General features: G+C 35.4%; 1 protein-coding gene across 6 annotated transcripts; it reads right to left on the bottom strand.

Annotated features, from left to right (window-relative positions):
• Nucleotides 1-67,203: 67,203 nt before the first annotated feature.
• Nucleotides 67,204-369,753, bottom strand: STK39 (serine/threonine kinase 39). 6 transcript variants are annotated; one of them, XM_031960518.1, is made up of 19 exons: nucleotides 369,389-369,753; nucleotides 301,368-301,480; nucleotides 274,111-274,219; nucleotides 271,179-271,320; nucleotides 269,636-269,691; nucleotides 243,350-243,459; nucleotides 243,102-243,203; nucleotides 240,120-240,253; nucleotides 234,339-234,387; nucleotides 234,168-234,233; nucleotides 172,888-172,956; nucleotides 172,212-172,334; nucleotides 172,041-172,070; nucleotides 163,476-163,538; nucleotides 160,339-160,406; nucleotides 124,798-124,850; nucleotides 114,892-114,960; nucleotides 76,378-76,442; nucleotides 67,204-68,779 (listed from the first exon to the last, which is right to left on the bottom strand). In XM_031960518.1, exons 1-19 carry the CDS (start codon nucleotides 369,576-369,578, stop codon nucleotides 68,705-68,707), a joined length of 1,686 nt encoding a protein of 561 aa, XP_031816378.1. In that variant the 5' UTR covers nucleotides 369,579-369,753; the 3' UTR covers nucleotides 67,204-68,704. The 6 variants fall into 6 exon arrangements, with proteins under 6 accessions (XP_031816378.1, XP_031816381.1, XP_031816380.1 ...); XM_031960521.1 differs by lacking the exon at nucleotides 369,389-369,753 and adding an exon at nucleotides 350,138-351,114; XM_031960520.1 differs by lacking the exon at nucleotides 369,389-369,753 and adding an exon at nucleotides 339,939-342,596.
• Between the last annotated feature and the right edge of the window lie 52,078 nt (nucleotides 369,754-421,831).

Genomic DNA, 421,831 nt, shown 5'->3' with positions numbered 1-421,831 from the left:
ATAGATTTCCAGATGAATTCACACTGCTGGAAGAGAATTGAATACATTTCTGGAGCAGGGGGGAAAAAAAGAACCTGGGCTATTTAGAAGAGCAGTGTGTCTCAGAATGCAATCCATGTGAGCGTGAAAAATTGCCCTGGATAATATCTGCTTACCTTTCTGTTAGTTAAAATGGGTAGTTTTGGTGTGTGTGAAATGAAAAAGAAATGAATGAAAAAGTTTTATTGATTCAGCTACATCTATAATGACACTGGTTCCACTGGCTTTGAGGCTAGAGTTGCCAGGTATACAAGAAAAAATCTTCCATTTAGTTTTCCTTATAGAATCTATTAGTTTGGTACATTATGTTGGCTATTTGTTATGCCTCTTGCAATGACCTCAACCCTCACCTGAAGGGACTACAGCATGAGAGGTGATTTATTCTCTCAGTGAGGTTTATTCCAGAACATTTACTCAGCAGAGGCTGCCTTCTGTGTCAAGTTGGGCAGAATTGTGTGTGATGGTTTTATGATGAAGAATATTTTTCAGTGAGACAAGTATGACATCATGAAATAAAAGTCATGTTACAGGAGATTAGAAACCATCACCCAAGTCTTTCAAAGACTTGGATTTCCAACTTTAAGATGAGAAATTCTTGAAGATGTTCATCTTTTGCTGTGGTAATGATATTATATTTGTAATATTTAGATAATAGTTCTGATGAGTCCATTACGTCAATGTCATGTGAAGGCAGGTGGAAATAAATACTTTTAAAAGAGAAGAATAGAGGAAAGAAGAAAAACAAGATATGTGATATTACATGATTAATTAAAAATAAATGTTAAAATAATAAAAAGATCATGAAGCTAAAAGATAATGGGAATTTAGAAACAAACTGTCATTGATTAGATAATTTCTAAGCTTTATGAAGCTTATGTTAATGAGACAAAGCAAATTAGAAATCTATAACCCCACTCAGCATCTAGTCCAGGTCACTAGAAACTTTAATAAAGTTTGGCTGGCTCAGAGCTCACATCTAGTTCTGAGGAATGCAGAGAACAATTTATAACTTCCAATTATATTTTTTTCTTCTTGGAAGGAAAGGATTCTCCAGAGGACAATCCATCACTTGCAGGCTCATTAAAAAATCAGGCTCTCTCTCTTCACCCAAGGATTTTTATTCACACCTGTCTCTGAACACTTACTTCAACCGGTCTGGCTGATTCTCCTTAGCTGACTTTTCCATATGCTTCTCTTTTTAAATAGTTTTCCCACAATTGTTCATTTTGTCTCCCTTCAACAAAAGATAACTCCATAAGTACAAATCTCTCTTCCTGGCTGGCAGAGAGACACCAATGACATATCATTCTCAAGCAGGCTACTCAGCTTCTCAGCAAGAGGACCACAAGCAGTACAAAATGAGGAACCGGCATGGAAGAGCTGAAGTGTCCTTTAGAGTACAAATTGGGGATCCATGTCAGCAGGTGAGGTAATGTGCAGATATCAAAGGTGCAAATAGGCAGTGGATCAGAATTCCAGATAGGCAAGACTTAAAGAATTAGGCAATTTTCAAAGAGTACCATGGGCAATAAATCTGGAATCCAGGGAAAAATCCAGAGAAGCTAAGTGAGTCTATACTGGATTTAGAAATCCAGAAAGAGAAATTAAGGCAATGAGGCGACAGCCAGTCAATGAGCATTTCTTAAACACTAATTATGTGCCAGATATACCTCTAAGCACCAGGAATACAAAGTAAGTCAGAATTCACTCAAGGCATCTGGACAACAGGCAAGAGAACAATAGTTAAACCTTTGTATATCTAGGAAGATTGTAAACACTTATGATAGGCACAGTAATACTGTTAAAATAGATAACTTTGTGTGTTTGATGACCATAGGTGGTGATAAATAGACTTGATGAGACTCATGGCCACTATGTAAACACAGACAATGCACTGACTGAGCAAATGCCTCACAGGTAAACTAAAAAAACACCTTTCTATAGTAGCCCAACTGTTCTTATTTTCACTTACCAATTTTCTCCCAGGAAACCAATTACCAGCCCAGAAATAAAAGCCTACCAAAGAGGCAACTGACTCTTGTGGTATTGATCTGTTGATTGAAAAAGGCCACTTCTTCTAGCACAGTAGGAAGGGAATTATTTATAACATGGTTGCCATACATCAGGTAATCAGGTCAGCTGTGGCCCTGGAGAATCCCTATTATACAGAGCTTTTAGGAAGTTTCTTTCCTGCCTAGCCACTTATATAAACTTTGTATGTCTTCCCTACTGGTCCATAGCCCTCAAAGAAGATGCTGTATTCTATGAAAAAGCAAAATTTCAGTAGCTCAAAAGAAATGTAAGATGAAAAAAAATTAGAGCCATCTCCACTCCAAGGTTCATATAGACCATTTGTGTTCAACTTGTGGTAGAGCTTTCCAAGTTTACATTAGTCTGATCAGCCACAGTAAGACACAACTGAGGACTTTGACCTCAACATAGTGATCTTGGTCTTCTTCAAGAATGGACAACTATGAGCCAATGATCTCTAATACTGCATCAAATAGACTTGATAGATTTTTGTGTGTAAATTGGGAAGATATAATCTTCAAGTAGTTGAGACTCCTTTGAACTATGTTCATCTGTGAATAGTGGGAATATCCAGTGATTTCCTTTGCCCCATGCTCCCTTCTCCAAGAGTTGTCTATGATCTTACAAGAGAGGCAATCCTGAGCCAAATTCAGACTATCCAGGTGAGTCTTAGAAAATAGGCTTCTGAGGCCTGACCTCTTCTCATTCTTGAACATACTCAGAAAAGTGAGAATTTCTTGTCAGCAGTTTACCACAAAAACCAATCCCTAAGTTTGACTAGCTGGCAACCTTCAGGTGAAGGTTAGCTGTAAATCAGCAAAGTAATGTAGGGGAGTCAGATTCAAATACAGCTTCAGACCCTTAATAGTTGTGTGGCCCTGTGCAGATAGTTTCATTTCTTTCTATCTTATTTTCTTATTTATAAAAAGGGGGATAATAAAAGCATCTACCTCATTGGATTTCTGGGAGATTCAAATGATGTAATATGTAAAATGCTTTGTAAACCTTGAAATGCATAAATCCCAGCAGTTGTTATTGAGTCAATGAGAACATCAGGCAGGAACTGGACAGAGAGAAGTACAACTACTAGCAGTGATCTGAAAAAACAGCCACTGCTTTTTGCTTCTTTTTAATAGTTTTTATTTCCTCTTAAGTCTTACCATGATACATTTTGTTATGGAGGAGACAATATGTTCTCAGTGACTATTTCTGTGGGGCAGGACATCAGCAGGTTATGCTAGACTAGGAAGGGTCTTCAATGAGCACTGAAATAGATTGTCCTCCATGACTCTTTTCAACAATGACATGATTGAGACGAGTTCCAATGATCTTGTGATGAAGAGAGCCATTTATACCCAGACTATGGGAACTGAGTGTGGATCACAACATAGAATTTTCACTCTTTTTGTTGTCGTTTGCTTGCACTTTTTTTTGATCTGATTTTTCTTGTGCAGCACGATAGTTGTACAAATACATATGCATATGTTAGATTTAACATATTTTTAAGATGTTTAATATACACACACACACACACACACACACACACATATATATGATTACTTGCCATCTAGGGAAGGAGATGGGGGAAAGGAGGGAAATTTGGAATACAACGTTTTACAAGGATCAATATTGGAAAAATTATCCATGTATAGTTTTGAAAATAAAAAGCTTTAATAAAAAAGAAAAAAAGAAACAAACTGTCCTCCCAGTACTAGCTTCTAATTTACATTGGGTAATCTTTTCACCAGAAGGGAGTCACCATATAATGATCTTTTTTGCCTTCTTCTGCTCATGCTTCTGCCCTCTCAAAATATGAAGAGTTGCAGCCTCCCCTTGGTGAAGGAATGCCCAAATGGCTCAAATTATACATCTTTTGAAATGATGAAATAGAAATGTTTCCAATGAAAAAAACAAAAGATTTCTGAGCTAGTTAAAACAAAATAAAAACATTATTGAGACCCTTTAATTATTAAAACACATCTGACTCTTTTTCTGATCTTTCTCCTCCACTTTTTATTCTCCAATTGGAACCCTTTCCCCAGTAATGAAGGAAAGAAAAAATACAGAATGCCTTATGAATTTTCCTGTCACTTCACACAGGGACCTTGCTAAATTCAGTTTCATTCCAATTTTAGTATATCTGTTGCCAGAGCAAGCATATCTGCCTTGTTTTTATATGAAGAGATTTGCTGATGAGTTGCTGTCAATCCCTCCAGGGGAAATTGGCCTCCTCCCCTTACTGACTACAAAGAAATTCTCAAATTTCCTTTTTCCTCCTCCCCTTGGTTCAATTTTATAACTTAGTATGCTTACTTAATATTAAGTGCCTTCCACTGAAATGAACTGATTTGTAGACATAGCTTCAGAAACATCATTATCCTCACAAAAGACTATTTAACCCTCTCTATACCGAATAGGTTTAGTTTTAAATTACAAAATAATCAAAGGAGATCCCAGTCCCTGCCTAGGAATCAAGATACTGTTGACATTTGGCATAACCTTTCAAAGATTGCAGTATGCTTCACAAGCATCATGTTATTTGATCCTCACAAGGCTGTAAGGTTGGTATTTAACTGTTCCTGTTTTACAGATAAGGAAACTGAGGCTCAATGAGGTTAAGTGATTTATTCAAGTTCACACAGCCATTAGTTTCAAAGGCAGAATTTAAACCTAATTCTCTCCTGATCAGTAATTATCTGCTTTGTCTGCTATACCATCTTATTCCTTAGATGTTACTAGAGATATTATATTCATCTCACAATAAAAAGCACATAATTGCTGTTACACATGTTGTCATAAAGATCTTTACACATTAAAAAATGAAGGGACTTGGACTGAAAAGGAGATGACTTTAAGAAAGTCAAACAAGAAAAAGTGGGAAGCAGATGGAGAACATAATTATCTAAGGAAATAAGCGGGGAGTGATAAAGGAGAGTTATTTGAAAGAAGATAGAAGAGGGAAGAGCAACAGTAAAGAATAAGACATAAAGATGAATCAGGGTTAGAAATATTTTCATTTACTTTTTCCCAATATTTTTCTGAATTTTTCCCACTGAATAAAAGGATAGAAGTCAACTATTGAATTTTTTTATTTCTATTTTTTTCTAATTTGCCTTTGATTTCCATCAAATTCTCTTAGAGATAGACAATAAAAATCTGACTCTTTTTTTTTTTAATTGGAGCTTTTTATTTACAAGATATATGTATGGGTAATTTTTCAGCACTGATAATTGCAAAATCTTTTGTTCCAACTTTTCCCCTCCTTCCCCGCACCCCCTCCCCAAGATGGCAGGTTGACCAATACATATAAAATATGTTAAAATATAAGATAAATACAATATATGTATACATGTCCATACAGTTATTTTGCTGTACAAAAAGAATCGAGCTTTGAAATAGTGTACAATTAGCCTGTGAAGGAAATAAAAAATGCAGGTGGACAAAAATTGAGAGATTGGGAATTCTATATAGTGGTTCATAGTCATCTCCCAGAGTTCTTTCACTGGGTGTAACTGGTTCAGTTCATTACTGCTCTATTGGAACTGATTTGGTTCATAAGAAAATCTGACTCCTAAAACACATTTCATGTGAATTCATACAACAGTTTGCAATAAAGATTTTTTTCAATTTACATTTTCTGATATATTGCTTTCCATTTTGCTGTTCTAGGTTACTTCTTATCTCCATACCAAGTAATAAATTTTTTGTAGCTAAGTTTTGCAAGATTGTGAGAAAAGTCACAGACCCCATTGATCATGTTTGAGGAATAGCAAGAAATCCAGTGAAATGATCATAACACATAGGGAGGAGAATAAGGTGTAAGAAGACTGAATAGACAGGAAGAGGTCAGGTTATGATGAGCTCTCAAAGCCAGAGAATTTCATATTTGATCCTGGGGGTAATAGAAGTCATTGGGGTTTATTAAATAGGGTGTGATATCATGAGACCTTCATTTTAGGTAGATCAAATTGACAGTGAAGGATAGATTGGGAGGGTGGTGGTGCTCTCTACAATCATAAGAAAGTTAGGAAGAAGGGAGGGTTTGAGAAGAAAGAAAACATGTTAAGTTGAAAATGCTACAGACAATGTAATTTGAAGAGGTTTAACACTACAAAGACCAGGCATCTCAATTCATGCAAAAATATTATAATTTCCATTTGAAATAAAAATTTTCATTCTACTTTCTCTGTTTTCTTAGCTTCATTGATTTAAAAAAATGTACGGCATAAATTGATATAACTTAGTCTTTGGAGATATTCCTAAATTAATAGGCAGTTGGAAATGCAAGGTCAGGAGGGAGGTTAGGGCTTGACAAGTAGAACTGAGAAGTGGAACTGCATAGATGAGCCATTAGTGATAAATTTATAGACATGAAGTAATTTTAGAAAAACAAGAGAAGAGGGCTCAGAACACAGCCTTGAACCTGCATGATGTGGATGAAAATGCAACAAGAGACAGAAATTGAAAAAAAAATCTCAGCAAATTCTCAAAACAAAATGAACTTTTTTCCAAAAAATTTAGTTAGGTTTTGAACTTTTATAAAATAAAATATATTTCATTTAGCACTTTAATTATAACAGAATCATCAAAAAGCAAACTAATGATAACTTTGCATTTAAAAGAAAAAAGCTCAGGGTTTCTGGCCTAAAGAAATAAGAAATTGATTATCTCTTCTCCTCTCTTACAGAATAGAGTTACCTCAAGTTAAATATCAAAATCTCCATAGTCTTTAAAGAGATCTATAAAGATTGTGAAAACCTAGGTTCCAATCCTGATGTTGTTGCTTACTACTTCAATTATTATACTCTTCGTCATTTATTGAGTTGCAACGACTTCTGCAAGGCTTGAGTTTTCTCATTCAAATAAAAAAACCATGCTAATTGCCTACCTCATGAGGCACTGGACTAAGCACTGAAGCTACAGATATATAAAAGATTCACAGGAGATTCATATACCCGGCAACAAGACTATATGATGATCAATTCTGATGGACATGGCTCTCTTCAACAATGACATAATTCACAACAGATCCAATTGTTCAGTAATGAAGAGAGCCATCTACACTCAGAGAGAAGACTATGGGAACTGTGTCAACCATAACATAGCATTTTCATTCTTTCTGTTATTGTTTGCTTGCATTTTCGATTTCCTCCTCAGGTGCTTTTTTTTTTTAATCTTTCTAGATCCAATTTTTCTTGTGCAGCAAGATAATTGTATAAATATGTATACATATATTGGATTTAACATATATTCTAACATATTTAACATGTATTATACTACCTGCCATCTAGAGTAAGAGGTGGGGGGGGGGGGGAAGGAGGGGAAAATTTGTAACAGAAGGTTTTGCAAGGGTTAGTGTTGAAAAATTATCCATGTTTTATAAATAAAAAGCTATAATAAAATTTTAAAATAAAATAAAAAATAAAAGGTTCAGCCCCTGCCCTTCAGGAGTTTACAATTAAAGAAGGGGATCAAATAAAGAAATTTAATTAAATGTTTAAATAAGTAAATTTATTGGCTAAATAAAATGTTCACAAATAAATTTTATACAAGATAGGGGGCAAGAGTAACAAAAAAGAAAGCCATCTAAAATATTCTAGGAAAAGTTGAGAAAGGAAGCATCACTTTCAGCTGAGGGTTTCAGGGAAGGTTTGAGGAAGGAAGAGCCACCTGAGAGAATCTTGAAGAAGCTATGAACTTTAACTGAGGAAATGAGGCATGAAGACTGACTTAGCCAAATGAGAAAAGGCAAAAGAAGGCAGGACGAGTAGAGGAAGAATTCAGTTTGACAGCAAGATAGAGAGCATGAAGGGGTCAATAGTGAAATGAGATTGGAAAGTAGGTTGGGGCCAAATTCTCAATGGTCTTAATAGTCAGGATTTGATGTCTTTACAGAAATAATATTTGTAAAATTGTTGAGGTCTGGAACCAAATGTTGAGGTGTAGACCACATGTTGAGGTCTACATTTGGGGTACCTAAATGAAATTAGGGTTTAGTTAAGGTCTAGTGGCAGGTTTGGGTTACAGGGAGTCAAACAGAGTTCCCCTGCAATCCCCTTAGATTCGGCACGAGGATCCGGCGGTATATGAGGTCTAGTAGCGACACGGATTCCCAATAAAAGCATTTATTGGCCCAGAGAGCTAGATTAATAAAAGAGGTTTATTACTGAGTTTAGAAGTAGGAGATAGGTGAAGGTAGGGATAAGGAGGGCACTGGACAGAGGGTCCAGTGGACAGAGGGTCCTCACATGGCGACCATGTTTGGAATCTCTGCAAAGAGGGGTTCCCAGTGTGGTCCTTTTAAATCGGAGACTTAGCTCGAGGGGTTTTGGGGTGTAGCCCCAAAGTTGGCTCAGATCCGGGTGGGGCTGGGACAGATCCGGACCTTCTATTGGAATTCAAAGGGACCAAGATTTGTGAGTCAAAGGGTAATTTACATTAGCTAGGGGGGTTGGGAATCAAAGATTGGAATCTTTCCCGCATCAAAAATTAGCACTTTAGATAGGATGATCCCCAGGCTAGCATTCCTAGGATCCTAAGGCAAACACACCCTTGTCATTGTTTTGGCTGGATGCCATTCTTGTACTTCTCAACAAGAAAATAACCATTTTTCGTTAAAGTTAAGTTTGCCTCCCTTGTTATTGTTCAATTGTCTTGCATCCAATGCTCTGTGACCTCAATTGGGATTTTCTCGAGATACTGGAGAGGTTTGCCATTTCTTTCTCCAGCTCATTTTACAGATGAGGAAACTGAGGCAAACAGGGTTAAGTGATTGGCCCATGGTCACACAAATAATAAGAGTCTGAGGCCAAATTTGACCTGAGATCTTCCCAACCCCAGCCCCCATGCTCTTTCTCCCAGTGCTAGACAATGTAGTCAGTATTCCTTAGTCCTTTGGACTTGATATCAATCCTTCTATCACTTAGTTTTAGTGTTTGCTGAGACCCCAAAAAACTAAGTAACTTCCCTAATGTCAAAGGTTGTGTCTGAAAAGGGTCTTCCTAAATCCCAGTTCAACTCTGTCCTTCCTAGAACACCAAGTAAAGAAATTCCCTCCACCTGCTCTACTTCCTAGCAGAGCTCAGCCTCTGCCTTAGGGACTTAAGTAAGCTTTTATTTCTGACAAACAAAGACACTTAATTTTACTAGAATATTTATATAGATTTAGTTGCCAGAGGCATCTCTGGTTTGTTTTTTCCCCACTTATTCCCAAGGAAAAGAAACTGATTAGGTGGATTGTGGATCCAGAGTGTGTGAGATACAAAGCATCCTCTTTACACGCAAAGCTGCCCCCAATGGGGAAAGCACTTCATCCCACTCACATCTCATTCACGGGGAAATCTACCAAACAAGAGCTGCATTTACACACACACACACACACACACACACGCATGCACACACACGCACACACACACACATGCACACACACGCACTTGCAGCTTTACAGGTGATAGAGTGATCAAAATATATTAGCAGTGGATAATTATTAACATGTTTCTCCCCCTCACCAATAGCAGGCTGCATAGAGATATACAATGTCCCTCACCAATTTTCATTTCTCATTATGTGCTTCACTCCAGGAGAGCTCGAACAAAGCCCCAGGATTTCAGCTGGATATGAATACACAAGAGAAAATTGAGGACTTAGATCCTCCAATCTAGCCTAATCTCCTCAATTTACAAATGGAGAAACTAAGGCTCACAGAAAGAATTTTCCAAAAGTCATATAGCAAATAAATAAGAGATGTTTTTATTTTTGATTCAATGTTCCTCCACCTCACCGCCAACTCCCTTCCCTTCTGAGATTACCTTCTATCTAATTTGTATATATCTAGTTTTTCTATATTATCTCCCCACTAAAATCTGACTTGCTGAGGGAGAAGGCAAGGACCTTGCTTTTCATCTCTTTGTATTTTGAGTGTTTTATATCCCCAGTGGCTGGTACATAGAAAGCACTTAAATGCCAATTGACTGATTTCCTTTATTTCACTGCTCAAAAAAAGAGCAAAAACCACAAAGGACTCACACAAATCAATGCGTGATATTTTTTAAAAGTTCTGAGAGACATTATTTCTGGGTAACAATCATTTTAACAAATCTGGCATGTTTATTAATAAAAGATGGTCATTTGGCCATCACTGTCTTAGACCATGGTGGCAGGCTTACAATGCTCTTTGAAGAACAGGTGTTTCTAAGGGGTGGCAGACAGCTCTGATTGGTTAGCACTTAATGAGAAAATGACTATTACAATGAAGGACTGGGTTATGTTGCAATGAGAGTGTTGAGGTGATTTAAATCACCCATGTCTTGGTCAAAGAGACTTATTAATTTACATATCACTGTCTGACAAAAGAGAGGATTCACATTTCCCCAGACCTTTCTGAGTTATGCACCTATTAGCCTCAACCTAGAATTTCTTTGTCTATCTTTGATTACATCTTGGCCTGGGTACATCTTTTGAGAGAGCTTTCCCACACTGGTTGATTTCTGGATGAGAAAGAAGAAAAGAGAAGGAAAGCTTAGCCCTGATATGATAATCAGTTATTAATACCAGACAGAAATGATCATTTCTCACAGTAGATACCCCTCCCCTTTCTAACAAATCCTGCTTTCTTCTAGAGATCTATGTGGCCTCCAGACCTAGAGGAACATTTTATAATTGAAGTTCCTCTAAAATATTGGCATTTAAGGCTGATGGAAAGATAATCCAACTTCCAGTGACCCCCACATTCACACAGATACCAATTTATAGTATTAGGGTACAATTGGAATTCCGCAAAAAGGAAATGGCAAATCCTGAAAAGGACTCTTGAATAAAAGATTCCTGAATTAGCAGGTCAAGTTGCGATAGATGACTTAGAGGAGAAAACCACTGTGTATCACACAAGAAACAGCTGGAAAAGTGGTTCGATTCTTATTGTACTATAAAGATGAGAATGACTGCTTCCCCACAATCATGTCAGTGAGACCTAGGGAAGCTCAGAAACATAAGGAAGATGAGTTGACTGCTTCTCCCAAGGGGATAAAGTGTCTGATCAAGGAGAACAGATTGGGAATGAAAACCAATAGCTTTCCAAATCCCAAGTCAATTAAGTATAGACAGATTGTTTCTGCTTATGGAAATCTAGTATTTGAAACACTGAGCAGATTGTCTGAGAATGTGAGCCTTTGATTCTGTGAATGTTGGAGGAAGCAGCCCATCCTGAAGACCTGGAGGGAGATATTGGGTCAGATCCTGAAGAAAATCTGGTATCCGGGAGGGTTTGAAAGGTATTCTTGTCAAACAAACAAATGCATGCTCTGAGTGAGAGGCGGGAGTTTTACTCTGAAGGGACAGGCTCCCTGAGTGTGGAATGGAAGCTAATATATTCCTTTTTCAAGGTAGTTTGGGGTCTGGCTTCTGGAGTAATGTAATCTGAGATGAATGAGGAGATGAGATAAGACAGTCGGTGGGGGGCTGAGGATAGGAGGAAGGAAGAATAATCTGCAGCTTTAAAGACCCAGTAGGATACATTTCATACACTGAATCCCAAAAATCGAGTCGAGTCTGCTTTTCTCTCACGTCTTTCCCTCATGCGCTGTTCTCCCATCACTGAGCACACCAGAAGATGAGAAAACGAATGCTATATGTTGAAAAGGGACACTCAGTAATGGAAAAACAACTTGAAAAAACACTTCAGCACGTAGGCTTTCAGTTCCATCACTAACTCTGGTTTACAAGTTTATTTCTATTTGCAGTGAGGCACAACCATGCAGGCTAGCTCTAGCAGGAATACAGTTTGATAAACCTTCTGTGGAGTGTCCAACTGCAAAGGGACATGATGTGACAGCCAGTCAGAGAGAGCTCTCTGCCCAAATATTGGAAACTTCACCGTGACCAGACAACAAAGAGGCAAAACTTTCCTTTCTCTCTATACCAATTGTGAAATTCTGAGAAAGATGAGGACGTGGTAGAAATGACACTCTAAGAATGGGAACTATTTCTCAAATCCTAATGTACTAGCCACTCTGAAGAGCTGGTCAGAACCAGATTCCGAGCAACGTGTCAGGGATACTCCTCATCTCATTTAGATGACTAAGCTAAATGAGAAGCAGCTTGGGAAGAGTGAGAGGATGAGCCTTTGAGGCATTATGATTTGGACTCACTTCTCACCTATGTCACTTACTATCTCAGAATAATTCTCTAAATTTATATATAACAGGAGATCGGCCTTGACCAATCCTCCTGGTTACATATAAATTGTTCTTCAGGCATTTTCAGTCATGTCTGATTCTTTATGACCCCATTCGGGCTTTTCTTGGCAAAGATATTGAAATCATTTCCTTCCTACTGAAGTCATTTCCTTCTTCAGCTCATTTTACAGATGAGGAAACTGAGGCAAAGTTAAGTGACTTGTCCAGAGTCACAAAACTAGTATCTTGAAACAGGATTTCAACTCAGGACTTCCTGACTCCAGGCCCAGTACTCTCTTCACTTTACTGCCACCTAGCTATATACATACATATGTACAATAAGGTTTTAGGTCACTCAGTAGGGTTGGCAGATAAAGCCAGAAGTACAATAAAATCACTATCTGAGGCAAGCAAGGAAGGGCACTGATGGAGATCAGCTCAGCCTTATAGTTCTATCCCCTGTGGAGGTCACCTTACTGTATCTAATCAAGAAAGTCATGTTATGTCAAACCCCTGAGGTTAAATTTCCCCTATAAATCTGTCCATGGCCCATGCCATTTTTGCTGAATCCCTTTTGGGCCAGCCCATCCCAGCATTCTGCTTTATGAGTGTCTTTCTTCTCACCTCTCCTCTATACTCATGGTGTCTTTCTCCTTTTTATAGATAACTTTCTCTTTTAGGGGGCTAAACTTCTCTATGGATTTAACTTGCCAGTCAATGGCATATCCCCACCTCATGGAGTATTTCCCTTATCCTGGTTAATTGTGAGTTTCACTAAGGAACTTGTCTTTTCCACTGCTAATTGTTTCTTCCTTGCTAACTAAATGGTCTCCCAAATTTATTTCATGTTTAACACTCTTGATGTCTATTGTATCTCTTCATTTTTTCTGTAACCTCTTCTAAATAAATGCAACTTTTTGAAAAGGGAATGGCCATAGTGAATTCTTCACATGACTGAACCCCAATATTTGGTATCTACATTAATCTCATTATTTGGTGCTATATTTCAAATATCACACACACACATATCTATATATATATATGCACACACAGACACACAGACACATGTGTGTCTATAAAATAAATTCAAAATCTTTTGTGTGGTAGGATGGGGAGGGGGTAGGAGGGACAGATGAGGAAAGATTTCCGAGGAAGCAAGTGCTTGAATTACATCTTAAAAAAAAAATAATGAGACCTATGAGGTGAAAGCAAGGAGAAAGTATATATTTCATTCCCATGGAATATTCAGTACCAAAACAAGGAGGCAGGAGACAGGAGAGATGTGTGTGAGAGGAACAGAAATGAGCCATTTACCTAGATCACAGAGTGTGGAACCGTGAATAATGTCCTATGAATCTAGATCTATGCGTTAAGTCAAAGTAGTGAAAAGTTTACTGGAGAGGGGAGTCATAGATTCAGATCTCCACTTAAGGAAAATAACTTTGGCAGCAGTGTATAGAATGAATTGGATTGGAAAGAGATTCGAAGCAGTGAGACCAATTAGGAGGCTATTGGTGTAATCTGGGTGAGAGGCGATAAAGAGCTGAGCTAAGGTCATCACTGTGAGTGAAGGGGTCAGATGGGAGAAATATCCAGAAACACAAACAGTTGGGCAACCGGTGGGATATGTGAGGTAAGAGTGAATGAAAAGCTGAGTGATGAGGATGTCAACCTGAGAGACTGGATGTCTGTCTGGTTGTGCCTTCAAAAGGAATAGGGAAGTCTGGGAGAGAAAGAGTTTAGATGGGAAGAATAAAACAGAGTTCGGTTTGGGATGTGTTGAGTTTGAGATGTTTCTGTGACATCCATATTGAAATGTCTGATAGGCAATTATTGATGATGGACTGAAATTCAAAGGAGAGATTGGGTTTGCATATAATCCAGGAATGGTCTATCTTAATGAGCCTATAGTTAACTATTAATGAAAAATACTCAGAAAGTAGAATTCTGTATCAAGTCCACTGGTTTATAGTTTGAACAATCTATTCTTTTTCTTGGATTATGATATCTCTCTAGTTCTCTAGTTTTTAAAGATCATGGAAAAAAAGTTCAGAACTCAAAGCCCTTCAAGTTTTCTCAGTATCCAGGGATATGTATAGTTTAATCTGACACAGTTGAAGGAGTTGAGTGAACTCTGTTCATTGTGGTTTTAGGTAGATAAAGAAGGCTTAAAGGAGAAGGTGCTATATAAGGTGCCAGACATAGATGTTAGGATAAGTAGAGAGGAAAAAGGAAGACATTCTGGGAAGGAAGGAATAAGAGGGTCACATTAAATGAGTCCAACATACTTGAGGACAGTGTTAGAGTACAAGAAAGCCTTCGTGTTGATGATTACCAGAAGACAGTTGGAAAGGAGATTGAGACAGACTATGAATGCCTAGAATGCCAATCTAAGGAATTTGAACTTTATTTTTTTTAATTTAATAGCCTTTTATTTACAGGTTATATGCATGGGTAACTTTACAGCATTAACAATTGCCAAACCTCTTCATTTGAACTTTATTTTCAAATGCTCAGGTAGGCACTGAAAGTTTTTGAGCAAGAGAACAATACAATAAAAATAGTAATTTTGGAAGTATAATTTGTACCTTGACTAGTTTAGAGAGAAAAGATACTGGAGAGAGTGAGACTTGGTAAATTATTATATTAGTATAGATGTGAGATGATAATGAACTGATATAGTAACTGTAGGAATAGGAAGAAGAGGTTATGAGAGAGATGTTGAAAAAAAAGAATAACTGGGTCTGGATAAATGGATTGGATGTGGTAAGGGAAGAGTGAGAAAAGTCAAATATTACTTTAAGATTTGGGGTCACTAGAGAAATAAATGACTGTGCCATTGACCCAGAAACAGGAATCCAGGAGGGAATCTAAATTGGGGCAAAAGATGAGTTTGGTTTTAGAAATGTTAAATTTAAGGCAAAAAGCAAAACATCCACAGAATACCTATTAAATAGTTGGAGTTGGAGTGAAGATTAAAAAAAGTTAAAACTAGAAATGCAGATGGGGGAGTCATATGTATGTGTATACATATCTGCATGTCTATATGCACATGTATATATCCATATATACACACATACGTGTATATGTATATGTGATAGCTAAAATTATGAAATAAATTTAGTTCACAGAATCACAGAATCTTACAGTTGGAAGGGACTTCAGTGACCATAAGTCCAAACCATTGCCAAGAGGAATATGCACTATAATCTGTCCAAAAAGCGAACATCCAGCTTTTGCTTGAAGACCTTCAAAGAGATTGGACCCATTCCTAGCACCAGCCAGGCCATTCTGCTTTTGGACAGCTCTGAGTATTGGGAAGTTTTCCTTGACAACCATCCAAAGAATGGTCTCTTGGTAACTCTCATCCATTGCTCTTTGACCTTGTATTCTGGAGCAGAAAAGAACAAGTCTAATCCTTCCACATGACAACCCTTTAAACATGTGAGCATTTCTGCCCATCCAATCTTTTCAAGTCTAAACACCCCCAGTTTTTTCAACTGTTTTTCATATGACATCAACAGTATCCCTGCCTTTAACACGGTGCTTGCCACATAGGTGCTTAATAAATATTAACTGACCAACTCAAAGCCTTCCACTGTCCTCATCACCATACTATGGACACTATCCCTTGTCAATGTTTTCACCAAACAGTGGTTCTCAGAACTGAAGGTAACAATCCAAATCTAATCTGGCCAGGACAGAATATGGAGAAACTGCCACCTCCTAATTCCTGGGAGCTATGCTTCCCTCTCAGTGTAACCCAAGGCCAAATTAGCTTTTCTTTTTTTTCTTTTTTGCCTCTCCATCATGCTATTAATTCATATTGAGTTTGCTGTTTTCAAAAACACCCACATCTTTTGCACAGAAATTGATGTCTAGTTTGGCCTTTCCTAGATTGTATTTATAAAGTCAATTTTCTGAACACAAGTATAAACTTTAACAATTTTCCTTATTTAATTAAATCTCCTTAGATTCAGCCTAATGTTTTAGCCTGTTTGAATCTTCTTGCATTTTAATTCTGTCATTCAGTGTGTTAACTATTACTCCTGGTATTCTGTGACCTGTGAAATTTGATAAACATTCTATCTTTGCTATACAAGTCATGAATAAAATACTTAAATAGCATAGGACCGAGCATAGATCCCTAGGGTTCCCCTCTGAAGATTTCCTGCCAAGTTGACATTAAACAATTAACTATTATTCTTTGAATTCACCATTCAACTAGTTCCAAACCTATATGTTATTGCCCATGCCATAGCTCTCTATCATTGTTGCTATAAGAATAGGATGAACTGCTTTAAAAAAATATTCTGCTAAAATCTAGGTGACCTATATTTATATCATTCTTTTGATTTATTAATTAAGCATCCCTTTAAAAAAGGGAATGAGGTTAATTTAGCATTCCCAAGTAGGCTCTTTCCTTTTGTAAATGTCACCAGCTTTTTCACGACCCACTATAGAATTTCATCTTTTTCATGATCCACTATAGAATTTCCTCGGGAATTTTTCATAAACTTACTGTTATTCTCTAGGGTACAAACGTGATTCTCTTCCCTTTCTTAAACATAAAACATTTTCTGTTTTCTAGTTCTGTAGTATCTTTCCCCCTTTCTTACCATCTTTCAAACACTACTGATGGTATTTCAGTCATGGAGCAGTTAAGTGCTCAGTGGATAGAGCACTTAGACCTGGAATCAAGAAGACCTGAGTGTGAATGTCTCCTCAGACACTAATTAGTTTTCTCAATTGTAAAATGGGGATAACAGCAGCACCTGTTTCACAAGGTTGTTGTGAGGACCAAGTGAGATAATATTTATACAGATCCTAGCACAATGCCTGAACTAGTAGGCACTGTTTAAGTACTTATTCCTTTCTCATTCCAATCTCCAAGTTCTTTCAGTCCCTGCATATGTAGTTAATCTGAACCAGAGATATGAACTCATAAGAGACCACCAAGTACTCTCTTAATATTTCCTTATTAATATTATGTATCAACCTCCTCTTAGTCATTTTTATTCTCTAGTTTCCAGTGCAAAGGTTATTTTCCTAGGCAGAGAAGACAAGAGCACAAAAAGAATCAAGTAGCTTTACCTTCTCTGTTGTCACCTTTTGCCCCATCCAAGCTGTGCCCTGTTCATTCTACTAATTTCTTCTTTCCACACATAGCCCCAAAGAACCTTCTTTTTGTGGCCCTTAATCTTACTCACCAACCTCATCACATTCTGCATCTCAGACAAGATTTGAATTCATGTTTCCTGATTCCAAATTCAGTATTCTTTCTATTGTACCCCACTCTCTGCTAAGAATGAAATGGGAAGATGGTCAGATTAGGAGCCCCTGTCCTCCTTTACAAAGATTATTCTATCAATTGCTTTATTTCAAATTCTATCTTTTAGGCTGTAGTTGCTCATTCTTGAAATGGTCCATTCCTAGGCCCCAGCCCTAACTTCTAGAGAGACTCAGGGTCCTCTAACTACCCTAGGCAAGGATAGCACAAATCCCAATTCCCCTTAGTCCAGTTGAAATGAGTTTGGGATTTTTCTAAAAGAATTTTACCTTAATAAACTAGGAGATAATCCAAACAAAGGAAACTGAAAAAAACATGAAAACAAATGAATTTATAAAACACAAAATGTCTTATCCTGAGGTTAACTGCAGTCTCTCTTTAAATTGATTTGGCAGACAAAGCCTAAGGATCAATCAGCCTCTATTTGCATTCCTCATTTAATCCTTGACTAAAGAATTCTACCTCAAAATCTTTTTAGAAAAATTTCTCAGTTCTTCAATGCTTTTTCTCTAACAGCTTCTTGTGATTCTCTATTCCTTCAAGATAATTTGAAAAGGATAAACAGACATGGTTGAATTATAGGATTTCCAATTCCTGCTACCTAATCTATAGGATAATAACCGATCAGGGCAGCTAGTGGTACAGTGGTTAGACTGCTAAACCTGAAGTTATGAAGCCATCTTCCCAAGTTCAAAGCCAATCTTAGACATTTACTAGGGCAAGTCACTTAACCCTGTTTGCCTCAATTTCCTTATTTGTAAAATGAGCTGGAGAAGGAAATGGCAAATAAGTCCAGTATCTGCCAAGAAAATTCCAAATGGAGTCACAAAGTGTCAGATACAACTGAAAGATGACTCAACAACAAATCAATTATCATAGGATTTAGAGCTGAAGGGACATTATAGATTATCTAGTATAACCCCTTATTCCATAAGTGAGGAAAATGAAACCAGAAGAACAAGTTACTTATTCCAAAACACATAAGTAGTAAATGATAGGTAGTAAATTGAGATTTGAACTAAATCATGAGTCCAGGTCTAGTACAACATATTCTCTGCTCCCTTCTGCCTGGATATATTTTAGTTTACAATATAGCCAACATTCTAAGCAGGTACCTATCTTACTGTGTGTTTTTTGGCTGGGCAGGCTTGCCTCCCACAAACTTCCTTGTCAAATAGTGCCTGGAACAGATTAATTAATTCAAATCTTAAAGGCTTTTCTCTCTTCAGGAGTCCTATTAAAATGTCTTCCTATAAAAAATAGTCCTGAGAGGGATAATACATTAAGTCCTTATCAACTTCTACCTTATGGGATTAGTTGACAGCTAGCCAAGAGCAAGCTTGAGGGCAGAACAGAGAAGGGTCATCTCCAAAAGGGAGAGGGAAGCTGAAACAGTAGGTGACCTAGGGACTTACTTTGCCTACATTACAATGTCTCCAAGGACTTAGCCTGGTTGTGAGACAAGAAGTGGATGTGTTTGGAGGGATTAGCCAAGCAGCAGCTGAGCTTACTTTTGTTCTGCCTTAGCCTACTACTAGATTTGGCATAAAAACCAAATCAATAGAATTGATGCTATAAGAGCCCTCTTGAGGTTTGCATCCAGAATTTTAAAGGGAGTTGGAGAATCATAACACTTCGGAGAAAACTGTGGGCTTCTACTACACAGCTTCAACCTCATGTTGTGCTCAAAGCAGGCTAAAAGAACTTGGAGGCTATAATGTGATTTTGTTTTAAAGACTATTTCTTCCCTTGCTGATTAGTCAGCAGTTGCCCCCAAACCTTAATAGAGATAACTAGATTTCTGAAAGCACTTGGTCAGCTAGAGTTTCTCTCAAAGAAAGAAAAAGTTCTTTCCTGTCTCCCTTTCAGTCTCAAAGCTGACACTTCAAGAATTGAAGTAACTAACACCCTAAGATAGAAAACAAAAAGCCTGGGAATTGGATATGGAGATTATCTAAGAGAAATGGTTTTATTTCTTAAGAGCCTCTTGATAATAACTTGTGTCCACATATCAACTGGTAAAAGGACAGCCGAAACATGGAAGTTTTCTAATAAAATCTACCATACAAAAGCCTTAATAATGCAGTTAAAATTAAATGCAGTATACTCCATGATGGAATAGAAAAACAAGGCTGACAGGCTTTAAGCAAAGGGAACTTGGCCATTTCTCAGGTAAACAAAGATGCTGTACGTATATACTGGAGCAAGGGAAAGTGCTTCTTTGTCTTAGATGAGAAGCCTCCATGAGGCATTCCCAGGCATGAGCAGCCATGGAAATAAACACAGGCTTGAAAGAAATCAAGGTGGGTTTAGAGGAAATCCCATAGGGCTGTCAAAGGAGACTGAGCAGAGTCTGTCTATTTCTTCTATTCTCCCTTCTCTCCCAGGCAAGTCCCTCCTGAGGAATAAGGCTGAGTTTATTTACTTCAGATGAATAACTGTTTCCTTAGCTTAGAGATGCAGAAAGGGGGAAAAAATCTGGATAGGGAATATAAGATTGATTCTGGATTTGGGTGGGTAACAGAAGAAGAGATTTTTTTATGGAGCCCAATTAGAATATCTGCAAACTTCAGCTGGATCTGAGGACTTCCACTTTTCCTTCCTTTCCCTCATTTAATATGGCCAAGATATGGAAGTTGGGGGGGGGGGAGGAGTATTGGAGAGGGAATGAGAGAAAAAGTCAAAATGATTAGCAGAAAAAGTATTGAACATGGAATTATGGGACATGAGTTCAGATACTGGTGGTGCCAGGTCTGTGACCTACGGCAATTTGAAAGCTATTTCTTTAGTTTTTACCTTTTTCTTTTGTAAAATGATAGGGTTGGAGCAGATGTTAAGGAATCTATAAATCATCGGAGGACTAAGGTTGCTCTTGCAGTCTCAGGGGTATGATGATAAATATGTAACAAACAGTACACAGTGGGGGAAAACTGAATGTCAACACACTTTTTGATTTAATCTGCTGTATTTACATTTTTCTCTATCGCTTTTTTAAATCAAGAAAATAATCAACAAAATAATAATCAAGCCTTGATTTATAAGTATTTGTTTATTTCAAGGTGTAAATTCTCACGCTGAAAATTTATCAGTTGGTGAGCTGACTCTAACAAACCCCTGAGAACTATCATTTTTTAAAAATCCATCAGAGGCCAGCAAATCATTGTGCATCAAAGATTGTTTTTAAATCAGGAAAATCAGAGTTCAAGTCTTGCCTCTGAAAACATACTGGCTACATGAGCCTATGTGGACAAATGATAGTCTCTCAATTATTCAGGCTCCTTTCTCTCTCTGGCCATGCATGATATGACATAGAAAATACTGAATGATCAACATTGCCAGAGTAAGTTACCCCAGAATGTCCTTGGAGTTCCTTATATCAATAAAATCAAAGATAGGGTTTTTTTTAATGGACATATTTATTAAGTACTTTTTTTACTATGGAGAATTCAAAGAAACCTGATGGTCCCTGTCCTTCAAAAATTTATATTCCATTTGAGAAATCATTGACATTGACACAATAATAACACAAAAGGGCAATCATGTTAAGTGCTAAATAGTGATAAGAAATGAAGGCTGTACTAAAAAGATTTACATGAACTGATGCTGAGTGAAGTGAGCAGAACCAGGAGGACATTGTACACAGTAACAGCAACATTGTATGATGATTAGCTTTAACAGACTTCACTCTTCTGAGCAAAACAATGATCTAAGACAATTTCAAAAAACTCATGATGGAAAATGCTATTGACATCCAGAAAAAGTTAGGGTGTCTAAACATAGATTGAAGCATGCTATTTTCACTTTGTTTTTTGTTTTTTTCTCCTTTTGTTCTGATTCTTCTTTCACAACATGACTATATGGAAAATTGTTTAATATGATTGTGCCCATATAACTTTTATCAGATTCCTTAACATCTCGGGGAGAAGGAAGAGGGGAAGAAGGAAGGGAGAAAAAAATTGGAATTCAAAAATCTTATAAAAGTGAATGTCAAAAACTATCTTTATGTGTAATTGGGGAAAATAAAATAATCTTAGGTAGGGAAAAATAAAAATAAAATTAATGATAACTTTTTTATATCAAAAAATTTTTAAAGAAAAAATAAATGAAGGCTGTAAACAAATCAAAATAAGATCTGAAGGTGGCTGGAACCATGGCCAGTTGACTACACTCCAAAAGTATTTCAGAGGAGATTAAAGACACAATAAATTTAGAAAGAGAAGTTCTTTTTGTTCAGCATGGTAATGGATAGGAATAATGAACAGAGAGCCAGACTCAAAGCCAGCAAGACCTGGGTTCAAGTCCTACCTTCTAACACACTGGCTGGGTAGAACAGGTAATGTAACTTAATCCCTCACTGATCTAGGAAGCTCTCTAAGACAATGATTGGACAAAAGGTAATGATTTGCATTGGAACAGGAAGGTTTTTTAACCTGGTAGTTCCCTATACCAATGACACCACAGGTCCATCACCCATTTCCTATCATTATGGCCGAAAAAAGCTTCATGGAGGAGATCTGAGACTTGAATTAACCTTGAATTTTAGGATTTTACTAGATACAGGAAAATGGGTAGGATGTTCTGAGGCTACAAACAATGAATGAGAGTTGACATATCAATGATTCATAGAAGAGACATAAAATTAGAAAACTGGATAGGAGCAAATTGGATTTTCAATCCCAGGCCAGGGAATTTGAACTCTATCTTAAAAGCAATGGAGAGCCATTGTTGATTCTAGAGCAAGGAAATGACATAGTAAAAATGATATTTTAGAAAGATTAATCTTCCAGGAGGACATAAAATGGATTGAAAAGAGTCATTTGGGATAGGGAGACTTGTTGACAAGGAGATTATTGCAATAATCTTGTAACCATTACACGTTAAAAATTTGAAATTATAGTATTAAAAGTGGGAATTGAGAAAAAGAAAGTAGAGAAAGTAGGAATTGAGAGATGTTAGGAAAGAAAATAATAGATTAAAATTAATAACTGATTATTAACTCATTCAACTTCCCTTTCCTTGGTATCCAACAATAATTCTGAAATCATTGGGGTGATTGGGAGAAAGGCAAAATTATGTTGTTAGCAAAAATGTGGATGTCTGGTGAGAAAATCGATGTGGAAAAGGAAATGAATTTAAGTTAAATCATGTTGTGCATAATATTCACAAAACATCTAAATCTAACTGCTCAACAAGTAGTTGGAGATAAAGGACTTAGACTCAAAAGACTATGGATTCAAAAACTGGCAGACTTCAAATTGGCTGATGTCTATAAGGAAGAGGATTTTGAGAGAAAACAACAAAAAGCCATGATTTTGGGCATTACTTATATTTACAAATGGCATACATTTATACATCACATTTTCCTCAAGAGAAATCTATGAGATAGGGAAAATGATTACCACATTTTACGTATGATAATATTGAAGTACATAATAAATAAATAAATAAAAGTCATACAGCTTAAATGACAGTCAAATTTAAGCCTAAATTTTCTGATTCCAAGTCCAGTCAGCTTTCTGCTACACATAGTAGATTTACTTGGGGATTAAAAAACAAAACAAAACAAAACAAAAACTGATTCAATGACTTCCTTATTTTTTCCCCTTTTTTATGTTACCCTTTTTTTATCACCTTTTGCTTACCCATCCAATCCATTGGATTTTTTTTAAGTCTTGTAAGAAATATGCATAGTCAAAAACCAAATTTCTACAATGTCTGTTAAAAATTTATTCATTAAGAATCTACTATGTACTTGGTGCTGAAGATGCTAAGACAAAAGTGAAGCCATACTTACCTTCAACTAACTTTTTAATTTACTAGTGAAGATACAAGAAAGAACAAAATATAATTTTGTTATTTGGGGAGGCAGATGGCTATACAGTTGGTGGGATAAGGAAAGGTTTCACAAAGAAAGTGATATTTATATTGTATCTTAAAGTACATTAGGTTTTCTAAGAAGTAGAAATGAGGGGGAAGTATATTCCAAGGAAGTAGGAGAGCTAGTGCAGTAATGATAAAAAGATGAGAAATGAACTGCTGTGAATGAGAAATAATAGAAGCAGATTAACTGGACCATAAAATGCATGCAGAAGAATACACTGAAATAAGATGAAAAAGATTGGTTTGGGACAGATTGGGACTTTCCATGCAAAACTGCGACCATACTTGATCCTAGAAAAAAAGAGGAAGCAGTACGTTGGAGTTAATTGTGGGAGGAAGCAACAATCAAGTCTGTGCTTTGGCAGCTCTTTGAAGGTTAGTTTGATATAGCTGAAAGACTTGAGACATGGAGGCCAATTAAAAGGCTATTGTTACAGTCCAGGGTAGAGGTGTTGAGAGCTTGGACTAACTATGTGGGTGGAGAGAAATAGATGGATACTGGAGAGACAGAGGTTGAAACAAGATTTGACATTTGATTGGCTCCATGGGGTGAGTAACAATGAAGAATGAAGGCTATCCAAGGTTGGCAACCTGGATGACTGCAAGGATAATGATGCCATCAACAAAAGTATGGATATTTGGAAGGATAGGCTTGAGGGGAAAAGAGAATGAGTTCTGCTTTAGACAAGTTAAGTATAAGAAGCCTGCAGGATATCTGATTTAAATTGGGAAAAAATAAAAGAATATGGATTTAAAACAGGGTTCTTAACCTTTTTGAGGTGTTACAGTTGTCTTTGGCTGTCCAGTAAAGGCTGTCCAGTACCCTTTCTTAGAATAAAGTTTCTAAAAAGACATGAAATAAAATACATAGAATCACAAAAGAAACCAAATATATTGAAATATGGTTATCAAAAATATATTTTTTAAAAAACAAGTTCTTGGACCCCAGGCAAAAAACCCCAATTTGAACAATTGGTTTACTAAACTTATTGGTCACTTCTGACCACTGTTCCAGTAGTGTCAGTAATAGATCAGTTAGATATTTAAAGAGAACAGGAAGGGATGGTGGTAAAGAATGGAAAAAATGTATGGGTGATTTATTTAGGAAGTTTGCTTATGAAAATAAAGCAAGAAAGGAGTTTAGAAACCTGGAAAGGCTTTTTTGAACCAAATTCTTAAAAAGACAAAGAAAATAGTCTGTGGACTCACTATAACACTCTAAAGGGAAATAACTTTCAAAGGCTTAATTAAGAATTGTGATCATTGCAATGACCAATAAGAGAATAAATGATAAAATAAGCTTCCCACTTCTTGGCAAAGATATGATAGGCTGATCATAAACATCAGATAAAACATGCATTTTTAGACACAATCCTATGGTTTTGTTTCATTGGACTCATTTGCTACAAAAAAAGGTTTTTTATTTTCAGGAGGTGGGATTGTTGTTGAGGTAAATGAGAGGCAGTGAAAGCTATACAAAAAAGTGTCAATAAAACATTAAAAATATACAGAGGAGAGCAAAAGAAAGTTCAAAAGAGGATACAGGCAAAATAAGCAACTGTGTTAAATTTATTGTATCCTCAGAAAAATCTGTCGAGTTTGGTAGATTTAGTTTCATATGCAATCTTCTTTCTCTCCTCTTTTTCTCCCTTCAGAAAACCTATATTTGAACACACCAAGAAGAGTAGAGATACAGATTATATCACAGAGACAAGAGGAGGAGTGAGACTAGGTTTTAAAGGTCTTCCCTGTGCTTTTAAAACATTTTCTTTAAAAAAAAAAACTTATTATAAACTTGGCAATCATCAACATACATGACTACTTTCATATACCAAAGACAGAAAAAGAGGATTGCATATGAAACAACGAATCTGCCAAAATCTACAGATTTTTTAAGGACACATCAAATTTAACATAGTTAGTACCAACACTGCCTGTCATGTCTATAACTCTTTCTGAACTTTCTTCTGCTCTCCTCTTTGTTCTTAGACAAAGAGTCAAGACAAAGTAGCGGAATAACTCTTCCTTTGAGATGAGAAGAAAGGACAAGAGAATGGGGAGGGGGGGGGAGCATAAGACAAATACTCAGAAGGCAAATACTCAGAAGGGGCGATGGAGAAGCTTGCACCTGATCCCCTTGATGGGAAAGCAGAGGGTTAAGGAAAGATGGGATTTGGAAGTTCCATAAAAATTTAGAGAGATCATCTCAACAATTTCTTTTTCTAAGTTTAAGCTAAATGCTTGTTGATTGATTTTGTTGATTAAACTGCCGCCCATATGTTCACTCTTACAGGAAAATAAGTAGGGGATTAACACTTCTACTTGCCATAGAGAGAGAGAGAGAGACAAAGTCCAGCAAGATTGTGGGGTTTACTTAGGTCACAGAATAACAGATTTGAAGGTAATGTGGTTAAATGAGCTCTGGATGATTAAAAATCAAAGATGGAAAAAAATTGCTTCATGTATATCCAGTCATTCTGACACTTAGTCCAGAACTCTAGCAACTAAACCAGTTTTTTGGCTGGTGAGATTTAAAGCTGAATGGTACTCTAGAGATTATGTAGTCTAACTTTTTTTATAGCACAAATAAAAAAAAATACCTAAGGCCCCCAAGAGGTAAAGTGATTTGCCTAAGCTCTCATGGGCAGAACCAAGATTGATACCCAGATCTTTAAAACTCAAACTGAGTGCTCTGTATATAGTACCTGTCTGGTACTCAAACCAGCAGACAAACTTGACTGATGAAAGAATATCATGCCTTTGAGATCATAGAATACTATGATCTCTAAATGAGACTTGCAGAATCATATTAGTGACTATACGGATAGGATGACTTCAAAACTATTGTGGCTCTTTAGACATTTGGTGCTGGGTATGCAGGGCTTGGTTTAACTTTTCAATTATCAAAAGCTAAGCGTTTTCTTGTATAAAAGCATTTCAACAAAACCTCACGTCTACCATAGGAATCCAAGAATTTGGTGATTTAGTCACTTGATCCTGAAACAGTCTGGGGATGGCTTATTGTTAGGAAATGATCTGATGTATACTAGCTGTCTTTTTTAATAGAGCATCTCTTGGCTTTCCCTGATTGTGCTCTCCCCCTTCCCCAAGTCCTTGGCTTCAACCATCAATCCAGGAAGAGCAAAGGCTAGAATTTGTCCTTTGGGTCATTGAACCTGTAATCCTAAAGGAGATTACAGATTTCAGAAACACGTGATGGGGGAGGAGGAAGAAAAAAGATAAGATGAAGATAAAGTGCTCTGTACCTTGGCCAATTATTCTGGGCTGCATTGAGACTGCCAGGCCATTAGACTTTGCTTCAGTTTTTGCATCAATACCACTCAGACGATGGCTTATTTGTAAGAGGAGCAGGACTTCAGGATATGCATTCATTTGTAAAAGACGCCACAGCGTCCATTCTGTGGCTAATGCTGTGTTCATGAACTTTACCTGTGACTAAATACATTTCACTCCTTGCACCTGAGCTCCAGTAATTGGTTTTTGCAACGATGAACACAACCACCAAAGGGACAGGAAAGAAAAAAAAATAAAGACCAGCTCCCTTGCTGTGTTTTGAAATGGTTCGGCTGCAGATGGGGGAAAAATACTGATCCCAGATCTGATTTGGCTTTTATTGAGGTCACATCTTAGATGGCTATCAGCTGGGGGCTAGGAAGGAAGTAGCAGGTGGTCAGGAAGAATGGGTGACCCTGAGGGGAGAAGCCAGGGGAAGAGGAAGGAAAATGAACGGAGACTAAGGAGAGGCAGTGGTCAGGACTAAGGGAATCTAGGTCCCAAGCAGAAGTTAGCTTCTATACAACAGGGCCCACTGACAAAAGCTACTGGTTCTCCCACAGCATATCTGGTCAATGGAGGCTCCCCTGAAATGCTTAATCAGCCTTTAAATTATAGCTCATAATCACTTCCAAGCTAATCGACCTCTAGGGTCAGAAAAGCCATTATCTGGTATTACAATGCTTTTCCTACAAAAGAAATCAGGTGGATAGATTATCTATCTGGTATCTCTGAGACAACAGGGAAATGTTAATCTCTATGAATGTACTTGAAAAATGTGCTTGAAAAAACTTCATTAGTTGATTCTCCAAGGCCCCAGAATATTTTCAGAAAACATGATGAGATGGTCTACTCCATCATATCAACATGTAAACATGCCAACTGATCAAACACCTGGCTACCCATAGTGAATCAGTGGAATAATCTTTGTTCATTTCCCCACTCTTAGTCTTAGGGGAAACTGCAAAGCAAGCAAGGTTGTGTTTATTCTCTGACATTTTTTTCTTTCACTTACTGCACACCTCCTCGCTGTATCTTTTCCCTCTCTTTGGCCTCAGGATTCCATAGTTCAACTACTACTTTGAATTTCTTGCTCTCACAAGAATGAGCTTGAGGAAATGTCTCATTTCCCCAAGTTTCTGTGCTGAAAAAGAGAACTAATTAATGTTGTAGGTGTTAATGATTGATAATGTATTGATGCATTACCTCTCCCAGGGAGTTTGGCTTGTCAAGCTGCTTTCAGCTAATGATAATATTAGACAACAAGACTGTAGGACAATATCTTGGGGCATAGTCCCTTAGGTCAGGGCTTCTTAAACTTTTTCCATTTGTAACAAATTTTTACACGGCCCTGTTTATAATATATAGGGTATATAAAATAGATATACCTATCATTTACTGATAATAAATTATAAAGTTACTTTAAAACAAATTTTGGTATACATATAATTTTGCTATTTATTAAAAATGAAAGCTAATTTACATGCTAATTATATGAATGTGCTTGTTTATTTTTGCATAAAGAATTAAATCTTGGCAGAATGTTTTGATAACTTTTACTGTGGCCAAATTTACACCACCTCCACAAAGAAGCTTTGCCTTAAGCTACACTTTGGCCAATGGTAGCTATTAGTATGACAAGCTCCACCTACTAGTATTTTAGGTTCACAGATTTGGGCATTGTAAACTCATGATAATCAATCTTTTGAGGCATCTTAGGCAGAGAGCTAGGCTTTCAATTTAGGAAAATATCATTCTAAATCTTATCTGCTATTTTATGATTTTCTTTCCAAGTTGACAGCTTATCTAAATATTAATTGCTTGATTGAAATTTTATTGATGTTTTGTTTTTATATTGCAAACATTTACAAACTATTTTGTGAAAACTTTATTCTCACAAATAAAACAGTTAAATAAAATTAATAAGAGTAACCATCTCAAAATACATCTAACATTTCATACTGGTAACAGTCCTCCCTCACTTAAAAATAATGTAAAGAAATCTATTTTCTTTTCCTCTTATCCACTCTCCCTCAAATTAAAATTCTGTTTAGATATGCATAGCCAAGCAAAACATATTTCCACAATGTCTTTGCATATAAAAATGTGCATTTTGCATTCTAAATCCATGACCTCTCAGTAACAGATAACATGTTTCATCATTAGTCTTCTGGAATCACAGTCATTAAATTGATCATAGTACTTCCAGCTTTCAAAGGTGTTTGTTTTTATAGTGTTTTTCTTACTGTATAAATTGTTTTCCTAGTTGTACTCATTTCATTCTTCATCAATTTATAAAAGTTGTTGTTTTTTATAATATTGATGTTATAGTATGGATTTTTTTTTATTTCTCCTTTCTTTACTTTGCATCAGTTCATTTGTACTTCCAAGTCTTTATGAAATCATCTATTTCTTCATTTCTTATAGCAAAATAGCTAAGTGCTATATTGACTCATCTAGCGTGATATATGCAGGCATCCTTCAATTGTTGGACATCAACTTAGTATCCAGTTCTTTTTGCCAACACACGTATACACATATATACACACCCACAGAAAGCTGCTATATTTGTTTTATGTAAAGGATCTTTTCTTCTTTTTTTGATTTCTTTTAGGTAAACGTCAAAGGGCAAGACAACTTAATAATTTTTTGTGGTTGATTCCAAACTGTTTTCTGGAATAATCATATCCATTCATAAGTCTATCAACAGAGCATCAATGTGCCTGTTTTTTCCCCATCCCCTCCAACATTTTAAAAATGCTTTGCTATCTTTGGCCCTCTGAAGAGGATGAGGTAGAATTTCAGAATTGCTTCTGACATATACTGGCTATGTGACCCTGAGTAAACCACTTTAACTTCTTAATGCCCCAGGCTTCTCCCTAAGATTGTAAATTATATATGAGTTGTAGATCTGTATGAAAGAAAGAAGTGAAAGGTTTGTTGCTTTTGTTGTTGTTGTTTTAATCCTTCTTTAAAGGAACATGTACTAATAGAACTTGGCCACTCTGGTGCTCAGAGCAGGGATTTCAAATTGGTAGCCACCTTGGACTCCCAGAATCCTTCAGGGAAACTTCCCAATTCTTCACCCCTGGATTCAGAAAAGGGAGTTATCAGATTAACAAATCTTTCTCAGAGCAAACAAAGATTTTGATCACTGATAAACAGATCATTGCGTAACAGATTTTGTATTAGCAGGGAATTTAAAGGAGATGGGAAAACAGAGGTCCAAAGGGGTTAAATATTTTGCCCAAAGTGACCTGAATCTTCAGTCTTTGACTCCAGCTCATTTTCTTGTCTCTGATGCTATAGCCTTAAAATAAACCTATAATTTGAATTTGAGACAACTAATGAGAGAATGTTAGGTTCAAATGAAGAAATTGATTCCAAACTGAATAAAATTATAATAAGATTAATATCACTTTATAATGAGGCACGTGGGATAAATATCTACATGGAATAAAGTATCAATGTTGCACAGAACACTTCTTAAGAGATCTCTATAATGAAATTCAAGTTAACATTTATTAAATACCTACTATGTGCAAGGCATGATGCTAGGTATTGGAAGAAAGAAGGGAACAAGTAATGATTAAATTTCTTCTATGTTCCAGGCACTGAACTAAGCTCTTTACAAATATCATCTCATTTGATCCTTACAACGATCTTGCATGATGGGTGTTGTTATTACTCCCATTTTTCAGTTGAGAAAATTGAGGTAGAGGTTGAAGTTTGCCCAGATCCACACATCTAGGCAGTATCTGAGGCTGGATTTGAATTAAGATCTTCCTGACTCTGATACCAGTGCTTTATCCATTGTTTTCACCTAGCTAATAGAGAAATAATATAGGACATTTTATATCAAAATGATCAAAATCACAGAGAGGACATAAGACAATATTGTAATTATAAAGCAAAATAATACATAATGCTTGCCTTATTAAAAAAAAAAAAAATAAGGACTAAGAGACAGTTAGGTGGCACAGTGAATAGAGCACCAGTCCTAAAGTCAGGAGGACTGGGTTTAAATCTGATCTCAGACCCTTAATACTTCTGAGCTGTGTGACCCTGGGCAAGTACTTTACCCCAATTGCCTAAACAAACAAACAAACAAATAAAGAATAAGAACTCAGCAAGGTATAAGGAGGAAGAGCTAACCACTTGAAGATTTCAAATTGAAGAAACTAAATTGAGCTGTCTTGAAGGACAAAGTAGGATTTTAAAAGGAAGAGATGGGGGACAGAGTGAATTCTAGGAAACTAGAAAACTATGACATGTCCCAGGGAAAGCAAGTAAGTCAATTTGGCTGATACCAAGAGAAATGTGAGCTAAATTTGGAAGAGTAGATTGAAATCAAACTGTAGAAGTGTCTAGAATCCAGCCTAAGGATCTTGGTCTTTGTTCCATGGGCAATCGAAATTCATTAAAGGGCTTTGATTAGAATTACATCAGCATATCTATTCACAAGGAAAATATACATACTGGCAACAGTGTGTAGAATGGACTAAAAGGAGGGGACACTGGAGAGAGAGAGACCAGTTAGGATGCTATTGAAATAATCCATAAGAAAAGCAATCCAGGAACAGATAAAGATGTTGGCAATGAGAATTGTAAGACTCATGAGCCATTGTGGAAATGGAATTGCTAGAATTTCCCCACTGGTTGAATATAAGAAATGTAAAACATGGATCAAAGGCAATTCTATAATTTCCAACTTACATGACTTGAGTGCTACTTGTATCAGAAATAGAGAAGTTAAGAAGTTTACTTAGGTAAGAACTAAAAGCTGAATTTTTTTTTTGTCATTTTCAGTTTTATTAATTTGGTTTTATATTATATCAATTTACATATTATACCTATTTTGTTAGAGGTATCTTGTAGGAAAGGAAAATAAGAAAAACTAATAATTTTTGTTGATTAATTACTTTTCAGTAATATCTGACTCTTTGTGATCTCTTTTTGATGTTTCCTTGGCAAAAATATTAGGGGGGGGGAGGGGGAGGGGAAAGGAACCTAGATGGTACAGTGGATAAAGCACCAGCACTGAAATCTTGAGTACCTGAGTTCAAATATGGCCTCTGACACTTCCTAGATGTATAATGTTGTGCAAGTCATTTAACCCCAATTGGAGAGAGAGAGAGAATACTTGGAGAATTCACTGAGGGATTAAATAACTTGATCAGGGTGAGGTGTGTCAGAGATAGGAAATGAAATATATTTCTAACTCAAAGGCTAGCTCACTATGAGTCCATGCAAATTTCTTGCGTTGACTTAATTCAACTAATATTTGTTGAATAGCTGCTATCTTCAAGTTATTCTGTTAAATCCTGAGTATGCAAAAATAAAAACAAATTGATCTCTGCCTTCAAGAAATTTCCAGTGGGCAGCTAGTTTATATAGTGGATAGAATACTGGACTTGGAATCCAGAAGACCCATCTTTGTGAACTGAAATCCAATCGTAGACACTGTGTGACCCTGGGCAAGTCACTTAACCCTATTTGCCTCAGTTTCCTCATCTGTAAAATAAATTGGAAGAGGAAATCCAGTGTCTTTGCAAAAAAAACCCTCAAATGGTGCCATGAGAAGGCAAACACAACTAAATAACAACATTAACAATGTCGTCATGTGCAAAGGTAACAAATTATATGAGGACAACAAATATGATATAATAATGGAAGATATGAAATCTTGTGTTGTTGGTTTTTTAAATTATTTTTTCCAGTTCCTAAAGTAAGAGAACTATATATAGTTCTAGCCTTTATCCTTCATCTTTTCCAGTTTTAATTGGAATGCTGGCTGTATGGTTCTTTACGAAATGTAGACATTAGAGCCAACAGGAAGACACCTTAATCCCCAGGAATCCGTTTCAGAAGATGAAGAGCTTTTATGTTAACTTCTCACTTGGCTTACTGAGAGGACTGGACTTCTTTGGAATGATTAATGCTGCTATACAGGATAGAAATGGTTCTAGGAAAAAGGTTTCTTATGTGTTATAAATTCTATGTGTGAAGTGAAAGTATAGTAAGATCGATAGGCTGTGTTGTTGGATACAGGGGCAGCTGAGAATAAGCATATTACTTGCCTAATATTTATATGCACTTATGTTCATTATTTTGCTTTTTATACAACTCAAGGCTAAGGTATAAATACAGGAGATGAGGATTTTAAAATCCTTACATTTATCGTACTGAATTCTATGACAGAAACACAATGCCTGGTATATGCTAATATATTAGCTACTATTTAAAAAAAAAATACCTGAGTCCTCTAAGGAAAAAAGTATTGGACTCAGCATTAAAAATCTGGATTCCTATCGAGTTTTGATACATATTAGCTAGCAGAGTAACTTTGGGCAAATTGATAAACTTCTCTGAGTCATAGTTTCATCATCTGTAAAATGGATGCAATAATACCTTGCCCTGCCTATACTACTTAAAATTATTATGAGGATCAAATGATATATATATATATATATATATATATATATATATATATATATATAACATGAAATAAAAACTACCAAGTATAAGGGGAATACAGAATAAGGGGAATACAGAAGTATAAGGGGAATACAGGGGAGCAATTAGCAAGAGAAAAAGTAATTAGCTGTTTTGGAATACAATTGAGGCAATAAAGTTCATGCCCTTATTCCTAGGGAATTTGCCCTAGAATTCTGAATAACTAATTACATTTAAATACTTGGTCTTACATTTACATTATCTGTCTTAAAAGATATGAAATGGATATTATTTCAGAAATTCCAGCAGCTTTTGTGACCTCTTTTGTGCTTGGTTGGCTCTGAGAGATGTTTTGTTTTTCAAATGGCAAAATCATTCCACAGTATATAAGTAATACAAAAAAAAAAGGAAAATATAGAAACTGCATTTGAGAAAGAAAGCCTGCTCCTTTGGGGGACTCAAGAGAGGAATTCAGGGAAAATCAATTTCCACCCCCTTATATCTGATTGTATGTTGTCTTACAAGAATTCCAACTTGGCATCCCTCCTATGTATAAATGATTGAGCCAAGTGTCTAATGTCAAAGTATATCATCATTGATTTTTAGGAACACATTAAATACTATATTCTTCTCCCCTGAAACCCTTTCAAATTAAGGTACATGAAACTGTCACTGAGAGTTCTGTTCAATCATCTAAGGACATTCTATCTCAAACATTTTTTTTCCAATTTTCACTCCAATTATTAATTTCAACATCTCCTAAAGGCATCTGGTAACTGGGAAATGTGATTTTTAGCCTATTATCCCATTTTAAAAACATTTAAGGAAATAACATGAAATCCTCCAATCCCCAAATCAGTGCTACCAGTCTAAGCCATCAACTATTCATTCTCCTACTTCAGAAGAGAAACAGACTGACTGATTTTATGAAAGATCTAAACCCAATCCATGTGTCATTTGCATTATTTTTAATTCCCTACACCTCGTGAAAACTAACCTTCAATCCTACAGAAGTCCATGCAGAGGAAATGCTGGAAGCTAAAATAAATAAATAATCAAACAAACAAAAACAACTAAATAAATAAATAAATAATGTTTCTTTTAGAAAATTAGCAAATCAACTTTAGTCATCCTGCAACAAATAGGGATGCTGAATGGAGATGGTTAATCCTGGCCAGGCTATTTCAGGCTAAAAAGGAAAATCTTTTGTAGTTCTTAAAAAAGCTTCTCACAGATCAATTGAATTCCTGGTAAATGGGAATTATTTCTCTCACTGACACACTAACCCCCCTTTCTCTCTTTTTTTGTTGTCATAGAACTTTCTGAAAATGAAAGGATGAAAGGATTTATCATTTGAAAAATTTGAACTTCCTCTAAAGAAGAAGATACAGAAATGTGTGGAATGCTAGTCTTGACATCAAGAATTCAAATTGTGCCTGTGTAACCCTAGTTAAATAATTTAATTTCTCTAAGCTGTAAGAATGGCAATAATAATAGCACCTACCTCACAATGTGGCTGCAAAATTCACACAAGATAACATACTTAAAGTACTGTAAAAATTTTAAAGTGTAATTTAAATGTTAGCTAGAATTATTATTAGAGAAAAAAAATTCTCTTTCTCAACTTTTTCCCCCTTTCTGTCTCTATCTCTGTCTCAGACTATCTCTCTGTTTCTCTCTGCTTTCCCTTCACTTTATGGGTGGGAATATGAAGTGCTCTGCAAGAATTTATAAGACTGTGACTAACTTCCTCTTTTTATACCTTTCTTCGTTTCCCTTCTTCCCACCCTTATCCCTCCCTCCCTTCCTTCTTTCCTTTCTTCTTTGTCTCCCTTCCATCTTTCCTTCCTTCCTTCTTTTCATTTTTTTAAGCAAACCTGTGTTTTGATTGGTATGGAGAACTCCTAATGTGTATATTCCCTCCACCAATGCCCTTAATAAGCAGCTACTCTGCAATTCATAATCTGAAAGTCATATGGATCCACTGGGTCATTTTGTTCTCTGGAATTTTGCTGATCCATTTGACACCTTTGAAGAGTATTCAAAAGTTATATGACTATCCTAGTGTCACAAGAGAAGGCCTTGGATTTCCTCAATCTGACTGTCTACCCCACTACTCCAAGCTGCTTTTACCAGAGATTTCTGTGAAAATCTCAGCTCTGGAGGGAAGTCAGGCATTTGGTTTCCTGGGGAGTAGAAAAATGAGCTCACTTTGGGGAAGCTTATAGAATGAACACAACTTCAATGTCCATAAATATTTGTGGCTGAGGCCTTTATTGACATCACTTTGCACCAGCACCGCCAGGATCCCAATTATTATCCTAAAGTTCTTTGGTTCAATTCTTTGACTGTGACAGAAATCTCAGGACACTTTGAGATGAGCTGTTGACTGTGAAACAGCTTGACAATCACCATTCTAACCATCATAAAATGGCCATAAAATGGTGCTTATGTGTGTTATAATATTGGTCTTCTTGATAGTGACCAAATAAATCATGGAAGTGTCATAATATATGACTATCAAATCTGAATATTTAATCAGATTGACCATCATGTAATAAGCTGGAAGGAAAATAAAGGGCCATTTTTTTCTCCAGTGGAAATAGATCCAATAGCTTTTTCAGTCACTTGGCAGAATGTTTGTCCAGGTTAGGAAACCATTCGTCCAGTCCCTTTCCCAAATGTTCCTTTAACAGTTTCTACACTGTGCATGTGAGCTATAGAAAACACTCCAATTATCAGATGCTATTGATTTATGGGTCAAGCCATTCACCAGGCTATTTTTAAAGGATAGATTTTTTTTTAATGCATCATTCCAGTCATTATTCATTGTGATGAGAATATGTCACATGGCGACCTTATGTTTTCTCTAGTTGTAATGAACAGAGATGTCTCTTTTCTTTTAAACCTAGTCCTTGATAGTTAACTTCATTAGTGCATACCATTTTGGCCTTTTGTAGATTCTGATTTATTCCACAGATCACTCTGGGGGCCAAAAGCTAGGACTATTTTGGCAAATGGGGAATATGGAAAGTGAGACAAAATTGCTTTTGCTTAGAGGAAGCCATGAACTGAAGTCAAATGAGTTGGTAATTTGTCTTGTACTTTGATCTGTTGGTAAAATATTGTCACCTTCTGAATAACCCATTTCCAAAATACTTTTGTTAGCACACATCTAACAATGTGCTGAATCCAAGTAAAAAGAAAATTCAATTGATGAGTGATAAAACAATTAGACAAACATGCTACTTTCTCCTTGATCTGTCTAATCTATCTGTTTGAAATGAGGTAGAAAAATTATTAGTGAATCAGCCAATAACATTGAGTAGATCACTAAAAAGTTCCAGAGAGAGACAGAGAGACAGAGACAGAGACAGAGACAGAAAGAGAGAAAGAGAGGACCTTAGAGTTTGCCTATCTTTTTCCTTGACCAATCCCAAAGCAAGCCCATGACCCTAGACAACAGGAAGATTTTTTATGTGACCCTGAGCCTGAGCAAGTCACGTGACTTGTCTCCTCAATTTCCTCAACTGTAAAACAAAGGTGATAATAGTACTCACCTCAGAGAGTTGTTGTGAGGATCAAATAGAATAATACTTGTAAAACACATAATCTAGCATATAGTAGGTATTTATTAGATGCATTTAACCTTCTTGCTCCAATCTCCATATCCTACTAGCCACATATTCAATCAATCCCAATAGCTTTTTGGTCATTATATGCCAACCAATAGAACATCACTGCTATTAGAGGTGATAGAAATTTTTTTCTAAATCTTTCTAAAGTGTTTCTCAAATAAATGTTTCTGCAGTCATAAAGATTCTCTCTTTCCTCTAAACAAAACTACTGCTGATTTTAAAAATGACTTGTTGAGTTTATTATGCCTAAAAGGAAAAGAAAATCACACATTAGATTTGCAGTTTTATGTTACAATCTTTTTTTTTAACTGTATATTTGGAAGTGTTCAATTTAGCTGTTTATGATCAAAACTATTATTTTTAAATCTTAAAACACTTGCAGTAAACTCTTCTGAAATGAGCTTAATATATATTGTGTAACATCTATTTAAAAAATAAATTTAGTTCCATTTTTTAAAAATTTTGAATTCTTAATTCTCTCTCTGCATCTAGTTCTCCATCCATTCAGAAGACAAGCAATATAACATCAATTATATATATGAAATCATGTAAAACATTTCCATATTAACCATGTTGCAAAAAATAAAATAAAATGAAAATAATTATATTTCAATATGCAGTCAGAGTTTATCAGTTCTCTCTCTGGAGCTAGCTAGCATTTTTCATTGTGAGTCCTTCAGAATTATCTTGTATCATTATATTGATCAGAGTAGCTAAGTGTTTCACAGTTGATCATTATTATGTTATTGTTATTACTATATACAATGTTTCCCTGCTTCTGCTCACTTCACTTTGTATCAGTTCATATAAGTGTCCCAGGATTTTCTGAAATCATTCTGGTTAGCATTTTTTATAGCACAATAGTATTCCATCCATAATGTGTTCAGTCATTCCCCAATATATGAAGAATTCTCAGTTTCTCTCAATTTCAAATTCTTTGCTATAATAAAAAAGTTGCTAAAATATTTTTATATGTGTCTTTTTTTTCTTTTCCTTTCATCTCTGGTATATGGACTTTATAGTGGTATTGCTAGGTCAAAGGGTGTGCAAAGTTTAACAAACTTTTGGACATAGTTCCAAATTGTTCTCAAGAATGGTTGGACTAGTTCACAACTCTACCAACAATGTACTAGAGTCCAAAATTTTCTACAATCCCTCCAGATTTGTCTTTTTATTTCTAGTATGTTAGGCAGATTGGTGTGAGATGATACCTCAGTTGTTTTAAATTTGCATTTCTCAAATCAATATTGAATTCCTTCATATGACTATTGATAGCTTTAATATCTTTTTCTGAAAATTTTGATTTCTTACTCTTCATTTGATATTCTTATTCTTTCTTATTATTCCTTTGAGCAATGGTTTATTCTTTTTTTTCTTTTTGTATTTTACCCCATTAAACCAACTCCTAATGTTATTGAATAGTTTAATGGATTTTTTAAACTTTAAACTTTATTCATCTCTTTTGATTTTCACTATTTCTATTTTGGTGTTTAATTGGGGATTTAAAAATTGTTCTTTTTCTAACATTTTTTAATATGTCCTTTTTCTTTTTTTTTTTTTTTCTACTGATGCATTTAGAAATGTAAGTTTCCCCCTAAATATTGCTTTGGCTGAATCTCACAAATTTTGTTATATTGTCTTAATGTTGTCATTCTCTCAGTGAGATTATCAATTGTTTCTAATTTGTTCTTTAGTCCCCTCATTCTTTAGAATTAGATTTCCATGGCCCTTTATTGAATGTATTTTTTATTTATTTATTTCTCTTGACTGAAAAGTACATAGTTAATATTTTTGCTTCTCTGAATTTGTCTGTGAGGGCATTTTTATGACATCACATAGTCAATTTTTGTGAAGGTATCATATACTGACAAAAAGGTATACTCATTTTTATTCCCTTTCAATCTTCTCCAGACACCTATCATAATTAACATTTCAAAAATTTAACCCATGTCCTTAACTTCTTTCCTATTTATTTTATTGTTGGATTTGTTTAGTTCTGAGAGGAGAAATTTTAGGTCCCCCACTAGAAAAGGTTTACAATCTATTTATTCCTATGACTCACTTAATTTCTCCTTTAAGAATTTGGATGCACTGCCATTTAGTGCATGCATGATTAGTGTTGATATTATTTGTCTCTAGTACCTTTTAACAAAATATAATTTCTCTGATTATCTATTAATTTGATCTGGTTTTGCTTTTGCTTTTTCTGAGATCACGATTATATTCCGGCCTAATATATTCTGTTCCAATTCTTTATTTTAATTTATTTTAATTCCATGTGTATATCTATTTCAAGTTTATTTCTTATAAACAATATGTTGTTGGGTTGTAGTTTCTAATCTATGTTGTTATCTGCTTCTGTCTTATGGGTGAGTTTATCTTATTTTTAAATTAGAACAAAAGAGAAAAACCACGAGAAAGAAAAAAGGTGAAAATAAGATGCTTTGATCCAAATTCAGTCTCCAAAGTTCTTTATCTGGATGTGGATGGCATTTTCCATCTATTGGAATTTTCGTGGATAAATGTATTTCTGAGAAGAGGTAAAACTATCATCACACAATCTTGCTGTCCCTGTGTATAATGTTTTCCAGGTTCTGTTCACTTTACTCAGCATCAATTCATGTAAATCTTCAGGCTTTTCTGAAATCAGCCTCTTTATCGTTTCTTATAGAACAATAAGGTTCCCTTATCTTTATATACCATAACTTATTCAGCCATTCCCCAATTGAAAGGCATCTACTCAATTTCCAATTTTCTACCATCACAAAGAGCTGCTACAAAAATTTTGCACACATGGGTCCTTTTCCTTTTATCATGTCTTTGGGATACAGATCCAGTAATAACACTGCTGGAACAAAGGATATACACAATTTGGTAGCCCTTTAAGCATACATTTAAATTGTTCTTATCTTCACCAAGAATACATTATTTCCCACAACCCCTCAAACATTTATCATTATCTTTTCCTGTCATATTAGCAAATCTAATAGGCATGAGGTCATAATGTCTGGACTAGCTCCCTGGAGGGCCTCAGGATTGGCCAGAGTCAGGATAAATTAAAGTCCTTGGTCTTTAGGGGAAGAAGTGAAGGAGGCAGGGAAACTGCCATGTGGCTTGTCAAAGATGTATCCTGGATTCTGGAGTCTGGAATCTCCAGCCTCGCTCCTCCTCATCCTGCCGCCAAGTGACTGACCTCTCCCTTGGCCCTCCAATCCTTTTCTATGATTATCTTACCAACAAACAGTCAGCAAGCACCAATGGTGAAGAGATCCATCATCTAAATATATGCTAATAGAGCTATTATCTCACATGGAATAGGTAGCGTTAAGTGCGTTCTTGTCTGATTCAGAGTTTCAGTCCCTTATATGAGGAAATACCTCAAAGTTATTTTAATTTGCATTTCTCTAATCAATAGTGATTTGGAGCTTTCTTTTTTTCTTTTCTTATAATATTCCATTTTCCCCAAAACATCCAGACCTACTTTTCAACATTCACCTCTGCAAAGCCTTGTGTTCCAAATTTTTCTGCTTCCCTTATTTCTCTCCATTCCCAACACAGCAAGCAATCCAATATTGTTAAATATGTGCTCTTTTTCTAAACATATTTTCATATTTATCAGAGCACTTTTTTGATATGACTATACATGGCTTTAATTTCTTCATCTGAAAATTGTGTTTGATGATTATCAATTGGGAAATGGTGTGTATTCTTGTAAATATGTTTCACTTCTCTATATATTTTAGAAATGAGGCCTTTATCAGAAATGCTTGCTGTTAAAGTGTTTCTCAGATCTCTGTTTTCCTTTCAAATCGACTGCATTGGTTTTGTTTACAAAAGCTTTTAAACTTACTGTAATCAAAATTATCCATTTTACATTCCATATTGTTCTCTTTTTTTTTTTTTTTTTTTTTTTTTTTTTGGTTTGGTCATAATCTCTTTCTCTCTCCAAAGATCTGACAGGTAAACTGTCCCTTACTCTCTTAATTTGCTTATAGAATCACCCTTTATGTCTAAATCATCAACCCATTTCAACCTTATCTTGGTATAGGTCTATGCCTAGTTTCTGGCATACTGTTTTCCAGTTTTCCCAGCAATGTTTGTCAACTAGTGAGTTCTTATCCCAGAAACTGGAGCCTTTGAATTTATCGAAAAAAGAGTTAGATTACTATAATCATTGATTATTGTGTGGGTACCTAACCTATTCCACTGATTTGTCACTCTATTTCTTAGCTAGTACCAAATGGTCTTGATGACTGCCACATTATAATAGTTTTAGATCTGGTAGAGTTGTACTATCTTCCTTTGCATTTTTTCATTAATTCCCTTGATATTCTTGACCTTTTGTTCTTCCAGATGAACTTTGTTATTTTTCTAGCTCCATAAAATAAATTTTTGGCAGTTTGTTATGGCACTGAATAAGTAGCTTAATTTAGGTGGAGTTGTCATTTTTATTATATTAGCTTAGTCTACTCATAAGCAATTGATACTGACTTTGTATGAAAATTTTTTTGTAATTGTGTTCATAAAGTTCCTGAGTTTGACTTGGCAGCTAGCCTCCAAAATATTTTATATTGTCTACAGTAATTTTATGTGGAATTCCTCTCTATTTCTTGTTGCTGAGCTTTGTTGGTAATATATAGATATGCCAATGATTGGTGTGGGTTTATTATATAACCTGTTGTTAACTTTGCAAAAATTGTTAACTGTTTCACATAGTTTTTCCATTGATTCTCTAGGATTCTCTAAATATATCATCATTCCATCTGCAAAGAGTAATAGGTCTGTTTCTTCATTTCCTACCTTAATTCCTACAATTTCTTTTTCTTCTCTTATTGCTAAAGCTAACCTTTCTAATATGATACTGAATCATCATGGTGATAATGGACATCCTTGTTTTCTCTTTGATCTTAATGGGAATACTTCTAACTGATTACATATAATGCTTGCTCATGGTTTTAAATGATGGTTTTATCATTTTGAGGAAAACTCCATGTATTTCTATTATTTCTGTGCTCTCTGGTGGTTTTTTTTAATAGAAGAGGTTCTGTATTTTGTCAAAAAGGTTTTTTTTTCTGTACCTATTGAGATAATCATATGATTTCTCTTAGTTTTGGTACTGATATGGTCAATTATGCTGATAGTTTTCCTGATATTGAATCAGCCCTGCATATAAATTCCTCTTGTTCAAAGTGTATTATCTTGGTGAAAAATTGTTGCAATCTTTTTGCTAATATTTTATTTAAGATTTTTGCATCAATATTCATTAAGGAAATTAGTCTATAATTTTCTTTCTCTGTTTTGGCTCTTTCTGGTTTAGTGTCACAAAAGAAATTTGCTAGGATTCCTCCTTCACCTATTTTTCCAAATAGTTTATATAGTATTGGAATTATTTGTTTTTTAAATGTTCAGTAGAATTCACTTGTACATTCATCTGGCCCTAGTTAGGGAGTTCATTTAGATTGTTTTGTTCAATTTATTTTTTATAAAATGGGGTATTTAAGTATTTTATTTTCTCTCCTGTTAATCTGGGCTATTTACATCTTTGTAAATATTTATCCATTTCAATTAGGTTATCAGATTTATTGACATACAGTTGGGCAAAATAGCTTCTAATTATTGCTTTAATTTCTTCTTCATTGATGGTTAAGTTCACCTTTTTCATTTTTCATGTTGATAGTTTGCTTTTTTTCTTTCCTTGTGTTAATCAAATTAACTAAAAATTTATCTATTTTATTGGGATTTTTTCATATAATTAACTCTTAGTTTTATTTATTAGTTCAATAGTTTTCTTACTTTCAATTTTATTAATCTCTCTTTTGATTTTCAGAATTTCTATTTTGTATTTAATTGGGGGTTTAAAATTTGTCCTTTTTTGTAGCTTTTTTTAGTTGCATGCCAAATTCATTAATTTCCTATTTCTCCCAATTTATTCATGTGAACATTTAGAGACATACCATTTCCTCTAAGAATTGCTATAAATTTTGATATGTTGTCTCATTATTATCATTCTCTTGGATGCAGTTATGAATTGTTTCTATGATTTTACCGTATTTTCCTTATGACTGTTGCATGTAATTTTTAATTGCATCATGATGTGAAAAGGATGCATTTAATATTTCTGCCTTTCTGCACTAGACTGTAAGGTTCTTATGTCCTAATATGAGGTCAATTTTTGTGCCATGTTCCATTGAGAAAAGGTATATTGTTTACTATTCCCATTCAGTTTTCTCCAGAAGCCTATTGTATCTAACTTTTAAAAAATTCTGTTTACCTTTTTAACTTATATCTTGTTTGTTTTATGGTAAGATTTACCTAATTCTGAGAGAGAGAGAGATTGAGAACCCCTATTAATATAGTTTTGTTGTTTATTTCTTCCTATAACTCATTTAACTCCTGCTCTAGGATTTGGATACTATACCACTTGGTATATACCTTTAGCATTGATATCACTTCATTATCTATGATATCCTTTAGCAATATGTATTTTCCTTTCTTATCTCTTTTAATAAATTTTTTCTTGCTTTTGCTTTGTCTGAAATTGCCACCCCTACTTTTTTTTTTAAACTTCAGCTGTCTGAAATTGCCACCCCCTACTTTTTTTTTTAACTTCAGCTGAATCAAAATATATTTTGCTCCAGTATTTTACTATTTTAGTATATATTTCTGTTTCAAATGTGTTTCTTATAATCAAATATAAGATTCTGGCTTTTAATCCACTTTGTTATTCAATTCTATTTTATGGGAGAGTTCATTCCATTTACATTCATAGTTATGATTACTAACTCTATTTTCCTCCATCCTATTTTTCCCCATTTATACTTTTCCCTTTCCTTTTACATTTTCCTCCTCACCATTGGTTTGCTTCTGACCCATACCTCTCTCAATCTACTCTCCTTTCTATCACTTCCCCTCCATTTTCTTACCTCTTACCTCTTCCCTCTTCTACTTGTGCCCTTTCTTCTATCAGCCTTCCCTTTCCTTTTGTATCCCCTTTCCCATCTTCCTTCCCTACAGAGTAATATACATTTCTGTAGCCAATTAGGTCTCTGAACCAAATCCTATGAGATAAAAATTAAAACAATGCTCATCCCCCTCTCTTCTTTCCTTCTATTGAAATAGATCTTTGGGGCCTCTTCATGTGATGCAATTTGCACATTTTACCTCCCCTTTTTTCTCCCAGTTCAATCCTTTCTCTATCCCTTAATTTCTTTTTTTATATCATCACATCCAAGTCAACTTTTACCCACACCTTCTTTCTATTTATAGTACTTCTAACTTCCCTAACAGATATAATTCTCAACATTTACAAATATGTCTTTGCGTGGAAATATGTAAACAGTTTAATCTTCAAATAACATTTTTTCTTTCCTATTTTATGTTTCTCTTGAGCCTTGTATTTGAAGATTGAATTTTCTATTCAGCACTCATCTTTTCATCAGTAACATTAGAAAATACCCTATTTCATTGAACTTGCATCTTTTCCCTTAATAATAAAATTACACTTAATTTTGCTGGGTAGTTGATTCTTGGTTGTAGTCCAAGCTCCTTTGCCTCCCAGAATATCATATTCCAGGCTTTTCAATTCTTTAATGTAGAAGCTACTAAGTCCTGGGTTATCATGATTGTGGCTCCTCAATATTTGAATTGTTTCTTTCTGGCTGCTTACAGTATTTTTGACCTTCTAATTCTGGAATTTAGCTACTGTATTTCTTGGAGTTTGCATTTTGGGGTCTTTTTAAAATTGCTGATCAGTGTGTTCTTTCGATAGCTATTTTATTTGCTGGTCCTAGGGTATTAGGGCAGTTTTCCTTGATGATTTATTGAAAGATATGGTCCTGGCTTTTTTTTTTTTTTTTTTTTTTTTTGATCATGGCTTTTAGGTAGTCCAATAATATTTAGATTATCTCGCTTGGACCTATTTTCTAAGATGGTTGTTTTTCCAATGAAATATTTTGCATTTTCTTCTATTTTTTCATTTTAAAAAAATTGTTTGACTGATTCTTTTGTCACTGTCATTTATTTACACCTGTCCAATTCTAATTTTTAATGAATTAACTTTTTTAAAATATCCTTTTCCATTTGAACTATTTTACTTTTAAAGAAGTTGTTGTGCTTAGTGGATTCCCTCTGCACCCCCCCCCCCCAATTCCTCTGATTCTACTTTTAAGGAGATATTTTCCACATTAAATTTTTCTTCTTTTGCTAAATCTATTTTTAAAGAAGTTGTTTTGTTCAGTCAATTTTTATCCTTCAATTTCCAAACTGTTGATATTTTTTCATAATTCTCCTGCATAGCTCTCATTTCTTTTCCTAATTTTTCTTCTATCTCTCTTACTTGATTTTAAAATCTTTTTCAGTTCTTTCGAGAGAACCTTTTGAGCTTGAGGCCAATTATTATTCCCTGGTAAGGCTTCACATGCAGGCACTTTGCCATTGCTGTCCCTCTTATGAATTTGTGTTCTATAGCTGTAGTAGTTTTTTTTATGGTCAGGGATTTTTTATTTTTTGCTCATTTTTAAAAGTTGAGCTCTGTTCTTAGGGCTCAGGGGATGTTGTAAAGCTTCTTTTGCAGGAGAACAGGGGACTCACTGGCTTTCCATGCTGAGGCTGGAGGTGCTAGCAGTTTTCTTATTGTCCATGGTTGGCATAGCCTGTTGTACCTAGTTCAAGGGTTTGTGATTTACCTTCTGCACCGGGCTGGAGGCATCACAGCTAGAACTGAGAGACCCCCCCACTGCTGATGATCCATGCTGTGGCTAAGAGACTTTTACTAGATTGATTGTATTGTGTCTATACTGGATCTTGCTCCCCTTTTAACCAAGTGGAATGGATCTTTCCTGAAGTCTTTCTATATTATCTTAATCTGGAAACTTTTTCACTTCAAAATATTTGTGAGTTTTTTTCATTGCAAAATCTGTTTAGAAGATTGATTTAACATTGTTTCTGAAGGAAACTGAGAAGAGCTCAAGCAACTTCCTGGCTTCTCTCTGATATCTTATTCTACCCTTCAAAATAAATTTCTAAACATCTAATAAAATATTTTTTCTCTGGTCCAGATATTATTTCTTTGGTCCCAATGTGGAAATCCCAGTGATGAAAGTTTCACTAGCAATGTGACCCCTTTGGGGATTTTCTTGCAAAGTTATGGTAGTGATTTTTCCATTTCTTTCTCATCTTACAGATAAGGAACTGAAATTTGCTTCAGGAATAAGTGACTTTCTCAGAGTTATATAGCTATTAAATGCCTAAGGCAAGAACTCAATTTGAACTCAAATTCTAGTAACTCCACTGCACCACTTAGCTTCCTTTCTGTGACAACTGAACATTACAGAATTGTCTAGGGTCTTGAGAGAATAGTGACTTATTCAGGGTCGAACAATATGCTCTCAGAGATTAGCCTTGCATGTAGTTCTGAAACTGTTTTCATTTCCACAATGCTATATGATTTTGAGACTGATTTGTTTTTTTTTAATAGGTTTTTATTTACAAGATATATGCATGGGTAATTTTTTTTAAATAAGCAATTACATTTTTATTATGCCGAATTGAACACCTTTTTCCCTCAGTAAATCCCTGATTGACCTTTGCCCTTTTTGGAAATGCTCCCAATTTTACCAATTGTACTGCGCTTCAATCTTTTTCATCTGGTAATTATTGTAGCATCTGTCTGTCTGTGTATAGGAACAAATGATTGTGTACAAAACCTTTTTCTGAAGTGACAGTGTCTTTCCTTTAGGTCAAAAACTTACTTAGTATCTCTGTATTTTAATATGATAATTTTTTTCTATTTTTTAAAGAAGTTAGAATTCAAATTTTAATCTGATAATTTTTTTTCTATTTTTTCTATTTTTTTATTTTTTTTTATTTAATAGCCTTTTATTTACAAGTTATATGCATGGGTAACTTTACAGCATTAACAATTGCCAAACCTCTTGTTCCAATTTTTCACCTCTTACTCTCCACCCCCTCCCCCAGATGGCAGGATGACCAGTAGATGTTAAATATATTAAAATATAAATTAGATACACAATAAGTATACATGACCAAACCATTATTTTGCTGTACAAAAAGAGTCAGACTTTGAAATAGTGTACAATTAGCCTGTGAAGGAAATCAAAAATGCAGGCAGACAAAAATAGAGGGATTGGCAATTCTATGTAGTGGTTCATAGTCATCTCCCAGAATTCTTTCTCTGAGTGTAGCTGGTTCAGTTCATTACTGCTCTATTGGAACTGATTTGGTTCATCTCATTGTTGAAGACAGCCACGTCTATCAGAATTGATCATCATATAGTATTGTTGTTGAAGTATATAATGATCTCCTGGTCCTGCTCATTTCACTTAGCATCAGTTCATGTAAGTCTCTCCAGACCTTTCTGAAATCATCCTACTGGTCATTTCTTACAGAACAATAATATTCCATAACATCCATATACCACAATTTATTCAGACATTCTCCAATTGATGGGCATCCACTCAGTTTCCAGTTTCTGGCCACTACAAACAGGACTGCCACAAACATTCTTGCACATACAGGTCCTTTTCCCTTCTTTAAGATCTCTTTGGGATATAAGCCCAGTAGTAACACTGCTGGGTCAAAGGGTATGCATAGTTTGATAGCTTTGTGAGCATAGTTCCAAATTGCTCTCCAGAATGGCTAGATGTATTCACAATTCCACCAACAATGTAAACTGATTTGTTTTTTAAATGAAATTGAGTATTTTAGCTCCTTTGACCTGCTAACAGGAAAAAACAAACTCAGGAAGAGATAACCAATTTTTCATTTTTCTCCTCCCTTTACTTTATATTTAAAACTTATTGAGGAAGCCAAGATGACAGAAAAGGCACATGCGACTTTCTAAGCTCCTCTCATGCCCTCATGAACAGTTATTAAATTCAGTCTCAAAAATAGCACTTGACAGCTAAAATTCAGGAAGACTAGAAGCACAATAACTTACCAGCCAAAGATAATCTGTAAAATCTCCAGGAAATGTTGTCCTGTCCTTTGGCTGGGATTGGATCAACACAGGCAGGGAGATAGGAGAGACTAGCATCCATAGCAGACCAGGGGCGGGGGTGACCTCTGTGGCTAGAAAAGTTATAGAGATGACTCTGCCATAGGCTGACTGCTCTGCCTTGATTAAAAAGCAGTAAACCAGCAGAGAAATTAAAGCCAGGGCAGAGGGTACTCTAAAAACCTTCAGAACCTAACAAGATCTGGCTATAACGACCCAAAACCAGAAGTTACTCAGCACAGACTACAGCACAGCTGTATAGCTGCAACCTGCAGCACAGGGCTCTAGTGGATAGTCACTAATCTGCACAGCAGGGGGGTGCAGCCCAGGCAGCCTCTAATCGCAGTGGGGGAAGGGGAGGGGCTCGGCCTGGGGCAATAGAAATTCCACAGCATGAACCCACTGCAGGCTTTGGCCTAGGATAGTGACACTTTCATTGCTCAGCTTCTAGCCCCAGGGCAGTCCTTAACCTGCATAGCATGGTTCTTCGAGGGGCACTTCCCCATCTCAGCTATGCAGGCCTGAGTTAATCCTGATGGGGAACTCTTTCCCAGAGCACTCCTGTACCTCACTGTTCTTTGTAGCCGATTGGCAGGACAGCTACCTGTCCATACACCTATCCCTATTCTGCAGAGGAAGCTGGTAATCTCCTGGCCCTGAAGACAGGCTTTTAAAAAAATGAGTAAAAACATCAAAAGGACAATTGATAGCTTCTATACAAAAAGAGAGCAGGTTTTCAATCCTGAGGAGACTAATAGCAGACAGTCTCCAGACAATTGTTGGTCCCCAACACAAAAGGCTCTCCTAAAAGAGACTATTAAAAGAGAACTAGAATTAAAATGAGAAAAGGAAAGAGAAGCTATTCAAGAGAGTAACAACTTCCTGAAACGTGAATTGGAAAAGGTAAAAAACTCCCAAGAAATTCAAGGAAACAGAATTGTGAATTGGAAAAGGTAAAGAATTCCCAAGAAAGTAGGATTTGTGAATTGGAAAAAGAAAATAACTCACTAAAAAAAAATAGTGAAATGGAAAAAAATTCCATAGAGCACTCAATTGGACATATACAAAAAGAAGTTTAAAAAAGCTAATGAAAAAAATAGCTCATTAAAAATCAGAACTTAACAAATAGAAATGAATGATTCATTGAGGCATCAAAAATCAGTTAAGCAAAACCAAAAAAAATGAAAAATTAGAAAAAAAGTGAAATGTGTACTTGGAAAAACAACGGACCTGGAAAATAGATCTAGGAGAGATAATTTGAGGATATTTCTTCCCGAAAATTATGATGAAAAAAAGAGCCTAGATACTATTTTACAGGAAATCATCAAAGAGAACTACCCAGATGTAATAGAACCAGAAAGTAAAATAGGCATTCAAAGAATTCATCAAACACCTTCTGAAAAAGACACTAAAATAAAAACTTCAAGGAATATTGTGGCCAAATTTCAGAACTATCAGACTAAGGAAAAAATATTACAAGCAACCAGGAAAAAAACAATTCAAATACCAAGGTGCAAGGGTCACTCAAGATCTGAGGCTAAACCTCAACATTAAAGGATCGAAGGGCCTGGAATCTGATATTCTGAAAGGCAAAACAACTTGGAATGCAGCCAAGAATAAACTAGTCAGCTAAGATGAGCATTTTCTTCCATGGAAAAATATGTACATTTAATGAAACAGAGGAATTCCACTTGTTTCTTAGGAAAAAACCAGATCTAAACAAAAAATTGGATCTCCAACCATAGGACTCAAGAGAAGCAGAAAAAGGTAAAAGGAACTCTTGAGAACTGTATTTCTGTTGTGGATATACATAAAGACCACATATATAATTTGATTTTACTGATATAACATAAAAAAGGGAAGTACAAATGGAAAGGAGATAGTGTCAGAAAAAGGGAAAAGGAGAGATAAAAAAAGGGAAACTACATCCCATGATGAGGCAAAGGAAACCTATCTTATCTGAGGGAACTTAGAGAGGGGGAGAAACATTGTGGAATCTTACTCTTATCAGAGTTGGTGCAAAGAGAAAATAACTGACATATTTGTTTTACAGAGAATCTTCTCTCACCTCATTACAAAGTGGTAGAGGAAAACGGAAAAGGAAAAGAATAATAAAAGGGAAGGGTACAAGAAAGGGGAAGGGATTCAAAGGGAAGGAGGGAGGGATCTTAAAGAGGGAGAGCTGCGTGACACAAGTGGGGCCCACAAGTTTAATGCTGGGAAAGGGGGTAAGGGGAGCAAGAAAAAGAAAAGCATAATCTGGGGATATTATGATGGCAGGAAATACAGAATTCGTAATTTTAACCGTAAATGTGAATGGGATGAATTCTCCCATAAAGCGGAGGCGGATAGCAGACTGGATCAAAAGTCAGAACCCTATAATAAGTTGTTTACAGGAAACACATTTAAAGCAGGGAGATACACACAGAGTAAAGATAAAAGGCTGGAGCAGAATCTATTATGCTTCAGGTGAAGTCAAGAAAGCAGGAGTAGCCATCCTTATCTCAGATCAAGCAAAAGCAAAAATTGATCTAATTAAAAGACATAAAGAAGGAAACTATATCTTTCCTAAAGGGTACCATACACAATGAAGCAATACTAAACATATATGCACCAAGTAGTATAACATCTAACTTCCTAAAGGAGAAGTTAAGAGAGTTGCAAGAAGAAATAGACAGCAAAACTATAATGGTGGGAGATCTCAATCTTCCACTCTCAAAATTAGATAAATCAAACCACAAAACAAATAAGAAAGAAATTAAAGAAGTAAATAGAATATTAGAAAAATTAGGTATGATAGATCTTTGGAGAAAACTGAATGGTGACAGAAAGAAGTACACTTTCTTCTCAGCAGTTCATGGAACTTATACAAAAATTGAGCATATATTAGGACATAAAGACCTCAAAATTAAATGCAGGAAGGCAGAAATAGTAAATGCTTTCTTTTTAGATCATGATGCCATTAAAAACTACATTCAATAAAAAGTTAGGGGTAAAAAGACCAAAAAGTAATTGGAAACTAAATAATCTCATCTTAAAGAATGACTGGGTGAAATTAATTAATAGACACAATTAATAATTTCACACAAGATAATGACAATGATGAGACATCATGCCAAAATTTGTGGAATGCAGCCAAAGCAGTAATAAGGGGAAATTTTATATCTTTAGAGGCTTACTTGAATAAAATAGAGAAAGAGAAGATTAATGAATTGGGCTTGCAACTTAAAAAGCTAGAAAAAGACCAAACTAAAAACCCCCAATCAAATACTAAACTTGAAATTCTAAAATTAAAAGGAGAAATTAATAATATTGAAAGTAAAAAAACACTATTGAATTAATAAATAAAACTAAGAGTTGGTTTTATGAAAAAAAAACAATAAAATAGATAAACCTTTGGTAAATCTGATTAGAAAAAGGAAAGAGGAAAATCAAATTGTTAGTCTTAAAAATAAAAAGGGGGAACTTTCCACCAATGAAGAGGAAATTAGAGAAATAATAAGAGTTATTTTGTCCAACTTTATGCCAATAAATTTGATAACCTAAGTGAAATGGATGTCTACCTCCAAAAATATAGACTTCCCAGATTAACAGAAGAGGAAGTAAATTGCTTAAATAGTCCCATTTCAGAAAAAGAAATAGAACAAGCTATTAATCAACTCCCTAAGAAAAAATCCCCAGGACCAGATGGATTTACATGTGAATTCTACCAAACATTTAAAGAACAATTAGCCCCAGTGCTATATAAACTATTTGAAAAAATAGGGAATGGAGAAGTCCTACCAAATTCCTTTTATGACACAGATATGGTACTGATACCTAAATCATGTAGGTTGAAAACAAAGAAAGAAAGTTATAGACCAACCTCCCTAATGAATATTGATGCTAAAATCTTAAATAAGATATTAGCAAAAAGACTACAGAAAATCATCCCCAAAATAATACATCATGATCAAGTAGGATTTATACCAGGAATGTAGGACTGGTTCAATATTAGGAAAACTATTAGTATAATTGACCATATTAATAACCAAATTTTTAAAAAAAACCATATGATCATCTCAATAGATGCAAAACAAGCATTTGATAAAATCCAACATCCATTCCTATTAAAAACACTTGAGAATATAGGAATAAATGGTCTTTTCCTTAAAATAATCAGTAGCATCTATTTAAAACCATCATTAAGCATCATATGTAATAAGGCTAAACTGGAACCATTCCCAATAAAATCAGGAATGAAATGAGGTTGCCCAGTATCACCACTACTATTCAATATTGTATTAGAAATGCTAGCTTTGGTAATAAGAGCTGAGAAAGAAATTAAAGGAATTAGAGTAGGTAATGAGGAAACCAAATTATCACTCTTTGCTGATGATATGATGGTATACTTAGAGAACCCCACAGATTCTACTAAAAAGCAATTATAAATAATCCACACCTTTAGCAATGTTGCAGGATACAAAATAAACCCACATAAGTCATCAGCATTCTTATATATCACTAACAAAATCCAACAGTTAGAGTTACAAAGAGAAATCCCATTTAAAGTAACTACTGACAGTATAAAATATTTAGGAATCTATCTGCCAAGGGAAATTCAGAAACTATATGAGGAAAACTACAAAACTCTTTCCACGCAAATAAAGTCAGATCTAACCAATTGGAAAAATATTAAATTCTCTTGAATTGGGCAAGAAAATATAATACAGATGATAATACTACCTAAACTAATCTATTTATTTAGCCTTATACCAATCAGACTCCCAAAAAACTATTTTAATGACCTAGAAAAAATAACCAAGTTCATATGGAAAAAACAAAAGGTCAAGAATTTCAGGAGAATTAATGAAAAAAAAAATCAAATGAAGGTGGCCTAGCTGTACCAGATCTAAAGTTATATTATAAAGTAGTGGTTAACAAAACCATTTGGTATTGGCTAAGAAACAGACTAGTTCATTAGTGGAATAGGTTAGGTTCAAAGGACAAAACAGTCAATAATTTTAATAATTTAGTGTTTGACAAACCCAAAGATTTCAGCTTTTGGAATAAGAATTCACTGTTTGAGTTGGGAAATTGCTGGGAAATTTGGAAATTAGTATGGCAGAAACTAGGCATTGACCCACATCTAACACCGTACACCAAGATAAGGTCAAAATGGGTTCATGACCTAGGCGTAAAGAATGCGATTATAAATAAATTGGAAGAGCATAGGATCGTTTACCTCTCAGACCTGTGGAAGAGGATGGAATTTATGACCAAAGAAGAACTAGAGATCATTACTGATCACAAAATAGAAAATTTTGATTATATCAAATTGAAAAGTTTTTGTACAAACAACACTAATGCAGACAAAATTAGAAGGGAAGCAATAAACTGGGAAAACATTTTTATAGTCAAAAGTTCTGATAAAGGCCTCATTTCCAAAATATATAGAGAATTGACTTTAATTTAGAAGAAATCAAGGCATTCTCCAATTGATAAATGGTCAAAGGATATGAACAGACAATTCTCAGATGAAGAAAATGAAACTATTTCTAGACATATGAAAAGATGCTCCAAGTCATTATTAATCAAAGAAATGCAAATTAAGACAACTCTGAGATACCACTATACACCTGTCAGACTGGCTAGAATGATAGGGAAAGATAATGATGAATGTTGGAGGGGATGCGGGAAAACTGGGACATTAATACATTGTTGGTGGAATTGTGAATACATCCAGCCATTCTGGAGAGCAATTTGGAACTATGCTCACAAAGCTATCAAACTGTGCATACCCTTTGACCCAGCATTGTTACTACTGGGCTTATATCCCAAAGAGATCTTAAAGAAGGGAAAGGGACCTGTATGTGCAAGAATGTTTGTGGCAGCCCTGTTTGTAGTGGCCAGAAACTGGAAACTGAGTGGATGCCCATCAATTGGAGAATGTCTGAATAAATTGTGGTATATGGATGTTATGGAATATTATTGTTCTGTAAGAAATGACCAGTAGGATGATTTCAGAAAGGTCTGGAGAGACTTACATGAACTAATGCTAAGTGAAATGAGCAGGACCAGGAGATCATTATATACTTCAACAACAATACTATATGATGATCAATTCTGATAGACGTGGCTGTCTTCAACAATGAGATGAACCAAATCAGTTCCGATAGAGCAGTAATGAACTGAACCAGCTACACCCAGAGAAAGAACTCTGGGAGATGACTATGAACCACTACATAGAATTGCCAATCCCTCTGTTTTTGTCTGCCTGCATTTTTGATTTCCTTCACAGGCTAATTGTACACTATTTCAAAGTCTGACTCTTTTTGTACAGCAAAATAACTATGGACATGTATACATATATTGTATTTAACATATACTTTAACATATTTAACATGTATTGGTAAACCTGCCATCTGGGGTAAGGGGTGGGGGAAAGGAGGGAAAAAGTTAGAACAAAAGAATATGCAACTGTCAATGCTGAAAAATTACCCATGCATATATCTTGTAAATAAAAAGGTATAATTAAAAAAAAATAGTCAAAAACAAACTTATTGAAGACAATTTGAAAAGGCACTTTTCATTAATAATGACAATTTTCCTCCCCAGCCTGGCTCTTCCATGGGAGTGACTAGTGGGAGAGAAGAGAAGATGGATAAGGGAAGGAAGAGGATACTAATAATAGCAATCACCACTATAATAATTAACTTTTATACAGTGCTTTGAGGTTACAAAACATTTTCTTCACAACAACCCCATGAGATTGTTTGTTTGTTATCACCATTTTATAGACTAGAAGTGAGGTTTGCCAAGAGGTCAAGTAACTTTCCTGTGATTATATAGTTAGTGTCAGACCTTGGATTTGAACCATCATTCCTTGAATCTAAAACTCAAGTTTATTCACTCCAGTATGGCTACAGAAAAAACTGATAGGGAGGTCAAAGTGGACTCCTTTCTTCCAGAGTTTCTCTCCAACTCCATTAAGGGTGTCTATAGATATCCTGACTATATTTTTCATTTTTTTTTCCTTTTTGTATAATAGCTTTTTATTTTTTCAAAGTACATGCAAAGAGAGTATTCAACAATCATTCCTGCAAAATGCTGTGTTTCATGGTTTTCTTTCTTCCTCCCTTCTTCTCCCCTCCCCTGGACATCAAGTAATCCAATAGAAGTTAAATGTGTAATTCTTCTAAATATATTTCCACATTTATTATGCTGTACAAGAAAAATCAGATCAAAAAGGGAAAAAAATGAGAGAAAAAAACAACCAAGCAAACAACGAAAAAGAAGAAAATATTCTGTTGTGATCTACATTTAGTCCCCATAGTCCTCTCTCGATGCAGTTGGCTCGCTCCATCACAACTTAAATCACCTCATTATTACCAGGAAACATTGAATATATACTCCTTTTCCTGGGCACCATTGTTTGTTTAATAGGGAGGAGTAGATAGGTATAAAGAAACGTGGAACTAGTAAAACCTAGTAAACTCAAAAAATGTTGAAGAAAGGTGGGTAGAAGGAAAATAGATTTTTTTAAAAAGTGACATTCATATGAGGAGATAAGAGACTTGAGGAATATCCACTATCGGATAATAGGAAAAAAGGGACCTACTCTAGCAATCAAGACATCAGGAGATTACTGGGGATGTTTCTATAAAATTTCTTTAATTTCTTCCTATTTCTTTCATTTTTATTTCAAATTTTAGCCCCTGAGATACAAAGTTACAAATAATTTCAGGGATAAAAATCTATTAGGGAGGTATTAGGTACCTTTTTCTGATTTTTACTCCATAAATTAAGATCTAGGGCCATGTTGACAAAAACTTTGGCTTAGAGCAGATAACAAATAATCAATCAGCTAGTGTTTACTGTTTTCCCCCAGCAAGTATTCATTATGCGCCAGGTATTGTACCAAGCTGTGGAGTTACAAGTGCAAAAAGTTAAATAATTCTTACTTATACATATTAATTTATGTGCATATAAATGTGAATATATATATGATAAATATGTATGTGTAAATATGAATATATATACAGAGTAGTTACAAAATATAAATATATACAAAGTACTCATTTATAAATAGGAAAATATACAAAATAGTTAAATTCAGGGTAGTTTGAAAGAGAAGAATGAAAGCCCTGGTTCTTCCCATGTAGTTTGCTTAGCCCAACCAACACCTTACCTCTGGTTCAGTCTCTGACCTGCCAATAGATTTAACTATCATAGATACTAGAGTAAAAAGTGGCTAATTCCCAAACTCATAGGTTTTATTTTTGTTAGTATGTCTCTCCTACCTTGGACCCTTAAGATATGGGTAGGACATTATTTAATAGATAGAATCAGACATAAACATGTCTGTTTTCTCTTTGCCATTGCAAGGTATTTTTTACTAAATATAACTTTTTGGATGATTTCTTGGAATTACAGTTCTCAGAAAACAGTTACAATTCAGTTGCTAAACCTTTCTTTGTTGGTAGTGATTTGAGTACTCAATACTCCACACCTGCATGAAGGGTGGAATTAGAAAGTATGGGGGATGAGAGATCTTGGTCTTCTGGCTTTTTTTTTTAACCTTCTATAGAAAACATATATGATTCAAGATGCATGCCAGGGAAGGAGACTCTGGCACAAAGATGAAATATAGATCATCTGGTACCTCAATCACATCCCTAGCCCCAGCTTGCTACACTAGAGACTTTGAGAATTTCCCTTTAGTATGATCTGGAACTTTCCCTTTAAGACTGGGAAATAATCACTCCCAGTGAAAAAGCTTATTTTCACTGTACTTTTCTGGTATATTCTTATCTGTACACTTTCTCAGATTTCTGTTTGCTATCAGCTTGGGAAAAAAATGGTTTTGTTTGCTATTTTTTACATACAGCCTTATGGAACTGGCATTTAGTAGGAAGAAAAACAAGTGTATTCAATGCATTCTGTATTTGATAATCAGGTGTCCCAAAAATCTTAGTGTCGTTTGAAGCTATTAAAACTTATCTGTTGTAGCTATTAAAACTTATCTATTGTAGATATTAAAGCTCATCTAGGCTCAGGCACTGGAGTTAAAGAACCTGTGGAATGGTCAAAAACGATTTTAGAGGAAGAATAGAGATTTAGGAGAAAGCACAAAGCTTTTCTTGAGAAGGGTCTTAAAAGGATGATAATCTATGATTCATAAAAATCTTCTCATATTCCTCTATCATATTTATCAAAATTCAGTGATTAGGGATTTAAAGCAAGAAGGCTTGGGAAGTATACAAGAAACAATTCATCCAAGCCTAGATGTTGGAAACCAGGAACATGTGAAATAGGAAAAAATATTGTTAGGGGAAAAGAGATATAGATAAGAGATACAAAGTTCTTCTTGAGATTAATCTCACGGATGAAAAACCAAAATCCTTACAAGTCTTTTCATATTTCCCTGAATTTATCATTCATCTAAGTTCCTAGTTTCTTATACAACCCCGCTCACTTTTCTTTGCATATTGTAATGATTGTATTGATTATAAAATTCACAATAAAAAAGAAAACTTATTATTTAAAAATATGCTGAAGTCTTAGCTGGATATTATCAAGAAGTGGATGAGATAGACTCAAGAAAAGATAACATGAGGTGATGGATAGGGCAAGAAAACTAAGGCAATAGGTAAATATATTTGTAGGCATCCTTTCCCAATAATTCCCAATAGCTTAGATTTCAAAAGTTCCTCTGAAAACTGGTTGTTCAGAATACATAACACATTTTTCAGTACTTTAGTTTTTAATAAAGATTTTTATTTTCAAAACACATGCGTAAATAGTTTTCAACATTCATCCTCACAAAACTTTAAGTTGCAGATATTTTTCCCTCCCTTCATCCCACCTCCTCCCTTAGATGGCAAGTAATCCAATATATGTTAAACATGTGCAATTGTTCTATACATATTCCCACATTTATCATGCTACACAAGAAAAATCAAATCAAAAAGGGAAAAAATGAGAAAGAAAACAAAATGCAAGCAAACAACAACAATAAAGTGAAAATACTATGTCATCTACATTTAGTCCCCACAGTCCTCTCACTGGGTGCAGATGCTCTATCTATCACAAGACCATTGGAACTAGTCTAAATCATCTTCCTGCATAAAACAATTTTCTAAAGAAATGTTTTTTTTAAGTTCACAGACTAGCCCACAAAAACTCACTTGATTGAATATGGAACTGAAGTATTGGAATAGTCTGAATTCGAGATCCTAGGACTAGAGAGCTAATTAGCTTAACACAGGAATGCAGATGGAGAGATAGGGAAGAGCTTTCCATTTCCTGGGCACTGAGCAAAATTAATAAGGAAATGTAATTTAACTTTGGTATCTTATCAGCACCCAGTGCCTCTCTTTCCTAAGGCCTCCAGTCTTCTCATGTTGAGCTTCCAACTATGCTCCTAACCCAGACCTACCTTAGCTTTATTCCGCTTCTGTTCCCCTTCACAAGGATTCTATACCACAAAATTATCTTTTTTTTTTCTAGTTCTCAATCAAAACTTCTCTTTTCTCAAAAGGTCTGCCAAGTTCTAGAGAGGAAAAACCTACTCTGAATTAATTCATATTTAAGTATGAATGATTGATAGCCCCATAGACTTCTTAGAGGCATTTTATTTTATTTTTTTTTCTTGAGGCAATTAGGGTTAAGTGACTTGCCCAGGGTTACACAGCTAGGAAGAATAAGTGTCTGAGGCCGGATTTGAACTCAAATTCTCCTGACTCCTGCTCTATCCACTGCACCACTTAGCTGCCCCAGCATTTTAATTTTTAAAGAGAATGAATTGCTTGGTAATCTGACAGAATCTTCAATTAGTGGAATTTCAAGGTGTGACATGAAAATCATCTGAAATTCAGATACTAAAGTTGGAGACACCTATCTTACTAGAAGAACCTTTATAAATTAGAAGATTTTCTGTGCTGAGAATTAAATGGAGGGTTGCATGTAATTTCTAAATTTATATTACAGGAAGAGGCAGTGGACAACAGAATCTGAAACAAGAATCACTCCAGATCTGCTTCTGTCCTTCATCCGGTCCCTTCCCCCTTCCCTATTCTCTGTGAGGGTGGGGATGGGAAGAAGAGGGGAAGGGGAGAGGACCAGGAGCCATTATCAGTCCCATAATCACATCTCTCTGTAATCTTCAGTCTCATTCTTTTTTTACCTTCTTTTCCCGATGACTAAAAGCATGCTTCTTCCCATTTACCACTAATCTTATAAAAAGAGAAATCTACACACTGTTTCCACTTATTTCATCAATCAAAAAGCAAGAATTTATTCAGTGCCTACCATGTGCCAGACACTTCATGGAGTGCTGAAGATACAACACAAAGAAAAGCACAAATGGTCTCTGCTCCTCCAGGAGCTGATATTGTATTGGGAAAGATAATATGTAAATAACGTGTAGTTACTCCCAGCTAGATGGACAGTACATAGAGCGTGGGACTCGGAATCAGGAAGATTCATTTTTACAAGTTCAAATTTGACCTCAGACACTTATTAGCTGTATGAACCTGGCCAAGCTGCATTACTCTGTTTGCCTCAGTTTTCTCATCTGTGAAATGAGCTAGAGAAGGAAATGGCAAACCATTTTAGTGTTATTGCCCAGAAAATGGGGTTGTGAAGAGTCTGACATGACTGAACTACTGCAATTCTATACACTTTCTTTCTCCTCTGCTTCTTGATATTCCTACTTTCCATCAGTATTCAATCTCCTGTACTACCATCTACTGCAGAGGGACTTCTTATGATATACCCCCATCCTTAACCCCAAAGTACAGGTGCTAGTGCTTTCTCCCTTCTACCCTCAATTATCTTACATTTTTTTAAAAAATGTATTTTGTATACAATTACTTATGTGCTTGTTGTCTCCATTTTTAGAAGGAAACTCCTTGAAAGCAAAAATTGTTTCTTTTCTCCTTCCTTCCTTCCTTCCTTTCTTCCTTCCTTCCTTCCTTCCTTCCTTCCTTCCTTCCTTCCTTCCTTCCTTCCTTCTTCCCTTCCTTCCTTCCTTCTTCCCTTCCTTCCTTCTTCCCTTCCTTCATTCCTTGTTTTTTCTTTCTTTTTTTTTTCTTTCTTTCTCTCTTCCTTCCTTCGTTTTCCTTCCTCCCTCTCCCTTTTTCTCTCCCTTTCCCTTTCCCTCTTCTTTTCCTCTCCCTCTCTCTCTCACTCTTTCTCACCCCTTCTGCTCCCCCTCTTTCCCCTTCTTCCCTCCCTCCCTCCTTCCTTCCATTCCTTCTTCTCTCTTTTTTCTTTCTTTCTTTCTTTCTTTCTTTCTTTCTTTCTTTCTTTCTTTCTTTCTTTCTTTCTTTCTTTCTTTCTTTCTTTCTTTCTTTCTTTCCTTCATTATTTCTTTCTTTCCCTAGGGCCTAGTTTAGTACCTGGTGTATAGTAAATAAATATAAATATCTATTACATTGGTTGATTTTTTGATCCTCTCTATTTCCAAGGGATCAATTATCATCTGTATTAAGATGATTCCTAAATCTTTATATTTCCAGCTCCAATCTTTTCCTGAAATCTGGTACAAAATCTCTAGGACATTGAGTATTTCTGTTTGTAAGTAAATGAACTAGATGTTCCACTATCAAATTCATCATGCACACAACTAAATTCATTGACTTTAATAAAATGTTAACATCTTTAGAGCAAGGGATTTTTCATTTTTGAATCCTCAGTACTGAGCAAAATACTATAAATAGTAGGTGCTTTATTAAATGTCTCCTAAATTGAATATGCTGCCTGTTGATCCTGTAGTTTGAATTCCACATCTCTCCCACCTGCTTCCTACTCTTCAATCACAATACCAGCACTCTTAGCCCAAGTCCTTATTGCTTATCCCACGATTATTGCAAAATATTGTCTAAACTGATCTCTCTGCCCCTATTTCTTCCCTCCCCCCCTCTCCCAACCACCCTGCTTCTTCACTCTATTTCTCAAAGGGCTGCCAAAATTATCCTTCCAATCCACAAGTCTCACAAGGCATTTCCCTGCTCAGAAACCTTCTGTTGTTCTTTCCTTTACATAGAGCAAAATATAAATCCCTTAGGCATCTAATGTTCTTTATACTCTGGCTTCAGTCTACCTTTCCATGAAACTCCAATTTATAATGACATTTCCCTCCATCCACTTCAAGTCCAGACAAATTGGACCATTAGACTATTCTTTAATCTCATCTGCCTTTGGATACTCAAATGAACTAGGCCTGTGCCTGGAGCTTGCTCCCTCCTAACTTTTTCCTCTAGAAAACCTTATTTCTTCAAAGGCCAGATCATGTGTCATTTCCTTCATGAAGCATTTGCCCTTTAATTTCCCTAACTCCCCCTACCTCGACCACAGGCAGGACTGAAAGACATTTTTCCCTCTTCATATTTCCCTAAAGCATATTTTCTGAATGTTTCCTTTTCCTTAATAATATTCCTCAAGTTGATGTTGAATTATTATTATTGTTGTTGTTATATTTATATCATTTTATATTTTTAGTATTAAATTTATTGTCACATTATATACGATATATTACACATATCATATATAATATGTCATATATTAATTTATATATTATATATATTGGAAGCTCTTGGAAAGAGCTTGGAAAAGCTTAGAAAGCAAGGACTAGATGTGGGTTTGTTTTATTTTGTTTTGGGCAGCTAGGCCAGTTACCTGCACATGGTAGGCATTTAATAAATATATATTGAAGTGAATCGTGCTATGTGGGTTAGGTACTGTTCTTTAGAAGCTTAGATTGAAGAAAAAGTAACTGTAAACTATTTGGCTGAATGAGCTGCTTTGGGGGTTTTATAAATATGGCTGCCTTAAATGTTTGGCATTTGTGGAAAACTGAAGGGCACTAAGTGACTATGAAACCTCAAAATCTCAAAGACTTCAGCAGAGCCTAGGAAGGCAGAATGGAAGAAGTTTCCTGTTATTGCTAATGCTTTATAAAGTGTTATCACATCTTCCAATAAGTATTTCTATCCAGTTCATGGTTTAAGTGTCATTTTACTTCATCTATTCAAAATATAAATAACCAAATAAAGATCTTCCTTATGTAACCATGCATTTATTCTAATTGTTGCTGGAAATTATATTTTGAGATCAGTTTACACAATGAATTTGGCCCACAGATGTTTATAGTGTTTCACATCCTCAGTTTACCTAATGCAGAACTTTGGACTTTATAGTTGCTAAGGATGTCAAAGATTGTCTAATCAAACTCGTCTGACTAAAATCCCATAGGTGGAGAACCAAATTGGTTTATACATTAAGGTTTCTTGATCTTCTGAAAGTAAACTTAGGATTGCAGAAATGGACCAATGAACTCAATAAAGAAAGCTCAGGAGAGTAAATCCTAACATGGGCAATAGGGTTTTTGGAAATAAAACATACTATTCTTTTTAAAAAAAATTTATTCATTATTCTTTTTTTTTTACTTAATAGTATTTTATTTTTTCCAATTTATAAAATATTTTTTAATATTCATTTCTTTTTTGAGATTTTGAGTTCCATTTTTCCCTCTCTTCTGCCTTGCCCCACTGTCCAAGATGGGGGCCCACAATCTGATATAGGTTATACATGCACAATCATGATAAACCTATTTCCAAATTAGTTATGTTGTAAAAGAAAAATCAGAACAAAAGGAAAAAACTATGAGAAAGAAAAAAAAATAAAATAAAAAGTTATCATTTGATCTGCATTCAGACTGCATACATCTGGAGGTGGATAGCATTTTTCTTCACGAGTGATTTGAAATTGCATTATACCATTATATTGCTGAGGACAGCTACATTGATTATAAAGTGTTGCTATTACTCTCACTTAACTCAGTATCAGTTCATGTTAAGTCATTTCAGGTCTTTTTTTGAAATCCACCTGTTCATCATTTCTTATGGAACAATAGTATTCTTATTACATTCACATACCACAATTTGTTCAGCCATTCTTTAATTGATGGTTATCTCCTTAATTTCCAATTCTTGGCCACCACAAAAAAAAAAAAAAAAAAAAAAAAAAAAAAAAAAAAAAAAAAAAAAAAAAAAAGATGCGATTTTTTTTTACGAGTCCCTTTCCATTTTTTATGTTCTTTTGGGGATATAAACCTAGTAGTGGTATTACTCAAAGAGTTTGCACACTTTTATAGCCCTTTGGGCATAAGAACACACTATTCTTATGGGGCAAGAGGGAATTGGACTTGTTGATATAGAGCTTTAGACCTGAAAGAAATATGGTTGGTCTCTTGCTAGAGAGAATAGGATCTATACTTAGGAATGTGTACATGGATTTTTCCATTAGTGGCAGCTTAGCGAGATATCAAATTGTACAGTAGGTGCCCAGGAGGAGGACACTAAGGAGAGGCTTAGAGTCTGGGATGCATCTTTCACTGGCTACATGAACTTGGAAACAATGAGCATTTTAGACTCCTATGATTCCCTTATTCTGACAGTGCTAACTGGGGGAACTTTTAGTGACTTGGTCATCTGGGCAAGAGAAAAAAAAATCCCTTCCTTATTTTGTAACAGAATGAGCTTAAAAGAGAATGGATTGATTTTGTAGCAGCCCTGCTGACAATTCAACCCTATTTGTTCTCTCCTGCCTTGAAGATCAGCAGCAATTGTGGATGCTTCTGTATTTCCCAGCTCCAGACTGATCTCAGCAATCTTGCTGATTAAAGTAGCCTTGTCCATCAATCCCATCAAGTTCATTTGGAGCAATTGACCCAAGTGACACCCAGTTTTTTTTTGGAAGCTGGGAGGACATTTAAAACTATCTGTGGTTTCTCCAGGCTGTTGACGAGTGGGGAATGCTGGTTACCACCTGGTCTGATTTTTCTGTCATTCTTCTGGATTCAATTGCAGTTCCTCTACTGATTTTGACTATAACCCAAGGAACACACGAAAAAATGCCTCTCCTGAAAATGTGCACATTATATTACCGAATCCAGAGACTTAACTAGGATGGGGCTAATAGGCTTATTTTTTTCTCAAGGTGCTGAAATTCAGTGTTGAAGATACTTCTAATCCTTCAGCAGCACAAGTGGATGAGCTAAGCAACTGATTAACAACAATTTGTTTAACATAGAAAGCTACAAAATAATAGCTTCTCCAGGTAAACTCCTATCCCACCCAACCCTGTTTCCCTTCTTCATCTTCCCCAGCAGCCTGTGCCCTGGTCACTGACAACTATCTTCTCCATCTGAACAAGTTTTCTTTCTCTTGGTTTAGGCAAGAGCTCATAAGTGTGGCTCTGTGTGGGTGTACTCATGGGATATAAAACTCTGTACAAGGCCCCATGTGATTTGGTTAATTTTATTGGAGGAAGGCTTGCCCTTATAGAGCTTACAGTTGAATGGCGAATCATAATAGGCTGACACAGGCTATGCAGATAAGTACAAAAATGTCATATATTTACAGAGATACATGCAGACATGATAATGCAAGAAACATTACAACCGAGTAGATGACAGGCTACAATGTTTGAATTGAAGAAAGGAAGGATCCCACGATTGTCTCCACCTGAGATTAACAATGAAAACTGATTAAGTAACTATTTTCTTTCCTTCTACTTCACACTTAAAATCAAAGAATCTTTTAGTTGAAATTGATTTTAGAGAGCATCCTGAGATAAGGGTAGAATATGAAGATTGGGATGAAGGAAAGAGGGGTGAACATTAACAAGGCGGGGGAAGGTCTAAAGGCAGTCATGAACCACTAAATACAATCCCTCCAAATCTGGGGAAAGAATTATAAACAGGAGTCAAAGAAAACTCAGAACATAGCATGTAGAACAAAGAAAGCATCGATTCCAACTACCTCATTTTACAGATGAGGAAATTTGAGACCCAGAGACCTACAGTTGACTTGTCCAAGATCAGGCAGCAAGTTAGTGGCAAAACTAGGATTTGAGTCTCTTTGAGCCCTGGCCTAGTGCAAAGCTTCTTAAACTGTGCATCATGTAACTGAAAGTAAGGGTTACCAAAAATTTGGCAACAGTAAAAAATAGCAAATATTCCATCAAGATTTAATTCTTTATGTAAAAATAAACAAGCCCATCCCCCCATTAGTATGCAAATTTGCTTTGTCTTTAATAAATGGAAAATTATGTATATAGTATATATATATAATTATTTTAAAATAAATTTATGATTTATTATTAGTAAATGTTTGATTTATATACCTATCTTATGTATCAATATACCTGGAATCACGTAAAAATTTCTTGGATCAAAAGGAGTCATAGGTGGAACAAGTTTAAGAAGCCTTAGTCTAGTGGATCACTGGTTCTTGTCCTTACATTCTGCTCCCTTTGAATCAACCTGCTACTTTGTTATTTTGGAGACAAAAGTTAAAATACAATTGATTTCCTTTCCAAGTTATTTGTTTTGTTTTTTAAAAATTTGAATTACCTGAATCCAGGCTTCCTTTTCATTTCCCATTTCCAAATTGTGCAACTTTTCCCTCCATCCCCACCCTCCTCTCCAGCTTCAGTGGTCTTCTCTCATTGGATATTCATTTTCTAAAGGCAGGGGCTGTCTTGCTTACTTTTACTTACATCCCCATTGCTTCACAGTGACTTTAAACTAGTCACTAATAAGTACTTAACTTCTTATCTATTAGATAAGGGCTATAACTTCTTTTAAAAGTTCCAAGGAGGATTATAAATCTAGACCTGGAAGATATGCCAGAATTTACCCAGTTCAATCCTATTATTTTACTGACGAGAAAACTCAAGTCCTGGGAAGACACCAGGTCACACACATAGTGCCCTCAGTCTACAGAGCTGGTCCTCTGATGATGTCTCCATAGCCTGGGCAATCTGCTTTGTTGAGCAAGCTCAGGTGATACTTCCTCACCATCCACCCCACTCCCACTTCCCATTTGTCCCTTGCTCACTTTCTCGGATTCTAGCTAAAGAGAGGGTGAAAGAAGAATCCAAACAGAGCTAATGAATCCCACCTAATTCCAATCACACCTTTTGTGTGCCTCCCCATCAGCCATAATGCCCTCATAGATCACGGTACCCAAATTGCTTTTCAGCCTCTTGTCTCCAAAAGCTGACGCTTGCTACTGCCGAGAAACCTTTTTTCTAATTCCTTGGCATCCCCGTACATCTCCTAAACACAGATTTCTGCACATCACAGATTTACATGTGGTGCTTTCATTAAACACACGGAAAGTTCTCCGTGTTAGTAGAGACCCATTTAAGAGTTGTGACTAATAAATAGCCTCACTTCTCAGCACAGGCTGACTACGGTTAATCCCGTGTGATGTGGGGCCATGAGTCGTGTCCAAACACGGTTGTCTAAATGTTACATTAGCACAGATTTATATTTGGAAGAGACTTTACTATTATAGAGTACCAACTATTTTACAGTTGAGGAAACTGAGAGGCCTAGGAGATTTAAGTGACTTGAAGGTCATCAAGCTGGGAATGGAATATGACATCTCTGACTCTAACTGCTATGGGTCAAGTCTTATTCCTTCTCTGGGCCCAAGGTTCCTGATCTGTAATATGAACAATCTCTATTTTCCTTCATTCTCCATAATTCTGTGATTATAATTCAGAGAACATCTGTCTGATTGCAGTATACATTTTTGTCTTTTCCAGCTAATTTGAGGTAATCTGCAAAATGGGTCTCTGACCAAATGTTTTTCTCTCCTCCCTGAAATACCTACTATTTGTTATTCTTTCAAGACATTTTAGGGAGAAGGGGAGGGAAAGAGAAAACTGTTAAGATGTCTCCCCCATGCCCAAATCTCTTTCTGATAAAATCTGATTTCAATATCTCATTGTGATTTGGCAGTGACCTAGGCTGTCCTAAGGACTAGGCCTATGGGTTGTTTGGTATGCCCTAAAAGATTCAAAGGTTTCAATTGTGGATCTTATGATGGACTCTTTGCTTATTATATGAGCTCTAAAGGACAACATTAGATGGCACTGTGGAAAGAGCAAAAAGCTCGGAGTCAGAACCATAAGAGTTCAAATCCAGCCTTACTTACTAATTGTATGAACTTGGGCAAGTCATTCCCAGTTTGCTTCAGCTTCCTCATCTATAAAAGAAATGATCATAGCACCTACCTCCCAGGAATGTTGTGAGGATCAAATAAAAGAATAATCAGAAAAGTGCTTAGCACAAGGCCTGCAGCGTAGTAAACACTATATAAGTGTTGGCTATTATGACTATTGCCATTATAGCTAAATTTAGAGAGATACATCACTGGGTTTCCTTTTCATAGACTGATGGCAATTCTTTGTCCTAGAAGTAAAGTCTGAGAATAATGGGAATGTATACTATTGGGAGAAAAAAGTTCTGAAGCATCAAATTCTATATTAGGTGACATGAGAGCAACAGTGCAGAAAAACTTCTAAAAGAATGAAGCCCCAAACACCATCTTTGTGCAATACACTTTTATTCTCCATTACCTTTGCAGTCATCTTTGAGTAATCGTGTAAACAATAGAATGGAATGAAATTACATTAAGTTGTATGCAAATGGCTCTAGAACACCTTAACAATTATGACAAGGCAATTATAAATAACTTTTCTTAGTAATATATATTTGCTGTTTTAAAGTACATTTTAAAGAGCTGCCATATCTAGGGTTAGCTAGGAAAGAGTCATGGTATAGTTCAAGGAGTCTACCTCCTTGACAGGATACTCCAATTTTGAAAATCCTAAGATTTTTTTTTTTTAAACTAGTTCCGTAATATATATCTAGATATGTCACAGGTTAAGCAGAGGGCTACTTGGGCCAAAAAACATTTATCCTTGAAACCTAACAGCAATTTACCTGTTAGTCATTGCACAAAGCCCTTTCTATTATTTTCTCTCCATCTTGGTATTTTGCAGAATTTCAAGTAAAGCTCAGATTCTTGTTTGTATTTTTTTTTCTTTTTCTTTTTCAAGTTTTTAATCTTTGTAGAAACAAGTCCTATTACTTAAGAAGCCAAATCAGAGATGGGCAGTTAGCGGTCTAGCTTGATGGAAACATCATATAGTATTCTAGCTCGTAGAAGCCCCAGGAAAGCAAAACTTAAGCCAAATGTATGTATTTGACTGGATGCATGTGAAACTCCTAGAACTGAGACTATTTTAGAACAAAGCAGCCTCAGGCACATTCTTAATATTAATGTCTGCAAGGCACCTCCCACTCCCTAGAGACAATCAGCTTGTAGATTGGTTTATAGACAAACCAACATAATATGCTTCCTAATTCCTAATTCAGTCATTTCAAAAACTAGAAGTTACAAATACTCCAAAGATATACCTGAAACTTTTTTTATTTCTTTAAATAATAGGAGATTAACTGCAAGTAAGCACATAATCAAACCATTGTTTTCCTTATAGGTAAGATGTGTAAAGCATAAATATATGAAAAATAAAATTCACAGTCAGTTTTAAAACTAGAATTCAAGTTTGGCTAATAAATCTTAATTTTTATAAGTATATTAATTTCTAAATACAACATAAAAGAGGCAGTATTGTCAGATGTACAATTAAAGTATTATCACAGAAATTTTACAAGGAAAGAAGAAATACGTTTCTGATAGAAAATTCCTTTTATTACCAATAAATAGGGCCACCTGAGTGCATTTCCAGATTGGTTTCAGTTAGGGGAGATCCAAATTGGTTGCTCAGAACATTGAATAGCTTTTGGACAAGTTAGCAGCAATTGTGCAGCTGTGGGATTTGCTGATTCCGATGTGAGTTGCTGGAGCATGATGCAGAACTCGGTGAGTGGTGGGTGGTGGTGGTGGTGGTGATGGTGGTGTTGGGGTTCTGTTGTGTTTCATTCTTTTCCCCCTTCTCATCTAAGCAGGTCTCTTCACAATCTTCTGATTTTGCTGGGGATGAGGGTGGGTGGGGGCCTGAGGATGACATCCAGCCACAAGCATCAGCTGACACTCAACTGAGCAAAGCCAATTAGCTTCACCTCATCGGGGATCTCCGCCCCATCGCAGCCAGAAGCCTGAAAGCAGGAGAAAAACTTTCAATAATGGTTTGCTGTGTTTTTCTCTTGAAGTGTCATAAATGCATGCTTGACTGATCAGCTAAACATGGTCTAGAGGGTCCAGTGAAGAGGTAAGAAGGGATTTCTTACATGCTATGCTATAAATATGGTGAGTGGTCTTGGTTACTGCTAATAAGCTATACACTCTTCTCCACTAAATAAACTTGATATTCAAAAGATGCTTTTAGCTTAAATGTTATTAAAAATGAAAGAGTGAAAAAATGAATGGAAAGGCTCCAAATAATTTTCCTCTTAAGTATAATCTGTTTTCCAACAATAATTAGTTCATCTTCAGAAAGAGCCAGGTAAGATCTAATGATCTTTAATTGAAAGAACTAATATTTAAATATCATTGAATGCTTTATCCTAAAAAAAAAAAAAATCCTATAATTTTTCTTGCAAATCTTTTAGAAGGTTATTTATAGCTTAAAATTGGCTAACATACTATTATGGCATACACTCAACTTTATTTTCTTATTTCAAAACCCTATGGGAATAATCAAACTCCCCCAGCATTGGACTGACTGACTTCTAAATGTCCTTAATTATTTTTCTCTAACTTATTCCATATTTAGTATGTTGATCACCTTTTCTAAGCTGCTCTCTTTATGCTGTTGGCTGCATAAATCAAGATCTGGATACTATACTATTAAAAAAATGGAAGTTGGGAGCAGGAGACAACTGATAAATAGTGGGGGAATGGTGAATTAAACATCAATAACATTATATGACCCTTTTCCTGGCAAACTTCCTGCTAAACTACTGTCACAACAATTAGTCTCCCATGGAAATGAGCCCTTTAAATCTCCTTCCAATTCATCACAATTAACCTACTTAGCATTAGTTGGTATGTATGTTTAGAACACTACAAAAAGACAGTGTATATCAAGTGGATCCATTAAACAGTACATGCAAGTGGCTAAATCCATGTTCCTTGATATGCCACCTAGTTCTTCTAGAATTTGTAAGTAAAATATTTCTGAAATTATTTTTAAAAGATCAAATCAAATCTGAAAAGTATTACCATATTATTTACATTTTCTCTATAACACTGATTATCATATCTACTCCCTAAAAAATACTGGTATATCTGTCTGTATCATATCTGCAATAGCCAAGGAAGGACGGGAGTTAGAAACATGTTTGGAGGAACAACAACAACAACACAAAAAGATGATGAAATAGAGCACTCGCCCTGAAGTCAGGCCAAACTGAGTTTTGAATCTGGCCTCAGACACTTAACACTTACTAGTTATGTGACCCTTTACAAGTCACTTAGCCCCAATTGCCTTACTTAGAGGAGGCAGCAAGGTGCAAATGCATGTGACATGATCAGCTTAGTCCTTTGACCCTGGGTCTTGCCATTCTTTTAATATTTTTCAATATTCCAATCGCAAGCGCCCTTATTCCATTCTGTATGTCTTGCTCTTTGATCCCAGAGTGGGTCAGTTGGTTTTGTGTTCCACAGCCACATGAGGAACCTTTAAATAATCCTTCTCAGTATTTTCTAATTGTGTGGTCTTAGTCACCTAAGAGATGATACCAGAGCATGAGGACAATTCGGCATAAATCTGGCTGTTATTGGAAAGAATGTTTTAAAATTCTGCGAGCATTTACCTCACCTCTCTTTTCATTTTATTATCACTTATTTCGCTCCATTCCTAACTGCCTAGTTTCTACCACCAGCCCTACTCCCCACCTCATAGGAAACCCTCAAGCATACTACAAGGCAGAGTGGGATGGGACTGGGAACAACACATTTTTTATTACTGAATCTCAATGAATGTTTGACATTAACCACCACGGTAGAGATAGTTATAAAATGTAAAAATGACAACAAATGACTTCATCACGTTGGACATCATCAAGCAAGGAAATCAAGCTGGAGACTGAAACAAGATACACAATTCTCTTCCTATGGAAGACTCAATGGACTGGTGATGATGCCTTTAATGAGATAATAAAACCAGTAGTCACAAAGGGTGAATTATATACATAATCTTCAAAGTCCATGCAAAAGGCTCCCCCCCACTACTCCCATGCCAATCCAAAGCAGACAATATCAGTCTTCAGGATCTTTGAAGGCTTTCCTAACTCCTACTGCTATTTCCCCCCCAGTTCTCCAGGAAGCCAGAGACCTCATGATGTCCAAAGTCCCTTAGTGGAATACCTCCACAGAATGGCTTTCTCCCAAGAGAAATAATATTGCACAATTACTTATCTCTTCTTGCTCACCCCCAATTAAAACTCCTTTTCCTTCACCAAGCTGATTTCAGTGTCAGAAGAAAAACAACCTGATTAAGTTATACTAAAGTGTAAATGAATAATAACAATTTCCCATAAACTTTCTAGAGTGTTTTTTTTTTTTTAAAGAGAAGAATATTTAGGAATGTGAATCTGGTAGAATTTTAGATGCTACAGGGTGTGACGACCATGCTAGCACCCCAGATACTTCAGAATCAGCCAGACTCAGGATAAGCAAAAGTCCTTAGTCTTTATTTTTGGTCTTAGATGCAGGATTGAACAGGATGGAAGCAGAATCTCCACAACTGCCTTCTCCCTCATCTACTGCCAAGAGTATGTGACTCTCCCTCATCTTACTCCACCCCCTAGTCCCTCCTACAATCCTCTATACACCAATCATTGAGCTAGCACAGGATAGTGGGAAGGACCATTTTCCAAGCATATGACCATAGAGTATTGTCCAATTGGTAGTTGGCCTCAAGCGTTCAGCAGTCCCAACCTCAGTGCATTGATTCAATAGTTTCAGCCCTCTACAATAGGGTAAATAGGAATGACTAGAGCAACTGAGTATGTGAATGGGTAGAAACTGGCTCTGAAGTCAGAAAAAAATGAATTCAAATCCAACTTCAAGGCACTTACTGTGTGGCCCATCAGAAACTGCTGATCTCAGTTTCCCTCTCTGTAAAATGGAGATAATAACAGCACCTACCTTCAAAAATTGCAAGGATCAAATGAGATAGACTTAATAACTCAGTGCCTGGCACATAGTAAGTGATGCTTAAATGTTACAAAAGTATGTGTGTGTGTATACTTTTAGTATTTCTTAAATTACTAAAATGCACCAATTCTACCTGTTATATCAGATCTAGGAATATAAAAAAGAGAGTCTATGGCAGCCATCTATTTCCCTTGCTGAAAGAACATCCCAGCTCCTATGCTCCTCACTCTGGAATCAGGGTCACAAGTTTCATGCCTGGATTCAGAGGCCTGCATCTTAGCAGTGGTGCTATTTTTATGGGAAATGAAAATGCACCTCAGTCAGTGAGAGATCAGATCTCTCCTTCTGTGCATCATTTTTCAAGGTGAGATCTGAACCATGCCATCAGAGACTAAAAGCATTTCAGGCCTCAGTCAGCCAGGGCAGTGCCTCCTGGGATTACACTGCTCCTCAAGCTGTTACCTAACTAACATCTTTCTACTTCAAAGACTCACAGAATTTGAGAGCTGGAAGAAACTATCAGAAACCATCTGGTCCAGTTTATAGATATACTTGACAAATGGTTCTTCAGCCTCAGCTTTGAATCCCTCCAAGAAAGAACCCAAGCACCTCTAGAGGCAGCTCATGATAATTTTTGGACAGCTAAGAGATGGATTTCCCCTTCCCAATCCTCTTTTTTAATTCCATGACCTTAAGCTTAAACTGCTTTCTTGGTAGTTTTGGTACCCATTGCTTCTCTAAACCCTTCTGATCCCATCTTGGTTCTTCAAATTTTACTCTCCTTATTCTCTCTGTAACTTCCTTCCCATTTTTGGAAATACTGCATTAGGTTATGGAACCTGGTGAGATTTCATTTCTCCTGTAGGTTACTGAACTGTCTCTATGATTTCTACCTTTCAAAAAAAAAGCTATGTTGCACGGGTTAAACAGATATAAATGACATGTCATTTACATGCACCTGATCTATGTTTGGCCTTCAAGAATCAATGAAATATTCTTTATTTTTAATTATAAAGATAGTAAATAGGACGTTTCCAGACTACTGGACTTTGGAGAGATGTACAAAGAGTACAATAAAAATAACTCCAAAAATTCTCTTTGTATTTAGAAATGATATGCAAAATAAAATTATAAATGGGCATACACTCTACTCTTCGGCAGGAATATGCTTTATGGCACCCCTGCTTCAGGAATAATGAAAGCAGGAAAGCTTTGGACCTTACTACTTTACTACTTCTAGCTCCACAAAGTACAAGTATTGGATTTCTTTTAACATTTTATCTAAAGAATTAAAGATGGGGCAGCAAGGTGGCTCAGTGGATAGAATACCAGTCCTGAAGTCAGGAGGACCCGAGTGCAAATGTGATCTCAGACATTTAACACTTCCTAACTGTGTGACCCTGGGCAAGTCACTTAACCAATTGTCTCAGAAATAAAAAAAAAAAAAGAATTAAAGATGAAATTAAAGTGTTATTTATATCCTCTTAGTTTTTATTTTTCTATACTAACTATGTGTTTTTACACATATATGTATAGACATATATACACATAAGAAAGAATACATGTATATATATATGCATATATATAATCTGGGCATACACAAATTGTGTATACACACATACAGACCCACAAAACATGTATGTCTGTATATATAACATTTTAACAAATACTTAACAGCAGATATGTAAAATGAATAGAAACCAAGTAATTTATTAGTATTTGTTTTAAAATACCACACATTCAAAAGTGTCCTTCCAAACCAATCAAAATATCAAGATAAGATTAAGTGTCAAACAATTTGGAAGATTTTTCAAAAGAACAGAACCCAAAGTAGTATGAAGGTTTTGGAAAGGCAAAGCTGCCAAAATACTACATTAATGAACCTAATCAAATGCATTTGAAAGAATGCAATTTTATCAGGACATTAAAATCCTATGGAAAATCAGTAGACAAACCAGGTCAAAGTGGCCCTGCTGAGAGGATTTCATGTTGGCTGACAGTCCACAATAAAAGCAGAAACCTATCATATTTTTAGCACAGCTGGAAGGAAGACTGAATGTTGTGACCAGTTCGCTTCTGGGTCTAATTTCATTTAACATCTTTAACTGTCATTTGGCTAAAAGGAGCAATTATATTTACTCCAATTACTATTAGGCTGTGAAATATTCAGGCTCTGAGGGGGGAGGTGGAAGAGAAGGAGGTGTTATGTGACAGTCTCTCTCCCCATGGAAAGATGGACGAATACATCCAAATTGGTTAGGAACACAGGAGGAAAGTTACAAATGAAATTTGATCTCAACCAATTCCAACAATATAGATGGCAATAATAGGATCCAGTCCTAAGAGTGAGTGAATAAGAAATGAGCAGTATCTCTACAAAATCAGATAGAACAATTTTTCAAGAAAGCAGAAGATTGTCTTCTGTTATGGTAGTAGTCTTTTGTACTGGCAGTTTTCAATCATGAGTTACAGATTTTGGTCTAAAATCTTTTAAGAAAATTGGTCTAAATAGATATCTTCTCAAGAAATGCAGTCTTCTATTTTGGTTTCACTGTTATGCCAAGTGGCTTAGCAACATTTGAAGAAATTTACAAAAGACACAGAAAAATAGTCCGCCTGCAAAACATGCTATGGAGCTTATGTTGTACTGTCTTCCCGATTAAAGGCCTTCATAATTTCTACTTAAAAGCACATATTTTAAGTGTCTTTAGGAAATTAGAGAAAGATCCTGATAATTCCCATTTCACAGATGGGAAAATTGGGAGACAGTGTTGCTTCTATGGTCATTTAAAAAGTTAAGCAAGGATAAAGCTAGAATTAGAAGTGAATCTCTTGACTCCTTCAGGTCTAAGCAAGTTAATTAATTATAAATTAATTAAGCATTAAATAATTAGCTTTAAAAGGGAAAAGTACTCTGAAGATGGAATATCATGCTGTATGAAATTCTAATGTAATTCCTAAGATGAACAAAAGGAAGCTTATAATACCAATTTACTTTTATGTAGCACTTTAAGTTTCATAAAATGCTTCCTTAATAATTTTGTGAAGTAGTTAGTAGTGCAAGTACTATCATTCCCATTTTAAAGATGAGAAAACTAAGACTCATTTATATTAAATAACTTGCCCAAGATCACCCAACCTACAAATATAACAGTGGGTCAAACACCAGCTCCATCACACTTTTTCTCCTATTGGAACATCAGCTTTCAGTTCTATTTGCCCAGAAATATCTCAAATGAATGATCTACTGAGTTTAAAAATTGTAGGTGGGTTAGAAAATTATTAAAATTCTAGAATTTGAGGGCTTAAAAGGGGCCTAAAAGATCATTTATAATAGATTATTGACTTGGCATTAATCCCTAACAGTAGAACAGAGATGCTAATTAAGTTTTCCCATTTTTAATTTCTCATTTTATATCTAAAAACAACATTCTTTTATTCCCAAAACAATGTAAACTCTTCAGAGGTTATTTACTTCTTTGGAAACGAAGCTATTGTTTTTTTTCTTTCTTTCTAAAATGCAGCCCAGTCACTTAAAATCAGATAAGGGCGGAAAGCCAGAGTGCTAATTGGCAGCAGCTTGGCATTTACTGTAACTAAACATTCTGCAATTTTGGCTAAGCACATTTTCCAGTTAATTTTCACGAGAAATGAAAAATACAGATCATCAATAAATATATTCACAGTCAAGTCTTGGTTATTTACATTTTAAAAAATATCTGGTAGTGTTTTGATGACTGGATCTCAATGCTTTTGATTTATGATTTTAAAATGAGCTCTTTGGGGCAGGCCTGTTCACCATTTATTAATTTTGCCTGTTATGAATCAGGTACTGTGCAAGTACTGTGAATACAGAGAAAAATATGGAACCACCCTTGTCTTCAAGATTACATTATACTAGTAGGAAAAAATGACAACTAACTACTCCTGGCCCTTCCCCGCAAACATCTTTCCCTAGCCCTGGCTGCCTTCCGATCATCAGTGAAACTTCAGGTTTAGATGGAAAACCTACCAGAAGTAGTCTTTGATTTACTGGGAAATACAAGCCACTGGAATCTCTCTTGCCCTTGTTATAATAATTGAAAACTTATCATTGAAAAATAGGGTATCCCCAAAGTCTTAGTGAACCAACACTTCGAGGATACTCTTTACTGTTTTTTTTTATGGTACCCACTGAGTAAAGTCACAACTGCCTCCCAGGATCTCCAATACTTTCAGTGCAAGTGCTTCTCTATTTTGAATATTTCACAGCACTTTGCTTGCACCACAGTTTGAAATCATCTTCGGAGAGATGTTATTCTGGATCCATATTGGTTTTAAACAAAGAGTCAATTGATACCTTGCTGAATAAGAGACTGGGATTACTGTAATTTATAATTCAGGACTGTAAAAAAGAAGGAAATAGGTTCACTGAACAAGAGACATTGCCTTGTCAAGAAAACTCCTCTACAGTACTGGATGTTAAAAGGCAGGAATGGATCTCCAAAGAAAACAATAAAAGGTAAGAAAAGAAAGGGAAAAAAATGGTAGTTCTGTTATTTGTATTCGTTTTGTTACCAGCCTTTTGAATCACTTATCACAGCTTTTCACTTACCAACTTAAATGTCAATGTTTTTAATGCTTTGGGGTCATCTACAATCTTCTGCAAATTCGCAGCAACTATAAAACAAAAAACAGAAAGGAAGATTGGTAGGTAAGAGGCTTGTATCAACTAGCTTTCCTTCTAATCACAGAATGAAAATGGTCTCCAAACAGTTTCTTTCACACAGATCTCACATTTTGAGACTGTATTTGCATAGTTTAAATTGTTCTTGTGCAAAAGAGGCTGGGCAATATTCAGAGCAAATGGATTTTTGGATGACTTGTGCTCATACACATTTAAATAAATCATAACACCTCCCCCCAATGTGATCCATTTTATAAAACAAGAAATTAAATAGGAAAGAAATTGGTCCCTGATAATTTAAACAATTGGCCTCATAAGCTACCAGACTGAAGAGATTAGTGATTAGAGAGTGCCATAAAACAAAGAGATATTGAAATCCTTTCTTTCTTTGGAAATAACAGGAGGGAAAAGGTAAGTACATCTGATCTACTAACTCATGATATTGCTCGATTTTTTCATATTTATTTGCTCCTAACAAAAGGTAGCCCAAAAAACCCAACTAGATACTTCCTACCAATCAAGCTTACATATTGAAGCTCTGAATCACAGTGATTTATTGAACCATTTTAAGTATGATCTTGAATAGTATCACACTGCCGAACATGGTCAGAACTTGATTTTGTCATTTCAGGTTCAAAACTGCCAACTGATTACATCTTTATCATTTTAGCAGGTATACTGAAAGACATATACACAATCACACATTCATTTTTTGAATAAATATGCAGTTTTTTCTTTAAAAACAAAACAAAACAAATAAAAAAGCCAAGGTTATCATGTGCTAAAACAGTTTAGTAAAGAAATCATGTCTTCCCGTTTCCCCAGCAGCAAATCTTTTGACAGATGTATAAGGACAATGATAGCAGTCTCATTTTGGTCTTTACCAAATATAAATACTAAATCATTATAATCAGAAAAATAGATCATTGTTTGAAAAGAACAATTGATTATAGTTTCTATTTTCCAAAAAAGGAAAAAAATAAAAGCTTCCTCTTCTACAATTAAGTGCTTTTAAAGTAAAGCTGAATAATTCCAGATCTAACCGCATATATGTAGAAATGATACCATGAAGAGCTAGGGTATTTAAAAGTAGTAGAATATGACCTGTTTAAAGTTTGGCTTTTAGGTCAACTAGAAAAAGTTTATCAAGCAAGATCTTTATACAAGTCAATTACAATTTCCCTGTTACCTTTGGTCTGAGAACTATAAAGGACTGCCCCCCCCCCCCCCCCCAATAAAATGTTCAGTCTGATCCATTTTTCCTTAATAAACTTAGTAAAAGCTGTCCTTTTCTCTATGCTCATTTTCTCCTCACATTGTCTCAGTTGTGTCCAACTTTTCATGACCCCATGTGGGATTTTTCTTGACCAAGATAAAGGAGTGGTTTGCCATTTCCTTCTCCAACTCATTTTACAAATAAGAGACTGAGGCAAACAGGTAAAGTGACTTGGCCCAGGGTTACACAGCTAATACAAGTCTGAGGCACATTTGAACTCAGGAAGATGAGTCTTCCTGACTCCAGGCCCAGCACTTTATACATTGGATGGTACCCTACACTTTGGGATGGAATATCTAGAGCAGAGTTGAAATAGATGGCCCAGAATGAGGTAGTAAGTCATCAGTATTAACTGAGAGACTGTGATGAAAAGAAGCAAAATTCAAATGATATCTTTGTGGCTACCCTTGAAACAGCCTAAATCAGAGAAGCCACCAGAACATTTTATTCTTAAGAAAATTAGTGTTGTGATCAGTTACCACAATTTGCATAGGTCATAATGCCCTGACCTTAAAACACACAGATTTATTTATTTATTTGTTTATTTATTTTGCAGGGGGTGTGCGTGTATGTGTGTGTTGGGGGAGGGGGAATCTGTTGGTTCCTGGTGGAGGTAGATGTATAGGTTTATAATTCATTATATACTCTGAGGAGGAGGAGAGGAAAATATTGACTGAAATAGTAATAGAAAACAGGACAGTCATCAGTAAGTGCTTATCACCTTTCATTCTAAGCACTTACTGATGACTGCCCTGTTTTCTATTACTATTTCCCAAAGCAGGGTTCACTCCTATGCCAACAGACAATGCTTGCTTAGGTGCACAAACATTGGAGGGCAAGATTGAACTGTTAGCTATTTAAAACAATCACCCTAAAAACAGTGTTCTCCAGTAGTTTATACCATACCTTGGGGACATTAGAAATTCAAATTCTCTTATTCAGCTCAAAGCAAAAATAGCAAAACTGGCCACTTACCTGATTACTTATCCCAGCTGCTGGGCTTATTTTCAATTTACTTGATTCTAATTTGTTGTAAAGTGCTATAAAACACCTTCATTTAACTGACATCATATAAAATTTAGGGTGATGTTAATTTTTTTTCCTCCAGTAGCAAGGCTCATTAAAAGGAAGGGTGATCACTGTGTTGTTTCCCTCCCCCCCTCTTCTAACTGTGCACCTGGATTTCAAAAATAAAGATGCTCCTTACCTGGGGTATATACCAAAAAAAAAAAAAAAAAAAAAAAAGCTGAGTGGTTTTGGTGGTGGTTATTTTAGGGTTTTTCAGGCACATGCTGATTATGCCAAGATTCATATTTTACTATTTCCAGTTTCCAAACAAAATATGACTTTTCAACCTGCATTCCCTTTCCCCATTCCTGCCTTAATTCAAACTCCCGACAACTATTCCTTATTTTCTGAGTAAAATCTTAGAAAATAATCTATTCTTACTTTATCTTTCAATTTCTCCTCCCTAATCACTTTCTCTCATTGCTAAAGTGTTTTCTCTACCTACTATTCTTGTCTAAAGTGTGTGCAAAAGGTGGAGGGGGGAGACCAAAGAGAGAGAGTGCCATATATCTTCCAGATAAGTTCCCGACTAGAAATGCTCAGACCACACCTTTGTCCTTTTCATTTGCCAAAAAAGATCTTACAAAATGAGTAATTCCCTTACATTGTCCATCATTATGTTCCCAGAATTGTTTTAGGCTGGATACTTGCCTAGGCAAGAAGTTTAAATTTATGTTTTTGGATGACAAGGTTCCCCTGAGTCCTGTATTTATGAAAATATTAATGGTAACCACAGTATGTCAAAGAATTCGATGATCAAAAGCTTCTGTTTCCAAATAGAGAAGGAAATGGGATAACTCTGGAGTAATCTAGCAGAGAAAATACAGAATTGAATTGCCAATTCTTTGGTAGTTCATGTCAGACATTCTATTTTCTCTAAATTCCTTGTAAGATGTACTACTCAATACATTCTCATTCTGACAGATGGAAAAAAAAAAGTTACGTAATCATTGTTTATATTCTCTGTGTTTGTATTCATACCAATTAGTCCAAAGAAACACTTTTCTCCTCATGTAAAAGCTTATTTCTGTAAATAATCCCATAAAGGGCTGGTAGCTGATAGTCTTTATTTAATTTGGCTCATTCACCCACCAAAAACTGTAAGAGAAAAGGAATCATAGTAGCTCAAGGTCTGATGGTTATGACCAAAAGAAGTATCCTTAAGATGACTGGTGGGTGCTTTCTTCACAGAATGTCTGATCCATCAGCAGACTCTTTGCATCCCATGTGTTCACGGCAATTGGAGACACTATAGGGACTACAGAATAATGAACAGAACTCATCTCTGCCTCAGAGAACTTATGGTCTAAAGAGGGAGAAAAACCCAGCAATGATAGGAGACATGTAGGAATGGAACAAAACTAACGTGCAGCACTGGGAAGCACATTAGAAATGGATTTCTGTCATAACTAAATTAATATTGCTAAAGACTTGCAACTATTACCATTTGGAGTGTGTGGGTGACACACTCCATTAAGCCTTGTTAATGAGCAAACTATCTCTGTTTATTTGCAAGGCTGAACAGATGCCAAAACTTGGACTTTATAACTGCTATTTGGTGTAATAGCCAAGATGTGAAACTGACTAATGCCAACGTTAATTCTGGCATTAGCCAAAATGAGTTCCAAAGGGATTGATATGGCATAGGAAAACTGTCTGAGCACAGAAGCACACACATCACAAACGACTATAATAAGAGTAGGGGAAAAAGTGGAGGTAAAAATGATCTTAAAAATTATAGTCACAGAAGGAAAGGATATTTTATGTAGCTTCTGTTATGTATCAGGCAGTAAGTGGAGTGGATTTTAATAAACTTTATCTTCTTTAACCCTCACAAACAATCCTATGATGCAGGTGCTATCATTATCTCCATTTTATAGATGAGGAAACTGAGGAAACAGAAGTTAAGTAATTTGTCATTATTGCTTATAATTATTGGGTCAGAATCCTATCCAGTGCACCACCAGCTGTGGCAGAAAAGATGGAAAGGTGAGAAAGAATGGGATGTGTGTATATATTTTTTAAAATGACATATAGCTATAGCTCTCACTGAAGTTCATTTGAGGTTATATTTACTCAAGAGTATTTGGCATGATTCTAAAGGATGACCAATCTAGTAATTCTTAAACATAGCAAAGAAAATCAGGATGGAGTTTTATTTTTATTGTAAATATCAGTAACTTCAAATTTCACAACTGATTTATTATTTGGTTTTCAAAACTGGTTACAAACAATGTGACAGGCTTCCCACTTTGGGGGAGGTGATGATGAGGGGAGGGAATAAGGGATGCACTAAGGTTAATTGTTAAAACAGGTTGAAATCGGAGAAACTGATTATTTTGGTCTTGAATTTTCTTTAGTGATTTAAGGTGCTTTCTGAGCTAAAGTTTTAGGGATGGAGGAAAATAAGTATCATTACTGTAGATTTCATTAGCAATTACATTCTACAATTCATTTCGAAAATGGTAAGGACATTAATCAATGAAGCTAGTACAATGACTTGAATTGTGTAGATAATTCACCCAGACATTCTGATTTAGTTCTATTTTAGAAACAACAGAAGAAAGTAAAACATCTGTAAAGAATGACCAGTCTTTTAAGTCATAGTAGCTGACAAGTGTCCACATCAACCCAAACTGAGATAAGACTTAATTTCTTTGCTTCTAAAAAAAGGCAAAGAATATTACTATTCAGTGGAGGCAATTACAGAAAATATCTTCTCCTAGATGCTTAATGAATCTCTGTCATGTTTCCAAAATAGAGGTAGAGACGAATAATTTTAAGTGTATTCTGAAACTTAAAACCTCGTAGACTTTTACAAAGATTATATATGTTGTTTGTGCTTTTTATGCTGTCATAAATTTTCTAAGAGAAATAAGCTATCATGAGTAACTTTAAAGTAACTTCCTCTTGTGGAAGGGGACAGAGGAAACATTTATTTATACAGAGCCTAATAAATGCCAGATTTTATAGGGGGAGACAGAATGAGGGATGAACATGTTCACAACGACCACTAAAGATGGATACATAGGAGAATTAGGAGGAGAAAATACAAACAAGATACATGTAGAAATAGGGGACCAGAAGGGACTTCTGTCAAGGTGGAATTATAGTTAAGACTTGAAGGAAGCCATTGAAACCAGAATATAAAGATGAGAAAGGAGATAAATCAGGCATAAGATCCAACCATCAAAAATACATGGGATTAGGAGAGGGGAATCCCGTGTGAAAAACAGCAAAGTGGCCAGGGTTGCTTGATCATAGAACATATGAAAAAAAGTAAGATCGAAGACTAGAAATGTAGGAAGGGGTTAGGTTATGCAAGGATTTAAAAGCAAAACAAAATTTTATGTGATCTTAGAGGTAACAAGGAACACTGGCACTGATTGAACAGTCCAACCTGCACTTTAGGAAGAGCACTTTGATAGCTAAGTGGAGTGGGAAGAAATTTGGAGGCAGGGAGACTAACCACAAGATCTGGAAAGCATTTTAGAAGTCAGATGACCTGCCTGACTTTACAGAAAAGGAAATCAAACAAGGCCCAGCAGAGATGAGAATCAAACTCCAGAGTGCTGACATCCAAATCCAAAGCCCTACCTCTTCTCCTTCATCATGGCGCCACATGAAATCAGAATCTACTTTACCAACTAGTAATTTTTTCTCCATCTCTTCTATAAGCTTCTGAATCTGATACTTCTCTCTATCCCATGGCCTGATTTTTTCCTAATGACTGTTTTTATTACTACCCAAAATGAAATTCTCTAATTGGAAAACTTTCTAACAGAGCAAAGGCACATGTAACACTCTCTTGGGGTTCCTAGTTTTTAACAGACATGAATATAAGTTGATAGATTACACATCTATACATACATGTGTTTACTATTTCTGCTGTCCTTTCTCTCTGCCCCTTTCCCCAAGGCTTTATTCTGTTGGCCAAAAGTTCTGAATTTGAGAGAGAGGAGGAGATCCTAGTAGTGCAAGGAAACGTTTCAGGCGGTCTGTGTACTGTGATTGGAGGAGGGAGGAGAGGAGGAGATGGGATTAGACCTTCATTTTCATATTTATTGGTATTTTAAAAATAATCCTATATATTCTACTTTCTACATTAAACACATTATTCTAATAAGATTTCACCAGACTGTTAAGAGGGGTCCCTGACACTTTTTAGTGTTTTTTAGGCTGAATTCTTGCCTTAGAAAGATTTCTTATCTTATAAATATCTTAAATATTTTGGTGTTCCAAAAAGTGGGAAAAACCTATCTGCATGAATGCTGTGTATGTGTCTCCCTCAACCTCTCCTCCCTCCCTCGATGCTTCCTTTTCTCTCTCTCTCTCTTGTCTTTCTCTGTCTCTGTCTGTCTCTCTCACACACTCACACTCACACACACACACACTGCTGAAAGGACACTTTGGGGTTATATGTGTTGTCACAACCCTTGCTGCAGAAAAAAGCATATATGGTCAAGTACTTGCTATCCTATACAGGAAAAAGAGAAGGAAGGCACTGTAATCAAGAGGGTCTGGGAAAGGCTTCCAATAAAAGATGGGATTTTGATTGGGGCTTTAAAGGAAGTCAGGAGGTGGAGCTGAGGAGGGAAAACATTCTAGGCATGGGGGACAGGCAGAGGAAATGCCCAGAGCTGAGAGATGCAGTCTCTTATTCGTGGAGCAGCCATGATGTCACTGAATCAAAGAGTATGCGGAAGAGAGTAAGGTATAAAAAGAATGGAAAGGAAGAATGGGACTAGGGCTCTGAATGGCAAAGAGAGCATTTTGTCTGCGATCCCAGAGGTGACAGAGAGCCACTCTGGTTCACTGAGTAATAAGGTGACATCCAACCTGCACTTGAGGAAATTGACTTTGGTTGCTTAGTGGAAAAAATGGATGTGTGGGAAGAAACTTCAGGCAGAGCCACCAGCAGCTGCTGCAGCAATTGAGAAATCAGGTGATAAAGCTTGCACTCAGAGGGGTGGCAGTGTCAGGGAAAGGGACGCATATGAGATGGGTCGCAAAGGGGAAATCCATAGGCTTTGGCAACTGCTTGGATTTGTGGGCAGGGTAGGGGGAGGAGTCTAGGATGATTCTTCTGTGGTGAGCCTGAGGAACTGGGAGGATCGTATGTGCCCTCTACAGTAACAAGGAAGGTAGGAAAGGGAAGGCTTTAGGGGAAAAGAAGTAATTCTGTTAGCATTAAAGTGGACATCCAGATGTCTGAAATGTAGCTGGAGATGTCAGCAGAGAGTCTGGAGCAGGAAAGGGAGATTTCAGAATCACCAGCATAAAAATGGTCATTCAATATGTGGAAGCCGATGAGATCACCAAGTGAAGTAGAACAGAGGGAGAGGCAAAGAGGGCCCAGGACAGAACCCTGGGGAATACCTGTGGTCATAGTGGTCTGGAAGCGGATCCAGCAAAGGAGATAGATAAAGATCAATCAGACAGACAGGGGGAAACGAGGAGAGAATGGCATCCAAAAACCTAGAGAGAAGAGAGTATCAAGTGGGAGAAACTGCAGGCAAGTCGAGTCGACTAAGGACTGAGAAAAAGTCATTGGATTTGGCAACAGAGAACATTGGTGACTTTGGAGAGGCAGGACAAAGTCAGAAGCCCGACTGAAAAGGGTTAAGAAGTGAATGAGAGGAACTGGAAACATCTATTGTAGGTGGCCTTTTCAAGGACTTCAGCTACAAAGCACAAAAAATTTATAGGATGATGGTTAATGGAAATAGGAGGATCATATTGCAGGTTATTTCAAAATAGGGGAGATGTGCCTATTTGTAGGAAATAAGACCGTAGAAAGGGAGAGATTAAAAGGAAGTACTGGAGTGGGGATGACAAAGGGGGCAATCTGTTGGGAAAGATTTTACATTCATCTCTTTCAAATGGGTTTTGTTCAAGGGTCATATGTTACTGTGTCTAGTTAGCTGAAATTTGTGGCACAGTTTGAGATTTAACCCTAATGACTTTTCAAATGAGAAAAGTTCTGAAAAAGTTAAAATTAATGACACAGTAAATATAATCATATGAAGAACACTATGTAAATTACAGGGCAAAGCAGCCAACTGAGGCAGAGCCATCTGGCACAAACACAAAAGAACAGAGAGAATCTAAAAGCTTCTGAGCTCAGCATTTATTTTGCTAAACTCCAAATGACAACATTAGAAAGGCACCTGTACGGTCTAGATGTAAAAGTACTTTCACATTTCTCACAGGACTGCAGAATCTCAGAATTGAAGGGCATTGAAGATGTCTTCCTGAACAGGAATCCCATCTACCCAGTCTCTATTGGAAGATCTTCAAAGATCGAAAGCACAGTGGATAAGAGCTCTGAGTCTGAAGTCAGAAAGACCTGAGTTCAAATCTAGATGCATGACCCTGGGCAAGTCACTAAATTTCACTGACAGTTTCCTCATCTATAAAATGGGAATTTAAAGGCAGCTTCCTTGAAGGGTTTTTTTGAGGATATAAATTGAGATATGATTTGTAAAGCACTTAGTACAGTGTTTAGAACATAGTAGGCAATACATACATTTTTTAGCTTTTGTAATTAAATTTTAGATGTGGTCTGAATACAGTAGAATAGGCCTAGAAACCTCCTTTCTGAACACTAAACTTTAGCTTTTTTATGTCTATCATGTTATATTACTGACTTATATAGAATTTATTATCAATTAAGCCACCTAGATTCCTTGCAACTATACCCCTTCCCCCAACTGAAAGACAAGACTTTACATTTCTCTTTATTGATTTAGGATAACAAGATCTAGTCCTTTGCTCCAACTTAAAAATAACTTTTTTGTACCTCAAATTAGATGACCAACCATCTCAATATGGCCTTTCCTCCAGACTCTAAAGGTCTGTTACCACAATTCTGCTCACTATGCCATCCATGCCTTCACAGAAGTTACTGTTTAAAAAGTTAAGCAGAATATCATGGAGGATCTGATTATCCCACTAGTTTCAAATTCATCTAAATCCACTATCATCTATAGCTTACATTTTTCAATTTTTTCTTCACAAGGATACTGTGAGATATTGTCACGTCTTGCTAACAAACTGTGTTTTAATAAGGGATTCTATAATTTGGGCAGACTCATCTCTTACATTCACCTGGGGCAATCCCAAGAGGAACCCTTCTCAGTTACTTTTCAAAACTTGAAAAATAACGGCTGAGTAAGCAGTCTTGGGTACAGGCCAGGACCGAACACTTCACTCAACCAAAGGTAGCCAACAAATGCTTCTTAAAGGTCTACTACTTGTACTAGGGATGCAAAGGAAAAAAAAGAGAAAAAAATAAAAGTCTGTTCTCAAGCTCCTGCTCTATTACTTAAGAGACAAAAATCCTACACTATAAAAGGCAGTACTAAGCTATCACTTTAGTGTGAATGAGTTTCAAAAAACCATTTAAGTATAAATTACTTCTTCCTTTTGATGGGAGAAAAAGTCACCTTATATAAAATGCTGTTAAAGGATTCCCCTCTTTACCTTCCACTTGATCTTATAAAATTTCCTACAGAAATATGTGCAAGCAGTGCCATCAAATTCATTGGTTTTAGAATCAAAGGACCCAAGCTTGAATCCCAGTTCTTCCAGTAACCACAAATGTGGCCTTGGACAGGTAAGTCATTTAATCCTGTTTGCCTCAGCTTACCACAAATATGACCTTGGACAGGTAAGTCACTTAACCCTGTTTGCCTCAGTTTACCACAAATATGACCTTGGACAGGTAAGTCACTTAATCCTGTTTGCCTCAGTTTACCACAAATATGACCTTGGACAGGTAAGTCACTTAATCCTGTTTGCCTCAGTTTACTCATCTGTACAATGATCTAGAGAGGAAAATGGCAAACCACTTCAATATTTTTGCCAAGAAAACCCCAAATGAGACCACAAAGAGTTGAACATGGATGAAAAGCCTGAACAATAATACAAAAATTGGAAGACCTATTCCTTTCTAGCTCTATGATCCTATGAAGTAGGACCCTATATACTACCTAATTTAGAAGCATAGAAATGAGTTGTTTCTTAATTTTACTTCAAAGCATAGAACCACTATGAATTTGTGTCATCGATTCAAGTTCAGGTTACATGCTAAAATATCAAAATATTAAAAAAAACCAAACAAACCCCAAAATAACAAATGCATGAACCCAAGGTTAAGAACCCATCAATCCAGAGGGGGAAAAAAACCCACAGACTACGGGCACAGGGAAATGACAGATAGCGACAGAATATCTTTTAAATGCTTGGAGAAGAAAGGCAGATCAGAAGATGGGGACAATTTTTAAGGCCAGAGACTCAAAATCACCCCTTCTCCCAAAAAAGAGGTGAATCAAGACACTATAATGAGACAAATAAATAGCTTGCTCCAAGAGAAAATTTGAGGGGAGAACAATAACAGAAGGATCTCAATAAAAGAAGTTCCATGGTAAGGACAAGATTCTATCGGATACTTTGGGATCTTACCCAAGTCTTTGGCTAGTTATGTAGCCACTGCAGTCTTGTTTGAGCTTCATGAGCCCACTGTGGTTTTCTGGGTGTGTGGCACAGGTCGGGTGCAAGACCCCCTTCCCAATGAACTGCTCAGAGATATATCATCAGGTACAAAGAGAAAGCATTTATTTAATCCCTGCAGAGAGAGGCCCAGGCACACCTGGGAGCCATCCCAACTCCACTCTGTGTTCCTGGCTTCCAGCTTGTCCAGGGTTTAAAAGCAAAAGATTCAAGCCTTCTCATTGGATAGACTAACAGGGTGTAACCATCCATGATCAATAGTCATCAATGCTGGCTGCCTCCCACAGGTCATGTCACATCCTGCAACTCCCTGTATCCCAGGGTTCAAAGTTCATCCCTTCAGAGATCAAATGACCTCTCCAGGGTCCCAATTCTGGGAACAAGGATGATGTGACTCAATACTGAGAAATACTTCATCCAGTCAGTCCCATTCAGTGGCAAAGATTCTAAAGTGGTTGGCAATTTCTTCCTCCAGCTTATTTTACAGATAAGGAGCCCGAGACAAGCAGGACTAAGTGGCTTGGTCAGATCAGGTAGCTACCAAGCGTCTGAGACTGGATCTGAACTCAGGGAGAGTAGCCTTTCACTCCAGGCTGCGCATTTTTGACTCCACTCCCTTAGTTGCCCTTGTTAGGCCCCTGATACCTGTGCTGGACAAAGCCTTTCAGGCTCAGACACACTGAGACACCACCCACTTTGCGAGCTCTCTCAGCCCCAAATCGGGGAAAGGAGGACCTACCGCTCTTACGGATTCATGAAAGACAAAGATTGACCAGACCCTGGTAAACAATGTTTGACTCTTTTTATGCAGTGCTTAGCAATAAAGCTCTCCTAAAATATTTAATGCTAGGACAGTGTGATGTTTTCTTGGCATAGCATTTGGTAGGACAAGGCCTCTATCCTTCCCATGGGTTGGGAGAAAACATCTGAGAAGGTAGAGGCAGGTAGGCAACGAGGAGCCAAGTCATGAGTCTAGATTAAAAAAAAAAAAAGACTATGGTGGTGAAGGAAAGGGGCAAGAATAATGCTACCCCTCACACCCCCATCAGCAAGGTATTCAGCATATAGCCTTTTTCTAACTTGTTTCCTCGCCTTACAATAATTGCTCACACTTAGCTGTGCCAGGCTTAGCTTCATTTACATTTTGACAACTCATTTATATCAACATGCTACATTATGCCAAGGATTTGCATTTGAAATCTCTGACCTATGGAATGAAAGGCTCTGACTCTTTTCAAGGAAGGGTTTTCAGCCTTTTTGCATCATTGACATTTGATAAAACCTCATGATACTGCTTTTAAATATATAAAATACACTGGATGACAAAAGGAACCAATTATGTTGAAATAGTATCAAAATATTTTTTAAAAACAAGCTCATGGGCCCCATGTTAAGAATCCCCGCCTTAAAGAAACTGTAAGAAATAACAGATGGGGGGTAATTTAGGGTCTTGGTCTTCTTCCACAAATCTAAGCCTAAAAGCAGGATGGTGTCCTGACTTTGTAGTCAGAGGACCTGGTTTCAAATTACATGAATGAAACTACTTGAATGACATCAAATGAAGTCACTTAACCTTCTTCATCTGTAAAATGAGAGCTGGACAAGAAGGTTCAGAAACCACTGAGTTCCCTTTTCACTCTACATCTAAGATCCTTACAAAAAAAGAGTGCTTGAATTGTCCCAGCCTCAAGATCTGCCTAAAGTTGAAAATGTAGCCCATTCTTTTTCTTTTCCTAGAGGCAATCGGAGTTAAATCACTTGCCCAGGGTCACACAGCTAGGAAGAATTAAATGTCTGAGACCACATTTGAACTCAGGTCCTCCTGATTTCAGGGCTGGTGCTCTATTCACTGTGTCACCTAGCTGCCCCAATATAGCCCATTCTTACCCTCTGTTTCTTACTGTTTCCTTTCCCTGGTCTGGAATATATTTGTTCCCCTTGAAGGATGGCTAACTCTATGATGACAGGTCCCTGGCCTTGGTACACCCAGAACAATCTGAATCCTGTTAATTTATATGGATTCACATGTGTATATCAGTACCATGGGATTGGTGCTGATAAGGCTATTATGAAGTGAAGATTATGAATTATCATTATCATTGTCTTATCTTGACACTAAGTTTTTGCCTCAGCAAATCCACTAACTTCTCAGTGCCCAAAGAGAATAACTCCTTAAGATTCTCAGATGTTTAACAGTTTATAGCTTTGCATTGCGAGAGGAAGTTTTTTCAGTGGTTCAGGTTTTCACATTGGTAGAGGGGATTTCTACATAGGAAGTTCCCTATACCAGGATTTTTCAAACTTTTGTGTCTCAGGTAAAAAACAAAAAAACAAAACAAAAACAAAAACAAAAACCAACCAAACAAAAACTCCTTTCCCTCTTAAAAAAATTTGAGAACAGGGGCAGCTAGGTGGTGCAGCCTTGAAGTCAGGAGGACCTGAGTTTAAATCTGGCCTCTGACATTTAACACTTCTTAGCTGTGTGATCCTGGACAAGTTACTTAACTCCAATTGCCTCAGGAAAAAAATTACTGAGACCTCCAAAAAAATTTTTGTTTATGAAGGTTGTATATATTAATATTTTTTCATACTAGAAAATGGATTTAATCTAACAGAACTGCTAAAAAGCTTTTAGGGACCCCCATGGATGCCTGGAACTTATTCTGAAAACAATGTCCTACACCAGGGATCAGCCAACATTGTCCTGGATTTAAAACTTTATATATATGCCATTTAGATCTGGCTTGCTAACTCCTGCCCTATACACACACACACACACACACACACACGTAAGAAATATATATATATATATATATATATACACACACACACACATACATACACACACAGATAAGAAACACATGTACACACAAATATAAAATTTAGCAACGAGTGAATTTGGCCATTTTAGGTTAATACTATCCTTAATCCATCAATACATGTTTGTTGCAGACCTAATATGTGCAAGGCCCTGTTTTCTCAGCTTTAAAAAGGGGAGGGGTGTATGTGTGTGTGTGTGTATGTATGTATGTATGTAAGTGAAGAGCCTTAGCTAAATTTGAATGACTTCAAAGAATCTATTTTTCTGTTAAACTGTTAGCAGTCTATGATCCACCATAGTATTCTGTATCCTATCTTTCCTTTATTCATAAGTTAAACCAAGGTGTTTGTCAGGAGAGGAAAAAATGTCAACGGCTCTATTCACTTATCTTTTGTAAGGTTCATCTTTACAACTAATCACATAGGAATTTTTTTCAGGATTTGATTTCACTTGTATTTGCATGTCTGGCACTACCTGCTGAGCAATGAAATGATTTATTTAAAATTTTAATCTTGATTTGAAGGGGCAAAAGCAAACCTTAAGTGCACTGTCAGAGCATTTCCTTTAGAACTGACATTGGAGATGCCTATCAAAAAGCTTGTTTTTTATCAGAAGCTATTTGAGAGAATGGCAAGGGAAATAAGAAAGCCTGTGGCGAAGATCTGATCATTCACTAAGGACAGAAGACCGGAGAATGGCTAATGCATTTCTTATACTTTAAAAAAAGGAAACAAAAAGGCAATCTAGAAAACAATAGCTATTGGGAACTTTGGTCCTAAGAAAGACACTAGAAATTCTGATAAGGAATATGATTATTAAACATTCCTGAATACATTATTTTCAAAGAGGGCTTGAAATGGCAATTTCTCTAAATGCAAATTAAGTCTAGCCAACATGCTTGGATTTCTAGCCTGTTACCAAATTTGTTTATTATAATCTCTCTTCATCCCACTAAGAAAGGATGTGATTTAGTTTTATATAGGTACTTGCTACTCTGTCACACAGATTGATTTATATTTTCACAACTGGGTCACATTATCAATGATCTGAAATAAGACTCCATATTGCTTTTTTAGTAGAAAAATGAATAAGACAATGTACTTCTGTCTTAAGAACAATGAAAAAGGAAGGTTTCCAGGTCATCAGGAGGCTGAGTGTAGTAAGATATCATTATAAATAAAAATGGTGATATTAAAGATAAAGGTGTTTCAATAAGTTATCTGGGTAAAAGGCTCATGTAGCATATAATAATGTTAGGTGCTAAAAGGAGGTAGGAATAATTTTGACAAAGAACTGCAATCAAGAGCTGTCCAAAATTTAAAAAAAAAAATCTTGGGGATTATCTTCAATAAGGTACTATAGGAGAAAACAAATAAACAAACACCACCACCATAAAAAAGAACTATATTTGACAGCAGAGACAAGGGCTAACAGGACTAGGCCTTATACCTGTTAGCACTAAAGACAATGAGTATTTTTGTTAACCATGAATTCTTTCTTCAATCTAGAAGAATTCAAATGAAAAAGTACCAGTAGCAACCAAAGTAGAATGACTCAAGTTTTAGAGAGGTATAAGGAACTAGGGACTTAAGATAATATTTATTAAGTCATTTAATGTTATATACCATATAAAATAGATGAACAAAAACTTTTTTAAAAATTATAGGCTCCTGAATCATCCCAAGGAATATTCATAGCCACAGACAATGATAGCTATGGTAATCCAGTGCAGTGATTAAACAAGTGGATTTTTTCTCTAACACAAATAAAACACACCCACACAAAGCTGGATCCCTTTACATTTACATTAGTGATTTTTTGGATTCATTATTTTAAAAAACTTTTATCAATGTATTTTGGTTTTATATTCCCTAAATTCCCCCTATATCCTTCCCCTTGCCTCTTTCTACAGATCCATCTAAGATTTTTTTTTTTTAAGAAAAAAAGAGGGGAAAAGTCATTAAAGTGGGCCAATACATTACAATCTGACAATGTTCCACACTCACATCACCTCTGCAAAGGAAGGAGCTATCTTATTTTGGACCCATTACTTCATCAAACGTGGTTGGCTCCCTCCAATCATATAGTTCACAGAGCTTTGTGGCATATTCTCACCTTGCATATTTTTTTTTTCACATAGCTTTCATAAATGCAGAGAGGTTTTATGCAGGACACAAGAGGCTTTTCTTTAATAATCTGTTCTCATGCTGTAGCGTTCCCCCCCCCCCCCCCCAGGAGAAAGTAAACTTTTTCAGAACATGGGTCTTTTGTTTGTACCTTTGCATATCCAGAGTCCAGAAGAGTTTCTGATATAGCTAGGGTTTTCTCAAAGTCTAGTGAAGTTTTAAGCTTCTGAAATACCCTGTAGTAAATACTTAATTGGACTGAATTTCTCCTCCACTTTTAACCTGTTTGGACGCTATAATCAAAAAAAGGAAGTGGGCCAGTCACTTGAAGCAATACAAAGATAGTGCAAGTAGCATACCAAAACATTCATCTTCATTTGGAAAAAAGGGACAAAATAAGGAATATAATTTCATGGAGTTTAAAGAAAAAATATTCACATGTTCACATATCAAAAATTAATGCAAGAATATACAATTACAAAGAAAAAATTCAATGGCAGGGGAGGGATTGGGATGTGTCTGCTTGTGAATTAAGAACTTCATCACCAATTCTAATATCTTTTCTTTCATTTTAATTGATCTTTTAAATCAGTCCCTTGTCACCTGTGATCAAAAACATATTTTGATTTGAGTCACATGAAAATGTTGCTTCACAACAGGCTCTTACCCCCTACTTTAAACAGTGGAGCTGTTTTGAGCTGGAAGTAATTGTATTACAATTACTGTGGTGGTGAGAAAATAAAAAAGGCAAATATGGAATTATTGAAAGTTCAAGAAAAATTCAGAAGTGCTCATTTGCTCAAATGTAAGGTTTTACTGGTAATTTACAAAATCCCACATAAATTTGCATTTATCCCTTCATGATGACATGAAGCCTGTGATAAACACGCCAAATGCTCAATGGCCACATGAAGACCATAGGTCCTTCACTTCGGTCTCATTCCTGTCTTTGATATCTGCTTGATGTGGGATCCTGGACAAATCACTTAACTTGGCTATCAGTGGTCTAGACAACACTCAAAATTCTAAATGTCATTGAAGGTGCTAAGCTGTGTTCAACTGTCCTACAGTAAACCAACCAGTTAGCATTTATTAAATGTTTATTATGCTCCAGGAACTGTTTCCTAAGGGCTAGGGATACAAGGGCAAAAAACTCATTCCCAGACTTCAAGAAGCTTCCATTTAAATGGAAGAATTTAACATATAGAGAGGGAAGCTGAAAAGGAGGTGGGGGCTGCAGGACTGACATAGTTGAAAATGTCTTGGAAATGCTAGAATCAAGAAAAATAAAGTTAAAAACTGGCCTATCAATGCCCAGAGTAGTTCCAAGGGTAGAGTCCATTTTTGAGGGAGGTAGGGGAAGTGCAAACTGAATGCCTGGAGGTGTCCTGGAAGGCACAGAGAATTTCTTCAGTAAAGAACTCCTTATAGCAAAGAAATCACAGGCCCAGTCCCCAAAACACATCACTTCCTCATCAGAGTAATTAAATGAAGCACAGAAGGTGTATCCCTTGCAGCATCTTAAGTCAGTGCTGTCATTAGTTTGTAGAGAAATCTCTAATATAGAAAGGCAGAGGGTTCAGAAAGGTTATATGCAAAACCTTTACAGTCTTTGTAGCTTATCAGATATTAAAGACATGTTAATTTTAAAAGGAATTAGAAACATAATATCACTATTTCTTTATAGAGATATCTTTTATTCAAAGATCTAGAAATAATTGTTAATGTTAACAGGTTATTTAGGAAAAAACTACTTAAATTCTTATTAAGAGATTTGAGAAAAATATAGAGTACTTGACTTCAGGTATGTGAAATCCTCAAAATATTAATATTCAGATTTCTCTGGTATTATGGGGGCCAAGAACAATAATAATGTACTGTTGAATCACCTAAGGACTATCAAATCTCCAGATAGTTAAAATAATAGACAGAATTTTCTCTATTGTAATGAGATATTAATTTCAGTTCCTAGTGTGGACTACATTTTGAGCAATTAAATGGAAAAGCAGAGTACCACTATGACTTTCTGAAATTAAATACATTAAAATAAAATACAATAGAGGCAGAAAGTTAAAATGTTTGCAGAACAAATTATATTATGGTGACTTCTGGGGCACTCATCTGCAGCTCCAATTCTGGATATTTCCCAAGGGAAACAGGAAAAAGAAATAGGGAAAAGTGACACAGTAAGAGGAATAATCTTTCCCCCAATCATCCAGAGTTCACAACCATATGCAGAGTTTTCTAAGAGTGAATAATCCTTTAAGAGAAGACAAACCATCTACTCTGTTCTGGGATTAAATATATTTCTCTAAGAAACTCATAAATTCCCTTGACCTAGCTCTTTGATAAAGTACAAAGTCACTTGGTCCTCGGCACTCTCTGTGGCCTTTTAATATTTCATTATGAGCTGATGAAGTTAATATTCGAGTTCTACCCTTGGAATTAGCCACTAAATGCAGATGGTCAAACACATGGAGAGAACCAACCAGCTTTGAAGCATAAAAAAGCTAGTCTGACACACACAGGTTTCACTTCCTGGAAGAAGGAAGACTCCACAAGCCTTTCAAGGAACCATTTGTACCAGGAAAGCCCCCCAAAGGCGACAGAGCTCCATGAATGGCAGGCAGGCAAGGGAATTTGGAGTCAAGGAGAGAATGGCCAGAATTTCTGGGTCAAGGATCCAGGACACAGAACAGAAGTCTCTGGTCCTTTGAGCTATGTGAATTGTATAGCTCTGGCAGGAATGCAGCAATGAGTTCTTTCCCACTCTGGTTGGGTAACCCAATCAGAGAATGCACAGATATCTGGGGAAAATGGAACTCTGTGGAGGGAGAAAAAAATTTGTCTGTTTATAGGCTGCAATAAAAATCACTGGGTTTTCTATTGAGTGAAAAAAAGTCCATTGTGGATACCATCCATGTATTGTTACCCTGAGTTTTTGCATGGGATCTGAGCGCCCTTTTCTTAGTTTTACAGAGACTTAAGACACAAGTCCAATCCTCATATCATCAGGAAAAATCCTGGAGGGAGGAGACATGAGTCAAAAAAGGTAAGAGGGAAAAAAACAACTATGGCTGAGCCTCATCTATAGAACCCAGAGCTTTGGTTCTGAACTTTCTGCTAAAAGTGAACCCCTGTGTGGATAGACTAATAATAACCTAAACCCAAGGGGTTTTATGAGGAGGATGTTATAGCCATGGGACAGTTAAATGACAACTTCTAGGTACATGCATGAAAGTGAAAAAGTTTGTGCCTGAAAATGTTTGGGCCTGTCCCACTTAGCTCACATAGAGTTAAACTTAACTGAAAAACAACAATTTTCATAATATTCAAGTCACCGATGAGCCAATAATTTTAGCTCCTACTCTAGCTGACAATCTGTCCCTTTCTGATTAGAGCATTTCCCTGATAACTCATATATTTCATGGTTTTTACTTAATAGCTCTCCTCCTTAAGTAAACCTTTTTATTTTGTAGGGTTTAATTTTTCAAGTATCTTATGTCCAAAACTCGACAGATCCCAGCAGTTCTGACAACCACCAGATTGAATATGTTTGCTAAAAAAAAATCAAAACCAAAACCCCCCAAAAAAACCCTCTAGCTTTCTAGGGGATTCAGACCAATTTTAAGGTAAGAATTAACAAAACACAATTAAGATGGTAAATATTTTACCAAGAATAACATAACATACAATGTGTCCCAATATCCAAAAGAAATGAATTTTTATTATGCATTGTTTTTAACTATAAAAATCCCTTTCATTTCATTTTTGTCAATAATTAAGAGCTGATCTCAGGATCTCAATGTCCCTGTCTATAAAATGTATTAAGGAACAGGTGTCTATAAAAAGAAAGAGTGGAAATAGATGCTCTAATTAGCAAGGTCCTGGCCAACTCTAACAACCTCTGATTTGATAACCAGATAGGCGATTTTATCACTATCATTCACATTCATAAACAGTGCTGATTTTCTGGAAATTTTGAAAAGAGAGGCCAATTTAGCTCATGTCAGTGTTATTTACATCTAATTATTCATCACAAACTGGAAGCTTAAAAAATTACAGGTAGTGCTTTAATTTGAGTAAGAAAGAAATATGCCATCAATCATACATTAGGGATATGTTTAAATAAGTATAGTGCTAAAAAAGAAACTATCTAGATCAAATTTTGCCCAACTAAAAATCTCAATGGAATCCATTTTTAAACTTAATACCAAGAGAATATATGTTTAATGTTAAGAATGATGCAACATAGGTAAGGTGCTGGTTCAGGTAACAAATCCAACAAATATGGAAGAACCAATCAAAGAGTTATGAAGAAGTAATTTTAAAAAATTCTTGGTTCATGTAATGGTTCATGGAACAAGGAGTCAATCTTAATTTTTGAAAAAGTACAGCAATCCAATTAGATTGAAATCACAAAATTAGTTTAACAAAGGTTTAACTGTTTTGGAGAACAAAAGCCAGGGAGAGAGAGATGGCAGGAGGCTAGCACTTGAAGAAGATATACAGGCTATATAAAGACAAGAGAGAAAATAGATTTTATAGGAATTCACTTATAGACCAATGGCATTTTGGCAAGATTATGTAGATGATTTATTTCTGGATGACTGAGGTTTGGTAAAACATATATTTTCTAGGAGTTAATCTGCTTGCAGAATCACAATGAATTTTTCAAATATCCCTCCAATTTGTAGTTGCAGCTGAGGCTTCATTTTGGCATAGGTTAGGAAGGAATATTGGCATTAAGCTTTTAATGAGAAATGGTGAGATAAAAATGATAAATTCATTCCTACATAATGCAGTAAAAAACGATTACACATCTAGCTTTGTGTTTCTCAGACATAATTCTAAAATGTAGAAACCACTAGAATGCTCATTTATACTTGGGTCATAAATTTGAGAAGCTCTGTAAAAAGTTCAATCTCCAACTTTCATTACTATTTAACTTTTGGCTACTGAAGAGCAAAGATGTTTGGGATATTAAATATCTATCTATATATACATATGTGCACATATGCACATAGTAAAATGAATGGAAGTCATCATAAACAATTCTTGCAGCAAAAGCATTTGAATGTATACTTTGAACCAAAAAACAGATGCTAAAGTGACTAGTCAGAAATTACTCGTCATTGGTCTTAAGATGCTGCCAAAAATAATGGTCATTTAAGGAGAGTATCATTGAACTGATTAGGGTGAAGCTGATGAATATGACAGAACCATAAAGAATTCTCAATAACATTCTTAATGAAAGAAAATTGATTTATATGAAATACCAGTAAATTCCCCAAATATGGGTATACTTTAGAAATATTTATCTTTTTCTCTAGGTGAAATTTGTTCTACTGGATTAGCTCACTATTGATCTAGTTCTACTGGATTAGCTCACTATTGATCTATGCCTTCTCAGTAATTCTTGTTCACTATCTCCCATAAATGCTCCAAAGAGGATTAACCAATAAACATTTTTAAAAGTCCTACTATGTTCCAAAGACCAGGGTAAGGAATAAAGATGCAAAAGCAGGAGGTTCTACCTTTAGAAGATATTACGTGTAATACTAATCAGTGTTATCCATCTCTCTAGTTACATAGTCCATTATTCCTTTTATAAGAACACGTTCCTATTTGACATCCCTATGTTACACAATTTTCCAAATCTACTTCATTCTGCACCTGGTTTATTATCTACCTGTAGTTATTTGCCTCAGACACAACTATTGCTAAGAAAATTCAAAGGATATCTTAACAACATGATATCCTCAGGGCAATAGACATTTCCAATATTTTCCTTCCAGTTGATTTTTCCTTTGTGGATTGTAGCCTGTTTGGAGATCAGTGAGGAGACTTTAGAGCTTGATGAAATCAATGTACCATGTAGTCTACAAACAAACGCATTTAGAGGCCCTCACCATCAATAGAAAATTCCTTCTCTACCTGAGACTTTGAAAAGGAGACTTTTTGACAGTGGCAAATAAGATGGCCTTAAATACTGTTCTAAAAAATGACTGACTGGGGCAGCAAGGTGGTGTAGTGGATAGAGCACCAGTCCTGAAGTCAGGAGGACTGGAGTTCATATCTGAACTCAGACACTTAACACTGCCTCACAGTGTGACTCTGGGCAAATTACCAAGTGCCTTAGCAAAAATGAAAAAAAAAAAAAAAAAAAAAGACAGGTCAAAAATTTCAGTAATTTTTTTGTTATAAATATAACATTTATTAAATATATTACCCTATTTCCATAAGATTCTTCTTTTATCATTCACCTTATTTGCTCCCTATTTCTGAGATTAGAGGATATAAGCACTTAAGTGCTTTTATAGCTTTTCTAGTTTCCTAATTCACTCTGATTTCCATGAAATGACAAAAGGGCACTCTGATATCTTATAAGTCAACAAATATATATATATTCAGAAATTTTTTTTGGGAGGGGGAAAAGTGTTTTGGTGACTTTTGGACATTAATGAATTTCATGGTGTCATAAAAAAAATTGATGAAATACTAATGGAACCTGGAGAAAATTACTTCTATTGTCTGATCTGAGAGAAAGCAGTAAGGACTTGAAACTTTTTGCATAGGAAACTACTTTATCTGAATGATAGGTACGAAATGGGAAGGAGATGGAGACAACCGCTGTCCATGTAGTGTATAGCAGCATCCACAGCATTGAAAAAATACTTTAAGAAAAGCTAAAGTTCTGAAGAGAAACACATGCAATTTGCTGACACTTAGAATTAAGCTTATATTGCTTAACCGATTTCAATCTTGCTACATGATGTAGTTTGATCAGACTATGTCCCTTCCCAAATAGCTAAAATGAATCACTGATTCCTGGATCCTTTTGTCTTCTTAAGTATAAGAAAGAGCCAATTCTAAATGTCTTGGACCACTCAGAGTCAGCCTGAAGTTCTGGCTGGGACTGGTATCTTGGGATTCTCACATAAACTGCTTAAACTATATCCAACATCAATATTCACAGTGAAGTGGATAGTGCACATGTATGTATACTTTTTAAGATTTGCAAAAAATAGTGTGTACTGAAATAGTATCTAAAAGATCAGTTTTCTATAGTTTGAATTAAAAAAAAAAAACATTCAAATTGAAAAGCTCATGACCTGAAATTAAGAAAAAAAACAACTGTAGATGTGAATGGGGTTCTGAATACCAAGTACAGTTAAGAAAATAGAGTAGCTCAAGCAAATGCTAGGGAGAGAGAGCAAACTGGTTCTAAAAGAAGGGGATCCTATAGGATAAAAATCCAGAGGAGGCAGAACAAGTTAGATCCTCTTTTTCCATTTGAAATACTGACAAACAAATCAAAGAATTAATCTAAGTAGAGAAATATAAAAGACTAGTTTGAGTTAATCCATTATGCTGATGTTCCTTGACCATGAAGAAAAGTATAATCCAACAATAAATTTCCAAAGACTTTGTCTGTAGCAGGGCTCACTTACCCACCATCAGAGTATTTGGAATAAAAATCAACTACCCAATAAGCACATACTATATACCAGGTCCAGGTATGGACTTAGCATTGTGTAACTAGGCACAAAGACAAAAATTAAACACTTCAAGCCTTCAATGAGCTCACTTTCTATTAGATGTTGAGATAATGTAATAAATTTGTTGAGGGCTATGAGTTATCAACATGTAGAATAAAATGAATGGAAACAGGAAAAGGTTATTTGTTGAAGATAGCCTAAAAAGAAGAAATAAAACTATTTAAAATACAGTTTACATGAGGCTTCAGGGTCCAAAAACGATTAAAATTTTTTATACTGTTATCACTTTCACCCATGGGGATTTCTTTTTAGTATGTGCCACTACTGTAGACATGTAGATACCCAGAAGACACTAGTTCAGTTTCTGAGGTATATTGTAAATAATGCATCATCTGAATTCAAATGCTAAGAGGCTAGCTTCTGGCCAAACAACTGTGACCACTCTGTGTGGGGGGAAAAGTATTTCTTTAGATAGATTCCCCAATAAATCTGGCTTTTGCCTAACAGCTTTTAGTTTGCTGTTTAGTGATAAACTTTCATCACTAAACTATAAATTATAAACTAAGAGATGGAAGAGAAAGCCTAGGGGAATATATGCTGGTGCCTGAAACAATAATAAAAATGCACACAAATTATTCTTTAGTCCTACAACTATTTCTTCCATAGATAAGCACACTCTGTGTTATGAGGAAATGAAACCTCATGTCTACTAGGAAACAAATCTGTGTTTGCTAAGTTTTATTCACGTACTTGTATTTCTACAATATGTACAACACAGATTTGTCAATAAACACTTTCCTACCTAGACAGAAAAGGAAACAATCCAAGTTGGGATAAAAGTAAATGTAAATGATCAACAAGTTAGTAATTTGTGTTTTATTATATTTATGATATTCATCTTTAAGGCTTGAATCCATGTGAAAATTCAAAAAGACCAGAAGTGCAATGATATCATATTTTAGTAACCTGGAGGAAAACAAAACAAAACACACACACACACACACACACACCCCTCTCTGTATCTAAGTAGTAATGATTAATGGATGTGTCAAAATAGGAGGCTCTCTCCATTGACAAGACAAGAGATTCTGTCCAAGACTTTTCCTATTTAATAATTTTATCTGACTTTTATCCAACATAAGAGTAATGCTTGTTTATCAAATTTCCAGATGACATGAAGCCAGGTTTTAATGCTGATAGACAATAATAATAATAATAATAATAATATATATATATATATATATATATATATATATATATGTATGTACGTATATAGCCATGTCTCATTATTTCAATAGACCTGTGATTTCACTGATATAAATCAGGTTTGGAGATCATAATTTATCTCAGTCTATAAGACACACTTGTCTGTGGTTTCCCATAAGTACTCTTATGGATGATCTTTCCATTCACTAAGATTCTTCCTTGGTTTCTGAACATTATACAAGCAGCAATGAAGCATATCAACTCCCCTTTGGTTATAAATAGTATCACTAGTATCTAGAGATCATATGATTCCCTTTTCTGGTCCTTTAGTTCTGAACAAATATCTTTTACATGTGTACTTACACACAAATGTTACACTGTGTCTTATGTAAAAATATTAAAAATAACATGATATATTTAATAAGTACTAATGTGATCTTTTTGGCTATAATAGTCAATTTTATTCAATACAAATCAGGGAAAACTTGGATGTGTTTGCAATTCATATGGAAAACATCCAAGGACTGTGGAATGACAAGAATGATATATGTGCTTAAAAAAGAAATTCAAGCAAATAAAAAACAAAGCAAAACAAAGCATTCCATTTTCAGAGAGAGATCAAGAATCAGGAAAACATCCAGAAGGGGAAAGAGAACTGTTGAAAAGTATAAAGGCAGTAATAACAACAATGGCTAGCATTTATATAGCATATAAATACTACCTGACATCATACTCACAACAATCCTGGGAGATGGGTGCTATCATTATCATCATCATTTTACAAATGAGCAAACTGAGGCAGACAGAGGTTAAGTTAATTTCCCAAAGTCTTACACCTGGTCTAAGATTGGATTTGAGCTCAGTTCCTTCTGACTCTAGATCCAGCATTCAATCCACTGTTACACCTACCTGCTTTTAAGGCCTACAAATTACATCATCAGAAAAGAAACTTAGCCATATTTAACCCAGGGAAGAAAAAACCTAGAAAAGACTGTCCTTCAGGTATCTATTATCACATTTCAAGAAATGAAACTGATTATATCCTAACAAATAGGAAATGACCAATTGCCCATGTGAGAAATCATTTAATTTGTTATGTGTGAACTGTCAAGACCACTCACATTAGTAAAACATCAAAATCTAAATGAAATTTGATGAAAGAATGACTATAAGAAGGGTAAAAAAATAAAACCAACTCCAAACTGTCCTATTTATATAAGCTCCTGTAGAGAACCACGGGCAGCAGATAATTTAAAAAACACTATTACCCTTAACTAAATCACTCCTATGAGAATAAATACCTTAGCCAAAACATACTTCATCATCTTGAGATGCAAAGAAAAAGAGTTTAAAACAGAAATTCATCTGTTAAGTCTAATGGAGGAAATTCCAGTGAAACATTATGAGGCACCACACATAAAACAGTGAAGAAAGGTGAAGGGGAAATAAATTTACAAAAAGCTTGCAAAGCCCAATGATGTGAGATTGTCCTGAAATCACTTATCCTGAAGAAGAATAACAGAAGGTAAGAGGGTCACATCTATAAAGATGTCTACAATGGGAGAAATGATGGAGGGGAAGGGAGAAGGGACGTGTTACTACATAAAACTGTGAACTTTTATATCACAATCTCTAATGTCCTACAGGAGAAACAAGAAATGGCACTAAACAAAAAAAAGTGGAGAATATAATTGAATCAGACTAATTACAAACAGGAAGCCCATGCTGGGCTTAAATTAAATTAAATACAATATTTAATGACTGATCCTCAAGGTGATCTCCTAAGGGTTGAACATCAAAATTTTGGTATTAAAAAAAAAATCAAGCATGTTATTATTATCAAAAAGGCTGATCAAAATAATACTACTGAACACTGAATATATTATAGCTAATATAATATAGTGATATATAACAAAATAACAATACTAACTCATGTGTCTATTTTCTTATTTCTACAAAGATTTTTTTTATGAGAATAATTTACACATAAGTAGAGGGGATCTTTGATAAAGGTATGAAAAGGGAAAAGACAAGTTTTTGCAAATGATAATTGACAGTAGACCATACTGTCAGTCACATAACAGTAAGTTGCAGATAATATAAATTCCTATTGTACTGATTATGTGACAAAAAAGATTTAATTCTGTAAAGCAAAATGGCATCTAAGAAGTTCTCTTCTAATAATATTTTCACTTGTTAAAATCATACACAATTTTGATACACTAGAAATAATTTTGCTTGATAGCCCCTCTTATAACTATCAAGCTACGTCTAAAATACGCAGATCGACTCTACATTGTTATCCAAATTATAAAACACAGACGTATAGACAAGTCACAATTCTAGTCTCTAAGTAAATATATCTGGAACAATCACTGGATGCAAAACTGAACAGAAGGGTTAAAATGGATAGTATTACATGAGAAGTTATGTGCAGAACTTTGCCTGAGCCTAAGTTTCTCCCTGAAACAAAGATCCTATATTTAAATGGTGCTCTTCTGGTGATTCTAATGTGATTCTAATGATGCTAATCACTTAACAACACAGAATAACAAAGAATTCAAGTTGGAGGATAACATAGGTAGGGCAATGAAGGGACTCAACTCTGAGTGTGAATAGACTATAGCATATTTCCAACAAAAGTTATGCAGAAATAAGAGCAAAAAGAGTATCATCCAAGATCTTTATGGTCAGGAAAATGAGATGGTCTGATCATCTCACAAACATGAGGACTAATGCATGGAGGTGTCACCTATCTGATGTCAAGAGATCTAGAGGACGGATCCCAGCTGCTTAGCTATATATATAAATAAAAATATGGAGAACACAGTTTGAGAAGACATGGATGGTTTCTGATCTGTACCATGGAATGGAGGACACACTGATAAATTCATACAGAGGACCAAGTAAGATAAAGTCTATAAATTGTAAATCCTAAAACAGAAGATGGTACCATAGTATTTAATTGCTTAGGTTAAAATGTCCTTATTGCTGCTATTGTGAACGTCTGCCAACTCTTTTCTATTTAATCCAACCATTATTACTACTTTGGTTCCCTATCAGGAAAGTGTAGCATAAAACCTCATCCCTCCATAGTGTGGGTGCTCCAAAACCTCAACTCGATCACTAACAGCTTTGTAAAGTATATAAACTAATAGTTAAAATAATAACAGGGATCACTGAAACAAATGGTTTCCGGCTTCTCAACAACAGCACCCTTGATAGTCGACTTTAATTTAGGCAACTAGCTACAGGAAAATTAACTTGATTTACCTTCAATTACTTTGCTTGGGATAGAAGGTTTATTTGACACTTATAAATATGAATATTATATGTACTCATTACAATTAAAGTAGTAATGGTTCTGATTTAAAGGTTATTTTAGCGTGAACTCTTATTCATATAAAAAACAAAGTGATATAACAGCATAGGAAATCTATTTCATAATCAAGACCACAGGATATACTTTCTTCATGTGCTATAAACTGTCACTTAATATTAAGAAAGAGCTTGAGATGAATGCGTGAGCTTTGCTTTTGCTAGGAATTCTAATTTTTCTTTGATAGAATAATTGGATGTGGGCTATTACTGGAAGGTGTCTCTGAAGTTCTCTGGATCCCCAAATATTAAATTAGTATGAATTACTTTTCAATGCAGTGAAGCTTAAATGAGCCTGGGTAGTGAAATATTTAAACTTAGTTATCTCTAAAACCCTCCAAGGCTATTTTCCTGTCCCTCTGTGAACTCAACTCACATTAGAACTAATGGGAATTATGTGAACATGGTGAAAGGACACAAAATGCCCCTGGTTCCATGAATGAAAAACATTTAAAACAAAATCCCCAGTTAGGTTTTGTGCAGGGTCAGAATAAAGTTAGGGGAAAAATTTGTTTATTGTCTTTGATGATATATTTTGGGAAAAGATCCACAAAGTACACCCAAAGCCCACTTTCCCTACATGGTTTTGCTAAGGCAAATTCAAATGAAAGATGTGTATTTCATAATATTTCAGCAGATTGATGATCCCAACTGAAGGCCCTCAGTTTAAGGGCAGAGGTATTACAACCCATCTCTACCTCCTTACCCTCAATAAGATCCATCCAGCCCTCGTCTTTCTCATAAATTCCACTCTTGTATCTCCAATGCCTATCCAGATCTTTCCATTATTTCTCCATGGGAAATGTACTCTATACACTGAGCGCCTTCTTCCAGATCACCTGATACTTGGGATGTGTGGGCTATCTATGGGCTTTCTGGCATCTGAGTGAGGAAATGTAGAGAGATCAGAGACAGCCCAGGACAGGTTCGGGATACACTCATTATTAGTGTTGATATAAAAGATGAACCAACAAAGGAGCATGACAAAAACTAGAAATGAGGATGTCGAGGAGTAAAGCCTGTGGGTAAGAATTTTGGGGATAGACTGAAGATTAAGAAAAGGTATTTGGCAATTAAGAGATAATGATAATTTGGGAGAGAGTTATTTGGGTTGAGTGATGAGGTGGAAGCCAAACTGCAAGGTAATGACAGGGGTAAAAGAAGCACTAGAAGCATAAAGTATAAACAGCTTTTTCTACTTTGGCACTGGGGAGAAGGAGAAGAGACACAGAAATACCTTGAAGCACAATAGCCAAAGAGAAAGTGAATAAAAGTAAGGCAGCAAGGAATAAAAAAGTCCAGAATCTTTTCTTTTAACTTTTTTGAAGACAAGTAAGAAGATGCAAGATCATGACCCAAGAGCTCTGACTGAATGATTTGTCAATAAAACAAACAGTGCCTAAACATGTTGTATTTCAATAAAGTCATTGTAGATTGTTGTGATCAAATCAAAGCAAATCTTTAATAATCTGGCCCTTCTGGGAGCTTAAGAGTGGAAGAAAAGTGAATTTAACATTCTTATTCCTGATTTCACAGCTGCCCATAAATAACCAGATTCTCTTATGGTGAATAGTCTCAAGTGTTTTACAAGAAAACAAAATATTCCCCTCAAACTGACTTCCAGGTCTAATGGAGAGGTCTTATTTTGCAACAGGATGGGCAGAGAGATGCATAAGGCAGTACTCTGAGTTCAAGAACACTCTAGTTTCCTTGCATACAAAAGCCAGTCAGATGCCTCAAGTGGCTAACCTTGTTTAACAAGCTACAGAGATAATTCAGAAAAAATATAATGCCTTCACACTGAGAAAGTGAGTATGAGAAAAATACCACCATGTTTTTATATCTGCCGGAAGATTATCAGTTCATAATCCTCAAGGCACAGAATTAATTAGCAATTAAAATATCCACAAATAGATAATTTTGGATGGAAAAAATACAACCAGCTTCAAATTTAAGGACCCAAACTTAATTGCTCATAACTAGGCCTGGCAAATATTTCCTCTTTATTTTCCCAAAAGGGCACCAAATGAAAAACATAAAGCCAAATTTCAGAACACTTTAATCATGAGCACCAAATTAGCACGAATCAAGGTCTAAAGAAATAGGTAAAATCAAGGACCGAGTCTCAAAGAAGTAAAACAAATTTTACTAAACCACAACTAAAACTACTAACTCTTAGTTGGGTAATCAAGGCAATCTCATGCAGAGAGAAAACAGCTTGAGGCCATGGATGACTGTCTCTTATTCCACATGCTGGACAAATAAAAACAGATGGATTTGGTTTGACATGGAGAGATTGGCATTGGTGAGCTCATTGGTCAATGCCTTAATGAGGATAAACACCTGCTTACATTGTATTCTAAACATCAAAGCACATTTAATGGATAATTGAAATTTTTTACAGCCTCAGAGAATTTGAAAATTAATGAAAATAAATATATAGGCAGAACTTAATATTACAAAGGATCCATAAAAAATCAAGAAGTTTCAATCTACAAGTGAATGAGTTTGCCCAAATATAGACTCAAATGGAATACTTGAATATACTTTGGGATTGCAAAATGACTTCATTGAAGGACTGGGCCTACTAGTAAGATGATTTAAGGGTCATAATTTATAGCAGCTCATAAAAGTTGGTTTGTGAGCAGCAGGAGTTGGCAGTTATGGATTCTCTGCTGTTTAAATTGTACTACAAACTGACCACAGTGAAAAAGACTGAGTCAGCCAAAGCTGTGTCACAGATGAGTCTTCAGCCAAATAAACCGAAAGAGGGAACCAAAGTCACTGACACTGCCCTCATCTCACAGATCTTAGTGTACAGTCTATCCATCTCATTTCAAGTTCTTGTAAAGGAAGGCTGGTGTTGGAATCTACCTCTTTAAATCACCATTACTTAAGAAAGTTTGATTAACTGAACTGGCTGGTTTCAAAGCACCAGCAATGGTGCAATCTGTAGGTATGCAATAGATTCAGTCAGAGAGCCAGAGTTCCAGTCCCAGCTTTCCTACTTAATAGCTCTGTGATTTTTAAACTAGTCACTGAAAGGTCCTCAGTTTCCTAATCTGTAATTGAGGACAAGATATCAAATTCCTGTGGCTGGCTCAGATTAAACACTTAAGTGAGAAATGTTTAACAAAATAAACAAAAATAAAATTTGGAAAAGGGAGCACTTGTGGCTTTCTGGCCTACAGGGATCCATTTCTATTTCAATTTGACATCACCCTTGTAAAGCATCCTAGGCCCAAGCCTATGCGCTGAATAGTTGGAGGTAACAAATAGGAGGCCTGAACATGTGTCCTATAATATTGAGCTATGAACCCCTCTGTCATCTGTTAACACCTATGGATCTCTTCTTAAAATAATGTGTTTTAAAATACATAAAAAATACCAAAAAAGGAAAACAATTTGTTTATATTTATATATTAAAAAAAATCTTAATTTGGCTATCTAGAGCTAGATATAAAAAGCTGACCGAATCCTCTGCTTGACATGGAGTTTTTCCTGAACTCCATCCCTCTCTCCCAAACTGCGAAGACCTACTTCCAAAACTATCTCGTATTTAACTGCTATGTATTTCTGTTTATTTTCAGATTTATTCTGTATAGACTTGTATTTTATTTGTTGTCTCTTTCATTAGAATATTGGTTCCCTGAAGGTATGGACAGTTTCCACTTCGACATTTGAGTATCACATAGCTCATAAAATACCTGGTCTCTAGTAGGTTCTTAATAACTGCTGGTTAACTGCATTGATAGTAGTAGCAGCAGCAGAAGTAACAATTATCATGGTGCAGCTGACATTTGTATGGTGCCCTAAGGACCACAAAGTTCTTTATATTCATTCATCATCCACCTTGAACCTTATATAATCCTTAGAATTGCTATATAAACAACGACAGACTTCATTGGAAGAATCAGGGTTTGAGAGCGTGCAGCAGAAAGAATTCATTGTCCCAGATGTCAGAATCAGAGCTCAATGAGGAAAACCAAAGGTGTTATGGTATACTTTAAAGGAATAATACAGAAGCAACTTTTGCCTTATGTCAATAGTGATTCATATTTGGAAAAATTCCACTCAATCCAAATCTCAGATGCAAAATAGAAACTCTATTCCCAATCTTTCCAAACTGTGCAGGTGGTTTTCACTCCATTTTCTAAGAGGAGACAAAGCTACACAGCTAAACAGATAGCAGGAGTGAGGAATACAATCAAAAAGAATTTTTCCTGCAAGCTCTGATTCTTCTGATTCAAGGCAATTCTAATTCCTAGAAAAATCTAATTTTTGTCATTTTACACTTTTTACTTTCATTTAATCCCTGAGCTTTGTGGTTTTTGGTGACACATGTTAACAATCTCCTTCTTTCTCTCTCTCTCCACACCCTCCCTTCCTCTCTCTTTCAGGTGGGTAATGAATTGTTTAATACTTCAAGGATTTCATCAATGTGATCATTCTCTTCCAACACAAACCACAACCCTTCTGTGTCATTGCAAATGGTTTCATGAGCTGCTGGGGCCAAAAAAATAATACCATTCTCCTGGTGGTCACAGGTCTAATGAGGAGCCTCATAAAACTTAACAAGGCAAATCCTCAGAAGACAGTGACATAGTACATCCCTCAAATTTGCAATTCAGGAAGATCACTTAAGCTTACACTATCCTAATGTTTTAAAAAGGATTTAGAGTCACTTCTTCACCATAAAGAAGGCAATATTGTGTGTGGTCTTTACTGGAAGCTACTCTATGGAATTACTTAAAAGAACTTCCCCTAAAAATATCTGCTTTGAGACATTCCTGACAAAAAACTTTCTCCTAAAAATTTTAATTGAGTCCTCAACTTATCTTTATCTAATGAATTAATAAGTTCATTGTCAATCTGCAAAATTAGAAAGAATGATATTTTATAGGAGCATAACTTTTATCCTGGAAGGAACATCTAATCCAACCTTCCATTTTACAAGTAACATAGCTGAAAAAATGACTTATCCAAAGTCGCATAGTAGTAGTAGGGCTACCCAACAAATAGGTTTTCTCATTCCAGAGCCATACTTTCCTGCATTAAAGTTTAAAATATTTTTTTTTCCCCTGGGCACAAACTTTTAATAGCTGACTGTGTATTTTCCCTTATCTAACTACCAGAAACATTTCTGACAAGTTGTAAATAAGAGAAAATAGAAGCGGGATGCTACAGTTGGCATCATCAGCAGCAATGCTTAGTAAAAAAAAGAAAAATCCTAAAAGCTTCTGTTGATACTGCCAGAAAATATTCCCAGTTTAATTCCAATAAATAGAATAGTGCAAACTAGTGATGCCTCTTCTCCCAAGGCACCTGCAATTCCTAATAAATCCCAAGGTGCTTGTTTAATATGTGGACAACTCCTGAGCATAAATCACTTGGCCACATCTTCATTAAATATGAGCATGACTAAAAATACAACAGCATTCTGGGACATGCTTCAGGGTTTTCAACAATTGGAAAAATTACATACTTTAGCATTAAATTGTCACAGTGAGACTTGGCTTGGCAAAGCAGTTCAGGCAATAAGATCTGACCTCTAAGTCTCCTCAGCAGTAAATATACTTTACAGCATTAATGACTGACCTCAATATAAGAGGAGACCCCAAGAGAAGGCTTCACTGCAAAGACACATTCCCTACTCCCCAAGTCTTTCACCAGGATGCATTGATATACTATAAATTTGAGAGACTAAGTACCACAAACTGAGATAATCCTAACTGTTGGTAAAGTGGTCACAATACCTATCCCAAGCATCCTCATGTTCCAGAGTGGTCCCAGGTTCTGTTAGCAACATGTTTTGGTGGTGAAGATGCTTGGATCTTTAAACAAAAATATATAAGGCTTCAGTAATGCTGCCATTGTACAAACAGCAATGCTGGGTTGTTTTATTTGTTTTTTAATTAACAACCACGCCTACTGTTTGGGGTGGTACAAATTTCTATTAACAAGATTGCATTGTCTCAATCTCAGACACTTACCATAGACAGCTATGTGATGCTGGGTAAGTCACCACAAGCAAACCAAACCAAAACAATCTTTCCTCTCCCCTCTCCCTCACTCCCCCCACCTCCAAAATGGCCTTCCAATTACATTCCCTTTCTGGCATGCAATGTGCTGAAGCAGGCAAGGTTTATGAAAGGTTCCTTTGTCTAAAAAACAAGGCTTCTATAAGCATTACCTTTTTTTCATCATAAAAACCCAGGGGTACGTATATACTATTATCATCCCACTTTCTAGATATGGAGAAACTGAGTCAGACAGGGAATAAATTACTTGTTCAGGGTTATGTAGCTAGTAAATGTCTGCAGGTGGACTTAAAAAGGAACCCTTGCCCCAGAAGTCTGTCCACTGTAGCACCTAGTTGTCTTATCTACTTCCTCTTCCTTCTTTGCAGATGTGGGAAACAAGGGCTGAGGGAATACTCTTAGACAAGGCTTTGTGTCTTGACCGATTTTCTCTCTCCTCCCTCCACCACCCTGCTCCGGCTTTTTATTTTGTAAAAATCTTTGTAATAAGGGACAATTTGCTCAGTTGGAGGACAGGAGAGAAGATATGTTTAGACTGAACACCAGGCTAAAAAAATGACTGAAACCATTAATAGTGATAAGAAATACCAGCACTTATATAGCATCTACTTTGTGCCAGGCACTGTGCTATGCACTTTACAGGTATTAGCACACTGATCATCACAAAAATCCTGTATAATAGAATAACATAATAATATACTGTTATTTATATATATGTAATATAATATAATATAATATAATATAATATTATCATTATACTCATTTCAAAGTTGAGAAAAGTGTCTGAGGGCAGATTTGAACTTAGGAAGATGAGTCTTTCTGATTCTAGACTCAGTGCTCTATGCACAATGGCTTCATCTAGCTCCCTAAGTACCGTGGGGATCAAGAAATGCTTATCATAGCATTTTACAGCTGGGTGGGCAGAGAATCTGTGTCCCCCCAAGTGCCATGATCCTTCCCCACAGCATGGTGATGAACAGAACTGATTTACACAGATCTACAAGCAACAACAACAGGCACCTAGTCTTTTAGACTTAATGCACTTAAGACCAGTGTACCACACTAATGAGCTAAAATCAACGACTTCAAAAAGGAACTTTATAGGTCAATACAGAGCTGGTGTAAAAGGCAATACCAGCAACTTTTTCTAAATTTCCACTTTTTGCCAGAAATATTCAAGAGCTCAAAACAAAAAGACACATCCTGACATTATTGATGAATCAAACATTTACATGCCAGGAACTGAGGGATACCATGGGTTAAAAAACAGTGGTGTGATTCTGAAAGGCCCACTGCCAACTGGCTTTCACTTACCATTTTCATCTAAAACCTCTCTCCCAGTAACTTTCCTTGCTGACTGCAGCTAAGTCAGAATGAGCTGGCTGGGAAACTGTTTCTTTGCAGGAGTATGCAAAGATGCTCTCTCTGCTTGCCACACCTTGCTGGGCAGCTTCCTGGATTTATTAAAAGGAGCAGGAAGACTCTTATGTTTCATAAGGCTTTTTGCAGAACTTGGGATTATTGTTTCCTCTGACACATTAAAGAGAAGCTGAATTTCTGCATGCTTCAGCTAAAAAGGGGAATGCCATTTATCAGCTCTTTTCAATCAAAAAGTGAACCTCTCACCAAAATGAGGTTAAGCAAACTAATCTTTTCTTCCTATATCCTTTCTTATTTGGGACTACCAAAGAATTTTAGAACTTGCATATTGCTATTTCTAAGTCAAGACAGAACCAGACACAATCGGGATATTTTCACATAACATCCTATCTCCCAGTTTTTCCACCTTTAAAGTCAAGTTAGAATTCTTTAGCCAATAGTCACTTGGAAAGCTCACCAATTTTGTCTTTTCCCAAATTCTCTTCCTAGAAGGCCACCTCTACATAAGTACGATGACAGCTGGCTTACTACTCTAGTCTATAAGCACTGAATCTAATTTCTGTTTTTCTCTGTCTTTGCACAAAGGCAAATCATTTCATGTCCCTATCAGTTTCCTCCTCCAATCCAAATTTTATTTTATGAAGATTTGAAAACCAAAGGCAGATTATCCTCGATCCAGATATTGAAGATTTTGTGAAACCTCCATTTGTTACTGTTTCAGTAAAAGTCTTAACATTCACTGATCCATAGCTGCATTTGTAAGGGCTTTTTCATATCATACCATAATAAAAACTTACTTCAAAATTTACACACACAACACACATATATCTTTTTGAATTTTTTAAAACTAATTTAAACTGTTAAAATAATTGGGGAAAGTCATCCACAACAAAAACCCATTCAAACTCCATTTGTTAATATTTCTTTTCTTCTATATGGTCCCTGCCAAACAATACTATAAATCTGAAACTATAATTTGAACTTTGCAGGCTTGAAAGCAATAGATTCTGTAGTACTGTGTGAGAATATTGGTTATGAATTTTTTTGTTCTTGTGCAATTGAAAATTGCCCCTCCCCCGCCAAAGCAGTGTGGTGAAACGTGATTCATTTCAAAAACATAATCTGTTCACCCTTATAATATTTTAATTGCTGATCAGATGGGCAAACTCAATCTGCCATCTACTATAATAGGAAACATGAATAAGGTGCCATTTCTTGTCACCCATGACAGAAGACAATATCACCAGGATAACCCCATTTTAAATTACTTTAATTCATTTCAGCACCTCTACATAATGAAGAAACGTAGACATCTGTTTACATTCTCAAATATTGCACATATGAAAGAATATTATTATTGTAAAAAAAACTAGTAAAAGAGCAAATAATTTTAGAAGAGTAGGAAGGATGAACAAATAAAAAATAGAAATGGCTTTATTATTTTTTTAAAAAATATACACATACATATATATTATTTGCTATCCTGGAATAAAGAAGGTAAACTGAATTAAAATAGTAACTGAAGTGAAATTATATACAGGAAAAATAAAATGCAGAGCCTTTTCCCACTTGTTTCTTGCCTTCATCATGTAGTTTAACTCAAAGCTAGTTACCATCAACTCAGATCTTGAGAAAATTTGATTTTCAACAACATCCTTGCCAAGCAGAAGAAAGGCCAGTCTTTATTTTTTTAAGAATTTGCATTAAATCCCAATTCATTTTTAAAACCTGGAGATTGTAAGATATTTCTTTTGTTTCTTCTGCATAGATGAAAATAGTTTACCTTTTTTCAATGGACTGATCATTTTAAGTTAAAAGTACTCTGAACCAAAGAACAAAGTATAAATAGCTCATTTCTCAGTCCTCTCCTAAAAGCCAATGAGAGAACAAAAAAGAAACCCACAGGATTCCACAATGGTTAGGTAGTAGAACAAAGTATAATGGATAGTACAGTTAACTCTGAAAGAACAAAGTGTAATGGATAGTACCTTAACTTCTGAAAGGCAAAAATCAATACATTTGCAGAAGGAATCAAGTGCAATAATCAATCTGTAGAGTATGTTTCTAGCCCACAAGAATAGGAGAATAATGTTACTATGGGAAATACTTGGAGAAATTGATAGTTACTTTATCTTTGTTTTTTATGATATAATTTGGGTCACCTGATTCATCAGATGCCAAGTTATCTCCAATTACAGCTGAGCATTTCATGAAATGGTTTCTAGGAAATCACTGAGGTGAATTAGTAGTGGAGATCAACATGCATTCATAACTGTACATGCACAAAATGAAACATCCAACACCACCAGAAAATAAGATTTCCACATGTGACTTCTTCAGATAACTGACGCTCACCCCAGCAAGCACTTTTCTGCCACCGTATACAGAGCACATAGAAGGGAATTTACCCTTGTCTTGATGACTCATGGTCATCATTAGGAATACATTCACTGTTCTACACTATAATATGGCCCTCAAGGAGAACTGAGCTACACAGAGATATTAGCTATACATTAAAGTTCCCAGATGATTATGCTTTTAAAATTCTTGTCATTTATAGATAGCTCTTCTGCCCACTCCCTTGTTTCCATGCTGCTGGCCATTACTCCTTGATGGTGTCAGTGTGCTTGTATCTCTGTTCACTCTTTAATTTGCAGTTTCTAATGTGTGGTCGGTTTGGAAACTGGAAAAGCAATCTTGTTATAATTGTGTTTAAAATAAGAGTAAAATAAGTACTTAGAAAAGCTCTGAGGGAATTTTCTGATGAATATATTGTATTTCAGCTTGAGCAAATGGACTTTGAGACATTTAATTTTGCAATGATCTATACTGCTTACTCCTGGGTTTCTGGCAATTTTGGCAAGTTCAGACAATTGTTTAAATGATTCCTAGATAAGCAAGATGTTATTGTATTTAAAAATAACCTTATTTTTTTAGAAACATAAATAAAACACATACCAAGATAAAATACATCCCTACCATATACAAAGTAAAATTCAAGTAGAATTTAAAAGCTTCTACATGAAGTAAAGTGGAGAATCATTCCCTTATGAAAACATTTTTTCTAAGCATTTCTACATTTGGCATATCAACAGACAAAGATAACACTGCATACTAAAAAATGATTTACCTATAACTACATCATGACCATCAACCAGGCCTGCAGAGAACAGCTCCTGAGAAACGCCATCTGCCGTGTCTGTCCAAATGTGAAATGAATATGTATTAGCCATAAAATAAAAATCAATAATCCAGTGAAATCTAAAAATACATATATTTTCTGATATCAAACTCTACCTACATATGCTTTTAATTAAACTTCAGAGTCTACTTTAGGAAGAAAATTCAGAAGGATACCATGATGAATTTTCTCAGCTATAATTATCATTTTGTCATTTATTCAGTAGATGTCACATGAAATCATTCTTTCATTTTGGGGGAACCAAGAAATTTTTCTTCTCCACTGACTGAATTATTCACTAAAGGCACTTTGATTTAGTTATGCCATAATTGCTCTTGGTGGTACTGATCTTCTTTCTTGACAAGGTTAATACTGGTAATCTTTCCATCCAATTCAATCTTTAGTAGTGAGTTTACCAAGATTTAAGATAAAGTATATAATGTGTCACAGACAAACAATTGATGGATTCCCAAAATGAGTCTTTTTAATTTGTCCTTTTAAAATATGTATTTATCCTGAGAAGGATCACTTGACAGTAACAGACTCATACATTTTCGTACAAACTACAATTGAATGAAATAATTACGCCTCTGCTAAATCTGCTAAAAAAATAGCAACTTTCTAATAATGATGGGCATGAATAAGTGGCCAGAAAAAAACACAGGTGATTCAGCCTTAATAAAGATTACAGTTCTTGGAATTCAAAGATGCCCAAACTAGAAATCTTAGAAATCATTAAAAATAATTCACTTCAATAAACATGTATTTAATGTCTATCATGTGCTGAGCCTTATTGGAGTTGAATTGATTTGGGAAGGTGGAGAAAGAAAAAGGAAGAGAAGGGATCTTTAAGAAGCAATGAGGAAACACATTTTACCAAGGCATAGCAAACAATCAACCAATTAGCATTTATTAAGTACTTACTATGTACCAGGCACTGTGCTAAGTGCTTCTCTGTAAATTAGTCTTAGGGATTTGACCATGAGACTGAGAAGTGAAGGGCTTGTCTGGGGTGACAAAGCTAATTTGGGGCAGAAGTGGGACTTGAATCCTGATTGTGAAGCTGGCTCGCTACCTCTTATGCCAGACTGCCTCTCAGAGGAGATAGAAAGTTTAGCTAAGAAATGATCCTTGCCTTCATAGAAGTTTATTATAGTCTAGTACCTGCACATATAAATCAACATAATAAGTGATACCTCCAGGGTCAGAAGGCTCTGATTATTTCCCCTCCCCCCCCATCTGTTTTTCATTGTTCTGAGATATTTTCCCCTGCATTCAGTGCTATAACTAATTACAGGGATGACTACCACAAGAGATAACTTGCAAGGAGACTACATTTTGATTGTCCAAGTGCACTTTCCAGTATACTTACCATGTTATGACTTTTCTCCTCTTTTTTGCGTATTCTTATTAGGTATTTGAAGTTACTTTATTGAAGAGGGTGATGGGTGGTATGTACGCACCCTATTGCCTATTTCAATTAAGCTCTTGATTCTTAATTTACTACTAAATCCTCCTTCATATCTTTGTTTCAATAGACATTTCGTTGTGTTCTAATATAGAAAATGTAGCCCACTGCTTCCCCCTCCATGTGCTACACCTTGACCTAACGTTTTTATGGTTTCATGATTTTGCTCACTTTGGGACCCTGTTGGGATGAGCTGACAAAGGTGGTATATAGACTGAAAAGCGAGAAGGGGTGAGGTGTATCGGAGTTTATCGATTATATGCAATGCCAGCATCTTTTCATACTCTAGACATATCAGGTGGCAGAATCACAGGAGCAACGTTATCATCTCTGCCAAAGCAGCCCCAACACAGGCTGGGCCACAACTCTCTGGGATGCTGCTGCACATATGCATGTGTTTCTGTATACATGGTGGGTATGGGAGAAGGAGGAAGGAATGTTATTTATTATTGACATTCATTATAAGATCACAAAAGGCATTCTCCTTTAAAACTTTAAAACTCATTGGTTCACCCTAATTAATACCTCTTCCCCACCACAACCCAATTTTCACAATAGCAGTTTAAAAAAATACAAAAAGAAGTTTGATATGGATTTTCTCTACTTTTCGTTGGCAAAACTGAGTAACTATCAACAGTCTTTTTGTTATTTTCTTTCTTGTAAGGAATATAGAAGGAATAGATTAGAACAAAGGTTCTTAATCTGGGGTCTGTGAATGTATTTTATAACAATTGATAGAATTGATTTCCCTGGCAATCCTATATATTTTATGCATTTAAAAATATTCCAAGAAGAGATCCATAGGCCTCATCAATAAGCCAAAAGACTCCCTGACACCCCAAACTTTAAAAACTCCTAGACTAAAAGTTTGTTAGAGAGCTTTGTTTTTTTGGGTTTTTTTTTGTTTTTTTTTTTTTAATGGATGAGAAGTTTGGCTTATATTCTTCAAATTCCAGGAGCATGAGATTTTCTATATGTGACAGGTTTATCAACCTCCTCCAATTAGAGGTTTGTAATTGGGAGGAAACCTAAGAATGACTTATTTACCTACAAAAGAGCAGCAAAAAAAAATCCCTAAGACACCATAATCATGAATTTTTAGAGGGTCCAACAGAAAATAGCACCTTTATGACCTTGGAAGCTAGAAGTAACTTCAGGACAAAAAATTTTATTCAATTTTTGTGCTTGTCATATATAACACTGTCTTACACATAGTAGATACTCAATAAATGTTTGTTGTCTGTCTTAAAAGCAACTCAACCCCCTACCCCACTCATCCTTGAAGCACAAAAGGGCTGAAAATGAGATATTTTAAACGAGCAGAAATGAGGGATAGTATTGGAGTGCAGCCAAGGTTACTGACATTCACAAATGGCTGTGAATATCAGCACTGCTAAGCAATGGGTGAGTTATATTAAAAATTCTGAAAAACAGCAGGTTGGCTGACTGAATAGGACACTTCTCTGTATTTTTTGTTTTGTGTGTCTAAAAATACTGCTATACTCCCATCAGATCTTAATGATGAGATATAGTAAAATGATCCTAGGAAATAAAAATGAGAATAGATTGATTCTTAGTATATCCATAAATTCTTGCTTAAAAATTATAATAAAAATGATGTGTGCCAGGATATGGGCCTGCCCTAGTCTGGGGGCAGGGACTCCAAAACTCCAAGTGATTTGTGACTCATAACTGGGGTAGTGACTGATCTCTAGCTAAGGAAACAAGATGGAATGGTTCCAGTATCAAACTGGCCCTAGGGAATGTCAGTTAATTTAGCTTGGCCAAAATCAGGGAGCTAAGGCCAGGTCTATTTGAGAACTCAAACTACAGAGCCAGAGAGTTGAGTGGGAAACAGACTTAGGAATGAAAAGATCAGTAACAGACTATTGGACTAGGAGGCAAAATCCTGAATCTAGTTTTTTATCAAAGCTTAAAGCAGCTGAAAGATCTGGTTTATAGAATCTACTTCAGGGACCACATTAGAAGAGAAGAAAAGCAGTGAAACAGTAGTAGAGTGCTGTTGGTGAGGTTAGAAAGACCCTCATTATTAGCTGTGACCAACAGTAATCCTAAATAAGTCACTTAAACTCATTGAGGGGCACACAGTTACTGTATAGAGAGCACTGTGTAAATGTAAGCTATTTTTAAGAGAGAAATGGAACAAGATAAAAGAACAATTAACTTTTGGGTTTAGAACATGAAGATGTTCAGAAAATGTCCAAATAGAAAAGATAAAAAATACAGACCCCAAAATGGGGGGAAATGGCCTGGGAGTCCAGATAGGGAATCTTTTTCCTTCTGGTAGCTGGGGAGTTGAGAAGCAAGATTAGGTAGAAAAGACTTATCTAATCTGGTTCTAGCTGAGGGTGAGATATACTTTGAAATGCCTGAAACCAGGGATTATTTCAAGAAGGTACATACCTAAACTCTATGATCCTATCCATACTCAAGGCTAAAGAAAAAGCAGATTCTGCAGGGCTGGGAAGGCCAGCTCTAACTATCCAATCCACAGCAATAAAACTGGAACTATGCTATTATTACAACTAAAACAGAGAATAGTGCTCTTTTCTAACAAGTGGGTAAAGATCAGGACTGAACTGAATTTGTTAATCTTTTCATGTTACTTTTCCTTAATACCAAAAAATGTTTCCCTGTAATGCTTCCATCACCTCCGAGATCAGTGTGCTGTAACTGGGATACAGCAATGGAGCTTGTTATTATTTCCCTGCCAAGAGAACCCTGAAAAGCGAGGAGCAGGAATGGAAGCTCAAAACCTGAAGGAAGCACTTGTGAGACAAGGCTCAAGACCTAGATGTCAGGGAAGAAAAATAGCACAGGAGGCATGCTGCACCCCAAGATACTACATAGGGTCAAAGGGTTATAGATTTAGAGCTGGAAAGGATTTGGAAGTGGGTATTTTGACAGGATTTTATTTTGTGACTGTGAAGGTAACTGGTTCTCATGACTAAAATGGGAGGGAATCATTGTTGATTGTGCAAAGATATTTACACCAAAAGACAGAATCATAATCCAATATAAAGAGTAAGGTCTGTATTATGTTTGTCAACTTTTTTTCTTTTGGCCCAGATCTGGGGTTTTATTAGTAGTTCAGAATTGCCTTTGAGGAAACTCCTTAGGTCAATGAAGATCAAAATGACTCTTTTAGCAACATGAAGGCTTAGAGTTAGTGGCCTGGGGCAATAAGAGGTTAAAAGATTTGCCCAGAGTCACAAGCAATAGATGCCAAAGATAGGACTTAAATTCAGGTCTGAAGACTCCATTTATATAGTCTAATCGGTATAACAAGCTGCCAGTCATCACAAATATGGACATGCAAATAGGTAAATTATTCTCTTGCTCCCTGCAAAAATATCTAAAATGTCAGCAGACACTACCAATAACTTCTAATTTGTAATATCATTATTGAAGGATAAACACATTGTGCCTCAGTAATAACTAGCCAATTACAGCACTGCCCAGTGAATGCTGCCTGATAGCAGAAGGCCTTGAATGCTGTCTGGCAACCAAAAGCAGAGAACTTTGATGAAAAAAAAAAAGGCAACTCATGTTGCCAAAGCAAGCATAACTGGTACAGAAACAGGAATCTGGCTTTTTGTTGCTAGTGAAATTACAATTGATTTTTATTGCAATGTTCATTTTGAATCCTTCAGATAAAATGAAACAAGATAAAAATATCAATGAGGTCCTTACTTGGTATTGTTTCAACATTAATCTTCTGCCACGAGGTTTTATCCATATTGTCTAGTCAATATTTTTACTTCAAATTTTGTAAAACTGTTAAGTCCACTGGCATCATTAATTGACAATTTTCAACTTCAGATATTAAGCATAATTGTAATATTCTTCTCTAAAATATAATGTTCTCTGGGAGCAGGTTTCTTGGGGGGCTTCTGGAGGCATCCTTCCTTTCAGTTCAGTGTAAATAATCACCTCAAATACAGCCAGAAGTTAAAGTCCAAATCCTTTATTGTTTCCTTCAAAATATCCCAGTTAGCTTTCTTAGAGGCCTATCTCTCTCCTTGGTTCTGAGAGCTCCTGCCACTAGTCCTTTGCCTCTGCCAGCTTCAGCCTCTCCTCCTCCGAATGTCTCCAGCCAGCACAAAAGTGGAAGTTGGAATGAATCTGACTCCGCCTCCGAGAGTGGGCTTGTGCCCTAGTGGGTTCCTCCTTATACATGCTCTCTTAAAGGTGTGAATCTAAGTACTAAGTACATCTAGAGAACTGTTAAGCACCCTGCTAAACAACCCTTGTCTCTATCAATTCCACTGACTTAGCACCTTGTAAGAATTCTAACACATAATGACAATTTTAGAGGTTAATATTAGTCACCAGAGATAAGAATGAGAACTTCTGCTTAACTTTATTAAATAAGAATTAAAACTCTTTTGGTTGGTGTAAACCTATGAAAAAATGTTTTGAGGCAAATGGATGACTAAAGTAGAAAGGATGCTACCTGGCAGATGGTATGGTAACAGAAAAGGTATAATTACCCAATTCTTACTTTGTTTGTTTTTTTGACCAAAGAACTTTCTATAGTAAAGTCCAGAATTCATTTCTTCTCCTTCAATGTCAATAAAAGCCTTCATTTATTGAAATGACAAGTCCAGGTGATATGAAATCCTTGACCTCTTTTGAATCTCAATGTCCAACTTATTTTTTCTTGTTGCTTTTTTTTCCCCTCATTTCAGAGTAGACTTCTCTAAATTAGTTCTACATCTTCACTTACAAAGCTCAGTCCCGTTCTCTCTTACCTGCTTCAGGATGTAAGTCTATCATATAGGTCCCCTCTTGTCTGTCACCTATCTTACTTTATTGGCTCCTCGTCCTGGGTTTACAAAAATACTCAGTCTCTCACACTCACACACACACCCCCTTCTCTTGACTCTGCCATCTGATAAAGTCACTGTCTTATAGCTCTCTCTCTGCTTTACTGCCAGCCTCCCAGAAAAATAATTCTGCAGTCCTCCTGTCCACTTCAACAACCACTCCCTGCTTCTGAACACCTTGAAAGCTGGTAGTCCTTACCCACCATTGTTCAAACAGTTCTCTCTGAATTCTGTCATTGTTTAATCCCACAGGCCCTCTTTTCCCCTCGCTAGCCTTATTTTCTTAGACCTCTGACATTCTCTTTTGCACTACATATTCTCATCACCCTCTGCCTTCTGTGGTATTCCATTCACACTCTCCTTCTACCTGGTCAAGTTCCTTGTCTGTATCCTTGCCTAGCTTCTCATTCTCTACCTGTGCTTAAATGTGGAAATCTCCCTCCTCTCCCCAACAAAGTTTTAAGTTCTGGTGCTCTTTACTCCTTTTTATACTCTTCCCCATGGTGATTTCAACCACTCCTATGATTTCAATTATTATTTTTATTAAATTGCTCCCAAGTCTTCCCAGAATTTCAGTTCCATATTTCTAGCTGCCTATGGCTGATTATTCTTGCCTGCATTTCCAACTCATTATGTTCAAAACTTAACTTCATCTTCCCCAATACCCATTTATTCCCCAATTTTACTTTTTTTCCTTACTGCATCATCTTCCTAATCAAAAACTTTAGAATTTTGGTATCCTCTCCCCATGTAATCAAATGTAAAGGCCTTCTCAATTATTCCATGACAATACTTCTTGTAATCATCTATGCTACATTCCCAGTGCAAATACCCAAATCCTATCCCCCAACGACCCTCATATCCTGTTTCATTTTCCTGTTTCTAATCTATCATTTTACCAAGCCATCTTTCACATAACTAACAAATAACCATCCTAAGATTGTATCTGATCATGTCACTTGTATTTTCAAAAAGCTTCACTGGACCCCCTCCCTGGCCCTGCTCAATCCACTTTTCCAGCTTTATTACATACTACTATTTCTCTTCACATTGTCTCGATTCAGGTTAAAATGAACTAATTCTTGGTCATCTGTTCTCATCCGGCCCTCTTCTAAATTTTGTCTTTGTTGAAACTGTCACCCATGCATGAAATTAAATCACTCCCTCACTGCCAACTCCTACTCTCTCTGTTTTAGATTTTTGTTTCCTCCAAGGCCCAACTCAAATTCCTCTTCCTTCATGAAGTTTTTCCTAACTACCAGAGCAGAAAGTAGTCTTATCATCCTCAAATTTCTTTAATCAATTTACCCTGGGCCTCCCTTTTGCACTTATCATTGGTTTTTGCATGTATGTTAAGAAGTTTTTCTTTACATTCCCACCAGCTACCTATATTAGATTATAAACTATTTGACAACAGGATCTGCGTCATATTTACCTTGCTATTTTTAGTGCTTAGCAAAGTAGCCTGCAAAGGGAAAATGATCAACATTTTTTAAATGAGTCAAATTTACTTTAGATCCTAGAGTGGAGATTTTAAAAAGTAATGGAAATCAAAAGTTCTGAGGAGATATGAGTTCTTGGTTGCCCTCAATGAATTTAAGTCACTAGTCACAAGGCCTGGAAAAACACTATCACAAGCTAATAAAATAAAACCTGTGGATGTACAAGACCAGCATTACAATACTGGCAGTATGTAGGAAAAAACTATGAAGAAAAGAGCCATAGGACTGAAGACAGGCAAATACAGCAATTTTCTTAAAAAAAAAAAAAAAAAAAAAAAAGGAAAAAGGAGGATTCTTCAAATTGTAGGTCAGTAAACTTGACTTCAATTCCCAGAAGAATTTTAAAACACACTATTAAAAGAATTTTATGAGCACTTTGGAGGGGAAGAGGTAAATATTAAAACCAGCAAGGATCATGTCAGACTAAATTCATTTTCTTTTTCAGCAGGGTCACTAGACGGGTAAATCAAAGTAATGTCAGAGGCATAGTACACCTAGATTGTATGTTGATATTTTAAAGATTCAACCAGGACACCCTGATACACAAGATGGAGAGTTATGGACTAGATAGGAACAATTGAGTTAAGACAGATTTGGAACTTACTGAATAATTAAATCTAAAGAACGATGATCAAGGGCAACCCAAGATACAAGTCTCTCAAAGGAAAGGGCCCGAGGACAGATCCTTATTCTAATTAGTTTAATTATTTTATCAGTTAGTTGTAGGATGATATATTTTTCAGATCTAAATAGGGGCACTGCAGTTGTGAAGTCAAACTGGAAAACATAACTAAGATCTACAAAGTTCACAACAGGCTAGAACAATGGGCCAAATCTGAGAGAGCCCCTGACACTGTGGTTTAGTGAAAAGGGCACTGGAATTGGAAAGTCAGAAAATATTAAAGTTGTCACTTTTACACTAAGTACTAATGTGACTATGGGCAAGTCATTCACTCAAATCTCTCTAAGTTGTCTCATGTTTAGAATGAATGCATTGCAGGGATCAAGGGATGTTCAAAGGAACTGCCCTGCATAACTACAGAGGGATATATACTGTTCTTCTACATAGTAAACCCTGCCTCTCTAACTGGGGATATTTAATATGAAGAGCAGATAACTTATAGAGTAAGACACAGTTGATTCCAAGTATATGAAAGGCTATCATTTACCGTTATCATGTTTTATTTGACTCTATAATGTAAAAAAGGGAGGAAATCAGCTTGAATTGGGGGGAGGGGGAGGAATTCCAAACACTAAGAGCTGTTCAAGAGGTGAGTAATGTCTAGAGAAGCAGAACGGTTTTTATAACTTAAAGTCTTCAAAAATGGAGGCTAGATTTCTTGAATGTTTGGGAGGGGTCTCTTGCTAAGACCCCAAATGGAAGGGACCAAATGACTTCTGAGGTGTCTTTAGAGTCTTTAGATTCCCTAAACACTAACTGATATGCATGGCTTTATTTAACCACTTAAATATTTTTATTTTGCAAAGTAACTGGATCAGCTTGGACAATACTCAAAATTTATCTATAATATGAAAATTCTATTCATTGGAAAGGTAAACATTAAGCCTACCCATATTTACTAACATCTAAAGCAAATACAAAATTTCTCATCAATTTTTTAACGACATATACTTCCATAAAAGCACAACAGAGAAGGTAAAATCAAAATATGTTCTACTTCTCAGCAGAGTAGTTGTTTGTGGCTAAGTTCTTATTAGTTTTTTTCGGTATAATTTTCATTAGGTCCATCGTTTTAAGCTCTACTCCAACATAATCAGTACCTATTTCCAGGGGTGACATGTACACTATCATACATTTTATCATACATGTTCATATAAAACAGTATACAGTTTAGTACTGAGTTGCTGAATGGACAAAAGGATTTTGGTTTGGAATTGTTAGAGGAATATGAAATTCCTTTTTGGGAGAGAAAAAAATTTAACTTTGAAACAGTAATTTATTAACCCCAAACCAGTAATCAATTTCTAAAATGTGCTTTTGGGCAATAAAAGAATAATTTCAATTAAAACCTACCTCTTCCTGGAGTAAACTCAAATCGTATGTCATTAAGTTCCTTTCTGGAGTTCCTGAAATACATTGCACACAACACATTAAAATCTAATGAAGCGATGCTTAATCAAACTAAATGTATTCCAATTTTTATACAAATTGATGTTAATATGCAAACAGCATTTTACAGTTTGATGCTATAGTATTCCCTTGATTCAAAGACATATATATCAAGATATAAATAAAGGAAAGAACTTAAGGGATTGAACAGCATTTGCTTAATAGAAGCACTAATCTCACAAAATTAATTATAATATTTATTTTTCAAAACTTTGTGCCAAATTGGTAATATCAAATCAACCTGATAACTGAAATTCCTAATATCTTATCACACTGCCCTGTTTTATATGCACTTATCCCAATCAAATGTTATTTCCTTCCTTTCCAACGCATAGTCTACTTTGATTCAAATCACATATAAGCAAGCAACAAAAATGTGAAGTAATATGTTCAAATAATAGAACAGGGTTTGAACTCTGATTTCATTGGCATAGGGAATTTCCAGATAAAGAAACTTCCTCTACCAGTGTAGTTTGGTACCATGTCTCTATAGTCTTAGAAAGTTTCTTTCACTTATCATAATGTCACATATTAAAGCAGTGCTTTACTGTTAACTTTAGCTTTCACTTATATTATTTCATCTGAGCCTTGTTATAACTTTTCCAGGCAAAGAAGCCTGAATTCTGGAATAGCTGAATAACAGCCAAAATCAATAGCTTGATAAATGGCAACTGGTGGAATCTGAATTGGGTTTTCTATCTGAACTGGGTCTTCTGAATCCCAAGCTCTTTATACTGCACCAAAGCCCCAACATTATAATCATACAAAAAAGAAAAAACATTATTAAGAAATGAATTATGTTGCCAAAAAACACATTGCAACAGAGAAGTCCCTGAAGAAACCCTATGATGAGTTTATTGAAAATAGTTCATGTAATCCAATAGGGGTCATTCCAACTAATGAGTTTATAGTATTCTGTTTTTATGGAAAGAGGGAAAATATGATGAGGAAATCTCCTCTACCAATAAAAAAATAGCACCTGCTCTGCAATTTATAGTCTAGGGCATTAAGGGGTTATGGGATTTGATAGAGTCACACAGACAGTTTTTCTAAATATTAAAGTGGGAGAAAAGATGAATAGTAAATACCCATTTAAAATTTACAAAAAAATGATGAATGGAACAACAATACTGAATATATCAACAATTTTTTCACTTATGCTAATGTTAAGTAGTAAAGGCATAAATAAACAGATAAACAAACAAACAAATATACATATATGCATATACATATAGGATTTAGAAAAAAAATCTTTTTCAGTACATGCTATTATAAGGCATTCTGATATAAGGCACATAGAATGAATTCAACGAAGAACTAATAAAAAAGCACAATTTGAAAAATTGCAATGGAAAAGCTAGTCCAAACAGCAATTACTAAAGGAAGAAAATGTTAGACTAAATCACTGAACTGTTAAATCATCTGACCAAAACCAACAGGGGAATGAATATCTGAATAATGCTGTATTTGAATCACACTGATTTTCCTCTTACTATAGTTAAGCCCACACTAGTACTGCCCCCTCTGTCAAGATGATGCTGGGTTCCCAGATAATGTCAGAGCAGGACAAACTCAGGCATGTCCCTATCATGCTGGAAAGGTTTCAATGTGAACATATCCATAGGCTACTGTCTGAGAACCAGCCTGACGTAGGAAGCCCATTTCAGGACCACTGGGAACCAGGGAAGGAACCTTTTTGGCTATGAAAACAACTGTGATATGGATTAAACCCACAGAAAGAAATGAAGCAAAAATAATTTAAGTATGTTTCACTTACTCAATGAAAAAAAAAAGAATTTAAATACCCTTTACAATATTAAATTCTCTAAACTAAGTTCATGGGCTCATACTTTAGGACTGGAAGGGAACCATTTTCCAATTCCCTCATATTTGTAGTTCAAGAAACAAGCCCAGAGAGATCACTCAACTTTAAAACACTTTTAGGATTGAAATATATTGATGGATTCCATAAATGCTAGAGCATGAAAATGAGACATGAAAAAAGCCAGGTAGGATAACAGGACATAGGTAAAAATTTTGGAGTAAACTTAAGGCTCCCCCCCATCCCTTTTTTTTCCTGAGGCAATTAGAGTTAAGATATTTCTTAGAGGAGAAAACTCCTACAACATCTGGTTACTGAAATTCAAACTAGCTACTGTTCATGCTACTAAGGCTGTTTAGTCATTGCTTTATGAATCCAAACCTAAAATATTCTCTTCCTTTGAAAAGATCACAATGATGGATTGTTAACAGTAGACTTGTCCCATCAAGATGAAATATAGTTGGAGAACCGCCTAATTGGATCTGACTACTGAAGGTCATTCTTTTATAAAGAATTAATCTCTTCAATCTTATCCTTAACACCTTTAATTGAAAGTACATTCACTTTAATTGATATGGCACAGGATACTCCTGATTTCAAGGAAACTGAAGATTTTCATGATTTAAGGCCAGAAATTATGTCAATGTAATTTTATGAAGACAGTCTTAAAGAAAAAATAGCCAAGTTCAAAACACAGGCTTTCTTAAAGATAAATAAAGCCTTTAGAGTAAATCAACTTGCTCCGATTACCAAACTGTCACAAGATACTAATGGACAATAATTAACTTATTACATAGAAGTTAATGAAGAAGAGACCTTTATTATGAAAATACAAAATCTTTCTGTCAACAGAGAATGGTAGAGTGCTGTATTTGGAGTTAGAGGAGCTACATGCAAATTAAAGATCTGCTGCTTACTGTGTTGTGTGATTTAGGACAAGTCACTTAACCTCTTCAGAACTCAGTTTATTCACTCCTTGATGATCTCTAAGGTCTCTTCTAGACCTAATCTACAATCCTGTAATGGGAAACTTCTGTGCTCTGATCCAATGGCCTGAAATGTGAAAGAAATTAAGCAGGGCCTTAAAAAAATTCAGGTCCTAACAGCTTTAACAAAAAAGTGAGTATCATCCACAGCAGTAGTGGTGGTACTGGTGGTGTTGTTCAGTGACAACAAACAGATCTGCTAAGTGTGGGAAAAGACTGGTGAGAGCACGGTAGAGTGGATAGAACTCTGAACTTCAAAGTTAGGGAGACCTGGGTTCAAAGTACTTTAAATATTATTAGCTGTAAGACAGAATAAGAGCATGGACTAGATAGCTTCCCAACTTTTATGACCTTATAAAAACTCCTAATTAAAATTTAAGATTCTAGGAGTTTCCTTTAAAAGAAAAAATGACAAAGATTCAAAGAAAAAAATAACTTCCATTCATGCCTTCCAAAATGTTTTATGCTAAGATTTAAAAAAAAAATTTAAGAAGATTCAGTGAATGTGCCTCAAAAGTAACCAGATGATGAACCAAATTCACCATTTAACTCAGGAATAATGTAATGACAGGTTAAAAAAAAAAGGTAATGGCAGGTTTAAAAAAATGACAGGTAAAATGAAGTACCCCTTTATGCTTTTTTGTATTTTATTCTGGAAAAAAAAAAGAAAAAAATTATAATACTCATTAAATATCTAAACTTTCATAGCAAAGACAATATGAAGAGCCTTAGGAGGACAAAGAAATCTTTAAAAAGCTATCATTTGCAACTTGTTGCAACTATCTAGGTTTGAGGCTAGAAAAGAATCCAAAAATTGGAAAAAAAAAATACTTATTCCCTGCTTTAGCCCACACATATGAAAAGTGAGTATTGTCAGACAGATCTGGCCAAACTTTTCTTTAGACCTGGCACTTGGTACTTGCCAGGCACACCTTCAACTCCACATTTATGGAGAGCTTTTTCTGGTTATGCATGCAAAAAGGAGAGAAAAGTGAGATCACAGGTACTGACAGGAAAAGGGAAGGAAAACCCTACAGACAAGTTTATTTCTGCCTCTTAGGATATTTATTTAAAATTAGTAATAAGTCAAAGTTCAATAATTACCTGCATACCATAAAGATACTGAAAACATACAAGCATATATATTCTAAAGATTCAGGTGGCTGTTAGTTCTAGTTCTGCCACTAATTACAGTCACACAACTTTTCTGGGTTTGGGGGATTTAAAAAATTTATGTCCATGAAATAAGATGCAGCTTTTACACTTCTAACACACTGGCACACACAAACACATATACACCCCTAAACTTAAAAAAAAAAAAAAAAAAAAAAAAAAAAAAGGATATTTCCAGTCTCATTCTCCTTCAGAAAACAAGTGTCACAAAACCTCAGCAATAGAAGGGGCCTCAAAAATAAATGAGTTCAGTGAAACCATTTTATAGGAGAAAATAAGACTTCTAGCAAAGTACAGCTGTAAGTAGTAGAAGAACAGGAACTAGAACCCAGGTGTCTTGACTCCCAAATTTAAAAAATCATATTGGGAAAGACTAGAAACCTGAGTAGAATTCTTAATAAATATCAATAACAAATAGGTGAAATCATTTAGCCTCTACTTGAACACTTCAAATGATGGGAAAATATCTACCAAAGCAGTATGCTGCCCTTTTGGCCAATTTTGATTGTTAAGAATCACTATTATTTGTATCACTATTATTTGTCCTCTTCACCCTCTTTTATATTGAGGCAAAATTGATTTCTAGGCAACTTTTACCCACTGTCCCATGTTCTCTCTTTTGGAACCAAATAAAAACAAACTAATTTCACTTTTACAGGATAAACTTAAGACACAGCCAGAAGAGTGATCTTATTCCTCACTTCCCCAGTTTTAATTAACATCTTTAACACATACAATTCCTTTCATCAACCATGTATAGTTTTCAGTTCCCCATATTATCCTAGTTACCTTTTTTGGCCACATTCCAGCTTATTAATGTTTTTCTGAAAAGTTGGTGTCAAAGACTATGGTTTAACTATCATCTCTCATTCTCATGTACTGATACATCCCTAGACCACCTACAAGTTTCTGTTGACTAAATTGAGCTTGCAGCTCACTAAAAAAGCAACAACAAAAACCAAAACTCAACTTTATTTCCTTTTGTTTGTTTCTTTCCTTTCTTCTGTCTCTCACACACTCAACTTCTATTTTGATGTGACTGCCTCTATTACACTATATGTGATGCTTTTCTTATTATTACATTTGGTTCATCTTTCTGACCTGCCATTTAATAATCATCAGTCTACCCTTCAGCATTCTAGTAGATCCAACTTTCTATGATCCACAGATTTGATAAATATATCATCTACTATTAGTGCTAAAGAATAAAGAATCAAGAATACATACCCTGGGCTACTCAACTATATACTCCTTTCCAATATGGAACTGATTAATTCATAAACTTATAATCCTTTGAGTCTACTCATTCAACCCCACTTCTATCAAAATTACATGAAATCTCCTCATCAAGTAATCCCTATCACCTCCTAATATCACAAAATCTTCTTGCCAGAAGGTAGCAAAATGATTATCATTAATTTGGATATCACCATGATTTACGGAATACTAATTGAACTCTCATTACTTAGTATATCTATAATTTATGTATGGCATAGTGGAGAGTGTGTGGAGAGTTGGAGTCAAGAAGTCTTTATTACACACCTACTTTATGCCAGTTACCAAGTACTAAGGATACACAAAAAAGAGGGCATCAAAAAAGGGCTTCTTAAGGAATGTAAGATTTTAGCTGGGACTTGAAGCAAGTCTGTAAGTCAGGAGGTGGAGATGAGGAAGCATGAAGACAAATTGAAAATTCACTGAATTGGGAGATGTCTTCTGAGAGGATCAGCAAGAGGGCCAGTGTCACCAGACAGCAGAGTAAGTGTAAGTAGACTGGGAAGGTAGAATGGAATCAGACAGTAAAGATTCTTGAAGTCCAGAGGATTTGTTATTTGATCTTGAAGAATATAAGGAGTCACTAGAGTTTACTATTGAAGGCAGGGTGGTGGGACAGACCCTAGGCCTTTCCTACATCATTTTCCCGATCATATGATTATAACATATACAAAAAATTAGGAACTGAAATCTTAAAGCATTATTTAAATTCTATAATTATTAGACTCTGAATAATCTTTCTTCAAACATTAGGGATTGGAAAGCTAAATAGTTCCTGGCTCCAAGGAGTTTCCATTCTGCTAAGGGAAAAAAAACTCAGCTCAATAATATAAAATGCTAACAACAGATGGAATTTTATCTTCAGATATCTCCCAATCCATCCTATTTATTGGCAAAGACAAATAGATAGAAATGAATTTAATTGCAAAAGTTCTTTCCTTCCCCAATGAATTAAGTCAATTGACTTGGAAAATTAATATCAATAGAATAGGCTTTTGTAGTCAATTATTCTTTTCTTCAGCAAAGTAACAGTAAGCACTCTCATATATCTGTATCTTTGGGCATGAAGTCCTCTCAAGGGGAAAGTAAATCTTACAACCAAGCAGGCACTCTCAGCTATGACTCAGAACTATTATCACTTAAGAAATAGAGAGGGAAAAAAAATTCAGGAGCAGAAAAGCCAAAATGTGTATAAAAACAAAAGAAACTAAAAAGCTAGACCATTTCTTCTGCTAAATGTAATTTGTTAAAATAAGCCAAAAGAAAATAAGTATCCTAAGCAGGTTCTTCAATTAAAGGCAAATCAAATTAAGAATAATTTATTAAATATCTATTATGTGCCTTGCAAAATAGGAGGACAAAAAATATAAAACATGTTCTTTGCCTCCAAAGACATAACCATCTGTTTGAGAAAACATGATTTACATGTAAAAAAAAAAAAAAATTAGAGAAGTATGCAGCTTACAATTAAATGTTGAACTACATTGTACAATCAGTAAATATCAAGTATTCAGAGACTAGGAGTCAATGGGCTAGAGGCTATAAGTGGACCTTGAAAATGGGTAGAGAATAGATAAGAAATAAACAGCCACCTAAGCATGAAGAAAGGCAACAGGCAGAAATCGACAAGATATATATATTCAATTTATAAGATCAAATGGGTAAAGACAGAGCCAAATATTTTAGACTTGTAAAATTATAATGAAGAACGTGAATATGGTCCTTTTTTCAATAAACAATCAATCACTGGAGGTCTTGGTCTTGATCACTCTCAAGAGTTCAGAAGTCCCTGGATCAATCTAAAGTAGCAACTAGCAGGGTCCTTCCCATTATTATAACCATTTGAAGAAATCTGAGTCAAGGTGACAACAGAAGGTGGTTTCTAGTTTGAGCTAGGATTCACAGGAAGGTGAACATGTCCCATATTGTAGGATTATGTATTTAGAGATGACACTTTGAAGTCTAGACCTTTCATTTCATGGTTGAAGAAACTAAGGCTAAGATAAGTTAAATCACTTGCCCAAAAATCACCCAAGTAGTTAAATAGCCAAGTCAGGATTTGATCCCAGATTTTCTGCCTCAGATCTGGCACTCTTTTCACATTTGTCTTATTTAACACACAGGAAATAAAAATTTCCAGAACAGCTCATAAGACCTTTATCTAACTAGATGTTATCTTGGGAAGGTAATAGGGTTTGGGGTTTGACAGGAAAACCAAACAATCCCTAGCTCTGGCTTACAAGACTCAGAGTACTCACAGTTCCTAAACAAGTCTATAATATGCATAAAAGTCCAGAATGTGGAAAGATCAGAGCCCACTGTCCTTCCTGAGAATGGGAAAAGCCCAAATCCATAACTTCCAAATTGTTCTCAGCACTCTGGGAGATGCCCACCTTATTTTAGAACAATGACTGGACTAGGCCTCCAGAAGCAGAGCAAAGTTGGCTCAAAGGCCAGGAAGTACAAGAATAGGGGAAACCAAGGCCTAATGTCCCTATCAGGCTAATTAACAGTCCACCTGCTGCCCTAAAAGTCCAACCTTAAATGTGGGGGGAAAAGTCAAATAATTGCATGTTGATTCATACTACTATCTTCAAAGAATAGTATATGACGCAGCATGTGATTAATGATCTAGGTCCCTCAACCAGGGTGTCTTGATCATATTTGTGAACCTTAGCTTTACACAGCAGTTAAAAATGATTTCTTCCAGGACTACAGTATCAGGAGCAGGCTCTGGTAGTGCAATATCTTCCAAAGACTATGAGAACAACAAGAACTCTTCAGCTATGCAGCCTGTGGGGAACAGCCAGGCTGTATGTGATTTTACACATCTGTCAGCTAACTCAAAGATCCAAATACAGACTCCTGCATATGGGAATCACCATGGGAATCTGTGATGCTCCATAGGCTCCAGCTGCCTATGAATAGATTATATTATGCATAAAAAGTTTTCACCACACAAGGGTACAGTATTTACAATCTATGAAAAGCATCATTCACACTGAAATTGTCTAAGACAAGTTACCAAAATAAACCATTCTTTGTTTTTTTTAAGTAAAATGTTCCAAACACCACATGTGGGCATTTCTGTGTGGGATGATCCTACAGATTCTGTGTTAACTACATACATAAACCCTGAGGCAGGAGGGAAACTAGACCTTCTGAGAAGAGAAAGTATTCCTTCTATTCCAAGCATGGGAAACTAGGTGCAAAGTTAGGGAGATGGACTAGCATCAAGTGTAGCTTGACTGGACTGCAGAGAGCATGAAAGGAAGTAATGGAGCTTAGAAAGATGGGTTTGGGCCCAGATGTAAAGGGCTTTAAATAACCAAGAGATAAATTTACATTTTGAGTTTAAAGGTGAAAGGGAGCCACTAGAGTTTATTCAGTGGGGGAATGATATAGTCCACAACATCCCACAGCTACTAAATGAACTACAAAATTTGTCCCATAATCGAGAAGCTTCCTCTCCTGTCTTCTTGCTTTATTTGAACCTGAAAAATTAGTATAAGTACAATATTTACTTCCTAGTCCTAAAATGAATTTGCTCTTAATCTTTCGAGCACAAATATATTGCACCGGGATTGAAATGTTCAAGGGAGATAAATCATTTTAATAGAAACCATATAAGCTCAATGGAAATTTCCAAGCACCAACAAACAGCCATAGAAATAAGAATCTCAAGTTAATACCAAACTTAGTTCTTAGTGGTATGCCCATCAGAAATTAACATCTGCATTAATATTCAAATGATGTCATTATGAGTAAGCAGATAAGGTCATCTTTACCTGCATATTCTTAGAGCTACTGTCCATATTAACATGAGATTATATTTGTAATTAAATAATGAAGTTGGTCTCCATGAACAATGGGACCAATCTCATTATTTTATACCCATCTCCAGTCCTGACAATGGTGTACATAACCATGCCTCAAAGTGTCAGGTATAGAAGATATGATGTGGGAGTATTGTATAATTTCTATGCAAGAACAAATAAAGAAAAACACCCCAACTCTCTCCTATCAATCCCTAAATTTCCCAAAATCTTGGCCTTTGACAAATGAAGATCTCCCTATTATTCTGACCTCTGGGCACAGATATGGAAAAGAGACAAGTCTATACAAAAGGGGAAATAAATATTATTGAATCAGTTTCTATTAGGAAACATATTAGAAAACATAAGGAAATAAATCTCACATTGCCATTATGCTTTTTAGTAAGGTGATAGATCTGCTGCCAAGTACTATAGTTGTCTTTAAAGGAGGAAGTTTTTAGACTAAAAAGCCAACAAATGCCTTTTCAAAATGATTCACAGAATAGGTTAAACTTATTCGGACCACGCACACAGGCCTGGGAAAAATTACGTGACTGATGATTTGGGTCAAAGATTTGAAAGATTCAGTTGACAAAAATGATTAAGCTGTTTATCTAACATTGGGTACAGAAACGAATATTCATGAGATAGCTTTAAAAAAAGTCAGAGTAAACAAATTGGCAGCATCTTGAATAAATCCACAGCTTTCTGTAAGGTTGAGGCAGAGTAGTTCAATAGTCTTACACCAGCATCTTATTACAGAGTACTAAAAATAAAAAGACACACCTGTCAAAGCTTGTAGATATAATGCTGAAAGACATTATGTCATTATGGAGATAGCTAGGGAAGCGTATCAGAGGGGAGGGGGCATTTAAGTTCCTAAGGAGAGCCTGGATGAAGGAGATATAATAAGACAAAACAAGAATGATAAGATTACTAACTTGTAATTATTTGTTAATAGGAAAGGAGGAAAGGAACAAACAGATATTAAGTGCTTCCTATGTGACTGACACTGTGCAAAATACTTTATAAATATAATCTCATTTAACCTTCACAACCTCCCTTGGGAGGTAGGTATTAGCTATTATCATTAATTATCTCATTTTTGTCAGAAGAGGCAAACAATGTAGTTAAGTGAATTCCCCAGGGTCCCACAGCTAATAATGTCTGAGGCAGGATTTGAACTCAGCTCTTCCTGGCTCTAGGCCCTGAGCTCTCTCCATTGCCATACACGTTGCCAAAGTTACTTCTCACAAGCACTAATGCAATATAAAAAAGGTTTAATGTTTAAAATAAGTTATGAACTGATTTTTAATTAAAATATAGAACTATGTAGAACAGTAATGAATTTGGATTTGTAAATTATAATTCTGATCATACATGTGTTTAAATTATGATTATGATTATACAAATGTGATCCTGTAAAAGTTATTCACTCTCTCCAGGACTCAGTTTCTTCATCTGTAAAATGAAAGTGATGGACTAGATATCTAGCTCCAAGGTCCCTTTCAGTTTTAAATGTATGGTTCTATGCTGAAGCATTCTTGGTATTTTATATCAGGCTTAACATTTAAATGTGACAATGAAATTATGAAGCAGGATTGGCTTTGAAGTCATTATCTTTATCAGCTAAATTCTATCCCTCCCAAACCTTTCCTTTACAGATTAACATTTAATAACTTTGCTTTGTTGTAGAAAAATCATTAGAGAGATTACAGGGTAAATTAAGTATGGCAATTAAAAAAAAAAGAACCTTGCCTAGGAGACTCTTAGTAAAGGTTTGAGTGGAATTTAAATTCAATGCATACTGATATTCATTTGAGAGAATAGTAATGATCCCAGAATATGTACCTTTCTAACACTTTACCTTGAACTTTGGTGATTTGTTTGTGCCAAGATAGAATATATAGATACCACCCACATTATCTACACCAAATCATGAAAGACATCTTTGAACTTAAAAATACTTAGAGAAATAGTGCTACAAGTTCAGTATTCTATCATAATGATGATCATCACTACTGTTATTAGTAGAGCTGTCATTCAGAAAGGCTGTAGGCTAGCAGTGATTTAATGGAACATGAGGAAGACAACATTTCAGGATCTTACTGTATACTAAACATTAAAAACACATTTGGATCACCAAAGGAACAGCAGGTGCCAATTTAATTAAGTACTTTTTCAGAGCACAAGTAAAATCTTACTCTCGGCCAAATGGAAGGAGAAAGTACAATATACTTTTATGTTCAGGCCCCAGTCCACTGACCTCCTTCAGCCTGTTGATGTGTTCATTGACAAAACATTTCTAAATGACTTGAAAGGGCCTTTTACAAACCAGTGTCTGTCCCTAACTGCCAAACAACTGTGTAATTGAAAATATTGAAGCCAGGATCAATGTTGGACATAGGTGATCCACATTCAGTCTAGAGACCTTCTATACCTACAGTGCCTTTTTGATGCTTTTGGTTGGTCCCCCGAGGTTTCTGAAAAGCTATAATCAAGAATATCCAGGACCAATCCTTTGTCTATTCTTGAAACAAGAATAAGATTAAGTACCGTTTATGAATGTCCATTTCAGTCTCCTATACTGATCCTGATCACCAATGGCACACTTCTGTTTTCTGACAAGTGTTTTAAAATTACTAATTAAAAATAAAGCAATTATTATATTTTAATCCTGAAGCTAAACTATAAATGGTTCTCAGAAATATATGGGATGACATAAGTTGATGACACAACAAAAGATCTGAACTTTTACCAGCTGGCTGCGATTTTGGAATAATTATTTACTTGTAACTGAAACTAAGGCTGCCTCCAGAAAACCTCCCTGAGAAACCAAAATGTTGGTGTTTTTTTTTTTCTTCTTTAAAATATAATAATAGGATTCTCTCTGGGAGAAAGCAGGTTTCTTGAGGAGATTTTTTGGAGGCAGCCTTAGTTTCAGTTACAAGTAAATAATTACTCCCAACAACACAGCCAGGTGATAAAAGTTCAGATCTCTTATTGTGTCCTTCAATATAGCCCAGTTAGCTCAGAGGCCTATCTCTCCGCTTGGTTCTAAGAGCTCCCTCCGAATGTCTCCAAATCCAAAGGTTTGTCCTTCCGACTCCAGCCAGCACCAAGGTAGAAGATGCAATGAATCTCTCTTCCCTCGGACTGATGGCTTGTGGGCTTACTCAGAGAGTGCTCCTCTCCGACCCCTGGGAATGTTCCCAAGTAACTCTTTTCAGCTCTAAGATACAATCTCCCAAAGGTTAACTCCTCCTTCTGGAGAGAATGGGATTCTGGGTTATCTCCCAGAGTGCTCTCTGGTCCTAAGAACTTCAAGGGAGGTGTGAACACAAGCATTATTGTCTATCAGTTGTACTTAGTAACTTGTGTCAAGTTCCAGCCCAAAACATCTCCTTCCAAGATCAAATCAATCATTGAACCATGCCAAATTAGATAATTATTGTCTCTATCAACTCTAATGGCTTGACAGTCTCCAACATTCCAAGATTCCAACAATTATATTTGAGGGGAAGGATGATTTTTTCCATACCTCTCATGAGAAAATCTTGAAGATATGTGATAAAAATTAAAAAAAAAAAAAAAAAAAACTCCTCAAATTCTAAACTACACATATTATAAGCAGTTTGGTTGATTTGAATGTGATAAAATATACAGGAGGGATTTAACATTAGTATAATTCCACATATATTAAAATGTGTTAAATGTTTCAAAATAATATGTCTGATTAATTCATGACATGTATATTGAACATATATGTGATGACACTGCCAGACATTATGGAAGACAAAAGGGAATTAATATTTTATAAGGAAAATAAAATGTATTCAAATAATTAATATAATGCAAGAGTCTATCCCTGTGATAAAGAGAAGTACAAATATAATTGGGATTTTTTGTGGGGAGCTTTTTTTGGGAGGGAGGAGTGGGGCTAAGAGAATTCACAGATGAATTCTCTTAGTGGGGCACAGAGAAAATTCACTTGTGGGGAATAATTCAGAGAAAAATTCAGAGAGGATGAGGCACATGACGGATATTTAGGATTTTGACAAACAGAAAAGAAAGGAATAGAATATAGAGTCAAAAGAATAGTAGACACAGCTAGCTGATGGCTAAGCCAGCACTAAAATACAGGTTTTCTAACTCACAATTTAATAGTCAGTCTTTCTAACACAACAACTGAGAAAGAGTGGAAATTAAGACTGAAGTTGTCATTAAAGAATTGAAAAATAAGGATAAGCTTAGATTATATTCTACATGTTATAAGGAGCCAGTAGAAAACCTTGGAGGAAAAAGTGAGGATAATATGATTAAAAAAACACATTTGGGGAAGATTAATCTCGAAGTGCCATGTAAGTAGACTGGGGTAAGAAGGTTCTTTAAAAAAGTAATCTTCTTTAAAAAAAAAAATTCAAGAGGATATTGCAGAAATCTAAACATGAAGTAAGGAAAGCCAGAAAGGATATTCAGAAGACTGTGAGAGATATTTCAGAGTTGGAAAGCATTGGTATCTTAGATGTGGTAGGACAAAGGAATAGGAGAAATTAAAAATTCAATAAAAAATAAAAAGGGTGTGGACCTTGATCATCAAAGAAAATTATATCACAATTAATAAAAATAGAGAAACTATAATATGCTGAGTTGGAGTTTTTCCTGTGTGGAAGAAGGGGTAAGATAATGAGTTTGATATGGGATAGACTAATGTTGAGTTACCAGGTAACCACCTAGGTGAAAATGTCTAGTGGGCAGTTGGAAAGATGAAACTGGTAATCTAAGAGAGGTCAGGGTCATATGCATTTATGTATGTTTATATATGTTTTGGGGATTCAAGCAGAGATGGAAAAATATAAGGAAAATAACAATAAAAGTGCCAAAGGATTGAAGTAAAGATCCGAGATTAGTCAACTAACTTCTTATAGCATTAGGAAAATTTCTAATATTATCATTTGCAGAATAATTACACAGTTCCTTTGGTAGAGAACATATCCTTTACAAATAGAGGGGTTCTTAACACTGGATGAAAATTAAAACAAAAGTCCAGACAAAAAATATAAAATAAAAGAGTCACTAACTTAACTATAGTAAAAAAGAGAAAGTCTCAAATGAAAATTGACAGTTTTCTTCTTGATTAACTCATGCTATACCTGCTCCTAAATTTTAAAGAGAAACCTGTGCACATACATACACACAACACTCTTCCCTCCCCCCCCCCCCCCAAACAAATCCCCAGAACAAACATATATGCTTGCTATAAATTCTCCTTGCTAGGATGACAAAGAAAGTGGAATTGTAGATCTCATTTATGTTAAATCCAAAGAAAGTGTCACGGTCACAGGCAGACCTCAGCAGAAGATCTAGGCCACTGCTCAAGCAATGACTTTTTTCAAATGCCTCCCTTTGTTTTTATCTTGAAATATATTGCAGCTCATACTAGTTTATAAAGACTTAAAATTCTCACATTAATATCTCAGATTGTAAGTATTTTAACCAAGTTCATCCTCTCTGTCCTGGGTATATGAGGAGTATTATTATTTTATATCCTCAAAGTAGAGTATCTAAATGTCCATTTTGCACGAGTTCTGGTTGCTTCATTACATCTAAGATATAAATATCTTTGGGTGAAGGTTCTTATTATATGAAGAAATTGTCTGTTGGGGGAAATTTTTATAACAGAATAACATTAAAAACTCCCTTTATTTAGGGCTTTGGCTGTTTGGCAGCAATCTCCATAAGCCTACGAAGTAATTATTCTGTCTTCTGGGGAGGTTTTCTTCCTAAACTTTTCTCACCTCCACAAACAGCCTAGTGCCTTATTTTTCTATTATCTCTTTCTTCCAGAATTATCCCCTCAGGCGGGAACACCAACAAGTACCTTTATGTAACTTTTGAGGTTTGGGGAAAGGCCCCCAAGAAAGCTGGGGAGTACATTAATGGTATTGTCAGTTTAACGCTAGAGATACCCTCCTTGTAAAGTCTCTCTTGCTCCTCAGGTTTAATGCTTTCTTCAGATTCAGCTTCTAAGATACACTAAGAAAATGGAATGGAGGGGAGAAATATCTCCTTCTATTGTCATTCAATATGCAATGTTCCTTCCAAGCCTCCTGCAATAAAGTCTGCTGTCCCTGAACTTAGTGGCTGGCTAGATGCCTCAAAGTCGGCTTTCCGGTATGATATGTCACTAAGGATTGGCTTAGTTTGACCATCAAAATGACAACCACCATCCAAAAATTTTGATGAAGTAGTGCAATAAAGTGCAGAACATATGTAGGAGACAACACAAGACAGCTTAGAGGACAGGATACGGGATATGAAGGGAGGAGGATCTGGAGTTAAAGGCTATCTTAAGTAATTACGGATAGTGTGACAAATCTCTCTGTGCCTCATCTCCTCATTTGTCAAATGAAGAATTCAGATTCAACAGTTTCTAAAAACCCTTCCTGCTCTGATTCTGTGATATGATTGGGGGAGGAGGGAGGATTTATGTAATGCTAAAAAATGAGAGCAAAGAAAGGATCAAAGATATATTTTTTAAAAGAAAGTTACCAAAAATACTCAACACATGCATTCTCACTCCAAATTCACACACCTTTATGGGAATTGGGGAGTGGAGGATACAAATATAGTGATAGTGATAAAAAAAAAAAAAAGAAGAAAAAAAGAACTTGGATGAAACATTAAAAATATACAGGAGAGCAGAGGGAGGTTTAAAAGGAAGACACAGATTAACATGGCACTGTTGTACCATGTTAAATTTTATACATATACACATACACACACACACTTTTTAAAAGTCAAGTTGTATATAATAATCATAGATTCACATAAAATTCACTTTTACTGCTTTGTATGTGAAAATGCCCATGACATTTGCATTCATGATAGAAGAAATAAACAAGAACCACTAAATTTTTTTTTTTTTAAAGAAAACCGTAATGGTGGCAGAAACAGTGAAATACCCTGAAACACAGGCTAGAGGCAAAGATCAGAAAAGGTCCCATGGTGAGAAGGAGGTAGATTGGGGTAAAAGAAGATAATGGAACCTGACAAGACCATGGATTGCAGTAGGTAAGTCAGAAGAGAATAGGGGAAACACAAGCAGCCACTGACACTCATAAACACTAGGTATGTTCAAATCATTGCTGGTGGCTCATATAAAAAAATTATTTAAAAAAAAAAAAGTAAAAATCACAAGGTAGAATGGAGCAATAGAAAGACTGATGATCTATCAAACTGTGCATACCCTTTGATCCAGCAGTGTTACTACTGGGCTTATACCCCAAAGAGATTATAAAGAAGGGAAAGGGACCTGTATGTGCACGAATGTTTGTGGCAGCCCTTTTTGTAGTGGCTGAAAACTGGAAACTGAATGGATGTCCATCAGTTGGAGAATGGCTGAATAAATTGTGGTATATGAATATTATGGAATATTACTGTTCTGTAAGAAATGACCAACAGGATGATTTCAGAAAGGCCTGGAGAGACTTACACGAACTGATGCTGAGTGAAATGAGCAGGACCAGGAGATCATTATATACTTCAACAACAATACTAGATGATGACCAGTCCTGATGGATCAGGCCATCCTCAGCAACGAGATCAACCAAATCATTTCTAATGGAGCAGTAATGAACTGAACTAGCTATACCCAGAAAAAGAACTCTGGGAGATGACTAAAAACCATTACATTGAATTCCAATCCCTATATTTATGCACACATGCATTTTTGATTTCCTTCACAAGCTAATTGTACAATATTTCAGAGTCTGATTCTTTTTGTACAGCAAAATAACGCTTTGGTCATGTATACTTATTGTGTATCTAAGTTATATTTTAATATATTTAACATCTACTGGTCATCCTGCCATCTGGGGAGGGGGGGGGGAAAAGAGGTGAAAAATTGGAACAAGAGGTTTGGCAATTGTTAATCCTGTAAAGTTACCCATGTATATATCCTGTAAATAAAAGGCTATTAAAAAAAAAAAAAAAAAAAAAAGACTGCTGATCTGAAGAGTCAGAAGAGTTTAGTTTTAATTCCAATTCTGCCATGTACAAACTCTGAAGTCTTAAGCAAGTAGAAGAGTTTAGTTTTAATTCCAATTCTGCCATGTACAAACTCTGAAGTCTTAAGCAAGTCCCTTTGCCTCTCTGGGTCTCAGTTTCCCAATTTGTAAAATGAGCAATGAACTAAGTGACATCTAAGATCCCTCTGATTCATGTTCTTCTGATTCCTTCCTGTTCCAACATCCCACAATTTTGCTTATAAACAACTTCCATCACCTCTTAGATCTCTCTTTCTTCTGACCCACAATTAGCTACCCCACAATATAACTGTTGGTCAAATTCTACTCTACATCACTGAAAAAAGAAAGTAGAAAATAGACCAACTTCCAGAATTAGTCTAGTTGCCAAAGTCTTCCTTTTGCTTCCTCTGAACTCCACAGCATTTCCAATAATATAAAGCACTCATTGTGGCGATTCATCTTAAACTGTCATGTTACCTATATGTTTATAGGTACTCTAATACCAATTAGACTATTAAATCATTGAAAGAAGGGGCTGCCTCCACTCTTACATAGATTTAGGATTTTACTGCAGCTCTACATAAGAGGCAGTGTAGTACAATGGAAAAGAGTCCAGAATTCAGAATAAAAAAGCCAGCTCTGAATCTCACCTCTGCCACTTAGTACCTAAGTGACTTTGGACAGGTAGTTTTAATGTGTCTGAATATACCATTTGAAAATGAGAGGAGTGAATTAGATGGCTTCTCCAATTTGAATAATATGAATAATATTCTTACCTGTAGCATTTATGGAACTTATTATTATTACCATCGTTATAATTCTCAAGTGCTCGCTTTGCCAAACTCATCTTCTTCCAAAGACCTGAGATCTAATTTCACTAATCTAAGACTAAGTAGTTGTATTACCATGAATGCCATTTCATTTCTCTTACAATGGGAATTATAATTCCTATAAAACCTACCTAGTGGGTTGTGCTGAATAGCAAAAGAGTTTGCAAACTTTAAAATTCTATAAATGTGCCAATTATTGTTAATAATTATTTCCCCTTCAAGATTCATTTATTTATTTAGATTCTTTTGGATTAAGTGAAAGAGGAGATTCTTTGTCTCAGTTGTGGCCGGGCCTTAATCACTGAAAAAGATCTTGGCTTAAAAAGGCCAGGGTCTCCCATTGCATCCTGAACCATCCCCAGTCATCTGATCTGTATCTAACCCCTGGACCTAACTGGGCCTGGAGGGGAAAGTGAGGCAGGTGACCTTGCCCAGCCCTCCTTCACCTAAATCCAGTTCACTTGCCTGTCACAGCATCCCCTCTTTCTTCGAGAATGCTGAACAAACCCCATATAACAAAACCCGAACAAAACCAACACCATATCAGGTTCATAACCTTAGCCTTCACTTTGATTATCCTTTCTCTCACTGTTCCCATGCAGTTACTTTCCCAACCTCGGCCACTTCCTTCCCAACATCTCATGTCTATTCCCTTCTCTCTGTTCAAGCAGCCCTCACTACCTTGTCTAGCTGACTGGGTTCCTAATGTTCTTCCTGCTTCCAGTCTTCCCCATTTCCTATCCATCTGCCAAACTGATACTGCTTAAAACACACAACTGACCTATTACTTCCCACTGTGTACTTTCCATTCCAGTCAATGTAACTTCCCAAACTGCTGACAAGGTATGGCAGTAATCCATCACACAGGCCTGCACCTTTGCACAGGTAGCACTCCACATCTGAAATGACTCTATTCCCTTGTGGCCTTCTCCAAAAAACAGCTTAGGGACCTTTCCTAATGTTCCCTGTGGTCAGTGTCTTCTCCCTCTAAAACATGCTTCTACCTGTAACCCAGGAAAATATCTCTTCGATATAGGAGACTTTTCCCTTTTTCCTCTTTATATCCCCAGTATCTGGCACAGTTGTTTGTTGAATTGTATATGTATTCCCTACAGTGCTTAATAGAATGTTATGTGTTGAGATGATATGCTCTCTCATTATATCTTCTTTGGAGGAATGACCATATAATCAGTTGGTTAACAAAATTTGAGAATGGGTCTCCCTATCATGTCCAAACTGTAAGTACAGTGGATATTTAGGGGCTGACTTCCAACACTGATCACTATGTATACTCTAATGTGCTCCATTTTTCTAACGTGAGAAAATTTGCCCCTTGGTAGGCAATATGATGGTGTTCTGTCCCTAGGGGGCCACCACCTGGGAATTGGGCTTATTTCAGAGACGTGATTGCCTTCAGCCTCAAGCTTAAATGAATCTTAGATTCTCCCAGCAACAACAATTGTATTATTATGCCTGGCCATATAATTTATATTAAATGTTATCTGATAATACTATCCTAATTTTTTAAACCATTTTCCAAGAAAAAACAGGACAAACTTCTGAACAAAATGTTCTAAATCCTGTATACTGTTTCTTTTTATTAATAGGTTTTTATTCTTCAAAATACAAGCAAAGACAGTTTTCAGCACCCATCCTTGCAAAAACTTGTGTTCCACATTTGTTTCCTTCCCTCCCCTAGACAGCCAGTAGCTCAATATAGATTACACAGGTACAATTCTTCTAAACTTATTTCCACATATTGGATAGTTTCTTAAATGTCAAATGGCAGCACAAAAGAATATTATATGAGATAATATTTGTTAAATGCTTAGTACAATGCAGTACATATAGTAGGTGTTTAATATATGTTTATCCTCTCCCAACCTAATGCATTTAAGAAAAAAATTAATAGATAAAATTTTTCTGTTAATTTGTAACGTAAGATAATAAATATTATTGCTCAAAATACGACAAAAATAATGGCTTTTTTATGGTCCTTTTAGATTTGCAAAGCACTTATGCAAGTTTGCATGATCATTTTTAAAAGCTAAGAATTCATCAGAGCACTCCAAGACAAATTTATTTTTCTCTGAGGCAAAATTGAACAAACATTAACAAAACACCTACTCCATTCAAAGTATTACACTTACAAACAACATTAAGACTGCTCAGAATTTAAAAATCAAATTCAAGCTCACATTGCATTTGTGACTTGGGCTGATACTATTTTCTCAATCCTAAGGAAACCCAGAAGAGAATCCAGACATAAACTAAAGATATGATTTTAACTGATTCCCAAGATTTTTCACAAAGAGCTCAGGGACAATCATCAAGTCAGCATGTTGATAAAATCTCCCAAGTAGGGGATTGAAAAGTTATTCTACAGTTCTCACCAGATCCCACTCTTAATTCATCACACCAGTGAAGATGCAGTGTAGTAGAGAAAACTAATGGGTTCACTGGAGTAACCCCAATGCAAAAGGCTTACCTGTAGTGCAGAAAGTGGTTTCATTTATTTAGTTACAACAAAAGCCCTGGAGTGAGTTTTTAAAGATGTGTCCAGAAAAGATAAGTGAGTAACACTGGGTTTCTGAAAAAGTCTTATACATATAGATGTATCTAGGAGCCAGGCACATTTTTTTTTTTTTTGCATCCAAGAAATGTTTACTTGCATTACTAAAAAAGAAATATAATAATAATAATAATTCATGTTTCCCTTGGAGACCAAAGTTATTTAGGCCATTTATTTAATGTGGACTAAGTCATCAGAGCAAGAACTGGAACATATTACCACAGGAATCTAGAGCTTTAGTTTTTGAATATGTAAGAAAATTTTATGTAGGCAGCCATCGTTCTAAGAGTTCAGATTCAGAAAGAGGATAACTTAAATTAGGATACCTATATCTCTTTAAAAAAAAAGATCTCCTTTAACAGTCTCCTGTTCCAATAGGCTAATTGACTTCTAATACTCCTCTGAACCAGAATGAAACTCAGGTTTTTCTTCTCCATAACAATGTCCTCCCACCCTCACTTACCCCTAGTCCCAAGGAACTCAAACACAATTCAAGAAACTTCAGCCACAGGTGTGATGACTGTGTATTTTAAGATCAGCCGGAGTCAGAAATTCAGGTTAAGGGAAAATCTTCGATCTTTATTCTTTGTGGAGGTGAAGGGGAATGTGATAGGAATATGAGCGGCCGCAACACAAACCTGGCCAGCAGTCCCTCTGCCTCTCTCTCTCTGCCCCTGTCTCTCCACCCACCAAAATCGTCCCTATGTCATTTCCTATACAATACATTAAAACTTGCACAAAGAGTGGGTGGGGGCCATTCTTTCTCCAAGCATATATTAATAGAGTATCGTCCAATTGCTATTTAGCCTTACTTGCTTGAGACCTCAGTGCATCAACTCGAGCTTCAGCTCATTACACACAGGTCTGACATTTTCTTCCCCAAAGGCAAATTAAAAATAATAATGACAGCAACAATAATGTATGTAATGCTACAAATTGTGCAGAAAACTTTACATTATCTCATTTAATTCTCACAACAACCCCAGAGTTAGGTACCATTACCACCTATTTTATAGATGAGGAAACTAAGGCAGAGAAAGGTTTAGTGACTTGCTTGGGATCACACAGATAACACAATCCCAAGCAAATGGAAGTCTGATGGCTAAGATAATGATTTCTGACTCTCGAGTGTTAAGGAGACCAGTGATGGATTTAAGAGTGCATTACTTCTCAGATACCTAGCTATACGCAAAAATGAGCAAGGGGATCTTTGATAGATGAGGCCAGAGTTGGCCAACAATATCCAGCACACAGTAGCTGTTCCATAAATGATAAGCACTTCTATTAGTCGTTGGCTAGAAACAAAGATAGAGGCTAGCATTTTATGGATTTTGCCAATGTGGTCAATTCCTAAATCAGCCACATAAACAAAAAGAAGTTGTAAAAAAGGACATTTGTTTCAAAGAGTCCCACATGCCTTATCCTAAAGGGGTTCAATCTAAAGTAAAAAGGTACTGTAGAAACCTCTACTTTTAACATAAGACACTGTTTTGATGCCATCTCAGGAATCACATCTATGCTATAATCAATGCTTTGTCCTGAGGTGGGAGATCAGAAGGGAATGGACCATCACCTAGAAAAGGAACCGTTTATAGTGTATCAAAGAGAAATACCTTCCTTTAATATGAGTACCAGAGAAAGGTCAGGACCTGTGATTCAGAGCCACACCACTGACCTACCTCCCATTCTACCATGAAGTTTATGACTGACTTTTACCAAGCAATGCAAAGTTTTCTAGTTCTCAGGAGTGATCAAATGAAGTTAAAAATATGTTCAGGGAAACTTGTTTTCAACAAGAGTCTATAAATGCAGAGAAAGCTCCAGCACTGACATATGCTTGTTACTTTTCAAGACTCAGAATTTTTGAGCAAGAAATCTTACCATTCATCATCTCCAGAGACCTGGTAACCAAGAGCTGAAATCACTTTGAAAATAGTCCCCTGAATTACTCAAGTCTGATCAAGAAGACAAGTCCTCAGAGACAACCTTTCCATACAAAACTGAAGTGCAGAATTGTTTAAAGGGCTAAGGAAAGCAGCAGATCCCCTGTTCAGGCTGGGAAAGTGCCTCCACCTACTGCTGGGGAAAAATTATAAAGAGCTTCCTCTTTATGTCACCTCACATGGAAGCTAGAAAAAATAAAATACAAAAAGGGATCTGCTAAGTAAAATCTTGGAAGCAATTACTGAGACCACCAAGACATAAACACTAATTCTAATTTAATATTTTGAGGAGGGGAGGAGTTGAGAATGAATGGCATGGAGGTTGTGAGCCTGCTTGGGAAGATGATGGTACACCAATAAGAGGGGTAGTATGGAAGAAGAAAGGGGAAATAACAAACTCCTTTCTGAAAATGTTGAGTTTAAGATGTATACAGGATATTCTGTTTATGATACCTACTGGACAATTCTAAATATAAGTCTGGTGGTAAAGAGAGATGTTAGGGCTGGATGAAACAATTTGAAAATCACCTGCAAACAGGTGTATGCATACATGATGCATACACTACAGGTGAGGGTAATCCCCATATCCAATGTGTTGCCAAGTTCTGTCAACCCTAACACTGCAGCATCTCATACATATTCTTCTCTTCTCTACTCTGGCATTGCCAAAATCCTAGCACAGACTATCACCTTGCAGATGCCATAGTCTGTTGGTAAATATTTGTTTCATATCTCTTCCCTCTATTGTCCATCCTTAACTCAGCCATTGTTGACATTCTTAAAATACAGGTCTGACCATATCATTCTCCTATTCACCTCCACTGGCTCCCTATTATTTCCAAGATAAAAATCTTAAACCCTCTGGTTTTTAAAAGTCTTTCATAATATGAACTCTTCCAGCCTTCTCAATCTTCTTACATTTTACTCTGCTCTCCCTCCATCTCCCTAAATATTCTATAATCCAGGAACACTGACCTCCTCATTGTTTGTATACCAGATAGTCCAACTACTGACTCTGCCCATTGTCATTTGCGCCCCTCACCCCCACCCCCAGCACCTCACACCTGGAATTCTTTCTCTCCTTACCTCAGACTTGACTTTACTGGCTTCCTTTAAATTTCAGCTAAAATCCTACCTTCTAAAAAAAGCCTCTCCCAGTCCTCCTTAATCTATTGTCTCCCCTCTAACACTACCTTTAATTTATTCTTGTGTGTATTTTTGTTGTATATAGTTGTTTGCATGAATGAACTCCTGAGAGCAGAGACTGTTTTTAGACCTTTTTTTTTTTTTTTTTGGGGGGGGGGGGGAGAACACCGAGTGATTAGCACACTTAAATGTTTGCTGAGCCAGATACAAAGGATCTTTTAAAAATTCGGTTTCTTAGATCCAGAAGAATACAAACTCCCTGAGAATAAGGATTCTTTATTTTTGTCTTTATCTACAATACCAAAGAGGGCACCTTGCACATAGGAGGCATTTACTTAGTAACATTTTTTTTTTAAAATACTGAATACTAACTATCCCTAAATTCTTGGATCTTCCCTGGTAAATAATTTAATCTTGCACAAGTCATTTGGTTTAGCTGGAGCTCAGTTTCTTGTTGTATAAAATGAGTGGGTTGCATTACATAATCTCTGTTTTCTTCCATTGTCCATCTATGATCCTACTGTTCTAGATATACTACCTACATAACCAAAATGAGCATCCCCATAGATAAAACAAGGGACGAATTAAGTGTCACATGCCAAGAATATTTCTTTTAACACCCAACTTTTTCCACTTTTAGTTTTCCCTCTGCCTTCACTGCATTCACCAAATCTGAAAGATTTCCAAAATTGTGACAGTGATGGGAACTTTTGAAAAAACTGCTGAACATGTCAAAACACAGAAGCAGTACTGGAAAATGCAGGTGCACATTTCTTCCTACAGTTTGTGAGCCAGCTGCAAACTGAGATGTCATCTATCTTTGTGGATTCTGGATAGCAGTGTTCCCAATGCTAAAAATCCAACTTCAGTCTTCTTAGAGAATATCTAAAGATACCAACATACAACATTCTTAACCTGAAGAGTCTTATATACTAAGTACTTCTAATTAATTCCTATGTTGTTTTTCTACCATATCATATTATTTGCATGCTTCCCAAATTCTGGGATTACTTTTTAAAGATAAAAATTAAATGTTAAAAGTTCTTTCTTTGGACAGTTTCCAAGAACTGCTTTTACCTTTATAAACTATTACATCCAGTTGCTATGCACTGAACATATAACTAGAAGGTACATAAACTGGCACTTAATATTTTCTTGTTGATTAGTGGAAAACGTGACATACATAAATCTGAGGACTTGAAAAATCTTCTATATTGACAGCTTTAAAGAAATGGACCTGAAATTTCACAGAAATACAGAATTCCTGGGTGAAGGAAATCCCTCTCCCAATGCAGTCAGTACTTTTGCTATAGTAAAGGCTATATAGTCTTAGAGAGTTACCTAGACATTCGATAAGTTAGGTGACTTGCCCAGAGCCAACATGTATTAATGAGAGGTCTCAAATCATCTTCCTGACTTCAAGGCCGGACCTCTATCCAACATGCCACACTAAGCAAACCTTTTATGAATACCACAGCCCCTTCCTCAGGTCATTACCGGACTTGTAAACAAGGTAGACAAGATGCCCAGAAAATGAATTTTGCAAAAACAAGTCAGTGTTATTCTATGCCAATGCCAGCTTTCATGGTTAGAATCTATTTTTTAAAAAATACTTTCTGATTTGCCTGTCATAATATTAAATGATTAGGAGATGTTAAAGGAACAGTTTAAAATCAGGGCAAAGATAGAGACAAACAACAATCCTTAAAAACATTTTGTCTTCCAAAATGAAAGGAAAAACTGAATGTTGGAAGCTATAAAGGATGTTACAGGCAACTATCCCATTCAATTCAAAGGAATTTAAAAATGGGAGTGGCTAAGCAGTCCAGTTTGACTGGAAAGCAGAAGATATGAAAAGAAATATGAAAAAGAGATTGAAGTGAGCCTGAGAAGAGAATGAAAGAACAATCAGGAGTTGTTTTTCCCCCGATATATGAAGCTTGAGAGTTTTAGGATCACAAGAATGACCCACTCTTGGTATATTAGGGAAAAATCACTGTCCTAGTGGTATAAAAAGGACATTAGGGAGGGGACAAGCCAGGAGGAAACCAGTAAGTAGCTATTACAATTCAAATAAGAGGTTAAAGACAATCTGAATCAGTCTTGTCAATGGCTATGGAAGAAAGGATGAAATATATCATTCAGACACCAAGGAAAAGAACAGTGCCAAGAATAATTCTAAAGTTTTAAATTTAGATGACAAGAAAGATGGTACTACCATCAATAATGAAGAGGAGGAGGTTCAGTATCCTGAGCAGTCAGAGAGGCAAAGAGGATGGTCAATGGTATCAAATCAAACAGAAAAACGAAAGAAGACAAGGATAAGAGGAGACTACTAATTTGGAGGTGAGAAGATCCTTGGCAATCATGGAGCAGTTTTAGTTGAACAATGATTTCCTAGAATGAAGAGAATGAGAAGAAAACTAGGGCAGGTACTAAATGTAGACAGGATTTTCAAGTCCATTATGTACAAAAAAAGAAGGGAGATATGGGAAGGTAACTAGTGGGAATGGTAAGTAGATCAAATGAGAGATTTTTTTTAAATTTTTGAGTAAAGTAAACCTGTAGGAGTGGGAAAGGACAATAGCAGATAAGGACATGCTAAAGGGGATAAGGGAAGTAGATTGGAGAAAAAGAGAAGGAATGTGATCAGGGGCCCATGGGAGAGGTGAAGATCTTGGTGAAGAGAAAAACCAGCTCCTTTTGCAACAGACTATAGAGAGAGGAAATGGTGGCAAGAGGCTGGAAGATGAGGAAAAGAAGGGAGGGAGTTGTTGGCAGATAAGAGTCATTTTTCCCCTATAAAAACGAGGCAAAGTATCTATTAGAAGTAGAGCGTGTGTGTGTGTGTGTGTGTGTGTGTGTGTACGTACGTGTATGGAGGTGGTGGTGGTGGGTAGATGGGAGCAGCTTTTGAAGGCTGTAGGAGAAAACCTCCCACCAGCTCCCTGATTTCTTCTAATCAATTGTTACAGTGCTCCCAACCTTAATAAGTTGAGGGAAAAAAATATTAGTTACTGTGATAACAGGAAAACCAAAAGAACACAAACCACAGAGAATACTGCCTTAATTGAGCAGCAGACTCATTAAAGATAATATTTAATGCTATTTTTTGAAAGTAAAAGTTAATAAAAATGTAGCCAACACCTGACTGATAAGATCGATGTCTATAATTATTTCCACTTTATAGACTGAAGATGACAAACAAGTTAAGTGTAAATGCAGACAAATAATGTTAAGAAGAAGAAACGTCAGAAATTACTTAATAAAGAAAAACTCAAGACTCCTGGTTCGTGCTCTGGATAGCTTGAACTCCCTACCACCAAATGATATCTATTTCTTTACTCAGATGACTACTTCAGATCAACAATTCTTTCCAAAGAGAAACCAAGATGTAGATGATAGTGATAGGAATAAATTAGTGATATAAATATAAAACAACCAATTTCTATTTGAGGTGATTAACAATCATGAATACCCATTTTACAGATGATAAAAGATATTAAGATCTTCAGAGATGCTAATTTACAGTTGAGTTTTTCCATTTTTATGAAGAGAAATTGTACTTTAAAAAACAATCTACTATAATAATTCTTATACTGGACAACAAAAATACTTATTTCAGTCAAATCAACAATTAAATGCCTACTGTGTGCCAGATACTACACTAGGTATTAGATATACAAAGGCAGAAATGAAACAGTTCCTTTTCCTTGATGAGGTCATATTCAATTGGGGAAACAACATGTACATATTTAAATATTTAACATGAATATAAATACACATACATATACATGTGTGTTATGGATATACACATATATGGGATAGAACTATAATTTCATTGTTTAAAGAACTCCCAATGACAAAATTTGCTCTACTGATGTAGATCACCAATTTCTTAGCAACTTTCAAGCTAAAAGCTTTGCAAGGAAGAATGAAAGGATAAATGATTTATTTACCAAGAGTCACAATGCTATTATATATCAGAAGGGGGACTTAAATTTGGGTTGTCCTGAGTCTGAGACCAACTCTTGATCTGCCACTTATTATTTATTACTAAATACAACATAGTGGACAGAGAAGGAGGAACTGTTACTTTCCTTGTGTTTGTATCCTAAACACCTAGCATGGTGTCTAAGCACATAGTAGGCATTCAATGAATGTTTGATGATTAACTGAAGGCTACAGTGTAAAGAGATCTGGATTAAAATGACTTGGATTAGAATTCTGGAAGGGAAAGAGGAGAAAAAAGAAAGAAGTAAAAAGTGAAGAGCAGAGAACAAAAGAAAACCTGTGAGGAAGCAAAGAAAAAGATGGACAGTTCTGAACACAATGTATAGTATTTATTATACTGGCTTTCTTGACATGAAAATTTATTGCTTAATATTATGAATTCTTTCATTCAATGCTATGCACATGGCAATTTTTTATTTTCCTATTTTCTATTTAAGTTTAAAATCAATTAATTAATTGTAAAGTCTGACTGTGCCACTTATTAACTGCAAAAAGAGGTAAATGACTTCACCTTTGTGGCCCTCAATTTCCTCATCTGTAACCTCAGGGGACTGGATAAGATCTTTTCCAGTTCTAAATCTAAAATCCTATTAGTTGAATATCAATAAGCTGACTTACATTATATTGAACACTAAGTATGATTCTAGGATTAGGGAAATCCTGAATAAGAATCACAAATGATCTTCTTGTATAATGAAAATAATCTTGTAGAATTCTCCTACTAGGTAGGGGTATGATTCCTTCATTACAGTACACAAATGACCGAGACACAGCTAGGTAGTAAAGTGGTTAAACGTCTATGCTTGGAGTCAGAAAGCTCAAATGTGGCCTTAGGCATTAGTTGTATGATCCTGGGTAAATCATATAAATCTCCTCGGTAAATCATATAAACCTTCCAGAGTTGTAAAATGGAAATAATAATAAACAGTACCCACTTCCCAGGATTTTTCTGAGAATTAAATGAGACAATGTTTTAAAAACAGTGTCTAGCATATAGTAGGTGCTATATAAATGCTTATTTCATTTCCCTTTTTATCAAAGATGATTAGTCCAGATATGACAGTACCTCATAAGACTAAAAACCCTCCCTGCAGAGTCAAATCTTCTTAATAATTTTGAAAACATGGATCAGTTGCTTTTTCTCTTTAAATGCCATGGGAGAAGAAAGCATACAGATAAATTACAAAATGAATCTTCTTTCCCAAGAGAAACAATCTATCTCCTTATACTGTCAGAAGAATGACCTCTCATATGCTCCCTAATAAGCTAAGTGATGGTGTTCTAAGATGAAAACCATTCCAAAAATTACAAGAGACAATGGCAATGAGAGTAAGCAGGAGGATAATTCCTAGGTACCTGTTTTATGTCTCCTCATCATTATGTATTTATTCATAGCATTTGTGTATGTCAAAGATTTCAATAAGTACCAGGAGATAAGTGAATGATAGGGAATCTTAGCCATTGCTTTCTAAGAACTCTATCCCTCCCCTGACAAACCCACTCAAATAGAAATCTGAGAATTTCAGTTTTCCAATGCCATACCATTGAAGCCGCCTCTCAAATTAAACATTATGATGCATACATTGCATACAAGTGTATAGAGGAGATAATACAGAGAATGGGGGCTGATATGCAGGACCCTGGGAAGTAGCAGGCAGATGAGAACCAGAAGTGATTCCACTTCCTTTCTTTCTTTTTAATGACCCTTGTCATCAACCAGAGCTGCTCTTTTAACTGCCAAATACAAAGTCCTGGTCCCTAGCCCCTTCTGCTTCTGCCTCTCAGCCACCTCAGATCATGTCCATGATCCTCTTTTCTTGGTACTTTCTCCCAAGGTTCCATGATGCCGCTCTAACCTGGTTGTGTTCTTTGTTTGCTGGATCTACCTGCTTAACCACAGATCTCTTAGAGGGCTCTGTCCCCAGTGCCCCTTCTGTCTTCTAAATTTTCTCCAGCAACCATGGATTCACTATTGCTTCTATAACAATGATTCTCAAATCTATTTGTCCAGTTCTAACATCCAGACTCCTATTTCTAAATGTCAAATAGACATTTTAAATTCAACATGACCCAAACTAAAATATGTCCCTCCAGACCATTTTCCTTTCTACACTTCCCCAACACTATGAAGGACACCATTATCCTCCCAGTCATCCAGAAATGCCACTTAGGTGTCCTCTCTGTCTCTTCACTATCCTGCTCTCTCCCATATCTGAACTGTTGCTCAGGCCTGTCAATTTTACCTTTACAAAGTCTCCCATATACACCCCTTTCTCTCCTTTGACCCTGCCAGGAAGCTGGTACAGATCCTCATTATCTCACATCTGAATTACTGCATTAGCTCGCTGGGTGGTCTCCTGCCTCAAAGCTTTCCCCTCTCTAATCTTTCCTCTACTCAGATGTCAAATTAATTTTCCTAAACCCCAGATCTGGCCATAGTACCTCCCCCTCTAAAAAACACAAGTAGCTCCCTATCACCTCCAGGATTCAAATATAAAATGTTGTTTGACAGTCAAAATTCTTCGCAACCTGGATCCCTCATGCTTTCCAGTCTCCCTATACCTCACTTCCTCCAGTGTACTACTTTATATATAATCAATGACACTCGCTTCCTTGCTATTTGCTAAATAAGACACTCCAGCTCCAGGCTCTGAAAATGTTCACTAGTTCTTCCCTATGCTGGAAAATTCTCCCTCCTAGCTTTTCTGGCTCCCTCCAAGACTTACCTAATACTCCACAGTCCATGAGAAGCCTTTCTTTATTCCCTTTACTGCTATTGCTTTCCTTTTGTACATAACTTGTACATAGCTGTTTTCATTTTGTCTCTCCCATTAGATTGTGGGCTGTCTTTTGTCTTTTTTTGTATTCAGTGCTTAGCACATTTGTCATATAAAAAGTACAGTGAAGAATGGAACTCAGAATCTTAAACCTGGACGCGAGTCTCAGCTCAGTTACTTCCTCCCTCTGTGACCTTGGACAAACCATTTAATATCTCTGAACCTTAGTTTTCACATCCGTAAAAGGGAGACAAGAATTCTGGACCAGATGAACCCTCAATTTCTTTCCACTGCTAATTTTCAATGACTCCATGACTGCCTTTTCTACTTCAAAGGCCTTAAAAAAAAGCAGAAGTCTGAGCTTAAGGGCACCCACATCTACTAGAGACCCCAAGCTACAGAGCACTAGAGGCAATACAGTCTTGAACTAAAGAGCTCAAATTCTTCAGATATCTTGAAGAGATCCATCAGAGATTAAATCAAAGCCTGCTGCTTCTATGGACTCAAGAGGTCGGGAACTTTTTTGCCATGGCACTCTTCTCACTTTTATTCCTGTTCACTTCAGCTCTGACCTTCTATAGTCTTTCTTGGATCTCCTAGTCCACTGACACCTCTAGAATTCTCACTCTACTAATGACAAAGTCCTCTTCACTTTAGGTCTTTTTATCTTCCATTCTTTTGATATTTCAAAATATATATAGTTCTCTTCAGAAAATACTGCTCCTCTGGCTACTTTTCCAAGTGTGTGTTACTCCTCTTATTAACTGTGAAAATACTGAGCAAAAGTTAACTTGGGTGCTTCTTGCTCCCCATGGCTACTTTTGGATTCTATTTTGTGTACTAGAACTCTGAAACTTCTCCCTTTCTTTGAACTACACTTTCATTTCATCAAGCTCATCACAGATAAGGATGATAGTGAGGTTATTGTTCTTTCTTCCTTAAGAGGTACAGCATTTGTCTAAGTCTTCTTTATTACCCCAGCCCCTGTCCTCTAAGTTGGAGAGTTCACTGACATTCATTCACATGTAATGACCCTGAAATTCATCCATCTTCTCAAGGCCCTATGCCCAAACTCTCTCACAGGGATGGCCATTCCTTCAATTTCACCAATACCCATAACCTGTATCACTTCCATGGTAAAATCCTCTGAAGTCCCCACTTTGGATGATGAGCTCCTACTTTTCCCATCCCTCCTCTTGGCTCACTTTTCCTGGAATTATTGCACATCTTACTATGATCACCAATCCCCCTGAAACCTCTCTATTACTTCAAGGCATTACTGTTTGTTCTGGTGGGGACCATCTCCAGTCACCCCAATCTATCTTGCCACCAGACTCCAAGCTCTCTGAAGGAGAAACTGAGGCAGGTGACCTTGACCAGCCCTCCCTCACTTAATCCAATTCACCTGCATGTCATGGCATCGCCTCCCTGATCATCACCTCTTCAAGAAGAAAGTACAAACAACAATTTGATCTGGTATTCAATTGTTCTACTTCTCTCTCTCCTTTTCACAGTTGAACCAGTTCCATAACTTAAAACCCTTAGTTCTACCTCTGTTCAAAACCTAAACCTCTTTAACCTGAATGGCTCAATTATATAAAAGTGCTCTATAATTGCCCTCTGTTAGAAATTATAAAACCATGCCAACCAGGTCCATTGCCACTTTATACTATTTAATACTGAATGGATCCTTTCTGCTGGTAATTCTTTCATTCTTCCTTTTCCAGCCCTCAAAGAAGCCATTTTCCTTATTTTCCCAAAGGCCCAGCAGACTCCCTCAGCCCCGACTTTCCCAGAAGATGGACTGAATCAAGTAAGCAAGTACACATTTCACTATGAGGGACTCTGGCGGGGAGGGAGGGAAACAACAATCCAGTTCTTTCCCTCAAAGAGCAGAGGAGACAAGACATATAAATAAGTATATTTGGCACATACAAATCAGGGACAAGGTAATCTTGTATGGGAAAGCACTAGTAAGCAAGGGAAAGAGAAAAACAACTACTGCAAAAGCCTCTTGCTTTAATGGGGAATTGAGGACACTCCCATGAGTTTCTGCATTTCTCCTCCTCCAAAATCAAAAATCCCCATACATCTTGATTCAGCATCTCCTCCTTGATTTTAGAGAAAGAGTGGCTTTTCTTCTTGTCCTTAAGCTAACTTCATCTAATAGCACCCTGGGCCCCAATGTTTATTTGCCTCTCTTTTATCAATCATGTCCTTGCTATAGTGTTCTTCCTTCCTATCTATGTATAACTACAGCCAGATCTCTCCCATTTCACAAACAAAGCAAAAAACACAATCAGGTTCCCATATTTCTGTTTTTCATCTCTTACCTTACCATCTCATTCCTTAACATCAGGTTTCCAATTCTATTCTCAGCTGAAACTATGATCTCCATAATTACTAATGATCTCTTAATCAAATGTCAAATAAATCAAATGTCCTTTTCTCAGTCTTTTCTTCTTTGACTTCTCTGCAACCTGTGAGACTGTTGAGGATCCTTTGTTTCTTTTATTCACTTTTGGGGAGTTCTGTCTTGCAATTTTGCTCTACTTCTCCTTTACCTAATGACTGCCTTTTCAAAATCCTTTGCAGCTCATAATCCATTTTCCATCCCCTAGTATATGTGCCCGTTAGTAATCTGTCTTAAAACTAACTTGCTTTCTTTCTTTCTCTTCTCCTCATACTATACTCTAATAATTACATTAGTCATTGGGCTTCTCCCATTTGGTGTCTGTCTCACAGGTTTATCTCACTCCACACATATAAAACAGACTTTTTCATATCTACCTCTAATTTTAAACTTTCCTTTTTTCAGAGAAAGTCAATATTAGACATTTGTTAATTCTGAAGTTATATTGACCTCTTCCCTCTTCTTCACACATCATATTCAATCAAGCTGTATCATTTATACCTTCTTAACAGTCTGCTTATATCTCCTTTCATCTATGCCATGGCCACCACCCATGTTCAGGCTCTCACAATCCTTCCCCTGGATTATGATAAAAGTTTCCTATTAGGTACTCTTCTGTAAAATCTCTCCCCTGTCTAATCTACCTTCCAAATGGCTACCAAAATAACCTTTTTTGAGGCAGACGTCTAAATATATTACTTCTCATCTCAAAAGTCATGAATGCTCTCTATTGTGTCTAGATAAAATGCTAACTCCTAAGTCTAGTGTTTTAGAGTCTTTACAATTTTATTCTTACCTCTCTTTCCAACTTTGGTTCACACTAGCTTCTTCATACTATATTCCTGTCAAATTGGTCTAACAGAACTTCTGTGAATTCAACATTTCAAATCTCCACTGTATTTAGACAATGATCTTTATATTTCTTCAAGGTGTTCGGTCCTTTATTTCTGACCAGTTCCTTTTAGTTGTTAATTCTCTGTCCCTCTTTACAATGCCTCATATTCACTGATCCCATGAAAGTTGTATATCTTAAAGTTGTCTATAAATTCTCTGAGAGCTGGGGCTGCTGTCAGCCCCAGTGCTTAGAATGCTGCTTTGAATGTAATAAGCAACTAAAAAACATCTGCTGAAATGAACTGGAGGAATGGAATGAGATTAAAATGAGGATATATATGTGAAAGCATGCTATGAACTTAAAAGAAATATACTTAAGTTGTTTATGTATATATTGTTCCAGTATGTGGTCAACAAAGCCTAAAAGCTATTGATGATCAGTATTTGAGGCAAACCAAAATACCTAATTAAGGTATGGATATAGGTTAGATTTGGTATCTTTTATGATTGATAAAGCAGATTAAGTTGCTCTCCTTTCAAGAGAAGACATGATGTTTTATATTAAATATGCACTGGACCATCAAATTAATGTTGGATGTTAAATGGCTAATGCTGCACACTGATTGTAGCTAAATATTCATCATGATACAGATAAAATCAAAAGCTTCATAACATGTCACCATACAAACTAGCATTTTAAAAGCTTAAATTATTATCTAAAATCTTAAAGATAAATTTGCACTGACAAAAAAAAAATCTGTATTTAAGATACATTTTTTAAAAAATTTCAGATCCAAAATACTGCTCATACAAACAAACTAACAAAAAAACAACAAAAAAAAGTAGTTCATCTTTTTATTGTCATAATTAACTAATGTACTACATGGAATTTCAGATCATATGATGATTATTGTAAAAATGTTTTAAAAAATCACTTTAGATTTTAAAATGTGTATTATAAATCCATACTTAGTTTGTATGCTATATACTATGTAAATTAGATGCAGAAACATATATACTCATAGCAAAATACTAAATTGTTATAACATATGTGCATATATATATGCATATGTCCAACTAAAGATACACATACTCAACAATATATACAAGATGAATATGCATGCATACACACAAACACACATATAGAAAGAGAGAGAATGGCATTTTGCTCCTTTTCAAATTGATCATTTTAGGATTAAAGTTTATGAAATATTTAAAGAGTAAACTATCTTATCACAAAAATACTTAACAAGGAATACAAGTTGCACATATGATTCTATTAAAAAGCTCTTTACAATACAGCAGCTCCTATTCACTGCATAGCTACAAAGACCAGACATAGTCTGGAGAGGCACCATATTTGTATCTATTTCCTAGAAGACTGAATGTTCTTTCAAAATATATCTGTCATTTCTACACAGTGGTTGATCAAACCTGCCAGTGAAAAATGTTCTGTGCAGGCAACTTGTAATACAGTCATGGTTTATTTCTGTCAGAGACTGACTGCTGAAGTGTGAAAGAAACTCATTAAAAATCTCTCACTGTGATCCTACATTGCAAGGGGAGAAAAAAGAAGGAAAGAAGGGGAACCCTTAATGAAGAGTACACTGAGCTTGAAGTCATATTCATAGTCTGCTTTTCATTTTCTTCTTTTGTAAGCAATTAGAAGATAGCAATTAGTTCATATAACACTGCCCATACTAGAGATTAAAGAGGTTAACATTTTTATTTCATATTTATGAAAATTTAACGAGATAATAAGATATGATACTCTTAAAGACAAAAGGCAACGTTTTAAAAAATTAAATTATTTACCTTAATCTTAAAACAAGATTCACAGCACAAGAAGTTTCTGTAAATCCTTCATGAATATTAGGCTGACCCTTTAAAAACAAAAGAGTACAAGGTATTACAAGATTTATCAGGAAATAAGTAAATAGTGCTATCACCTTTCAATGAATTAAGATAGCATTTGGCTCCTGAAAACCTGAAAAGCATTTCATGTACACCATATCTCATTTACCTTCCAAACACAGCATCAGAGATATAGGATTACTAATTTCCAGGGAAAATGTGGAAAGAAATTTCAAAGAAATTCTAATTTCCAGGACAGGGGGGGGAAAAAAAAAGACTACTGAGATCTTTAAAAGGAAGAATAGGGAACCATCAAAAGAATAAGTAGTGTCTTTAAAGAGGAACACTTGGCAGGCTTCCAGCTGATCCTTGGAACATCTCTCCTCCTCAAAACATGAACAATGAGGAAGAGACAGTAAGAAAAACAAAGGTGGAAAGCTGCCATGGGCCAGCAGGAAGAGTCTGGATTCAGAATTAGAAAGCCAAGGTTCAAGTTCCAATTTTGATACTTACTAGCTAAGAAGACTCAGAGAAGTCAGTTATTTGCCTGAGATTCCATTTCCATATTTTTAAATGGGCATAATATAAATTGTGCAACCTGTGTGACACAGTTGTTGTGACAACCAAAGGCAGTAATGTATGTGAATCCTTCTGTAAACAGAAAGCAAGCAGCCATTTAGTAACTGCTCACTTTATTTCATAATGGAGGGTTTTTAAACCCAACTATAGTTGTTGTCCTAATGCACTGTTTGCCCTTTGTTGAAATGGAAATCCCATCCTTCTAATTGCTACTTCTCTAAAAATATAAAGCTCTTTATTTTCCATTTAAAGTCCTTTGCCACTTGGTTTCAACCTAACTTCATGATCTTATTATATGGGGCTCCCTTTTACATACTCTTTGCCCTTTCTAAACTGTCCTCTTCTTACTGTTCCTCATACATGGCACTCCCTCTCCCATCTCTTTGTCTTTAGCACACTGTCTACTCTGCTGAAATGCATTTTTCCCCCTGAGGCAATTGGGGTTAAGTGACTTGCCCAGGGTCACACAGCTAGGAAGTGTTAAGTGTCTGAGACCAGATTTGAATTCAGGTCCTCCTGATTTCAGGGCTGGTGTTCTATCCACTATACCACCTAGTTGCCCAATGAAACACATTTTTAATATATTTGAAAAGTCTCTCCTTACCTTGGATTCTTAGATTCCCCCAGCATCCATCAAACTCATCTTACATACTTCCCTTTTGAAACCTTTTCTGATTACCCAAAATATTAATGCCTCTCTCTTGAAAACTATTATTTGGTAATTATTTATATTGCTAGATGTTATCTCCTTTTATAATATATAAGATTTCTAGAGAACAAAGACTGTTTCACTGTGCCCTGAACAGAGAAGGCATTCAAAAAAAAAATTGTTAAATTGACTTGATAAGTGTATGTTAGCCTTAAATTCTGGTTGCCTCAGTTTCCTCATCTGCAAAATGGGGATATCAACACCACCTACCTCCCAGGGTTATTACTAGGATCAAATGGGATAATAAAATGCTTAGCATAGATAGTACTTGGCACACAGTAAGTACTACAGAAATGTTATTTTTTATTATTATTATTACCATTATTAGTTTTCTTATCTGTAAAGTGAGGATGATAATAAAATCTATTTCATAGGGTTATTTACAAGATCAAATAAGATAATATATAAAAAATGCTTTGCAAATCTCAAAAGGCTATCTAAATATCATCTAGTAGTAAGTACTTGTTGTCATCGTAATTGTAGGTAAAGCATTAATTGTCCTGTCATAAAGCAAACTATATGTGACTCTAGGCATATCATTTGATATCTCTGGGTTTCAATTTTCTCATCTACTAACTGGGGACAAGGCTGGCTTGGAGCAAATACATGTTTTTTCCAATCCAAACTATTCTGTGGAGCAATAAGACATCCAAATTCTCAAGGACTGTTATGTCTTCTTATATTTTACCACAACTGGGAGCAAGAACAAAGGGAGAGGCAGAGAACTAAAGGCCAAGTAATGGGGAGAAGTTAATCTATATTTATAGGTTTTAAGAAGTTGCAAAAGTTTTATGGACCAGCCCCATAGTTTACCACAGATTAGCTGTTGAGAAACACCAACCTTGATGACATCAAAGATTTAACACACCAATTAAAAAGTCAGGGTATTAGAAAATGAATAGCTGAAACAGACTTCACAATCAAATCTACCTATTTATACATGAGAAAACTGAAGCGTGAAAAGGTTAACTGACTTGTCCATGATCACATAGGTAACATTTCTAAGCCAAGTCCTTTAGTTGCTAATTCAACCCACTGTCTATCTCCTGTTAACTTGTTACATGATTTTAATTGATATTCTTAATAAAAAAGAGAAACTTAAGAGAATGTGGCTAAAACTTTAAATGGATTGGCCATTTTCAAAATAAAAAATCAGTAACATTGTTCATCCTAGGTGGATTATGACTCTTCAGCATGTGGCAGCAAATGGCTTGCCCCAAAATCACAGTCAACTTTCAATGGAGCATTCTCTTCTATAAATGGTACTAGCTCCTAAATGACCATATAAGATTCTTTTCACAAGTAATATCTGCTATAATCATTTCTAAAGGATCTAAGAAGTTATTCAAGACAGTAGTTTTAACAGTAAAAATAGAAGAGAAGGAAATAGCTTGCAAAGTTTACTAACAAAAAAACAAGCAATAAAAAGAAATAAAAATCAGGATTCTAAAAAAGTATTCTTCTCTGAGATCAAAACAAAACAACAACAAAAAATTCCACTGTTTGTTCATTAATTTTGAGTGGAATATGGCAACATGTTTTAGCTATTTTCATTTCTTTTATTATTTCATACAATGCTAGCAATTTTGAAAGGAGTGTAGAAATCCATTTTGGCTTGGAGGACCAAAGGCCATGATACTATTATCCCACACTTCCTTTATTTAAAACCAGAAAATTTACAAGGCCATGATTTGGAAGCATTCTTTTAAGGTTATAAAATTTCCTTACTAAAATACTGTGTCTTTGAAGATTCTTCCCCAAAGTATCCCAAATTTAAATGAAGATTGCAGGTAACAGTGCAGATACATACCTTAGAGTCCTTTATAGAAAGTGACTGTATCTGCTCGGGTATACTGCTGGCATTCACTGTAATCTGTCAAAAGAGTAATGTATTAGAGTACTTAAAGGCACCAAATTTATAAATTAAAATGATCAAGTCTTAATGATTAGAAACACATCTACAGTTTTCAAAAGGTAAAGAAATTAAGAAATGTGTGACAGAATATATGTTTTGTTTGACATACTAAACATGAAAAATGGAAACAAGCCATAAGACACATGTTACTTGTAGCAAAATCTGATAAAATTTTAAAGGATCCTAAATTAAAGGATGCTTGCTTAACAAAACCTTTGTAAAGACCCTTTAATCGTTAACTAGAAAACGTATCAGAAGGAAGATGTAACATATATAAAGGTAGTTTTTTTGATGTATGTGTTTTTGTCCCATCAGACACACACACACAGGTCCAGAGAGGTACACAGAATTTTCCCCTCAAAGTCTGAGAAGTAAGGGACACTAGTAAAATATCCAAGTGATTTTACTCTGTAGTGCTACATTCCTTACCTCTGTCCTGTGGCCCAATTCTACTGAGCCAGCACTTCACAAGTAGCAGCAATTACAAATGAGAAAAGAGATTCCCTATATCTAATCTTCCTATCTGTCCCCAATAATCAGATCCCATAAATAATGCTAACTCTGAGCAAGTTTTCAAAAGTGAAAGGAAGCAAAATCTTATTTTCTAGATATACTCAAAATGATTATGTTAGAGAGCAGAATGGCCTGAATACATTAATAGTTCTTTCACTATCCTGAAAGCATGGGACTAAACCATGTGATCACTTGAGGTGTCTTTTAGTTCTAAGATTCCACCTCCTTAATTAAAGTCTAATTGCTACATTCTGCATGAAACACCCAAGTATTTCAGTTTCAGATAAGAAAGCACCCTATAATTAGCCATGGATCCACTATAGCTAAATCCTTTTATCCCAAGGAGTTCTAGCAGAGTGCTCTGGTGCATACCTGACTGGATTATATTCTGGATCTTCCATTAATTCTGCCTTTTGTCTCATCAGACAAAACTTGTACACAAATTCTAGATCCATACTGGAACAATGAAGAAATAACTCAGTTAATGAGAAGAGCTGGTTTAATTTTCTGGAAGTTAACTGAGGGTTTTAATCATTTTTTGTATTAAACAAAGCAGGAACACACTACTCTTTGTCTACTTGGCTCCTGCAATGCCTCCAAAGGCACACAATTTTATCTATCAGTTGCTGGTGAGGTGCACATACAGGTAAAACAGCTTCTGTGTGGTTGTAGTCTGGTGAATGCCACAAAGGGTCACCTCCCCACTGGCCTGCCTTAGTGTCTGAAATGCCACCATTTGAGATTTATTTATTTTAGGTTAAGGAAGTTATATTTCTCAGCAGTCGCTTTTGAAATATAAATATTCCTCCTTTTAGGAGAATAATATACTGAACTATTAGTTATGACTATTTTTTAGCATAACTTTGAGTGCTGGACCAATCTCCATTAAGGGCAAAGACACTAAAGGGAGTTCTGCCGAGTGAAGAAGGCAACAAATGTGAAGCTGGGTTTTAAGCACTGTGAAGAGATGAGTACCTTCCAAAAAGAGGAAGCAGAAATGGCAGGTCAGCTTTTTGCCTAGGGATTCCTTTTTATCTTTTAACTTTGTAATTTCAGAAGTACAGCCCATTTCTAACAAAAAAAAAAAAAAATTCTAAAACTACTAAAAAAGTTTCTTTGTACTAGACTTGTCATGTAAGGAAATCCAAGTTTCAATTCAGATTCTCCCTTTTTCTGCAACTGATTGCGTTAAAGAGTCACTGTCCTATAGCAAGGAAGGGTTGATTGACTTATCCAGGGTCATATCACCTTGCCAGGACATGTGAAAGGCCAGCTAGTTATATTATTTTGTTTCTCATATTTTTAATATGGCCTTATAAAAATAACAAATGAAAGTTAACTCTTAATGACTTTACTCAAGCATAATAAACCTGAATTTTAAAATAAATATCCCTTTCCAATTCTGCACACAAAGAAAAAAGAAAAAGTTTTGAAAATTGATAGGAACAGTCAGTGATAAAAACTTTTGATTAGAGATAGAAGTAACCAGAATGGTTCTAAAAGTCAACTGAAGCCATTGAAAGATATATGTTTTAGGGGAAAAAAAAAAATTAGTGGTAGCTATCATCTCAGCATCCAATTTCTTCCAATTTCTTAGCCAACATAATAAACTTGGCCTGAATTTAGGCTGAATAATTTTTCCCATGAAATCCAACTATGGAAGTTAAAAGAGCTCCCCCAACATACAATATTATGTGGTACTTATTGAAGGCTTGACTAAGTTTCAGTAAGTACCACACTAGCTCACCTTGCTCTATGCCCTTTAATGAACACGTCTAAAGTTTTTATAAGGAACTCCTGAAGTCCGTCCATAATTTCTGAAAGGATCAAACTGTGCTCTAAGTACAGATCTTCACAAATCAGGGTAAAGACTGTGCCTGATTTTTACCCTGGACTTTGGAGTGCAGGGTAATGCCAGCTGCTTGAGGGTGCTGCTTATCTGAGTGCTCCTTAATGAGAATGCTGGCTATGAAACTTTAACCTTTCCTGAGGATGTAGGGTATATATGCAATAGTAGTTACTAGATTCAAAATTCATCTCGTTTCCTTTTAGCAAAGAACAAGGTGGTACAATACAAACCTAATGAGAAGTTGTACTTCAAATTAGTTTAATAGAACTGTTATATTAGATGTCTATTATGTTTAAGTAAATGGCACCCATTGCTAGAGAGGTGACCACCCCCAGAGTCCAGAAAGCCCTGAGTTCAGGACCCACTTCTGATACATACTGGCCAAGTGACCCTGGGGAAAATTTCAACGTCTCCCAGTGTCCCAGTCAAAACAATACTAAGTTGCAGAGAGAAGCAATGATAAAGGAAATTTCTCACCTGATTAATTAATGACAAGACCAGATGAGGGCTGCTCCCCATCTCTACGTGAAAGAAACTATTCTCAGCCCAAAAGATATGAGCCAGCCCCTCCAATTTGCAAATAAATGAAAGAAAAGTATTAGTTCACAGGACGGCTAAGTCCTTAGTACTTCTTTGTATAGCGTCTCTAAACAAATAGCTCTTACTGTGTTCTGCTAGGCCTTCAACAACAGCTTGTTGGATAAAGAACTGTTACTTTTCTTTGATCACATATACTAAGTATCACCTAAGAGGAACAAGATGACACAATAATGAAACAACACTTTCTTGTGAAATTCAAATTGAATTTGTGTGCTACAGCATAAAGAATACCTGACAATCTGCTATGAATCCACCAGTGGTATGGCAAGTAACTTAATTTTAATTGAATTTTAGTTTCCTCATCTATAAAATGGGTATAATTTATTCTATCCAGTGCTGTTGTGAAGATCAAATAAGAAAATCCACACACCTAAAAGGCTTTTGTATACCTTAAAGCCCTATGTAAACATAAACTGTATGATTTTAACCTGGGTCTCTTGTTCTTTCCAAAGCAAATTCTAAGTGATCTTATTAGAAATACAGTCCTGTGTTCTCATCATTGTCATCTCTTATGCTTAAGAAGAGAGAAAAGTGAATAAATCCATATTTGATAACAGAAGCTAATGCTCCTTCCGATTTGGGCAAGAAACTGAAGACCTTAAGAGCAAAGGTGATTTTTTTTCCATCATTGCTGTCAGTTAAAGACAAGACAAAGACACATTTGGGAAGTGAAAAGCAAAAGTTCTTCCAAGTTAATTAAAAGGTTAAACTGACATGGAAAGAAGAGGGGGGAAAAAACTGTCCATGAAAACCAAATTAAAAGTCACACATAATAGCTACAATGAATGTAGTAGGAGAGATGCCCAGAAATTTACAAAAGACAGAAAAGTAAGAAATAAGCCAGCCCCCAAATTCTTAGCTTTAGATAAAGTAGTTACAAAATATTAAGTATTAATAACAAATAAGACAAACTGGAGATTCTAATACAAAGTGGCAGATTTGATTGCAGGGTATTACTGAGAATGGGACTACATAGCTAGAATATCACTCTAGAAGGATATATTTTTGTTTTTTAGAAAACAAACTCAGAAAGTAAAGTAGAATGGCATTATATATTAAGATGATAAACTAATGTGAAGAAATACAACAGTGTGAGGGAGAGAGAAGCATGGTGAAGAGCATAATATTAATACCGTCACAAAATATACTATTGAGTCCTAGTTGGAAATCTGGATAGGATTACCTATGGAGACATGAGATAGATGGTAGAGATGGAATTTAGTTATTCAGAAATTTACAATTCTTACTCAAAAGCAGATCTGCTTATAATTTCTTCTCTCATCTTAATTACACACTTCAAAGGGTCAAGAAAGAAATAATGAAACTTTTTTTCCCTTTTTTTTTTTTTGATTAGTCTCTGGCCCTAAAATAGGTTGATAAAATAGAAATGACAGAAGTCTTGGGGTAAAATGAACATTCTATAGAGACAATTAAAGTATACCTGTCTGTCTCTGGTGATCCGAAGTCACCAGATCCACCTGAACTACAACTCAAGGTGCTAAAGGAATCAGGAAAATATGATGAATGACTGTCAAAGATTTTGAAAGCTCATGAAGAATGAAAGAAATACAAGAAGGATGAATGTTTTCCTGACTTTCTAAAACTGAAAAGGAAGTCATTATTTTTTTAAGAGAGGAGGTAAAAAAGATTAGGATCAAAAGACTGGTAAATTAGGATAATGCTATAAATACCTATATCTATTTTTCTATATATACACATATATATCTATTTATATGTATATTTACATGTATATGTATGTTACCTATACTTCAACAAAGCATTCTACCAAAAGTCTTTTGTGCTATTTTTTGGTAGAAAGGCTCAAAAGTGACAGAATGACTTTGTTGTCATTGGAAATTCAAAGCTAACTTGGAAAGTGATCTCTAGTAGAACATTTCAGGGATCTGAGCACTGTTCCTAACCACTTACCATTTTTCTCAAAGGCATCTATGGTTAGTGGCAGTTTGCTATGTTGGATAAAGTGTTGGATACTTAATAACCTGAAACCTTATAAACATAGCATGACTATAGCTAAGTCATTTCTCTTAGACCTTAGTTTCTTCCTTTGTAAAATAGAGAATGAAAATAACTTCAGTACTTACCTTTTAGGATCCTGTGAGGATCATATGAGACAATACATGTAAGGCATTTGAAAAATCTTTAAGTGCTATCTACCAACTGCCAATTGTTTGCTCTTATTATTTATTATTCTATAACATTCTTATCAAATTTGCTGATTATGGAAAGCTCAAGAAAAAATAGTAACAAACTGCAAGAGAGGATGAATTCAAAGAGACCTTAGAAAACAAGAATGGTTGCCCAAATTTAATAAGGTAGAAAGATGAATGTAAAAGTCTTATACATAGGCTCAAAAAATAAATTTTAGAGCCTAAAATAGACATGAATAGAAAGCAGTTTATCTAGAACACAACGACATTTTTAGGTTATAGAAGATTTTGGAGAAGAAAATATGGATTTTTAAAACGATAACCAAAGAATTCAAGAACTGTCATAGGGAGAGGAGATAAAATTTGTTATTTTTGGCCCTAGACAATAACCTAAAAATAATATGCAGAAATTACTGAGCTGATTTAGATTGAATATAAAGAAAAAATTTCCAAGGGTTAGAGCTATCTAAAATGTGTAAAATCAGTGGGTTGTATCCCAGTGGAAACTCTTAATGAAAGGCAGGATATAGTTATTTATATGTGCGAGAGAAAGAATTCTTGTTTGGATACTGTGCACACACATGTGTGTATGTTTGTGTGTGTGTATATACACATGTACATGCATGCTCACATGCACTATTATTTTGACTATTTATAGTGTTTTATGGTTTGCAAAAAGCTGAACATACATGATTATATTTGAGTCTCCTAACAACCCTATACTACAGAATTCTACAGGTGCTATTTTCCCTATTTTATACATGAAGAAACTGGGGCTCAGAAAAATTAAGTGACTTGCCTGTGGTTGCATAGTAGTAAGTGGCAGAGGAAGGAATTGAGCCGAGATCTTCCTCATTTTAAGTCCAGCACTCTATCCACCAAACCAGGTTAGACTAAGGGGCCTCTGAGTTCCCTTGTTAGCTTAGCTCCTTTGAGTCTGTAATTTATGAAGAAATTCTTAGACATAACTACAAGTTCTCCTTAACTAGTGTATTCAGTCTTTTCAATTTTATCCAACCTAGACACCAACCCCTAGACAATGACTAAGCTGCTCTCTCTTATCAGACTGGGAAACACCACTTAACAAACAGAACATTGTTTTTTACTTCACTCCATCTGGATACCATAGTCCCATGGAGTCTTTTCCTGATCTTCATCAGAATTACGCGTTTACCTGTGCTCTCCATGCTTACCTTTGGCTTAGAAATGATGTGAACACCTGACAAACCACTCAGGTATTGATGAAAGGCACCATAGTGTTGGATACAGTGCTGGACTTGGAGTCAGGAGAGAACTGGGTTCAAATCCCACCTCTGACACTTACTAGCTGTGTGACCATGGGCAAGGCATTCAACCTCTCTGAGCCTCAGTTTCCTCATCTGTAAAATGGGGATAATAATAGCACCTACCTCACAGGGTTTTTCTGAGGAACAAGTGAGATAACATAGGTAGAGGTTTTAATTCTAGAATCTTTCTGATGTCTTTATGTGTGACAGTAATTGTATGCTTAATGTACATTTCAATTATCACATCATCCAAAAACCACATCTCTTTGTACTCCACACCACTTAACTGACATTCTTTCTAAAACTGCTGATATTGAAATGTTCCTAACCTTTGCCATACTATTTTGAGAAGATGCCAACCACCTAACCATGGCACCAAAATAGTGTGTGAAGGAGGTATGTGTCATCCCTATGTGTATGTATGCAATAAGAAACTTGGTTAGAGCATAGCAGATTAAAGCTAAATAGAACTCTCTTTTCAAATCTGTTAAAATTAGGTAGAAATTGTGATAACTAAAATACATATATAATGGCAGGGACATAGGACCTATCAAAAATATGTCTGGTTGCAGACTGTTTACAAAATGAGACCTCTTAAACATACACTGTGCTAAGGAATCAAAGATATCTTCTAGACATAGAGCTAAATAACTAATGTTTGAAAATCTACTCCAATAAGTTAAAATACTGGTTAATTGAGACCATTCAGTTAGTGTCTCTCTTTTCATTTCAAGGTACGAAACCCTTCCTGGCAAGATGTCACTATCACAATTTTTTTCCCCTTAAACTCTCAGAGTTATTTCAAATGACATAACTTACCTGTCAATCTCCATGAGGAAAACAAACAAACAAACACATACCTATCAGTTTACCCCAGTGATATAAAGATTAAAGATTAAGTATCAGCTAGCTGAGTTCTTACAGTATATTAGTAATGGCTGTTTGATGATACTGGAGCCATTTTCTTTCTTAAGCTAGTTTTTTACAGCTTTATAACAACAATAGTTTTTCATCCATGACTTTAGGGTTAAATAATAGGCAAAAATGTGAATGCAGGCAAGCATACTTCAATATTCACAATAACTGTAAAATACTGGCCCAATGTGACCTAAGTTACTAAAAAGTTTCTAGCACATTGAGCCACCATATATTTGTAAAATAGGATTCTGACCCTAGTAAAAGAAAGATTATTTTCCTGCTTGGGAGTAGAACAGAGAAAGCAAATCAATTTATAGGACAAAGATTGAAGGAAATAGGGAAACAAACAAATGAAAAGAGATCCAGAAGAGACTAGTCAGATTCAGTTGGTGCAGCAAAAAAAAAAAGGCAGAGACACAAAACTACTACCAGCAGTAACAAAAGGGATTATGTCCAAATAGTATAGGAAATAATAGTAGAGTGCTGAGGGATTAGTCCATTCTTCCTGATAAATTCTCACTTGAGTAGAGTCATTGAAATAAGCCCAAACTACAAGGCTAGCTACACTTAATCAAATGAAAATGCTTCTTCTAAACTCAAGGATATTGGGTAAAATTATGGTATAAAAGAATGAAGGATTCTGGGTTATATGTAAACATGATGTTTTTATTTTATTTACTTCTGCCATAAGCACACTTCAATAACTTGTTCTGCACAACATTTAATCTATTCCAACAGGCTACAATTCTAAGAGAGATATACCAATTCCTTTGAAACATGGCCATCTATTAGTGGGAAATGGGGAACTTAATAAAAACCAAAAATGAAAGTTGATCAAAAGATGACCAGTTCTGAAAGAGAAACTGCTGATAAACAAATATTCCCTTGCCTAATCAAGACTCATATAAGACTTAAATCAAGACCAGCAAATTTTGGATGAATTTCCTGGATGTTTTAACCACTGACTTCCTGTCAACAAAAAATGATGTAATTTTACCTTAGTTTCTGTGTTGTTTTTCAAGTAGAGATTCAAAACTTCGAAGTCTTTCCTCTAAATCATTAGTTCTGGATAGATATTTAAGGGGTAGAAGAGAAATGAGATAAAGAAGGGAGGAACACAACTCACCTCTGGATTTTCTTCTTTTACTCTTCGTGACTGTAAAACAAGTATTCAATGTTAATGCACAAAAGCTAACATGTCATATTTAAATGCCACAATAACAAAAATACCATAGGTTACCCAGTTCTCCTTTGGTAGGAGTGTCAACCCCAAACTGAACAACTAACTGCCTTATACCTTTTCCTGAAAAAATGCTGATTTTCCTTCTTCACTCTTTTCATCCATTTCGTCATCACTCCACTCCCAGTCTCCGTCTTCTGTCTTGTGAAGATGACCACTGGATCCAGGAACCCTTCTAACCTATTAAAATAACACACACACAAATTCTTCAGTCATTCTTGGCTGTACACACATATACACACGCACGCACACACAAATAGCCAAAGCTTTCATTAACACATCTACTTGGTTATTTGGCGTATAACCCAACCCAGCAATTACTTAGGCAGTTACGCATTTATAGGCAACTAACTGCTGATTTAAATTTAAAAGGACCACAGAGCCTGATCCTACTCTGGACTCCACCTCTTCTGAAAATATTTTGTTCTCTACAAATGTAATAGAAGGACTTATTTTACTAAAGAGTGGAACAAAACATTTTGGAAGATGGAGGGTTAAGAAAATATAAGGGAATATGACATAAGGTCAAGCCCTTATACTTTCTTAAAAACAAGTTAAACACATCTACAAATGACTACACAGTCAATGCCAGATGGAAAGAGTCAGAAATACAAAAGAAAATGCATGCAAGCAACATAGTGCTGACAGGGCAAATACATGTAAATCAGGCAGCCTAATGAAGCACACTAGGAGCACCCAGGAGTCTAAATCCTAAATCAAAAAAATCAAATACCCTTCGGTTGCCATCTTGCTCTTTTTCAGAACCTGACATCATGCTTGTTTTCCCAGGATTCTGCTCAGCCTACTTGAGCAAAACAAAACAGCATCAGACTATTCTTAACACACCTTGTAGCATTTATGAGACTCGTGAGATTGCTAGGAACACAGCATGATAATCAGCAACCACACTGCTGTTTAGATTATAATCAGCCTTTCTTAATTATCTCAAATTATTGAACTAAAGCAAGAATGATCCATAGTGCATACTTTCCCAAGGCCTTATAGCTGAAATGACAAAACTTAAAAAAGTGATGGGGGGTAGGATGAAGAAGAAATGATTTAGAAGTGAGGTTTTGATTCTGAAGAATTCTGTGTAAAATTAAAAAAAAAAATCAAGAAGCCATATAATTAACATATACATGCCAACAGCCAATGATTCATGTAATTATGTGAATATATGTAGAAAAAAATCATTCTCCACTCCCACCCCACCCCCACCCTCTGGGCTACTTCTAAGTGGATTCTTTAATTTTAACAAAAGCACTGTAACATTTATGGTTAAGGTTAACAGTTCTACATGTCAGCTCAATTTGATATCTAAGTAACAGAACAGCAGCAGCTGGTTCCAAATCTGATTTGGTATGAGTGTTTAGGAAAAGAAAGCAATTAACGGGGGGTTGGGAGTTTAAGTTCTAACACTATTCAGCCACTGAAAGTTAAAAGGAAACTAGAGCCATAGCTTCTAAAAAAAGAGTATAAATACCTTTTATTTGTAAAAAGAAAAAATAATTATACACCTCTCACCCCCCTTTTGAGGTACCTTATTAGGTCTTAATGTAAAATATTTCGTGACCCCCGCCTTATCCCTCCCCAACAATATTTTTCTCTTTTTATTCATAGGCATTGTAAAACCCTACCCTAAAGAGAGTGATTTTAATAGGGTTTATTGACAGTGAGGCAAACTACTATAAAAGACATGCTGAAATGCACTTCAAAAATTTTAAAACAAATTGCTTTATTTAAAAGGCAATCAAGAATGAGCTATGGAAGAAAAAGTATTTTGTTGTTAACTGTGCAGTTAAATTAATTGGATTATGAAAAAGTCTTAAAATTGAGAACTTGTCTTGACAGCAAAATGAAAAAATACCTCAATGCCTATAATCAAATGGAAGAATTGAAGCACCCCTGCCCCACAAGTGACACAATACAAAACCATACTGATTGCTACCTACGAAAAAGGAGTCACAATTCAATTCAAACCACTTCAACAAACATTAGGTACCCTAGAGATACAATACACTCAAATCCACATTCTCAAATTCAACAAATTTCTATACTACCAGTATAAATAACTGTAAATGATGCGTCAGTAGCAGAAACTATATCTCCAGTGTAATTTAAGCTTCTGAAATGTAGGGATATTTTTCCCACCTTTGGAGTCAGGCAGCCCTGAATTCAAGACTTGCCTCTAATATTCATCAGGGGGTAAATAAGCTCCATCTAATAAGTAGCAGCCCCCAGGCAATACTCTGACATCTATAGATCTGGAAGACAAATAATTGCCAATCCTCATCACACAGGAAAATTTCACCACAAATAAATCATCTACCTGGCACACAATACTTAATACAGATTTAATAAATGTTTGTTGAATTAAAACCAAAGATACTGATGAATTAATATTCCTCAAGTTCCCACTAGAAATACTGTAAAAATATTAAAGAAATTGTATTATTCTTGAGACGAGAGAGAGAGAGAGAGAGAGAGAGAGAGAGAGAGAGAGAGAGAATGAAAAGTCTTATTAGAATCTAACTTAATTAAACATATGTCTGTCTTTGCCATCTTTCTTGCTCTATCTTTTGAAGAATCTTTCCAGAACTCACCTCCATAATATGATGACACTGAAAACTTTAAAATAAATGAAACTTATAAAGAAATAAAAATAAATTTTAAAAAAATTTTGTTAGAAAGGTAGCAGCATGGCTTAGTGAAAACTAAGCCTTAGCATCAGGAATACCAGAATCAAGTTCCAACACTGATAATTTAGATGTGGAACTCTAGCCAAGTCCATTTAATAATTTCTAAGATTATTAACTATGAGTAAAGTACTAACTTGCATTAGTAAAGGGAGTATCTTCACCCAAAAGTCCCCTGTATATCAAGGAAGGCACAGATCCAATTCTCCTCTTTTCAATCTTATGATTTAGAAATTTTATGTCACTCTCTATGAGAGGGAAAAGGGTAATTAGCATTCATATGGCATCTACTATTATGTGCCATAGACATAAGTGCTATTTTAACAAATATTTTTTCTTTGATCTTTATAACAACTCTGTAAGGTAGGCACTACTGTAATATTATTTCCATTTTACAATTGAGAAAACTTAACAGATAGTCAATGACTTTCCCAAAGCCACATAGCTGCTATGTGCCATCTACCTTGTCTCTATGGGCCCTAGTCTAAAAAGTGATCTCAAAGGTCCCTATGCAGTTTTAAATCTGTCATCTCATATTTCTAGTCATTTTCTTTAAGCTATCATTTACATAGAGCCTCACTGGGGTGTGCAGGTGACCATGGGCTCTAGTGACCATAGGCCACTAGACAGCATGGGCCTTAGCAATTTTAATCATACCAGAAAAGTTTTACATACCAGTTCTAATCCATATCTGTTGCCTAAGGGCCTTCCTATCTTAAGTATCAATCAATATGAGGATGCTGAGTGATAAATTATTTTTTGATCAAAGGATTCAAGTAAGATAAAATTGTGGAGTGTTCCCCTTCACTTCTACATCTATACCATAACATAGTGGAGGGAGGGGAAAGCAGAGTTTTCAATATTAACCAAAATTGCATTATATTAAATGTACAATCTTTGTGATAAGCAAAAGAAGTGAAGAAATTCTATGATGATCAAGCAAAAATTAAATTCATATATAGTTAAAAATCCAGTGACTTAATGGGAAGAGAGGCACAAAAACAATACAAAACAAACACAACCATCAAAGCGTGAAAAATATAGTTTCTTTGCTAGCTTTGGCAATAAGAGCTGAGAAAGAGATTAAAGGAATAAGAACAGGCAATGAGGAAACCAAATTATCACTCTTTGCTGACGACATGATGGTATATTTAGAGAACCCCAGAGATTCTACTAAAAAATTATTAGAAATAATCCACAACTTTGCTAAAGTCTGGTTATAAAATAAACCCACATAAGTCATCAGCATTCTTATATATCACTAACAAAATCCAACAGTCAGAGTTACAAAGAGAAATTCCATTTAAAGTAACTACTGATAATATAAAATATTTAGGAATCTATCTGCCAAGGGAAAATCAGAAACTTTATGAGCAAAATTACAGACCACTTTTCACACAAATTAAGTCTGATCTAACCAATTGGAAAAATATTAAATGCTCTTGGATAGGGCGAGCAAATATAATAAAGATGACAATATTACCTAAACTAATCTATTTATTTAGCGCTATACCAATCAGACTCCCAAAAAAATATTTTAATGACCTAGAAAAAATAACAACAAAGTTCATATGGAAAAACAAAAGGTCAAGAATTTCAAGGGAATTAATGAAAAAAAAATCAAATGATGGTGGCTTAGCTGTACCAGATCTAAAATTATATTATAGAGCAGCAGTTACCAAAACTATTTGGTATTGGCTAAGGAATAGATTAGTTGATCAGTGGAATAGATTAGGTTCAAGGGATAAAACAGTCAACAAATATAGCAACCTAGTCTTTGACAAACCCAAAGATCCCAGCTTTTGGGATAAGAACTTACTGTTTGATAAAAATTGCTGGGAAAATTGGAAACTAATATGGCAGAAACTAGGCATTGATCCATACTTAACGCCGTACACCAAGATAAGGTCAAAATGGGTTCATGACCTAGGCATAAAGAATGAAATTATTAATAAATTAGAGGAACATAGGATAGTTTACCTCTCAGACCTGTGGAAGGGGAAGGTCTTTATGACCAAAGCAGAACTAGAGATCATTACTGATCACAAAATAGAAAATTTCGATTATACCAAACTGAAAAGTTTTTGTACAAACAAAACTAATGCAGACAAGATTAGAAGGGAAGCAATAAACTGGGAAAATATTTTTACAGTCAAAGGTTCTGATAAAGGCCTCATTTCCAAAATATATAGAGAATTAACTCTAATTTATAAAAAATCAAGCCATTCTCCAATTGAAAAATGGTCAAAGGATATGAACAGACAATTCTCAGATGAAGAAATTGAAACTATTTCTAGTCATATGAAAAGATGCTCCAAGTCATTATTAATCAGAGAAATGCAAATTAAGACAACTCTAAGATACCACTACACACCTGTCAGATTGGCTAAGATGACAGGAAAAAATAATGATGATTGTTGGAGGGGATGCGGGAAAACTGGGACATTGATGCATTGTTGGTGGAGTTGTGAACGAATCCAACCATTTTGGAGAGTAGTTTGGAACTATGCTCAAAAAGTTATCAAACTGTGCATACCCTTTGATCCAGCAGTGTTACTACTGGGATTATATCCCAAAGAGATTATAAAGAAGGGAAAGGGACCTGTATGTGCACGAATGTTTGTGGCAGCCCTTTTTGTAGTGGCTAGAAACTGGAAACTGAATGGATGTCCATCAGTTGGAGAATGGCTGAATAAATTGTGGTATATGAAAATTATGGAATATTACTGTTCTGTAAGAAATGACCAACAGGATGATTTCAGAAAGGCCTGGAGAGACTTACACGAACTGATGCTGAGTGAAATGAGCAGGACCAGGAGATCATTATATACTTCAACAACAATACTAGATGATGACCAGTTCTGATGGATCAGGCCATCCTCAGCAACGAGATCAACCAAATCATTTCTAATGGAGCAGTAATGAACTGAACTAGCTATGCCCAGAAAAAGAACTCTGGGAGATGACTAAAAACCATTACATTGAATTCCCAATCCCTATATTTATGCACACCTGTATTTTTGATTTCCTTCACAAGCTAATTGTACAATATTTCAGAGTCTGATTCTTTTTATACAGCAAAATAACGTTTTGGTCATGTATACTTATTGTGTATCTAATTTATATTTTAATGTATTTAACATCTACTGGTCATCCTGCCATCTAGGGGAGGGGATGGGGGGGGTAAGAGGTGAAAAATTGGAACAAGAGGTTTGGCAATTGTTAATGTTGTAAAGTTACCCATGCATATAACCTGTAAATAAAAAGCTATTGAATAAAAAAATAAATAAATAATAAAAAAAGATACTCCCAAGGAAAAAAAAAAGAAAAAAAAGAAAAATATAGTTTCTTAACCAAAAATTTGTTGTAACCCACTCAGAAGTCTCAAAGCTTATTTATCAAGAAATACTTCATATGCTAAGCACATAACAGAAATTGAGAGAAAAGAAAGAAAGAGAAAGAAAGGGGAGAGGAGATGAGAAGGGAGAGGAGGGGAGGGGAAACTATAATAATAGATAAGAAATGTCAGGCTACCAATGAAGCAGTTATTTCAGAATCAGCTTCTTGTGGTTAGTCAGATTATCCACTGGATAGAACAAATGTCAAAATCAATACCAAATTAGAAGAAAGGATAAAAACGAGAAGACATAGTATCCAATTAGAGTAGCTCCAACCCAACTTGCTTTAAACAATCTGCCAACTCCAAAAAGTGGGAAATGAACAAAAGTAAAGATACTGAGTATCAACATTCTTTTGAAATGTCTAATGGATGCAAAACAGTCACTACAAAAAGATCAAGAGAGTCCAGAAAACTGCTTCAGCTGGCAAACATTTAATCTATTTGTCATGGAAAGACAGCCAAGGGCTGCACATACATCGGTAAAACATAATGGAAGAGGATGATGGAAAACTAGCAACACTTTTACTCACAAAATAGGTGAAAGGAAGATTCGGTAAGAAAATGAGACCACAAAGAGCTTAAAGGGAGGTTCAACCAGGCCAGATGATCCCCAAAGCATTTCAAGATGAAATTGGAAAGAGAATAAATAGATATGAAATGGAACAGGCCATAGTATACATATGACAAGCTACTCTTCTTGTCAATGAGAGCAGAACCACATCTGTGCTCTGCCATTTCAGTACCAAATAAGAAAATGGCTATGATTGAAGAGGAGGAATTTGCACACAGTGGCTGGGTACCAATTAATACATGCAGAAGAAAGCTCATTTGTTGATAAAACAACTTTAAAGATAGTTGGAAACTTATTTCAAAGACTACAAAAGAATGGAAAAGATCACAGTACTATTCCCAAAAAGCAAGGAAGCAAGAAAGTTTTGGCTACCTCTAACTCTATGGCTATTGCTTCATTTCTACAAAATCTGAAATTATACTGGGTGAATCATTTATCTAAATATGAGAGAGGGACAGAAAGGTTTTTCACAACACCTCAATTTCACAGACTGTATCTTTGCAAGCACAAAACTGATTGGGATGTATGGAAAATAAAAGATGCTGCTATGCTTTTTCTGTTTATGGAAAGAAAGAAAGAAAGAAAGAAAGAAAGAAAGAAAGAAAGAAAAAGAAAGAAAGAAAGAAAGAAAGAAAGAAAGAAAGAAAGAAAGAAAGAAAGAAAGAAAGAAAGAAAGAAAGAAAGAAAGAAAGAAAGAAAATCATAACATCAATAGAGAAATTTGAAGCCTTAAAGGCTGCTCTCAAAGGAAGTATGTTCAGAGCATTGATTAAGATCCTGCCATGGGTAATCAGTCAATAAGCATTTATTAAATACCAGGTCTTAAGTCAGATACTGTTAAGCACTAGGGAGGGAAGGAGGGAAGGAAGGGAGGAAGGGAAAGAGAAAGGGAAGAAAGAAGGAAGGAAGGGAAGAAGGGAAGGAGAGAGGGAAGAAAGAAGGAAGGAAGGGAGGAAAGGAAGGAAGGGAGGAGAAGGAAGGAAGGAAGGAAGGAAGGAAGGAAGGAAGGAAGGAAGGAAGGAAGGAAGGAAGGAAGGAAAGAGGAGGGAGGGAGGGAGGAATAATAGGGAAGTTGGGAAAAAAAAGAGGAGGATGAGGGAGGGGGAAAGAGAAGAAAATGAGTTCACTGGTCATGTTGAGTTTAATATGTCTAAAGGATGTCCAGTTCAAACTGTTTAATAGGCGATTAGAGATACAAGACTAGAGATCAATATAGAGATAAGATCTGGATAAATAAGAGAATCATCTGTATCAAAAAAGAGCTAACTGTGAAGATATTATTTTTCAGCACCTCACTGAATATCAACATCAAGTGATGCAAAAAACAGGGAGCCATACTCAACCAAAGCATTCACCAGTCCCATGACTGGTATTGTGTGTAAAACCCAACTAGAAAAGAGATTCTCTATTGATAGTAAGGCCCCCAGAAAACGTTTAGATGACTGCATGTTGGATATATCAAACCCCAAAACACTAGGAGACCTCCTCAGTAAAAATCCATCATTATTCAAGAGATTAGCCTCATCATCACATTAAAAACTGAATAAAGAAAGAATGCTGCTCAAATTATGACATGGCTCAAAAAAAGTCCATTAAGCTAATTAGAGAAAGAGGGAAAGAAAGAGACAGAGAGAGGGAAAAGCAAAGGAGAGGGAAAAAGGAAAAGGAGGGGGAGGACACACCCAACCTCTTTTATATACACATACACACATCTATCCTGGATAGACATTGAGGATGGTCAATGAACCAGGAATGAATCAGAAAAGAACCTAACTGCCCTGTAGAGATTGTTTTTGCCTTTTTTTGTATCCCCAGTTGTTTGATTGGTTGTTACTGTGCATAGTGACTGGCACATAATAATCACCTAATAAATGCTTGTTGAATAACTCACTTTGAATTTCATTAAGAGCACAGCAATTATCCCAAAATTCACCTTTTTTTAAAACACTGAATGACACTATATGACTATGAACATCATTATCTCAAAAGAATAAAAATTGTAAGTAACTCAAAGCACAATAGAAAAAAAGACATGTAAATAGGTTGTAGCACATTATCAATGATATCAAGCATGTAAGAAATTATACAAAAGACATCACTGAATAACTAAAACAGGTTGGCAAGGATCATATAATAGAAGGGAAGAATAACCAATGAGGCAGCGAAAAATGTTGTACAAGTATGTAAAGGTTTCTAACTCCTTATGAAAATCCTCTATGATTTATGTTAAAGACACTGACAAGAATAGATAGGGTTAGGAGGGGTTGTGATCTGTTCTATAAAAGGAATACCCAGAGTGGAGAGATCAGAGATCTCTTGAAACATTTTAAGATTTATAAAGTGTTTGTTATATCTAAACGTGTGATTTAAGTTTACAAGTATTCTTCATGGAAAATGAAGGGTCTCAGAAAATCTTAGTGACTTGACCAAACTGACATGATTGATAAGTAGAAATTTAATATCAAGTATTCTATACACTTTTCAAACACTACATTGTACCACTTTCCAAGCTCCAATTTCTCTACCTCTTTCCCCCACTTGGAGAGATAAAGGCAAAATGTTGAAAGTGTTAATTATTATTTTTTTTGAAATCTGAATGCATTACTGTTAAATTGGATTTCTTCTAATAAACAACTTATTCATTGACAAAACCAGAACATAACAGAATGAATTCCATTTTCATTTTCCCAGATGAGGAGGAAGGATAGGAAAGAAGCATAAAACAATACAGCCATAAACATATTGCAACATATACAAATTTAACTTTTCAGGTAGATGAGTCTAATTAATTTATAAGATACCTAGGAATAGTTGCAATCTCTAAAATTTCTCTTTCTGAAAATGGTAGGGAGCAGAAAGATTGGAAAGACCTTTCTTTGTCCCACCAATTCAAAAGACAAGAAAGAAAATTTAATGGTATTACATATATATCGTACTTGTGAATAGAAAAACTAACTTTCTTCCTTTCGTCTAGGCCATGTCCTTAAAATCCAGATGGGGAACACTTATCTCTACCAATTGGCTCTTCAACATTTTCAGTCCCACAGGAAAAGCAAAATAGCTCACCAACATAGATAGAAGAAACTAAAATTATGACTTCCTCCATGCAAATGAGCAAATTATTATAAACATGCAAGCTTAAATCTTGCAAATTGGTTATGGATCTAATGACATAATGTTAGCATTTTTAATGGTTTGAAGCTGTTACAACTTTTACATCTAAATTGTTGCTATTTTAAAAGTTTAAGAACAAAAAACAGTGATCGTCACATTATTCTAATATGCAAATAATTTACATACCAGTATTTTGAAAACATATAATACCAGAGACCAAACAAAATTCCTGGAGCTAATTTTGGGGAAAACAGTTATGTTTAAACATTTTAAACTCAGTAAAGTATTTATTTTCCAATTCTTTCATTGTATTTCTGGGTGTCTTGAAGCATCTACCTAGTATTAGCAGTGAAATATAGAAGCTTAATCTACCCAGCTTAATTTATGCCATAATAAAACAATCCTTCAATTTTTCAAGATGTTCTATATATCAAATGTGGAATTTTCTGAACATAAACATAGCAACTTTTAGCATTTGGCTATTCTGAGCACACACCATGAAGCTGTTTTTCTTTATGTGCACAAGACTGCACATGTCTAGTTTTAAGAAGAGGGACAAAAGTAGGAGAGGGGAGAAACTCTAAGATGCTAGAACACAATGTTGAAAACAAAGGGCAGTAAACCCTCTCTTCTCTGCCATTCTATTAAGAAACATTTTGAAGGATATTTGCTGAGAGTTGATTCATAATAATGACCCTGAATTGCTATACCATCTTGAAATACTTTTAATAATTTTAAAATGGATCCATTTGTATTGAGTGTACTTTTAGAGTTAAGTATAATTTATCTTAATTTTTTGAAAATTTTTACCTCACTTAAAGAAATATTTATTAAACAGCAAGGAAATTCCAATTCAGTTAAGGAATGATCCCTGATCACTTGCTGTTATAGGGAAGGGAAAAAAATTAGAACACAAGGTTTTGTAAGGGTGAATGTTCTAATAAGGGAATGACACATAAAGAAATAATAATTCACACATGCCAGATAACAAAGGCTTTAGTTTATTTTTTATTTTTTCCATAGGCTGAGGTTCCACCCAAGTATTTTTCATTTTTAACCCTGCAAATGCTGAGGATACTCAAATGTACTACCAAATTACTTTTGTCATGGCGTTTCCTCTAACCCTATTCTCCCTAATAAAATGGCGAAATTTTAAAACAAATGCATTTATAATAGTAATATTGAGGAACCTAGCTATGATTAAATTCTAAGTTCCTGTTAGATTTTTGTCATTCTTTCTAGTTGAATATAAAGAAATAATATAAGGAAACATGAGTCTAAAAACACTAATGACAACTGCACTTAAAAAAAAAAAACTGTTAAAAACTCAAACAAGTATGAGGATTTCCTCATATATAATCATTCAAAAGTCTGGAATGGTTTTACTGAAGGCCATACTTTTTGCAACCCTATCATACATATAACTGCTTAGTGTAAAAAAAAAAAAAAAAAAATCCAATTTGATAAATGCTGCTCTTCAAATAATTATAATGAGATTTTGTTACTCTGGAAACCAGCCTGAAAGAATAATGCTATAAAATAGACTATTCAAAGGTTAAGAAATATTCTGAAGCAGTGGCACAAACCATAGAGTAATAACTACATTTCTGGGTATGTTCTAGTCCCATCAAACCTCTCATGTCATTTCACTAAGTTAGGGTGACAACAATAGTTAAGAATGTGGAAACAAAAAAGTAGCAACCAATTTTGCTATTGTCTTCAAGTATTAAAGTTACTCCTGACTGAATGCCAAACAGATCTAAGGGGAAAAATTGGGAACTTTCAGTCCTGCTAAGAAAAATAAAATGAATTAGAAAAGAAAAAAGGAAAACTAAATGATTGGTAATGGAGAACAGAGCCCATCAGAAAAATTGCTCAGCATTTTGCAATCTATGGTGAAAGACAAACTGTGAGGGAATCAAATTAAGAATTAGAAGGGAAAAAAAGAGAAGAATCAGAGGAAATGAAGGAAAAAAACAAAACCACAGCCATCATCAACATACGCCTGTGGCCAAAGAAGAGTAGAATCCACTGAAAAAAGGAATGCTCCTACAAATACAGGAAAAAATAGAAATCATGAGCACCAGCGTTATGATGTGGTGGGGAATGGATTAAATTACTTGGCAGCACAGCAATAGCCATTTTTTTAAAACTTTCATTGATCCTAGCACATACTATTATACATCCTAACAGATGTATTATATTGATGCTTTGCAAGGTCATGAAAAAAGAATGCCTCAAAGTAAGGGAATTTAAATTAAAAATGAGGTCATCTGAACTACTGTGTCTTAAAGTGCCCTCAGTAATATGTATACCTTACATGTTAAAGCACATAACCAAAGGGTGGATTACTGTCTAAGTATTAGATCAGTTAGGTTTGAATTGTATAATCAACAAATCCATCTAAGAAAAATTTCTCTCAGGATCTTGGAGTAATCTTGGAGTAACTTCATGCAACATTCAATGTATTTCCTGATAGCTGATTCAAAGGAGCATATTTGTCACCTTTCCATTTCCTCATCCTTTGCGAGTTTGTGATTCACCCAACTTGTTGGGGTTCTTCCTTTACTTTACATCTATTGATGATTTGTGGGTATTAAGAGAGAAAAAAGTATTCAGAATGATGTTTCTAATATACTCATCAATTGTTATACAGAAGTGGACACACTTCTGTTAAAATTTCATTTTTGCTAAGCAGTTTAATAAGACCACATTAAAACCTGAAAAATTTTAGAATTACTTTTGATGGAATTGTGGTCATAGAGTATTTTCATAAGTTTTGAATAGGCATCCAAAATATTCCTATATAATTCTTCATAGTGATACATTTCTGAGAGTATATGTGTATAATCCATTTCAAATAGTAACAGTGCATTCTTTTAGTAGCTCTTCTATCAACAATCTGGCAATATACTAGGGGCAAAACATATTCATTCCCCGATGTATACCAAAATGGACAGAATAACACATTGTCATAAACAAGCATGTTTTAAAGTCATCCTTTTTCTTCAATATCAGGAATAAACTTTGCAATTTCCCTGTAGTGCAACTTTTCAACAACAAAATGCCATTGTTAGCCAATGAGTATCTATGTAATCTATGTTATCTCTCTAAAATAAGAGCACAGATGGTATTTTCCCCCAAAACAAAATTCAGTGTAGTAAGCACATAAAGACAGAGAGGCTAGAAAGAGATCTTTTAAAATATAATAGGGCCAGACAAACCAGTAGTAGGGATGGGAGAGGGTCACAATACCACTCAATCAATCAATAAGTATTTTTTAAGAATACATTATGTGCCAGGCCCTAATGCTAAGTAGTGGTGATAGAAGCATAAAAAATGAAAAAATACCTACATACAATGAGCTTACATTTTAATAGGATAGACAGCAAACACATATAAAAATATCTACAACATAAAGTTAATAATTTCAAATATATACAAAGAAAAAGGAAAGTACTAACAGTAGCAGGAACAGATTAGGAATTGTTTTATGCAATATCAATTACTTTTATAAATATTTATTCTAATAAATTTGGGCAATGTTTTAGCATTTCTGGTCATTTTAAAACTTAATTTTATGTAGAAAATTTTGGAAGGACAATAAATGCCTGTCAACAGGCATTTTGAACATAGAGGATATAAAGAACAAATCAGAGGCTTATTAATGTTGATCTTTGAAAATTATCTTGGCCTACTAGCATTGTCAGCATCTTTTCACTTTATGGCCTAGGTTGCAATAAATTTTTTTTTGTAGTGTTTGCTGCAAACCTCACAAATATGGCTAGTAAATTTTGCTGGTGCACTTTAAACATAACCTGACAACTTGGTTAGCGTTTGATTGAGAGATAAGTACTTATATCCAGCTAGATATCAGCTACCCAAAATGGCAAGCTGCCAGAAATTTATCCATTTTTTCTTTTTCCCTTTCACTCATAGGTAGTAATCAAGGTTCTGGATGGAAAGAAGGATGAGTGACAGGAAGAATGTAAAGGATAAAAAGAAAAAGTCAGTTTATAAAAGAGTAGAAGCGAGGAAATAGGAGTGGAGAGTGGGATAAGAACCATAATCATTTCTTGACATTTTAGTACATATAGAAATCCCCTAATCCTTAATAGTGGAAAGAAAGGAGAAATAAATAAAATTTTGTAAAGTTGATAGTTTCATTCACTCCTGTAAAAACTATTTGTTGTCCTTGAATAAGAGACCCCTGCAGTCTTTTCTAAATGGTTATCTTGAGTCTGCAATTCTGTCTATAAAGATCTTTTTCACAATTACAAAACTTCTAGTAATGCCCTTTTGCCTTTTATCCTCGAAAAGAGAATGTCTTTTCCTATCCATATCTCCTGCCAGATGCATGGCAAATATTCCTCTAAGTTACCCTTTTCTCCCTTAAATGATTTCCCCGTTTCTCTATCCCTCACTTTCTTGTGAAGGGTGTTACCTATCCTGTGTTGCTACAGAATCCTAGTGATTAGCTATGTACTCATGAAAAAAGTGACAATTCATTATTAATCAGAGAAATGCAAATTAAGACAACTCTAAGATACCACTACACATCTGTCAGATTGGCTAAGATGACAGGAAAAAATAATGATGAGTGTTGGAGGGGATGTGGGAAAACTGGAACAGTGATGCATTGTTGGTGGAGTTGTGAACGAATCCAACCATTCTGGAGAGTAGTTTGGAACTATGCTCAAAAAGTTATCAAACTGTGCATACCCTTTGATCCAGCAGTGTTACTACTGGGCTTATATCCCAAAGAGATCATAAAGAAGGGAAAAGGACCTGTATGTGCACGAATGTTTGTGGCAGCCCTCTTTGTAGTGGCTAGAAACTGGAAACTGAATGGAAGCCCACCAGTTGGAGAATGGCTGAATAAACTGTGGTATATGAAATTGGGGAATATTTTGTTCGAAGAAATGACCCAAAGGATGATTTCAGGTTTTGAGAGATTTTACAAATTTATGATGAAATAGAGATATATATACTTAAAAAATTCCTTGGATTGGGACCTCATCTGAATCAACAACTAAATCAAATGGGAAAGAACTGAACTAGTATGCCCAAGAAAGAATCTGGGGATATTAAAAAACCATTAATTCTTTAATCCTATTTTAAACCCATGATTTTTGATTTCTTCAAAAGCCAATTGTAAATATTTCAGAGTTATTTTTGCAAATAACGGTTTGGTCATGTATACTTATTGTGTATCTAATTTATATTTTAATATATTTAACATCTACTGGTCATCCTGCCATCTGGGGGAGGTGGTGGGTGGTAAGAGGTGAAAAATTGGAACAAGAGGTTTGGCAATTGTTAATGCTGTAAAGTTACCCATACATATAACCTGTAAATAAAAGGCTATTAAATTAAAAAAAGAAAAAGAAAAAAAAAAAGAAAAGAAAAAAAGAAAAAAGTGACAATTTATAAAAACTAAATCTCTATCAAGGAAAGTTGAAGCTACTATTAGCAGTTTCCTTAGCATATTAATAAATTTATCACTTTCCTTTCAATTTGGCCTCCTTTCTTTTCCTCACAGTCACTAGGCCACTCCTGACAGGCACACTTCTTTCAAAAAGTCCCATTTCTCTTGGTCAAGAAAATTCTCTAGCATCAGTGTCAGTTTCTCTCCCTGCCACCAACCCAACAAGACTGTCATCTGGTATTAAAGATTAATGACAATGTATTGGCGGTATAGAATAAGTCAGAGTAAACTGTACATTTTTGTCTAAAATTCTCTGCTATAGGATCTGGGTCAGTTTTACCACCAGCTAAAGGAAATGTACCACCATTTTTCTAATATTGGTCAAATCATGAAGTCATCATGGATGACAGATGATGGGGGGACTTTCATAGAATGCAATGTTCTTTTTTTTTTTGAGGATTTTTTTTTTTATTATAGCTTTTTATTTACAAATTATATGCATGGGTAATTTTACAGCATTGACAATTGCCAAACCTTTTGTTCCAATTTTTCCCCTCCTTCCTTCTACCCCTTCCCTCAGATGGCAGGTTGACCAATACATGTTAAGTATGTTAAAGTATAAATTAAATACAAAATAAGTACATGTCCAAACAGTTATTTTGCTGTACAAAAAGAATCGGACTCTGAAATAGTGTACAATTAGCCTGTGAAAGAAATCAAAAATGCAGGCGGACAAAAATATAGGGATTGGGAATTCTATGTAATGGTTCTTAGTCATCTCCCAGAGTTCTTTCACTGAGTGTAGCTGGTTCAGTTCATTACTGCTCTATTGGAATTGATATGGTTCATCTCATTACTAAAGATGGCCACGTTCATCAGAATTGATCGTCATATAGTATTGTTGTTGAAGTATATAATGATCTCCTGGTCCTGCTCATTTCACTCAGCATCAGTTCATGTAAGTCTCTGAATGCAATGTTCTTAAGATAAGGCAAAAGTTGGTGCTAAGAAAACTTAGTGGTTTTAAGCACCTAAAGGACTTTAGAGGAAAGGCACTGTTATAAATGTTAAAGAATAAAAATTAAGTTGATGGTAATCAAATAGATGAGCCCATCTGCCTCTGAGAGTGTACATCAGTGTCTTATTGCATTAAGAGTAATTCAAAGAAGCAAGTAAATCCTTCATGATTTCCTGAATGATTTTACCTTTGCAAACAGCAATTTTTAAACCCTGCCTTGGTCTTTTTCAAAGAGCAAGAGTCTATGATCAAGAAATTTCTGATGCAGTTTCAGTGTACACAGTGCCTTATTCCACTTGGGTTCCAAAGGTATCGGCGCCAAATTCAGGCCCAAACTGACAAGAGTCATGTATCAAAAGCCTAAGGCTGAGCTGCTACCAACATTTCAAATTTCAACCAACTCATCTTCTACCATTCTTTATAAGATAATTCTACTTATGCTCCTCTTACTTTTCTACAACAGCCTCAGTCAAAAGAAGAATGGAAGTCAAATATCCATCTTCCTTGTGGGAAAAGAGGAAAGGGTCCATGATGCACAGAAAATTGCCTATCTTTCCCCATTCTGAATGGACACTATTGTTTTCTTGACAGGACAGAAACATGATTCTGCTATTTGTTTGGATTCATGGGTAAGTATAGACAGAGAAACCTGAAGCATTGCATATAGAGAAAACAGCATATTTTCCACAGAAGTGACAAGTACAGAGGAAAAACAGATGTTCCAACCCCTCCACTACATTGTTTTTTTTTTTTTCCAAGTTACACTCTCCCTTCAAGCATCCTCTGGGCACAGCATGAAGTGCATTTGTGCCTACTGTTGCCATTTTAACTTTCAACTAGAAAGCAAATTTTCATTAGTCTTTTTGCTAATCATGGACACCAGAATTTCATTTATTCCAACAAGTATTTATTAAGGACTTAATATGGACAAAGTACTGTGCTAGATATGGAGAATTTAAAGATGAATACAAAAAAAAAAAATCTATAACCAGTAGCTTATCTATTACAGGAAGTGGTGGGAAGAGAAGGAGAGTAATCACTCTATGCAAGTTTTTTTTTTAATCCTTAATCTGAGTGCTTTCCTTCTAAAATTACTTCATTTGGGTTTCATTAGTCTTTTTGTTAATCATGGACAGCAGAATTTTATTCATTTCAACAAGTATTTATTCAGGACTTATAGATAAAATACTGTGCTGGATATGGAAAATATGAAGATGAATACAAAAAAACCATCACCTATAATTAGTAGTTTATCTATTACAAGGGGTGGGGAAGGGAAGGAGAGTAATAACTCTATACAAGGTTTTCTTAATCCTTAAACTGAGTGCCTTCACTCTAAAATTGCCTAATTTGTCCTATACATATCTTGTTTGGATAATAACTATAAAGTGTTTAGTACTGTGCCTTGGCCACTATAAGCACTATATAAATGTTAGGTATTAGCATTACTGCGACTACTACTACATGGTTTTTTGCATTATCTTTCCCATTAAACTGTGAGTTAGTTTGAGAACTATTTTTTATTTGTTTTTGCTTGTTGTATCTCCAGCACTTACCACAGTGCCTAGCACTAAGGAAGGGCTTAATAAAGTTTAGCTGAATGACAACTACATCATCATCATCATCATTCTCATCCTCCTCTTAGTTGGTAATGCATAGTACTGTAAGATTGGCAGAGTGCTTTACATTTATAATCCCATTTGGTGAGGTAGGTGCTACTATGACTCCTATTTTACAGATGAAGAAACTGAGGTAGGAGAAAGTTAAGTAACTTACTAGCTGTATAAGTATGTCAATAAGCATCTGAAACAGAATTTGAACTCAGGTCTTCCTAATTCCAGGTCTAGTACTCTTTCTGTTGCATCCCTTACATCAGTAGGTAAATATGAGGTTCACCTAAGGAAGGAAAGGGACCACAAATGGGGAGATGAAGAAAAAGGACTCCTATAGCATACAGCATACAGGGCAGTTGAACTCACTTCCCATGCTATTTATCAAAAAGAAATTTTATTTCCCAGGAATGATATAGCAAGTTGTTGCAGGAGGGGGGAGCTCTTGGTTTGGGGATCCTAGTCAGAGTGGAGAGCTGAAGGGAAGCTTGAGGCACCATCCTCCCTATCCCATTGTTTAGAGGTGCTTACACTAATATCTATTATTTAAAAAAAGAAAAAAAAAAAAAGGAACAGGCAAAGAAGAAGGAGCCCCACCTTAGAAACTTACTATGGGACCAGGGAAAATTAGGGTTCACCTTCAGAGGAAGATATAGGGGAAAAAAAGTGCTTCTATCCCAAAGCGTAGCATGAAATGCCCCCCTGCTCAGAGAGAATTTAGAGAAGAACTCAAAAAAGAATTTAAAAATCAAATTAAAGTCATTGAGGCAAAACTAAAAATAAATAAATAAATGCCATCCAAGAAAAACAAGAAGTATATGGGGGGAGGGATAGAAAAAGGTAACCAACTAGAAAAAGAGGATACAGAATCTCACTGAAAATTATAATTGGGCAAGGAGAAGCCAGTGAAGGTAGGAGATACCAAGAAATAATAAAAGATTATAAAGAAAGAGAAAATAGAACAGAATGTGAACATCTTATTAGAAAAATGACAGATCTGGAGAACAGATCAAGAAGAGAAAATATAAAAATAATTGGACTACCAGAAAGTTATGACCAAAAAAAGAGAATCTTGAAATAAAAATGCAGGACATAATCCAAGAAAATTATCCCAGACTATTAGAACAGGAGGTAAAAGTAAAAATAGAAAAAAATCCATCGATCACCACTTCACTCTCCTTAGTGGAAACCACACACAGTAATATTACTGCCAAATTTCAAAATCCTCAGATTAAAGAAAAAATTTTGCAAGAAATGAGAAAAACACAATTCAAATATGCTGGAGCTACAATTAGAATTGTACAAGACTTAGCAGCAGCTACAACAAAAGACCACAAGCCATGGAATCATAAATATCAATAATCAAAAGAACTAGGCTTGTGGTCAAAAATATCATATCCATAAAAATTATTTATAATTTTGAATGAGAAAAAACTAGACCTTCAACAAACTTGTAGATTTTCAGGACTTTGTATCAACCAAACTTGAACTTAACAGAAAATTTAATCATTATGAAAGATCAATTTTAAGGAACCTAACATGGACAAACTGTTTTTTTCCCCCCAACATGGGAAAATTTATACTTTATGTTTAAGATTCACATCCCTCAAAAGAAAGATCAGTAGTGTAAAGGAAAAAATAATAATCATGTTATACAAATGAGGTGTAAAGAAGAGACTCAAAGGCCTTGGAGGGGGAAGGGCTTGTAGTTCTGAAAACCTACTCACATTGGGAATGGGTTCAATAGGCAACTACACACACACACACACACACACACACACACACACACACTATGAAGGTTATAGCATCCTCCAAAATTTATTTAAAAATAAGGGGGAGGAAGGATAGGAAGATGGGGAAGCAAAGGGTGAGAGAAGGTTAAGTAATAGCAAGTCAATATATGGAGCAGAATTTAATTAAAAAGGCAGCAGAGACATGAAAAATTTGTGTATTGCAGTGGGTGTGGGGGTATTTGCATGCATGCATATATACTCATATGTAAACATAAATGTATCTTAACTGTAGCTTGTTGGGAAGAGGGGAGATGAAAGGGAGGGAAAAAAGAATAAAGTAAATAAGGTGTGCAGCAGAGAACAAAGAAAATTTACAAGGAAGTAAAGAAAAAAATGGATATTCATGAATACAATTTCTTCTACTAATATATATACTTTTAAATCTGGTAATTTGTCATTATATATTTTGAATCCTCCCTGATACTCTGCTGGCAGAATATCTTTTGTTTTTTATTTCTTTTCTGTTTTTTCAAGTGAAATAAAATTTTTAAAATATAATTTTTAAAAAAGTTGTTTCCTTGTGGGGAAGACAAAAAGTTGCAGAAATATTAAAGCATAAGAGATTTTTGGCTCCAGGCCAAAGTCTCAGTTGCTAAATTCTTTGATATCCTTTATTGAAAAGTGTCATTGGTACTAAAAAGGATATTGACATAGCTGCAAAATAAACACATAATAGCATTATGCTAGATATATTCCCAACAATGATTCTAAAGGGCTGCATGCGCTACGTATTGCAGCTTTTAGAGCTAGAAGAAAATTTTTTAAAAATGAAAAAAATCAAGGTTCAAAGGCGTTAGTGACATCTGCCATTTTGCATAGTTCTTCAAGGGAGAGCAGGGGCTATTTCATTTCTGGCTCTCTATCCACAGCCCTAGAACAATGTCTAGCATGTAGTAGGCACTTAATTAGTGCTTTACCTTAATAAATGATTTTCTCTTGTGATCCTTACAACAATCTTGAGGAAGGTATTAAAATAATGATTACCATTCCACATATTAGGGACAGGGAACAGTCAGCCATATAAGTCCCATAAAATCATTTGCTAAGGTAACTGCAGGAAAGGATGAGCATGCTTGAGTTCTTTAAGGAGATAATGTTTTAGCTCTACAAACGGCTCTCTGCAAAAAAAGGTTCCCCATCCCAACACAGATGATCAGAGCCAGGAATCAAAAACCAGATTCTCTGATTACAAATTAGCTATTCTTTGTTATATTATTCTGCCATTACTAATATTAAATGTTTATTCCAGTAACAACTCTGGAACAATCAAAGAAAACCAAAAGACATTAAAATAGTTGTTTTTTATGTATATACATTCCCAGGCTAAATACCCTCTCTTCAGAATCCATGATAATGGGGGTCATGGATGGCATAGCTTTGCCCTTGAATTCTTAAATTTTTGGGTTAATCACTTTAGTCATCCAGTGTCTGTTTTATCATTGTTACTACTAAGTCCCAATCCTGTTTTTTTCTCTGTCCATTTAATTCAACAAATAGTATAATACCCATTGTGAGCAAAGCACTGTGCTAAGCAATGAGCACATAATTGTTCTTGAAGTGTCTAGGTTCTACTGGAAAGATCTAACATGAATACAGACAAGTACATATCAGGTAATAGGAGAAAGCAACCATTAACAAACTGAAGGATACTGACAGGTGTCTCATGGGATCCTAAATCTAGCTGTGTCCACTATCTCTGAGGCTATCTGACACAGCCACCTGATTTTGCAGAGGATAAACTGAGGTCTAGGGAGATTAAAAGGCTTGTCCAATATCAAATTTAAGTATGAGAGACAACAAGTGAAATGAGCTTCTCTAACTCCACTTCTTTTCACTGTCCCACATGACGAAGCAGAGATGAAGATGAAAAGTATTCTGAATTTGTGAAACAGAATAGTGCTCCAGTTTAGCTGGAATATACAGATAATGAAGAGAAAGCAGTATAAGATAAGATTGGAGAGATGGGCAGAAGCTAATTGTGAAGTACCCAGTTCATTTTATCTGCAGGACATTAGGGAACCACCAAAATTATTTAAGTAAGGAAATGACCACATAAGTAAGACCTATTCCTTAGGAAAATTGGCAATAATATATAGAGGATGGATTAGAACAGGAAAATAACAGAAGCAAAGAGACTAATTGGGAGGCTATGTATGATGTCTAGGCTAGAAGTGATGAAGGTCTAAAATGGGATGATCACCAAGTTAATGGAAAGAAAAAATTCTACACTCCCCAAAGTAAAATGGGCAAAAAGTAGATCAATGAAGGAGTGAAACTCAACTGGGCCCATGGAATCTAGAAACTGGATAATCAACCACTTATAGTAATGATTCCACATGAGCATTTTGCTTAAGAAGGGCAGAGCATATCAAAATAATTAAAAGTTTTTTTCCAAACAGGTTTAATTTAACTTACAGGACTCTCAGATCAAAAAAGACAAAGCTAGGAAGAAAAAAAGCACAAACTAGCTACCTAAATGATGGTTACTATTCTTTAAACATTTAGTCACTCATTATAGAATTTAAAGCCATAGGAGAGCTGGGAGATCATCCATTCCATTCATTTACATAAGGAATGTGAAGTCACAAAAGGAGATACAGCTTGCCCTCTAACTTCACCATTTTTCCTGTTCAGACTGGAAATAGGACTGTGACCACATACCTCAGCGCTGTGAGAGACCATAGTTTTAGAGAGCTAGAGTTAGAAGGAACCTTAGAGGTCATCAGTTAAAGAATCTCCTTTTAATGCTATGGAAAGTCCTAGAAAGTTATTAAGAAGTAGAATCAGAATTTGAACTCAGCTCCAGTGACTTCACATTCAGTAAACATGCAGTCACACATCTTAAATAACACTAAATAAATGCAAATAACTATTGGTGTGAAATTGCATGGAGCTTGAAATGACATAAAATCAGTCTTAATTGCCAGTGACACTTTAGACAAGTTTTCCTCAATGGATCTATTACATGTTAACCATAGTCTGGCTCCTGAAATCCTATATCCAGGCCTCACATTGGGGCAGAAGCTGCCTAGATTCTTAAAGGCTCTAACAGCAGACAGAGTACAAGTTCTGGCAGATCCCACCAAGGTGCTTAGTGTTCAACTGTAGGCCAAGTGACTCATTAAATAAAGTGGCTGTATAAAAAATTCCATCAATGTAAGAATTCCCCAGAAAAAGTAAAATTGTTGCTCCTTTGGGGATTTAAATATTGTACTTTTCTAAATATTTAATTTACCCTTGCTAGATTCTAAGATCCTAAAAGACAGACAGCACATCATATTTATACTATGAATCTTCCCATAGATCTTAAAAACTTGCTGGATAGATGAACAAATCCATGCTGAATATGATTTTATACCAATTCAAGGTTCTGAAAATGAACACACTAGTGCTCACAATATTTTTCACAATATTTATACTTTTTAATGAAATTTCTTCTAAAAAAGAACCAACTACTTTGTATAACTGCTAATATATAAGTTGAATCAGTGAGATAACTAACACGAAGCAGAAAGAAATCTAGAGATACTTCAAGATACTAATTTTGTTTCCTCAGGAATAGGTTACATATATATTTTTTTAAACAGTGGAATGGTTTTGCCCTTCTTTAAGAAAATCAAAGAGTCTGATGTAAATTTTCACTAGATGAGGTGAATGTGGTAAGCAGAGATAAGTATATATACATCTACATATAGAGAAATGCATATATATCTACATATTGTTTATTCCAAGATGAGAGGGTGTGGTTTTCTATTTCCTCTCCAAATACAATTCACTAACTGTATTGATAGTGAAGTCAAAAATCAATTTAGAACCTAGGAATAAAGATCTTAAATCAATATGTTACTTTCTACAGAAAAAAATTACTGAAGCAAGAAAAATTAATAATTATATGTCTACTGCACTTCATTTTCAATATTAATCATAACATCTAGCTAATCCTTGAATTTGATAGTCCATCATATAAGATTTGGCTTTTTTTTTTCCAAGTAAAAATGAAGAAAACCTAAATGGAAAATGGAATTCTATTCTTTTTTTGGATAACTGTAACTAAATACAGCAAAATTTTGTCTATGTGGAACATGCAGGCAATGAATCATTCTGGAGACCTGACATTTCAGCATTGCTTCACTAAGATCTACAGGAAAATTACTTTCCAGTAATATCTGAAAGTTATTATGAAGAGCAGAATTTAAAAGGAAAAGATGTGCTCTTAAATGCTTTAACTTTATATTTTGACTTTTAAATATAAATTTTTCTAGAATCTACTCTGCACTTACCTTCTTTCCTAAATAGACTACAAGTACAATAATTGAACAATTTCTTGATGAATTAAAAGAATTAATCTCAGGACCTGACCCAAGATAAAGCTATTTCTTCACATATCACTGTGTAGAACAAATATTTAATAAACATGAGCTGAACATTGTGCCAAACAGTAGGACTATTTACACACAAGCACAAAGAAAGTACCTGGCCTCAGGGAGTTCACATTCTGATGAGAAAAGACAATATATGAAAAGGGAGGGATGGGGACAGAGCTGGAAAAGTATCTGGAGGGATGGGGACAGAGCTGGAAAAGTATCTGTTCAAGATAAGACTCTGGAGAGTCAGATGTGGGAAGAATGCCCAGGTGCTTTTCTTTGAAATGAAGGTTACAAAGTGAAGGGGCAAAGTACATTTCCAGGGTGAAGAGACTGCCAAGTAAAAGAACTATCAAATATATGGGCTCTCTACTATTACAAGACGATTGCCCTGGTAGATATTTAGGGTCTTGGCTCCTTTTGCAGACCATTTCTTATTTCCTTCCAGGCAACCTTCTGCTTAAGTTTTAGAATGCAAATTCCCTGAGATAAGATAGGGTTTCATTCTTTGTATTTGTATGCACACCCTAATCTCCCCCTATGCCTTTCATAATTACAAACAGCTCAATTAAACTAATGGCAAACTCATAATGGTGACATTCTAGGCCCCCAACTAACAACTTACTCTACTGAAAAGTGATATTCTTCTTCTAAGTGCAGCTCATATGAGGCTCACCTGTCCATGCTTGTAAGTAGTCATCCCTGATTTCTCCGTGCATGAAAGTGATCTTTGCTTCCTCTGAACTCCCACTCCCATTTCTTTGACCTCTCTTCCAGTAAATTAATTACTACTTTCTACTTTGGATTAAATCTTTATTTGCTTATTTAATGTCCTCTACCAAATCATAATCCCCTAAAGGGCTAGAAGTGAATCTTCCTTATCTTTGAAAGCTCTCCTGTGCCTTTTGAGGGCACCCTAGGAAAAATGCGAAATCAATGTTAGCTGAAGGAATATTCTCTTTCATTGCTGATTTTCTTCTCCCCTCTCCAAGCTATAAGCTACCAACTCCACTGAGGCTTCCCCTCACTCCCCATTTCTATTTTTCCTTCTTGATGCTTCTTTCCCTTGTTTCCTGGAAGTTTGGGGAAAAGACTGCTGTTTTTTTTTTTAAACCCCAACAGCTAATCAGCACTCCTTTCCCATTAAATTTCTTGAAAGCAATTTCAAAACCCTTAAACACTGTACAGACCTAACAGAAAACTATCATTTAATAATGATATGAGAGATAACATGACTAATCACTGTATATCTAGAGTAATCTTTAGGTTGTTACTTCCTAAAGGTTGTCTTCATTTGTTGCATTAAACTCGGTGGTTAATTGTTTGAGGTTGGGTTTATTTTTTATTTTTTATTTTTTTTGAGCCAAGCTGTCATTTATCCTTAGTTCTCAAAGAGGACCATGACATCAGAGAGGGACTGCCAAGACAGATAAGTAAATTGGATTTAAGTGAGGGAGGGTTGTACAAGGTCACTTGCCTTACCTTCTCCTCCAGAGCCATCTGGGTCTAGGGGCCAGATACAGATCAGGATGATTGGAAATGAACCTGAATAAAAGAGGAGGCTTTGGCCTTCTTAAGCTAAGATCTTCAACAGGTCTCAATTTGACTAAAGCTGCACCCATTCAGTGATTGAGGCTAGGTAACAATTGAGACGAAGAATCTCCTTTCACCTAGTACAAATATATCTATATAAGTGAATGAATGAATGAATCTTGAAAGGGAAGATCTTCAGGGTTTCTTGTCAAAACATAATTGCTATTTATATTCAATCTGAATCAATCAGGATCCAAACAATTCCCAAATGGGACTTGGCCTGGGACCTATTGGTGGCCAATCAATGAGAATCAGATTGGTTTAGGTTTAAGGCAAGGGAAAAAAGTTGAGTTTGCAGTATAAGGTAAAGAACCTTTTTTTTTGATGGGGGGAGGAGTACTTAATAAATATGTTTTGTTTCTTGAAAAAGCTGGGTTTCCTTGGGGGTTGGAAATGGGAAAGAGTGGTTGGGGAAATGCTGTTTCTTCTAAGATTAAAGCAATTCGGGAAATGTTAGGTTTCCAGAAAACTGGTAGAGATAGTTCAATTGTTGATATTATGGAAGGTTCAACTACAGACAAGAATGGGGAGAAGGAATTAACAAATGAGGAATCTCCCTTCTCTCAATACAGGGCAGTCCTTTGCTGGCAATTTGTAACAATCTGTAGTTTAATACTGAGCTCAGTATTAAACAACAGCTGTACATCAGGGAGACTCAAACCTGGGTTCTTCTTGGCTTGGAGACTGGCTCAATTCGCTAAGCTTCTAGTCACACTCTACAAAAACCAAGTTAAAACTGACATGCCTACTATGAGATTAAGTTTTTCTAAAATATTACTCATGTCAGACTAACAAATTAAAATTCAATATTATCATGAGGACACTAGCTGCCATGAGTTATAAATGACAGCCATAGTAGCTGGAACAGAGAAAAACAAACTTTCCAAAGAATCCACTAGAAATTGCAAAACTTTGTTTTTTTAAATCTCTTGTACTACAACCCCTTGTTGTTGTACAGAGAAATCTCCTTTTAGTTCTCTACCCTGATCCATTTCTAGTAGAAGTACTAATGAGAAGTCAAGAGTGGGAATGTAGGCAGCAGAGAAAAAGAGGAAAGATGCAAAAACGATAGGAAATTTTCAGACTGGTTATCCAACTACTGAATTATCAATGACTGATAGCTGTAATGGTAAGTTGCAAAATAGCTGGCAGTTGAAAACTTGCTGATTATTTCTGTGCTTCTACTTAATTCTCTCCCTGGGTCACTCTCACCCCTAACTCTACCCACGTCTCAGTATTTATTCTCCTAGATAGCAAACTTGAGAACCATCTTGGTTGAAAGGTAGAGGAATAAATGAAGGTCATCCCAAGCCAAAAGAGACTCAGTCTATGTTAGAAACAAAAGGCAAGGTAATTGCTTACTCCTGCTATAGAAGATGCTTAAACATGTATTTCACAAACCCCAAAGTCACCATTTTTTTTAAACCACAACTGTGATTTGCTTTACTAAACAAACTGTTTAATTTTTTTTTAATTAAATTCAGAAAGCATTGTTTTCACTAACTTCAATGAAATTATGGTAAAAATAGATGCTTTTAAACTAATCTGAATTGAATGAGGCTTACAGAGCAATTTTAGGAAAAGGAAACAGGCTTTGAGGAACTTAGGAGATGCAGTAGATGGAATCCTAGGCCTGGAACCAGAAAGACTTCAGTTCCAAGTTCTCCCTCACTTATTATGTGACCCTAAAGCAAGTCATTTTTTTTCCATCTCTATTTGCTTCAGCTTCCTCATCTGTAAAAGGAATTACAAATTTTATGGCTCAGAGATAGAACCGAGGCTGGAATTTGGTTAATCAAAGTATCTAGTTGTTGTGAAGATCAAATATTTTGTATACACGAATATTTGTAACACACTTATATTTGTAACACACTTAGCACAGTCCATGACACATAATAATGGCTATATAAATGCTAATTTCTAATAGTTGTAGTGGTGGTGGTAGAGGTAGTAGTAATAATGTAGTAGCTACTAGCAGCAGCACAATAGTAGCAGCAATAGCAGAAGTAGTAACTGTATACAAAGAAAGTTCATTTATGCCAGATAGGTACAAAGATTTCATTTTGCTATTTGTTTTTACCATCTTAAACCACATGATAATTTTTCCTCAATTGACTCAATATTTCTCATACATTTTGACTACAGACATCTGCAACTGGGCTAAACTACCTGTAAATGTGAGGAATATTTTATTTGCTTCCCAAACTTTTATCCTTTAATTCAATTAAACAAATTTTGACTAAATATAGATAGTACAAAAGGATACAAAAGAAGCAGAAGATGAGATGCTCAAAGAGCAAGCACAGAGCAGGATTAGGGAAGAGAGGGCTGGACTTGGGAATTAGGAGGAAAATGCATTGCACTCCATTCTCCATTGTCTTGTCCCTTATTTGACTATAGGCAAGAATTCTTTAACTTCAGCACCTTCATTCATAAAACAAGAATAATACCACCACTAGTTTTTCATTCACATTACTAGTATAAAACTCCAATAAAACAATTTATAAAAGCACTGTGTAAAGGGGGGTGGGGGGAGAGGAAGAAGGAAGAGGATAAAAAAAGTGAATAAAATACAGGGCCTGAAATCAGAAAATCTGTAAGTCAAATCTGGCTTCTTTGTCTCAGCTTCCTCAACTGTAAAATAGAGATGACAATAGCAACTATCTTTCAGTGGTTCTTTTGAGGATTAAATGAGAGGATCTTTGTAAAAAAGCCTTAAGTAAAATACCAGGCACAAGTAGGCAGTATATAAATGCTTATTTTCTTCCTGCTTGCCCCATCCCACCATATATCTGTGAAGAGGATGATTAAAAAGTCCAGTAGAATGTAAGTTTCCTAAAGACAAGGACTAGTTTTTTGTTTTGTGCCTACAACATAATGGATGCTTAATAAGGGTTTATCAAATTGGCTTTTATTAAAAAGTTAAACAACTTAATATAGATCCAGCATTAAATGTTTAAATGCATACTATTGACATGGTATGCTTATAGGATTGAGGAGGTAGAAGTGATGTAATATAGCTTCTAGGGGAGACAGCCATGATTTTGAGATCCCCTGACCTTAGGGGGCTTCTATTCCAACAATAAGTCAGTAATTCTATAAATCTTCTAGTTTTGAGTCTGCCTCAGGAAACTCCCACATCCAATCTAAAAATAACAACCTGATTCTGAAGTCTCCTGGCCTCAGGGTAGTCCCAAACTCCAGAGACAACAGTGAATAGACCATCCTTCAGTTCATTGCTGACTATCAGAGAGAGAATCTGTTGGTCAGTGAGAACCAAATTCCAGAGACCACTCCTCAGTTCTATCTCTGAGCCATAAAATTAGCATATCTATAATATGAAGAATTAGATAAATGTGTCTCTTTGATTCTGTTGCTTTGCCAAATTCTCTTGGAATTTAGACAGTTTATAATGGCATTATAATTACAATTTGCCCCTTGACTAGGAAATGGGTTCAAGGCTAGAAATTCTTTTGAGACACCTAGAGACACCGATCTGTGACCCAATTTTTTCCAACCTCAACAGAAAGACTTATGCAGAGTTATTTAGGACAAACAGGTTTATATAAGAAGATATACTAGTCTCAGAAGAAAGGACATAATTTAAAAGAGAGGAAGAGGTCTGATATGTCAGGTGACGTGAACCACAGAAGCATGACATCCTGAGGTTTAAGAAGACTATCAGCCTAGATAAATTCAAGGATAATTTTAGAATAAATGGCTGGATTTCAGATAGTTTGAGTTTTCTACTGTAGACAATGGGGAAGTGAGGAGAGTAACAAGAGGAAAACACAATTATAAGGAAGAATACTCTGGCAGAAATACTTGAGTCTTAATCCAGCTCTGCCATGGGTGAATCACATGACCATGATGAGCATGTCACTCACCCTGACTCTTAGCTCCTTTGTTCAAAAATGGGAATAAAAATACAGATCTCTTGAGTATCTGATGGGATTTTTTTCAGACTCAAATAAGATCACGTACAGGTATTCCAATCTGCAATAATAAGCTATTAAAGTTTAAAACTGCCCTAAGAGTTTTGGGGTACCCTGTATATAAAAAAATGCTTTGTAACTATGAAATCCTGTATAAATGTCAATGTATAAATGAAGTAACTGGTATTACAGAGTACAGGCAGAAATGGCCCTTGGTCTAAATCACTATCATACTATTGTTCTTCAAGGTTTTTCTAATTATAACACAGGTAGAGAAAATGACTGCTTTTTGTGAATACATAGAAGTGTTGGAATATAGGCTTAGTTTTGATGAGTTCACTAAAAGCATATTCAGGTAAACAGTAATAATGATACATATTGCACTTTGTTACTTTCTGAGTCTGACTTCTTCTGCTAGGTCCTTATACTCTGAGAATATTTTTTCCCCATGTAGTAGAAGTCATAAGTATTTAGTATTAAATATGTTGTTCTTAAATTTTTACTAATCAATGTCATTGTTGTTTTTACTGTTATGAAAACAGGGCTGTCTAAAAATAAATAAGCAGGTATCTATGAGGGTCACTTTCAATACTATTGTTTACAGACATACATATTTTCAAGACCAGAAAATTCCACATTCTGTGTCATGAGCAATATGATGTTCAAACTCACCACAGCCCCAACTCTGCATGCATCCCACCCACTCTGTGCTAGAGAAATTACTGTGCTAAAAAAGTGATGGTTACACGGTCCAACCTTCTCTCTATAATGAACTGCTAGACTCAAATGCCCACAATATAATAAACACTTTGAACAAAATATAGCCTGTGCTGCCTCTTAGGTGCCGTAGATCTGAAATGATTCAGCCATCTGAACATCTGCTGGCAGTTAGGTGAGTTCGTTCTGTCCATGACGTGCACACACAGATAACCTGCTGCAGCCAGTTTTATGATGCAAAGGAGTCAGCAGATGCTGACCTCGGAAAAGCAGATTACACCTCCCACCCCGCAACAGGCGTGCTTCATAGAGATCCCACAATGTGATGTCAGCTAATTGGCAGAGCAATGAAGGACACCTTGGCAGAGCGAGGTCTGGGCATGTAAGTCAATTTTCAAAGGCAAGAAGGGTCTGACAAGGTGCAGACATAAATCCTAGGAAGTTAAAAGGAGAATTCCGAATGGGGAATAAAAAACACCATCTCTTTGAGAAGTTAATTTATGCAGGAAGTAGCAGCCATGCCTCTCAGAAAAATTGCACAGAGCTATGCAAATTTAATTGCGATTTAAAAGCCTGTGCTTTGAGAATTAATAACCAAATGGCTGGACCCTGTGTGAAGAAAGATTCAAACTATATCAGCAATGAAATCAATTGTGTCCTAGAATGAATATAATTATACTGGGACCTCACTATAAAACAGTGATGACTGCAGAATAGAAGTCATCATAGTGAGATTTCTCTTGGGCCTCACCCAAGGAAGGTCTGCCTTGGGGATGGTTGTTGAAGTACCAACAGAACCTCATTTTAAGGCTATTTTATAAATTAGGAGTTGCATAGTAGGAACTCTAGTAAAGTCGGTAAAGGCCCCTGTCCATATTCCACAGTATGGACCTACACAAACAAGAGTCCCCGTGCCAATTTCTCCGTCTGTTCCACAATCCCTTCCCATCCCCCACTCCTTCACCAAAGGTCAGCTGAGGAGTAGAAGCTGCATGGACTTGATTTTTTTTAAGTTGTATCCTTTCAACTTTGGTATTTCTCTTTGTTGGCTTTGTATTCTCTCTCTTTTTAGTTGTTTTAAAATTAAATTTAAATTGTTTTAATGAACACAAAACTAGTTTTTCTTCCCACATACCTCCCTCTACTGAAAAGAGAAAAACCTTTGTCATGAATTTTCATAATGAATCAAAATAAAATCTTATATGGTCATGTCCAGAAATGATATGTCTCAAATTTATCACTTTTCTGTCAGCAGACAAATGACATGTGTCATCATCAGTCCTCCAGAAAAGTGCTTTGTTATTGGTCTATCAAAATTCTTAAATCTTTCAAAGGTTGTTTAACTCTACAATGTTGCTTACAGTTACAGTTTCAAAAACAAAGTCAGTCTAAGTTAACCTACAGTTGATATAAATCTATTAATCTAAAAATTTTGCAGTTGTAAAAAGCTGGAAAAACTGACCAAGTCCAAATTTAGTAACCATGTAGGATAGCTGTTGGAATCTTTACAAAGTGATAAATAAGTCAGTTGCCTATAGCTACAATTTTTTAAATAACAAATTATGTCTTCTTAAGAACAACACACAATTTTAAATAAAACAACATTAACTGGATTGGTGCTATGCTGTAATTCTTTATAACTGATATTCACCACACTGCAGAGCACTTTTGTCTTTTCAAAGATTTTTGATATCTTTCATTTCAGCACTCATAAATAAAAGGACTTGTAAGTTATTGTCTGCCCCAATATTTCAAGGCATAAGTCCTGTGCTCAATATCTTGTATTTTGTGCTCTCATTCTAACATAGTCATAATATGATTAATTAGAAAAGTTACAAAGTATTTTAAAAGGTCTTTATTTCCTCAGCTCTCATATAATACACCATGTGATGCTAGTACATTTTAACAGTTTTGTAAATTTTAATGGTATGTGTGTAGATTTCATTCATCATATAGTACTTAACATACGAAAATGTGTATTTCTTTAATTAGGACAAGTCTGTTTTTTTTAGGCAAAACAAACATTTACTTTATGTGATTCAGAAAACTATAAACAAAATTCTCTTATCAAAGAGTTCTCAAAATCTAATGGTGAACCAAATACTACTAATAGCAGCAATTTTGCTACTAACTTTCTAAGCCTGTGAAATTACTAAAATTCTTTACTTATTTTGTTACCGCTAATCTATAAACTCTAAGCCATTGTCATTTCTATATCTCATGAACATGGCATCAGCAAAAAAAGAACATATTTGGGAGGAAGGGTGGGGTTGAGAAGGTGTATACTCTAAGGATGCTAAGATACTTTATAACTAGAAGTGCACATATTTAATCTCTAATAGATTATTTGTTGTCTAGGGGAGAGGGAAGGGAGGGAAGAAGGGAGGAAAATCTGGAACACAAAGTTTTGCAAGGGTGAACGTAGAAAACTATCTTTGCATGTATTTTGAAAAACCAAAAACTATTATTTTAAAAAACCCCAAAATATTAGAATCTTTATCAAAGACACAATTAGAAAATATGCTGTTATAGTTACTGAAATCTCTGATGTCTTTGTTTTGGTGAATACTTTAGTAAAGACAAACACATCAAATTAAAAAAAGATAACTAAATTTCTTGCGGGAAGCACTTTATTAAACAAAAAAGACCAATGAAATATCAGTAACTATCAACCAACATGGCTACTCTTACTTTCCTATTTCCATAAAGTTTTATGAAAATTGTCAATAGCATCAAACTCCACCTGTGGGAAATCCACAGAGTGTAGACTGAACCAGATAAAAATGTAATTTGAAAGTATTTAAAAAAATACATAAAAATACAATACAACAGTGATAACTGTTAGGATCGTTACAAAGTGCCAAGTCAGTTGTCTAGTTTAGCATGGTACTTAACAATTCTCTAAGTTCAGAGTTCATACCTTTCACACCTTTAAGAGTTCACACTTTTGAGAGCCTATAAGAGGAGGAGCCCACTAGAGGAGATTCACAAGTCAAGATTCAGTGGAGAAGATTCACAAGTCTAAGAGGAGTTCCCGCAAGCCCAGAGAGACCCCACAATCCCACTCTGGAAGGAGGAGTCAATTTATTCCATATATATCACCTTTGTGCGGGCTGGAGGCTTTGGATTCAGAAGAAGAGAGGATGAAGCTGGAAAAGGCAAAGGACTAGCTCTTGGAACCAAGGAGAGAGATAGGCCTCTAAGAAAGCTAACTCGGCTATTTTGGAAGAGACAATAAAGGACTGGTCTTTTAATTCTTGGCTGTATTTGAGGTGATTATTACTCAGAACTGAAAGGAAGGCTGCCTCCAGAAGACACCCAGGAAATCTGCTCCCAGAGAACGATTATACTTTAGAGAAAAGAACATTACAGATAATGCTCATTTGTGGTTTTCTAAGTGAAGAAGACCTGGCAGATTGTTTGACACCAGAAGTATAGAGGGAGTACTTGATAAAGGAATAGGTAGGCTTTAATAAATAAAATTCTAAAGTACAATACATTTATTCAATTTTGAAAGGAACCTAAAAGTATAGAGAATTAAAGATCCAATGTATTTATGGTTTGTTGATTATAGAAAAGTGTATTTAGAAGATCACATAGCTATTAAGTGTGCGAGCTAGGAATTCCACTTAGATCTTTTTATCTCCTCGTCCAATATTCTTCTCTTCAACTAAGCCAATCTGCCTCCAACATGAGAGAAATGATTATTAAGGTGTACACTATTAAATACTAGTCCAAATAGAAGGATTCCACACAGATGGTAATATCCTTCAGAAATTTATATGTAACAATGTCCTCACTACCTTTAAAGATTGGGATACTGAAGAAATTGCAAAATGGTATATAAAACCATTCAAAAGAACCTGGTCTAACTATCACACACACACACACAACTAACTTATGAAGAATGCCATGATGTGGATATTCTTGGCTACAATAGTCCACTGGAGCTTGTCCATCAGTGCATATAATTGGGAAAGGCAATGTGAAAAGACAATGAGCTGTGCCTAAAAAAATTCCATTTCAAAATTTTTGTAATAACCCTAAGCACTTCCAGTAATACCATATAATCAAGAGTTATAGAATAATAAAGAATTAAAGCTATAGGTTGTTCCCATACTTGAGGCAAATATGAGGCATACATTTTACCTAAGAAGACTTATGCAAAAAAATAAGCAAAAGGGATAACTTCTTACATGCTTCATGGTCCTCCATATTATGTCAAAGATTAGCTTTTGAAAAATTCATATTTCCTATACTCAACACCAAGTCATCCCTCCTGGGCACCTTGGGTGGAGCCCCTGCAGAGGAATGCAGGAAACCATGCAACAAAAGTCATACAAGGTAAGATTTGAATAGACTATAACCTGTACTTCTGGGGGGCATTCCCATATCAGTAAGATCACACCTCCACTGAAATCTCCAAGATGGTCTCAATTCTAGAAGCTTATTAAATTTTGGATTATTACAATAATACTCTTCTTAATAACTAAGCTATAAAAACAACAAATGATGAAATCTATTTTTAAACTGACTGTAAAACTTCATTTTAAAAAAAAATCCCTTTGAATGGGGTCCAACATGCACCTACCTCTGGAGCAAATAATACCATACCAGGAAAAATCTAGTTCAATATTTTAGAAAAATAATTATAATAATCAGTGCCTCACCACTGCTGTCAATCTTCAAGCTAAGCAACTACTTCTGCCATATTAACTTTAATACAAACTTTTCTAATAATCCAGGGTGAAATGTCATTACTTAAAAACTGCTACAACTGCAGAATGAACAAAGCTCCTTAAAATTTTCTCCATTAGAATAACCCCTTTAAAAAAAGTGTCTTTTGGTATTACTGAACACTGTTTTCAACTACTAGAGTTAAGAATGACTACCACTAATTGAAGAGCACAGACAGTTCCAAGGATGGTTCACTCTTACAGAAAAGTAACATGTGACCCACTCTTTGGTAAATTGCCATTTCCTAATATTCTCTGATAGTAAAGAGCCATTAGAGCACTTTTTGCTAATGTTCCAAGACTCCAGGTTGGAACTTCAATTCAGAAGACACACCTACCTCTTAGTCCATGAGAGGACAGAAGGGACAAAATGATATTCTTCTGAAGAGTCTTGCTCACAAGACTAAATGCAGTGGTAGTAAATAATATATTATTTAAATATCTTTAAATGCATATATATATATATATATATATATATATATATATATATATATATCTGTCCCATCAATGTCGTTTATGATGTTGCAAATTTTTATAGGAAAGAAATCACATCCATTGTAATACCAAATGATAACAAAAACAACCAATGATATGTTATTGGGTTTCTTTTTAAAGCTCCAATAAACATCTAGGTAGCGTAGTTTTCATTTCTGAAATAGTTATCTTATTACATATGATTCTATATGCCCAGAAAGGACTTTATAAAGACTCAAAAAAATTTTTTCTCCAACTGAAAAAAGTAGGTAAATATCACACTTTTGTTGTAAAGAGAAATAAGAGAAGCAAAAGTTGATCATGAGTACACTTTGATTCTTTCTGTGCTTAAAGTAAAAATTCTAGTACTAATGGACTATAATCAGTCAACAAATCAATGGCCTTTGTTAAAGGCCAATTATATGCCAAGCACTGTGCTAGACACTGAGAATCCAAAGACATGAGTGAACAATTTTTGTGTTCAAAGAACTTATTTTCTATCTAAGACAACAAATAACAACATGTATAAATACAAAAATAAAAAGAAATACAAAACAAATGCAAGATAATTTTGGAGACAGAAGATTCTAGTAAAGATTTCACATCAAAGGTTGTGCTGGAGCTGAGACCTGAGAGAAACAAAGTTTTCCAGAAGGAAGAAATGTGTTGCGCACATGCAATACAAAAAAAAAAAAAAAAAAAAAAAATCAGATGCAAACAGCCTAATTCTGTTGTTTCCTCCTTCATTATATTTTTTTCTTTTTGAATACAGAGAGGCTTGGAGAGACTTACATGAACCGATGCTAAGTGAAATGAGCAGAACCAGGAGATCATTATATACGTCAACAACGGTGCTGTATGAGGATGTATTCTGATGGAAGTGGATTTCTTTGACAAAGAGACCTAATTCAGTTTCAATTGATCAATGATGGACAGAAGCAGCTACCAAAGAAAGAACACTGGGAAATGAATGTAAACTGTTTGCATTTTTGTTTTTCTTCCTGGGTTATTTTTACCTTCTGAATCCAATTCTCCCTGTGCAACAAGAGAACTGTTTGGTTCTGCACACATATATTGTATCTAGGATATACTGCGACATATTCAACATATATAGGACGGCTTGCCATCTAGGGAAGGGGATGGAGGGAGAGAGGGGAAAAATCGGAACAGAAGTGAGTGCAAGGGATAATGTTGTAAAAAATTATCCTGGCATGGGTTCTGTCAATAAAAAGTTATTATAATAAAAAAAAATTTTTTTAATTATTTTATTAAAAAAAAGAGAAAAATACAAAAGAAAAAGAACATTTTCATGTTTTCAGCAGAACATTGGGGAGGATTCAAAATATATAACAAATTACCAGGTCAAGAAATTACATATATAGAATAAATTATATTTATGAATATTCCATCTTTTCTTTACTTCCTTATAAATTGTTCTTTTGTTTTCTGCTGCTTTTTTCACTTTATTCTTTTTCCCCCTTGAATTAATACCATCCCCTACCTCCAAGCAAGATATAGTTAAGGATATATTTATGGATACATATATAGATAAACACACACACATAGACACACATCTTTCCTATCCCTGCTGACTCGTTGCTTTAATTCTGCTCCTAACTTGCCTTGCTGCTACTTAACCTCTCCCTACCCATGGATCCCTCCCTTGTTTTCTTCCCACACCTTTTTCCCCTATCCCTCCTTCCTTATTTCTTTATAGATTTTGGAGGGTTCGATACCCTTCATAGTATATATGTAGTGTTGCCTATTTAATCCATTCCCGAAGTAAATAGGTTTTCAAAACTACCAGCTTTCCTGCTCCTTCCCCCCCCACCACCTTTTAATGCCTGTCTATTCTTCCTCTGTACCTCATTTATATAACATAATTACTATTTTTACCTTAACTCTGCTCCAGTCTTTCTTTTGAGCTGCCCCGTTGTTAATGTCAATCTTAAGCATATGGTCTTATTCATTTTCCATTAAAAAAAAAAAAAAAAAAAAAAAAAACAATTTGGCCATGTTGAATTCCTTGAAACTGCTCTTTGATATTGGCTCTTATATATTAAATTTTCTATTAAGTTTGGGTTTGGTTGAATGATAGAAAATCCTGAAAATCTTCAAGTTTGTTGAATGTTTTTTTTTTCCACTGAATATTATGGATAATTTTGCTAGATATATTTTTGGCCATAGGTCTACTTCTTTTGATTACTGATATATACAATTTCAGGACCTATGTACTCTAATTGTAGCTCCAGAATATTTTTTGTTTGTTTTTTTCTTATTTCTGGCAAATTTTTCTCTCTGATCTGAGAGTTTCAAATTTTGGAAATAATATTCCTATGTGTTTTCCACAAAGGATCTCATTGAGGTAGTGATCAGTGTATTTTTCTGTGGATTTTTTCCTATTTCTACTTTCTACTCCTGTTCTATCACTCCAAGACAATTTTCTTGTATTATTTCTTGCACTACTGTGTCAAGATCTTTTTATTTTTTGGTCACAACTTTTAAGCAGTATCATTATTCTTATATTTTCTCTTCTTGATCAGTTCTCTAGATATAAGACGCTTTACATTCTGTCTTTTTTCTCATTCTTTATAATCTGTTTTGTTATTTCTTGTCTCTCATGGCTTCATTAGCTGCCCCTTGCCCAAATCTAATTTTCAAAGAGTTATTTTCATAGAGACTCTATCTCCTGTTCTAGTTTAGTTGATTAACTTTTTTTCATAATCTTATTTTCTTGAATGGTTTTTATTTTTTTATTTATTTTTAGTTTTTCCTCAGTGCCTCTCATTTGATTTTTAAATTTCTTTTTTGAGTTCTTCTATAAATTCTTTTTGGGCAGGGAGCCATTTCACATTATTCTTTGGGGGAGAAGCTTTTTTTTTTTTGCTTTGGTGTTCTCTAAAGATGAACCCTGGTCTTCCCTATTCCCATAGCATGCTTCTGTGGTGGGGTCCTTTCTTCTTTTGCTTGTTCATTTTTTTTAAATAAGAAGTATCAGTGTAAACACCTCTAATCCTGGGTTGGGGGGATGGTGCCTCTGACCAGGAGCCCAGTAAGTGCTCACAGCCAGCAGCGTCCCTGCCCCACCATCTCTGCATTCACCGGTTGTGCTGGTTCCTTCTCACTCAGAGCCATGTCCTGGCAGCAGAGCTGGGCCTGGTGTTTCTAATCAGCCCAGGTTCACTCAGTCTTCCCAGACTCACACCCACAAATGGTCCAGGAGTGAAAGTCTCTGTTCCAACTGAGGCTCCAGTCACACCCAGCTAGCCCCAGAGCTCCCCACTTGGTGTGTCTATGGAGATAACCCAAAGATGTTTGCACTTCACATGGACTAATCCTCCCCTCATCTTTCTTTGGTGGATTTTTTCCAGTTTTATCAAGAAGACCCCAGTTCTACCCCAAGTGTTCTTGGTTTGTCAGCAGCATCTATGTTCACCCTAAGGCACAAACTTGTTCTATTTATGGGGGAAATCTGGAAAGCTTGAAATCTGGAAATCTGGAAAGCTACTCCGCCATCTTTCCAGAATCTTCCCTCTCTTCATTACATTTTTATGAGAGAACCCCTTCTATTTCCTCTTGCTTCCAGTCTCTGTCAAATATCAAAAAGTCTTTGAAACCTTGAACCCACCCTGGGAATGCCTTCTAAAACCTTTGCAGATGAGCAGCCTGCTTCTATTAAATAAACAAGAATAATGTTGAGTCTTTCTAGCTCCCAAGACTTATTTTGTATGATATTGTATGATCTATGTTTGTGGATTTTCTCCTACTTTAATTTTCAGGAGGACAATTAACTATTTTTTTCAAAACTTTGAACTATCCTCAGAAACTGACACAGTTAAGTACTTAAAAATGTCTAGTAAAGAAGTGATGTTCTCTACTTCAGCCTGTTTCCCCATTGCTTTATATATAGTTATTTCTTCCATAAAATGAAAATGTTGGCCGAAATAATTAAGATCTCCTCCGGTTCTCATTTTTTTTTTCCTGGACTATAGGTTATCAAAGAAAGGGATGATATTCTTTTGTCTTCCAAAGCACTTAAAGGTGTGCCTGACCCCAAATGGGTATTTAGCAAAGGTTCATTCATTTAACTGGCTGGCTGAAACAGCCCAAGGTATACCCTTTTCTGTTGGCAAATACCCTTTTCCTCCCAATCTCTTCTTTTCTTATTCTCACTTTGGTCCTCCATGGTACTTCTATGACTATTTCCTTCTTTTTCACACTCCTGATCACCACTAAGGAGTCTCTGACACTCTTTTACCCACAAGTATTCTGTGAGAATTCTTTTTCTTCTTCCTCTCATTCCTTCTATATATCATTGAATATTCCTTTCTCTTCCTCTCTCAGCTCTCATTACCTATCTCTATACATCTTTGTGGGAAGGGTCTTAATATGTATAGCGTAAAGTTACACAGAGCACAGGATCATGCATTTAGAGCCAGAAGGGGCATATAAGTCCTCCAGTCTAACAGTTTTATAACTATTTTACGAACATGACTAATAAACAGGTTTTATAACATATGACCGTAACATTTTATAGGCAAGGAAACTGTGGCCAAGAGAGGTGAAATGAATTGTCCAAATATCACCCCAACATTAAATGGCAGAGGCAGGATTTGGAACTAGGTTTCATGACATCAAATTCAATATTGTACTGCCCAAGAAGGGAGGGGGGAGGGAGCGGAGAGAGAGAGAGAATGGTTTCTTCTAAGAGAAGTATGCAACCCTAATTTTCTCCCCTGTTTCCATATCCCTTCTTCCCAGGTTTTTCTTCAGCTATTTGGCACATAGCTCCCCTGGCCCACTGTTTTGGTCCACTTTGACTCTTATCTATCTACCCAAAAATCCAATCAATGAAGTTATCTGATGCTATTATCCCCCAAATGCATTCCTCATATTCTTTCCTTCCTCCTTCACCTGGAATAAAAGGCTATAAGAGCATACTGATTCCTTGGGAAGTAAGGATGCAAATCATAGGCTAACAAGTACTTAACTACCATTCTCCATACCCAAAGTACCTCTTCTGGGACAGAGAAAGACAGACTCCCCCTTTCTTTAATAAGCTTATACAAATATCCCCCACCCACCCCAAGGGAATACAGGATTCCAATTTTCCTTTGGAAAATTGGCCCTCAAATTTTCCTCAAAAATTCTAGTGATTTGTGCAGGGAATTAGGCAATAGATAGGGACCAAACTGAAATTAGTCTAGAACAGTCACTTATTTCAACTTTTATATTATATGACATACTTAAATAATTTTTTATCATTTTCAAATCAATAGTGTTGATACCATAGTATTTTTTGAGACAGGATGGTTTACTGAGAACAATGGATTGTAATTCTACCTCTGTGTAGCCTTGAGCAGGTTCATGATTTATAGTATACTCAACTGAAAAGGACAAAACAGGCAACTAGGTGTAGGAGAAAAGGTGCTAGGCATGGGAAGTTACCCTCCCACTAAAATGCTGATTACCTTGAGCAAGTCACTTAAATTCTAAGAACTGGAGGAAAATACTTACAACCCTTCACTAATGAGTTTATAGTGATAACCAATGAAAGAATGCATGAAAAGAAGTTTGCAGATTTTAAATTGCATATAAATTATTAGTTGATATTTTCTACCCTCCTCCCTTATTTAACAGATTGAAAAAAAAAGGCCAAAGGAGCTGAAGTTCCTTTTCTTGTTCAGGGTCACAAAGATTAGTGTGAGATCTGAAAACAGAACCTATCTCTTTCTTTTCCCAAGGGCCACACTGACTCCCTGGTTATGTGATCCAAGCCATCCAGTTTCATAGAATTTCTGGAAAGATCAAACAAGAAAATGAGCATAGAGATGATTTCTGAAATACCAAGTGCTGCACAAAGGTCAGCTGTCAAAATGCTTTGGCTGTTTTTAAAATGATAAATAAACAACATTACTAAGTGTGGTGGTGCAAGCCTGTCCTCCCTGCTGCCAGGCAGGCTCTCGGGTCACAAGACAATATTCCAATCTGAGCCTTACTTGAGGGCCAGAAGGTCTGCTTTGGGGAAGGCAGGATAGATGGGCCCAACCCGCAGACAGAATAGGTCCAAACCCCTGTGTCAAGGAGAATGACACTGGGCTAGCCTGAGAATCTAATTACCATCTGTTATGATTCTATAGGAAAGCGAATTCTGAGCTACACTCAATGAATTGGTCAGTCAAATTTTTTAATTAAGTGACTTCTACATATCAGGCATCATGGGAGATACTAATACAAAAATAAATAAATAAATGATTCCTACTCACAGGGGGCTGACATTCCAATGAGTGAGAAAAGTGAACACACAAGGATATATACAATCAAGAAAATAAATATTAATAAATAGGAAAAAGTTTGTGAGGAAAAAGACTAGTTTTAAGGGGATCAAGAAAAATCTTCAAATAGAAGGTTGTCCCTTAGCGGCTTTTTAACAAAGAGACAGATTCTAGGTGAAGTGGAAGAAGGGAAAAAGGAAGTACATTTTAAGAATGAAGTGGAAAGGCTAGTGCAAAGGCACTTCAGAGGCACGTCATGAAACATCATATTAGATGCCAGACAAGTTGTAGAGGTAGAAATGGCAAGATGCAGCAACTTGGAACACAACTTTTCAGAACACACACTATTTTCATAGATTGTTATGTATATTACATTGACAATATATAGCAGAATCATTACAGAATGCACAGAGCACACTTTATGGCTGTTTTCCTAACTAGATATGAAACATTTATCAGCAACATGTAACAAAGAAGAAAACAGATTATACAGATTATACAATTTTCCTCAAGAAAAAGGAGCAGTTTTATCTTAATGGTAATTATAGAAAAGGGAGAACCAAGATCATTTCCCATTTCAATGAACTCCTAAGAGAGCTTAGAAATCTTTTTGTTCTAGAAGAATTTTCTAGGTAATGACTCTTATTGTAAAGGGTAATTAATTCAGTGCTATTATTTTAAAAAATATAGAGACTGGGACACATTTCTAATTATAATTTGTGAATTCACCAAAACGAAAAAAAAAAGGGGTGAAAACTTTTTTAGACAATATGGCTATGATTCAGAAGGCTTTTAATAAAATGTTAGTACCACTGGAGGAATCCACTAATGCTCTATGTGCTCAATTCAAGAGCAAGCACAGAAAGAAGGCTTCATCTGAAAATGAAGGACAATGCCTCAGCTGGGGGATTACCAAGATTCACAGTGACAGGAAGAAATGGAATGGGTAGCACACTATGAAATTCACTAAACACAGGACATTAATTTCCTTAAGAACATAAGAGACAATCCCTATGACATTTAAATACTACCTTGTGCACACTTGGGGAGTTAGAGGTTCCTCCTTCACAAAATATTTGCCTACGCATAAAGGAAGAAAAAATAGCTCATTAAAAAAGAAATAGTGATTTCAACAGAAAAAAAAAAACAAAAACAAAAACTGATGGCAGATTATTAATACTAACTCAAATTTATTATGTAACATTTTGGAACCTGCAAAGTGTTTTCCTTACAACAACCCAACTAAACAAGCAGCTAATAAAAACTATTATTTCCAATTTACAGACAAAGGTAAAGTTCAGGGAAGTTACATAAACTAAGTGGCCCTATAAAGGAGAAATGGCTTATAAAAAAGGGTGTTTTGAGTTTAAGAGGAATCAGGATCTCATCCCTGGATCAATCAATGATGGGAAATACAACTGGACTCAAATAGATGTTAAGAAAAGGGAAAATCCTATTAATACTAACTATATGCCTATCAGTAAGACTGAGACTGCTAGAAATCTCCAGCTTCAGATGTAAAGAATACCTGGCTTCTACTAAGGTTAGGATCTTACCAATGGGCCCAGTCCTATGGGAACTATGTGCCTGGCAATGGATAAGAACTTCATGGGTAAATCCTTTTTACCATAAATCTCATCACTCAAGAATTAGAAACAAAGAATTGTTCAGGCATCACTACCCTCCCTCTGCCACCTCCTACCCCCATTAGAGAAATCCTTTAAAGGTCAACAACAGGAAGCTGACAAGAGAAAAATAGGCATGGAATCAAAAAGGTAGGCTAATACTAACTTATTTAGTTATAGATTCTAGTCACAATCATCTAATTCTATGCAAATTTAAAATACTGTGCTTCCAGAGAAGCACCTGCAGCTAAAAATTGATTGGGGCAACAATTTGATAGCAACATTCAGCCTGTGAGGGAAGAATAACAGGATAATAAGAGTTAAATATTTAACAACGGTAAACAAACAGCTTCCTCAGGACTCAGACAATACAAACTTGAAAATAAAGAGAGATGATTTCTTTTTGAGAGACTCAACAAGATATCTTTGATATGTATACATATCACATAAACATCTCATAAAGCTATTGGAAGCTTCAATGGAAGCATCATGAAATTATGAAAAAATCTGAACTGAACCTGAGCAATAGCTAATTAGAATTTTAGAAAAACCAAAATTAAATAAAGTTCTCTTGTTTTTACCTGCTTAGAATCTCTCCCAACAGCATCCTTCAAAATTCAGCACAAAAACTAACTCCTATATGGTTTTTCGTGCGTTCCAACTCTACCCCACCCCAATCCAAATTCTAATGCCCCTTCTCATTCTACTAAATATTTTGCATATGCTACTTTACATATAAGTTGGACATACTATCTCATACAGAATTTGAGTAACTTAAAGGCAAGGGACTGAATTGTTTTTGCCTTTGCATCTTATAAATTGCACAGTCACAGACTGCACCCTGATAGCAACACTTAATGGCTATCATGAGGCCATGGACAAGCTATTTAATATAAGCCTCTATCCTCATCATTAAAATGAAAGTAACACAGTAGCTGCTTTATAGGATTTTTGACAAAATCAAATGTATAACATATATACAGTACTTTAAAATGAAATTTATCTTTAAAAATGTATTATTAACTCCCAAATGCAATTAAATGGTTTATTCTCTTTAATTCAGAAATAACCATTACTTGAGTCTATAGCTCAACAATATCAAATTAAGAAGAAAAGAACTTATGAGCACAAAAACATTTATAGAAGCTCCTCTTGTGGTAAAGAATTGAGAGTTGAAGAGATGCCCATACTGGAAAATGTCTAAATAAGTTATGATATATAAATATGATGGAATACTATTGCACCAAGGTATGATTTCAAAAAAACCTCGTTAGAATTACATGAACTGGTACAAAATGAAGTGTGTAAAACTAGAACAACTTACAGTACTTTATAGATAGATATTATTGTTGTTCACTTGTGTCTGATTCTTCATGATCCATTTGGGGCTTTCTTGGCAAAGATACTAGAGTGGTTTTGTTGAGGTTCAAAAGGAAACCCCAAAAGGTTGGTATCACAGACTGGTATCCCGAGATATCTCAAAAGAATTTTCAGGTTTGAACCCATCTGGCAAAATTTACTGTAATTGTAATGCTAATTGAAGCAGGCTAAGTTCCAAAAGAATTTAGCAAAGAATCAGGAGAAAGAAAAATAAATTTATTAGATAAAGTTAGAGAGATCCGAGCTTCATATTACTTATTTGCTAATTTTATGGTTTACAGGTAGGTTTGAGGGTTAGTCTATTCATTGTCTCAGGAACTTGGCTATTATTCGACTAACAGGTTATCTGACAGTCAATAAAATTTGCAGGACTATCCTAAGGCCTGAAGACTTATAGTGCTATTGCACTCTAAGGTAAGAGGATCTCAGGATCACCGATATATTTTAAAGGCTATAACCCTATCAGTTTGCCATTTCCTTCTCCAGTTCAGAAACTGAAGCAAACAGGGTTAAGTGACCAAAGTCACACAGCTAGTAAGTGTCTGGTATCAGATTTGAACTGAGGAAGATGAGTCTTTCTCGCCCTAGCCCTGCACTTTAGCCATTGTGTCACCTAGATGTCCATTTTTATTTTAGTAACAACATAAAATAGCAAAAGATTCAGTTTGAAACATGCTAAACATCTCCTGAAAGAAAAGTGATGAACTCAGAATACAGATAGAATTAGATATTTTATCTTTCTTCCCCCCACCACTTTTTTTTTTGAGGGGAGAGGAAGACATATGATTAATGCTGAAATGTTTTGCAGAACTATACATATTAATGATGGATTTTATTTATCTCAGTGGGTGAGGAGAGAATTTGGAACTGAAAAAAAAAAAGTTTTAAGCCTGTCCATTAAAAAAAAAAATTAAATTTTTAGAATGTAAGCTTCTCACAGGCATAGACTGTGAATGAGCTGTTTTGCCTAGCATTTATTCTAAGCAGTTTAAGAAATATTACTTGATGATGAAGAAAACTTGTAAAAAATTTTATTGAATAAACTTTAATGTTATTTGACAGATTGACTACATAAAAAAACAAAGTAACTTCAATTGGTCTTTTAAATTAGAGTTAAAGAATGTTGCTTGAATTTCATAGTTCTATATTGTTATCTCTTTCTAATTTGTTCAAGGACTCTTTTCCTTTCTGTATGTGGTTATATGTGGAAATAAATTAAAAATCAACACATCTTAATCTGATTCTGTATTTGAATTTGCAGGTAGTGATTGAGTGGGAATCTTAGAAAATCCTAGATCAAAGTATACCCTGACTGAGAGCCATGAACTTTAATTTGTCTTAAAATTACATTGATTAGTCTGATTTTCAAAGCAACAAATATACTAAATACATATATGCCAAGATATTTTCTCGACTTCACAAGTCATTTCTTTCATCCGTATTATGCTGCTTATATGGGTGTACATTTATGCATAAACCCCTCTGGGTCTCAGAATTCTTATCTGTAAAACAAAGGAGTTGGCTATGAAGACCTCTAAGTTTTCTTAGCTCTATAAAATTCCATAATCTCTGATCTTCCTTTATGTGATTGAGCTGTCCAAAACACTCAAACCCAATCCCATCATAATTTTGAAGCAGAATAGAGTTTGAGATCATTTAGAACAAATGTAATTCCTCTTCCTGCTCAAACACAAAACCTTTCGACCCACCCTCCTAAATAACTCCCAAAGTAAAGAGGTCATCATATTTGTAGGTCCTCTATTTGATTATCAGAAACCCACAAAATACATATTTAGGCAGTCTACTTGATGCATTCAAATCCAATGATTCATGTTTAAAAACCTAAATGATGTCTAAGTTTCTCTATATCACTTTACTTACTTTTCAAAGGATGATAACATAACTTTTACTGACTTCATATGGATGATGACCAAGTATAAAAATATATGTAAGATGCTTGGCAAATATTAAAGTGCTATATAAGTGTCAGCTATTATAAGTGTCATCCTAAAACAAAGGGAAAGAGTGACAAAATCAGAATATCATGGATAATCTCACACCCTCCCTCCCAATTCATTTTCATTTTGAAATTCATTAACTGAAGAATGACCCCTGACCCCCATACATAACTTCTTACCTTTCTAATTATAATTACATTTTGCTTCATCTAATATTAATATTGGTTAGCAAACTTAGCTGCTCCCTAACAGAAAAAGGGTGAGCTATGACAATTCTGGTGTGGTGATATTAAAATTTTACAGCAGATGATCCTGAATATTATTAAAGTGATTGAATAACCAAGAGTTAACTATGCTTGTTGTCCAGTTCAGAAAGCAAAGGAGCAGACTAATTCAATGGCTTCCCCCAAATTCATTGTGGTGCACTATAAGTAGACCTAACCTTTAGACAACTGAACCCTGCCTTTCTCATAGTTACACAGCAGCAGCTTAGAGAAGAAAAGTTCGAGTGAGTGAAAGGGAAGTAAAAAACCCTACAACTACCAACATTTATTGATCTTTCAAAGTTATTCCAGTTCCAAGCTTCAGAAAAGGCAGGAAAAATAAGCTGTTCTATCACTGCCCCCTAGTGACTGATTGAGAAGTTTTTAAAAAAGCATTATTCAAACAAAACCAGTTTAAAAAGAGGGTCTACACATTGACTAAAGAAAGACATCCCACTGAAGTGAAGCAGAACACCAGATACAACCTCAGGTAAGCTTAGAACACAGGCGTCCATGGCTTATCTTCCCAGGTCAGCCAACATCGATCAAGGACTTTAGGAAAAGCATTTACTGCTCTTCTGCCTGTGTCTCACCTCACGAAACCAATCGCTTTTGCTTGCATGGGTTACTATAAGGTCCAATGAGCTGATCTAACTGTAGCATGTTTGAGTTCCCTAGAAAAGCAGATGCTATATAAACCAATGTTTTTTGTTTTTGTCTTGGGTTTTTTAATTCATAAAAAAAGAGAGTCAGGAAAGAAAACTAGGGAGTGTCTAAGTTTTCTTCCAGTTCTAATATTCTGGACTAAAAGAGCAGCTGTTGGCTGAATTACCAGGAATCTTGTATATTCAAATCCATTCATACTTAAAGGGACAGCTAATAAGGGCTGACCCATTTCTCCTTCAAAACTATATATAATATATAAAATATATTAATTATAATATATAAAATATAAAAAATTATATAATATATAAAATAATATAAAAAATAAAAATAGATTCTTTTTGTTCTTTATCATTTCTGAATCTTCTCTGAACACTGTCCTTTTATCTTTGACTGTCTCAGTGCTCTCAAACATCACCACTAATTAAGCTGAGGTTTTCTAGCTTCCCTTCAATCTTCTTGACTGAAATGCTTGACTTTGCAGCTAATTTCTGTAATAAAGATAATTAATATTTCTTACAGTTAAAAAAAAAAAGGGATGATATCTTCCTTTCTTTTCCTCCAGGTCAATCATTCCTGAAGTGTGGTTCCAACATCCTTCTAGGGAATTTCAAAATCAAAGTTTTTTTCATAATACCAAAATGTCCTAATATTTGATACGGTACATACCAGCCTTCCATAAATAAAAACTCTTTAAGTGAATCTTTATTTTTTAAGAGTATAGAGAAGTCCTAAATCCCAAGTTTGGGAATAGCTAGCTATAGGGCTCTCAAGAGGTCCCCACCAAAGTCCTTCTCTCCATCACCTAAGTGTTGAGCACAGAATCAGAGGTTTAGAACTAGATTTTCCTAGTCTTGAGTCCTTCACCTGGAGTTCAAAGACTCCAGGAGGCATATGATGGTTCATGAACTTGATTTTAAGATAGATAACTAAATTCTAGTAAAGATGGTTTCCTTTGTAATTTTATATGCATATTTTGTGCATTTAAAAACATCCTTCTGAGGAGTCTTTACCAGACTGCCAGAGTGATCAATAAAATCAATAACAAAAAGGCATACGAACCCCCAACCCAATTCAACCCCTTTCATTTTAACAGACAGGATAAATACGGTGCCAAAAGGGTAAACACCTAACCCAACCTCAAACTTCTCAAGTCAGTGGCAGAACCTAGACATGAATCCAGGTCGTTTAACTCTGACTCTTGCCTCCTTCTCTCCAATTTTTAATCCCTAGTTATAGACTATTCTCAGTGGCACCATCAGGAAGGAAAGTTGGAAGTCTGAAAAACTACAAGTTTGGGGAGGGGGGGGGAGGAGAGAAGAGACAGAGGTAGTCTGTCATTTTAAAGCAGGTATCAAAGTAATTCAAAGGTAATTAAGTCATCTACCAAAAAGCTTATTAGCTTAACTAGGCTGTGTGTTAATGAAGATACATGGGGAAAAAACTCAATTTGCTCCCAAGCCTTTAGAGAAGAATACACAACTCAAAGGCAATGCTGCCCTCTGGTGGCAAAGATCTTTAGCACAATTACAAGTGTTCACTGCCTCAGTGCTTTAGCTGGGGAAGTTTTCCAAATCACATCCATTTCAACGCTTTCTTCTTGACTTGAGATTACAGGTCAGATGACCCTTCACTTATCCCTAGCACATTCAAGACAAAGTTTTTTCAACTCCCTCGATATTATAGCCTACCTGAATTTCTGGGTCTCTCTAGTCCACAAGTCAGAGAATGATAGACTTAAATGTAGAAAGGTTGATAGAGGCTGAGTCCATCAATCTCCTTTCACAGATAAGAAAACTGAGACCCAGAATAGTTCAGTGACAGACCCGAGGTCACAAAGATATTAAGTACGCCAGATCTAGAATTCAGAATACTCCCAACTGTCCCTTACCCAGCCCCCATCCATCTCTATAACTTTATCTTCTCAACTCTCTAGGCATCCAGAAAGTAGGCAAGGTACTTAGTGATGACAAAGAAATGTCAGATATCCTTTCACTTTTTACTTTTATTATTCTGAGTATCAGTCACTACCTCTCAAACTCTTCTACTCTGCCTCCTACATATTCCTATCATTTCTCAGTTCTCACAACTCCCACCGAGATGTTATGTGATCACCCAGACATCATGGGATTAGATTAGTAGCAACTAGGATCTGCACAGGAGCATACTCTTTCTCCCACTTTGTTTTCTCCATTCCCCTCTGTCTCTACTTTGTTCCGTTGCCTCCTCCCCACTCTCCTCACCCTTTCTGCCTTCTTTTGTACCCAATCCCTGCTTCTCCCACTTTTCTCTTTTCCTTTTTACTGTATATAGGAAAAATCCAGGGATAATGAGAGGGACAAAGATACACAAGATGATGTAAATGAAAATAATGAGGTAAAAACAAAAAGATCCAAGTTGAACATTTGCTCCTCTTACCTACTGCTTTCTCTCTTTTCCACACTAAAAAATAATACCAATATTTTAGAAAAGCAATTTTCTACAGCTTTTCTTTGTCTTAGGGAGGAAGGGAGAAACAGGGATGGGGAAATATATGCATAGCATATTTTTAATTGTAATCTTTATTTTCTCCATCACTTTCTTAAGCTAGACAATCAATAGAACAATCGGGTCTGAATGTGCAGTATTTGCAGATTTCCAAAATGTAAATGTTTACACTGAAAATTTAACAATTAGCCCTCACAAACCTGTATTATTAGCTCCATCCAACACATCACAATAATCACTTAATCCAGCTTTACAGATGAAGAAACAATGGCTCATAGATCACAAAGATAGGAATTAAGTGGCAGAGCTGAGATTTGAACTCAAGACAAGTGCAATGCTTCTACTTTGCTTGGCTTCCTCTAAACAATGCAGCTCTTGCTCTTTTCAACTGCCTGTATTCTTGTTGTTAATATTCAGTCATTTTTAAGTTATGTCCTACCCATTTAAGGGCTTTCTAGTAAACGATACTGGAGGGGTTGGCCATTTCCTTCTTCTGCTCATTTTACAGATAAGGAAACTGCGGCACACAAGGTGAAGTGATTTATCCAGAGTCACACAGCTAGGAAGTGTCTCAAGCCAGATTTGAATTCAGGAAGATGTAAGTCTTCTTGACTCTGGCTGGCGCTCTGTGTACCTTCTCTCTGTCACCCTATCAGACTTGGAAGTCTGAACCCCATCTTACCTGTTTCAGAAGCCTTCTCTCTCAAACTCCTACCCCACAACAAATGTTCACTATAATCATGATTATTCAAAGAAGTGAATCCCTCATGAATTTCACAACTGAGGAATGAACTGACAAAACAGCAATACGAACTACAGATACTTTCCTATTCATGAACTGACCAAAAGATCCACATAGGTTCTACAAGTTTACTTTCTACGATGATTCATTAAACATCAGTAACATCTGAGGACGGGAGGGAATGAATGTCTTAATTTTAAATCAGTTATGCAGAAAAAGAAATCTGTGAACCCACAAATATGAGGATACTACTGTGCATCAGGCCAGCCCACAACTAATGAGCAGCATTTCCCAGTCTCTATTAAGAAAATAAGTTAGCAGCATGCTTCTCTGAGTCAAAGTCACTGGCCTACAGTTTATAGATTTCCTTCACCTCCCTTTTTCCTTGGATAAAAGGTAAAGCTTCACACTCAGTAAAACTTCAAGGCCTGACCTTGTCTCAGCGGAATTAAAGGAAAAGAGTGTTTCTCAGTGCCAATAGCTCAGCAATCACATTTGCCAGATTTTAAAGTACCCTGGGATGTAGTACATCTGGGCCTGGTGACTTGAATTCATTAAGAGCAACCAGGTTCTTTATAACTGTCTTGGAATTTGGAAGAGGGATTAGACTTATTCTGCTTGACCCCAGAAGGGAAAAGCAAAAGCAGTGAGTAGAAATTACAAGTAATTTTTAAGGAGGAAAGGAAAAAGGAAGAAAAAGAAAAAAAAAAAAAAAAGAGAGGGAGAAGAGAGGGAGAAAAAAGAAAGAAAAAAGGGAAAGGAAGAAAAAGAGAAGATATTGAAGGAAGGAAGAAGAAAAAAGTGTTAAAGGAGATTGAAATACAAAAACATGACAAAGTCCTTGCCCTTTAGAAATTTATATTCTGGCAAGAAAATGGCCTGGATGGAAGGCTGGAAAACATGGTTTGGGGTCAGATAGATTTAACAATCTATATGACAGTTGAGCAGGTGAATACAACCCAACTTGCCTCAAGGAAAGTAACACTAAAACCAATAAGGATGGATTAATTTCCCAGGGTATGGCCTCCAAGAATGGAGGAACACTATGTGATAGGACAAGTAAATGACTTGGGCAATTCTAGTGTAGAATGCCTATCTTGGGAAGTACTGGGTTCCACCTCGTTGATGAGCCTAAAGCAAAGCCTAAAAGACTTCTGGATGCTATAAAGAGGATTCTTCTTTAAATATAAATTGGATCAGATGGCTTAAAAGGTCAATTAATCAAGGCTCTCTCAAGATGAAAATACAAAATTGGAGACAGTCATTCTACCAGTGGAAGATGAACACAGTCCCAGAAATATAAATCCAGAAAACAAACACCCATCCACCCACATGACACAGACTTTTAAAATAGGTGAGGGTCAAGGTTCTCTAGTAAGTAAGGAAGACAAAGCAGATGTTATCAATTCAGTTTTACATAAGAGGAAAAGGAGACAAAGAGATTTATGTGACCCAGCCCCTAAAGAGCAGAGCCAGATCTAGAGTACAGGTGTACTGACTGCTCACCTGAAGCTATTTCCACTAGACCAGATTATTTCATGTGAAAATAGCTTTAAGTAATTGTTTTCCACTGATAATAATGCTCATGAAAATATATTAAGATGGTAAAAGTAAAGAGAAACAGAAAATTTCCCTGAATATCCCTGCTTCCTTTACTCCAACATATGCCTCCCAGACAAATGCCAAGAGTGATATGCCAGTAGGTTCTTAATATTCTGGCTTTTCTTAATTACATGGCAGCTATAACCCAAAGAAAATGAGTTTCAGAAAAACAAAGAACATGAATGTATGAATGGAAGGAAAATATAATAGTGGTCTCAAATTCAAATAGCAACAGGAGTCACTGTATTGTAAGGATTCCTTACGTTACATGTTGATTTGGAAAACCACATGTTAATATTATCTATGGTTTATTGTATTTTTATTTGTTACTTTCCAATAACAAAAAGTTTCTCTAGTTTGGCCAGATACTTCAAAGTACTACAGGCTGCCTGTGAACCACAGGGCACTTATCTGACCCCTCTGATATGAATCAATCATGTGTGACATTTATGAGAAGCTACCATGGCACAACCACATACTTTAAAGTGTTTTTGTTGGGTCTGGAAAGCTGTCTCTCCTCTTCTCTCGAAATCTAATGCACTAATGAGAGGGTATCATTCTCTTAAAACTCCCAAAGACAGCTGGAGGCAGGTTTGAGGCACAAACCTATCTTCCACAAGGAGAAGTAAAAAGCTTAGGAAAAGTAATCTAATTACTTAAAATCATTCTCTTGGATTACCATTAGCATCATTCTTAGCAGTTAGTCTAGGCAGGAAAAGCTCAAATCTCATTAATGGTCATAGCACTTGAGATGGTAGAAGCAGATATTATCTCCATTTTACAGGTTGGAAATTAAAGGACAGAAAAGTCAAGATAGTTCTCTGAGTCATATAGTCAATAGGAAAACAAACAAAAATACCCTATATATTGGACTAGTGTTTTACTCAGGGGTCAGAGAGAGAAAAAAGATGGATACCTACTACTTTCACGTTTATCTCAGGCAGCATCATGTAATATATTGACAGATAATTTTCTTTCAGTTCACTCAATTACCTAAAGTTAACTTGTCTTAATATTTTTTCAGATTTAGAAGGGGAACCAATGGTCCTGGTGACACATATTAAAATGACAAATCACCTATCTGTGATTATATAGTACTCTGCTCATAATCCAGCCAAGTCTTATGATAAAGGCAAGCAGGCCTGACATCATAGGCCAGCAGCCAGCACAGGATGCTTTATCAGACTTGACACAAGCTCTCTCCTGCATGTGCTAACTCATCACGTTAAAAAAAATAATAATAATACTATAAATTGTGCATAGGTGTTTCATTAAATTTATCCACAGGGCAAAAAGAGAGTAGGAGACCTACGATAGGTAACTATAGATAAAATTAAAAGGCTACCAAAATCAAGACAAACTTGTTCTGTAAGTACTATATATTCATACAGACGTACTGGAAAACTTAACAGCACTTTGAAAGTGAACAGCCAAAGCCTAGAGAAAAAGAACTAGCTATTTTGACATTTTTTGCAAAAAGCCTTCACAATCCAGTAGTCTCTCTTTCTCTTCCTATTCCCCTTAATGTTCTCTCCTTACCTCTGTCTTCTCAGTTGATCAACAAACATTATTTAAGCACTTACTGGTGAGACTCTCTGCTAAGCACTGGGGATACATACAAAGAGAGGGAAATGATTGTGGGGGATAAAAAAAAAAAAAAAGAGGCAAAAGGCAGACCCTGCAACCTCAAGAAGCTCCCAATTTAAAGAGGGAAACATCAAGCCAACAAATATGTACAAACAAGCTATAGACAAGATAATGGGGAAATAGGGAATGCACTAGAAATAAGAGGGCTTGGGTAAAGCTTCTTATAAGAATGGATTTTAGTTGGGATTTAAAGAAAGATAAGGAATCCAATATGCTTCCATTCTTTCCCTTGGTCAATCTCACCTACTCTTATACCTTCAACTACTACCCTATAGGTGTATGACTCCCGTGTTCCTATCTTCAATTCCATAAATTTATTTAGCACATTCTGTATATAAAACTGTGCTAAGTGCAGGGAGAAATACCAGGTGAGATAATAAGGATATTCACTAATCAATGTATGCTGTATCCCCCCGCCCAAAAAAAAGGTTGCTAATAAGTGTATCACAGAGATGCAATTAGTTGTGACAATTACTATATACATAATGTATGATTCAACATGTTTTCTTTACAAAACTCACATTTACTACCTACCTTTATGACCTTTAGCAATCCACAGATAAATACACCATGCTTGATCCAAAATGAATGCTCACAGAACTCCTGAGTGTTGATAGGAGCAGATATTTATCCCCATTTTATAGGTTGGAGATTAAAGGGAAGAAAAGTCAAGATATTCCTCCAAGTCATGCAATAAATATATAAAATAGACAACGACAATTTGGACTAGTGTTTTGGTCAGGGTCAGAAAGGGAAAAGGGAAATAGATGCTATTACTTACACAATTATTTCGGACAGCACATGGAAAATACACTGACAGAACATTTTCTTTCATCTCATTTACAATACATTGACTACCATAAAGGGAAAGAACAATAACCAAAAAATAATAATAATAATAAATCATGATTAAATGTTGTGAAATCGCAATAACTAAGAAAAATTAATTGCTTGCAGCTAAACCAGTCTACCATAAAAATAACTATTACCTAGATTATGTTACTTTTTCTGTGATAGCAATCAAAGTATCCAATGGGTTACTTTGTAGAAATAGAAAATATAATAATAAAATTCCTCTGGAGAAGTAAAAATTCTGTGATGTCAAGAGAAAGAATGAAATTAATTAGAAGGGATAGAGATCTCAAAGTGCACTACAAACTGGTAATCATCAAAATCATTTCTAACTGATTAAAAAACAAAAAGATTGTTCAATGGAACAAATTAGGTATGTGAGGTGGAGAAGCAAACATGGTTAGTATAATGTCCATAAATCCATAAGCCTCACCTATTATGATTAAAAAAACTCATGAATTGGCAAAAAACACTCAGGAAATGAGAAAAGTTAGGAGAAAGTAGGCTTAAACTGCATACCACACACCATCATGTGTTCCAAGTCGATATGTGATCCAGATGTTAAAGGTCCATCATTAACAAATTAAATATACCACTAAAACTTTATTTTTAAAAACAAAACAAAAACTGTTCTTCCTTTGGCTGTTGTGTTGCCTTTGAGTCTTACCTCCTAGCTCTAATTACAAAACCTTGTCAACTCTAACAGTTAACTTATTATATTACCTTTCACATCCTTCACATCCTATCTTTTCGCACTATCACTACTTTAGAACAATCTCTTATAATCACATCCTTGGTTTAGAACACCTTTCTAAGAGAGTCCCGCATTTTCATTGCAATCTATCCTTCCCATGTGGTGAGACTTAATATGTACAAATCTGACCAAATGTCTTTTTGTTCAAACTTCCCAGTGGCTTCCTACTGTGTATCAAATAACTTTTAACTGCCTTAGACCTGGCATTCAAGACCTCTACAACATGGTATTTCCTTCTCCCAAGTCAAACTTTATCTACTACTACTCTCATTCGTATGTTCCATACTCTGATAAAAATCTATTGTCTATCACTGACATCCTTTCTTGCTGCCATATCTCTGAGTACTGAGGTTATTCCTTTGGTTTGGAATACCCTTTTTTCCCTTCAGAATCTACCTCACAAAATCGTAATTTAGCTTTCAAAAGCAGACTTAAATAAATCCTACCTCCTCTTTCCTTCATTCCTCCCACAGAAGTTGCTGTTTTGTCCTTCATTCTCCAAGACAATTATGATGTCAGAGAGGTGATTCCATGACCCAATCACAGCGGGAATAATCTTTTCTCCTTTGGACATCAAGTAGTACTGCTTCCCTCTCTTAGGTATTTAGTCTACTCAATCAATTCCACACTGACCCCTCTAGCCTACTTACATACTGCCTGTTTACTACAATTATTTCATATTTATGTATGGGTTAGCTTCCCCTTCCCCCATGAGAGCAGAAGCCACTTCCTCTCCTTCTTGGGGGCCGAGATAGTGAACAGAGCTGGTCCCGAAGTCAGAAAGATGAGGCTCAGAGGCGTGCTGGCTGGGTGACTCTGGACAAGTCCCTTACTTGCTCTGGGTCTCAGTTTACTCAAATGTAAAGTGAGGATAATTACAGCATCCATCCCCTAGAGTGGCTGTGAGGATCACATAAGAAGGTATAAAGGGCTTCACAAATCAACAAGCACTTCTATCAATCCCGGCTATTATTTGTTTTCACCTTTGTGTCTTTCACACATAGAGTGGACCTTACAGGGTAAGTAAAAATTGAGGCAGCTGGGTGGTACAGGGGATACAAACAGCACAGGCCTGGAGAAGGAAAATCTGAGCTCAAAGCTGCCCTCAGACTCTTAGATGTGATCCCAGGCAAGTCCCTTAATCTCTATTTGTCTCAATTCTGGAGAAGGAATTATAAAACTTACTCCAAGAGCTTTGCCGAGAAAGACCGTGGTGTCTTGTAGAACAACTGAATGACTGAACAACAGCATTAACAATTCAACAAAGAAGGGAGAAAGGTGATAATTATATAATTGGTAAACTTTGAATTCAAACTATAAATCACCAAAATAAAGAGGGGAAATTCATCAATCAATTTACACATTCAAAAGAAGGGAGAGGAACAGTAGTATTCAATACATATTTATTCAGTCCTCAAACTTTTTAAATAGGGGGCCAGTTCACTGTCCCTCAGACTGTTGGAAGGCCAGACTATAGTAAAAATAAAAACATTGTTTTGTGGGCCTTTAAATCAAGAAACTTCATAGCCCTGGGTGAGGGGGATAGTCGTCAGCTGCCCAATATGGCCCGCGGGCCATAGTTTGAGGACCCCGATCTAGAAACTGGGGCACAAAGATAAAAATGTCACTGCTCATTTAAACTTTACCTTTACTGTAAGGCTATGCTATAAAATAAATACAAATAAGCACAGTATGTGGAAAACTAAAGAAAATAAGATTATAACAAGGCAAGAAACTAAGTTGTGCCCATCAATTGAGGAAGAGATGAAATTATGAAATACGGATGTGATGGAATATTATTGTATTATAACAAATGATGAAGAGGATGGTTTCCTAGAGACACTTAGGAATACTTATATGAACTAGAGAGAGTGAACTGTGCAAGACCAGAACAATTAACACAGAAAACAAACACATTATTAAGACAAACTATTTTGTAAGACTTAAGGATTGATCAACACAATGATGAGAGGACCAACTGGGTACCTACCTCTTATCAAAGAAATGATAGACCCAGAGAATTTTTTGGAAATGGTCAGTGCAGAATTTATTTTGCTCGACTCTGCATGTTAATTATGAGGATTTTATTTTTCTCCCCCATGCCCATTACCTTCAATGAGTGACAGAGAAAGGAAAATAAATTTTTGTTTGCTGAAAAATAAAATTTTTAGCAGGGGAAAAAAAGGGGAGAGAGGGACAAGAAAATAGACCTGGGACAGGCAGGAATGTCAGAAAGGCTTTCCCAAGAGAAGATGTATGTACCTTACTTAAAGCTTCAAGGAAGACAAGGATTTTGAAAGGAGAATGTGAAGAGGGAGTAAATTCCAGACCTGAAGAATGATGGAAGAAAAAAGAATATTATGACAGAGCCAACACCACCAAAAGACTGAGCTACTGGTGACATTTTCCTATGTCACCAGAATCACTATAAGCACCTAAAACACTACAACTTAACAAATGGCACACTGAGTAAAAACAGAATAGCTGATCTCAATCTTAAACCTGACTAATCTCACTTTTGCTCATGGGAATCCTAAGAGATTGTTCCAAGCACCAATACAAGATTTTGGTATACAATAATCTGAAGTTGATGTTGTGTCCATTTCTAGTCAAAATGACAAACAAAGATTTGCAATTGCCTCACTTTGGAGAGAACTCAGGCGCATAGAAAGAATCAATAAAATTAAAATCCAAGACACATGAACCTGTACCTTTTCATCTTCCCCTTAGTCCTTCTTATGTAAGCTGGAAGATAAAAGGGGTTTTTAACAACTTCAGATATTCATAGAAAAGTCATTTCTTCTAAAACTGAATTTACAGACAAATTTTATCCCCTGTGCAGATTTGAGATAGACTGAAGGATTAAGCTGCAAACCCTGAGAGAGCTCTCCAGCAGTAATGAATGTAAAGAATATAAAGTCACTAGTGAAGATTTCACATTCTCTTAAGAAATTCCTACTGCCTAAACATGGTCCTCAGCAAATCTCTTCTGGATTCTACAACTGGCTATCTCCTACACAAGAGTTCGAAGTCTTTTTTCTCTGTCATGAATTCCCCAAACTCTCCATCATCTTGGGCAGTCTGAAGAAGCTTATGGACCCTTTCTCAGAATAATGCTTTTAAATGTTTGAGTGCAAAGGAAATCAAACACACTGAAATAACATTGCCTACCATAAATACTACATTCATACATACACACTTTTTTTTTAGGTTCATAGATCCTAAATTAATATTTTTCTACCCTCTGCCATGATTTATCCTCCTGAAGAAGAGAGCTATTAAAAATGAAACAGGTTAACACACCAAATGATAGTGAATTCTTAATCATGGGTTGTTCTTTTTGAAGAAGAGGTAACTGTTTGTTAAATCCATTATATAAAAGGTAGCAGACATTAGAGGAATAGTAGCAGATGAAAAAGCAAACATGAAATCAGAAGACCTGGATTTAAATCCCACCTCCGATATTTTAGTAGCTGTGAGGCTGAGGAAAATAATTCTAATTATCATTTATAAAGATTCTTGCTCAAGAATGGTTTGGACTATATAATTTCCAAGGTTCCTTCTTAACATGAGGGTATGTGATATTATGATCATTGTGACTCATTTCAAAGACGATCTTTCATTTTAAGAAATGAGAAAATAAGTATGGTAGTCCTAAAATCTTGAAATCACAAAATGCCAGAGCTGAAGTGACTTTGAAAATAATCCAGCCCAATTCATTCATTTTACAGATAAGAAAATTGAGGTCCAGAATGGCCTATGACTTTGCCCAATGACACAATAGTACAGCTATTAAATGATATAGGACTTGTTTGAAAAACTATATCTAAACCTCATTTTATCTTCTCCTAAAATAAATTAAATTGTATCTAAATGTCAAATTCAGTCTTACAAAATATCTTATTAATATTTCTCATCATATATGTATGTACATACATATTGTGCTTATTCATTATATGAAAAACATACAGCTGAATGACTTTGCTATTCTGGTTAAAACTGTTACAAAATACCTGTGATTAAAAACCCTATAAACTTCACTGAGATAATAGAAACAAAATTATGTTAACAGTATTAACTTCATTTTATGTTGCTCGATAAGTAATATTTCTCCAGGAAATATTAATAGATGACTAAAATTATTAAAATTTTATTATTACCTCTTCATTTTGAGGAATGTCAGATTTTCCAGTGCAATTGTTAATGTCACCCAGGGGATAATTATAAGTTCATTAAAAAACTACAAAAATGACTCAGCAAACAGTTAAAAATACAACTCTTACAATTCTAAATCATGGGGGCGCTGGGGCAAGAGGCCACGGGGAGAGGTAGATAATTGCTTCAGGAAAAAATATTAATCTCTGAATCTAACAAAGATAAAAGACAATAAAGATTTTGGGGGGGGTATTCAATTTTATTTACCTAATCAAATAAGAAATGTAACATCGTACCTTGCCCAGTCAGTAATTTCTTTAAAATCATGACATCCACAAAAAAATCATATTTTGCTCACAATATGGTTTGGCCCTGTCTCACTTCAAAATTATATTGAACTCCTCCCACCTCCTTCTCCTACCAGCTACAACTAAAGAAGGTGTGGCAGATATTATTTCTCTTTAGACATCTTCAAGGAAAACAAACAAAAAGTACAAGAACATAAAGTCAAAATACACTACGTTTTCCTTAAGATCATTATCTAAAATTCTATTTTGGGGAATACAGGCCACAGCTTGGTGTACTTCATACTGGTATCTAATTCCAAATTTGAACAGAACAGATCAGTGACTTTCAAAACAGAATTTATTTTTGTGAGAAAGGGGGAGAGCCCTTTTATTTCCTCTTACTATCCTAATTACTCATAAGGAACTATTTAATATACATTTTAAAAGTTCACACTTGATAAAGAACCTACATACTTGACAGAGAACTTGAAAATAACCAGTCCCAAGGACAAATAAAATTCAAGCCAAATCATGTTATTTTTATTTTACTATTAAGAATATTTCTGAGAGAGTAAAGAAGGAGAACACTTTAAAAGGTAGATGGATTGATATAATTTATACTTACTGACAATTCTACTTTATGGACATTCTTTATCACTTTGGTCTTCAGAGATTTCTAGTTATCTGTTTCTCTCCCCATAACAGTTGTTCCTTAATTTGTCTTTGTAATGAAACTTTATGCCTCCTTCTCTACCCTGAGTTCAGATTTATGATTTTATCCATGTTAGGAATTCACAGGTTAAAAACTCAACAACAATTCTATAACAGGTAAATTCTTAAAGTCTCTTTTATAAAAGCTTTAACATCTGAATTCGAAGTCATCAGCTAAATTTAGTCATGTTACACTAAATTCAGTCATGTTATATAAAACTTTAATAAAATCCAGTTTTAAGAGGTTAATGTTCATTGACGGTAACTCCTATAGAGCTAGCTGGAAACTGTTTTTTACATTTTTTTGATCATCTTATTCATAGTTCAGAATAATAGTTTAGGTTAAGAAAGCTAACTTTCTTCCTCCTAAGATATTTAATAAATATACACCACCTCACTGAAATAACTTAATTCTAGAGTGTCTTTAATATATCATTTTTTACCATACTACTAAAATAGAAAATAAAATAAGCCAAACTAACTTTCCTGAATTTTATAAAAAGAAAAATAGGTGTAAAAAATCGGCACTTTTAAAAAATGACTACTCTAATTTTAAAATAAATGACCAACTCTATGACTCTGTGCCAAACACAAAATAAAATCACCAAATATACTAGCAAAAAATCTGTAATAGATTAACCCCTGGCTAAGCCATTTTAAAAACTATGACTCAAGATGGAAATTGCTTTAATTTCTCTTACTACCAATAAAAAAAAGGTGGTCTAACAGCAAATAGGCTCCAGATCTTTGATGAGCAAATACCCAAAGTCCAGAACTCATTCAAACCAACCAATCATATTTTATTTTTGTCATCTAAGATTCTATCGAAAACCTTTCCTGATGTTGCCTTTTAATGCCCAGTTATCATCAATGTTTTGAATATATCTGAAATTTTAAATCCTCATTTTATCTGTTTATTTCTGTCTCCTTTCCCACAATTTTCTTTTTCTTTTTTACTAAAACTACTGAGTTTTTAGTCATTCCAAGATGAAAATACAAGCAGCAAAATAGTCAAGATTGTCAGCAAAAAGGAGGGGTTTTGGTAAATCATCAAGTAAAAATTCCACCTTTACATGAGACAGTGGCTTCCTCACTTCCCTAGGAAATCCAGTTTTTTCAGTGGAAGAAACTTCTACAAGGATGTGCCATCTGAAGGATCTTACCTTTTTGGCTCTCTGTGCTATATCTGGTGTCCTTGTGAGCAGCTTTTCAATCAGATATTCTCTATTCTGTAAAAACAAACATTCCACCAATTAAAATCAACTTAGATGCACTGAAAATCAGCATCATCTCAAAAGAACAGGTTGACTTATGAGGGTTATGAAGCAGTTTACCTTGGCTTTCTGGAAGAATTTGCATTTTAAAAGTTCTGCTGCTGTGGGCCTGAAAGATCAATAATAAATTAGAGTTGAAACAATGACCACTCAATATATACAGTGCCTGAATGAAATAACTCAAATTCCAGAGTATTTTTTACAAGACCATATTAGGAATAGCCAAACTGTCTGTTAAACTGTAAAATGGATTCACATAAAAAAGTAGCAGTCTTTATAAGTTAAATACATGGGTCAAAAATCAATCAACTAACTTTGATTCTTACTGCCCATGGCAAAGTCCATGGCATGGAGCAGAGTGACCATGCTGCAACCTAAATCCTTTTTCTGTATCAATATTAATGGGAGATCACAATCTGTGCCATGATCCTGTCCTCTTGCTTGTGGTAAAGTCCCTTGGGCCCAAGAAGATCTGCAAAGATGTTCTTAAGGGCCATATGGAAGCATGTGAAACAGTGATGCACACTCTTTGTGAGAGTAAATTGTATTTCTGACTTGTCTACCAGTTGGCCTATAAACTCTTAGAAGGGTAGGTCTGTGCTCTGCTAAATCTGTGTTTTCCCCAGGGCTTTCCAAAATGAATATTGTATATATATGGAGAAATGTTTATTGCACTGGGTATAGAGATTTGGAGAACTGACTTAAAACACTTGCCCCCAAAATATAGAATGGCTATGAGTTCTATATTCTGTTTTTTTATTTACTAGTACCATTATTATTTCCCCTCATCAATAGTCAGTTCAGAGGGCACAGTTTAAAGAATGCTTATCCAGACTTCTATCCTCATAATTCAAGTGGAGGAGTAGTCATATCTCTGGACAAAATACATCAAATTATGGCACCCATTATATGAAACTACCATGAACTACTCTCCATAGAAGACACATGATGTAGGAATGGGAGAACTATAGGCAGGAAGTCTTGCCTTTAAGTTATGCCTTGGATTCAGTGGCTCACAGCACCCAGGAACAATCGAAGTTACAGGTGAACTGCCTGTCTGCATTATAGCTGGAAGTTTTCACATTGGGTGTTCCATATGAACTGGTCTGGATTGTCTTACTCTATTTGCCCCCACAAAAAATAATCTGCTGAAAATAATTACTAAAGAGGTGACCATTGTTCCAAGGATTCCAGGGAAAACACTGATTCTAAGATCCATTAAACTCTTACATTTTAAATATAAATTAAATTAATTTAACCATGAATTTATAAATGTCTAAAAGAAATAAGTATTTAAATATATTATTATTATTACATAATTTAATTTAGGGAAATTTCCTTAGGATTTGTGTTCTTTTAACTTACAAAGTCAAATCAAAACATTAGGGAAGGGAAGAGATGCACAGGTTGGGACATGAGGCGATTATAAATTTTTTGATATCTTTATGGGCAAGAAGTTAAGAAAAGGCAGAAGTAAGGGGCAAACTATTCAAGGAATCTGCTATAAGATACGTGCAGATACATTTAGATATTAATAACGATGATAGCTAGCATACATATGCCACTTTTAGATTTTACAAATATCTCATTGTACCCTGACACAATTCTGGATTGAGGTATTATTATTATTATTATCCCATTTTATAGATAAGGAAACTGAGGCAGCAATGTTAAATGACTTGCAGAGGATCACATAGTAAGTTTCTAAGGTAGAGCTTAAACTCAGATCTTCCTGACTCGAAGTCCAGGGCACCAGCCATTGGGTCTTTTAGTTGTCCCTCTTGTTTCACAACCTAAAACAAAAGTGAGGGGCCTCCAAAAGAAAGGAAAATGACCATCATACTTTAAAAATCATGCAGAATTTATGATGCTAAAATATTTAATGGCTCTCTATTTGGCTAAGTTATCACTACTTTTAGTACTTCATCCTCTAGGGTACAATTTCAAGTCCACATTAACGACCTCATTAAAATTGTAAAGATTCACTAAATAAAAGACTGGGTGTGAGGTAAATGGAGTGAGGAAGAGGAACAGTGAATGCACAAATGAAATATTCAAGTAAGAAAATGAAGCTCTTTTTGCTTTCCACTCAAGCTTTCCCCCTGGTAATTTCTGCTCTAAGACAAAGTACTTTCTCTTCACAATATCAGACTAACAGGGTTTATTCTCAGGGTATAGAGTTTATACAATAATATTATTTTCTAATACAACATTCTGTAGCAATAAAGAAAGCAGGTTCAAAAGCAAAGCAGGAAGAGAAAAAAAAGGGGGGAAAAAGCTTCTCATTTCTCTATATACCTTCTTTTTTCATCAAATAACAAACACCTCACCAAAAAATCCACTATGTATGACCAAGAAAAGGGTCAACGGACTGCAGTATTCATTTTTTAAAATAACTAATTTAAACAACAGGTACTGCTTTACCAAATGTACACAGAGCAAAGAAATGGAAAATGACCAAGCTCACTTTCTCCCTAAAACCAGGTAAATAAATTAAAGTCTCAGAAGAGGAGCCAACAAATCTCTCAATAGCAATATACCTACTGCGAGGATACACAGAAAATGGATTTAGAACAGACTGGTAGGCATAGGCTCACAGGCTTTAGAGTAGGAAAGTACATCTGAAGGCCAACTAGTGCATTCCCTTACTTTACAGATATGGAAACTGAGCCCTAGAGAGAGTAAGGGACTTGACCAGGAGAAAAGACAGAGCCAAGATGCTCTTGAACCCGGGTGCACCCTTTCCATTGCACACCACTGTCTCATGAAGAGTAGGTACAAGAGAAGAAAGACTTTTAGGAAGCCTCAATATTTCAGTAGTTACACTTTTATGTAACAATGGCGCAGGAGAACTGTGTGACTCAAAGCTTTTGGCCGACACAGATAGTGAAGACATTACATTGCAATTATGTTCCCTCCCTTCATGGTTACCAGCAATTTTCCACTGCAATGCAACACAATATAAATAGAGGAAGCTCCCTGCACCTAAAGGAAAGGTTCATGTTCAGAGTGATGATTCATTTTAAAGCTTTTAAAGCCACGCAGCAGTCTATAAGTTTTCAGTTTTCATAAGATTAACAGCTCCTCTCCCTTAAATAAATTACTCTCTTGAGCAAACAATGGATTAAGGATAACACTGCTTTTTATATTTTTTAATACAGTAAAACTTTATTTAAAAATGCAAATCTTAGCTGATAGGACATACAAAAGCAAAAGCCCCAAGCTAGAAGTCCACCCCAAAGAATCCTCTTGTTCATAAATCACCTAGATACTCTTAAAGGAGCAAAAGGAAATAGTCTAGCATAACAGTTAATTTGGAGTCTGAAAAGCTTGTTTAAAATATATATATAAGTTAGAATTACTGTAATTTAATATTAGTCTCCTTTGTAGCACTATGCATTTTATTTTATATATTTAAAAAATATTATTCTGGGAAGGTGATATTCTTAGGCTTCCCCAGACCCATAGAATTCTATGATACAAAGGTTAAGAAGCCCTGGCTCTGGTACTTTAAAAATTCCAGAATAAAAATGTTTATTTTTTTGTACCTTGCTTAAGCAAAAGTCACTTCTTTTTCCCCCTAAAGAAAGGCTTAAATTTCTATATTACTCATATTTCACTTATGCAAATTCCATTTCCCTATTTTTAAAAGAAACTTTGAATTCTCCTCAACGTTCTAGTCATAAAACTAGCATAAAACTTTTTTTTTAAAAAAAGAATTGCTGGATATTTTGTCAATTCTATCATGTCTGGACAATACATAGGGCACATAAGTGCTTAATAAATATGTATTAATTGACTTTTATAAATGTGTGATTTTGCACACAATTTTACACATTATCAGGTAGATTTCAAAACTAGTTCAAGGAGCATGCTGAAAAATAATGATCCTTTGCTGCTGGGAAGGATGAAGGACTGAGGGGAAGAGCAATATAAATTCTACTTCTGCCTGAAAGTCATTTTTACTCAGCATTATCATTAATGACTATAATGAATTGCAAAGTACTTATTTTACAACCTAGAATAAAAAGAAAAGATGAGAGAGGGCTCTATTAGAATTTAAAATTATTTTCACCAAGTATAAGTTTGGTGACAAATAAATGGAACAAAGTAACATTAAAGAATAAGGCCAGTGCAATATAATAATAAAGAGGCCAAAAATAAGACAAATATAAGAAAAATGGTAAAAATGAAAAACCATAAATGAATTACCTGGGAATGGCAAAGTAACAATTCCATTATGAAAAATGCTAGTATAAGCTTATTAAAGTATTATCCCCAAAGATGGGTTTTAAGCTTTAAGAAAAATGAATTTCAAAAAATTGGAGTACAGGACCTACAAAAACATGGGTTAAAAGTTCTGGAACTGTTGGCTCTAGAAAAGGATGATTTAATTAATAGTCAAGAGTATAAAAATATTTTCTATAAGAGAAAAACCTTAACTTTTTGTACATGGGATTTATCTAAGAGAAGAGGAAAAACTTTCTAAAGATGTTATTGTAAAACGGAAAAATGACTAAAGAAAGATATACTTTGCTACAGATTTTAAACTATATGTACCAATTTGTCTAGTATGATTTAAATGTACTGTAATGCGAAAAAAAAGTTTTGGACTGACCTTCTAAAGATTAGGCCTCAAATCCCACTTGTACCATTTACTAAGTAGATGACTGTAGGTGAGCTGGTAAACCTTGGGCCTCACTTTTTCCAAACCAAAATGAAGATTTAGAATACAAAGCCTCTAACATTTTTTCCCTAACTCTAAATCTTAAGATTCTAAGTACTTTGCTGTCTGAAGTAGAGGGATGGACTAAATCAGACAATTTCTCAAAATCCTGTCTACTTCCATGAATGTACTATGTAATTTTGAATAGTGACCTAATCAAGGTCAGCAATGGATTTATTAGTAGGAACCAATATGAGAAAGGCCTAAGTTGAGGACATATACCAGTAATTCAGATAACCAATAATCATAATGAAGTAATAATGATTACAGGAATATATCATAGCTACCTAGGGTATTTCAAAGTCACAATTAAGGGAGAAAAAAACTTGAGTATGAGAGCACATATTCACAGCAATAATCCAAGAATAAATGGGAAGCATTACAGCTAATTGAATACCATTTGTTTCTTCTGTACATTGATTAATCTTTTTAATGTAAAATCTCCTTAATCTTCTTTACTGATAATCTTGTAAGTGGTACAAACAGTTTGTTCTGTATGGAAAAAGCAACTCATGCAAAATTCAATAGCTATGCCTAGTTTAGACTAGAGTTGGCAAGATATTCAAATAGAAGGTCAGCCTGACCTACCCTGTTTAAGATGTCAAAAGAGCTTTTAAATGCAGCACTGAAAATTTCCTTTGCTTTTTTCATTTCATGAAAAAAGTCTCCTAATACCTACAATAAATCCTGGGAATGGTAATAAGACCCCATGCTGTAATATCTTGCTGCATTTACCTTTTGAATTCACCGGCATATGAGTGACAAGTATTCTCCAAACCCTGTCTTTCTTCTCCTCGTGCAATTTTATCTTTGGTAAAAATGACGTGATCAATTTGATTACCCTAGGCTCAGGGATCATCTCCTTCCCTCACAATCCTTCTCCATAAATAACAATAATTACTTAAATCACTCTGTGTGTAAGTGTGCATGTACGGGAACCGTGAAGGGAAAAGTATGTGGATAAATGTGTATATGTATCTTTCTTTGGGCCTCAATTCTTTCTTCATCAATAAAGGCTGAAGTAAATGATGTCTCAATTTCTGTTTTAATTCTAATATTCTATAATTTCATGGCTTAGGTCAAGTAATCAGCTTGTCTTTGAAGATACGACATACCTTTTAGAAGGATCCTTTTGAAGGCATAATGAAAGTAATTTTCTAAAGGACTTGCCATATTTTTTCATCATTTCTTTGTCTTCTACTCCAGTTTCTAAAGTAGGAGGATCATTTTGCAATGTCAACATTAGTACCTGCATCAGAAATAAACAAGAGGAAAAGTTTTAGTACTTTCCTTCCTGAAAGGAAGGCAATTTCAACAAAGAAAAGTCTTATATTTTACATAAGGTACCAAAAAGGAAGATTCTAATGTGAAAACTCCTCAAAATTATATTCTTTTCCAATATATTAAAAATTTTTATTTTCTTTCATACAACATGCATATATGGTTTATATCCTTTTTTTAAGCATTACTAACACATATGAAATCTATTACATATCTTGAGAATAAGTCACTAAAAAATGTTTATTAATAAGTTGGCTGATATATTTCGAAAATACATTATATATTATAAAAGTTAATTTTAGAGAAAGACAACTGAACAATAATAGTACAAAATGTCAAATATACTAACAGCATAACAAGAGCCAGTCTGTCACTTCTGATTTCATGTCATTCTAGATTGGGAGAGCATAGACTGAAAAGAGGAAGACATAGCCAACATCCCACACAAATATCCAATTAAATAAAATTTTAAGGACATAGTGAAAGTCATGCCAGTAAAGAATTGTTTACTTTTCAGTGAACCAAACCTCCAAAAGAACCAAATCATTGAAAGAGAAAAGAATAAATTGCCTTAATGGAACTATAATAATCATTTTAAAGCTTGGAACTACCAGCCCATGAGTAGAAATCAAAAGTGAAAAAAAGAATCTTAGGGAATTTGCAAGATCCAAAAAGCATTTGAGTAAATTCAAGAAACAAAGCCAATGGAACACACTATTTGCAACAAACTAAATGAAATAACTCAGAATCTTACAACTTTACTAAAATTAAATCTCAATACACCAAATCCTAAGGAATAGAATGATATTTCTCCTTTGGAAATGAAAGAACATACACATAATAGTAGATAATGTGTCCAAACTGAACTTAAAAGACAGAGAAAGAGAGAGATCTTGGATAAGAAGAGCTGTTCAATACCCAGCTCAAAAGAACCTTCCTATCTCAGTGGAAACAAAAGCAACACAACCTTAAACCAAAAAGATTCAATTCCTTCCTTTTAAGGACTACTTGAAATGATCTGTCAGCAAATTAAAAGGAGAAAAGGAAAAATCAGCTTACTGGAGCCAAAAATCATTTGTTTTTGAAAAGTAGATTTTGCAAATAAATTATTTCAAGCTACAAAATGTTCTTACGCCATGAATTCACAAATGAGTCTTAATTTATGCCAAGGGTGTCATGTGAATCTAGATTGTTCTCCAATTCCTTCAGATGTCAAATAAATATTTGATAAAGAAATAAAGTGGATAATTTATTGTTCACTGGGAATAGTGAGAGAGAGAGAGAGAGAGAGAGAGAGAGAGAGAGAGAGAGAGAGAATTGTAAAACTTCATCAAGAAAGGCTCCTAGGATTTCAGACTGGAATCAGTATGACTTTGGTATGAAACAAAAAACACTAAGAAGAGAGAAAGAAAGCAAAGAACAAAAGGAATAAGGAGAGAACTCTGAAAAAAGAATTAGTTATTTACGAGTTCTTGATGGGAGAGAAGTACTTTAGCATTTTATTTTAAATTTATAATATCTGCCCTAAGGAAAATAAAACTCTTTTGAGCTTCCTCTTCTCAAAATAGTCATGTTTTTCCCATTTTTTTTTTTTCATTCTAAAATTTCTCAACCTCAAGATATAGCTCAGGTATATTAGCACTTGATTTATAGAACCACAACCATGCTTGTGGGCTGGTTAATATTTTAACAAAAAAATATGAATATGTTCAAAATACATTTCCTGTTCTTAAACAGGTTCAACTACCCCGAATACACACACACACACACCCCTATACCAGGGGTGAAAATTTTACAAGATAGTAACAAATTTAAGATGGGGAATTAAGCCACAAAACTAACTTAACAATAGCTAATATTTATAGAATTCCAACTTTGTGGCAAGGACTTTACAATTATTATTTCATTTGATCCTGACAATAATCATGGGAGGTCTGTGGTGTTATTATCCTCTTTTCCAGATGAGGAAACTGAGGCAAATGAGTTAAGAGAATTGCCTGGGAGATCATTATATACTTCAACAACAATACTATATGATGACCAGTTCTGATGGACCTGGCCATCCTCAGCAATGAGATGAACCAGCTATGCCCAGAGAAAGAACTCTGGGAGATGACTAAAAACCATTACATTGAATTCCCAATCCCTATATTTATGCCCACCTGCATTTTGGATTTCCTTCACAAGCTAATTGTACAATATTTCAGAGTCCGATTCTTTTTGTACAGCAAAATAACAGTTTGGTCATGTATACTTATTGTGTATCTAATTTATATTTTAATATATTTAACATCTACTGGTCATCCTGCCATCTGGGGGGGGGGGGGGGGAAGAGGGGAAAAATTGGAACAAGAGGTTTGGCAATTGTTATTGCTGTAAAGTTACTCATACATATAACCTATAAATAAAAGGCTATTAAATAAAAATTAAAAAAAAAAAAGAGAGAGAATTGCCTGGGGGCTACACAGCTAAGTGTCAGAGGCTGCATTTGAACTCAAGTATTCATGATTCTTGCATTCTATCTGCACTTTATCTGTTTGTGATTTCAAAAGGAATAATGTCAATATTTGTTACCTACCAACATAATGGACAATTTCTTAATTAGCTCCACCCGCAGAACATAAAAGCTTCAATCCTGGCAGATACAATTGATTTTTTCACTCACAGCAGCTCTATTCAACCACAAAACACTGAAATTGGTTGGATAAATTTTGTTCATTTTCAGAAATACAAAAAAAAAAAAAAAAAAAAAGCAACCCTGCAGATACCTTGGAACTAAATTTAAGATCAAATATATAATTTTCAATAATAATTACTTTCATAGGAGGATATTTGTGATAAGGTGCAGCTCCTGTTGCCAATTCAATGGCTGTTATTCCGAAACTCCACATATCAGCCTTGAAGTCATAGCCTCTCACCTATTTTTGCAAGAAGAAAAATAAATACACTTTAATTTTACATACTGAAATAATGTTATATAGGATGTATTCACTTTTACTTATAACTTGTGTTTATATGATGTAAATTCACTGTACTTTATTCAATAATTGTATAACCTTTTTACCTGTTCCATAACTTCAGGTGCCATCCAACAAGGGGTGCCCACAAATGTTTTCCTTACTTTATTACGAGTAACATCACCTCCTGTTGCCAAAAAAGCGCTAACACCAAAATCTGAAAGAAAAAGGAACAAATAGAAAATTTTATTTGTGTAAGATTTTCTTACTTCTAAAGTTGAAAAGGAACGTACAATACATATCATTACTATTGTAATGATGACACACTTAATGACATATAGCTTCACTACAAACACATTCACATTAGTCCAATTTCCCTGCCTGCATAGACTCTCAGAAGGTAGCTTTCTATGTACAAGAACATCAACTTTAGACAAACTGCTTGTAAGATCACATACAAAATCATCACAATAAGCACTCCTCTGGTTGGTCTTGTATTTTCTTGACTTCTTGATTTCAACTGACTTAAGTGTTTTGTTTTGTTTTTTTTTTTAATTTGGTTTTTAATCCAGCAATGAATAACTTCTATTGTCCACATGTTCCCTCTCTAATCTCAGATCTTTTTAGGCATCTTAGCCAAAACCATAACAACAAATCTATAAACACTATTAGGTTTAAAGCAAATAACATGCCCAGATATGTCTCAATGTTTGGCTTTTGGATAACTCTTCTTGAATATATGGTTTTGCTTTATGAGTGCTAAACAATACTCTTTATAACATCTGTAATCCATTTAAAATTCTTTCACAGGGAAATAAATTAAATATAGGTGGGACACATGTTTGAATATAAATGTATATGTCCATATTTGCCTTGAAAAACACAAATGTACAATTTTACATTTAAAGAAGAGGTAGGAAAAAAGAGATTACCAAAACAAATATTGTTGCAGACCTATAAAAAGAATCATATCGAAGTGATCTAGCATAACTAAAAGATAACAAATGCTTTTCAAAAAGGGACAAATGCTAATCCTTCTAAAATCTTCAGAACTGCTCATACAAATTCTTGGATAAGATCATGCTTTTTCAGCTGTCAGGGTAACAGCAATGGTCATAGTACAACTTGAAATAAACTAAGGTCATAATTTATCAGAACTTTATTTTGGGCTGTTCTATAGTTGGGATAATAAATTGTAATTTTGCTACTTTATATTCTTTTGAAAAAAAAAAGTGTCCCTGTAACACAAAAGTTTGTGTTACAGTAATCATAGATTGTCATGATTTAAAATTTACAACTTCTCAATGAAACAAAATATAAGGAAAAGAACGAAAATTGACAAATGAAACCTTTGTTCCTTCATCTTCTCATGCTAATAATGTCCAAAAGTACATTTTTAAAGTGTTTGGATTCATTTGTATCTGTAAAACTCAAAACCTCTGGTCAGGCTTCTGGGGCAAAAGAGAAGAACAATTCTCAAGGAGTATACTTAAGTGAATTCAACTAGCCTTTTTTATACAATTACTGTATAGGACAAGGGAAAAGATAAAGAATCAAGAAAATTTCTTAAGATAATAACTTGCATAGAATTTCTAATTCTGAAATAGATTCCAATTATGGACTTTATCTTAACTAAACTTAAAATAATTTCATGCTAATGGATTAATATAAAATAATTTTGCATAATCTACAAATTTATTTTATTGAGGCTATAGATAGAAGGTATTTTAGGAGAATTTGATCTTAAAATACACAAAATAAAGTAAGATAAAGATGTACAGTTTTAAGATTATGGGCTTTTTGTCTGTTATCTCATTTTCTTATACAACTTGCCAACTTGCATCAGAAATTTACAAAACCTGAAAAAGACTTAAAGGTTAGAGTACATTATTGGTCGAATCCTTTCTAGAAATTCATCTTTCATAATGCAAGTTATGGTAGGCTTACTCATAACATCATCTAAGAAAATTCATTAAAGAGAGCTAGAAATTTTCAAAACCTCAGAGGAAAAAAAAAGATAACAAACTTACGTAAAATTAGAAAATATCTATTGTAACATCCACACAAATATATCTAAATAAATATGCAATATACTAAACAGGCATTTCTTCTAGGTACAGAGACAGAGAGGGAGGAGGGAGGAAGAAGAAGAGAAGGAGGGAAGGAAAGAGGGAGATGAAGGGGAAAAGGAAAGAGAGAAGGAAAGGGAGAGGGAGAGAGAAAAATTTATCACAGCTAGACTGATTTAGTCTTGTATTTACTTTGACTGGATTTGTATGTGTACATGTTGTTATACAACCTCCTTGAGTGCTGGAGTTTAAGATTTTTGTCTTTTTTTTCTCTAGGTTTAGCATAAAGTAGGTAGGTCAGTCTTTATTAGCCCTATTCTCTAAGCTGTCTTCCAGACAAAAATGCTACACAACACTACAGAAGAGGACAGAAACAAAAGCAAAGGGCTCCATGAATTCTGATGATGAGATCTAGTCCCCTCAACTTCTTCCTTCAATACCTCTTGGATGAGGAAACTACTACCAGCCCATTAAAAATCTGCCACCTTATTTTCTAAATCAGGGATTAACAAACTATGCTTTGCAGGCTAAGTCCATCCCACACCCTGTTTTTACACAGCCCCCAAGTTAACTAAATTGAGGTTTTGACACATCTTTGGTTTAAACACGGTGACCCAACTATCTGCTTAGGTTATTAGTTCACTTTTCCCCTAATTAACATCAATATATTACTAGTAACCACATTTTGCTGTTCTTTTAAGCAATTTATTCACTTGGCAATCACCAAATCTAACAATTCCTCAGAAATAACCTGTTGGGTCCCAGGGTTTAACTATCACAACACCCTGAGAAAGCCTGCCATGCCCTTGCTGCCAGTGGGTTGGGGGAAGAACTGTACTTCTCTAGAGTTGCAGAATAGCAGCTTCTCTGCAATATTCAGCATGCTCTTCTATAATTTTTAAGTCCTTACTGTTAATGCCTCTGTCCCATATATATTTTATCTGTAAGAACTGTTAGTATCCCATCTGCCCCATTAGACTGTGAGCTCCTTGGGGGCAAGAAGTGTTTTCCCTTTTTAAGTCTCTTTTGTAAATATTCTTCAATTTGGCTTGTTAGAATCTGGACTAGAGCCCAGATTGACCTGGCTGTACAGCTAGCTCTCTAACCACCCTGACAGTGCCTCTCATACAAAAATGAAAAATTTAAATTCTCTTTAAAAATGCACAACGCAGAAATTCCAGTGGATCAAACTGAACAAGTACTTGTGGCAGCAAGCACTGTATTAAGATACTGAAGAGGATTCAACTCAACATATAAAAATTGAGTATCTACTAAGTACCAAGAACTATACAAGGCACTGTGAACACAGGACAATTTAAAAATGCCCCTATTCTTAACCAACTTCCAGTTCATTACATATAAACTTGCATAGTCCCTGCCCCCGAGAGTTTATAATCAGGTTGAGAAAAACATGACATAAAACAAGAAAGTAAGCAATACCGTACATGTGGAAATAGACCACAAATATAGCACAGACCCTAAAGGCTAAAGAAATTCCGTGGAGAAAAAAAAAATGACCTAGGATTATAGGAAACACTTTATGAAAGAACAGAATTTGGGTCAAGCCTTAAAGGATGTGGGTTAAGGTTTGGACAGGAAGAGCAGAAGATACAGAAGATGAGAAAATGAAAAGAAGATACAAGGATAACATGGAGGCCATGTGAGGCTCAGAAAGAAGTCTGATCTGACACAAGTAGAGGATTCATAATTTGCAAATAATTGAGCATAGGATAGGCTAAGCAGAATTTCCAGACTTTCTTCTTTTCCCTTGATAAAGATTTCAAATTAAGTAAATTTTTTCTTTTTTTTTTCAACACTGACCCTTGCATAACCTTGTGTTTCAGATTTCCTCCTCCTTCCCCCCACTCCCTCCCCTAGATGGCAAGCAATCCAATATATGTTATGCATGTTATAATATATGTTAAATCCAATATGTGTAAACATATTTATACACATATTTTACATATATATGTATATGTGTGTAGGTCATACACACACACACACACACACACACACATATTATAAACATATTGCTGCACAAGAAAAACCAGATCAAAAAGGAAAGTGAATGAGTAAGAAAACAAACTGTAAGAGAACAACAAAAAGAGTGAGAATGTTATGTTGTGAACCACACTCAGTTCCCACTGTCCTTTTTCTGGGCATAGATGTCTCTCTTCATCACAAGATTATTGGAAATGGGCTCAGTCATCTCATTGTTGGAGTCACATCCATCGGAATTGATTGTCCTATAATATTGATGTTACCATGTTCAATGATCTCCTGGTTCTGCTCATTTCAATTAGCATCAGTTCATGTAAGTCTCTCCAGGACTCTTCAAAATCATCCTGCTGATTGTTTCATATAAAACAACAATATTCCATCACATTCATCTACCATAACTTATTCAGCCATTCTCCAAATGATGGATATCTACTCAGTTTCCAGTTTCTTGCCACAAACATTTTTGCACATATGGGTCCCTTTCCCTTCTTTAAAATCTCTTTGGGATATAAGCCCAGTAGTAACACTGCTGGATCAAAGGGTATGGACAGTTTGATAACTTTTTGAGTATAGTTTGAAATTGCTTCAGAAGGGACTGAATTCCAGTCACTGGATGCCTGGAAATGGCTGGATGAAAGAGGTTGTAGAGAGAATTCTTGTTCAAAAAGTTCCTTCCAGCTCTGAGATTCTATGATTCAAAAAAGAGACTGGAAGACCTTGAATGTCAGGTTATATGACATCTGTACTTGGTCTACCAATCAATACAGATTTCAGGGTGCAGTCACTTTTTAAGAATATCAAATTCAGTAGAGACATTAAAGAGTAGGAAAGAGGGTCAACTTAAAGCAATAAAACCAGACAAGAAGCTAGAACCCAGATATGCAGCAAAGACTAGTGCAGAAAGGAACAAATTGAAGACACACAGCAAAGGTAATATCCCTAGAACTTAATATTGATTGGACATGGGTAATAAAAGCTAACAAAGAGATTATTCATAGAATTTAGTACTGATTGGATATGTGTGATAAATGAAAAGTAAATATCAACGGGCTTAAATACTTTCCCAAATCCCTCACAGCAAGTTAAGACGATAATAAAAAAATCCCAATCCCAGAATTTCCAGTTAGTTGCTTAGTCCTTTTGAGTTTTATTGCTTACAAGTGAAAGTCAAAGAATTTTCCTTTAAGGAAAAGGAAATAAGTGAGGGCAAATCAGAACAGTAGGGTTAATAGTCCAGAGTTGCCAACTCCTCTGCTGAGTAAAGATCAAATAGTGATTACTCAACACAGAAAAAACTAGTTTGATGTTCTCTGTTTAATCCAAAATGACATGTGCATATCCCTCAAAACAATGCCTGAGCAGTTTGATATGATTCCAAGTCTTAGATTTGTTCCTGGTCAAAACAGAAATGTACTGCCAAAAAACACAGGAACATTTTCAGAGATTCCTGCATTGGCTCCTCCAGAATCTCATGTCTTCCTGTAAAGTACATAACATCTCCTAGCACCACTAGGCCATCATCAACAAACATTAAGTACATCCTCATAGAAGGCAGAGTCACAGAGGGTACCTTGCTCTGTTCTAATATTTCAAAGAAAGTTAATAAGGAAAAAAGAATTCCAATCAAGGGAGAAGAATATAAAAAAAAATAAATAGCAAACACATAATAACACAGCATGAATCTGTTAGGTGCTATGTGTGTGCATGTATATGTGAATGTACATGTGATCAACCAATGGGAGTGGGTATCTATCTGTTTTTTGCTGGTGTTGATAAGCATAGAAACAGAAGAAAAATCAAGGTTTTATATGGCCAGAGTATAAATAAGGAGTGGAGGTTTTTAAGTTTTTTTGTGCTATGGACCACTTTGGTAGTTTGGTGAAGTCAATGGACCCTTTCCCAGATTAATAGTTTTAAAGCATGCAATATACAGGATCTGAGAGGTAATTTTATTGAAATACAATATCAATTTTTTTTAAAGCACATACAAACCTCAGCTTAAGAAGAATCCACAACACAAAGGAAAACCCATATTGTGATTCTATTTTTTATTTGCCAAAAACTCTAAGGCAGGTATTTATAACACCTGGCCACCTCACAAAAGATCAAACAAGATAACAAAATACCATTTTTATTTTTAATAATGTTTTTATAAAGAAAGGAGATACAGTGTTTACCCTTCTGAATGTCACAACTGCATAGCTCTCTTTTCACTATTACTTTCTTTCACATATTATTCCTTTACTTCTTGAGAAGTAATTTCCATTATCAAACTCCCTCTAAATATTTCTTGATTGCTTCCATACTACATTTTACTCTTACCCACTTCATTGGAGATAACGTCCCAAAGATCACTAAATACACTCATGCCTCATCTATTTTAACTGACATCTGCATCCAGAGTTTTTTACCTAAGTAAATAGCAAAGACTTTCCTTTCATCATTTAACATTTCTTCAGAGAGCTCCTCAACCTACAAGGCTGCCTTACTGTCTCTTACCAAATCAATATGCCCCTCTATCCAACCCTTTCAACTATTATTTTATTGTTTATCACTCTAAACTCCAAACTCTGAACTCTAAACTTAACTAGCCTTCTATCTTTGGGATATATCCAATGTATTTCCAAGTCCTGTTCTTCCTCATCTCTCTAAGCCACAATTTTTAGATTTCACCATAAACTTGAATGTTTTCAATTTATCTAACTTCCTTGATTCTACTTCTCTCCTCATAAGGAAGATTTTCAAAATTCAAATTCACATCCATGCCTTTGCAATATATTTGATAGTAAGCTTCATATCTTTCACAATATCCTTCCATATTTAATAGTATCAACACAATACATCTCATCTATTTAAAAAATGTAAGTAGACCAAGTAGGATATAACTACTATGATAATGAATTATTTGTATTTTATTAAAATTTTTCCTTCACTGAAGGGTGGCTTCTTATTATCCTGAATTATTTTTACCATGGGTATCTAAATTTGCTCTAACTCCCTGTTCTTAGAAAAATTTGTACCATTAAAAAAAAAAAAAAACAACAAACCCTTTTATTCTTCCTTCTAAGTGGAATATCTAAAGAGTGAAGTCCCCTCAGGAAACACGCAAAACATTCATATTCCTACTTGTCTAACAATTCTTCCTGTGATCAATGACAAAAATCAAAGAAGGGAGAAACAAGTCAGCCTTGCTCTCTCTCCAGACCCCCTTCTTCACACCCTTATTTTTTTAATTGATGGGGGAAGTTTCCTGCACTTATAGTGTGAGCTCTGAAGCCCAGCAATGGGGAGGAAGAAACAGGGGGAGAAAGGAATATTGTATAGGGATAAAAGTTTTGTGCTTTGTAGAATTCTTTGTACTCTCTGCATGCTGTTTCTGAGCCACATGGCAAGTACCCTTTCTCATGACAAAGAGAACAAATCCTTTTTGCCTCTCTATTTGAGTATGTTTCTTTATAGAATATTTCTGTGGAATTACCCAACACTTCCACCTAAATTAATAAGTGCTTTTGTTCAAGTTCTAGTTATGTTTTGTTGTTGTTGCTATCCTGGTTCATCCAGAACCACCAACCAACTAATTAACATCATCTGTTTACCTAAAAATCTTTGTACTGCCTTCACTTTTTATTTCATTTATTCTCTTCCATATCACCTCAAAATTCTGTAAACCCTATAACACTACTTGTGCCCACCCCTACTAGAACCACATTGGGGTTTTTGTGTGTAAATATATATGTGTATATCTTGAGGGCAAGTAATGTTTCATTTTTGTTTTAATGTCCCTAGGGCCTGACATAGAGCTTGGAATACAATACGTTCTTCACATTCGTTAATTACCTTGAGGCTATTCTGTCATATAACTCTATGTATCTATACATACATTTATTTTATATATAAAAAGCATTTATATATAAACATACCTACATATAGATTTATGTGTATATATGTGTATCATAGATATCTAACATACACACAATGTCCTATTTTTAAACATAGCAAAAATTTACTCCAGACCCAATCTACTGACAAATGCTACATAGTTGCTAGCATGCAACTAGTCAGAAGATCTAGCTTCAAATCCTGACAACACCTATGTAACCATGAAAAAGCCATTTAATCTCTTGGCTTCCAAGTCTACAAACTTGATGACTTGTAATCTGGTGTGAAGTTTCCATATTAAAAAAACATTAGGTTCTTCACAAAACTGAATGTTTACTCAACAAGACTAGGGGCTGTTCTTGCCCCTATAATGATTAACGAACTATTTTTAAGGAGCCACCCTTCCAAAAATATCATCTCATTAATCTTAACAGTGTCCCTGTGTGCTAGGCAGCCTACAGATATGAGGGGGATCCTGAGCAAGACACATAAGTTGTTGGAGTTTATTGTTGTTTTACTTCCCTGAGGAATCTGTTAGATGAGATCCATTTAAGTTTTTATGTATCACTAATTCCTTGATCTAATATAATTACAATGTCCCAATTTATATTCTAATGAATGTCATTATCTGCTAACTTGGTCCTTTTTGCTTATACAATATCCCCCACAAAAAAAAAAAAAAAATCCATAAATGCTAAAGGGTAATTACACACTGAAAGGTTCCTACCTCACAAATTAAATATCAATATAATACACTTTTCTGTTGCTTATTTCTTGCCTGTAACACAATGCTAAAATGATAATGAAGTGCATCTCAACTTGTATTTCAGGAAATATATAAAATCTTTTTTCCCCCTACTGACTGATACAAATAGACATACTGGTAAGAGTTTAAGGAGATAATCTAATAAGTTATTATATAATATATATATATATATATATATATATATATATATATACACACACACACACACACACACATATGACATCAACATATAACATACCTGAAGAAAACACTAAAAGAAAGCAGAGTGCTGGTCACACATAATGATTGATACTGGTTTCAGGAAAACTGACCTTAGAACACCCTTCCTTTTGGTAAAGAAATAGGACTATGTTTGCAGAATGCTACATATTCTGTCAAATTCAGCCACTGTATAGGGTGGTTTTACTTAAATTTTCAATGGTATTGATGTGGTTTGAATGCTCTCAGTTCCTGGTGGTCAAGAGGTTAGTGGCAATAAGAGAATTGTTAAATATCCTCTTTAAATCGGCCGCAGTTTAGAGTGAAAGAATTCACTCATTGCCGAATTATTAGTTACAAAATTAAAGTTTATTGTTGGATAGAAATCAGTTTACAAAGGACTGACTTCTATAGTGGCAGAGTTCTATTTGGAAATGGGAGTTTTGGCACTGAGAATGCTCAGCGGACAGGGTCCTAGCAAAGTGCATGGGCCATCTGCAAAGACCTTAGTTGAGGGAAGCTGTCATATTGGGTATCTTGGGAGAGGGCTGGGACAGTCTGAGTTAATCAGACCAGGATTCCTCAATTGAATGAGAATTTAGAATTTCTATGGGAGTTGATTTTCCCCTGAATAATATTGCTTCTCTTATCCTGAAAAGTTTGGGCTCTGTTTGGACTCCTTGGAGCCTGGGAGATCCTGATCTCTGAGATCAGAAAAGGGGGACACAATCTCAGAGTGATAATCTTAAAAGGAACAGTTCCCTCCCCCTTCAGTGTAAGAGAGAGTACTCTTGTAGAGATTATTGGAACATAGGGCTAATGTAAGGGGCTAAACAAAATCTGTTGTTTTGATAAATTATACAAGCAAATGGTATAAAGAATAGAGTGGGCAGATCATGTTAACATAAGATCTCTTTGGAAGCTACCACAATATCCTGAAATTCCCTGTTATATTTGCTTAAATGAAAGTATCACTATATGCAGAGTATTAAGTGTGAACACTGAGTTCAGTACAATCTACTACAAAAAGTGAGGTTAAGAACTCCCACTGAATCTTTAGTTATTGCACTAACATAATTTTAAAAGCCAGTTGTCTAACCAGTTTGCTTTTTCTCCCCTTTTTTGTGAAAATATGTTTACCTAAAGATTTCCCTAAACACCAAAAAGCCCCCAAAGTCTAAATCTTTCTTTTCTTTTCTTTCTTTTTTTTTTTTTTTTTTTTTTTGGTCTATCTGAAACATCTTATACATTGTAAACAAAGAGGGTCCCATGGTCCCTGCTCCTACCATTTGCTCCTACCATAGGTTAGAGGAATAGAATAAAAAGGTTAAGGAAAGGTGCTTCTTCAGAGACAAAAAGGAATAAAGACAGAGAAATACGTTGAAGATGGAAAAGAGAATGGGGGGCGGGGGGGGGGGGAGAATGCATGCTTGTGCATGCATATATTCTCCAGGATACCCCAAAAGTTTTAGTGCAAATCGCCCCAAGATTTTTAGTATATTCCATATGTTTCTTCATTCTGTTCTTCTTTTAAAGCAGAACTGTAACACAGAGAAACAATATACATGTCAAGAAAGGGGTTGGGGGGAGAAAAGAGTATGTGGGTGGACTTGACTAGTTCCTACTTTTCTCTATACTGGCTTACAAAAGGCAATTTAACTGCAGCCTCCACCCATTGCTTCTAATTCTGCTATCTGAGAACAAAAAGAACAATGTAGTCTCTCTTTTAAATCCCATAATATTTAAAGGTCATCTAGCTGTCCTTAATGATCTTCTGTCAACAGGCCCTGATCACAGATGTTAGAATTTAGATCTAGTAGGAACCTTGAAGGCTATACAATTCAATCTCAAGTGACTTACCCAAGATCACATAGGTCATTTGAGACAGAGGCAGGATCTGAACCCAGATCCTCTAACTCCAAACTGGTACTCTTAGTGATCAGTGAGCTACTGATATAAGTAAAGATTGACTTTGCTTAACTGAACATAGTTAAAGTTAAAAGCCTTACCACAGAAAATAGAAAGGTAACGAGGTTTGGAAATACTACATTAGTGATCTTTACTTCCATTCCTGATTTTAAGAAAAAAAAAAACTTTGCTATATAATTAAAGGAAGATTAGTGAACATCAGGGAAAGGTATAGTGACTCAAAGAATCACTAGTACAAATTAATTAAGAATACGCTGTGGCAAACTTCTTAACTAAACCTTTATGTGAAAATGTTACTAGATTGGAGGTAGGTAAAGCAGAAGAATGCTGATATAGTTTATCAAAGCATTTAACAAAGTCTCTTAGGCTCTTCTTGGTGAGAATTATGAGGGCCTAAAAACTAGGTATGTGTATTTAGGGAGATTCATATCCAACTGGGTTGGGCTAGAATAATAGCATTAGGATTCAAAGAGTATTCACAACATCAAGGTGAAAAGAAAAGTTCCAAGAAATCTTTGCTTGATCTTGTGATGCTTAACATTTTTATCAGTGACTATGTAGATAGTACAAGCTGTAGTTATTTATGCCCAGATATAAGGAATCCACTCTTGAGGCTAGATTATGAGAGCTGGAAAGGACCTCAGAAGTTAGTTCCTCTAGTTCAAAGCTTGTTAAATTGTATATGGGGTCACATAACTGAAAAAGGGGATCACAAAGAATTTGGCAGCAGTAAAAGGTACCAATTATTCCACCAAGATTTAATTATTTCTGTTAAAATAAACAAGTATATCCATCTCCCGGGTATGAAAATTTGCTTTCATCTTTAATAAATGTTAAAATTATTTGCATACCAAAGAATTGTTTTAAAATCAATTTTTAATGTTACCAGCAAATGTTTGATTTGTATACCTATTTTATATACCTATATATGCAAGATCACATAAAAATTTCTCAGATGAAAAGGGGCCACAAGTAGAAAAAGTTTTAATAAGTCCTGCTCTAATTGAACTTCCTCATTTTACAATCTTGAGATTCAGAATTAATAAATGACTTCCCTAACATCATATAAGTAGTAACTGTTAAAGGAAGGATTTGAACCTAGGTCTCTTTCAAGAGCAAAGTATACCCCAGTGGCTTCTTGGGCCACTTCTATCCCTAAATGTGCTTAGTAATATTTGGCAAGAACACAGCTAAAAAAAGAGTGAGTCTACAATACACAGTATGTAAGCTCCAATTCTGTCTGTATATCCCTAATGCTTAGCACATAACAGATTAATATATCTTGTTGGATTAAATAACATTCTGGCTCTTGACATACCTGCACTGTGACATTACCATAATTAAGTTGTAAAATCTGAAACTGTAACAAGAGAAATGCAAAATGCTACATCAGTTTAAAGGACAAAGATTTCACTCCAATACCATCCCTGAAATCTGCTCAGCATCATAATACAATTCAAAACAAAAATGGGTTCCAATCCCTCCTAAAAATAAACTCCACCTTAAAGAAGAACATGATCTCTACAAAGGAACACTGAAGAAATGAAAGGAGAAATCAATCTTGTGACATTTAATGTGTTTAGGCCCACAGTTTGCTATTTCCTGATGAAAAGAATCCTGGACTTTTTGTTTTAATCACCAGAGAGCAAAATATCTCTGACAGTTTCATAATCTTCTCTGAAACTGCCACCAAAAGAATATTGAAGATCAAGAAACTCTTAATGTATACAGTTAACTTCAAAATTCAAGGAAAGTTCGGGAGAAAATTTTCCCCTATATCAGAACTTATGTGGGTAGCTTCCTGAAGCATTCCCCCATATGCTTTTTTCCCCATTGTGTATTCTACAGATATGCTACAGCATTAACTTTTAAAGGAGTAACTCCAGGCTGTGAGCATCATTTGCATTCTGGATATTAAATTACCATCCCACACTGACATGAAAAATAAAAACAATCAAGAAAACAAGCATTGTTGTTTTTTTTTGTTTTTTTCTCTAATAATGCTATAACACTTCCACCCCCACTCTCCATGACATCCATATTTGTCTTCCCACTCCCAACTTCAAGGAAAAGGACAGAGACAGTAAGTGCACAAAAGGATTCAGGATTGCAAGACAATCCATTATCAGCTTTTGGTTTGGGCTAATGATAAGGTAAATTAGTCAGACCAATGGAGGGAGGTATTGGTGCAAATTATGACAAACGATAAATAATTTCCTAAGCACCATTTCCCAAAGCATGAAAACTTTTGATAGAAGAACCAAGATGCACATATGGCTGTCCAACTAAGCTGAATCAATGTCAAACTTACAATAGATAGCAGCTAAATGGCAAGAAAGGATTCCCAATTCTCAAGTAACCCACTTTACAGATGATTCTCACACTCAAATAATCAAGAGCAACATTTGTGTGTGTGTGTGTGTGTGTATGTGTGTGTGTGTGTGTATCATCATATGTGTTTATATTTGTGTGTATTGTATTCATTTGATCTAAATGCTTCAATTTCCACTACCCACTGTTGGGTTGGTAGTACTAAAAAGAAAACGGCCGTATCAACAGATACTAAACAGATTACTAAAGTGATAATCAGGCCTCCAGGACACCCCAAACAGAAAAAGGGTGGTACCCATTCAAAGAATGATAAAGATAGATGAGACCTTAAAGCTCTTTGTATGAAAACCTCTCATTTTAATAAATGATGAAATATAGGAGCAGAAAAAAGTGACATGCTGAGGTTGAATCCAGAGAGTTGAAAAGCAACACATAAAATGCCTGAGGAAAGAAGTCAATATTTGAGACATGCTTATGTGATTATGTAACATCTTTGTACCTTACACTCCTCACCTGTAAAAAGGAGATAAACTGCAATCCACTAAACTGATCAGATAAATAAAGGCCCTATAAAAAAAATCAGTAAAAAATAAAGTCATTATTACCTGAAGTTAATATATCTTCCCAAAGTAAACAATAGTAATACCCTACCCTACAAAGAATTCCAGGAATGCTAAATCAGCAAATGCAGAAACAAACAAAAAAGGGATGTATGAAATAGGAGTAAAAATAAAATTTCAAAACAATTGTCATATACTATTTCCTACTTTCCACATGGACTCACTAATCTGATTACCAGTAAGTCTGTGAGAAGTCAGAATGAATAAGTTCTTATGCCACAAATATGGTACCTTAAGGGGAATCATTAAAGCACTAAACATACTTAGGAAGAATTATAACATTTTTATTAAGCTTATAGAACAGCTAATCAAGGCTAACATAATTTCTAAAAAAACATTAAAGAAGTAAACAAATTAAAATAAAAGCATCTCTGTCATGCCCCTTAAAAAAAACTAAATTTATTTAAAACCTAAAATGAACAAATTCAAAAGAGCCTTATAAATTAAATCCCTTATTAGCCAGCATTTTGTTTACAAGAACTCACTACTAACCACAAGTCTACAAATAAAATCTTAGAATCAGAATTTTTAGAAACCACAGAATCAAAGAATCTAAGAATAGGATGGGAACTTGAAGTCTACTTAAGAGTCCAATTCCTACAAGGAAGAATCCTTTTAAACAACATATCCAAGAGCCAAATGGCATTATGGAAAAAGGGCTGAATTTTGGAATCATGAGATATGAATGAGTTCAAATCTTAGCTCTACTATTTAGAATCTGTGTGACTTTTAGACAATCAATTCATCTCTCTGGGTCTCAATTTTGACTAAGTGACCTCTAAGTGCCTTTCTAGCTCTGATCCTTGCCCTGAAGACTTAATAGAAACAGGAAAACCACAACCTTTTGAGACAACTCTTTCTACTTTTGATTAGCACTAACTGATGGAAACTTTTTTTCTGATATCAAGCTTAAGTCTGTCTTTCTATAACCTCCATCTATTGCTCCAAATTCTATTCTCAAAGGCAAAGAAAAACAAGCTTAATCCTTTTCTTGTGAGAGCCTGTAAAATACATAAACAAAGATATTGTGTGCCTTCTAATTCTTTACTTCTCCAGGCTAAACATTACTGTTCTTCCAACCATCTATCCTAAAGCTACCAGGGTTGCCAAAATCCTACAAATATCCTTCTTCAAAATTCCCTTCCCCTTCTTATATCTGCTGCTCCTTCTCACTGAGCCCTAAAGTCGAAACATCAGATCTAATTACTTCATTTTATAGGTAAAGACTCATGAAGGATAAATGAATTGCCCAAGCTCATTCAGTGAACTAGATAGAGTCAGTTAGATATTCTAGATAAAAAACTTAATGTCCACACTGAAGATCCTGTGGCCACCTACAAGATCCCTAATTTCTGAGTGAAAGAAATATTAAATTATACTTGTGAGTTTCAAAGTTGTATATTTTACATTCTATTTCTCCAAAAATTGGTAAACAAAATGTGGCCTATAAATATACTATTCAATTCAACAAACATTTATTAAAAGCTAATGTGAATGACAGTAGCTAGCTGGTGAAGTGAATAGAACACTGGGCTTAGAATCTGAAAGATCTAAGTTCAATTATGGTCACTTAGTAGCTGAGTGACCTTAGGAAAGTCACTTTATTGTGTTTGCCTCAGTTTCCTCATCTATAAAATGAGCTGGAGAAGGAAACACCAAACCATTCTAATATCTTTGCCAAAAAAATCCAAATGAGGTCACTAAAGAGTCAAAAACAACTGAAAAATAAACAACATAAGCATGGACAAAATACTACTCTAGGCTTCAAGGATACAAAGCTACAAAGTAAAGAGTCTCTTGTTCTAAAGAAACTTACGTTCTAGGAGGCAGCCAAAGTAAAATAGAAAACTCGCCAGATACACAGGTAAATATTAGAAGAGCACCTATCAGCCATTCTGTAGGATGAAGTACCTCAGATGATCCTTAAAAGAAATCAGAGAACCAGAAGGTAGAAATAAGAAGTAAGTGTATTCCAGACAGGGACAGCCATGAGAATACACAGAAATGGAAAAAGGCATACTGGTTCACAAACTACCCTGTTAGTCTGTTTGGCTAGATCTTATACATAAAGGCAAGTAATATGAAATAATTCTAAAAAGATAGGTTAGTACAAGGTTATCCATGGCTGAAGAATCCCTAGTTTACATAAAAAGCAATAAGGAGCTTAAAGATTTTTGAGTTAGGGAATGACAATCAGATCCATGTTTTAGGAATGTTAATTTAGCATATATATGAAAGATGGGACTGCAAAAGAGAGAGTAAAGAATCAGATGATCAATTAATCAGTTACTTCTGTAGTCCAAGTGTAATAGAGTGCCTAGACCAAAGTGGACAGATGGAAAGAGAGAGACAGTAGGGACTTGGAAATGGATGATATACAGAAGTGAAGAAAAAAGAAAAAACAAATCCAGTACTGCTAAAGTAATTGAGTAGAAGGACAACAGTATCCACAACAGAAATAGTGAAAACTGGCAAAGAGAAGATTTTGAAGAAAATAACAATTGTTTTGAATATGCTGAGCTTGTAAGCAAATGGGAAATGTTTTAGAAGTAGGTAACAATGGAGGACTGGAGCTCAAGAGGAATGAAATTAGATTTAGAAGATGCCTAGGTAGAAAACACTGAGTCTATAGAGGCTGATGAGATCACCAAAAGAATCTGTAAAGAAATTTAAAAAGGGGGCTCAAGAAAGCCCCTCTGGGCATCTATACTTCATAAATGGGAGATGATGATCCAACAAAAATGAATGAACAATTAGAGAGGTAGGAACACTGAGTTACAAAAGAAATATGAAGGACTATCCAGGAAGAAATGGAGACTGACAGTGTCAAAAACTGCAAAGGGGTCAAGTAAATAAAGTGAGGATGGTGATCAGATTTAACAGTTAAGATTTCCTCCATTCCTCCATTCCAGACAGCAGCTGCAGTTATATGGTAGTCACAAGTGAGATTACAAGGAGTTTGGGAGCAAAAGAGGTGAAATGGAGGCTATGAGTACAGATGACTTCTAAGAGTTTGATCATGAAAAGAAGAAGAGATAAAAAGCCAGTTATTTCCAGCAAAAGGAGAAGTAGAAATTATTGATTTATTATTCTTGGTAAATGATGTGGGGGACATGTTCTAAGCACCAGGAAAGAATAAAGAGGATGTATACAAACATAAGATGAAAGAAAGGAATGGAATAACTAAGGAAGCAACTTTCCAAATGAGACAGGAAGGGACCAGAACAAATACAAGAAAGATTGGTAATGGTAAAGAAAAGAACTATAACTTCAATAGAAACTAGAGTGTTACTGCCTGGAGCTGAAATGTAGATTAGGAAAGAAGACAAATATCAACGTGAATGGCCTCTATTTTCTCAGTAAAGTAGAAAATATGAAACCATGGGGACTTGGCTTGAACAAGAAGATGGGAAGAGGATGGGTACAAAAAACCTGGAGGGAAAAAAAAGGTTTGAAAGAATTGTTACAATGAAAGTGAGAGAGAATCAATCATGGCCAAAAAAAAAAAAAAAAAAAAAAAGACTGCTGTGCAGCAGTGAGGGTCCAGTTAAAAATAGATAAGGAATTTATAAAGAATCCATTCACCATGGTTGCATGATTTTCTCCAGCAGCACACAAAACTTGCATGTAAGCTAGAGCTGGTTAAGTTTGGTTTGGCAAAGTATGACTGGTGACAGAATAAGGAGGTAAAGATTCAAAAGTGAAGTGGGACTTCAAGTTCCCATCCTATTCTGAGATTCTTTGATTCTGTGGTTTCTAAAAATTCTGATTCTAAGATTTTATTTGTAGTAATTAGTAGTGAGTTCTGGTAACTGAACAAATCAATCCCATGATTAATCATAAAGTGACTTATGCCTAAACCAAGCTACATAAAAGAGAGTTAGTTATAGCTTGTGCCAGAATGTTTCCTCAAGTCCAGGATACAGAGATCCTCTCCAAACAATAAATTTTCATATTTTACAAGGGGCAAGTACTGTCCTTAAACTTAAGATTAGAATACTAGCATATAGAAAATAAGCAGAATATAAATATAATAATATAATCATACCTCAACAACTTGTATTGCTTTTCCTACAAACTAAAAATTTATTTTGCTTTAACAAGTTTCAGGTCTCATCAATCGTCTAACGTACCTCAAAGGACAGGAATAATATCTACCTTTCTTCCCTGTAGACTTCCCACTTCCCATCGTTCCCTCCCCTTTCCCTCCCCCTCCCCACACATACTTCCTTTGGGATTAACTCCTTTATAAATGCCTTCAGACTACTAGACTTTCACAGAAGTAAAATTCCAGCAGGGCGGAAGGGCAAATGATTCATTCCCATGGGACTCATCCTATAAGACTTCTTTAAGTTGTTCTTTAGACAGCTGCTAGCAGCTGTTTATGGATAGGAATAAACTTAATGACAGCATTTAAGCATCCATACAGTTTCCCACCAATGGTTTATATGTGCAATGGAACACAAGAGTTTTCTGAAATTGATTGCATTCCTGCTACATGCCAGAGGTTTGTTATTAAATGGGAACATTTTTCAAAATCCTAAAAGGTAGAAAGTCCATTTCTTTACTTTATTATTATCTTTTAATAACACACATAGGGCTCCTTTCCATTTCAATTGAAAAGCATAAAAGAATACCTGACTTATCAATAGCATTTAATTTTAAGCACAATAAATAAATTTTTGAAAAGGTAACGATTCATCTTTGAAATAACTTATTTCCTAAGTTTTTGTAACTTTTATTTGCATTATTTTTTCCAGTTGCACTAAAAGTTTTCTGAATTCCTGCCCATTGTTTCAGGACTTTCTTAATTTTTTACCCATTTACTTATCAGCTGACTAAGGAAGACATGCCTTAGAATAAGAATTGGAAAACATTCATTTGTATAATTGGTTATTTTTAGCCTTTAAAATATATAATGGTTTAGATCTCATAAGACAAATAATATTTAACATTAGGTGGCCTATCCTTTATTAAATGCCTATGTTGTATATTTTCTCTTGTCTAGAAGCTAGGTGGTACAGTGGATTCGAGTACCAGGTCTGGACTCAGCAAGACTCTACTTCCCAAGTTCAAAACCAGTTTCAGACACTTATTAGCTGTGTAACACTGGGCAAGTCACTTAACTTTGTCTCAGTATCATCATCTGTAAAGTGAGCTGAAGAAGGAAATGGCAAATCACTCCAGTATTTCTGCCAAAAAAAACCCAAATGGGGTCATGAAGAATCGGATACCACTGAAAATGACTTAAACAACAAAATACTCTCTATCCACTAAAATTCCAGCTATGTCTCTTAAATATTTATTTACCCTTGGACAATTAAAGGCACAATACCTGGATAGGGCTTCAAGGGCTCTAATGTGCGCCAAAGGAATTATTTATTAAAAGGAGGGGAGGTGGGGCAAGATATTTAAGATGCTGAGAAAAGATATGGTGAAATTTCACAAGAGTTTGAGAGATCATACTCACAGCTGTAAGTGGTGAGCTAAGACAGATAACTTCTCTCCCTTTTAGGTCTTCTCTACATCTTTCCATCCTTCCTTCCTTCCTTCCTTCCTTCCTACTCAGGTTTCAACACTAAGCTGTCAAACCAAGAATCATAAACTTTCAAATTGCTTTAGAGAACTGATAACTTATGGGTGGAGTGGTAGGTGTTAGTATGGGAATCAAAATGGCACCTCCTAGGTTGGGGGAGTCATTCGGGAGGATTACATAATTTTGTAAACTGTAGTTTGCAAATTTTTAACACATCCCCCTTTTGGGGTGTGAAGGAATTGTTTAGAATAGTCCCTTCCATTTTTATCCCCAACTTTCTCCTCCCACATACTATCCCTGCCCACAGGACTCTACCATCAAGTAAAGTTGGGAGAATGTTTTATTTGTTTACCCTAGCCAAGGCCTGAAGATTGTGTCCACTGAGGATTGCTGTGCATTCCTTCACTGCTACACATGTGATTTGACCTAACATAAAATAAATATCCAAATGCTATGAAGAGCATGAATTAGATGGGATTAAAATAAATAATTAAAAAGGGAATACACAGTGCACTTCATTGTGTTTTCATGCCTGCTAAGTTGTAGGCAATTGCCTAATGCTAGACAGACCTGCCTCAGCTATGAAAAGCTGTTTTTAAATCTTCATAATATTTCAGGACTGTTTTTGTCTCTTCTTCTCAGCAGCAACTTTTGGCTATTTCTTCCCATTAAGAATGTTTTTCTTCAATCTCTAATGTGTAGTACCCATTGTCTTACATGTCATTTTAACTACACCAAAGAATCTATTGTACAGGTTGTGAAACTTACTCCAAGTCTAAACTAGTGGGAAACCATTAGCATAAAACACAACACTCTGGAGATATGCCTTAAGCCAAACCCTAAAAGTCTGATGCCATCAAACCTGACGTTTTGACAGCCTCTGCCTACAAAATCTCACAGCAGGCGATCAGTTAGTTCCACCTCTTCAATGGCCTGGCTTTCACTGCCTAAGCCTTCTTAAAAGGACTCCTCTTGTTCTATAAAGAAAATTAAAGAACACAATAAATAAGCGGTATTCTTGAAAGGTTCAAGCTTTAAGCAGATAGTAACCTTCTTTGAACAGCAAATTGAGACTGAATTACTCATTGGTGGGGTGTGGCCAGTCAGTCAGTCACTTCAGGCATCTAGCTGAAGCAAGGGAGGAGAGAAAGGGGGGAAAGACGGAGACTGGAGCAAAGCCTCCAGACTCCTTAGCACTCTGCTGCCCTAATTTCCCCCACCTATTAGAGCTCTATCCACACTACCTACCCAAAGACAGAGGAAACCAGAAACAGAGACCTCCCCTCTCTGAATACTGCAACACACACAGGCACTGAGAGCAATAGCCTATTTCTGAATTTATTTATTTATTTATTTCTGAATCCTAGTGCGATGCAGACTACCTCACCCACAGAACATCTTCAGGATTGGACTTCTTGCATCTCAACCCCAGCTCCCAAAAGGGATGTGGCTTTTCAGAACCTGAATTACAGCACTGCCTTCTTCTCTCTTGAAGTCCATGCCAAAGCAGTGAAAGACAGAACATCAAGTGGTTATATATATATATATATATATATATATATATATATATATATATATCACTCAGTCAGCATATCTACCTCCCTTTAGGTTCTTATAAGAACCCCTTAGGTTCGTATAAGAACCTATCCTTTGAAGGATAAAGCCTGATTATTTCCAGGTTAAGCCAAGTGTAGCTGCAGGGGATACTGGTAAAAGTTTTAGTCACAGAAGACAACACATAAGCCAAATGTGAAAATATACCAAGACAAAAACAAAACAAAACAAAACAAAACAAAACAAAACAAAACAAAACAAAATCTGGGTATACAACCTCCTCTCACTGAAAATAACTATTCTACTAATTTAAACAAATGAACAAAAAACAATCCATGCCTGGGATAGGAGGGTGTCAAGAAAATACAGCAGAGAATTAACAATATGATTATAGTAACACAGGCCCTGATGAAACCCTCCCAAGGTCCCTAGCTTCCAATGTTAGCCCAGGTCTTTACAAAACTATGTTAACCTAGCTGAAGCTGCCTTCTTTTCTCATTTCCCAAATATTACTAAAAACTAAGGAAGGGAAATCCATAAGCAGAGCCCACAGCAGTAGAAGGGAATGATGATCTGCAAGATCCTGGATGTGAAAAGATCATTTTTTTTTTTTTATATCAACAGTGGCTGACTAAACCCAAATGAAATTAAATTGTGCTAAATCAAATAAAATTTACAATTTTTCAGGAAAACTCATTATTTATGAAAATACAAAAACAATCCATTTGAAATGTATTAAAAAAAATTCCTATAGAAAACAATGTCCAATTTACAGACTTTCTCATATTAAGTTTGTTTAGCATGGAAATTTACCTTTATGCACAAATAACAAGGTATCCTAAGATTTGCCTTTCCCTGGCACTATATGAAAAAGACATATGACTAAAATGGCTTGTCCTCTTTCTGGAAAACAGTAGTGAGAAGTAGCTATCAATTTTATAGATACTGTGCACACCTGCATTTTTGATTTCCTTCACAAGCTAATTGTACAATATTTCAGAGTCTGATTCTTTTTCTACAGCAAAATAACGTTTTGGTCATGTATGCTTATTGTGTATCTAATTTATATTTTAATATATTTAACATCTACTGGTCATCCTGCCATCTAGGGGGGGGGGGGGTAAGAGGTGAAAAATTGGAACAAGAGGTTTGGCAATTGTTAATGCTGTAAAGTTACCCATGTATATATCCTGTAAATAAAAGGCTATTAAATTAAAAAAAAAAATTTTATAGATACTGTCTAATCAAGTCATTTATCTGGAAGACAAAGCAGGGATCTTGGGCATCAGGCATAAAAATTCTACATTGATCAGATCCAGGGAGCTCCTCGATATAGTTTTGCATGTGATGATGACTCACAAGAGGAGTGCTTCTCCTTGGAACACCTCCATACCCTCCCACCCTTCCCAGTTCCCCCCAGAACCTCACCAGTGACTGTGCAACACTTTATCCTTCAACAGCAGTGGAGGAGATAGAAGAAGGAAAAGGTGTGGAGTATGTTCCCTGGCCCAGATGGCGATCAATTTATGCACAGATGCAGAAGATCTAATTATGGCCCAGTTTATTTTTGTTTGCACAATTATAAATGCTATTAGTGTTTGAAAGCTATCCAGCTTCTTTGTTTTTAATCTAACTATGGGACTCTGTCCTCCTGACCTCCTACAGAAGCAGACACCTAAACATACTTCATCTCAACAATTAGGATCTGTGTAGTACACAGCTTTTCTACATACAAAGTCTGTACTATTCCCTAAATAATTAAATATATTAACTTTCCTTCCCTAAAGTGTGTCATTCTGTCCATGGCTTGAAAAAGTTTTCTACTGGTACTTTCCCAGGACTTGCTTGCACGCACGCTCTGTATCTCACCCACACAAATACACAATTTCTGGGATTGGACAAATGGTTCAAGCAGTCAAAAGGAAGAAAATCTCCAAGATAACAAAACCTAAAGTTTTGCCTTGAAAATCTCTCCAAGGATGACCATATAGTTTATGAAGACAACTGTCTAATCTATATGATCAGAATTAATCTCCTGATTAAATCCAGTCAAGTATGGATCCACTGCCTAATGATTACCCACTCTGGGGTGTTCCATAAGCAATTTAATGGCAACATATATGAAATTATGATCAGTTTTATGGAATTATTATCATCATTATATTATATCCATTATAGTTTCTATTATAGTTTCCTCTAAGCCATGAAACTTCCTTGAAACTTTTCTACTTCTTTTCAGGCCCCATTTTCCTCCAAGGCACCCAACTTCACAGTTTTGGAGTCATTCTAGATTCTGGACTCTTCCCCTCACTTCGTATAAGACAATTAGCCACCAGCTCTTTGCCATTTTAATCCCACAACAATCCTTCCCATCCTTTTCTTTTCATTCACAAAATACCCATCACCCAAATTCAACTCTTTCCACCTCTCACCTAGACTGGAATAGTTTCATAATTGGTTTCTCTATTTAGAAGGCCTCTGCTCTGTAGTCTACAGCTTTCAAAAGCTTGTATCTGCTTTACTCAAAAATTTTCCATTGCTCCCCACTGACAAAAGACTATAAACTATAAAACTGTAAAGTTTTTACAATCTGGCTCCCCACCACCCCTTTCACTTTCTCTCAGAGTACTACCTTCCATGAAATCTACATTCACACAATTGTATATTTAGATCTAGAAGGAAATCAAATTCCCCACATTTTTATGGCTGAGGAAACTGGGTCCCAGAGAAGTTAAATAATTTCCTAACATCACTAAGCTTCAAACGTCTGAAGTGGAATTGGAACCTAGTGTTCTTCCTCCAAATCCAGCACTCCATCCACCAAGTCAAGCTGCCTTTCCATAATGGATTCCCAGCCAAAGTAAAAACTACAACATGTGTCCAAATGTGCCACTCCATCTTCCATCTCTGAGCATTAGTACAAGCCATTTCCCATGTCCAAAATATTCCCCTCATCACAATCCCTGCCTCTCAGAACCTTGCTAGTCTTCAAGGTTCAACTCAGGTATTCCAGATGCTTTCACTGAAGCTGCTTTTTATTTTCCCCATGCACTCAGCTGCTACAAGTTTCTCTTTCAATTTCTGTGATACTAAGGTTAGTTGTAGTCATCTTGTGTTTCTTCAGAAGGATATAGCAAGATCCTTTCATTTTTCTAACTATATCAACAGTACAGTCCCTTTACTGTAACTAATGCTTAACAAATGCTTGCTGAACTGAATTTTACAATTATTAGAATTTTACAAATACAATTTTTAGTTACTAGAATGTTAGAGAAGGGCCCTCCCCTCCAAAAAATCCTTGTTTATAAACTATGCTCCTACTTAGAAGATACATGTCATATGTTCACACAACTACAGAAAATCTTCTCCTGGTTCCCCTCCCACCAAACATCCCCTTGATATCTGGCACACCCCGACAGCCCAACAAAACACCAGAGCAGACTTCAACACTGTGGAAGAAAAGGATTCAAGGATAGCTAATCTCAGGAATTCAAACTGGATAAAGACAATGTGTCCAAAACTCATAGCAGGCATAGCCAAGAACACCAAATCATTAATACAAGACTAATGGGATTAAATGACTGCCAAATAGTTAAAAGAAGGCATTAAAAGGACAGCAATTGAAAGGCCATTTTACCTCAAAGACAAAATGCAACAGTTACTCTGACTTTCCTGTCAGGGTGTGATAATTTCTTTATAAAAAGGGGAACATCTGTTATACTTCACTATCAGCATAAAGCAAGATGAATGACAGCAAGTTAACTCTTCTTCCAGTTTCCTAACTAGCATCTGTTGTCTAATTAGTTCACAAATGCCCTCAGAACCCAACCACCCAAAGAACCTGTGGAACCCAAGCAATCTCATGAGAGTACGAAGGACACAGCTAATGTAGAAACAGCCCCCAGTTAAGAAAGAACAAAACACTGGGGTAGGGAGATTTTCAAATGCATCCAAAAATTTATCTTCAGCTTTCAAATATTCAATGAAAGCATTCTTAAACTGTCCCTAGCTTCTGTGGTTAGGGCCAATAAGTACTAGAAGTGGAAGATTAAGTGAATGAGGAGCTTGCCTTGGCAACCTCAGGAACAGTAAATAAACTATTAAAGAGCTAGAAGAAACCTATCATTCAGGATGGAAATAGATTCAAAGAAGTTCACTTGTGTTATTTTTCTACTGTTACTGGCTTTCTAAAAAGAAGATGCTCAGCTCCACAAAGTTTCCAATCTCTCTTCCTGCCTATTCTAAAAAATTTCTTCCTTTAAGTTTTTCCTTGCTTTCCTTCAGGCATGCAATGACCTATCAAAACCTTCATCCTGAAGTCATATTAAACGTTAACATAGTATTATGGGGAAAAAAACACAGGAGGCAGACTCACAGATCTCGAGATTCAATCCCAGCTGTGCCAGTTATTATGTATGACTTAGAGCAAGTCAATTATCTCTCTGGACCTCAATTTTCTCCTATGACCCTTCCAATTCTAGGGCATATGATCCTATGCCCTAGCTCTTGTACATGATCATATCTTTACTGGAACCTCCCTAAAAGAGTTACTTCACCAAAAAATTATTTGGCCCCTGGAGAAAGCGAGTAAACAAACATCAGTCAATAGAAAACCTCACAAACAAGTGTTATTATTCTCAACGAGCCTAGTGGATTTTTGAGAGCAATATACTTATTCATAGAACTCAAGATCAGGCCGACTGTAGATAGAAAAGTAATTTAAAAGACAACAATTCTGAGCTGATTTAGCATCATAGACAGGAAATTTAGGAGAGTTTAAGAAGTCTCTGCTGCATTTTTCATTTGCAAATAGAGCAACTATACCTTCACCTAAAATGAGACCAAATGAGTTGAATCAATACTGTCAGTATTATTTGGAGTTAAAACAAGCAAGTTGGATGAATTCCCATAGCAATATACTTTCCTGAATGATCAGTAGCTGAGATCTAATAAAGGTTTATCTATATATTACAAGTGGCTCTAAGAAAGGTATCAAAATAGGGAAAGAGATTAAAAACAGAAAGGAATGACTCCCTGGCAACGCCTTCCAAAAAGTTCCTTTATTTTACCACCAAGTTTTTAAACTTTCATCATTATCAAGACTAGGAATGTTTGTTTTTTTAAATACATTTTTTTTCTCCCAAAGTTTTATTCCTACAACATATCAGTGTTCACTATCCAATCAAAAAATTAGCAATCCTAACAAAATTGAACAAAAAACAAGGACAGTATGATTTGTCTTAACTAAAATGCTATTAGTCAAAACAACAGTTTGTCAAAGGAATTAGTATGAATTCTTCAAGACAAAAGTAAAAAACTGTATTGCCACAGGCTCCAGGATTGCAAGGAAATTATAAACATAAGTATAATCAGGCCTTGCTGAATACTATCTGGAGAAAATAGATTATATGCATTTATTCATTTCTCAGTACAAATCAAAACTCCCAGAAACTGTAGACCAGAACACCCTTATATAAACAAATAATGAATTTTAGATTCATAATCTTTACCTGCTATTTGCACTGAACCGTCTTCACCCAAAAGAATATTACCAGCCTTCAAATCCCTATCAGAAATAAATCAGAAGTTAATTTTACAAAGTACATATATTGTTATATATACATTTCTTCAGAAAGATTTTTTAAAGGCAAATGTTACTCATTTGAATTACACTTCATAAATATTATTTTATAAATTAGGAAATGTGACCAACAACGAATAACCAGGGTATTTCATAATCTGTCATTTAAAAAGATCACTGGGAGGGTAAAAGATTTGCCTAATGAAATTTTTGTCAAAATGTAGCTTGAAGCCAGGTTCTTCCTCACTTCAAGGCTATTCTTAACCCACTCTTCCATGATGTCTCTCAATAAAATGCTATCTATTTTTTTCTAATCTACTTTCATTCACATCTGTCAGAGAAGAATTCCAAAATGTATTGAAAATAATCCACTATACATCAGTTTCTGTTCTGTGTGGAAACTAATTATGGGACATATGTCTTACTCATTCTAACATTTCCAGACCTTAGTCTCATGTGTTTTGTTAGATGAACAGTCCTGATAACATGGAATTAGTGATCTTCCTTAAAGAAAATATATGTTAAAAATTGTTTCTACATGAAATTGGGAGAAAATCTAAAAATATTTTAATCAAAGAAAATGTACAAGGAGGATGGTAAAATATAAAAAGTTGATTGAATGAAGAAAACAACACTAGATGTTACAAATTCATTTATTGTTGTGAGAAGGAAAAAAAAACCCTCTAATCATATCTTTAAAATGACATAGTAATCTACTAGATTAAACTTTGCCAAAAAATAGAAAGGCATTTAAATCAGTAGAAAGCCTGGGGTCTTCTAAGTTTCTATATTCTTTTAAGAACTACTGTACTATATTCAAAATGAGGGAGATCTACCAAATATGCTCGTTCTTTTGTTCTTGCAAAAGGATACTCCTTACTCCCAACCATCTTTTAAAATGTTTGTAGCCGTTATACCAGTCCTATAAATAAAAAGAATGTTCCCCCCTAAAACCCCACAAAAACCTAGAGCATATAACCCAAGCAGCACACTGCAGATTTTTTATGAGACAATCAATACTTTTATACTCTGCAAATTAATTTTTCAATAAAACCTTGATTGTGTATCTTATTCAAAGCCCTAAAGAAATAAAGTCAATAAAAATAGCAATGAAAAGAAAATTTAAAGAGTTTAACACATTCCTTCCCTCATATACACAAAATATATCACATATATGTGTGTGTATATTTCTATCTCAGATATGCACTATCTTGAAATTAATTCCCAAAGCAATATTCTCTAAAATAAACTGGCACTTCAGAATTATAAAAGAGATGACCTAACTTTATAGGCCAATATATTTCACCCAAAATGATTCGAGCTTTTTCCTTACATATTTAAACTGCCAGTCAATGGGTCATTATATTATCTGCAAAAAATGAAACTAAACATGTCACTAAACTTATCATGATATGATTTACTCTGATAATCTTTAAATAGTCTAAATAAGAAAATCTCTCAGATACTCATACCTGTGAATTTGACCATTTCTATGGAGATAATCTAAGCCTTCCAAAACTTCTTTAAGAATTGTAGCTATTATTGATTCTTCCAGGACTCCATTCTTGTGCTCTCCTCGATTGACAATATACTTTATGATATCCAGCATTGAACCTAAATTGATAAGTATAACTTTTAAAAACAAATATCTTAGTTGCTTTTTTCACATCAGTGCTCTCTAACTAGAGGAAAAAAACTATTTGTCTGACCTTAAAATATTCTCAAATGAAAACATGTGTGGATTAATATAGATTGAAATAAACAAAATCAGGAGAATATATATAATGACAATAATATAAATTAAAACAACCCTAAAAAAACCAAATTAAATATAATGATACATCTCAATTCTAGAAGGCCTTTGATTAAATACCCTTCCCTCCTCTTAGTAGAGAAATGATTTGAGTATAGATTCTACATCAACATCTACTGTGGATATAAGATTCAACATCTATAGTCAGGCAAGGACATTGTACGAGTTGATTTTGTTCAACAGTTAACCGTTTTTCTTTATTATAAGGAAGTAGATAATTATAAGAAAGATACTGCTGTGGGGGAAAAACACATAAAACTACTGATAAATGTTTTAAACTTTAAAAAATTAAACAGTGAGCTTAATTTCCAAACTTGAATAAGCAGTACATTCCTTATGGTGGCTTCAAACACACACACACACACACATGCACAAGAATTTTAAATTTTAACAATAAACATATAAATTAATAAGGCCTTTCTACTGGCTCTTTGGCTTATTTTTCTTGTTCCCAAATAACATTACTAGATGCAATACGTGGAAATTTCAGAGAAATAGCTTTTGGATCAATATAAAGAAAAAAATCCTAACAAGCTGTACAATGACAGCCTGAGAAAGATAGTGAGTTTCCATGATAGAAGTGCTGGGAAGTCTTTCCTGAAATCAAGCCTTCAGCTTTCAGCAAAACAGTAGTACTAATTCCCTTCTTCATTTCTCAATGATGCAGTCTTCAGGAGTCGAAGAGAGTACAAGAAGTGATTCAAACAGGGAACAAAAATACTAAAAAATAAAGTTATGGAAGAACTGTAGAGAGAACTGCCAGAATTCCTTTTTTGGCTGTGAAATAATGGGAATCAATATCCATGGGTGAAAAAAAAGGTAGCCCACTACCTCAAGACCACCACTGGCAAACAGGGTTATTTTTTGGAAGGTCATCAACACTGAATTTACCTGGGGGGGAAAAAGGGTTAACATACCAATTTTTATAAAGAAAAACTATTCAATACAATGTTACAATAAACAAAACAGTATCCCTTGGCAATGTACAACTCAGGTTTCAACACACATTAATTAATATTCAGTACCTCCAGGTCATTTATAATAGCTGTAATTACTTGGGGGTAGAACATTTCTGAGGAGTTAACAAATAGCTTCTTTAAAGCCCTAAAACTGGCTTGTGGCCTGCAATGATTAACTGTGAGGATGTTGTCTCCCCATCAGACATTACTACATTAGTCCAACCTTTTCTCAATCAAGAGATTATCAAAAGTAAATCAAGTTTTTCCTCTCAGAGAGAAATTTTCTTTTACACTATATTTTCTGATCATTTAGGGAAGAAAAGGCAAAATTCCAAAGGAATTTTGTATATGGCAATACTATACCATCAAGCTTGCAAAATAATTTCCTGATATGCTGAGACAGAACAATGAGTAAGTTTCCACATCAGTCTGCATTCACAGAATTACCTGTGGAAACTTGTTTAACTTTCCTCTCAGTCAAAGTCCAGTATAGGAAGGTCGATTTTTTTAAGAGACCAGGGAAATTTTCTGTCAGGTCAAAGAGCAATAGGAAAAGGAATGGAAGTGATTTAATGAAATTAGAAAGTTCTATTCAGGAAAGGTTACTTTATGGGATTGAAAATACAAGGGCAAACTGAAAAGTAAAGTCAGGAGATAAAACCTGAGATGTGGAAAAGTTATTTAACCCAGTTCAAAGAGGCTCAGGCCCCTGGAAATGCTCCAGATTTTCTTGTGAAGTAGTTCAACCAGTAGCAAGATAATCTTGCAGGCAAAGATGCTCTGACAGGGCTTCTTCAAGCTCTATTTTTCTCCCTTAAAAAAAAAAAAAAAAAAAAAAAAAAAAAAAGGCAAGCCAAGCAAGAATTCAAGGAAACAATGACTAATAGGATTGGCTAGAACCCAGAACAAAGCTGAGTCCTCCCCAAGTCTGCAAAAGTAGATCCAAGGAAGTTACAGTTCCTTAGTTGATTTCATTTGTGAGCCTCTTTAGCTCCAAGGACTGACTTTGTCTTCTTTTAAATTTGGACAGCTCCTGGCTCCCTCTCTGGGGGCCTGGGCTCTGTCCTAGCAATTACATATGCTTGGCTTTGCCTAAGCAGTCCTAAAATGTTCTCTTTTCCTGGGGATGGAAGCTCAATATCTGAACCAGAGGATAGCTTACAGAAAAGATATCTTCACAAGGGAGCCATTGGGAAAGACTCCCTCCAGGCCCATTCCCAATAGCCCCACACTTCATTCAAAGCTCTGTGGGTCTCAACCATCTGATTTAAGTTCTTTAGGGAGGTGTTGTTTCATTATCTGAAAATACTTCCACAAACACAGGTCAAAACTCCTGTACCCCTCAGAGAATTTCTTGAGTTGACACAGTCAAGAAGAAAAACCATAAGCTAGGGGCCACCTTTTGGTTGGTGAACCTCCCCCAAGAATGCACTGCCAGGCCTTCACTGGCAGCCTCTTCAGTTTGGGAGAATGTTTCAGACCTGGCAATCCATTACCATGGGATTCAAGAACTCAGGGTTACTTTTGCGCCATAATAAGGCACAATAGACAGCTGAGGAGAATAACAATATGCCATATGTAGGAAAAATCTTAACTCTATGTCCCAGTGTCCCCCAAATATAAACAACTTACCTCCACTTAATAATTTCATAACCAGCCAAAGCTCATCCTTTACAACAAAAGAGGTGTAATAGGTCACTACGTTGGGATGGCTGCACTGGCTCATGGCTTGGATTTCTTTCTATAAAGAAAGCAAAACATGACACAGTACCGTGGGGGGGAAAGGCAATCTATTTGTTTGTTTGCTAGTGTGATTATATATGCCTGTAGCATCAGTTAAACTGAGACAATGCAATGATTTTTTAAAGATGGAGAACCAAATTTTTACTCTTGCCCAAAGATAAAGAAATACTAAAGCACAGACCATTGGACAAGGAAATAGGAAACCTAAGTTCTAGGTCAACTCCACCAATAATAATCACGAACATTAGCACTTTAAAGTTTGAAAAATATTTTACATATATTATCTCACTGGAGCTTCAGAACAAGCCTGTAAGATACTTATGACAGGTGTTGTTATGCCCACTTTGAGAGAAGATGAAGATAATTGATTTGCCCTTGGTTATGTGGCTTTTAAATGTCAAAAGATTTGAACATGAGTTTCTTAGAGCATGTCTCACTTCTCCACTGTATTACTTGTGTGCCTTAGCTTCTCTTATCCAAAGTGGATATACACATACAAATGTAAAAGTTAATATTACTATCAATAATATTACTTGTAATAACAATGGCAGGTAGCATTTATATAGGGTAGCTAAGTGAGTGCTGGGCCTAGAATCAGGACGACTCATCTTCCAATCTGATCTTAAAGCCAATTAGCCATGGGACTCTGGAAAAGTCACTTTACCCTGTTTGACTCAGTTTCCCCATCTGTAAAATGAGATGAAGAAGGAAATGGCAAACCACTCCAGTATCTTTGCCAAGAAAAACTCCAAATGGAGTCATGAAGAGTTGGACAGGACTGAAACAAAAATATATATAGTACTTAGTATGTTTCAGACCCTGAGCTAGGTAGGGGATTTATAAATATTGTCTCATTTTATCTTCACAACCTTGGAGAGAAGATGCTATTATCTTCCCCATTTTAAAGATGAGGAGTGAAAGAAAGATTGAGTGACTTGCCCAGTCTCACAAAGCATCTTGGCCAGATCTGCACTCCTGCTTCCTGATTTCCAGACTGGCGCTCATTCTATTCTTACAGAAGTGCAGGCACTTTCTCCCCCATCTTTGTATGTATGTGTATATGTATGTGTGGCTGTGTGTGTGTGTGTACACATATATGCATTTGTGCCTGTAAAACAATAGCAACATGTTTATAATACTGCCCCTAAGACATTAAAATGTCCTAAGTTATTAAACAAATATAATGCTACTTTGTATTTTTTAAAGGTAAGAAATAAGTATACATTTTACAAAGATTCTTTAACAAAATCAATGGAGATAACAGCTTTAAGACTTCTCAATAACTTATAATTCTGTCAAAGAATGATCAAGGGTATTTATCTTACCCAAAAAAAATTTAGCTCCCTGGGGGCAAGGATTGACTATGAAATGAGGGGTAGAGATTCAGGTCTAGTAACTTCTGTAACATCCAATTAATAGGGAATTAGGGGAGAGAGTTGTGCTTTAGGATAGTAAATAAAATGCTGCCTTTGGAGTTTCAAAGGTGTGTCTACTAACCTAGACACCCATTCTTGCTAGAATATAAAATAAATCTTTCCTGCATTCAAAAATAAAGTTAAAAAAAAAAAAAAAGTCCTATAGAATGGCCTGAGAAGTTAGTGTCTTGCCCATTATCACATAATTAAGATGTGTTAGAACAAGACTCAAATCCAGGTCTTCCTAAATCTGACAGTGTCCTATCCATTCTCTACTAATTTCATTTTATCCATTCCCTCCCCAGGTATTAGTTTTGTGTATATTCTGTGAATAGATAGATAGATAGATAGAGATAGAGATAGAGATAGAGATAGATATTAGATAGAGATAGAGAAAGTAAAAGAAATGTAAATATATATATATTAAAAGAAAAGATACTGGAGATAGTTTACAAGAATGAATATATTGACGACAGAAATATATTCACTCTTGTAAATATATCTCCATTATCTAAAACTACCATAAGGCATTAAATTGATTGTCTGACAAATTGGTTAACTCAAGGTTAATCAAAAACGTTTGTTTAAACGTGATTGAATGTCAATAGACCAGTGCTGGGTTCTTTAGATTTTTCTCTTCATAATTAATACTAACTCTAAATCAACATGATTCAAAAATCATCATAAGAAGTATAACTATCAACCATATTTGTAAAAGAGAAATATGAGGAAGAAAGAATTGCTTTTAAATAATTATAAACTCCCAACGATAATGGTTATTTTTACATATTATGCAACATTCTTCTTTCTCTTTTACCTCCTTCCTGCCATTTCACAAAACTGAATAATTTCAGCTTTTCTAAATCTGACACTTTTCAATTCAGTCAACTTCTGTCCTTTAAACAAGATCTGAAACCTGAGGTCCAGTTTCCGTCTGTTTCTGGTGTTAGGTTTGGAGATGAGAAGACAATTTTGTAGGGAGAAATGGAAGCCTGCCCAGGACATTCCTTTTTTAACTCCCTCTGACATCTGTTAATTGTTGAGGATGGCCCATTTAAAGTTTTGCAGCTTGAAATGGAGTCTAGTTTAAACAGGCATCCTCTGCTGTTCACAGAAACATGAGCAATGTTTTCTTGAACATGCAGAGTTCATATTTCTAATCATTTTATGCTAAATGCAAATGAATACAGGCAACAGTCACCCTCTAGCTATACACATCCAAACTTTTAAATCATTAAACACAATGGCCCATAAACAACTCTACTGCCCATCTGCTCTTTGGAAAGTCTTCTGTAAGAAAGCAGAGTTGGGCCACATTCAGGAAAACACTTGTTTCTTTTTCAGACAGCCAGTATCACTTCCTAATGAAAGTATCTGGTTCTCTGACATCGGAGACAGTAAAGAATGGTGTGTGCTGATATGTATAAGTAAGTGTGTGTTTGAGGGAAGGAACTTTAAGGGAACAGAGCAAGCTTTTTTAGGCATTCCACAACCTACAAATTATCCAATTTCTTTTTCAAGAGAACTTGTGTTTGGGGATCCAGTTGAATATATAAATGCTCTGAAATCTTTGGGGAATGTGCCATTTCACCTCTACCAGAACAAAAGAAAGGTAGAGGAAGAAAGGAAAAGTAAAAATGAAGAGATCATTTTGGCTAAGGTTGAATCTCATATCCCTACTTAACTGCAAATCCAGTATTTTTTCTACTGCACAATTCTCATTATTGAGAGAAATGGTCTGGTCTATGATGTAGCTTATTCTGTAAAAGATGAATACTGAAAAAATTCTTACTCCAATGTCTCATTTAAAATCTGGAAATCTCAAAGTCTCTGCAACCAGAATACCAGTTCTGAGAAGTTCCACCATGATGAAATGGCTTCAAGCAAGGCCATGTGGCAACTGACTGAGTTAGTCTCCTTTCCCAGGACCTGCCTAGCTATATATAGAGAGGCTTATCACTAATAAACTGGCCACTTAGTGATGAATTACTTACTTGGTGATGGCAATCTATAAAACAAAGAAAAATGCAAAATGGTCCTTAATCCTGTGTAGTACCTTTTAAATTTTGCAGTAATAGTGATGAAGTGGTAGAAAAGGGGCTGGGAATACTAAGAATAGAAGTTTTTAGATCATATATAAAATTTAACTTACATGTTGACAAATGTAGGTCCACTGCTAAGTGACCAACAAGTGGATATATCATTGAAGGAACTGAATCCTATCACTCTTGTAGTTCTTGCTATAAACAAAAGGATGGAAATTGCAGATGAATGAAAAGATGGTCTTCTTCTTGGAGGCAAATAAAGAGGTTGACTTGAGTTGGTTTTATTGATCTCAAGACAACAAATAATATTCTTACATTGCAGAGCTTGGGAGAGGTATTTACAAAAAAAAAGATCACCACAAAAATAACTATATATATATATATATATATACACACACACACACACACACACATATACATACATATATATTTATGTATATATACACACACATACACATATATATGTATGTATATGTGTGTATATATATGTATGTGTGTGTGTTGCAAAAGGTAAAGAGCTAAGAGAAATTGTCAATATATCCTTTGATACTTGGTGACATCAATATAAGGTAGGAAGAGGAGAGGACAATGAGAAGTTATATTGGAAAATATGGTACAGGAAAAAAGAATGAGGAATGACAGAGTCCAAAGATTTGTGTGTATTACAAAAAAAAAAAAAAAAAAAAAAAAAAAAGCCCTGTGATTGTGAAACATGAATATTTTCTCCAAGAAAAGAATCAAAAAGTGCTGAATATGGCAAGCATCACATGACATCACCAAAAAAATTGATTATAACCCAGGAAATGACTCATTCATTACTGATGTGGGAGTCATTCCTGAAGCAGTTATTTTATGTACAATTAGACCACCTACTGGGTAAAAAAATAGTGCAAAGTCAGAAGAAAGAATAAATGGGGGGAGGGGTGTAAGAGAAGAATGATGCACATTCTGGAAACAACTTTATCCTGATCTATTTCTACATTGTTAATGATGATGGGAGATAAAAGAATAGGCAGACACTAACTGTAATAATTTTACATGAAAGTTTAACTAAAGTAAATCTAACCTTCTATAGTAAGAATATCCAAAGAACCTAAAAAAGCAATTTAATCATCATGTATTAATATATTATTCTTGATAAGTGAAGAAATATGGCAATAGCAAGAGCAACATCAATTTAAAATATAAACTTATTTGTTTAAAAAGAAAATAGTTATCAATCAACAAATATTTATGAAACATTCACTCTTTCCCAGGCATTGTGCTAAGAAGTGAAAACACAAAAGCAAAAGATGAAGTCATCATTACTCTCAAAGAGCAGTATCACCTCATAAAACAGTAAGATGCAGTGGAGTTGAAAAACTCAACTAAGCAAGGTTCTACCTAAGACATTTAAGAATGAAAACAGGGCAATTTAAAAAAAAAGAAGAAGAAGAAGAGATCTGTAAATCAAGGACAATGGAGTACTGATACCTAAACTGTAACATCTTAATCCAAGCAGAAATAGCATTAAAAAAATTAAAGATGAAGCAGCTGAATTAGATCAAATGTACACAGGAAAGAATTGTGCTAAAGGCAATTACAACTGTGAGGGCATTGAGGGATCATCTCAAGTTATTTGAAAAGATTAATATACCAAAAACTTGGGAAAAAATTTAGACCTTATCAAGTACCCCAAAATTAAATACTCCAAAAAAGGCAGTCAAGAAAACACTAACTACTATAACTGAAGAATACATATACTTTTCTATCTACATAAAAATTTTATGAGAATAAGCTACCTACAGATTGAAACTATCATAGATATATTAGGAATACACAAGCTTTCATTTCACAGTAAATCAAAGCTTATTATAATACAGTTGGCTGAAAAATACAATACAAAATTTTGCCAACCTTTCTAAAGCACAATTTTGATAATGTCACTTCCCTACTCAATAAACTGCAATGGCTCCCTATCAATTCTAGAACTAAATATAAAATCATTTCAAGTCCTTTATAATCTGCCCCAGATTCCCCCCTTCCCAGTCTTCTTACACATTATATCCAATCACATACTCGGAATTCCACTGGACTCCCTGCTGTTCCTCAAACAAAATAATTCATTTTCTATCTCTGAGTATTTTCACTCCCTATGTTTAAAAGGGTCTCTTATTTATCATTTCTGTCTCCTGGCTTTCTTCATGTCCTAATTAAAATCCCACCTTCTATAGGAAGCATTCTTCAACCCCCTTTCATTCTATTGTCTTCCCATTGCTAATTATCTTCAATTTATCCTGGAAATAGTTTGCTTACATATAATTGTTGGTATTATTCCTTAATTTGTATTCCTAGTTCTTAAGCACACTGCCTGACACAATATCAGGCATTCAATAAATGTTTACTGAGTTATTATTTTTTATTGATCACAAGCTCAGATTCACTTGAGCAAATGCCACCTTTAAAGGCATTATTCCAACATTTCCTCATCAAAATATCAATATTAAAATAGAACAAGAGAGAAGCTTATCGAATAACCTTCTAATTACTATTATCACGTGATATATGAAACAATGATAGGTACTGCCAGAAAAAGATAGCCAACATTGTGATGAGGGACATTGAGCACAGTCTAAGGAATGCCATATAGATGGTGAAACTTTCAGATGGTGAAATCGTGCTGACTTATCAAGTTCCAAAATAATGGCAAACTTCCTGGATTTGAGGTCTTAACTACTCAAAAGAATTTGGCTTCATCATTCACATAAGAAAGAACATGTAGATGAAGAATATTTATTATTTAAAATTATAAAATGAAGTTTTGGTGGACAGCCAAGAGAGGTGATCTATGAGTAAATACATCCTACACAGACACTACAAATAGATAAAATACTCAGGGCAAATAGGCCCAGAGTAAAAGCAGGAAAGTTGCCTCTGAGAAGGTACAAAGCTACATTAATGATCTCAAACTTAAGTCTATCTTTTAAATACTTCATTCTTTTTAATTCTATTGTTTCTGCATTTCTGCAAGTTCCAGAACAACACAGTAACTTAAGAATTAAAAATTAATTTATCATTCAGAGGTCAATAAAGAGGTTCATGATGGATATTTGGAGGGTGTAACACATAACAAATAAATAACTTCAAAAAGCACACACACAAACACACAAAAGATGCTGCTGAAGACCTGCATTATCAAAAAAGAAAATGGATTATTATATGACAAAAGCAAAATATAACCAGTGGATAATCCTTGTTTTTATTTTACCAGTCGTAGGAAAAAGTTAGTTCCCATAATGTCACAAGACCCTTCTGTGGCAAACTGATGGAGAGAAAGGATAGCCAGGAAAATAATGGCTGCAGTCTATGTTGACAATGATGAGAAAACAACTTTCATGGCTCAGCAATTCACAATTCTATTGCACTCTAACACTTATTTTGATTGTTACAAGTCCTGACTTTTTCAAACTTCAACATCTTGGGCAAGTCACAATATCTCTGAATCTCACTTTGCATAAGGGAGATAGTCTTTGTACTATACTTGATCTTAGACTAAAAGGAATGAGAAAAAAGGTCCATGAAATTCTAGTAAAGATAAAAAGAAGCAATTTTATATATATGTGTATATATATATATATATATATATGTATATATATGGTTTTTTAACTTTAAGGAACTATAGCAATATGAACTAATTATCCTTCAAATATTAGAGATTAATGAGATGTTCAGATTTACAATTCCACATTAATGTACATGACATCCAAAAAGTCTTAGTACACTTTAAAATTATACTTTTCCAGCTAGATTTTTAAGACTTAAGTCTGAAATTTTTTGTCACATATATATGAGAAATTTTATAAATATTTCTTTAACTACCATTTTGAAAATATCCATTTCTCCTCCATTCTCCCTTACCAAGGGATTAACCATTTTCTTTTGGTACATTGGGTAAAAGTTCAAGGAGGAATTCTGTTCTTTCAAAGAACAGAATTAAAGTAACCTAGACAATCTAGATACTATTTATTGATTCTAAGAGCAATATTCTTCCTCCTCATGTTTTGACCAGATTAAGATAATGCTCAGACTAAAAGAAAAAAGAAGTCTTTGATAATTAATTTAAAAGAAGTGTCTCTTAGATTTATCTTTGACCACGGAGAAATGAGCATCCTTACAGCATGTGTGTTCTTTACATTTTTTGTGTCCTAGATAGGATCTTTTTGTATCTGGTAAAATCTACGGACTCCTTCTAGGAAGATTACTTTTAAATAAATTAGACAAAATGTACAAGACTAAAAAAAGGAAATTGTATTGAAAGAATCAAAAATTTTTTAGTTAAGAACTCTTGCCTTACAGGGAAGCATTCCAAAAAAAAAAGCATTTGAGTTCTAGGAAAATTATTCTGCAGTCTGCATCAATATTTTAAGTTCTAATAAGACTGTTAAGTAAACTCTGAACCTTTGCCCAGTTTTGACTATGGAATTTCATCTTTCTTTCAGACTACTATAAACTGTGAAGTTCAATATGGCTTATGATAGGAAAATTTTCAAAGGCATGCACTAATTTTGTCTACTCTTAGACACTTTCCTTTTACAGGAGAAAGGTTTCAAACAAATATGGTTTAAATTAATAAAAATTGTTTCTAGAAACCTTGTGCTTAAAATGCAGAGAAATTAATTTTCTTTCACATAGGCCAGAGAGACAATGGACCGAGAACAAGCTTCAAAATAAGGGAAGAGGTAGGGTTGTACTACAACCCTAGCAATATAGTGGCTATGTGGCAAATTCAAATAGAAACAGGGTCTGCACACTACATATTAGCTTAGAAAACCACACATCAACATTATCTAAGTTCTACTATATTTTTATTTATTTTGTTAAATATTTCCCAATTATATTTTAATCTGGTTTGGGCTGGATTCAAGAGTTTTATAGGGCAGGCCTGTTTGACACTTCTGTTCTCCCTAAGATTTTAAGATACAAGAAGGTCCAAGCTTTCATTGATAGAGGCAGTTTTAGTTTACTTCTCTGGAAGTTCTCTATGCCAGTGAAATCGCACATCTGGGCCCTAAATGAACTACAATTGTTGTTCAGTTTTTTCAGCCATAATCAGCTCCTTGTGACCCCATTTGAAATTTTCTTGGTGAAGATACTGGAGTACTAGGCCTTTTCCTTCACCAGCTTATTTTACAGAGGAAGAAACTGAGGCAAGACTAAGTGACTTGCCCAGAATCACATAGTAACTTGTCTGAGGTCAGATTTGAACCCAGGAAGATCAGTCTTCCTAACTCCAAACCTGGCATTCTATCCAAAACACATGGTGGACATTTAATAAATGCTGGTTTCCTTATTTCTTTACTTCGTTCCTTCTATTCAAAAAATAATTTTTAAAAATTATTTTCAAAAGCAAAAAAAAAAAAATCAGAAACAATATAAATGTCATCACAAAGAAAAAACACTAGGCTTCCATTTTTCTTTCAATAACAAAAGTTCCTTTAATAACACATGTTCAAAAGAAGATATTAGGAGTTTTTACATGGAAAACATAATGAAAATACTATGGAGAATGACAAGAATAATCCCAAATCACCAAAGAAGAAATGATAAGCTTATCTGTAATAAAATTAAGAGATTCAGAACTAACTACTAGAATTCTAAGCTAAATTCTAGGGATCCTGAGAGTTTATAAATTTGTGGCTAGTACTTATCTAAAAGAAAATTTTCTTATGAAACCTAAAACATTAATAAAACCCCAAAAAAGTGACACAAGGGTTTAAATAATGGGAAACTGTCTCACATCCCTGCATGTCCCTTCCCCATGAACACATGTTGCCTCTAACACCAATCTCAGATTACTATTTTGTACTACAAATATTTAGTATTCAATATGCCAGGATATGTTCTCTTCACAAGTGACCTGACTAGTAAGGAAAACAGGAAAACCATATGCAGTTGCTTTCATGGTTTCTAGTTAATCTAAGGTGAATATATGTGAACAAGTATGAGGGTAGGTTTTAATGGATTTTATAACAAAGGAAAACAATGTCAATAAAGTTATTAGACCTTGTAGTGAAACCACTAATTTTTGAAATGATCTGTCTGTTTATAATCAATGAATTGACACAAGAGAAATGAAAAACCTATCTGCTTGCTTCTCTGCTGTAAAAAGACTAAAAAGACTGTAAAAAGAATCTTATTTATACAGTGATTCTGAAATGTAATGAAAATATATGAAGGAAGAAAACTACAGCAATTACAAGAATGGAGACTTTAGTAAAATACCTGCTAATACATAAATCTCCTAAACCAAGGCCTGATATTAAAAAAAAAACTTCATACAAGTAATAAACATACTAAAGTAGGCAGGATAAATGAATAAAAAAGATGTAAAAAGTATGAATTCAATCTAAAAGTATGAAAACCTATGGGGAGAAAAGACACAAAGAAGTAGAAAAAAGGATTTATTAATGTTTTTCTACTTTTTTTTAAAGAGGCAAATATCGGATCATGATATTATTTCAAAGGGAAAATGTTTTACAGAGATAATGTTGTGGCCTTTATTGCACAAAATTATGTTCAAAAATTATGTAATTAATTTATGAAAAATTATCAGCTTTATCAAATCATTCTAATTTCTGAATACTGGAAGCTAAAAACACAGGACAGCTTTGAAAGTAAAGAGCAAAACTACATTTCTGCCTCCAGGGGGCAGTGCCCTTTTCTGCAGCTCTATTTCTATAAAGGAGAATTTTCTCTATTTGCTTGAAATACTCCAGGAAACCAAGAATACACTTTTTTTTTTACTAAAAAAAAAAAAAAAAAAAAAAAAAAAAAAAACTAACTTGATGATATTGTTTCTCATTTTCTCAAGTTCTCTGCTTCTCATAAATTCAGAAAACTGAAGTGATCCCGGGTTACTAAAAGTTTCCATAGTTTATAACAAAAAAGTAAAAACAAGGTTGTAATTGTTATCTATGTAAACTATACTTTTAAATATCCTTAACATGCTTTTTGAGAAGCAAAACAAGCCACTCACAATATATTTAAGCTCGTCAACTAAGAAAGTGACTTTAGAATTTTAATAGATGTGTAAAATTTATATAATATACACATTTAACTAGGCATCTTTAAGTTAAAGCTTAGAGTTTAAAAAAAAAAAAAAAAGGCACTTTTCTCCCCTTCCCTTCATTTTTCATTGAGGGCAGGGATTCTTGTTTTTGTCTTTGTGTCTCCAGTATCCATTTCCAGGTCTTCTTAAAGTTCTTAGCAAGGCAAATAAGAAAACATTGAACTTCAAAATGGCCAGTATTTTTGATCTCTAAATCTAACAATTTTGTTTTTCCCTAGATTATTTAAATGAAAGAATTAAAAGAAAGCAACAAAAAAATGAATCAAATATGCTAAATTCTGAATAGAGATTGAGAGGCATTTGTATAAGTATATATAGAACATGTCTGTATACAAAAACATACACACATTTTCACATGTATATGTATACCTATGTATGTAATCCTATTATCTAGAGCTATAAGGGACTTCTGAGGCTAAGTAATAAAATTCTTTCATTTTACAGATGAGGAAAATGAGTCCCATTAAGGTTAAGTGAGTTCCCTAAAATCAAACAAGCTGTGATCATCAGAAATAAAAGTCTGAACTTCGGTACTGGAACTCCAGAGCAAAAACTCTTTCCACGTATTATGAAAATAATTTTAGTGTCATGAGGCAAATGAAACATACAACATAAATTTAATGAATGAGAGCTAAAATGCAGACTGCAGTCAGTCAAGTCTTATGACCATAAGTATATTATATAACCTCATGTAATACACAAATAAACTATTAACGGTTACCTTTGATCAGCAAGGTAGCAATATGAACTTTCCCATTTCTCCTGCTAATGCAGTTTTACATCAAAATTTTTCTTCTCTTTCCTTCCCTTCATACTTAACTTGATAGATGGACCTCTTCCCTCCTAGTTTCTCACTTCCTCCTCCTGTACTGTGTGTTGTCAGTGGTGGCCACAGATCTCACCATATTAAAAGAATCTAAAACCAACAATATAGGGGTACAGGAGGCGAAGTGGCAAAAAAAACCGAGCCAAATACAAGGCACTGTTAGAATGTTTCTTAGTCAATTCAACAACCTTATCTCATTTCTTCTTCCTTGTATTGCAAATCCTATATTCTACCCCAAAGATGAACTGCTCTGTAAACTTAAGGAACTTAAGGGCCTTTGAAATATAAAGAAATTATTACCTCCATCCAGAGAATCCAAATTTTCACCATTATCACAAAAGAAATACTTTTATCTTTCCTTGAATTATTTAAATGAAAATGAAGAATAAGAGATGGGGGAGATGGGAGAAGATAGGAGTGAAACTTTCTACCCAATGTTCCTCCTGTGAATTTAGCAATTTAAACAACCATTCCCTGCCCCCACCACTACCACCACTACCTAGAGAACCTCAAAAGGTCATGAACAGGAAGACAGCTAAGATAGCATTCTGTTTTGTAGTGAGAAAGGGAAGAAGAGGAAATTCAAAAGTAGCTACCCAAGCTCTTCACTGACAGCTATGAAAATGGAAGTGGGCAGACCAATTTCTATATACTCTCCAGAAACTAGAGGAGGAAGACAATCAAGACTTTACATCAAGTCTCCCCTAATATCACTATCACGCCCCATCCCACACATACAAGTACTATCCTCAAGGGAAAACAGTTTACTAAATTCAAATGTTTCACTGTATAAAAGACACGACTAAAAAATGACTACACAACAACAACCACAGACCTTAGCATAAGTATAAGAACTTCTATGAAAGGCATAAAAATCACTAAATAAATATTTTTCATTCATGATACAAAGTAATTTCAAAAGGGGGAAAAAAACCCCACTAACCACTTAGGATGGGAGAATGCAAATCAGAAAAGGTCCAGGGTGGAAAGTAATTAAGTACCTTAGCTATGTTTTGAATGAAGAAGATAGGATCGAGGTACACTCTAGACACAGGGTCAGCCTGTCCGAAGGGAACAATTCTGTGTCCAACTCTGGTAGTCAAAATCATACATACAAAATACGTACATTATTTAATCAAGTTGTGATACACACTCAGTTCCCAGAGTCTTCTCTTTGGGTGCAGATGGCTCTCATCATCACAAGATCATTGGAACTGGGCTCAGTCATCTCATTGTTGAAAAGAGCCACGTCCATCAGAATTGATCATCATATAATCTTGATGCCATGTACAATGATCTCCTGGTTCTGCTCATTTCATTTAGCATCAGTTCATGTAAGTTTCTCCAGGCCTCTCTGAAATCATCCTGCTGGTCATTTCTTATAGAACAGTAATATGGAGTATTATTTTCTCTAAGACATTATGAACAGGATAATTTCAGAAAAGCCTGGAAAGACCTACATGAACTTCTGCTGAGTGAAGAGAGCACAGCCAGAAAAACACTGTACACAGTAAAAACAAGATTATGTGATGATCAGTTGTGATGGACTTTACTCTTCTTAACAATGTGGTAATTCAAGGCAATTCCAATAGACTTGGGATGGAAAATGCCAATTATATCTAGCAAGAGAACTATGGAGACTGAATGAGAATGGAAGCAGAGTATTTTCACCTTTTGGGGTTTTCTTTTCTTTTTCATTGTTTGTTTTTTTTAATTTTCTCTTTTGGTCTGACTTTTTCTTGTACAGCATGACATGAGAAACACAGAAATATGTTGAAAAGGATTGCACATATTTAACCCATATCAGAATTGTTTGCTGTTTTGGGAAAGGAAGAGGTAAAGGAGGGAGGGAGAAAAATTTACAGCACCAAGTTTTACAAAAATGAAGGTTTAAAACTATCTTTACCTGTACTTAGAAAAATAGTAAAAACAAAAAACAAAAACAAACAAACAAAAAACAAGCACCACCAATAAGATGCTTGCTTAGGTGAGAACTAGTGAAGTTATGGCCTAATTTCCCACAAACCCATCTCTTATATAGTCACCTAACAAAAAAATGACTCACCCAAATTACAAGTGAGTCCTCATTTTTACAGAATTTGACAATTTGAAATAATGTGTTTATTTTCTTTATTGTACAACAGAAATATTTTTAAAATGTTTTCAAAGGAAACTTATATGATTTATCAAGGTTTTAAAAAATATGTCATAGTTCATTAAACATATGAAAATTTTCTTACTACCAAAAGCTGATAGAGGAGGGGGAGAATTAACCATTTTCAAAGATGCAACTTGTGAAAAAGTGACTTTTCATAACTGCTATGGCTTCACAGTTCTTCAGAGAACTAACACTATTAGAAGGAAAGAACTACTTCAATATTTTTTTTTAACTATAAAAAAGTGATGCCAAAGACACCAACAGCCCGCCCCTGAGGGGAAAAAACATTTTGTGTTTTAAGTTTTCAAAGCTAATTAAAAAAAAAAAAAAGAAGAAGGAAAAAAAAAAGAAAAACTTTAGGCTTATAAGGGCTGCCCTGGGACCATGGATCTATAATTAATAGAACAGAATAAATCAAAAGATGGTAACAAGTTTTGCCCCTCAATAACTTGAAAAATATCCAGTATGCCAAGAAAATCACTGCAGTTTATTCTCTTAAAAAACAGGAACCCCAAAATGTTCTAGCAACTTCATTAACAAGGAAGGGAAGAGGGGAACAAGTGAAAAAAGAGGAAGAGAAAAAGAAAGTTAACCAACAGAAAAGCACTATTAAAAAAGAAAGAAACAAAGAAAAGATAGAGTACAGAAAAAGTCCCACTATGAAAGCAGTTTTTAGTTGATCAAAGGATGCCAGCTTCCAAAAACCATAAAATCACTTTAAAAGGTAGTGTCACATAATAATAGTAATACAAGTTATAGTTAATCTTAGTGAAAGAGGTAACGACATAATTGTGGAAAGAGTATATAATATAGATGTAGAGAAAGGTGACATTCTGTCTTGGAATGGAGTAAGACGAGAAAATGCAACAAGCATTTGCCAAATGTGTATTGTGTGCCAGGCACTATTCTGGGAATAGAAATACAAGGAAATTCAAGATAGCTATAAAATTCCTACTTTTTTCTTTTAAAAATGTTTAAGGGCAAGGACTGGACCTAAGATTTCAATGAATTCCCAGGTAAAAGATCAGCACCTTCTCTGTAATTTACAGAGCTAGAGAACCAGGGTTTTAAGTGACTTGCCTTCAAGCAAGCAACTTGTAATTTAGCTGAAGGAAAAAAAAAAAAATACAAAGCACAAAATCTTTAAAAGTCACAAAAGATAAATAAACTTTAATGGCAATAATACATAACACACGCACGCACACACACACACACACACACACACAAATATATAAGAATTATTTCCAAGTAAAGAATGCAAGGCAATAAGGTATAGGTGCTGAGATATGAGATAGGTCAGTTCAAGTTGCAGTGATCAAGGAGAAGTTGTATTGAGTCTTTAATTATGGATAGCATTTGGAGAGGAAAGAAAAAAAAAAAAAAGAAAAAGAAATTCCAGGAGTGAGACAAGATGTAAATAAGACTTTGAAAGAAAAGGTACAAGTTGTGTCTGAAAGAGGGTAAGTAAGTAAGTAAGACTTGCCAATAATGGAAAGGCTCAGTTTTTGTTTTGTTTTTTTGTAAGAAATTCAAAATTAACTCTAAAGGCATAATAGAGACTTTAAATAGCCAACCTATAGAATATGGACTTTTAAATTTTTCAATCAATCCTAAAAAAAGGAACAATGGGCAATCTCTTAATGGGGAAACAACCAAATCAAAGCAATGCTTTGAGAGTAATTAGTCTGACAATGCTGTGCTAGATTGGAGCAGAGAAAGGTGCAGAGATAGCACTTGTATTATACTGTTACCCAAAGGCCTGAGTGTCTCAAAACATTTAAGCCCCCACTCAAAAGAGCAGCATTTTCTCAGAGGTCCCCAAGAGGTAGCTGATGACAGTGCCTCTTATCTCACCAAAACATTCCATTCAGTTCAATCTCTTCAAACACCAAAACTATAACTTGTAGAGAAACTGTCTGTAGCAACAAGAAGTCTCCTTGATCTGGAGCTTCCTACAGCAATACAATCACAAGTCCATTTCCAAGTGGATGAAGAATACATATAGCATTTACAGCGTTGAAAAGGAGTCTGAGTGACTTACTCAGGGAAACACCGATTTAGTACTATCAAATGCAGAACATGAACCCAAATATTCCTGGTGAAAAAACATGGTCTCTATCCACGATTCCATATTACCTCCTACTGATATTCAGAAGAAGGTAATTAAACAAATCAAGTTATTTCTATAGTTGAATCTCTCAAAGCAATCTTTCATAATAACAACATATGTACAGACTATATATGTTTTTGGAGCATTTCATGCTATATTTTTGCTCTACCAAGTCAAATATTCTTGGGGGAATTGCTATAATAAAGAAATATTTTGTTTTCTGTAATATTTGTAACCACGTTAAGCACTTTTGACTCTTTTGTTGAATATTCATGAAATACAGGCATGAAACATAAACAATCTGAAGGCTTGGACTTCTCTCCTTTCTTAATACCTGGCCACATATTCCATTTTTTATGGCCTGCCTTCCTTATGTCCACTTTATATTACCTACTTTTCAGGGCTATTGTAAGGAAGGCACTTTGTGTATCTCAGAGTAGTACAGAAATGGGAGTTGGGTGAGTCTGCTCAGAAAGAAGTTACCAAATAAAGATTTGGAGAACCTCACATAATTCTTTCTAGAGTTCTTCTCCCTCTCTCCACATGGTGGTCCAAAAATTTTGCATTTATTTTCATGGTGACCATATAGATTATACTTATTATAAGCATTATAACAAAAAAAGAGATGAGATGACTTAATGCCCTATTGAAACGACGCTTCTTGTTGCTTTTGGGCATTGAATAGAACCACCTCTTCAAATATCATTATTTATTTAACCTTCCATTTACTTATAATTCTTTACTTCTGCTTTTATTTACAATAAGGATGTCAATAGCCATGAGATTCAATTTCTCTACATTAAAGCTTTGAGTCTTAGACAAAGGCAGGATTTAAATTCAAGTCTTTGTGACAACACTGTATGTCTATTAACATACTGCTCCTCGTGCCATATTGCCTCTCTACTGAAGAGGTCTTCTAGGACCCCAAAACACCATCAAACTATGATTACTAGCAAAAAATATTTTGTGAACAATGGGTGATATTTTATCAGAGTTCTTTTCTTATTAATGTACAACTTTTTTTAGGAACAAAATAATCCATTTATAATAAATTTATCTCCATTTCTGAGTGTACTCCATAAAATATATTCTTAATGTTAATTATTATCCCTATTAACACACTGCCCTTCACAACATATTGCCTCTCTACTGAAGGGGTCTTCTAGAACCCCAAAACAACATCAAATCATGAGTACTAGCAAAAAATGTTTTGTGCACAATGGGTGATATTTTATCAGTTATTTTCTCATTAATGTGCATTTTTTTAGGAACAAAATAATCCATTTATAATAAATTTATCTCCATTCCCAAGTGTGCTCCACAGAATATATTCTTAATGTTACTTATTTGATTACCTTGTCCAAAAAGCAACTTTTTCTAAATGTATATTAACTTTTTTAATACACATTACTTTATGAATCATGTTAGGAGAGAAAAATCAGAACAAAAAGGAAAAACCCTGAAAGAAAAAAAAAAGTGAATATGTTGATTTACATTCAATGTCCATAATTCTTATTCTGGATACTGACAGCATGTTCTATCAAAAGTTTACTGGGATTGCCTTGGATTGTACAATTTAATTTAAGTGTAAATGTATGGTCCCAAGTCTGAAAATGTCCTTTGACAGGCCAGATCTGGAAAGAGGTGAATTGTTCACCTTTGCAACTCTCACAGAATGCCTGCTAACTTCTTATCACCTCCTTTGGTAAAGGGAGTACCCAGAATAATGAAATCAGAGGTGCTCACAATCCTGAAGAGGTGTGATGTTGTTTTTTTTTAATTCTACTGAATTAAATGCATTTTATTACCTTAGCAGAACAGAAAAACTGTTAAGCAAACCAGTGAGATTTCTGACCTTATGATGGAGTTCAATAAGAAAACAGAATTTCTGCCACGAAAAACCACTTTCCAGTCAATACAGGTGTCTACTAAGCAAGATTTTGATCTTTGGTGTTTGTGTGTTTTTTTGGACTGGAGAGGTGTAGAAGATCAAAAGGCAGGAACTTTCTCTACCAGTGTAGACTGGCACTTCTCTGGCAACCTAGGGTCCTAAAAGTCTCTTGGGAAAATGAGATGTTATGACATTTGCCCATGGCCAGTCACAAGCACAGCACAGATCCAAGATAAGGCTTAAACCCAAGGCTTCCCAGCCCTAAGACTAGCTCTGTAGCCACTAAGCCATACTAACTCTCAAGGGTTACTCATAGTAAAAAAGCCAAATCCCATAAAAATGACTTTAACCTGCATCTGCTTTTTCTAAGTTCCCAAAGGTAATATTTGTTAAAATCCCAGTTGAACTTAAAAGGTCATTCCAAAATGCAATCAAATGCTTACCTTTTCATTGCAAAAGGGAAAAAAGAGTTCTCATTGGCCAAAGGGCCATCATTAAACATCATTTCTTCCTTCTTAACTGTGCAGGGTTCCTGTCATATAATGCTTGCTCACAAAAGCAGAAGAGAAGGAAATTTACTATTGCTAGGTAACAAAGATAAGGATGTGGCACATCACATGAGAGAGGACTACAAAGAATCAGATTTCTGAGCCTAGAAAAATCAGACTGAAAGGGAATAAGATTAAAGACTTCAAAATCGGGGGCAGCTAGGTAGCGCAGTGGATAGCGCACCAGCCCTGAAGTCAGGAAGACCTGAATTCAAATCTAGCCTCAGACACTTAACCCGTCCTACCTGTGTGACTCTGGGCAAGTCACTTAACCCCAATAGCCTCAGCAAAAATAAATAAATAAATAAATAAATAAATAAATAAATAAATAAAAAGACTTCAAAATCACAAAGAAAAACTGACTAACATTTTAGTTAATTATCTCATTTGAGCTTTGAGAAGTAAATCCTATACATGTTATTGTCCCCGTTTTAAAGATGAGAAAACTGAGGTTCCGAGCTATTAAATGACTCGCTCAGAGTTACAATTATTAAGTGGTTGTTTTAACACAGACATTCCCATCTTTAAATCTAACATTCTACTACACTTAAAGTTATAATGTGAGAGTAAATAAAAACCATAAAAGAGGGGACACTGCCTGATATATGAAAATGCTAAACTTCCTAATGGAAGAACTGGTCATTTTTACTTTCAGATCTCTCTAGCAACTAGTATACTAGTTAGGAAAGACACTTTATAAAAACTTGCTGGTTCAATTGATTGGGAATCTCCCAAGGTGTATAAAATGAAGGAATACAGTTTCAAAAAAGGTTTGGATAAATTCAGATTAACAGAACAGCTTATAAATAGATGCCAGAGTTATGTGGAGTTTACAAATGAAAGAGAATAACATGTTTTTCCAGTGTTTTGGGTGCAATTTCAAAGGGAGTAATACTAAAGGAAAAATTTAGTCTGATCCAATCTCACAATACAACTAAGGCAACAGACAGAGACAGATCCAGAAAGGAACAAAGACAGAGAGGAAGCATTTCAATTATTGTAGTTGGGTACTAAGACAAGTAAACTGAGTCTTTCAAAAATGAGATGCTGAATTATTGGGATCTCTTCTGATAATAGGATAGTTAAGCAAGCAGAGACTTAGGTTTGATAAAAGGTCACTAGAAAAGCAGCCAAGTTCAAAGTTTTCCAATACACATTCCTGTGATTTAAGATTAATTGGAATTTACAGCCATTTTAAAATATAAATATTCCCTGAAGGAGTCAAGTAAGCCTAATAATCATTTACATACATACTTCAATTAAAAAATGGTCTCCTCATGCCATTTCCTAATTTTCACTTAGAAGGGATAGAGAAGCTACTTTGTTTTTATAAGACAAAAGAGGCAGAAAAAAGGAGATGGACAAACAAATTTTTAAAAAATTTATCTTATTTATCTACTTTCTAACAACTCCATGCCACTTAAAATCACCTTTTAAGTATCATGATTGTTCCTGATCTAAATGGATCATTTTGCATTTGGTAATGCATTTATTCCACAAAAAATTACTGAATAATCCTACAGAAGCTATATAATTACCTCCCTTTAAAAGCCTAGCCACAAAAATATATAAAGAAGTTATAAGATATGGCCAGAAATTATAGTACATGTCTTTTCACACCTATTCAAAATTTGGCCAGCAGAGAAAAAAATGATAATTATAATTTCATTTATGCTGTATTTTAAAGTTTGCAAAGTGCTTTAAATATATTATCTCATTTGAACTTCATAACAGCCCTAATAAGTGCTTATTAATATTCCTATTTTACAGATAAAAAAACTAGACTGCTAGGTTGCCCAAGTTATTACTTAGTTACTCAAGTATCAGAGAAAGGATTTGAATCAAAGTCTTCCTGCCTCCTATCTAGCAGTCCAGCATTCTACATACTACTTCCTCTCCAAAAGAATAAATTCACTGAGATAAATTGAATGTTATCTCTGTGGCAAAAATAAATACATGTGCTTAAAAGCTTTCAGAGTTAACTCATGGCATGAAATGTGTAAAGACTTATGAAAAAGTATCCTTTCACCAAGGTAAAAACATTGCCTTTTTATAAATTCAACTCTCTATTTCTACATTCTTCCTTCTTATACTTACTGACAGCTTACTTCTCAAGTAACTGTAATAATAACTAATAATAAAGTATTGCAAATCCCTCTTTAATCTGATGAGTTTCATTAAAATTTACTTAGGTTATTTAGCACCAATGATGTCATCTAATCCACTTACCATCTCCCTATCTTTCTCTCTCCCTCTTAACTCTAAAGCAAACTGGCACTCACTCTTTGTTTTAAACTTTTGAAGTATTTTTTTTTAATAAGTAGCAGGTTCTGGTAATGTTAGTGTCTGTTGATACCTTTTATTTCCTTATAGCTTTCCAAAAAACTATTTAACTCCCAGTCTTTTTTTTTTTTTTTTTTGAGTTTGGTTACCAAAAAAGTTTGGTTTAAAATATATTAAATAACTAAATTTCACCTTCCTAGGCAAAAGCTTCAAAATAGAAAGCAACCAAATTCTGTTTATGCCTTAAAATTTTTTTTAAGTTAGAGAAATTCTCTCTGAGATGCCTACCATTAAGAAAATAATGATCATTTTCCTATCAATCAATCAATACTAATGTCAACTCTTAAGTAATCACAGACTATTTCTGCTATAAGTAAAAAAAAAAAAAAATCAGCCTTCAATGATTCTATATAGTTTCCTCAGCAAGGCACTAGTCCTCCAAAATGGATGGATGGATGGATGGATGGAAGGAAGGAAGGAAAGAGGGAAGAAGAGAGGAAGGAAAGGAAGGAGGAAGGATAGAAGGAAGAAAAGAGGAAAGAAAGGGATGTAAGAAGAGAAGAAAGAAGGGAGGGAGGAGGGGGGAAGGAAGGGAGGGACAGAAGGAGGAAGGAAGGGGTGGAGAGAAGGGAAAAAGGAAAGAAGAAAGGAATAGAGGAAAGGAGCAAGGGAAGGAGGGAGGGAGGGAAGGAAGAAAAAAAAAAGGAAGGAGGGAGGGAGGCAGAAAAGAAGGGAGAAGGGGGAGGGAGGAGGAGAGGAAGGAAGGATCGAAGGAAGGAAGGAACATTAAATGGAGAAAGCTATGCCAGATAGCTCAAATCTGGCAAGGATTGAGGAAAAGGTTAACATTAGCATATTCAGCCTTCCCATGACATAACACTCTCAGTAGTTTGTGACTCCAGCTACCATTGTTTCTTACAAGAACAATGGCTTCTAGTTAATACATGCCACAGTTTGCAAAAGGATCTAGTTCACTGACCTGGAAAGAAAAAATCCATGTATTAATCCTGCATATAATACACATATGGGGAATGAAGGGATTACTAAGATGCCTGATGTTCAAACACTGTCAAAACGTGAATCCAGAAAGATAATTAAATTGCAGGCAACTGCAGTATTACAACTTAAAAAGAAGGCAACCTGGCACAATAGAAAAAAAAAAATGGATTTGACCAATGAAGTAGAATTCCTCATCTTTTATTTGTTACCTGAGCTTCCTTGGAGCTACATCACTTGAAATATGCCATAGTGTCAATTCCACGGTTTTTTCTCCTAATATGAAAGCTCTCATAGGGCCAAGTTCATTCAGTCCCTTTATCAAAGTCAATTAACAATTAATTTTCCTGCTGAAAAAGGTTAGATATAAAAACATGTCAAAGGTTATAAAATATTCATCTGTTGTCACTATGGACTATCCTAGTCTCCTCCTGGTCACATGACACCTTAATATTCTTCTCCTAGCCTATCTCTTTCAAATGAGATTGTTTCTCCTCAGTCTCCTTTGATTTCTTATCTCCCACATAATACACATAATGCTGTATGCTCTCAACATCCTTCTCTTTACCCTCTAAAACCTGTCTTGATAACTTTGTCTAATCTCATGGGTTTAATTAAATGTTTCTATTTGTTCGCTGTATCACGTTATCCAGTTTCTCACATAGTTCAAACTGACTAAAAGACATTTCAAATGGGACATCCCAAAACATCTAAAACTTAACATATCTAAAACTGAACTCATTAACTTCCCCTCTCAACCCTCCTCTCTTCCAAGCTTCCCAATTTCTATTCAAAGCATTACCAGCCTTCCAATTTTCCAGATCAATAATGCAGCATTATCCTTAACTCCTCACTCTTCCTCACCTGCTCCATCCAATCAAGAAAAAAATCACACCATTTCTACTTCCACAACATCCTTCTCATCTGACCTATTTTCTCCTACATAACTATCATACTATTTCAGGCCCTCATCACCTCTCAACTCTTCAATGATGTCCCAGACTCAAAGTCTCATCCCCTCCACTATTGCTGAAGTGCTTAAATGACTCCCTTACTTAACCAACTCCAGACTGACACTATAATCCTATGTTTAGCATGCAAGCCCCAAACAATCCTTCCAGCTGGACAGTATTTCCCATCCCATACCCTGCCATCCTGTCAAAGCAGCGTTCTCTCAGTCCCTCACACTACATCTTCCATCTCCAAGACTTTGTTCTTTATGCCTGTAATGAACATCCTTATCTCCAAATTACAAAGACCTTCAAGTCCCTCACTTCCTTTAAAATGCAATGCCAACACCTTTTTATGCAAGAAACCTTTTTCCACTCTCCCAACTGCTAATATTTTATCTTCCCAGCTACCTTGCATTTAACAACTTTTAAAATTAATTTAAATATTTATGCTGTGTATACTTATATATAAATTTGTTGTCTGCCCCATTAGAATGTAAGTTGTCAGAACTGGTTCATTCTTTATAGCTGTATTCCTAATGCCTGGCACATAGTAAGTCCTTAACAAAATATTTACTGATTGATTATAAAGCTCCTATCATTGTAACAAAATTTAAAAAGATAAACTTCTAATGTTTACATTTTGAATAAAACACAAAGGATAATATACACATGTACACATAAATATATATAATTTGCACCATTCATATTACTACATGATACAAAAACAATAATGAAAAATTCATAAAATTGATCAAAATCCTCATAAGATTTACCTCCTCATAAGAAAGGTAAAGGACTATTAGGAAAAGCTGTGGTATACAGCATCAGATAGAGTCCAATGTACTTAGCAGAGATGTGTACTTAACTAATTTAGTCAAAAGGGAGGACTCAACCTAGGAAGGTATGAGGGTATTTTTCCTCCTCAGTATGATGATTATGTAATCACAATAAGGATAAAATATCTTTTAGAAAACAGTAAGAATAAATAAAATCTACAAATCTCATAAACTTCCCTCCCTTCCCTCCAAAGCAATAAAGAGCTCCAGTTGTAGGGAGACATGGGCCCTTAGCAGATATGCCTGGAGAAATGCATCTTGCTGAGGCATTTACACTATACTTCCTGGTTAGAGTAAATATAAAGGGAAACCACATTCTCCTTTATGACTCTCATTAGGATATTCTTGACTTTTCCATATTCTGAGATTCAGTCACAATGATGGTCTTCCTGCTATTCTCCACACCTTTGCACTAGCCATCCTCCACATCTGGAATGCCCTCCCTCCTCACTCCCTGTTTCTTTCATTCAGCTTGACTACCACCTAATCCATGAAGCCCATTATGATCTATGATCTCCCTAACTGCTACTGCCTTTCTCCTTAAAAAAAAAAAAAAAAAAAAAAATCACCTTACCTGTTTTATTTGTCTTTTTGTATTTTTAATGTATACTTAGTAAATTATATTTGATTGATTGATTAGAGCCCATATGTATACCTTAATACTGTGATGATTTCTGGATATATTTTTTTTTAAATAAGCCATCATTTTTTACCTACTTACAAAAAATTATCAAATAATGAATTACTTTGAACTATTACCAAAAAACAGTGAATCTTTCCTTTCCCTACCAGGTAAAGTGACTTTGAATACTGGAAGAAACTAAAAGGGAATTACTTCACCTATCATTACTGACCATCATGCTCATAAACAAAGGAAAATAAAAGATGTTCAGGATAATTTAATAGTGCAAGTATATAAGCTTGGCAACTACATGAAAGATGAAATTTTGAAGCAGTTTAAACCACATGCAAATTAAAAATTAACACTGGATTATGGTAACCCTTTCTCCTTAATCTGAATTGTAACCAACCAATCTGTTGTTTCTATCCATGAATTATGTTGCCTAATTTAAATTATAAGACTGAGCAGATCTGGAAAACTACAGCGTTATGTCTGAACTCAATTTAAACTATAGAGTACTGTAATTAAACCTGAAATAAAAGCTATATTTTAAATGAAGACAAAAAGCTCTTGTTAATGACATTTCGTTCCCAGTACAGAATATAACAAAAGCTTTCTTCATTTGAAGCCAAATGTCATTATACTTTCTAACTTGTTTGGAGCTGCTAGACTAATATTTGCACTGGGATTACTGTTTTAGTAACCAATCAGTTAACTCCTCTACTGCAGTTTTCCAGCAATCTCATGTAAATGGCCAAAAAAGAGAAAAAATAAAATTGGCAAACACAAAGATAACTTTATTTATGAGATTAAATACTCAAACTCTTCCCCACTTGCTGAACAACTTAAGAGCCAAGCAGTTTATTTAATACTGACTTATTTCCGGGAAAATCAATCATTCCATCAATCCATCAATCAACAAGCATTTATGAAATAATAACTACGTGCCAGACACTGGGGTGAACACAGGGGATACAATGAAAATAAAGAACAGAACCATCAACTTAACACTCCTTTCAGAGCTCCAATCATCACACCAAGAATTTTATTTACAATAGGAAGCACAAGATCGCCTATAGGAAAAATAAGCTCCTTCCCAATAGCCAAATCCAAGCTCCATGTCAATTACAAATGCACAATGACTCATGAGTCTTATGAGCCAAGATACTGGATAAAGAGCCAAAAGTTCTAGGTTCAAGTCCTGATTCTGCTCTTACTATCTGTGACCTTGGGATGACACAAGATTTTAGAGCCCCAATGTCCTAATTTGTAAGACAGAGACACTATCCCCTGCCTATCTTCCACAAAGTGATGGTAAGAAACAAGTCAGATACATGAAAACATCTATAATATTTGTCCTCAGGACTTTTCTTGACTTCTTTGAGCTGTAGGCCCCACTTTACCATTTCCTGCTAAGTATTTATACCCCAAAGTCCTACTATTACCACAAACTCTTTCTCTGCTGCTTCTCCTAATTCTTCCATTTCTCTTTCCTCTCCTTAGCATTCTTCATCCACCCAGCTGCCATGTCTAAAGGATCACAGAATCTCATCAAAACAGCCTGGCCCCTTTCCTTAAAGCAGGGGTGGGGAACATTCAGCCCACGGGCTATATAAGGTCTACAACATCCTTTGGTCTTACCCAGCCAAGCAACCACAGTCAATGATGAGCTTGAAAGCTAGCTAGAACAACCTCTCATTCTTGAGTTTTTAAGTTGATAATTTTTTATGATCCACAAATGATATGAATATTCAAATGACCCTTAGCAATAAAAAGGTTCCCCACCCCTGAGTTAAAGTCTAAGCTTCCCTAGAACTGAACTTGATAGCCACAAGATCTCAAAGACAAGGGTCCCTCAATGAGAATAAGTAAGTAACCCAATTTCCCTGGATCCAGTGTGTCAATAATCACACTTCCAGCATCACTGACAGGTGATCATCCAGCCACAAGACTTTAAGTGGAACAAAGATAGCTTATTCAACTTACAATTAAGTTTGTTAGAAAAGATTTTCTTTCTTATATCAAGCCTAAATCTTTTTCTCTCCAATTTCTATTACTCATAATTTCTGTCTCTGGGACCAGGGAAAAACAAGTCTAATATTTCTTTAATATGATAGCTACTCAAATACCTAAGAGATAATTATCACATATATATGCCTCTCATCAAGTCTTTTCTTCTCTAGACAAAGTATCATCCCTAATTACTTAAATGAATTTCACATGACACTAGCCAGATCTTCCATCATCTTGGGCACTCTCCTCTGGATACTCCCCAAATCATTCATATCCTTCCTAAAAGGCTGTGTCCAGACCTAAACACAAACCTCAAGATATGTTATGCCTAAGGACTAGTTTTGTAAGAACTTAATAAAACGTAACATCACATTAGCTTTAACTGTCATTATCACTTTGCTGACCTAGTCTGAGATTGCAATTTACTAACATGCATTTTTTCCTGATAATTGCTTTCTCTTATGTCTTCAATATCCTAAAGTTGTAAAGTGGTGGTTTTTTTGGATCTACATGCAAGATTTTATGTCTACCCCTACTCATTTAATAAGTATCACTGAAATTAATTGAAATTACAGGCTCAGAATGGAAAAAAAAAAATCTCTGAGATTCAGCCTAATGTTCTAGCATGTAGATAGAGATCTTTCTAGGTATCATCCAATATGGTTAACTATACTTCCTAATTTTGTGCCCGTAGCAAGTCTGATAAGCATGCTATCTTATGTCTTTATTCAAGGTAAAAATTAAAATATTGAAGAACACAAGGACCAAGATCTCTGAAACATTCCACTGAAGATTTTTTAGTGGTTCTAGGATTTTCCCAGATCTTAGGAAAACTCACTGGCCAATAACGGTATGCAGTCTCCACCCTTTTCTCCCTTTTAGAAGAAATTTGTAAATTTATCCTTTTCTTGTCTTGCCACTTCATTATCATTCTCTATCTTCCAAACATGATGGAAAGTACATTTTTACCCTTTTCTTCTACTTTTTATAACCTACCAATCTATCTATCCAGAGTTCTAGTGAATGTATTCAATTAGATTATAAGTTCTTTATTGGAAAGGATCAAGTTTCATTCTGATTCCCCAACTTAGCACAATATTTTGGACTTAACAAGTGCTTATGAAATGCTTACTAAATTTAATTAAAATATCATAAATATTAGGTGTTATAACTACAATAGTTAAAAATTTGAAGGGAGTTTATAACTGGTTCCTTAAGAAATAAATGCTTCAAAATGAATACACCCAAGTTGTTACTCCCTTTCGCAATCTGTTTTATTAATCCAGGGAGGGAAAAAAATAAGAAAAAGAAACCATCATCTGATCCATTCATGTTTACTTACTAGTAACTCATCCATGCTCGTCTGGCATTTTTCTAAGTTGATGCGTTTTATTGCAACTCGTTCTTGGCGGGGTTTGCATAGTGCAGCCTGGACCACGGCAGTAGCACCGCTACCTGAAAGAGTTAAAGAGTCAAGAAGTTACCAAGCCAGAAGTTGACAGTTACTCTTTAATCTTTATTAGCACGTTTATGAATAGATATATGTATAAACAAGCAGTCTTATGAAGAGGATTCCAAATATCTTTGACATTTCTAAAATTATAAAGGTGATTTTTAAAAAAATACTTATTAAATAGCAATGGAGAACCATAGATTATTCAGAATTTGGGAGAAAAAGGTAGTATTTTCTAGGTACTTTTAAGTTCATTTCTCTGCTTGACCAGCTCCTAAGTTTAACAGGTAAATTCTGTGATTTGGTTAAATAAGTCTCCTTTAATTGGCTCAATAGACCAAGCTTACATTGAAACCTACAATTCAGATTGTCAAACATGAGAGACTAGGCCAGAACAGTCCATTTTAGCTGACTGGTAGAATCCATTGAGGAAGGAGATTTAAAAAACTGAAATGAGACAGTATCAGATTATGTATGTGTTGTTGAATGCCAAGCAAAAGAATTTAAAGCTTCCTTACTAGACAAGAGAAAGTCTTTAATGAGTTTTCAATACAAGAATGACATGACCAGATTCCTTTATTAAAAATGATAAGTCTGGCAATACTGTGAAAAACTGAGCTGAAACTGAAAAGAGAATGTTGTCTGGGAGACTCAAGAGTCATCTTGATGCAACGGAAAAAGAGCTGCCTTTAGAGTCAGAGGACCTTAACTCAAAATCAAGTCTGCTACTTAATACCAGGGTGACCTTGGGCAAGTAATCTCCTGGAGCCTCAGTTTCCTCATCTGTAAAAAGAGGGGTTTGGGGTAGAAGACTTTTAAGAACCCTTTCTATCCAGAGCTACGATTGTACTGTAAGAGTACAGGTAAGTATCCTGAAAATAAGGCAGAACAAACTTGATCAATTGTTGTATGGGAAAGATCCATGGCTTTCAAACATGGTGAAATAGGGGGAACAGTCACTATGCATAAATAAATAATGAAGTTAAAAGAGGTACCCAGAGTTACCGATGGTGTTTGATGCCAATGAAACCATCGTTCAGGTTCACATTAATGCCTCTTTGGAATTTAAACAATTTAGTTACTGAGAGGAACAGAAAAAGTACATTCATGTAAAAAAAAAAAGCAATTGAAACAAAGTTTTCACACATACCATTTGAAAGAAGCTTTAAGGCATAAATATAGGCTCAAGATGAGATGGTTGCAGTGTGATGCAATCCATCAGCTCATTTACATATGAGTCTTCTCAGGGTTTTTAATGATACAGCTAATAAACAGATCTATTTGGAGGTTACAGAAAAAGTGTGTAATTCATATTATAACTGCGGTAGTTGTGCATTTGGGGTTTTTCCAACTACTCTTACTATGAGATCTTGGAAACTATAGGAGAAAGGAAATAAAATAAGAAGAATGAGAAACTAATGTGAGTAAATACAAGTGAAGTCCAAGAAAGAAGTTGCTGCCAGAAAACAGAATACAGAAACTGATTTGACCTGAGCAAAACTGATAGGCAGAACAAGTTCTGCATCTCATGCAAGAAGCAATCTGATTGGAGGTGACTGCTGTAACTTTTGGAAACTGGCTAACGATATATCTCAAAGAGATCAAAGAAAAAGGGAAGGGGCGCACACAGAGGGGTAAGAGAAAGGTATCCATTCCACATTCATGCTGTACTGCAAAAAAAAAAATTTCCAAAATATTTAGTGCAACTCTTCTTATCGTAACAAAGAATTGGAAACCAAGGAGATATCCATAAGTTGAGGAACAGCTAAACACATCATGGAATATTATTGTGTTATAAGAAATGATGATGGATCTAGCTAGATAGTAAAGTAGAGAGAGCACCAAACTGTGCAGTCAGGAGAATCCGAGTTCAAATCCAGCGCCAGACACATTTATTAGCTGTGTGACCCTGAACAAGTCACTTCATCCCAATTGTATCTCAAAAAAAAAAAAAAAAAAGTAAGAAAGAAAAAATGATGATCCAGATGCTTTCAGAAAAACCTAGTAGGACTTATATAAACTGATGCAAATTGAAGTGAACTTTAAAGCCAAGAAAACATTGTACATAATAACAGCATTATTGTAAGGATGATCAACTATGAAAGATTTAGCTAGTTTAATCAATATAATGAATCAAGACAATTCCAAAAATCCCATGATGAAATATGTGATCCACCTCCTGTGAGAGAATTAAACTTTCTTTTTTTCACTTTTTTTTCTTTCTCTTTTTTTTAAAAAAAATATGGAAATAAGGGACAGCTAGGTGGCAAAGTGGACTGAGTACTGACCTGATGTCAGGAAGACTGAATTTAAATTCAGCCTCAAGATAGATACCACTTGTATGACCATGGGCAAGTTATTTAACTGTTTGCATTAGTTTCTTCGTCTATAAAATGAGCTGAAAAAGGAAATGACAAACCACTCCAGCATCTTTGCCTAGAAAATCCCAAATGAGGACACAACTGAAACAAATGAACAACAAAATATGACATATGTTCATATGTACAATGAGTATAATAACTTTACTTCTCAATGGGGCCTAGGAAAGAGAGAATTGGGAAATCTAAATTAAAATATATACATATATATAAAAAAATGTTTTTTAAAAGAAAAAAAGGAAACTGTCAATTGGACCAAACCAGCCTTTAACCTGTGGATGGCCAGAGTTCAACAGAGCAGGCTAGAAAAAAATAATTAGGAATCTAGCAGAAGTTAAATTTCAAAGTAATGGACCAACTTGCAAAACCAGGGAGAAAGATTAGACACATACACTGGGGGCCCCACCCCTAGTGAAGGGCCCCATTTTAGTGTGACTGAATCTTGATTTATATACGGTGCCTAGATGAGAAGTCCAACAGTATAGTAGATAGCAACAGTATAAAGGCACAACAGCAATAGTGAAGCAAAGTTGTCTACTGACACAACGTCCATTCATAACAGGGCTCTGTGTCCTAGCCTCCTGAAGTTCTCCCAAGCTCGGGAACTCTCTGTTCCAGAAGGTGAGTGCAAAGGACTGTTGTTATGCTAAGTTCAGGGCACAGCACTTGTTTGCTGGGCCTTCACTCTGGAAAACAGGACGTCTCCTACTAGTATCTTGACAAAACTGATTAGAAGCATCTAAAGTCTGAACTCACTACCCTGTAGCATCATCAGAATGCCATGGGAAAAACCCCTTAAGGACCTGACTGCATAGCCTTCCACTTCCCTCTGGCTTTGTAGAAAAATTCTCCTACTACAAAGAGCAGATCGGGAGAGCCGCTGGTCCCTAAGATGGCTTAATACTTCTTCCAAGCTCAGGTAAAGGAAGAAACCTGAAAGCAACGGTCTCAGGTTTTGGGCTGTAATTTCATTAAAACAGTACAAATGCTGCTTAACTTAATACTACCTCCGTAACCCCGAAGCATCAGAGAAATAACCTTATCTGGCTGCAGAACAGAGAGACTCAAAAGGAAAGAGGTAACACATTGTGCAGACCATTTCCTAAAAGAGATTCTTGACCTCCAGGCCTGTGGTTCAAAGCTGCAAACTGCGCTGAGTACATGGGTTTCTCAACACGCTCCCCCATACAAAGTGTGTATCCTGATGGGAACATAACTGACTCACCTTTCTGGGTGAGCTATGGGAGACTGTTTTTACCTACTACTGTATAAACATGATTATTTCTGCTGCTGTGCAAAACATTTATTTCTAAACAAGTCAATAGTGTCATTGTAACTACTTTGTCAGTGGGAGCTCAGGAATCACAATGGCCAGATAATAAAAGTGTATCCCCCACTCCCCAGCACCCCAGAGTTAGTTACATCTATGACTAGTAACTAGTTGGATAGTACTTATGTGTGCTTCCCAAAAGTGGGTAGAGGGACAGGGGTAAAAGCTCTAATACCAGCCCCTAGGAGGAGAGGGTAAAGGAAAGCAGGGACACAGAAGCAGAGGGGAAGAGAAAGATATCCACTCCACACCTATGATATACTGCAAAGACTACATTTCCAAAATAATATCATGGGTACTTAGAAAACCAATTTCTTAATATTGACTTCAGTTTTTACATCATTTCCAGGGACTACTTAAAATAAGGTAAAGAACAAGGACAGAATTATTCTATAAATCATTTCCAAGTCACTAGTTTGATTCTAAGTCACAGGAAGGACTTTTTTAAAAAATCCACTATTTTGGATGACTGCCACCTTAACTTTAGTAAATAGCTATGAAATGATAACATATAATTCTTCCAGGGAGATAAATACAATAAATAACAATGTTAAATGTGTCTAAAGTAATAGATGATAAATAAAAAAATAATAATTTTATTACAAACAACTTCACTATTCCTTTCAGAATGTATTCTCTAAAATGATAACAGACCCTTGAATTTTTGCCTTTTTTCTGGTTTTTGGAGGGGTAAAGAAAATAATATCCACTTGCTGAAATTTCACTGCTAGTTATCCAACTAGATGCGCTCAAAAACGAAGAGAGGAAGATGTTCCAAGAGAGTAGGAGTGTTTCATTCTTGTTTTTGCATCATCTCTAGGCAGCATCTGCCTAGAATATAAGTAGGTATTTCATAAATAAGTTAATATTTATATAGTGCTTTTAAGGTTTGCAAAGTGCTTTCCATATTATCTTCATTGAGTCTTACAACAACTCTGGAAGGTGAGTGCTTTTATTATCCCCATTTTACAGATGACAAAACTTAAGTAAGTCAGTTAAGGGGTTTGCCAAGGTAGTATTAGAGACAGAATTTGAACTCAGTCTTCGGGACTCCAAGTCCAGCACTCTATTCCCTACGTTATCCAACTGCTTCAATAAATGCTTGCTGAACTGAACTGCACGTTTATATTCTTCTGAAACTGAAATAACTAAGTTTAAAAAGCAGTCAGTGAATTAAGTCAAGTAACCTGGGTTCTTGCTTTGACATGGATTTTTTTCAGAAGGTAGAGGTCACTTTCTCTCTGGATCTCAATTCCCAACCTGCCATGTAAAATGAAAGGATGAGATTCTTAATTAGGGTCTGTGGACTTTTCTAAGTGTATTTAAATTTATTTCCTTTGTAATACTATATATTTTATTCTATGCATTTAAAAATATTATTCTGAAAAAAAGGACCCATAGGCTTCATGACACCTTGATCTAGATGACCTATAGTGTCCCTTTTAATTCGAACATTCTCTGATTCTAGGATACCTTCTCAACTTGATTTACCATTTACTGCCAACTGCTTCATCTTACTATCTCTCTCTAAAAGAGGAACTCTTATCAGAAATATTCTTTTATCTTTAAGTACTCCCACGTACTGGAACTTCCTGTACTACAAGCTACTACATACCTCTGCCATCAGAGGGACACTAAGAGACAGATGTTATACATATATCTCACTGTGTTCACTCCTTTATAAAACACAAATCTCCTCTCTTCCTTTTAAGTTTCTTCAGGAAGATCCATGTGACAGACATACTATATGCAAGGACACAGATTCATCAGGGCTACATTCAAACTGGCACCAACAGCCTTGCAGCTGCTGGGAGTTACCCATGTTTGGTCAAAGGAGAAAAGTCAAATAATTGCATTTTCTTCCTGCTTTGTGGTAGTCACAGATTTCGAGAGAACTGAACATTAAAAACCTGAGAGGGAAGGAAAACAACCTCTCAGCAAAGTATACTTAAATTTCACCAATGACCTGAATAAGCTACATTACCTGGGAAAACCTGACTTGTTAAAACATTTGGAGGTCACAGACCTTGCCAATGAAAGGCTGCACTTGTATAGAACTCATCAACAACCATCTGATAATACCTCAGAAAAACAAAGACTAGCCTGGGGTTCTGATTTTAAGAGAGATAGTTGGAAAGGGTGTAGGGAATGGAATTGGAATAAATATAATTAAACTCACACTAGACCACAGCAACATCTAAGGCAGCAACAAAATACCCAGTCTACATTCATTCATTTAAGGAAGGAGGAATAATAAAGGGGGTGGGGAAACTACCAACTAACAAGAGGAGGAACAAGGAATTATGGAAATGAGTATTGGAGCATTTAAAAGACTTACAAGTTTAAAGGTGTGTTAAAGGATACAATTTTTATATTTATTTTTATGATTTGACAAGATTACATTAAAGTTTAACATTAGGTGATCCACCTTGCTTTATCCAGGAAGGACGTCAGAGATGCTAAGGAGTAAATTCAAAGAATGATTCAGTGAGAAAACACCAGAATAAGAACCAACAGAAAAGGAGAAAAGGACAAAATGAAAAATTGTCCCTGTCCTCAAGAAGCTTATTCTCCTAAATTGGAATACAAGTGAAGAAAAACAAATACAAGAAAATTTAAGGAGGGAGACGGAGCTAACTATTAGCAGAATAAGCTGGAGAAACTGCCACTGGGTTGAGCTTTGAAAGAAGCTACCTATTTTCCGAAGGTCTGGGGTAAGGAGGGTATAGTTGGGCAGCTTCTACAGAGGTTTGCAAAGGGAATTCTGGGAAAAGCAGCTAGACCATGAAGAACAAGAAAGCTGATGCCCTCTCTCTTCTTTGGCTGATGTTAAAATCATGAGTCTAAAACTGTGAATGGCTTTAAACTACTAGAATTTATATTGTTTCCTATAGGGAACAGGGAAGCACTAAAGATTCCTGATTAAGAGGGTGGCAGCAATGGTAAGACTTGGGCTGTAGCAAGACTCTTCTGGATGCACTGATATAAGGAACTGGAGAGCAAAGAGCCCGATATCATTTGGGAGCTACTGCAATTGCTCATTCTAGTATAAAGAGGATCTGAATAGTTGTGGTGGATTTTGTGCATAAGAGAAGGGAGCAGATGGATAAAAGTCACGATGGAGATAGAAATGACAAGGCAAAATGTTGTAGAAGTAAAACTGGCCAATATAAAATTTCAAGTAATCCTCTTGAGAGCTCATAGCCATTTTGAAACAAAGGGCCTCAAAGTATCTACTGTGGAAATGAAAATACCTAACATTGGAAATTCAGAGCTCATAGAATCACAGATTTATATGTAGAAGGTTAATTGGAGATCACCAAAGTTCAAACACTTCATTTTTACAACTGAGGAAAATAATGCCCAAAGAGATTCAAGGACCTGCCCTGGGTCATATGGGACATATATGGTCACTACTCTTCCTCATAATTTGCCCAAGGATGCTGCCCAATCAGTGACTGAAAACCTGTCCCACCCCAGCATACAAACTGATTCACCGACCTAGCAAGACTAGCTATTAAGAAAAGTCCACCCAGAGCAGAAAAGTCAGTACAGAAATAGGGAAGTCTTAGAAACTGTTTATTCCTTATTCAGTTACAGTCTACTTCAGACTTTGTTATTAACTAACAACATTTTGGTTTGAGTTTTTGTTTTTAATGTTTTGGGGAGGGGAGAAGAGGATATTTAATATCTCTGAGCCTCAACTGCTAAAAATCTATAAAATGGGATCGTTATTTCTGATCTACCTTACATATCTGTTTACAGGATCATTAGGTTTTATATATGAATGAAAACTTCTTGAGGTTCTCAGAAAAGTATATGAGAATACTTTTTTGTTATACTGCAGTCTCTTTGTGATTAATTGGTTTGGAGTAGAGCCTTTTCTTTTTAAAAGAACAAATAAAATAATCTATGTATATATTAAGCAGTGAGGCAAAACTTCTTATAATATACAGGTAAAAACTTTTTCTTCTTGTTCTTTAAAAAAAAAATGTTATTATCTCCATTAACAAAGTATCAAGAGTTACTGCTACCGAGATTTTCCCAGAAAACCTACACCAATTCCAAAAGGAGAACCAGGTAGAGATACTGATTGGTATCACCAATTCCAAAAGGAGAACCAGGTAGAGATACTGATTGGTATAAAACGTATAAGACAATAGAGCTAGGAGCTAGAGATGTGGACAAGAACTAGAGTACCAAAAATCTTAACAATTTCTACTACCCACTTTCCTCTAAATGTTCTTTTGAATCCCCAGCCCTGAGCATAATGCCATAGTGGAGCAATTGCTTAATAAATATTTGTTGAGTTGAATTGCATTGTTGTGAAGACCTAATTTATCATATATAAGAAAACTGTCAAAATAGAATTCTCAACAAAAACTATTATCAAAATGGCATATTTGAGTAGATGGTGTCAAAAATTTAAATCTTAAATGACATTCCCAGATGGCTATTACTATAAATTTTTTTTTAAATAAGTATATGCAGTAAGCTATTCTAAAAAATTTAAATTGTTAAGGCTAACAGTAGAAGATAAGGGTTCTGGAGAAATCACATATACCTCCAAATCAGGAAATAATAAAGAAGTACACTGGCTAATAATCAAATACCTTACTACAAAGCAGACTTTATTTTCATATACCAAAAAGCTAACTTTGAGATATTTTCTAGCTATGATTTCATGAAATAAATAAAATAAAATCTCATGATCTGGTTTGGTTGAAAAATGTCTTATCTGCCCCAAGGAATTCCTCTACTCATGCCTAGTTTAAAAAAAAACACAACAACAACAACAACAAAAATAACCCTATTCCATACACTGATTAAATCAACTAAATGGAAGCCAACATTCCACAAGGGAATGTCAATTCCTATTTGTCCAGATAAACAATCACTTTTGTTGTTGTTGTTCAGTTGCATCCGACTCTTGGTGACCCTATTTGGAGTTTTCTTGGCAAAGATATTGGAATGGTTTGCCATTTCCTTCTCTAGCTTATTTTACAGATGAATCAACTGAGGTAAACAGAGTTAAGTGGCTTGATTAGTAAGCTACTATCTGAGGCCAGGTTTTAACTCAAGACTTTGAAACTCTCAGCCTGAAGATAGAGATCCACTAGCTGCTTAAACAATCACTACTACCCTATTAAATCAAGAAAAAAGCACAATTGTCTGCAGGGCCCCATCCCACTTAAAATGTTTATAGTTTATTTCAGGATGAAGTCTTCAAACTATAGTACCAAGTGGGCAAATCAAATTCACCTAGAGAAAAAGGTTGAGAAGTACACTGAACAACCTGAATAAAGTAGGTCTGGGATAAGAGATTATGTACTAAGGTGGTTCGGTTCTTCTTAAAATAGTAAATTAAAAAAAAAAAAAAAAAAAAACTTCTATATGAATAAAGTCAAATTCTAAGTACAGGTAAAACAATTCAATATTTTTAAGCATCTACTATGTACAAAGCAGAAAGCCTACTAGATAAAGAATAGATCTCAAAGTCACATAGAAGAGGATCCAACATCAGTTCTGACGCAAACTGGCTCTGTGTACTCTAGACAAGTAATTTAATTCCTCAGGAGACACCAAACAATTCTCTTAAGAAGTTAAATTGCCAAGGACGAACCGATATGCATTGGTAGAGAGAGAGTTTCTTCACTGGGAGCTTCCTATGCCAGAGTTCTGACTCCACCCTTCTCCCCCCCCCACCCCCCCCAAAAAAAAAACCAAGTCACTGGAGTATACCAAAACCATGCTCAAAGCAGCCCTTGTCCTCAAGAAGCTTACATTCTCCTGGGGTGATATGTCATGAACAAAACTAACAAGGGTTTATACTGGATGCTCCACTAATGCAGAAGAGCACCTTCGTTGCAATAATCAAGGTTTATACAATACAAGTCATTCAGGCAGCAAAGGCCTCATACAGGAGTTAATAACTAACTAACCTATTGAAAGGAAGCTGGGATTCTTCCATAGAAAATGATTTCAGATATGGGAGAATCATACTAGGTAAAAAGCCAGAGACAAAGTGGGGAAAGGCTCTAGGTAGGTATAAATGTTTTGTTGTTTGGGGGCTTTTTTCTTAAATCACAATTTTATAAGTAATTTTCTTTTTCTATAATATTTAAGTGAAAATTTGATATTTGTTCAAGTTCACTTTACAAATAAAATTCTAAAAACAATAAAGCACAGTATTGGGATAAGGGTATTTGGGAGGTGAAATGTGGTTTCAGAGATCCAACTAATAGGTCTGTTAACATTTAAAAAAAAAAAAAGAAAGAAAGAAAAGAAAAGAAAAGATGAGAAAAGTAGCCCACCAAGCTAAGAATTTTGAATTTTATCCTAAAGGAAATAGGGTACCATTCAAGATTTTTGAGTAGAGAAATGACACGGTCAGATTTGTGTTTTAGGAAAATGACAATCACAATACAAATGCCAAGTAATGAACAGCCAAATGAAAAAATTTCAGATCTGAAAGAACCTTCCTAATCCATCTTGTTCAATCTGTACCTAAACAGGAATCCCATCTACAACTATGCTAACAAATGATCTTCCAATTCCTCTTGATTATCCATAATAAGGGGGAATTGACTATTGTGGTAGCCCATTCCACTTTTTGCCAGGTCTAATTGTTAGGAAGTTAGAAAACCAAAACAGGCCTCTCAGCAATATCTACCCCATTGATTTCTGGGCCCATACATGAGGGAAAAAAAAATCTATTCCTTCCTTCCATGTGAGTCTTTCAAATATCTCCAAGTAAGATGCAATCTCTCTGTTTTGTCTAGCAGACCAAATCCCCTGCTGCCATTTCCTACTATATACCAGTTACCTCTTTTGTCTGTTTTTTTTTGGGGGGGAGGGGGTCTATTTTGTCTATTTTGCCAATGTCTTTCCGAAAATGTGACTACCAGAAATGAACACAATACTCTAGGAATAGTCAGACCAGGGAAGAATACAGCAGAATTATTGTTTCCCTTATAATACAAAGAAGTGCCTTTATTCAATACCACCAGAATCTGGTAGGTCTGTTGGTGGCCATGTCACAGAACTTACTCAATTTAAAAACCTGTTATCCCCTAAAATTTCCAAAGCTTTTTCATATGAACTATTACCTGGCCATGACTCCACCACCCTGACTTATTAAAGTCAAATGCAGGTTTTTATATCTCTTTTAAATTTAATGTAATCATTCTAAGGCTTGTTGAAATGCTTGTGGATCTCCAGATGTCATCCAGCTTTGCATTAAATGTTGAATGATGTATAAGCAGGACATTCTGCTTCATTTTATCATAGAGCAGTGTAAGTAGCACAAATAAATTACTTTTCTACATACATATAAATATGTAGTGTTTTTTTATAATAAAAAAAGGCAAATTTCTCTTTCCTCCTGAGATGAATTCCATATTTCAGGGAATAGAGGAAATAATCCAACCATCACCAACCAGACTTTGTACAAACCCTATAGTACTTTTAATTATTGCTTGCACTATGCCTATCTGAGTGTTAACCAAGACAAAAGTTCTAGTCCTCAAAAGGTTTGCTTGTCATTTGTGGTCCAAGAAATATTGCAGAAAAACCCCAAAATGACAGTTCCTTATTATCAAAAGTAAAATAAAGAACTTAAAATTAAGTTCAGTATAATCTGTAACTTGTTAGAAACAAAAACTTTTTGGGGGGTAATATTTAATGTTTTATTTTTCTGGAACTGAGATTTCACATGTATAGGAAATAACCCGTGTGAAAAATTCCTCCTGATCATCCTTAACTTATTTTAATGCGTTGTCTAGGGTTCCAAGAAGTCAAAGGTCTTGTCTGTGGTCACAAAGATGGTTTGCGTCAGAGCAAGAAACTGATCCAGAATTTCTTGATTCCAATGTTGGCTTTCTATCTACTGTGGCACACTAGTTCTAAGAGTTCGGAAACAAAATCAGAAAAAGTTAACATTTTCTTATATAAAACTTCAATCTAATCTCAAAACCTCAAGAAAGCTAAAATTATCAAACTAAGAGAATAATGGTGCTGATATATGAGGCTGGACTAATATGAATAACATGTATCAGATAACTACAACCTTGTTCAAAAAGCCTGAAATTAATGACAAATCTTTGAGGCCTGAGAGAAGTTTAAAACAAATAAAAGACTACAGTTAACAAACCAGGAAGGAAATTTATGGAACTCATTACTATAAGAAATAATGAAAAATTAAAGGTTCAGTCAAATTCAAGGATAACAAAATATAATGGGAGACAAAGAAGAAACTAGTATGTTTTAAGGGGTATTGTTCCTAAATCTTTGTGAATGACACCAAGGGCATATATTTTTACCATATATTTTTGAAGGCAGCTAATGGTCTAGGCCTAGAGTCATAAGAGTTGAATTCAAATCTGGCCTTAGATCTAGCCCTAGAGATCCTTACTAGCTGTGTGAGCCTGAGTAAGTCACTTAATATATTTGCCTTGCTCCAATGAAAAAGGAAATGGCAAACCACTCCAGCCAAACAAAACCCTAAATGGGGTCATGAAGAGTCAGGACAAAACCAAAAAACAATAAAATGTTTTGAATTTTAGGTTAATAAGCATACATTATGAAATTTTCAAGAAAATATATTTATTTAGAAACCCTCAATTCCCCAACATTCTGAATAATTAAGAGTCATCATAAATTTTTAAGCTAAATTTGTCCCCTAGCTCCATTGCCTATTAATTAAACTAACAATTAAACTGTTTTAGCAATGAAATTTTTATATTTGTAGATATTGTGTGTCTGTGTGTATACAAGTGTCTATGTGTGAACTAAGATACACGGGAAGAAAATCCATTAAGTGTTTGTTAAAATATTGAAATTACCTCCTAATACTACAAATGGCAGATGCATAAATACTACTTTACACGAATAATTATTGATTACAGTTACATAACATATTAAACAACCTATCTAATTCCTATCTTTCTTACCTGATGAAAATTATTTAGTTTTAAGTCTTTTTTGCCAATTACTTTGGGCTATAAACTATAAGAATTACAGTGCTCCTTCACAAATAATAATGACTCACATTTACACAGGTATAATGTACTGTCCCTCTTATATGTGAACAAACTTGAGTGCTGGAAAGGGCAGAATAAGTAATGAAAATTGAAAAAATCCTAGAAACACAGGCTCCCAAATCAAGATGGTTCTGATGACCAAAATGCTCCTCAGATAAATGTACCCAGAAGATCTGTTTGAAAGCAGAATAAAAACTGAGTCCAACAGTGGCTACAGGGTACTATGGTGCATCAGCTCATTTGCATGTAACTGTCCAAGTTCAGTTCAACTTAAATAACTGTAAATCAAATATCTGTTAGGGAATTATGGCACTGGGATCATACCTGATAGAGAGCTGAATTTCTTGAGTTTAACTGAGAAGGTAAGGAAAGATGAGTTAAGAGAAACTGAAATGAGGCACCAGAAGCAATTAAGAAACCAGAGAAAATGCTACAGGAAAAGAAAGACAGAAGGATGAAAGTAAACAGAGTAGAAAAGTCTGAAGAGACTGGGAACAGAAGATAGAGGCATCCAGCTGACTTTTAAGCTGTTTCACTAGGAACTTACTGACTGGAAAAAGCCACATCACTTTGGCTAGTGAAAAGCTGGAGCAGCTACTGGGAAGCTCACTGAGAGAACTAAATCCTGATACACAGAGATGAGCTACCAGGACTTATTTCCTTCTAGGAACTAAGAAAAGAGAAACATTTCAGGAATACCTCTTGTATCCTGTTAGAAAAAACAGAAAGTAAGAGCCCCTGCATCTACTTTGCTGAAAGGAGTTAGGACTTAACTGGATATCTAAGAGCTGAGCAGCTCTCTAACTTTTTAAAAGAAATTGCTGGTCACTACAATAGCATAATTTTCTCACTGTCTTATTAAGGGTGGCTAAGGGTTTTAAAATAATAACAATAAAAATAAGTTTGGGGTTTTTGTACAGCATAACAAATATGGAAATATGTTAAGAATTGCAAACGTTTAATCTATATTGGATTGCTTGCTATCTATGAGAGAGCTAGGGAGAAGGTAGGAAGAAAAATTTGGAACACAAGGTTTTGCAAAGGTGAATGTTGAAATCTACCTTTGCATGTATGTGGGGGGAAAAAAGCTATAAAATAAAACAATAACAATAAGCTTATTGTTGCTTCATCAGCTGGAGAGAAGAAACAGCTTTGTCCAGTAGGGAAAGAGCCCAAAAGTAAAACAGGCTCCAGTTCAGAGCCATGAAGTGCTCCAGATTCATGAGTTTTCATTCTCATCAATCAATCAATCAACAATTATTCAGTACCTACCTACTATTTGGCAGATACTGTGCTAAGCACCCATGTGTCTCACTGCATAGTGCCTTAAAGTGCCCACTTTCCCCTTTTCATTGTATAAATATCCAATTTAGAGTTTACAAACTACTTTCCACGCATCATCTCATTTGATCCTAGAAACAGCACTGAGGTAAGTGCTATTATTATCTCTATTTTACCAATAAAGAAACTGAGGCTTAAATGAGGCAAGTGACTTGCTGAGGGTGTCCAAAGAGGAACCTGAGAGGTTTTCTGGTAATGGAATCCAATGTCTTAAGTTACAATCTCTGTTGATACAATTACAATTTTTTATTTGTTGAAATAAACACACACAGACACATATTTTATAATTAAAGAAGAAAAAATGAACTATGAGACTTCACTTAACAATCTTTTTTGTAGTAGTTGAATCAAGTCTGTGGATTCCTCAGAATGTTTTTAAATGCATAAAATAAAATACACAAGATTGCAAAGAAAGCTAATTATATTGTAAAGATCACCAAAATATTTCTCACAAAACCAAGTCACTAACTCCAGGTTAAGAATCTCTGAGTCACTGAGAAGACTAAGACTGAATTCATTCTACCTAAGCATCCACTAACTTCTAATCCTTGTTAGTAATCTCAGAAGACACATAAGGAAACAAAGGCTTGGGGACTTGTACAAAAAAAACAGTCTAGTATTTATTATCTAAAATAAAATACAACAGGTATTCTTGACTCCAAGATGAGAACTCCAAATTGCTTTTGAGAGCAGAATCATATAATGGAAAGAGCACTCTTTCTAGTCAAAGGACCAGAGTTCAAATTCCATCTCTGATGCTAACTGTCCTTAACATTCCTTGGCTTGAGATACCTCATCTATCAACTGAAGGGTTCCTTCCAGATTTTGAGTTTATGATAGAAATAAACAAAGGAAATCAATGATACACACGACTTACTGGTCACAAAAGTGAAAAACAACTGCCCGAGAAGTAAATGCTCCACCGCTAGAGTATAAGGTACAGGAGGAGGGGCGTTTCCTACTATACTGTCATCTTGAATAACAAGAGAAAAATAGACACACATGTTCTATAGGGAAAACAAAATTCTGTTATTAAATCAAAATGTTGTACCAACACTACCATGAATCATCTAAAAAGAAAACAAAAAAGCCATAACCCAGATATTCCAAAAACAAAGTCAAACAAATTTCAACACTCCTATATTTTCTTCATCACTCTCTAATCAGAAGTATTTATCACCCTAGGAACCTTGAAGCCCTACAGTACCTTGGGTATATATATATATATACATAGAGATTGAACTATTTTAGGCGTTATCTGAGCAGACACATCTATGTCAATTATGCTGCTTTAGACAGATTAAAAAAAAATCATCAAAATAGAAGAGGAGGAATGCAGTAGTTGAACTACAATTCTACTATAGGGGGAAAAATGATAAATGGGAATGAACAAAGTTTCTGAGGTAGCAAAGAAGTTTAAAAAAAATTATAATTCAGGAATCAATTAACAAGAATATTCAGTTCCTACCATGTTCTGGGTAGTGATTCACAACTGACATTTGTATATAAATACTTCATTACCCTTACCTGGGTGGGGAGAAAAAAAGTATAAAGGAGAAATACAAATTTGAAAGAGAAATTAATTTAATTAGAAAAGCTTATCTCTGGAGGTTTTAAGTTTTTTTTTGTTTTCATCACTGTACCTCTTTTCTTCCAAAGCCAAGAAGAAATCCTTAAAAGATCTAAAAAATCTTAACAGCAGCAGCTGCAAAAAATTTCCCTTATATTCAATTATTAACCTAACCTTCACTCAAACTAAGGACTAAAACACTAGCAAACATAAATTATTACAAGGTTAACTCAGCAAACACACAACAGATACACCGAGGCTTACAGCTACAACAATGGCTGAGGAGGCTGAAGATCTAGATTCTACTTTTCAGATTTGCTACTGACTGGCTATGTTCCCTGTTTCCAGCTTTGAACTTCAGCTTTCTTCTCTGCAATATGAGAGGGTTGGACTGTGTCTCTAAGCTGTCATCCCCCTCTAAAATTCTGGAACTTTTATACAAGAAATTCTATAATCTGCCCGGGGGAGGGGGGGGGAGGGGGGAAGGAGAGGAAGGAGTCAGAACCAGAATATGTCAAAGGTAGGACTTGAAATCCAGCTGGCACAGTGTAGCTCTGCAATGCTAGAGGGAGCTTTCTCCACTGGGAGTTTCCTATACCAGTGAAACCACAGGTGTAGACCAAAGGAAAAAAGGAGCTGTCCAGTGACAAGGAACTAGGGGACCTGGATCCTCCTTCTAGCTTTGCCCCAAGGAGACTTGTCCAACCCTCTGTATCTGAGAGCCATCAAATTAGGGGTGGAGACTTTCTGGAAGTTGAAACCCCCTGGGTTCTTGCTGGGCAACAGATTCCTTGACCTTGAAAAGGTCACTGCCACTGCCTAGATCACACTCGCCTCATCTGTAAAATGAAGACTGGATAACGTTTGAAATCCGTCCTTGGTCTAAAATTCTGTTATTCTATAATTGATGTGTCGATGTCTTGCCAAAACATGCCAATAAAATGAAAAAGACAGAACAACCTTACTGAGGAAAACTAGGATGGAGGACAAAACACCAATAAAATGAGATGAGTTGGGGAAAAGTGCCAACTTCCTTTTAAAAGAGGGAGGGGGGAAAGGAGAGGGGAGAAGTATATATTTTACATTATAATCCACCATCAAAATTAACTTTAACATTCACTAGTTAAATTCTATTGAAAAGAAATCTGATTCTGCAGATGGTAGCATCATAGGGTTGCTAAGCAAATACAGATAGCCCTGGTTGTAGATTACTTTTCTTTATATTTAAACATTAGTAGATAAAGAAAACCAAGGGGGGAATGCTCAGTACATATAAATGGAGACTGCAATTTAGAAGTTACATTTTAGGCTTTCAGAAGCTTCAAAGACATGTCTAAGAAAGAAAGTGATATATTCATATGTAATCCCCAGTTTCCCAGCTGTCTTCTATATTCTTTACTACAGCATTATATTTTAAGCATTCCTGCCCTTCTCTCCCCTCCACAGCTAAAAATAGTGCTAAAGGGAAGTGCTTTTGGTCAGCTGGAAATGTTAACTTCCTGAAGGCCTTAATGATGAAGGGGTTAAGTAGCTCATCCAAAATTCAGTTAATATAATACGGTTTACTTTCGTTCTTTAAAAGGAGCTTCTTCACATACATCTATAAAAGCCTCTTCTTGGCCTCAGAGAATATTGATGTTGAAACGATGTTTATATTTGCTAAACTTAGCATGTGAACCCGCCTAGCCATCTCAAGAGAATGCCTGAAGCAGACTAAGAGACTGCTATCTACAGGTCAAATCCCACTGTGGGAGTACCTAGATATATGTTCCTGAAAAAATTGTGTACAAATTGCAATTTAATAAATTGAATCCTAGAGTTGGAAATGTGAACCCTAGATGTGAATTCCAGTTCCTCCACTTACTAAATGAATGACTGTAGGCAAGTCCCTCTGAGCTTCAAGCATACTCAAAAAGTAAAATGAATATAAAAATATGTATGCTAGCTCCCTCACAAGGTTGACTATTGATCAAATAAGATAATGTAGACCTATAAAAATAAAAGCTACACTTATTAGTCTATGCAATGGGCCTCACTGGATTGTCCAAATTCTTTGGTCATATTAGAATGTGATCACATAATGCTGCTTGAAATAACTAGGCTGTCAGCTGGAGCTTAGAAATGATCTGGTCTTAGACAATTTGATTGCAATGTTGTTGTTGTTTTATAAGGATATGTAATGTTAAAAAAAAAAAAATTCCAACAAAGAGCTCAGGTGCCATGTAACAAGGAGCCAATCTCAAGCAACACAATAAACAAATAATTTTTAATTGTCCATCCTAGCATCTCTCATTAAAATAATATTTTTATTATCAGCATCATCTATACTCATTTAGGGCTTTAAGATTTGCTAAGTGCTTTACATACATATAATATCACTTGATCCTCATCACAATGCTCTTAGGTAGATGCTATTACTATTCCCATGTTATGGATGAGGAAATGGCCTGTCCAAGTCATGCAATCCAAGGCATTCTATCCATGTCAAACTGCTTCCCTTCATAGATTTTTATTATCCCATTACAAGCCATTCAAGTAACCATGTCAGAACCCAGTCAGGATCTGACTGAGATAAAAGCCACAGATGCATTTAAAGCTATGTTGCACTAGCAAATCCATGCAACACATCCACATGCATAAAACCACCATCTTTCCTGCTTTTTTACTCTCAAATAAAAATTACACATCATTTAACTAAGTGAAATGACATGCTTTCTTTTCCCTTTTTCACACTTTTAAAATATGTCAAGATAAAAATCTCCTCATTTGGATTTATTCAGTAATTATCATATAAATGTCTAGCAAGCACTCTTCCTCATTTCACCACTTTGTAAACATTTCTTTTCACTTTTATACCAAGTTTACAAGTAATTATACTGCCTTTGTTAAGTCTTCTTATATTCTGTTGACAAGGATATACCCACACCCAGCAGACACAGACTCTGCATAAGGCTGCCACCAATTAATATCATTTAATCATTATAATCAATATCCACTAAAAATTTGGGAAAGATCTTCAACAGATATATTATTTTTTTCTTTAACATTTCTCCTATTGGCTTAGCTACCCCCTGTCAATCAATTAAGCATTAAGCTGCATATACAGCATTAAGGAGGAAAAGTCATAATTATTTCAAAATAAAGAGATTCACTTTTTTCTAGAAAGCTAAAATATAATAGAGTTGGAAAACTACTAAACAGAAAAAATGTTTGGGGTTATGACTGAAGTTTTTTCAAATGTACAATACTATTGTTAATATCCCACTAAATTTCCATCACAATTTCCTTGAAAATAAGTCCTATAAAGAGTTAAAATTCTAAAGGCTTTCTCACAATGTTTACATTTTCTAGCTACACTGCCAGATGGATCTGGAATTCAAACTCTTACTAAATAAACTATGAAGAAAGAAAGAAAGAGAGAGAGAGAGAGAGAGAGAGAGAGAGAGAGAGAGAGAGAGAGAGAGAGAGAGAGAGAGAGAAAGAAAGAAAGAAAGAAAGAAAGAAAGAAAGAAAGAAAGAAAGAAAGAAAGAAAGAAAGAAAGAAAGAAAGAAAGAAAGAAAGAAAGAAAGAAAGAAAGAAAGAAAGAAAAGAAAGAAACTCCTCCCAGGATCTTCCACTTAAATATCTGGGATTGATGCTCTCCATGCAAAGTTGGAATTTAACTAGCAGCAGGACTGTTCCACTTGACAAAAAGTGGTAGATGAAATATGACTAAGAGACAGAGGTCTGTAGGATACACAGCACAGTATAATGGAAAAGATATTAAGCCTTGGAGTCAGAAGACTAGTGCTCAAATCCTACCTTTCCACCTGAGCAAACCTATTTTCAAGCCCTAGCTGTGCTATTGACTAAATAAATAAAATAGGCAAACTGTGCAGATTTAAGTTTATTCATCTATAAGAAAAATATGGGACAAACATTTATCTCTAAAAACCTTTTAGGCCTCAAAGACCCAAGATAGCATAATAGCTGGACTACTAGATAACGGTTCCAATCCCTTCTCAAATATTTAATATTTGTGTAACTCTGGACAAGTTTCTTGGATTTAATTCCTCAATTCTAAAATCAAGGAATTAGTCTCTAAGATCCAGTCCAATTCTGTGATCCTAAATCACAGTTCTGAATTATCCATATCAAACAACTTGTATACCACAAGCTATCAACAAATGGACAATAAGAACTCTCCCAGCTTAAGTTCATGCACAGTTCCTCAAAGATTTCTTAAGACACTAGGTCAAAAAGTTTTAAAAAGAAGCATCCTTAAAAAGATGATCTCCAGTAACCATTCAAAACTAGGACAAAGGAAAGTTTTATTTTGCCAAAAAAAAACAGCCCAGAAGGATTTCTTACCTCAGGCAATGGCTCTCAACAAGCACCTCAAGAGATACAAGATAGAAGTTTCCTAAGAAGAAAGAACTGAGGTCATGTTTATGTCTTATAGAATATTCAACAGGTGCGATAACAGATGCCTTTAGCTACCGCTAAAGCAAAGTGATTCTCCTCTTCCGTATAGGAACCTTACTGAACGTAAACTAAAATCTCTAAACTTCAATTCAACCTCAACAAGAGTTACTAATGAGCAATGAGATTAACCATTCCTTTCCCTTCCCTTGGCTACAAAGGCTTTGATACAAAAACTTGGGAAAAAACCGAAAAGATAACCTTGAATAGGTACAATGAGTGCTCTGAATGAGTGTATTAAGAAAAATGTATTGAACAGTCTTTTAAAAATTGTTTATTGATTATTTGGTACTGGTCAAACAATTCATAAACAAGTGTATGAGCAAACCGTATCTATAGTTATTAATCTGTTCCAAGGAAACCAAATGTTAGGCAAAATTGTAACAGAAGGGCCAATTAGTTTTCAGAGCAAAACTTATGAATGGGCTATACATGGAAAACTCAAAATAAAGGGGAGAGGGGAGGAGAAGAGGAAGATTAAAGGAAAGGAATTTGTTTAGGGAAAGCTGGGCCAGAAAAAAGGGAGGGAGGGGGGTTGAGAACACTGTAGAAAGAAAGGGGCAGAAGATAGACTAGATGTCCTTGCTAGGACCCACATAGCCTTCAGAGTCCTCAAACAGCCAGAGGAAAGAAATGAGCAACTAGAGCAATCCACAAACTGGATAATCTACTTAAGGTAGCCAAGGGTAGTTCATACACAGGAAAAGAACAAAAGGGAACAAAACAAGGAGGCCCAGAAAAAGGTAGGGGAAATATTTTGCCTTAGAGAATTAATCATGAAATGTTACATCTCCAGAGACTTCAACATCTCAGAGTCCTGCCTGAAGCTAGTATAGAAGATTTGTCACAGCTGTGGGGAATGTCAGATTCTAAACCTTTTTCCTATCATTTTCAATAACCCTGACATGACATCCAGTATGCTGACCAACTAGAAAGTGATCTATGAACAACAGGATCCTTAAGAGAATTTGGCAAAGAAGACAAGAAAGGACTGTAAATGATTGCAGGAAAAGATGTATACTCCTGGATTGTGTGCTTTGAAGATAAGAATAACTATCAGGATTCCAGAAACTTCAACTCGTAGGGGAACTTCTTGTCAAACAATACACGCAAGGGTCCAGAATTGCATGTAAACCACTGAACCAAGCAAGACTTGTTCCTCAGCCTCTAGGAACTTACAACCTAAAGTAAATTAAATATTTATTTTTTAAATATAATATATAATATATTGTAAAGATACTGACAACTCCAGTACTCTATCATGATCGAAAGCTACTCAACAAACAGTGGAGCTTCAGGCATAACAGAGCTACCCCTAGGACAAGACAAAACAAAAAGTGGCAACCAAATCCACCTTATCACTGGAACAATAATGGGCACTGAGAAACCAATAGGTTGCAAGAATAGATTATACTCCACTCTCTCCAAAACAAAAACAAAAAGAAAAACAAAAAGAAAAACAAAAACAAAAACAAAAAAAAATCCATCTATGCCCAGGAACAAGACAACTACAAAGAGAAACACAGAAATTGAGGCAGTAAGAGAAGGATGGGAAAAGGAAATGCTACCTTAGGACAAGGCTTCTTAAACTTCTACTTGTGACTCCTTTTCACCTGAGAAATTTTTACATGACCCTGGTTATATAGGTAAATAAAAAAATTACACAAATTGAACATTTGCTGAAAATAAATCATAATTTCATGACCCCTACATTCACTTATGACACCATATGGAGTCACGACCCATGGTTTAAGAATTTGGGCCTTCCGTGGAAGTTGTCATTCGAAGCAGATACAAAGCCCAGTATCAATTGATCAATCAACAAATACTTATTGAAGGCTTATTATTTGCTTTCTGGAGTCTATGAAGTATAAAAGCAGATAACATCTCTGCCCTTCCCACATTTGGCTTACTCTGTAGCCTGATATTCACTTAAGGCCAATCAAGGGCCATCCTCCATCAGAAAGGATGGCAGGAGCCATTTTCCTTGGCTTTAATCTACAACTTCTGTGGCATCTTGTCTAAGTTTCAGTCTGAAATAAATTTCCTTGTGTCCCCAAAAAACTCAAATCAATTGAATTCAGTCAGTGGGATTGTACTTAGGGAATACAAAATCATTAAAAAAATTTTTTTGATCCCAACTAATCAATGTAAATAATTATCATTGGGAGGGAGGAGTAGTAGTTCCCCTACTAATGTATATGAGGACACCTTCTTGACAAGACAGGTACTCTCTGAGAGTTCTCTGGGCACTGAGAGACCAAACAACTGGTCTGGCAATCTGGCAATCTGTGAAAGTTACACTTGAAAGTAGGTCTTCCTGATTCAGGACACATGTCTATTCATTTGCTATGTTGAAGCAAAAACCCAGCGCAGAAGAAGACCCTGACTCAATTTTTGAAATCTCTAATACATCCAAAGTCAATTTTGTAAAAGGCAGCAAATCATACTGGAAAAGAGCACCAGACTTGAAAAGACCTGGATTTAAGTGCCAAGCCTCAGATGTAACAGATAAGTCCTTTTAATACCTCTGGACATATATAAAGATTGAATGAGATGACCTCTAAGAGCTTTCCAGATAACAATATTCTCTGATTAGTCACTGTTTAAGCTTATACTCCCTGTAGAAGCAGATCACTGAGAGGCTAATTTAACATATAAAATGAACCATAATCTAGTTTGGCCAACAATGTCATTAACCTTTGGAATAAGTATCTGGTGGTCGGTTTTGTCAGCCGATATTTTTTTTAATCTTAAAATCTGACCCTAAAACCATGACCAATAATAAGATTTTAGTTTTGCAAGAGAGCACCCAACACTCAGACAATATGTGACATATGTCTTCAAAGAGGAAAAGCAAAAAAACAAGAGCGAAGTGCACTGTCATATCCCACCCCCCTCTAATACCAGATCTAGTGCTAACACTCCATCACTATATAGGTACATGTACTTCTGCACATGCATTAAGAAGGGGACCATGTCCTTTTCTGTGGAAGCACCAAGACAAGCAGCCAAACCCAAATAATCACTTCCAGAAAATAAAGGTAAATAAACAGTGAATCAACAAGTATTTATTAAGTGCTCACTATCAGATCACTCTGATGCTGGAGCTGGGGTTCCAAAGAAAAGCCCCTCGAGTTTATATTCTAAAGGAAGAGACAACACAGACATAAATTTGTAATGCCAAATAAATACATTGGAGATGGAAGGCACTAACAGCTGTGGGGACCCAAAAAGGTCTTCTCCAAGAGGACCTAAGTCTTAAAAGGAAGCCAGGAGTTGGAAGAGGTGAAGGTTATGAGGACTGTTACAGGTGTGACCAGAAAACAACAAAGGAGAACAGGAAAAGTGAGTCTAAGGAAAAATAGATAATCTTCAGAGAAAAATCTCAGGGGTCAAATGGAACATCTAGTTAAGAATAGGACAGGTGCTATTTATTTACTTATGTCTTGGCTACCAAGCTAAGGAAGGGGGGGGGGGGGGAGTGTAAAAGCCTTTCTGCAGGTAGTATTCTAGTATTCATCAGCAAAAAGAAAGGAGAGGGGAGTAAGGAAAGACAGGTGAAGGACAAGTAAAGGACAGGTAAAGGACAGGAGAAGGACAGGAGGAGAAGAGCAATCCCCATCACCACAGCTTATGAGGCACTAAACTATTAGTGGGACCCAAGTGACTTAGGAGAATAAGTCAAACACTGCAAGCCCAAACCTCATAATATTGCTTAAATTGACCCTTGGCCCTTTCCACAGACTACCTTCTCTGGCAGGGAATGGGTCACCCATCTACAGTATCTTCTACACATCCATCATGGCTCTCAGGCCAAGAAATAGGTTCTGGAGGAGCACTGCAGAAAGACAGCATCCTGAACTTAATTCCAGAGGAAACTGAAAGTTAACATTTTTATACTAACCAGCATTACCAATTTTAAGCAATCTTTCTAGGTGTGGGATTATTTACCAAATTGATTTTGCTTGTATTACAACCACAATGATTCAGTTTCCTAGAACTGGAAGTACTTAAACAGGACTTTGAAGAATGGGCAGAATTCCAAAAGACAGAGATATAGTGTGCTAAGAGAGAACAGGGCATATATAGGGAAAACATGAAAAACCAAAGATATTAAAAGCTAGAACAACTTGGGGAGTAGGTAATCCAACCTTACTGGAAGCGGTGAGGGAAAAAAATGCAGAGACCCCATAAGAGGAAAGATTTACTCACATCTGCCTTGGTCACATCAGTGACCATTTTATTTATGTATATACAGATGTATATACAGCTACTCCCATACATATATATACTTAGTTGTTTTAGGTACCTCACTGTGTGTGTGGGTGTGTGCACAAGCACGCGCGCACAGACATCATTCATTTGGTAATTTTCATATGCTACCCTGGATTTCTATTTTTCTTTTTTTCCTTTTTTAATTGAGTATGCCGCCTTTCAAACCCTCAACACATGAGAACAGGGACCATCTTTTTTGTATGCTATGGTCTAAAAAAAAGTTTTTACATTATTCTAAGGAAGTTCTTAAATAGCCCAAATTATAACTATTTTTATTTTATTTAATAAAAGAAAAGGTCTGGGAGTGTTTAAAATGGACTAAAGTTAAACATCTCAAAAATTGTGTGGAAGAGAGGATGGGCCCCCAGAGAGGATGATATTTCCCAGGCTGTATTTCTCATTCTCAGTTCTTTCCTTCAACGAGTTTTGATTAAACACCTATAAGTACTGGGGATAGAAAGATAAAAGTTAAAGCAGTGGAGATCTCTAGGAGCTCCCATTATTCTGCCAACAATATGCATGCTCTCAAATCCCACTCCATCTTCCCATCTCTACAGCACAAGATCCCATCCAACATTAAATGCTATGATCTTATAGCACTTTGTATCATATGACTACCTTGTAATAAAGGTTGCTCACTGATGCCAATGGCTGACAATGATCAGGACTATGGAAAAGCCAGATCCCAGAGAGACAAAAAACAAAAAGGAAAAAGACCTATATGTACAAAAACATTTCCAGCAGGTTCTTTAGTGGTAGCAAGGAACTGAAAATTGAGGGGATGCCCATCAATGAGAAAACGCTGGCTGAGTAATGGTATATGATTGTGATAAAATATTATTGTGCTATTATAAGAAATAATGAGCAGGATGCTCTCAGAAAAGACTTGCATAAACAGATGCAAATTTCCTAGTCTCAGCAATACAATGATATGTCAATTCTGAAGGACTTATGATGTAAAAGGCCATCCATCACCAGAAAAAGAACAGATGAATGCAGACTGAAGCAATTTTTTTTACCTCTCTTTTTTTGGTGATTTTTTTGGTCTATATTTTCTTTTACAATGACTAATACAGAAATATAGTTTATATAACTGCACATATATCCTTATATCCAAAAGCTTGCTTTTTCATTGAGGGAGGAGAAGGAAGGAGAAAAAAAATCGAACTCAAAATTGTTTAAAACAAACATTTAAAAATGTTTTTACAAGTAATTGATTTGTAAATTTAAAAAAGAAAAGCTAACACAAGAAGGGATTCACAAGGTTAATTTTTATAAACTGGATTTTGACAAGAAATGATGTAAGAGTTCCAGAAGACAAAAGAAAATCAGTACAACTTAGAGAGTAAATAAAAGATTAAATAAATCACTAAGGCAAAGGGACATTTACATTTGACATAAGTGTTTTATTATTTTTTTACCCTGGCTCCTTTTAGGAGAAACCAATTTAATCCAGTATTTTTAAAAAAGCCATCTTTAGCTTTCCCTGTATATAAGATGCTAAATCTTTAAAAGTCAAAATTCAATAAATCTGACAAATCTAAGGCACTTGATTTTTGGTGATAGTGATGTTGATTTAAAAATATATCTTAACAAACTCAGAAAATCCTGGGATTGCTAATCTCTATGAAGGAGCTCACATAACATTCATATTAAAAGCTTTCACCCACAAAACTATCTCAAAAGTCCACAGGAAAAGACACTATCCTGTATTGTTTTATATCCTTACCTAAATTAAGAAATGCTAAGGAAAAAGTTTAACAGGTTGATTAATTCTTCCAAATCAGGAGTTAGGCCTTATGTAGGTTTTTTTTAAACCAATTATGGGACTAGATATATTGGAATAACACAAGCATGTATATATTCATGTAATGTATAAGCCAAAAAAATTTGTAGAAGAGCTTCTTTGAAACCTTTTTAAGCAAGAGGGAAATTTCTATGAAATCCAACTCTCTTTTTATCTTTTCTTATTAAGAATGTATTCCAATATAAAAAGAATTATGTCAAATTTATAATATAAATCATTCCTCAACTTTAATCAGTTGGTCAAAGGATAGGAAGACAATTTTCAGAAGAAATTAAAGCTACCCAATTTTAGAAAATGATCTAAATCATTATTGAAATGCAAAATAAAACAACTCTTAAGGTATCACCTCACACCTGTCAGATTGGCTAAGGCAACAGAAAAAGAAAATGATAAATGTTGGATGAATGTGGGAAAAGTGGGATGCTAAAACATTGTTGGTGGAGTTGTGAAATGATCCAACCATTCTGGAAAGCAATTTGGAACTATGCCCAAAGGGCTATAAATGCATACCCTTGGATCCAGCAGTGCCACAACTGGAAAAGAAATTATAAAAGAGGGGAAAAGACCCACATGTGCAAAAATGTCTGTAGCAACTCTTCTTGTGGGTAACAAAGAATTAGAAAATGAGTAGATCCCATCAATTGGGGAAAGGCTGAAAAAGTTATAGTATATGAAAGTAATGAAATATTTCTACAAAAAATGACGAACAAGCTGATTTTAGAAAAGCCTGGAAAGATTTACACAAATTGATGCTAAGCAAAACAAGCAGAACCAGGAATGAATTGTACAAAACCACAAAATTTGTGATGATCAACTTTGACAGACTTGGTTCTTCTCAGTGGTTCAGTGATCTGAGGCAATCCCAATAAATTTTGAATGGAAAACTCCATCTGCATCCAGAGAGTAGAAACTAAATGTAAATCAACACATGCTATGTTCACTTTTTTTCCTCTTATGGTTTTTCCCTTTTCTTATTTCTCTCTCCCAACATGACTGATCAGGAAATATGTTTAAAAAAAAAAAAAAAAAAAAGAATGTATATGTATAACAAAAAAAAAAAAAAAATGTTGTTTTTCCATGTAACTGAGGAAAGTAAAAAAAATTTTTTTTCAATGGTTCCATATGAGATTATTAGGAACAGGACTATTAGGAGTTAACAGGAACAAAGAAGTTTATCATTCTCCACTTCCACCCTCACTACTTTCACTGCCAGTACCCCTGCCACAACCTTGGATATACTACTAATAAATATATTACTGGTACTTAAATAACTCCTATAAAGTATTTAATATACTTTAACTCATTTGTGATGTCTCAAAACAACCTTGTGAGACAGGTACTATGGCTATTGTTGTGTATCCTTCATTTTCAAATGTTCTCGGAAATTAGGTGAGGCAGTTAAGGCATCAGGTTCAACCTCTCTTGAGTCATCCAAGTCCAGTGACAAGCCCAAAATCAAGACTGTCGATGGTCCAGAATTCAGTGGATGACCTTGTGGCCTTCAACATCTGACCAAGTACTCCAGCACACCTGCTTCAGCCCCCTTCGTGGCTACTGGAACAAAGTGCCCACTCTGTCAGGGAGAATCTTCACACGTGTGTTGGGGGACACACTCCCCTACCTCGCCAACAGGTTTGAGGTCTATTGATTACTCTGTTTGGTTTATGTGGCCCTAGTGCAAGCTATAGTTTCTTGAAGTCACAGGTGAGAGTTGTGAGAAGGTGGACACCTGAAAGGGGCTTCCCAAGCCCTCACAACAGAGGTACCAGTCCCTCTGAACACCCTACACTCTCCTATGGTTATAACTACCCCAGACACATAGGGGTGAGTGACTTTTTCAGTCACACAGTAGGAAGCAAGAGAGCTGGAATTTGGGCCCAAATCTAGCCCTATATATAGGCTGTGCTGCCTGCCTCTAATAAGATAAGGATCTATGAAATAGAAATGCAAGAAGGGTTGAAAATTTGGTCAATGGCACTATTTTAAAGTTTGCCTTTTATCTCTTCACTCCTCCCACTGCTTTTCAAGAGCGTTACTAAATATGGGGGTATTGCTCAACTTTGCAGCAACACATTCAAAAGTAAATATTGTATTTGGACAGACTACTCTTCTATTAACTCAAAAGGAAGTAATTCTAATTCTCTTTGTTTATTGATCACCCTGGCCCCTCCAGGTATTTGCAATGCTGTACATAAGATGTGTGTTTGATTATATTAAACTTCTTTTACCAAGAAAAGTTTACACAGAGTTCAGCACATCTATCACATCAATAGTTGACAAGCTATGCCTTCCTTCCCAACAAAGTTATACCTTTCAGCTCTGGCTCTGAATAAATATACTGATATACTGAGACACAAAACTGTTCCGGAACTACTGAAATTCCCAAACACAGAAAGAAGACTGTAATAGTCTGTACTGTCATATCAAGAAAGGTTAAGAAGTAAAGGCAAAAGTTGGAGATAAACATGACTTAGTGGCCTGAGAACTCATTTTATTTCAACAAGCACAGAAAATCTGTGGACTATAAAATCAAGGTTATCAATTAGACAAGATGGACAGCTTTGTCAAAAGTACACTGATTAATCAACATTCTGTATTGTTTCATGGTGAAGAACCACAGAATATTTATTAAAATCTTGTGAATTCAATGTCAAATTGCACAAAAACAAGAGGCTACCACAAAAATTAAACATTATATTAAAAATTGTAATGGATGTCAAAAAATGAAGATTCATTTTTTCAAGTAATTTCTTTATTTTGTCCCAGTCAATTTGCAAGCCAATGTGCATTTATCTGTGTGGGTCTCTGTATTTCTTTACTAGAATGTAATATAGTAAGGACTATTTCATTCTTCATATTTGTTTCCCCAAGGTTTAACAGAACCTGACAAATCAAAAGCATTTAATAAATTGACAATGATTGATATAAAACTGGAATATAAGACTGTGGAGGACATCAGATTGTTGAAAGCAACAAAAGTGGGATGAGGAGTTTGACACCATCAGCTATAAGGAGTCACTAGAGGTGACAAGACCAGACCAAAAAAAAAAAAAAAAAAAAGAAAAACAGACTAATTAGGAGATTATTGATAAGTGATGAGACTCTTGACTATACTAGGATGGTAGAAGTGGATTTAAAGAGACATGAGAAATGGTGCACAAGTTGAACAAAATTTGATCCCGACTTGGACAGGGGTGAGGGAGAAACATCAGAGACCTAAAACAGGAAGCATCTAATGTGGATGGTGTTCCTGGCAATAAAGTCAGAGAAGGTCTGAAGTGAAAATAATTAAACAAGTTTTAAACACACTTAGTTTGATGTGCCAGATGGACATTCAGGTAATGCTACACATGACTTAAAGTGTGGGTATGTATGACCTCAGGAAAAAGGTCAGAACCGAGGATATAAATGTGAAAGTCATCTATCTAAAGATGATATACAGAAATGAGAAATGAGAAAACATGAGAAAAAAAGACCTAGGAGAACACCTTGAGCAACAAGAAATTAAAGAATTTTGAAAAGAATCAGAAAACTGAAGAGTAGTTAAAAAGGGAAAATAGTGTTTCCAAACAGACCACTTCCTAGTAGTCAATAATCTCAACAATTAAGAAAAAGTGATCCTTGATCTGGAGTGAGAGAAGGAAGTGAAGGGGGTGAGGGGGAAGAAGACCATCAGGGATGAGGTCATGAGGAATTAAGGGCATTAAATTCAGAATACTTTTTTCAGTACAATGATAAAATGGGGGAGTCACATGGTAAGCTTGATAGAGAATTGAAAGGCCCAAGAGTCATTATTTTAGAATGGGGAGCTCCATACATGTCTGTAAGCAAGTCGTCCAGTGAAAAATACTAGATTAAAAAATAAATAAAAGGAATATAACTCCTTTCCACCTCTTCTAATCTACTCTTCTCCCCATAAGGAACAGACATTCCAAACAACCAATTAGCTTATTTCTAGCTATTTATGTTGAGCAATTATCGACCAAGAGTTCCATGACTGGCTGCTGATTTAGAAGTTAGTGGATATACCAAAAAAGGCAAGTCATCTTTCCCTCAGTGAGAACGCAGCTGTGAGCTGCCCAGAGAATTGGTTAGGAAAAGGGATCCCATTTAATTTCCCAACCAGTTGAAAGCCATGAGCACATGGCCCTACTTAGGCAAGCCAGTACTCAGGATGAAATGGAGCCATCTCCCTTTTCACAGAATCTTGTGAGAACCTAAAGGACTAGAATTTGGTAGCACCTCTCATCAGCAAGGCTATGACAATAAAATCTAAACCTTGTATTAGCAATGGCTATCTGCATGAGGAAGCACCTGCACTGGGAAGTTCTACTACCACCAAGAAAAAGTGCCCAAGCAGTGACAAGAGAGAGCTTGTACTCAGGGAGGAGTTGGAATAGAGAGATGCCACTAGAAATATTAAGTTCAATTAACAAAATGATGAAAACAAAAAGTACCGTAGCTAATTAGCAGCCTTGCAAAACTATTTATATTTTCAAAATATATGAATATTGGTGGCCCAGCTAACAGTACTCATAATAACAAGTGGACAACTGAATTCTGTTTTGGTCATTCTATCATATGTGTTATGATTCTCTTGTGCTTGTATCTTTCTTAGAGTGAAAATAAATCACCTGCCCTATATTTGTATCCAATTCAGTATTTCTTTGACAGTCCCCTCTTTCCTTGTAAATAAACCCTAAAATAGAGCCAAAAAATAGAATTGTCCTTGCAGTAAGTAACCAAAATAGGGGGTGATAAAGTGATGAATTTAAGAGACTAAGTTCAACCCTAGTATGGTAAACAACCACATTTTTAGGTTATAGAGCTCTCCTTAATAGGTCTTCCAGCTCAAGGGCCTCAGCCATGAGGTCCTGTCATCACATTAAAAAAGTTTAACTAATCAAAAGTGTCCTGAAAGAAGGGCAAATAAATGGTACAAGTAAAGGAATTAACTCTGGAAAGCAGAAAGGATACTTAATCCTCTGAGGCGAGAAGGAAAAAAGTGAATGTGTGCAATCAATTCCACTCAACAAACATTTATTAAGTACCTATAGTTTTCAAGCTATGATGCTACAAGTTATAGACAGAAAAATAAGACAGCCTATTCTAGGGGAGCTTATAATAAAGTAGTTAACATCAGACATTTATACATATAATTGTTACATAAAACATCAGAGGTTTAGATCTAGAAGTCCAACTCTTCCTCCTCCCAATCTCTTTTTTATTGTGATCTTTATTATCATAAATTAAAATTAGTACTTTTCTATATGCACCCATCTTATATGTGTGTATATTATGTGCTCTAGTGTCCAGCTAGATTGTGATACCTTCTGACCCTCTCTTGGCTCTCTTCTATACATTTCAAAAACTTGTTTCAATGGCCTTCTTTTCCTTTATCTCTCCACCCATAAGGAGGAAAAAAATACCACTACTACCACCACTACCACCCTTTTTTTCCTGAGGTAATTGGGGTTAATTGATTTGCTCAGGGTCACACAGAACCACCCCCTTTTTAACATCACATTTCTTTAGTCAGGGTCCTCAAAATAGTTAAACATTTGTTTACAAATGACTGATTTGTGTATTGGATGGTCAGTAGTCCAGAGTTCCAAGTCCTACCCCTACCATTCCTTAACAATTATTTTAGTCAAGTCACAACTTCTGGGAGTTCAGATTCCACGTCTGACAACTTTTCTTGAAAATATTTGCTCTAAAAATGTTTGTGGCAGCCCTGTTGTAGTGGCTAGAAACTGGAAACTGAGTGGATGCCCATCAATTGGAGAATGGCTGAATAAATTGTGGTATATGAATGTTATGGAATATTATTGTTCTATAAGAAATGATGATTTCAGAAAGGCTGGAGAGACTTACATGAACTGATGCTGAGTGAAATGAGCAGGACCAGGAGATCATTATATACTTCAACAACAGTACTATATCATTATCAATTCTGATGGACGTGGCCATCTCCAACAATGAGATAAACCAAATCAGTTCCATTTGTTCAATAATGAATAGAACCAGCTACGCTAGTGAAAGAACTCTGGGAAATGAGTGTGAACCTCCACAAAGCATTTCCAATCCCTCTGTTTTTGTCTGCTTGAATTTTTTATTTTCTTCACAGGTTAATTGTACTTTATTTCAAAGTCCGATTCTTCTTGTGCAGCAAAATAACTATATGGATATGTATACATATATTGTATTTAACATATACTTTAACATATTTAACATATATTGGTCCACCTGCCATCTGGGAGAGGGCGTAGGGGGAAGGAGAGGAAAAGTTGGAACAGAAGGTTTTACAAAGTTCAATGCTGAAAAATTACCTATGCATATATCTTATAAATAAAAAGCTGTAAAAAAAAAAAATTTGTTCTGCTTCATAGGATGTGTGAAAAATATAAATTGTAAATTGTAAAAAGTGAAGAAACCTGAAGTATTACTATTCCCTGACACAGAAGGTGAAGGAGAACAGATAAATCTAAAAATTAAGCCTCAAGCCAAACAATTCCACAATAGCTATGTCTGAGCACTCTGAAGCCATCTATCACCCATTTCTTGGTCAGGAGCTGGGTAACATTCACTGGTTTGATGAATGTTGCTACACATAACTAATCTCTTAAGTATTTTAAAATAATTGTCTGGACAATGCTGTTGTTACTGTTGAAACAGTTCTTCTGGTTCTGTTTACCTCACTCTGCATCAGCTCATGTAAATCTTCCTAAGTTTCTCTGAATGAATCCTCTTCTTTATTCCTTATTGTGAAATGATGTTTCATCACATTCATGTATCATGAGTTTTTCGGTCACTTTCTAACTGATAGGCAGCCACTTCGTTTCCAGTTTTTTTCTATAACAAAAGGGGACTGCTAAATATTTCTAAAATAAGTTCTTTTTTTTTTTTTCTTTGATCTTTTTTGAGGTATAGGTCTAGCAGATGTTATCTCTAGGTCAAAAGTATACAATTTGATAACTTTTTAAGTAAGCTTAGTTCCAAATTCTTCCAGACTAGCTATACACATAAATACAAACATACATTCAACTTCGAGAGAAAACAAGGGAAATATATATATATATATATATATATATATATATATGTATATATGATAATATTTGTATGTGTCTTATACATAGAATGTAGAATAGAATATGTGTTACATGAAATGACTATATAAATAACATATATATGTATATATGCATTTATATATGTATCTCATACTTCCAATATCCTACTATATGGTCATCCAACTGTAGGAAACAAAATATCTTACCAAGAACTCCACTGATTCACTGATGAATGCAGAAAAGATTTATTTTACATTCTTGCAAAAATAGGTGCCTTTCAGTAGATAAACCTTTAAAACTCCAAAAGCAAAATTTTATTGCCTTTTGTACAGTCTATTGTAATAGAAGTTAGAAGACCAGAATCTCCAACCCCTCATTACATAATAGTCTCTGCCCCCAAGGAGCTCACACTCTTTTGGAGGAAGATAAATCATCTTCAACCTTTGATTATTCTTTGATATCTTTGTGGGTTTCAACTTTCTAATTTAACTTTTATTCTACAATTTAATTTTCACAAAGGTGGAAACCAAATAAATGCCCTTCCATTTCTTACGCAATGAACACATATTCCCTTATCCAAAATATTTTTTTGTTTTCAAGACTTCTTTCCACTTCTAGGATGCTAGTTATACAACCTAGGTTTGGAAAAGAACTGAAAGAAGTCATCAAACTAGAGGTGACGGTCCTGCGAAGACATCTACTTCAACTCTTTCATTTTATATGTGAAAAAACTGAAGACCAAGGGAGTTAAATGACTTTCCCAGTCACACACACAATACTCCTAAGAAAGGATTTGAACACAAGTCCTGTAACTCTAAATTTATTATTCTTTTCCACTATATCCAACTTCTCATGTTGTCCAAATTCCTATCCAGTGTATGAACCTATCTATATTATTGCTGACAAATTGTTTTCCAACTTTGCCTCAACACTTCTAGAGATAGAAAACAAACTTACAGGGGCAGAACATCTCATTTCTAGAGCATTATCATCACTAGAAAATCTTGTCAAAATTTACCTCCCAGAAACTCAATCCATTAGTCCCCAGGTCTGCCCAGAGGAGTTATAATGAGATCTATTGTCCCTTCCAAGTGACAGTTCTCTAAATAACTAAAAACAAGTATCTTGCCACAATCCCACCCAATCCTCTTCTCCAGAAGCCCAAACTCCCATTTCTCCAACCCCTTACTGACAGGATGAGCTTTCCCACAAGCTGGGTAGCCCTCTGGACAAACTTTAGCTTATTAATGGCCCTCCTTCAATAAACACTGCAGAATAGAATTATTTACCTGAGTCCCTACCTATAGAATGTACAATTGATATCTTACTATATTCTAATGACAATTTTCAGTCCAAAGAGATAGGATGGAGTAGGCAGAGGGGCAGCCTGGTACTTCACCACTCTGAATTCACTATATATATGAAATAAATCTCAACAGGAAAAAAAAAGTCAGCCAATGAAAACCTCATTTGTTTTATTGCTGGAGCGCATATTGTTCAGTTGTTTTTCGGTCAAATTCAACCATTCATGATCTCATTTGGGATTTTTCTTGGCTGATATACTGGAATGGTTTGTCATTTCCTTCTCATTTTTTAGGTAAGAAAACTGAGGCAAACAAGGTGAAGTGACTTACCAAGGGCAACACCACTGTTAAGTTTCTGAAGCCAGATTTAACTCAGGAAGATGAGTCTTCCCAACTTCAGATTATCTACCAGCCCACTGGAATGCATAAAGTGAAAAGAAAGCATCCTGAATATAACTCTCTTCAGAAAGGGATGTGGTCTGTAAAATGAGGTAATGAGACTTTGTTCTGAGGTTTGCTCCAGCTCTGGAGTCTAAGATTTTATGAAATCAACCCTAGTAATGGGCTATACTCCAAAGCCTTATTGTGGGTAGCTGCATCTTGTCTAGGAAGAGTCAGCCCTACAGAATATCTAATGGGGAGGATGTATCATAGGAGGCCATGGTTGGAGATTCATTCTTGAAAACCAGTTGATGCCTTGGCTTGCTCATAAGTGAAGCAGAGCTGTACAAAGTTGTTAATCTCACTTTCTCTTCCAAAGTCAAAGTCCAGAGGAAGAGAAGTAACCAACAGGGGAAAAAGTGTTAACTCCTCCAGCTGGTACACATTAAGATCTATATCTTGGATCTTAACTGGTACTCCACATGTACCAATCAGCAGATGACACACCTTACTTCCATCACAACCAGCAATCACGATGTCAAAAGGACTAGGATTACTCCATTTCCATTAACATACTCTAGTCCTTTTTAAAGATCATGTCCATGATGATGATGACAAATAGTTTTCATTTAGTTTAATTTTTTTCTTTTATGAGGTATTTGCAGTACCTTATTATAAAATTTAGGTTAAGTATTTGATCATAGGCTATATTATTCTATATATATATATATATATATATATATATATATATATATATATATATATTATGTATTTCTGAGTTTCTAAACTTTTTCTGTCATCTGCTGGCTTTTACATGTCATCTACTATTTCTGCAAAACTCCCCAAAAATTCCCTGTAATTTTTTATACCAATCTGTGATTTATCCACACTGCAATGGAGAAAATTGTGATATATGAGGGTTTATAAGGCATTTTACAAATATCTCATTTTGTTCTCACAACTCTAATTATCCCATTTTTACAGATGAGGAAACTAAGGCAAGCAGAGATTAACAGTCTTATTCAGGGTTACATAGCAAGTGTCTGAAGCTAGATTTGGGTGTGTTCCTTTTACGAGCCTAATCTTAATAATCATTTTAGTTTACAAGGAAGGCTGAAATATATCGAGGAAGTCTACTATGCAATTTGATTTAAACTGTATCCCCTAGGAATTGAGATTAAGTATAAAAACTAAGCTGTCAATAACAGAATCAGTTCAGCAGTTAGGTGCAACATGGCACAGAGGAAGAGATACTATCTGTGCTGGGGTTTTTTAAATATTTATTTTATTTTTCCAAATACATGCAAAGATAGTTTTCAACATTCACCTTTGCAAAACCTGGTGTTCCAAATTTTTCTCCCTCTCTCCTCTACCTCCCAAAGACAGCAAGCAATCTGATATCAATTAAACATGTGCAAATTCTTCTAAACCTATTTCCACATTCATCATGCTGTGCAAAAAAAATCAGGTCAAAAGGGAAAAAACACAATAAAGAAAAAAAAACAAGCAAACAACAACAAAAAGGTGAACAGATTATATTTTGATCCATATTCAGTCTCCATAGTTCTCTCTTGATGCAGATGGCACTTACCCTCCCAAGTCTATTGGGACTGCTTTGAATGTGGTAAGTTTTAAAAGAACTGTGCAGGTGAACAAGGCAAAGGAGGACAAAGAGGTCAGAAATCACATGGCCATTGTTCATGGTAAAGGAAAGCAAGATTGTCTGGAAAAATGGGTAAAAGATAATCCTAAAATGCAAATGGAGGTAATGAATAAGGCTGGGGAGATGGAGAAGGGTACAGGGTACATAATATAGTTCTGTAACAAGGAGGAGAAGGCTTAGAAGGAAAGATAAATTCAGTTTAGGCCACATTTAGTTTAAGATGCCAGGGGGGCATCTAGCAGAGATACCCTAAAGAAAGAGTCAGACATGCATGCAGGTCGACAGTTCACAAAGAGGTTAGAGATGGCAAAATAAAACCAATTGTGGGAGTGAAAAAAGATTGCCAAGGGAGAAGCAATGGCTTGGTTCCTCACCAAGAAGGTACATGAAGAGGAAAGAGAAGAGGGCCAAGGACAGACCTGTGGAAAACACTCACATCATGAGGTCAAAAAGAAGCAATGGAGGGAAATAGAGACAAACATGCTGCCTAGATTAGATCTAGCCAGAGTTTCCTCATACCTCCCACAACAGGTCCCCTACCAAAGAGAATTTTATCAGGACTCAAAGGTCAATCATCCAAACCAATGACAGTCACAGCCCTTGTGCCAATCAAGAATGTCAGTTTTCTTCTCCCCAGATGAAAAAGAGGGACAAAAATATGACATCTGTAAACAATCAGCAATCATGGAAAGAATCAAGCAAGAAAGAAACAAAGTAGCATTATCCATTGTATTAAAAGCCAGGAATTGTAGAAATACAAGATAAGACATTTGTCTGGGCTGGGCTAAAGGTCAGCCCCAGGGGCACCAGGATGAGGACAGAGCTGCATCTCAAGTGCACCGGGCATCCTGATCTCATATGACTGACCACAGAGGAGGATCTGTTGAAGTGCCAAGACTGATTTGGCATCCATGAGGACTCAGGCAGTTATGCAATACAATTAATTTTTGCATAGTGTCCTTCCCACAGAACATTCCAATAAGCTTTACAAAGGGCCTCATTCATTCATAAACACAATAAAAGCAAAAGTTTAAAAGGGGAAACTTTGTAGCTTAGAGGAAGGGCAGGAAATAAACAGTTCAGATAGGGGAGAGTACTTCCCACCTCCTTCCTCCCTACCTTCCATCTTCCCCCATATAAAAACCACTGGATTCAAATGCAAGGGTTGAAGAGAGGTCAAGATGAACAACATACATATATGAGCAAGGGGGGAAACGGGGGGAAATGGTCCTAAAGAAGACAAAGCTCCCCTAAAGAAACATCCTAGCTCTAGTCAGATAAGAGGGCACTTTTATTTGTCAGGACTGAATGGCTATTTTTTACTTAACTATCACATTATAACTTCAAAATGCCCAATCTCTTTCCACTCTTTCCATTCATCTTTTCATCTTGCACCCAAGTCTTCCACTGTACATATCAGGCAGAGGTTCTTGCCCAGATGGCCAGATGTCCAGGAAAGAAAGGTATAATTCCAAGCAATAGTAAAAACCATTTGACATAATGTAAAGGAGACTCACCTAAGATTGCCCACCGAGCTGAAGAGGGAGGCTCTCCATTCAAACCCCTCATTTTACAGATAAGGAAAATGAATTTCAGGAAAATAAATTTATGGTCAAAACTCTAATAAGTGTCTAAGTATAGATTTGAACCCAAGCACACTGACTACAAAGCAGGACTCTTTCCACTCTACCATGCTGTCTCAAGACAATAAAGAGCTCAGTGTCATTGGGCCTATCTGGTCTCCGTTTCCTTATCTCTAACATCAGGAGGTTAGATTATTTATTTTATTTTCATCAGCTCCAAAATGTCATATTGTTTATTCTAAGATTCAAAGATACCTTTAGATGTCTGCAAAAGGCCCCAGGACTCTATTACACACTCAAAATAAGTAACACAAGTTTGTTTGGAAAGGGGAGGAGGTTCCACAGGAGATATAACCTAAGGAAGTAAAGAAAAAGAAAAGCATTATTCCTGAATCGGACAAATCCTACAGAAGTTTCTGTCCTCAGATTAGGGATAGTTGTTACCATCAACCTTTAAAAAAATAATAATAATAAGATATTATTATCTAATTTAATCTAATGGCCAATTCCACCACACTTTCTTTCTATGGGTCATCTCATAACTAGAAGAGAACTTTTTTTGATCAAGCAGATGTATTACTTTATTTAATCAACCAGTCATCTGCTTTTCTTTCATTATCCCTACTCTCTATGTTAAGATGACACCATAATTGACAAAACCCCTGGGAACAAAGTTCTTAACCAACTAAGTCACCCAGGACAGAAAAGGTTGGAGGAATAGTTAAAAGTTATCCACATTGGGTAGCAGAAATCCATCAACCAGCATTTATTAAATGTTTGCTGTGTACCAGACATTGTGCTAAGTACTAAAGATACCAAGAAAAAGCTGAAACAGTCTCTCTCCTGAAAAGATTTACAATCTAATAAAGAGGTATAATAAGGACGTAAGTAGGTACATTCAAGATAGGTATAGATAGATGATAGATAGACAGATAGATAGATAGATAGAGTATTCAAGCAAAATTTATTTTTATTGATGGTCAGTTATCTTTTCTAGGAAGTTGTCTAGACCTAATTCTTTCCCCTAATAGAGACAGCAATGAGCTCACCTATACACACACAGAAAATGATGGTGAAGATGTAGAAAAGAAAGAGAAAAAAGAGAAAGGTAATCTTAGAGAGAAAGACAGTTTTGGTTGGGAAGACTGGGATGATAAAATAATATTCTCTCAGTCCTACAGTGAGGTGACTCATCAGACTTGATGATGCCATTTCCACTTGGGAGTGAAGGCAGGGAGGCCTGAGCCACAGTTTATGCCTTACTGAACATGCAGTATCTGCTTTCTTGACCCAGAAATGAACCTCACAAAACCTTCCTCAAGAGGGGAAAGAGAGATAGTTTCCCCTTAAACCCTGTGGTTCCTGGATGATTATCAAATATTGATACTGATTTCTAGAAGTCTAATTCCTTGAAAGCTAAAGCCTTCTGTCCCTTTCCACTGACTTCAAGGAATCAAGCCGACTGTTGTTTCCATCCTAATTTGATTTAAAGTATGAAGCCCCTAACATAGGGGGAGACCATAGAGACAATGGCCACACTCCCAGAACCATCAGCAGAAGAGAGATCTAGTTATGTAAAAGCACACAATTCTAGGGCTAAGCAAAGTCACTAAATCTGAAAATTATATAACTTCAAACTTCTGGATAAATATTTTCTGTTAAAAGAAAAAAAAAATTATTTTTATCCTCTACTTCTCTCCATAAACAGGGAAGGTGGAGAAAGGAAGGAATATAGAATAATCAGACCAGTACATCAGAAAACAACACTACAAATATATCAGTTCCAAAATAAATATTGATTGATTTCAAGGTCATTGCTGCCTTAGTATTGTTTTGGAATGAAATGATGCACTATCAGTTAATCTCTAAAAGTAATGAGGCTTTGAAGATTACAGGATGTAAGAGAGATGTACAAATTTTTACAATTCTTTCTTATAACAGCCTTAGAAATCAGAGAAGTAAAACTGACCTTGTTTTATTATTAAGAGATCCTATTGCTAAAATTCCAGGTCACAAAAGAAATCATAAAAGGCATCAGCTTTGATTTCCAGTAACTTGTACTCTACTTTCCTAAATACTATTATTCTCACTATTGTTCACTGAAGAACAATAGACACATAATTTTTTTTAAATGGAATTATATGTCATATCACCATAGGCTTATATAACAAGTTAGACAATTAACTTCAAGATAACAGAAGCTAAAATGATTTCAAAAGCCTGAGAAGAAGCAAAATTTCTTATTTTACTAATGATTAGTTTGTTATCTTTTCTGGGAAGCTGTTTAGAGCAATAAAGTTAGCTATATACTCACACATAGAGTGGTAGAATAGCATTTTCAAGACTTCCTTGATAATAAAGATAAAAAGAAAAGATCTAGTTATAAGATGGAAAAAATTAACCTGAAACTACTAGAGGATGGGATGGAAAGCCTTTCACTATTCCTTCCCCAAATTATCTAATATTGGCTTCTCTGCATTTGTGTTATATCCCCCACCCCTAAAAGAAACATAATAAACTCCTTGGAAGCCCAAGATGATGACTTTTCCATGGCAGGTACTTATTAAATATTCAGTGATTTGGAAAAGAAGACATATTAACAATATTTAGAAATGAAGTTAAGGAGACATATTAAGATCACATATCTAGAGCTAGAAAAGACTTTAGAGACCATGTGATCCAACCCTCTAAATACAGATGTGGACTTGAAGGTGAAGTAATCTGCCTACAATCACATAGGTACTGAAGTATAATAGGTAGCATGTGAGCCCAGGTCTTCTGACTTCCATCAAGAATTTTTCTACTGTGTCAGATCTGGCCCATTATGTTTTTTTTACTATCACCAAGCAAACAGCACTTCTTGGAATACAAACAGGGTTGGAGGGGTGGGGTAGCTAGGGAGAGAATTATGAAAGAAAAATAAAGAAAAGAGGGTCATTGAAGTATATTTTTTTAAGCACAGAAGAGAACAGAAAGAAGGTCTGAAGGAATCACAGACAAACAAGATAGCCCTAAAAATGACATCTTAAAACTATGAAACAATCAAATTAAAGGTTGTGGAATGACAAAAATAAATAAATAAATAAAGACTTCTTTGAGCAAATGGGATGTCTATAGATGTGCATCAATACTGCATATAACATCAGTGTTTTTCAGTGTGTTGATTGATTTCTTCCACTTTCTCTTTTTTTCTTAAAAAAAAAAATTCTTTGTTTATAAGCAATGGTTCTTAAAGGAGGAAGAGGCAGGGCTACAAGAGGATATTTATTCAACAAAGATATCAATAAAAATCTTTTTTCCCCCTAAAAAGTAATATGTTGCACTTTTTATGTATTTCAAAAAGCAAACTATCCACAAGAGAGACCAATTTCATATAATAATCCTCCTTTTTTCTGTTCTCCATATATGGCAATGCTTATTATATTTGGTCCCTTAGTTCAAAATAAAAAAGTATATTTCAAGGAATGCAGATTGAAACAAAGGATATCATACGCAAGAGAGAAGGCATAAAGAAAATGCAAATCAGGGAATAGGGAACTGTCACAAATAAAAGTAGGAAGAGAGAGAAAAGCTTGGAAATATAGAGACACAATGAAAAGAAAGGACACTAAGTAAGTGGGAGCGACCAACACACCAAGTTGGACCAGTTACTGTTACTGCCTTCTAGGACCACACTCCTTCCAAGTACCAGAGGCCAAAACTTAATCCCATTTTAGGATATGTAATTAAAGGATTTTCTGGGCTCTTCACTCCCTTCAACTACCATCCACATAAAAGAGTAACAAAATACCGTTATTTCAAGAAAAAAAAATACATCAAAAGTAGATGTAAAGGTGACCTAATCCTCATGAGAGACCATCCGCTGGGAAGGCAAATGAGCAGTCCAATAATTGATCAGAACTCTCTTCCAGGACACAGAATAATGTTGATAACACCTGAATGGCCCCTCAAAATACTTTTGTTTGTCTGATTTCTGGGTTTATCAGTTAAAAGAACTTGAATTTTTCAGTTGCTGTTTTCAGGGGGAAGGGAAACTTCAGCTGGGAAACAGAAATGCTCTATCCATAGATAAACCATGCTGGGATTACCTTCTGTCCTTGTGCCTAGCAGATCCCATGACACCTTCTTTAGCCTGAGCTTCCAGGGACAGACTTTCCCTCTGGCTCCCAACCCCACCCAGCTTCAGAAAGACAAAGATCTATTTGTTGGCTTCCTCTGTTCTCCCATTGTCCCAGTCTAAGGACAGTCAGCCAGCTGTGACAGGCTGGGAGAGGACACGGGAAGGACATAGAAGGTGTTTTTTGTTTGTTTGTTTTTTTCATGTTTCCAAATCATTCCCTGATGTTCTCCCAAGGAATTTTTAATTGCCCTAGTACCTGCTTTTAATACAAAAACTTTTATCAATTAATTAAGGATATATTGTGTTTGTCTTTTCAATCAATCTGTATGTTATCCAAAAGTTCTAAGCTATATATTAAGTCATTTTGCAGAATTCATTTATTCATCTCATCAAAGAGGCAGAAGGTTTTCTCTACCCCTAGCACTCTCCTCCAAGGCTTTCTTCCCTTACCTGTGTCTCTTAAAATCATATCTATCTCTAGGCCTCATATTACTGTGACAGATGTAATTTTCTGAGGAAGATAACTAAAATTCAATTATAATCCACATTCATCTTTCCAAGTCCATTAACATGAAAAATTGAAATCTGAATATAAAAGTATTTTTATTATAAAAGTAGGAAGGAAAAAAAGTGCATGAAACTGAAAATTACAAAATCTAAAAGATCTTTTTATAACTTACATCACAATACATAAACTACCACTATCAAAAAAAACCTGTTGATAGATGAACCTATTTCTTAAATTCTTAAAATAACTCAATTCTGTAGAGTTTATGTGCCAATAGATTGACCCTTGCTGAGGGCACAGGGGAACCTCACACTGAAGAACAAATATAAATATGAAAATGTCTTCCCATTTCTATCTCCTTAGACACAATTCTTTAACATACAATGTAAAAAATTCAATAGTCAAAGTTTCACTGACTCAGAAAACATAGTATAACGGGTGTTATGAACTTTTTGTCCCATTCACTATATTAAGTTGATGGGATTTTTAAATTAAGATTTAATACTTCAGAGTGAGTCTACATGCTAACTAAAAAAAAGAACACAAAAGAAATAAAGATACTTGACCCAAGGACAGCTATGTAGTGAAGTGGATAGAGCATCAGCCCTGAAGTTAGGAGGACCTGAATTCAAATCTGATCTCAGACTTTTAACATTTCCTAGCTGTGTGATCCTGAACAAGTCTCAATCCCAACTGTCTCAGCAAGGAAAAAAAAAATACTTGACCCAACTAACATTCCAAAAAAAAGGGAACTTCCAGCAATTTTTGTTTTGTTTTGTTTTGTTTATTTTTAATGCATTTTGCTTTATGAATCATATTGGGAGAGAAAAATCATAACAAAAGGGAAAAACCATGAGAAAGAAAAAAAAACAAACAAACAAACAGGAAAAAAGAAGGAACACAGCATGTGTTTGTTGACTTACATTCACTCTCCACAATTCTTTTTCTAGGTGCAGATGGCATTTTCTATCCAAAGTTTATTTGGATTGTCTTAGATAATTGAACCACTGAGAAGAATCAAGTTGTTCACCATACATTCTTGCTATTATTGTGTACAACGTATTCCTGGTTCTGCTTGTTTCACTCAGTATCAGTTTGTGTAACTCTTTCCAGGTTTTTCCAAAATCAGCTTGTTCATCATTTTTTACAGAACAATAATATTCCATTATTTTCATATACTATAACTTATTCAGCCATTCCCCACTGGTGGGCATCTACTCATTTACCAATTCTTTTCCACCACAAAAAGAGTTACTGCAAATGTTTTTGCACATGTGGGTTCTTTTCTCTCCTTTATGATTTCCTTGATATATAAACCCACTAATGGCACTGCTGGGTAAAAGGAAATTTCAAATAAATGAATGAAAGTCTTGGGATTTCTTAAAAGGAGAGTCCCACCATTGGAATCTGACCATCAAATTTAATAATAGTAATAATACTGGTTATATATAAAGCCTTTCACAATTATCTCATGTAGTGCTCACAATGACCCCGGGGGTAAGTATTATTATTATTATACCGGCTTTACAAATGAGGAACCTATGGCAAGTAGAATTTAAGTGATTTTGCAAGAGTCACACAGCTAGTTAAGTCTGAAACTTCAATTGAACTCTCATTATCCTGACATCCTGACACTGATAACCTACTGTGACACACCTGGTTGCTTTACCTGTAACATTCTGCTCCTAATAAATTCCCCATATTTCTAATGACAAGAGAAGAATATTTCATCATCTGCACATTATCTGACCAAGACTGGAAACTGATACCTTTCAGTATTCTTTTCATTTACATTATGTCAGCAAATATTAACCAAGCACCAACTTTATAAAAAAAAAAAAAAAGAGAGATGACCTAAGCTTTACTCAAGGTAAAAATGAGAAAGAACATAAGACAAGAAAGTAGTCTGATTTGCTCAGAAAATTAAACATATGAATAGGAGTAAGCAGGTATAAGGCTAGAAAAGTACTTGGATCCAGATTTTTAAGGTTCCTGAATGCTACAATCAGGAACTTTATACTTGCATCAGTAGACAAGATGGTAAAATGTCAACTTCTGTGGAATGAGAGAATCCTGGTTCTAACACTTACTTCAGTATAACACTGAATGAATCATTCAAACCCCTCCAAATATCAGTTTCCCCATCTATAAAATGAGGAAATCAGCTTACAAGACCTCTAGATTCCTTCCAGGTATAAATCCATACCAAAAATCAGTGGTCAGATTCAAATTGGCAAATTTTACATACTTACAGATCCATTGTTTAGGTAAGTTGGGAAGTTCAATGGTTCTTTTACATGTTTTGTTACATTCCAATAGTTACAACTGTCTAGGGTTGGTAATTTTGGGGTTTTCTTTTTGTTTTGTTTTGATGAACATGTATAAATACCACTCTTACATCCCGGTAATAATTTACTGTCTCTCATAACATTTTACTTATCCTCTCACCAAGGAGAAAAGAAACAACATTCTGTTGTATCTAAAGAAATAAATTTACAATTATTCTAAGAATTCAACCAACTTACAACAGGATATGAATTTAATCAATTTGTCCTTTTAAACAAAAGAACATTTCCACTTGTCCCAATATTCTGCTCATCACCTCACTTTCACTGAAAAATCAGCTGTGCTATTGCTTCAACCAAGGAGACAAATATTTCTAAGACCAAACAAAGAATGTGAAGAGGCTTGGACATTCATATTTTAATGTCAATATCTTATTAAGTCAATACATAAGATCAAGCTATAAAGAAATAACCTGTAGAAGGTGGCCCACTTAATGGACCCCACAAAATTCAGCCTCTATTTACATGGGGTCTTTGTTAAATAAAAAATCAGGTAAAATGTAGCTGGCCAATTTCATGATTTGAACAGATATAAAATGATATTTTCTACAAAAATAAAGTATATATTCTTGCACCCAAAAGAAACTAAGGCAATTATATAGTGGAAAGATCATATCTTCACCTAGAAAAGGAAGCGTCTCATTTGAGAAGTTTCCTTTTATGGATCCCACTAAAATTAAAGCTCTTCTTAATTCATTGATTCCCCAATGGAGTTTGCATCTGGAAGTTTATTTCATATGTAGAGTGAAAAAGGAAGTAATTCAGTGTTTCTATGATCCTTTTTTTTACAGACTGAAGCATCTTTCTATGTTATAGCTATAGTTTTTAGTTGGTACCAATTAAAGTAGCTGTCTTTAAGTGCATTTTATGCTCTCCTTTATCAAAATGACCGAGCTAAAAAAGAAAACTTATGCTTCCTCTGTCCACTTCTTTCTATCTTTTTAGGTGTGTGTCCAATATCTCTCTCTTTGAATGTTTTGTTACATTTCACAACAAAGGAAACATACTATATTTAATAATAAAAATACAAAAACTACAAGCTAAAATATCAAAGCAAAAAAGTAACCCAAGGTAAACAAAGGAAAAAAAAAAGACTAAGAGAAACTCACGTACCACTCATCTCTTAACAACTTAACTGGTCTTGGAGTTTTAAGAAATCATCCATCCAAAGGTTTGATGATGAGAATATAAAAATAACAGTTCTACTGCACTATTTATTTCACTTAAGCTCAAGGTAGGAACCCCAAGTACTATGACACTTATTTAACAGCTGAGAAAACTCAGTCTGAAGAGAAATATAGTGACTTGTTCATGGAAACATATCTGATTGAATGTGTTAGGAGGCAAGAATCAAACCCAAACCCTACTCTAACATTCTATTCTCCCTTTCCTAATTGGATTATTGAGTTTTATCTGGATTTCCAAAACCCTTATCTTAAAAAGTATCATGAAATTACTTTAAAACAATTGATACCCTGAAACGAATGTTTAAGATGAAGTGTATTCCAGAAATGTGGCAGTGGGATAGGGTTGAAAAGAAAATATTCTTTTTTGTGCAAGGCATTGGCCTAGCTACTATGGAGACACAAAGAAGCCCCCAACCATTGGAGAATGTTATAGAGGTAGGATGGTACAATGACAAGTGGGCTGGACTTGGATTCAAAATATCCCAGGGTCGATCTTCCCTCCATTACTTATTAGCTGTGTGAGCATGAGTAAGTCATTTAATTTCTCTCATCTTCAAGTTCCTCATCTGTAAAATGGGGATAATGACACCTGCAATACAGGGTTAGCATGCAACCCTGTAAGGATTATGTGTTTGTTTTACAAATATATAAAATGTTATGTAAATTTAAAAAAATAAATAAATAAAAACATTCCATATACCACATTTAGACAATGCAAGGCAAGTCCATTTCAAAAATTCAAAGCAAAGTGAATTATAAATTGTTAGGGATCTCTACCCAAGGAGTTATAATGAATAGGATATTGTCTCAGCCTACCCCCAAAATCACCATTTGCAAACTTGTACCTCAATAATTTTAGTTTTTCTTGGGAAAGAGGTAAAGAGAGGATGCATGAAATAGGTAATTACATCCCCCAAAGTGGCATAATAAAGTAGAGAGCAAAGAAAGCAGAAAAAGTAAATCTTGGGTTTTTTTGTTTATTTGTTGTTTTCAATTAATTCCTAAATTGAGGATCCAATTTTATAAAACTTAAAGTCACTCTATTAGTCCGTAAAAATAAGATTACTTACAAATCTACTCTGTTACTATGGGCAATCTGAATTTTCTACCTCCACTAAAGCAATCAAATAGAGATTAACATGCCTTTATCAGTCAAAACCAGGTTACCCAAAGGAAAGCTTGGAAGAGAGATTTAAAGGAATTTTTCCATACTAAAACCACTTCAAATTCTTTAATAAAACAGGTGCTTAATGTTGCTGATCTCTAAAATGTCTATTAATGCAAGATTAAAATACAGAGCTAAAATCTGTAAGAATAAGCATTCCAAAATAAACAAAGCTTCTTTGGTTATCTTTCATAAAAGCAAATATGCCTTTGTCTTTCTTACCAAACCCAAATTCCCCCCAAATGAGAGTCAAGCAGAGTTTGAAAAGGGTGCATCTGAAATCAGATTTCATTTCAACTATCTGAATCCAACAAGTAAGCACTCTCATTTTTTAAAAAGGCAGAGAGCAGATCTGCAGCTGAGCAACCTCAGAGGGCCTGGGGCAGCCCAAGTTCAGAACTCAACAGCCATTCACTATCTCCACCAAAATATCTATCCAGAAAATCACTGTGGGGGGGAGGGGAATCATTAGGAGAAAGGAGGGAGGAGATCAGGAAAAAAAATACCTAGAAACTGACCCCTCCCGGGAATACAAAGCAGCCTCCAGAAATATTCCACAGGGAATTTTTAACATTCCTTCCTTCACCTCTGAAACACAAAACTACTAGCTGCACAATGAAACACTTGGAGTCAGAAATTCCTCCCATCAGATCCATGCAGAAGATAGAGATAAAACTGAATTATCTACAAATTGCTTTGTGTACTGACATGGGAAAATGACTTCTTCCAGTGGCTCCAGGTTCCAGGAGGAGATTTTTGGAACATAATATGGAAAGAGAGAGCCCCCTGTTCCCATTATTCTGACAAAGAGGTAAATCTATTCTACACAGTGTTTTTAAAAGACTTACGCCAAAATAAAAAGTATACTAATACTTCATTAATTCAGAACTCAAGGATTTGAGAATTCAGAATGAGGATGAATTGGTCTTTTTTAGGGGAAAAAGTAATAACAAAATGAATAATGCAGACAAGGAGAAAATGAATGGTTTCCTTGAGGAAGGAGAGAATATCTATTCATTGGGACAAAATACTTTATTACAAAACATTTTTATCTATTCATTAAAGCCAATAAATAGTATCTTAAAATAAGTGCTACTAGAAAAATTGCTAATTTTAATTTAAAACTTACTTCATTAAAGGTCTATACTTTCACTGTTAACCTCCATATCTTCACAGATAATTGCATGTATTACTGCAAGTGAAAAACAAATCAGAACCTTGATGGCCAAACACTGGTGGTCAGTCTTCCCAAGTTCAGCTCAACTTGTCTTCAAATAATACGGAGACAGTTCATCCCCAGGTCCATCCTCAAATCTTTCAGCTTGGAAAGACATGCCAGGGCTCACGTTCCATTGCAAAAAAAAAGGCATCAGAGTAAGGTCTTTGGAAAAAAAATAAACCAATTTTAAAATTCAACACCTACATCACATAATTCTTAAGCTCGTAGATGGAGATTTAAAAAGGACCTCAAAAGTCATGTAGTTCAATCCTTTCATGCTACAGATGTAAAAACTAAGGCCCATAGAGATTAGAGTTGCCTGATATCACAGAGGAAGTGTCAGGAAGTATCTGAAAGCCCAATTTCTGACTCCAACAGTCAATTTATTACTTATTATGATGTAATAAGTTACAACTAATAACTTATTTACTCTATGTCCCTTGCTGAGCTCTTTCACAATTAAGTTTATTCAGATCTATGTATGTGCTGGGAAATTGGTCTATGTCTACATTCTTCATGTGTGATTTTGGTGGCATAATAGAATGTATTTAGTAATGTATTTAAGTATTTATTCCACTTCAAGTCCATCATCTCTTCAGTACAGCATAAAGTGAATAAAAAGATTGCTGGATCTGGAAGTCAGAGGACCTGGGTAAAACACCTCTGAGTCTACCTTATTGGGTTTTGAGTCAATCACAACTTCCCTGAATCTCAGTTTCTTTCTCTGCAAAATGACCTAGATAACTTCTGTGGTCCCTTCCTGTGACAGAGATCTTTGATCCCGTGATCCCTTGCCAAATGCTAAAAAATTGTTTTACAATATTTCACATTAAAAATGAAGACACTAAAATGAGAAATAGTTAGGGGGATGGTTTCTAGGAAATCTGGGAAGACTTACATGCACTGACACAAAGTGAAATGGGCAGAAGAAAAATTTATATAATAATTTTATAAACAATGATCAACCACAATTCTAGAGGATTTAATGGTAAAATATGTTCATGATGAACTCTAGTGTAGACCGAGGCATACTTTGTTGTTCTGTCTTTTTTTTTAACATAGGCAATGTGGGAATTTGTAGTATTTGACAATACGTGTTTATAACAGGTTTTGATTATCTTGTTTTCTCAACTCGAAGCAAAAGGGAGGTGTAAGTAGAAGAGAGGCAAAAATTAAATAAAAGTGAATTTAAAACAAATAAGGTAGCTATGAATGTTTTCAGAATGTTTTTTTTTTTATTAAAACTTTAGGGTGCATTCATTGAAATTAAGAGTTAGGTCAAAGGATATGGAGTTTATATGTTGATCTACAAAAAGATTGCACCAATTTATAACTCCTCCAACCACGTAATAAAACACCTATTTCTCCAAAGCCATCATTAAAAAATTTTCCCCTTTTAATTATTTTTCAAATTTAATGAGTTAGTAATAAGGCTACTTTACATTTTTTTTTTTTAGTTTTTCTAACAAGTGTTTACAATTTGACTTTACTCTTCGTAAAGTATCTCATTACTTTCAATTCTACTTAGTCAACATTTCTCCATCCATTCTATTCTCTGTACTTGCATGGCCACCAAACTAGCTTAGGTTCTGAATTACTCAAATAGCCTCTTAATCAATCTCCTCACTCTCTCCCCTTTTTAACCCATACACCATAAAGAGATAACGTATGAAAACAATGTTCCCAAGAATTAGATCTGACCACATCTCATAGTCCCACCCAAAAACCTTGTGTGGCTCCCAGTGGCCTCTAGGAGGGACCAGAGTCCACAGACTGCTTCTAGTTAACTTGTAGCCTTATTTCACATTACTACCCTACAATCCAAGAAGCAGCTAGCTGGCTCAGGGGATAGAGCGCTAGACATGGAGAGTCAGGAGACCGGAGTTCAAATACGCTCCAGACATTTACAAGCCATGTGACCCTGGACAAGCTCCTTCACCTGTTTGTCTTACTGCACTGAAGAAAGAAACAGCAAACCACCAAGAAAGCCCCATGGCCTACGAGGTCATGAAGAGTCTGACATAGCTGGAGGGCTGAACTACACCCTACAACCTAACCAAACCCTACACACAATCTCCTACTCTGGCACATACACCATGTTGCTGTTAAGTCATTTTCAATCACATCTGACGTTTCCTGATCCCATTTGGGGCTTTCTTGGCAAAGATATTGGAATCGTTTTCCATTTCCTTCTCCAGCTCATTTTACAGATGTGGGAAATGGTTAAGTGATTCGGCCAGGGTCACATACCTATTACATGTCCGAGACAGGATTTGAACTCAGGTCTCCCTGACTCCAGACCCAACACTATCCCCTGTACCACGTAGCTGCCCATTCACAAAATGTCCCCCAAACCTGAAATATATCTGGCTTTTTATAATCTTATCGCACTCTCCAGAAACTACTTTGCATTTATTTATTTTTGTACGCACTAGAATCCCCCAATAAAATAAAAAACATTCTTAAATGTGAGTTTTATTTTAGTTACTACACTCCCAGAACCAGGCTCCTTTTGGGAGGAGATAAGAAGAATGATCTCATTGGTATCCTAGTGAGAAAACATCATCTACCAATGCGGATCAGCACTTTATCTGCAACTTAAAGTCTTAAGTGAACTGCCTGGGATACCGAGAGATTAAGTGATTTACTGAAAGTCACAGAGCCAGTGGGGCAAGAGGCAGGACCGGAGCCCAGGTTTTCCTGACTCAGAAGTCAGCCTCTCTAGCCCCTCTCACCCTGGCAACACAGGAGGTGCCAAATACATCTTCATCTAGCTTATTTTTATCATTGTTTACTTATCCATTGGAAACAGAGTGTGTAAGTTTGCATCATTTCTTTAGAAAATCTGGATGTCAGACCTTTAAACACAGATTTTTCCCAGTCACATTTCTTTTTATTTTGGTTTTGGCTATTGTTCTTGTGACACAGAAATTCGTTCATTTGATAAAAATGAATATCTATTTTGTAGCACAAAAAACATTCAAACAATAAGTTTCATGAATACAAGTTGGGGAAATATGACTAGAACAGCTAAGCTAAAAAATATCTGAGGCTTTTGATGAATTGGATGCTCCATATGAGCTAACAGTGTGATAGCCAAGAAAGCTAGTAGGATCTAGACTGTACAGAGGCGTAGCTTCCAAAAATAGAAGTGACAATCCCTCTGTATTCTGGCCTGGTCTGAATAATTCTCTTCAGTTCTGGGCACCATATTTCACAAAATAAAAGCTAAGAAGCTGGAAAGCCTTGAAAATACAAAGCCATTTATTTGGATTTTATTCAGCAAGTAATGGGGAGCCACAGAAGGTTTTAAATGGGTTAGCATGACCGGACCTACACATGAGGAAGGCTAATTTGGCAGTAGCACTAGGGCACTGGGAGAGCAGCAAAGAAGCTTCTGCACCAATCAGGCATGAGATAATGAGAAGGCCCTGGATAACACTGGCACTTTTGAAAGAACTTGACAACTGGTTAGATGTTTGGGAAAAGGGAGAAGGCATCAAAGATGACCACGAATACAGTTGACAGGAAGACGAGTCATCCTATTGACAAAGAGAATCTGAAAAATGTGACAGTTGGGAAGAAAAATAGTCATTTCAGTTCTAGACATGTTATTAAGGCATTGCAACTGACAATCTCTTCTCATCTCATTTATTTTTTTTTTAAGTTTTGAGTTTCAAATTCATATCATAATCCAGAATTATCATCTTCACAGTCAATTAATAAACAGCTTGCTTTTTGTTCTAATCTAACATGTATTGCATATACCTGGAATTTGATTTTTTCTCCCTAACTAATACACTGATTTATTCTCCATCTACGTAGTTAATATCTTGAGAGGTAATACAGCAAAATTTCACATATACTCCCCTCAATATTGTTTGAAGTTTTGGTGAGGAGAGACAGCAGGGTAGGAGGAAGGGGACTGAATTAAAATCCAATTCACAGTCTACACAAGAAAGTCACTTGTTCCTTTTATAATAAGACAAAACTTGATGAAACTGAAAATGCATCTGTCTAATAATAATAATAGTCAAATGTATTGGATATATATATTAAACAAAAAAAAAAAAAACAAAACCAATAAATTAGGATTTACTCATTACCCTCAAATAACTTTTGCCTATTTCCAAACCCTGCCACCACCAACAGTCAAATATTTGCCACCACTGGAGAAATTCAAAACTATACAACAAGTTGTAAAGGCAACTTCAAAAATGGAGCTTAGAAATGTTTTAACCAAAAGCATTCTTGATGGAAAGATCCCTTTCCAAAGTGACTTCTCAAAGACTTGGGAGAGCTCACTTGACAAGGAAGCTTTGATATTATTTGTTCAACAAAATAATCTTTTATAATCACAGTTCATAAAGTATCTGTCACTGGTATCATAAACTCTTCTCTTCTATGGAGTTCAAGGAGATATTATTAATCTTTTGTTCTACTATACATGAAAATAATTTTCACTTTTTATAATTACCTTTTTAATGTCATAAAAACAATTAGCAGGAAAATATTCATGCACAACACTGTCACCCTTATCACATGAAAATCAACCATCCTGCTAAATATTTAACACTAATGTTTAGTCAAATACATACCCTATCTATATCAGATCACTTAACTAGCTATTTTCAAGGGGCCTTGCAAATTAACCTAAGAATCTGAGAAACATTACTAATTTTTTTTTAAAGTTATTGTAGCTGAGTTTTCCATCTTCTTACCTATAAGATACCCCAATTTTTCAAAAAACAGAAACTGGGGTTCCAACAAGCAGAAAACATTCCGTTTCTCAATACTCAATAAAAGACAAAACTGAATGTTTAATGCTTCTCCCACCACCTGATTTCTATGTAGCTCTGACAAAGGTGGTAAGGTGGTGGTGTTCAGTCATTTCAGTAGTACCTGTATCTTCGTGACCCCATTTGGGGCTCCTCCTGGCAAACATACTGGAGTGGTTTGCCATTTCCTTCTCCAGATCATTTTACAGGTGAGGTAATTGAGGCAAACAGGGTTAAGTAACTTGCAAGTATCTGAAATTAGATTTAAACTCCAGAGCCTGCACTCTATCTGCTGTACCACTACCTAGCTGCCCCTGAAAAAGTTTATCTACATCTTTAAATGACAGAAAAAAATTAAATATTAATAAAGAAATCACAAAACTTAAGAGATGATTCAAAACATCCCTCTATCCTGGTTCAGCAATGTCTTTTTTTTAAACATCAGATTCTCTTTTTCTCACACACATACACAAACACACATGCACATGCACACACACTTTTCCTGTGTCACACAAAGTCACACAAAACCAACTGCCAGCCACCATATCCGACAAGAGCCTCTGCAGCAGCCGGAAGCCATTTCCCCCATCTTCTCCTCAGTGGTCAATCTCCCATCTCAGGCCTTCTTCATTTGGCCTTGCCCCTACCCTCTCCCTCTTAGAATCTCTGAAGGTCAGAGGCCACTTCCTCCAGGAAGTCTTTGAGGGACCCCTCCCAACTCACTCCCCAGATGCTAGTGCTTTCCCCCTAAAGCTAATTTATCTTTCAGTTATTCACTTATGCATATCCTTGTCCCCTCCATTAAAAAATAAACCAGTTACAAGTAGATAATTTTTGCCTTTTGGGGGGAGGAGGGGAGTCACATGTTATCCAAGTGCCTGGATTAAAGTAAATGCTTAATAAATACCAGTTGCGTTGGTTGGTTGATTCTAGCAAGAGGAAAATGTATTTCACTCTTTATTTGTCCTCTTCTCCTATATCTCTCCCAAACTCCTGAATAATTAAGAAAATTAAAGAATTATATCTTTTCCCCCCAATAATGACACTGGTTTAAGGTCAGGCACTACAATTAGGACTCCAAAAATATAAAACAGCCAATGGGGGAGGCAAGTAGAGGGTGTGGAGGGGAGGATTACATAGCTCCCTTCCCTGGAACACCACCATTCATACTAAGAACACAGAGAAAAGAGAGTACAGATTGTTCCTGAATGACCCCAAACAAAATTAATTTAATCTCTCCCTCCGTACACTAGCTCCTCCACCAAAACTTTCTTCTTGTAGAGCAGCCATTTTCATTTGTCCTGTCTCTATAGAAATTAAATTTCTACAAGAGTCCCTTAAATTTAATCCTTAGCATTCTCTAAGAGTGTAAGTAAATTCTGGGCGGCCAACTGTGCTGCAAAGGTTCTGAGCACACAACAGTGAGGACAGAGTGTCATGCAAGGACTAACCCGGCAAAGATGCAGACTCGTTACCAGATTGGTCACAAGGTCATGAAATATTAGGTCACAGCAACTATCAAAAACCATCTACTAAACCAAAGGGAATGTCATTTGTACCAGGCTCCGATAAAAAAACAAATCCTTCAAGTCTATAAACAATCCTCAAAGGATTATCATGTATAAGGAAAATTCACCTGCGTTCACCAGGATCTATAGGAGATTCTCCTATCTAACCTAATAATGAGATGTTTCCAAAAATATAATGGACTACCTCCAGAGAGAATGAGCTTATAGGACTAGTGACTCTGGTCTGGCAGAGAATGGAAAGGCCATCTAGTCCAACCTCCTCATTTCATTGATAGAACTGTAGACCCAGGGAGGTTCCTAACTTCACCCACAGATAATAAATATTAAAAATAAAATCTTAATTAACCCAGGCAAATAGGTGGGTAACTCAAGAATCCCGGGCCCAGAGTCAGGAAGATCTAAGTTCAAATCCACTTACTGGTTGTGTGACCCTGAACAAGTCACTCAATACTATCTGCCTCAGTTTCCTCATCTGTAAAATGAACTGGAAAAAGGAAATGGCAAACTACTCAGTATCTCTGCCAAGAAACACCCCAAATGGGATCACAAAGAATCAGATACAACTGAAACAACCAAACAACTCATAAACTGACTCCCCAGAGTCAGTCTCTTTTTGCACTGTAAGAGATTCTCAATGATAACATCAATTGGATGATGGCATCACTTTTGAGGTTTTTTCCAAACCTAAAATTCTGGATTCTTATTATATTCCTCCTTTGAATAATCAGGAGAGGAAATAGGGAAAGTTAAGTAGATGGCTGAGGCCCTCTTCAACAATTAATTCTGTAATCCATATATAATTCACAATTTTCAATGCTCAAAAAGACCAAATTGTGTAGTTGGAGAGTATATAGCCTTCAGAAGAGCCTTTTTGTCCAGTCCTCTAAACATAAACAGAGATACACTTTGAATAAGTCCACACATAACTGGTTTGGGGTCCAATGAGCCAGGGGCTTATACACCTTTTAAATGTATCCTTTCTCAAAAGGCTGAGTTCAATGCCATTCCTTCTGACCTCTGGTTCCAGCTCTCCTCACCAGCTTCTTGCTATAGTCTTTGTCCTCTCTGAATTATCTCTTACTGCCCCTAAATTTCATGCCACAAAGATTCTATAATCTTTTATCCCAAATCTTGAAAAGCTGCAACTGTGAACTCACTCCCCAAAGAGAGTTATCTCCTTAGTCCCCTGATGCTTGTGGGAAAGACTACATAATGAAAATTACATTTTAAAAAGAAAAGCATACATATATGTGTAATATATATATATATATATATATATGTATCATGTGTGTATATATACATTTCTATCTCTGCTTGGAAGCAGTGACTATTGGAAAGGGCAAGAATTAAAGTCTAATTTTTCAGAAATTTGAAACACTGCTGACTGCCTCTGATAGTAATTAAAACCTTCCCTAGAGAAGCAACTGTTTTTTTCATGATTTTTCCCCCACTAAAAATGCTGCCAAGCCAGACCTTCCCTGTCAGGGTTAAAGGATGGGATAAAAATTGAAATGACTCTGGTCCCCCAGGATATCCATTTCCTATGGAGTAGAGATCCCAGAACTGAGTTTTTCCTACCACAGGGACAGTGAGTCCTTACATTTCACAAGCCTTATCGGTCCCTGTAGCGCTCTGCCATGATCCTTTCAAGAAAAGGTAATGTTTTCCTAAGTTTTTAGAACATTGCTATTGATTTTTGTTTGGGAATGTGGAAGGAGAGCATAGTGTTATGTTCTTCATGAAAATCACAAGCATTTACCAAAACAAAATTTTTTTAAAAAATTTCCAGAGAGATGTAAGAGCTCAACCAGGGAGATTTAAAAAAAAACTCACACTTCAAAACAATCTCCTCATGTCATCAACAGTGTCCTTTTTCAATACACATAAGTATTCAGTGTTCCTCTTAAAATCTGAATTGATTCAGACCAATGCAGACCATACTGAAAGAAACTTTTATGTTGTTTCTGCCTATCTACAGGGACTTCTAAAATCCTAAAATCAGCATCAATGTCAACCCTCAAATACATTAGGAGAAAAGAATTAAAACTAGCTATTCTAAGTAACCCAATAGAAAGGCAATGTTACAGCATTTGGAGGCAACAATATTAATTAATCATGAGACAAAATCTATAGCTATTTTAGAAATTCTTTAAAAATAACCCTGTTTTCATTCAGATGTATGATAGGACCCATACAGTCTTCAAGATTCCAGGACTGTTACCAAGAAAATTAGTTTTATGTAATTTGGATCACAGTGATGATCTTGAAAAGCATCAGGATAAAGTGGATAAAGCCCCTGACAGAAACTCAGAAATTCCTGAGTTCAGCTCCCCTTTGACACTTACTAGTTGTGTTGACAAAAGAAAAAGCACTTATTCCCATATATTAGCAACAGCAGAGCACTTGGCAGATGTAGCATGTGGTGTTATAAGTTACTGGTGTCAAACTCAAAGCATGAAACCCAACATAGGGATCCCTGCTGGTTACATATTGACTTAGAAAGCCCCCTGTTAATATTATCTATGTTCTAGTGTCTTTATTTTTCTAAATGATTCATCTCAATTTCTTTTTAATCTGGTTCTGGCATCCAGGAATGCAGTGGGCCTGGCAGGCTGTATGACTGACACCTCTGCTCTAAGTGACATAATTTAAGTACTATTGTGGGAGGGTTGAGCTGATAAAGGTGAGAGGTAAAGATAGTTTTGTGAACAAACTCAAGAATACCTAAGCACACAGGCCTTGGTCCTGGCAAATGGCCAGCTGTGCAGTCTACTACTCATGTTTCATTTTCCCACTCAATTTTACTGAGTAGAGAAAGTCAATTCTTGTCGATGGCCAGCTTTCTCCAAATGGGTACTGCAAAAGGTTAAAAAAAATTTCAGAATATTGTTAATATTTCTTGAGAAAAGTGCTATATAAATAGTGTTATTATTACACCTGTATGGGAATTGTTATCCCCAGGCAGACACACACATTGATTCTACTAAGACAGTAATTATAAAATTCATTGAGGTCAGTGGACCATATCCCACCTGCTAGCTTTATTGCTCTTCCTTTCCACTGACAGAAAGAAAGTTTGGCAAAACAGAAAGAACACAAAGCTAGGAATCAAGAGATTTGTGCTTTAGTCCTAATTCTGGGACAAGTAGCGCGATCTTAGGGACAAAGCACAGCTTCCCAGGAGTTAAAGGGGCCTAAATAATCTTTCAAGCAATCAACTGACAAACAACCACAAATTGTTCTAAGCTCAGAGGACACAAAAAGAAGTGGGACAGTTCTGGCCCCAAAGAAGCTTAAAATCTAAAGATGATTTAGCAAAGACCTCTAAAGCCCCTTTGTATTATAAAATTCTACATTAGCATTTATTTGACCATCATAAATTGTCTCTCAGGGTTCCCTTTCCCCAGATTTTATCAAAAAAGGATAGAATTTAAACCAATTATAATGGAAAGAAATTACTCAAGCAACAAGGGCCAGAGATACTCAGTACAAGTTAACAAGAAACATCCAGAATCCAAGTTAGGGGAGCCACCTCTCCTTTCCATGCTAGTCATCCTTTTCAAGATTTGGTCTAATAAGAGAAAAAACAACCAGAATGTTCCTCCATCACTGACTTTAATAGTAATCTTTAAGAAATCAATTCAGGGATATTCTTGCTTCTTCAAATATCTCAACCTCAACTAAGAATCCTAAGAGATAATAGAATACTCCAATGGCCTTAGCCTCCAAAATAATTCCAAAAAAGTCCTGGCACTTATATGGCAAAATTAATCAATACCAACTCTGTCATCTTAATTTTTCAGACAAATTATTTTTAATATTAATATATTACTTAGCCCCAATAGTCTTTTTCCAAAGACCAAAGATTGGCCACATAATGGTCATAAATATTAATGTTTCATCTGGAACAGACATATTAAAAATGACTAACAGATGAAATTTAAAAAGATTAAGAACCATAGTCCAAGCATTGTGCTAAGCACTAGACACAAAACAGAAAAGCAAGACGATCACTGCTCTCAAGGGTCTCAAATTCTAATTAAAGGAGACAAACTTTGGCTGCACAGCAGATGGAAAGGTAGTCCTTAGGGTGCAAAATCTTTTCCACTAGGCATTAACCTGGCAAAAAAAAAAGGTAGTTTTCTTTTGGTTTGCTTGAGGGTTTTTTTGGTCACCTCTCTGATTTTATTAGTTTAGGGAGTTCCTGAAGAGGACTTTTCTACCAATGCTAATTGGCAACAATTCTGTGAATTTTATTAATCTAAGAGGGTCACATAGGATGAATAAGAGAGAGGACTTGTCTTTCTGATCAAAGGCCCACTCTTCTCTATCCATTTTTTCATTTACTGTTCTATTCTATTTAGAAGTATCAAAGATCTAACACCTACCAGGGCTTCCAAGCCTTCTGAAGATCAAGCATCCCAAATTATGGTTTATATAATCCCACAATATGAAGAAAACTTTTTAAGATTTTATTTCTATTAGTTTTTTAATGCTCAAAAATCTTCCTGAAATAATAGGTTTTAGTATAATCTCAACTCAGCAGATGGCTAGTGAGAAAAAACTTGTAATATATTCCAGTATCCTCACCTAGAGCTACAAGATACTAAATTGGAACTTAATCAAAGAACTGCAGACTTGGCAGGGACCTCCCTAGCCATCTAGTAAAACTCACCACCTGAAAATGAATTCCATTTACAACCCTCCAATATACTCCAAATCTCTTTTTTCAAGCCCAATGACCATACCACAGATGAATCTCTTCTCATCTCCTCTCTCTTCCACTCATCTTTCCCTTCTCCAATCTAAACTAAACAATACTGTTAGATAAGTATGCTTAGTGTATAACTCTTGATTCCAAAAGATGTAAGGTCCTCTAGAAGAAAAGAGTGGAAACTCCTTGGATAGTAGGAGCTATTTTTATTTTTTGTTTGTAGAGTTCCACTACATTTTTGATAGACCCAGGATCAATTTAATTTAGATAGTTCCCTCAGTAATAAAAACTAAAGCTCAGCCAAGTCTGCCAATCTCATATACTTCTTGTTCATAATCTTCCAGAAGTCAACACAAAGTGCTAGAAGCCTTCCTTATTATCATCTGACATTGAAGATACCATGAGATCACTCAGGGTATCATCCACTTGTTAAATCTTACCCTCACAATGTGATCAGTCCATTTTTTTTTTCTTGCACCCATTTTCCTAATAATATCAAAGTTCCCCATTTATTTGTTACTGGCTGAGCTAACTATAAGCCTCACAACTGCTCTCTGTGATTTTCATTTTCTATATCAAAATGGCATCTAGGACACAAGTAAGAAATGTTTGCTGAGAATGTCATTTCCTTGCTCAAAAATTTTAAATGGCTCCGTATTGTCTAAGGAAATAAATCAATCAAATCTAGAAAAAAAAACTAGCTGGTCTACACTTACACAGACTTCCAATTTTTCAAAGTTCCACAATTAGACAAAGCCTGTGAAACTTCTCTAACAAAGTATAATGACCTGTCCCACCCCTCCCTGATATCAAAGATCATATTTTTAAAGAGAAATCCTGAAAATCATTTTTATTAAAAACTGTCATAATGCTATGTTTAAACATAACTATCTGAGCACTGAACCAGACTAAATCAAGTCATTTAATGATGTAAAATAGTCTCTTTCCAGAAGAGGAAAACCAGTATTCTCCCACAGCAGATACTATAGGGAAATTAAACAACTATGATTTTTGATGACTAAAAAGAGAGCCAAATCTGTGGTATAGAAAACAGCAAGCCAATATTTTCCTCAATACTTTTAACCAAGAATTCCTACCACCAAAGCTACTTCTAAAACCCACTTTCCCACAGATTAGGTTTTTTATTCTTCCTATAACCTGATTTCTCTCCCATTCTTACTTCTAAATATAGCTCAAGTGTGTTTAGGAGGCAAAAAAAAAAAAAAAAAAGCCTAGAATTAAGTAACATAGACCTGCCTCCTGCAACCACCTAGACTTCCACAACCCTACCCTCACTCCCTACCCCACCTCCCAAAAAAACTTGCAAAAGTAACTAGTAAAGAAAAAATTAAGGCAGAGAAAACAGGATGTTCTGCTCTGGACTACAGAGATTCAAAGAAAAAAATCCCTATTAGTGTGTGCTTCATCCTCTCTTAACTATACCTCTTCTTGCTTTGACTTCAGAAAACTCCCTTCATGGATTCACATGACACTGAATATTGGAGCTGGAGAAGACCTCAAAGTCAATCACTCCAATGCCCTCATTTAAGAGAAAGAAAATTCTTCAGGCCCCACCTCCGATCACCTACCGAAAGGACCAGGAAGGCAGAAATCACTAGAATTGCTTACCCTTGCTGTGTGGGGATTAATGAGCTAATTTCTGCAAAGCTCTTTGAGCTGATTGGCTAAAAAGCCCTAAATAAGCATGATCATTAAACAATACAGGTCTGCAAAACCCCAGCAGGGAATTTTTTTTTTTTTTAAATTCAAGCAATGTTTCCCCCTTCAAGGGAAAGAGGCCTTTCTGGTTTGCATGAGGACTTTACCTAAAAGCAAATTTCTCTGGCCTCTCTCAACAGTTAGCTGTTCTTCCTGCCAACATGGCAACCTGAACAGAGTGAACTCAGAGGTAGAAGAAAACTGCAGTCCCAGCAGACGGCTGGCTGCATCCTTTTTTAGAATTCTAGGATGTTCACTCCTCTCTACAGCAGCCTCTGCAAAATTTGTGGAGCAGGCAAGTGACAATGCAAGCAACAGGCCAAACTGTCCAACACTCCATGGATCTTTCCAAGCAAATGCAACAGAAAGGAAATGGGGGGGCGGGGGGGGGGGCGGTAGGATATGGGTTCAAATTCCAGGTTTGCCACTTACTTCTTTGGACAATTCACTTAAAACTCTCAGGGCCTTGGTTTCGTCATCTATAAAATATGGAATTTGGACTAGATGGTCTCTAAAGGTTTCTTAGAGCTCATACAATTTTTCTTCATTGTCACCCAGTTCTGCAGTAAAGAGTATAATAACGAATGTTTATGTAGTTTTTCAAGATCTGTAAATACATTTGCACATATTCTTATACTAGCTATTAATATCTCTATTACAGGGAAGGAAACTGAGGTTAACTGAAGTTGAACGATCTGCCCAGAATTTGCATTCTATGAAGGGCAGAACTGAGCAACTTCTAGGTTCCCTGACTCTCCATTCTGATGTTAGCAGAGAAGAGAAGGAAACTACAGCAGCAATCTCTCTCCTCACTTCAGTCTTTCTTGATTGGAAGTCAATCTATTTCCTTACCACAAATCCTGTCCCAAAAATCATTAAGAATCTAAAGTCAGCAAATCACCGTTCTTAATAACAGTATTTCAATGATCTCTCCTTTCATCAGTATGTGTAAAGGGTCCACCAGTGCACACCATAAAACCCTTTCTGGCTCTGTTGATGGCTTTTGTGAATAACCAAGGCTGGAAAAAAAAAAAAAAATCATTGCCTGATGGATAGTCTCTCTGGTAATGACTTTTTTTTTCCCCCCAACTGGAGACAAGCCTCTTATAATTCTCTCTGGACAGTATGACAGTGCCACAACATTTTTACAGCACATTAAGGCTTACAAAGAGCTTTCTTAGTAATCCTATGAGAATATTGCAAGTATATATACTCACTTAAAGAATGGGATTCACAAAATGTCAGAACTAAAATACAAACTAAGATTTCTAGTTAACCTGCCTAAAACTTCAAGGATCTCTCCAAATAAATGCAACAGAAAGGAAATGTGGGGAGTAAGATGTGGGTTCAAATTCCAGATTTGCCACTTATTTCTTTGGACAATTCACTTAAAACTCTCAGGGCCTTGGTTTATTGAACTATATGGCACAAGGAATCACTATTGTGAGGAACATTTCAAAGAGAATCCAAACCCATTCCTGTTTGAAGGCTGCCAACCAAGTAGTTCCAAAAGACCTTGCCACATTATAAAAATAAGTCTAACAGCACTTACCTCACTGGGTTGGTGTGAAAATCAAATTGCATAATAGCTGTAAAGTGCTTTACCAACTTTAAAGCATTATAAAAATGTTAGCTCTTACTATTATTATTATATCATTGTCAATAATAAGAGGAACAATTTTTAAAAAGCATCTTCATACCAAACTAAGTCATGTATTGAAAAAGAAGCCAGTACTGCTTTAAAGCAGTGATTCTCAAACTTTTTGGTCTCAGGACCCCAAATATTTTATACTCATAAAAATTACTAAGGATCCGCCAAAGAGCTTTTAAAGCAAGTTTATATGGGTGAGTTATGCTTCAATATTTACTTTACTAGAAATTAAAGTGATATTGTTATGAAATAATCTTGATCTCACTGAAAAGATCTCAAGGACCTCCAACCCAAGTCCCTAGTCCTACTTACCTAAAGCTCAAATTTAAAGGTTTCTCAAAATGACTTTTAGAAGTGAAAACAAAACCAAAGCTAAATTTGTACTAAAACATAGTAGTACAAATGTTTCTTCAAATAAATATGGTTTCCTTCAACATAAAGCAGTAAAAAGAACATGGAAAGAATACTGGATAAATTATGTATTCAAAGGAAATAAAAATTTATACATTTTCAAAGTATCGTAGAATTTGAGGTAGAAAGGTCCTCAAAAGTCATTTATCTAATACCTCTTTTTATAGAGGAATAGACTCAACAACTTCACAAGGACATGGTAGGGAAGAGGTAGCTAGGTGACAGCTGATCTGGTAAAGATTTAGGGAGTTTTGTGGACCACAGGCTCAAAATATTAACAATGTGATAGGGAAAGCCAATCAATCAATGAGCATGTACTAAGGGCAACCAAAAAAAAAAAAAAAAAAAAAAAAAAAAGCTAATGCAATCTTAGGCTGCATTAAAGGAGACAAATATCCACAATGAAAGTGGTAGACATGTCTCTGATACCCTCTGAAATATCTTCCAACTCTGAAGTTCTGCAATTCTAAAGCTTTGTATAGCATTATCCAACAAATAAACAAGATTAAGCCTAATTCCAGAGTACAGTCTAGTTCCTATTTCAAATACTATCAAAAATTTAAGTGATAGAAAATAGCCACAAGGGACAACAAATAAAAGCTAAGAGGCAAATCAGTGCATAAATCAAATGCATAAAGTAGGAAAAGAATATATCTCTGGTTAAATTTTCCCATGAACTACAGGCTTTTCTCCACTGAACTACACCTGTGAAAGTTTTTTCAGTATATCTTTTTCCTGGCTTAAAAAAAGATTAGATTAAAAAAAAGGTAAGATAAAAATTCAGTTAGAAAGACTGATAAATACTATAAGTAGATTTAAACTAGAAAATAAAATAGGGGGAAAGAAAACATGCAAGCAGAAAGGCAAACCTGAAAAATGATCTAACTCAAGAAAATATTTGGAAGCAATGAAGATAAAAGTGACAATGCAATGCAATGAGCAATAATCTAATACTCTATTTCAGGAAATCACATTCCTGTGATTTCTCAATTCAATAAGCATTTATTTTACGGAAAATCCGGAATACAAGAGACCAATTGTAAAGAGACAGGATTCACAGGATGCCAACAGGAGGCACACAGGTATTACTCAAAAGTTTTTGTGATTCCCTTATTATTCTTTGTTTTTCAAATCAAAGCTGATTAAATTATAATAAAGACTAATTGTTTTATAAAAGCAGCTTTTTTAATATTTATGAAAACAAATGAAGATAAAGGAAGAGTATGAAAGAAATGGAAATTTCCTTCACCTACTTATATTTGTATTAGAAATGCCTAGTTAAAGAAATATTTAAAATATGCTATGATTAAGATACTGACAACTAAAGAAATGATAGATTTTTAGCCTCTCCCAGGTATAATCCCTCAATTTACTTCAGGTAGTTTTAGCCTGCAACAACTTCTAAATTGATAGAATCATTTTCTCACAGACTTTCAACAACTAAAAGGATAAAAGTTTATTTTCAGACTAAGGTAACCTATTTTGATAAGATAAAAAAAAAAAAAAAAAAAAGCAAACCACCACTTAACTTGGGTTGTTTAAAACAATTCTCTTCTGAGCCTGAAATTCAAACTTCTGCAGAGAAGTAACAATAGAAAAAAGTATTCTGTGCCACACTGGAAAGTTAAAACACAATTACTTGTCTCTCCTATCCAAATAGGAATTTCTGAGCCTCCTGCTGGTCACAGTTTATACTGTTGGAGAGTGATATCATATGACACCTGCTGTATGGTGGTTCCAGAGCAAAAAGACTTTAAAACTAGAATTCCCATTGAAAAAGGTTCACTGTCTAACTTTAATGTGCAATGATTAGCTAAAAAAGCACTATTCTTTAAGCTTGGGAGAAATGAGTTTATACTGATACCCTATAAATATTAATTACTCCCCTGCAAGACCTAAATCTACCTATTTAATTCACCATGACATAGCTGCCACATTATAGTTTGTCCTTTCATCAAGTACACTCAATGAAAAAGAATCAAAAAATTTGCAGCATTAACAAAATAGGGAAATGAGTGAAGTTGTGCAGTCAGGCCAAGATATTAAACAAGCTTCTGTCCTTAAACTTTCTCAAGAAAATGGGGTAAATTTTCATTAATCAATTAATCCATAACATTATTACAAAAAGAAACAACTACTTTAAATTTAATTTAAATTATTTTGATAAAAGGTGCAAAAAATTTTCTAGTGGTTCACAAAAGATCAATTCAAATAAGCATTCATTTTTAAAATATATGGGCTGTAAATGAAATATGCCTAATACTATCGATTTCTTTTTTGCACAAATTATTTCAAAGAAATATCACATCATTAATACTATTAAAAACAATAGGACCCAACTAAAAGATGTCCAAACTCCTGGACTTCCAAATAATAGTATAATATTAATACTATTTATACTAATATGAATAATATTACCAACTAGTTTTTTGGTGTTTTTTTAAAAATCATTCAAACGGTAAGCTTGAGAGAGAGAAATGAATCTTTAGCAGGTATCTGTTCCAAACTTCGAATAAGCGTGAAATTTCAAAGACCTTTTCTTGAGTTTCAAAAGTGTGGAAAAATTTCTATAGCTTCCTTTCTCATGCCCACCCTTTATGGAAAGAGGACATAAATATAAAGAGAGAAACGGACGGAAGCAATATATCAAAATCTACGGATACAACTCGACTTTGTGAGTCTTTTTTTACATAATGTGGTAGAATGAATAAAGCATTCTCTTTAAGAATAAGACCTGTGTTATAATCACGCCTTTGAAAAAAAAACCATTTGAGACATTTAGCTTCTCAGGACCCGAAAGTTGTTGACCTGCATTGAAGGAGTTTCCATACCAGAAGCACCTATCCCTACCCCCTCAGAATCTGTATCCCCAAGAAACATTTCTGTCTTTAACTGCTGCACAAGACTGCATGCAAGCTCCATCAAGTATTTCCTTCCCTCCTCTGCCCTAGCTCTGTGAGGTACCCACTTCCTCCAATCCTAAATAGTGCACATTTACAAAGAAGATGATAAAGTTCCCAAAGTTGGAACAAACCTGTAAAAGAAAAGGGATATTAGACAAAAGTAAAGGTCATAAAAAAAGATGTGAGTAGGAAAGTTCTGAAACACTTCTCCATCACTGTTTAATTAAAGACTCTCATGCCCACCGACAGGAGCATGGCCACAAACCTGGGTGGGCAGAGAAGGTGGGGAAGGCAGGAGGAGGAGCGCCCCTCAGGCCACCTAGGTTTCCCTTCTTGCGTTTCTGACTGTCAGCGAACCAGCCCTACCACCAGCCCGAGCAGAAATTAGCCTAGCCCTTCCCATTAAAGACCCGAGCGAGATCACATCCGGCCCCAGCGAAGAACTTTCTCAGGTTTTCAAAACCGCGAGCTACGGCTGAGTTGGCGAGCCGACTCCGAGGCACCCCCACCCCCCAGAGGCCGGGAGACTGAGCGCGGGCGGGTGGAGTAAGGTTTCACTGCTCGCAGCCCAGCAGCCCGGCGCTGGACCAGCAAGCGAGGGCGGCAGCATCAGAGCGCAAGGGCACGGGCACCGCGCCCCCATCCTGGGCAAGGCGCAACGCCCAGCACGGGCAGGCGCGCTTGGCAGAGGCAGCAGGGAAAGGGGATGGGAGAGAGACGGAGACAGGCAGAGGCAGACAGAGGAGGAGGGAGAGAGAGAAAGGGAGGAAGAGTGAGCCGGCCGGCGTCGTGTTCAGAAGCGAAGCATCTTCTCCACCTCACCCCGCCCAGTCCCAGCGCCCGCCGCCCCAGCCACACAGGAAAACACAAATCCAGTCTCCGAGGGAAGGCTCCTCTCTCCCAGTCCCCTCCTCGCTCTGCCCGACCGCAGACATAAGCCAAAACTCAGGCAGTCAGGTTAAAAGGCCCTGCAGCGAGGGGAAGGCAGACAGCCGCAAGAGTTACGGTCCCCGGAGCGTACGCCAGGGGAGGGGAGCCAAAAGGGAGCAGCTGCGGAAACAGCTGTATGCAGGCGACCCCCCTCCCCCCGCCCCCTCGAACATCTGGAAGGGGCTTCTCGCTTCCCTGGGGACCCGGAGGAGGAGGAGGAGGAGGAAACCCGTCCCCTCTTCACTCCCCCCCGGCCGCCGCGGACTCGGGAGATAAAAGTTTGCACTCTGCGGCTTGTCTGCAGTGCGAGTCACATCCGCCGCGCTCAAGCGCTCCCACAGACCGGCCTTCTGCACCAAGAGGCTCCCGGGGGATGCGGGGGGAAAAGCCGGTAGGCCGCGAAAGCCGGCTGCCCGCGCCCCCTCCTCCCAGTCCGTGTCCTCCCTGTCCTCGGGGCGTGCATGCATGCATGCACTCACCCCACCCATCCGCCCAGCCTCCCTCCCGGCCCGGTCGCACCACTGACCGATCACCTCCTGCAGCTCATACGCGTCCCTGCAGATGGGCCAGCCCACGGCCTGGGCCGCCGAGGCCGCCCCGGCCGCCGCCGCCGCCGCCGCCGGAACCGGGGCTGCCGTGGCCGTGGCTGTCGCCGTAGCCACCGGGGCTGCTTGCTGGGGCTGGACGTGTACGGGAGACTCGCCGGGCTCCGCCATGATGCTGCTGGAGAAAAAGGGGGTGGGGGGTTGGGGTGGGGGGGAGGGAAGAGGCGCCCCGAGCAGCCAACGACCTTCTTGCTACTCCTAACTTCCCTTCCTTCCCGGCCGACACCTTTCACCCGGGCTCGCGCACTCCCTCCCTCCCCTGCCTGACGCCCGCCCGCCGCCCGCCGCCCGCCTGCCTGGGCCAGCCACAAGGGGAGAGGCTGAACACACCGCGGGGAGGAGGGAGGGAGGGAGGGAGAAGAGAAGAAGGGAGGGAGGGGAAGAATGAAGAAGAGGGAGGAGATGAGGGAGGAGGAAAGGGAGGGGGGAGGACTGGGAGAGGAAGAAGGAGGAATGGGAGGGGGAGGAGGACGAGGAGGAGGAGGGAGGAGATGAAGGAAGAACGAGGAGGAGGAGGAGGAGGAGGAGGAGGCGGTGGCAGCTACCGCTCCGCGCTCCCCGCTCCCGCTCCCGCTGCGGCTGGCTGCGGAGGCTGCTGCCGCCGCTCTGCCAGCGCCACCCGCTCCTGCCCCCGCGAAGAGCCGAGAGAGGGAGGGCTGCTAGGTCATTTGCATTAGCTGGGAGACTTGCTAGGCTAGGTAGCTGGGCCTCGGAGGGGGAGAGGGGGGGCCAGAAGGGAAGCTGAGGAGAAAGAAGTTTCCATTTACTGAAGAGCGGCAGCCCTAGGGATTTCTTTTTTCTTTTTCTTTTCCGGTTTATTTATTTAGTTTTAATATCTTCACGATCTCACGCGCCCCTCTCCTTCCGAGGCCGGGGGGGGAGCTGAGAGGGAGGGGGTGGGCGATAGGGACGCTAGCCGGGCCTCATCCTGATTCCTGGCGAGGAGCTGGCTTCGAACCCTCGGCCGGGCGAGGGGACCCGGAACGCTGAGACCCGTCACCCCCATGATAAGGAAATGAAGGCCTATTAAAATGGTAGCGAAGGGAGCGACCGCAAGGCACAATTTTTTTTTTTTTATTAGGTCTCCTGTTAAAAAATAACCTTAGTTGTAACTTTCCGGTGTTCTTTACCTGCCAATTTTGCTTCCCCACCTTTCCTAATCTAATCGTAGTTCTACTTTTTTCTTGCTGAGCGAAACGCGGTTCGTAACCTGACAGCCCGGGAAAAGATCATCCGGAATGCCAGAGAAGAAGGCTCTGAACCGCGCTTTTTCCCATCCTAAACACTTCATAATGAGGCCTGTTAAAATTACTCAAGAATTGTGGGCCGGGTACTTAACGGACTAGCAAAGAGAATCTCCCGTATCATAAAAAGAATGACGATTAGTTCATTGTCAATCCATTCCACTAGGCGTTTCTTGAGTTCCTACTACGTGCCCGCGCTGGATATTCCAAGTCAAAACGAAAAATAAGTGGTGCTTTGGAGAAGCTTGCATTCTGGACAGAGCGAGCATACACAAAGTATGCAGATGTTGGAAAAAGAGGAAGCACTGTGGAGATCAGAAAAGGCTGGGAGGCTCCCTGCACAGGAGCTGCACCTTAAAGGAAACGAGGAGTTTTAAAGGAGAGGTTGAGTTCTGGCCCTGGGAGACAAGCTGTATAACAGTGTTGGAGCAGATGTCGGGTCAAGTTTGTGCAAGCCAAAGACAACTTTATTTTTTAATTCACAAAACTGAATTTTGCTATAATTTAAGTATCAGCAATCTTAACTATTAAAATCAAGAATTGTTGAGGATTGGCTACTTAAATACGTTAAACATAGTAGATAATTTATATGTGATCAAATTGAATTGAAATTGACCAGTTATGGTCCTGTGTCCTCTGAACTGTCCATTGCATGGAAATGACAATCCTTATCCTTAGAAATTAAAAAAATATATATAGCAATGAATAGTAGATCATACTTGATATTATATTAAGGAAGCAATAGGTGCTTTTTTTTTTTAAGTTTTTAGGATTTTACAAGCTAGATTGAATCATCTACAAGAATTCCTAGAAAAGAATTTGCATGAATTGTTAATGCTGTAAAGTTACCCATGTATATAACCTGTAAATAAAAGGCTATTAAATAAATAAATTAAAAAAAAATTTGCATGACTGCCCAAAAGAAAATTGGAAATGTTATATGAAAAAGACAACTCGGGGTCAAATAAAAACATTGATGTAAAATAAAGATAAGGGGACTTAATTACTTAAGAGTATTAGGAAACAATGGGCCAGTTAGGGTAGAGCAATATTGTATTACAACTGTTTTATCCAGAACAGATATTAAGATCCAACTTTAAAAACTATTCATTCTTTTTTTTTTGCTTCTTTCAAGAAATAAGTTCCAAGAACAAATTAGCTTCAATACACTAGTTGTAAGGAGGGAGCAAATATGCTGAATATGCTTCATTTTAACACACACTCAATAGCCCAATCCCCAAACATACAGTCCCATACCAAAAAAAAAAAAGTATGCTAAAAGAAAAAGAAACATAACTAAATCACTGTGAACTTCATTAAGTCATCTGAATGTAGAGATCTTCAAGAAGGGCATAGATAAGAATCTAGCCAAGGTGTTAGAACTCAATAAAATAACAAAATGGTAAGAAATATAGACACAATATATACACAAACCAATTAGAACCCCCTTAGAAAACCAAAAAATCTTCATTCTTAGGTTTTGCCACCATCTTGCAGATCCCTCCCACTCAGAAGGAGAGAAACAATCCAATATAGAGCTAGCAACACTACTGCAAAGACAAACTAAAATGCATGCATAATCCACTAATAGGTCCACAATTGGATTTATACCATTTATGTGGGAAGGATAGTGTGCTACACAATTGAAAGCTTGGACTTTTGAACCAAAAGGTATGTGGGGGTGGGGAGGAGAAAAAGAATTTTACAATTCATATTAGTTTAATTTATACAAAGTTAGTGCCATAACACAATGCCTCAGAGGAATCAATTTTGTTTTTTCTAATAGCATGATTTCTTAACTTTTTTGTGTGTCATAGATCCCTTTGGCAATTGGATAAAACCAATGGACCTTTAATCAGAAAAAAAAAAAATACATAAAATAGAATGCCATGAGACTACAAGGGAAAGCCTATTATAATGAAAGACAGTTATCAAAATATATATTTTTTAAAGTTCACAAAACCCAAATGAAGAATCCTTTGTCTAGAGTATATCAGGAACTTTTCTTTAACATACATTTCTTGCCCCTTAAGAATGTAAGCTCTCTGAAAACTAGACTTTTTTTATTCTGTATCTCCAGCACAATGCCTGGCATTTAGTAGGTGCTTAATAAATTTTTCCTTATCTGTATTAGAAAGGCAAAAAGGAGTCAAAGAACTTGGATTGCCTTTTCTCAAGTCACTTCACCTCTCTGGGACTGTTATCTCATCTGTAAAGTAGGAAGTTATACCAGATAGTCTCTGAAGACCCTTTTATCTCTAAATCTATAATACTGTGACTAAACCCAGAGATTGAATGGAAAAACTAACAGTCAGAGCAAGATGGAAACAAACAAATCTGGAGACCCTTTGAATCTTGACAAATTGTGTACATTCTTAAGTTTTAAATTGATACAATATTATCTTTATGGGAGTGACTGACTTCAATCAAATTAAATATATAACTGTTTGGAACCACATAGCAAATTAAGGAGTGATTACATTTTTACAGATCAATTCATCACAAATTCACTTTAGAATTTCTTTATTTTTATTCAATTTTATTCTCTGAAACTAAAATTCCCCCCCCCCTCATCTTCCCATTGAGAAAGCAAGAAAAACAAAACATTACAAATATATTTAGTCAAGCAAAAAAAAAAAAAAAGATTCTTGCATTAGTCTCATTTTAAATAATGCTTCAGTCTGAACTGTAAGCCCATCAGCAGTTTGTCTGGGGATGGGTAGCGTATTTTATCATGAGTCCTCTACAATTGCTGTTTGTGATTGTGATCAGAATTCCAAAGTCTTTCAAAGTTGCTGTTAATTACAATATTGTTGTTATTGTATAAATTGTTCTCCTAATTTTGCTCATTTCCCTATGCATCAGTTTCCATGAATCTTCCCAGATTACAGTAAAACTACCCCCTCATTTCTTACACAGGACTATAGTATTCAATCATATTCATATTCCTTGATCATCCATCCCCTAATGATAAACATCTCCTTGCTTTCTAATTTTTTGCTACCACAAAAAGAGCTGCTATACTCTTGTACAAATGCACACTTTTCCTTTTTTCTTTGATCTCTTTGTGGTATAGACCTAGTAGCTGTGTTACTGGGTCAAAATTTAATATTTTGGGAAGCATAATTCAGAATTGCTTTCCAGAATGGTTGAACCTATTCATTTTCCAAAATCCCTGTAGCATTTGATATACCTCTTCCTTTTTTTTTTTTTTTGATAACAGTAACAATCTGATGATATGAGATGAAATGTCAGAATTATTTTCATTTGCATTTGTAGTGATTTAGACCATTTTTTTCATGTAATTTAATAGCTTGGATTTCTTTCTCTGGAAATCACCTATTCATAGTCTTTAGGGCAATACAAACCTAAAAAAAAATAACAAGCAATAAGGAATGAGTTTTAAACTACAGCAAAGAGAACAATGTCATTTCAGGAAGAAAGACCCATTCCTACATCTTTTGTGGTGAAGAAAACTTCCAACATCTATGTAGTCATTACCACTACTATGATTTGACCAATCACATTCACTTCAGTTCATTAAGCTACTTAGCTATAAGATTTTAATTTAGTATAGTCTTCCAAGATTAAATAAAAGCATTTATATAGAACTTTTTTATTGAATCCCTACTCTACAAAATCTTATACTAGGGACTATGGGGACTTTAGAATAGAGCTCTTATTAATCATTTAATCCAAACTTTCTCATTTTATAGATAAGGAAATTGAGTTCCAGAGGAAGCTAAATGACTTGCCTAAGATCATACAAAGGTGACAGAATTAAGACCAGAACCTGGTTCTAATTTTCCCTGCAAATTATGTCAATCTTTGTATCTGTAAACATGAAATCTTTATCTTAACTTTCTGAATTAATGTAAAATAATCTTCTGGGAAACAGGTTGGAATACATAAAATTATACCATGCCCATAAGACTGAGGCTCCTTGAACAAATATTAATGATAGAGGTGTCATATTCTTTATAATGATATAATTTAAGCTATCTGTCATCCAAAGTCCAGTGTGGGGTGTGATTCCATGTACCTAAGTTAATTAAACACTTTATAATTAAGACATCAATTGTGACTATTTTACCACCACTAACTTAGAAGAGGGAAAAAAGGGTAGAAATCAACTTTAGGCTAGATCACAAGGTCCCTGCTTTTAAAATTCATAGTTTAACTATTCTAAGGAATTCAATTCATGAAATGCCACTTCTAGACTTATGCCTTCATTTATTTTCCCAACCATCTCTCTAAATTGACTTTATATTACATACAAAATTGCTTTTGTGACATTTAATGACTCCTCATTAATCTCAGTGACCTTCTGACTGCTGATGCCCTGATGTAATTTCTGAATAAGGGAGTGGCATCCTGGGAATTCAACTTTGTCTGACACCTAAGTAAAGACTCTTTGTGCCTAGCAAGGGTTACCCTTGATTTGAGAACTAAGAACCATTATTGATTGTTTTAAAGGAAAAAAAAAAAAGTAGTTTTTATTGGTTTTTTTCTTGCTTCTAGCAAAAGTTTTGCTTTTACTTAATTAAAAAATAACTTCAGATGTTCATTTAATAATTTTTTAATTACCAAAGTAATTAACACACTGGCTATGCCATTACTTACAATGGTTGCAGAATTAAAGGGAATATATAGCATATATCTAAGCATATATTTAGCATTCAATTTTTGGCACCTTCAAGTGAATTTAGAATAATCCCAAACCCAAGGGTAACTGAAAATGCCTCCAATTGTGAATGGGGGTAAAAAAAAAATCTGAATTAGATCTATAATGTCAAAATGTGAGTGATCAGCCATTGGACATGCCTTTAAAAAAAGGAACACTTCATATCTTGGATTTAACATGTACTTCAACATATTTAACATGTATTGGACTACCTCCCAGCTAAGGGAGGGGGTGGGGGGAAGAAGGGGAAAATTTGGAGCAAAAGGTTTTGCAAGGGTCAGTGTTGTAATAATTAATTACCCATGCATATGCTTTGTAAATAAAAAAGCTTTAATTAAAAAAATATAAAATAAAATAAAATTTTAATACTTAAAAAAAGGAGTACTCTCCTTAGTTGGTATAACTGTCACATTGATATCTATGCCATGAAACTCTAGAAAAGTATCAGGAAAAGGAGAAAAAAAGAAAAGCAGACACAAGTGTATGGAATGAACATTCTCCATCCCATAACCATAATGAAAATTATTATCTGTTATATTATGTTTGTACCAATTCTGTACAGAAACTTTTTAATAAATGGAGCTCTAAAAATAGTAATTTAGTGTGAGAATAAGGGGAATACAATCTAGAGGCCAAGGGTCCCTAAATGCCTTCATGGACATAAAAAGGGAGAAAGAGAGAAAATATCCTCAAATAGCAATCTGGGTCATTTTGTTACAGGTCACAGTAAGCCCAATATATTAACAATAACAACAACAACAACAAAAACCAAAAACAAAACGAAAAAAAAAAAAAAAAAAAAACCAGGAGAACAAGCTAGTCTCAGAAGAGCCAATTGTTAAATTTTGAGGGTGAGCATTTTCACCTTAGATTCAATAATGCTATTAGCACTTGATATGTTGTTTTGTTGATTATATGGACTTAAGAAAATAATGGAAAAATGTTAATAATGCAGATTAAATTTAAAAGTATGTCATGCATATTTGCAGCCACCTTAGCTAGTTGTTAAACATTTACCAGCATCTGCTACGAATAGCCCCTATGAAAATCACAACATCAAAGTAAACTACAATATCATAGCAGTTTGGGGACTTTCAGTGCAGAGCAAAAGTCTTACACATCATATATTTGATAGCATGACTATAAACGCAACACTAGTTTGACCAGTACAAATAACCAAATGGTGACTTTTTAGAGGGACTGAGTTGGCTGTTGGCTCTCCAATTAGTTCAAATTGAATCTTAAACACTTAACTTATTGGTGATCATGGGTAAATAACCTCCATTTGCCTTAGTTTCTTCAACTGTCAGATGAAGAGGTTAAATTGGATAATCACTGAGGTTCATTGAAACTATAAAAATCTATGAACTTTCACATTTTGTTTTACATTTACTTTTATTGGGAATGCCTATAATGTTTCTCTATTGAAGAAAAGGCTATCTTTTGACCAAACTATTTAAACAAAGGTACATTTTATTACAGTAAAAAAAAAAAATCCTCCCATTCCTATATGTATTTTTAGCAATTATAACACAAATACATATTATAATTTATCGATGGCCTTTTGGCCATCGAGTGATACATGTAGGATTTTCACTATTTTTCTTGTTGATCAGGATTATTTTTATTACTTTTACTATTAAAATATCTTTGCATTTCCTAACATAAAGCCAACTGAGTGACAATGAAACATGGTTTTTATATTGCTATATTTTATATAAGTTTAAAAGCAGATAGTCATTAATAACTGTCCACAAAACACCTATTTCTTAACATGGAATGGATGTGACCCTGGGTTCTTAAAGGTTATATCAGTGAAGAACAAACTCTGTCAAGTTCCAATAAGCTGGAAAGGTCATAGAAACAGAATGTTTCTACTTTCCAGCCTAGGTACAAGGAGGAAAATAACAGGTAAATTGGCTATTGTGATCATTTCTTTTGGGGCACAACATAAAATGATTCCCTATCTTACATTGTCCTCTAGTCTTTAACAAAATGTTGTTGGAAAGAAAAAAAAAAATTCTTGGGGAGGGAGAATGTTTTTGATCATTCAATCCATCATTTAATTTTTTTTTCTTTTCTTTTTTTTTGCTGAGACAGTTGGGGTTAAGTGACTTGCCCAGGGTCACACAGCTAGGAAGTTTTAAGTGTATGAAGCCAGATTTGAATTCAGGTCTTCCTGACTTCAGGGGCCAGCACCCTATCCACTGTGCTATCCAGCTGCCCCTATTTAATTTCTTTTTAAAGATTTTGCTGACATCTTCTATTTATACATCATCTTTATCTTCCAATATGTTCCTTTTCCCTGCTCCTAACAACAAAAAATTTAAAAGGGGAAAAAACATGCCCTCAAAACTAACTTCTACATCAACCAAATCCAAATTATGAATGCCCCACACCCAAAACCTCCTACTTCTAAAAGGATATATTCTCATATGTCTTCTTTGGGAGTCCTTTCCTTTTAGGCAGTAAAGATTGTAAGAAAAGGAGACAGTGAGTGCCAAGAATCTTAATTTTTACAGCCTCACTAATAATTAGTTGTTAATTCTCTTAATGTTTGATCTTTATCTAAGGACCAACAACTGATACACTACTGTCAAAATTGAATCCCAGCTATATAAACAAAAACAGGAGATAATAAAGACTAAATTATAGTTAAATGGAAAGATGTCTCATGGGTCCTCACTACAGAAACAAATAAAGAAAATGATGGAGCTGGTTTTATCATATGCCCAAAAGAGGCAGAAAACATCATTTCATAGAATATCTTGACTTGACTTGCTTTGGTGTATAAACAGAGCACCAAGAAAATGATTATGACTTAAATGCTAAATTCCATTGCAGAGAATAATAACAGAATGAATAAGTTTGGAAACTCCATGAATAACTTCATGAGATCCTTTAAACTAACTAAGTCAACATATAGAATGATATTTTGCAAAATGAAGGTGGGGCCAAGAAAGAATAGGGAATTCTATGTTGAAAAATATGTGTATGAACTGATGCTGAGTGAAGTGAGAAGAACCAAGAGTGAATTGTATATAGAAACAACATTGTGCAGATATTCAACTTTGATAGACTTTGCTCTTCTCAGCCATAGAATGATCTAAGAAAATTCTAAGAGACCCATGATGGAAAATGTTATCCACATCCAGAGAAAGAACTATGAAGTCTGAATGCAGATTGAAGCATATTATTTTCACCTTTTTTGGTTGTTTTTTTTTTTTCTTTCATATGGATTTTTCCTTTTGTTCCGATTCTTCCTGTTATGTTCCTTTGAATGGAATGTAGTATTCTAGAACTTTTATTAATAGCTTTGGAGAAGATCTAATTCACAATATAATCAGAATGAAGATAAATTCTCCTTGTATTAGAGGTAATGAGTCAGAGATAAATGAAGTTTGCCTTTTTATTTTGTGTAATTATCTATTTTTATTTTAATACTACTTTATTTTTCCAATTACATGTAAAGATAGTTTTCCACATTCATTTTTGTAAGATTTTGAATTTCAATTTTTTCTTCCTCTTTTTCTTGCCTCCCCAAAACAGTAAGCAATCTGATATAGATTGTACATGCACAATCATTTTAAACATTTTTCTATATTAGTCATGGTGTGAAAGAAAAATCAGAACAAAAGGGAAAAACCATAAAGGGGAAAAAAAAAAGCAGACAAAAAGGTGAAAATAGTATGTTTCTTTTTTTTAAGTTCTTTTTAAAAAATTATAATTTAGCCAATTTCTTTTTTTTTTTAAATAATTATAACTTTTTATTGACAGAACCCATGCCTGGGTAATTTTTAAACAACATTATCCTTTGCACTCACTTCTGTTCTGATTTTTCCCTTCCCTCTCCACCCCCTCCCCCAGATGGCAAGCAGTCCTATACATGTTAAACATATCGCAGTATATCCTAGGTACAATATATGTGTGCAGAACCGAAAAAGCTTTCTCGTTGCACAGGGAGAATTGGATTGAGAACTGAATCCAATTCTTCCTGTGCAACAAGAGAACTGTTCGGTTCTGCACACATAAATTGTATATGCAAACAAAACAAAAATGCAAACAGTTTACCCACATTTCCCAGTGTTCTTTCTTTGGGTGTAGCTGCTTCTGTCCATCACTGATCAACTGGAACTGAGTTAGATCTTCTCTTTGTCGAAGAAATCCACTTCCATCAGAATATATCCTCATACAGTATTGTTGTTGAGGTGTATAATGATTTCCTGGTTCTGCTCATTTCACTCAGCATCAGTTCATGTAAGTCTCATCAATCCCCTCTGTATTCATCCTGCTGGTCATTTACAGAACAATAATATTCCATAACATTCATATACCACAATGAACCCAACCATTCCCCAATTGATGGGCATCCATTTATTTTCCAGTTTCTAGTCACTACAAAAAGAGTTGCTATAAACATTTTTGCACATATGGGTACTTTCCCCTCATTTATGATTTCTTTGGGTTACAGACCCAGTGAACTTTGCATTTTTTAAAAATCATACCTTTAACCTTCTTTAAGAAACTGTGGGAGGGGTGGAACTAAGATGGCGGAGAAGACATACCCGACTTTCTAAGCTCCTCTCTAACCCTCACTATCAATATTATATTCAGCCTCAAAAATAGCGCTTGACTGCTACAACTCATAAAGATTAGAAGTACAACAACTCACCAGTCGAAGAAAATCTGAAATCTCACCAGAAAAGGTTTGTTCTCAGGGGCCGGGGAGAAATCAGGACAGGCAGAGATAGAACTAGAGGCAGACCGAGTGGAGCCCCAAACCAGAAGTGAGAGCACAAGCTCACAGCTCCAACCTGCAGTATGGGGCTTTTCCTTGGGGCAGTTGTGAACCTGCACCGCAGTGGGGCTTGGCTTGGGGCAATAGTACTTTCACAGGGTGATTTGCTTCCTGGCAGAGATTTCCAGTCCAAACAGGGCTATTCACTGCTCAGCTGCTAATACCCACAGCCTCACAAGGGGCTCTGGCCTGGGGCATGACACTTTCACCGCTTAGTCTCTAGCCTTAGGGCAGTCGCTAAACCACTCAGCTCAACTGGGCACTTCCTTAGCTAGGCCTGAGCAAAATCACCTCTGATTGGGGGGAAGGAGGGAGAACTTTCACTCAGCACTAGCTGGTTCTCATCTCTCCCTGCTTTGCAGAGGAAGCTGGTAACCCCCTTGCCCTGAAGGCATACCCTAAAGGCTTTAAAAAATGAAAATTTAAAGGACAATCAATTAGCTTCTATACAGAAAAAGAGGAGATCTGCAACCCCAAGAGACTAAAAGCAAACAGTCACCAAAAAATACTCCAAAGGGGAATGTTACCTGTCCCCTTTTACATAACATTCTCCGAGAAGAGACCATTAAAAGTCTCAAAAGACAGTTAGAAGAAAAATGGGGAAAGGAAAGAGAAGCTTTGAAATATGAATTGAAAAAGGTTAAAAAAAAAAAAACTCCCAGGAGTGCAGGGAAACAAAATTTATGAATTGGAAAAAGTAAAAAAAATTCTGGAAATTAAGATTTGTGAACAAGAAAGCAAGATCTGTGAATTGGAAAAGACAAAGAACTTTCAAGAAAGTAGGATCTGTGAATTGGAAAAAGAAAATAATTCACTAAAAAAAAAAATTAGTGAAATGGAAAAAATTTCCATAGAGCAAAACAATTCATTTAAAAACTCAATTGGACATATACAGAAAGAAGTAAAAAAAAAAGCTAATCAAGAAAATAACTCATTAAAAATCAGAACTGAACAAATAGAAACTAATGATTCATTGAGACAGCAAAAATCAGTCAAGCAAAAAAAAAAAAAAAATGAAAAATTGGAAAAACCATGAAATGTCTACTTGGAAAAATGACAAACTTGGAAAATAGGTCTAGGGGAGATAATTTGACGATTATTGGACTTTCTGAAAATTATGATGAAAAAAAGAGCCTAGATACTATTTTACAAGAAATCATCAAAGAGAACTGTCCAGAGGTAATAGAATCAGAAGTAAAATAGGCATTGAAATGAATTCATCGAGCACCTTCTGAAAAAGACCCTAAAATAAAAACTCTAAAAAACTGTGGGTATTGTTTTTAAAGTATGAGATAAACAAAAAATAACTGAGGGAGTCATCCTAAGAGGTATCAATAAAACTGTATAGAATATTTGATTAAGTATTTATTAATGCTTGCTTAAGTGCCAGGTACTTCAATAATCTCTGGTGATGGGGAAAAAAAACAAAAAACAAAAAACAAACAAAAAAAAAAATGAGGGGACTACAGATATATAAATCATTATATACAATCTTGTGACAACCGTGTTAGCACCCTGGATACCTTAGAATCAGCCAGAGTCAGGATAAGCAAAAGTCCTTACTCTTTATTCTTGGTCTTTAGACAAAGGATTGAATTGAATGGAAGCAGAATCTCGGTGACCTCCTTTTCCCTCATGGAGGAGGAATGGGGAAATGGGGAATGGCCCTTCTCACTATCCTGTGCTGGCTCTTCCCCTACCACATGCCCATAGAGTATTATCCAATCGGTAGTTAGCGTCAAGTGCTTGGACCGACCTCAGTGTAATTTCAAGAGTTTCAGTCCCCTACACAATGAAATGATCATATGATTTTTGTTAATTTGGTTATTAATATGGTCAATTATACTAATAGTTTTCCTAATATTGAACCAGCCCTGCATTCCTGGTATAAATCCTACTTGATCATGGTGTATTATCCTGGGGATGATTTTCTGTAGTCTTTTTGCTAATATCTTAATTAAGATTTTAGCATCAATATTCATTAGGGAGATTGGTCTATAACTTTCTTTCTCTGTTTTCAACCTACATGGTTTCGGTATCAGTACCATGTCTGTGTCATAAAAGGAATTTGATAGGACTCCTTCTTCCCTATTTTTTCAAATAGTTTATATAGCATTGGGGCTAATTGTTCTTTAAATGTTTGGTAGAATTCACATGGACCATCTGGTCCTGGGGATTTTTTCTTAGGGAGTTGATTAATAGCTTGTTCTATTTCTTTTTTCTGAAATGGGACTATTTAAGCAATTTACTTCCTTCTCTGTTAATCTGGGAAGCTTATATTTTTGGAGGTAGTCATCATTTCCCTTAGGTTATCAAATTTATTGGCATAAAGTTGGGCAACATAACTCCTTATTATTCTTCTAATTTCCTCTTCATTGGTGGAAAGTTCTCCCTTTTCATTTTTAAGACTAACAATTTGATTTTCCTCTTTCCTTTTTCTAATCAGATTTACCAAAGGTTTATCTATTTTATTGTTTTTTTTCATAAAACCAACTCTTAGTTTTATTTATTAATTCAATAGTTTTTTTTTACTTTCAATATTATTAATTTCTCCTTTTAATTTTAGAATTTCAAATTTAGGATTTGATTGAAGGTTTTTAATTTGGTCTTTTTCTAGCTTTTTAAATTGCAAGTCCAACTCATTGATCTTCTTTTTCTCTATTTTATTCAAGTAAGCCTTTAAAGATATACAATTTCCCCTTGCTACCACTTTGGCTGCATCCCACAAATTTTGGTATGATATCTCATCATTGTCATTATCTTGAGTGAAATTATTAATGTGTCTATAATTCACCCAATCATTCTTTAAGATGAGATTATCTAATTTCTAATTACTTTTTGGTCTATTTACGCCTAATTTTTTGTTGAATGTAGTTTTTATTGCATCATGATCTGAAAAGAAAGCATTTTCTATTTCTGCCTTTCTGCCTTTAATTTTGAGGTCTTTATGTCCTAATACATGGTCAATTTTTGTATAGGTTACATGAACTGCTGAGAAGAAAGTATACTCCTTTCTGTCACCATTCAGTTTTCTCCAAAGATCTATCATACCTAATTTTTCTAATATTCTATTTACCTCTTTAATTTCTTTCTTATTTGTTTTGTGGTTTGATTTCTCTAATCCTGAGAGTGCAAAGTTGAGATCTCCCACTATTATAGTTTTGCTGTCTATTTCTTCTTGCAACTCTCTTTAACTTCTCCTTTAGGAAGTTAGATGCTATACCACTTGGTGCATATATGTTTAGTACTGATATTGCTTCATTGTCTATGCTACCCTTTAGCCAATATAGTTTCCTTCCTTATCTCTTTTAATTAGATCAATTTTTGCTTTTGCTTGATCTGAGATATGGATGGCTACCCCTGCTTTTTTGTCTTCACCTGAAGCATAATAGATTCTGCTCCAGCTTTTTACCTTTACTCTGTATGTATCTCCCTGCTTTAAATGTGTTTCCTGTAAACAACATATTGTAGGGTTCTGACTTTTGATCCAGTCTGCTATCCAATTCTGCTTTATGGGAGAGTTCATCCCATTCACATTTTCAGTTAAAATTACTAATTCTGTATTTCCTGCTGTCTTATTATCCCCAGATTATGCTTTTCTTTTTCTTGCCTTCCCCTAACCCCCTTTCCCAGAATTAAACTTATGGGCACCACTTGAATCATGCAGCTCTCCCTCTTTAGGATCCCTCCCTCCCCCCTTTGAATCCCTTCCCCTTTCTTGTACCCTTCCCTTATTACTCTTTACCTTTTCCCTTTTCCTCTTCCATTTTTTAATGGGGGAGAAAAATTTCTCTGTCAATTATTTTCTCTTTCAGCCAACTCTGATGAGAGTAAGATTCACACAATGTTTCTCCCCCTCTCTAAATTCCCTAAGATATGATAGGTTTCTTTTGCCTCTTTGTGAGACGCAATTTCCCTCTTTTTAATCTCCCCTTTTCCCTTTTTCTGCCACTATTCCATTTCCATTTCTACTTCCCCTTTTTTAATGTTATATTAGTAAAATCAAATTATACATGTACTCTTTATGCATATCCACAACAGATATACAGTTCTCAAGAGTTCTTTTTACCTTTTTCTGCTTCTCTTGAGTTCTATGGTTGGAAATCAAATTTTTTGTTTAAATCTGTTTTTTTCCTTAAAAACAAATGGAATTCATCTGTTTCATTAAATGTCTATTTTCTTCTATGGAAGAAAATGCTCGGCTTAGCTAGGTAGCTTATTGTTGGCTGCATTCCAAATTCTTTTGCCTTTTGGAATATCAAAATCCAGGCCCTCCGATCGTTTATTGTGAAAGCAGCCAGATCTTGAGTGATCCTTAATGTGGCACCTCAGGATTTGAATTGTTTTTTTTCTGATTGCTTGTAATATTTTTTCCTTAGTTTGATAATTCTGAAATTTTGCCACAATATTCCTTGGAGTTTTTATTTTAGGGTCTTTTTCAGAAGGTGTTCGATGAATTCTTTCAATGCCTATTTTACCTTCTGATTCTATGACATCTGGACAGTTCTCTTTGATGATTTCCTGTAAAATAGCATCTAGGCTCTTTTTTTCATCATAATTTTCGGGAAGTCCAATGATCCTCAGATTGCCTCTCCTAGATCTATTTTTCAAGTCTGTTGTTTTTCCAAGTAGATATTTAACTTTTTTTCTAGTTTTTCATTTTTTTTTTTGTTTTGCTTGACTGATTCTTGATGTTTCAATGAATCATTCATTTCTATTTGTTCAGTTCTTATTTTTAATGAGTTATTTTCTTCATTAGCTTTTCTTAAAACTTCTTTTGTATATTGTAATTGATTTTTCAATGAGTTGTTTTGCTCTATGGGATTTTGTTCCATTTCACTAATTTTTTTTTTCTTTTTTTACTGAGTTATTTTCTTTTTCTAATTCACAAATCCTACTTTTTTGGGAATTCTTTATCTTTTTCAATTCACAAATCCTACTTTCTTGGGAGTTTTTTATCTTTTTAAATTCACAAATCCTACTTTCTTGGGAGTTCTTTATCTTTTCCAGTTCACAAATCCTACTTTCCTGGGATTTCTTTACCTTTTCCAATTCACAAATTTTGTTTCCCTGAACTTCCTGGGAGTTCTTTACCTTTTCCAATTCATATTTCAGGAAGTTGTTCTCTTGCAGAACTTCTCTTTCCTTTCCCCATTTTTCTTCTAGCTCTCTTTTAAGATTTTTTATAGTTTCTTCTAGGAGAGCCTTTTGTGTTGGGGACTAGATTACATCCCCCTTTGGGGTATTGTTTGGAGACTGTCTGCTATTAGTTTCTTTGAGGTTGAAAACCCGCTCCATTTTTGTATAGAAGCTATCAATGTCCTTTTGATTTTTTTACTCATTTTTTTTTTTTAAAGCCTTTAAGCTCTGCCTTCAGGGCGAGGAGGTTACCAGCTTCCTCTGCAGAACAGGGATAGGTATATGGACAGTACCTGTCCTGTCTATGGTCTGCAGAGAGCAGCAAAGCTGAGGGAGTGCTGTGGGAAACACTCTACCTGAAAGTGACTAGGCTTGGGAATCACAGCAAGCTGTAGAAGTGCAAGGAGCCCCGCTGTAAGAATTAGTGACTTCCTTGGGGCTAGAGGATGAGCAACAAAAGTATCACTCCCCCACCCCCACCCCCAAAAGCCCACTTTGAGTATTACCAGTTGCCCTACTGCTCATGGCACTGGAAGTATCTCTGCCTGGGGAGTGTAGTTGAGCTGAGGAAATTCCACTGCCCCAGGCCCAGCCCCCCACCCTGCAGATTTGTGACTGCCCCTTTGAAAGCCCCTAACTGCAGAATGCCGCTGCTGAGCTGTGTTATGATCTGTGCTGATTCACTTCTGGTCCTGGGTGGGCACAGCCAGATCTTGTTAGTCTCTGGCATCCTTCAGAGTACCCTCTACTCTAGGCTCTAATTTCTCTGCTGGTCCACTACACTGCAATCAAAGCAAAGCAATCAGGCTATGGCAGAGCTCTCTGTAAACCTTCCAACCATAGAGGCTGCCCCAGCTCCCAGTTGACTCCAAATGCTAGCCTCTCTTTCTATCCCTGCCTGCCCTGGTCTGTTCCCACCTCTCAGGACACATCTTTCCTGGTGATCTTCTAAATTATCTTGGGCTGGTAAGTTGTTGTACTTCTAATCTTCGTGAATTTTACCAGTCAAGCACTATTTTTGAGGCTGATTTTAAAAATTGGTAATGAGGATATGAGAGGAGCTTAGAAAGTCGTGTGTGCCTTCTCCGCCATCTTGGCTCTGCCTCCCAATCCGGACTATTTACTTTTATTGTTGCATACATTATAATTAACTTTCTGTACAAGAAGTAGGTATTTAAAGAATGACTATTGAATTGAACTGAAATATGTGTCTGACTGTAGCTCAGATCAGTTGCTTATGTCTTTTTATTATAGCTGTATCTCATTTGTAGGCTTTAGTGGACATTTAAAAAAATGAAATTATATAAACTTTTAGGACAGAGCCTCTTTCCACTTTTAGAGAAAGGCAATTGTTCTGCTCCTTATGATCTCAGAGAATTGCTTGGCGTTCAGAGTACTTAATTGACCTAAGATCGTACCAAAAGTTTATGTCAAAGCCAAGACTTGAATTCTGGCCTTTGTCACTGCAAGGTCTACTCTCTATATATCACATCCTCTTAAAGTTTCATATTTAAAGCATAAAAGTAAGGATAATCAATGGATATTTTTGCTTGTCTAATTAAAGCATAGTTTAATTTCATTATACATATATAATATTTAGCTTTGGTAGCTAAAAGAAAAGCAAAAGAACATCATATATGTATATATATGTATATATGTACTTTTTTCCCTGAAATCAGAATTTACCACCAGCATTAGCTTCTTGAGCCAAGAAATACACAAGTAAAAGTTGCACACAATGTCCATAAATTCTGCAGCACCCTACCTTTCACTCACAGCTCAAAAAAGACCCTGCAAATACCCAAGCCCAACTGCACATATTCTCAGATATTGTCCTTTCAGTAGAGCAAGGGGGAAAAAATTACTTCATTTGTGTGATAAATGTTCATGTGTGTGCATTCATTAACCTAGTCAGAAAAACCTCCAAGTAACTAAGTAATTCGATCTGAGTAATGAAGAAACACAATGAATTAGAATTTACAATTTTTTCTATCTCCTAAAATTCAACTTAAACAGTAGTGCATGCCAAATCTCTTTTCTCTAGAGAGGCTAGGAACTTACACCTGCTGGTGATTACAAGGTAATTTATCGGGTAAGAACCCTCCTGAGGAAACAGGTATTGGACCGAGGTACTATTGAAAGTAAACAGGTTATTGAGGACTGGGTTAATGTATTGCTTATTGTGTTATAAAACTACCAGTGCAACCCCCATTTGGGGAGATTTTCTTCCTGGGTAGATGAAACATTTGTAGTAAGTATAGTTTAGTCTAGTTCTTTGTGTTTTCATGTTTAGAGTTTATAGCTTTCTTGTGAAGAAAAACCAATCACTTCTTTAATAGGTGACTTAAATTTAATTGGCAAATTGCTAATTAGAAGTTCAATAGTTTTTCTTCCCCCCTCCTCCCTTTATGGATCATTACTATGCAAATTTCCCCCCACTCTTGCCCTACTCTTTCTCAAAGATAACTGTACCTTCTGTCATGGAAATTCTAAGGACAATTATTAAGACCTATTTTGGGCAGGGAGCCTATTCTGAAAGAGTCATTTCTCTAGGTTACTAAATGTAAGTCATCATTAGACTAATGATGAGAAACAGTTCAGTAAAGACCTTCAATTCAATAAGTTACCTTGGTCTGAGTGTGCTGAGAATGATAAATGTGTGCTAAAAACAAGCTACCCAAAATAGAAATCATGAATTCAGAAAAAGTGAGCATGAACATAGCTACATAAACCCTGAGTCTCAACACACCCCAAACCTTAAAGCCAGATTGTGAAGTAAGATGTTACTTTTTCAATCTACAAGCCTGAACGATGCAGCCTAAAATTTCATTGCTGATTAAAATTCATATATTTTACTTACAAATACATACAGAAACCCTAGCAGCATCTATGATACCTCTATTTTCTATTTATCTAAGATCTCACCAGTTATATCATGAGCTTTAATAAGCTCTATCATAACATAGGTGAATTGTATAGTGGGTTTTGCTTTCATTTTTAATGGTGCAACAGTTATAACTTAATTCTCCATATGGAGAACTTTTATTCCTAAATGTGAAAGAATGTATACAAAAATAACTTTCTCAATCCTTGGAAATAACTTTTTGAATCTAACTCACCCAAGCACAAGTTATAGAAAAGTTATACATCTATTATCAATCAGTGAATGGAGTTTTCATGCTAGGAGTCCCGCAAATGGACAAAATTATAGGACTTGACTACAAACCACAATTTTGAACAATGATCCATTTAGACTTTAGGACAGAGTTGTCCTAAAGATCATTCTAAGACTATCCGTATCAGAATTTTGAATGTAGAGAAGAATAGTATTAGACAATGTTAAGAGATTTTTTTCAAATTCAAATTCAAATCCAGGTTATCACTGACCTCCATGTCTTGCATTATTTCTAGAATACTATGCTCCTGCTCAATAGCATAACATTTAAATATCGTTCATCATTTATAAGTTAGTGTGAATAAGTTTATTAGATCATTCCATAATAATAAATTTGATAGACAAGAAAGTATTAATCAATCAAACAAACAAATATTTATTAAATATTTACTATATTTCAGTCCTGTGGTAGGCACTGGGGATTACAAAAATAAAGAATGAAATAATCTTATTCTTAATGAATTTACATTCTATTATAATTATTTTTGTTATCTGCATATTATAAGTATTATAATATATTACATTCTATGATAAGTTTATTATAACAATTCTATTATAAGTTTATATTCTAACAAGATATATATACATACACACACATATATATCCTAATTATAAAGTTAATATACACGTACAAAGTAATTGATTGATTGATTGATCAATAAACATTTGTTGAGTACTTACTATTAACCAGACCTTGTGGTAAGCTCTGAGGACACCAAAAGAGGCAAAAGATATTTCCTGCCCTCAAGGAGCTTATAATCTAATGAGATAGATGGCATGCAAACCAATATAAACAAAATAAACAACATAAATAGGAAACAATTAAAATAGGAAAGGAACTAGAATTAAGAGGAGTTGGGAAAGGCTTCTTAAAGAAGATAGGATTTTAGCTGACACTTAAGAGAAACCAGGGAGGTCAGGAGTTAAGAGTTGAGTAGGGAGAGCATTTCAGGTATGGAGAAAATTCCAGGAGCCAAGAAATGGAGAGTCTTATATGTAAGAGCCAGGAGGCCAGTGTCAGGGGCGTACTAGAAGTGGGACAAGAAAGATAGTGTAGATAATGTAGAAAATAGGGCCTGTATTATATCTCAAAGAGATAGAGGGACTTTCTGAGGTAGAGGTCAGAGGGAATGCCTTCCAAGCATAGAGGATGGAGTACATGGAAAAGTGAGGTAGAAAGTAGAAGCTATTTCAACAACAAAGAGGATGGGAGTAAAGTCCCCAAAAGAGATATGCAACTAAGGGATCCAAGACATTTTATCAATCTCACAATTTTAACTCAGGGTTTCCTTGTTAGAGAATACAGTATATTATATAGAGATTTACTGACATAGTTTTATATATATTTTATATGTGTGTGTTACATGTATAAATTGTAATAATTTCTAAGGTGTCTCTCTCTCTTTTTTTTTTTTTTTTGAAATAACTTGTCCAAGGTTTAATAGGTAAGGCAAAGCTGGACTACATTCAAAAATTGCTTCTTCTTCTTTTTTTATTATTATTATAGCTTTTTATTGACAAAACATATGTTTAGGTAATTTTTCAACAATGATCCTTGCAAACACTTTGGTTCCAACTTTTCTCCTCCTTCCCTCCACTTCCACCCTAGAGGGCAGGTAGTCCATGTTAAATATGTTAAAATATATGTTAAATGCAATATATGTATACATATTTATACAGTTATCTTGTTGCACAAGAAAAATAGGATTTAGAAAGAAGGTAAAAATAATCTGGAAAGAAAAACAAAAATGCAAGCAAACAATAACAGAAAGAGTGTAGATGCTATCTTGTGATCCCCACTCATTTCCCAGTGTTCTTTTGCTGGATGTAGCTGGTTCTGTTCATCACTGATCAATTGGAACTGATTTGGATCCTCTCATTATTGAAGAAAGCCGCTTCCATCCAAATTGATCATCATGTAGTATTGTTTTTTTTTCTTTTTTATTAATAGCTTTTTATTTACAAGTTATATGCATGGGAAATTTTACAGCATTGACAATTGCCAAACCTTTTGTTCCAATTTTTTCCCTCCTTCCCCTTACCCCCTCCCCTAGATGGCAGGATGACCAATACATGTTAAATATGTTAAAGTATAAATTAAATACAAAATAAGTATACATGTCCAAACAGTTATTTTGCTGTACAAAAAGAATCAGACTCTGAAATAGTGTACAATTAGCCTGTGAAGGAAATCAAAAATGCAGGCAGACAAAAATATAGGAATTGGGAATTCTATGTAATGGTTCTTAATCATCTCCCAGAGTTCCTTTGCTGGGTGTAGCTGGTTCAGTTCATTACTGCTCCATTGGAACTGATTTGGTTCATCTCATTGTTGAAGATGGCCAGGTCCATCAGAATTGATCATCATATAGTATTGTTGTTGAAGTATATAATGATCTCCTGGTCCTGCTTATTTCACTCAGCATCAGTTCATGTAAGTTTCTCCAGGCCTTTCTGAAATCCTCCTGCTGGTCATTTCTTACAGAACAATAATATTCCATAACATTCATGTACCACAATTTATTCAGCCATTCTCCAATTGATGTTTCACTGACACTTTCACTTTCATTCACAACTGAGTTTCCAGACTCCACTCAGTTTCCAGTTTCTGGCCACTATAAACAGGGCTGCCACAAACATTTTTGCACATACAGGTCCCTTTCCCTCCTTTAAGATCTCTTTGGGATATAAGCCCAGTTGTAACACTGATGGATGAAAGGGTATGCACAGTCTGATAACTTGTTGCGCATAGTTCCAAATTGCTCTCCAGAATGGCTGGATGTATTCACAATTCCACCAACATCATGTAGTATTGTTGTTGAAGTATATAATGATCTCCTGGTTCTGCTTATTACACTCAGCATTAGTTCATGTAAGTCTCTCCAAGCCTCTCTGTATTCATGCTGCTGGTTATTTCTTACAGAACAGTAATATTCCATAATATTCATATACCATAATTTACCCAGCCATTCTCCAACTGATGGGCATCCACTCAGTTTCCAGTTTCTGGCCACTAACAAACAGGGCTGCCACAAACATTTTTTGCACATACAGGTCCCTTTCCCTTCTTTAATATCTCCTTTGGATATAAGCCCAGTAGAAATACTGCTGGATCAAAGGGTATGCATAGTTTGACAACTTTTTGAGCATAGTTCCAAATTGCTCTCCAGAATGGTTGGATCTATTGACAATTCCACCAACAATGTCTCAGGGTCCCAGTTTTCCCACATCCCCTCCAACATTCACCATTATCTTTCCCTGTCATTCTAGCAAATCTGACAGGTGTGCAGTGGTATCTTAGAGTTGTCTTAATTTGCATTTCTCTGATCAATAATGATTTGGAAGACCTTTTCATATGAGTAGAAATAGTTTCAATTTCATAATCCGAAAATTGTCTGTTCATATTAAGGTGTCTCTTGAAGAGACTTTTATAAAAACTATCTCTTAAGATTACAATTTTATTTCTTTAATACACATAACTGTAAGGTTCATGTAGATATGTTGTTTTTTTTTTACGTGACTCATTCTTTCAGTGAGTAATGATTGAATTTAAACATCAAAATAGCAAAATATCTGGCATCCTCATTATCTAATGTGTCAAGATATAAAATTTATTTACATCTTCAACCTCCCAATCTCCCCAAACACACAAATGTACACATAAATGTGGCAAAATAATTCTTTTAAAGGACAATGATATAGTCCCATTGAGTTAGCCTTTCATGGCATATGCCCCACTGGTTGGACAATATATGCAATTTTCTATGACATATTTAATCTGATTTGATATATGAAAAAATGCCATTCACTTGACATTAAAGTATTGATACAATGAATTTTTTTTCTCTGAAATTTTCTAGCATTATGGAATCAGTTAGTTATGACTATTCTGAGCAGACTTAATTTAAAAAGCAAATGTACCAACTTTATCTCATGACTAACACATTTCTTAATTCAGATGCTGACACTGTCTATAATGTAGCTCAAATCAATTCAATTCAGCAAACATTAAGAAGCTAATAATTTCTTGACTTGCTGTAATGATAATTCCATTATTCAAGTGATAAAGGAATCAACAATAAGAATTCTATTCTGGATTTGATTTTTACTAGAAGACCAACTTGTTGGTAGAATAGAAATGATGGAAAACTTGGGGATAACTGACCATTCTTTCATAGAATTTGTAATGGTGAAATAGAGGAAAACAGGGCATGGTTTGATATGTATCCTAGATTTTAGGAAAGCAGAAGTCAAGGGACTTAGGAAAAATGTAGGGAAAATGACAGGAAATAAAATGTTACTTGGAGAATGTAACCCAGAAAGGATAGAAAGTTCTCAGATTAAAATTTTGGAAACAAAGAAAAACAATTCTGATGAAGAGATAATGGAGAGTTGTTTCAAGGGAACTCTGGATGTACAAAATACATGTTCATTCATGATGCAGTGAACTATACTGTCCATGGGCTTTTCTTGGCAAAGATACTTGAGTGGTTTGCCATTTCTTTCTTCAGTGGATTAAAGTAAACAGAGATTAAGTGACTTGCTCAAGGTCACATAGATAGTAAGAGTCTGAAGTTGGATTTGAATTTAAGAATTCCTGACTTTAGCTACCTATGTATATTATCAAGCAATCTGATGTCTTATCTTATCTAAGATAAGTTTATCTTTAAAAATTTCCAACATTCACTTTTTTTCCCCCTGAAGCAATTGGGTTTAAGTGACTTACCCAGGGTCACACAGTCAGGAAGTGTTAAGTATCTGAGATCAGAGTTGAACTCAGGTCCTCCTGACTTCAGGGATAGTGCTCTATCCATTGAGGCACCTAGCTGTCCCCAACATTCACTTTTTAATGGTTATTCTTTCCATCTAAATTACTGTAGTCATTATGTAAATTGTTTCCCTGTCCCTGTTTTTTGTTTGTTTGTTTGTTTTAATTCTGTATCAGTTCCTGTGGACCTTTCTATGCTTATCTCTATTAGTCCCATTGGTATTACAACACAGTAATATTCCATTACATTTATGTCCCGTAATTTGTTTATCCATTTTTCCAATTAATGGGTATCCAATTTGTTTCATTTCTTTCTTTTTACAAAAACAAAAACAAACAAGCAAACAAAAACGGTATAATGAATATTTCTGTGTGTATTAGACTTTCTTTTTATGGCATCCTTGGTATATATGCCCAGTGGTAAAATCTCTGGGTCAAAGGGTATGAATATTTTACTCACTGCATAATTTGAATTATTTTCCAAAATTGTTCTCTCAATTCATAGCTCTACCAACAATGCACCTTTGTGCCTATTTTCCTCACCTCTCCTGACATTAATTATTCCCATCTTTTGCAATCTTTGCCAATTTGCACATCATGATATAAAACCTTATTGTTGTCTTGATTTGCATTTCTTTTGTTGTTAGTGATCTGATGCATTCTTTCATGTGGTTGTTAATACTTTGTAATTCTTTTGAAAACTTCATATTCTTTGACTACTTATCTATTAGGGAATGGCTTTTCCTTGTATGTATGTTTTTACTTTATCAAGCCTTTTTCAGAAAAAACTCTGATACAAAGATTACTTTTCTCCATTTGACTACTCCCCTTCTTAACTCAATTTGCATTAATTTTGTCTTTGCAGAAGCTTTTCAGTCCATGTAATCAAAACTATATATTTTATTTTTGGTAACTACATTTATCCCTTTTTTTTTGGATATATAATATAATCTATTCACAGCAGTGTGTTATATATATACTTTGCTTCTTTTTAAAATTTTTATAGTATGAACTTTAGTATTAAAGTTATATGTTCATTTAAAATGTATTATGGAATAAGTGTAAGGTGTTGGCCTAAATCTTTTTTTTCCTTTATTAAAGTTTTTTTATTTTTTAAAACATATGCAATTCTTTAACATTAGCTCTTGCAAAACTTTATTGTTCCAATTTTCCCTCCCTTTCCCCATACTTTCCCCTAGATGGCAAGAAGTGTAATATATATGTTATCAATATGGTCAATTACACCAATATTAGTTTTCCTAATATTGAACCAGTCCTGCATTCCTGGTATAAATCCTACTTGGTCATGGTGTATCATCCAGGAGATGATTTTCTGTAGTCTTTTTGCTAATATTTTATTTAAGATTTTAGCATCAATATTCATTAGGGAGATTGGTGTATAATTTTTTTCTATTTTCAACCTTTAAATGTTTGGTAGAATTCGCATGTAAATCCATCTGGTCCTGGGGATTTTTTCTTAGGGAGTTAATAGCTTGTTCTATTTCTTTTTCTGAAATGGGACTATTTAAGCAATTTACTTCCTCCTCTGTTAATCTGGGAAGCTTATATTTTTGGAGGTAGTCATCCATTTCCCTTAGGTTATCAAATTTATTGGCATAAAGTTGGGCAACATAACTCCTTATTATTCTTCTAATTTCCTCTTCATTGGTGGAAAGTTCTCCCTCCATTTTTAAAACTAACAAACAATTTAATTTTCTTCTTTCCTTTTTCTAATCAGATTTACCAAAGGTTTATCTATTTTATTGTTTTTTTCAGAAAACCAACTCTTAGTTTTCTTTATTAATTCAATAGTTTTTTTTTTTTACTTTCAATATTATTAATTTCTCCTTCTAATTTTGGAATTTCAAATTTAGGATTTGATTGAGGGTTTTTAATTTGGTCTTTTTTTAGCTTTTTAAATTGCAAGCCTAATTCATTGATCTTCTCTTCCTCTATTTTATTCAAGTAACCCTTTAAAGCTATACAATTTCCCCTTATTACCACTTTGGCTGCATCCCACAAATTTTGGTATGATGTCTCATCATTGTCATTTTCTTGGGTGAAAATGTTAATTGTGTCTATAATTTGCTGTTTCACCCAATCATTCTTTAAGATGAGATTATTTAATTTCCAATTACTTTTTGGTCTATTTACCTCTAACTTTTTGTTGAATGTAGATTTTATTGCATCGTGATCTAAAAAGAATGCATTTACAGAATGTAGATTTTATTGCATCGTGATCTAAAAAGAATGCATTTTCTATTTCTGCCTTCCTGCATTTAATTTTGAGGTCTTTATGGTCAATTTTTGTATAGGTTCCATGAATTGCTGAGAAAAAAGTACACTCTTTTCTATCTCTATTCAGTTTTCTCCAAAGATCTATCATACCTAATTTTTCTAATATTCTATTTACCTCTTTAATTTCTTTCTTATTTGTTTTGTGAACACTCTTTTCTGTCTCTATTCAGTTTTCTCCAAAGATCTATCATACCTAATTTTTCTAATATTCTATTTACCTCTTTAATTTCTTTCTTATTTGTTTTGTGGTTTGATTTCTCTAATTCTGAGAGTGCAAGATTGAGATCTCCCACTATTATAGTTTTGCTGTCTATTTCTTCTTGCAGCTCTCTTAACTTCTCCTTTAGGAAGTCAGATGCTATTTTACTTGGTGCATATATGTTTAATATTGATATTGCTTCATTGTCTATGCTACCCTTTAGCAAGATATAGTTTCCTTCCTTATCTCTTTTAATTAGATCAATTTTTGGTTTTGCTTGATCTGAGGTAGGGATGGCTACCCCTGCTTTTTTGTCTCCACCTGAAGCATAATAGATTCTGCTCCAGCCTTTTACCTTTACTCTGTATGTATCTCACTGCTTTAAATATGTTTCCTGTAAACAATATATTGTACAGTTTTGACTTCTGATCCAGTCTGCTATCTGCCTCTGCTTAATGGCAGAATTCATCCCATTCACATTTACAGTTAATACCACTAGTTCTGTATTTCCTGCCATCTTATTATCCCCAGATTATGCTTTTTTTTATTATCCCCCTTATCTCCCTCCCCAATATTAAACTTGTGGCCACCACTTGCTTCACACAGCTGTCCCTCTTTAGAATCCTTCTCACTTGCTTTCTTTGTAAACTAAATATGCCAATCATTTTCTCTTTGAGCCAAATCTGATGAGAGTAAGATTTACACAATGTTCCTCCCTCTCTCTAAATTCCCTCAAATATGATAGGTTTCCTTTGCTTCTTCGTGGGATGTAGTCTCCCTCTTTTTATTTCCCCTTTTCCTTTTTTTGATACTATTCCCTTTCCATTTTTACTTCCCTTTTTATGTTATATCAGCAGAATCAAATTATACGTGTACTCTTTGTGTATGTCCATAACAGAAATATATTTCTCAAGAGTTCTTTTTACCTTTTTCTGCTTCTCTTGAGTCCTATATTTGGAGGTCAAATTTTTTGTTTAGTTCTGGTTTTCGCCTTAGAAACAAGTGTAATTCATCTGTTTCATTAAATGTCTATCTTCTTCCCTGGAAGAAAATGCTCAGCTTAGCTGGGTAGTTTATTTTTGGCTGTATTCCAAGTTCTTTCGCCTTTCGGAATATCAGATTCCAGGCCCTTCGATCTTTTAATGTGGAAACAGCTAGACCTTGAGTAATCCTTATTGTGGCTCCTTGGTATTTGAATTGTTTTTTTCTGACTGCTTGTAATATTTTTTCCTTAGTCTGATAGTTCTAAAATTTTGCCACAATATTCCTTGGAGTTTTTATTTTAGGGTTTTTTTCAGAAGGTATTCGATGAATTCTTTCAATGCCTATTTTACCTTCTGATTCTATGACATCTGGGCAGTTCTCTTTGATGATTTCCTGTAAAATAGTATCTAGGCTCTTTTTTTCATCAACATTTTCAGGAAGTCCAATGATCCTCAGATTGTTTCTCCTAAATCTATTTTCCAAGTCTGTTGTTTTTCCAAGTAGATATTTAACTTTTTTTCCCCTTATTTTTTCATTTTTTTGGTTTGGTTGAGTGATTCTTGATGTCTCAACGAATCATTCATTTCTAATTGTTCAGTTCTGACTTTTAATGAGTTATTTTCTTCATTGGCTTTTTTCTTTTTACTACTTTTTGTATATGTCCAATTGAGTTTTTCAATGAGTTGTTTGCTCTATGGAATCTTTTTCCATTTCATGAAATGTTTTTCTATTGAGTTATTTTCTTTTTCCAATTCACAAATGCTACTTTCTTGGGAGTTCTTTATCTTTTCCAATTCACAAATTCTACTTTCTTGGGAGTTCTTTATTTTTTCCAATTCACAAATCCTACTTTCTTGGGAGTTCTTTACCTTTTCTAATTCACAAATTCTGTTTCCCTGCACTTCCTGGGAGTGCTTTACCTTTTCCAATTCACGTTTCAGGAAGTTGTTACTCTTTTGCATAGATTCTCTTTCCTTTCCCCATTTTTCTTCTAGCTCTCTTTTAAGATTTTTTTTTTTTTTTTACAATTTCTTCTAGGAGAGCCTTGTATGATGGGGACCAAGTTACATCCCCCTTTGGGGTTTTGTCTGGAGACTGTCTGCTATTAGTCTCCTCGGGATTGAAAACCTGCTCCCTTTCTGTATAGAAGCTACTCATGGTCCATTTGGCTTTTTTACTCATTTTTTTAAAAGCCCTTATGGTCTACCTTCAGGGCAAGGAAGTTACCAGCTTCCTCTGCAGAGCAGGGATAGATATGTGGATAGTAGCTATTCTGCAAACAGGCTGCAAAGAGCAGCTGAGCTGTGAAAAGGCTCTGGGAAAAGCTCCTCATTAGAAGTGTCTATGCCCTGGGTAGCACAGCTAGCTTCAAGTGCCCTGCTAAGAGCTCTGCAGTGCAGATTAGTGACTGCCCTGGGGTTAGAGACTGATCAGCGAAAGTCACTTCCTCAGGCAGAACCCTGCTGTGTGGATTAGCAGTTGCCCTGGAAATGGTCCCTGCACCAGACTGGCTGTGTCTCTGCCCTGGGGAGCACAGTCACACTGTAGAAATTCTATTGCCCCAGGCTGAGTCCCTTACTATGCAGATTAGAGGCTGTCCTGGGCTGACCCCCCTGCTGTGCAGATTTGTAACTGCCCAAGGCAAAAGCCCCATGCTACAGAATGCTGCTGCTCAGCTGTGCTGTGGTCTGTGCTGAGTTACTCACTTCTGGTGCTGTGTGGGTGTAGCCAAATCCTATTAGATTCTGGCATCTTTTGGAGTACACTCTACCTTTGGCTTTAATTTCTCCGCTGGTCTACTGCTCTGCAACCACAGCAGAATGTCCAACCTGTGGTAGAGTCCTCCCCGTAAATTTTCTAGCCACAGAGACCACCCCCACCCCAGTCCACTCAGTATGCTAGCCTCACCTTCTATCTTCCTGCTTGTGCTGGCCAGCTCCCGCTGCTCAGGACAAACCTTTTCTGGTGATCTTCCAGATTATCTTCAGCTGGGTGAGTTGTTGTACTTCCAATCTTTGTGAATTTTACCAGTCAAGCCCTATTTTTGAGGCTGAATTTGGTAATTAGTAGTGAGGGTATGAGAGAAGTTTAAAATGTCGCATGTGTCTTCTCCACCATCTTGGCTCCATCCCCTGAAAGTTCTTTATCTCTAGGGAATAATCCTTATTTTAGCAAGGATGATGAAGTTGTGAAGATCCAGAAAAAAATTGTTTCATTCTCTAACTTGTTAGCTGCATCATCTGGGAAGTTTCATCTTCAGTTTTAAATGCAGAAAATGGAAGAATAAAAAGTAAAGAAGAAAATTATGGTTTGGTCCTACAAAAATAATGCCAACAGTGCTAAAGCTTAGAATGAACTGAGACTAATGAGTAAAGAAAAGGACAGAAAAAAGATTGTTAAAAAAAACACCCAAAATATTCATCATTGGATAATACTGAAAATAGAGAGAAGGATATAGTACAGTTATTTTTGCCTTACATTGACCTTTAGATTAGAAGGCACTGAACAAAAATGGCTAATAGTAATAATAAAAGAATAATCTAGAGTTAGATGGTGTAGTGGGTAGAGCACTGGCCTTGGAGTGAGTCAGAAGGATCTGAGTGCAAATTCAACCTCAGACACTTAATATTTGCTTCATAATAAGAATAAGGTAGATGTTATGATGTTCAAAAAAGACAAGATAATAGATTCTACAACCCATAATGCAATTACATTTTACTTTGGTTCTCTGAAAGTTCTAGAACTTATTCAAGGGATGATTATGGATTCACAATTATTTAGCATGTTTTCATTATAAACAGATCCTACCAAACCAATTTTTTTCTTTTTTCTTTTTCTTTGTATTCTGAACTTAACCTTTACTAAATGATGTGAAAATTTCCATAGATAAAGTAGAATAGAAGATCATGTATTGTAATGGGCTGAAGCTGAGCAGATACACTGAGGTCGGAGCACTTGAGGCTAATTAGCAATTGGACAATACTCTATTAATATATGGTTGGAGAAAGAATGGCCCCGCCCACTCTCTGTGCAAGCTTGATGTGTTGTATAGGAGATTTCATAGAAGATTTGGTGGGTGGAGTGTGAGAGCCAGAGGCACTGCTGGCCAGATTCGTGTTGCAATTGTTCTTACTTGTATTGCCATTCCCCTTCATCTCCACAAAGAATAAAGATCAAGATTTTCCCTTATCCTGACTCCAGCTGATTTTAAAATACTCTATGTGCTAAACGTGGTCATCACAATGTATGAAATTACAAATTTGTAAAATGAAATTTACTGTTAATTTAGCATATTCAACAGATTTTTTTTAAAGGTATCTTCCTTGCTTATATTTCCAACTGACCTTTGTTTTATTTTTTTTCTAAAAAAATACATCAATGGACCTCAATTATTACTTTTTCCTTTTCATTTGATTCTTTTCATCTCTGCATCTCCCTCCAAAAAACTGAAAGAAACAAAATTAAAACCTTTGTATCAGATTGCATAGTCAAGTAAAACAAATTGCCTCACTGACCATTTCTTTTATTTATTTATTTTTATTATAGTAACTTTTTATTGACAGAATGCCAGGGTAATTTTTTTTACAACATTATCCCTTGCACTCACTTCTGTTCCGATTTTCCCCTCCCACTCTTCACCCCTCCCCTAGATGGCAAGCAGTCCTATATATGTTGAATATGACTGACCATTTCTTAAAATGTATGCCTTATTCTGCACCTTGAGTTTATTATTTATCTATTAGAAGGATTGCATATTTCATCAAAGTTCTTAATTCTAAGTTTTTCTTTACAATGTTTTTGTTATTGTATAAATTGTCCTCTTAGCTCATTACACTCTGATTCATTTCATACAAGTCCTCTCAGATCTCTGAAATGGTCTTTTAAAAAATTTCTTACAGAATAATAATATCCTATTATATGCATATTCCTTAATTTGTTCAGTCATTCCCTATTAATGGGAACAGCTCAATTCTTCAGTTACCTCTTCCTTCTGACTGGAAGGCTATAAAATGGAACAATAATCTCTTCCTATCTTCCTTTAGAGAAGCCTCACTTAAGGATTTTCTATATTATTCTCCATTTTCTAACAACAATTCTGCTTGATTTTGACTTTAGAAAACATCATCATTCCCCTCCTCTGCCCTGGGTCCTGCCTAGTAATTCCCTCCCCACCCCTTTCAGATTATTCTTGTATTTTGTCTTTCCTCATTAGATTTTAAACTCCTTAAAGATATATGCATATTTGTGTGTATCATAAAATGTATAATTATAGATATAGTTATAAAATGACTCAATTCATTTTGCTTCACTTACTTTACCCAAGAGAATAATCTTCAGGATTTAGAAAAAATACTTTAGAGGATATAGAAATCTAAGATAAGTAAGAATATGGAAAGAAAACACCTAAGAAAATACTTAATTGTCTACAATGAATACAGACATCTGATTTTGACAAACTATATCTTGAAGAATTAAAAGAACTGGTAGATATGATTGTTAAACTATGGTCAGAAAGCTGTAAAAAATCATGAATTATGGATGAGGGAAGATAGGAAACAGTCTAATGTCCTAATTAAAAAAATAAACAGACAGAAGAGGACAGATAATTTAACAGATTGATAGACTTAGCTTGAAGAACCAATATGGTATATTAGATAAAGTGTTAGACTTGGAGTAAAGAATTCAAATCCCCCTTTTCCCCTCCTTAGCAGTATGATCTTGAAAACGCTAGGTTAAGTGTCAGAGAGAACTTTTAACTCATAGTTTTCATCTGTACAATAAGAACACCTACCTTACTTGATTATTATAAGGGTCAAATACAATAATGCATTTCAATTATTTTTACTGAGAAATTCTCAAATGTGTTATTGAGAGCATAGTCTATTAACATTTAGAAGGAGAAATGTTGAATACTGAGAGGCAGTACAGGTAATACCTTACCATTTTGACTTAATTTCTAAATCAGTGGAATATCATGAATTTAGTAACTTAGATTTTTAAGATGTTTGATAGTACTTGTTATGATTTTATTGTAAATAAGATAAAAGGATTTCCTTAGATCACTAGTTGCTAGCTAGAGAATCTACAAAGCAGAAGATAGCACTATATTTCTTTGATGCTCAGCCCCAGAAAACCTTTGAACTATTTGAAACTTTCTCTTCTTTCATCTACTTTCCACACAAAAGGTTCCTTCAGGCTGCTGTAGGATTATGCTATTTCTTATATTGCTCCAGTAAGGCTATATTTTCCCCTTTGAATCACCTCCTGGCAAATTAGGTTCATTTATTTCCTTGTTCTCCCAATGGGCAATGCCCTTTCTAAGTTTAATAGCTAGCTCAGCGTTGAGCTGGAGTCAGAAAAACTTGGGTTCAAATACTTCTTGTTATTGTTGAATTTTCAGTTGTGTCCAATTCTTTGTGACCCCATTTGGAATCTTCTTGGCAAAGATACTGGAGTGGTTGGCCATTTCTTTATCCAACTCCTTTTACAGATAAGGAAACTGAGGCAAACGGGGTTAAGTGATTTGTCCAAGGTCATATAGCAAGTAAATGTCTGGAGCATATTGAACTCAGGAAGATGAGTCTTCTTGAGTCCAAGCCCAGAATCCACTAAGCCACTTCCTTTCCCCTACATCCCTCCATTACCTATTAGATCATGAGAAAGCTTTTTAAGTTCCTTGAGCTTCAGTTTCACTGTTTGTAAAAGGAGTGGATTGGATTAAATGGATTCTGAGGTTTTTTCTGCCTTTAAATCTTTGATCATATGAATTTATGAATCTTCTATTGAATCTCAAGGTAAAGGATGTGGTCTTTTTTGCTTCCTTAGCCTATTTATATTCTTTTTCCTCATCTTCCTTTTGAGGACTGATCCAGTGTTATAAATTAGCCCTGGAAGTTATTCTGGAAAATCTGTAGAGATCCATGAAAAGAAGGAAGGGCATCCAATGATTTTCAATATCTACTCACAGCGAATGTGCTTGTGACTCAGTATGTACCATTAGATATCATTTCTTATTCAGTGCAACACTGATAGTGTCAGCAAATACAGCCAATTTCACTGTTCAATACAAATTGTCAATAAAATAGATAAAATGGATCATTTAAACAAGACAAATAGAGCTGCCAGACATGCTCATCAACACTCATTTTTCTATATTAGTGAAATATGGTTGTGCAAATTTTAAAAATCCTATTTATAATCAAATTAAAATCAGGGGATATATAAGAATTAATTTTTGTCAGGATCCTATATTAACCCAAGGGGAAAAAAGCAATTTAAAAAAGTTTCTTAATGAAGAATTAATGTGTTTAAAAGAAATATGTCATATTTCATCAAAACGATGGGGAAAAAAGAGCCTATTCTTCCCTCTCCCTCCTCCCTACCTTGAGGGAGGCTCTTAAATATATTTTTCTCCCTAGTAAAGTAACAAAAAACAGACAATTTATTTCAGGCATAAAAACCTGCATAACATTAGAAGTATGGCAGTTAAAAGGTAGACATGAAAACTGCAACTTTCATTCCTGGGATATTTATTGAATACCATATAAAGAATGATAACACTATGAGATGCTGTTGTTGAACTTCACCTTCCTAGAGGAGTCTGTGAGCAGAAAACTTTAAAAAAAAAAAAAAAAAAAGGAAAGTGGAGGAAAGCAGTTTTAGAACTAGAGATGTAATTAATTATTTTTTTTTAAAGAAGGGTTCAATTAGGAGGGAGCAAATGAGTCAGCGTAAAGTTTAAGCAGTGAAATGGTGCTATAAGTGTTTTTCTCACATTTCTGCTTACTTTGGGAAAGGATGATACCTTATTCAAAGAACACCTTGAATCTGTAAATAAAGTTGTTAGGTAATATTTGAAATTGTGTGTGTGTGTGTGTGTGTGTGTGTGTGTGTAAGACAGTCAAACTCCATTGTAATATAGAACATTATTTCAATAAATATCATTTTTTCTAGAATATAACCCATTAAAAAGCTCAGAAAATATTTTTCCCCCAGTGAATACATTGCTTTTATAGAAGTGAGAAAAAATAAAATGTAAACAAAATAATAGCAGGGAATTTATTGACAAGATCATCTTTTGGGGACAGACGCATCAGTTTCTTTCATCATTATCTATGCATTGAATAACAGACATTTAAAAGGATGACCCTGAGACCCTGAGGATGATTCTGAAGTACCTTGGAATAGCCAGAAAAAAAAAGATTAAATTATCTTCCAAACATTTTTTTTTACTGCTAAATACTTTCAAATTAGTTTAATTCTATGAAAATTAATAATTTATATATTATATGAAGAAAACATTCAGCTAAGCAAAAGCAAAATCTTCACCTAAGCAGAAAATCTAGAATTCCCTAACTATTCAAGATAAAAACCAAAATTGAAATAACTAAGCTTTTTGACTAGACAGAATTATAGAAACTCATATGCTACCCATATCTGAACAAGTATATCCTTTAGCCCACTTCGTCCCTGATTGAAAACCAGCAGTGTTAGAAAGCTCAGTATTCCCTGAAGCAGCTCATTTAACTTTTAAACAATTATAATCATGAGTATATTTTTCTTCACCTAGAGCTGAAATCTCTCTGTAATTTCTATTCTTTATATCACATCTACCTTTTACAGTAAAGCAGAACAAGTCTAACCTGTCTTCTATTTTGCTGTCATTCAGATACTTAAATGCAGTTTTCATGTGCTCCCATGTCTTTTCTTATGTTGGTCAAACATTTCCTTCATCCAAAATGGCGCAGTTCCTGATTTTCTATCATCCTAACTGCCCTCCAATTTGTCAATATCTTTACTAAGATGTAGTGGCCAAGAAAGAACATAATACTCCAGACATTGGATATTATGTGGCTCTGACCAAGGCAGAGTACAAGAGTACAATCATATCTTTCATTAATATAGCTTAAGATAGTTTTAGCAGATATACACTAACATTTATTATGACAGTTCATATTATTGATTTTTAATGAATTTGTAGTTAGTACTCTAAAACACAAGGATCCTATTCACATGTGATTTGACATGTAAAGCTTACTGGCAATATATACCTCCATTCTGTAATTGGGCCATTTATTTATTTATTTTGCTTTTTGCTGAGGCAATTGGGGTTAAGTGACTTGCCCAAGGTCACACTGCAGGAAGTGTTAAGTGTCTGAGACCAGATTTGAACTCAGATCCTCCTGACTTCAGGGCTGGTGCTATGTGCAGTTAATTTTTAAAATACAAGTGTAAAGTATACACTTAACTTCAATGTTTGGAAAGATCTGTGATCCATATACATGGATAGCCTATGATGCAGATAATAATTACTCATACTTATCTATGCTATATAATTCTTGTTTATATCCTCCCATAAATCTTCCAGTCAATAAAATGGTCTTACTTGGACGTTTCTATCTGTCTCTTTGTGTCTTTTTCTTTCTGTTTCTCTCCTTTATCTGTTTCTATTTATCATGTATATGTGTATATGCAAACATGCATTATTGCCTCTCCCCCAAATATTCATTGCAGCATTTTTATGGTATTACATTGAAAATGCCTGAAAAAGGAAGAGCTAACATGGTGGAGTAAAGGCAGAGACTCACCCAAACTCTCCCCAACATCCCAAATACCTTTAAATAATGACTTTAAATAAATTTTAGAACATCAAGATCCACAAAAAGATGCAGTGAAACAATTTTCAGCTGAAAACAACTTGAAAGATTGGCAGAAAAGATCTGTTGCAATAGGGTGAAAGTGGAGCCAGCACAATCCATGCCAGCACAGCCCCAACACCAGCCCTCTCCCAACCAGGAGTGGGTGGACCTTGGGAGCCCTTTAATCAGCAGTAGCAGCAGCAGCAGTGTCTGCCTCCAGAAGTTTCAGCCTACAGATGGCAAGGGAGTTGAAGAACTTGTCAGAAGGAAATTATAATGGTCTCTTTACTAGCACGGAGGCAGCACTCTTGTTTTGCTCATACTCAGATTTAAAACACAGTCCTGACTCACAGTCCCAGGGTGAGGAAGAGCACCAATATCCTAGAACTTATAATCACAGTGGAATGGGGATTCTCCTCAGGTGAGGAAAATAGTAAACGTACTTCTCCTTGGATCATACCACCCTGGAAGAACTGAAAACTTAAGAGTCCCTAGAAGGACCCCTGAAAACAGCTACATATAATCCCTGCATTTTGGGACAGTGCACCCTTTACCTTGGAAACAGAGCCCAACTTTAAAGGTAAGTAATGGGCTGGGAAAATAAGCAAACAACAGAAAAAGATTCTGATTATATAAAGTTACCATGATAACAAGGAGGCTCAAAACACAATCTCAAAAAAAGATGGCAGTCAAAGCTTCTACAGTGAAAGTCTCCAAGAACAATAAGAATTGGTTGCAGGCAATGGAAAAACTCAAAAGAATTTTGAGTAAGAAGTAGAGAAAAAATTGGGAAGAGAAATGAGAATAATGCAAAAGAAATACAAAAAGCCAATGAGGAGATTGTTGATTAAAAATATATATTTTTTATTATTATAGCTTTTTATTTACAAGATATATGCATAGGTAATTTTTCAGCATTAACAATTGCAAATCCTTTTGTTCCAACTTTTTCCCTCCTTCCCCCCACCCCTTCCCCCAGATGGCAGGTTGACCAATACATGTTAAATATGTTAAAGTATAAGTCAAATACAATATATGGATACATGCCCGTACAGTTATTTTGCTGTACAAAAAGAATCAGACTCTGAAATAGTATACAATTAGCCTGTGAAGGAAATCAAAAATGCAGGCGGACAAAAATAGAGGGATTGGGAATTCTATGTAGTGGTTCATAGTCATCTCCCAGAGTTCTTTCCTTGGGTGTAACTAGTTCAGTTCATTATTGCTCTATTGGAACTGATTTGGTTCATCTCATTGCTGGAGATGGCCATATCCATCAGAATTGATCATCATATAGTATTGTTGTTGAAGTATATAATGATCTTCTGGTCCTGCTCATTTCACTCAGCATCAGTTCATGTAAGTCTCTCCAGGCCTTTCTGAAATCCTCCTGCTGGTCATTTCTTACAGAACAATAATATTACATAATATTAATATACCACAATTTATTCAGACATTCTCCAATTGATGAGCATCCACTCAGTTTCCAGTATCTAGCCACTACAAAAAGGGCTGCCACAAACATTCTTGCACATGCAGGTCCCTTTCCCTTCTTTAAGATTTCTTTGGATGTAAGTCCAGTAGCAACACTGCTGGATCAAAGGCCAACCTAGTATTTTCACCCCTTTTTTTTGTTGTTTGTTTGCTTTTTGTTTTCTTTCTCATTTTTTTCTTTTTGATCTATTTTTTCTTGTGCAGCATGACAATTGTGGAAATATGTGTAGAAGAATTGCACATGTTTAATATATATTGGATTACTTGCTGTCTAGGGGAAGGTTGGGAAGAAGGGAAAGAGAAAAAATTTGGAACACAAGGTTTTGCAAGAATGAATATTAAAAATTATCTGCATATATTTTGAAAATTAAAAAAGCTATTATTTTTAAAAGTTGATCAATTAATCAACTCTATTAAGCATTTATTATGTATGAACCTGTGCTAAGTATTGATTTATAAAGAGTTTAAATGCCAGATAAAAGACATTTATATTTGATTTTGGAGGCAAAAGGGAGATCTACTTAGGGCTCTTTTCCTTCTCTAAAATCCTTTTGCACTTACAATTTGGTTTGTTATTATATATTATTTCATATAATATCTATATCCTGCCTGCCAGATCCTTTCAGTTCTCTTGTAATCTCTTCATTCAGTTAATCAAAAGTGTTTATTAAGAGCCTATTATGTGCCTGAGCTAACTATGGAGGATACAAAAAGGAAATAATCCTTGCCCTCATAGAGACTTACAGAGAACTTACAAAGAGACAACATGCATATAAACAAGTATATTCAAACATGCGAAGCAGAAACAAGATAACTTGAATGGCGAAAAGGAAGGCACTAATAATAGCACTAACACTAGTATTCTAAAAGAGGAGCCATAGTTTATTATTTTTTTAAAAATATCATCCAAAGTTCTTGGCATGGTGTTAAGTGCTTGATAGGTACTTGATAGATGTATTTGTTTAATTAAACTAATAATGAACATCAGCTAAAACTGTTATTATTTTACTATGACCAGATAATGTTTCTATCAGAAACACTATATAATAAACCATGTTAATATAAGTAATGAAAATTTTAGATTTTTTTCGATAAGAAAAGGCTTTTGACAAAATTCAACACTGATTTCTATGAAAACTTTAGAAATCATAGGAATAAATATATTTTTCTTTCCATAGTAAATAATACTTTTCTTAATCTAAGAGGAAATATTATGTGTAAGAGAGAGAAGTTAGAGATCTTTCCAAAAAGTACAGGGGTAAAGCAAGGGTGGCCATCATCACCACTACTATTTAACACAGTGCTAGAAATTCTCAAACATTCACTCTCCATGTGACACGGGCAAATCACCTAATCTTGTTTGCCTCAATTTTGTGAACTCCAAAATAAGCTGGAGAAGGTAATGGCAAACCACTCTGGTATCTTTGCAAAGAAAAACCCAAAGAGTGTCATGAAGAGTTACACACAACTGAAAACTACAGTAACAGTAGCAATAATGATAACAACAATCACAGAAATGCAAGATTTAGCAATAAGAAAAGAAGGAGAAATTGAGGGTTTAAGTACAGTCAAAGAAGAAACAAAAGCATCACTTTTGAGAATAATGTATTAGTGTATTTAGAGAGTCAACTAAAAATCATTGAAATAATAATTTTGGAAAATCATAGGATATAAAATAAATCCACATAAATCATCAATATTCATATATAACCAATAAAACTAGCAGGAAAGCTAGATAAGAGAAATTCCACTAAGAATAATTAGACAAGTTATAAAATATTTAGGAGTATATCTACCAAGATATATGTGGATCTAACAAAAAAATATCATTGCAAAAATGTAGACAGGCCTAAATATTAGAAAAACATTAATTGTTCACAAATCAAGATAATATAACAAAATGACAATACTATCTAAATTAATTTACTTATTTAGTCCTATATCAAACAAATAAGGGTATTCTGCAGAGCTAGAAAAATTATAATGAAATTCACATTGAGAGGGGAAAGGCAAGAATCTCAAGGGTAGTGATGAAAAAAAACTGGGAAGGAAGGGGAGCTATCAATAACTGCACAATAAAGTAGAAATCATTAAAACAATTCAGGATTGCTAAAGAAACAGAAATGGAGACAGAGTAAGAAAATAAGAAGTCAGAAAAAGACAGACAAAAACAAAGAATCAGAAAGAAATAGAGAGCTTAATCAGTGGAATGGAGTAGAACAGACTACAAATAGAAACCAACTAACACAGTAACAGTGTTTGATAAATCTAAAGATTGTAGTTTCTAGGGGAAGGGCAGTTTTGTCTCTTAAATCTGAGTCACTTGCAAATCAAAACATCATTCTTATGATGTCATTGGTCCTCTTTGAGAATGAAGGATGAACAACTGCAATAGCAGAAGCAGTAGCAGCAACAATAGCAACAACAACTCACTATTTGATAACAGCTTCTGAGAAAATGTGACAGCAATCTGGCAAAAACTAGATTTAGACTAAAATCATATTCTATGTAACAAAATTATCTCCAAATGGATATATATATATATGACCTAAATTTAGAAGATCATAACTTAAACAAGCTAGAAGAGCAAGAAAGACATTACCTTTTATATTTGTAAATAAGGAAAACTTGCTAAACAAGTGACAGAGAGGGTCATACAGGATAAAATAGACAGTAAAAATAGTTGCACTGGCAAATCTATTGTAGCAAAAGTTAGAAGGCAAATAGAAAGCTGGAACATATCTGCAAAAATTATTTTTACAAAAATCTGATTTTCAAGATATATAAGAAACTCATTCAAATTTATAAGAATAAGTCATTCCTTAACAGATAAATGATCAAAGGATATGGACAGTTTCCAAAGGATGAAAACCAAATTACCAGCATACATATGAAAAGGTGTTCTAAATCACTAAAAATTAGTGGATAGGACAAGGCCCTGAAATCATGAGGACCTGAATTCAAATCCAGCTTCAAACACTTAATACTTTCTAGCTGTGTGATCCTGGACAAGTCATTTAACCCCAACTGCCTCACCAAAAAAGAAAAAAGAAAAGAAAAGAAAAAGTAACAATAAACCACAAGTCCAAAAAATGAAGGTGATACATTATCATCATAATAGCTCTTGTAAAACAGGCAAAACAACAGCACTTTCCTCAAGTTGTGAGTAAGTTGTTGTGGGGAACAAATGCGATAATATCTGAAAAGAGTTTTTGTAATCATAAAGCATTATATAAGTGCTGCTATTATTATTTACTCATTATTCTTTATTGTTGTTCAGTTGTTTCAATTGTCTTTTACTCTTTGTGATCCCATTTCGGATTTTCTTGGTAGAGATATTGATATGGTCAGCTATTTCTTCTTCCAGTTCATTTTACAGATGAGGAAACTGAGGCAAACAGGGTTAAGTGATTTGCTCACTCACACAGCTAATAAGCACCTGAGGCCAGGTTTCATCTCAAGGTGTTATCCTGGTTCCTAATCTAGTGCTCTATTCACTATACTACCTCATACACTACATACATACATATGTATTCTTTATTATTCTTTATTCTTTATTCTCAGCAAATAACCTTGTCATCTATGAGAGTTGGATTAGGATTACTCATTCATTCAAAAAATAACCTACTATGTCTATGGCATAGACATAAAACATAAAGGGAATGGTTCCTGCCTTCAATGAGCTTATATTCTACTGTATAAAACATATATACAGAAAAAGAAACATAAAGCCTAATATATGAATTTTATTTTTTGTGGGTAGAGCAGTAAGGAGGAGAGGTATCAGAAAAAGCCTTAAATAGAACATAGTACCTGAGTTGAGGCTTAAAAGGAGCTGAAAGTTTCCAAGAGGCAAAAGTAGGAAAAGAAAGCATTCCAGGGCTGGGTTATAAATTTGTCTAAGGTAATGAGGCGGGAGAAGGAATGTTAAGCAAGAAGTGTATTATCCTGGACACTTTGGCTAGACTATGTTAAGCAAGAAGTGTATTATCCTGGACACTTTGGCTAGACTATGTTAAGCAAGAAGTGTATTATCCTGGACACTTTGGCTACACTATGCTACACTTGAGGGCACAATGTAATTTAGCCATACTTTAAGATCAGGTTAGGTTCTAAAATTAGTAAGGTGATTTATCTCATATAATCAAAACTATTTAATGAAGAACAATTAAATGGGACTTGAAATGTATTTCATAGTTTCAATTGTTCCTGGAAGTAATGAATTGTTCTTCATAGTATAAAATGTTCATATGACTTTCTTTATTGTTTCAGATTAACCATTCAATGATGTAGGCCTGTGTAAAGAATGGAGTTGGCAAGAGCTTGAGGAAGAAGAACAACTCTGCTTGTCTGACTTCCAGCTTCAAGAGATTTGCATATTTTCTTTAGAACCATGAAGGGAGAAAAAGACTCTGGAAAAATTCAATTTAATAATAGATTTAAGAAACACTTATTAAGTGCATATTGTATTCTAGACACCAAAAGCACTGGAGAAGCAAATAAGAAAAAGAAAGACAACCTTTGGCTCTAAGGAGACCCTAATATAAGGAGGAAGATAATACCCAAAAGATGGAAAATGAGTTGTGAGGGACTTTCAGGGTTACATGTGTGATGTTCTGTGAAGTTGAAACCAAACAGAGTTGCTTATGCAAAATGAGGAATTCCTGAGTTGGTTAATCAATATCTTGGGATCTGAAGAAAATTTGGAACCTTCTATCCTCTCTCTTAAATCTGGGTATCAGACAAACAGCATCTCTCTTTTCCCTTACGCTCTTCCCAATTCAACCTTTCATGATCCTCTGATAGACCCATCTTGATCTTCACCAAGGAAGTGAGTCTTTGCATAAATTTTGAACCTCAGGTTACAATAGAATAAAATTCTACCTTGATCATGAAATTACTTACTCACCAAACCGATAATGATAATAACATTTTAAAAGTTGACAATTTTTTTGAATACTGAATTTTTTTCTTTATTTCTAGGGACTTTTAAAAAAATAATTGTGAGATACAGGGACTTGTACAGGCAGAGAGAATAAACAATGGGGAGAAGAACAGAAGAATCTAAATATGGTAAATATGTTGAAGATCAATGAAATTTACACTTTCAAAGATGATAGAAAAAGGACATCAGTTTAGAATTGAAGAAGCAACGTACTTTAGCAGAGAGAGCCAGCCCTTAAGACATACCTCTGTTCGGGTCTACTCTGTGATTTTGGCCTCTCTGGTTCCAGTTTTTTCATATTTAAAATAATAGACCCTGATGAAATGACCTTTAACATCCTCTCTAACTCTAATCTTTCATGAACCAGTTCTGGAAAACACTACCAGAAGGAAGTATCTTTATTAGTATATGCTGAGTTGCAGTTTTTGTGAAAAAAAGAAAGTACTTCCAGTAAGATCATTTATATCAGACTGAAGATAAAAGACTTTTTTTTCCTGGAAAATATATTTTGTTTCAAGAATTTTTTTCAAAAACAACATTTCTAAAGTTGCTAGAGGTAATATTAATAAGACTGGGAGAAAAATTCAGAATCAGAGTAAAGTCTTCTCAGTCTTCTTTTATGGATCTGAGCACATTTTGAAGATAGTGACTTTATTCCCTCTGTTAAAAAAGTATATCATAGATATGATGTTATTATTTAAATTTACAACCCATTCTGATTGTTGACTTAAAGCTCAGTCTCACACATTGCAAAGACAAAACTCCGTCACTGATGTCAATTGGAGTTTTGTCTTCATTCAGAGTGTGGGACAAAGATTCTCATAGAATTAACCTGATGCCATTGAAACAGGAATCTATGTTAAAAATATTCTGTGAGATAGAGTATTATTAATTTACACCATTCTGATTGTAATGACTTAACTCAGATAATATATTACAAAGAACACCTCGTCATAGTAATTGAGTTTGTCTTATATATATTGGAAAATTCTATAATATCTGATATCAATAAGATATATATTAATAATATTATTATAAGAGGATCTTGATTACACTCTATATAATACTATAAATTATATATATAATAAACTGATAATGATATATATATATATATATGCATATATATATATATACACATATGCATGTAAATACACATAACATATATACATATAATATATATATATAACATATACATAAAAAAGCTTATATAAGAGCTCTTTTAAAACAAAGATGTTAGAAGAATGTCTTTATTACAGTACTCTAACCACAATAGTAGAGAGTACTGAGGGTATTAACAAGATGGAGTACCAGGGCTGACATATCTATATCTATATCTACTCTACATCTATATACACACACACACACACACACATATATATATATAATAATATATATATATATAAAACATGTCTTATAAAACAATGTTATACATAGCATTTATGATATTTAATATCTAATGTGCATATAACATGCACTTAATGTATACAACATGTAATATATAAATAATGTAAGCACATTCAATGACATTGTCCATGTATAATAAGTGACATATCACACTTGTGTATTGTCATTTATTGCACATGAGTAACATATTACATAAAAAGCTACACACATGTATGCATATGAAGAGATGGCTGGCTTGGAAGCCCTCTTAGAATCTTTTATTCTAGCTCTCCAATGAGAGTGGTAGATAGTACTGAAGGTTGTACTAAGATGTGAGCACCAAAGCTAACATGTGTATATATATATATATATATATATATATATGCACACACACATATATATGCATATGTATATCCATAGTTCTATATTTCTACATTTGTATCCATATATTTTTCTGTAGACATACTTGTACACATATACATGTGTGATGTATAACAAACATGTACACACAACACATGCCAATATAATATACAGGATTTATGTTTACATGGTACATATAACATGATATAATATGCAGTGCACAGATTTAACATTTGTAGCACATTAACATGTGTAATATATCTTAATATATATACCATATGCTATAAATGATGCAAGAAAACCAATGACCTATTCAGCATATATATTAAATGAAATGCCACAAGGTGATGTGTGTTATTTATTACACATAGGTACTATATATTCCATGCTATACATGGAAGCAATATATATGACCAGATGGCTGGCCTGAAAGCCCTCTTCAAATGTTGGCTTTAGAAGGAGTTCTTTGCTCCACACTTCAATTCCTTAGAAGATGAGAGTTTGCTGTGAATACTGATGGGATATAAGTTTCTATAATATTTCTATAATAGAAAGATGATGATTTTCCTAATGATGGGGTTACTTAGGGACATGACAAAGTCTAATAAAAGGAGTAAACCTGGTGAGACTTGAAGAGATGACTGTCCTGGCAGCCATCTTTGAATGGAAAGTTTGAAAGTGCTTTTTAACTCTGCCCTCTAGCAGCCCTTCAATTACGTGTCCAGAGAGTGTTGCCCAAGTGGTGGTCTTCAGTATCACCATATAAAGATTATTTTAAAAAATGAATCCATTTTTCAATGTGCTTCTTTTTCCCACAAACAGATTGTAATGCTGTCCATGCCTTCCTTATTGGGCTTCAAAAAGCTGCTGGGAACAAAATAATTCATCGTGAATTGGTCAACTTTCCCATGAGAAGCTTTTCTGAAATTAGCTTCACTGATTCTTATCAACAGATTCCTTCATTTTTTTTTTTAATTTAATAGCCTTTTATTTACAGGATATATACATGGGTAACTTTACAGCATTAACAATTGCCAAACCTCTTTTAATTTTCACCTCTTACCCCCACCCCTCCCTAGATGGCAGGATGACCAGTGATGTTAAATATATTAAAAATAAATTAGATACACAATAAGTATACATGACCAAAACATTATTTTGCTGTACAAAAGAATCAGACTCTGAAATATTACAATTGCTTTGAAGGAAATAAAATGCAGGTGTGCAAAATAAGGGTTGGGGAATTCAATGTAATGGTTTTAGTCATCTCCCAAGTTCTTTTTCTGGGCATAGCTAGTTCAGTTCATTCTGCTCCTTAGAAATGTTTGGTTGATCTCTTGCTGGGGTGGCCTGGTCCATCAGAACTGGTCATCATTATATTTTGTTAAGTATAAATGATCTCCTGGTCCTGCTCATTTCCTCACATCGTTATATAAGTCTCTCCAGGCCTTTCTGAATATCCTGTTGGTCATTTCTTGAACAAATATTTCAAATTTCATATACCAATTTATTCACCATTCTCAACTGATGGACATCCATTCAGTTTCAGTTTTTTCCACTACAAAAGGGCTGCCACAAACATTTCACAACATCCCTTTCCTTCTTTATAATCTCTTTGGGATATAATCCCAGTAGTAACACTGCTGGATCAAAGGGTATGCACAGTTTAATAACTTTTTGAACAGATTCCTTCATTAGACTGATAACGGAAGCATTTCCAGCTCAATCAGCTCTGTCAGAACCTCTAAGGTTTCTCAAATACCAGGGTTTGTATGACGTTGTAGCAGTTTACTTCACAATTTTTTTTTTTTTAACACCATTCTAGGATATGCATGCTACATTCAATTCATTGCAGTCTACATAGGCACTGTTTAAAACATTTAATGGGTGGAATCCCTGACGTGTGGTTTTGAATGACTTCAGCTAGGCTTGATGAAATTTGTAGAGGTCTCTTCTTCAGGAGTCATTAGCGTGCACAGCATATTCCTCTTGGCATTGGGCTACCTGTTTGGTTTAGGACATTGATTTGTGATTTTATTATCAGTAATTCCACAGTGATCCCAACTTCAACAAAATTGCAAGTTCAACCAGTTAAAAAGGTAAACATTATAATAAAAATGTAATAGAACAGGACCACAGCAGCATTTGTAATGGTGGCAGTGTATGAATTTATAGTTACAACTCCTCCACAAGATAATTGACCCCATGCTTTTCCAGGATTCCCTCAGAAAAAACGTAGGTTTTTCTCCTTGTCTCTGCATCCTGACTTCCTTCAGATTTCATCTTCTACAAGAGGCCTTTACCCTTCTTGAAACTAGCACTTTCCCTCTGAGACTACCTCCAATTTATCATATATGTGTGTGTGTGTGTGTGTGTATGTGTATTATAAATATAGTTGTCTGCATGTTATCTCCTCATTACTATGTGAGCTTCTTGAGGGCAGGAACTGTTTTTGTTTTTCTTTGTGTCTCTCATCTCAACCTAGTCCCTGAACCATAGTGAGTAGTTAATACATAAATGTTTGTTGACTTGATTTCTCTGGAACAGTTTTTACCCATTCTCTTTATCCTTTTTAATGTCGTTGATGATCTATTGTTAGATTATTACTTTTTCTTGGTTCCATTATTTCTGAGGGGATTTAGTAGTAAAAGATCTCAAATTGTGACAAAAAGACTGTATGTTTCAAAACTATCCAGTATTAAAATGTAAATTAAAAATTAAAGAGTAGATCAGTGGCATAGACTGATTAAGTAATATAGAATATTCAGCAAAAAATATTTGATAGACTAAGTATGCAGGTTACCAAAAATGAAATTCTATTTTTAAAACTGGGAAAACTCTAGTGTCAAAAAGACTAGCACATTACAACACATAAGATAATAACAGAATGGTATAAATATAAAACAATGAAATAGAAGAATCTCACAATTGTGGAGAGAGGGAAATCACAGCAATATATAGGATAGAAAAGGTTATAAAAATAAAAATTTAAAAATCCTTGATTCTATAGAATTAAAAATACTCTGCACAAACAAAATCAGTATATCTATCATTGGAAAAGAAGATACAGATTTGGGAAAATATTTTTGCATTAAATTGTAATGTTCTTCTCTAAAATATAAGGGTCTCTGGGAGCAGGTTTCTTGGGGGGCTTTTGGAGGCAGCCTTAGTTTCAGTTCAGTATAATCGCCCCAAATGCAGCCAGGAGTTAAAATTCAAATCCTTTATTGTCTTTCCAACTGTTGTCTCCTTTCCTGCGGCCCAGTTAGCTTTCTGGAGGCCTATCTCTCTCCTTGGTTCTGAGAGGTCTACCTTCTCTGGCTTATGAATCTCCTTGACTGAATCCTGGCTGAGGCTCAGATCTTCTAGTGGGCTTCTCTTCTTTGGCCCTGAGAGCTCCTCCTTATATATGGTCTCTTAAAGGTGTGAATCTTGTGGAATTAGAGTAAGTACTAAGTACATGTAAATTAGAGAATTATTATTTCATCAATTCCATTGACTTGGCACCTTGTAAGAATCCTAACATTAAATCTTCCTGATTAAATCCTTATTTCTAAAATCCATAGGTAATCTATAAAGTCAAAGGACTGTCTAACAATAGACAAATGATCATGGATATGAACAAACCATTTGATGAAGTGTAAGGTATCAATGAGCTCCTGAAAAACTATTCAAAAGTCACTAATAGAGAAATACTACTAAAATAATATGGAGTCATTACCCCATGTCTATTAGTTAGGCAAAAAATAGTAAGAAATGGAAAAAGTTCTCCGTGAAGGTGGGGTAGGAGGAAAAATACACTAATTCATTCTTGCTAGAATTAAAAGTTGGTTTAATGTTTCTGGAAAACAATTTTGAATTATGTAAGGAATATTATTAAATTGTTTGTGCTATTTGATTTGAATATTTCACTACCAGAACTATGGTTCTAGGAGATTATTGGACAGTAAGAAAAGAACCATATATATTAAACAATTAATAATAGTATTTATTGCAGTGTCAACAACAACAAAGTCTAAAAAATCTGGGATCACATGAACACATTATAGTACTTCAAAATCATTGGATATTTCTATACCAAAAGGAGTAGTAAATGTAGGAAATTCAAAGGAACCTAGGAAAGGGTTGTATGAAATGATGAAGAATGATGACAGCAGAATCACCAAGAAAAAATGTGCAAAACAATTATAATGATGTATTCAAAATTAAATTAGAAAAGAAACAATATTTGGATCATATATAATGTCAGTGCAAGGTATAGTGAAGAAAAGCCCAATCTCAAAATCAGGAAGACCTAGGTTCAAGTCCTGTTTTGATACATACTAGCTGCATGATTCTATTCAAGTAATTATCTATGTTTTTTTTCATATTTTTGTTTATTTTTATTAAGAATTTCCCAATTACACTTTACTCTGATTTGTGTCACACTTGGGAGTATTGTGGGATGCATAGTTGCCTTCAATTTATGTGTTTGACACCTCTGTTCTCCTAAGCTTTCTAAGTTTGTAACTTGCAGAGAAATTGTTGTTCTGTATTGGTAGATAAAAGTTCTTCAATGAGAATTCCCTGAATCAAAGGAATCACAGATCCAGAATATGATTCAAACTGGGTTTTGGACGGTGTTTTATTTCCATGTTTTGGAAAAGAACCTAATTGTCTTAAAGTATCAATAGAAATTAGGGAAGAAAAAAATAGAAAAAAGAAGAAAGGAAAAAGATGAAAAGAAGGAAAAGAAAAAAGAGTAAGGGAGAGGGAGGAAAGAAGAAAAAAATAGAAAGGGGGAGGGATAGAAGGAAGGAAAAAAAAGAAGAAAAGAAAAAGTTCACATCGTTATTGCTTCTCATTGGACTTTATTTTCTCTTCCCAACATATTATTATTTATTTCAATTTCAATAATTTTTTCAATATTTCAATTTTATTTCAAAAATTTTTTCTTTATAACATGTAAAAATTAACATTTGGTTTTTAAAAATTTTGTGTTTCAAGTTCTTTCTTTTTACTTCCATTAGCCCCTCCTTGAGAAACCAAGCAATTTAGTATAGATTATACATATTTCTATATTAGCTATGATATAAAAGAAAACCCAGACTCCCCCCCAAAAAAATAACAACTAAGAAAAACAAAGAAAGCAAAAAATGTATGTTTCAATTCATTCAGACTTCATCAGTTCTTTTTTAGAGATAGATAGTGTTTTTTCACCATAAGTCCCTCAAAATAATCTTGGACTATTGGAGAATAGCTAAGTTTCTCACAATTGATCATTGTGTAATATTGCTATTACTATGTTTATGTTGACTCTGCTTAATTTACTTTGCATCAGTTCATCCATGCAAGTCTTCCCAGGTTTTTCTGAAACCATTCTTCTCATTATTTCTTATGGTGCAATAGTATTCATCACAATCATATAACACAACTTGTTCAGCCATTCCCTAATTGATGGACATCCCTTCAATTACTAGTTCTTTGTCACTACAAAAAGAAATATTTTTTGTACATATAGGTCCTTTTCCTTTTTCTTTGGTCTCCTTGGGATACAGACTTAGTTGTTATATTGTTATATATTATTATATCATCAATTTTATATCCCATGATGCTCTATATCTTTTGCGTAGCTATAAATTCTTCCCTCATGTAGCAAATTGTAATAGATTTCTAACATATCTTTCTATTTCCAGTCTATCCTTTCTCCAATATATTTTACAAGAAATATTCTAACTGGCTATATTGGCTCAAAAAAATGTCAACGGCTCCTTATTATTTCCTGAATAATGTATAATCTGATCCTGGGACTCAGGGTTCTCGCTAATCTGACTCTAAATAACCTTTCCAGTCATTTCATAATATTATCCTTTAGTAACTACTTTCTTGAAAATTAGAGTTAGGCAGCTTGGCACAGTGGTGAAGAATTCTGGCACTGGAGTCAAATAACCTCAATTCAAATTCTGGCTCTGCTACTTTTTATATGCATGACCCTGCACAGGATGCTTAGGCTTTTGGAACCTTATTTCTTCACTTTTGGGGGGAAGGCAATAGGGATTAAATGATTTGCCTAGGATCATGTAACCAATAAGTGTCAGAGGCTGGATTTGAATCCAGCTTCTCCTGATAATAGAGCCAGTGTTCTACTCATTCTGCCATCTAGTTGTTCCCCATTATTTCATTTGTAAAAGGAGATTGTAATACATTAAGATTCTTAGGAGACTGAAGGATCTGAAGATAGACTGGAGAGGGGGGGGAAGGATGTCTGTGAACTTGGCTGGTAAAAGTTGTTACATTTTTCACTAACTTCTAAGTAAAATAGAACATTTATATAGTGTTTAACTGTGTGCCAGGCACTGTGCTAAACACTTTACATTTATTATCTGATTTGAGCTTTACAACAGCCTTTCAAGGTAGGTGCTATTATTATCCTCATTTTAAGGAAATAAAAGATGCTCAGGTCATACAGTTAGTATCTCAGGTCGCATTTGAACTTAGGTTTTTCTGACTCTAAGCCCAATGCTCAGCCACCTTGTTTCAGCATGCACTGATTAAGTACATTCTATGTGTCAGGGGATAATGCTAGACACTAGAGATAGAGAAGCAATAGGGGAAAGATAACATGACCAAAACCTTGTGCCCAAACAAATTAGATTCAACTTTATAGAACTATACAAAAATGAAAGCCTAGAATCTCATGAAAAAATTTTTTAATTAGGTATGAAGGGGACATAGCAATTGTTCCTATAGTCTGATAACATTCTGTGAAGAAGGAAAGAAGTTTGTTTTATCATTGGTTCCCTGATACCAAAATTTGTCACTGAATTAATGTGAGTTTGGCTATCATTTTAAAAAAAAGTTTTATTGTTTTTTTTCATTATTTTTCATATCCCTATCATTGACCAATGGCTCGTTCTACTTGTCCAGGATTACACAGGTGGCCTTCCACCTAGGTGAACTCCAAGCAGATCACTGACAGGGGGAAGAGGGAAAGAATTTGCAGGGGCAAAAAGTTTGATTGAGAGAGCTATAAGGGAAATGTACTAACTTGTGGAAGAGAAAAATCTCATTTACTTTAGCTCTATACTTCCGCTTTCACCATTTATTTTAACAAATACATGAAAACAAGCAAAACAAATCATCATGTTTGGCTATATCTGAAAATGTATGTCTTGTAACCTCCTGCCTTTCTACTGATAAGAGGTTTGCTTCTTCATTAGTTCTCTGAAATCATTATTGGTTAATTATTTTGATCAGAGTCCATAAACTTTTTCAACAGTCCAACCCAATGAAGATGCAACCTTTACTATTGGAAAATGGGGAGGAGGCAACAACAATAATTTAAAAAAATCAAAAGTATTCATGAAGTCCTTTCCATATGCCAGGCACTATGCTAGTTTGGAGGATAAGAATACAAAAACAAGATAGTTCCTGTCCTCAAGGATTTTGTATTTTATGGTAAGGAATGAGGTGGGAATGGGATGTGAGGGGGGCCAGAAACAACAGATATACATAAAATTAAATACTAATAGCTACAAAGTAAAATCTTGTGAGAGAGGCCATTAGCAACTCAGCAGCCTTCTTTTAAGAGGTAGCACTTGAATTTAGGTATTGAAGAATCTGGGTTCTACAAAGCAGAGATGAGGAGGAAGTGTATGAGATACATGGGATGTAATTCAAGGGGAACAGGGAAATAGCAAGCAATCAGTCTAGAAAATCTTAAAATCCTTCACTAGACCTTACCATGCCTATAAATTCTCACTCTAAATGTCTCCTTCATATCTCAATTTTCTTGAAAAAAGTTTTCTATACTCCTTCCATCCATTCTTCTCTCTTGCTTTATATACTCTCTGTACTTTGTCTTCTGACATCACCTAACTAAAATTGCTTTCTCCAAAGTTACCACGAATCTCCTTATCAAATCTGATGGCTTTTTCTCAGTTTTTCTTCTTAGCCTCATTGCAACATTTAATACGTTGGTAACGCTTCCTTTATGTTCTTTCTTCTCTGGATTTTTTTTTTTTTTTGAGATTGCTACTGTAAGAAAAAAATGCCTTACCAAGAACTTCACTGACTCATTGATGAATCTAGAAAAGGATTTTATTTTACAATCTTGCAAGAGCAGATATCTAAACTAGTGGATTAAAATCAAATACACATGTCTTTTTATACTCTTTCACCAGAAGTGCAAGTCTCTTCCCCTGATTTCCCCACTGACTGGGTTACATCCTTTCTGGACAGTCTATTCCCCCCATTTAAGTCCCTACCTCTGGTT

Source organism: Sarcophilus harrisii, chromosome 3 (assembly GCF_902635505.1).
Source record: "Sarcophilus harrisii chromosome 3, mSarHar1.11, whole genome shotgun sequence".
Lineage (NCBI taxonomy): Eukaryota > Metazoa > Chordata > Mammalia > Dasyuromorphia > Dasyuridae > Sarcophilus > Sarcophilus harrisii.
The sequence above is the reverse complement of the archived record's forward strand: the minus strand, read 5'-3'. Positions and strand labels throughout refer to the sequence as shown.

What these genes read in the sequence shown, in the direction of transcription:
- STK39 (XM_031960518.1), bottom strand. Translation starts at nt 369,578, where the DNA reads ATGGCGGAGCCCGGCGAGTCTCCCGTACACGTCCAGCCCCAGCAAGCA. An exon ending in TAAAAGAAGAAAATCCAGAG is followed by an intron (nt 163,539 to 172,040) that starts GTGAGTTGTGTT and finishes CTCTTTTGACAG; the next exon opens with ATTACAGTGAATGCCAGCAG. An exon ending in TGGTCATGATGTAGTTATAG is followed by an intron (nt 76,443 to 114,891) that starts GTAAATCATTTT and finishes TTTGTTTTATAG; the next exon opens with TTGCTGCGAATTTGCAGAAG.